Source organism: Strigops habroptila, chromosome 1 (genome assembly GCF_004027225.2).
Source record: "Strigops habroptila isolate Jane chromosome 1, bStrHab1.2.pri, whole genome shotgun sequence".
Taxonomy (NCBI): domain Eukaryota; kingdom Metazoa; phylum Chordata; class Aves; order Psittaciformes; family Psittacidae; genus Strigops; species Strigops habroptila.
Window position 1 is genome coordinate 18,595,637 of NC_044277.2, and position 576,716 is coordinate 19,172,352.

The 576,716-nt window shown below is 39.4% G+C and overlaps 2 protein-coding genes and 1 non-coding gene across 12 annotated transcripts; 2 read left to right on the forward strand and 1 right to left on the reverse strand.

Annotated features, from left to right (window-relative positions):
- Nucleotides 1–152,237: 152,237 nt before the first annotated feature.
- Nucleotides 152,238–157,935, forward strand: ABRA (actin binding Rho activating protein). Its single transcript, XM_030493904.1, has 2 exons — nucleotides 152,238–152,989; nucleotides 157,293–157,935. Exons 1-2 carry the CDS (start codon nucleotides 152,238–152,240, stop codon nucleotides 157,768–157,770), a joined length of 1,230 nt encoding a protein of 409 aa, XP_030349764.1. The 3' UTR covers nucleotides 157,771–157,935.
- A 4,895-nt stretch (nucleotides 157,936–162,830) lies between these two features.
- OXR1 (oxidation resistance 1) lies at nucleotides 162,831–424,804 on the reverse strand. 10 transcript variants are annotated; one of them, XM_030481344.1, is made up of 18 exons: nucleotides 424,783–424,804; nucleotides 381,694–381,772; nucleotides 293,742–293,907; nucleotides 288,566–288,762; nucleotides 221,364–221,446; nucleotides 214,035–214,142; nucleotides 212,700–212,819; nucleotides 208,122–208,274; nucleotides 203,222–203,406; nucleotides 200,686–201,479; nucleotides 196,744–196,912; nucleotides 193,413–193,575; nucleotides 173,670–173,750; nucleotides 170,282–170,407; nucleotides 168,727–168,879; nucleotides 166,253–166,348; nucleotides 165,621–165,694; nucleotides 162,831–164,854 (listed from the first exon to the last, which is right to left on the reverse strand). In XM_030481344.1, exons 3-18 carry the CDS (start codon nucleotides 293,798–293,800, stop codon nucleotides 164,719–164,721), a joined length of 2,697 nt encoding a protein of 898 aa, XP_030337204.1. In that variant the 5' UTR covers nucleotides 293,801–293,907; nucleotides 381,694–381,772; nucleotides 424,783–424,804; the 3' UTR covers nucleotides 162,831–164,718. The 10 variants fall into 10 exon arrangements, with proteins under 10 accessions (XP_030337204.1, XP_032775747.1, XP_030337212.1 ...); XM_032919856.1 differs by lacking the exon at nucleotides 424,783–424,804 and adding an exon at nucleotides 423,996–424,182; XM_030481352.1 differs by lacking the exons at nucleotides 293,742–293,907; nucleotides 424,783–424,804 and adding an exon at nucleotides 424,218–424,307.
- TRNAL-CAG lies at nucleotides 363,445–363,527 on the forward strand. Its single transcript has one exon. It is a non-coding gene; the product is annotated as a tRNA-Leu (tRNA).
- Nucleotides 424,805–576,716: the final 151,912 nt, after the last annotated feature.

Sequence of the window (576,716 nt, forward strand, 5' to 3'; positions counted from 1 at the left end):
GAAATAGATTCATAACCCACAGTTGAAACCTATGCTATTTTTTCCATGTCTAGTAATTTGTCTGTATTGCAAATAATTTCTGTGAATAGTATTGCTGCAGAATCCACAGGTTTTATGTTCATATGTGTCTTTTTACCCAGTTTTGAAGATTATTTCTTCCTATCCTTTATTTCTTTTTATAGTAGCTAAATTGCTGTTTATTTTCGTAGATGTTAACACCTGAAATTTTAATAGCCTACATGGATTATCTTTCCCCAAATATTTGTTTTGAGGCAATTCATATTTTCATACTTCATAGGACTTGGTCAAATGTATATAAAATTTCTATAATGCCATGAAGTATATTACCATATGAAACACTGATGTATCTGACATTTATTCGAGATTTGGTTTTTAAACTTTCCAAAGCTACAAAAGGTGAATGATATTATTAAATGAGATGTTTTTAAAAAATGGAAGTAAAAATTCTTTCCACAACAACCAAACATCAAAATCATGCTGCTTTATTCCTACAAAACAAAGATTTTCACAGATTTGTTATTAAACAGAAATATTCAGAGCAGAGGTCTTTCTTTTTAGAAATATTTGTGGTTTCACTGAAAACCTCAGAATGAACTGATTGGGCTTCCAATGAAATGTCCGCATATTTTGGTATTCTGCTTTTTTATTGACTCCTCCCTTTCCACCCCAAATTCCACTGAGGAAAACAACAATTAAATATAAATAAGAAACAATAATTATTGGGTTTCTGAAAACAAAAAAAAATTATGAAAATTTGTATTTCCTGACACTTCCCTCTCTATTTTAAGGTAACATAAGGGCATGATTAATTATCTGAAAGTGTATTCCTGTTTTAGTGTTTGTGTAATAAAAACATAACAACTGATTCATCTCTCCTAGAAACACAATTGCACAAATGAAGAAGTGATAAGCTGAGAAGAGGAAGTATTCCTTACTGTGGTCAAATGTCTTGTACAGAATTTCATGGAAAAATAGAGTATTTTTTGTTATGTATCTGTTTCAGTAAAACTCAAAGGAAAACCACTATTTTCCTCAAGCCCCTAATAATACATGACTTGAAATCTATCAGAATTTATGCAAGCCATAAAGGTTCAGTCTTCCTACTATTCATCCTGAAGCTCTCAAGAAGATGACATGGAAAACTATGAAAAGAAAACAGGAATACTCTTCCATTTCCAGGTGGTGTGAAAAGTCTTTCTTGCTGTATACACCGTTTTGCTTTTGCCCCTGGCCCAATTTCAACACATCTTCAGTCAAGTAGCTTACATGGAAATGTGTCACAATTAGGGAAAAGCACAAATCTCACTATAGCCTCCTGAACGTCTGCCCCTTCATTCGATGAAAAAAAGGAGATCCATTCCACAAAAAAAAGTTCTGGTGTTCCGTATTGTCTAGACAATACACTGAATTTCTCACCACTTTTGGTCAAACTGGAGGTCAGCTCTTGAATGGGTTAATAAAGCAGTACGAAAGTCTGCTGGACACAGACAGTTATATAAATGGACTGCACACTAAGCCAGCCTCTCCTGATGCTGGATACATGATGGTGTTAAAAGAAGGGGGAACCTGCATCTGCTCTGTGTTTATGGACAGACATAAAATTATTATTACAAGAATTGTAGATAATATGATCCAATGTGGATACAGATCTCTGGAGTATCCAAGGAATTCATTTTAGTTTTGAGAAAACTTTGATCTGTCGACATTGCCATTTTCTGTTCTAAATAACAGTTAAGCCATTAGAGCAGTATGACTGAAGCCAAGTTTTCTGTAGATTTCCACTCCGCAACAATAGATGTCAGATTGTAACACAGGATAATTCACATAACAAAAAGAATCATTCAAATTTTGCTCATCAAACCCCCCTAATATGAAATCTAGTCCAAAAATGACATCTGCAGTTTAAAGCAAAGCAGTGTTACTTGAGTGATTAGATATCATGTTTGACCATAAAGAATTCATGGCCTCCCTTTGTTCCAAAAGCTATATCTAAGCTGTGAATTTATATTAGTTATTTGTTCAATATTTTAGACTGCAGTGGAAGTAATGAAATGTGTCAATAATTTGTTACTTTAGACTCCTTGCCTCAGAAATCTGTTTTCAATTCCGTCTGGGCTAACATCTACTTCTAACAAGCTTAACTGTTTCAATATATCCAAGGCCAAAAAACGAAGTCTAGTGCTAAATCGAAAATCTGGGGAAGATTTCAGTGGCTGAATCAAAAATAAGAATCATTAGGAGCCACAATTTCAACTCTAAAAACTTAGCAAAATAGCCATTGAAAATAGGAATGTAGCCCTAGATTTTGTGAGTTCTCTTCTTTCTTCACTTCTTCACATGAGGGTGGTGAGGCACTGGCACAGGTTGCCCAGAGAAGTTGTGGATGTCCCATCCCTGGCAGTGTCCAAAGCCAGGTTGGACGGGGCTTTGAGCAACCTGGTCTAGTGAAAGGTGCCCCTGCCCATGGCAGGGGGGTTGGAACTAGATGATCTTTAAGGTCCTTTCCAACCCAAACCGTCATAAGATTCTCTGATTCTTCAGGGAGAGTAGGCCTTAGTGAGACTTCACAATGGTTAATATTTAGCCCAGTGCTAAGTGGGAAAATTTCCACAGCAGCTGCAGCATTCATCTGAAACCTTCATCAAAGCCTTAGGGATAGTGCTGCTCCCATTTGCTACAACTGGCACACACAAAACCCAGTCTGTGCCTTCAATAAGAGAGCAGAAATGCTCCTCGCCTCTCGCAGTCACTTGTTTTCTCTGGTAAGACTAGCAGCCATTAGACAAACAGATGTGTGGGACACACTTCATTCAAAAAAGCCTGAAAGATCTGGGAGACAGAGATAGGATTAATTTTCTGAAGATCCCTTGATAGCAGTTAAAGAAGAAGAAAACTTCTTCTTTAATCTTCACTTCTCTTGCATGTTATAACACAAATTTTATTTTTTTATATAAGGCAAGGGAGATTTCATGGTCTGTTGTCCAATTTTCTTTAAGTCAGAACAGCAGCCTTTTTTTCAGTCGTGAGTAAAAGTTTCATTTTGAGAGTTTAAAATAAATATTGAAGAGGCAGCCACTATTTGTAGATTGCCTTTTTGTTTGCTTGTCATCTCAAACCCGAAATTACTTAGGAGGTGCAGGATGAAATCTTCCCTTGATGACTATTTGTCACTCCTCCAGTAACAATCTCTAGTATTTTCAATACATAAAAGGTTCTTGAACTTTACAGAATAACTTGGGATATATTTATTTTGAGAATCCAGCTGTTACTTTGACTTACTGTAATCCCATGTCACTCAAAATAATTTATTCTTGATCTGATTTGATGGTTGAAGCTCTTTCCTTAAGATCTGTTGGAAAGCTTTAATTTGACAGTTGTTCATTTTGCTAACTCTTCTGTCTAATCCATGAAATCTGGGAATTTAATGGAAATAATGAAATATCAAGTCATCCAAGGTGCAAAGTTTACAGTTCCTAAAGTTCTTCTTGGAACTTCAGTATTCTCTGAAGATGTCTCCTCTCTTTGTGCTGATCTAACATCCCATTTTCCAAGAAAAGTTACCTGAATATTTTTCACCACTAGCATCAAAACAAAAAAGTTCAGTTGATCACAGTAGGTCCACTGTGGTTTGGTGCGCTAAAAGAAAAACAAAACCATTCATCTCAAAGTGATTATAGCCTTAAACATACTTATGGAAGAGTATTGCAAAGCACTGCTAAGCATGTACTAAACATGGCTCATGTTCTCAAATTAAGCAAACCAAATTAAGTTTTATTTACTGTAGTGAAACTACACCATCCCTCTGCTACTTTGGTGGCTCTTCCAGGTGGCAGTATACAGTTTAGAGAAACTCTAAAATGTTTTGAAGTACTTTATGCCTCCTGTTTCATTTGCATTTCTCTTGGTCTCAACAGTGCTGAAACAAGAGTATTCACAAATACTTTTTTTTTAAATTATTATTATTATTATCATTATTTAGTCCAATCCTACAATATCCCAGGAATCTTAAATGCAAAGTTTAAGTCTGATAATTTTTGGCTTAAAAATCTTAAACCAAAAGAGTTTAAGAAACACCTTTAATTTCATCAACCAGTTCCGCTCATCCTCGAAGCTAAGAACATTCATCCACATAGTTTAAAATTCCAGGGTGTTTATATGATCAAGATATCTGAATAACTACAGTGAAAATTCTGTGTTTTTTGCTTGCTACTCTAGCAAATCACCCAGCACCTCTGCAGTAACAATATCTGCCAGGAATTCCAACCAGCTCAAGCATGATCTCCACTTCCCGAGAATATATGGTTGTTCTCAGACTGTTGACTTTACCAAGGGTATCTTTATTTGATCTTGTGAAACACTTTTGTCCCAATGAGGCTAAATACATCGATATATAATTTCTAAGTAAATCCCTAGAACACTTCTTTAGTAATGAGGTATGGTAACCATACCCCAGTCCTTGGAGATCTTGCTTGTACTAAGCAAAATTGTAAAAATACCTGCTTAAACTTCTCCAATTTCTAAATCCTTTTTCTTTATCAGTTTTGGAAAAACATTGTTTTGCTTGACGCCTTGTCAACAACATCATCCCTTGACTCCTTAATAATCTTTCATAGGGTTGTTAGTGCATTCTTCATTTTTTTGTTTGATTTACATAAAACCTGCATTGCTATTTTAGCTTTCTCAGCCTTTGCAGTTAGAGCAGCATTTACAGCACAATCATTCACACCTTCACTATTCCCTCAGGTTTGCTTTAAAGCTTCAGATTGTTCACAGCCCTAAAGCCAGCCATATAACCATAGTTTGTAAAATAAACGTGATAAATGGAGAATTCTCAAAGAAAATTGATTCCAGCAGTGATTTCACATCAACTACAGCAGTTAAAAATGATGTACATTACACTGAAACAAATTTTGGTTTGATGAAAAAGATAGATACATTTTTTTTTGCCTTGATGGCTATTTCTGTAGGGATTGAGTATGTGATTGGAATTATCTGTACAAGCTTAACAATTTATTCTCCCACTAAATCACTTACTGAGATGTCACTGTCACTAAATGTGTCTCAGGACTAATCAGGTTCTGGGTTTTTACTGACTGACTAGGACATGCCAGTTTTCAGTCTGACACTTTATGTCTGACATTGCCCAGTTTGCAGAGGTGCTTGTTGTCTTTTTGCTGTGACTCTCCTCTGACGACATGACCCTCACTGAGGATAGAAATCAGTGTGCTTAGAGAAGACAAAAAAGCCATCCATGTATTTTTATTGTATAGGTTTCACACAGTGGAAGAACCTAAATACCAATTAGAGTAGAAACTGTTCCCACCTGGTTCTTTTCTGCGTGTACAAAGATATAGACAAGACAGTATGTGTCCTAATAATTTACAAGCTGCCAACAGAAAACAGATGGATGAGACAAACATGTTGAGTTATTATATATGTTATCTGTTTCCAAGAAATCTTAAACTTCTTATAGGAGTTAAAAGGCTGAATTTTTACTGAGTTTATAACTAATGAGAGAGAAGCTCACTAACCATTGGTTTTTCCTCAAAATTGAACGAACAATTTTGCCTAATACATATCATGTTGGCCCTAGTACTATTAGGCTGAATATGAAAGGATTGATTCAACTATACTTGGAAAACTTAAGGAATAATATTTAAAGAAAATATAAATGGATTAGCTCTTCAGTGTCTCAAAATCATGCTGTACTCTCTTGTGTGGCACTTTGACTCACTATAGATGAAAAAACTGCATAATTGTTGTTTTGCAAATGTATCTCAACTAATACTTCTCAAAGGTATTTGTTGAGGTGTGTAGGTAATCAAATATTAAAGAGGGCCAAACCTGGCAGGTTTGCAGCTGTTCTGTTTCAAGCAGATGCAACACTCTCAAAGATTGCCCCAAGATGATGCACAGCACTATCTAATGCAGTGCCACTGGAGCTGAAACAGCCTCCAGGCCTCTGAAGATCATCCCAGCAAGGGACAGAGAGTTACAGCCTCTTCCGGGAAAAAGAAACTGAAAGGTGGAAGACCACAACCGTAAAAATTCCACATGAATTTCCACTCAAGTGATGGCAGCTATCCTGTCCAGTGCACTGAGAGCAGAATCAAAAACCTCCAGTTTGTTAAAAGGCATTTATAAGCATTTGTGGGCAGTACCTTGCTTGTGGTTCATGTGTTCCCAGCACAGAAAGCAATATCCAGCCACATTGACCAAAACATTGCACAGATAGTCCTTACAATAAGTAATCTTTCCTGAGACCAGCAAGCGTTGCAAATTTGGGATATAGCATTATTGCTTGGTGAATTATGAGTAAAATCAAACATGCAGTAATCCCACATGTACTGTTTAATCTTGTTGAAGAGATTGAAAAATGAGGAGTAACATGATAAAGTTTTATCCTTTTAAAATACCATCTTTTAAATAAAGATTTCTGAGTCTGTCTTTTCAAGCCTTCTGTGTTATTTTATTCTTGTCTTTCCTTTGTGCTTTTAACCTTTTAAACCAAACTTATATTGCAATGGTGGTCAAGCAGTTTGTGTCAAATCCTATGAAGACTGCAGCCCTTCTCCCTCCTCTGGGCAATCAATATCTACAGGCCATGACTTCAATTGGGTGGCAGTTTCTAAATGAAAACATACAAAAGCGTGTACCAGGTAAAACCAAACTCCACTCTGTATTCCATTTTACAGTAGAAGAATGCCTATGTAGCAGTTGAAGTCTAAGAAAAAGTGAAAAAGCGGGCCCAGAATGTAGGGATGATTTCTGTGAATATTGGTCAGGAATGCTTTCATTCAGAGGTGATTCTTTTTATTTGATGACTATAGATTTTCTCCCAGTGCTTTTTTTTCAATCACATATTTTAAACCATTTGAACTTTTAATATTTCCAGAGTTCCAGACTAAAGGTATTGTTATTTTTACGTCATCTTGTGCTGGAAAGTGAAAGATAGTGAACAATCATGCCCTTCCCTACACCACTCATTATTTTAATGGACTATATATTCCTTTTTTATCTCTTGCTTCGTTTGTTGTGTAAAAACTGTTCTTCTTGACCTTCTCAACCTCCTCCTTCTCTTTCCCCTGCTATTGTATTCTCTTTGTAATGAAGTCAGAATTCCTGTTTTCTTTTCTATTCCTTTCTAACATTTAATTTGTTTTTCTGACTACTTTTGAACAATAAGCAGATTAAATAACAAGGTAAGCTCCAAGCTTCTCTGACATGAGTTCTCTCCCACCCTTGCATATGCACTACAAAATTTGCAGATCCAGCCAAATTTTTTTCAAAATGCGGTTTTGAAACAGATTTTTTCAAATTTTTTCAAATGCTTTTTTTTCAAATGCTGTTAATCAGAAATTTAAATGCAAGTTTGCAAAACCAGGAAAAAACAGTTCATAAAAATATTTTATTAGAAATAAAATTTATACGCTGTTCTTGTAAGTTATTTCAGATAGATTCTGGACTACTTTTATAGAAAGTTATTAGAATAATTTTACAGAAAGTTACTTTTTAAAAGCAATTTCAATTCCATTTCTAAAGAAAAGGGAGAAATCCTGTTCCTTTTACCCATGTAAGCACTCTTAAATGCAGGGTAAGAATATTGGCTTCACTGGATTAGATACAGCTTTGGAGCTGTGTAGCACATTGGCAAAGTTATTTTAGGAAAACTTTTTATGTGATAAAAGCAGAAAATTGTTAACTACTTTCAAAAAAAGCTTGTTAGAACAGTGGGTGTATTCTCTCTTATGCATTCATTGCTAAGTACATGGCATTTGACCCTGAAGTTACTTATGCTGTGAAACAAAGGACAGAAAAATCCGTGAGAAATCTTCGATTTGGTTCTGTGTTTGCAAATGCATTCCTCTCTTCAGATATGTATGTGCAGATCTATTTGACATCAATGTATTGAAGCTTACTGTCATTTTTACCAATAAGTTTTGACTAATTCAGTTGATGCAATATGAGGTTTTCCACATATATCTAAGATCAGAATTTGGCAGAGCATTAAGAATGTATCTTAAGATATAAGATATTGCATAACTTTCTTCATATGGTGTACTGCTGAATTAATATATTATCTGAGACCAAGATCAAGTTGTTCCATTATCACTTCCAATAGGAATGGAGGAATATTTGACTGCATTACCCAGCATTTGCCTAGCACACTCTGTGCGAAGGCTATGTGTTTGTGGTAAGTATAGAGCATGGTGGAACAGCCACCTTACACAACTACACAACAGTCATGTAAAGTTCATCTTGAGTTGCCATAGGTAACACCTCCAATTCAGTAGAGAAGTTGTGCTTACTGGCACTGGTCTTCGTGGCTACTGTGCAGCCAGCACTCTTGAGAGTAATTCCTCATTCCTAAGAATGAATCATTCGGAAACTGCATGGTAAATAGCTTTCATTTTTACCCAACAGGAAAATTGTCATTTGAAACATTAACATTAGCCACTCCAAGGAAAAGTTATCAGAACTGAACCATTAGATGAAAAATGAGTACTCACAAAATGTGGAAGTTAACATCAGCACAGGAGACTTTGGGCAAATTTGCTCTTGATTAGAATGGTGTCATTTAGGTTATATTCCACCCTAGATGAATATTTAATCCTGTGGCAAACATGCACAACAACAGGAGTTGCTCCAAGGCCTGGAGATGGCTGGAAGAAGAAGATATGGTTGGGAAGATTACACTGTATCTCAGTGCAGCAGTATTTCATGAAACATAAATGTAAATCCTGTTTAAAGAATAAAAACCAGTAACATATTCATGTATGATCTGCTGCTTGCATATTTTTTTGTGTTCACAGTTCTGTGAAATATCAATGCAAACAGCTGGTTATTTTTTTGTTCTCAAGACCTGAAATCATTCACTTGTGTATATCTTGAACCCAGGGCACTAGCTGTCACAGCTGCAATACAGTATGCACTCTTATACACACACATCCTGTTCCCTTAAATAACCCACTGATCAATAGCAAATTATAATATCCAAACACCCAGTATAAGGCAGTAGGCTGACAAAACAGACATCTGGATTTTATATTAACACTGACAGAGTGTGCTTTGCACATGTTTTGTTTTATTTATGCGAAAATGGAAAAGCAAATGTATGGCAAATCAATAAAATAATTTATACTACATTGAAGCCACAGAGGTATGGTTTAATTCAGGGTTTATGTGAACAAGGCATTGGTTTTAACTCTCCTAGGAGTCCCACCTAAGAGGCCCATGGGAAAATGAGCTTGAGATGGCGCAAGGAGTATGCTTGCGCCAGTGAGGCAAGAGCAACTTGTGCTGGTGCTGAAAGGAGGTGGGGCCCATGAAGTAAGAGAACTGGGAATGATTATATTGGCAGAGAGTTCTGTTTATTCAGTGTTTGCCACCAACAGGACTACTGTGTTCTTATTAAAGTTTCTCTGCATGATAGGTAGCAATGATGAGTATATGGAAGCTCAAGTATGGCTTTTGGTGGCAGATTTCAAGTTGCAATTGCTTCTCAGTGATTCAGGCTTCAGGTATGGCTATTGGCCAAGTAACTCATAGATCAAATTAGAAGTTCCCCTCCAACTTTCACACCCTCTGTCTTCTCCAAAGGAGCCACAAGATACAAGGAGAAAAAGAGAGAAGGGAATAAGAAAGTACCTCACTCAGTAACTATTCCATCTTTCTTTTCCTCTCACAAACTGTAATTTCACCAGCTTCATATTTCTTTGCTTCCTGAAGACCATCTGTTGGGCTTTCAGCTGCAATGCCCTTGGGCACTCATGTTCCTCACTTCTTAACATTGCTTGGTTTCCCGGCTCCTGCCAGATCCAGTCCCCACTACCCTGACATCAAATCCTAGATTTTATAGCTATGTCTACACTAGTAAACAAAATGGACTAGGACGCATCCAGTGAGTCCCCAGAGAGTAAGGACAAGAAGTCAATAATCTGCCCAGAAGACATAAGTCCCCTTAAAACGGGAAGAGTCTCAACTGGTGAGAAATCGAGGGAAAGTGTTCATATTCCTTTGATCCAGCATCACTCCATCTGTTCCATGGCCTCTGAAGGCATTTATGCCTATTTTCCCAATGGTTTCAGTATATTTTCATGATAGTTGTTCACAAATAGAGCAACTGAGGAATCTTTTGAACAATATGAACAAATAAGACCTCAGAATACTTAAATCATGTTTGGTTTGTTATTCTGAAATGCCTTTACTGACATTTATGGGGAAATAAGTTTTCTTTTTCCAGAGTGTTCCATGATGTCCTGGTAGCTTCAGCTGAACATTTTCCAGGACTCAGGAAAAATTCAGGCTGGGTCAAAATAATAAAGTTAGTATTTCATGCAGTATATTTTAGAAAATTAAATAGGATGAATCAGCAAAAAATGCAGAATTATAAAGCTGGTTAATATCATTTTAAGCATTATAAATGAAGCTGAGAATCAAACACCCTCAAAAAGCCATGTCAGACACTGTAGTATGTTCTGGATTTACTTTCACAAGAGAAGGCTGTGGCTGAAGTGTGTGAAATATCACTCATTTAAAGATCAATGAACCACACAGTCACTGAATATATGGTTTTGAATGCTACTAAAAAAAACCCCCAAAGTTAAGGATGATTTCCAGAGGTCCCTTCCAACCCCAACAATTCTGTGATTCTGTGAATATTGATTTTTACCTCTAAGTATTTAATTTCTGCTAAAATTACAAAAAAAAAAAAATAGAAAATTATATCTAAACAACACCATATTTTCCAGTATGTGAGTTCACACAAACCTGATTTACTGAAGTCTGTTTTGATTCACAATTTCAAGTTATTTTAAAAGTTTTCATTCTGTTACCAGTGTTTCTGCTTAGTCATATTTTATTCCATGTGCATCTCATTGTCTTGCAAAAGAAAAAGATCAAGAACACAAAAGCTTTCACTTGTACAGCAGTCTGATACCCTACATGAATTATGATCATTTTGCTCTTTGGGGTATCTTCCCCCATCACTCACCTTGGACTCGTGAAAACTTACTATAACTTCGTGACAACTTATTTTGCCAACTTAAAGGGTTGAAGCCACAATGGGACTGCAATGTTTGACTCATTGGCAGATGATTGGCATTCTTCTGGCACCTTCACAGTGAGGCATAACTGACTAGGATTTTGAAAAATCTGTATTTTCAACACAAGCTGGGAAATCATATATGCACAAAGTAGTACCATAGGAGGTGAGCATAACTGACCAAGTAACGTAGCTATGGTAGTTTCGAGACTCCAACTAATTCACTCAGGGCCATCTCTGCAGATATGTCCTGTTACAGATATGGAGATATTGCTCTTTCTCTAGCTGTCAGCTCACTAAAGTGCCAAGCATTAGTAAGAATTCAATAATGAAATTATAGCTATAAATATTAATGTAATCTGAATAGATTGTTTGCATTTATTCTTTGAGAACAAGGCAGAAAGCCAAAAAGCTCTGCTATTGATTCAGTGGACACAAATTAATAATGCTGGCATTTAATTTTTCTTCAGTGCAAAGTTGTTCGTTATAGAGATGTAATTGGAAAGATGGAAATGATTCCTTAATTTGAGGTTAATTCTGGGAGAATAAATGCAGCCGAAGAAGGGGAAAATTCAGAAAACTTCACACTGGTATTTGGGAAAATATTTAAGTTTTTAATTTTTAAGCATTTGCATTTTGAAAATGACAGTTGTTTAAAAATGACATTCCAAAGATAAATTACCAAACATGTTTATATTCAGCTCAAACAAATTATTTTATATTCTACACAATATACTTTAAGGTTTGTTTGGGTTTTTTTGTTTTGTTTTGTTTTGTTTTTTTTTCAACAAAAAAACCCTCAAAAAACAAAAAAAAAAAAAAAGAGTTTTGTGGGTTTGTTTTTAAGTGATTTCCTTTAAATTTTTATCTTACATAGATTAAAAAAACAAAAATCTAATGCATTACTCCCAGACGAATATATCTAGTAATTGTAAGCATGCATATATGTTTATATGTATGTCCGTGCTGTGTCTCAAACACAAGTTCTTGTAAAGTTGCCAATGCTACTATTTCTGACAGAGAAATTTGCTCCCTATCACTGGCCTAATTCTGCAAGACAGTGAGCAATCTTCATATTGTGATGACAACATCGATTCACTTGAGAAGTGTTCACGTAGACACTAAACAATGCTCCTGACTGTGGTAAATTGCTGAACGACAAACAAAAATCTGGGGATGTAGACCACAAATTTGGTTTGCTGTTTCCCAATGAATATTTAGTAGGGGAAGAATGCATCCAATTGCTCTTATTTCAAGACTTTATAAAAAACTTTTCAGTCTATATGTACTCTGGTTTACAGAAACAGCTCTCTCCAAGAGTGATCTCTGAGGGCTCTATTAAACAACAAACAGTTCCTAAGCTCTCTCAGCAGAAGCCAAGGAAAGGCCACAAGTGGTACGGAGACTGGCTCTGCACTGAGACGGCTGATTTGGCAAGACGATAACCAACAGACTGAAGAAGGCCTCTTTTGGTTTGCATTTCCTTTAAATCTCAGCACTGAAGCTGTGAGAGTTGTAGGCAGGCTGGTGTAAGTAAAAACATTTAAAATTATCTCTTCCTTGCTATGGAGCCACTGGATAAAATGAGCTAATTATTTGAATTGATTGAAGCAACCATTAATTTGGTGAAAAAAGCTTTTTAATCCAATGCCACAACATCTCTTTCTTACATTTGTTGAAATGAAAGTGGCCTCAAAAGGGACAGTATAATTATTTTCATATTTAAAGCCTTCTTTTTTTTCCCATAGAGGGATCTTCCTTTAACTGGAAGGCATATGGACCATGATGTTCCTTGTGTTTATTTTTTCCCCGTTGTTGTTTTTCCTGTGTACATCCTTAAACAGCTTTCTGGCTGACCTATGTGTCTGTTGGCTGACATCAGCTGGGAGAGTAGAAGTGTCTTGAGAATACCCGCATCATTAGGACCAAGATGTTCAGCTGACACAAGAGCTAAATAATTTTTTTGGACACTCAAGTTATATGAATAAATTTAGAAGAACCTACTTGTACCTTTACCAAAAATGCAGAAAAAGTATAACAAGAATAATCTAAAGTGTCACTAGAAAAGTTCACATATATTTTAAATTAAATCATATAATTATCATGATTATTATATTATACTAACACCTCCAGATTTTCATGTACTGATTTCATTCCAGCATAAAGCTGTAATGGAGTAAATAATAAACCAGCATGTCACCTGCCATGTCAAATTCAACACAAGCAAAATACTGACACTAACTAAGCAGAAAGTCCAAGCATTCTGGAAATCTTTCCAGTTCTGAAGGGTTTTCTAAGATTTACAAAAATTCATTAATAATGAAAGCCCTAAAAAATCCTCATATTATTTAGAAAAAATGCAATGCAGTAGGTGCATTCTGGAACCTAGAGACAATCACCAGGAATCTCATCTTGTGGAACTGGGTCAGCATGATGCTGGAGTTGGCACAGCTCCATTGAAATCACTGGAGTTACATTAATGTAAAAGGACAGTTTACATCTGGGGTTTGGCCTTACATGGAAAATGAATTTGCTTAAAGACTTCACATTCTCCTAAATGTGAAAACAACTGTAGTCAGTCTCAATACCAATATACTTCAATAGCTGTGATACATAAAACTGCATGCAGATTACTTGGGTTAATGTGCATCTCATGGTTTGCCATTTTTCAAAGAAGTCATACGTTGGTAATTTTAAGACAGTTTCTAATAAATGTCACACAAAGACTGTTCTAGTCCTCAGTGCCTTGTAAATGAGGTTATTATTACTCCTCTGATAAAAACGAAGGCATTTCCTCCTGCTGTTACATAGTGTAGAAAAATCAACCCTTACCAAGGCTGTGGTTCTCAAAGCCTGCATGGCCTTACAAGAGGACACATGACCATAGAAAATTACCTCAGTTAAAAAAAAGACTAATTCTGGGACGTATTTTAAGATCAATCAAAAAAGATTCCTAAAATGACAAACATTTCTGATTTTCTCTCCCTGACACACTATGACTGTATCAGATAAGACTCAATACAGTTGCCTAAACAAAGGTACCTGGTGCCACTAGAGATGTCCTAAGGTAGCCGAACAAGGTGTCACTGGTGGACAACACACAGGTCCTACAGGAGACCTGTATGGTTCTGGAGCAGCAGTTGGAGGCTACGTGGTCTTTCTGATTGTCTCCATATAGGCAGCTGAAACGAGTCTGAATACGAACATTTCTATTAGTAGTAAGGCATCAGAGAATAGAAAAACTCTATAAAATGAACATATTCTGTGGATATCTCTAGAGCTGAAATGAAGGCTGTAATTCATCCTAGCATTAGGACTTCATATTCAGTTGAAGTTGAAAATAAGTTTAGGGAAAAATGGAAATTTCAACCTGACAAAAATGGAAGTCCAAAGTTCTGGGAAATCATTTTATTAAATCCAAAAAAAGATGGATATAAACATCTCGCATTCAGTAAACTCTTGGGGAAAAGTTTTAGAAAAAAATCAATAGGATTCTAAAAGGATAATTGAGTATTTTAAGTTTTCTTTGGGTTTGTGTGACCTACTTTGTAGATATTTAGCTGACAAAGTGCGGAGAAATATTGTAAATGATTTATGACAGTAATAAAATTCTTATATTTCAGGGTTTGCAAGAAATGCTTGCTACTATCTCCCACTGGCTTCGGGATCGCATCCTGTCTTCTCTGATTTAATGCCAGCAATGATAACTCATTCCTTCAGCATGTCCCGTTTTGGTTACAGCAATGCAATTTACTTAAGCTGGAAAGCATCAGCCCTGGGAAAGTTGCAGCTGGTGCAGATGCAGGAGCAGTTCATTTCCTCAGACCCATCAGTCACAAAACCCTTTGCTTTACACTTGCAAGCCCACACACCATCTAAATTGGTCTCTAGAGGTGAACTTTGTCTTCTCACCAATGAAGTAAAATTCCATGGATCTGTGTGATGCCTGCTTGGAAGACTCAGTTAAGGCCATACAGTTGATGGGATGAACTGACGCCTAAGCGAGACTGCGGTTTCTATGCCATTTTGCTTCTTGAGAGGCACACTTCAGTACCTTCCTGTACTGTCTTCCTTGTACAGCAAATTACTGTATTAAAATTCATTTTAGTATTTGGAAAGGCAAAATAAAAGAAGTGGGCTTTGTATCAAAGTGAAATATAGTAATATTTGTTTCACTTCTTATCGGATGGAGGAAGTTCCTGAGCATTGAAGCAAATGGAGATATTAAATTTGTTGGCTTATCTATATAATCAAATGTCCGTCTTCAACGTATCATGCAAAAATTATTGTAACATATCTTCTTGCTAATTCTTGAGGGGCTCTAATACTGAGAAGCCTTTGAGTTACAATATAAATGAACATTGCATCTAAATGTAAAGTTTGATAAACTCTAATTGAAACCCTTCAGTAACATATAAATGGAGTTTTACATATATTTATAACACAAGGGCCAGAGGCTAGAGATAGACTGTCTGTTTTTCTAAAAAATCAAGGGTTCATATAGATACATGCATATGAAATATGTATCTCAATATGATGTTAACTGTTAACAGTTAGTTTTAGATTTGTATGCAACCTGCAAAACTTGTGAAACATATGGACTTGCAAATAGTATTAATGAATTTGGGAGTGATCAGAAGTACTGAAAAATTGGACTTTTTAAAGACATTTAAGTTTGAGCATTTTAGTACTATACATTAATATTTTCTTTCCAGTGTGTCTACATAAGCTACGTTTAGTTGAAGGGACTGTATGGAAAGAAACTTTCTATGATAGCTCTGCTATGGTAGTTATTTGTGTCTGTTTGTTCCCTTACCCACAGTGGATGCTTCATACAACTTATATATTCTTTATTTTAAAAGTACACCCTCTTGGATTTCAGTGCTATGCTCTGTTGCATACTATAGCCAGATGTGCTGCAGTGCATGGATTATAGCACCCTAAACCATGGGAAAAACAATAATGACCAGAGGTGTATGGATACCCCAAGCACATCTGACTTATGATTGCACTCTTGAAGATAATCTCCTGGTTGTAGCCACTTCAAAATATTTTCTGATTCATATAACAGTGATCTTGCAGCACCTGAACTAGACTCCTTTAAGACAAAACAGATCCAGGACTTCTCCAGTCACAGATGGGTTGATCCTGGACTATGTGCTAGTTCACACTGATCTACCTTTCCTTCTCCCCAAATGCAGGTAGTGTGCATCTCCAGAATATTTCCCTATTTATGCATAAACATTACTATCAGTTTGCTCTGCTCTGCTAACAGAGATATCCAACACCTGAAGGAAGACTGATACTCTGTTGTCTTGACCTTCAGGAACATTTAATGGAATATATGTTTTGCAATAGTTGGGAGGGGATTATATGTAGAAAGCTTTTATTTTCTTACTCTTTTGTCTATCAATCACCTAGTTTCTGTTTTGAAAATGCCTTAATTCAAAGAAAACTTGAAAAAGAACCTTCGTCCAGGAGGAGTGGACTGTACTTTGTAAAGTCACTGAGAGCAAAAAGCATCCAATTAGTATCAGAATATATGAATTTTAAAAAATCAAAGATTTAAAAAGCACGAAAGAACCATGTGCATTGAAAAGTATGTGAATAAAAAAATCAGGCAGAAGAACAAGGATAAAAAAAAAGGGTGGTTGGGACAAGAAATGTCACCACAATAACCATACCAGTTAAAATCTTGATAACAAAATATGTAAAGTATTTCTAAACCATACTGCAGGCTATGCACTAGCTACAGGGTAATAAAGACCTCACATATGCAAAGACACTATTGAGCATGTAATCTTCATAGGCAAGATCAGTTCCATATAGTCCCAAAGTTCAGAGAGGAACAGTCAATTACATTTATTGTGAATATATTGCCAAGGATAGACAAGGTTCAATTGTACCAAATGGTTCCCAAGGTCACGGAATATCATTTTGCTAAGGCTTCCAGCTGGCAAATTCATTCTCTCAATCTCATTTAGTCCCTTGTGTTTATTTTATAATTATACTCATGACAGCAGAATTACTGAACCTGCCCATGCAGCCACAAGATGGTTGTTTTCAATGAAAAGTGTGTGAAAATTATTAACTGGTCTGTAAGCAAGTGATTTAAACTACCCAGTTCAGTCCTCATCTCATGTTTCTAATTAATGTCCAACCTATAATTTGTATTTTTCAGGGCAGTTTCAGCTTCTGTAGTTCATTGTCCAGGAAGAGGAGATGAACTCTTTTACCAGGTTTTATTAGTAAATAATAAAATTCAAGACTGCATTTGTAAGTTGTGTCTGGTTATATTCTGGGAAAGCATGGTAGAATTAGTAGAAGTATTTATTGCACTTGGGCCATAAAACTAGCTCGGTATTGTGGGCCAGCCCTTTTCTATCACAGGAAGTCTCATAAGCTAATCCACTGTCTAAAGCATAACAGCCATATGGCCCTTTAACTACATATACAATAGAAGAGTTATACCGTTGCACAGTCAAATCCTTTTCCCTTCACCACTGTAAGTGGAGTTTAACAGCAGCCCATCGCCAAGGAGCTCGCTAACTAGGGGGCTAAACACAAGTCTTTGAAGTATGCATGAAGGACAAGACTAAAGGAATCCAGTAGGATGTGAAAACAAGGGTAGATTCCGTACAAGATTGAGGGATGTCATCTTCAGGTGTCTACATGTAAGTTATTCCAGAAGAGACAGATGACTGCTGGAGATCAAGGTGGACTGAGCAAGCAGAATTCTTAGATCCTGGGGAAGTCAAGGCACTTGGAACCAGAAAGCCCCTGGCTGATTAGCTGAGTACCTCTCTAGGCACTGCTGGTTCTATTGTCTAGATGTCCACAGGCCATAATTCTGAGTTACATAGTGGACACAGTACATACAGATACCCAGGTTCTTCATTTGGATTTTGCCTCTGTAAAGACATAGTTTAGATCCTAAGAAGAGATAAATAATGCCATCTCAGATGTCTTTATTATCTGAGGTGGCCTTAATCCTCCCCTTCAGGAAGGTGTTTTCTTTTGCTCCTGTGTCTTGGTGTCAATTTTGTACGGGTAACATCCTGAATTACTGAACCAAGGCCCAAGAGAGCAAGAAAACCTTTACCACTTTGGAGTAGGGGAGAGAGAATTTATTTTAGGATTTTACTTCTATGAAGACCTCTATATTGCTCTGGCAGTGGATGTCTACAGCAACAGGTGGACATGTTTTTGCAAGACGGTGGAGAAATTTACATTATTACATTCCTCTCACCACTTAATCATTATTTTTTAAATCCTATGCCTCAAAAGCAACTTCAGCATTTGCTCCTACCATTTTGGTTTTTTTGCTTTCATATTCCTAAATAGCTACTCTGGGTTTTTGCATGAGAAATTTCCTAGTTTGCAGTATACCATGATGCTGCAGCACAGAGCATTGGTTTGCATCTATCTTCCCATTTGCCTAGGGCTAGACACTTTACATTTTAATTAAAAAAAAAAAATTATATTGTTCAGAAATGCTGGCTTAATATTTCCTGGATTTTTTACAAATCTGATATTAAAAAAATTGTTGGATAAAATCCAGAAACATTCCAGAGAGCAGATAAAGACCTTACTGCTGAGTGCCCCAGCCTGTAGAGGGCATGTCCTAGTGGGCCTGGGTCCAGGGCCAGACACTAAACATTTGGCAGACAGACTTTTTGTTGCGTTTTCCTTTTAATTATTTCTTCTTTCCCTTAGCATTTGTTAAATTCATACAGATTTAGTTAGACAGCAGAATTCTTGTTTTTCTGTTGAATTTAAAGCCACCTGTTCATAGTTTCACAAGTACTGCTTACACTCTGTGACACCCTCCTATTGTCACAGATTGGTAGAAATATACAACATTATAGAGGAAAATTAGGGTTCCAAACTTATATTTAATGACATTTTCTCATTTTTTTTGATGTGGTGTGTGAGCCAGCATTTCTGTGTCTGGTAATTAGGACTCTCAGACAGAGATGTCATGCTCATAATACTGTAATTCTTGGCTTTTTTTTTTTCCCCTAATTGTAAATCCTTTACCTCCCTGAAAGTAACATTTTCCAGAAGTGGAAAACTAGTCATAGTAGCTACTAAACAGAAAAACTCTCCAGATGCTACTGTCATGCAAAGGCTTAAGTGAATTTAACATTAAATATTTTAAAAAAAAAAAAGTGTCAAGATTGTGCCAGTACTTTGTAATAAACTTCTGCTGTTTAAAACTGTGAATACTAACATAAAAATGTAGCCATTGTAACTACTAGAGTGAGATAGGTTCTAAAAGATAATTTTTTTCTCACTGACACAGGAAATTGATTTATGTTATGCACTTTTTTGATATATATTGAAAATGAGGGAAAGACAAAGACATGGACTTAGAGAATTTATTTGTAAATTTGTATCTATTTTGATAATATTAAAACCTGGGATGACGCCTTTCTGTCTGTGAAGGACATGACTGAAGTGTACTTGACTTCCTCCAAATTCTATATATGTTTCCATCTGAAAACGTTCCTGCCTGAAAATATGTATTAGAATAGGAATATATCAATTCCACTGGATTATGAAGGAAGACTTGCAAATCTTTCGAAGGATTATAAATGGGCTCCCAAATTTTCCAAGGTCACATCTTTGCTTTTGCCATAACTTTGCAGGCTGAAGTTGTGAAGATTCCCCAAACCACCTTATTCTGTTGGAGCCCTGGAGCTGGAGAGTTTAAGAAGCTCCAGTGAGATATTTTTGAATAATTCAGTTTCAGTTTTCCTGGATGAAATGTTTTAAGATTTTCTTCCAAAGGTAAGAAATACTTGCTATTCATATTGTGTATGTATGGTTAGATACACATCTTCCATGCTAAAGCATTAGGTTTTGATACTAAAAACTCCCTGTACATGGGAAATTTAAGCTCTTAAACAGGTCTTGCAAATTGCCTTACACATCTTTTGATACTGGGGAAATTACCTATTTAACTGAAGATTATATGTCATTTCTTTCAGAGTCAAAACTCTGAAAACATGAGGGGAACTTCAAGTTGCCTTTTTTAGATTCAGAAGTGTAATTCTAGTCATTGTGACCCTGTATTAACTCTGTTTAACTGTAGGTATGGGAGGCACAAAAGTCAAAGGCAAGAACCTCTTGTATTAGAAAACGGGAAGAGGAAGGGAAGTGAAAGGAGCACCTCTAGACAGTGACTGAGAAGGAAATTGCTCTTCAGCATCACCTAGCAATGTCCATTTACTAAATGTAACATGGAAACAAGGGGCAATGGTCTTAGCCCACTTTCAGTCTCAATTTTTAACCTCAACTTGTATAATACCTTTACACATCTCTTTGCAGAGGGGCACATTCGCCGGATATGAGTAGTTATTACACTGCATGAGCCCATGTCCACTATTGTCATCAGTCAGTCCTTTAATACTCTGCTCTACTTTTCTTGCTATTGCATAAACCCAAAGGTATAGTATTTTTGGTTTAGCAAGATCAGACCCCACATGCCCATCCAAGCTAAACAGATGTTAAATAAACTCCTACATTTTGGTCACATTTTTTATTTTAAAATGTAAATTATAGCAGTATGTCATTGGTTTATTTTATGGGTGATTAAGTGATGTTTATAAAGATTTGATTACTTAGTAATGGCTTTATTCAAAGTATGAACAGTTGCTAGATCCCTATTTCCAAATTTAAGCACACCTGGGGAATTCTAGGCATTGGCAGACAGAAATTCTATATGAAAATCATTGATCCTCTGGGCTGACTTGTCTACATCTGAAGATGGTGATGAGAAGACATTTTGTTAAGCATACAAAGTTTCTTTCTCGTCTTTCATTCCTTACTGCTTATCTTCTATGAATTAAGTCCAAAATTTTCAAAGATGTCCAGTGTTTAGATCAGCAGGAGTTGACTTGCAGACTTCCTGAATGCTTGTATGGAAGTCAGTTCAACTACAAAAGATGGTGAACTTCAAGTAGTGTACTTTACTATATGCTTCATTCTGGAAATTTTATGTATATAGAACCTGGGAGACTAGTGTGTAGACCGCTGTGCAGAATTCCTTTGATCTTATGTGAAAATCACTTTTTGTGGGGTTCTTGTGAAAGGGCAATGCATATTTTTACATCTGGTTTTTTAAAACTGAAGAATAAAAATGAATTGTGACCCCTTTTTTTTTTTTTGGGAGGGGGGGCGGGGAAGTACTGCCTTGGATTTTTTTAAAGGTAATGGCTGAATTTTCAATTTATTCTTTTTTATTTCTTGGCCACATTTATCTTCCTGCTAGCCAGTGGGACTTTAGGGTGAGGATCTTTGAATCACAGCTGGTCTGAGGATACGCTGACTTTTAAACCTTAACAAGAATCATATGCCAAAAGAAACCTAACAAAATATTCACATTATTGTTAGTGTTATGGAGTATAGCAGCATATAGAGGCCTCAGTCTACAACTGTACTACACTGCCCTGCCCTTCAAGAAAGCAGACTTTGGCCTCTTCAGGAACCTCCTTAGTAAGGTTTCATGGGATACTGTCCTAGAGGGCAGGGGGGCCCAAGACTGCTGGTCGATATTCAAGGATCACCTGCTACGTGCTCAAGAGTGTTATATCCCGACTAGAAGAAAGTGCAGCAGGAGGGTCAGGAGACCTCCATGGATGGACAAGGAGCTGCTGAGGAAACTTAGAGGGAAAAAAGAAGCTTATAGAAGGTGGAAGCGAGGACAGGCGGCCTGGGAAGAATGTAGGAGCATTGCCCGGTAAGCTAGGGACCAGGTTAGGAAAGCTAAGGCCCAGCTAGAATTAAGTTTGGCAAGGGATGTAAAAGATAACAGGAAAGGATTCTATAGATATGTAGCAAATAAAAGACAGACTAGGGACAATGTGGGCCCTCTCCAGAAGCTATCAGGAGAACTGGCTACCATGGATTTGGAGAAGGCTGAGGTTCTTAATGACTTCTTTGCCTCAGTCTTCACCAGCAAATGCTCTGGCCACACAACCCAAGTCTTGGAAAGCAAATGCAGGGACTGTGAAAATGAAGACCTTAGGCCTACTGTAGGAGAGGATCAGGTTCGAGACCATCTTAAGAATCTGAATGTGCACAAGTCCATGGGACCTGATGAAATCCATCCACGGGTCCTGAAGGAGCTGGCGAATGAAGTTGCTAAACCACTGTCCATCATATTTGAAAAATCCTGGCAGTCAGGTGAAGTCCCTGATGACTGGAAGAAGAGTAATATAACCCCCATTTTCAAGAAAGGGAAGGTGGAAGACCCAGGGAACTACAGACCAGTCAGCCTCACCTCTGTGCCTGGCAAAATCTTGGAACAGTTTCTCCTGAAAAACATGCTAAGGCACATGAAAAACAATGAGGTGGTTGGTGACAGCCAACATGGCTTCACTAAGGGGAAATCCTGCCTGACCAATTTGGTGGCCTTCTATGATGGAGCCACGGAACTGATGGACAGCGGCAGAGCAATTGACGTCATCTACCTGGACTTGTGCAAAGCATTCGACACTGTCCCGCACGACATCCTTGTCTCTAAATTGGAGAGACATCAATTTGATAGATGGACCACTCGGTGGATAAAAAACTGGCTCGATGGCCGCACGCAAAGAGTTGTGGTAAATGGCTCGGTGTCCAGTTGGAAACCTGTAACGAGTGGTGTCCCTCAGGGATCGGTGTTGGGACTGGTCCTGTTCAACATCTTTGTCGGCGGCGTGGACAGTGGGATTGAGTGCGCCCTCAGCAAGTTTGCCGATGACACCAAGCTGTGTGGTTTGGTTGATACGCTGGAGGGAAGGGATGCCATGCAGAGGGACCTTGACATGCTTGTGAGGTGGGCTGATGCCAACCTTATGAAGTTTAACCAAGCCAAGTGTAAGGTCCTACACCTGGGTTGGGGCAATCTCAGGCACTGCTACAGGTTGGGCAGAGAAGAGATTCAGAGCAGCCCTGCAGAAAAGGACTTGAGGGTGTTGGTTGACGAGAAGCTTAACATGAGCCGGCTTCAGTGTGCGCTTGCAGCCCAGAAAGCCAACCGTATCCTGGGCTGCATCAAAAGAAGCATGACCAGCAGGTCAAAGGAGGTGATCCTGCCCCTCTACTCTGCTTTCATGAGACCTCACTTGGAGTACTGCGTACAGTTCTGGTGTGCTCAACAGAAGAAGGACATGGAGCTGCTGGAGCGAGTCCAGAGGAGGGCCACGAGCATGCTAAGAGGCCTGGAGCACCTCCCGTATGAAGACAGGCTGAGAGAGTTGGGGCTGTTCAGCCTGGAGAAGAGAAGGCTGCATGGAGACCTCATAGCAGCCTTCCAGTATCTGAAGGGGGCCTACAAGGATGCTGGGGAGGGACTCTTCCTTAGGGACTGTAGTGGTAGGACAAGGGGTAATGGGTGCAAGCTTAAACAGGGGAAGTTTAGATTAGATATAAGTGTCCTGTGTTCAGCTATAGCAGTCATTTTTCTTCTTCTTAGTAGCTGGTGCAGTGCTGTGTTTTTTAACTTTCAGCCTTGGAACAACACTGATAACACTGATGTTTTTAGTTGTTGCTAAGTAATGTTTATTCCAACCAAGGACTTTCTCAGTCTCATGCTCTGCCAGGGAGGAGGGGAAGCCGGGAGGAAGCAGAGACAGGACACCTGACCCAAACTAGCCAAAGGGGTATTCCATACCACAGCACGTCATGCCCAGTATATAAACTGGGGGGAGTTACCCGGAAGGCCCAGATCACTGCTCGGTCGGGCTGGGTATCGGTCGGCGGGTGGTGAGCAATTGTATCCTCTCCCCTTGTTATTTCACTAATCATTATTATCACTGGTGGTAGCAGTAGTGGTTTTGTATTATACCTTAGTTAAGGGACTGTTCTTATCTCAACCCGTGGGAGTTACATTCTTCCGATTCTCCTCCCCATCCCTCCGGGAGCTGGGGGAGGAAGGGGGGAGAGTGAGCTAGCGGCTGTGTGGTTCTGAGTTACCGGCTGGGCTCAAACCACGACAATAAGGAAGAAGTTCTTTACAGTGAGGGTGGTAAAGCACTGGAATGGGTTGTCCACGGAGGTTGTGGATGCTCCATCCCTGGCGGTGTTCAAGGCCAGGTTGGACAGAGCCTTGGACCATGTGGTTTAGGGCAAGGTGTCCCTGCCCATGGCATTGGGGTTGGAACTAGATGATCTTAAGGTCCTTTCCAACCCTTACTATTCTATGATTCTATGATTATCGTTAACAATGTACCTAAGTAAATTAAGGAATAGATTTTTTCAAAAAAACCTTCCAGAGTTAAGAGGCAGCATAGCAAATAGATGAAAATATCTTTATTGATGGTGTTTATAGGTGGAGAACTGAGCCACGGAAAGATTGAACCACCTAATGTCACAGAGGCTGTTTGTGACACATCCTGGAGCTGAGCCCTGATCACTTGGACCCCAGGTGGAAATGAGCAAGCATGGTTTCCAGAAACTACTGTAGATTAAAATAGAAAGTCGTAACATCTTGTCACTGATGTGTGTTATATAAAACTAAGTTAAACTTACAAGGCTTCTGTTATCAAGGAACTGCTTGGTTTAAAGAACAATCCACGTCCCTGACCACCAAATACATTCTTCTTGAGCACCTTCATCTTTTAAGGACAGGCCTCCATGACACAGATTCACAACTTACTTACTGAATACAGTTTGATGTAGAAATGCTACATATTGCCTAGCTTTTCGTACTTCTGAAGTCAGGAGGAATTTTATCACTGTTTTATGGAATATCAGAAGTCCATCATCTTGTGGTCACCTGAATCACATGCTAAGCAGAATAAATATTTATGGCTGTGCACAACTATTTGCAGGTGTGAACTCCAAGAAAGGACAGAACACTTAGATTTACACAGAGAAGGGGGTTATAAAAAAAAAAAAAACAGAGTTAAAATTAAGAAAAATACGTAGCAACATAACATAGCAGAAGATTTAGTAATAGAAACACTATTACTAGTTCATGTCCTCTTACATCAAGTCCTGAAATCAGTTTGGATAAAATACTAAAAACAAATGGATGTGGACTGCCTTAGAGTAGAAAGAAATATTTAGCATAGTCCATGTCTGGTTTTAAAAAACTAAAATACTTAGCAGCTTGTTCCAGTCGTGTCAAAAGATACATGCAAATTCCATTCAAAAAAGCAATCATTAGCTAGATCCCACATTCAATAATGATGAGTAGGAAAAATATATAAAATGCTTTTTAATGTCAGTTTCATGCTACACACAAAGGTGTTCTTTTTCAGTTATTATCTATCTAATAAAAATATATATGTTTATAAACAGACACTTTTTTCATATATTTACCATTTTAAAGTTTTGTTCTTCTGAATATAGGCATCTCCTGCAATTGAGGTTATTCATTTCCTCATAAGTGTACTATGATACTAAATGAATAACAAAATATGAAATTATTTGTAAATAATAAAAATCCACAGAGTTTCCACAGAGTAACCATGGAGTTTTTCTTAACTTTTTCAACTGAACATTGAATCCACCTTTGCAAAAAAATTTGGTTGTTGTATCTTTTCTTTTTTTTCCAAACAATTTAATGTTTACATGCCTTAAAAATTCACTTTCTCTTCAATGGTATCTTTTTCAGTAATCTCTGTTAATAAGGAGAAAAGAGTTATGCAGGAACGAATAGCTGTTGGAGGAGCTATTAAATGATTGTGTGTTTGAGACACTTGAAAGGTCAAACATCTTGGAGTTACTTCAACTATTGATAAGACAAGATACAAGCTGGGTTTGCACACTGAATCAATTATACTAAGATGATAACTGGCAACACTTGAATAAGTCTTAATTCTTTACCTAACCTAATAAGGCTTATATAAGACTTTGGGGAATAGCTGCAGACTGTCTTAAAACTTTCATCTGAAATATTTGTCAGGATTTCCTCTGAGAAGTTTGGAGGACAAAACCATCTGAGTATGTCTTTCCTACAAGGTCTTCAGCCATAATATCTTCCAAATATTTTTTTTCCATTACATAAATTTTGTACCTTGACGTTTTTACCTCGAGATTTATTTTATTTGGCTCTTTCTCAAACCACCTCTTTCCTATTTAAAAATTCTCACACTTATCATTTACACCTACATCCGTTGTACAGTACGTAAGAGAGAAGCTCTTCCTCCCCAGTGCATATTTTTATACACCAAGGGTTTTTTAAGTAACAGAATTACCAGGGTCCTAAATATTTTGGTTAGTCCAGAGTAGAAGTATATTCAAAGTGTATATACTTGAATACAAGTTACTATTTATAAGAATTTAAAAGAATCTCTTGTCAATGAGAATTACTAAATACCATTTCTGACATGGGAAAGATTCAGAGCATTGGAGAACTGAGAAGCAACCTTGGATCCATACTGGACCATTAGTGCAATAGGAGTACAGAGTCTTGAAGTTAAATAAAGTAAAGTACAGAGCTAGGACACCTCAATGCTTTTTGAAATACTAGGTTATGGCAGCTTGATTATAAAGGACATAAGGACAACATCAATACAGCATAAGGTGCAGACTAGGCTATTTTGGGAAAAATTACTAAAGAAAGAATCAAAAGAAATGGGGCTGTATGATACATTAGCAAACACCCTGCCCTTCCCACTGAGGACGAAACAAGAATGTACAACAGGAAATCTGAAATCTAGGAAAAGAAGATTAATTTTTATTATTTTTCTATTTGTATGGAGATAAAATTACTGGTATAAATTATTGGGCCTTCACTTGAATTAAGTATTCTTATTTATGTTGGATTCAGACAGCTGTCAAATGATTTACAAGAAATTGAAGCTTAAAACATGTTACATAATACACATCACTGCTGAAGACTGCTTTAGTTTCTAGTTGTTAAAAAGAAGTTAGATAACCCCTTCAAAATTTGGAACTATCACGGGGTGAAATTACCTGCAACATGGCCTGTTCCATAAAACTTTTTGTTAGGTGCTTAGCTCCTTTGCAACCCTGAGAGAGTGAAATTAACTCTGGATTCTAACAATCTTGTGTTAAAGTAAAATTATTAAATCATTTAGCTTTCAACAGTCAACCCGATGGATTTCTTTCTAAGAGTTTTTTCAACAAAGTTACTAGTTATGATTCTTTTGTAATATAGCAAGGCAGAAAAAAAATATTCAATACGATCATTTGCCTAAAATTGGGGTTTTATTCAAATATGAGTGTTAGAAATAATGAAATATAGAAATAAAATAGAAATAAGTAGTATGTAAAATTAGTTTTACTTCCAGGTGAACATATGGAAGCTTATGGGAGCTTATTACAAAGTGATGCCTAAAGAAAGCTCTGAAGGAACAATGCAGTAATGATCTTTCATTGACTTTGAGTTAATGTTTGCATTGTACCAACCGAAAATGCCGCATTCATGTACTGCCCTTCATGTACTGCCTACAGCAGTACACACAAAGACAAATATTTCCTGGGGGATAGAAGAGGAAAGATATTCTTTTCCGCTGCTTCACATCCAGTAACAGTGTGAAGGCAAAGCAGATGAGAAAGCATGATGCTGTGCAGTTAGGAAAGAAAGAATAAATGAAGCTCAAGTTCATCCTACAAGGAAAAATGGCAGGATAGCAAAAGGTAGTAACAACAATAGGCAACAATACTCATTAAGATGCCATACATCCGAAGCAACACTTTGTGTTAAGCATGATGAAATATCAGCAATATGTCCTCTACTATTGAGCACAGATACTCTGACATACTGCCCATGTTAGCAAAACTCTTGTGTTTTGAAATCAGGAAGCATCTAGTCTCTAATAAGCGGACAGGCAACTACAGTTACTATTAAAAAGTTTTGTGTGAATATCCAGTATTAGATATAACTAACATATATATATATTGCTAATCCATTTCGATGGTACTTTTGCAAATCTGTTAAACCAAATCTGCTGTTGGATAGCTTGTAGTCAAGATGACGAGGTGGATGTTTTCATAGCTGTTTCTCAAAATTATTCAGCTCCAATTTTGGTAAACGTAAGACCAGACCGTTACTTACCCAGTCTGTACTGCAGCTTTTCACCAACTATCTTGAAAGTTCACTCCAACACTGACTTCCCCTTCTACAGAATTCCAGGTTTTCAGATTCTCCTAACGAGCTGCATGTCACAAATTAGAACACTGCGGGGGGTGGGGGGTGGGGTTTATTATTTTCTGATTAATATTTTTTATCCTTTTCCTGTTTGGCTGTTTGGTTTCTATTCAGTCATGTTGGCACCTGCCATCTTGACAGTGTAGGCATCAAAACACCAGTATCATTTAGCTATTTATTTATTTCCTGTTCAGTAATTCAACAATCAGCTTTGGAACTGGTCTATGGTACTTAGCTCTGCAGACTTAGAGGAATTGTGCAGTAGCAAGTTATGACTGTTCATTTCCCAGATTATCCATTTATTACTAATTTTCTAACTGTCCATTAAAGAATTCGATTTCCCTCTTACCTTGAGGATAACTCCCTGACAATTTGCCATGTCAGTTGTTTCTCTTTATTGGTAAGATCTCCCTTTCTAACGAGGTGAAACGTGACCTGTTATCAAATAATAATTCTTTTTGGTTTCTTTCTCAGATGAGAACAGTTGGCAGGAACATGATTATTGAAGCAGAAATGGCCTTTGGTACAAATGTTACTTCTGATTACTGACCACAGTAGTCTTGAAAAATGACAGGCAAAAAACAGTGATGCAGATGATTGATCTGACATCACTGACAGTGTCAGCTGCAGCTCTGCTGATGAGAACAAGAGAAAAGAGAGGGGTGACAATGGCAGTGCATAAATCACTGTCATAATATAACAAGGTTTCAACTTTGGTATAAATCCTAGCCAGTATTATGAATTTAATGCCTTGTTCTAGCAATTCCTTGATGCTATATCATGAGCAATGTCTCAATTTTGCCTTTAATTTCCATGAAATAATAAGTTATTAACTTCTCACTCTTCTCTCGAGTATCAGATTAAGATTAAAAAAATAAAGACAAATAACCAGACGCCGCATTTTTAGTGTTCACGTGACATAAATAACAGTAGTGTCTCAGACCATGAAGACTACGCCATTTGTTGTCTGCTTTCCTGAGAGCCATTACAGATTTGGGGAGAGTGTGCAGGTTGACTCCTGGGCCACAGACGAAAATCTGCATCGCATGACTCAGACAACACAAGTGCCTCTTTCTCTGCAAAAGGCGCTGCTCCCAATTTTTATAGGTGTTTCTGAAGCATAAATGATCACCTCCAGTTTTGTCCTCAGGGATTATTTACATTAATGCTATTCCAAATATGTAACTTGAGACAAGAGCAGTAACAACCGTGGGTAATGCCAGATGATGTAATACAACATCCTTGACTTTTTGCAATCAAAGCTTCCATAATTGTAAACCAGTTTGCCAGCAGTGATCCAGGAGAAGCCTGTAGGTTCATGAAGGTGCTATAAATAATTCTGCAGTTAAAACTAGTTCAAAGTTTTAAATACAAAGTTGTGTATTGTACATGGGAGTTGAACTTTGAATACATATTTTTATAGCACCAGTGCTTTTGTAACTGCATGGTATAGCTTTAGGATTCTGTCGAATTTCCATCTTCCACATAAAATTTTTAAATATAAGATTAAATATTATATACTTAGTATAGATTTAATAATTTGATACATTTAATAGCTATTAAATATTAAATTTAAAATGTTAGCATTGCTGTTCAAAAGATTCATTAAAATTCAGATTTAACCTTGAGAAATGGACATAAAATAATATCATCTGTAGGATTTTGCCAATGAATTGTCCATTCAGCGAAAGAATCATCTAGAAAAAGCATGTTTCTCAGAAAATAATGACGATGGCTAACATCATTCTTCAAAGAGCAATGTATACTGACTTAGATCTGCTCTCATTTAAAAGTGAAATAGCATCAATTCTTATGTAATATTACATGGTTATAGATACTCCTCACTCCACAGAGAATAAAGCAAATCTGTGTCACAAATGAAGCTGCAACAAGTGGAAGTACAACTAGTAATTACCACAGCTTTATTTGACTTCATTATGTCTACAGAAAGGTGGATACCTCCAGTCTTTCTACTCATCATTCGCTGAACTATTTCTGTAAACATGAGACAGATTTCTGGTCCCGTGAGTGCTGTAACATCTTGCCTGCAGTTAACCGGCATGCAGGTATGAATATGCTCTCTTTATTTGCTTACTTGCAGGCAAATGCACCATGATAACAGAGCATAGACCATAAAAAGATATCAGAGAACAGAAAGGAGCATTTGGATTCCTAAAATAGGAATAAAAAGGTCAACTTGAGAAAAATCCTGGTTTCCATTAGAAAAAACCTCTAGTATGCCTTAGCACTTTCCTAACACAGCTGTGTCTGCATAGTAAACTGGCTGGCATGGAATAACCCCTGTTCATACTAGATTCTGTTTCCTTTCAAAACACGGTTGCCCATATCCACACTGCCCGCTGAGAATAGTTTCTGGCCTGTGCTGAGTCCTAAACTATGCCTGAGACTTGTTGGTCATGGCTGTGACTGTACTGGAGATCACTCCAGCAATTTAGTGGTACGGATCATGGAGTTTCAGAGCCTGGGAGCAGTATACATTTTATCCACTAGTACAAATGTAGTCCTAAGAACTACTTCTGAGCTACAGCATCATTTAGAACACCTTCAAAACTAGCAAAAGGTGTACCCTCTCTGTGCTTTGTATACCAAACACAAACTTCTGTGAAAATTATTTAGAGAGAGAGAAAAGAGAGAATTAATTCAATTTCAGTTAATGAGAAAGATCAGGAAGAAAAAGATGAGGCAGTACAGAGATAATTTCATTTATTTTAGCAAAGCCTAAACTAGAAATGCCTTTGCTACTCTGATGGCTCAGGGTATTTATGGAGCTTTTTGTGGTCTCAACAATTTAAATTCTATTATTCATAGAATCATAGAATGGTTTGGGTTCAAAGGGGCCTTAAAGATCATCTATTCCAAGCCCCCTGCCATGGGCAAGAACACTTTCTACCAAACCAGGTTGCTCAAAGCCCCATTCAACCTGGCCTATTGTTCTGAAAAAAATGTAAGAAAATAGATCCTAGGAGAGTGAGTAGAGAAAATAGAAGTAAATAGACGTAAAAATAAGAACTAACTATTCAATATGTCGTTCGTACCATTTTCTCCCAGCACAATTAAACATTTAATGTCTGCTAGAGGTCAAAGACTCAAATATGAAGTTAAATAGCTGTTTTTCAGAGGCAGTGTTCATCTGCTTTTCTTGGAGGCTTCTGAATCATAGAATCTTAGAACCATAGAATAGTTTGGGTTGGAAAGGACCTTAAGATCATCTAGTTCCGACCCCAATGCCATGGGCAGGGACACCTCGCACTAAACTATGTGGCCCAAGGCTCTGTCCAACCTGGCCTTGAACACCACCAGGGATGGAGCATTCACAACTTCCTTGGACAACCCATTCCAGTGCCTTACAACCCTCACTGTAAAGAACTTCTTCCTTAAATACATCAAGCATTTTAACATCCAAAGTTTGGGACTGTAGGTTTCAGACATTTCACCCATATACATGCACTTGTGGAGGCACCTATGGTGTATGGAATGAAACACTGAACAAAAGAAATTCACATTTTCAAGTGCTCGATAAAAAAGGTTGTGTTTGCAACTCAGTGGAAAACAGCTTAAGGAGCATAACAGTGATTAACAACTCCCTTTATGTTTTTAAACTGTAATATATCAAGAAGAAACAGCTAGACAATCCTAGACTTTACAAGACTTCCTGATTCTGGGAAAATAAAACATTCACAACTTCAGTCAGTTTCTTTAAACAGTGCACTTTGCTCACTAGCACTTTTGGAAAACCCAGGCTGAGTCTGGGGCAGCATTCAACTGACCTTGCGTTTATATTTGGACTGATTCCAAACTAGGCAGTGGAGGACGGCTTCAGGTAAGATGCCTGAGCTACTGGAGGTAGAATGTAAAAAGAAATGCTGAAAAATATGTGAGCCAAAACTAGAATTATATCATGTATCCAAATCCAAGGAATTTCTCATAGGCTTTTCAGAGAAGTTATGTCAAATGCCATACATCATTGAGATAGTAAACCTGCAGAAAGCCAGTACGGATTACATTTCTCAGATGTGAAAGTCTAAGCCAGTCTCCACCCTGAGATCTACCAGTGGGATTTTAAATTACAACAAACTTTTAAGCCAACAGAAATACAGTATCAGCATTGGTGTGGTGCCTATAAAACATTTGAGAAGAAAAAAACCAAATTAAGCAGATAACAAATGTGAAAAATCAAACACATTCAAAGCTATATGACAACAAAGATGCTGAAATTCACTATGAAACCATGTTGATTAAAAAGGATTAAAAAGATCAAGAAGAATAAATTAAAAGATATAAACTATATCCCACTAAAAATAAAATCAAAATGTCAAGAACACATTTTTATTTTATTGATAAATGGATACTTATATGTGATCAAGGAAATACTTCTTTATTTTTAAGAGGAAAGGTAATTAATCAAAGCCACATATGCAACACAAACCTAGGAAAAAAAGAATTCAGTGAAATTATAAATAAATAATCTGTTTTATTTTTTAAAATGCAAATAACTAAGCTTCACAGTAATTTAGTTTGCCATTTTTCAATGACATGATGGAAAGATGTCAATAGGAGCTCTCAAAGAATTTATATTTTAGACTACAAATATATTTTAGAATATAAAGTAGCTCTGAAGAAATATTCATATTTAATACTGCATTTCCAGCTGATTCATTCTTGAGCAACTCAGTGAAACGGATGATGCTGCTTGTCAAATAACATCCTGAACCTCAGCTGATATGTATAAAGAGCTGTCTCCATCCCTCTGGAGTTCCAGCAACAGCCACCTGCACCTCCATATTCATGGCGAGCTGTTCTGAAAGTTGCAAAATCAGGGCCTTTAGCAATACTTCACATAAAGATAGGAGGCAGAACAGAATTTCAAATTTAATTTGTTCATATAGGAAATGCCATGCTTCTTTTTCAAGTTATAACACCAAACTGTTGGATCACAATGTTCTCTATCAGTGCCTGTCCTACACCACAGTATTTCAGGGGCAGCATAGCCTTTTCTAATCCTTTACTGTTTCAAGATTCCACCTCTTCATTTTAATTTGAGATGACCATCACTATAAAGTTCATTTTAAGGTGCTGTTTTCCTCCACCCTGACCAAACACCTAAGAGGATTTGAGACCTAAACATCATTCTGCAGCAAGCATGCCACCAATACAGCCCCCTCATCTGTACTGCCACTGCTTTTAACACTTCTTGGCCCAGTAGAAAACGGAGACATACCATACATCCTGCAAATATGCCTTTAATCTTTATTCAACAGTTGCTGTGTTGAGAACATAAAATAATATCTTACATAATCTGAAATGCTAAAAAAAAAAAAAAAGAAATCAAAAGAAAAAGAATTAAAAATCTTTGTTCTGGAAACAAAGTAGGTAGGGGGAAACATAGAAATACCTTGTGCACGTAAAACAGAGGCCCAGTATTTTAAAGAAGACACGCAGTGCAATTTTACAATTTCAACTAGATGTGTTGGGGGAGGGGAGCATTGATCCATCCCAACATTCCTGGTCAGTTGCCAGCACCTGTAATAAGTGCTTGGAGCGATGTAGAGATGTTCCAGCTGCCCCAGCCATTGAGTCGGCTGCATTTGGAGCTCGGCTAAGGTGCCTCTATACAAACGCCCGTAGTATGGGGAACAAGCAAGAGGAATTAGAGATGTGTGCAAGGCTGCGGGAATATGATGTCATTGGTATCACAGAAACATGGTGGGATGGCTCCTATGACTGGAATGTTGGAATGGAAGGTTACAGGCTGTTTAGAAAAGACAGGCCAGGCAGACGGGGAGGGGGTGTTGCTATCTATGTCAGTGATAGGCTAGAGAGTATGGAACTCTGTCTGGGGACGGGTGATGAGGTAACAGAGTGTTTGTGGGTCAGGATCAAAGGGAAAACAGCAACAGGGGACATTACGGTGGGGATCTGTTACAGGCCGCCTGATCAAGAGGACTCTGTGGATGAAGCGCTCTACAGACAGATAGGAGCAGCCTCATGCTCGCAGGCCCTGGTCCTCATGGGGGACTTCAACCATCCTGACATCTGTTGGAGGGACGGTACGGCCCGGCACAAGCAATCCAGGAGGTTCCTCGATTGTGTGGAAGACAACTTTCTCTTTCAAGCACTAGAGGAGCCGACGAGGAGAGGTGCCATGCTGGACCTTGTGCTCACCAACAGGGAGGGACTGGTTGGAAATGTAACGCTCCAGGGCAGCCTTGGCTCTAGTGACCACGAGATGGTTGAGTTTGAGATCCTCAGGACGGTGAGAAGAGCGTGCAGCAAGCTCACTGCCCTGGACTTCAAGAAAGCAGACTTTGGCCTCTTCAGAAGCCTCCTTAGTAAGGTTTCATGGGATACTGTCCTAGAGGGCAGAGGGGCCCAAGACTGCTGGTCGGTATTCAAGGATCACCTGCTACGTGCTCAGGAGTGTTGCATCCCGACTAGAAGAAAGTGCAGCAGGAGGGCCAGGAGACCTCCATGGATGGACAAGGAGCTGCTGAGGAAACTTAGAGGGAAAAAAGAAGCTTATAGAAGGTGGAAGCGAGGACAGGCGGCCTGGGAAGAATACAGGAACATTGCCCGAGAAGCTAGGGACCAGGTTAGGAAAGCTAAGGCCCAGCTAGAATTAAGTTTGGCAATGGATGTAAAAGATAACAGGAAAGGATTCTATAGATACGTAGCAAATAAAAGACAGACTAGGGACAATGTGGGCCCTCTCCAGAAGCTATCAGGAGAACTGGCTACCATGGATTTGGAGAAGGCTGAGGTTCTTAATGACTTCTTTGCCTCAGTCTTCACCAGCAAATGCTCTGACCACACAACCCAAGTCTTGGAAAGCAAATGCAGGGACTGTGAGAACGAAGACCTTAGGCCTACTGTAGGAGAGGATCAGGTTCGAGACCATCTTAAGAATCTGAATGTGCACAAGTCCATGGGACCTGATGAAATCCATCCACGGGTCCTGAAGGAGCTGGCGAATGAAGTTGCTAAACCACTGTCCATCATATTCGAAAAATCCTGGCAGTCAGGTGAAGTTCCCGATGACTGGAAGAAGGGCAATATAACCCCCATTTTCAAGAAAGGGAAGGTGGAAGACCCAGGGAACTACAGACCAGTCAGCCTCACCTCTGTGCCTGGCAAAATCTTGGAACAGTTTCTCCTGGAAAACATGCTAAGGCACATGAAAAACAATGAGGTGGTTGGTGACAGCCAACATGGCTTCACTAAGGGGAAATCCTGCCTGACCAATTTGGTGGCCTTCTATGATGGAGCCACGGAACTGATGGACAGCGGCAGAGCAGTTGACGTCATCTACTTGGACTTGTGCAAAGCATTCGACACTGTCCCACATGACATCCTTGTCTCTAAATTGGAGAGACATCAATTTGATAGATGGACCACTCAGTGGATAAAAAACTGGCTCGATGGCCGCACGCAAAGAGTTGTGGTAAATGGCTCGGTGTCCAGTTGGAAACCTGTAACGAGTGGTGTCCCTCAGGGATCGGTGTTGGGACCGGTCCTGTTCAACATCTTTGTCGGTGACATGGACAGTGGGATTGAGTGCGCCCTCAGCAAGTTTGCCGATGACACCAAGCTGTGTGGTTTAGTTGATACGCTGGAGGGAAGGGATGCCATGCAGAGGGACCTTGACACGCTTGTGAGGTGGGCCGATGCCAACCTTATGAAGTTTAACCAAGCCAAGTGCAAGGTCCTACACCTGGGTCGGGGCAACCCCAGGCACTGCTACAGGCTGGGCAGAGAAGAGATTCAGAGCAGCCCTGCAGAAAAGGACTTGGGGGTGTTGGTTGACGAGAAGCTTAACATGAGCCGGCAGTGTGCACTTGCAGCCCAGAAAGCCAACCGTATCCTGGGCTGCATCAAAAGAAGCGTGGCCAGCAGGTCAAAGGAGGTGATCCTGCCCCTCTACTCTGCTCTTGTGAGACCTCACTTGGAGTACTGCATACAGTTCTGGTGTCCTCAACATAAAAAGGACATGGAGCTGCTGGAGCGAGTCCAGAGGAGGGCCACGAGGATGATAAGAGGGCTGGAGCACCTCCCATATGAAGACAGGCTGAGAAAGTTGGGGCTGTTCAGCCTGGAGAAGAGAAGGCTGCATGGTGACCTCATAGCAGCCTTCCAGTATCTGAAGGGGGTCTACAAGGATGCTGGGGAGGGACTCTTCCTTAGGGACTGTAGTGGTAGGACAAGGGGTAATGGGTTCAAACTTAAACAGAGGAAGTTTAGATTAGATATAAGGAAGAAGTTCTTTACAGTGAGGGTGGTGAAGCACTGGAATGGGTTGCCCAGGGAGGTTGTGGATGCTCCATCCCTGGCGGTGTTCAAGGCCAGGTTGGACAGAGCCTTGAGCCACATGGTTTAGGGCAAGGTGTCCCTGTCCATGGCAGGGGGGTTGGAACTAGATGATCTTAAGGTCCTTTCCAACCCTTACGATTCTATGATTCTATGATTCTAACATCTTGAAATGTAGATGTTTGACATTAGAAGACCTAGGATTTTCTATATACTTTTAGAAAGGAAATTCTCCAAGTCAGGAATTTAGTCTTCAGGAAGGCGCATTGAGATCATGTAAATAGTTAGATACACAGATTATTCTGTGCTTGTACGGTACTCACCACATTACAGTCTTAATCCTGACCAAACCTCCGGACATTAGGATGATTCCAGATAATTAGAAAAATAAGGAGAGCAATGACAAAAATGGCCTCACTTGGAGTACTGTGTGCACTTCTGGTGTCCTCAACATAAAAAGGACATGGAACTGTTGGAGCAAGTCCAGAGGAGGGCCACGAGGGTGGGGGGCTGGAGCACCTCCCGTATGAAGACAGGCTGAGAAAGTTGGGGCTGTTCAGCCTGGAGAAGAGAAGGCTGCATGGAGACCTCATAGCAGCCTTCCAGTATCTGAAGGGGGCCTACAAGGATGCTGGAGAGGGACTCTTCATTAGGCACTGTAGCAATAGGACAAGGGGTAATGGCTTCAAGCTTAAACAGGGGAAGTTTAGGTTAGAGATAAGGAAGAAGTTCTTTACTGTGAGGGTTGTGAGGCACTGGAATGGGTTGCCCAAGGAAGTTGTGAATGCTTCACCCCTGGCAGTGTTCAAGGCCAGGTTGGACGGAGTCTTGGGTGACATGGTTTAGTGTGTGGTGTCCCTGCCCATGGCAGGGAGGTTGGAACTAGATGATCTTAAGGTCCTTTCCAACCCAAACCATTCTATGATTCTATGATTCTATGAAAAATGGGCGTTAGCGGCACTAGCAGCGCTACCTCATAAGCATCATCCTCATCAGCATCTGAACACTGAGGGCAGGAAAACATCTATTTTAATTCCTTTTCCTCAGCTGTCTAATTTGTGTCTAGTACATTGCGTAAGTTACAACTGGTTGGTAACAGATATCAGCAGTAGAAGTCATGACCATGTTGCTTTGCAAATAGGAATGTGGGTAAGAAAAGGTATTTCTTGCACTTTCCTGGTTTTTACATAGATATAACAATACTTGTATTTACATTCTTACACTTACTGAGAGTACTTGATTTTCTTTTTAAGAAAATTTTCCATTAAGTGGTTACGCATGGAAAACATCAAATAGAAATAATAAAAAGCCAGATGAAGTGAGGATTAGGAGGCAGGATTAAAATTAAATAGCTACAAAAGCAGTAATGGCGACATATAAATAATGAACATTAAATCACACAATCAGCTATATGCATCTGTGTTTTCTCTGTACAAAATCATCCTAAGAGATGATGATAACCTGAACTGGAAATGTTCAAAAGACTTTATTGTTGAAAATTACAATCACATGTTTTGTATCTTTCAAATAAAAATCCTGAAGCAGATAACGTTGCACTTAAAGGAAGCAATAATATAATTGTCAGCTACATCTATTATGAATGCATTATTTAACTGCAGAACATATGTCTGAAGAAAAGGCCAGACTGACAGTCATGAGTATGCAGGTGCCAAAAAAATACAAATAATTGCAGAAACTAGCCAGAGCAGCACATCTGCAGGAGAAAAAGAATAAGTTGTCTATCTGGCAGTAGCCACTACAAAAAGGAAAGTAATATGTTAATTGATGGTAGGAATTTAGCAGATCTGAAGCCAGTTTTTTACTGAAGATTTACATACTGGAAAGAAGCATCTTTATCTGTGTGAAAAGGACTTCAGATGCCAGGAAAGCCAACTGTCTGCTTTACAGGATTCACGGAGGTCTCCTTTCTGAGACAAGCAAAGTATTTGATTTTGCAGTCTTGAGTATTTTTTATATCTGTTTCTTAAAAAATGCCACATATGCCTGCTTGTACATAACATGCTTGGTGCTCTGAAACTAATAATCAAATAGTAAATAAATACTACAGTGAGGAAACAAAAGAATAAAATCCTTCATATAATAGACTGCCTACTGCCTTTTATATAGCCAAAAATCTGTCTCATGTCCACTGTGTTCCATGAGATGTTAAGTCTCTGCATCTAATCACTGCCCTGTTTGAATACCCTCTCGAGTCACCCTTTGTCCATTGCTACAAAAAAACAAGAGAACCTTGTTTGCTCTTTTTTACGGAAGGAAAATATGGTGCTCTCCCACAAATACAGAATCTCTTGCAATGAGATGGTAAATGATTTGTTAATTTCTAGATGTTTAAAGGAACTCTTTGCTTTTCGAGCTGTCAGTCTGAGAAACATCCAAGACTTTGAGCTTGCAAATAATCGTAACCACTAGCACAACATTCAGTGCCAGGATATAAATCATTCTCTTTATCTCTACATCTAAATTACCTGTAAAAATATTCTTATCTTTTGAAGAGACTTCTTCTAAGTCACATGCTGAATTACAAACATTTTCATCATTGTTTGTTGTTGTACCAGAAAAGAAGAATTAAAAAATCATGGTTATTTTATTATTTTGAGCAGCGCATATATCTTCTGATTATAATTTCTATGCTAAGATCCATATGACACAGACGTTTTCTTCCTGAGTCTAGTGTATCCATTATAGCCTGTAAAATGCTTAACTTTAATATTACATCTAAAGGTTTGTAATGCATTTTAATGAAAGTGCTTTTTCTACCACTAAAATCTTCCCAAATCAAAATGTCTGTATGTGTGTGCATTAAGCTGTACGGATAAGAGTGAAGCCACGTAACTAAAAGCAGGCAATATCTGCTTTCTTGAAACTTCCTCTAAAAATATCCCAAGATTTCTGACAGTTATGGAGGTTGGCCAAATTTCTGGGCGATGTCCAGTCCTGGTCTGTGCTACTCCATGAGATAAGGTAACTTCTTAAAACTAGAACCCAAAATCCAGCATTTATGGCACAAATTAAGTCACTCTTTAAAACTCCTTTGTCCAAGTATCTTTTCAGACCTATTTTATGCTTCTGAGCAATTAAAGGGGCTTTTTATAGCTATTTTCTAAAATACCTGAGAGCAGATGCTCTGCTGCTAGAGCTCCACTGACTGCAATTTACACTGAAGCAGCTACCCCCCAGTTAAGGTGGAATATTAACATGTCAAAGAGCTACAGTCTGGGGTAAGAAGAAAGCAGAACTGCACCACCAGAGGGTCTAATAAACAAAAGCTGCCAGTGTATTCAGTGCTAGACAAGAAATAGGTGAAATCTCTTAAAACCATCACAAAAATCCCTCCAGAAGGCAATACAATGCATCTGTTTGCTGCATACATTCCTAGGAAATGCTATCAAATCAAGATATTCAAAATGAAAAGTTTTCTTATTTAGAACAATAGAATATTTCAGGTCACAACTAACCAAACACATATCAATAGGTAAGACAGTCTTTCTGCTGATTTCAAAGGACTTAGACATACTGTTCATAAGCAGAAACATGGAAATAGCTCTTTATACATGCATAGAAATAGATGCATATGCATACACATACACATACACATATACATACACATACACACATACATGTACAGGTACATATACATATTCATATACATATACCAGTTACCCATATTTGAAAGAAGAGTAGACATAGGGAGAAAAAGAGGGAGAGGGAGACAGAGAATCTCTGGATAACATAAATTAACATTCAGGTTATCACTGATTAGTTTTTGCCTGATCTTATTAACATTCAGCTACACAGAAGATTGGGCTAGGTTTCAACCTCAGTCTCTTCTACACAAGTTTATTGATGTACATTTTTAATGAAAAGATGGGAGGTCCAGAACAAGTCATAATAGGAGCAGTAAGTCGGCTCGAGTACTCTGTGTAACTGCAATTTCTGCCCTGTACTGGCAGTATAAGGAGCTCTGGCAACTACAAAAGGAGCTTGGGTTGGGTTTCTCTGCTAAAACATGAGCTCTTCCTACAGAGCCTGAGCTGGAGAAGAATTTAGGTTTACCCATACATAGTTTCGAAAAATGATAAAGACATACCCAACAACTCCAGGACAGTGCAAATTTCAAATGAAAGCAGTAGTCATAAATTGACAGTCTTCATATGTTCTGACCCATAAACCACTCATCACTCTTTCTCATTTCTACTATACAGGAAAATGAAGAAATCACAAGAGACAGCTTTTGGTTTAAATGTTTTTTTTGCAGGGTCAGACTGATGACAGGAACATCTGGCAGTTGAAAGTGGCATACTTCTAATAGCTACCTAGAAGATGAGGTGCGAGAAGCACTATTACTCAACTGAGACCTAAAAAAATTGACTTGATATGACAGAAGAGAGAATCATAGCTTCTAATTACATCCAGTTGTTACTTTGGAAATAAAATAACCAGCCTTACTGATGGCTTGATTATCTTATTGGGATCCTGTCATCTAGTAATCCATTTAAGAATTGTTGATAGCCTGGTATTTAGTGTTTATCTCCTGTGTATTTTAAGGTCGTTGAGTTACAATTGAAGGCCAAACTCATCTGTAGTGTAAGTGACAAAGCACAAACTATATTCCAGTCAATCTCTGGATAGGTATTGGAAAGAAGGCCAAATAGTGACATATTTGTCAACACCTCTGTTTAGAATTCCTTGCAAGTGATGTATTTTCCACATTGACCAAAGCTATTTACTCCTGGTACTCCACCTGTTAGAACAGAATCATGTTCACTACCACTAAAATAGAAAGTTATATTTTTCAATTACCAAAGAAGATGAATCACTGCAGCGAAGGACCAGGAAAGAATGTATGCCCTGACAAATTCATGCATTATCAGCCCAAAAAAATACTTTTCTTATCGTGCCTGTTTTCTGACCTCTTGGTGCCCTATAATTACATTGTAAATGAAGGAAAAATGCTGATATATTAAATAGAATAATATAAATTTTCTCCACCACTAATGGAACTTTTATCACCCTCTGAACATCAAAATCGATTTTAAATTGTTGGGCAGTAATCTTTAAAGTAGCATTCACATACCCAGAACATCTTATTTATTTTTCATTTTGTAAACTTTATATATCATGTTTTCTAAGACATCTGCAGCCATCTGAAAACTACACACAGTGAAACAAAACTGAGTGAGAATTCTGCCCAACAAAGCCCTTAGTGTGCCTCAAAACCACACGTTGCCTCAGTCCATCTCAGTCAAGGGCATTATCTTCGTACCGCCACCATATTTCACAACACATCTCCTTGGTACCTCTAAGCCATGAAAGAGTTAGAGTAATAACTTTAGTATACAGTGACACTATTTATGCAATTCATTTTAAAGTTGTGAATTCTGAACTCAGATTCTGAAATTCTGACATCTTTAAACGTGTCCACTAAAGCATCAGAAAAATCTTGGATTTATTGTTGGAACCTGAAGTCTGCTTGAGGAGCATTTCCAGATATAGCACCTCATGTACAACTTTACTAAAGCAATTACTTTCAGTACTTTGAATTAAAGAAATAGAGATAGAGATAAGAATTCTTAGAAGGATGTATGAGTTGAAGTTTCTTCTGGGAAAAAATGGCCCTAAAGATTATTGTGAAGCTCATTGTTAATGTTGTGTTAATTACATCTAGTTGACTGTTAACTGGTTATTAAATTATGGTTAGATTATTAGTGGTCTACCTCAGATCTTCAAAGGCATTTCTGTAGCCCATTCAGATAGTTTGACGATGCAGGCAAAAAAATGTCAATGCAAGTTCATGGAACTTGTCATTCTTATTTGCCATTGAGTACACAACTAACCTCCAAGGAGAATGACCATCCAGGCAAAAATTCATAACCAAACGAAGTTCTTTTCAGGCGACATCAAACGGGGGAAAAAAAAAAAAAAAAAAAGAAAGAAAGAAAGAAAAAAAGGAAAAGAAAAGGAGAAAGAAAAAAACCAGAATTAAAGAATTCAGTAGTTAAAATGCACAAACCCCTCCTTTTCTTTGATATTGGGAGATAAGACAACACTAATGAAACATGCAGTTTTCATACTGCTGTCTTTCAACAGCCAGAAGTTACTCCCTCATCAAAGACTCTGGATTTTAAAAGAAAGATCAACAAAATAACTTAATATTTTATTTTAAATTTAATTCTAAGCTTCTGAATACCTTTTTCATAATCTGATGTCCTAATTTTTTTCCCCATCAGAATGATTTACCAAAGCAGTGGTTATTATTCAGTTCTGTAATTCTTTGTTATCACTATTTTGCAATCTTCACTCAGAACAAGCTTTGGATTTAAAGAGGGTATTTGAACTCTGAGAGTTTTGCACTGAAAGCGGTGGTTGACGTTCATATGTTACTGTTTCATATGCCTGTAGCATGGCCAGTTAGGAGAAAAAAATCCGCTTTCAATCCAGCACCAAAATATGTTATTGCAATTGCTTATATTTTTTAGCAGTGTTGTTTATAGTAAGTGCCTGCCTCCTAATTCCACAATCTGTTTTCATTATCTCCCTCAGTAGACCCGAGATGCACTATATGACTATATTCTCTCATTTTCTGTTGGTTCTCTGGGAGTAAAGCTCTGTTGCCCAAAATATCGGGTTGGCAAAAGGAAAAATTTGAAGACACTTGACAATTATTTTACATTTTTTACATTTACTATCTTTCATATCTTTCATTTTCAAGAGAGAAGTCTCTAGTTTGCATGGCTGCAGAGGAAAATAAAACCTTTGAAAACCCAAGCTCATACATTATATATTACTAAAATTAAATAGGTTAATAGTTAACATAGACTATCTAGGGAACAAGAAATCAAAAGAGTTATCAAAATTACATGGTAAATTTGGAGACAGCAGGATGATAGGTGATATTTACTTTAAAAAGCTGCACAGACAACAGAACAGAATTGGAGAACCATTTTCATGTGGCTATCAAATAGAGATGATCAATAATGATACACAAATATGTATACATAAATGTTATACAGACATATGTAATATATAGTACATGTGAATATATAATACAAAAAAATAGAAAAGCTCCTTCATCCAGCAGAAAAAAAGTTGTATCAGGACACAAATATTTCACACAAAAATGACATGGACAGAATAAATCAAATTAGGCAAAGTATATGTTTTTAGGTTTTTATTTTCATTTCTGGAGTTCTTGATTTAAGACCCCCAGGAGAGTTCTATTGAGTCAGAGCTCAGTCATCATCCCAGTGGATAAAGGATATCAGAAACGTAGAAATGTCATTCAGAATTAATGTCTTGACAGACACACAGACCTCTCTCTCTTCCATCTTAATATTCAGTTCAAGGTTTTTCAAAGCTCTGGTTAAACGTACAAGCATCAGACAATCACAGGCCAGTATGAAGCCCAAGGCCTGTATAAGTTAATAAAGACTAGCTGTTCAGAGATGGATAGCTGAAAGCACTTCAGATTAACTCTTTTCATGGAGGTTTTCTGTGAGAAATTACCTTTGTAAGCAATCTCTGAACACAATTTCTCATGTTAACTATAGGAGTGTTCTGTATGAATAGGAACTCATGACTTTTTTGGCCACTTACTGCACAAGTCACTGTTTCCATCATTAGGACTGCTAATATACTAAGAATCCATGTTGATGACCAGTCATCTGCATTCTTTCCTTGCATATGCAATGCAGCTGCATTTAATTATTAAATTTAAAAACCTTCTATTGTTTTCAGATGTCCATATATAAATGTTTCTATTTGACACTATTAGCAGTATGACAGGTACTTTGGTCAGGCCTTGAGCTTTGCAGGTAAAAACAGAACTTCCAAGTGGGAAATCATAAGAGGAGGTGGGCTGTGAAAATGGGCTTAAGCTATTTCTATGTATTCCATGTCACTGTGAAATGAAGTTTGCCAGCTGAGCTACCACCTTTCCTCAGGCCAAACCTACCAGCATCCTCAACATAAACAAGTAACTCGTGGGCTCACAGCTTGCTCTTCAAGCCACAAAAGTGCCACTTCAGCCTGCACAGCCCCCAGACTGCACCTCTTTCCAAGCCCATGGGCCATCTCACCAGATACTGCCTCCACTGCCCACAATCTCTCCCACCATCCAGGCTGGATCTGCTCTCAAGGCATCACATGCGATGGCAGAAGAGAGAAGGTAGACTGGTATGCAGGTAAATGGCTAGATTATTTTTCTTATTTTATTGTGGAAAATTTATTTCCTTCAGCCTTAGGGCCTTATTTATTTTCTGGATCACATAGCAATGCTTTCTGGACAGCAGCAGAAATAAGAAAATGTAAGGCAGTTCTAGATATCAGCATTTTGCCTGCATAGACACAAAATTTCTGTCGTAAGACCAAGAAATTTTAGGCCAATTGAGGCCTAAAAAGGCTGCCATGGAGATTACAATGACTACACGCATTTGCTTGTATCAGTACAAACAAGGCAGAATTTTTGTTTGTTAATTTTTAATCCCACAATAGAGGTCTGAACAAACTTTGTATACTCATTACAAGAGAAATAAAGATAATTTGTCCTGACCCTTTGTTCTAATTTAAAAGATGACTTCCACTTATTTATTTTGAAGTACTGTTATTTTACCCTTGGGATGAGATGAACCAATTCCAAAGGCCCTAATTCAGGGCTTGTTGACTTCAGTGGCCTCTTTTCCTCAGACTTTACTGGAAGTCTCTGGCACACTGAAATCATTACTCTGAAACCTTCACTGTACAGAGGTAGTTCTGCCAGAGACACCAAGATATTTCCATGGGATGATTAAAACCTGTTTAATTTGCTCATGTGAGCAAGTTTGATCTTGATTAATAGGAGTATCAGGAACAGCAGTGGTTATCAAAGTGGATTAATGGGCTTCAGGGAATCACTGTCAACTCTGATATATGTAATTCATGCTAACAACTTCCTACATGGAACAGCATGTCCCATGCCTGTGAATATAAACCAGAATGTACCAAGGTAACAGCAAAAAATATATTTCAATGTCTACTAACACCAAAAAAAATCAAAGTAAAAAAGGAAAATGTATAAATAAAACAAGGTTGTTTTCAATTCAAAGCAAAGATCAGTTTAAATTTTTTAGAGCTTTTTTAGAGATAGTTTTATAAAAGCTATACTGTTAAAGTTGACTATGTTACCTCACCCAGCTCTGGCAAACAGCTCACTTGGCTTTTAGAATTACATTTAGTTCAGCTAAAGAATTAAAATACATCATTTACATGCGATTATACAGCTTATTTGTAAAAGTCACTCCTTCAATATGTTATACTATTTGTTATGTTAGGTTACCTATTTACAATAAAAATAAAATTGCTCCTTTTAAATCATCACAGAGATCAACATCTTTTATTAAGACTGTTCCATGTATGTAGCGCTTCTGAATTAAACATAACCAGAATTAAGTGTGATAATACAAAAGCTCATGTTACCTACTTCCCAACCAATTTCAGTATACTTGATTTATGTTGATTCTGAGAAGTTCTTGTGCATAACCTCATATCTATGTAGTTTACCGCAAGGACTTGATCAGTCAAGAAGGATATTAGACAACTTTTTTATTACCAGCTAAGACTAATGCTATAAACTCAGGGATTAAACAACATGTACAGACTCATGTCTGGACATTTCAGTTTTCAAGTCACATTGTCAGACCTCATTTATAGCATTCATTTATGGCTAAAAGTGTAGATTTACACACTCATTTTCATGGAGAAGTAGTCAAGCTGAAATATTTTCACAAGCTTTGCTGTATAAAAAAGTTGGATTTCAAGAGCAACCCCAACTTAGTCCAAAACTGGAAGGGATTTTCTCTCATCTGTATCAAAGAAATAACTTATTAACACTCTAAAATAGAGTGGAAACATGTTTCCTCTTCCTAAAGGCATAGTTTGAATGTGAACTCATCTTAAAATTACTGTTAATATACTTGTTTACTCTGCACAAGAAACAATTTCAAAAACACGTCTTTATATTACATTTTACTTACATGAATCAACAGGGGTTTTTTTGCTAAGATCATCCATGGTCTAAGGCAAAACTAAAAGCCACTGGTCTGTCTCCTTTCTTCCTCCTTGAATTAGTTTGTGTTATTCATAGATAAAGATCATTCAAATTGTTCCACCTACCACTGGATGTCATGGGAGGAAAAGGGCATGCCTGCGCAGATGGGTGCCACTCAGTTTGCCCATGGTCAGCACTAGCCAGATGTGACCCAGCTCTCCTCTGCAAACCCAGAGGTTGGGTTTAATGGGACATCGAATCCAACCCAAATTTTCCAACTGAGAAACTGGAAACTGAGAAACAGAGTGGCCAGACACCTTTGGATGGCTTCCTGTCAATGCTGGCCTGTGTCAAGTTAACAGAGAGCAAGGAAGGCACAAGCTCAGCCGTGCTCACATCCCCTGCAATGTTGCTCTAAAGCCTAGCCCAAAGAGGCTTCCTCCACCAGGAATTTGCTTTAAACCCTATTCAGCAGGTAATGGAGTAGTCAGTCAGTTCCTTTGGCCTACATCTTTCTGGCTTTAAATTTAAAGAGGGTTTTAAGCATTTTAAGATGCTTTGGAAGAACTGTTAAAAATCAGAAATTTTCTACTATTGGACATCCTAGAAACCACCCCTGCCCCCTGGTCTTTAATTATGGAGCCTATTATTTTACTGGACAGTTAGTTTGAGCTCACTATGATAAAAAGAACCCCAAGATCTCTCACCTTTTCTGGGTCCTGGTTTAACTGCAGGGGAAATATTGGGCACTCAGCCATGCCTGGCATGCTGAACCAAGAATGGTTTTGAGCATCATAAGTCAAGTTCTGTGCATGTGTCTTCCTTTTATCAGTCGGAGATTACTTTCTTTTCCAATATTACCTAAATGTCACAAAGATGTTATATTAAAAGCAATGGGATATTTGCCACTGGTTTTAATGAGGACAGGATTAGGGCCAAAATCCTAGCTGAAGGGATGTTTTTCTAAAAGAATTATTTCATACCAGTGTTCTCTTGGTTGTGCTTTATCTGGCTAAATTGTATAGTCTGTGCTAAGTATTTGTTTTTAACTGGAAAAGGCCAACATAATTTTGGTTGGCAATTATTGTCATAAACCTTTGGTTTAAGTACAGTTTACATTCTTTTTTTTAAAAAATTAATTCTGCATATTTTAAAAATCTGTTTGCTTGTAACATTGGAGAGAAATTGCATCGTCGAATAAAATAGCTTGGACCAACTATATTCTCAGTCCATATTAAGCTATTCTGTGACAAATACTTTCATTTGTACAAATAATTCTGTGTGCTACACTATCTTAGACACTTCTTCTTCATGCAAGACACTTCATTCTTCTCACAACTACAAGCCTTTTTAACTGAGATCTTGAGAGCTAGTTTATTTTTCTCTTTGATTCCAACTGTAGATATTAATAAATCTTCAAATTTACAAGGATTACAACTGTAAAAATGTCAAAATATGCTTGAGAAACAGACCATACAAAACAGGATCCAAACATATTTTTCCCTACCATTTTATCAGTCAAAACAGAAAGGTAAACAAAAATAAATAGGGTATTCAAATACATTTATTTATTCACTTGAACACTATGTCAACAATGTCCTATGAAACATCTAAGGTTACAATAATGAAGATAAGAAAGAAAATGTCTCTTCCTATATAGCTTCAGTTTTACTTTGAAGTTTAACAGCTCATTATGTATTATTTTTACTAGTGGTAAGTCAGTATTTTCTTTTGATTTTATTCCTGTTTCATAAGAGTGATCAATGGGAAACAGTGTTAAAACTACATAAAAAATTGTAGTCCCTCAAACTGGTATTTTATTTTATGTAACACATTTTTAATTGTCTGTTACTGTTTTGTCTTACAATGTTTCCTACTTTTAATTCATAGTGGCCTTTGATTATACTTTTTGAATGATTGTGAAATGTCACTGGTACAGCTGCAGCAAAACTTACATTTTGCTTACTGAGCTTGACAGCGTCTTACCCCTCTGCATGTCACTGACATTGCCAAACTATGGAGCCATACATTTCTGTTAAAACATACATAAAGTCTGAGTTCAAGATCTTAAGTTATATTCTCTAAGTTATCTGAACTATATGTTCTCTCTCACCTTAAAATATTTTCGAGTATTTTGTATAAAATGTGTATATAACTTAAAATGCCTTATAGTATATTACAAAATATTATGAGTCAAGAATGATGTAGCAGCCAAGCTCAGTTTTCTTACGCAAAATCATCAGATATTGCTTTAATTGTTCCTTGCAACACACACAATTACAGATACTTAACCCATGGCATTCAACTATTAGCTAATCTTCAACACCTACAGATCTAATCCAATTTATTGAAAACAACATAAGATTTTCAGTTATCTGCATTGAATTGGTTCCTATAAGCAGCACAGATTTCTTTACTTGAACATACGATAAAAAGCAAGACTTTCATATCCGAGTAGTTCTGATGGGGCACAAGAAACCAGTTTTTGAAGGGGGGTCTATCCTTGCTTTTTTTCTTTTTTTCCCTAAATGTAAAATGATTTGCTAGCTTTGAAATCTCCTGTTGACATTAGGAAGGTATTATAAAACTACATCCTTTAAGCATTCTTAAAAATCTAAATTTCTCTAAGTAACAGTTCGTTTTGCACCCCTATTTGAATGAGAAAATGAAATTTCTCCAAGAAAAAATACTTTAATGTGAATTTGACTGCATGTGCATACTTAAAATACACTCAACATCACTTTATTTTACTTATGAAGTTCAAAAAGGCTTAGTTGTCAAGGAAAAAAAGCTGATTTTGCAGTTACCAACAAAAATAAAAATAGCCACATAGAGCTGCTCCTAATGGAATTACGTGTTACTGTTAAAAATGAGGGAAAAAGATATTGCTTTTAATCTCTCAACCATAAACTGTTTGTTATATTGTACTATTATAACAGTACTATTCCATTTTATAAACTGTCACTGGTGATAAAACAGTAAAATTATCTACATTTGCTGTAGATTTACAACATATCTCCCCAGTTTAGTTCTGGAAAGCATTTGAGGACACCTATTACTTGATTTGCTCATTATTTGAGGCAGGGTTGAAAGCCAGACTTGGGTTTATTCCTGTCACCTCATCTGAGGGAATGGCCCTTGGTTTTCAGAGGCTCAGGTATTTTTGCTTCTGCTACACTGAAGTGTTTCAAGGTTGTACTGAAAATACTGCAACTATTCAGCTCTGCATTAAAGTGCTGGCATGTATTTAGTTTTGTTGTAGTATGAAAGGCCTGTGACAAAATGGGCAAAATTATATTATTGGCCCGACTTTCAGGAGGTAGCAAATACTCAAAATTCTAATAGCACTGTTGCTTATTCTTAAATTACTCTTCCCCTCTCCAGGCTTCTGATACTCCATCAGGAACTTTCAGATCTTAACCAGGTGTTCTAGTACTCTGTCTCAGCGATTTGTACATGAGGTAAACCCCTGGTCCCACTGAAAATAAAAGCAGCACTTGATTTTGTATTACTAGCAGAACGTATCCAGGAAGACAAACGAAAAGAAGCACCCAATAAAAACAAAAATCTCATTTTGGGATCAAGCCAATACACATTTCTCACAGAAGTATCAACAGAATATCCCATGCATTTTCCCTGGCCTAAAAGTTACTATCAGCTACATAGCTAAAAATACTCTTTCTCTCTCTTTAAACAAAACCAGAGGGCAATCACCCAGTTGATTTCAGTGATCATAACAGACTTAGACAATTGTGTTGGCATACCTGAAATAGAAGCTGTAGCATGGGCAAGTTACTATTGCTGCTGAAGTATTTGATCCATCAAATGACAGACCCAGGGAAAAGCTGAGAGAAAAAAAAAAAAAAGGAAATTTTTCGTTATCTTTGTGTAGTAATTGTTTTGCTTTAGGAATTAACTGTCACTTGCATAAGAGCTCTCCCCTTCTCTTTGGTCTTTAATTCTGGCTACAAGGAGTGGCTTCTGCCGCCATTTCTTTATTCAGCTTCTTGATAATGTCATGGGTTAGAAATATTCAAAATTCCTATAGACATATATAATAAAAAAAAATATTAAATTTGTATTAGTAGAAGTCAAAAAAGCACGTTAACCCTCTTGGCTTTCCTGAGAAGCTGGGAGTAATGTCTAAATATTTTCTTTTGCGAAAGGTTTATGTCTACAACATCTGAAACCCTCACTTGCCCCGGTACTTATCACTAACTCCTTGACAAGGAAAATAAATCTCCTATATTCTTATTATGGTGATCAGTGGGGTTACCTGTCTGGATCTGGGAGGATGTTAACAAATTATATTGCATAGCTTAAAGTTGTTGCCTTGCTTTCCCTCTGAATTCACAACTACAGCTAAGTAAACACATTTTTGATTTTTAGAGTCACATTTTTAATGGTTCATGATTTCATGCTGTCACTGTTGTAACATGATTAACACATTGAAGTACAAATGATACATTTACTTTAACTGATCTGTTACTTACAGTATAAGTTTTTTTCCAAATTTGTATATTAGGCTGACTACTGTAAATAGTACATGATATTTTACTGACTAATGTTTTGGTATGCTCGTTCTGGAAACTGATATTTATTTGTTAAGACCTTATTTAGCTTTATTTAGTTTTCAGAACAACGGGTTTTTACTAAGGAACCATGAATATCCCAGGAGACACTTAGGAGCAAGTGGATTGACCTACTCAGATGGAGGGTTATAATAGCAAGAGCTAAAAGACATCCACTGAGGAAGAGTTCAGCTTATGAATTGCTTTGGTCAATAAGCACTTTATATATAGGAGGAAACAAAGAGGTAATTTAGCTTATCTTTCACCAAAGACATCCAAAGAACTGTTATGTGTCATAATATGCAATGGTATCATCATCTTCTTTGTTAACATTACTAATGTTTCAGACTCACACTTCAATTTCCTAGCATTAATTTTTAACCAGTAGGCCAATACAAATCAGAGTTGGAGACACAGAAGTAAAGATTCCATGACACCTGCACCAGCCCTAAATATCAGCCAGAGCTTTTTTTTACTCTGCTTTCCTGAGCACTAAATCCACCCAAGTTTTAAAGTGCAAGAGGTAATTATTATTACGGACATTTAATTTCTGAGCATTTGAAGAGAGCAAGGTATGCAACTAAATCCTCATCTGGTTTTAATAATTGGACTTACCAACAGATTTACAGCAGCTGAAGATGTGCTGTTAATCACTAAAATTAGACACTGGCCTGATTTTTCAGTGGAGAAATAGCTAATAGACAGTGAGATGGTATTTGTATTTCTAATGAAAATGTTTTCTTGCCCATGCTTTCGGTCCTGGACTTTGCCTACGTTTTCTGCATATGCTCAGACTTTTCTCACATTCGGCCATGCTACCGGTAATGTATATTATCACAATGATCTCATTCTTATGTAGATCTCTACATTTCTCAGAATCTGGAGAATGAACAACCAATTCATTTGGCTAGGATAAAATTAAATAGACACTTAAGTCCAGAAAAATTGGAAACTTACTTGTTGATGCTGGCTACAATAGCTATCTACTTCTATTGTATTGTTTTTCTTTGTGATACACCATAGCAAGTTGGAAAATGCACTAAAACTTAAAACCAAGCTCAGAATGCTGCGGTCCAAAGCATTAACATTACTCTCCATTAGAGTTATTGGCAGCATCAATTAACTGTGTGAAATAATGCAGAAAAAGTAAAAATTAGATGCACCTTCATTTTGAACCAAGCCTTACTTTATGTTGTAAGTATACTTTTTAAAAGTACAGTTAAATACTTTTATGTACATATAGTGTGACGACTACAACTGCAGGCTGCAAGAGAAATGTCCTAGGAAGGTGCTTTAGCTTCTGTATTGCAGGCAGTAAGGAAATCAAACTTTCAGTGGAAAGAAACAGATCCTGAAGTAGGAGGAAAGCAAAACTGACATCTTATTCAAGACATGCCTCTCTAAGTAACTCAACTTTATGCTGGTGACAAGTACTAAAATGAGATGTGTAGCATTGCTTTAATACTTTGTGTGCGCTAATGATGGTATTTCACCCCAATCTAGACACAAGATTTTCATAGATTTATAAATCCCAGCACGTAATTTTTCATTCATTATTCCAATGTGGTTTTGATAAAGCTCATCAGAAAGCATCATTCGGGAAGGATTTTTGGTTTGATGGAGATTTGATTTGAATGGGGAAATTTCTGCATCTTCTCTCACTTTCAAATGAAATAACTGTTCAGGGAAAGCCAAGTCAGTTCATCAAACAGCTTAAAATATTTTGAAATATCTTGGACCATAGAGAACCTGGTAATTGTCTTGCCACTGCAATACTTTGAAACGCCTTAAACGGACAAAAATAATTTACAATTGTACATACAATTTCAAGGTATGGTTTCTGTATACCAATAAAGTTACTTAGCAATGTGAAAAGGTTAATAGCATGTCTTGCTTGCTATAATTAGACAATAGATTGTCACAACACTCCAAATTGAGAGCCATAAGCAGAAGGTATTCTTGGTTTATTGGTATATTTTTCACAAAGTTAGGACTTTTATTCAGTAAAGTTGCTATTGCCAGTTTACATCCATGTAACGAATTTTAAAATCAATGGTTTTCATTTACTACTGCATATGCAAATCCTTACCTTTAATTTAACTGGAAGATCTTAAGGGAAGTATCTCATTTACAAAGAACAGAGTATTCTAGTGGAAAAAAGAGAAAAATGTTTCACCTTCATCCATACTGCTTTTCAGGGAGGGGCTTATCTCACGAGCAAGGAATGAAGATCACATGTCAATCGGGGGGGGAGATTCTCTTACATGTGTGCAGGAGGAGTGACTCATAGACGTGTGTTGGATAAAACAATGCCAGAGAATGAATAAAAGCATTAAATGAAATAGTGTGATGAAAAATTGAACATAGGTCCTGTAACATTAGTGTTTACTCACAGATATTTTTCTGTATCTGAAAGGGGCCTACAAAGATGCCAGGAAGGGACTCTTCATCAGGGACTGTAGCAACAGGACACAGGGTAATGGGTTCAAACTTAAACAGGGTGGGATTTAGCTTGGATATAAGGAAGAAATTCTCTTCTGCGAGGGTGCTGAGGCACTGGCACAGGCTGCCCAAGGAAGCTGTGGATGTCCTGTCCCTGACAGTGTTCAAGGTCAGGTTGGATGGGGCTTTGAGCAACCTGGTCAAGTGGAAGATGTCCCTGCCTGTGGCAGAGGGGTTGGAGCTAGATGATCTTTAAGGTCCTTTCCAACCCTAACCATTCTATGATTCTGTACAAGATTAAACAATCATTTTATGACAAGGTTTCATATTATGTAATATTTTCATCAAATGAGATAATTGGTAGAGGCAGAATGAAAAAAAAAAATCTCTATTTTAAGTTTTTTAATGCGTTGATTTGTTTTTACCATCCAGAGCTCTGAGGAACTGAATAACACTACAAAAGCCAGCTAGTACATGGACAGAAACTAGGTAAGTACCTAGTGTCAGCCAATTATGCTAAATATGCTTTTATTTCCTGGTTTAGGCAGATATCTCCATAGGAACAGTGTCACCTAGAATTTAACAAGGTGGAATTAACATCCATACCACTCAGTGTATATCTCAGCTGCTATATATGTGACTCACTAGCAGACTCTGTGATATTTTTTGGTGAGCAGTTCTATAGATTGACTACTAGATGCATAAAATGCCTGGGGGTTTTTTTTCAGTTTAGCCTGTTATCTCCTAGTTTCATTTGTCCCTGTACTAGAAAAGAGAGAAATGATTGTTTCAGTTCTCCTCACAGTTTTTCAGGCTTCAGGTAGAGCCTCTCAGTTCTCTCTTTTACAGCTTGTCAAGCCCTGCTCTACATAAGCTGTTCTTTGTATGGAAGCTCTTCCACACTTTCAGACATCCTTCTCTGATCCTAGTCCAGATCTTATATCTTTTCTGAGATGGTAGGACAAAGTCTGTGCAGAGCAGGCAGGGCATATGCACCTCTAGAATAATCAGCTGTATACTGATGCTGTCTTTATTGCTTGTTCAGCACACACCAGACTCTCCAATGGCAGATAGTTCTTGCTGTCTCATTTTACGCGTTTGTAGTTTGGAAACAGACCATTTCACAGGTGAGGAATTTCTTCTTCAAACTGTCTTTCCAAAAAATATGTCCTACTTTGTGGTCTGCATATGATAACAGGTCTCCACATATAGACATGAAAGAGATGATAAATGTTTAAACTGCATATGAAACTAAGACTCTTATTGCTTGCTAGTAGTGATTCAAGAAAAAACACATTTAGCTAAAAGTGGAATAGAACCATGAAGTGAAAACAAAATTAAATCCATTCGAGCAGGACAAGCACATTTTCATTCTGAAAGAAACCATTTTTGGCTATGTCTTCTGATGTGAGTTGGATTTGGGAAAGAAGGGAAGCATGGTCTGGTTCTGGTAGAGATTTCAATAACATCCAGAGATAGAGAACTCATTTAGAAATTCAATAAAATTTGAAACAGTCTTCATCATGAATAGGATTTGAATAGTACCATATGTATGAAATTACAGATATGAGCAATACTCTCTACATACTGTACAACTTGTGCTTCCATCCAGCCCCTAATATGTATAAAATGAGAAACATAACCCTTTCTTCATTCTCTTTTGTCCATTACTGATAAAATTACAAGCCCCTCTTGGACAGCATAAGATCTAAAGCACTAGTTGATTCAGCTGAAGGGAGTAAACAGTCCATAGACATCTACAAACAAAATAATGTAGATGCTAAGAATGTAACACAATAGCAAGGTGTATTTTTTAAGAAGATGTGTCATAACAATATGCCAACAGAATGTTAAAATCAGAGATAGAGTTAAGAACACTCTTAAGGTAAATGTGGAAAACAAACTTAGTCACCAGTTATTCATGAGACAGACACAACTGCTTATAAGTGCTAAATTTACCAAGAATTTACATTGACTTGGCAACCACTTAACATGAAAATTCACCTTAAAGAACTAATTTGCACACAATGAAAAGACACCTATAACAAGAAAAAGAAATCATCATTATTTCTACATTAATCATTTTTACTGCATGTTACGTAAACCAGCTCCAGCTTAGGTTAACTCTAAAGCCCAGAGTAGTCGCCAATACGCAGTCCTAAGGTACTGCTCTTTATTTTGGCAATGTTGTCACTTTTACAGACATAGCTTGAAAGATAAGTACTTGGCACTAGAGCTGGTTATCATTTGGTTTAATGGGATTTTGTGTGAGGTCTTCCAAATCCAACTGTTGCCACTGAGTTGCTGATATCATAAGGCTCTTGTAGCTAAGACTAAAATGTAGTAGTATTGTTCCTCTTTTTGATAATTTACAGTCATAAAAAATGAACTTCGAATTAAAAAAGAATTACAAATTCACCTTAATTTCAAAATCAAAACTAACACCTAGAGGTGTTGGGTTTTATTCTTGACTGCATTAATAATTATGTCTCTAGCACTAGTAACTTTGGCCTAGATACTGAGATCAATGAGAGGCAGGAGCTAATGTGGTTGAGGTTATTTTATTCTGAGTTTTAATTGTTCATTTGCTGTAATCTGCAGAAGCAGACAGAAAGGAATTCAGTGCAGAAATGTAAAGGAACATTGCTCTGGATGCCTGCATATTCCTCTTTGCAGAAGTGGATGGAGGAGAAAATAGAAAGCTATCAGGATAGGATCAGGACGGATTGTCTTCTGTTTGTTTAGAGGCATGAATATCCTTTCTGAAGAAGGAAACTCTTCTTAACCAGACTTTGAAAACAATACTGAAAACACCAGAAATACATTTAATGTTGTGTGTTAACAACTAGAATTGTGTAGAAGTATGATCTTTACTGTGACACTAAACAGATTTAAGTGTGATTCATCCACACTAAGGCATGAGCAAGAAAAGTAAAATGGTGTCGTTCTATACTGATAAAAACGTACAAATGAATGACACTTTCTCGTAATTCACTAATTCAGCTGAGGAGTAGAAATGCATTAAAATGATAGTAAGTGGGGATTGAGGAGAGAACTGCCATACTTAAACATTTTAATGGTATCTTTAGGTTCATTAGTTAGTTTTAGATATTAGCCAGAATATTTCATAAATCACTCCTGCTATTTATAACTGACTCATCAATTCATAGTCTAGATAAGTTTCTTCGGCCTCTAATTGCACAACCTTAGTTCAGAGGATCTCTGTGCCTATAGAAATTCTTTCTGCTGGAATTAAATTTGATTTATCCAGCTCAGAAATGAGGAAAACGCACAAAAAAATAGATCATTGCATTAGAGAGATTTGGAAAGTGTTTCTAAAGCAGAGTAGAATGAAAACTTCCATCCTTCCCTTTATGAAACAGCTAACACCTCTGCTTTATCCCATTAATTAAAATGGAATGACACCTACAGAAAACTCACCTCCTTATTACCTCTCCATCTTTCACCATTTCTTTTCCCCCTGAGAGAAAGCCCATGTGGGTCTTCTTCAGCACCCAGGAAGCCAACTTCCTCTTGTCACTGCTACCACAACTAAACAATAATAGGCAGCACGTTTAGAGACTGAGGAGGTATGGAAAAATATCAGCACTGTATATACACAAAAGAATTTCAAAAAGGGGGTGTTTGACTGCAAGTAAGCATTACTGCACAGGTCAAATCCTGCCACAGTGTGTCTCTCTTCAATGCTCTTATATTCATTTGGGCAGTGTGAATGAAAGCGAAAAGTTTCCAAGGTAGGTTAGAAGTGCTCTTTCTTGGTCACATTAGATTTGTCATCATAAATAGTTGTAAATATTTTCTGTTATTAGCAAATATTTTTCTTTTGATCTTTACCAAAAGAAAGACAGAATTTAGCCTAATTTAACTATCTTAGAAATCTAACCAAAAATATCAACAGTCTAAAACAGTAAACAGAAAAATACACTAATGTTTTGATTTCACAAGTTAGTACTGTGCAAAATTGATTCATACTTACAGGCCGTGCTGTGCCTTTGAACAGTGAAATGCTTTAGCACCTTTATCATTAGTCTAGTTGATCCTATTCCCTGACACGTGAAATACTCAAGAGTCCTCACTAACCTCTTAACTCTCATTGTGCATTTGCAAGAGATGCATCAGGTATTGTTTTTGTTCTGGTTTAGCTAATCACACAACCCTTCTTTTAAGAAATACCAGGCCTCTCCTGGCAGACACGGGTTCAGTTTCCATGGTCCTGCTATGGGACAGGAAGGAGCCTGGCCAGAGTTCCCCTCCTCCATCCCTGTTCTACTAGATGTTCCTTCCCAGTTTGGCCCTAAAGGACCAATAGTGTGAGAGATCAATGAATTTGCTGTCAAGGTCACTTATAAAATGCCTGTGTGTCCTTTGACAGCCTAAGAAGAATGAACTTTTCCTGGCTGGGTCCTCTCAGGAGTTGTGGTAAGGGTGGCCCATCTGACCTGAGTGCAGATCCCAAGTGAAAGCAGCAGTGCAGAGACACCACATTTATTTTTTTAATCTTAGTTCTAAACAATTTTCACATCTCCTCCCAGCCTTCCTGGAAAAGGCTCAGATTCGAATTGGTTTGAGCATTGGGCAGAGGTTCAGTAAGACTGCATCCGAAACAGCAGTTTTCCTGAGAAGAGAGAATCATGTTCAGAAGAAAAATAAAGTAGAATAAACAGTTGAAGAAACCTAAAGCCTCTTCCTACTCCCACCTCTATGAAATATCAGCAAGTGATTAGATTATATTTCTCCTACTCATTTTCTTTAATATAAGAAAGGGACACACATAGTTTAACTCCCAGCAGTAATTCAGATTAGTCGGAAAAATATAGTTCTCTACTGGACTGTATTTACATTTAACCTATTAGATAAATGCTGAGCCAAAGCCTCCTCTCACTTACACAAAGAAACTTACTAGTTATAACACAGCTTGGTTGTTAGATGAGAGCAGAATTTGCCCCAGTCTCTTCTATATGACCTGCAGTTTTGATATGTTCCTCACAAAGGTCTGTCTTACCACTTTTGACAACTTTTTGTCAAAATATTCTCAGGTTTAAGTAATTTTCATCCCCTTCTTCTCCAAACTTGTGACCCTCATCATGGCAGTTTGGCATTGGTACAGATGCTGAAAACTACATTAGATGAGGGAGGGTAAATTAATTTGATAGCATGGTGTGGATTGGCACTCATGTGAAATAAGTTACTCAAGAGCAGTACAGCTTCAAGAAAATTATTCAGGCCATCCCAATACCTTCTCACTTTAACAGTTCTTGTAATAGGTCCAAAATATACTGTGAACGCTCATTTAGAACAATGAGAGTATTTTAGCTCAATACGGATAAATCAATACCAAATGTATGATAATATTATTTAAAGAGATAGTAGTTCTTTTGCTAAAATATTTGTTTCTTGATTGATTTAGTTTAAATCTTTGTCATGGAACAATAGTTCGCTAAATGTCTTTTGCTAAAGTATCTTCAAAGGTATTGTAGGACAAAAGCAATTAGTTTAGATCCCTGTGTAGGGTTTCTGCCCCCTTCTTTCTCCCCTCTCACTGTATATATGTTTATTAAAAATAGCTTTTCAAATAGCCTTCCAAGACACTCCCTAAAGAAAACTAATTCAGTAAGTGGAAGGCATTATGAGAACAACTGAAACCAAAGTTCTGCTTTAAACACAGATATTGAACCAGCAAGACCCTCTGCAGGAATGAACTGTAAATTTGAGGGGCACAACACTGAAGGTAGGCTCACCAAAGGAATTCCTTTTGAAACCTGGTGTTAACAGGATAACAGCAGTGCTGGCTCTTACAAGAGCAAGACAGCATATAACTCACTATGCAAGCTGTGATATGCATTAGCTAAAATTAAAGAAAATATTAGTCAAAGCAAGGTGATGGATTCTCAGTTGACAACAGGATCAGTAGTAAGAATGTGAATTCATATAATGATAGAAAGGTTAGAGCTGGAAGGTACCCTAAAGACCATCTAGTTACAACCCCCTGCCATGGGCAGGGACACTTTCCACTAGACCAGGTTGTTTAAAGCTCCATTCAACCTGGCTTTGAACACTGCCAGGGATGGGGCAGCCACAGCTTCTCTGGGCAACCTGTGCCAGTGCCTAACTACCAGCATAGTGAAGAATTTCTTCCTATTGTCTAATCTAAATCTACCTTCTTTCAGTTTAAAGCCATTTCCCACTTCTCCTATTCCTACATGCCCTTGTAAAAGGGCTTTGCAACTGTCCAGTCAGTAATCAGAGACATAAAAAGCTCAGGCGGACATAGCACTTCTCTGGTCTGGACAGCATGACGGGAGAGGGACCTGCATGACTTATTGAAGTGGTATAAGAATAGTTGCAATAGGTGCCCATTAAGCTGATATAAAAACCTTTTCTTAACTAGAAGTTGTAAGGCTGGCACTTCAAACATCAATTCTGACTGGAGGTGAGAGGACCAATCTCGCGAGTTAAAGAAGATTCTACACATTCATCAAACGGCAAACATATAATCAAAATTTTTTCCTATTCTAAGCATAAAACTATAATCTCCTTTTAGAAAGTGTTCGGCCTGCTCTGCACTTTCTATATGCTGATATGAACTAACGGCAAGGGTTTTTTTGTTATCTGCTAAATCTCTAAACTCAAACGTCTTTCTGTAACATTCTTATGTATCTAAAATGAATATATCGTAAGGGAACTGTAGCCAAAAACTATATAACCTCTCTTATTCAGTTTTAATCTGTCTATGAAAACAAGCCCTCAAAATATGAAAATCCGTTCTGACTTTTTATACGTAAGATATGCATATGATTCACACTTGATAAATGAATACTGAAATTCAATGTGTTTTTAGAAGGAAACTACTAATTATACTACAAGCCCCATTCTTTTAATCTTTCAATCTTGAATAGCTTTTTAAAAAATTATTCTTTTTCATGAGATAAGAGTTTGTAACAGTTTTATAAACTTTACATGAATCTTTCCCAATAATTCTTGCAAGTATTAATTTCTGTCTGATTATCTTGTATTCTTGAACTGTTCTTAGGAAAGAAAGTATACTACTCTTAATCCTTTGCTCACATAAACAAAAAGTTTTTTAAATTTACACCAAACAGATTGTGACTTAAAAATATTTCCTTAAGTGTGGGTAATAACCACTTTTCTTCATCCTACCAATTAAAACATAATACAGGAACTGTGACATATATGTCAAGCACTGATCAGAAATGTAATGAACAGGGCATCATGCAACATTTATATCAGCAATAGGTATTCTTAATTCAAAATGTGAAAGTTTTTTCTTATGCAAGTCTAGCCACACATAATTTCAGCTGAATTTCAACAAGTTGTTACAATTAGAATTCTCTTCCTATATCACCAAAGGGAACTGCAACATGGCTGAGGCTGGCAGGCACCTCTGGATCTTATCAGTCCAGCCCTGCTCTCAGCAGGGGCAGACAGAGCCGGCTGCTCAGGATCAGGTCTAGTCAGGTTTTGAATATCTTCAAGGTTGGAGGCTCCACACCCTCCCTCAGCAACCTGCTCCAGTGTTTGGCCACCCTCACAGCACAAAAGCTTTTTCTAATGTTTATGTTTAAATGGAATTTCCTGTATTTTGGTTTTTTCCCATTGCCTCTATTCTGTCACTGGGCACTGCTCAGAAGAGGCTGCTTCTCTCTTCTGTACTCCTTCCATCAGCTATTTATGCACATGGATAAGGTTCCCCTGAGCCTTCTCATGTCTGGGCTAAAAAGCCCCTGCTCCCTGTCTCTCCTGGTATGAGAGATACTTCAACGACTGAACACATTAGCATCCTTTTCAGAAGGCAGTGTGAGTATAATGTGTCCTTGTTGTACAGGAATCAGAATTGGATGTTTCAATATACGAAATCTCTACCTGTCTTTTGTGCATTGCTGTTTGCTTCATTGAAAACTTTAATCAAGAAGCGCAATGGAAGAACTACATTTCATCTTTCCCTGTTTGACATGCTAACCTATTTCTCTAGCCTATAAATAAAATGTTGCAGAAATTCTTCTGAACTTTGAATCATCTAGCCTGTATACCAAGATATTATTCTGTACAGAAATATCAATGATTGTTTGTTTGGTTTTTTGTGTTTTCATTTGGATTGGTTTTTTTGTTTTTGTTTTTTCACAAAATGTGTCATGATTACCACAAATGGCAGATGGCTGTTGATAATTCCATTTGAACTTTTTTAGTCTTTCACATTTTCTTTTAAACTTGATTCACCTCAGAACTTCTGTGTTCCAGTCCATTGTAATAGTAATATGAAGGTTAATGAGTTTATTGACTTTGCAGATAGTTTTCAGTTAACAGGAAAGTAAAATTCTTAGAAAAAAATTATAGCTAAGATCTTCAGTTACCAGTGAGCACATCTCTTAATTAGACAGTAATAACTATCTCCAACAGAAATATACTCAGAAACTCACTCCAGAAGTATTGTCTACTCAGATACCATTTCAGCTGCAGATGAATAAACCCTTCCACTGTAGGAAAAATATAAAAAGCTAAGGCAAACAAAAAGCTCTGAGCAAGAACGACAACGTACTGAGAAGTAAAGCAGAATAAAACCCAGTAGCACTGCATATGGACCCCTTATGGTGGCAGTTAGGAGGTGATAAACATCTTCCCAAAAGATCTGGCACACTCACTTAAAAGACAACAGCCATTTCCAGAAAATTGTTAGAAATGTGGAGTTAGGAGCAGAGGTAAACCAAAGTCACAGAACAGATGTGTGTACTTAGTGTGTATACACATATGCCTGAAATGGGGAGGAGGATAAAATTTTTCAGGTCCATCAATTGTAATCAAATAACGTAATTTTGCATTTCTAGCTAACCCCTTTGTTAATTAGCAGGATGTTATATCTGACTGATTTGAAGATGTATATAAAAAAAAGGAATATGTTCCATAAATTATGTTTTCTTTCCATATTTTCTCTTAGTTTTGCCTTTTTTTTTTTTTTTTTTTTTTTGCTAAGGCTTAATATAGCAAACCTGGTGCAATGAAGGCAATGGACTTTGGCAGAATAATGAGGAAGATTTTTAAGTCAAAAAGAATAGCAAAATTATTTGAATATAACGTTATGTTTACTTATATTACTCCCCCTCCACTCTCAACCTTCATAAAAATTCTAAAATAATAGAATAACAGAACTTTAGGGAATTTAAAAGTGTACAGCACTAGAGATATCATTACAGTTGTTTTTTTCTGATGAGTTATTTTTGATCCTCAGTATTATGCTATTTCAGTTTAAAATGATTTTACATCTATTCTCCAAGATTTGCCATGAAAAAAGTACTTTCTTTTACTTTTTCATGTCCAAACTTATTATAAAATCTAAATTTCTGTTCCTCAGGGAACAGTAATGCTGCTATTTTCAGCATTTTAAATACACTTCCATATTACAGAAATGACCAAAATACAATGAAATACTTTAGTATTCACAATAAACCTATCTCTAATACCAGCTGTAGTTGGAAAATCTGGTATTGAAAAGTAAATTATTTTTTGCTTCTATATTTCATCAACATATATAGCTATGCCATTACTGTTACAATAATTATACATACTATATTACTCATTTTTAAAGAAAAAAATGCACATATTTCAGTAGACAGGTTACTGCTAAAAATATTTCTCTTTCTTTCAATTTTATTTTTGTTTCCAAAAAGACTAAATAAAAGACAAACTTTTGTACCCCCAAAATGTCTGGATTGTTTTTCTCAGACATCAACAGATGTAGCTGAAGATTAAAATACTGAATTAACTAATTTTCTCTGTAGTTATTCACACATTTGTCAGCACATATATGCAGTCATATGCCATAAATATATCAGTCAATACAAAAGAAATCTGAGAACAAGAAGAAAATATGGTACATGATTTTTTTTTGTTTTTTGCCAAGAAAAGCAGTTGTGCCAAATTCTAAAGCAGCTCAGCGTCAATGGTTTATGGAAGTTTATAACATAAAACATATTCTTCAGAATTTCAGCTCCATTTTTTCCCTGATGTAATATTAATACCTTTATAAATATGGTTGATAAGATGCTGAACAATATTATTTACAACTTAAACCTATTTCTTACTCCCACAGTATAATAATGATGTCATTTAGCCCACTTGAGTCAAAGCAAATCATGCTATTAAATATAGCAGACTGTTAAATGTAAATCTAAAGAATCCTGTGAACTATTTCTTTAAAGGTTTTGTGCCCTGTAGTTGTTCCATGACACTGCATTCGAAGGGCAATACAGAGGAAGGTCACCAGTCTGAAAGAAACCTAGAAAATTTAAGTTCAGATTCCAAATATTCCTTTCTCTCTAGATCCCAGACATATTCTCCTTTCTGTTCCACCCAATTGTTATAACTGTTAAGCCATTACAATTCCCAGGGAGCAATTTATTGAAGAAAACAACATCTTCTGTTCTTCTAGTCCACTTGGAAAAGCATGTAGTGAAAAAAAAAACTGAAGGGCCACCTCCAGCATTAGAGGTTTGTGAGGGACAGGTTGGGAGCAGCTAATATGAAGGATGTAACATTGTAATGATGTACAGCTGTTTTAGCAGGAGTTTTAAATCTTGTTTTAAAACATCGTGCAATCAAATAACAAATTGTGAATTAGTAAACTGACCAAGAAGATTAAATAATTAACTGTTTGTCTGGAAATTGGGTCTGGTTGTGGGCCTTCTGTAATAGGAAGAGAAGACAAACAATCAAAACACTACGTTTTGCTAATATGTGTGAATATATGTTGCCATAGGGAGGTTAATATAATAGAGATGATTTGTTTTGAAAAATAAAAGCCAGCAAGAATAAGAACCTCATTATGATGGATACCATGGAGAGTGCAAGATGATGCATATCTCCAGCACTTTACAAAGCAAATATAAATTCTGTACTTAATGTAATTAGCATGTGAAGTCTTCTCAGTGTCAATATAGTTAGAGTTGAAGAAATTCAAGTTAAATTTTTTTTTTTCCGTAGTTCAGTGTGATTTCATTTTTATAGTGACTAATCTGGAGATTTAAGGTGAAAACGTACATGGCCAGTGTAAACTTAATGTTTTAACAAAAGTGTCAAGATCTGTATTACAGCAAAACGTTTCCTTACTGCCTCAGTGCCAAGTAAACATTCTTATAACTAAGGAGGACATGGCAGGAATACTTTCTCATTTTTGCTGTCAAGGTAAATGTAATTAAAATAAATAATGAGAGAAATCAGACATACATAAAAAAAGTCTTCCACTGAGTGAAAGATCATCTCTAAGAGGTTACAGATTCAAAAAACACAATAATGAAACCTTCATATTTTAAGGCCATGACAGTACTGACAATCTTTCTCTGTATAAAGCATTCGTATGACACCAGCAGTACAGGTTTGCTTGTAACAGCAGTACTATCACATTAACACCACATTGTTCTGATTTTATGTGCACTTTTATGCAGAAACCTTGACATTGGACTAATCTGATTAGAGTACTGTGCTTTCTAGTGGCTTGTCTTTATTTTGACAGAATCTAGTAGTAACAGTGCAACTTTCCTTGCAGAAACCCATCTGTGCATATTTTTTCATTGCAAAACCTATGTGATCCCAAGGACCAACTCTAAGCATAACAATATATTGAAATTGTTGGTGAGCTGAAGAAATGTAAATGCTATGTTTGGAATCATTTTTAAGAATGTGACCCTGCAAAAACCAGCCTGCTTAATTTTAATCTCTGATCACATTTAGGTCACAGTCATATAGATTAAGATATCAAGTCAAGGGAGGTGATGACACTGATGAAACTGTGCCCTTTTTTTTGATGTTTATATATGTGTGTGCATGTGCAGGTGTATACTATATACACATATATAAACACATTATATATATATAAACATATATATAACTACGTTAGATATAGATGTTAGAGCATTTACACGAGAAGCAGGAGGCTTAAGATTCACTCAGACCAGCTGGGATGAAGATCAGGTAGTCTTTGAATCCCACGTCTTTTATGAGTCTTACATTTCACTTCCTGGTCTAAGGAGCATTTCACGTTTGACCATGAAGAGCAAATACAGTGAATGTAGAGATAAGCCCTGCAGCCTGGTTAAGGTATTTTTCTGCTGCTGCTCAGGCTGAGGAAAACTACACTCTTGTTTCATTTCCTAGGGAAATATTGAAACAACAGTTATCTTAACTGCATCCCTCCTGGATGCAGAAATATCTTCTTCAGCACAGCCCTCTTACTGTCATACAGGCAGGCTTTAAGGTGGTTGCTGCTTTGGCACCATCCAAACTGATCCCTGAGTTGAGCACAGTCCCTATGGAGAGGGGTGAGCACCCAGCTTAGGCTTCTTTGGAGACATCCACATGCAGGCACTTCTGCCAGCTGGACTATCTAAAAAGAACAGCTAGAATATCTAAATAGCATTTGTGGGAACAGATATTTAGTTTTAAAACTAGACCAAAGACAGTTTGAGCATCTAAGAAAAATACCCTTATGAGGGTCCTGACTTCGTGGAACCACAAGTTCACGTGGGCTGTTTCTGACATCTTTTTACTGCTCTTGTTTATCGCCAGTTGTTATATGACAAGACTTCATCCTTGAGTGCAAGATTAAAATTTTCACTGTGGAGAAGAGGGATCTAGAAAGTAAATGCTTGGTTTTAATATTTATATCCCTATCAGATTCAACTCAGTGCTTGTTGGGACCCTTGCACTGTGGAGCACAACCCTGCAGCTGTGCTCTCCTGGGAAAAGCCTCTGCTTAGTGCTCCATATCTACATGTTGAGACCCATATTAGCCCATGATACTTGAATGTCTGTTTCTGCATAAAACTACTTGAATATATTCCTGCTTCTGATGTTACAATGCCAAAACCTGGTATTCTATCTTGAAGGCAAAATAAATTAACAACTTTTTTAAAAGAATGGTAATATATCATCCCTATTACTCTAACTCCTCAGTCCAAAAAATTGCACTTGCTTTTGCATTTTTGTCAACTTTTTTTATAAATTATGACAGATCTCACATCTCCTTCATCTTAAGTATTTCAATATATTCCATCCATGTGGCTCTCATTCAATTGTGTCATTTATTTTGCAAATGAATAGTGCATATGGTGCCATTTTGCTGCATCCAACAGCAATCATTCTGTTCGGTATGCAACTGAATACTGCATACACAGCTACTTCCTCTTAGATAATTTACTCCACAATTATCTAGTTTTCCAGATATTACAATAGACTGTATTTAATAGGCAGTGCTAAAATCTTGGGCTTTTTACAACAATATCAAGTTTTCATGAGCACTACTGATTTTTGAACCACACTTCAGATTTTACTTCACAGTGTCAAAGAAACCAAGTGGTTAATTGCTTTTCTTTTCTGGAGATAGCATATGCTGCTAGTACTAGCAGAAGATAATCTTTTATTCGTGCTATGCCACATAAAAATTGGAATTGTAACTGTTCAGATTCAAACTAAATACAAGATTCAGCACAAATATTTAAATCTACTGGGGAAATATTTATATCACCTAACTCTAGTTACTCATCCTAGTATCTAAGCTACCTTGACAGCAAATGGAACTCTTCATTTCTCTCTAACTCACCTGCCAAAGAGGCCTATCATTTTCTGTCAACCATATAGAAAGCCCAGAGTTTTATCTGAGGTGGTTCAAAGAAAGCACGATGAGGAACTTTGTGCTGAAACAGATCATGTATTTGCTGTTGACATATTACTCTTGTGTCTGTACCTCAGTCTCTTGGCACTTCTTAAATGTGTTAGATCTGCAACAGTCTGGTAAGACATCTTTTCTAATATCCAACCTAGCAGAGGGTATTGGAACACTAAAAGTTCATGGCTCTCTGGACACTTCATTATCACATAATAGCTACATAAACAGAAAAAGTAAAAGCTGGCTAGATTTGTAGCTGCTGTAAATCGGAACTGCTCCACTGGTTTCAATAAAGTGACACCCAGTTATCTGAGCCAACAAACTTAAAAAAACTCATTCTCTGAATATCTACATCACAAGGGCACTTTCTGTGGGGCCCGATCTCATCTAGTCAGAACAGACTCACTACTCAGAATAAATTGGAGGTCCTTTTTCACATGAACAAGGTGCAACAGGATAAATAATCACATGACCAAAATATAATTTACCTCAAAAAAGCAAAGAAATACAGTGCTTGAGTCCTGTCCACCACACTACAATTGTTTCAGGAGCTGTGGAAGTACAACAGCTGGTCTTTCTGTACAGTTTGAAACTTAGACCTTGAGACCTGACTTAATTTCATCTAACTAATCATTGTCTGGAAGTTCTGGCCTGGTGCATTCAACCAATATACTAAGAAAATGAAATGCCTTTACAGGATTTTGGGGAAGCATGCTCAGAAACAACCCTTTCACTCATTTTGCAGATGTGGTACTGGTTCCTGACGTACTTCTTGGAAAAACATGGGAGGAAACATTTCTAAGTAAGGCAGATGGCTTTCTGAAGTGTCAGCATCATCCCTGGTTCTAACTAAGTGTGGAGGGTCACTGGATACTGCTGGCTGTATGGGAATGTGTCAGCCTGGTCATTCAAGCTAGGGTGCCCTCAGCTCTTGTTGTCCCAGGGAAGTAGCTTCTCAGGCCACTTGTCTATGCCATCTTCCCAGAAGGTAGGCAGCCTAAGATTGGAGGCATCGTGACGCTGAAGAGGCACAGCTTTAAAGGGCAGCAGCCTGTTCAGTTGTAGAAGGAGGAGAAAAAAACTCAAACACCTAGAAAGTAAAAGTGAAAAAAGAAAACTTAATTTTAGGTCACCCAGAAGGAAGTTTATCAGAATTCTGTCTTCCAGTTTATGCTTTCCATAGTTTGAATAAAAGTAAGCATGCAAGCAAGCATGAAAAAACCCTGGAAAAACTCAATTATACAGTCAGTTTCACTTATGCCTCCTCTTGCTCCCAGTGAGTGTACTCACATGGTGAGTTACATCAGTGTATGGCACACTATTTTAACAGGATTTCTCCTTGAATCTGTCTATGTTCTGAGAGGGATTTTTCTGAAGGGTGTGGATGCTTTTTAAGGGTTGGAAATCTCCCTTGGGGAAGTTTTCATGTCAGCTAAACAACCTATAGAATTGTACAAGTGTTCTGCATTAGAGTTTCTACATAGGCTTATGCATGCACAGACATGATTACTACATTTACTTCTCTCACGTATGTTTTTTTCCTTTGGACTTCAGACTCTAAAATAGTTTTGCTAGCAAAACTTCACAAACACTTCCAAATTTGAATCTTTGAGATTATTGCTCTCCCCAAAAAAGACACTACCAGTGCCAACACAGTTCATGGATGGCTGGAGGTTATTAAAGTTGGAATTTATCTTTTTTTCTTTTTCTGATAATACTGACAGGTCAATTTGAAGAATTGAAAAATAATCTTTTAATTTCTCGATTTTTCATCTACCTGTTTGACCTTTGACAATTTCAATTAGTTTGATTGCTGCTGGATGTATCTTTTCCACTTAAATCTTTGTTGAAAAGAAAGGAGAACTTATTCCATGTTCTGTGCAAAATACTGCCTGGTTATTATCCCAGCAATTGTTATTGCACATTTACAGTATTCTCTCAGTTCTGGAAAGTGATTACGTGAAGAGAGTATTTGCATGGCGCATTATGCATTAGACCAAGTCTCAGTTCTTGCTTCTCTCATTTCCATCTTCCAGTAAGTACACCAGGTCTTTGATTTGAGCCTGCATGCTACAATTGCTGTTTTAAATTTCCGTAACGGACATATCTGCATTGCAACAAGCTTCATTCAAACCAGGACACTAATGTGATTTTTTTAACTGACTGCAAACACCTCTGACAGCTTCTTGGTTTGTTGCCAGCCATAGTGCTGTGGAAGATTCCTTTTTAGAAGTCACACCAGTGTTCTGCACTCTACCACCTGCTGATGATGGCTCCTTGCATGCCTGGGTCCACTGTCCCTTATGCCATGCTCTGGAGGTGACAGGGCTGAGCATGATGGTGTAGTGCTGACTGTTCAGTGTTTTGCTTGCTGTGATAACAATGTTCCATAAAGCAGTGTCTTTTGGTATGAAGTCTCCTGAATTTAACAACAGCAAAGAAAGAAGGCAGCTCCCTCACTAGAAACAAAATGGAGCTGAGAAAAGCATATTTGGCTAAGTTACAATGCTGCTACTAACCTTAGCACTGAATATATTGCTTCAGACCTCCTGTCTTCAGTTCATTAGTCAAAACTATTTTGACACAAGCATGGTTTTGGTATGTTTCTATCTCACAGCCCTTGTTTCTGTCAGTTTTGATGTTGTTCCTAAGTATAAAATCAAACTGAGTCTTGTTTTACAATCCCAGTGTTGTCTGTGGAATCTGAGCAGTCCAAGAGCTCCATTAGCAATGTTATTCTTCTCTATGGTCACTGTCACACTCAATTTAGCTCCAGTTTTATTTTTTGCCATAAAACGGCATTCATGGACACCGTAATTCTGTTACCATAATGATCTCAGAGCCAGTAAAGGACATTAATGAATTAATAAAGAAGTACATGGCTGAGTTTACAATCCCCAGAGGATGCTTTGCCTGAGGTGGGATGACTACAGGCTGCTTCAGTAAGTGCCCAGTCCTGGGTCTAACCACAATTCAGTGGGCTGGCTGAGGGTGGTCTGCTTTGGTTGGACATCAACTCACAGATTATCAGGGGCTTGGAGTCCTGAAGCAATGGCAGAAGAGAAAAGACTGTTCAGAGGGCTCTGGGAAGGAATTGCAGACTGGACTTTGCTGGTAAGGAGAGCTCTGTTGAGAAGAAGAGCAATAGGATAAAGCAGTTCCCCAATCCCTGGTAAAATACGCTTTCCATTTGTTGTAAAACACACAGATTGAAAACACATGCTCATGGCCATCTGTCTGTCCATCTAGTGATAGATAAACGCTGTTCTGCATGAGAGTCCAGCATTTTGCTATGCCTCTATGAGAAGATTGTCATCTTACTGGCAACCAAAATGTATGCATCCTGTCCGTTACCTGTTTGTGGGTGCCTCCTACCTCTTGGGTGCTCTGTCACTTTGAATCCCCTGTTGCTTGCAGTAGAAGAGGAAGGGTGAAAATGGCTTGGCATTTGACCAAGGCTCTGGCTGAAATTAATGATGGCTCAGAGGCTGGTATGGTAGAAAACTCGTTTTATAGCTTGTCTAAAACCTGAATTTGCAAATTGAGAGTTGACTCCAAGCCTTGCTCTAGATGTTCTTTGAATCTTTGGTTAACCCACTGATCAATCCCTTTCTGTTCCTCAATTGTCCACCTGTAAAGTCATCCACTCACATTGTTCTTTTGGTCTTTAGGATCTTCAAGGGGGAAATCTACCTTGTGTAGTTGTCATTTTAAACAGAAGGTGGTTCAGGCAACAGAGCGATACTATCTCCTCTCTTCCACTTTCCAAGCACCAATTAAAAAATCAAATAAAATCAAAACCCAAAAGGTTCAGAAATCTAGAAATTGCAGAATTGATGTTCCTGTATGTATCTAGATTATCATATTGTTTTTAATAATGTAATCTTTTCTTCATAGGTCTTCACCATTATTAAATGCAATGGAAGTCATTTAAACATAAACCTTAAGGCGATGTTTTTGGTGGATGTGTTTGAGTCTCAGTATTGAATGCAGAAGAAACCTAGAGGACTAGGTTTTGATTAGACACCTAATTTTGAGATAGCACAAATTGTTTAAGTTAAACTGTATCTTAAATGACAAAGTGACCTTAGATAGTAGAATGTGAATATTCATTTTGCAGAAACCATTTTGTAGAGAAAACCGTTCTTTAAACCCTATGGTCCCTATGCCAGGAATTCTTTTTAATTCAATCTCTGGAGCTCTGAGAGCTCCAGAGCACCTTATAGGCATTATATTGATGAACGAGTAATAACAAAACAATGCTTCTTTTTCCTATAAGTTATTAGCATAAAGTAGTAATATTTCGCAGTAAGTAAATTATTCTTTCTGCTGTACTATCAGCCGGTGCAGAAACTTGACAACAAGAACTGACAGATGCATGTTTCAGAACTTCATTCAAAAAATCAAGCCATAACTAAGAAGGTTTTTGGTTTCTAAAGGTTTGGTTTTTTTCTCTGTTGTTCTATAGAATATGAATAGAATAACTCAGTGGAAGAATTCTGAACAGATGGTTGCCATTTCAGCCTCAGATGGCAGAAAGCCCTAGAACCAAGCAATCACAGTGTTCTTTGATGCAGAACCAGCTGAACAGATTTTAATAATTTCTTCCAAATTAGAGACACCTGGCCCCCAAAAAGTGCTGCTAGCTGGGTGATGGAGGTGTGCAAGAGAAATAGATTGTTGATGTCGCCAGCAAGTTTTTGGTGACAAAATTATGAAGAAAAATAGGAAATAATTATAAGATCACTTTTTCTTGTTTTTTACTATTCATGCAATGAAACATTGCAAATGGCCTAGTGAAATAATTTTTAATATACTCTGAGGCAAGATTGATTGTTTTGATTTTCCATTACTGCAAATGTTTTACCTCTCTTCAAAGAATGCTGTACAGGATATGGATACTCAACAACACCAGCTTTTATTGCTCACCTTTATAAAGCTCGTGGGCCTAACCCGGAAAGGATCAGGAAACACATGTAAAATGTTACTTTGTCTTACTTTTATTCTCTTTTCTTGGTGTAACTCCTGGTTTTGGAAGATTTAAAAATATTCCCTGAGATGAAATATGTGCCTAAGAGAAGCCATGAGGTCAAACCCACTAGTATGACACTTCTGTGGCAGCTCTCCTGCATGGAGAGGAAGAGGAAGGAACAGCTAAGTTATTGCTAAGATTTAGCTTCATCTGAATCATTGTCAAATGACTCCACTCTTTTCTCATTCATTGAACTCTGTCTCTGTTATTATAAAGTCATGTTTACCCCATGCTCAGTAAAATCCTGTCCATGTCTCTGGTACCAGTGAGCTGAAGCAAGCTAATTGCATGGTTCTGGCATCTGATATTAGCAGTGTGTGTGGTACAAGTACTCTGCAGGGTATCTGGTAAATCAGTCTGCTCTGATGGCTAACAGCTCTGGTCTAATGACCCAACAGTGCTTTATAAAGTTGAGGAATTATAAAGGAATCTTATAACGTGGTTCCTGGATTTCATAATCCAGGAGTTCCCCTCCAATCCTGTGGTCCAGTTTTCCTTAAAGCTTCTCTCTTTCTTGGTATAATACATAATATAATTGTACCTGTGTTTGTAGAATATCATGTATTTTCTGGTGTTTGAAGTATGAGTGTAGGAGCACAGGAGAGAGTGTATAAAACGCTAAATATTCCAAGTGAATCTCATGAATTAATTTCTCTGAGTTCATAAATTTCTATGTGTCCACTGAACCTATCTTTGGCAAATTTACCAAGCCCCTGTGTATTAAAGAAACCTTTGTTTTACAAATAATGTACCCTCTTCCACCCAAGCACAGGAATAGCATTGCTGAAGACTTCATGATTTCTAAAAAGAACAAAAACCACAAATAATATAACTTATTATATCAGTTGACAGTACTTTAAACCATATTGAAATGGGGTGATTAAAAGCTGGAAGAAGTTTCATGATTTTTTTTATGAAGGGGTATCTCTTCATCAAAACTGAACATTTAAATGGCAAAAGCTTACATCCCAAGACTTTCTCTATGTACACAGTATGGCCAAGATGATTCACTTTTGAGCTTGGCTACTTTTATGTGTTTAGAATCAGATTTCAGTTTCATGAAAATTAAAATAGCTGCCTGTGCATAAGATACACAAACTCAGTAGAGGCATCAAACATTCTGTTTTTTCTTGTCCAAATTGTATTTGACTGATTTATGTTATGTTATCATATGCAATAGCTTTTTACAATGTATATCTGGAAAAGTTATCCATAAAATTGAATACAGTGAACATTATAACGCAATAATTCAGTTTTGGTTTGAGATTTGGGAATTAGTTCCATTTAAGTGGACTTCTTTTTACAATACGATCCATTCAATTACATGCTTTTCATATTCATTGGAACAACCTCAGTAACACAGTAGATTTGTGCTCAGAGCATTGTAACTTAATTTGATCTTTTTGTTTCCTACAAAAAGAAATCAGTAGAATCAAACGTATTTGTGACTATTTTTACTGTCAGAACACAGTGAGGCTAGAGGGCAAGGAAGCACCTCATTTCATTCCAAAGTCTTATGGTATACTTTTACATAACAGGCAAAATATATAAAAATTTTTAAGCAGTTACACTACAGTCTATTTTCAGGCCATTATTCACCTTCATTGTAAATAGACAAACAAAACATCAGAAAAATGGCCTGGAGAAACAGTTTGTCTGCAGTCCTCCTAATTCCTTAAAACTCTTCCTCAGATTTGCTACTTTATTGTTAATGCTTTTCTTTCACCCCTGTAATTTCTGTAAAGTAAGTTAGAGTGTTTTGTTTCTGTTCCCAGGGTTGGACATTTTAAGATTGCGGGATGGCAAGACTCAGATGATGTCAGCCATTTTATGATGATTAAATGCCATGATGCTGCAGAAGCAGGGAGTTAAATGTGAATGCCTGCTCTTCCTGATGCAGAAGATACTGCTGCTTAAAAAAGCATTTGGAAATGCCCATTAAGAGTTAAAGCCTTATGAGCAAATGGTGATTTGTTCAGGGAATAGGCTGCAGCTAATGGTGCATATAAGTGGAAAGAATGTGGAGCCTTTAGCTTTCAGCTTGAAGCACAGCTTCACTCAAAAAAGGAGTGAAGGAGGGAGGGATTGAAAAAGAAACTTCTTCGTGCCTTTGCAGCACCTCAGATTGGTAAAGATAATTGGAAAATGGTTGTCCTAGGCAGGTGTTAAGCATGGAAGCAGTGTAAGAATAATTGTGCCTTAATTAGGAAATACAATTGCAGTTGTCACTGTGTACTTGCTACAAAAATAAGACCTGCTACTGCTTGTGAAATCTGTCAACGTTATGACTTCAAACTAGAACAAAGAGTATCTTATTGATTCTTATTTTCATCAGTGATGCCATTATTATCACTACGCTTTGCACAGTTCACTAAAACAATGATCTGTAATTGTTGAAAGTCAACTGAAATGACTCCGTTTGTAAATAATTACCTTGGATTCTCTTCAAGGCAGGGAATATACCCTCCATCCCTTCACATTTTGAGGACTGCATTTTTAAGGTGGGTGCAGCAAAGGTCTGTTTCCTGATTCTGCACATCTGCTTTATCATCGATGTGTGGCTATCATGGAAAGGATCGCTGTATGACTCCAGGAGTTCATCCACATCACACAATTCATTAGGCTGGGACCTTGGTAATGGTCATTAGTACCAATATAATGGGATATAATCTTTCACTGTGTTTGATACAAGTGAAATTAAAACTGTGATAACTGGTGTCCTCTAGGAACTTAGTAGGGAATGCATATTCATTCATACTGCAACCATGAAACGAAACATTACTGGTCAAGAAATGCATTTTGGTTTTTATTGTGGTGTTTTTATCATTATAACTGCAGATGAATCTAGCCATGGCAATTAAGGTGGCGGTAGGCATCTGCCATGCACCCTGATCTTCTGCTGTGAATTACATAGCATGGGCTGCAGAATAGAGGATATTCAACAAAAATCTGATACTCTGACAGCACCTTTTCTGAAGCTGTCTTTTGTGGGTTGATGTAGCTATGAGCTGTGCTGGCTGAGGAGAGGGCAGAATGAGTTTTCAGACATACCTTCTATCTCCACTACTATTTTCATCACAGGATCAGTTAGGACAGTTGAAGGTGATGATGGCTTAACACTCCTGCCTAATCTAAGGAAGCTCTAGCTTCCAAAGTATGAGACTCAGACTCAAAAGCAATCTTGATGTGAGCTCCTGCGCCCAGCTCTAACTAAGCTGGATGATAGAACAAACATCTGGATTTTTGCTCCTATGAGCTGAGGCATCTTGGAGACCTCTAACCACCTTATGAAATTTTCGGCAGCCCAAACAGCGGTGATAAACTTCAGTGAAAACATATCTGTTACTTATTGGCATTTAAAACAGCTAGGGAGCATTATTTGGCAGTAAACCTACTGTGCTTCAACAGCAAACATGCTTTAGTAAATAACACATGCTTGTAAAACGTCTGTGTATTACACAAATTTAAAGACTAAAGGAGTTGTTAAAAATAAGCATGGACTTAATAAAAACCATTTTATGTCCAAATCCCTAATTAAACTGCTGTACCCAATTTAGCATAACTTCAAACTCTTCCTGCCATGCCTTCTTTTACAACTGTATCACATTCCACCATACAAGGAAAATCTCTGTTGATAGTGTTTGATATTCTTTAGCCTAGTGGAGCCAAGTATAACTAAATCATATTTTCATTGTATTTCACATTCTGCTTACATATTTGTACTATGTGACTAAGTTTCACTAGAAAAACAGTCAGTGTACCCAGAAACAGAACTAGAATAGAGAGTAAATTAAAAAGCTTGTTTCAATAATGTAATTTATATAGACTAAAACAATGTAAATCTTTTAGACTGCCATGCTCTTCCAGGTTTCTCAGAAGAGCACCTACTGGTGTCTGCTGCTGCACAAAATAATATTTGTATAGGTTTCTTCAACTCTGGCCTTAGTTATAAGTATTTCAATAGATTTTAATTTAAACTAGATTTATAGCTTTCATGTCTTCTTTCCATGACTTTCCAAATTCAGTCACACTTTTGTCTCCTCTTTATACAAATACCTTGTGTCATTTGCTTATCTTAATCTGCATAGAATAATTCTATCGCATCCTATTCAGCTAGAGATGAACTTTTTAAGAAAAGTGATATATAAATCCCATGTGGAATCAACAAGGAGATAGCAGATGGTATAAAAATTTTTGCCTACTTCTGTTACCAGATGGTACTTTGAATCCCCAGTATTGTTTAGGAATTTATTCCTTGAATTTTTTAAAGAAAGGTGAGAATATTTAGGCTTCTAATATTACCGTTTCCATTGGGCAGGCTAAATATAAGACATGCTTGGCGGTTATTCAATTGGATTATAACCTGGACAAGCAGTTGTTGGGATGGGCAAAAGATACTTTGGTTCTTATTCTGATACTGTCACTGATTTGCTATCTTTCTCTGAAAAAATCACGTTATCTCTTTATTGGTTCCTTTTCTAATTTTTGTCTGCCTTGGTTTTTTTTTTTTTTTTTTTTTAATTTCTTTTTCTCTTTTTTAAATCTCGTCAGGGTTGGGACTGTCACATTCTAGCACATTGTGAAGTACCTCACATAACCCTGTCACAGTCCCTATATAAGATCAGTACTATTCCTGCAGTACCATATGTAAACATCTGGGAATTCTCAAAATTAAATTTCAGAGATATAAAAGTATTAAAACTAGCTTGTTCTTGTGATTTTTCAAAAGATAGTTGTATTAGAGGGTAGTATCCAGTTATTATGACATCCACAAACTGTAAGTCATTAAAAAGAAGTCCCTTCTTCATGACAGAGTCCTCAACAGAAGGGTCTCTGAAGCTTCTGCTGGAGAAGGGAAAAGAAACAGAGAATCCATACATAACACCAAGCTAAGTTCTGGACATTGGATACTTCATCATACTAAACAGGTTATACTCGCGTAAAGAATTGCCTGGGTCAACATTTTGGGGAAAGACAGTACTTCAGATGGAAAACAACTGTGACATTCTGATATCCAAAACTGATGATTCAAGTGTCAACTGAAATAAAAATGCACATCCCCAATCCTTTGTCAAGAAGATTATGCTGTTCCAAGCATCAGCCTGAATGGGTGACAGATGTACAGAAGACAGGAAAGATTCTGAAAGTTTTCTGGGTTTGATGGCATTTTCAGGGTACTCTACAAAAAAAAAAAAAAAAAAAAAGAATTACCAACCAAGCACAATCTTAAGCTATATAAAGTAACAGAGTGTGTGTGTTGGTAGATTTAAGGACAGCCTACCACATGTTATATTTGGAGTGAGAAAAACAGCTAGATATATAAAGAATTTGTGCCCCACAAAAATAATGATTAGATTAAATTCAGATTTATTTTCTCCTCTGAACTACTCTGAAGAACTCCCTTAATTTTTCCAGAAGACATGTGAGGTGTCTCTGACACCACATCTGTCCCTTTGATCAAAATGAGTCATTATAGATGGAGCAAGGAGAAAACACTTTACTGATTCTCCTAGTAATTTCATTAATTAATCAGTCCCCTGAAAGCAAGATACCTAAATTTTGTGGAACAGACCAGTTTATGCCCAAGGCAATGCAATAAACTATAGTGCTATCCTCATGCTCTTACCCAACTTAATGTGATAGGTTTATCCCAAAATTCAAACCCAGGTATGCTCCTTGTCAGTATGAAGTCTCAGCTGATTGGTACTCATGGGCACCCGAGCCCTTGGTAGATATTTCAATCTGTGGGTAGCTGTGTTGAAAGCAACTTTGCCACGCAGGAAATTCAAGTGCTTCCCAGCACATCAGCAGTGGAGGTAGATGGTTTTGCACAATTTAAATCTTGGCTTTAAATGCCTCACCTTAGCTTCAGCCCTCCTGTGCTCTACTACAGGAAGCAATTTAGCAAACACTTTAGCAGCAGAGGCTGGGACCAGTTTGACATCTGTCCAGAATTCCAGGTGCTAATAACATTTTATTACATTTTAAAGAACTCACAGCAAGGTTCCTGCTATATAAATGCTCAGGACAGGTGGACAACAGACTGCAACAATACACTACTATAAATTTTTTAGTAAATTGGATTCTATATGGTGACTATTACATTTTAATTACTATGATTATTTTACAGGTATTTCAGACATATATTGTGTTATCACAACTGTGTCACTTATTATTTAATTGCAATAAAAATGCCTTACATATTTTTCTATCTTGGAAGAAAATCCTCTCCCGTGTCCCCCTAAAATTTGCACAACATTTATATAGAATTTACTAGTCACAGTGGAATTGTACCTTAAAAGATTGGCCAGCTGGTTATGACTGAGCTCTTGCTCCTGTTAGAGAAAAAAAGGTCAATGACTTGAATGCAAGCACATTGATATTATAGACTAGATTAAAAACTTCTTTTACCTTTCATTTACCACTGTACGAGATAAAAATACAGATTATAAAACATTATGTCATTTGGATCATAATAAAATTGATTTTCTCAAGCGTATCCTCTCTTTATTAATAACTTTGGGTAAAATGTAAGTATTTGTTTACCAATATGCCGTATTTAGTATTACCACAATTCATTACCTATTGCAGAGCAGAATAATAATTTAAAAAACTTACACTAGCTAACTTAGCTCTGATTAGATTCCTACATGGTCTAGTCTCCAAACTAGTGATATTATTTTTTTAATACATACTTATTTCAAGTTCTAAAATTGCAAGAGTCATAGCCTATTTTGGTGACCACAGTTCTGTAGATGATAACAATAAAAGTTAGGTACAACAGATTCAGCATCTTATGAGGATGTAGCCAAAGATTATTTTATGGCATTTCATAAAGAAACATACTGTGTGAGTGGCTTTTATGCATGTTTGGAAGAGATCTTGGTTGGAGTACCACAGCAAGTCTACCTGTGATATGGTTTTTAATGTGTGCATGGCCTTTGAGGCAGAGGGTTTGCATTGTGAAGAAATGCTTGAGTTTAAAGGCTGTTCCTTAGCATTTATTTATAACAAATCCCTTTATTCATATAATTATGGGTCTTCTTTATAATGCTAAGTGGCAGAACTCTGTTCTCACAGGGTAGAATGGGAAACATAACAATATTAAAACCAAAATGGTTAAAGCATTAAAGAATTTACCCAGTGCACTGCTGACAGCTTTTACTCCAACTATTCACCTCCAGTTACACTGTTTATAATATGAAACATTGTTCTTCTCACCTCCTTGAGGTTTTCAAGCTATTTTTATATATTACTGCAAAGCTGTAGAAATAAACAGATTCCCAGCTCTTTCCCAGCAAGAGTTACAAAGTTGATGAAGCTTTCTCTATGTTAAACACAGTGAACCAAATTTCTGTTCACGACTATGTGCAATTATGATTTAATAGCAGGTGAATTTTCAACATTTAAGAGAAAGAAAAAGCCCTTTTGCGCTACTTATGACAATAATTCTGGGAATTTGTAAAGCAATGGACCAGCTATACTTTATTCCTCTGTTTGAGATACCACCTCAAAAACAAAGCAACAATCACAGTTCTGTGTGCTCTACCCTTTCTCCCTGTTTAAGACCCTATCTGGACTTAAATGATGGAAGATTTTGTCATTGAGGTACAAACTCTCTGGTTTTCCTTCAGAAGACAAGAATACCACAAGCAGCTGCTGATAGAACTTTACCACATTTTCTCACAATCAGTGCTGCACAGCCCCAGCTCCACCCTGAAACAGGGTTTGGCACTTGTCAAATTATAATTGATCATATTTATATTTACACATGCACATGTATTTACTAACATAAATAGAATATTGCTGCCTATGTGAACAAATAGCTGTTCATTGGTCTCCAAACTATATCTTTCCTTGAGAAAAGTGGTTTAAATTATTTTCATATAAAGAATTTTTTGTACTCGTATACAGATGAGTATAACTGAAAAATAAAACCCAACAATGGCAATGTAACTTGTAATGAGCTTATAAGAACAGAAAACAGTTAAATGAATGTTAATACTATGCGTATGTGTCAGGAGATTCTAAAAGCTGAATATCACATCTTCTTTTGACAATCGGTGGGTTTTAATTAACGGATAGTTTTGATCGTGTTTTAAGCTCTCTGAATGTGGTTTTGTTTTTCTTAGTTATATTATTACTATTAATTTGGGCAGAGGCTGAACTTGTGATGCACTTATACAGGAATGAAGGCCTGGTACTCTGCCAAGGAGAGCCTTTCCTAATTAAAAAATTTCTACTTTTTTTTTTCTGAAAAATCTGACAAAACAATGCAAATGCTAGACAAAATTGGCACTTTTAAATAAAACTAGGAGTAGAAAAAGATCAAAATAATATGGAAACATCTCTTCAAGGAAAATAGTGCAACTACCAAACTGTTGACTCTTAAGCAGTATTAAAGTCAACGACATATAGAATGAGTCACAGTATTAAGGGCCTGATACTATTTGAAATCAATAGAAAGAATTCCAAAGAATTTTGAGAACTTTGGATATGATCCAAAAACTAAACTGATACTCCTGGGGGACAATTTTTTGCACACGTCTTTTGGATTGTCATTTACACTGTCATTTATCTCAGTATTAATGAAAGAACTAGGAGGGATCATTTAGCAACCAACAATTATATTTCATTCTAACAATTATCATAAAAATACTGTGCTTTTCATAAGACTCTGGGTGTTTCTTCCCTATACATATTTAATAACATCTAATCTTGCAACACTTAGTAGATTAAATGGCTTTCTTCAAATACATCTAGGAAGTAGCCATAGCTCTTTCTGTAGAGGTATTTGCCTTTAAAATGACTTTTTAACTGTTTGTTATTTTAGCCTTAAAGTCTACAAGCAGCACAGAATATAAACTGAGCTTCTGGTCTTTCATTTGTACTGATGGGGATCGTACTGAAGACTGAACTTGTATTCTTATTTGGTAAAGATTGTTATCAACCGTAATGTTAAACTCAGGTCAGTAAGGAAAGAGCTTCGCAGACTCAGGGTCTCAGGTTTGCTTTCTTTAAATGAAGAATGTTCTTGAAAACATTTTTATGTTATCATTATGCTCACTGTAAACCACCAGCCTTCAGTTTTAAAGTTTAAAAACTGACAAGTTGGGACTTTGAAGTTGTCACCAAACTGTTTCTCCACTGGCCTCTTACTTGTAATGGTTCAGAATGCAGGTCTCTGTACAGGAGTGGTCAAGCATTCCATGCTGATGAAAATGACATTAGTCCATGAAAACTGAGGTACAGTCCTGCTCTGCTTCTCTAACATTAAGCCCATGGACTCACCAGATTGGATGCTTTACAGCAGATATAAACATCTAGTAAATCATAGGCAGACAATGCAAATCAGAACAAGCATCATTCTGCTCTCTCTTGGTACTCAACCAAGTCATCAGACAAACTAATATTTACTTTCTGATGGGCTTCCAGCTCTGTGTCTCTGTTCCCTCTCTGATGAGCTTCCAGATGTACAGAAGAAGGGAATCACACTTCTTTCGCTCTGTGGGATGTACTTGGGTGATCTAGCAGGAAGGATTTATGGCATGTGTCCAGAAGCTCTGGGTCCCAATCAGCACAGGAACTTGTTCTGGAAGACTTCCAGAAAAAGTAAGTAATTGGGGTTTTGGTGTCCCTATTTCTTCCCTGTTACACCAGAACATATTCAGTAATTTTGGTCTGAGCTGCACTATAAAGTATGAGGGGGTTACATTCAGAAGCATAACTGAGTGCCCATTATCTTCCCTGAAACACCCCTCTCAAGGAGAGCAAGGTTAGTAATCTTGCATTGTGACTGACACTGCGGCACTTGTTTCATTAGTAAGCTAGACAGAAAACCTAGCTAGCAAATCCAGCTCCTTAACATCAGCATTTTTAGGTTTTGGTAAGACTTGAAGACAGATATTATATAAAGAAATCCTAGGAGAGATCACTTGTTAGTATTCAAAGGAGTCATTTGGAATAGAAATAATTAAATAAGTGATTATCGTTTCCTTGGAAAAAAACAAATCAGAGTTCAGTTTCAGTTCACTTACTTACAATCAAGTCTAGTAACTAGTATTTATCTATAGCTTTAATTTGTGTGCTGTGTTTAATGAGTCTGTTTCACACATTACAAAACCAAAGTAGTTGCAGAATATTAAATCTTCTACTTTCTTGTCTTCTTTTCTGGTTTAGTTTTCTTAAGGATAAGAGATGGCTTTTTATGCTTAAATGAAATGTTTGCATAGAAAGCTTGTGTTTTGTATGTCTTGGAACAGAGCTGTGAATATTGAAATGATTACTGCAATATCTTGTAAACCCAATTTGTTGGGTTTTTTAAATATATTTTAGTGTACAAAGACTAAAATACTACATACATTCAGACTGTTATTTATTTCCAGAATGCTCATGAAATCAAAAAGAAAAAAATCCCCACATATTTGGTTTTAATTATAAAAGACAAAAAAAAAAAAAAAGACAAAAAAGTCTAAATCAGTTCAAAGTGTGATTGACATATTTGCATAACTCTACAAACATCCACATACTCAAAGGCCTGTCTTCTTGCCAGTTAATAGCTAAAACATCATCAGGAACAATAAAAATTTCACTGGTGGTTTATCCAGGCTATCCTGAATTTTCTCCTCCCTGCTATCTGTGTATTTATCAATAAAAGTGTGCATGTGTGTCACAGTGTGGATGGCTAAGTAAGACTGATATTCAGATGTGATATTACCTCAAATTACGTTCTGATGTTTGTTTTGTTGTTCAAATGTATTAAGTATCAGAAGATAAGTTACAGACAAATGAGTAAGAGATTTGAAAACAGATGTTCCTTTCCAACTCTTTAATCAATAGATACAGGCATTACCTTGAAAGAAAAAATTGACTGAAATCAGTCTCAGCTGGTTGATAAGAAAGCAAGCCAGGGAAATATTTAACATGGAGGACAGTCCCAGAAATTATTTTAAAATAAAGTGCTCTTCTGAGCAGAGAAAGATTTTTTCCTGGCTGGTGCAGTACTGATGTCAGTCACGAGACTGACAGTGCAACTGCTTTCCCTGTGATTAACCAGCTCTGAACATACACTTGACACATCTGAGATTTGTATCTGCTCAGGGGAGAATGGGGGTAATGTGAGCCTTATGTTCTCACTCTGACTGTGGCTGGCTATTGGCAAGCGCTGATCGTTACACGATCTCAAGCTGACATGCTCCAATACTATTAATCTGATTCGTCTGTGTTTGCCTTTCATATACACTTAAATGCATCCTGAGGAAGAAGGACGTGTTTTTTGAAAAAGCAGGATATACTAGCCTGAGGGATGATCTATTTTGATAGCTGTACCTCTATTTGCCATACCAAAGAGGAAAATTATTTACTGTATGAGGCCAAAAATACTTTGCATTTCCAGCCTTTCCCAGTAAAATATTATGCTTAATGCTCTCACTACTTTTGAAGGCATGGTCAATAAAGCTGCTTCTTGACAGGTTCTTGACTCTTAAAGATGTTTTTTTTGGCCAATATCTGCAAAATAAGGTAATAAATGTGTTAACAATAAAGTCCTGATGTATAGTTCTTGAAATAGATGTAAATATTTCAAATTATTTGAAACAAATCAATTAACTCTGATTTTTAATAGTGATTTAGGCACTTAGACACCAAGGTCAATTGGTTTCTCATTGAAATTCAGGTACAGGAACCAGTCTCTTCTGGTTCCTAAGTCACTCAGTTCCTGTTAGGCATAGAGCAGTACAGAGTCCAAGGTACCTGAAGCAGCAGATCCCAAAAGTATGGGGTAAGGGAGATGAAAAGGTCCCTAAGGAAGAGATATTCAAAACAATTAGGTAGAATTGTTGGGTTAGAGAGGGGGGACAGATGTTGTCTGGTGCTGTGACCGTGAAAAATCATGAGAGTATCCTGTTTTCCAGTTGCATGGTTTAATCATCAGATTACAGGCTGTTCCGAATTAGGATGTCTTTCCTCACAGAGTTGTTCTACTTGGTGTAATTAACGAAATGTTTACTGGGCTAGAGATACCGTGATCGACTTGTGACTCTTCTCCGAAATGCAGAGTTCCTGAATAAATTTGGAATTCATTGTCACAGGGCCTGATCCTTTACAGATATTTTTAATTGTGGTGTGTTATAATTAGCTAAACAGTCCTGTTTAACTCAATAACTAAAGTTAAACAAGTGTGTCAACTTCTGTAGGGCTGGAGCCTGAAAGAATGAGAACAATGCTCATTGAAATAAATACTTCTCCTTTGTTATGAACCTCAGAGTTCATAATCTAGTCAGAGCTTGTTAATTAAGTTTTTCTCAGGCTTCCTTGGAAATGTTGCTTAGCAAAAATTTGGTGTAATACAATAGGATGTCTCCACTCTAGGTTCAAGTTCTCCGCGTCTAAGCAAGCTTGACTGTGCCTGACAATCTCCTTATGTTTTAACAAAGTCTGTACCCAGAAAGTCTAATATCTCCTTCTTTGCCCCCAGACATTGGTGAGATCAGTGCCAAATTTTGCTCACAAGAGGGATCCTGAGTCGGCAGTATGGCTTCTTGGTCCTAATGGCAGCACAGCCTGTGTTCAGCAGTGCCACCCTGCTCCTAGCCAGTATATGGGTTGTGACTGTGCAGCTGCTGGATCATCTCTCACAGCAATGTCTCCTTTCTTTTAAATTGTGAGACATAGTAACCAGTCAGACAGCTTATCATAAATTCAAGATATTCTTGGATTAAACTTTTATTTTTTAAAAAATAACAATTCCAAAAATCATAAATACCCCAGTTCAGTTACTTTGCTTGTTGCTTCACTCAGACATACCACATACAATTGAGTTGCCTGACCTTGCCTAAATCTAATGTTTGCATTCAGCTCTATTTTAAAACTACTTCTTTCCCGCAAAAAAGTCCCAGGCTTATGATTTGGGGCTACTTAGTTTTCCCTGTCCTTGCCAGCTCCTCCTGGTCCCTGCCAGAGGTGGAACTGATCCCACAGGAGGCGCCCTTATCTCTTCCACAATTATGCCTTTCATCGACCAGTATATTCTACCTTAGACCACAGGCCATCTGATAAAAGGAAGTTACAGAAAACATTCAATTACTGGATAAATTATGCTAAAATGCATTTTAACCCTAAATTTATGGAGGTAAAATTCAGTAGAATGTCAGACCTAGTCATTAATGTCACACAAAATATAAAAAAGAAGACAATGTAAAAGGACACAATCTAACAGTCAAGCCAAGATCCTGTATCAGTCAGCATGAGAATAGTATCTGCTTTGAAAAGAAATATTGAAGACTGTTCATTTTGTCTACCTGAATTCCACATCACCACTGCTTTGCCTTTCAGGATTACTCTGCTGATTAATTATTTGATATTTCTCTCACTGCAGGAATAGCATTCTCTGGTACACAACAGAGGTGTAGACATGTAGATGTGAAGGTGAGAGACACTGTCCAATGTTAGCAGTGAGAATACATAGTGTCAGCAAGAAAGCATCCATTGCCCAAAGGTTCATAGAAGCTGTGACCATACCAAAACACACTTCTCAGTAAGTACACTGAGTTCTCTAAGTTACTTGACATCAGTGGCACAAAAATAGGTTTTGCATGACCAAAGGTGGTGGATTTTGATTCATTTTAAGGAATGAATACCCATTGCAGTGGCAAATTGAATGCGTCTGTGTCTTAACAAAATTAATTATACAATATATTCTCTGCTGCCTGACTTCTCATAAAGCAGCTGAAGTTGTCTTTCACTTAGTTGGCATCTTTTTTTTTTTCACTTTATTTACTCCTATTGGCAGAGTAACAGCAAAACCAAAATCAGGGCTGAAGCAGTCCAAGAACAAAAGCCATGAGGTCTCAGCTCAGACTAGAGCATGGTAAATTAAGCATTGCTCGAAGCCAGCATCCCGGCAAGTGACAGGATACGTCTGAGGCATGAAAAGCAGATAATTAATTCATTGGACTGCATTATAATTTACTTTGTCCTTTCACCAGGAATGCTGTCAGTCACCTCAGAGCACAGTGTATGCTGCATGCATCGAAAGGAGACTTGTTCAGCCCAACTTTCCAGAAATCATAGCCCACCCAAAGCAGTCATTATTTGTCTTCCCAACCCCTTCTACTGATTTAGCTTTAGTATGAGGTTCAGAAAATCGGTTGTTTTACTTCCTGGGTCTGATGCAGTTTAAAATAATCCTGTTGACCATACTGCAGCTCCTGTTAAGAGGAAGTTTCACTCTATTTAAAGAGCTGCTGCCAGCATGCCTGCGCCCAGACCAGAGCCCAGGAGCCCCTCACTGCAGTATCCGTAGATAGTTGGTCGTCATTTCATGCCTCAGATACTCCACACCTTCCCTTCTAGATTTCCGAGCGGCACAAAGCAACACATCAGGGCCAAATTTTCCTCATCAGATGCTAGAATTATAGACAGAAGAAAACGCAGTTGTCATCATCCTCTACACAGACTGAGTTGGAAGAAGACCCATGCAGTGCACCAGCCATGTATATAGAAAGGCAGCAAAATGATCAGTACGTTATTCCTGTGGAAAGTAAAAAGGTTGTGGAAGAAAATACTAAGCACTCAATCTTGTTTTCTTAGCAATTTGCTAGTCTTCAGGATAGTAACAGAGATAAACCCATTTCTCTGTAGGAAGCTATTAACCCTGATCTCAGTCACTTGGTGATTGAGTGATCTCAACCATTTAGTGAAATACTAAATACATAAGATGTATTTATAAAAGACTAAAGAAAAATAAAACACAGAGATACGAGGACAATCTCAGCTTTGAAAATAAATGTATTACTGTAGATTTTACTGTAGATTTTAGAAAGAAATGTAATAGAAAAATCAATTACATTTTTTATTTGAGACAGTATTTCCATGTAACCAAGGGAATTATGCACTCCATCCACTATACTTTAAATACTTTTAGCATATTTTTTTAATTGAAATCTTGAATAATTTCGCAAAATTACTGTTTTCTTAGGATAAGTGCAATATCACTTTTTTTTACACACAGATTATTAATCTTTGAGTGTTCATGAGCCATTTCTAAGGGACTCACTAAAAATAGTGAAAACACATGTAAGTCTTTTAGGCTTAAATAGGGATATACCAGGATCTAGATTTTTTGCACATTGGCATGCCTGCTATAAGCAAAGGCAGGCATGGGATGTAAGATGCCACAATTCAAATGGTATGATTGAACTACAAATATGAGAGATTAATTCCAGTTTGGCCTGCAGCAACTGTGGTAACCATGGGTTTGTGATCTTACAGGTATGTCCATTTCTTTGTGTTCAAATACAGCTCCCTTTTCGCAGATTCATCCCAGACAGCTTTAGACACCTAACTAAGGCAGCTAAGATAGGAAATGGTCACCAGCACCTAATCTCTTTATCTAGAGATTCAGTTTTCTCCACTGATTGGGTAAAAAGTCGCTATCGTATCACTCCGTGACTCAGCATGAGACTTCTAGACGACCGAAAGCAGTACGATGTGAATTCTACCTTTTGCTTATTCATTGCAGGCAGTTGAAGAAAAAGCAAATATGTTTCTTTTCTATGTCAGCCACTGTAGCTCACAAGAGATGGCATCTGTTTCCTGCTTGCTCCTGAAGTTATTGCAGTGAGTCATGCTGTCATTCTGACTTTCCAAGCTTTAAGAGATTAACTTATTTTATGAGTACTACTTAATGTAGTGAACATGTTGAGTGCTTATCAGTGAATTGTTTTCTCAGAAGTCCAGTGTGCATGTTCCCAGGTATATTTTATCAGGATCATTCCACTTGAGATCAATGACAATTAAGATCTTGCTTGACTGATCCCTTTTCCTTTGCAGAAGAAAAGGCTTTTACATTTTGCAAAAAAAAAGCAATATCTGTTGTTCACAGTAAAACATTTTCATGTAGTGAAAGTAAATGCAATTTTTTACAATTCTTTGAAATTTTCATCTTTTTATTGACGTATGTGCCTTGGGTTTATTTCCACGTGTTTCAGCTTCATTTTAATTGTCTCAATTTTACAGCATGCAGAGTTCTGGTAATCATATAGCCTTAGAACACTATCTATCTTTGATACATTTCACTGGTAGCTTGAATAAAGAAATTATGACTGTAATGTTTCTATTACTGTTGAAATTACTGTTGAAATTCATTTCTGTATACTTGGTAGCATAGTCTGAGAAATGTTATGTTTATGTGGAAAACTGAAATTATAGTCCAGTCCTGTAATCCTCACAATTTGTAAATCTGAACAGTGATACTACAGAAACATAGAATGATTCAAATGAGAAGAATCCTCTGGCAGTCATCTCAGCCAACCCACTGCTCCAAATAAGGCTTACATTGAGGTCAGATTCAGCTTCAAAGACAGATTAGTTGCAACATTTGTAGAAGAGGATTGCTCTTTTCATTCTTCTGTTTTTCCCTACTTTTCTGCATTCTGCAGTGGCGTATTTTTTACTGTTGACATTGGAAACTCCTGATTGAGTAACTGGCAGAGTATGACAAGAATGACCTTAGCAGTATTCTAACTTTGCCATCTAAATGATTGATTTGTGATTCTTCCATCTTAGATATCTTTAGAGGTTGATTCATTCCACCTGAAAAAAGTGAGTCTAAATTATGCAGTGTAACCTTTACTCCACATTCTAAAAAACTATATTGGCAAACTAACTTCAAGCAAATTTTAGCTCAGAGATAACCAAATTTAGGTAAAATTTGTTCCATGTCTGTTGCCTTTGGACTTCACTCTCACAGGTAGATGAGAAGAGCAAGCTGGGCGCTGGGAACTGGGTTTGAAATAGGAAGGAGATACAGTTCCTTCTGCCTGTGTATGGCTATGCTTAGATTAAAACAAACTCACTGAGATAAAGCATGAACTCTCGCCAGTGCAAATGGGAGCAAAATCAGCCTTTTGGTAATTGTTTTTCATGCTGGAATATGTTATTTATGTTATGTCCATCCTCTTTTCTGTGAAAAAGTATATTGGTGACAGCCAAAAAGGCTTAGGACAGATTAGATCCAGACTTGTGACACAAAACATCTATTTTCAACTAGAGATTCAAAATGTTCTATTCAGCAGACATTAAAATAATTCAAAATGTTCTGTGTTTTTGATGTAAGAAGCCTGAAGAAGTGTGGCTGCCAACTTTATCTGATTACTGAATCTTTATGGTCTGATACATTCTAGGATGCAGAGTTCAAAAGATATTTGCATTAGAGTATATAGGTAATGCAGGAATTGTCAGAATTAAGCAGACCAGTTGCCCATTATCCTCTCTCCAAGTAGGTAAAGTATTAGCTGCTGAAGAGAAAGGGTCCAGAGGTCATCAGTAGTGAAGGAGTTGCATACTGTATGTAACTCATCTTGCAGCCTTGTTACATATGATTCTCTAGTCACATCAGTTAGTCACTGAAGAGTTATACTGTATATGAAAAAGTTATTTTAAAATTTTGCTAAGTTATTTACTTGCACAAATCCCTATGATAAAGATTTTTATACTTAAATGGCTCATTACAGAATAAAAAATATAATTTTCTCTATGCAAAAAAATTTGCCTATTCATTTTATCATATGTTCCATTCTTAACCTTCTTAAACTAATGAGGAGCAGCTGCAGCTTAGGGATGCTTAGCCTAATAGAGCACTTCAATGGCATAGATGCAACTCTTAATGAACTAAATAGATTATTTAGTTGCTCCTTTATTTTGTTATTCAAGCCCTGTTGATCAATGTGATCAGACAAAAAGGAAAGAAGTGTGGACTTGGAGACAACCTCTATGTCTTCTTTTTTCCAACTATCTCTTTCTCTTGTACACATACCATAGAATATTTCTCAGGCCTCAGATGGTAAGATTTGATGTGGTAAAATGTACTATAGAGATGCCCATACTCAAACTTAGTTGGCTCTGTCTTTTCATTCACTCTTCTTTCCTCATTCATTTTTCCAAAACCTTAAAATATTCTAAAACATTTCCAAAAGTGTTTGACAAGTGTTTGACATTTCAATGCTTCTCTTTTCTCGTTTCTATGTCTCATTCTTTCCTCTTACCTGAGATCACTTCTTGGTTTTCAATGTTGTAATAAGCAACAAAGTCCTTGTATTACATATATATTTATATAAAATCTGGAATGAATAATTTACAAATTGGCCTTTACTTTGTGTTTCTGGTTGACCAGAAAATCTCTTGTTTTTTATTAAAACCTATTGTCATGTGGAACTCTGCCTTGTCTGAGCTCAGTAACCTCTTTCCCCATAGCTTCTGTGCTCAATTTTAGGAGTAAAAGCTTTGAAAAAAAATACATAGCTCTCCTGCACAAATAGAGGGTTTTGGCTACACTGAGACTCTGAAAGTCTGACAAAACAGTCCACCTTTTCCCATCATAGGAACATTCCCTGCCCAAAAGTGTTAATTCCCAATGTGGATGACATATTCTGTTTTGGTGCTAGACAGCTGACGCCAGGCAGAAGATGAGACCTCATAGCAGCCTTCCAGTATCTGAAGGGGGCCTACAAGGATGCTGGAGAGGGACTCTTCACTACGGACTAGTGATAGGATGAGGGGTAAGAGGTTCAAACTTAAACAGGGAAAGTTCAGGTTAGATGTAAGGAAGAAGTTCTTTACTGTGAGGGTGGTGAGGCACTGGAATGGGTTGCCCAAGGAAGTTGTGAATGCTCCATCTCTAACAGTGTTCAACGCCAGGCTGGATGGAGTTTTGAATGACATGGTTTAGTGTGTGGTGTCCCTGCCCATGGCAGGGGGGTTGGAACTAGATGATCTTAAGGTTCTTTCCAACCCTAACTATTCTATGATTCTATGAGCAGGGATGTCACCAAAAGACTACCAAGCCTCTTACAGTCCACCGACTTTTATCTGCTGCTGTTGCTTCACATGGGCAGCAGTGATACAGCCAGGAGCAGTCCGAGGAGTATCAAGAATATTACAGAGTGCTCGGAGTGATGGTAAAGGACTCTGGAGCACAGGCAGTTTTTCCATTAATCCCCCTGGTCAAAGGGAAGGAGTTGGAAAGGGCCAGTTGACTCTGGTGAATCAGCGAATGGTTATGGAACTGGTGCCACAGCCAGAGGTTCAGCTACATTGACCATGAGACTCGCTTTGAGAAACCTGGTCCACTGGGAGCTCGTGGGATGCATCTCTCAGAGAAGGGGATGAGCATCTTCAGTCATAGACTTGCCAAGCTGGTGAAGAGGGTTTTAAAGTAAAGTTTCTAGTGGAGGGGAACCTCAATCCACCCCACTTCTACCGGTTTTATGCTAGTGCTAGCAACTGGAGTTAGGGACATGTGCATGGCTGCAGAGCTATCATCTTACTGGCATCTCAGAGATGTGGTGGGATGGCTCCTATGACTGGAGTGTTGAAATGGAAGGATACAGTCTCTTCAGGAAGGGCAGGCAGGGGATACAGGGAGAGGATGTCACCCTCTACATCAGTGACCAGTTGAAGTATATGGAGCCCCATCAGGGATGGATGAGGAGCTGGCCAAGAGCTTATGGGTCAGGATTAAGTGGAGGGCAGGGACAGGGGACATTACAGTGAGGGTCTACTACAGACCATCTAACAAGGAAGGCTGAGTGGATGAGGGCCTCTATAAACTGATAGGAGTAGCCTCATGTTCTCAAGCCCTGGTCCTCCTGGAATTCTTCAACCATCCCAATATCAGTTGAAGGAACAACACAGAAGGGCATAAGCAATCCAGGACATTTCTGGAATGTGTTGAGGATAACTTCCTTCTTCAAGTGATAGAGGAGCCAATGAGGAGAGGTGCTGTGCTGGAAGTTGTTCTCAGCAACAAGGGAGGTCTGATGGAGAATGTGAAGCTCAAGGGCAGCCTTGTGATCTGTTTGGTAGAGTATCATGAGGCAAAGGCCTGGAGGGAAAGTGAGGCCGAGAAAGCTGGTTAATATTCAAGGATCACCTTCTCCAAGCCTAGGAGTGATGCATCCTGACAAATAGGAAGTCAGGCAAAAACACCAAAAGGCCTACATGGATGAACAATTTGCTCCTGGACAAATTCAAACACAAATAGGAATCCTATAGAGGATGGAAGCAAGGACAGGTAGTCTGGGAGAAATACAAAATTGTCCAAGCAGCCAGGGTTCAGGGTGGGAAAGCTAAAGCTCTGGTAGAATTAAATCTGGCCAGGGACATCAAGGGCAACAAGAAAAGCTTCTATAGGTACATCAGTGATAAAAGGAAGACTAAGGAAAATATAGTCCCTCTCTAGAAGGAAATGGGAGACCTGGTTACCTGGATATGGAGAAAGCTGAGGTATTCAACAATATTTTTGTCTCAGTCTTCACCAATAAAAAAAAAAAAAAAAAAAAAAAAAAAACAAAAAAAACCAGGGGTCAGGTCCAGTTCACAAGCACATTCAGTTGGGAATGTTGGTGCTGGAAAAGGTAATTGATACGTATGATCATTAGTTGCATCTTGCAGTCATTGACTATACAAATGAGTAATTCTGAGAAAGAACACTACACATAGCTGTTGGTAATGATAAACTGTGCTTCTCAGACATTTTTGTCTGCATAACTCATATTCTCCTTTTTACTCTACCTTAATTGTGTCTGTTACTGACATTTCAAACATTCAGGAAGGCAAGAGAGCTGTCACAAGAAAACAAAACAAAACAAAACAAAACAAAGCAAACCACAAAAAAATCATTCACCTGAAGTCACATACAATCTGGTCTTTACCCTGAATGTTAGTGCCTTTTCCCAAACATTAAAATTAGGCTGTTGAATCAGCGATAGGTTTAACCGGATGTCCTGATTTCAAATGTAACAGTTATTTTTCTTCTTCCTAGGAGCTCATGCAGTGCTGTGTTTTGGCTTAAGCCTGAGAACAATGATAATAACACACTGGCGTTTTAGTTGTTGCTGAGCAGTGCTTACCCTTATCAAAGACTTATCAGTCTCTCATGCTCTGCCATTGAGGAGGGGCACAAGTAGCAGGGAGGAAGCAGAGACAGGACACCTGACCCAAACTAGCCAAAGGGGTATTCCATACCACAGCACATCATGCCTAGTATATAACCTGGGGGGAGTTACCCAGAAGGGCAGATTGTCAGTGAATGGGGAGCAATTGTATCGTGCATCACTTGTGTTTATTGTTTTTTTCCTTTACCCTTTTAGTTTTATGTTCTGTCCCCTTATTTTTTCCCTTATCATCATTAGTAGTAGCAGTAGTTTTATATTATACTTTATTTATTGGACTGTTTTCATCTCAACCCACGGGGTTTACATTCTGTTGATTCTTCTCCCCATCCTGCCTGGAAGGCAGAGCGCGTGGGGAGTGAGGAGCAAACGGATGCGTGGTGCTGGACTTAAACCACAACAGAGGACTAGAAATGAGACACTGATATCATTAGAAAATGAGAATTACCTTTAGATTAATGGAACATTTTTGTTTAATTCTGAACAGGGAAATTCACTAGATAATACCTTTTGAAACTTGCATTTGTGACTAAAAGAAACCTACTTTGGATAAGTTAGTTGTTTTTTTTCTTTTGGTGTTTTTTCAGCTCAGAATTTCTTTAATGAACATGCTCTGATTTTAGAACAGAGAAGTAGAAACTACACCAGTTGCACGTTATGTGATTCTATGCCTATAAATACATGTCAGTCTCGAATTTGATGCCAAAGGTCTATGCACTCCAATTAACAACTGGCACTTAATTATAGCCTGGCTAAAGATATTGTAACTAAGCCATCTGAAGGTTCATGTAATCATCCTATATTTATGGAAATGGCAGCTTTATTCCAGGAATAAACGAAACTCAGTCAAATGCCTACTAAAATCTCTCAAAGTTGGAAAATTCCCACTGCAATCCTGTGTTCATCAGCATTAGCAGACATGTTGCATTGACATCACATGGCTTGTGCCAAGCATGCATACTACAAGGAGGAGTTAAAAAATTCTCCTCAAGCAACAGTAACTGAGGTTCTTAAAGTCAGGGTAAAACTTCACAGCAGTGGCAAAAGGTCCTTCTCTGACTTGTGGGTTTCTTGTTTTTCCTTTCTCTTCCACCTAACTTCAAGGTCCTATTTCACCACATTTGTTGTGAGAGACTTTTTAACAACTGATCTCTTGAATACTTTTCTCATGGGCAAGCTAATATCTCCACCCTCCCCAGTCTTACTACTCAGGAAAAGCTGAACTGCACCGGCCCAAATCTCCTTGCATGATTTCAGTCAGCTACCCTGGTGGCTCAAAATGTGACTGAAAGAAGTAGCTTATGATAAGAAGTCTTGGACAAATTTAATACTGATAACATTGAAAATCCAGCCTAAAATGACATATAAACTAATTTAACTTGTCTAACTCAATTGTACTTTAAATAAAATGGGTTTCATTTCCAATTTTTTCATTTCTTTTTTCTTTTTTGGTTTTGTTTCTGTCTAGTTTTTTAATAAATTACAAATCTGACTTGTATCTATTTAAAGAACTTCTGCCTTTAAGGTATGGGAAGCTGAATATGGTTTTGGCCAAAACCTATGAGTATTTTATACGTAACTTCAGTGGTTCAGCATCTGGGATTGATCACACTGAACTTGTGTTAAAAAGAACATAGTCTATGAATCCCAGATGTTTTAATATGGCACTGCCTCCCAAACTAACTGGATCAGGATGGGAAACAAATGAACGGTAAATGCTTTAAAATTAAAAACCTAAGTAGGCTTAAATGTAGATAGCTTGAAGGTGATAGAGATGGTGGTATTGTGTCCGAGTAGGTGCGGGATCTTTAAATTTTCTCCATTTGGTTGCTTTTGAGGGCTGAAATCTCACACACACATTGAACTAGACAAAAATGCTTAACCTTGCCAGTGAAGATGGTGTCTGGATCCAGGCTCTACCTGTGCTTCAGCTCTGTTTCATTTTACAGGTGAGTGTGTTAATGGTTTTCCAGCAACCTTTAATGAAGAACTATACACATGGTAATTCCAAGGATAAGAAAAGCAAAGCAGAAGTGGTACTCAGATAATGGGCTGATAAATTTTTATCAATTTCTATGTAGCATAATAAGAAATAGAACAGCTAATTGATAAAAAGGCACACAGGAGGTTTGTAACTTTTCCCTACAGATGACACATGCAAGCATAGCAACATCTTTGACGGTATCACTTTTCTCTTTTGGGCTATGTTCTCATCCATAATTTTGGAAAAATCACGCATTTCAGTGTTTCATAAAATAATCTGGCATTTAATCTTCCTCTCTCTTCTACTTCTAACTCTCTTAAAGTGTGAGAGAAATGTTAATACAATAAGGAGTTTGATGTTACTACAGCTTGGAGAGTTATCCCTGGTTTTTGCTAGTACAATGAACATGAAGGGAAGCATCTTTTGTTTCACTGTAGTGGCAGCTCAGCAAATATATAATTGTTACCTTGCCAAATTGCTTTGTGATTAGGCCAAGGAAAATTAACAAAAAAAAAAGGGGGGGGGAAGAAGAAAAGGTAATAGTAATGACTAAATGTTGCAATTTTACAATTTAGGCCAAATGGGAAAGGAGACTGAGTTCTATTGAAATAAAAGAAAATTTCCCATTGCTTGTGCTTAAAAAGTAGCAGTTTTAGCTGGAATGTGAAATAGAATTTATCCTTCAGTATGGGCTGCTAAGCAGAGGTAAAACATTTTTTCTGTTCCTTTTCGCAAGGGGTTGCATGTCTTAAGATGCAGTGGAAATCTCTTTGTCAAATTCAGTGATTTCTCTTTCCTCAGAGTAACCTATAGCTAATTTTGTTTGCTCCATTCTTGCATAGGAATTGGCATCTATCGTTCCAGGGCATCCTGGGCATTAACATCACGATTGTTATTTTCTTTACTTTCTTTTGCACTTGATAGAGCCCTTTTTGTTAGTTACATTTATAGCAAGAAATAATGCATATACTGTCCTCTAAGTGTGTGCATGTGTGCACACATTTGCTACCCCACAGAGCAGTACTGAAGAGACATTTTTGACATTATGAGTCAGTTTCACTGGAAAAGTACGTGAGAAATAAAGTGTTTCATTTTCTTGGATGGGAATATACTGAAAACCTGTACCTACAGAAATAAAACAAGTGCCTTTTCAGGGCACAGTGTTTTATTCTGAGACAAAGTAATTAATTTTGGATTAAAAAAAAAATAAAATTACTTTTTAAATGTCTGAAGTATTGAGTTATATTTTTTCCATCTAAAATACGGAAGTATGTGTAGTCAAGACAACTTCTAAGGTAAATGTTATGATTTACTGATGGATAAAATGGTTAAATCATTAAATGATTTAAATTGGAATTAAAAAAACACTGAATGAGCACATTTCAAACTACATTATAGACTTGATCAACATTCCAAGAAATTTAAAACTAATAAATTAAAAGCACATAGATCAATAGTGACAACACAAATACAGCATCAAGACAGACTTTATTTAATATAATATTACAAATAATTCTACTTTAGAAGAAACATTAATGATTTAACTGGAATTGATAAAATGGAAATATGTCATAGATAAGGCTCTTACTTTGAACTACTCTTGCCCTTTTTTTAGGTGTCTTGCAATAGTGAATGATGTTTTACTGTTTAGCGTGGATGCCACAGGTGCAATAAAGTACAGCCTGGGAACTTCTTTTTAGAAAAAGCCCTGTTTCTTAGGAAAAGCCCAGTTGGGGTTCTTGTAAGCATGGCTGTGGTGGATCAGAATAAAGGTTCTCCTAGCCCAAGATCCTGTCTCTGACAGAGCCAGTAGCAGTTGTTTTCAGGAAAAGGAGTAAAAATTGAGTGAGTATAAAGTGATAGTCCCCATGGCACGTCCTCCCAGCTGCTGGCAATCTGTGATTCAAGGAAAATCCTGAGCCAGATGTTGCAACCTTTCATCCGCATTTAATAACACTCCACGAACTTTCTTATGATTGTATCTAATAGCTTTTTCAACCATTTATACTTTTGGCATCCTGTATACCTCATGGCAATGAACTCCATAGATGAAGTAGATAGATGTGAACAACTGTGTCTTCCGTTTATTCTTAAACCTGACTCCTGATTACACTTCTTCTTTATATTCACCCATACGATGGCTAGTAAGTATTCACCACCTGCTCATTATTTGTGCTTTTATGTTACCTCTAGTCACAGATCTTCTCAGTTGTCTTTTTTGCTGAGCTTTTGAGGTTTTGACTAAGCTTTTCTTCCAAAAAGGTGAGTCTACATATCTGTCTCTTAAAAATGGGTTAATCCCACTTACTTTTCAGAACTGATCTGAATTGTCTAAGTTAGGATCTTGATCACTTATTCCTGAAGGGACTGGTGAACATGTGTAGCAACACAGAGCATACCCCTTTATCTGCCAAGATTAAATGAGAGCTCCAAATACAAGCATAACATTTATCTTTGAAAAAGTCTTCTAGTGTTAGAAGCCAACTGCAAGCTCAAAACCCCAGAAGACAAGGTCATCTAAGGGCAAATTTTGGCCCTAAAATTGCATTACATGAAAGAAGAGCTATTGGGAGCAATTAAGAAATCAACATCTGCCAACAAATACACAGTTATTTTCCATTGAAAGTATAGGGAGGGAAATGATATATTAGGTACCATTTTGTAATGACAACCGCTGTACCAATGTGAAAGTTTTAAAACACTCAAGAGGTCTTCCACAAACTAAATCCAATGCCCTTTGTGTCATCAGAACTAATATATGGCACACAGAGGTAAAAACAGGACACATCAGAAACTCTGTGATTAGTGTAACTATGCTCAGACCACAGTCACTGGGAAAGGTTGCATAAACATGAAGAAAACAAGCTAGTACAATATACAATTTCAGTTTTAGGGAATTGTACAAATACAGTTTATAATTAAAATTATAATGCAGTTTAAAGTTGCAATTTTTCACCTTAGAGAAGTTGTAGTTGAATTTCAGGTCATATAAAGATTTATAATGTATTTTAACAAGAACTCTGTCAGATATTTTAGAATTGTGTGTTACCACTTAAGAGCCGTATAGCTTTATTACTGAGTAACATTCAATCAGAAAGTCTAGTTCTGTGATGAAAAGTCAACTGCTTTTCTCATTTGGTTTGCTTGACCAAGGCCTTGCTTTCACCCAGTCATAGATGCAAACATAACAACTATGATCGTGAGGAATGACCTGCTACACAGTCCCATCCATATGACTTCATTGAGGTATAACTGAAACTTGCTGATGTGTAAGTATGATTTCAAAATGTCCAGAGATAGAGATTTTTTGAGAATTGCACAATATTGGTTAACTTTTCTTTTATCATATTACTTTTCTTTTATCATATTACTTTTGTACATGCCATTACAGTATCATATTGCTCTCATATATGAATATTCAAATTTTCATATTACTCATAAGTATTGTCATTTTATTTTAAAGTGAATTTGCCTACTATTGACTTCTATTCATTTGATTTTATAATATATTTTTCTGTTACACTACAGCTATCCACTTGTGAAATAAAGCTCTTCTTTTAGAATACTTAAAACCAGCGTTTAATAACAATGTGATTTTCTCCTTGATGAAGAGTCCCTTTTTCAGTTTCTCACTATGAAGTATAACTTTTCTAACAACTAATTACTGTCTGAATTTTTTTTGGAACCTCACGCAATAGTTCAATATCTTTCTTAAATTCTGTCTTCTGAATCTGAATATCTATGAGGAGTGCATAAGCATGAAATATTAAGCTGTACATCATGTACCTACTCCTTAATATTTAGCTTTATATATAAAAAAAAGATTTTTTTTAACAGCTTCAGTCAGAGAAAAGCTTGAAGACTTTTCAGTGAAGTGGCTGCGCTCATCCATGATGACCAAGTCAGTTTAGTCTTTGCTCCTCCAAAATGTCATCAATATTATAACCGTGACCTACTTTTTTGGTTCCTGTAACTGTGCTTCTCCTTTGACCATGAAAGAGTTGCATACTATTTGTTGGCTCTCATCTACAAGGTGATCCACATTGGTCAGCTACTTTCTCTCTCACTTAAGTCTGGAACCATATGTAACTAAAACCAATGATGACTTTTCCTTTCTTGCAAGTCATTTATTATAATTTTTTAAAGCCTGGGACCAAGAAACATTCCAACAAAATGCATTTTAACACAAGCTCCCCTTCTATGCCAGTAATAAATCCCTATTTACGTTCACTTTTAGTCGGGGTTTAATCCATTTAAAATATATCATTTGTAACACTATAGTTTCCTAAATGAAACCACAATGGTGTAATAATTCAAGTATTAATATAACATTAAATATACTATGTCATTAATATTCTGTCTACTGACAAAAGTTATTATACAATCTTAATATGAACAGATCTACAAGCCCATCCTGGCTATTGTTCATTTTACTGCTCCCCCTTTAATTCTTTATTAGTTGATTGCTATATCATCATTTATCAAAGTTATGGTGACAGGTCTACGAATTATGCACATTTTTTCATATCCCAATTTTGGCTTGACATTAGCTTAGTTTGGATTTTCCTCAATGTTGCCTGGTTTACTGAAAATAAATATGAATAAATGAGACAGCTCTGAAGCCATATCTTTTAAATCTCTTGGACACAGTTTATTTGGACCAGTAATTTAAAAAAACCAAAAATTTATTAACTACCTTATGACATCCTGCTAAGTTTCTAGTGAAAAATAAAGCATATGTGCACCATTATGTCATACAATCCCATTCTTTTAAGGTAAAGATAAATAATTGTTTAATTAACACTTCAGAATTTTCTGCATTAGTATTCTAATTTTCCTTGTGTGGAAGGTGTCCCTGCCCATGTCAGTGGGGTTAGAACTAGATGATCTTCAAAGTCTATTCCAACCCAAACCATTCTATGGTTCTATGATTGTATGAAAATTCCTGCGAGTTCTACTTTATTAAATTTTCCTTTCATTTTTCTAATTTAATAGTATCTTTTATGTTTCAATCCAGGTATATGCTTCACAAAAGCAGAATAAGTAAGTCTTAATTCCTGACTCTTCGTTTATAGCCCTTGCTCTAAAATTCCACTGAGATAATTCCATTTCCTCCCTACTCCAGGTTGTTACACTAATGAGTTGGATTTTTTCATCAGCCCAGACTTTTTTTTCCAGATTGTGGTTTCTGAGGAATTCAGTAAATTTGCCTTCTGCATTTTCAGATATTACTCATGTTTTTCTGTTTAAATTTTCCTTTGGATGATTTAACGGAGAATCAATTTCTGCTTTGAGAAATTAAAGTCTCTTTTGGCATTACATATTTATCTATAGGAGGTCATTTGTCTTAATTCATTCGCAATCTTTATAATCTAAGTATCCAACAAATTTTGAATGTGATTAATGTTTTCTTATCTGACAATATGGGAAGTAATAGAATTTCCCATATTTACTCCAACTCATCCATTTAATAAAAGTCATCGATCATTTCCAAAAAGTGCAACATCTAAATATAGTCAACAAGACAGTACAAGCAGCTGCTCAGATTGAATTCCACCATGGTAATGTACCTTTTATCTTCTGTCTGTAGTTCTGTCTTCAGGTGTAATTTGCTGATTAACACTAACTGCCACCTAAATGAATATATTCTGTGGCATCTTTTGAAATACTTACCCTGAGCAGAAATGAAAGTAGACAATCAACCTTTCCTTTTCCCCTAACAGATTAGAGCTAGTGTTTTTTGATATTTCAGTCATGCAAAGCTTTTGGAGAGATCTGATTAACACTACAAGACAGATTTCACCCTTCCCTTTTGCTCTTAGCATAAGGCTTTTTTGTCTTATGCATCAATTTGTTCCCTTTGGAAAGGGAGATGCTGTTTCTGCTGAGCTGTGAAAGGATTCAGACCACATAATTTCCATCCAAGCTCAAACCAAGAGTGAATTTAGTCCTACAAGTCTCAGGATTCAGATTACTTGTTCTCGTGCACCTAAAATTATTCAGTAACACCTTTTGGGGGCATAATATGGAGTTTCTTGAACAGGATCACAAAGTGCTTGGCACTGGGGAACATGTCTAAGCTCTGGTGAAAGATACTTGATTTAAATATGAATTCCCATGGTCCGATAGGTATTCGTATCTCCTAGTTCCCTTGGACAGAATTGAGCCAATGCAAAGCTCAGCCTCTTTGCAAAGCATTTACAGAGGAGCTCAAAGAGAAGTGTTCATCTAGGAGCAATGACCTACTCATAAAAGCACATGCTCAGAAGACTGGAATACAGGATTTTAGGTTCACTTCAGCGTTAGGTGGCTTAAATTCACTCTGCCAAACAGCAAGGTGACAACTGCCAGGTTAGAAATTTTCATTTTTAAAATTTCATTTTTTAAAAAACCCTTAATTTTTAAGGTTAGCACGGTACCATTTAACATCAGAAATACAATAATTGAGAAGCCAAATAAAGAATTAAACAAGAGGATCTTGACTCTGTGTTGATCAAGGATCAATGCTAATTTTGTTCCCTTGGACACTGAAGTAAGATCAGCACAGGAGTGCATGTGGGATCATTCCTGGTGCCTCATCTTACCTAATAAGAAGCAGGGAAATATATGATGAATGTGAGGTTATGCTGTTATAGATGGTAATCAATCACACCTCCCTATGTTTGTTGTTAATTCCACAGATACACAACGAATAATGCTAAAACTCCTTTTTTTTTTTTTTTGTCCTGTAGCTATTCCAGTGCTGCCCAATGTTTTATTTTGAAGTCTCTATCTGATTGCTTATCCCAAAGGGAAATTGTGCAGAAGTCACATGCATGTGGCCTGCTGGGTAGTACAACTGCTGTATCACACTATTTGCCACTCCGCTGCAGCTCCCAGCTCTGGGTTAGAGAGGATTTAGACAGTGCAGTCTGAAAGAGAGACCAAATTGTCTCTTGAATGAGTTAATTTAAAGATATCAGAAGCAGGCAAAGGTACATGGATGGGTTGAATGGCAACATCCCAAACTTCCCACCGCAGAAGGCAGTATGACTCTGCCAAAGCATGACCCCACACAGAAACATGGCGCTGTAAGACCAGCCTAAACCACAGAGGCATTCCTTAAGCCAGGGACTCCCACTGAGTCTCCCTATCTGTATTTGTCACAAACATGCTCTGTGACCACAAACTAGACGTCAATACACATCTTCCCCTGCTCCCTGCTCCCTGTAAGACATGGAGGAATGACATAACGGGGTCTTAAAACCCCTAACACAGCTGGGAAAGCATTCATTCAGACCAGGGAAGGCAACATCACACATACTCCAAGGATTCAGTCCAAAGCCTTGGAATAATTCAAGCATGTGTTCTGTTTTCCTGGACCACAAGTGACTCCTAAACTCAAGCAATTCAAGAGATGACAGCACAAACACCTCTGGGGCAAACAAACACTCATGTAAAAGCATACTTACAGTTTCCCTTTCCCCATATATACTTTTGGATGGAATCTGAGATAATGGAATCTGAGATAAGAATTTCTAAAGAACAATGTCAAAGAAAAATCACTATTTTTATTTAAATGAGCATTGAAAGATTTTTTTTTTTTTTCTGTGGTATTAGAAAGCTGAGATTGTGACACTTAAAATAAGACTGTAGCTGACCTTGGAAATTAAACCATTGGTGAAAAACTGTGTTTCTAAAGAAGTGGACTAGATGCAATGACAGAAAAAAGAAACAACAATAAAGAAGATGAATACTAAAAATGTTAGCCTGAACATGGTATAGTGAGGCTATGTACGTATTAACAAAGAGAGAACACTATTTGTTAATAATAAAAAAAAGGCTAAAATTTATCTGAATAAAAGGCTTTGGGAATTAGAGAAACCCACATCACAGAGACTAAGATCCATTGCTGTGTTTCGTAAACATTGCAAATTAAAGATAAGGAGTGAGACTGATTAGAGCTATATGGCACTTTTATTTATAACTTTTAACACAATATATACTGTGTTAAACTTTCTGTGTCCATTAAAATGTGGGCTTTCAATTTACCATCCAAAACTACTCTCACTGAATTCAGCCTACTGAGAAATGCAAACACTGGCACATAAATGGTAATTAAATACAGATGTGATTATTTGACAAATAATCATAACAAATAATTGTCACTTCCTTGTTTAGAAACCACTAATTTAAAACATGTGTGTGCTGACCTAACCTCACTAGTGCACCCTTTTCTAATGCGGGCAGAGAAGAGGGAGAGAGTTTCAAGCTGTTATCTTTTCTACAAAAAAAACGAACCTTTTGTTCTCTGGTTCTAACTTTCTGCTTCAGAGTTACTTTGCTCAGAAGCATGTTTCAGACTGGCTTCTGTTTTGCAACACTTGGCATAAAAAGCCACCTTAGGATAGTGGAGTGGGAGGACAGAGGCACAAGGCACAACGTGTTGTGGTACCATTTCTTTCAGATATACCAGTGACAGTTATTTACATTATTAGAGTGCTGCACTCACCAGACATGAAGAATACACAGGTATCTTTTCAGTCAGAAGAACCTTAGCTTAGATTAAGGCAACAACTAAACTGAGAAATATTTCATGAGAACATGGGTGCCTCATCTCAGGCTTTGCACTAAATACCAGCAACAAACTAACTCTAGGCATATAAGAAGATTGCCTAGAACGAAGTGGGGGTTCTCCATCCATGTTGTGGGAGAATGACTGCCTGGAGGTTAAAACGTTGTAGAAAGCATGCAGCCATAGAAATCTGTAGGTACAAGGGACTTCAAGCAGTACACACAAGAAGAAATTAATCAGAGAGAGAGAGAGAGCGCCCCAAATAACCTTGTCACTTTGGACTTGAAACACCCCCAAGTTTTTGGTTTGTTCATGAGCCAGACATGAAGTTAGTATTGGCATTTAATAACACCTTCTATGCTCATAAGAGGCACATGAAACTTAGTTGTTTACATATTATAACTTAAGAATTTTAATTTTCACATTTACATCTATAAAATCAAAGTAATTTTGCTCCAATTAATGAAGTTATATCACAGATAAAAAAGCAATGTCAGCAGTACTGATTAAAATGACATATCCCCAAGGATGCACATGTCATGTAGCAGTTTACTTTGAAGTATGTTGTTTATCTGTACTGAAAAATATTAAACCCAGTCTTCAAACAATATAATTTAGGTTCTCAATCAAGTGCTGGTATGAAGTCTTTAAGAAAAAAAGAGCAAGACTCTTAATGTTTATGTAAAAAAGCACTGTTTACATTTCAGCTTCCCTTCAGAATCTGTAGTGTAATGTTTATAGAAAGCAGCCAGTAAAGTTGTATAATTTGATTATAATGAACGATACGATTTTAATTAATTAATACAAGTTTCTCTCGTATCGCCATTCTGATAAATGGAGGTAAAGGAGGTCTTGTATAGTCATGGGTTGTTGACTTCTTTCATTTTCTCTCTTTTTTTGCAGATACTTCCTACAACAAAAGAGATCCCAGTTTTGATAAGTCATTAAGTTTGAAATTAACATATACTGCATTCGTATTACCTAGATCACATTTAACCATTCAGTTGAAGCAAGGCTACTTTCCAGGCCTTTTCTGCCTTATGCTTGCTAGAAAAGATGCCATGAGACATAGTCTCTTAGGAAGAATTCTGTTTTCTAGGCAAAAGAAAGGTGTCAAGGAAGGACACAGCATTCACTTTGGCTTCAGTAATGAAAGAAATATACTCTGGGGCCACACAGGCCTCTTGCAATGAGGAAATGTGATGCTTTGCTCTGTCACTTCTTCCCCTCTATATGCAGCTAACATCCCTGAGGGCTCTGCCACGATCTACTCTTCCTGGTGATAGCAGTGCTGTTCTCCATGCAGAGCTGCTGGCTATGGTGGTGATGCAGGATAAGTGCACCCTGCAGCCTTTGTCCACTGAATACTCGTTCTGGGAAGATACCAGAACACACCATAGATTCCTCCTTGTCCACATACCCAGGTTGTCTTCAAAAGAAAACTAATGTACATAGTAAGATGATAACCACACAGATCTCATCTTGGAGCTGAGTGAGAATTAAGGGAATCCTGATAACAAAACAATCAGAGCTGGAGAATGAGATGTGAACCATAACTTCTCATTCTGCAAGGACACAACATATTCTCTGGGTATAGTCAAACATCTTCATGCATCTGAATATGTCTAGAGCAATAGAGCATGCAGATAACATGCTTTCCAACATGAATTAATGATTTAGGAAAAAAAATATATTTAATTGGTCCAGCAAGGCAGCTTTAAGGAAAAAACCCCACCTAAGGTGAGGGAAAAATACTCTTCTAACAAAAGTCTTCGGTCTTACTTTTGTATTTATGTCATGATCGAAATCTTCCATGGCTACATCTGAATGTTAATATCATAGTTCATTTCTCCAGACAGTCTGCAGAGCTAATCTCTCATCCCTGGAAATGATAAAGGCAGCAATCCCAGGTGTATGACCAGGTACAGGACCAGAGCACCACAGAAACATCCAGCCTGGGAGGAACTGTCTCTTCTCTCCTACAACATGCCACTGCACTGGCACTATACTCCACCTCCCTCTGCACCCCATTCCCACCCTGCCTTTTTCTCTCCCTCACTCTGTTTTTTCCTCCTGTGACTCTGCACTCATACCATGGAGCAGCTCCAGAAGCCCACTCCAGGAGAGGCAGTGGGAGCAAAGCTGGACATGCCAGGTTGCAACCTCAGTCATGGAACTGAGCCAGACCCACAAAACCAGCAGCACAGGTTGACCCAGCAGGTCTGACCATCCACCACAAACAAACAGCTGCTTCAGCTCCCAAGACCAGGAGTAAGCCACAATTACCTCGCCTGCTACTGCTTAGCCTCCCCTCCCTTCTCTTCTTTATCCTTTTTATCAGAGAGGGAAAGACTAAAAACAACCTTCTGCTTCAGAGTGGTTAATACAAATCACCAGGAAAAAGATTTTATTCTTCTCTACTAATAGGGATGTTTTCCAAACCAAGAGCCCCCCACCAACATCTGACAAAAAATACTCAGGAGACTCCCAAATAGATTTGTGTTGCACAATCAGGCAGCTTCCTAACCTTTTAACTTCAAACCCCCATAGGTTTTGTACTTTGTTTGGCTTGGTTTGTTGGGACTATTCCTCCTGTATAGTCTAATCAACATTTTTAGGGTTTGGCATGAATATTGCACTCTATTTACCATGGGAATTAGCAAACCAAGGTCTCTATTCAGATATCTGAGCTACTTGTGACTATTTTACAATTACATGATCAAGTTAACATCTTCATGATCCTGGGTCTATATATCAAAATTTGTAACGCAATTTGTTTCCATAATAAGTTTATATATCTTTAAATATGCCATTTAGGTGCATTTCTCTAAAGGAGATATTTTAGACCACTTTATTCTACAGAGAGAGTTTCATTTTCTAAATAGATGATGTTTCCTCAGATAAACGTTCTATGGAAAAATATGTATACATTTAAAGCTAAACCTGTGATTTTCTGGATTGGTCCCTATATAACAAAAAAGAATCAGACTCAGGAGCACTAGTTCAATGTAATTTTATTAAATTAGAAAAAATGAAAAACAAAAAACAAAAAAACTCCAAACAAAACACAAAACCAAATAAAAAAAAAACCCACAACACAGAAAAACAACAGGAAACAAACGTGTACTGACATTAAGTCAGAAGAAGGAAATCACTGTTGATGTGGCATGTCTGTCTTCCCAGCTTTCCTTAGAGTCTCATCTCAGCATACTGGAACATCTATTATTTCTGTGTATGGCTGTGGTCTCAGAAAGAAATGATCTTATTCTGTATCCCAACAACTGGAGAGAAAATTTCCAGTACTGTTAACTTTTCTTCATCCTGAAGAAGACAAGAACCAGTGCAAGCAGGGAGTAGCTGACTGATATCATGAAAAATAAATAAAATCTAAAAAAAATAAATTAAAAAAAAAAAAAAACAAACGAAAAATTTACTTCTCACCACCCCCACTTCCCCTTTTTAGGAGAAATAAATGTGTAATCTCTACAGTGCCAACAAGAGAAGTAGATTAATTTCATTTCCGGACATATCTTTGATTATGACACTGGGATGCACTATTCTATGGGTGTGTGGCAAAAAGGTACCAGGTAACCCTTCCAGATCCAGTGAAAAGATGAACATCGGCAAATTTTCACAGCTTTTCTGACTGCATTGCAGCCAAGCAATCTGCCTTGCTATCACACATCAACCTGTTGTGAAACTTTTCTCACTGTCCTTGATTAACATGTAGAATCAATCTTTATCAAATGTGACTCTCCTGCAACCTGCTCTGGCTTTGAGAGAATGATTTGATGGGGTAGCTATCCAGGAAAAATAGAGGTTAGTATGTGACTAATAGTACTGCTCACCCAGACCTGATTCTCACTCGTTCTCCTCAATCTCCCTAATCGACCTTTGGAAGGATGATGAAATATGAGATGTTCCTTGCACCCTTCGTCTCACTGAAAGAGTCAGCAGTTCAAGTTGCCTCTTTCCTGCCTCCTACAAACCAGCTGCAGGTTTGTCTCAGAATACAAAGCAAAAGACAATACATCACCACTGCAAAGAAAAAAAACCCAAGTAAACCCACAAAAAACATACCAAAAACATAACCAATCATACTGAAGGCTCAATGTATGTAGTTACCTTGTTATAAAAGTGTTAGCACCTTACATTTCAACAGCTCCTTCACAGCAAGTCCCCTGTGTACAATTTGTTTTTGAAAGCTCAGATGCAATTTTTGACATTCCTTTAGACCAGGGCTCAGTCTACTAGTTGAAAGAACTCATTTACACCTCCTCTTACAGATCAGAAGCAATAGGTCTGCAGAAATTTATTCACCTTAGCTCATCCATGGAATGAGAAAAAGCTTACTGTGGAACTGTGTAACAAAACATTGCAATACAGGGTAGATATATAGTGTCTGATGCACACTTCCTTCGGTGTTTGGTTGGGTTTTTTTTTTGCAAATTCCTTTAGCAACAAGTTCTGTAAATGTCTTTAATATATTAAAAAGTTATAGTGGTGCCTTTCACACACAAACCCCAAAAAACTCACTGTGGTTTATCCATGAAGAATTGATTTTTAGAAATACTTTAGAATATCACATTTTAAATGGTTCTTGAATACTTTAGTTATTCCAGGATTTAATTATTTTTCTCTGTTGGTTTATGAATTGGTCAGAATGCAATCTCCATTTCTGTACTGCATTAGTTACACCGAGATGCTTGCTGTGTGACTCCAGGAAAGTCATTCTGAATAGTAACAGATGAGTAGCAATTGAGTAACCGTCAACTAAGATTCCTCACTAACAGTGTCCAAAATCCTACTGAAATAAATATGTTTTCATGTTTACTTATTTTCTTTATCTGTATGGATATTTTCCATTGAGAAAAATTACATTGATTTAACAATCTCTGCAAATAACAGACATTTGCAGAAAACTACTGAAAGGTGGGTGGAAAAATATTGAAAATTGTGTTTAGTGTATAGGTAATATGATTTATCATCAAAATATTTCAATTTAAACAGAAATAATGGGAAAAAACCAAAATATTATCTAACAGTTCTGCTGAAACAGTTACATATGTTATGGTGACGCACAAGCTGGGCATGACAAGATAATATCACATTGTTCCTACCAGAAAAATGCGAAACAGCTGGAGAGATTCCAGAAGAAAGAGACAAGATTAGAATCTTGAAGAGGTCTTCACTGAAGAAGGGCTGAAAGAACTAGGATTGCACAGGTTAAGGAAGAGGAGGATGGAGGACAGAGTGGAACATAATAATCTTCCAGAATGCAGATCTTTGTTACAAGACAAACAATTATTTCATTGGAGGTTCTGATATTAGCTATGTCCACTACAGACAGGAAAAGAAGGTGAAGCAAAGAAGATGAAGGAAGTTATTCAAGAAAGTTTTCTAATGTTTACTCTGATAATGAAATATCAGAGTAACTTGCCTGGAAGGAGGCTTGGCAGAGATCATTACTGGAGAACTTAAGGGCTAGTTATCAAAGTATCTGTCAGCAGGGACACAGGGAGACCTGAAGGCTCTGCACAGGGATCTGGACAGGCTGGCCTATGGGCTGAGGCCAATGGTATGAGGTTCAACAACGCAAAGTGCTGGGTCCTGCACGTGGGCCACAACAACCCCATGCAACGCTACAGGCTTGGGGAAGAGTGGCTGGAAAGCTGCTTGGTAGAAAAGGACCTGGGGATGCTGATTGGTGGAGCTGAACATGAGCAGCTTGTGCCCAGGTGGCCAAGAAGGCCAACGACATCCTGGCCTGTATCAGCAATAGCGTGGCCAGCAGGACTAGGGAAGTGAACATCGCCCTGTACTCGGCACCGATGAGGCTGCACCTCGAATCCTGTGTTCAGCTCTGGGCCCCTCGTAATGAGAAAGACATCGAGGTGCTGAAGCATAGTGTAACAAAGAAGTGTAACAAAGCTGGGGAAGGGTCTAGAGCACAAGTCTTATGAGCGGCTGAGCGAATTGGGGTAGTTCAGCCTGGAGAAAAGGAGGCCCAGGGGGGACCTTGTCATGCTCTAAAATTACCTGGAAGGAGGTTGTAGTGAGGTGGGTGTCAGTCTCTTCTCCCAAGTAAAAAGCAATGGGATGAGAGGAAATTACCTCAAGTTGTGCCAGGGGAGGTTTAGGTTGGATTTTAGGAGATATTTCTTCACTAAAAGGGTTGTCAAGCACTGGAACAGGCTGCCCAGGGAAGTGGTTCAGCCACCATCCCTGGAGGTCTTTAAAAGGCATGTCGATATGGCACTTAGTGACATGGTTTAGTGGTGGACTTGGTGGTGTTAGGTTAACAGTTGGACTCAGTGATCTTAAGGGTTTTTTCCAACCTAAATCATTCTATGATTCTATGTATCTACCATCAGGGAAGATGATTATATATATTATATACCTCCCTTGCAAAATATATAATATATATATATTATATACCTCCCTTGCAAAATGAATGCCGCTGACTTTCTATTATTTACAGTGCTGGAATATGTGATAGAAAAGCAGAATGTAAATGCTATGAATTATGTATGGAACTAGAATGTCCCAGCTCAAGGTCACTCATTACAGTTTACTTTGACTCTTCATCAGCTGTGTTGAGGAAAAGGTTACTCTGTATTCTTTCAGGTCCTCCATGGTTAGTTTGAAAAGCAGAAGAATAATGATCAAAATGACAAATAACAAAGCAAATAACACATTGTGACCAGTGAATACTCTTTCTCTTTGATCAATGTGCTTGTTTGCATGTGAATATAGGTATTGATACAAGAAACCATTTATCAGTCTTGTGTGGAAAGAAACTATTTATTGGAAGAGAATAGGTTGCAAAATGGGTGAAACAAAAACTGTTTAGGATTCCACCCATTATTACAAACTCTATTACGGTTCTGCCAGCTCCACCATAGGATATGAAAGAAGGGCCAACTCCAGGCACTATTCAGCACTTAGATACATTAGGTAAACACAGGTAAAGGTCACCAAAATTCATCGTCTCATTAGGATGATTATGGACTGAGCTATATTTTCTCCCACTGACCTGTTGGTTCTGTTGAGGACGTTATGCACTCACAAAACTGCCACTTCATGGAACTGCAGCATTCTTTTCCTCATGTATTACAGTGCCAAGGTCAGTTCTAGTTCACTAAGCCAAAGGAACATCTATCATTTCCATATCTAAGAATCACAGTGAAGTGTGTCATTTTTGGCTCCGTTTTTCTGATGTCTTCAGCCTTCTGCAAGACTCTTATTCCTATTTCTCTTATCAGCTCTTGCTTAGCTCATGTTTCTCTTGGTCTGGGATGCTCTTCACTCTGTCATTACCTCCACTGTCCTCCCACAGAATAACCATTCCTGAGCAGCTTTTCATCTCTCTTTCCCTCTTTAAATTGAGCTGTTGGTAATTTTTAAATGTGATAGCTGCTTTCAACAAAACTGAACTACTGGACATAGCACAACATGTGTTGGGGGACATCTACAGGCTGATTCTTGCCACAGAAAGTTACTGGAGATGTACTGCTAGGCAATCAAATCAGTCACACTTTGGTTATCTTCCTTTTTTCTTTTAATCAGTTAATCTTGAAAAATTATACCCTTACTTCAAAAATAAAACCAATAAATTTTAGATTCCACATGACATATATGCAATTACCAGAAACTGCTTATTTACTATCAAAATAGTTGTAAGGCAATTATTTGATCTCAGAGAACTAAAAAAAAAATTTAAATAATGAGATGATGAACACTATAGCTCTTTTGTCTGAAGATATTTGATTATTTGGATGTCAAAGCAGTAGCAAAGAAAAAAAATAATTTAAATACTCTTACCTCCAAAGCAATATGTTTTATACATAGTGCTCCGGTATCATGGCTGTGAGGTAAGCAATTGCTAAGCTTTTTAACAGATTAGCTGTTATTGCTTTTCTTTTTCCTTTTTACTGATTCCCAAAAGCCAAACTAGTGAAATAATGGAAAGTCTGCTTAAAAGGGAAGAATCTAGCTGAAAACTTGATTTCCTATACATAAACCAAATATACTTCTTCTTAGCCTATGAGGATGCCATTAAGGCACTGAGAATCAGATTTTCAAAGAAATGTAAGCATCCAGCTCCTAGTGAACCCAGAGACACCGAGAAAGGGTATGCCTCATTAGCCTATAAGAAGATACTTACTGTCTGCATGTAAAGATTTCGTAAGAAGCAGAGTTATAGACAAACTTGGAAGATTTCCACCTGGAAAACTCCTGTGGCTTATATATATCCTCAGTGGTAGTAATCACCTATCTACCAGTATAGTCTGCCTCATCTACTGCATACTTTGCAGAAAGGAATGTACAGCTGTCATTATAAATTGTCTTGCTTACATATTCTCCAGTTCCCAAACTGTTTGGTCACATTGCACTTCAGCCATCACTGCAGGAGAGTGGACAAGGCAATTTCCTGATTTAAGATCTTCAGCCATACCTTCCTAGTAGCAGAGCATCTAAGGAGCATCAGTTCTAAATAAAACAGGAGTAAATGAAGCAACATCCACTTCTACAAAAATTATATTTAAACTGCAGCTGCTGGCATTGCCTGCTTAACAGTAGTGTATACTTAACAGCCAAGAATGTGCTTATGGAGGTAAAGGTTGTCTCCTAATGAAATTTTCACTAAAAGCCTAGTTTGTTGGGTTTTCAGCGGACGGGAGACATCCAAACCTGGTATTACTCTTAAGACTTGTAACCAGAAATCAAAGGCAGAGTTGCATTCATAGCACCAAGCAGATCAGTCTCATTCTCTTCTCTGACAGCTCGTACCCAGATTTCAGCTTCAGCTCAGCTGCGTAAGTGCCAAGCAACCAGCACAGACAAGTTTTGTGTGCTTTCAACAGATGTTCATGGCTGTGCTCCTAGTACTTACACAGCTGAGCTATTAGCAGCATCTCATTACACATTTTCCAGCGTAGATAATATTTTTCAGACCATTTATTTCTTTTTCTTCATGTGTCTCAATGCATTGAAGTGGCTCCACGCAGGTGAAACGGTTTTCCCACATAAGGCTGAAGGATGTAGGGTTTAGGCTGGGAACCCTTTGTGGGATACTGTCATCTCCTTCCTGTGACTGTGTTTGTTTAAATCACTGACTAAAGCCAAGGTGATTTCCCTTTTTCCTATCTCTACAAAGACTGAACTCTGCTGAAAGGTGACCAAAGGGACACAGAGTTGGTAACTAGCGGAGGAAAAGAAAGAAAGTTTTGGGGAGAAGCTCTGAATAGACTCTGATAGTACACTATCAGACTATCAGACTATCAGTATCAGACTTCTGCAACAGAAGGCTTGTGAAGAACATCAGGGTTTCTTTGGGCTCTGTTAAAAAGATAATAAGGTATTCCCATTTGAATATATCCTAGACCTGGAAGAAAAATACTAAGTACAAATTCATTTTCAGTTAGTAGTTAAAGACTCTAGTAAACTAGGTTAAGGTGCTATGTTTGCAATTTTCCCAGAAACACTACAGAATATTTTTTTTAGAAATGAAAGTGGTACTATTAGATGTGAAGCTCATCACAGAGGTCTCCAACCATAAATTAGTTGTTTATTCATTTTTTTTCCTTGTAATTATTCACTTTCCTCTCCAAAAAGAGTTTTTTAAGAGTTTTTTAAGAGTTATTTAAGAGTTATTTAAGAGTTATTTAAGAGTCTCAGTTTGATTTCCTAACTGTTCTTGGTGAAATCCGATGCATGTGAAAGACAAAAAGGTCAAAAACATTTTCCTTGTGTATGGAGTGAGAGGTGTGTTCAGTGGTGTGTGGTGATAGTCTTAGTTACTTCAAAAATATAATTCAAAGTCTCAGACCAAACTTCAAAACGTAGTTTTAATGATGACATTTAACCCATACATCTAAATGTATTCTTCCTTAACAGCAACCTGTGTTAGACAGATATTACAATACCATCATTAAAGTGTGTGTCAGTTTTTAACATAACCATATTTTCTATGTTAAAAATATTTAGCTGTGCTATATGCTCACATTACAGCAATGTATGTAATAAAGCTATTCCATGCTCTCAAGGTTTTCGCTCAACACACAATTCCTCTGAAGTTACTGAAAAAATAGGTAACTTAAAGATATAAAGATCTCAATGGTACCATTTCGGAGCAGCTGTATTCCCTGGCAATTGGTGACAGTGTCAGAAGGATCATTCACAAGCTGGTAGATGCTCTAGTTTTACATTCAAAAATAATATTTTTAAAGATAGACTTTTTTCTCTAAATCTTCTGACACAAGATTTAGATTCTCTTATATGCCTGTAAATACTTTATTTCCTTGAGGACACCATAAAACATGATGCAATCTGCTGTGATTCAGAACAGGGAATTATTGTACACTGCATTTCAGCGTTAACATTTCAGCAGCCATTAATTACAGTGTTTTCTAATAGCACTCATGCTGCAGTTCTCAGAGGATCACTTGTCTTCTGAACATTACCATGTTAAACTAGATGGGAGACCAGGTTGCCAAAATGCTCTGTCAAATCACAATATGCAACTATGGAAATGGCAAGTGAAAAAAGTCTTTGTCAAACAGAAGGACACCATTGTAGGGTCAATCAAGTGCTAGACAGGCAGCTCTGCCTCTGTTAGTTTTGCATGTCACAGGGAAAGTATCTAGCAGACCACTGAGCAGCAACATCTCTTGATATAGCTCTTTCCCTCCTGCAACAGAGAAGGAAACCAAGCACTACGCTATGGAAGTGAAGCCATGACAATAGTCATTGGCCCACCTACCTTGTATTTCTTCACAAAATACTCACTAAAATAGTAACTACCAAAAGCTAAGATTATAAATATACCCCTTCAAACTTAAAGTCATACCAGGTGCCGGCACGGAATAGTATGCCTTTCTGAATTGATTCCCTGAGAATGTTCTCTTCATAGGGTTCAGGTTTTTTCCAACAGAAACACTTGCCCCTGTCAGTCCAAGACATGGTCTTAAGAGTGCCTGTGTCTCTCATCTGCCTCCTTCAGCAGATGCAAAAAAGGTTGAACCTCCATTAGATAACTTTCTGAGAAAAGGTAAGGTTTTCAGGTGCTGCAGACCTCCTTTTCAAAAGGTCTTTTTTTGGTCAGATCCTTTATTTTAGTATGGGATATGTGGCTACAGTGGTATTGGATCTGTTACGATGCCATACTGTGCACTCTGCTAAGGCTCTCCATCCAAAAGTCAGGGTTACAGTCCTGTATCAGCACTGGCCAACATCACCCTGATGATGCAGCAGCTCTTTGTATTATCTCAAACACTGCACAGACTGCTTTCCTGACCATCCTTGTCAGTGGGTGATACGAATCAGTGTCTAGCTCCTAGACTTCATATTACCCTGTAATTTCCTACATGCTTTCATCAGATGGAGACCTCACTACGCATCACCCTCCCACAGACCCCATTTTTCTCAACCTTCTACTGTGCCCTTTTCACTTGACTAGCAAAGGCAACTCCTGTGTCCCAAAACCTGGTTTTTTTTACATAACCTGTATTGTCCATGTCCAGTATCCTTGAGGGAAATGTGGATCGTAGGACTAGGGGTGTCCCCAAAACAAGCCCTATGAGCAGAACAGGTTAGAGATCACACCAAGTTATCAGTATTCAAGTGGCCAGCACTCAATAACACCACCTGCAATAGCTGCTTGTCTGCATCTCTTTGTAGCACAGATCATCTGAGCCTTGGTGTAAACTGAACACAAAAAGAAGCCACAGACCAGATCATGTAGAAAACTGCTAGAGAAAAATCTAGAAAAATCTACTTCTCAAGCAAAAGGTCCTAAACAGATAAGGATGTTGCTTTGACAGAATGACAAGATGACTTCATACAGCAAGATCATGCATAAGGACCTGCAAGGAGGTACAGCGAGGGGCTGCATCTACAGGGTAGGTGCTACATCTACTGGAGTAAACTCAGTTGCAACAGGGAATGTTCCCAGGCATAGGGACTCAGTTACCTTTTCTATTTAATTATTAAAATGGTCCCTGAACAGATCTTGGCCTCCCAGACAACCTGCTTTCTTACTCCTGTGCTCAGTTTTGGAGGCCAAATGGGCCATGCATCACTCCCAACAGGCAGGTGTCCTCTAAGTGGCCACCATGCTTTGAGGTGTGGCAGAGTATAATTATGAGACCACCACACCAGTCAGTTTCAGTGCAGAGAATGGACATGGACACATTTATTAGCCAGAGTAGCTGAGAACCCCATGGGCTGCAGCTACAGCACTAGCTATGAGAAGCAAGTCAGAAAAGCTGCCACGGGCAGCAAGCCCAGCTGAACAACAGGAGACAGGGATGCATCCTGCTGCATCCAGCACTCTCAGCTGCTCTCACTGTCCTCCAAGGCTGAACACCCTCAATCAATTATAGGCCTCCTCCCTTTCCTGCAGGCTCAGCAAGCCTATCCCAATGATCTCCTGAAAATAGTATTTCCTGTGCACTGGAAATTTGCCCCAGCACACTGCAATTCTATGCAGCACTGCTACATTCTCTTTCAAGGGGGTCATGCACCACCAGTGCACCACAGCGTGAGAACTCTACTTCATGCATCATTAATCCTGCCTTGGGATAGGAAAATGGACTAGGTAACCTTTTGAGATCTTTCCTTTCTGCTATGATAATTACAGATTTTACAGATTTTACAGATTCAGGATACAAACTTTCCGTTTTCTTTTCAATTTTTCTTTTTTTAAGTCATTCCACAATTTCTATACTTCATCAAAAAGAAAGGAAACATTTAAGGAGATAATCCAAGCCATGCTCATTTAATGCCTGAGAAAATATACAGGTCTGCCAAGCTCTGTCAGGCTCTGAGACCAATCAAGGAAGCCAATTTTAAATTCTAAGGACCTCCCATGAGAATGCTCTGCTAATATTTATATCTCTGCTGTGATTTGGGTGATTGCCCAACCTCCTCAGCTGAACTCATCCGCTAACCCAGTGTCGGGAGAAAAGAGACATTGTTTCTCCCTAGTGAAAGCTGCACCACAGGGCATCCAGTCCACATCCAAGTCTCAAGCAGTAGCCACCAAGTCTAAAAGGTGCATACGTCTAACTGCTCTTTTGGGTCAGGATACTTGGGGTTTTGTTGTGCTGATGCTTGCTAAGTGAGACTTCCAGTGATACTCAGAGTAACATAACAATTTAATTATGCTTTCATATCTAATTTTGAGAAATCTGAGAGGTATTCACTGAACATACAAACTTGGATGTTTTCCCTTGAGGACGCAGGGATTCCTCCTGGTTAGCACGATCAGGGTGCACTTTTTCAACTAGGATATGGAGTATCCATGACAGTTGCTTCTAATACTACTCCTCCAACTGCCCATCAAGACATTGCTATTACCAACATATGGGAGACAAATCACAGTATAGAAGACTCTTTCCAGGTTCTTCATTAAGTTTCAACCCTGGTCTATCTAATCTGTCTGCACTGTACAGATATACTATGGATCAAAAAGATTGTAAAAACTTTTGAACCTATAAAAAAACCCCTCTAACCAAGCTCAAATTATTTGCAAAGATCAGTGACACAAAAGAGCTTGTTAGCATGGCCTTTCTCAACAGTTATATGTAAAAATCAAAACATCATAATGATCGTGGCCAGTGAGCAGCATTTCCAAATACCTGAAAGTCAAAAAAATGCTATTATTTACATGGATATCGATCAAAGCCAAGTCAAAGAAGAGAAGGAATATGTTCTTTATTTGAGAGCATTAGGCTTTCTATATCTATCTTTTTAAGAAAGCCTTTTCGGAAAACAGAAAGTTTGCTCTTGCTCAACTTTAAGCAACAGACTACTGATTTTCCCAGTTCCTTCACCTTTTCCAGATAGCTTCACTTCTAACATACCAAGTTGCTAAAACCAAATGCTTCTTTTCGCGTCATATTGTAACACAACCAAGACAGTCAAAAGTCCACCATGAAAAATGAAAGAATATGCTTCATAAATCAAAGGCTCTGCAGGTAAATGGAAGGAAATCACATCTCTTTTTTCACCTACCAAATAATCTACAATTTCAGGAAAATTATTTTCACACTGGGGTTTTTTGACACCAGAATGACCACAAGGTTTCCCTCTCTAAAATATTTATAGAACAAACGCAGTAAGTTCCAGGATAAAGAGTTCTTATACACCCAAGTTGATGGATAACTTCCATATAAGCTGACTGAGTGGACATCACAATCTTAAACCACAGCTTAACTGAAACTATAAAGATACATTGTAAACATGGTCCAATCTACCATGAGTTTCTATTCAGAAAATACATTATTTCATCATTTGCTAAAAGTGATTGATGGACTTCCCATCTTTTACTTGAAAGGAAAGTCCACTTGTTTCTGGTAACTTGTTCTTTTTCAGCTCCAGGTCAGAAGAAGTTCATCCACATCTGATAATGTGGATGCCATTCCTGACAGCCTCACTCTATTGAGTGAGGCTTATTGAATTCTGTTAAAACCCTTACAGCAAAAACTTTGTCACAAATTTGAAGTGGAAAAGGGAAAAATAAATCTGTTCTTTTTTCCTTACATCTAAAGATCCTAAATCCTGTTACTCTGCAAGCCATTCTGCTTTTGCAGATGTTTTTCATAGAAGAGGGGAAAACGTTATTTTAATTTAAAAGGTTGGTCTGGGCTTCAGTTGTACGGGATGTGATCCCACAGGTATGGTGCTTAACTCTTGGATTGTTTTCCCTCAAGGGATAAGTTGTTCCTAGCAATTTGCTTATCTGTGGCCACATAGACATTACACAAGACATCCTCAAGTAGCTCAGCTTAAGCCAAAAGGCCTATTCATGCCAAGATCATAGCGAGGCAATGGCAAGGAAGCACTATCTCTAAGCACTGAACTTTTTCTAGTGCATCAGGCCAGAAGTCCTAAAGAAAGCTTCAGAATTTGATTCAAATTTCCTCAAGTCTATTTCTGAGATAGATATCTCAGAATGTTTTAAGAGATCTCAGGAAAATCTTATTTTCAAATCTTCTGTGAAAAAACAAAAATTAATCCAAAAATTGCCTAAAGGGAAGAATAAACAGAAACTTCTCTAGAGTCAACTTCAAAAAAGATTAAATTAAATTTTATTCTTCTAACATCAGTTGTTATATTGTAGCTTGGTATTGCATTATATAATCCTGTTTGCATTATATAATCCTGTTCATTTGATAAGTGGACCAGCTCACTGGTTTTATTTATCTTTAATAGAAAAGATTAACAAGTGTCTGTCACTATTTCATTGTAGTGCCCATTCCTCCAGGCACAATCTTTTATGGTTTTGTTGCAAAGAAAAGGAGACTACTTTCCCATCTGTCCTATTCTTTGAAACCAAGCCAATTGTTTTTAAAATTTCCCAGACGTGCTCCCAAACTAGGAAACATCATTGCTTAACTTGAAGGAGACAGCATACCAGGGAAGAAATTAATTCCTTATTTCTTAGCAGGGCTTTCATAACCACAGTGACTTTATTTTCAAAGCTGTAGTGATTTGAAAGCCATAGTACCAAGATGCAAGCTGCCTTGGGTCTAATGTCACCCCTTCATGCCAGATGGAGGAACTTGTCTAACAAAAAATGAAGCACAAAGTCCGAAGTCCACCTAATGTCTCAGCATCAAGCAGTAGAAAAGAGGTTGGCATTAGTCCATCCAGCTCAGAAAATCTTACGCTATGAAACTAAGCAGAAAAGTTCACAACAGAAATCTGGTGTCATTAAAACAATTTATCACTCCATTTCTGAGTACTGCTGTTTTGTCATCACAACATAGACAGAACAAGTGAGCAACTAATTTGTAAAGAAAAGCATGTGGGTTTGACATTTTCATGCATGGATATTTGCCAGAAGAGGGGTCTGGCAGGAGGTCTGATACCCCCTTTTGCTGGTTCCTGCTGCTCACAGGATGAAGAGCTGTCTCTGCTAGACCAGCTAGCTCCCTTCTGCATCATCTTCTGGTACACACTTCTACCAAAAATATCTGCATTTCTGGAGAGTTTCAGGGGAGACTACCTTACTTGTCAGACTGTGGCTACATGGGCCACTGTGTTGGGTACAGATTTAATCATTCCAGTCTCCAGACTATCCCTTAATGCTCATTCCTGCTATTCCGCTTCCGTGATGGCAGCATGATATACCATTTGTCTGACCATTTTATAAACCAGATTGATAATGAAACAGTTTTTATAGCAGGCATAACTGGAGGAGCAGGAAGTTCAGGCAGGTGCAGAACCAACAGCTGGAGGTGAACTGAGGGTGAAAACAACAGAAATCAGATCTTTTCCTTTAATGAGTTAGCTTGTGCAAACAGCCTGAGAGTGTGTTTGGCAAGACTGTGGAAAAGCTGACGAGAAAACTTCAAAATGGAGACATCCTGCTATAGAGGTCCAGTTTATAGATTGTCCAACAGCAATTTTAGCAGCACAGATGAGGAGCTGTGGCATGGAATGGAATTTGTGACTGAGGATGGGAACAAGGAAGCAGAAGGAAATGATTTCCTAAGCCAGGGTCTCTGCCAAGGCCACCACAGAATCTTACTCTTTGAAGTGTTTCCTGCCTTGGTTTATGCCCCCTCTAGTATCAGGTGCTCAGGAGCAGCACAAGGATCTGTACCTGAGTTCACAGCACCAGGTCACACAAACCCCAGCAGCATGAAGCCCATTTGCAGCCACGCTTGGGGGCACAGCCCCACCAGCCCACTGTGTGCAGAGCACCCACCAGCTTCCCCACAACAGTCCTTCAAGGAGAGGGCAGGCTGCTTTCCAGTCAGGGCTGCCACCTGCAAAAACAGCTCCACGGGCTCTTCAGAGACTTTGACAATTCAGAACCCAATCCCCAACAGAGCTTATAATTTCATAGAGACATATCACCTTCTGTCACAGATTAGTTATCTTCTCACAGATGTCTGTCTCTCCCCTGTCAGCTCAGTCTATACAGCTCTCCTACACATGGTGAGAAGTACTTTGTTGTGACAGAGCTTTCTGTCCTTGCAAAGCTGGGGGCTGGCTACGCTTCTGCCAGTGTTTGCACAGTCAGCCTGCTAGGAGGGAAGACAGGCTGGCTGACACTGCAAGTACACGGAAATTGCCAGAGTAGTTTGATTCCAAGAAAAGATGTAATTCCTCCATAATGGTAGTATTCAAAAGATTTCAAAAGCTATTTGAAAAATCACAGAATGCATGGGCATGTCACAGCATAGAAAAGATTGTGTTGAAGGTTGGAGCAAAGGGGCAGAGACGCCTGAAGGAAGAAATCTGTGTTCCTTTGCATTGCCAAGAGATTCAAACTAACCTTGATTTGTATTGTCCCTATTCCCCATTTCTGTTACAATCCATATTACTTCATAAGGTAAATAGTACTGAGTAGCTAACAGCCCAAGAAAGTCAATGTTTCTAGCTGCAGGTGCTGGATCTGGCTTAGAAGCAGAAAGATGAGTTTTCGCTCCCTCACAGGTGGTCAGAATGTGCACTGGGAGAGCCATAAGGGGCATTGGTGGTCACAGACTTGTTTGTTAGGAAATGTAAGCCTATTAAAATCCATCTTAATCTCCAAAACTGAGATAGCCCTACAAAGTACTCTGCCTAAGAGGGAGCTGGCCCTTCTACTTCTTTAATCCACATAAGGCAGTGGTTTGTGAGCTTTTTGTCATGAGTGCCAATGATTATTATTTCAAAATTCCAAGAGTACTATTTAAAGTCCTTCTCCCTTTACTGCCCCACCTTCCCTTGCTTTTCTTTTCCTTGCATTCTTGAGAAACTGAAACGGGCACCCAAAATAATTTCTAGCTCACCTTCCCAATGACAGATTTCAGCTTCCTCACAACAGGGCATCAAAGTACCATGATCTGTCTGTTAGGCTGTTTACTATAAGCCTAGGCTGTATTAATTCAATAGTAGGACTGAGAGGAAAGGGAAGCAGAAATGTAAAGAAATATGACAACCAGAGAAAAAGTTCTTAGCAAAACATCAAAGTAATGCATTTAATGTTGCTACTTTTGTTTGTATTTTCTGTGTATGATCAAACTAGATCATATATCTCAGCTAAGACATGAAAAGAAAAGTCTTCGTTTAGCTATAGAGAAAAAGCAACAGAAATTACTGTATAATAAACTGGCATCCAGCCCACAGGGTGAAAAGCTCATCAGGTAGGCACTCATGTAGTCATTTATAATTCTAGACTTAAAAAAACCACTCTTTGTCATTTTGTGTTGTGGTAAGAGTAAACTGCACTTTGTTTAAAGTGGGTCCTCATTCTCCCAGACCAATAAAACCTCCTACAGAAAAGCTTTAGCAACAGTAATCTGGGTGATCTTCTGAATGAACAAGTTCACACACAAAAATACCATAACCTTCACCCTAATGCAAGAGTAGGAGAACCACAGGCTTCCAACCTCTGAAGCAAAGGCACAAGACCTGTCCCCTGAGGGATGCACTCAGAAAAGCCAGAGACACACATATATGGCACCAAATCCTAGCTTCAAAGCTGTTCACTTCCTTTCTCATATGGATTTGAAGAAAGAGGTAAGGAAGAAATATGTTTCAAATTCTGCTTTTAGTATATCTTTCCTTCAAAATAAACTTGTCAATCCAGGACTAAGAAACATAAGTTCCTTTTCCAGAAGCTCCCACATCTGCCATCCTCTGAGCAGTCCAGAAAAAAACCTTGGCCAACTCCAGGCCTCTGACAATCCCAGAAGAGTCTATTGGCAAGTCAAGACTCCTGCCCTGTGGCTATTTTCTTTTTTAACTTTTAATAACCTGCATGTCTTAAATGGTGCCCTCTTGAAAGATGAGCACTTTTGATCCCAGATTGTTTCCTTATCCAGCACTGTCATGATTTAAGCCCTGCCAGTAACTCAGACTGGGACAAGCTCTCATATTTTTCTTTATCATATTTGAGCAAGAAGCATCACTGAGCACCTATTCTACTCTTTCTTGTCATGGGAAAAAAAAGTTCTTAAATACTTAAATAAAAAAATGCAGTTCTTAAAAACAAACTACCATTTCATCTCAATTTTCTGCCAGCTTCTGTAGACTTCATGTGGACTATACTTTCAAAATACCTTTCACCAGTTTTTAGTCCTTATGTTGCCCTTACAATTAAGAATGATTCTTTACATTTCCATACCAACATTAAAGAGAGTAATTATCCTAGAGTTACATTTTTGCCAAGCAAAATGCAGACAGAAATGGAGATAAGGCATAAAAATGAAGGTCATAAATAAGGGTACAGGAAAACCTGGACAAAATGCACCACACCGTAAAGCTTTCTAGACAGACAAATCTACTGCCAATAGCAGTAGACACTGAGCTCTAAACTTAGCGCATGATGAAATTACTTTTTTCTTAATCTGGATGCACACCACCCTACTGTAGGTTCAAATGATTTCTGAAAGAGTAGAGGTTACTCAAACTGCAACAACATACCTGTACAGCCCAACCAGTGAAAAAAGGCTCAACCATGGGAAATAGTCTGAAAAAATGTAATGAAATAGTCTGCAGCTCAGAAGAATAATACAGAAACTCATAACAGTAGTGAAATGTAATGTTGTTTTGCACTGAGCATTTTGCAAACATTTCGTAATGATTAGATGAACAAAAGATATTCCAGCTTCATCTACGTCAAATTTAAGTTAGACCAGTTAAACACTTGGTTCAAGATCTCTGCATATTAACACAAGAATTTCTATGTTTCTGGTTGGGAAATTGACAGGAGCTGGCCAGAGCAGGGTGGATACATTCATTTCCAGTAAAGCGTAAAAACTTTAAAGTAAACAAAAATAATGAAGGCTACCAAAACAAAGAATGTATAATCTGTTTTCTAGGATCAAGGCAGCTGTCTGCAGGCAGGAAAGATGTTTATTGTAAACACCTGGTTGGTGTTTACAATACAGCCACAGAATATGATACAGTTAACAGAGTTTTAAGAAATGGATAATTCACCACTTTGTCTGTGGTTGTGGATTTAACCACACTAACAGTCTGCATGGAAGGGATGCCATCCAGAGAGACCTTGACCATGGGTGCTTCCAGAGAGGCCTCATGAAATTCAAAAGATCAAGAGCATGGTCCTGCACCTGAGCCAGGGCAGTCCCCAGTATCAATACAGAAAGCATGCCTGTGGAAAAATACTTGGGGATACTGGTGGATGAAAAATTTTATATGAGCTGGCAGTGTGCACTTGCAGCCCAGAGGGCCGACCACGTCCTGGTCTGCATCAAAAGAAGTGTCACCAGCAGGTCGAGGGAGGTGATTCTTCCCCTCTACTCTGCTCTGGTGAGACCCCACCTGCAGTACTGTGTTCTGCTCTGGGGCCCCCAACTTAAGAAGGACAGGGACCTGTTGGAGCAAGTACAGAGGAGGACCACAAAGATGCTCTGGGGGCTGAAGCTCCTCGCCTATGAAGACAGGCTGAGAGAGTTGGGATTTTTCAGCCTGGAGAAGAGAAGGCTCCAGGGAGATCTTCAATACTTAAAAGGGAGCATGGAAGAAAGAGAAAGACTTTTTACCAGGACCTGTAGTGACAGGACAAGGAGCAATGGTTTTAAACTGAAAGAAGGTAGGTTTAGATTGGATATAAGGAAGAAATTTTTGACAGTGAGGGGTGGTGAGAAACTGGAATGCCCCATCCCTGGCAGTGTTCAAGGCCAGGTTGGATGGGAATTTGAGCAACCTGATCTATTGAAAGATGTCTATGCCCATTGCAGGGGGCTTGGACTTGATGATCTTTAAGCTCCCTTGCAACCAAAACCATTCTGTGTTTGATCTGAGTTCTGATCATTCTGTTCTATGATCTGAGTTCTCCAGTACCCCAGAGCAGTTTGCACAGCAGCCTCAGCTTTGGGAAGGAACATTCCTTAGCCTACCTGCTGAGTGTGGCCTCTGTTAATCTCACTAAATGAGATAAATGCTCCACTCAAAGGGTTACTGCCTTCTCCATACAGGTTTGAGGTGTGTACATGGTGGCAGTGCTGGTTAGACTCAAGTGAGTATGTTTTCTGCCAAGATAGAAACAGTAAGTTACAACAAAGAAACACAAAGAATTATTTTTGCAGCCAGCTGTGTACAGGCAGTAATAACACTGTGTGTAATAATTAATGAAAGATTTTCCTCCAGCTACCAAGAAGGGTTCCATAGATTTAGTCTCGAAAGAGCTGATGGATAGCAATTTGGATACATAAGGAAGAATTTATTTGTTTAATCACTGAATGCGATAAATTAGGACTGCACGTTATTTCAATTCCATGGGAAACATGGTCCACTGCATTTACATTTTCAAAACTATGCATACAAAGAGCCAGCTCTGTAGAACATTTTGCTGCCAAACAAAGACATGCATCCAAATCCCAGGCTTGGTAGGAGTTAGGTAATATGATCTGGGTTAGGAATGAATAATCTTGATTTATGCCACAGAAATGTTATGAGCTCACAAAGGTAGCCTTAATTGTTTTGAAGAAAGTGTGGTAAGCCTTTCTAGAGATCCCCATGAAATGTCAGTCTAAACGGTGTGTATACAACCAGAATTTAAACAAATAGAAATACAAGGATGTTTCTTCTTCCCATTTTAACTTGACATCGTCTTAGTGATTCAACATCACTGCCTCTACCGAAAATGCCCAGTACATGCTTATGATTCCCTGGTGCAAGGAATCACACAGCAATTTGCTCCACCCTTGTAGAGCATATCAGGGAGCAAAAGGAGAGAGTACTTGGAATTACTGAGTATCTACTAACTGAGCTGGTCAAGCATATCTTAAATGCTGAAAAGCCCATACATCTCATCTTAAACATATACTGAAAGCAGAATTCCAGCCTCCCCACAAGGAAACTTTCTTTTATAATTGTTAATATAAGACTTATTCTTAATGAATTTCTTGCAAAATTGACTGAGGTGATACTGTGAGATATGGCATAATGTTACTGTATTAAATTGCTCATGCAGAACCTAGAATACTAAGGAGAGAATTAAACTGGATTAAGTATGAAGGATTCATCTTCCTGACAGATTGATACAAGAACTCCTAAGTAAGTCACTATTTGATATGGATACACAGATTCATCTCAGCGAAGTAAACTCCAAAAGCTGTCATTCCTCTATGGTCAGGAACTTGGGTGGTTTTTAACAGTGGTGAAATTGTCCTGCTGAGCTACCTGCCCCTTTTCCAAACTACCTTTATTAGAAATCAAGTGCTTTTTAAAGCACATTCAGGGCTCAGTTCTGTGGAAAAATAGAAATTGCAAGGGAAGGGAAGGGAAATTGTGAAATTATCACCACTTTAAAAGATTTGGCAAAAAAATTACAACCCCAGATATTGTCACTGTATCAGGAATCTGATAGATATTGCTAGATACTTCTACCTTCTCTTATTGTTTATTTTAGTATTTGCTCCTTCAACTATTATATAATAATTTTTATTCAGTCATGTTTTGAAAAGATTTCCTATTTCTAGGTATTTCTGCTCATAATTGTTTCTGCAGTACAGCAGACTTTGGTGGGGGTGTTTTTATCATATCTTCTGTTTTCCAAATTGCACATAATATGAAAACAAGACAGTAGAAAACTTGTCACAGGTTACAGCAACCTGAAGTTCAGAATAGAGTTGTAACCGTAGGTTGCTCCTGCTGTCTAAGCTTCTCTGATCCATGCACGGAACTCCACAAAAAGACCCAAATATTTAGGTGAGTCAAGGTAAATTTACTTCTTCAAGACCTGCAAGTGAAATTATCTTGACTGATTAATGGCCTTCCATAAACTAAAATAGACTGGCTACATCTGCTTCTAGAACTGAATTTAAATAGCTGAAACTTGATTATGCATACTTTACATTTAAAAGTGTGGGTGTTTCTGCTGTGTGGTTAGGATTGCAATTACAGTGTTTCTTGATTCATGCGTGTAACCATTAGTATACTAGTAAGTGGGGTATTGCGCAGATGTAATTCAGATTTATGTTTGCCTTTGTGCTAAGAGCTTCTCTGTGGTTTTAAGAACAGGTCAGACTGAGCACAGTAATGAAAATTTCCTAATGACACAGTAGATACTACTTTTACTTCTAGCCTGAAATACTTCTTTAATGCTCACACTCAGGTAATATAGTCTATGTTCAAATTAGGAAATTGAGACATAAGCTTCAGTCATGTAACACTGAAAGAATGGGAATACAGAATCACAGCCTAGTGAGGATTTTTACTATATTGATCTAATGATGGTACAGAAGAGCGAGTCTATTATGTATATTTAAAAAGGACAAAAGAGCACACACAACTATAGATCTCATTTCCATCCCCCTACATCTGTGTCTGAACATGTTCTCTTATCCCAAAAAAACATTTGATTGATAGACTGAATATTAAAAGAAATAGAGGTGCCCGTTAAAGAGATTAACATATGAGCTCATCAAGGACAGACTGTTCCACATTGAGTCCATGTCTTTCTTTGCTGATTTTCTTGGCAATATGATCTAGCTGGACTCCAGTGAGTATGATAGACTATTGCATGAGACATTAATAGGTAAACAATAAAAACCAGAAACAACACAAGAGTTATGAAAGGCTGAAAACAGCTGCGGGTAGTGTTGCAAGATGAAGTATCAGGCTGGGATAAGACAAGGAGCTGCAGCGCTACCCTGCAAACCTTGGTTTGGGGAGGAGTTTTGTTAAAGATTTTGTCACAAAAAATAGCATGTTTGTTTGTCAACGACACGTTTGGAAAGCAACACCAGAGGGAGATCAAAAAAGCATACAAGAAGAATTGGTGATCACTGACATTAGATGGACATAAGGAAAGGTACAGGGAAGAGGATGAAATTCCACATGCATGCCCATGTGGAATTGCCCACTTGTACAAAAAGATTAGAAAGAATTTCAGGTATAAATTGGGATAGTCTCACAGAATGAAATGTGAGGCAGTGAGACACTATTAGGGCAATCCTAAAATGCCTGATTGTTCTCAAATATTATAATCTAAATGTGAACCTACAATGTAGATAGGCAATTATCTCCAACAGAGGGTATGACTTTGGGAACTTTATAGCAATTCTGGCATTAATGACATTTAGAGGAAAGTAAGCTTGACAGAACTAAACCTTTCAGTATCCTTTGTGTGCTCAACAAGCAGAAGTAGGTGAGGACGTGCTTTCAATCTGTCTCCTGGTTAGCAGCTGCAGGATTGTCACCTCAGAATTCCAGGCTTCCTTGATGTCATGATAAAACCAATGAGCTTACTCCCAAATACCAAAAGGGTTTTTTCACAACAGTACATGAGACACAAAGTTCATCTTTCCAACATGAAGACATGCTCTGTGTCCTAGCTAAGGTGTTATTTTGCTTTGCAAGGTGATGTCTTGTGTCTGGAAAAAAAATGCATATGTTGACATACACTCTCCCTTATTTTTATCCAGATTCCTAGGTTAAGAATCCAACGTTTTTAGTAGTCTTACCGTCCTCTGTCTCTCCACTTACCATGATCAGAGACTCCATTACCATCCAGGCATACACCCATGGGGAACTGTTTTCTTCTGCCTACGTGTTACATACACACAGTTTTGTGACAAAAGGCAAAAGTTGAAGTAAGGATGCTGCTGTACTTCTGCTGCTGCCTCAGTGTCTGGAGAAAACTCCAACTTCATTGCTGTGAAATGTAGCAGGGGAAGATCCTTTGCTAAACAAAAGGAGACTTTTTCTTATTCATCAAAGCAATGCTGATGATAATCTCTCATCTGAGATGTGTATGGATGTAGTAAATTCTCAACAGCAGGTCTGGGATAACCTCTTGAGTTGTTACTATACATCTCCCTCCATAGTTGTTCACTGGCAGAGGCAGGGAATGCAGCCACTGCTGGTGAACTCAGGATCAATTACTCTGCAGATGACAAAATGATGGACAGTTCCAGCCTGCCCATAGCAGGACTCCCAGTTTCCTTACCCAGGGCAATCAGGGAGAGCAGGTGAGGGTACTGCATACAGCCTTGTCCATTTGAGTCTACTCATAACCTGCTACCTTTAGGATTTAGGAGGGAATGGGAAAACAAACTGGAAAAGCATCTCTTTGCTTCCAATATTGGCAAGGACACTTCTTTGCCTGGTTGTGCCAAGCATCCACATCCAGCAAAAGGAAAAAATCCAATCCAGATCCTACAAAGAACCTACCAAGAGGCTTGGAGAAAGATGCCTGCTACCATCCAATTCATCAACACCCTATAACACTCCATAAGCTTGTTTGTGGTTACCATGTTTTGTATACAAAATTATACAAAGTTATTTTCTGTGTACAGGGCTGGTGTTCGTCACTGCAAGATGTCCCGCTCCATGGCCAGTCAGCTCTGCTAGCTGACGAAGAATGCTCCCACTGCCTCAGCATCCTCTCAATGAGTTTGCAGTACTGCCGAAGTCAGAAAAACAGAGCTTATGGGCAAAGTGACTCATTTGTATTAGTTAAAAACAAATAAAAAGCAAGTATGGAACTAGTCACTAAAAAGGAAATCATCTTTACTGAAGGGGTTTCCAAAGGTATAATAATTTTTTGAATGTCTCATAGTTTAACCTCGTTTAGTGCAGTCTCAGTTCCCCACACAAGATGGCAGCTCTTCTTTCGTTCTGTTCAGCTATTCCTCAGCACACTGAAAAGCATTTCCCTTTCACCCTGACACTGCAGGTGCTGCCAGAAAACAAGTATAACCAGATTAGGGACAAGCCCTGCAGCTCTAATCATTACTCACTCACAGAAAAGCATCTCACAGAGCACAGCATGGTTTGCAAGGAGCAGCATCATTTCAGTAATACTCCACTTGTCTGATGTCCGGCAAGTGCAAGTAACTTGTCTATACTGCCTGTCAGTTTTTGGGGTTTGAAACTGCCACATAAAAGGAAAAAAAGGAACATTCTTGTTTCAATTCAGATTATGGGATACTCATGCAGATAAGGACACATAATGCTACGCTCAATCTTTTGGAAGATATCTCCTACTACCTTGACTGTACTGTCATTTAGAGAAGTGTAAAGTTCTCTGCATTTCATGTTTGTTTTAGCACTCACTAAATAAGTGAGTATATTTCAGGAAAGCAAACGGAGAATTACATCTTAGCATAACTCAGGCTTGCTAGAAAACAAATACTGAATTTTATCAAGTCTAATGTCTGACCCCACTGAGTGCCTCTATAAAGTCAGAAAATTTGAAGTGAATCTGACAATTAATGGTTCACAATTAGCTGCCATAAATGATGCTAAATTTACAGCACTGCTGTTTCATTCATGTTTCATCATTTAGAAACAAATGATGGACCAGTTTAAACTGTACAGCTCTGCTCTGTTGAAGCTCTATCCTCGATGGGGTAGGCTGGGGCTACGCAGTGAGCCAGGCCCTGGCTGGTGTCGAGAGTGTGGATCTCTGTTCCATCCTCATCAGCATGGTCTGTCCCTCATTATGAAGAGCCTAGAAAAAACACTGAAGCACCTAAGAGTCATACTTATGGTACTCCCAGGTGCTGAGGAGAGTTGTTCTGCACTCTTATGCCATGGATATGAAGTAATGTAAGCTTATCCCTATAAAGATTTGTTCCAAAGATATTAATCTCTTCTAAAGGTTCAACAACCAACAACACAGAGACTAAAAGACAGCATCAGCAGGAAGACAACAGGGTTAGCCCACTTTGCCCACCCAACTCTCCCCCTGCACCCCGAGTTTCGTGCTAGTGGGGAGCCAGCAGGTGTCAGCAAGAGCTTGGGAATGGGACAGACACTCACAGCCCCAGGACTGCAGGAGAGGCAGAACCTGCACACGGATGGAAAAAACGACTGGCTTACTGATAAAAAAGAGACTTTTTAAGCGGGTCATTAGCTTAAAGGAATTAAGGAGCCCTTTTCTCTGGCTGACTTCAGAAAGCTGTGGAACAAAAGGCTGCCAGAGCTGGAGGCAGGGCACCACCACACCGCACAGGCCCTCTTTCCCATGCTGGCACATGAGCTTGTCCAGGCAGCCCCAGATTTACACTGGGAACTCACTGGGAATCTGTAGGGTTTTTCACAGGCCAGCTGAGTGCTGTAGTTTTGGGGACTGCCTGTGAGAATGCTTTTAACCCACGGCCAGATCCAGTCCCACTATAAGTGGTGAGAATACCAGGAGGAGAACAGACAGCTGTAGAAAGTGCAGAGGGATGCACGTGCTGCTCTACTGAAAGCTGAAACCACCCTAGCTCTTCTCCTTACTTCCCCAGTCAATCCAGCCTGTGTACCTCTTGACAAATGCAAGCCAGTTAATTGAAAGTGATATACTTCTCAATTAAGGTGCAAATTAACTTATTTTTCATCTCTTGAAGAGTGCCTGGTAGCTGAAAAGCACACAAAGATAGTTACCATAGAGAAGCTAGCATGTGGTAACTTGTCCTTTGATAGCTTGTTTGTATATTGTCCTGGGTTCAGCTATAGCAGACATTTTTCTCGTTCTTCACAGCTGGTGCAGTGCTGTGTTTTTGAACTTTCAGCCTGGGAACAACGCTGATAACACTGATGTTTTTAGTTGTTGCTAAGTAATGTTTACTCCGACCAAGGACTTTCTCAGTCTCATGCTCTGTCAGAGAGGAGGGGAAGCTGGGAGGAAGCAGAGACAGGACACCTGTTCCAAACTAGCCAAAGGGGTATTCCATACCATGGCACGTCATGCCCAGTATATAAACCGGGGGGAGTTACCCGGAAGGCCCAGATCACTGCTCGGGTCAGGCTGGGTATCGGTCGGCAGGTGGTGAGCAATTGTATCCTCTCCCCTTGTTATTTCCTTTATCATTATTATCATTGGTGGTGGCAGTAGTGGTTTTGTATGGTACCTTAGTTACGGGACTGCTCTTATCTCAACCCGTGGGAGCTACATTCTTCCAATTCTCCTCCCCATCCCTCCCGGAGCAGGGGGAGGAGGAAGAGGGGCAATGAGCGAGCGACTGCGTGGTTCTGAGTTACCGGCTGGGCTTAAACCACGAAGTATATCAAAGTCCTTATTTAAATACCTATTTTCCAAAAGAAAATCCTGGCAAGTCAGGCTCAAAAGTCCTAACAGTTACTGCCCTTCTAGATTAACTGTCAATCATCAGACCTCTGCATGAGTCCTGCACTGCAGCTCTCACTTCTGTAAATGCCAAAAACAAAGAACACTTCAGAACGAAACCAATACTGAGGCTCCTTCAAAATTAATTCTCACAACAGAAGTAGAAATAACCTTTTATAAAAAACAAATGCCACGTTTGGAGTATTTGACTACCAATTACTGGAAACGACCAAATAGAAATGCTCTGTAATTGAGAAGAAACAGAAAGGACACAGTTTCTGCTATTTTCAATACAAGGTGTACAGTCCACCCAGCCTAAACAAAATGCTTCACATAGATAAACTTGAAAGGGTAGAAACGACTAACAAGTAGCAAAAAGGGATCCATTTTGTTCCAAACAAAAGAGAGATCCCATGGGGAACTCAGCACCACCAAACAGTGTTGCTACCCACCAGCACCTTCAGCATATTAGCAGGGCACCAGACAGGTAAAAATCTGTCTATTAATTTCCCAGAATGCTTATTCCTAATTAAATGAGTGAGGACTTTTGATCATTAATGAGTTTTTATTTGCTTTCTTGTTGTTTTTTTCTATTCTTTCTTTGATGCAGAAGTATAGCAAGGCATCAGTATAACCACTTTGAATAAAAATGTGAAATATTCTATTAACTTGACTCTCAACCACTCCAAATGTTACTTCAAGCATGTAAGTAGGTCTAATGTTACATCTTGAGAATCATATAATGGTTTGGGTTGGAAGGGATCTTAAAGATCATCCAGTTCCAACCCACCTTCCACTAGACCAGGTTGCTCAAAGCCCCGTTCAACCTGGCCTTGAACACTGCCAGGGATGGGGCAGCCACAGCTTCTCTGGGCAACATGTGCCAGTGTCTCAGCACCCTCACAGGGAAGGAATTCTTCCTAATATTTTGTATAAATCTCCCCTATTTCAGTTTAAAGCCATTGCCCTTTGTCCTATCCCTACATGCCCTTGTAAAAGTCCCTCCCCAGATTTCATGTAGGTGCCCTTTAGGTACTGGAAGGCTGCTGTAAGGTCTCACCTGAGCCTTCTCTTCTCTAGCCTGACAACCCCAACTCTCTCAGCCTGTCTCCATAGGAAAGGTGCTCCAGCCCTCTGATCATCTTTGTGGATTTTCTCTGGACTCACTCCAACAGGTCCATGTCCTTATTAGGTTGGGGGTCCCAGAGCTGAAGGCAGTAATCTAGGTGAGGAAAACAAAAGAACAAGACCATTTCAGTAACAAAAATATCAGTTTGTGAACATTAATAAAAATGTTGGTTTTCCTGAAATCTTTTGCTCTGACATTTTCAGATAAATTTTCTGTAATAGGAGAGATAGGAGAGGGTAGCTATAATAAGATCTTCCAGGAGCTCTTCAAGAAGACTAAGTAGGGGTAGAGTGCAAGTGGTGTCACATCACTTCTCTTTAGGCTTTCCAGGGTGTTGGTAAATCAGTCAGACTCTGCGTAATCTGTTCACTGTAACTAGGACACAGCGAAAACTGTCCTTCAACTTGTGTAATCGCACTGGGAAATGAAAAATGTTTCCTTATATCAGCTGCCTTACACCAACCCATAAGTTACTGACAATTTGTGCACATATGTTTTTTACCCATATTCTCAGGGTAAAATGCCAAATAAAGTAAAATCATTACCAAATAGTAAAACTCATTTTTGACTACCAAATAGTAAAAAACCAATACCTATACAACTTAGTAGCTCCACCAGTAGGATGAAGTTCTGAGCGGTTTTCATTGACAGACCATTCACCAGTGTCCTGATTAAAAAAAAAAAAAAGAAAATCCTCTTGAAGTTAACATAAATTCCATAAATTACAGAAAGGCTCTTGGAAAAACAGTGCTGTTTTCATTTAAAGATCTGTCTGAAGGTGTGTTAGGGTCCTTTCCTTGAGACAGCTGTATGAAGTGAAAGGTAATACTGATTTTAATTTAGTATTTTTAATTTAGTATTTTTAATGCTAGAGTTGAAGGCGTTATAGATAGCAACATTACAAACCAGAAACAACCTTTTATTTCTGGACAAGGTTGTGCAGTCAGCACAGGAAAGTGCAGGCGCTCAGCCACGAACTGAAAATACTCACTGACCTCAGGCGGAGTTTCACATTCCAGAAGAGAACCCCAGGAACAGTCCCAGGACATTAAATGCGCTGCAGCCAACCCTAGTGTCAGGTTAACATGCCCACTCCTCCATTTCCCTCCTGCATCTACTGTATTTGAGCCTTCCTGAACCCTACAATGATGTGGCCTACCACCAAAGTAAGCAGAGAGAAGCTGTGTGCTCACACGGGCATCAGAGGATGAAGGAGAACACTAAGGGCTGTCCACACAACGCATCTCCCAGAGCACACCTGCAGAGCCTGATGCCTGCCTGCACTATCACACTCCCAGTGAAGGGCAGAAACCACCTAGCGGGATAGCCACAGCTTCACCTGGGAAAGGTGAAATATGGGCCCAGACTGCAGGAGAGAACACTGTCCCTCCCCTCCCCCCAAGCTTCTACCACCAGGGTGTTTCTGGCCTGGAAAATTGCATCTTGCTGCACCAGAACAGCAGCTCTGAACACAGAGGAGAGAGCTGTAAAGATTAATTAAACACATCTAAAACATTTTGTTCTCTCTCTGCATGGAACAGCTGGGCCAGGTATGCTAGGACTTTCCAAATAAGGCTCCCAAAGGAAGCATCGTGCTGAACAGCAGGAGTTACAATACAGGGGGTTACCACTGGAAGTGTTGAGTAATCTTATAAAAAAGTGCTACCAACACTACCTTAAAAAATACGTGATCATCTTTGGTCCAAGTTTATAGAAATACTTCAAAAATAATTGCTCCTTCATTTGCTTGACAAGCCAGGTTCAAAATTCAGTTTCCCTGGCAACAGCTGAGGACATTAAACTGTGCAATGTGTCTAGGAAAGAAAATAAATGGGAATGGAAAATTACTCCAGAAAGTTAGTTAAAGGGGTTTGCAGAGAGAAGCAAAAGCAGGAATGGGCAAGCAGTCACACATCAATAACCTCAAAGATCAAATATTTCGTCCTTCTAAGTTATACAGGAAATAAAAGCTAAAGCCGGTAGTTGCGGCTGTTGCTTTTATCATCCAGTTGATTTGTTTGCTGCTGATAGCTGTATGTGCCAAAAAATCTTTTGGCTGCTTCTAAAAGACAAAAGAGGCTGAATATTGCACACTTTCCTCTTTAAACACTGCTGGCAGAGGCAGCATTGCAGAAGCTGTGCTAGGTAGCCATCATCAGGAGTGCCTACTGGTGCTTTTAGCTAAAACAAGACAACTAAATCTATGTGCAGGGATGAAATAGCCGGGGCAGCCATACATGGGACACCAAAGCTGACAATCAGAGACCACAGTGAGAGTCTTTACAGTCCCACCCTGTTCCTCAGCATGACCTCCTGCACATCCACCTTACACTGCTTGGAGACCCATAGGCAATGGAGTGGGGGGAAGGTGAGTCATGCCCTGCTGCTCTGTCCAGCCAGCTTCGGTGAGCTTCGGTGCCTGACCAACAGCTCTCTGTGACTGCAGAGCACCTCACCGGCAATATCCCAGCGAAGCTACTGCCAAGCACCCCACAGCCAGGTGAATAGCTTAGCGGCACCTTTTATACACAGTGGCACTGTTTGCAGTGTGGCATTTTTATTCTTATTAAATATAGCCCCAATTTATTAGTATTTCCCTTTACCTGAGTTCTCGTCAGAGGACCAGCAGAGTTTTCTCGCTGAAGTATTTCTGGAAAGTCACAGGACACTAACTGATGAAGAGTTTTCAAAAATTATTCTGTATTTTCCAAGAGTAAAAAGTCTCAGAAGAAAAGATCGGAGGGATATAGCACCTCTCCTATGAGGAAAGCCTGAGAGTTGGGGTTGTTCAGCCTGGATAAGGCTCTGGGGAGGCCTTACTGTGGCTTTTCAGTTCTGAAAATGGGCCTAAAAGAAAGATGAGGAGAGACTTTTTAGCAGGGCCTCTTGTAATAGGGTGAGGAGTGATGGTTTTAAATTAAGAGGGGAGATTCAGGCTGGATGTGAGGAAAAAAGTTTTTATAATGAGGTGGTGGATGCACCATCCCTGGAGACATTCAAGGCCAGGCTGGATGTGATTCTGGGCAACTTGATCTGGTTGAAGATGTCCCTGCTCATTTCAGGGGGGTTGGATGGTATGACTTTTGAAGGTTCCTTCTACGATTCTATGACTCAAGGAAAATGAGCAGAACCCTATTCTAACTCCTGTTTAAATGGTAAGAGCAAGTTCTTTCTGCACAGAATCACATTTTTTATACTGATTAAACCACTAGACCTCCCCCTCCCATCTGAACCAGACCAAGAAGAGAATATTACTGCAGAGCAGTGGTACAACACCCACACGTCCTCCACACACCACTAATGATTATCTGGAAAGACAACGCTGGGAGAATGCTGTGGCATCTCAGATGGTTTGTGTCTATCCCCCTCAATGCTTAGCTCTGCCAGCTTCTTCTAATAAAACAAACAAACAAAAATCTGAAATTGCAACAAAGTACCAGGTATATATTGAGATACTTATTGTGTTTCCAGCCTGTTTTTCTCTAGATTGATATAGGAGCTCCTCTGCAGTTTTGTAAATCAATTGATTTACAAAAGCAGCCTGTCTGTCTGTAGACTTCTAGCCTCATTTCACATTAAGAGTGATTTTAGAGTGATCTGGCATATTTACTGTCCCATTCCTCAGGGAACTGCAAGTGTACTTAATGCGAACTAGATTACACCATCCCTCTTGGCCACGGGACTCTCTCCCTGTCCGCAGGGCATTCTCCAGTAGCCCGGTTGAGGGCTGACAACATCAATTGTCAGATTCCTGGTGCAATATTTCCTCTGCAACTGCTAGCCACTGCTAGTTGATAAAATGCAGGAAAACAGAATGAAAGCTGCCACAGCAAGGGTCAAATGGCTCTATCTATTTTCATGTTAATAGTCCAGTGTTATTGATGATGCTGGAGGGAGGCAACTAATACCTCCTGTGCAATAGTCCATGGCTATGACACTTTTTTGTCAAGCTCTTTTTGATTACGTTTAACAGGAGCCAGTAGGAAGAAATGAGTGCTACACAAGGTGCAAGATCCTCATTGATCATAGTTTAAAGCTTATTTCAAGACAAGTTCCTGTTTCTGCACATGCCCTTCCTCCATGAAAATTGAAGGAAGGAGAACAGATTGGATCCCTGAAAAGAAAGATCAGAGCCCTAGTTTTGGGGGAAAAAATGAAGCTAATGGAAAAAAGTCTTTAAAAGAAATAAAAATATCACATCTAAAGATCAGTCTGTGGCTGAGAAGCCATTCAGCTGATACCAGGTGGGATTTGACCTTGGTGTTGATGTGAAACTCCCTCAAACTTCAATTCTGTAACCCTTATATGATTTTAGGATGTTAGGAATAGAAAGGCTGCAACTGATGCTCTCAATGCTGAGTTACATTCCACTGACAGAGAAGCAACAGCAACTTGTTCCAGTCACCAGCTTCGGTCACTGACAATGGGAGAGCAGCAACAATTACCTTTAAGGTCGCACAGCTGGGCCCACCTCTGCCCAGGGTTCAATTTCAAAATCTCTGTGCAGCCTGAAGTCAGCTACCGCCTCCAGCAAAACAACTACTGATGCCTTATCTAGGAAGGAGATGGAGCAACTTTCCTTTTTTCACAGCCCTGGGTGATTGCTCATTGGCCAAGTTCTGTCCTCAGTTGCAAATCTATATAGACTGAGACTGTTTCACCAAATTGATCGTGCTTCCCTGACCTGTGCCTTTTAAACTTTAAAGGCTGCTCTGAGTTGCTTAGAGAAGCAGTTTAGGTAAGCAGGCACTGTATGTGGAACAGCAATACACAATCAGGCATTTGCAGAGGAAGGTAACAAGGCTTATCCTTTGCTCTTGTGTAAATTTATTTCACAGTCAGAACAGCCCCAGGAAAGTCTTCTGCCTCCCACACATCATTACTACAATAGAAAGTTTCTTGTACCAGTGAAGTGATTTTTGCAGTGATTATCCTCATCTTAGAGCTTTATGCAAACTTTTAAAAATATTTTTTACTGTTTCAAATACAAGAACAAGGTCTCCAATCCAGCTTTTCTATGCAAAGCCACTGTGAAGAAACAGGAGACATTTGAGGTGCTTGTAAAAACATTTGGTGTCAGCAAGCTGTGCAACAGTGCTTTCTGCTGGGTAAGGATTCTTAAATATGCTCTGCTGTATGCCCATTAATGTCATCTGGCTCTTAAACAAGCACATAAGCTTAACTGAGTACAATTTTGTATCCATCAAGTTGGAAGACAAGCAGTAGAAAACCTGTTTTATTAAGGTGGAGAAAGAAGAACTGTATTACTTAAGTCACCTTCCCATGTTGCCTTCCCCAGTAAATGGTGACAAACATCTATGGGAGAAGAGAGGGAATGATAACATGACAGCTGATATCAGCCACGGCTTTCACAGCCTTCGAAAGCTGACATCCAGCCATAGCCTTCATCTATTCCCCTCACAGCTTCATATAAGTTTTGAGAGACTTGTGGAGAAAAAAAAGAGATTTACAGAATATGGCATTAGGAAGAAGACAAGGTCTAGTGGCAGACATTCCTTTCTTAACCTTTTGGAGACCCCCAAGAAGAATCTATCAGATTTTAGTACACTTTTCAAGGCCTTACTGTTTTTCTGTGGTCTGCAGAGAGGTCTAAGAATCGAGGATCTCTTCCTGCCCAGCATCTATTACCAACAGGGGACCATCCATCACTGACTTTAAAATTATTTCCATTCCTTGTCATGACCTGAATCCATGTTGTGACTGATCTAAAGTGTTACCTTCAATTAGAGAAACTTGTAACAATCTTAGCATTTTCTTCGTGATTGCTGGAATGGAAGGTTTGATATCCCACAGCAGTGCTAAGTGGCATTTCTTCAGTGTTGGCCCTGCTATGATGTATTAACAATAGGAATAGGAAAGTTCTCCCTGAATGATATGGTGCTTATTTTAATCAAATGTGACAGTAGTTCTTCATGATTCTCACATTAGTTAAAAGATCATGGAACAGAGTCACAAGGTTTGGGTTAAGATGCCATTAAGATAGTCTTTCATCATAGCACATCACACATGGTGTTTCTTTTTTTACAATGTTTTGTGCATTTGGAAGATTTTAGGACCAGTTTCTTTTTGGAGTAAAATGTAATTAAGAAATATGTTGATGCTTAACATTTGCAATCTGGTTTAAAGTATTTGATTGGAAATTTTAAGCCCAAGGATCTGTTTAGGAAAAATAAAAGTAAAATCTCCTCGTCTTTGATGCTGATTCTGTTTATAAACTTTCTAGGCTATCATCAGCTTTGTTCAAAGGACTAGTGCTGAACAGCCCAGAGATACACTGTATCACATAGAAATGCCAATGAAAACAAGCAGGGAGCCAGCAAGGTGCAATAAAAAAAATTAAAAATCAACATAAAGCATGGCCATAGCACTTCATGCAATCTAAATTAACCATTACAGCACTAATACACACTGCATCATTAAGTTTAAATTACACTAAGACTTACTTAGGTCTGGTGAAAAAAATGCTCTGTGTAGCCAATGAGACAGGAAAAGGACAAAAGAAATTTTAGTGCACAGAACTACTGAGCAGCCTCATTTCAGTGTAACATTTGAGTTCACAGAGCTCTATGACCCCAAGTCAAGATGAAAAAGGCCAGAGGTGTGTGGAAATGAAGTTCCACTATACGTCATTATAGAAACATATTATTAGGTTATTTTCAGAATTTCTGGGATACTACAGAACTGCTGAGGCCTCAATGGGCCTGACAACTGCTGACTGAAAGTACTGTAGTTCTCACCTGTTTTATTTTGGAAAGATGTAATCTGGTCAGTGTGATAGTCAAAAGGAAGGCAGTGAGTCTGACAAGGACTTAGTTCAGAAGCTGGCCCTACTCACAAAGTACACGAGATACATGTGTACATGGGAGATACAGGGAGAAAATAAGTAAATTCCTTTATTAAATGTAGCAAAAAAAAAGTATACTTTCCCAAAAGAAAAACCAATGGAGGAAGCAGATGTATTTAATAAATACTTCTGGTTTTTAAAAAAGGGGTGTTGACTTTTGTTTCATTGCGGAAGTAAGTTCTACAGTGTGAAGTTACATTTAACATCACATATAGTAAATTCTGAAATAAAACACCAAAAAATAAAATGCAATATTTTACTTTTTTATTTTCAAGCTCTGAAAGGGAAATGTTTTGAATTTTTGTAACCTGTTTTCAGTTTTTCCTTACAAAATCTTTGGGCTTCAGCGAGGCAGGTGAAGCATAGGTGAAGCTTTCTTATGTGGCAGCTAAAGATGCAGGTTGAAAATTCCTGATGTCCTGTCAGAATTTAGTTGAAACTGAACAATATTCAAGAAATATTTGATTTTTATATAACTTAATATTCCAACAGAGAAAATGCTCCATAGAAGATTTCTAGCAAACTTCAAGAAATGTCTTGTGGCATGCCAAAAGATGCATTTGTTGAAGCACAGTATTAGGAGAACTACTTTACAGAAGTAAAAAAGCCTATGCTTCTTCAGCTCTGCTCCTCCTCTGTTCCAGGCATGTTTCAACCCAAGAACTTTGTCATCTTCCACAGAACCCTCCTCATTCACTGCATAGTGCAGAAAGTGTTTTGTAACAAGCCACTATATTTTTGATATCTGAGGTTTGTTATCACACACTATTCTGAGAACATCGTCAATAAAAAGATGTTCATGGCAGCCATCTATACTGGTACCGGTCAACTCTTACAAAACCTTCAGCAGCAGGAGACACATCATTCCCAGTTTTTGGAGAAGAGTTATTGATTGTTAGATCTCTTTCTAATGTGCAATGTAAAATATGACATTTTACATAGTTCAGATAAGCTCATTGACAGCTAAGTGGAAAATTAGTAAGAGTTATCAGACACTATTTGATAATCCTTTTGGATGGAGTCTACAGTCCATCCACATTTAAAAAGGACAAGCTCCACTAGTCACTTTTTCTCCTTAATAGACATGTTTACAAAACCCATGGAGCAAGATGGTGTAAGTGGTTTCACATGCAGAGGAACATATGTCTTCTGATGGTGTCATGCAGCAAGATGACGGCTCATGGAAGATGGTTTCAGGTTTCTGAACAGATTGGTGCTGGGATGGTATTGCTGCTAAGTGAACGTGCCAGTCAGGATCAGAGCTGAGTCTTTCATGTTATAGTAAACCCAGACTGGACCCTGGCAGAATGACCTCATTAACCTCATGACTCTTGATCTCTCAATTATGTGCAACTCTCCACTCACAGAAGAATTTGGGACAAGTCTGGCTCCAACAGTAATTTATTTATTTCCATAAATGATCTATTTACATTGACTTGGAGGTCATCATCTTTTTTTAAAGACAGTCACACTGAGGAGGGATTATCTAATCTTTTGAGATGCTGTAATGGTCTAATAATACAGATGAGGGATCAACAGTGTTTCAGAAAGATATTTAACATGTGAATTCATTTGCCATCTGGAATTCCAGCAAGAAAACTGAAAATGGTGCGAAGTGTTGAAAGTGGCACTCACTCAAGTGAGACTTACTGCACTCATGCGATTATATGAACTAGTCCTGAGTAGGCTATGAAAATTCCCTTGTTTGGAAGTTATGTGAAGTTTACAGAACAGCTAAACTGTACTGGGAACATATTGAACATGAAAATGAATAGGCAGTACCAGTGTGGAAAGAGAGGGAGATCATAGCTCCACGCTTCCACAGAAGTTATCAACTCATTAATGGGAGAATATTTCTGTCTGGTTTTGTCCAGTAAAAGGGCTCTGGGTCAAGGTTGATATCTTAATTCTGTCATTATTTCTTCTGCAACCCCTGACGTCATGGTTAAAGTAAAACCAGACACAAGAACCATTGCTGCTTGTTCTATCCTAGAGTCACAAAGGATGCAAACCTTCCAAGGAAAAATCAGGAGTGAATTCGGCAGAGAAGCATTGCTTCAAAGTTCACACGCTTCTTACAAATTATGTTCGAATGAAGCAACTGCGTTTTTGTTACAGAAGTACCTGAGCAACCTTGGATCAAGAACATCATTTTGATGAAAGGTTCAAGTCCTCATAGAATTAGGCATGTATTTAAATGTACTAAGGAAAATGCTCAGGATTATTCAGGACAGTGAAGATATAGACAAATTCCATTTTTGTTAGAATGGAGGGGGCAGGAGCTAACTCATAACCTCCAAAGATATATCCAAAGTAACTCATGGTACATTGATTCTCAGTGTCACTAGGATACTTTTAAAACTGTTGCCATTGTTGTTCTCAAGCAAGTTAAACTTAGCAGTTTGCAAATGAAATGGAAGAACGCTTTCCTAAAACTGATATAGTGAGATGTATCATGACATCTACAGGGAAAATCCATACAGCACTCAAGAAAACATTGATCATATATTCAGATTTATTTGAGTGATCATGCAATGCTTATTTACCCTTCTGTTAGCATGTGATATGTGCATTCATCACTGCCATCATTTAATTCTGCACCTCTAACCTAGGCCACCATGAACTTTTTTGGATGGTGAATTCCATTCTGTGCCCTTCATCCGGGGTTTGTCCATGCTTGGCCATATCTTCCAGTCCTAATATGAACTTGTCTGTAGGTCAATTGAAATACAAGGTTTTTTCATCTTCTGATGGCCCATCACCCTTCATTAGGTAAAATAATGACCACTTCTTTTGCCAGTATGCTCACTGGTGTTGTAGGAAGTCCTCATATAACAAGCCTTAATCAGTAGCAATAGATATCAGAATCTGACCCTTTCAGATTTCGCTAGATTTGAACTGCTTTCTGTACTAACCATGAAATACGCATGAAGACATTCAGTGTAGTTTGTATGTAGAAAAAATATAATATTTTTTAAATGAGAACTACAGCACTTCGAGCTATGTCTAACACTGAGATTTCCTAAAAGTGCTGTTTTGCAGCTGGACTTTAGTCTCTGGTCTATTTTTGATAAATGCCAAGAAACTACCCCAAACTAGAGGCAAAAGTACAAACATGGAAGGTGTAACGGCTCAGTAAAATTATTTACTGAAGATTAGATTAAATTATGCTCAGTCATAGAAATCAAACCTTCTTTTAGAAGTACATCTGTATTCTTAACCTACTTTATTTATTATGAAATATTATTCCTAGTAACCACCTCAGAATCAAAAATTCTTACTAATAACCAACAGAAGCTCTTCCTCCCTTTTACCTCCACAGCTGGCCAGTCGTTGTGGCCCTGGGTGCCTGACTTTTCCCATGGAGCTCTTGAAAGACCATCAGTGCCTGGTACCATGAACTTCGCACCATACGCAGTACTCAGCCTTGCTGGCCTGGATCCAGTCTCACCTGCACAACACAGCACAAGCAGGACTCATGAGCAGCATCAGTAGGGAGGAACTGCACCTCTCTGATTCTGTGGTTCATGAGGGAGCAACATGAGGGGAATTGGTAACAGAGGTGGAGGGGTAAGAGCAGCACTAAGCGTTCATCACAGCACAAGGCCTCCCTCACATATCTTCATTGCGAATCACATGAGAAAGGGCCTTTGAAGGCTCATAACCAGCACCTCCAAAACAATGACAATGGGAAATGTTCTTCCTATATCCAACTGTTTTTATTGTACTTTTAATGTACACAGAGCAGATATATTTCCTGTCAGGGATTTTTCCTAAACTGGTTGCCAAATGTATGGAATATTGTAGCCCTGGGGCTCAACTAAACCTTGCCCTTTTTATTATTCAACTCACAAAATAGGAGAGCCCTTAAAGAGAGCTTGAAAGTACATGTCCTGGCTCAATGTGTTACCTCATGCCAGCCCTTGCCTGCAGATTCCACTCACTGAAATGTTTCTCATGCAATTCCCAGTGGGTTTCAAAGTGTATGACAAGAAGTCTTTTATCTTTATTACCTCTCTCCTACCATTCAAAATCTCCCAATTGCTTTCTCTTTCTTTCCTGAGTAAAGCTGGAACTTCATAAATAACTATGTGAAGAGAAATACCAAGAGAGAAATAAAGACCAATAATGATGCAGTGCAGCAATTTCAGAAAAAAAAAAAAAAAAAAAAAAAAAATTGGCAATCATCAGGCTAAGAAAAGAGCAAAAATAGATTATTTACGTCTGATTTAAGTTTCTGATATTGCTATTATATTGGAAAACCTGTTAAGCCCTCAGGGACAGATCCATTGGCCTTTGCCACAAACCTTAACAGGCTCTACACAGCAAAAAAGGTAAATGTAGTAGCCCCAAAATTACCATATCAAGTCAAGTGATGTGACCATGACAATATTCTTCAAACATAATGTGTTTTTCCTTTCTCTTTATTTTAAGAGCTAGAAAAGCTGAGACAGCATTTTGTTTAATGATACTGAATTTATTATTGTTCAGTCACTCCTAACCATCTCCTGAGATATACAACACTGCATTGAGTCAGCAGTGACTAGAAATGTAGGGAATGAGCTAGAAAGGTCCAGTCCAGTGAGAGCTAGAAACAATTATCTGCCTGAGAAGCAAAACATCTCAAGAAGAAGACTCTTGCATTTTCAAAAATCAAAAGCCACTCTTGAAAATGCACCACCTTCACAAATTTTCTGTGCTCAAATGGCTGATGCCACTTGTGAGGAAAGTTGATTTGGTTCAGTCAAGAAATGGGGGTGGGGAGTTGATTTCTCCTTTTAAATCTCTTAATAAACTGATCTATTCACTGAACTAAATAATTCACTAGATTAACAAGCATGCCTGTCCCTGTGCTTAAGCAGAGCATGAGGAGCCCACACAATTCGAACGCCAAATTAGCACAGTCCAAGACCTGTCACCCCCCTCCCAGAACAGTTCATTCCAGTTTCGGTGCTGCTACCACCAGTTAAGTATCTTTGTATTCAAGAGGAAAACATAGTTTACTCTCACGTTGCAAATCAAATGATGGGTGATTTAAAATAATGCCTGAGGGGTACGATGCCTTCACGATCCCACTCCTCTGCTCTCACCTCCTTCTTGCAAAGAATTTTACATCTTAATCATGGCCCATTAATTACTTTTACATAATGTAAGAAATAAGACAGATGTCTGAAGAGTAGTTTAGTTTAAAAATGGGGTAGCCATGTAACTTACTCTAATATGTTTTGAAGTCTTTGATCAAAGAGTAACCCCAAGAGAGCCTTGGGAATCTCAGCTCTAACTTCACTGGCAGTTGAAATCCAGTCGTAAGCCATGGAAATAGCCACACAACAGTGTACATACCACCTGGTCTCCTGGCAATTCTCGTCACTCACTTCTTGACACTTAATGTCAACTGGGCTCATGCAAGTCACTTCACAGAGCAGCATTCCTCTTGTAGACTGGCCATGGGACTTTCATATGGTTGAAGACAAGCAAAGTTTAGGGGTCTACTGCCACTAACAATAACACAGCTGCATGCTGTTAAAGCAGTTGGTGGTTAAGTGAGAACTAATAAATAACGGTATGTCCTGCCTGTTGCAGTGGAATGCGATAGCGGGGGGAGCAGGCAGAGCCAGCAGCACTCGGGAGATTTCGCTTGCATTACCCAAAGGTCAAGAATAACAGCCACAGTTTACAGCTTCGGTATACTGGTATCACTTTTAAAATGAGATCCCCTGTACTAAGAGAAACATTGTGATGAATTAGGCAAGAGGCTTTCTGCTTTCTACCATGGATACCTCCCTGGGCCATAACGTCACTTGTTTCGAACAATCCTTTGCTTCAGGACGTTTAAGGATAAGTTTCTTTGACGATCCTTTAGAAACCTGTAGTAGGTCAACTATATGCATCAAAGGCACAATTGTGTATGTTTTATATTCTGTATTGTCAGATTTAAACAAAACTGGTAGGCTGTAAAGATAATACTGGAGAACAAAGTGATGCATACTCAGTAATACCTGAAAGTAAATGAACTTTCAACAGACCGATGATAAAACAAACACTTGTAAAGTTATTAACTCAGTTCTATTCTGTACTGCTCTAATTAAGTAGAAGACACCATCTCTGAAAGGAAAAAAATTTGGAAAATTAGGAAATTCTGATTTCGTCTCACATTTGCCACCTTGAAATCTGAGAAACACCAGAAAACAAAAACATGTAGTTCATTCTAACAGGAAAGAAAAGAAAGCCATAACGCATGGGAACACTGCCTTATTAATACCTAGAAGATGATGATTTAATTATACCTCATCTCTGGTTTTGAAACTTTTTTTTTTTTTAAACATGTTATTTCTTTCCTGTAGATGTTTAGAATACATTTATTGCCTATCACATTACGTCTAGGTGTCTGATTTTGGGTTCTCCTGCTCTGGTATGGCTCCCGTTTGTCTCGTATGCAAAGTTATGTGAAGACTTTAAATTCCTTGTATCCAGTGTTCTGCTCAGGGACAGGTTTCAATAGCAGCCGATAATGGCATATTCTCAAAGCTATAAAGCTATTTCTTGGTAAACTGTAAACTAAGATACGTCAGCAAGTTGGAACCACAAAATTAAATTGCTCATAATAAATAGTTTTATTATCGGGAAAAGAAAACCATTCACTACAAAAAGATATGATCAATACAAACTTAAATAGTAACATATTTGTAGGTGTCTTTTAAAGGTTATGTTGTTTTCATGATCTTCAGAAATTCCCTCATAATGCAAATAGAACTGAGCACCTAATGCAAATGATTTCCTGCGAATGTTTGCTTACACTTTTAAATGAAATTGCTTCATTCCTGCTTGTTATTTGTTGCTGTTCATTCCTTATAGATATTCAGATAAAAGATGTATTTATGCTTGAAGATATAATGAGCTTACCTCTGCTTTCTTTTCCTGTATAAATTTGATTAAACTGCATGAATTCCTTGCAGGCATCTAACTCCCAAGGAAAGCAGTGGGCACTACATGAAAAGTAGGAAGAGAGTGCCAAAGTGCTTTAAGGCTCTACATCCTAATCTTAGTTTTCTTATTCTGTAAAGTGAAGACAAATTTAGGAGAGTAAAATATTCAAACCAGCAAAGAGTTTCATCACTTCAGTAGCAGGGCTTGTACAGAAACTTCATTATACATAGACGTATCTCTTCATCTTGAGCTGGGTTCCTCTCCCCTCCAAAAGCGAGATCTCTCTACCAGACTGTGATGAAAAATCATGTTGAATTCTCATCTTTGGTCAGTTCAGATTCTACAGGCCTGTTTTCTATTATTTGTCTGGCTTGCATCCAAGTGCGTCTCACCTATAGTGAGTGCTGCTCTGGGGCTCTGCTCTACAATACATTAGCTATAGCTGTTGCTACTGGACAGTGGGTCTTCCTTGTCTCTCTGCTGCAATTCCACAAGTAACAGCCTTTCAACCCAGGTTCTGACCAGGATTTTCTTGGCAATTTTTTCACAAAGCAAAGCTGTCATGATAGGTCATGCATAAGCCCCGATCTCTCTTACATATAGTAGAATACTGAAATGACACATAATCAAGTGCAGATTCAAGATTCCCTGTTAATTACACAGTGATAGTTTTGTCAGTGCAACAGAATTTTAGCAAAATAAAAAAATAAAACAACAAACTATGGCTATATATAGGATGCAGACACAAGAAACTGCATGAATGAATGTGTAGACTGCTTTCTCTTAATGGCTAGAGAGGACCCAGTCCAAAAGCATGGCAGTGGTCCATTTCTTAGAACTCAGACACCTGGATTGTATGTGAAACTGCATGCTGAATGAGACACAGTTGCTCATTACTGTTAGAAGTGGTATATTTGACATGAACTCTAAAAATAAGGAAATCCAGAACTCTGACCCTTTGCCTAGGTTTTCTGTGATCCCTGGCAACGTCTGATATTCTGACACAATGTGCTTTAACAATGACTCTATGAAAAGAAAATTCAGTCTTGAGGTTCCTATTGGTAATGGCAGCTGGTTATACTTTACCATGAAACACAGCTTGTTCTTGTTATTCATCACTAACTCTGAAGAGGAAGACAGCACCGTTCATGAATTTGCAATTGGTTGAAAATTAAATTCCCTGTTTTAAGGCATTAAAAACATCAAATAGCTTATATGTCAATGTCTGACAAGATAAAGGAATGGACGAAGACTACAGTCTTGCTTTTAAAATTGAGCATCCTTAAATTAAAAAAAAAAAAAAAAAAAAATAGTGTCAAACTGGTGTCCCAGAGATTTTTAAATAGTAAGATAACTATATAGAGAATAATCCATGCAAGGAAAAAAACCCCAACCAAACAACCAAACAAAAAAACCCACACACAACAAAAACATCCCAGCTTTTAAGACTGACATTGGTATCCTCTCAGCTTCTCCTTCATAACTTTGAATCCAGGAAATCTGAGGTATCAAGTGAAATGCAGCAATCCAAAAGCAGCAACAAAGTCCTAGAAACATGTGCAGACCTGTCTCAAGGTGTCAAAGGGATTAAATCCCAGAAATGTAGACAGCCAAGAGCAAAGAAAGGAAGTTTACAACTTTCAACTTAAACGTTGAGCCTGCTCATCTATTCACTTTCTCCAATTGCTATTTCTCCTATGAACCCTCTGCAAGAATTGGTCCCTCAACTCTGACTTTAAGCACAGTTTTTGAACTTCTGAAAGCCCATGACAGTCACCCTCACCAAGCCGTGCTGCGCATTGGAGTATACCTTGTGATCTTGTGAGGTGTGGAAGACACATAGAAAGACACAAAGGAAATGTGATCCAGGCTCAATGTAAAGCTGAGCCCTAAGGGCTGGCTATTGGCATTTAGAAGTGCCAGTAGAGAAATTAGGCACAGAAATGTAGGTGTAGCCTTGGCCTGTTTTTCCACTAAGAAAAAAAATTAAAATCCATGAAGTAATAAATTCTACTCTTACTGCAGTAGAACATTTGTAAAATAAGCAACCCTCAAAGTATGAATCTGACTGGATGACTCAGACATTATTTATACTTTTCCCATGATTAACTTCTTGTTGGCAACATCACCATATAAAATAAGGCACCATTCAACACTTTCAAGGCAACATCATTGTACACCCTAAAATTAAGCATCATAAATTTAGTTATCCTTGGAATAATTACATTAAAGTTTCACTGGCACTTTGGACAGTCTGTGATGTTATAACTCTAGCTTAAAATAGTGACCAATTTTAAACTAAACATTTGCTTAACATATTGTCATGCAACATGGATATAATAGCAGTTCAGTTCTGTAATCTTGGTGGTTTTCATTAGTCTGTAACTTTTCATTGTCATTTATCTAAACTATGTAAGCATTAAGTCTGTTGACTATGACTGGTACATCAAGGCCAAGTCCATTAGGGAAAAAAAGTCTCTTTATTAACAAGTTCTTTGAAATGTGTTGTAATTTCCAAGCATTTCATAGGAATGTAATTCTTTTTTAGTGCAATGAATTTCAATATAACTAGTAGAGGCCTTTGTAACAAGAACAGTTACAAGCAATTTTGATTTGACAAATTACACTAAATTAATCTTAACTCTTTTTTTTTACAGAAAAGTAGAAGGCTTTGGAAGATCACTGAATTGATTAGGTTGGAAGGGACCTCTGAAGGTCATCTGGGCCAACCCCCAAATACAGGCAAGAGCAGCAGATGCTATACATCTTGATAATGGTCGGGGTTTTTTTTATTTTTATCTCATATGCAAAAGTCATTGGACTATTACAAAATTAAGTGGAAAATCACACAAAAATAAATAGCAATATTTCTCTATCAAAATGAATGTGTTTATTAACTGGGTTTACTTCATACTTACTTGCTATTTTGATTTGTGATTCCAAAAGTGGAATAGACAGGACATGTATGAAAACACTGGAACAGGGATTAAAAATCAAAATGCTAATGACAAATAGAAAAAGTTACCTGAACAATTTAATAACCACAGAGATGGTTACATGTGAATGAATAGTCAGCTCTGTGAATACAGACAGCCATTTAGCAGGAAAGTCTGGGAAATTTGTGAGTTTACAAGTTGAATATGAACCAGGAGCACAACATACAAGACATCTGTTTCTTTTCCGTACCATGGGCAAGTTTAAACCAGAATACCATTCCCATTTTGGGCATCACACTTCAATAAAGATGTGGATCTAGAATAGGGAGCGCAGAAACTGGCAAAAGCATGATCAGGGATCATGAAAGAACAAGAAAATTTGAGAAGAAGTAAGGTCATTCAGAAGATGGAGGAATACAGCAGTCTTCGCAAAGAAAGGCTGCCTCAGAAAGGGTGAGATTTGTCTGTTCTCAGTGACACAGGCTTAAAGTGCTGTGACAAAGGTGGAGGTTAGGCCTCAGAAAAGCTTTTATTTAAGCCAGTTAACCACTGGAATAGATTGCTTAGGCAGAGTGGGAAGTATCTACGGGAAGTATCTACTGCTGGTAGTCTTTAAACAGGTAAACCAGGAATCTGAGCACATGCAGGTGGAACTGATCCTACCTTACAACAGGATTTCCTATTAGCCTTACACTCCATGACTGCCCTTCCATAGTCACTTAAGTTTCGTTGCACTCCTTCCCTTGCCTCACCCCTTACCTCTGTATTTAGCTTTCAGCTCATTCCTTAAAGCCTTGGTCACCCTTATACTCAAGAAATCACAGGGAATGATATAACAAGCTGATGTCATACTCCTGTCTGCATGTGTGTTATTCTCTTCTTTCAATTGCATCTTCCTTGTATATTAGGAAACATACGCCACTCTGTGTGCATGCACGTATGCACGTGTGCTTTTTAAACCCAAGAAGCTCCCATTCCTGATTAACCTTAAAATGCCACCAAAATAAATGTTTGGTAACACATGCTTCTTAATCAAGTTGCATCAGTATACCTCACAATGCCATTTCACAGTTATGATGCCATTGGTAATAGCTGAAATTATACAGTATACAGAGGTGACACATATCTTTCTAAAATAAAAGTATGAGTAAACATCTAACAGCAACACTAGCTTCGATTATGTCATCAGTTTTGAAGAGGAAATGACCCCAAAGATTAATGAGGAATTCTGCCTAGAAGTCAAAGATATGACATAGTCTTATATTGTTAAACAAAAGCTAGATAGGATTTAACCTACTTCAAACAGACTAGCCTTTAATAGAAAGAAAAGAAAAAGGCAGAGTACCAAGAGCCCATATTTATTTCTGGTGTAACACTAACAAAGCCAACAGAATTCCTTGAAGTTCAGTGTGCCTCAGAGTGCCACATGGCAAGTGCCACAGGTCATCCTGTAAGCTGCAAGGTATGATGGATGGAAAAAGCAATGACATTTTCCTTTCCTATTTAGGAAACATTATACTAAGAAATAAGATACCACATGACCGTATCTCAGGAAAATGACATTATTACAATGCAAAAATGCATGTATCAATTCATTAAACCATTTTATACATGCTCCAGGAAGTCCTCTGGAATGTAGAAATCACAAAGTTTCCTAGGAAATTTGATTTTTTCTATACTGTACATAATAAACATAATTATGCCATAAATAATAAACAAGTAAACAAGTTTCATAAATAACTTTCTTGAAAAGCAGTCAGGAACTAAATGGGCTATACTTTATTTTTTCAAAATCCTAAACCTGGGAGATCATTCATCCATCTGACCAAGTCAGACTTTTTATATTTGTATATAATGCCCAGACTAGAGATAGTGGTTCCCTCATACTTAGCATTGACACCAAACATGATAGTGTTTCCAGACCCCCTTGAAGGGAGGTTCTAAATAGAAGGACATTAACAGATAATGACTGAGAACAGAGCACATAAATACCTTTTAAAAAATTAACAAACCTGTATTTCTTTAGACATATGAGCAATAAGAAGAAGTTGCCTAGAAAATGCATCCAAAAAGTTCTCATTCATGGCCTGCTTCTGGTTTTACATTGTGTGATGAGGGCCACTATTTAGTTCTGATGACGAGGGGTCTCTACTCTGGCCAAAGTTGTTAGCAACTGACAGCACTTCACATTTAGCAGTTTCAGACACTCTGTTCAGTACCTTTAACCCATGTTCTGCACTTCCAGAAGAATAAGACCCTTGCCAACAAATTGAGAATTGAGCAGTCCCAGGGAAGGGGGACTAAAGAAGCTGTTAATTTCCCACTATTTCCAATGCAGGTCTGTGTCACGTTGTTTACATCATGCATCATTCATCTGCTGTGATGAAATGCAACCCTGCAGGTTAAAAAAAGACCTCCGTACCAGTGAGGATACTATATCTTTGTGAGAAATGTTTCACATATTTTCCATGGGCATGAACTGCCCCGGCTTCTATTTAAATCTCCATAGCTCTCTTCAGAGGGCATTATTCACTTCAGGAAGTTCAGTCAGAAGGTGCTTAGCATACAAAGGGGAAAAGCCAGCATGGCAGCAGACAGCGCCATGGCTCCTGAAGAAAAGCCGAGCACCACTCCTGGGAAAAGGGCTGTCCACAAGATCCGAATGGCCAGCATGGTCTTCAGCTTGGCGCGAGGTTGGCAGCAGTGGGTATCTGACCACCATGTAAAGCAAGCCCAAGAGCCCTCTGGATGGGTTCCCCCTACAGAAGACTCATCAGCCCAGCCTGTAGAAGAAAGATCATTTGAAAAATGGCCAATGCCACCTGTCAAGAAGGACCAAGGAAAAGATGATGCAAAATCCTCAGCAAAGGGATCAGTAACAATAAGAGAAGCTGAAAAAAATTCAAGGGAATCAGATGAAGCCCTCAAAAAGTTCAGCATTAAAAGCAAAGAGGTGACCAAAACAGTTGTAAGCAAAGCCTATGAAAGAGGAGGTGATGTTAGCCTCCTCAGTGAAAGATATGAGAACAGCAATAGCAGCTCAGAGATGACTAAACTCAAAGAAGAATCCAGTGCTATTGACAAAATTCTTAGTGGCAAATTATCTCCAACCATAAGGAGAAAGTGTTCAAACATGGTATCAGAGCTGACCAAGGGCTGGAAACAGGTGGAACAAGATGACAGACAAGGGGCTAAGAAAGAACTGCTGCTTAAGTGTCATGATGACAGCCTGGATGCAGAGGACAGTGGCTATGGAGAAGCAGAGGACAAACTTGAGCCAGAAGACAGTGACCGAGAGGTGATGGCTGTGAGGATTAAACGACCTGTGCCATCTCTGTAAGTAAAACATCTCTGTTACATTATCACAAATAGTCAGCAGACCCTCAGAGAGGTTTCCGTGAGGAAGATGGGGGGGAAGGAGAGGAATAGTAGGAAATAGTCAAAGATAAAATACTACTCTTGAAGAAAATAAAAAGAAAAAATCCATGAAACATCCCTTCACATATCTTTGTGCTTAAGTAGTCAACATCTCACTATAGCCTTGGGGTTTACATGCTATATACATAATAGACACAGGAAGTTATGTTTGGGAAATGTTAATTACATTTAATTTTTACACTGGATTTACTGGTTCATCAAAATCAGTGCCTACTTCTTAACACTTTAGTCCGTATTTCGAAACAACAATTTTTATCTCATCAAGAACCTACAGCTATTCATTTATTTCAGCAAATGTTAAGTCTAAAGCAATATACCTGACAAATAGTAGTTCAAAATACTCATTCAGTATTTTGCTTAACATAAATTGTAAATATTCTCAGGAGTAATTGGCAGAGAATGTCCAAATTAGTCATTGAAGGAATTACTTTTAAGTAGATCTTAACAAAAACTGGGTTCACTGCTTCTCTTTGGAAGCTTTCCATAGATTTAGAATTCATCAAGTCAAAGAACGGAAGCTTTAACCATGGATCTGGGACCCCAAATGTACATTAGAAAACATCCAGCCTGTCTCAATATCTGCAGGACTCATTTGAATCATGCTATATATTATAGATCATTTGACAAAATGAACATTTGAATCATCAATATATTGTTCAAATTCAAGGTCTCTCTTCGGGAGTGCTACCGTAAGGGGCAGGGTGGGGGGAAGTTCATTCATTGAATATGTTGTGGAAGTAGAAGTTCTTGACATACAGACTTACTTATGCCTGTAAATTGTGTGAAGAAAAAGGAAGCAGACTCTAATACTTACCAATGGAGTTATTACAGGTTCTACTTCAAATTTTGAATTAAGTAGCAAATTAATAGCATCCAACGGTTTTGAGTAATGCTTCTTTCAGTAAGAGGCTCATACTTGAAGACTGCTATGTAAAAGCAGGCATATAGTAAATTTGGAGTCCAGGTAGCAAACGAGTAGTAAACAAATCTCCCAGAAGGGCAGAGGAACAGCAGAGTCTGGTAGAAATTCTCCAGTTTCGTTTCCCAGAGACCTCCAGCAGAAACGCCATTCCAGAAGACAGCTACAAACAGTTGTGCTGTGCCCAGACTTGCCAATTGGCAGATGCCAAACTAATTCATCTCCCTTCTGTTGGTAAAAAACTCGAAAGATCCATATGTCCAATGCTGCGACATGGACAACTGTAGGCAATTGTTACAGATGTTAACACACTGTTTGCTCCAGTCCTCTGTTTTACAAACTTGATAATGCCCTTGAACAAAGACAACAGAAAAGAACATGTGGTTTCACCTGAACTGTTTCAGTGTAAGCTCATATCTAGCTGTAAAACTGTGATGAAGGAGAGCGCAGTCTCTGAGCCCAGTGGCTGCTGGGCTATGGATAAGGGGCAGCCTGTGTGCTGCCCACTGGCTTTGCTGGGCAGGAAGGACAGCTGAAGGTGAAACTTAAACCAAGGCAGGGCCCTGCAGAGCTCATCCACCCGAGCCTGCAAGGAGGGAAAAGGCTGGTACCAGGACACGGGTTCCTAACCAGGAGCAATCTTATGGTGGGGCTCGAGTCTCCACTGCTTCTACTCCGTGTTCATCACCAGCACACATGTAATGCGAGCATGACTGGAGCAGGAGGAAATCTGAGCTGAGAAGGCAGGGTTTTCACCCACCCACCTAGCCCGTGTGAAAAGGGTGAGCACGGCAGCAGGGATTGAAGGATCAGGGCCAGTATGTTCATACCGTATCCTAATCGCCATTTCAGAAATGAGAGCTGGGACCCGCACTGATGAAGATGCCAAAACAAATTCTGTGATCCCTCTGCAGACAGGCAGGCAGCAGTACCATTCCCACTGCTTGGGTTTTACACCTCACTGCTGATGAGCATTTGCCATGACCAGCATTAGACCATGACTAACATAATAATGGATTTCAACCATACGGTACTTTTTAGCACAGCTATCTGAATATGCAGAGCTATTTTAACTATTCAGATTGGGGATCAGAATGATGTTTTGCTGTAGGCTGATCAGTCATCTCCCACAAGGAGCAAATGGTTAATAGCCATAGTGAAAAATGCTCTCCAGTAGCCTAGAGCTTGAAAGTTTGTGGCCCCTGCTTTTGGGAGAGACCGCATGCAACATCCTTTGACAGAAGCTAGGACCTCAAAACCAAGATTTCACCCTATGGAAAAAGAGGATACGTTTGCAGCAGATATTATCTGTAAATAACCTCAATTAAAACAAATTTCTAATTTAAAAAATGCTATCATAGAAACAAACCAGCTATTTTTCTGTTAAACTTTAATTTTCCTCCTATGTCTAATGTTAGTGCTAGGAAAACCTGATTAGCCATATTTGCTGAGGTGCAAATGATTGAAGTAGCACCTCTATGTTACTTAGAGCTCTCTTTCACTTGAAATCTGGCACAGAAGTAATTTTCTGCACTTACAGTGCTGTTATCAGGACTGGATTTTTTAACTACTTTTTTTTAATTTATTTATTTTATAGCCTCAGAATACATTATTTCAGCCTCCTACTTTCAGGAACCTTTCAGTGTGGCTTATTCTTCTTCAAAAATACCATAAGTACACGGTTATTGAAGTAAATCTCTCATTTTCCTCTCTATATTCCAGGAAAAAGGCACCAGTGCTAGTATTTTCTTTTTTTTTTTTTTCCTCACGTCAGCACCTTCATCATTTCCAGCTGCAATATTTCTGGAATAAGGTTTCTTAGCAGAAGGCACGTTAACTCCTACAGGCTTAGAAAACACTCTTTCATTCCTGCATAGGAGCCAAAGAGATGCAATAGGGACATGAAACTCAAAACCTTAAAAAGGGATCCATACCTTTCTGCAGAAAGGATCAGAGGAGACATGGAACATGGACACCACCCTCAAGGTCCTTTCCAACCCTAACTGTTCTATGATTCTATGTTTCTGGTTAACAGGTTAAATTAATTGGTTGTTACAGGTGAAGCACTTCTTACAGTGGGTTAATGTTCACAACCCTCACTTTGGATCCACGATCTGTTGTGTAGGTGTGGTACAGACATGAAAAAATGCTTCTATGTGTATACAGTTTACTGTGTTCCCTTGTCATTAAGCTAAACAATGGGGAAATGCCCAAACAGCAGAACAAAACTTCCTGCAGTTTCGCAGTTCTCCGTACTGTTTCGCTAATTGCATTTTGTTTCTCCGGTGTTACTGCTAACATTCAGCTGGCATCACTGGGGAGGTTTCAGAGCAACCTTCTGGGGACTAAAATATTAGAAAACAAATTACTTTGCACTGCCACAGCTCAACATACTCCCTAGCAGAGTTCTGTACAGACACAATGACAGGATGCAGACAGCACAAAGACTAGCTCAGGCCATCTATAGCTCACCCATAACGTGTGGGATTGGCCACTAGAAGAAAGAAGGTCAACAATATGATGTTGCTACACACACACACACAAAACAATAAACCCCCCCAAAATTACTAAGATTTCTGAAGGTCTTTCCTCATCCTTTGACCTTGATACAAATCTCAGTCTCAGTACTCTTAAGTTCCTTTCAGGATTTTACCCTGCCAGTGGGAATGTGAATTTTGGACTCCAGCACTGATTCAGAACCATATGTCAAATATATAAGCAAAGGCAGAGCTACTGCACTCTAATAGCTTTTTGTTGTTATTTAAAAATTGACATCTATTACAGGGGACAGAGTTTTCTAGACACTACCCTCTGTTTTCCAGACAAGAATAGCTGAGGACCCAGTCTGTACACTTCTAGTTATTGTCATCTCTAACATCAAGGTGGACAGATTTCAGGCTCTGCCAAGCAGGCAGAAACTGGGAGATGCATAACTGACCAAAGGTATAGAAAGTGCAGATAACCAGCAACAATACTGCTTTGCTCCCATACAGAATTATGTCATTCTGGGTGAAAGCTTGTCAAAATGGTCTCAAATCTAGGCTGGAGAGTGGTAGTGTACATGGGATCAAGTTGTGATCAGCTAATTTGCTTTTGAGTGCAAACTGAAACAGACTAAAAGTCCCCAAAGAACGAATTTAGAAGTAGTGAACTCATGCCACCTGGTGGCTAGAGTTTCATCTGGAAAAGCATGGTAACCGAGATAATAGAAGAGATTTATAGCAGAACCGCGTAATTAAATGATCGAATGCAAAGCTCAAATGCCCTTTTTGCTTCTTTCAGCGCAAACAGGATTAGTGAAGAAGCACGCACCAAAGCCCAGAGGAAATACAGCCCTGTCAATAGCCTGAAGGACAAATGGCAAGAATGGAGTGACCAGCACACCATGTCACAGAAACTGAATCCCTTCAGCGAGGAATTTGACCATGAGCTGTCCATGTCCACACGCCTGCACAAAGGAGATGAAGGCTACGGCCGTCCAAAGGAAGGAACCAAAACTGCCGAAAGAGCCAAAAAAGCTGAGGCCCACATCCACCGGGAGATTAGGGACATGTGCTTCATCATTGAATCCATGGCTAAGCCACGGCCTGACGGGAAGATCCAAGTTACGTTTGGGGAACTCTTTGAGAGATATGTTCGTATTTCAGATAAGGTTGTTGGGATTCTCCTGAGAGCCAGGAAACACGGGCTAGTAGACTTTGAGGGAGAAATGTTATGGCAAGGAAGGGATGATAATGTCATAATTACTTTATTAAAATAAGCATGCGACAACCAGAACAACTTGTTTTGGAAAACGTTTCTCCACTTCTCCCTTGCTATTAGCATTTTTTGCACATTTTGAATACAAGATTCATCACACAGAAATGACATTGATCATTTTTCTAAATATGTATTTTATAACTACTCCATGGTAACGTAAGCATGCAAATAGATTTTTCTCTGTACCAGGAGAGCCTGCAGGACACTTCAGTTAATTACTAAATGAAAAATAAAGAGAAAAATCTATAATGAATATAAGCAGCTGATCATAAAAACCCATAGCAATACAAGTAGCTACAAATGAATTCCATTTTTGACTCGTTCCTACATCCAAGATCTTCCCAACTGTTTTAACTGGGATATCAGTAATATAAACCATGCCAGATCAGAAGTTGAATGACAGTATAAACAGACCAAGTTTTTGATCTGTGAAAGTGATTTTGTGAACCTATTTCCAAATTAATTTATTTAAATGCATGTAAAAATAGTTGTATTTGATCGTAGAATCAAGGATAACATTTGTTTCCTTTACAAGTAGGATATACAGCTATTACTGCAGTATTATTTTGTGGCAACTACTGATACAGCTTATAAGACAAAACCCTTCTTTTTATAAATGAGATTTTCTATTTAATGTATTTATGTAACTAATTTATTAGATAGTTGTATATTTAGAGTTATGAATGTTGGAGAGAAAAAAACTAATAGAATGCACAAAAAAGTTTTGAATAGATAGCCACATAGAAAATACCTCCTATGAATGTTGTGCAATGTATCATCAGATTACCTATGTAAATATGGTTCTTATAAATACAGGGAAAAATAACACGTAACATACAAAAAAGTCAGGTACTTGTACTGTTCTGTAGAGCAAAAACTGACTACAGTCAGCATCTTTCACTGAAACGTACCTCTGAGAGAAAAGATACAAAACTGTTCATAATCAAAATCAACTAACTTTAAGAAAAATGGCATTTCATACTACACAGAAACATTGGCCTAATTTTACAGTATTTGTCATTTGAACCATTCTGATGTCACTGCAATAATGTATTTTGGTCCAGGTGATATTGAAGAGGAGTAAATGCCAATGAACTAATACTTCTAGGTCTTAGAATTGTATTATGCACAAATCTGAGACCTTTTTAAGGTCTGTAATACTTACTGGATTACCTAGATCACCGCTTCTTTAAACTACTACTGTACAAATAGCTATCCTGGTAAACATGTGTTTCACATGAAAAGCATTTGTTTTGGAACAAGATGCCTGGGCAAGTAATATGCACAGTGAAAAAGAAGTGGTTTTTTTCCCCATAAGATTCTTTCAAACTGAAAGAGCAAGTATCTTCTTACAGAAGAAAAGGTATATAAACATCTTGTCTCTATGATAAAAGAAGTATTGCTATCTTGTTATGAGAGTACAGGTACTCCACTTTGAAGCTCCAATGAAAAAACAAATATATTTGATAAGCTAGTGATACAAGAACTGATTACTATGTCTATTGTTAAGTCCATGCAAATCATTAATATTTTAGACACAGTTATATGTTGTGAATCTAAGGAAAAAAAATAATTATAGGATTCAGTGGAATTTTTTTCATGTTTTCTTGAGGATCTTAGACTACTCAGGTTGACCTGCAAAAATGACCTGTAGGTGTAATACTTACATATTTTAATATTTACTTGCATATTCTTACCTTTACATTTTTATATAGTAACCTTTACAGCTGTCTAAATTGTCTTGAGGATGATGGTTCTCAAAGGAATACATGAACTATAAATAAAAGCCTTAATTGATTATTTCTTTGGTTATTCCTCCCAGCCAGTTTTTACCCAGTGAAGACTGCCCTCATCCAAGCTCTGAGCAGCCAGTTTCTCGAGGAGAATGCTGTGAAAAATGCTGTCAACTGCTTTACTAAAACCTATGGAAAAAACATCCCCAGCCTTTCCCTAATCCACTAAGCAGGTCACCCTATCATAGAAGATCAGGTTAGTCAAGCAGGACCTGCCTTTCATAAATCCATGCTGACTAGCCCTGATCACCTGGTTGTCTTGTGGGTGCTGCTGATGGCACTCAAGGTGATCTGCTCCATAACCTTCCCTCGCACTGAGGTCAGACTGACAGGTTTGTAGCTCCCCGGATCCTCCTTCTGGCAGATCGCTGCCACATTTGGTTACCTCCAACCCAACTGGGACCTCCCTGGTTATCCAGGACTGCTGATAAACAATGGAAAGTGGCTCAATGAGCACTTCACCAGCTCCCTCAGAATCCCTGGGTGGATCCCATCTGGCCCCATAGACCTGTTTGTGTGAGTGGTGTAGCAGGTCACTATTTTCCCTTGCATTGTGGGGACCTCACCCTGCTACCTGTCCTTGTCTTCCAGCTCAGAGGGAGCTGGAACAACTGGTTCTTACTGTTAAAGACGGAGGCAAAGGTGGCATTAAGTACCTCAGCCTTTTCCTCATTCTCTGCCGCTCTTTCCCCCCCCCCCCCCCCGTTCAATAAAGGATGGAGATTCTCCTCATCTCTCCTTTCGTTGCTAACATATTTATAGAAACAATGTCTTCTTGCATACTGGAACATACTTACCATATAGGATAAAACCAAGATCATAGGGTTAGAGAAAGGTAACATTAAATCAATTGGCATTTGAAGGGTAAAAAAGAATAGCTTTCAAGTTCACAAGACATCTTCAAAAATCTTGCACTTAATTCCTTAGATCAGCTGTGTAACAATGTTATCACTATAAACATGATCAGTCTATAGCTCACTACAGGAAACTTCTTAAGGCTCCATTCACAAGCATCCCAATGCAATTGTAAAAGCTTTTGCAACAACAACAAAATCCATTTTCTCCACTCAAAGTATTTCCAATTGGGTAAGAAAACTACAAGATACCACACCTCCGAGTAGGCAGTACCATGCAAAGCCTTCTAAACTATGAAAATTATGTATTGGTTTTGCGTAAGAGAAATATTAAACATTGATGTATTGTGATGTATGGAACTGTTTCATGTAGGTTATATGTTTTATAACATTTTTACTTTAAGACGTGTGACAAGTTTATCCATGGAAAGTAGGTGAAGAAAATAAATCTGACTTAATTAAGAACCAACTGAATTATCCAGTCGTACTCTCCTACTATGTTGTGTTACATTCCTGTGGAACTAGTGTGACCTCTGCCAAATTTAAATATTCTACTTAAATTCTAAGTAGTAGGACAATAAAAGTCAAAACCTGCTTGATAGTAGTGTGTGAAGCAGTCTTCACAGATTTTAAGACCTGCTTTCCTAATTCTGACTTGTTTCAAAAATTAAACCTTTAAACTTTGAGATAACGAGTGAGGAACTCCTAGTTACTCTCATGGTAGCTTACTCTTGCACCTTATTTTCTCAAATAACGCATTTATCCCCTGTTTTATTTGAAACTGATTTCCTTCTGGTAAGTAACAGACTTCCCTCATTTTTCTGCCTGAGGCTTGTGTTGCTTTTGCAAATGGTGTGTAGTTTGCTCGGAAAGCAAAGTTCCTTCCTTGGTCCTGAAAAGATTTGTCCTTCTCCTGTAGGAGCTGTGAGGTACATTTTCCATATTCTGAATGTAGCTTACATGCTTAAGTGACAGCATGGAATTTGTATCAGAAGAAAGAAGTTTGACTTTCACACCTTTGTATTTTTTTTTCCTCAAGTCTTACAACAATTACTGCAGTGCATAAAGCAAGTGGATGGATCAGTGAAGGGGCATCCCACCCAGTGGAAATCAGATCCCTCCTCCTTGGCTTTAATTCCCTCTTTAAAATGTTCCTGCAGACTCAGGGTTCAATATTAAAGCTAGTTTTTAAAACTGTGTAGTAGAAAGTATAACATTTGTGGTGAGATGTTCAATCATCACTGATCACAGAATATTGGCAAGCCCTGTTGCCCGTTACTCCAGCTGCTATGTATACATCGCACCCCACCAACATCTCAACTGAAGTCACTCCTGCCATTACTGGGCACATTGAAAGTAGTTCAGTGTTCAACAGCATGTTTATTACTAGCAGTATAACTATTACAAAAGAAACTCAACAAGGATTACAAGGCTTGTCAGAAGGCAGAGCTTCAAGGGACCTGTCACTGGTCATACTGCAGTGGGACAGCCAGCAGGACCACTGTGGTTTGTACATATTACATTACAGGTACACCATTCACTCAGCTGGATGCTCTCTCCGCTCCAGTGCCACAGTGTAGCTCTTTTTCGTATTGTAGTAGCATGTACTCTTCCGAGGACAAAGAGTAGAGGTTTGTTCCCTTAACTGAGCTCCCTGCTGCTGTGACAATAGTAAATCACCCTGATGACCTGCTCATATACAAAGGAAGAACATAAAAGTGAGATGTTAAGACATCCTGAATGAGGAATACTAGGAAGTATTCAAATCAGGATTATTGTTGTTTTAATTTGAAATTGAATGAGCAGTTGTTGTGGTTTAACCCCAGCTGGCAACTAATTCAGTATTTATACAAATATGATTGCTACTGTACTACTTACCATACTGTTATTTCCACTCCCCCCCTCCATGTGCCTTTCCAATACTCCAGACATTCAGCTACTGAAGGTTTTTCTGTGCTTTTATATAATTCTTTCAAGTGTAATTCTTCATAAAATTCTTCACAGTAGTATTTAAAATCTAAATAAGCTTTTTTGCAATACAAGCTTAGGATAAAGACTAGGCACTTGAATTCATGCAGGGTTTTTTTCCCAGCAAGGATAATCCAAGATGCCTTTTTGTTTTTTTTCTCAGGAAAACGGCTGAAGAAGCATCCTCTACTGCTTCCCACTGGGCTTTCAAAAACCAAAAATCATAGAATCGTAGAATCATAGAATAGTAAGGGTTGGAAAGGACCTTAAGATCATCTAGTTCCAACCCCCCTGCCATGGGCAGGGACACCTTGCCCTAAACCACAAATCCACAAAAGGATGAACAAATACATCCTATATATTCAGCAGAGTTATTAAATGAAGAGCAATAATCACCATTTGTGCTTCTAAGTAAACTCCAACTTCTAAATAAATTCCGACTCAAGTTTGTTTTTACATATATTTAGATTTATTTGCTATACATCACTGTGACCTTATAGTACTTAAAATCCGTTACAGGATTTTTTTTGTTGTTGTAATAATCAGTCTTAACTCCACAAAGACAATAATACTGCTGTGGAAGACCAAAGGGGAGAAAAGCCATTTCAATTTATTTACAGTTCTTTATTTTGTAAACATTTAGTCTACACATTGTACTAAGTTTAATAAGGATAAAGAGCTATACATAGAGACAGGAAACAAAGCCCTGTATTTCTATTCATATTAAGCATTAGCATATTATAGATGAAACATCTGCCCTTTCTCATTCCCATAGCAGTAAGCTGTCTTCAAATAAGTTTTTTAAAACTTTCCAGAGACGTATTTTGAAATAATGTACAACTACATCTATTTAAGCCAACCCATTTGGCTTTTATTCCATTTCTAGAATAATTTAAAGTGCTATAAGCAACCCGTCGATCAACACTTTTCTATAATAACAAAACTACTTTGAACATTAATTTACAAGATAATATACAATGTTCATCTGAAATAGCTGAAATCTCAGCACAAAGTCAGTCACTGTCACACTTAACAGCAATTTTTTTGTTTTGTTTTGTTTTTTTTTGTATTTTGTTTTGCAGAACATAGAATAAAAGCTTTGAAACAAACAGTTTTGTTGAGCTGTTATTGCCACAATGGCTTATCATTTTTCCTACAAAAGTGGACAAGAGCTACTGGAACTGGATTCTAGCCTGTCATTTTTTTTTTTTTTTTTGAGGTCACATGACAGTAAGTTTGCATATTCCACAAGTCTACTGAATTACAATATGGTCTACCTATAGTACACTATCTCATTTTAATCAGAGCTGGTGCTAACTGTAAATTTACAACATAGACCCACTGAAAAACATCACAACTATTTGTTTCTTTGGACAGGAATAAGCTATATTCTTGGAGTTGATGTGCTACACGGCTACAACAGTATAACAGTATATATCTGACACTATGTTGAAGAAAGATGCAGCTGTTTCTGTATTTTTAATGCCCTACTATAGCTACAAATTGTTCACCAAGTTCTGCTTGCTTTAGCCTTTTAATTGTGTGGAACTATCATATTCCCTTGCTATTTTATAAGTCCTTGCCGCGTAGCTCAGTATTGTCAGTATTTGTCCCAAACCTGCAGATCATTAACAGCATGTGCAAAACACTCTTTAATACAATTAGCATGCAGCTAGAACACTTATTAACTGACTTTTTTTTTTTTTCCTAAACGTGAACAATAAACAAGACAAGTGGCACTGTCAACTTTGGATATCTTCTAACTTCAGCATATGTGTACTGGTATGTGCTAAGAAGGAATGCTAGGCTTCTCATCTCTTTGTGGCACCAGATGAACTAACCTACCATTGCTCTGGCCCAATCCCTGCAGTACTGCTGCCAAATACCCACACGCAGCTTTCCTACATCAGTTCAGAGAGGGCAGCTTCATTCATCGGCATAATATGAATACAAAAATAATAACCTATATTCAATGAAGCAGCCCCCTAGCAGGATTGCAGAAAGGTGTGCGTGTGGGCAACCTGGGAGGCAACTGTAATGAGGATAAGAATATTTTGTAGGCTGCAAGGTTTAAAGTAACTGATGTTAACTTTTAGTCCATGTGGTCTGTATTTTGTAAAAGCATCTACAGGTTAGAAGAAGTTGGACAGTATATTACAGATGCGAGAGCATGAAAAAGGGTCTGCTATTTAAAAATAAGAACTAGATGGCCACGCTGAAACTTACAAAAACCCCAGAAAGGTAAAATGGTGTGTTATATTGCTCCTAGGGATTTTTGAGCTGCACTGATTCATGTCAGGTTTGGGACAACACCCTGTAGAAATAGTTACATGCTCATTCAAAAGCCCATATTTCTATGTCTTGAATAATGAAGTCTTCTCGCTTAGAAAGTGTATGATTCCCAAATGTTTTACAGGAATGACTTCTTCCATGGTAGAGATCACCATCGAGCCAGAGAGCAAACTCCCCTCTGCAAGACAGACAACGTATTACAGCAAGACTGAGGGAGCAAGCATTAAACTTATGAATGTATCTTTCATTCAGCATTCAGGAATGAAGAGGAACTATGGAAATCTTTTTTAATACAAGTACCTCATAGCTGGTGATAAATTTCAAGCTGCAACGATTTTTATTTTTTTTTTTTTACTATTTATTAATTTAGGAATATCCCTCTTTCAGATATTCTGAAATAAAAAACTAACCAGAATTCCTCGGTTTTCAGCTCCTTCCACATGTATTAAGAAAAAGGCATTACAGTTCCCTTAAATGTGAAGAGAATGCCGATAAATACAGGAAATATTCCAGAAGCTTATGTACTTGCATGGGTGGGGGAGGAAGGGGTGACAACGTATGATATCTGAAGACACTAGCATGTCTTGGGATGGATGGTACAATTTCAATTCAAGCCTCTTCTAGTTACATGTAATTTTCACATTTGCATACCTTCAGAATCAGAATGTGTCTATTCTGAATATACCAAGACACACATGCAAGTAGAGCATGCAAGACATCATAACCTTGGAGGGCTGAAACTTCATGCCACACTATGCTGAAGACAAACCTCTTGTTTAAGTTTGCTCAACACAGGAAGCTGAAAACCTGACATACTAAATCTTTCTTGGCTGGAAGAGTCCTAAGCTATCAAACTGAAGTCAATTCCAAATTTTCTTTTCAAAGGTGTGCAGACATACACACTTTTAACAGACTCTTAATGACAGAAAGAAATTAAAACTTACCCTCCTCCACCAAAAGCAAGGGAGTCCATGTCTCCTTTAATGAAGAACATGTTGTCTCCTGTCCATTTGAAAACCTAATAAAAAACCCAACAACCAACCAAAACAGATTAGCAAGTTAAAATACCTGAACTTTTCATTTGAATGGAAGAGAAACCAAGCATCAGTAAAAGACAGACTAGGGGTGGCTAGAGGCCAGCTGAATGAAGTCAGCAAGCTTACACAGAAAATTCAGGGAAGAGATATACACAGACAAAAATTTTCTTACGTTTTATACTAAAGTAAAACCATTCTAAAACAGGTCTTTATTGAGCACTGAAACTTCTACACAATGAGTAACAGAGAAAATACACTTAGATTTTACTCCCTCTAAAAGGATGTAGTTTGTAGAATTTAGACTAGTAGAAAAATCTTCAGTACAATGAAAGAGTTGGGTTGAGTAACTTTCTCCACTATGCAAACACTATCGACTTACCATGCACTTACACATTCTGTGAAAGAACTAGTATGATGACTTTTTTAGGCCAACTCCTAGAATTTTTCAGGTTATTTACTGTTAGATTTATGCAGTAAGTACTTTAAGATAATGCATATGGAGAGGAAAAAAGCAAAAGCATACAGTTATTACTACTTACCTCAAAATCTGGAGAAAAAGTGAACATGAAGGTCTCCCCAGTGCCATAAAAGCCATCACTCACTTTAAATGGTTCAGATGCTAGTGCGCCAAAAACCTGTAAGAAAAGGTATGCAAAGAAAATACTTAAAAACTACACAGCATCTGAGAATCTTTAATGATAATAACGGACAAACAGATCAGGTTGTAAATGTTGTCAGATTTGGAATTTGCTACAGGGTAAGCACCTGCATGGCATCATGGTTCCAAATGCACTGAGATGGTATGGTGCTCTGTGGTGCAATAAAGTAAAATAAAAATGAAAAAGAAGGTAAGAGAACTCTTTCTTGAGAAAAGTGAACACAGTAAAAAAATCAAAGGGATAAAAACTGAACTCTGGAAATTCTCAGACATAATGTACGTATTTTTAAAATTTCAAATCCAAAGGTTCTTGCTCCTCTCCCACTTCAACTAGGCTATTTTCAGCAAGTTCCTAGCTCTGAGTTACGTTGCATGCAATTTATTCATTCCAATACAAGTATCAGGTAAGCACTGATTACTGTGTCTTACAACAGACTTTAACTAAACCTTGGCTGGGTAGTGAAGGTATTTATTTATAATATTCAGGAATAAGAACATTACAAGAGTTGTTAAAGAGGTCTAAGGACTGATAACTGGATTTTAAAGTCTGTTTAAAGTAGAATTGATTTCTCAGGAACTAGAATAACTAGAAAAAACTCTGCACAGATATGCAAGATCAACTATACATCAAGAAGTATAACCCTCCCAAAATAGGTATTTCTGTTGCTAGTAGGAAGCTGGTTTCAACATCTGCAAAAGCAGGAATTAGGTGTTAATTTATTTTTAAATGGCTGTCAGAGTAGACACCAGAACTTGGTGTGTTCAGCACATGCCAGTAGATAGACAGCCCATAACAATTGTAATGTAGAGATCTATAGATTTCTTGGGCACCTTTATTAGAGGATCTCCTAGATTTGACTACAGCAGGCAATTTAAGGTGTCTTCAGATTCCAACTTTCAACTAGACAAGCAACAGGACAAAAGGAAATGGCTTCAAGCTGTGCCAGGAGAGGTTTAGACTGGATATTAGGAAAAATTTCTTCACAGAGAGAGTAATCAGGTATTGGAACAGGCTGTCCAGGGGTGTGGTGGAGTCACCGTCCCTGAAATTTTCAAAAACCATGTAGATGAGGCTCTTAGTGACATGGTTTAGTGGTGGTCTTGTCAGTCCTGGAGTAATGGTTGGACTTGATGATCTTAAAGGTCTTTTCCGACCTAGTTGATTCTATGATTCTTTGAATACTACGTGCTGGTGGCAAGAAAACCCTATCAGAAAAAGGACATTCTCTTTCTGGGACAGGTAATCAGGTACCAGGTAATAGATATCTTAGAAATTAATCTTGAGAAGCTTCAAGCTTTTCCTTTACAGAAGGAAAATTACCAAAGTACATTTACAAGGCTGCTGGGTCTGTTAAGACATCATGTCTATTGAATAGCCTTTATCTTCAAGAATAAATAGTAAATGAAGAAAAATTTCCCTTTCAAAGAACTTCTGGGAAAGAGTGCTCTACTGGCAAAAATTTAGAAGGTATTTTTCTTTTTAAGGGATTTCTGAGGCAGGAAACAGAAGGAAAAAACCCCAAGTTGTTACCTGAATTAGAAAACATGCCCTTAATGTACAGTTTTCAGACCCCCTGAGTGATATGAGGTGGTATGAGCCCATGCTTCCCAAAAACAAAAACAGTGGTTACCACGGTGGAATGGGTAAGTGAAGCAAATGCTACATGTTTTGCAGTGGTTCCGTCAATTCTTCCTGACAGCAACAACTTGCTTCCACAAGAGAGCACAGAAGTTTCAGAAAGAAAAAAATCAAAGTCTCATGCTGCCTGTAATGTTCACCTGTTATCAGAACACTCAAGAGAGAATGCTTGCTATTCAAAGGGTGAGATGTGATCCACTTTCTGTAATTCATACCCAAGTCAAACGAGCATAGAGCACAACTAGAGACTCAAGGAACAAAAATTAATAATGCAGCAAAGGTCCAATAGCTTCTGAATGGGAGAGACACAGCGGTTGCTGCCACAGAATTTACCAAGAAGCACTGGCCGCAGCTGGCAATGACATTCGAACTCAACAAGATCTTCCGTCATCAGAAAGTTTTACAGACTATTTCTCATACTTTAAGTGCATTAGAAAAAAAAAGAATATTAAAAGTAAATTCAGTAACTGGGTATTACGAAACTCATGCACTGTGACAGCGAAAGTGTATCATTAAAGTACTTCCTAGAAACGCAGTCTGCCAGAGGATTGCTTGACAGTGAGACATGTTTTGAAAAGCTTCTACGTAACTACCAAGGAGAAAACCAGCCTCATACACGCAGATTTATTCCACATGTCGGATTGAAGTGTCAGCTACTACTTTATACTCCTTTTTTCTTGATGGTTCGCATGCCTTCACACAAACAATTTTCCTACCTGTCCATCACTGTCTTTGATAACCAACAGCACAGGTGTGTCTAGTCCCATCATTGTTCGATACAAAGTCTTCAAGCTCATGCCATGCTTTGCAGTACTGTAGACAAGAGTCCATGGATATCCAATGGTTCGTGGTGGAAGAGACTTTGTGAGCTGTTAACAAGATGATAACAATGCTCTTAATGTAACAGGTAACAAGTTTAAGGACAAAGGATGTTTGGTTGTGCCTTTGAATGCAGTCAGCCTTAATCCAAACCTTCAATAAACACATTAAATGAGATGACTTTGGACTGGACAGCAAGAACTGCAGTGAAAGCCAAGCTGTTTTCAAGGAACAGTGAAATAAGAGTAAAGACACAGACTAGTATTGTCACAGTGTACTGAAAGTTCTGGTAATGAAGAAAGCAACACTTTAGATACAAACTGTGTTGTCCTTCTGCACTTAAGACACATAAGTCTATGGGGCAGGATGGGATCCACCCAAGGATTCTGAGGGAGCTGGCAGAAGTGCTCACAGAGCCACTTTCCATCATTTATCAGCAGTCCTGGATAACCAAGGAGGTCCCAGTTGGGTGGAAATGAGCAAACGTGACACCCATCTACCAGAAGGGCTGGAAGGAAGATCCGGGGAACTACAGACCTGCCAGTCTGACCTCAGTGCCAGGGAAGGTTATGGAGCAGATCACCCTGAGTGTCATCAGTGGCACCTACAGGGCAATCAGGTGATCAGTCAGCAGGGGTTTATGAAAGGCAGGTCCTGCTTGACTAACCTGATCTCCTTCTATGACAGGGTGATTTGCCTAGCGGATGAGCGAAAGACTGTGGATGTTTTCTCCCTAGACTTTAGTAAAGCATTTGACAGCATTTCTCACAGCATTCTCCTGGAGAATATGGCCGCTCAGATCTTGGATGTATGCACTATTTACTGGCTAAAAACTGTCCGGATGGCCAAGCTGGAAGAGTGGTGGTGAATGGAGTTAAATCCAGCTAGCCGTTGGTCACAAGGAGTGTTCCCCAGGGCTCAGTATTGGGGCCAGTTCTGTTTAATATCTTTATCAATGATCTGGATGAGGGGATGACGCGTGGAGAAAAGGAGGTTCAAGGGAGACCTCAGTGCTCTACGTTTACCTGAAAGGAGGTTGTAGTGAGGTGGATATCAGTCTCTTCTCCCCAGTAACATAGAATAGGACAAGAGAAAATGGCCTCAAGTTGCACTGGGGAAGGCTTAGGTTGGATATTAGGAAAAATTTCTTCCACAAAAGGGTTACTGAGCATTGGAACAGGCTGCCCAGGGAAGTGTTGGAGTCACCATCTCTGGAGGTATTTAAAAGACATGTAGATGTGGCACTTGTTTTAGTGGGACTTGTTTTAGTGGTGGACTTGGTAGTGTTAGGTTAATGGCTGGACTTGATCTTAAAGGTCCTTTCCAAATGAAATGATTCTGTACTACTTAATATCACACAAGGTCTTCCTGTTAGTGTGTTTTACACTATGGTCATGGCATTTGTGATACATCAATGTACAATATTAAAAAGTGATGGATATAAGTTAATACCTTTTCAATTTGTTCTGGCTGTAATAATTCACTGGGATCGCTAAGATTTGGCCGGAATGCTTCAGGCTCCAGGTCTGTTTTGATATTTGTCTCCTGTTTTGAATTGATGTCTTCTCTTGTTGTTATCTACAAGAACAACAATAAAGTAAGTACGTGCCATTCTATTAGCAGGGAAGATAAATTTTGCAGGTTTAAAATCATGCAGTTGCCAATTTAGTTATGCAACTCCTTCAAAAGTTGAGAAATACCTTAGATTTGATCTGACCAAAATCTGCACTGCTTCTAATAGCAAGCCCGTGTTCAACTATATACTAACAATAAATTAGCCACCCACTCAGAAGAAACCTATGGTTTTATGCTAGAACAACAAAACAAGTCCTCACACACAGCTGAAGGACTTAAAAGTACTTTTCAAGAGGTCAGCTTACAAAGCTCTTGCATTTTAATACTGACATAGTATTCACATTAAATCTAATTAAAACCCCCCAGACAGAAAGTTCAACACAGGTATTTCTCAGTAGCTTCTCATTCAATACTGTTTTAAAGAGTACTTGCAAAAGTTTTCAGATATGTAGTAGACATGTGGAAAGACTGCTGTCAAGTATTTTGAGTAAACCATCTGAATGGAGCCTGCGGGATATTGCTGCTCCATAAGCTGATCTGCTGGAGTACTTATGAGAATCAAAAAAGAAAGAATTGAGAAGGTGGAGAAGGGAAAGCAGCAGTAATACTTATCCTGCATAGTGAGCACTATGCACAAAGATCCTCTCATAGTTTAAAATACCTGCCCCATACATCTATCCTACTGAGTTGCTGCAGATCACCATAGTGGAGGCAGCAAAAGACCGTAAAACTCATCAAATATCACAGCTTCCTACCCCACTCCACATGCACTGGCACTTTCAGGGTAAAGTGGACAACTAGACTAGCTAAGACTCAAACAGGTTTCCTTCTATAAACCTTGCCGCAGGAGTATTTGAAACTTGCTGTGGGGACAGTGAAACTTGACAAAGGAGGAGGACAAAGTGAAGGAAGTTAGTAACTTAAGCCACTGCAGCAAGACTTATTAAAATGTTGAGAGATTTGCTAAAGAAAAATAAAAGAACAAGTGCATGTGAATAATTTATCAGCCTGAACCAAGTTTCACTGAAAGTCAACAGACTGACCAAATTATTTAAACCCTGAATCCTGAGAAAGTCAAGAAAATACCTGCCAAAACCACTTGCTAACTCCAGAATAACCACCAGTGTTTGCCACACACCTCACACTCTAAACATACAGAACACAACTATAGTATTTCAGAACACCACCATGATAAACTTTGCCAAGCTCTTGTGAAGACAACTTTCTTAGCTTAAAAAAAGTAAAGCGAAATCAAAGACGACTCTGAAATACAGGTAGAAGTATTTAAACAAATATATCCACCCAAGCAAAAAAACAAGGATATCCCTTTCATCTCCCTCATGAACTACAACAAAGGTTACTATCACAAACTCCGAAGTATTGAAGTATATTCACACAATTACCTAATTACAATACTAATTCTTAACTGGAGAAAAGGCGTGCTTAATGGGTGAGTACTAAGCAAGCAAATAGATCACTCCTTTCATTTTTCAATGGAAGGCAACAGGCATTTCCAATGCCAACTATGCACTGATTTCCATATCACAACAAAAAAAGCATATGCACTTATCCATACAGCTCCAAGTACAAAAAGATGGCCTACAGACTGCATTATAGAGTGCTATCTCTATAAAACATGTCATTTCATCATCTAACTCTTTTCCATGTTAAATGCCTTTCACTCATCATACACTACTGCTTCAACTCCATAAAAGTTCAGCATGGTTCAATTGTACAGCAAAGGCTTATGCCCTTTCTTACTCTCTAATTCTGATTAAAGTGCACCATGCAAAACATGAATAATTTGGACTGAAGTGGTGTGGGGGAATTGTGGTTTTTTTAGTTGTTGTGTTTGTTTTTTGGATTTTTTTTTTTTTGCCTTTTTAAAGTTACTATTACAGTAAAGCAACTTTCTTCGATGAAGAACACTGCTTTGTAGAAGTGGACAAAGACGTATGTCTGTTCTGTGGCAGACCGCAGTTCAGTTTTGAAACTTGCAAATTTACTTCTCGCTAAACTTTGACAGAGCAGAATGACCCGTAATCAGATTCCATGGGGCTTCAGAGATTCGTAACTGCCATGCAGTCTGCACCAAACACTCTCACGTGGCCTCAGAGCAGAGAGTTTATAGGCTCCAGCTCATCACATGAGATTTTTCAATCAATGCCTAAACCTTGAATTAGGCATTCCAGGTGAAAGGTATCTGGAAAGAGCTCTTGCACTCCCAGGGTATTAATACAAGGATTCCCTGCCACCACTTGCCAGAAACAGATTTTTTTATTCTCGAGTGGGAATGAAAATCTTTGCAAAATTTCTGATTCTCCCATACACGTGCAGCTTTTGGGTTCACGCTCATTAGTTTGTGCAAAGCATTTACAACACATTTAAAAACATATGAATACTGATTATTAAATAAGCAGAAATAAGAGAGCGAAGAAAACTGTTTCTTATGTGTAGTTACATAATAGGTAAAAATCAAAGCCAAGATCAGAGTCAAAAAACAGAACTGAAAAGTTTTTACAGTTTAAGCAGCCAATTACTACAGGAGAACAGAATACTCAATGCTTCTAAGAAGTTCTAAGCCATGCTTTCCATCAGTAAGTTATGTGTGAAGTACACAGCAACTAACAATTGCATAGTTGTCAAAGAACTAAGAAACACCTAAAGAGAATGCAAACATCAGTTTACGTTCATGTCAGTAAACCTTCAAAAACCCAAACTGAAGTACTGTTTTCAGAACAGTTAGTTCCATTACCAGCTTCATGTGTACAACCTTTGCTGTGCTGAATACTGTAGTTACCTGCTTGTATAATGAGAAGAATACTTACCTATCCCACAGAATTTGTGAAGCTTCATACTTGCCAAGTACTGTGAGATTCTTGAAAGATTCCTATGTAAAATTAAACACCCATGCAACAATGTTTTGGATCCTTCACCTGTTTTGCATTCTTTTTAGGAAAGCTTCTATCTAACACAACACACCAGTCTAACGTGGCAGTTAAAACACATCACTCCAAGTCAAGCAGTACTAAGAACAACTTTTCAAATTGTGACAGAAAATTCCTGTTTGAAAAGGTTGAAATAATAATGCCATCATAAAATTGCACAATTAAATACATCCAAAACAAAGGAATTTTCTGCTGGATCCTTGTAGTGCTGTAGATAAGACAAACCCACTGAGTGCGGGACTTGCCCTGATCAAAGACACTACAAAGAAAGATGTTTTAGTATCTGAAGATGGGGTTTAAACTACTGAAGAGGGCACCTGGAGACGTCTGCAGAGTGTGCGCAGTTCTTCGCTATTTAGAGCATCGATCCTGCGGTGATACTCAGCCACTGACACTACCTGAATATGGAGACAGGAAGACAATAATTCCACTGACAGTTGAAGAAAAGTAAAAAGGTAAGAAGGAAAAAAAGTGGGAAAGAGTAATGAAGGGAAAATGTGCAATGGTAACAAACAAACAAAAACTGCCAAAAGATGTTTGTTTCTGCAAGGACAATGAGCATGAAGGTGATTTTAGACATATGAGTAGACACAGCAAAATTACAAATTAAACACTAATGGCATTAGCAGTCAGGTATATCTCACTGCTCTAGGATGAATACAGAACGGATGTAGGACTGCATAAAGTTACCAGTATCAGAATGCTAAATTATAAGTCAATCAAGTTGCATGCCTTAATCCAAACTCTTCAGCCCAAAGTCCTCCAAACACTCTTTACACCCAGATTGATAAATCCTGTGAACCTGGTTTGCTTTCCTAGACAAAGACTAGAAGCAAACCTCAGGCTTCTCAGCAGGTTCTGACTCTTCTATCTGGCAGTGAAGATACACTTAAAGACAAGGAAGCAAGACTAAAGTTTAGTAACTCCCCAATACCACCTCACAATATCTTAATCCTGGACTTTCCATTCCCCTCCACATCTTTGGGAAGTGCTCATCTACCAACACACTCACTCCAAACGGCACTTCCACTTTGGCAGGAGGTGTACAGCCAGAAAGCCTTTAGACAGAAAGCTCTACAACATGCTGCTCTGGTGCAACAAGCTGTCTAAAGGACTACAGCAGTAGTTTCAATGTAACTACAGCAAGTAATGTGATTTTGAGAACAACTCAAAATCATCATTTGTATGAAAGCATCTTAAAACAGCTGGTGGAGAGATTAAATGGATGTCCCATGTAGTAAGAGTGTATTAAAAACTTCTAGAGCCTACCACAATGCATAGGAAGATAACCACAAGTCCAGGAGCTCCCCATCTACCTGCCCCTACTACAGGGAGTTTGGCCAGATACTCGCCACTGTCCCGAGTACAGAGCCCACAGTCATGCATGACTGGCTCTTGAGCAGCGATGATTCACTCTACCCCATGCAACTGCAAGGCAAGGAAAAAGGAATACTTGTGACATCTGGTGTTATTACTGAATAATCAGTAATTACTAATACTCAATTTATTTCCACCATTTTCTACCATTCTCTTAAAAAACATCAAGAAAATTGTTGTAACTTGTGTTGGTTTGTGCATTCTCAGACTCAAGCAGCTACAGGCAAAGTTTTAACAGTATTCCACTCAAGCATGTAAGTGATAGTGTAGTTTTATCCTTTTATTTGCTATGACAGTTTACTGCAAATTACATTGCCAGCACCTTATGTAATCCTGAAAAGCAATAACGTGAGGACCTTTTGGCCTTGTTTCTTCTTTAAGCTCAGCCCCTACCACATGAGAGGCAACAGTTAACTTACAATGGGCCATATATATACGTGGTTACTTAAGGAAGAGTCTTTAAAAACCTCATCATTCCTGACACCATTATATAGTTGCCGATTCACATACTGGAATGTATCTGAAATTTTACAGGCAATGCCATCTTGCCTTCAAATGCATACTCTATCACCATCCTGCATCTGGGAACTGCTTATCAACCCTTCTGCTCAGAGATCAAGACCTGACAGAACTTTTGATATGCCACGCAGGTGCCTGCATCGTCAGAACAGTGTGCACAAGGTATTTTGATCAATTTTTTACCCAAGAGAAACATGAATACATATCCAAGAATGTACACAATAACAGCTCCTTGGCATCCTGAACCTGCTGCACACTGTCACATCTTTACATCTGCTTTGTGAACAAAAGCCTGCATAGTGGCAGACCATTGGTATGCAATGGGTAAATATCATAAGCAGCATGTCACAGAATGTCAAACTATCAGCAGGAAAATTAAGAGCAAGGAATCCACACTCTCAAACCCAGTGGTTATTTTAAGTATACAGTCCATATGAAACTCTGTGAGACAAACTATCTCAGGGTTATCCACTCATCACTAAACTTGTCTTTAAACGCATACGTTAAATACCTCAACACTGCAGCTACCATACCTGACCTTCTATAAAATGCTTACAGTTTAGGTCAACATGCCTTCTTTCTGCTTTGCAGTGGACAAGATTATGGACTCATTTAATCATGAAGTATGTCTAAGCCTACTGTTAACTACCTGCTACAACTTCATTCAGGAATTGATTGAGATGTATCCTGAAAACAGCATTTTGTTCCTGCAAGACTTGAGAGGACTATTTTGAAATGTTAGTAGTATCATTAGTTAGAAGTTTATTCTGCTTTATAACCTGGTTTAATTCATAGTCTGCCTATGCTATTTTTTCTTTCATCAAGATGTCTTCGTCTTCTTTCCTTGTAGTCATATTCATCCACTATTCTACTTCACCAAGCTGAATAAACCAGCAATTTTCTTCCCTACCGCTCCACCCCTACATCAGCTGTCTGTTCTCCTGGTTATTCCAGGAGCAACTTCCTACCTCATTCCACTTTGAACTTTCATTCTTATACACAGAACGTTATTAATTTTTCACATGATATTAGAAATACCTGGAAAGCAAGGTCTTTCATTTTTGAAAATTAATGAATTTGTGAATGCAGTTTTGTATGTATCATACTGGACTGTGGTTTTCCATACTGAATGCTCCACTGTAACAAAACTCCTTCATTTTTGGGCAGGGAGCAGTGGATACCATTTATCTGTATTTCACCAAGGCTTTTGATTCTATCCTATAGTAGCTTTGTAATCAAATTAGTTTTGATGTTCTTGCATATTCTTCATGCATGAAGAACAAGGCTGAAAAAAAATGGCTGAACCACTAGCTCAAAGGGTTGATGTTACTATGTTTAAGGACTAGAACAGGCTTCCCAGGGAGGCTGCAGAATCTCTATCCTTGGAGGCTTCCAACATGTGACTGAGCAAGGTCCTGAGTCTTTAGGGCATAGGACAAGGCTTTCCAAATTCCAGTACAGTCCATGTCCTTACACAGAAATTGCCAAACTGCCCCAAATTGTAGCAAGCTAAGTATTCAAGATTAAAGTGCAGACCCACTTATGTGAGTTTGCTATGTGCTTTATTTACTGAGCTCTTTTCACTATCCCCTATCAGCATCCAGTTTCCTTGATACTCAAAGCCATGTGTGGAGGAATCTGAAGGATCCTCTGTTCTCTCTGTATTCTTTTCTGCCTCAGAAAGAATGCAGGAGGAAAGAACAGCTAAACCTCTAATGGTTAATATGGGGACTAGTCAGAATAGATGGAAACAAATAATGTTTATAGCCAGGAGATTAGGGTGCTTCAGGGCAAAAATTATTCTGCTTGGGGACTTGGAACAGTCTGCCAGAGGACAATTCCAAGGGCTAATCAAGTTTGAAATGACATGGGATATATCTTTAGAGATCTAATACTACCTGCTCTCTTCATAATAGCAACATTGATGAGAAAACATGGGATGAGTCGTTTGATTCTTGTAGTGTGAATGCCTTTCAGCTTGACTCTCCACTCCATGTATACCAGTTAACCACTTAGCAGAACGCACAACAGTTAATATTTAATGAAGTAAGTCAAATTGAGAGTTTGCATACTACTGATACAGCCAATCAAGAAGCTTAGGATGCTCCTTTTGGAGAAACTGATGTTTTTAAGCCTTGTTTTTCTGAAAGTATATCAGAGGACATAACTCTTTCAAGCTATACTGGGCAAACCAGAAATTCCTAATACTGAACTTTTTTGTCTTTCAACAATACACATGAAAAGAGAGTTACAATTGTTTGAATGTCCATGAAGGGCAGCTTGCCATGCAGAAGGTGACACATCAGCCCTTTCAGGCACTGGTCATATCAGTGTGCTATAGATGGCCATAAACATGGAAACTGCTTACAGTGAGGCATTCCTCTGCCAGTTTAACAAAGCCAGAGAGACCAACACAGGCACTCAAACACCCAGTTTGCTGACAGGGCTGTGTAATTGCTGCCCTCAAACCAAATACAGCTAAACTTTCAGAATTAACAAGTAGTTGAAACTGTCCCCTTAGAGAAAGAGAGGGTCTTATCAGAGCTGAACAGTGCTCCTGAAAGATAAGACTGAAGAAAGCGTAACGGTTTAAGTGGTTTTCTTCAACGTAAGTTATCTACACCCTCATTTTAAACTGTGAATATGAAATAAACAAATACTAAGAGAAAGCTGAGCAATTTTACTTTAAAACTTAATACATCTATGTAAAATCAAGTGAAAACTGCAGCTTCGCAAACACCATTTCTTGAGAGTCAAAAAAGTTTCACCTTTAAAGTTACAGGATATTTAATTGAAGAAAAAAAAAACAACCCACCAAAAACCAAACCAAAAATAATAATTAAAAAACCAAACAGAAAACCAAACAAAAAACCCCATGCTAATTTAATTTTATCAGGGCAGCTCCAATTCATCAGTACATGGGGAGAGGGAAGAAAGGATCAAATCCTTTCTAAAGCTTGCATGTATCTTCCAATGAAAATAAAAGGTGCATTTATAAACTGAATGCTGTTATTACTATTTTAAGAGAAAACACTAACTTCATGTTTCAGACAAATTTAGTTTGTTCCCAAAATGTTACACACTGCTTGAAAAAAAGCAATATTGAAGAAGCAGTCTTCTCCATCACAAATACAATTCTTTGTGATACATTGATTACATCACGATAATGCATTAATACATGGGGTTTACCACATCAGATAAACAGTTATAAAGGTATCATTCGGGGGGGGGGGGGGGGGGGGGGAGAACAAAACCCAAACCAAACCAAACCCCCTGAACCTAAGACTAATTAAATTTGATTATTTTTTAATGAGTGTGGCTGCAGAGCTAACCACTTGCTGTCTTGTGCAGTTTTCAGACAGTTCAGCTTCCTGTCACTCCACTGGTGACAAGGAAGTCAAGGTACAAAAGCTGTCTGGTTTAAGCAGAGAAGGGGGACCAGCGAATCACAGCAGTCCCCTGAAGTCTCCTGAATTGGCTGGCACTGCATTTCCTTTCCTCTTTTAGTACCTTTAAAACTGTCTCAAACTGTTCTGCACACCAGGGTGTTTTCCAGAGCAGGCACAGAAGATCTGAGTGGCTTACATGAGTGCAACACTCACCCTGTGATCACTATTGTCCCTACAGCTTTGCATGATGGATGGTTAAGTATCTGCTGCAAAGTGCTCTAAGCCCACAGCAACTGTAACAAGCCATAATTAACATATACTGAAGATAAATTAAAATATCTGCAGTAACAAGAATTAATAAATGAACTTAAGAAAGCAGCAATTTAAGCCTGCAGGTCACAAAGTGTTACACCGGCTCTGGGAACCTTTAACAAGCTATTTTTTTAAGATAGGAGAAATCACTAGTTTGAGCAATGTGATAAGGTCAGCAAGAGAACTAAATTTAACATGGGCAAACGTTAAACAAAGTTTAGGATGTTTGTGCAAAGAACCAAGAATAGTATTTATGAAAATTTCTTTCTTGAAGCGGCAGGTAAGGCAGCTTGACTTATTTTGTCCAAATAAAAATAAAATATACTAAAAAAAAAATTTAAAAAGGGATTGTAGCAGCATTACCAAAACCTCCAGCTTTATTGCATTTGTAGTGAGGCCTAATATTTCACAATTGTTAAAAATGTAAGCCTAATACTTAAATAGGAGATCTTAGTCAAGGATCAATGCTAAGTCAATGCATAAACCTGCTTAGGACAGTGGGTATGGCAAATACCTATCATCAAGAAGAGGTTCTAAGCTTGGTGATCAGTGTAAGAAAGTACTGGATCACGCTCTATACTCAGATCATCAGTTCGCTCTGTTAGTCTAAAACAAAACTTAGTATGGAAAGCTGACTTTAAAAAGATCTTCGTAGCAGTATAATTGGATTGATGCAACTTCACAGTTCTGACATCCACAGGGATGAAGTACTGAATTCTCATCTTACATACATAAGCCCCTATTATTAGATTTCCATAATAGCCAAAGAACTACAGCTATTCGCTTACCAACTACAGTTAACCAATAAATCAAGAACCTCAGAAGTTCTTCAAGTCTCAAATCATCCAAGCTATTAAAACCACCACCATTTTAATTCCCTTCCTATAGCATCTTAAGAATATAAAAGCCAAAGATTAAGTTTTCATTGCTTTTGTCCCCTCTGGCTACACTGCCTATCCACGCTCAGCAAAACATTCAGACAAGCATTCCCAAAGAAGGCAATCCACCTTTTCTTCTCTTGTGTTGTTGGACGTCTTTTGTCTAAAGTGCTCTGACAGAAAGAATGGTTGCCTGCATTTTTGACATGCTAGAAATTTACTGGCATCTCTTGTGTTGCAGTACAATACACACAGTAAATACCAAACAGATTGGCCAAAAAAGTGGGAAGCCACATGACTGGCTTTTTGAGAGGGGAGCATAATGCACTGGTTAGTCACCAAAATTTCTGATCTCTTATCCTGGGAAAGCATTGAACCCCCACAATGCTCAGCTCTAATTTAGTCTATCAGCACGAAAATAACAAAGGCTTTTCAGGTAAGTAATCCAGGGTGACGTAGCTGCTCCAAGCAAGCATTCTTGGTTTATTATATCACTCTGTTTGGTCCGGCAATTTTGTTTCGTGCCAGATGGGTTTTCATCCAAATTTCAGAACAACTACTAATGAAAGATTTCATCAAAAACCCGTACTTAATACATGCTACCAGTATCTATACTTTGCTTCCCACTTTGTCTTGCATAACACAGAAGTAATGGTACTAATACTTCTTCCCTCTTCTCTGTAAGGTTACACTTGCACATTAACTTTCTGATCATTCATTGAAGAAAACACCCCCAACCTCAAGAATAGAGCATGTCTTGTCGACATAGCAACATTTAAAAAAATATTCCCATCTGTAGATACTTTTATACCCTTTTTTTACTGTTTGACTTGGTTTACACATTAAAATAACTTGTTCTCTACCTCTCTCACAGCAAAAAATATTCTGATAATGTTTTCTTCAGCTCAACCTCTCCTTAAGAGCTGATAATTATTGCTTTTATTAGCATAGTTGGACTCTGGCTAAAATGAAATATTGATCCTACAAGAAATTATTATACCAAGGGATACTACACTTTTTTAATTAGCTGGGCAAGGTATATCTACATATCTAGATATATAGTAAAGAACACATTCTTATTAAACTTCGGATACCTTTTGCACTGCTACAAGGTATGCTCATTACATTTGAGTTAATTGAGGAATTACATCTCTGTTCTATATTCCACTGCCACAGAGGAAAATTAAGAGCCTATTATTTTAAAAATATTTTGTTAGTTACCAACACACCTTCACAGAACCAGTTATTGCCACATGACAATCTCATATTCTGCAAGTAACCTGGCTACAAATGAAGATTAAAATAAAAGCCAAAGTCAACAGCACCTCTGAAAGGAGACTATATCAAAACCCAGAGATCTGCCAACTCTTAAAAAGATGGTAAAAAGCCTGTCACAGGTAGTCTAATGAAAAAATATCCTCTAGATCTACCAGCTGGTAAAAACACAAGCATATTGTCAAGAACACTTTCTCCCTATCCCCAAAATGTTACTGTTTTGCAAGTCTCAGTGAGAACTATTTCTTTTACATAGTACTACACATTTACATCTTTCTGGGAAAAACACCACTGATAAAATCATCACAGCTACTTCCATAAATCTAATACATTGTAAATCCAGTGGTATTGGTCCCCCCCTTCATTATAAATGAAAGTGGGACTACAGCACACTCATCTCCAGCAATTTAGGATTATCATGAGATGTTCACATGGTTGAATGACTTCCGAGAAGGTATAAACAAATGGTAACTCAGGAGATTTACAGTTTTCTAATTAAATCCCAACGCAAAACTACTGTTACTGTTCAGGGTATTTAGCTATAAACAACATTTTGTATTCAGGGTGGGGGGGGAAGCACATGACTCCAAAGCAAAACAACCAACCAAAACCAAACCACCCTAAAACTGCTGAACCCCTTTAATGCTCAGTAGTTTCTCTTATCTAATGCCAACAGAACACCAGCAATTAGGTTATGCACCTAAGAATAATGAAAATTTGTGAGTCGGTATCCTGTTTACACATTCAAATTTAAACTTCCAGAAACTGCCTCTGCACCACAACATTACAAGAATTCAATAATAGAAATGAACACACTACACTGAAGATTACCAGAGCGTATTTATGATTAACTGGCTGGTGCTTTCTTCCCTTCTTTCCATACCAGAGACGAGACATTTCCCTTCTAAAAATAAACTGAGACTAAAAAAGAAACAATAATAAAAAGAAAAATCATTCAAGGCTGTTTGAAATCATTTTCTGTTCTCTGTACCTGCTCAGTTCCAGGCACAGGCAGAGCCCCACCACGGTGACAGGATAGTTTGCTAGACGCACACATTTGACTGACATGGCAGGGAACAAATGAACGAGTGTACAGTAGGGGGATGGATCGCAAATGATGACGGTACAGAAGAAGAAAGGTTCCCTGTATTCCAAGTGTGGTTGCAGAGCACGAGTTGGTTAAAAAGGCTAACATATTTAAAGACACAGGACAACTTAATTTTTCTTACACAATACTGAAGAATACAAAAAAAAAAAAAAAAATCCTCAAGTGCCTGCAATATTTTGTTACACTATTTATTCTAATGGTAACAATTTGCACTCAATATTAAAACAGTAGTTTGTCTTACTTATGCTGACAACTGTATATAAACCCTGTCAGTTACTTCTCAGAATCCAGAACTGGTTAAAACAGTGGACAATGAACTTGTCTAAAATAATACTCTTTTAAAAAAGGTTTTGAAGCATTCAGGAACTATCAGCCTTGCAGCATTTTCAGGTTTTTATGCTGCAAGAAGAAAATGAATTCTTTTGTCTATAAGCTAAACTTGTTGTATGGGTTAAATGCTAGTCCCAGCAATAAAGTATTTTCGAAATCATGATTTAATTTTTTTTTTATTAAAGAAGAATGTTTGTTTAAACAGGTGTGTGCAGAAGTAATGTGCATAGCAGCCCTTTGAGAATTTCCTTGTAGTAGCACTTGGAGGCTTTTTTCCCCCCTGAACTTCCTCCTTCAAAAAAACCCAGTACCCCGAGTGCTGGGTAGAAGTATAAAATATGCCAGAGCTGCAGCAGGCAGCGTCACAACAACATTAGAACATTGCTCACTCACGCTGTTGCACTGTGATCTAAAAGGCCAAGGGGAGAAAACCAGTGCCAGAACTTTACTTAACTATACTTCAGACTGTGCACTGGAACTCCTCACCTTGCATTCGTATCTGAAAATATAATTTGGATGGATAGTGTTTTTCTTTTCAGTAAAACCTTTCTCAGGAGCTGATAACACTAAAACTCTATTTGTTCTAAGTTATGAGAATTATTAAGGTGGCAAGTAAGGACATTTTTATCACTGGGACATTGAAAGCGGGGATTCGGGAAACTCAAATATACAGTAACACACTAGATACACAATCAAGAGTATACAATTCAAACCCATTTATTTGTTTGGGTTTTTTTTTTTTTAATAAGCTAGCTAATACTGAGGTAAAACAAAACCAGAACATGGACAGCCTTAAAACTGTTTCAAAAGAAATAATTACAATCAATATAAAAAAAATAAGATAAAAGCTACAGCCTTCCCCTCCCTTCCCACGGAAGTCTGGCAACTCTTAAAGGAAGGGAGAGTATGCAGAAAAACTATTCCAAACTATCTCTGGACATGCAACTTCTAAGCCATAAAGCAAAAGCTAGCCACATAACTAACTCCCCCACAAGCTATTTCAGCAGTCTCCTCCCCCCACTTTCTTTCCCCCCTTGGAAAAAACAAAGCCAACACCAGCCCTAGCCAACACACTGTTTCTCCAAAACTGGGGGAGGAAGGAAAGAATCTAAGCCACCACACTTTATTATTTATTCTAGAACATTTAACCTTAAACAATTCAAACAACTTAGTTGGAAGATTTCAGCTTTTCTCTAAATGAAACTGGCTCTTGCCACAGCTTCTCAAAAGGATTTATAAAACTTGCTCAAAAGAAGAGAGCAATAAACTTCTTTGTTAGATCCAACAACTCACTTTTTCACCCAATTATAGTTGTAAAGTTCATTGGAGTAAATGCACTAGTAACCTTCCGTATCAGTGCCCCCAGCCAGTCTGTTCTGATGCTCCGGCTTCCAGCAGCAGCCAGACCACCAGCCGGTCCCTCCTGCGGCTGGGAGCGCCTGCCCACTGCAGGTATGTGAGACCAGCAGGGCAGGACAGCCTGAGAATCAGCAGTGAACTGTGCGGTCTAAAAGTGGCAACAGTGTTCTCTTGTGACTGACCTCTTGTGGAAGACACATTCTATTAGCCAGAGGAAGAAGCCCACACAAGAAACTTGACCCCAGGAGCATCTCTTAAGGATAAATAAAATAAATTGCCTGTGCATTTTATTAAAATTTTATAACTTTTATATAAATTTTATAAAAATATAAAATTTATTAAAAATAAATCTTTGTGCATTTCTGGGTTATACTGCTGATCTGTTAGTTTGAATCAGAAACTCCTATCTTGCTGCTAATGGATATATGCCTTGCCATAAAAGTTCTTAATTAGAAGATTCTAGACAGGAGTACCAGCTCCAACCTGGCACATGTACAGAACAGCTCAAACATTTCAGAGCATCCACCCATTTGCCACCTAAACCAGAGAGCAAAACAAAATGTATCCAATTACACTGAATGATAATCTTCCTATTGTCATTGTTAGTTTGCAACCAAGTTAAATATCTGTACACAATCAATGTTCACGGCAGAAGCCCATAGTTCTTTCAGTAATTATTTGCAATATTGTTTTTTTAATTAACTAATTTGTCTTGAAAAATATTAAAAAGTAGCAGTAGAGAAAAATAAGAGTGCCAACAACTACAGGTACAACTTATGAAATGTCTTATTTCCACTCCAATTATCTAGTTTACATCTTTTGTCATGCTTGTGATTTAAAGCTCTCAGCTGAGAAGATCTCTTAACTCTGAGCCTGATCAACTATCTTGAAACTTGAGTAGAAAGACTGGATGCTGAGTGTGAAAGAACATCTTTGCAGTTTGATTAGGTAGCATTATTCTGTTTCACCTAGTAGTTATTAGAACGTCCTGATACCACAGCAACAGAAAATTTGTGATGCTGAATTCTACAATCTCTGCATTTAATATGCATGATTTTTGAGCAGTATTAGATTAGTAAATAGTAATTTATTTCCCCTGCTCCTTCCCTCTTAAGGGAGGGAGGTTAGCTCAGAGAGATACTGGGGGCTGGGGCATAATTCCTCAATTTACTTATACATTGCTGTTGATACCACAGGAAATAGCCATGTGGGTGACCAGATTTTGTGATGAAAAGTCACAAATGTGGCGCACAGAAGGCAAGCATCCTCAAGCATGTCCTGAGATTATATACAAAAGGCATATGCATGAACTAAGAATTTAATACTCCAGTTTCTGAAGCAGCGCTGAAAATTAAGAAAAAACATAAATCACAGGAACCAGATTGTATAAGCCCAGTGCCTCAGTGCAATTTATAAGTCATTTGCATTTTTGACTGACAAGAAGAAATCTTGTTTTTATGCTGTTGCACTGGTTTGCCTGGGAACAAACAAATCAATAAGCAATGACATCAGTTACTCTCTCAGCAGCCTATCTACTTGTTAGAATGTATTTTTAAAGAAATGAGATTGCTATTTAATTACATCTAACAGGCACATATTATAATAAAAACTCCCATCATCAAAGCTCTCCCCAAAACCCCCTGAAAGCTGCCTCAAATTACGCTTAAAATAGCATAGTTTCAATACACATTAGTATAAGGCAGAAAACAACTCTAGAAATATAACTGCTACAGTCTTACAATGTTTTTAAATTTAGGATTTCATTTTACAGCTCTGATAAGAGATGTACATCTGTATATTTACTCCTTGTATAAGAGTTCTAGGATATAAGTTGCCAAGAACTTCAAATAGGAAGACACCTAACTTAGATGCTCAGGCCACCTAAACTGTCATCAGTGGAAGGAATCCCACTAGCTGAAAAGCAGTTTGATATTTTGATATTATAAGGCATACAAAAATCAGCTGAATTAAGGTCTGGTTTATCTTTAGTAAAAGGCAGACAAGTTCTTTTTGGCACAAAAACCATTTCAGATGACTAGAAAAAAATAGCAGGTTTAGGAGTAATGAAGTTAGAATGCAGTTAAAAAGAAACAAAAATCAGGTATTGGCTACAAAACTACTTCTTTGTCTTCTAGAAGAACTGGATGTTGGTGTAAGTTGTTGCAGGTGAAGCTAACAGGGTATATTACAGCTAACTGAGGTCTGACCCTTTCTCCCTTCTACAAGAAACACACTGAGCACTACAAAAGCCTCCTCCTATTGTATCCTGTACATCATGACTGGCACTGTTTCTTAGTTGGCTGATGTTTCCATAAGGAAGGATGTCTAATTTGAGAAGTCACCCTTTGTTTCCTTTCAACAACTTAGGGGAAGTAGCATTTTTCCACCCACAAAATTTTCCTCAGGATTTTCAAAGATACACTGAAAGCCATTAAGGGTCTCAAAAGCACAAGGTTTTTAGTTGAACAATTCTGCTTCAGCTCTTAGCAAGGAGACTGGCCCAGTTCTATTAGATACACAAAAGAACCATCAATTACAATTCCACAATCATGATTCCAATTACAGGATAGTTCTAAGTAGTAAAAACATCTAAATTTTCACTTAGAAGTTATAAATAGATTAAGGAGAAAAAATAAAGAGAGTAAAGCAAGAAATACCCATGCACGAAGTTGAGAGAGTCAGTACTTGCTCAAGTTAATACCAAAAGTGAGAATTAAAGGTACCTCTCTCTACAAAGGGCACTGCATTAGGTTAATGAGCACCAGCGCCTCTCTCTTCAATCGCAGGAAGTTTAACAGAAGCACTTCTAGTATTGTATGTGACTCCTGATATTCAAGAGTCTCTCATCCTCCAGTACAAAAGCCTATTAAACATGCTTGTTAATGTACAGTAACACACAGTGACACTTCCCAGTTCTTAACAGACAACCACAATGTAAAAGCCAAGCAATAATCTAGCTTGTATACCCAATATACCATCATAAATAGACAACCTTTCAAAAAACATACTGAAAAAATTAGAAGGATTGGAAAACCTTATTTTGAGCACTGTTAATGTGGTGCATCTTTACACATTGTGTGCACTGTTTCATTCGAGAAGCCTACAACTTCCAGGCTTCCTCTTCTCTCTGCTGATTCAGTTATTACTCAGCTTGCCATATAGCATTATGAACATACCACATTTTAAAGTGTAAGGCACAACAAGCAGCTGTTTCACTAAGCAATTGAGCACTGAAGTATACAGTAGTGAGTGGAAGCAAATTTACAGAAAAAGATGATTAAGAATACAGAAAAAACCCCCTTAAGACAGCAGTACATACTGAAACTGAAATGCCCATTTTAATACAGAGATGTTCAAGGTTACAGTCCAGATCCAATAAAGTACTTAAGCACCTATGTTCAGTACTCAATCTTGAAAAACCTTCTTCAGATGTTACCTGACCAGGAGACATAATCACTGTTTGTGACCTTCATCTTTCTACAAACATACAGAACTAGAATTTCAAGACATTCCAGAAGTTACAGTTTTGTTAATGTTGAAATGTTGAGTGTCTAACTCAAACACCAATTCTGGAAAGCAGAATTTCATTTGCAACTAATGGCTTTATCTAGTAAACATTTTCAAGCTATGTCTGAAGTTCCGACTGAAACTCACCAGTTTGACAACTGAGTTACTACGAAGTATTGCTTTTCAAAGAATCATTAGGGTTGGAAGGGATCTCTGGAGATCATCTAGTCCACCCCCCTGCCAAGGCAGGGCCACCTAAGGCAGGTTACACAGGAACACATCCACGTGCGTTTTGAATGTCTCCAGAAAGGGAGACTCCACAACCTCCCTGGGCAGCCTGTTCCAGTGCTCTGCCACCCTCAATGTAAGGTTGTTCTTCCTCATGTTTCATTTTCAGAAGTATTTGTGTTTTCTACAGAAATTCAACATGCAAGACCAAAGGTAATGATTATGAAATGTAAGTCCAGAACATGACCCAGTGAACGTGGCAAAAATCATCTGCAAATATGTATCAACTTATGCTTCATTTTGGAAGTTAGCTTCTAGACAGCTTTAACTGAAACCAAATTTCTGTGTTTTCCAAATGTGTTTTCCAAACAACTGACAAGCTATGGAAACAATAAACCAGATGAGCTTCCAACTACTTTAGGACTAGCCTGCAGGTCCTAAGACAAGAAATTTCCTGTTTTCAAACATCTTGTGGATGAGTATTTAGATTTGTGTGGACCTCAAGTATGACTCAATCCTGAATAATAATAATAAATAAAATGAAATTACAGGGGAAGGAGGGGAAGAGGAAGAACCAGCACTTCAAATAATTATGAGTTATTCTAGTACAGAGCAATTAATTCTGTTTCCTTAACAGACTTCAGGTTTAAATAGGAACCAATTTCCTTCACTGACTTATTCACAAGTGCCCAAGATGAAATTTCATTAACACCTCTGAAACATTTGGCTGTGGCCACACTCTGTAATTGTATTTTTTGCATCTTCTTTCCTTTTTTTCCTTCCTTTCCACCTATACTCTGTCTGACGACCAGAGATTTGATCCATCAGCATAAATCCTGTATTTCCAGTACTGCATGATGACAAGGACACTTAACAGCTGCAGTACCTTACACAGATACCGTTTTGGATGTTCTAGATTCAAATGAGGAATCTAAAGCTAGGTGAACAATCTATGTCAATAAGTCATATTTCTGCATGTAATAAAAAGTGCATTTATACACATACAATCAATATAATGGAGCATTCCAGTTTTCCAGCTTCCCATCGAAAAAGTTAACTACTTAACGAATACTTTGTTGTTCAAGGAATGTCATTAACTTTGAGAATTAGCTTCACAGACCATCAGATGAAGCACTAAATAAGTAAATTAAGGTATTCTGATCTCTTAATTTCTTTTCCATCTCCCCTTCATCCCCCAAGATACCAATTAGTCCTTTAGACAGAAATATAAGGTGCAAAATTTTTATGATAAAACTCACATGGGAAAGCACAAATTGTGTCCTTTCTCCTTTATGGACTAATGTTTCCTACACAAGTAGTCATTTCCATTATTTCCCCTCTAATACCCTCCTCCCTGTGCGAAATTTTTTAGAGCGCAATTTCCTTTGCACCTAGCATTATTAAAACTGCATAAACCTTGCTTGGAAAATTAGTTTCAGTTGTCCTTCCTCCCAGATACAATAATCTGGTTCTCTAAAGATTTTAGCAAATTATATGTGCATGCCAACTTGTGCAGAAAAGTATTTGATCTTATCAGCACACTTTATGTACACATAAGTTCAGTGGAAAGTTGATTTACCTCATTTAACTCTATACTAGATCCCCGATATGGGGGACATTTTACATGAGCCTGTGTTTTCCACATCTTTTTTTCCTCCAGTGGCCAACTTCAAAATGCCAGTTGCCACTTCCTATAGCAACAGCAGAGGAAACAAACTTTTACAATTCATTTTAGGAAAACAGGATTTTTTTTTTCCCCTGAACTAAAAAAGTTAGAGTCTACAAGAAAGATTATAAAAAAAAAATAAGGCATGGGAGCCCTTCTAATCTTTCTTCAAGTTGTTCTATAACCAAGTCTGATTCATAATTTGTGCCCTGATATGTTGGGGTTTCTCGTTTGGCTGGTTTTGTCTTCTTAAAATATACAACGTATATGCAATGGAACAACATTTATCCTTTACAGGAAATGTCAACAAGACTTCTTTTCTAAAAGCAACTTGAACTTAAAAAAAGAAACAAAATCAGACCACGAAAGGACTGAGGGAAGTTGCTTCTGAGGCTCTGCACAATAGAAACAATCAGCTTACTGTCAAATCTTGCTATGTCTAAATGCAAGTACAGAATATGCTTTGGAAAAAGCTGTTGCTTATCAACACAGATTTCTAACCAGTATTAATTTATTGTGCTAACAGATAAAGAAAGCCATTAGCACTTGAACACACGTTTGAACTTACATACTAAGTAAAAGACTATCATGATAAATATACCTCTACACCCACACACAACCCAAAACACTCTCTTCCCTAGTGTATGCCCATTCACTTTAGTACAGAAGGTAAAAAAGGTATTTAAGAACTAAGAAGCTAGCAGCAGTTCCATTTCTTGCATAATATATAAAATTCTTGTCCATTCATTCATGTCTGGTGGACATCAGAGAATGGACTGAACTTAAGCGAAAAAGCATACTTTTTCGAGAGCTTTGCCAATGGGACTGGCAGACACCTCTCAGAAAGGCAGATACTGAAGAACACCATCAGCAACAGGAGCTATGAGATACCCCACACAGAGCTTGTTTTAAACTCTTTAAGTCACTGACAACTATGAATCAGTCACCTTTACTGATGGTAATATTGGACAGTAGTAGATTCATGGTTATTTCTAGTAAGTCAGTTATCTATTAAGTGTGCAGCATACCATAAAAAAGCAACAGCTAAGGGATTCCTTGGTTTTCTTTTTTTTTTTTTTTTTTTTTTTTTGATACTTCATACAGTGCAGTGTTTGATCAAACTAGTGTCTAATATGATGGCAGGGGTCTTGATCTCTTTGCTGCTAGATCAATTGAGGTTACATCTACTGGACTACTTCAGGGAAAAGGCTGACAGGAAATGGACTACTCTATATAGGTAGATAAAGAAAGTATATGCAGATGAAAAACTGGACTAAATTCAGGGTAAGAGTTCAGGCCTACTCATCGATTCTTTTAGGAAACTTACAAACCAACCCCTACTACTTGTTTTATATGTTACTAATCTTTGCTTTTGCTTGTTCCTCTTCCTGTAGTTCCTTTTCCACTAAAAAAAAGCACAGTACTTCCTTAAAGTGCCTCGATAAAAATCTGCAGCTGAACATATTAACACAGGACTAACAAGGAAGGAAAAGCAGTCTCAGAGTACCACACCTATGAGGAACAGCTGAGGGAACTGGGGTTGTTTAGTCTGGAGAAGAGAAGGCTCAGGGGGTACCTTATCACTCTCTACAACTACCTGAAAGGAAGTTGTATGTAGTGAGGTGGGGGGTCAGTCTCCTCTCTCAAGTAAACAGCAATGGGATGAGAGGAAACAATCTCAATTTGTGCCAGAGGAGCTTTAGGTTGGATTTTAGGAAATACTTCTTCACTGAAAGAGTTGTTAGGTATTGGAACAGGCTGCCCAGGGAAGTGATGGAATCACCATCCCTGAAATTTTCAAAAACCATGTAGATGAGGCCCCCAGTGGTAAGGTTTAGTGGTGGGTCTTGGCAGTTCCGGGGTAATTGTTGGACTTTAAGATCTTAAAGGTCTTTTCCAGCCTAGTTGATTCTATGATTAATTCTCTTTCCTGTTTCTCCAGCTTTAAGATACTGTACACCTATAGCTGAGAAAATACTTTTTGGAAGAGAAAGCTACTCCACCAGCTTCCTCTTTCGGTAGATCTTGATGCATTTGTGCATCAAGATTTTGCTTTACATTTCGCTTCTACCCGGAGTTCTCCCATCACTGTGTTCTGAAGAAGGCAGCCTTTTCATCTCAATATCCACAAGAAAGTTTCAGTGATACTGTTTGCTTGCTATCTTACATTATTTTACACCTGGACCAAAAGCTGCCAGAGAAAAAGCTTCTTGCTTTAAAAGAAAGAAGTATACTGACTGAACATAATGACTGAAATTCAATGGGGATAATGGGTATGACAACAGCTACAATTCCCTGTATGTACTGATACTTTCTAGCACATATGTTAAAAAGCCACTAAAATGTAGTTGTATGTAATAACAGGTTGAACCATCTGGTACTGTCAAACATTTCTGATTAAAAAGTTTTTAGCAGCTTTCAGATTTGCGCTAGAAGTCAGTCGTAAGAAGTCACATTACTCAAGTTAAACTGCATGGAAGACCACATTAGCATATTTCTTACACTTGCATAACATCTTTTAAAAAAGTTTCCATCTCACTAATCACATTAACTTCTAAATCTAAATCATTATTATTTTATAATCTTAAGAGATACAAACTTGACATAATTTTCACATAACACATATGGAAATAACAGTATTTTTTAAATATGTGTTCTACAATTGGTTCCAGAGGAGACCTAAATAAACGCTTAAGGCCAGACCCCATTCTGTAGTAAATATCTTACAGATTTTAATACATGCAGGAAATGGAATGCCTGTACCTTCTTCAGAAGTAACTCCTAAAAAGATACATCTAGTACTGAAAAAATTTTGTTCTATTTTCTGTGGAAATTATTCTGTAATTATATTAAGGTGCAAAGTTACTGAAGAGCTCATTAAAAGGCAGACATACTGTGCCTTAAACCTTATATTGATCACTTGCCAGCAGTTTCTGTGTTCCAAAAGGCCAGGTTTTAAAACATCAAATACTTATACAGGCTTTGAGCAAGAGTCAGCACCACAATATATTGCTGTTAAAAATACTCGAGTATGAAGACTCAAAAGATGTTTTTATGATACTAATGTCAATGTCTCAAAGCAAAAATCCTCCATGCGAAATTACTGAGCTGCAAAAATAGTATTTTGTAGCCACAGCCTAATACTTCAGCTAAGTAAGTGAGAAGTTTGAGGTCAGAGTTCTAATATGATTCTGAATTTTGGAGCTAAGAACGCTATTACCTGTAGTTAGACTACTGCAAGTTTTTTAAATTTCTTTTACACTTTACATACAACACAAATACAGACTTCCTTTATTTCAACATGCTCCACTGTGGGGCAAGGTGGGAGGAGTAGAAGAAAAGGAGGTGGGGGTGGGCAGGAAGTCAGTCTTACAGAGATTGCAATTCCTGAGACTCAAGTTAAACAAGGCTGATGAGTTACTTCTACAATATATGTGACAAGAATCAAACTTCGACTGACGCTTGAATGCACACAACTACAAGTGCTTTAACTGTATGTACACTACAAAACAAAACCATGTAGACATGTAAAGATGTGTCCATATAAACACAGTGGACACAGATTCACACGGGAGAAGTGTGTTATAAAAAATAGAGATAGTTCCGGTTACAGTATATTACTAAAATCCATGCAACAGCATCTTAATATATGAAGAAGTTATAACTAAGAAATTAATTACTGGATTATTGGGAAAAACATGTCATTAACAGATTAATTTTCCTTTTTGTTCTCACCCCTGTTTTGAGACTTACCAATCAGGGATGATAAGTATCAGAAAACTGTCAGTTTACTTGACTGAAAACTAAGTCTGCTTCATCAGAGTTAAAACTTCTTTGCTGTACTCCCATTCCTTTTAACTCTGAGTTTTAAGTTACATTTTGCTCCATGCAAAAATGACTTGTAATTGTGGAATGCTGCCCTGAACTGATGTTAGAGCAAAGCATTAGGATGGCATAAATTAAACAGTCATGATCATAGTAAGCAGACTAATAAGCACATTGCTTTGTTTATCTTAATGGAAAGTATTTAACACTATTTTAACTACATTCCTATGAAAGTATTAAAAAAAAAAAAAAAATAAAATTAAGTCTTCGACACTGTTCTTCCTTACCTCCCACTCTTTAGCAGCATCTTCAGTAGTAGATTCTTCACTAGTTTCAGGCTCTTCCTTCTTTTTTACTACTATAAATCCAGGTTCCCGAAGAGATTCCCCGGTATCTTCTGCATATATCTCTGGACTCCACTGGATAAAGAAGACATACAAGTGATCTGTCCTAGAGAAGTGAAGTAATGACACAGAAAAAAAATAAGATAAGTTTGTGATCTTTTGGGTCATGTCTAATAATCATGAAGTATTTAAGGTTAGAACAAAAAATACTTACTATTTCATGTTTTACTAGGTATTAGAGACATATTTAAAAATATTTAAAATGCTAGGGTTTTCTTTTGGTTATTTTTTGTTCTGTTTTCTTTTGCCTTTGTTTTTAATTACATGAAGCTGACACTGGAGGAAAAACAGGAAACAAGTTGGCAGTTGACTAGCTGTGTTTTCATACACGAATATGGTCCTTCAAGCACTTCTGTACTGTTGGGAAACCTCTGCTTACAATTGAAGGAACTTTCAGAACGCAACACTAAGATTTTTAAAGTTTATTTAAAAAGAGCTATGTAAACACATGAACAAACTGGAATTTAAAGGTGTCTGCATGTTTGTTTTCCCCACCCCGAAGAAGAGCTGAACACTTCCAAGACATGTAACCAAGATAATACAAACTCAAAATTACCATAGATAAAAGAAATAAGATATAGATATAGATATATTTATACATAGCTAGATCATAAACTACAGACTATACTAACTGCAGTAAGCACCAAGATTCAAAGTTACCTCTTTTTAAGTTATCTGCCACAAATGGTATAGTTCTCCAGTATGGAAGAACAAAATGCCCGAATTCTCAGAAGAAAATAATTTACAAACCTAATAAGTGTCAGTCTACACTGTTTACGCATTTCCTGTAGGTGCACAAATGGAGCATTTAGAAAAAGAACATGCAATGAATCCACTAATACCTCCTCATCATGGAAAAAGACAGCTTCAGAGCCAGAGCTTTATGGCTCTGGCTACCAAGAGTTTGAATATTCCTTATGTCTCTCTTCAGAGACATCCACTATAGTGAATCTGCATAGTGATCAGCATGAAGAACAGTATTTGGACTTTCTTTTTCCCCCCACCCGCCTTACTAAATCCTTGCAAAACTGAATACTGGAAGAATAGAAGAGATATAGAGCAGCAAAATCACTCAGAACTGCAGCTGTAATTTTCATGTGCCTCTGTTAAAGGATGCAGCACACACGTATGTAATAATGGTCTCTGAACAGGATCAGTTATTCAAAGTCACCTCTGTTAAAATTAAGGTTCCTGGATAACACTGACGAAAGGAAAAAGACAGTAAAAGAGAATAAAATATTTCAGATGCATAAGGCTAGACAAGTTCTACGACTAAGTCAGAACAGGAAGCTGCAGACTCCTCATGCACTGAACAAGATCAATTTTAAGAAGTCTTACAAGTAGGAAAATTAAAAAAGAAATCCTGATTTTAACTTTCTAGGAGCTTGAAACTGTCTATAATTATAGCAGTTAAAGTAAATAAAACTTCATGTTTAATGAACTCAAAGACACTCCTTCCCAGACTGGCTCATTTGAGATTAAGTACACTGAAATGAGGCAGGTTTGGCAGATACCTATTTTTTTTTTCCTCTTTCTTATCACTAGGTAACAAATAAACTGGTTTAACACTAAATATTTTGACCAATGAAGAGTAGCACTCAAAGGTAACACTGGATTAAGAAAACAAACACCTCACTACCACCACATGTGACTTTTTGTATACAAAAACATAGGGCACACATTGGATTGATCAAGAAAAGACTACTAATTCTCCATACAGTTAGAGAGAGAGACCCTTCACAGGTGGAGCAATTTCCAAGATCAGATGCAGACTGCAAAATAAAGAACTGTTTCTTCTGAGATAGGTGATAAATTCTATTTTATACTGAAAGTAAGTAGTTGCTCTGCTACATTAGTAAATGAACCAAAGAGACAGTAACCATTTTAATCATCTGACCTAAACATCATTGCCATAGAAACATTTATCTGTTTTCAAATCAAATATGATATGAAAAGAACAAGCAAATTTGAGTTGACTGTAACCACAAGAGCTCACCTGGCCCAGACAGGATTAACTATACCAGAATGAATGTGACAGACATCTGTCTCAAGAGACTGCATAATCTCTACCACTTAGGGGCAGTGGTATTTAAAAGCAGGTTAGTGATGCACTAGCACAGACTCACTTGTTCCTGTTGGAAAACTCAAATATTTCGATGTTATTTCAGTCCATTACACATCTCCATTCACAGTGGACACAGAAAACCCCAAACCCACTGTCTTTCTTGTTGCAGCCAACTTTAAAGTATGAAATGATTTTATGTTTGTAATCAACCTTTGCTCCTTTAGATTAAAGAACCCCACTTACTTCTAATTTTCTTTATATGTTACACTTTCTAGGCATTAATTAGTCTTGCTGCATTCCTCTGGACTCTCTCCAATTGATCCATATCTGTCCTCAACTGCAGTGCCCCAACTGGACATTCTATGCCATTCAGCTCAAAAGAAAAGATGGAAAAGTGACTTGATCATTGTGTGCAGGTATTTATACAAGATGATAGCTGATAGCTTTGTTGTTTCTTTCTTTCCCCCCTCTTCTGACAAGGATGCAATGACCTCCAACACCCCCAAAAATCACATTCAACTTGAAAATAAGTCACAGTTTCCTAGAAGCAAAGATTATTTCAGAATTCAAGATTTTACCAGTCAGTGAACACAGACACCTCATGTCTTTGAATCACTGCAACAAGTTTAGACATTTTTCCGATACATGTGTTTAAGTTGCTTCCTGGAAAAGTTTTATGTTCCAAATGAAAAGATAAGACAAAGGAAGCCCAGCTAGCTCTTCTGAACTCATAGCTCGAAGAAGTAGAGAGAATTTTTAGAAAGTTTCCAAATAATGGGAAGCACAGATAATGACAACAAAAACTTTGCTGCAGAACTCACTTCCTTCATCAGACATCACTTACTTGAACCTTTCTTTCATTATTTATTTGCTACAAACACAAGTCTAAATAATACCATGAGAAACTACTGGCTGAACCTACAAGTAACTCAAGTAAATCAGTAAAACTTCAATATTGGAACGATGTATTCCAGTGTTACATACAAGCTAATCATCAATATGCCCAGTTGTTGGCCTTTTTTTGTGTTGCTTTATAGGCACTGTCAGCGAAAAGTTCTGAATGGTGCAGGGAGAAAAAACAAAACAAACAAAAAAACCCTCAAAGACCTATTGAAAAGTGTTGATTTCTACAGTTTACCTCCTTCTTACCTTTCTTGCGGAACAGCAAACCAGTACTCGTGTTTTTTATCCCTCTGTGCATACTGTTGCATTGATGCACTTGCTTGTGAAACAAATGTTTTTCTCATGGGTTTTCCAACCCTGAGACGCAGAAACTTGTGAGATCGATGTCGCCTTTTTTCTTTTGTATGAGAAGAACCTATCAGTAAAGAAAAAGTAAGCTATCCACAAGGTACAAACCAAAATTATTAGCCTATTTTGTATCAGGCAATACAGGTATACAAGACATCTCTAAGTTAGTAATAGGAGATGAGGTAACACAGGTAGTAATAATTACCCGCCCTTTTTTTGTTACATAACTTGCATCAGCAGGATTAACTTCAGAGTACAAAACATTTTAATAATTTTAACATTCATTTCTGCTTCCAACCCCAGATACTAGTCTTTCATCCATGCTTGAAAGTATTTCAGAAGGTATTCTCAATGCATATCCCTCAACACTGAATCAGACAACCCTCCCGCTGTTAAAAAGATATTCCATATATATGGCAAAAGCACTATGTTAAATAAGTACTTAGGCTTGATTCACAAATGTCAAAGCTGTTCATTAGTTACTTGTTATTTAGAAAAAGAAAAACTCTGGCACTACTAATAGAGGGTTGAGATGAATTTTAATTTATTAGCTATAACAAACACTTCAAAGGTACGAACACCGCTTTAGGATAAAGCATCCTGGATGCTGCGGTATGGGATTTTTCCCTCCAACAGGGTATTTAATTGAACTAATACAATTAAACGACTACCCTCAAGGCCTGGATTTTCAAGTCAGCACCAGGTAAAGGAAGAAGGCTTCTCAAAATTGTTTCTTTGCTAGATTAATTGCCCAAATCCTAGAACATGAGCTCCAGCCACAAGAGACCTCTTAAAGCAAGGAAGGAAAATGTAAACTTAAGAGTTGTTATGATCAGCTATGACGACAGCTATGACGACAAAGAATTTATCCTGCTTCTGGTGTTATATGTATATACAGATACGTTCCAGTTTTCTAGGACACTCATCTTTTCTTTACAGTTGAAGTCCTCCTTCAGTGTCTATGCAGACTACAGATACACTAAGCACAGAAAACATCACCTTCTTGATCTAGAAACATCTCTATTGTATGTATTCTCAATCGGATTTTCATTATAAAGTTTAGAGAACAGCACTGTTGCACAAAAGATTTTTTTTTTTTTTTTCCCACTAAATAAAAGTGCAGTTGTACATTTTAGAATGATGCCTGCAGTATACAGGATAGTAAAATAGTCAGAATATGCATGATTTGGAAGTATTTTATAACTCTGTAAGCTCAACTGTAAATTATCATATTAAAAACAAATCCCAAAAGAACCCTACATAAACGAAACCCCTATTTCATAGGGCTGGCTCATGAACTTTGTGGCAGTGTTAAGAGAATTACTCTGGACCCGATCTGATATTTGGGATTTTGATCCTTCAGATGCAGCAGTTTAGAACTTCTCTGACCTAGAGCTCAGAGAAGTGGGATTTGAACCATACCTTAAAAAAGAAAAATGAGCAAGATGGTATTTCCAGCTAGCAGAGAGAGTGAAAACAATTTAGCCCTGCCCCCAAATCTCAAAAGGGCTACTTAAGATGCTCTTTTTTGATGGGTTCTCCAATATGTTTCTGTTAATTTCACACTGAATTTATCATAAAAAAACTATTTTACTACTGGCTATTGTGTATCTCATGCCTTTTTTTTTTTTCTCTATCTCTGCCAATATCCAGCTAACTAAGCAGCAAACATACATGTTACCTTAAATGAGATTCCAGCTTGTTCATACACAAACAAAACTACCATTATAATTTCTCCAAATTATCAACTACATCTAGCTTTTATTTCAGTCCAGTGGTTGACATAAGTGTCTGTAAAAACAGAAAAGAATGAGAGTGTCCTGGATGATAATTTAAAAAAAAAAACAAAAAAAACAAAAAAAAACAAAAAAAAAAAACAAAAAAAAAAAAAACAAGGAGAAAAATCCAAGGGAGACCTTTTCATCTAGTCTACTCTTGTTTTCACTTTGCATTGCATCACCTGTTCAACATTCAGAACAAATAGATCATTAATTTCAAACTCAAACATTTGAGCTCCGTGAAGATCAAGAAATGGTAGTTCCCCAAAACCTAGATACTTAAAACTCCCACAAAAGCAAAGAAATTCAAAGTCCTTGCTGTATGCAGAAGATATAAAAAAAAAAAAAAAAACCTATCTAGGTAACTTAATGTTACAAAAGTCGTAGTACGACTACTTCAGAGTTTTAGTCTAATAGGATATTAGATAGTGTTCACAGTGTTTTAATTTTGTAATGACATAATGTTCTCAGTCATCTACTGTTAGCAGATCGGCCACATTTAGTCTTTGATGACCCTTGAGAGTTAAGCAATAGATCTATGCTTTTACATTGGCTCTATTTAAACTTGCCTGTAGACAATGGCAGTAGAAGCTTCGCCAAATCTATCCAGATTGGGAAATAATTCATAATTTACCATTTTATGTGCATTCCACTAATACAACACGCTAGAAAACTATACAACAATTCCAGGTGAAGCTGGACTGAAATCATTGGCACAAATCTCCAAAAAGTAACCTGTGCTTTTTTTTTTTTTTTCTTTCCTTCTATTTTGCAGTCCCAACCTTCAGCGAGGGTGTATCATCACGTGCAGATTTCTGGTCAGCACGCCTCTGTCTGACTGTATGCAGATACTCTTCTGATTATACGTGTATATACTCTGACTGTACAGACCACATCATGCATGAAAAACCTGCAGTCACTCAACGACAGAATCTTTCAGAAACCGACAAAACCAAAGCATCTAATACAACAGAACTACAAGTAATATTCAATTGGAAGAAAAGCAGCAATTGTGGCAGAGAACTCTGAAATGTAAGATGAATTTCTGTTAATTGCAGAATATATCTTTCTGTTCAATACAATCTCAACTTTTAGTTAACACAATGAAATTTACCTTCAAATGTACTTCATATGTCTATAATGCCTGTTACAAATAGATTATATGTTTTCTTTCTGCCCCCAAAATAGTGCACATAAAAAAAAAAAGTTTATCTCCATTAGTAAAATGTTAAGGCATCAAAAAGTGACCTATGAATTTTTCTAAAAAGTAAAATCACATAAATATAGAAACAGCTTTCAGTTACTTAAAGATACAACATTTTTTATATTAACTGAGTAACTTCAACAGACTTTCAAGATAACTTCCAACTAAGATCTGATTTTTGCAGAAGAGTGCAGGTACTAAAGAAATAACCCTAGCTGTTCCCCATATTCATAGCATTAGTTTCTTACCATCTAGCTCTTATTTATCCCGAAAAATGTCTTTTTGTATGCTTAACTTTGTTCTAGTCAGCATGAAAGAGTGACAAGATGCAAGTGAAAAAGTTCTGAAAGCATCCAACAGTGTTAAGATTCTAGTGTTCATTGCTCACATAAGCCATAATCACAATGTAGGCATGCTGTAAGTAAGATGAAATCTATTCTCTGAAATTCATTCATACACATGTACACTAGGGTCAAAATTTAAGTGGCAGCCAACTGATTGCTAATGAACATTTTTAATTTTGAACTCTACAGTGACCAATGCCTCATGGATCAAATTTACAAGCTCATTTAAATCTCTCCTACAAAGATACTGTGTTTTAATATGATCGTAAATATAATTTCAGTGAGGAAAAATGACAGTTACAAAGGTATCCACATTTTCAGTTTCCTGAGAAATATTTTTCCCCTCTGATTTATATGAAGTATAACTTAGGCATATCTTCAAACCAATGAGAAATATAAGCAATATGAAGGAAGATGTATTCTACAGAATGAAACCCAACAAAATTCTGATGAGTTAGAGGGACAAACATTGCAAAACTGAAGGTTAAGACTGTATCCATAGATTCTGACTCACCTTCCAATTGCCCATCTCCTGCAGTCACATTTTTCTGACCAGTTTGTTTTTGTGAACCCTGCTGCATGTTCTCTCTCTGTTGTTTTGTTTGTTGCATAGTGTGAGTCTTCCACAGTTTGCGGAGTTCCTCAACTTCTGTCTCCGAGTCTTGAGTTCGCTCTCTCACTACTTTCTCTTTGTGAGTTGTCTCTTTCTTTTGAGAGTCTCTGGTATCTTCACAATGTGGACACTCCTCTCCCATCTTACTCTCTCTTTCTGGTTCTTTTCCTAGTGAGGAATCTTGATTGTTGCCCACTTTTGCCTCTTTGTCATTCTCTTCACTACTATGTGATCCTTGTAAAGACTGCTGGAGGACATCTGCAATATTTTCACTAGGTTCTTTTCCCCCCTTTCTAGGCATCTCAGCTCTTTCTGAACCTAAGCTGTGGGTACCAAACTGTTTAACATTTACAACCGTTTCCGCACTGGGTTTTAAGTCACTGGCAGCTCCATTTGAGTCTGAAATGATTGTTAAACATTCAGCACTAGTCTGGTTTATTGTTTGGACAGATTCTGATGATGCTCCAGAAGACTTGTCTTGTCGAAGCTCATCTGAGGATACAAGTTCCTCACGTATTGGAGAGAGTTCTGATTCTGTGAAGACATCTTCTGAAAGAGACTCCTCTGTGCTCCTTGGGGCAGTACTGGCACTATCATTGCCTGTATCCTGAATCCTGGAATCCATTTCATCTGCATTGCTCTTTGCACCCTTCTTGGAATGGCAAAGTTCCCTTACAGACAGCTGTTCTACATCTCTGTTGAGCAAAAAAGAATGTTGTTATAGTAGGTGCCATCTATATCAAGCTCTTTATGAAGTTTTGTTTAATGCTGAAAAAAAAAAAAGTGCTCTTAAAAAAACAACCCTTAAGCAATCTTAAGCCAGAGCATCAGTAATAAGAAACAAGCATAAAATATGCTCTTGTATGAGTAAACTTATGGCAGACCTTTTACCAGCATGACATAGATAGGACTTTCCAAATTCATTACATTACTTTCACAGGGCTTCCCATGAAGCCAACAAGATTGTTTGAGATGCTTAAAGTATAAAGAAAACACCAAAACAACAGAGGAAAAAACAACAAAAAGCTACATACAACCATAACCTCTAAATGTAAAAACCCTCCACAGTCTTTTAAGCTTTGCCTACCAAAAAGGCCAGTACAATTGCATAGGTCTGTCCCACCCTATCATGAAGCTGACACCTAGCTCACTGGTAAGAAAGGAATGGCAAAAACCATCTGGTCTAACCTTAACTATCTAAGCTAGTCAATGCAGAACAACGGGAACCATTAAGGTAGATCTTACCACTTTGCCCATGCGAAATACCTAAACCAGTGATCAGTGTCTTCTCCAGTCAGGTAGCTATCTTTGAGGATACCACTGTTAGGCAAAATAAATCCCAAACTACTTGGTACAACGGAACGATTTAAAAAGCAGACATCAGATGTTGATAAATAGTGTACAAGCAAGCATAAAATAACTTATTTTCTTCAACAGAAATAATCTTATTCGAACTTGCCTTTCAAGAGAAGCTAATCAGAAATGCTATGAGTTTTAGAAGAGTACTGAGTACCATTATACCTTACTTAAAAAAATGCAACTGTTTTAAAATTACACATCAGGAAAACAGCTTTACTCTCTCATACATACAGACAACTCTACCTTGGTTAAAGAAGTCCACTTCCCTGCAGCTAGATGGTCAGGGTAGTCTGCAAATATCTGTGTTTTATGAGCTGTGATAGGTAAATGTGGCATTTTTTTTTTTTTTTTTGTTAAGTCCTTTTTAGCTTTAGAGTTCATTCTATTTCTGAGGACAGTATAAAAATTAGGCAACCGACAGAATGGAACAAAGATTTTTCATAACACTGTTTCGAGTCAGTTTTAAATGCCTACCATACTAAACACCAGTGATCCAGACTCACTCTGTTCACCCCTAACAAGCTACACCCAAAGGCAAACATGCAGTTCCTCCCTTACCCAAAAAGGGAAAAAATATACTCCTAATGCCATAAAAATACACACACATCTTAGAAAATGAGTCTTAAAACCATATATCAGAGCAACAGGAGTTTAAGAAGCAAATGAAAAATTGTAAACAATAAAGATTTGCACCTAAATCTGCTTAAGTTGGACTTTTCTATTCCATACATGTGTTTTTAAATTACTGAGGGATCAAACACATCTGTTCCTGTTTTCTTAGTAGGGAAGGGGCAGAGGAAGTGAGTGGTGTGGTATCTCTTGCTATATAGTAGTTTTTAAAGGAGACTATTGGAGGAAATTAGAATCCCTGTATATAGAAGAAGATTTATTCTATACAGCATATAGAATGTGAGAACTTAAGGTGAAGCAAGTTCTCATGGATCTTTCCAAGCCATTCTTCAATGATGTTCGTAGAACAGAAAACAGAAGAAAATGTGGTTTTGCTAGTTTTGCATGGTCAGCAATATGGCTACTGTTCATATTTACTCAGAGCTTTATAAATACTATTCTATCTTACATGCTTAATGAATCCTTAATTTCGCTGTCCACAATTTCCTTATACAGAGCAGCTGACATCACTTCTTCCATTGGACACATGATGCCATACTCTTCACAGCCGTTCTCTTGGACCAGAGGATCCATTTTGTGAGGATCAAACATTATATTATTTGGCGTCACTAGCAGCACACCATTGACCGTACCCTAAAATGAGAGGGAAAATATGTGGTAATTTTTCTCCTTTTTTATTTCAGCTTATTCTCCATTTTTTGTAGGAAAAACACGTTTGTAAAGCATTTTTGTATTTAAGCAATTTTATACAGTTTCTTGTGCTTTTCAGTCATCTAGAAAAGCATAACCATTTTTCTCGGGAAGCAAATTAATTGCACCTGCTTTCCCAAAAGAACAGTTTTGGTCCTCACAGCTACTTAATATCTGGGTTGAGTGAAAAAAGCCCCAAACAACAAAACCCAAACCCCACACACCAAAAAAACAAAAACCACCCAAAAAACCCAAAGGAAAAAACCCTTGTACCCTAAAGGATATGCTAGGCAGCTCCTCTGAGGTAAAGACACATCCTTCCCATATAACCACACTTTTACTTTATTGCTAGTTTTACAAGTAACTTCGTAAATTCAAGCATTGTCTAAATCCTGACTTTTCACTCCTCTCACTTGGCTACTATTTAATTAAAGAACAAGAAAAGAATGATCTTCAAAAATTGTTCATCTTCTTTACACAAAAACAACAGTGATAACCAATACAAGTCACTCTAACTTAATGGACCTGTTGATTGATTGGACAAATATATTTACACAATAAAACTAGATCAAAAATCTTAAAGATTTTTAAAGATGCAGCTGCACCAAGATGCAGCTTTAGATGGCTTTCATCACAGCTGCAGTACATGAATACAAGTAGATTTTAAACTTCTAGTATCAAAACATTTAAAGAAACTTGATATTCATACCATGAGCTGTAGGTTTCTACATAGGACAGGTACCAAGATAATTTACTATAATATTAAAGTCTACAGCAATGACCAACGCTATCACCATTATGGAAAAATGGAAACAGTCTGAAGTACGCATTCTTCAGCTGTCTTTAAGCCCTATTAGTTGTTCAGTGGCTTGTCTGGTTTTATACATGCCTTTTAGAGTAAAAAGCATATGCTTAAAGTCTTCAAAGTCAGCAGAACGTATTTACAGAAGTCCAAGGTGTTTAAGACACTGACACAAAACTGTCACTGGCATTTCTTTCCCAGCACTGTACTGTGGAAACAGACTTTCAAGGTGCACAAAAGATCTCCAAGAAGATGACTGTCAACAGAAGTCTACATTTGGTTATATCCACTGTAGTCTAGAAAATAACATGACTTCAGAAGTCAATAAGTCTACTCAGAAGAACAACTGCTTTTCTTTAAAGACATATTACTTCTGTAAATACAGTACATCATGCAAAAAAAAAAAAAAAAACAAACAAAAAAACCCCCGCAAAACCCCAAAACAACCCAGCATCATTTCTAAATCTGAAGTCTTTCATTAAGGACCACACACGAAAGCATTTTATCAATGTTCTCCACATCCGTCCCAGAAAAGTCAAGACCATAGCATTGATGGCAGTTGGACTATATGACCATTGTAGGTCCCTTCCCTACTCTTTCGCTGCCCACGTGTTTCATTGATGAAACAAGAACAGTCAGGCTGGAGAAAGAGATGAAAAAAAGGTAAGGTTGTATGACTGCTCTAGCCGAAGGAGTTCAGTACCAACTTCTAAAATTGTGTATTACTCAGCAGAAGCAATCAGTAATCAAGTTCACTAGAGAACTCAATTTCCAGACTAAGATTTTGTCTTCACATATTCACTATTTCATGAACCTTCCTTAATAAATTAAGTACACAGGAAATCCTAAAGCTCCTGAGGCAATAAAACAAGATGCTGTTTTTCTATCAAGGGGTGAGCTGTCGCTACTGATATGTCATTCACATCAACAAGGTCCAATGCTTTAGCTGAGCTCTCAAAAGCAAGTTAGACTGCTTCAGCTGCCAGTCCAGATCAAAAAATCAATTAAAGACTATTTTATTGCAAAGTATTTTAGAAGTCAATTTTACATTGCTTATCTGAAAGCTAGAGAATCACAACATTAGAATAACATGTACGAAGAACCAGCTGCACATCTGCTCCTCGTTTCACTTATCTTGCTTCAGCCTCAATTTTAGCAGTTCAGAAAATGCCAATTTACCCATCCCAAACCTCACAGGGCAGGCTTATTAATACCTTAAAGAAATTTCATCATATCCAAGACAGTGATCTTTTTCCAGGGCACATCTGAATGTGCTTTTTTTCATGAAGATAATAACTTACTGGGGTTTTTTTCCCCCCTTGTAGAAATTTTGAGCCTTGTCAGCATCCTCCTTTTCACTTCATGAACAAAGTGTATTTTTTGTGCCCATGTTTCCAGGTTGGCTTTTTTTTGTTGTTGTTTTTTAAACCTTAGTATTAGTAATTTTCCTTTACCTACTACATTTCAAAACAGGGCAAGTAAACTAGCAAAAATAAGAACGGACAAAGAATTTCAAAGCTCCTGTATTAGCTTCAGTTTCAATCAAGTAGACTGTTTAAGATACCTTTTTCTGCCTCCAAGGAACAGTTCAAAGAATTAAAAGCCAGAGCAACACACCCTTCCACAAAAGAAGCAAACAGTGTGGCTGCAAGAAAGGGCATGCCTACATACGCAATAAGTGGTGGGTGAAGGTGTGACGCTGCAGCACACTGGTTACGCAGATTTACTATCTAACCAGGGTGTGGCATATTCACACCACCCTGTTTCTAACTGTGCCCAACACCCTACCTCTAACAGTAGCCATCACCAGGTAACAGAGAGCAAATACTGTAACGGAGAAAATGTTTCCAGGTTCCAGCCACTGCATCTCAGAGAATTCCTATATGCTTGTCCATGAATTCACATGAGTGACTAAGACCAACTCCAAACACATATGGAATAAGCAGCCTTGAAAAGTGAGAAATCAGACTATCTTAACTTAATGCAAGCCCTTTCACATGTGAAATTAATGTACTGAAAAATAGTCTTTCACTAGATTGCAGTTTATGAGTATCAGATGAGTGAGATTTCACATCTGAAGCCCTTTAAGACAGTTAGCTACGAGCTTCAAAATCACTTCTAGAGTGGGACGCAAGAGGATGAAAAAAAGAGTTTTAGGAGATTATTAATCGGTTTATCATTAGTGTAACTTACCTGCAAACCTACAGCTGAGCAAGAGAGTCAGCAGTATTGCTATATACATACCCAAGCTTCAGGTGAAGGAAGAAGTACTACAAGTACTTTGAGTTTCTTTGCATTCATTCAGTTTGAGTGAAGGCATGATTTTGCCTGATTAAAGTGCCTAATGGTCATTTTGCTGTGGGGTGGGAGAGGAACACATTTTGCTTTTTCTTAAAGCATTCTGGAGGTAACATCTTTTGACATTCTCTCTGTCCCTGAAAATCTGTGCAAGACTTGTGCACCTGTGAACTGAATGGAAGTTAATTAAGTGCCACTAACTTGGAAGCATTTGTGTAATGACACTACTGAGAGATCTGTAATTCCTGCTTCAAAGTAAACTCAAGATTTCTACCAGACTACACTAAATACAGAAGTTTTTGTTTACAGAATTAGAAGTTAATTCTGCTCACGTGTTCCGCTTTAGGAAAGTGGAAGTGAATCTACCCAACTACCTATTTCCTTATAGTTTAAAGCATGTTCTTCTCCTCTGTAAGTAAAGAGAAGTACTTATGAGAGATACTAACCTAAAGAACAAACAGATCTCATGCCATCATCACAAAAGAATCACTTAACAGTATGGCTACAGGGAAGTTTGTCACAAGTTAATCACATCATGTCTAAGAAATAAGCGGTCTGGGAATCCAAAGGAAAAAGTGTTAAAAAGAAAAATAAATGTTTATATAGGAGAGGATCAGGTTCGAGACCATCTTAAGAACCTGAACGTGCACAAGTTCATGGGACCTGATGAAATCCATCCACGGGTCCTGAAGGAGCTGGCGAATGAAGTTGCTAAGCCACTGTCCATCATATTCGAAAAATCCTGGCAGTCAGGTGAAGTTCCCAATGACTGGAAGAAGGGCAATATAACCCCCATTTTCAAGAAGGGGAAGGTGGAAGACCCGGGGAACTACAGACCAGTCAGCCTCACCAGGAGGTGATCCTGCCCCTCTACTCTGCTCTTGTGAGACCTCACTTGGAGTACTGCGTACAGTTCTGGTGTCCTCAACATAAAAAGGACATGGAGCTGTTGGAGCGAGTCCAGAGGAGGGCCACGAGGATGATAAGAGGGCTGGAGCACCTCCCATATGAAGACAGGCTGAGAGAGTTGGGGCTGTTCAGCCTGGAGAAGAGAAGGCTGCGTGGAGACCTCATAGCAGCCTTCCAGTATCTGAAGGGGGTCTACAAGGATGCTGGGGAGGGGCTCTTCCTTAGGGACTGTAGTGGTAGGACAAGGGGTAATGGGTTCAAACTTAAACAGGGGAAGTTTAGACTAGATATAAGGAAGAAGTTCTTTACAGTGAGGGTGGTGAAGCACTGGAATGGGTTGCCCAGGGAGGTTGTGGATGCTCCATCCCTGGCGGTGTTCAAGGCCAGGTTGGACAGAGCCTTGAGCCACGTGGTTTAGGGCAAGGTGTCCCTGCCCATGGCAGGGGGGTTGGAACTAGATGATCTTAAGGTCCTTTCCAACCCTTACGATTCTATGATTCTATTCTATTCTATGATTCTATGACATATGTATGTATAGAAGACGATCCATCTACCTATCAGTAACTAAATTTTACTGTGTGTTTATGGTTTAAGTGTACTTTATTTTTACATCCCATACAGTAACAGTAAAACCTGAAGGTTTAAGTACCTTGCCATTAGTGATGTACTTGCAATTGATTTTTAGAAATTTCTCTGTAAATGCTTCCTCCTCTTCGGAGGTGGACGATACCACTCTCGTAGGACGAACACATGGGTGTGCTGGTGAAGCAGCTGACTCTTTCCGTTGGACTCCATCTGGATCCTATAAGGGAATATTAAAAAAGAAGAAAAAATTATCAACCTGCCTTTTTCAATATTAACTTTAAGAGATTTTGTTGTGTAATTTTTCTTATTTTTCTTTGACATAAAGAAAATGTAAAAATAGGATTCCAAGTCCACTGCAGTTTAAAGGACTGCCTTCATCTGACAGTGTATGCAACTAACAAAGTACGGCTCAACAAGCCCATAAAAAATGCAAGAGGGCAAAGGTATTCAGAATCAACCTGGGAATAAACAAAACAATGATTAGAACTCACATAAGGAAGCCATCCAGTGTCACATGCAAAATTTGAGCAGAAGTTAGCAGAAAGGATTATTTTCTAACTTCAACGGAAGTCCTATTAAATGTCTTCTGTTTACCTTCCATGATATTACACACTACTTTGTTGCAAAGTCAGCTAGTCCAACCCTGTGTTCAAAGCAGGCCTAAGCCTATATTACATCATGTTGCTCATGGCCTTTCCAGTTGAGTTTAAGTCTTCAAAGCTGGAGATTCCACAGCCTTCCAAGGAACCTGCTCCAGTGTTTAACCACCCTTACTATGAAAAATATTTTCCTGTCATTTATCCAGGACCTCTTCTGCAGCACCTTGAAGCTGTTGCTGCTCACTGTTTTACTACAAACCTCTGAAGACCCCAAACTCTTCTTCTTTCCTGTCTGACCTATTAGGTAGGTACAAACACAGAAATGAGGTTGTCCGTTAGTATTTTCTTCTCCAGACTAAAAACACCCCAACTCTCAGCCAATTCTTGTGCCTGATGTTTCCATTCCCTGATCATCTTAATGGCCCTCCACTGGACTCTCTCCATCATGTCAATCTTTGCCTTGTACTGGAGGTGCCAGAAGTTGACACAATACTGCAAATGCAGCTTCACGAGCCCCCCAGACAAGGAAATAACCATCTCCCTTAACCTGTTGGTATTCCTCTTTCATTTGTCACCTGGCATATGATTAGCCTTCACCATCACAAGTGAACATCGTTCAACATCTCCACCAGGACACTACTCGTACTCTGCTAGCAATCCTTACCCTGTACTGCTACACAAGACTCCTTCTGTCCCAGGCAGGTCTTAGCTGTTGTTGAATTTCATGAGGTTTCTCTTACTTCATCTCTTCAGACTCTCATCCCTCTGATAAGCAGCCTTTGCCCTTCCCTCCAGTGTATTGCCCACTTTCCCTAATTTTTGCTGCCACCCCTCCCACCCCCCAAGCTTGTTGACAGTGAATTCTGTTCTGTGTCCCAACATTCAGGTCACTAATGAGCAGGTTATCAACAATATTAGCCCAGTAGGGACCCTCAAGGATTTGTAATTGTCCACCATCACAGAAAACAACCAACAAAAAATAACCAGCCACACACACAAATGCTGAATCACTTTGAGCCCAAAGATCCTGCTAATTTTTCCAGCCCATCCTGTAGTCCACCCATTCAGTTCACATTTCCCCAGTATGTAACAAGGCTGCTTTGGGACAGTGACCTTCCTGGACAGATAACAGGAAGAGTTACCTATGTTGCTGTCTAACAGTACATCCAAAGCAGCGAACATGGAACCTTACAAGGGACAAGACAGTGAGTGAAATAAAAGCTACATGTATAGTAGACAGACTGCACCAAAGCCTATTTTATAGTCACAGCAACCCTGTCCTGGAGCTTAACCAAGATCTAAAGACTGCCATTTCATACATAATTGCTATTTTTAGTTACTAATAAAATATTACTACTTGTTAAAAATGTGAATGTCTATGTTCCCTTTTGTTTTCTGCTTTTCTGTTCAGTTCTATTTGCTAGTACAGATTGAAGTTAAATGCCTTTAATCACATTCAGGAACACTATACACAATTTTTTTCAGTTCATCTCTGGCAATACTGTAGCCTTTACTTGCATCTTACAATTTTAGTTAGAAAGAAAAAAACCCAAAACATCTTAGAGAACACTGAATTGAATTTTACTGAAAAAGCTAAAAACCAAACTTCCCAGAGATGATTTATCATTCTATATATGCCTTTCTCCTAAAAATTATGTGATCACCTTTGTGACTCACATAACTTAGCAAATGGCTGCAAGAACCCTCAGCTGATATCCAAGTCCACTGCAAATAACCCATCTCTCTCATTTATATTGCCATGAAATACAGAACAGGAATAATACTGGTGGCAGACTTCCAAATTTAATGATGACTCCCTTGTCACTGCATATTATTCTGAAGTGCATTTTAAGTTTTATAGGTAGCAGAGATGTAAAAAAAAGAAAAAAACCCAGCAAAAAAACCCCCTAAAACCAAACTTAACAAGGCAATGCAGGTCTTACATTAGCCACATGCTGATTTGTATTTAGCCATATGGTCGTGTTAAACTACTCCAGTGTGTGATAAAACAGAAACAAAAGCACAGAGAATATAATAGTTTCTATTTTACCACAACAAAGGTTCAGTTGTTCATTAGCCATCTTGTTCAATTTCTAGCAAGAACTCATCAGTTTAAACGACCATAGCACAGAGAAAACCCTTTATATTATGCAGGTAGCATAACATACCCTCTTTACCTTGAAATGGGCTTAAATTTAAACTGTACATCTGGAGTCAAAATTGAAGGAGAGTGTAAGATGACAGATATCAATGCAGAGCATAACAGAACATATGTTCTCATTCATAATGACAGCAATCAGCAAAGAAAGGAGAAACACAGAAAACAGGTGCTACGATTAAGAACAAAACTCTCCAGCCTTAAGTGCTCAAACAGAAGTTGAGTGCCTTTTGTGTTGCTAGACTGCTTGAAAAACAAACCCGAACACACATAGAGAGTCCACACTGACAAATGCAAGTGACTTTCATTCTTTGCTTTCTTTTGACAAACTATATCTACAAATATCCCTCCCCTCCTTACATGTATTTTGAAAGACCTCAGAAACAGAAACCTCCACAATCACTTTATTACATCTTGTCACATTGCTCATTTGTTTTACTTTCCCTGAAGCATTTAAGAACTGCTTATAGTAAGCCACAACACGTAATGATGTGCACAAAATAGTCCTGCGACACCACAGTGTGTCAGTTACATGACATTTAACACTCAGATTGTTGCTAACATTGAACTGCCTACACTAGACAAAACAACCTTTTGCATAGGAAGATTCTAAGTTTTAAAAGATTTTAATCCAGTTGGTTTCTTCTATGCTTTCAAGCTTTTATCTATTATATGCATACAGTCAAAGTTTCAGATAAATTACAGGTATGGTTACACAATTAAGCCCCCTTATCTACTATACGCAAACAAGCATACACAAAATAATGCACAAGAGCAAGCATAAGGTATTTTTCTGACATGGGATCTACTGCATTGTAAGCAGCGCTCTGGTTTCTACAAGTGAAACTGTTTTCCCCTGAGTAACTTCTCATGACATAAAACTATATGGGTAGCCCTATCCTAACATTTACAGTCATTCCGAGACTGATACAGACAAATGTGTTCTCGCAGACTAGTCTGTTTACTGTGATATATTACATTCAGTCTGCCATAAAACATAAAAGAAATTATTCAACAAAAATGACAGCAGACATATTATGAGAACAGGAATACTAGGCCAGAGTAGTCTACCAGAGTAAGCATTTGACAGCTTGACTGAGCACTATGAAGAAAGCTTGTTATTTGAGAGAAAAGACAGTATCTGGGAAAAGAATAGTAGTAACAGATAAAGAAACATCTGAATAAGGTCATAACTGCAGAGAAGCTCAGGCTCCAATACTGCATTTCCTGCTTGGAGTCCTCCCCATGGAATTCTGTTGACAGCAAGCCAGTGTTCCTGGAAAGACATACAAAGCTAGCTCCTAGCTAAGAATCTACACTCAAGCTGAAATACAGAGCAGCTTTGATGGCTAAATAATTTTAGCATTAGAAAAATCTACAAAGGTGGAACTACTGAATAAGCCTTTCACTGAAACTTGCTTCCGCCCATCCCCGTTTACTTCATTTTGCTAAATGAAACCAGAGAACCTCCTCTTGCACTGCTAAAGGGAGCAGGGGAGCCCTTTTCTTTTAGCTATTTGAGTATTCTTGCCCATGTATCACTGCTACAAAAACTCAGTAAGATTAGAGACAAATGTTGAACTAGTTCTGAAAAGTAACAAATACAGAAATGCAACAGGAACTAGTATTTAAGATTTCATTGTGCAAGGATAGTATTTTGCTACAAACAACTTGCCTTCAAAGCAGTTTTCACATAGAAAACTGTCATTTATGAAGACTGAAAGCTTATATTTACCTTTAAAAAGGTACTATTTTCCTTTTCAGCTTCAAGTGTTGTTAAGTACTTTCTCCCCAGAATGAAAGGATAGTATAAGAAGAAAGCATAGCATCTGTAACATTTCTCTTGTAAGGGAAAATTCATTTCAAGGACAAGAGGTATACCTACATTTACTGTAGCCTTGTCAAGCTCTGCTTCGGAAGATGTAGGTGATAGGGGACTTATAGGACTTAGAGAGGGGGAGCTGTCCACACTAGAAATGTAGTCTGGGTCAGGAACATACAAAATCTATAAAGAAGATATAATGTAGTTAGAAGTTATGCTTTCAGGTTTACTTCAGATTTCCCAGCAGTTCAGGTGTACTTCCTATGTCTTCTCAAAACAAAGCTATACAAAATCATTCCTGCTCCCATTAATTTTAACAGAAATTTTGAGTTAAGGGAATAAACATCACACCAAATACTACTAAATTTTAGCTTTTAAAGTTTTTAAAAAAGTTATCTTGAGATAAGATTGATTTTTAGTCATTAAAGATTGACTGTAGTTACAATAGAGGAAAAAGTTCAGATAGAAAGCAATAAAAGTATACAGTGTGCCAGAAACACCCAATACAGTGTCCAAGGAAGACCCGCCCTATTATTTCTCTTGGTATTTCTCTGCTATTTCAGTAACCAAGAAACAGCCTGGGGAACAAGTTTCGAGACACAGCTCTTAGCACTGAATGTGGAAAAAAACCAAAACAAACCCAAAACAAAAAACCCCAAACCCAACAGAAACAAAAAAAAAAAAAACCCCCAAAACAACCCCAAACAACTGAAGTTATTCACCCCCCTTAAATACATTATTTTGGCCATGGTAGGCTTTCAAGCTACCTAGACAGTTTTGCAGCAATCAGAAATAAACACTGGATGTTTTCAAACAGAGGGCTAATACCAAATGGCCAATGGTTTTCATTTGTTTCCAGGCCTGGCTTTCAAAGAGAAGTGAAAAATGAAGGTGAAAGAAGGGAAGGAAGAAGATATAAGCAATAGTGACCTCTAAGAAGTAAATGATAGTTCATATACTGCTGTTAAAGACAGCAAGTTTTCAAAGTAGAACAGAAACATTATTCAATTTATTAAAATAGAACTGCAGACAGTAGTATGCAGTCAGGAATGTTGTTTGTAAGTTGTAGCCCGAATTTGTCTTCGGAGTTGGTAAACAGCCTGCTATATTTGCAAAGTAACAATTTAGCTTGTACCCAAGTGTTATTATGCCATTAAGTATATTTAGTTTTAAAAGTCCTCCGATCTTATTTAAGAGGGACAGGTACCTTCATGACATGTTCCCCTTTTAGGCAGTTAATAGGCATAAGGAATTCACAAACTAGAGAAAAATGAAAAACTGTTTTACAAAGCCAATAGGAAAACCAGTAACAGAAGTAGTTTCACACTTCCTCTGGTAGAGATGAGAAATAAAAGGAAACAGGTCTTTGTTGGATAAGTAACATGTATAGTGTAATACCTGTCCAGGAACGACTGCTCTGGAGAAAAGCTTATTTAACTGAACCAGCTCATTGGGTGTTGTATCAAATTTCAAGGCAATACTGTTTAAAGTATCTCTTGATTCCACCTGTATCAATTGGGAAAACAAAAAGAAAAACAAACCTGTAAGCAGTTAGTTCAAATAGTGGCTTATGAATTTTATCACGTGTAGATTTACTAAGATTTTGATGAACTATAAGTCTTCATATCTTATGACTGTCATCCCCTACCCCCCACAAAAAAAAAAACCAAACCAACCAAAAACCAAAAAACACCCCGAACAATCACAAAACCGAACTACAAAACCCACAATAAACTCCTAGAAACATACCTACCCCTGAAAATGAGGATACTGCAACAAGACACCTGCCTTCCCCCTATCCTTCCTTGTGGCCAAAAGTGTCAGTCACACATTCCGAGCTGTAGGGTCAGCTACTGCATGAGAACTTCTGGTCTATAAATTCATTTCTGGGTACCGCTGGACGAATACACAATTGTCCGGTTACACAGAACCCTTCATTCTCCAAATCCTCCGATTTTCATTTACAGAAAAGCTGAAGCAATCTCTAAATGCAAATGCAGTCTCTTCCTATTGAAATAAGCTTCTGTTAACCTGACTTTCAAGTAAAAACCTTCACTGAGATAAAAAGCAAAAGTACAGAAGCAAAACAGGTCAACTAGGCTGACAGCAGATGGACCATAAGCATTTTGAGTAGCTGATTCCTGAGCAAAGAAAGGGTTTTTTCCAGGTTATTTTCACCCTCATTTTCTAAAATGCATTCAGTATGAACCAACAGAAGAAAGCAAAGGGAAAAAAGTTTTAATCACAGAGAGTATTTCAAAATAAAGAAATCTTCGCAGGCATTTAAGAACAGGGATATGACAAGGTAGCATACAACCAAAATAAGTTTATTGCATAACACATAGGGCTTCATAAACACTGTACCAGAGAAAGTAAAAAAGATGAAGCAATACACACAAAGCTATGTTTGTGTTGCTAAATATGGAGCACAGCCAGAAAAAAAAAAAAAAAAAAAAATTCCACCGCCTCCTGTCTTAGATGTCTTCTTAGTTGTCCCTCTAATTACATCTGCAGAAGCTATACACCTTCCATAGTACATAAATAGCAAGTATTAGACTATTTACACACAGGTTTAGATTTTCCTCCTATTTTCAGGCTGTTCTCTTAACTAACTTCTCTTGACAATTACAGAAAAGACTGCTTTCTCTTTTAAATTCCCTCTACTTAATTTTCAAGGGAAAAGTAGGGAACGGGGGGAGTGAAAGACAAACCCATTTTTCTTCATAGTGTATGTTCTACACATAACAGTTTTGAGAAAGCCAGTGGATATAATCAGCTGACTGCATACCTACTAGGTATCTTCTGCTCTTCATTCACTTCCTTAACAAAAATGTGTAGCACCATGTCTTGTATGCCTTGTCAACTGTTACCAGAATTAAACAACAGATATCCTTTACCTCTGCTTGAAGGATTAAACTGGGGCAGAAAACAGAATTGAGGCTAGGGTGAGGGGAGTGAAGGAAAGGAAGAGTCTTGGAGCATACACTGGAAAAAGGCAGAATCTGGAACCAAAAGACCAAACCAGTCTATTTTCATAACCATGCTACAGTGGAGGTAAGCAATCAAACATGCTTTGGGCTAGCCTGCCTCCAGCTGTACTCTGTGGCTGACTGTGCCAGTTGAATTAATACACTCCATGTAACTAACAAGCATTATATGGTTTGCTGTCAGTAGACTATAACAAGGTGCATTTATTCTTCATGAAGCAGCATTTTGCCAGAATGGAAGAATACGCTTCTACAGGTTATAGTGTGAGTTAATATTCGGTGATTAAATATTTAAACATTTTATTTGCATTGTGAGAATAGCTGGCAAATGGAGTTCCTATTGGCTGCAATGCAAAAGCAGAATATAAGAAGTTAAATAATTGCTCCTCAAAACACATTCCCACTTAAACATTCCAAAGCTTAACACTGACCAGAATGTTCATCCCAAAAGAATTTAGGAAAATAAATATTCTTTATTAACTTTTCTCGAAATTATGTCATGTTAGGGAACACATGTCAACAGTACAGGAATAACTAAGTGTAACTGATAGATACAAAGAGAAGTGGGTTGCTCTGCAAGAAAAACAGCTACAAATATAATGTACTTCGAAAGTTGTTACAGTTCAACAGATAAAAACAGAGGGCAATTTGGGATACTAACATAATTAAGGTTTGTGAGTAAGAGTTGAAGAATCTCCTTCCATACATTATCATTTTGTAAAGGTGCATTTGTCAGCCTAGATTCACTAAAGAAAAAAGATAAGGTATGGCAAAAAATATTGCAATTAGCTTATTTTAGATAATTTTCTAATTCTATAATGACAATTCTTTATATAGGAAGCCATTAAGCTAAACAAAGCAGCACTATTTGAGATATGACTCTTGTAGTAGCTCTTAGTAATTCAGTACGGTATGATCATGCAGATATGCAAAAAGTAAGAATATTCTCATATGCCACTTTTAATTGGTTCTAAAGCAGAAATCAAAATAGAACCATAACCTGACCAGAAATGTAGTACTTGCTGCACAGATGATAACAAAACTTGCAACCAAATCAAGGAACAGTGGTGTTACCATTAGAAGCTCGAGGGCCACAAAGATGCTCAGAGGGCTGGAGCACCTCTCCCGTGAAGACAGGCTGAGAGAGTGGGCATTTTTCAGTGCAGAGAAGAGAAGCTCTCCAGGGAGACCTTACAGCAGCCTCCCAGTACCTAAAGTGGCCTACAAGAAATCTGGAGAGGGACTTCTTAAACGGACATGTAGTGACAGGACAAGGGGAAATGGCTTTAAGCTGACAGATGGGAGATTTAGATTAGATACAAACAAGAAGTTCTTCCCTGCGAGGGTGGTGAGACACTGGAACAGGTTTCCCTGGGAAGCTGTGGCTGCCCCATCCCTGGAAGTGTTCAAGGACAGGCTGGATGGGGCTTTGAGCAACCTGGTCTAGTGGAAGGTGTCCCTGCCCACAGCAGGTGGCCGGAACTAAATGAGCTTTAAGGTCCTTCCCATTCTATGATATTCAGAAGGTTTCCTAAAACAAACTGTAAAGTGAGATGCAAAAGCTTTGCCCAATTCAAAAGTTTGCTCTCATATGAATGTTGGAGGACATCAGCTGCTAGGTAGGTATTCCTCAGGCATCTCTTAATGATTGAGACATTTAAGAATAACTTATGCCACAATATAAAAAAATATTAAAAGCATCCAATTAAAACCCACAAAGCTTAAGCACTTCAACAATGCATTCACTCTTTTCAGCCTTCAGAAAGAAAACCATCTGGCGAGATCTCTTGGCAGCTAAAGGTTTTATCTCACAATCAGGAGCACAAGAATGGCAAATATAAGCTTCCTTTTCTTATTTGGCTGTAAAATTTGCACAGGCAAATCTCTGCACTACATGGGATTTTCAGAGGCCAGCACTGATACCTTCTTAAAACAAAGAAACTGTTCATGTAATAAAGATTTCCTGAAGTATCTCCTTATTTTCCAAATCCAAGATCTATTTTCCAATTCTCAGGTTTTCTGCCATTAGAAAAAAAATAAATTAAAAAAAAAAAAAAAAAACTGAACAGCCAAAAGCTGAAAAAGTAACCTCATAGAAAAGCATAGCTTAAGGATTATCAAATTAAAAACATGCCACCACACACCACAGCCACCCCCCAGCTTTTCCAATCATTTTTTCCTCATCTATTCAATACTGGAAGAGAGGGCAAAAAGTCATACTAAATAAATTTTGTTAATATTCAAATGTTAAAGCACTATGCTGAATCTTCATGGGATTATTTCCCCTTCTGAGACGAGAGGGGAGTCATGAATGATGAACAGTGAGTGCACTGTTTCATGGTTTTAAGAGAATGGCAAGATTTGTTCCAATACAAGTAAACCTCTAGAAAACAACCACCAGACATGTGAAAACACTATTTTATTCCCTGACACAATTCAAAATAGACTTGAGCTGGCCAGCTGGTATCTTGAAGTGGTTCAGTATGCATCATGCATTTGCTTTGCTTCCTTCAGGATACTGACTCGAATATAAAGATTGAAAGATAATGATTAATGAAAATGTAAAACGAAAACAAGAATCACTTATTCTGGATTGTGTTAACACACACAAACTGCTTTGTACAGTAACTTTTATTGAGTAAGAGCTTCTTAGAATATTAAGTAGTTGCCTATACTCAGTAGCAAGAGCTTCTAGTCATCAACTCTTATGTAGAGATAAGACACTCAAGACCTTACTACCTAGTTACTCCTACCGTATATAGTCACTTAGATACGTATACAAATAAGTCTAAAGCTCTAAGTTAACTAAAATAATTTTTTATAGATGTGACTAGATACAGAAAGAGCTACTGAAGATCCATAGCTTCCACCTTTCTTTTCCAATAAAATCTCAAATTAAACACTCTCTTCAGATCACTGTGTCCCTATTTGAGCAGGGGTACATCCCATTATCCCTTTTCCTTTTACAGAGCACTACTTTTATACCCATATTTGCCAGGTGTGCTTGTGTGCACCAGCAGAGAAACAGCTTCAGAGTCATCACTGACCATGGTTCAAACTGTCAGATTAGCAACTGGCAGTTATTTAAAAACCTTATTTAAAACCAAATCCTCTATTGACATTTTAATGAACTTTACTGTCATTGCATCTCAATAACTGGAGTTCATTCATTCTTCCATAAAAAGTTAGACATTGAATACACATGAATCAGAGCACACAAATAGGTTTTTTTAAAAGAATTTCAAGGCTAGCTGTCCAAGAACCAGAAAATAACAAAACAATATTTTAAGAGCATTAAAAGGAGCTAACAAAATTGAAGACATGGGAAGACTAGAAGGAGAGGTGAGGAAAAAGGGGATAACAAATCGCCTGGAGAACCAACTGTGAATTCTGAAATAACAGACAATACCAATTTGCATCTAATCTGTTGACTGATGTTCAGAAAAGGAGAAACTGTATTAACTTAAAAAAATATCTATTCACAGTCTAAGCAGTAACAGTGAAAATAAACCAGTTTTCTGTATCCTTTAGAGGCAGCTTAGGACTCGCTTCCTTCACTTAGTATCACATCTGTTGACATCTTCTTGCTGGCGCTACATACAGAACAGTAGTTCAAGGTTTTTATGCTTTAGGAATAAAACCTTTAACATTAAAGCTAAAGCCAAAACGCAGCTACAGATGAAATTCATTTTATTGTTTATCACCAATGTAATGATATTATTTTTTTAAAAATTCTGGTGGGAAGTCTATTTCACCTTAAAAACCCATAGCCTGCATCAGTGAGATTCCATCTTGCTCCAAACTTCAGGAATACAAATAAACCCTTCCCTCTTAAAACCATGCAGCCACTGGAAAAACTGAAAACATTAAAAGCATTAAAAAGCACATCCCCCCCCCAAACACAAAAACAAAACCCACAAAACAAAGAAAAAACTCACTACCTTTTCAAGACTACTGGTGTTTGTGTGTGTGTCTGATTTCTGCCTTCATTCTTCTGCTTCTCAAAGCAGCAACACATGCAGACATATAAATGTGTACGTGCTGTTGCTTTGAGAGGTAGTAGGACTAAGGCAGAAATTGGACATAAGTTTATCTCTCTACATGGATTAAAGTCATAAATAATAACAATAGCAAATTATCACAATAGTTACCAGACCTCTCATAGATATAGTGAACATAATTTCAGTTTCTAAAGGTTAGATCTGTGTATTTCATGAAAACATACGTGCATTACATGTAACTGAAGCTTTGAAAATCTGATGTTACTTAAGTACTTTATGAGTGAAACGACCAAGACCAGACAAAATAGAGGATTTGTGTAGTTGAAATGCAACATGTTCCATACTTGCAACAGGCTCCTTGAGAACTGGACTAAGTTTAATGACAAAAAGTCTTCAATTCTTTTGAATTGCCTTTTTGTCTCACCAGGAAGTGCTGCATACTTCAGTATGTACTAAGAGTTATTTTTGCAATCAAAACCCCACCTACTGGAACACAAAAATCTGCAGAAGTACATGGCAACTTGACACAAATATACTGATTTTAAAAAGGAAACCTTGGTGCCTTACCTTTGTCTGCAATGTTACATACCAAGGTAAATGCATGTGCATGGTGGCAAAAGAAAACTTGAGGGATTTACTGCCTGAATAGGAACCCTAATTTTACAGAGTTACACCTGAGCATTTTTTCCAATAATTTCAGACAAAATGGGGTTAATGTAATAGAAACAACAGTCACATTTACTTTACCATTCTTCAGCTCCTAGAACCTGAGCAGCAGAAATTTCTTTTTTGAATTTCAACTTCAAGGAAGTCTTCAGTACAGGTTAGCATTATATCAAAATTCCTAATAAAAGCCACACTACGTGCTTCTTGATCCAATACACACATACTCCGCCTCCCTCTAAATGATTACGACACCATTCTCACACCACAGTTAAGCCGTATCACAGCTTAGCTTAACGTAACATTAAGAGTTAAGTCTCTCCCATATCTTACTCTTGGAATAAGAGAACATCAAGAGGTCAAATAAAGACCTTTTATAAAGAAGTTCTCATTTTTATTTTATCATGTCCAGCTTCAAAAGCACTCAAAGCTAACTGTGACAGACTTACCTATTTTCATGTCAACCCTATAAATGTTATTTATAGACTTAATTATATTTCCAGTATATAACACGACAGATACTTCTCACTTCAGTTTCCCTTAGTAACCACAAATGTGAAAAGCTGACTGCAGCATAGTTTGAGGGTCATTTCAAGAACAGAACAGGCAGAGAAAGGCTCCATTTTCAGATACTGCTGCAGAAACAGATCTGTGCAGTAAAAAGTATAGATCTATGAAAATCATTAGAACGCCAGAAGGCCAGTATCAAAATATAGCTCCCCCCCAACTTCATTATTTCTCCTGATATCAACAGTTTATTAATAACACTGAAAGCAGAGAACTTGCACATGATTTTATAATTAATGTTATTTACTGTTTGGAACTAGTTACCTAAAAGTGAATGCTCAGATTGATTCTTGAAGGAAAAAAAAAAAAACACAACAAAAAACCCAACCAAACATTACTTAGCTACTATTAGCTAATTCCCAATTTAATACCTGTCAGAATAAGCTATTAGATACACACAATTCTAAGCTTAAAAGGTAATGCAAATTATTGTGTTGCTTTTATTTTGTAATTAAACTAAGTCTGCACTTGCTATGCAATGACATACTAACAATAAAGCAGTAACTTACAGAATATTCAATAGTCCCTCTAGGCTTTTGAAAAGACATTCGCCGCCCATCTTTCTTGTCTGGGGTCTTCTTCTGGCCAGTGTCTGAAAAAAATTGAGGCAACGTGCGTGTTAAATTCATTTTCCTCTCTCAGTACTGTCACAGGCTGCTGACTACAGCCCCGTGGGCAGACATCTAATTCACCAGTTAAACAGCCTGCTCCCGGTGACTGTCTAACAGACAACCGGCTGCTAGAATAGGAAATTCATTCCTCTGCAATGCTTTAAGAATTTGACCAATACAAACCACTGATAACTAGGAATCAACTAACTGCTATCCAGGAAGCTACTGATGAAGGAAGACTAAATAGGAGATTGACCCCATCAGGTAAGCAGCGTTTCTGGAACTACTGGGTTTAACAGATTCTGTATCACACCCATCCTGCTTTCGTCTAGAAGGGAGGTGATCTAGAGTACCTGTATGTTTGAGCTAATCAGTGCAGATTTTTTGTCACTGTTTGGTAAGTACAGAGTATTTAAAGCTTTTGTATAAAACAACACTAGTGTTTAACTTCAGAGTTATCCTGTCTATAGCAAATACATACAGCCTGTACATATCCAATAAAGATTCTAAATAAATAAACATCACAAGTTCAGAACTGTTTTTTTTATTGGAGCATTGTATTTTGATGACTTCCATATCACAGGCCTGAACTATACCTTTTTATACTAATTGGCTTGATATTTATGATAAACATAATGCAACAGTGTACTTACATGATTCAACATAAAGCCTTTAATTTTACATCTCTAGAAAAAAGTAGGGATTTTAACATATCCATTTATATACACACATGAACTTTTGAAATTAATCTCTTAAGAAGTTAGGTCTCTGTCACAAGGCCTACACCTTTAAGAGTTAAATACCTGCTATTAAGGAGCCCAAAATATTTACATGAGATATGTTAAATTTTCATGCCACAATGGGATTAGTTATACTCCCATTCTGATACATTCAAATTTCTGTTACCATAACTGAATATATTTAGACAAATATTTCAAGGCAAATTAACAGAAGAAGCAAACCTTACAGGACTGACAAATACTTGCATGAATTTCATATACCTGCTCCCAAACTTCTTCATGGATAGTTGAAACTATGAAGATATGGGGTGGGGTGGGTGACAGACCAAACCAAAACCCAACAAAAAACCCCAAACAAATTACATAGGAAGTTCTGCAGTGCCAAAAGAGAGAGAAAGAAACATCTTACATTTGCTACACAGGGCAGGCTGCAGAGGACAACAATAAAAGTGATTTCTAGCAGACTCAACATAAGTACTGTCTTAGGGTATTTTTTTATATAAGAGAATAAATATTAGACTAATTCTACCTTTTTTTATATCTCGAAGATGGAGAATGTTCCCATACCTACAAGATAAAAATTCATCTATAGATTCTATTACTTATGGTAATATAGCTACGAATAACAGTCAAGATTCTAAACCTACTTTTAAAAAATTCTAGAAATTCTGAAAACCTAGGCACTGTAACTCTGCCTCCTATCTTCATTCAAAACATTAAAAGCTATTTCTTCCCTTATTTACTACTTAAAGCTTTTTAAAAGTTACATAAAAGAAACCTTTATTTCTGTTTATATTAGCAGTTTTTAAAGGCACAAGTAACATCTCTAGAGGAAATTAAGCCAACTCAGTAAGGAATGAAATCACTCTAAGTTTGTGTGTAGACTTAATAGTAGCCAACATTCTCCTCTTCCAGGCCAAGTATTTAGCTACGAAAGTCTGTACCTACCTTACAACAACAGATGCCTTTCCAGGAAGCAACTGAAAAACTGGAAACAACTGTTTGACTGTAGCTTTTCCAAATTTTTCAGCCCATATCAAAGCTTTGCTAGTAGCCTAATCATTTACTTGCAACAGCAGTCTGGTTCACATATTCCTAAGCAGAAGTCAAACAATGTAGCTGAAGAAAGACTGATCTCATCCATTCATTATATATGCCTTAATTATATATGGAGCATCCCTACTGTAGAACAAGCATCTTCTTCCCCTGCTGCTGGCCCACTCCCCCTTAGACAGAAATAGAGAAGCCCTATACTACAAATGTATATACACACTTCATCCCTATACAGCCCAATGTTGTTTGTGTCTGTTTCCTTCCTTTCCTAACTGAAATTTAAGCTTCCTTTTTTCTCTTGTTAGTTCATATATAAGTATCTAAAAAGTCTGCAGACAGGTGTCACTCAAGAGGTCAAGATAAGTCATCTTCTCCAGTAACTGAGTAGTAGAATAAAGTCTTGCACAAATAACCACTACTGTTTCTTATGCCAGAAATAAAGAAAGAAAGGAAAGCTATTTGTTCCTCAGGGCAGGAGGGCCTGCTGCTTTAGACTTCAGGGCACTCTAGTAACTTCAGGAAAGTAAGAACAACCAGGGAGAAGGGGTGGGGAAGGAAGGTCCCCGTTGGCGGCACCTTGGAGGAAGGCAGATGCCAGAGGAACTCCTACCACAAATTCCCCAGGAGCTTATTAGCTGCAGTTTATTATAGGTTGGTATTTTTATTTTTATTTAATGTTATTCCCTCCCCGACCTAAGAGTAATTCCTACCCTTCCCATGAGTGCCCACTTTCATTCCCTCCCTCTGTGACAGCTTTACTTCGCTTTCACTGTTTGGATATGGATTCAAGTGTTTCATAACCTACTGTAAGCTAAGCCCCCCAAACAAGTCAAGAAGAGCTGAGGGCAGGCAGGGCTGAAGCAAAAACTAGGGCTTTCATACAAACAATTACATACCAGGGCTTTGACAGTACTGGGCACAGCTGTCAAAACCCACACCTCTGCCCACAGCCCAAGTGCTTGAGCTGCCAGTTCATACACAACACATCCACTTCACCTAACATCTTTGATTTTGTTTCAATCGTGACAACAGGTCACAGTAGCAGAGACATGAATTCAACCTCCTTAATGGTGTACTGCAAAGCCTCCAACTACTTCTCACTGAATGAGCCAGCTATTTATTTTTGAGAGAGAAGTAAACACATCTTTCAGCCATCCTTGTGCTCCTAATATTCTAGAAAGCATGTGGAAGTGGATACAGCACAGGAAGCAGTGGTCTGAAAAGACCTCAACACCTTTCTCATCCTTTCATTCTACTCATTTTCCTAATGGCAACTGTTGCACATAAGCTCATCTTTTTAGGTTACACACAGTCATTATCTCATCCGCCAGCAGAGACTACCAAAGGCTGATGTACTCAGACCACAGGTATAAGAAAAACCTGACACCACTGAACAAGCTGCATACAATCTCAAGAGAAAGCAGTAACTTGTTGGAGATGGGATCTGTGGTGCTAGGTTATCAGCTGTCCAGCTGTGCTGTTTCAGAGAGAAACAAGATCTTAACATCAGGGTGGATGCTTTAATTCTGAACTAGCATTTTGCTGGTTTGGGCACACAACAACGTGAAAAGCTGAAGTGAAAGCTGAAGTGAAAAAGTACATATCAGGTCCACAAATGACAATATTTCTACTGTCTAGCATTTAAAAAACTATAACTAGAAATACACAGAAGGAAGTGTTCAAAATGGCACTGGGCCAATATTTAGTCGGAATGATTGCATGCAGAAATTTAACATTAAATGACTGTAGTGTAAGAACGGCTACATATAATCAACATAACCAGAGAGAAGGATGAACTGTTTCAACATATTTATACAAGATAAGAAAAGTGGTTTTAGGAACGTAACAGTTTTTAAATAAGGCAGCTTGGACCTTAGAATACGTAACAGCCACTGGCATTATTCAACTGCAATTTGAGGACAACTGAAGTTAAATTCCAACATTTGTGGTGGGGTATCAACTAACAGCCTCTCTATGGTCTTGTGCCACTGAATTTTGGTTGGCTGGAAACATTCCTGTGGCACTGCTAGTTCAAACTGACATGACGAGAGTGACATTTCTCATCTCTTAGCATGTTATCTGAGGTGAATGGTAGACCTTAAATTTTCTGTTTGCTGGTGCTTCTAGCACATCTTTCTGGCAATAAGAGCTGGTAAAGAGAACTCAAGATTTGTACTGTGAGTAACAATGCAATAATACATGCTAAGAACTGCTTAGGAGTATCTTCAAGCTCTGCATAGAGCAGAATTTATTAAATTTTCCTTTACCCTACCATTTTTCTGCATGATAAACTTAAAACTCAAAATACCCTGCAATGCTTCTCAGCTGTTGATTTTCTATTCATTTCTATGTTAACAGCAATTAGAAAGATCACTTTTTCCAGATGAATAAATTGATAAATCGAACAGGTATCCTCCGAGATAAAGCAAGTAAGCCGGAAAAGTCAACACAATGCCAATTGCTTGTAAGTAATAACTGAGCTTATTATGATCTAGATGAGAAAAAGATGACTTATTCCCTCTCTCATCCCCCAACAAGAACTGCAAGTTATGCATTAGATTTACATGTGTTTAAGAAAAAGGCAGAGGCAGCAACCTTGTTAAATGCTTGTCTAGGATACAGTTTTCCACAGGATCTTAAAAAAACCTCCATGCAGCACATAGGACGTAAAGATTTTTAAAAACTGATTAACGAACAAGCAAGGAAAGAAAAGTAGTCTCTCTTTTGAATATTTGCAAATACACTGTTATTTAGCAGCACATGGAACAACTTTCTAATTGATAAAACAGAGGAGGCATAGATACTACATCTTTACTAGATTAGTTTTGCTTAATAGCCATTAGATCTTCAAAATCTATTCATATATAAACAAAAAAAGATTAAAGTAGGAAATCTTCATATTCCATAAGGCCTGGTGACTTGGGTTTCTTAACAGCAGGAGCTGTCCCTCAGTAGAGGGACTGTCTCATTGATCCTCCTCCCTCTCCTGCAGATAGATATGCTTATGCTAATTACTGAAATATTCTGTTATCTTCCAGCGTCTTAAGAACCAGAAATAAAGAGGCCCTAATAGTAGCCTACAAGATGCTCACAGCCTGCAGTTTTCTAGCCAAAATCGTAGGTATTCGGACCAAGGCAGTGTCATAAACAATGCCCTCCTTAATGTCCTCTTGCTAAGCAACTGCTACTTATTTGTGATTCAGTCTTTCTGTCAAAGTCATGCTCTCAACACTCTGGATCCTTATCACTGCTCTCCACATGATGCTTTTGTTCACATTTTTCTCAACCAAAACCCCAAACTAAATGCATCCAAGACCTCATTAATACTGTGTCAGCACCTCAACACATCAAAATAGTTTTCCTGCAACAGATTCAGCACTGATTCAAGTTCATTTTGTGATCTCCCTACCTCCCTGTTCCATCTGAAATATGTATGTATGCAGCTTAATCATTTTACAAGTTTATTGCATTAGGTTTGTAGATGACATCAAACTGGGAGGCCCAGTCAATATACTTGAGGGCAGGACTGCCGTGCCTGGGGAGGACGAAGGATCAAGCTGACAGGAACCTTATGAAATTCAGCAGAACAACAGTCCTCCGCAAGGGAAGGAAGAGCCCTTGTGCTGTACAGGCTGCTACTGCCTGGGAGGGAGCAGCTCTGCTGAAAAAGCCCTCCCGTACCTTCTAGCTAACTTCCACACAGATATCAAGACAACATAGCCAGGCTCTTCAGCGATGTACCATGGAAGAACAAAAGACAACAGACATAATGGACCAACAGGAGAGCTTCTGACTGGATAAAAGGTAAAAATCTAATTGCCCAGAGCAGTTGTGCAGTTTCCACCCTTGGATATTTTCAAGGCCCAGCTGGATCAAGCATTGAGAACCTAACCTGAGGACATTGCCTTCCCTGTTTTACACATGACTAAACAGTCTTGCTTGCAATTTTAGTTATCAATAACTATGATTCCTCCCACATTTTTCTGGCAGGCAATGCAGTTGCATAAAGCCACTACCAAATCAAGCCCGAGGGAGATCCACACATGTAACACAATGAGGTGTACTGCTAACTGACCGACAGAAATTTATCACTCATACATGCAGTAAGTCGAAAAGCAGCCACAAGCATGCAGGTTCTCATAAAACATCAGCTTCTAAACTGTTTTAATGTTAGAAATGGGAATTAACCAGAAAAAAGAAGGAAGTATGATGCATGAAAACAAAAATGCAATACAGTCAAAGAACACTAGATTACTAGAATAAAACATACTTAGATTATAAACTAACCTGGCAGATAATTGGAGCTCCTATAAACTGAACTTCAGTAAAACATCTGATACACCAGAATCCTACTGAACAGTAAAAAGCAGACTAAGAATTGTAAACTATGTTAAAAAATCAGTAAAGGGGAGAGTGAAATAGAAACTAGCAGAATGGAGGAGTCTATTAATGAGTTCCCAATGGACTAGTTTTGAAACCAGTTCAATTGTACATCAGCAAACAAACTCAGAAGCACAATCAACAGCAAAGGCTGGGCAAAAAGCCTCAAAGCCTGGAGGAACAAAAAAAAAAAACCACCACAAACCCCACAACAGAAAACTAAAAACCAAAAAAATAAAACAAACCAATAGGGCAAGGTGTAGCAGTACAAACCGTAACATGAAGTAAAATATCATTTAGCATCACATGCACCAACGGAATAGTCAAGCACTTCTATATACTAGTAGCGCACAAGTCGGAAGAGATTGTGCATACATTAACATATCACAAGATGACTGAGTCACCAGCCCGATACATTCCAACACTACATTTGCTTCTTATGCCTGTACCAACTGAAGTATTTTCAGACATGAAAGTGAAGCATTAGCGTCTTTGTAAAGGGTGCTGGTACATTTCACATGTGCTTCATCCGGAACAGTATGTACAAGAAAGCTTGCAGAATTTTGTCTCTCCAGTTTGAAGTCTCTCTCATACTTTATTATACACCTGTTCATTTCTTGAAAATGAAGTACTGAGAAAGGATGAAGTGAAGAAATAACCTACCTTATTCTTATGTCTGCTTCATTCTGAGAGACTTTTAGAAGATACTAACTTTTACAGCAGGACTTGACAAATGTACCATAACTTGGCCCTGCACATGAACTGCTTCTACCTTCATCGTAGTACAGAGGATTGACAAGCCACGTGGCTTACCAGATATACTGTGTATGGTTATCTTACTGATCAAGACTTGAAAACTGCTAAGAAGTAGTAAGTAAACCCACAGGCCACGCAGTTCAGAACTGAACAATCTGAAAGAGAAAACCAACAAATCTTTATTAAAAGGCAGCTAGAACAATTTCCCTAACAGACTGGTTAAGAGGATTCTCTGAATGAGGAGTTCTGAATGACTGGGTTTCACTTCTTTAACTTCTGTACTGCTTGAGAGACATACTGCAGGAAGTCAATATTGGCTGTGCAGTGTATTTTCTCCCTTTATGAAGTGACTGCAGACAGAAGTGAAGTGAAAATGCTTAGGAGGGAAGAAGGATGAGACTCCACGCATGGAAGCATATCCCCACAGAATCAAAGTGTTATCTAGAGAAACCTCTTGAGTACATCTACTACTCCAGCCTCCAGTCTGAAGAAGCAATACTGTCAACATCAAATCAGGTCAGCTTAAAACTGTAAGCTGTCCCAGGGATGAACCACTATCCTTGTGAAGTTTACTCTGTTGTCAAAGACCTCCCAAGCCAACACTTGTGGCTGCTGCCCCTTCTTTTGTCATCTGTTACTACTGAGATGAGAGTAGGTCACAATTAGATTGCCTTTAACCCACCTCTGCAAGGTTAAAACCCAGCTCCCTCAATCCCTCCTCACAGGTCATACACCCCTAAACATACTGGCTGGACCCTCTACAGTTTCTCGGCAGCCTTCTTTAACAATGGTACACCAAACTAAAGAGCATATTCATAATATGGCCCCAGCAATGTCGCTAAAAAGAAGAAAACACATGTCCCTCATTGCTGGCCACAGTCCCTCTTTCATAGCAGACAACACAAACAGCACACGAAATTGAGACATGCTGCTGGCTCATTTGAGGTTTATATACATGAGACTCAAATTAAACTGAACATTCAAGTTAATTCTGCAGCAAAGATAATCCTTAATCACACATTCTCTAAAGCCTTGACTTGCATCTTCAAGCAAATAAAAATGCATGCCACTTTGATGTGCTAACATCTACAATACTATCAATAAACAAGAAAGCTACATTCCATTCCAGGTAAATCCAGGCATACATACATACTAGGTCTTTCTAGAAATTACCAAGAGACTATCTTTAGAAGTATTTCAAAGTCCACAAGGCTGTTTTGTTTTTTTGGGTTGGTAGTTTTTTGTTTGGTTTTTTCTTTTCCCTTCGCGCCCCCCCCCCCCCCCCCCCCCCCCGCTTCTCCTTGCATTTTTATCCTCCAGCATCATCATTAATACATAAAACACCTTCCTAAAGTTATTTCACTGACTTGGCTGCTGACACTAACAATGTAAACTGGTTAAACAGGTTTACAGCCTCCTGTGGCACTACTCAGCCTCTCAGCGTCTCCTTTCTCCCTACTAAGAAATACTTTTAACTGTTCTGCGCATACCCAAAGTAGCACACAGGCTCAGAAGAGCGATTTAAGGTGCAGCATTTGAACAAACTTGCCTGCTGGACTTGGAAACCTTGCAGAGCTGTTCGACTGTTTAGAAAGACAGCAAGAAAACAGTAAAACTTATATCTACAAATATTAAATAAACCTGAGATAATTAATTTCACTTCTACAATAGAGTAAAAATAAAAAAGGTTATTTTGTTTCAGAAACGTGGAAATGGGGCTTTAAAGTATTTGTGAAAAACTGTTCTTTCAAGAAGTAATGCACAGTCAAAACTGAACCATGCAACAAAGATGAACACTGGCAAAATCTTTCTGAAAGTCTTAAGTGGGAAAAACAACTAAAGTAAAAATTAGGCCTGGATCCTGAACACCACATACAGAGATGGAACATTTGGAGTAGTTGGGATTTGCCATTAAGGTTTAAGTTAATGTCAGGGGACTCATCTCTAATTAAATCAGAGTTTGGATTTCAACTGAAGTATTGTAATCATTATTACAACTTCCACAGCACTCATTACCATCACCACAAGCAGTTTGTAGAAGCCAGCAAAACACTTGCCAAAAAAAGAATTCTATAGTCACAAGTACTTTTTCTGCCCGTAACTGACCCTGTGAAGGAGAAGACAGCACAAGGCAGTCAAGATCTAATTGCCTGGCACAGTGTGCTTTGCCTAGGTGAGGAAAACCCCTCAGTATGGTTCTGTCAAAAACACACATCAAATTATATGTACACAGAAACCTACACTGCTTTCCAGAACTGCCGCCAGATTTCATTAACACAAATCTTAATTACATTATGAAAGTATCTGAGGAAATACTCTTCCTGCTCAAAGCTAGGGAAAAAACAAAAGATTGTAACACAGTCCAAGTTAATCCTTTGTCCCAGGGCAAGAGGAGAAGAAACGTCAGAGATCTTTTTGCTTCAAGAAGTCACACTTATCACAGCAGACGCTGTAGACCAACAGCTGAACACATGGCCTTGTAACGATTCAAAGGCCAGCAGATGCTGAAGAGTTTTACTGACATTTCACTTCTGCAAAAGAACATAAACAATCTTTGCCAACAAGCCTTCAACAGTTTGTACAGGCTTATTTAAAGTACTTCATTTCACTGCCGAAAACCAAGTTACTGTCTCTTTCTCTCCCTGTATGTCCTGGGGAAGAGGGACATAGAATAAAGAAAGAAAGAGGCACTGTAAATATACGTGCCTCTTAGGTGGTTACCTATTATCCTTTTGTGCAAGAAGTGTGATGTAAGGCACACAAGGAGACATCATCTACATCTGACAGGCTGCATGAGCACTCCTACTGCCTTGCCTACTAAAGTAACAGATCTTGTTTCTCTTGAGGAAAAACAACTATTTTACTCTTCCACGTTGAAGGAATGAAGAAATTTAATTGTCTTTAATAATACCTTTCAGTAGAGACCTGACTTCAACCTTACCTACAGACTGTGACAAAGATGCAATCAACCACTCAGCACAGAGCTTCTTGAAAGAGGAAGAAGAGGGCAAGATTTACTATTCCTTGGATACTGTTCTTGATATTTTTATTAAGTGCTTTCACAAATTTAACTTTATATTCTTTCCAAACAGTCCATAGACCATGCTACTTTTACTAGTTGTGTCATAGTTTGTTTTTAATTTCCAATCAGTAGCACTACCTCCCTAGAGTTCTTATAGCCCAGTCCTCTTCTGCATACACAGTCTGCGTACATTTGCTGTCCACCCCTCCAGTTCTCATGGTATTGCTTGCTAACTTGAGTACTCACTTCAGAGGAGTACACTACAATATGCACACTTAGAGTCCAAAGGCCTCTTGCTCCCAGGCACAGGACAGACTCTCCCGACTGTCCTGCTGGACCACTGAAAGGCAGGCAGAGGTACTACTTCTGCCCTTACCATCACCAAACCTACTTCTAAAGTACTACTGCCTGCTCTTCAGTAGCACAGGAGAGGCAGACACCACCTCGGACACAACAGAGTTCTCAATCCAAGGAGCTTGTGCTCCAGTCACGTTCCCGCACCCGGCTCAGCGACTGAACCAGGAGAAAGTGTGCGTGGGAAGGGGGCGGGTCATGAAAGTAAGTGTAACAGCACTGCCATGAAATCAGGAAGACGTGCAGCAAGAGCAAGGCTGCTTTTCGTATTCCACCCGTCCTGTGCCGCCATCCCTTCCGGGCGCAGCCTCCACTCAGGCAGACGCCGGGCACAGGCAGGAGCCCCGGCCCCGCGGCGGGACAGGCCGTGGCCCATGTGCCGCCCCCCCACCCCCTCCCCGCCTTCCACCGCCGCCTCTTCCCTCGGCCACCGCTCACAGCCGCCCCGCCGCAGCCCCGGCACCAGAGGGACGCCCAGAGCCCGCTGCAGGTCTGCCGGCCACGCGGGCCGCCCCCCGCTAGGGAAGGGACCCCCTCCTCTCCCCTTCCTGCTCCCATTCTCGCTTTCCCCAGAGCTCGCTCCTCTTCAGGAAGGCTCGAAGGGCATGAGAAGCCGAACCCACTACCGGGGAGGCTCCTGACCGGCCGTGGACCCCGCTGCCCCCCAGCCCCTTCCCCGCCGGTACCTGGCGCCGGCTCAGCGGGGCCCTGTGCCCCTCGGCTCCGGCCGTCCTGGAAGCGAACCTGGCGGAAGCCGCCGGGCACAACGCCCCAGAGGCGGCTGGCAGTGCCGCGTAGGAGGCGGCCGCCCTTGCCGGTGAAGGTGGTGAGGTAGTCCATGGCAGGGGCTCCTAACGGCCGGGGGGCCCCATAGCCGGGCCGGACACGCAGCTCCGCCAGCCCCGCTCCACAACTTGGGCAAACTTTGGAGCTCGGCCCCGCCTCCATTTAAAGGGGCCGCGGCGCCGCCGCCGGCGCTGGGCGCGGACGGTTGCGACCTGGGAGGCGCGTGGGGAGCGGGCCCCGACCGCCCAGGCCGCGGGGGCCTGGGGCCGCCGTTCGTCCCCTCGCCGGGCCGTGGCAGGGGCCGGGGCCGCAGCAGACCCAAGGCCGCCGCGCGGGGCCGGGTGTCGCGGCGCGGGGCTGTGCGGGCGCGGCCGCCCTCCGGCGGAGGGGCAGCGGCTCCTCAGGCGGAGGCGCCTCCCGCAGCGGCTCATTGTTTTTCACATAGGACGGCAGAGCGGGGAGGCGGCTTCCCGACCTGCTCTGCTGCAAGTAGATGGCCCGTCGTGGGCAAGGCTGTTAGGGGTTGAAGCCCGAGGGCGGCCTCATGGCAGCCATGAGCAGGACGGGTGGGCACCGGGGTCTCCTCACCGCCTATGTGACCACTTGGGACATCGCTTCCTTTCAGTCTCGGGCAGGCTCACGGCCACCTGTACACCTTCATGAACTTACCTCCAGTTTGGGGTTTTAGTTAGGTTTTGTGAAAACTCACTGCTTACAACCATGTGCTGCAAAGCTTTCTAACTTTTATGTCCCAGCTTTCCTTTACTAAGAAGCAAGGAAATCAAGAGTCAAGGCATCTTTTAAGTCTTCTCACAGTCTTGGATATTAAGATGTTTTACCACTGTAACTGTAAAACCAGAGCAGCTGAGAGTGACACTGTCTGGTTTTGCTGTTCTGTTTTTCATCCCTCGCGCTCTCAGTTTCCTGTCATCTCATATGACACTGTCCTCGCTGTGCTAGGCCAGCCCGTGTCCTCCTGCCCTCCTTCGAGTATTTGCCCTTGTTGATACCTGACTCAACCTTTGAACTGGCTGCGTCAGTTCAGTCTTCCCGCAGAACTTACTAGATACACAAGTTTGTTTCTTTTTGAAAAAGATGTTTTGTTTGTGGTGTTTGTGCCCTAGCATTTTTTTGTCCTTGCAATTCTTGGGACTTCCAAGATTTAAAGAAATAAAACCAGTTAGAGCATGATCCAACATTTTAACAGAGAAAGAAATACCTAAGGCATTGAAACTGTTATTAAGATCTGCTTTACAATGTGCGTTCTGCAGGTATTGACGCTGGAAGAACAGCCATATCGTTATATTTAATACCTGTGCCATAGACCTTAAAACCAGAACTATAATGTGCTTATATTCTAACCAGAGAATGATGCGATTATATACTGCATTTAGCTGCAAATGAAAGTATTGTTTAATAAAAAATGCTCTTGTAGAGCCAAATCTATTGTGTACATGCAGAACAGAGGAACAAAGTGCTGAGCTATGTCGACTCCTATTCACTTGTAGCAGCTGCTCAATTAAATCAGAGTTTAACGTCAGCATTTTGGTGTGCTTATTTCTGAGGGTTACTTGATGTAAACAGTACACTCAAATCAACCTTTCTACTACTTAAATCAGTTCCTGCTCAGGAGATAATGATGTTCAACACTTTTTTTTTTCCTCCTCAAATAAAACCTTTTCACTGAAACAGAACAAGAAATTTTCAGCTTAATTTTAGCTTTCCCTCCCTCTCTCCCCACCAAACGTGCCAATAGAAATGGATATGTAATCTGTCTGTTCCAGGACTAATGAATAAATCAGGAACTGCAGAGTCACTGCATGGTCTAAGTACCACTCGATGTTTGGTATATAAACTACTCTGCCTACCAGATCTGTCTTGCCCTAAACACTGTAATTAGTTTTCATTTCATTACGGTGTTTCTGCTGTGGAGGAGCTATGGTTGGTCTTTAGCCCTGCTGATTCTATTTTTGGCAAAATTTACCTACATCTTTGCACCAGGCATGAGTTTACAAAGGTGGTGCTCAGCACTTTTGAAACTTTGAGCTAACTTGTCCACCAGAATTCTAGCCACAAACGCACCTCTGTTTTTATACCGATTGCATGTATTTTCTCTGTGGTTTGAAATAGTTCTTTCTTTTTTTTTTTGTCTTCCAAGCCCGTATTATAGAATCATAGAATCATTTAGGTTGGAAAAGACCTTTAAAATCATTGAGTTCAGTCTTTAACCCAGCACTGCCAATCCACCACTAAACCATGTCCCAAAGTGCCACATTTACACATCTTTTAAATACCTCCAGGAATGGTGATTCAACCACTTCCCTGGGCAGCCTGTTCCAGTGCTTGACAACTCTTTTGGTGAAGAAATTTTTCCTAATATCCATCTAAACCTCCCCTGGTGCAACTTGAGGCAGTGTTTATCGTTATAATGCAGTGATAGAGGCTATAGGTTCAGACTCAGCTAACATTTTGAATCATTCCAGGTAAATGTTTTGATAACTATGAATTTGTTAAATTTTAGCTGCCTTCATCTGCTTTGTTCACAGGTAGTCTAACCTAAGTATAAAATGATCACCTATTACTGCAATAGGATTTTCATTAAAATCATTGTCCATACTCAAAAGCATCCATTTAGCTATGTTTTTACTTAGGAAGAACAAATCCTTCAATTGAACTGCTTTAACTGTAAAAACAAGATTTAGGTATCTGTGCTCAGAAAAGGTAATAGTACTCTTTAAGATCGGAGACATTCATTGACTACTGATAAAATTTAAAGTCATCGAGGTAATACAATTATTAATAGTATATTATTATTACATTGTGAAGAATACAGTCAGAGCTATACTACTTCAGCAGGCCTTTTCAACACAAACATCCAGTAGTACTATTATGGGCTTTAAGATGCTGTTTCTATTTTGTTGTGCCACACCCATGATAGAAAGATTTTTGACAAAGATGTCCTGTCTAAAAACTGGCCAGGCTTAATCCCGTGTCATTTAGAACATGTAATATACTGGAATTTAAGATTATAGCCCACATTTCTGTCTGAGAAGCTTTGCAACATTCCTCAACTTTTTAATTGATAGTAAAGACGTAAACACTACATACGTAAGCAATGAGTGTCCCTTTTGCCATAGAACGAAACCAAATGTAAATATGTTCTACAATATTTATAATTTTTTACCCTTATATTGATCTGGAACACCTTTATAGAAACTTGACTGTGCTGCCTTTATGTGCTCAGTGTGTAGAAACAACTAGGATTTCTCTGAGGGGTGGGCTAGTGTTTCTATTTGATCTCTGAATATGCAACAAAGATCTCTCCTGGGTTTATTTTCTGGCCTGTGATAACAGGTGCAGAAAGTGTATCCTTGTAACTCGATCACTTAAAACTGGCCCTACAAAAGAAGGAGCTGGTCTCACCTGTTCTTCATAGAATCATGGAATCATGGAATGGTTTGGGTTGGAAGGGACCTTAAAGCTCATTAGTTCCAACCCCCCTGCCACAGGCAGGGACACCTTCCACTAGACCAGGTTGCTCCAAGCCCCGTCCAGCCTGGCCTTGAACACTGCCAGGGATGGGGCAGCCACAGCTTCTCTGGACAACCTGTGCCAGTGCCTCAGCACCTTCACAGTAATTTTTTTTTTTCTTAATATCTAATCTAAATCTCCTGTCTGTCAGTATAAAACCATTCCCCCTTGTCCTATCCCTACATGGCCCTTGTAAGAAGTCCCTCTCCAGATTTCTTGTAGGCTCTTTTTAGATACTGGAAGGCTGCTATAAGGTCTCCCCTCAGGCCTCCGCAGGCTGAACAACCCTAACTCTCTCAGCCTGTGTTCATAGGAGAGGTGCTCCAGCCCGCTGATCATCTTCATGGCCTCCTCTGGACTCATTCCAATAGGTCTGTGTTCTTCTGATGTTGGAGGTCCCAGAGCTTATGCCTGTTCCTGTGTTACCAGTGTGAGCACAGCATTCGTTTAGCAGGTGGGTGCACTGTTCAGTAAAGCCAATCCATTTAAAAGTATCTTTTAGTTTAGACAAAACTAATTAAACTTTACTTTGTAAACACCTGTGGAAGCACAAGGTGCAAAGCAACAGAAGGGCAGAAGTGGCTGGATGAGAGGGCAGGAAGGGAGGAAGGTGCAAGCCAGCCTATTTGTCTTCAGGGCCAGTCTGTTACCTCAAACTGACAGTGCAACTGTGGCACAAATGGAGATGCCTTCCTATTGGTATTACACACAAACCCACCTTCAGTAGCTACAGAAATGTCTGACAGAATATATCTGCAGTTATGATGCAACACTTAATAACATGCTTTGCTAATCTCTTGCTGTAAATAAAGGCACAACCTGGTCTTGTAGCTAGATCCCAAAGTCCCAAACCAGAGCAGGGAGAGAGCTGCTTGAGCTACATTCTAAAAGAACCGGTGGTGTAGGGAAGGGAGAACAGGGATCAGTTGTGGTCAAAAAGAAAAAAAAAACAACATAACACAATAAGGAAAGTATTTCCAAAGTCTGAACATACAAGTATATATATATAAAAGTATTTCAAAGGAGAGGAAAAAAAGATAAAAACACAGCAAGTGGTGCTGATCTATCATTTCTTTAGGGACAGATTTGTTGCTTTTGAAAACAAGTGCAAATTGCAGCAACTAATGCAGGCAGAATGCCAGCAGATGCTGTGCAAGCTTCCTTAGGTCTTGGCCAGTTTAATGCCTGGTTTACAGGATGTGGACTTCTTGCAAGTCATCCTGCCAAATTTCCAGTGCCTACCCCAAACAGTCAGCAGAAGTACACTAGGCACTAACACAAACCCCCTATTTAATTTTGTAAGAAACGAGGTTTGCATATGCTTTCCGAGGTGAGAATCTTGATTTCAGTCATTTGTCAATCAGTCACTGTTCATTTGTATATAAGCAACTTATACACAAGTATGTAATTTTGACAGTCTGAACCAAATGCCTCATTTAAGCTTCCTTACTCACTCTGCAGGCACCAACTCTCTCATGTGATGCTAGGAGGATGCTGTATGCTTTTGTTAAGTATTCTAAATTACCATGTCTGGTCAAGACCTTACCATTTATGTGGTTGCAAACCCCATAATGAGTGGCTAAAATAGGGATCTGAATTAGAACACTCATAAAAGCCTGTCCCCTCTCTTAATTTTTAATGAAACCTATTTTTAGTAATGTAAAATAATTCAGGAATTGTTTTTTCCTAGTGAAAAAGAGGAACTTTTAAGACACAGAAAAACAGGCTGCAGTCTGTTTCCTGTGCTGTTTCAGTAAAAATTAATTACAATGCAGAATGCACATGCAGCCCTTGAAGGAAGGACTAGAACTGAGGCATGCAGAACTCCTGCATTCTCGGGCATATTTCTGTATGAACCCACCAATTTGCTTGATGAAGTATGGAAGTACACAGTTCTAGAAGTAAAAATGGTGGCACAAATCTATTTTTGTGATTAAGAAGGCCCAGATAGTTCCAAAGGGCAATTCAGTGTCACTGTACATGTGGGAGAAGTTGAAAAGAGATAACCAGTAGGTGACACTGAGTAAATGGATCTGTTTAAAGCAGGTTCTTCAGAGAGAACTGTGGCTTACGTGTGTCTGTCCATACAGGTTTCACCATAGCACATCCTCTTTTCAGATTAGACACTCGGTAAGGAGGAAGCTGTCATCTTCATACTAGCCTCAGAAATGCTAAACCTGGAATTTCAGACCTGGAATTTGTCACCAGGTAGGGATATATTTCTGTTTTCACTAACCAGCTCCCTGTAAGGTTAGAATGAAATGGGGCCAGCCTCCACCTTGACCATTGATACTGTTCATTGTCCAGCAGAAAATGTCACATTGAAGGGACAAGACAGAATAAACATGGGCATCAAGGGAATTTGGAGTCCTTGGTTCTGGGCCACGATACGTCAAGTATAGTTTATGTTTTGTATCTGATTATTCATGAAATAGCACTGAAACATACAGGAAGCCACTACGGCATCTCTTTTAGGGGAGTTGCTTTCTCAGTAGAAAACTGAATCAAATTCCTACTTTATTAGTATTTCAAATCTGGCTCAATAAATCTTTCATTTCCTTTTGTAGAAGCTGTATAAAATAAAGGTACCACAACTAGACATTAGGTTTCTCCAGGCTGAGGAGAACATTTGGACCTTGGGCACCTCAGCTGCCCCCTACAATGCATTTAAGCATTGAAACATGCAGTCCTAAGCACTGTTCCTTAGGTTTAATTTCATAATATCTGAGTACCGTAACATTCACTGTGTTTTTGTCGCATCAAATCTAAAGTTTCAGGAGGACAAGTCATTGCTGTCAGATGTCACTGAAACATCTGACCTGTTTGTGCTCTGTCTGTTCTGATATAGGTTGTAATTACATAAATGTTTTTGTTTGTTAGGTTGGTACCTAACCTAATCCAAGTCAGACTATTTATATTTAGGACAGCCCAACAAATCCTTTTCACCTTGAGGATTATGCAATTTTTGCTTTTCTAGGCAGATTCCAAAACTCTTCATGCCACACTTTAAATTGGATAGTAAATATAGAAACACCATACAAATAAAGCGTACAATCCAATCTAGGACATTACTGAAACAGAAAAAAAAAATGTTAATTGATTCACAAGTGTCCTGTACTGGCACACATAGCATAGTTACAAAAATGCATACTAAGCATATGAAACTGAATTGAAGTGAGTGAGCGTATTTTACTCCATAAATACACTTATACTGCATCCTGCAGAATAATTTGATCAGATTTCAAAAGCATGCCACAATTTTTCGACACTTGGAAGCACCAAATTTCAGCTGCATATGGTCTGAATTTTCAGATATTCAAGCAAATAATAACCTTTGCTGCCTGCAGTTACACATCTTCTCTGAAAAAATATATCCCATAGTCACTATCCAACTGTCACTGATGCTACAAGTTTTTTACAAAAAGCAGTGACAGAATTAACATTACAAAAATGTGTATTCTAAAACTAAATTTGTACTTTTTTTCCTGAAGTATATTTATGGTTAGATGTCTAAATGGCACATACTACAATAACATATCATATCAGCATTTGTTAAATATGAAAGATATCAACATGAAAGTTTTCAAATATGGCCTTGAGGACAAAATATCATACTGGGACTTTTCCATGTTTATGGCAGAACTTTAGTTTCAACTGCAATTACATAGCTCTATATATATAGACTACCTTATCAAATAAACATGAAATGACCTCCAGGTCTTCAGTTCATACTTATTTGGTCAATAGTGGCTTATTATAAACAGAATGTTCTCTTCTGTTCAGGGAATTTTATGAAAATTAATTTGGACCCCAAGGGGTATGCATGTGTGTGCATGCATGTGCAGATGCCCGTGCAGTTTAAGGATGCTCACTAGGTATAACACTAGCTGCAAATTTAACTTTCGCAAATTTAATTTTCAGTAGACACAGATGTCTCCCTGTCTTAATTTCATCATCTCATTGACATTTTGTTCTTTCATCATGTGTTTTGAAACTGGATGTGGAAAACACTGACAGTATAAACTGATGACTCCGTAGTATTTACTAACTAATGACAACCTCCACAGAGGCATAAATTATGCAAATTATAAGTAATTGCTTACAAAAGGTGATCAGAAAATTTATTATTCCTCAGGTACTTGAATCTAAGGCAAACAGTCTTGACTTTTTCCTTTTTGCAGTATAACTGTAACTATTCTTTCCTTAACACTCACTAAATGCTTATCATGTTGTTAATATACTGTATCCCTATAAGAAGGTTACTGATACTTGCTCAGAAACAATAGAACTGGATTCCAATTCACAATAGACCTTTTTACATTGCCAGACTGGTTCATAATAACATAGAATGCCCCTCTGGTAGGATAAAGTAGTTAAAGTTCAGTTCTGTTGTACACAATTTCTGAAGACTAAGCAATCATATCACAACTGAGATTTCAAATCAGAGCATTGATAGAGTTCATTAACACAAAAAATGTCTGCTTTTCATCAGTATCTTGCCACTTCCTGACCAGCTGTATTCCTCATAGTTATAGCAAGATCCACATACTTTAGAAAGCCTTAGTCCTGTCTTGGGGGGAAAAGCTCCCATTAATAATCACTGAAGTGACTCTATATAATGATAATAAAGGTTCTGTCTGTTTGAAGACATAATCAGCTGCTTGTCACATGCTCCCATTGTATTCAGTTGGCAACAAATCATTTTCCAATTCAGGAAACATCATGGCTTTTAGTTACAGGTTATGAGTTTTCATTGCAACCTTTAGACATGAAGATATCTAAGATACAAAGATCCTTTTAATGGATCCAAACAAAATTATTCTTCTCAGACATCTGGGAAAAGCAGACTTGAGGACAGCTAATGAGCAGCCATGTAATGCCAGTTCTAAGTAGGAATACCATCTGAAGTACAGTGGTATTTTATAGATAAATGGGTCAAAAATATGATCAGAATTTATCTGGAGCCAGAATAAAGCCAATGGCAACAGCTGATTCTTCTGGTTGCAATTCTGTTCTTGTGACAAGAATTACTAATTTTCTATTACTCCTGGTTAGGCAGTGCATTCTAGGATTAAGGATTAGTTAAAAAAAAAAAAAAAGTGAATTCTGTTCCATTCTTTGCTACCTGTTTTTGTGGTTGTTTTCCTGAAGTAAAGTAAGTGTACATACCTGTTCCTGAGCCATCTAAATCTGTGCAGGACATTCCTGAAATTTTCTTTGAATGAAAACCAAGAGGGAGTATGTTGATCTTATTAGAAGCAAGTTCTGCTTTTTTTTTTTAATGTTAAGTCTTGCTTCTTAAGGAACATCTGGTCTCTGTCTCCTTCCCTCCCCCACTGGCACCACATCAGAAGCATATGCCTGATTCATTTGCTCCCATAGTATCATGTAGAAAACCTGTGGATGGTTACTCACTCTCTCCTTTTGGGGATAATTACAATTTATCCTAAAAAAACAAATACATCACTTCTAGCTAGCAAAATCATTTGAAGGCTGTCCATTAACTGTACTATTTCTGAATTAAGAAACTGTATCCTCTACATATTAGTTTTCACCGTAAGATTTAGCAGCTTAACTCACTCTTGCCTCTCTCTCTCTGATTACTGTCACAGTTATCCCCAGAAATGATCTGCAGTATGTTGCCTTTCTCGCATTCAGCCGCATTTAGCTGCAGTGCTGTATACATACCATTGAGAACCCATGCACATACACAGCTTTAAAGATCCTATTTGCCGCTCTGATTAATTTCCTTCTATGTGTTTAGATGGGCTTTTCTGTAGGCTTCATTTAAAATGCTTAATGGCATATCTCCCCATCTTCCTTGTATTTCATCTGAGAATGAAATACTGTGTACACATACTGTATACAAAATCCCAAAGAAACACAAGTTATAGGTAATTAATGGTTATCTGTCAAGTTTTTTTACTCCAGTGCCTCAGGATTAAGCCTCAGAATTGGTAGGTGATTTGGCTGACAGTGGTTAAGTGTGAAGCACTAGTGACATGCTTGTCATCAAGGAAACAGGTTGCTGTGTTTTGCAGAAGTCAAAAGCTTATTTCTCCTAAATATAGGTCCTAATGTTATTGAATTATACTAGCTCCAGGTTAGAAATATATAGAGCATACTGGTTTAGCCATAAACCTTAGGCTAACAAACCTAGGTGAATGGAAAGGTGATGCTGAGAATAGAAGGGATAAAAACCCGATTGTTTAGCCTTGATCTGTTTTCTTACAAAATACAATGGGAAAAATTCAGATATTTGAATAATGATGGAATTTGCCTCTCAAGTTCACGCAAATCTGATGTTGCAGTCCTTCACTGGTTATGGCTTATTGCTTAAGGTTACCGAAGTAAGATGTGCTTTCTAGTAGCACAGCACCCTAACTGTAGTGTAGTGCAGCTGTCTCGTTCCAGAAGCTGCAGTGACTGGTCCAGCTAATCAGCTGGGCTGGGTGCACTGGTGCAGAAATAAGGTAGTGGTGTTGAGTGCTGAGGTGTTGATGCTGTTGCAGGAAACCAGAGTCACATAAGTCTCACTCTCCATAAAATGCAATTGCTTAATTTTTATTAGTAATCTACCATAATACTGATTGATTATAAAGACTCAGTTCTTCTTAAATATAGAGTATTAAATATGCTGTTGTGGTCTTTCTCATCTGTCTCTTCAAGCACCAAAATTACAGCTGTTCATTTTGAAGTTCAGTAGTGCTGACAGATTCTTAATTGCTGTAATTAAATATAATCTGTATTAGGAGCCTGAAAGCAATTTGAAAAAAACTTTAATGGTTTAGACTTGGTTTATACCCCCCATAACTTTGGGGTTTTTTGCACAGAAAGCTTTGCTGGATTCTGTGGCAGTAAAGGACCTCTGGTGTTACTCAAGACTTCATGAAAGAATTCAATTGTAATAATAGAATTAGAGGACATCTGGATAAGTAAAATAGCAAAGTATCAGCAAAATTGTTAAGTCTTCATTTGTAAATCCATAGTTCTTTGAAGGAGTCAATAAGCATATGGGTAAGAATAATCAGTAGATAGCAGTGTACTTATATTTTCAGATAGCTTTTTAATGTCCCTTACCAAGGAAATGAAGCTGTTGTAGGATGAGAGGACTCATCATTTAATGTCTTTTAAAGTACACAAGCAAGAATCAGATTTCACAACAGAGGAAGAGTGATTATCAGTGCAGCCCAACAGAGATCAATGCTTTTCAACTTCCTGGATTATTAGTCTAAAAGGAGAGAACAAGCAGATGCTGGAGTTTACCAATGATAGAAAATTATGTGGGAAAGTCAGATCTGGAAAAAAGTTAAAAAATATTTTGTAATACAGATCATAAACAAAATGGCAGGTGAAATTCACTGTTAATAAATTCAGAGTAGAGGCAAGTGTTCCTCCGAGTGCATAACTATGTTTATTCATATACATAGTGATGAGCTTCAAATAAGCTATTACCATCCAGTAAAGAGATACATGAAAATGTCAGTCAACAGATAGATACCTGAAAAGCCAAATAAATATGAATTATTAGAAAAATATAGTTACACTACTCTTTAAATTCTTCTCATGAATATAGAGTACTGCTGGTCACCCTGTCTCAAAAAAAAAGATGCAATATACCCAGAAATTTTATAGAAAGGAGCATCAAAAACATCAAGCTGCTTCTCACTAGGAAAGCAGAGAAAAAAATACGGTGTGGGTATGTAGAAAATAGATCAGAGAAAAACTATTCACTGTTTCTCATGATAAGAGAAGTAGGGGCACCTAATGAAATTACTAATAAGATTTAAAGAAAAGGAAACATTGGAACTAGATGATCTTAAGGTCCTTTCCAACCCTAACCATTCTATCATTCTATGATAACTGAATCACAGAATTCATTACCACAGGATTTTCTGTAAGCCAAAACTCTGAATGCTTCAGAAAGCAATTAGGAAAATTCATAGCATTCATCAAGACCCATTAAGCACAAGAATGCAGATACATTCTCTGGTTTGTGGAAGTCCTTGTGCCACAGACTGCCTAAAGCTCAGAGGAAATACCAGCAAGGCATCTTTCCATACTTGTCCTCTTATGTATTCTTTCCCTAATAGCCACCTGCTGCTGGCTGCTGTGGGAAATAGGACACTAGGCTGGACGTGAGCAAAACACTACCTGTAGCTTGTCCTGCCCAGCCATTCTGACGTTAGGACTTCGCATGATGTCCTGCCTCAGTCCCCTTGCTCTGGGACCAGGAGAAGTCTTCCACAAGTTCTTGGGTCATTTGCAGCATGTAGGGGGTGACCTCTACAGACTGAGCGAGCTCAGAAGGACGGGTCTGGGGACTCGGAGAGATACAAGACACTTCAATTGCTACAGATCTTGAAGCACAAAGGGAGAAAAGTTACAACTGTGCCTTCATTTCACTCCCTGTTTTGATCATTTGAAGTGAACAGGAGTTGGTATGGCTTCTCCGTATCAGTTGTCTTATTCAGAAAATCAGAAATCTCACCAACTGCCGGTGTTGGTGACCTTGTTTAAGGAAGAGTCATAAACATTTGTGGGGTGGCAAAGTCAGGAACCTGCATGGAAAAGAATCCAAATGGACTGTCAGGAAATTCTCAAATGTCTAAGCATTAAGGGCTCTGAAGTTGTGCTCTACAAAGGAAAGCAAATGTAGAAAAAAAGAACTGAACGACAACCACCAAACATCCTGGGTGTGTTACAGTGGCTGTAGACTGGCCTGAGAAGCAAACTGTGACTCTGAAAGGGCAGAGAACGTGTCCTACCGTGGCTTTGGATTCAGCACAACAAACGTCCCTCTGTGCTGGCTCAGCTGGGCTGTGGAGCTTGCTGGCAGGCAGGGCGAGGAGCCGGCCCACGCCCTGGCTCTGCAGATGCCGCTCCACACTCTCTAATACAAATAGTTGGCACATGAGTTTCACAGCGCTGCTCCTCCACGTGCAAGCATAGGATAAGTGATTCTTTGCTTTTCAAATATTAAAGTGAATATTCAGAATTCACAGCTTTTAGGAAAAGAGTTTTTGGTTTGGGTTTTTTTTTTTTGTAATCCAAAATAATACTTGATTGTCATGCAAAGTTATTGTCAGGAACGGAAGAGCTGTTACAATTGAGAGATTAAAAGTGGCCCACAGAGAGTGTTGCTGAGAAAAGCCTCTAACCCAGTATTTCATTTTTTTATAAAATGAACCTGAAAACAGTCTATCGAGTGTAATGTCTACTCATGTATGACTTAGCAAACAGAATATGATACTTTGCCAGAAGACAGGAGCAGCAATACCCAAGATTTGCTTACCAAAGTCCTACAGCTGTGTCAGAATCAGGTCTCTAATAAGCTACAAAATTCCTGCTTGCAAAATGTACATGATTGAGCTAAAATAATTTTAAAACACACGTCAGAGGGGAGATACTGCTACTGTTGATGCACTGTGCAAAGCACTAGGAGCTGTTACTTTGCCTTCTTCGGCCAAGCACAGGGACTATGAGCATGACCAGAATTTTTTCCCCCAAATTGCGTTCCATGCCCAAACGGAGAGAAATCTGGGGACTATGCCAAACAGCTATGATCACTTGTGACTTAAGCTTCCAACACTCAGGTGTTCTGATTGCTCAGCACTTTGAGAAATTGCCTTGGCATTATGGTTTACTTTCTCTTGGTTTGGTTCAACTACCAGCTGTATCAACTGGTAGAAGGCCACATTTTACCTTACCTCTCTGACTGCTACTACGTTTTCTGTCTTGACACACTTTTTGCTGATGGGACAGTATGGGATAATGTGGAGAGTGCTGACTGGTGTTTTAGAGTATCTTTCTGATAGCTCATCAGCGCAGTGCAACTGGAGCAACAGCACAGAACTAGCCCTTGCAGATCCTACAGGAAACCACAGGAATCAGATAGTGAATTGTCAGAATGAATAAAGTATGTTAATAAATACCATCATTATTCTGACTTCTATTTTCAGCACTTCTAGGAAAAGTGAGAGGAGACAGAGAATTTGTATTTGTTTGGCATTGAGATTGAACTCAGATCTTTAAAATGCATAGATATAAAACAAACCATTGGCCCAAACAATTCATAATCTAAGCAGATTCCTGCAAACTGAAGTCATCATGATTTTCTGATGCCCAAATCATTCTAATGATTTTGCTTCAAAGCTGAATACAGACACTGCAGGTTGCAATTTGGTAGATGCGTAACATCCACTCACCAACAAATATGTTAAATTCTTAGTATCCTCCATGCTTCCCATGTCTCTAGATTAAGAATATTCTACATGATTATTCTGTTTTATATACACTTCCTTATTTGACTATTTGACTTCATTTGTATTTTTAAGGAAACTCTATTTCCTCTGTTTCTTACGAAATTCAACTGACAGAAGCCTTAATAAATATAAATACTGTTTTCATATGGTGCATATTTTCAATTTATATGTAATGAGCAGTTCTTAAATTAAGGTAGGCTCCTCTAAAGAATTCTTCTAGCCTCAGTAACATAAAGTTTCCAGGCTTTTTACTATGTAATTTATATTCAGCATTCTCTGCATAAGGACATCAAACTCAACACCATTTCTGGCATGAAATATTTTATTTCAGCCTATTATTCTTTTAGTATATCAAAGGTATTCTGGTTTTGTAAGTCACAGAAAACCAGTATTCTTTCAAATGAGAAGTACAGTAAGTTTTACATTGAATACTACTGCCTATCCTTATTTTCTGTGAAGACTAGTGTTTTGCCTTTACGTTTTAAAGCCAGCAGGTAGACAAGATAGCAAAAAGTCTGATTTTATAAAGTGTGCTTTATATGTTTTTTATGAATGCAGTGTTTACTTATGAGATCAGAAATGTTGAGGTCAATTAGGACTTGTAGACAGCACATTACAATTCACTATTTCTCAACAGACTTCACATTTAATATTACTTTTAAAGGGCATGATGACATCAGGGAGCACAAGCATTCACTTTCCAAGGTTATTCAGACTGGATGACACAAGGACTTGTTGGTACCTCAAACATTCCCCACCCCTCCTACATGGACTGCACGTAAGCCTGCAAAACAAGCTTGCAAGTGCTGCAGGGCCCTGAATGAGTGATTTGGCAGATGTGTAGAAAAGATTTTTACTGAATGAAGTAGCAGAGGAGAGTAAGCCCTTGGTGGTGATATAAACAAGGATTTCGGGAGCTATGTAATGGCCTGCAGTCACTATAATTAAGTGCTGCCCATGACACACTACGACCAAATGGCCTGGATGTGGAAGCTGTCTTTCCATTTTGCAAACTGGTTGTCTGACTCAGGACACTGGTGTCTCAGTCAACAAACCAGCATCATGACATGGTTAGCCCAGACAACATTCTGTGCTGGGCTATATTTATTATACATACTTTATTATACATACTTGATATCCACTGCAGTGTTTTGACTGTTTAAATGCTTTTCCTTTTATTTGGATAGCAAGATATTTCTTCAAATATCAGCACTATTACCCTAAAGAAGAAGAATTAGGAACAGAAATTGTGTGCAGCTTGCACAATCACACAAGTCTTTTGAAAGGGGTAATTAGACTTTAGAGGGCAGATTGCCATGGCATGTTGCAGATAAGGAAATCTTGCTCAATTTTGTGGTCTGCCATGCCTCTTGCATTTCAAAAAGACATTTTGCATCATTTGAGGGTAAAAATTCTTATAAATACTAAAAAGCAGAGCAGCTATGGTTTGTTTTATTGCAAAGCAATATTGTCCTTTCCTCTCCTCATATTAATTCTTCCGTTGACTTAACAAAAACATTCATATAAGTGATATTAGTATCACTACATTCTCTGTCACTCTCCTTTAAATTAACAGCTTTTCTAACATTTTTTTTAGACTTAGTGTCAAACAGAATTTTGCATAAGTTCTGAGGCAATGAAAGCGTAACCATGCTGGCCAGTCAGCCCTGCTGCGAGTCAGAAGGCACTCCACAGAAAAGACATATTGCCCCCTACATATATAATACAGAGAGTTGGATTTCTTTAATATGACGATCTTTGGACTGATCTCCAGTGTTTGAAAGTGCTTTGTTTGTAAGGTCTTTGCCTTTTCTTTTCCAGAACTACTTCAAGTAGAAAATCCAAATATTAGTCTAAGGCTAACTGCAAGTAGATCCATAGAGATGATCTTCAAACCATTTTCAGATGATGCTCTTCCTCCTTTCTTTCATACAGATAGACACTCAACCACAACCAAACTTGCCTGAGACACTGCTCATTACATTTACTCTCTGTTACACAGTAATAATGTTTTTAGGAGGGGAAGAAAAGAAGTGAATTTCAGTGAACAGTTAGCCATAAGTGCAGTAAATTCTCCTTTCATTAGTTAGCAGTTGAATGATCCTGTGAGCCACTTTGTTACTTACAGCAAAGTAGCAGGTGATTGATTCAGTTGTACTTTAGTAATTTACATTCCTCAGAAGTCTTTTTTTTTGACTCTTTCACAGTTTCACTTATATAAAGCATATGAAATATTTAAACTAGTGCCACTGCACTTCTCTAAATTAAGTTTTCAGATGTTCAGTAGGCTGGTTCTGTAATGAAAAGATGGTGCACTCAGTGAAAAGACGGCACTGCACATGCTCTTATGGTGCTGGGGAGAGAACATGTGGTTTCTCTAGTAACTGATAAAACTATCACAGCAAGGAGTCAGCAGCAAACTGTAAGTGACAGTGTTTTCATGTATGATAATAAACAAACTGCAGACTTCCTACCTGGAAATCTTATTCTTTAAGTAACCACTGAACAATATTAAAAAGTAAGTGTACAAACAATTACAAAGTAACTAATTTTCCCTTTCAAAATACAGCTTTCAATTAAAACAGATTTACTAGAAAACAGTAATAAACTGCCTGACTCAAAGAGTTTTCTCAAGCAGACATTGTTACCTGTAGTGAACAAAATACAGATGTTTTTCAGAGTTATAATGCTAAATGCTTAATTTTTCCCTGACCCTTATCTTTTATATCGATGTTTATAAGAACAGTCTCTTTTCCCACATAACCACTGTCTGAGCTGATAATACTAGTTTTATACAGCTGATGATAAAGATATACATAAAGTTCAGCTGCATTGAGGAGACACTTACCAAAGTGTGTATTAGCTTAGGATCAAATAGAATTTTTAAAGGCTGGTTTTCTTAAACACTTGGCCTCACTTGATCCCTTTTGATAGGAAGGACTGTGTACAGTGGGGATACTGGGGGGGTAGAAGCTAAGAACCATTTCACGCACAAGAAATGGGAGTTCTTTTTTCTTACTATTAAAAAGGTTTGTCAAAGAGTGTAAACATTTAAGGTTGTACCTTCCATTAAAACCTGTGACTACTGTTCTGCAGGACAAAATTTACAAGGGAAGAAAGCAGTTATTTACTACATCTGATATAATTTTCCAAAGAAAGGACACACTATCATGATTCACATACTCTGAATGAATTCCTTATATGTACAGAAACAAATCTTGACCTCTAAGAAAGTACAATCTCTGATGTAAGCTTTACAAATCATATCCTAGAAACTTCTCCAAACGGCAGTCTCATGCTGGTACATTCCCCTAGTGCAGAAGTACTTGATGGGAGATGGCACTGGTGTAATGAATCTAGTGAATGGGCATGGTCAAAAACTAAAAAGATAGTCTGGGCCAATTTCTTCTGGCTTCTTGGGTCACACTCTTAACTCAGTTTGCTTTGGGGTCAAGAGGGAGATTGTTTGAAGAGCACAGAATGAGATGTTTGGAAAGCACTGAGTGGGGATCCATGAGATTTTACAGCAGAACCCCTGCTGTAATGCTGTGATGCTACTGCAAGTCCTGCACTTTGCTTCTCTTACTTCACTGCAAAATCTTAATTCCAAATGTTAACAAACTGGCTAGTACCCAGGGCAGATGAGCTAATCAAGAGAAAAGTGAAAGGGGAACATTCTCTTCTCGTTAATTGTTTTCAGAGCAAACCCAGCATGCAGTAGAATTAATGTAAAGCATTTGACCAAGATTTGTTCATGCCAGACACACCTTTTTTTGCCTCCTTACTGAATACAGGAATGGGTGTCTCCCTGAGGGCATTCTGCAGTTTTAAGGTGCAATGTTTTGACAGTGGAAAAGTACAAGTCTAAATATAGTACATTTTGTCAAATTTTGTTTAAAAGAATGTTCCAATAGATACCTGTTCAAAACTGTACCTTGCTATTGGTTCCTATGCAAAACCTTTTATTAATGTGGATTCTGCAAGCCAGTAATAGCAGTATGTGGCCAAAGAGGGGACTGATTGGTTTGGCAAGTGTTCAGGCCACACAATGGACCTTAGGTTCACATTTATCTTTGTCATAGTCCAAAGTGCAGGAGGTATTACTTTTTTGTTTCTTACTTTTCGTTTACTCACTGGTTCCTCTTCTCTGGCTCCTAAGAAACTATGTCCTTGAAAGGCACAAAAATACAGTTAGCTACTTTATTTCCAGAGCATTTCTTTCCATGATGGATTCTAACACAGAGCTTACCTCTATTTACATTCAAGGAGGAAAACAGTGAGAAGGCAAAGAGGAGACTATACCAAGTCTGAGGCATGGAAACTAAGTATCTTAAAATCCACACAGCACTGAAAGCACAAATATCAGAGATGGAGAGTTTTAAGGAGAAAAAGTAGAAATAGTAAAAAGACCACTGTCTCTAGCAGTCTATGTTCCCTCATTGCACACGGCACTTCATGATACCTCGCATTTCATACATAACCCTGTGAGGGGGTGGTGGTGGCATGGGCACAGTTACTGGAAGAGAAGAAAGGAAGCGTCCTTGCAATTTTTATTGCTCTCTTCGAAGGTTTTTCTTAGTGCAAATGAAGGATCCGCAGACAGCACTTCATTTTCTCCCCTGAGCAGGAGAAAGTGGCCTTCGGGAAAGAGCATGCAGGGAATAACAAACAGGTGAAGTCAGGATCTCCTCACAAGTAACATCACCTGTTGTGGGATGCCTAAGAAATGTGATTCTTCATACTTCACTGAAGCTTTAAGTCCAAACTCTGACTCCTCCTCTATGACTGCAAGCACATATTCTGCCTCATCTGAGTACCTAGAAAACACTTTATTTTACCCCTCTCTGTTTTCTGATTTACTTTTAAAGCTACATATTCCTTGGAGTAAGCTTTTACTCACATTGTATAAACAGCTCTTCAGGCACTGCTGTGACACAATTCATGCCCACCGGAATGAGAATGAGAGAATGATAACAAAAATTATAAAGAGACAAGGAAAAATAGAGAAGAAAAATATCTCAGAACTGATGAAACATAATATGGTGCAGTTTTGCAGCATCTTAAGTTATGAGCTTTTACACTTTAAAAATACACGTCTCCTATAAAGAAAAGCTGAGAGAATTCACATTATTTGGCCTACAGAAGAAAAGATTCTAGGGAGATCTTCAATATATAAAAAGGGGTTATAAGAAAGACAGAGAGAGACTTTTAACCAAGGCCTGTAGTGACAGGACAAGGAGCAATGGTTTTAAAATGAAAGGTTTAGATTGGACATAAGGGAAGAAAGCTTTTATGATGAGGGTGGTGAGATACTGCAACAGGTTGCCCAGAGAAGCTCTGGCTGCCCCATCCCTGGCAATGTTCAAGGCCAGGTTGGATGGGGCTTTGAGCAACCTGGTCTAGTGTCTCTGCCCATGGCAGGGGGTGTTGTAACTAGATGAGCTTTTAAGGTCCCTTCCAACCCAAGCCAATATATGATTCTATGATTTGTGTCCCACAGCTCCAGTAATATCTCATTTGTTCTGAAGTTCCTGCTGGGTCTAGCTGGTGGCAGACCTAGTGGTTTCTGCTTCTTACCTATAAACACTCAACCCTGTCATCACCATCATTGAGCTGTAGACAATCAAAACACTCCCTAACATACAGGGCTACCCCATTGTCTCTCCTTCCTTGCCTCTCTGTTCTACAGAGTTTATAGCCATCCACTGCAGCATTCCAGATAGGCAGGAGCTGAAAATCACCTTTGGCTCAACTTGGGATTCAACAGTTTGAACCCTTTCCTTCAGAAAAGACACAGCACCAAGAACCTTACAGAGTCTTCCAAGTTGTATCCCATGACAGTTACAGTTCTACATGAAGAAACTAGAATCACAAGCTATACCTGCTATGCTCTTCCAAAGATTTTGTCAGCAAGTAAAGACACAAACTGTCGAAGGGGCTTTTCACAAGAGTAGTAGTTTCTCCCCGCTCTCGTCCAGTCCCTTTTACCCTCCAGAGAGAGACTCTTTAGTGCAGCTTGAATCTGCAGGAGATCCTTTTGATGTTATTTCCCTGAAATTTCTGCATTGCACCTATATACCTAAACAGGGGGCATATTGGCCAGTGGTTGAAAACTTACATTTGGGAGTCCACAGAAACTGTCCACAGCTTCTCATCATTTGGCGCTTTTCAAATCTTGGCTAAATGCTTTACCAGGATGAAAAGCACCCGTCTCATAAAATGAGTTCTTGGGAAGGATATTTAACAGAATGCAGTTGCTTTCTCTATGTCATTTTTTTTTCCCCTTAAAATTGCAGTTAGTTAACCAAATATTTCATAGCAATAGACAATAAAGGATATGCAGAACTACATAAAGAAATCACATTTCAAAATAAGAGCTGTGGTTCCTCTCTGTCAATTATGATCTTCAATAAAAGCAATAAGCAACCTTTTTGATAACTTTCCAACGCCTTAATTTAAGTCAGCATCGAAGGAGAAGACTGCATTAATTTTAATTGACTTCTCATTTTTATTAAGGATGACTTAAAGGTAATTGAATCCTTCTCCTACAATGCATGAAACAGTCCAACAGAGCCTATACTCCAGCAGTAAGAGCAGCCTGGCTGTAGTGCTGGTGAAACTCTGGTTCTGACAGTGACTTCTGAGTACTCTGGATGAAAGCTGTAAGTTTTGACTGCATTTTTTTTTTTGTGGGCACAATATTGATGCCCATCAGACAAAGTCAGTTTAAGCAAAGCACATTTTAATCTCACAAGGTGGCCAGACCCTGGAGCCATATGAAAACACAAGCCAAAAGCTGCAGGCAATGGAGGAACTGCATGAGAATCCCCCATCACTGAGGTGAGTGCCAGTTTGCTATCATCCTCAGCCCCAGATTTCCCTCATCAGACTTTTGCTAATATGAAGATTTTTCACATGACCTTGGTCTGTGTATTACAAATTGCAGCAAAACCACATTTCAGCTTCACAGTTTGGTCTTCTGGCTGAGAGTATTACAAGTTGTCTTGGGAATTTTAGATCTGGGCTTGCTTTCAAGGGAATCTCAAGTGTATGTTCCAGCAAACACATCAATTTCATTAACTAGCCAAGCCTCCAATATTAAAACACAACCCCAGTCTTTCGTCTGTGACAGAATGTGGCACTGTTAACATTCTGATTAAATCCAAACATCCTAGGGATGTAAAATGCAAACCATAAGAATACAGAGCTGTAGTAACAAATCTGTAGAGAGGTGAGGAATTCAAAACCAGAAATAGAACTTTTATAATTACATATTGAATAAAACTACATTTTCTGGAGAGATTATATGCTTGCAGCTATTTGTGACGTTACCAGTAGCAATGTAATCCTTAATTCATATTTACAAACCTGACGTCCTCATTCTCCGTGATTCAGTAAATTGCAAAAGTGTTGGTTTTGTTTTTTCAAAAGCTGTCTCAATAAACCCTAAGATATATTTTAATCCTTTGAAGGTAAATTGAATAATTGTCCAGTGAAAATTTACTGCTTTGACATGGAGAGGAATGAGAAACAGAAAATTCTGGTTGAAACTTTATGTTAGAAAGATGGACCTGCCTGAACTTAAATAATTACATTATCTTTCTTGTTCTTGCTGTCTTACTAAGGAAAATAGTTTCAAGTTAATTAGTCCATACGGTTAAGATTTCACATTTGAAAATGCTGCCTTTGCAAAGAGTTCTTTCTAATAAATGGCACCAAGCGCACACTCAGACCTGTTGCCAGATGCCAAAGAAATCGAAAATGCCCCTAGATGAAGGGGGCTGGACTAGATGATCTTTAAAGGTCCCCTCCAACCCAAACTATCCTAGGATTCTAAAGTAATCCATCACAGACTATCCTAGATTGGAAATGTCCAGTAAATATAATGTATACAGACATCACAATTGTTTTTAAGGGAAACTTGCGTATACCGGAATGGAACAAAATAATGAAACATATATGGTACATCAAGGTTGTTTAGGGAACAAAATAAACATTCCCCCCCTGGGAAAGGAGGAAAAAGATTTAGAAGATAAATGTTTCCTACATTGCTGCTTATCATTAAAAAAAGTAAAGAGTCATTCAGTAATGCCTCCTTTTGTCCCAAGATCTTCTTTCCCATTTCAGGTATCTCTTATAAATGAATATCATAATAATTAACAGTGAGCTTATTATATGCAGATTCATATTTTAATCTCTTTTTTTTCTATAGTAGATTGTTTCTGGTTATACTAAAAAAATATTTTGAACACTAAACTGTTTTGCTGATCTTTTGTAATACCTGGAATTCTGAAAATATTTATTTCAAATTTTTTCTTTTTTTTTCCATTCATAGCTACACAGCTTTCTATAGCAGATAAAATTTCTATATAAAACTCTGAAATTCCAGAGATATTCCTGAAATCCTTGATCACAGTCCCAAAGCAAGCTCTAGTTATCATAATTACTCCTATAGACATTAACTGTGTGTTTAGACACTTTACAAAAACAGGGTTACATTCTAAATCGCCTCTACAGATGGCTGAATCTCTTCTATTCTAAGGCTGGTTCATCAAGAGCCCCAGTCTGCAGTAATCAAACCACTATTCTGAAGTATGCCTGCTGGAAATGCCCCTAAAATGCCACTCACCAGCTGGGAGCAGCTAAAGCACAGTAGCTACTGCGCCGATCCTTTCTGTTTCTCCAGTTTGCTTCGGGGGAAAAAAAACCAAAAAAAACCAAACCCAAAACCAAACCTACCTCAAAACCATTATTTAATTTACGCATTTCTGTCCTTAGCATTTTGTCTGGCTTTGTAAACTGTCTTGTTATTTTGATTAGCTCCAGGTTATCCCCAGCTTTCCCCTTCTTTTATGTCTACATCTTCACCCACATCAGCTCAGTGAGATTTTATGTATTATGTATTATAATACATAAGCTTGGGCTCTCAATAGTCCTAGAAGAAAGTCCCAGCAGGTGTAAGGGGCTAACTAAGACCTCAGGCCTGCCGATCCTCTGCAGCACTCTCCACTGGATACTCACCTTCACGTTGGGATAAAAATGTGCACGAGAGTGCCTCAGAGCACTCCCATGTAGTGACCCACAAAGTATCATGACCCCTCCTGTGCTCCCTCAGGGTTCACAAACCTCCATGTGTAGGAGGGTTCTTGGAAAAAAAAACCAAAATGAAATGGCCCAAACTTTTTACCTTGAGTTGGTTTTAGTTGAGGTGGTTTAAAGAAAGAGTTTCTTCAGCTCGTGTTGGACTAGTTCAAAAGCCAGCCCTAGCAGAGCCTGGTTTTGAGCTGGGATAGATGTCCTGCACTGGCCACACATGCTTGGCAAGGCTGGGGCTGGGGCCCTGCTGGCAAGCTGATCAGAGGGCTCCTCTTACTGCTTCTCTTCTCCTCCCTTCAGCCTTCATTTGGAGTCTGATGTTAAAAATACAGAGTATGGTTTTCTTTGGATGGCTCCTCTGATGATCACAGCCAAATGCTGCCAGAAATATGTGGTTTCTTTGGGGGAAAGGTGGGCCTTCTGTAGAGGACAAGAGGCTGATCTCGATACTGGTGATGAATCACATACAAAACAGGGTATCACATATAAAGCAGGCGTGATAACAAGAAAATGTTTCCTTTACTGCAAGAGACTCACCAAGAGGGCTCAAGGCACTATAACAAGAGGTTTCTAACATGGTCTTCAGAATACAAAGCCTGAACAAGAAACTTGCTGGTAGAATGTGGGATCTGTAGGAACCCAGTTTTTTGTCATGTGTTTCCAAAGTTCATACCTAAGTGTGACACATTAACATGTAGATGTGGTTCATCTCAGACAAAGCACTTCTACAAAGGCAGGGCATATACAGTAAGTCAAGTCAATTAAAAAACCCCAAAACGAACCACAACAAAACAAACCAAAACTACCAAAAAAGAGGGAATAGTCTTGCTTTGTAACTCTGCTCTGTGTTCCTGCAAACATCACTGCTTTGGGGTTTGAAAGTATTGATCTACAATTATATCAGAACTAATCAATCAATTTAGCACATTTAAATGGAGTTCTTCTGCAGGTATATATGCTACTTAATTCACTCTTTGATACTCCAAACTTAATTCTTGTTACCTGGTTTTCATGTCTGATCCAGATAGGAAATAATAGCAACAAGTTTGACAAGAAACTAAGTCTACTACAAACATACCTCCTGGTTGCATGTACTGTACAAAGGAGCCTGTTTTCCCCAAACATAGTTGCCTGTGGAACTGAATTCCAAAAGTCAAACTTTGCTTCATGTAAGAAAAATAATTTTGCAAAGAACAAAGAACTCAATATCCTTTAATGGAGTTCACATTTCAGAAAACCTTCTATGGTCCATGAAGTTTTAATATCCCAGCACACTGGTCTGTAGTGAACTCCAAGGATACGGGCCATGGGCTGAAGCAAAATTCCACCAAAGCTAATGCAGTGTCATGGACTGCACCATTGCAACTCCATGAATAAGGAAAGATGGTAAATTACGCGCACAAAAAAAATGCAACCCCATGTAATGTTCATTCCCTTTTCTTACAGCTGAGTAACTTCTACAAGCATCATGCAGAAACTCTGGTTGCTCTAGCCAAAGGCAATATGTATGCATCCTGCCCACACCTTCCTGCACCAAATACGTCAGTGAACCAACTGCAGTTTCATGAATCAGCGCCTATTCCCCCTCCACAGTTTTAACAAACTTCTGAAAATTATTAATCAGAAAATACTTTTTCATTTTCATAATGAAGTGAAAATTCCATCTTTTTTTTTAATCATACAACCTAAATAAATTCACTAGAACATTTTTACATAAGGCCAGGAATGCACGTACCCAGACATGCCACTAAAATGACTTTTTATTATCCCTGTTGTGCTTAGTGAGACATTTCACCGACTATACATTTCAAAGAAAAATAAAAAGCATTTTTCTGACATGAGGAATCTGAATTCCTAAATTTTTTTAAGGACTAGGACTTTCATACCCATTTTTGAAATCATATGAAAGAATCTATGTTTTGAAATTCATAAGCAAGTTCACTTAACAGCAAAGTTAGTGTTCCTTTCTGTGAGAACCAAGGTAATAATAGATTTTCTTATATATATGTTCACAGAGTTATTGGTAAAGAATTTATTTTGTTCAGCAAGTCCTGAGCCAGATGAAAAATAAAAACAAAACAGAGAATGGAGTTAGCAGTACTGAACTGGTGGTGGTCTGTTCTCTTTACCAATCAAAACTGCCACAATAATAAATCAGTCACAATGTTGCTCGATCTTTACTAACAGACCATTAAAATTGTTGTCAGTGGACTTGCTGACTTTTGGCAGGGCACGCTGCAAACTGCTTTTATGTGCACTTATTGAATGATATCCCAATTTTTTAAGGATAAAGCATGTTCAGGCTCATTTAGACACAAGTAGCCATAAAGCAGAGTTCAGCTTCTTAATAAAAGATGCATAACATTGTTTTCCTTCAGCCAAAAAGGTCCTTGATTTTAAAGGCAGCCACTTCCTTGCAGTTTTACTGAAGAGAAACATGCAGCTCTCCTGCCCACTTACGACTGAAAGATAAATTACATTCAAATGTCTGAAATTTTCCACACAGTTCTTTTGTTTCAGCTAAAGAAATTCCCCCCTTTTTTTTTTTAAATCTTTGCATCCTGCAGTATAAAATCACAGCAAAAAACCCTGTTGTCCTGTTTCTTTATTCCTCAGAGGAACGATCTTTTGTTTCTCTCCAGAGTCAGCATAACGTAGTAAACCTCTTATTTATGGTACAAGTATTTTCAGTGCAGCAGTTTCCTTCTAATCATGGGCGCGCTGCCAGTGCCAGTGTAGCAGGCAGAGCTAACGCTGAAGCACTGACAAGCAACCTTCCAGCTGGCCCATCCTTCCCTCAGACTCGGGGCAGGGACCAGGCACCAGACTGGGGCACCCGGATGCACGTTGGAAGGAATGGGTACAAGGCAGTGGAGATGAAGAAGCCCTGGGAGAGGAGAAGGCTCCAAGCAGAGGAGCAGGGTGCAGTATGGGTGCTCTAGTTCTGACCTGTGCCTTAATTGGTGAAATGCAGACTTGCTAAAACACAGACACTATTGAGAGAGTCACCTACTTGTTCTATACTGATCCTATTTGTATTGAATTATGCTCAGATTCTTGTAGAGTTGATCTGAACCAACTTTCGCCATATACATCTTTGGCTTGATTCTGCACTGACTTGCTTGCTTTCTGGAGAGAAGCAGACACCACCAGAACAGACTCATTCCTAACTAGGATTTACCAGCTCATACAGTAGCAGAAGCAAGGGGTAGAGGTTGGAAAGATGTAGTCATACAGAAATTTGGAAGAATGATATATGATAATAGAATCTTACTGAATCCTAAAGTGTTCAGCACTGTTTTGATCAGAACCAACCTCGCCTGAAGGCACCATCACCATCTCATGTGATTACCTATATCCTTTGTCTGGTAAGTTATCTTGCCTTCATGTACCTGTTTACTTCCCAGAGTGAAAAAGGTGATAATTTCTTCTTCTAATGATTCATTCTCTCTGCCTTTCACAAAACACTGTTTTTTTCAGGTTTTTTTTTTTTCTGCATGGCTTTTGAATTTAAAGTTAAAAATATAAATACCACTATATATATACACGCACATATAAACATATGTCTCTCCAGTACATTCTAAATGACTAATCTGAAGGGACATGATTCTCCTAAAATAACAATGTCTCCAGTGAAGTACAGCAAAGCAGTACACTAAGAATCACCAGACAAGTCAGGAAGTAGCATCAGAAATAACCTGGCAGGACATCAGAGAAAGAAGCAGGCTATGAGGGGGCAGAGTTCGAACCCTGGAAATGTGAAGGGAAAGTCATATTCTTATTCAGCATTCATGTCCCTTCAGGCTTTAACCACAGTGCACGTCAGTACTACTGTTGCTGCTACAAAAATTTAGGATAATTGAGAAATTGAGAAACAGTCTAATCTAAATTAGGCAAACTTCAATTACTAACAAATACAAAGGGATAATGGAAAAACTAATTGTAAAAAGAGCTTGCACCATCTACGCAGGCAGAAATCTGCCCCCACTGGTGTCTCGTAACAGGGAAGAGCTGCAGTGGATGGCAATCAGCACTCCATAAACAGAACCCCTGATGGTGTCACCATCTCTGAGTGCCTTTTTCTGCCTTGGGAGACCCACAACACTGACACCCATCAGCTTGTATTTCAGGTTGTACATGAGAGAAAGCAAAAGGCCCAAAGAGGGAATGCTCACAGCAAGAAACAGTAGCTGAGTGCAGAAGCTGCCTGTGTGCAGAGCCACCAGCAGCGCTTCAAGGATCCCCACTGACACCTCTTGGGACATGCAGTGAGGAAGAAGCTGCCCCACCATCACGTCCCCAAAGGGAGACAGCAGTGATTGAAGCTGTGAGCACTTCAGTACGCATATGAGGTGAGGAATGAGTGATGAGCAATATGGCTGGAGCCACTGAAGAATTGTGATCTACCCAACAACTAGCAGCTAGCAGTGAAGCAGAAGAGGTTTTGAAGAGATATTGAATTAGTCTTTTGCAATATGTCTACATTAATTGAGAAACTGAGAAGCTACATATGCTGCCTGCTAAGAATGTGCCTGATTGCCAACTCTATCTACAGATGATTTTCTGTAGAAGTATCTACCATCTGTACACTGAGGAGGTAGACAAGACCAGCACCACACATAAACTTGGACTTGCCTGAGTTTCCTTCAATTAATCTCCACTGAAATTTTACACAAGTATCACTGATGTGTCCACCTATGTCACTGAAGGTGAATCCCAAGCTCAATCACCCAGGCTTTTTAGAAACGGTAACTTAAATCAGTATACCGCAGCAGCAGTGGGTTTTACAGTTGAGTGACCCAGGATATTCCTTCCTATTTTCCTAAGGAACTCTTTGCAGAAGGGAAGTTTTCCTGTAAAATACAGCAACCACTACACTCAGCTGATGGACACCAAACTTTTCCTACCACTCACACTTCACTTCCCTAAAGTTAGATCTGTGATAAATACAACCCTTATGACACTCTTGAGTCATATTTTTATAAGCAGCGATCAACTTAAGTCACATTCAGGAGCCACATTTAATCCTTTGAGGCTCCTGCAACAGAGAAAGCCACCTGGCAGGCAGGCCCAAAGAGGAAAGCTGTAGCTGACCGACCCACTCATCTGTCCTGCGCAGGGACAAGAACAAGATATGAGACTGCACAAGTATAGCATAGGCACAAAGGAAAATTCAAGGGGTGAAGGGCTACACAACATATCTAAGAGAGGAAAAGCCCATCTGGGGGTACAAGCAAAGGAGAGCCAAAGGGCAATGGCGAGAAGAGACAAGAGCAGGACCTTGCTTGAGGGAGATGCTCTGGGGGCAACCTCTGAGGAAAAACAAACAAAAGAGACTGTGGTATGGGAGCATGAAGAAAGATTAAAAGTCCAAGGAGGTCTCCTTTGAGGGAGACCCTGGTTTACATGAGTATTTGTGTCCATACTTCAAAAAAGGAAATATTACAGAAACATTTTACTCAATTCACTGAACTGAGACAATAAATTCTTCCAAGAATTTACAAGGTAGGCTTGCAGTCAGCGTCCCAGGATTCCTTGTATCAATCTTACTTGTAACGTTTGTACAGTTGGAGCCACCACATTTTTTCTTTAATTGCGACTATTTTGAGGGTTGTCTAGGTTTGTAATTTGATTGTGTTAGGATTGTTTACCCATTTTGCAATATAAAGCAGACACTCTGTCCACCTCCTGCCTCCACAAAACAGAAATACAAGCAGAAGAGCAAGGCAGAAATGCCTTTTTAGGCTCACTCAGTGCACCAGCACACTGCAGAGTTATCTAATTCCCTTTCCATTTTGTAAAACATTGAAATTATTTGTTAATTTGATGAGCTGAAGGCTGGGGTTGAGCGAGAAAAGGAAAGATTGAGTTTGCACAGTGAGGAATTATTCAGTACTAATAAAACTTCCAACTTAGTGTAAACAAATTTTATTTACCCTGAAAATCAAAGTCTAAAACTTGCATTATGCAGGAAGAAAAAAAATCACAGTTTTATTTTGTTGCTGCAGCCAATGAAAACACTGAAAACTGCACTACAGCAGCTCCCTGCAAGTGCTAACCCACCAGAAAAACATAGATTTATAATTAAAAGGAAATAATTTCCTCTGTTTTCTACCTTTTTATATGAAAGACCTGATCGGTGGAAAATAATTCAAGCAGAGGCAGCCTGACACCAGAGGCTCATCCTCCCCCGCCACCAGCCAGGTACTGACCATCTAACAGGGGGCACAGGTTTGGCTCTTTGAAAGGACGAAGTGAAGGGCAGGCTCCTCTCACCTTTCATCCAAACCGTGATCGCAGGGGGATACTCCCTGCATTCTCCCTGCACTGACAGCACATCAGGCCTTCCAGGAAGAAACAGGGAGGAAAACTATGTGCACTCATGTAAATGGGTTGTCACAGGCGCACACTCTGCCTGTTGTATTAAAATTTAAATGTGATCAGCATCTGAGTATGATGAACATTCTGAAAGCTCAGTTGCTTAACTGAACCAAATTTTTCTAACACAACCAGACTTATTCCTGGATGCAAGTCAGGAAGAGTCAAAACCCAAGATCTTCAACAAATAAACACTCCAAATCCAAGTAATGGTTCAGCTCATGAAATCAAGGCTAGAGAACTTTTTTCCATATTAAATACGTTATTTCTCTTTGACCGCCCAAGTGTAAGTCACACCAGCTGTAAGCAAACCCAGCCACACTAATCGGACACCTAAACAAGACCCGGTCCTGTTCTTTTTTCTGGAAATTATATGTTTGTTTCTCCTTCCAGAAATACATTATTCCAGCATCAATGCAAATGCAATGAATCAACTCCAAGCACTGGTATGAGCATATAAATACCTTTCTGCATCTTAGCAAAAAGTGCTAAGTGTCAGGCCATTGGAGTCTCAGCTCTTGGAGCAGAGACTTTCAGACACCTGAAGACCACAGCAGTGCAGGGAACCTCCTGGGGCTGCAAGTGCCCAGGACGTGGCATTGGGACCCTCCTGGATGTTGGACACTGACCCTTCATCCCGAGCTGACCAGGCACATGCATGTGCACTGATGTGCAAAGATACACTTTGGATTTAACACACCCTGTTGGCCGATCTGTTTGCAAGAGGGACTCATGACAGAAACAGATTCAGTAAGAGGGCATTTGTCCCAAATTAACGATCATCAAATATGGGTAAAGAAGATTTTAATTAGTAGGTTATTAAGAAACACTTCATTAAAGAGAGAGAGGAAAAGAGAAAGAACAAAGCAGGCTTATCTCCTGAATCATGAAAGGAACAAATTCACAAATGCCGACAAATTTCTTCTAATTAGTCTTCAGTAAACAGCTGATGCCTCATTAAAAAAAAAAAAAAAAAGAAAAAAACAACAAAACAAACCAAAACCCTATAAACAGCCTCCAAAAATACACCTTCTGGTTAGTAATAAATGTGTTGTATATGCCATAGACTTTCCTGAGGGTAGAAAACTCTTCTCTTCTGATGCTACCAAGGTTATTTATATAGACATATATCATCATTTCTTTGAAGTTCATGTGAAAAAGTTCCCCAAAAGTCTTGAAAGGGTATCATCTAATTTTACCATTAGTGACTACAGAGGGTTAGTGACTCATTCTTGATCTCACCCTAATCAACAGCATTACTCATTCACTTTGAAAGGGACAAGATGAAACTCTGAAGCTGAAATCCTAATTTCCTGAGATCTACGGAATTCTTCTATCCATTTTACTGGGTTCAGGATTTCAACCAGAAGCTTTAAAGGGAACATAAGTTATTGACTTCTTTGCGGAGGCCTAATGCAGTGTCTGTGTGCCTTAAATTCCTCTTAAATCTGGTCGCAGGGCTCTGGTAATGTATAATGCATGCATCTCTCACCCGAATCATGGCATACTTGTCCCCAGAGAGTAACAGAGCCACATACATTTCTGACATATTTCAAAATGCAAGAATCTTCAGAAAGAGATACAAGTCTGGGTTTTTTTCTCTTTTCTCCCAAACAAGCCTGCATACCCTGTATGTGCACCAAGTTAGCAGCCTACACTCATATTTAGCCCTGTGTTGAATGCCAAAATCTGCTTCCTGCTTACACTCCACTATCATTTACAGACATTGCAGTATCAGCTTCATGGATTACACGTGCTACCCTGGTTCCCTTCTTTAGCAACTAGCCCAGGAGCCAACTTTTTCTTCTGTTTAGAAAAAAATAAACCAGCAAAAATATTCCTTTTATAAAGCTAGTTGTCGAGACAGCATGCATTATAAATAGATCAAAACATTCTCTTCCATATATATTTCTGATTTCATTTGATTACTAAGGAGGAAGAACACGAAAGACTTAAGAGTTTTTGTATTATATATTCAAATTATATCTTGTACACTTTAGACTAGTCAGTCTAAATCAACATATAAGAAAAGTCATTGGCCAACACTCAAGTGCTGCATATATCTCATTTGCACAATTCCAACCTCCTGGAATGGGCCGGTCCATGCCCCTATTAGAAGTTTTTCCTGTTTGCTAGGTTAGCATTTTCTCCCAGACAAAAACTACTGATGTGCCATGTACCTCTAGAGACTCTTCTTGGAGGAAAGCAAAACAAAAAAAGCTAGAAGGAAAATATTTACTTTTCAAAAGGACTGTTTAACATTGGGTATGAAACTTTCCCCTTTCATTTCTTCTAATAAATTTCAGATGACTTTGGATTTGAGAACAGGACTAATAGACAAAATGACAAAAGACAGTGTTAGAGTAAAAATCCAACTTCAAAATGCAGGTTATTTATTTACCTAAGAAAGAGTCTGAAGCATTTTTGCAGAATTAAAAACAAACAAATAAAACTTCAGAATATGATATTATGACTTTGTACTATTCCATTTCATGTATTTACTTTTACTTACTCACATTATATAGGTTAAGCTTCTTTCCAGCTGCAATCATCACCTAAAACCGTAAGATTAACTACCAGATTCAAAAACATAAAGAGAAACCCAAAATCCAGTCTGTTGTGTGCTGCGTAGCTGCTGCATGTGATACTGCTCCCGCCAAACTCTGAGTGCCCTCAGCCTCAGCAGTAGGTCCCTTTTCATTATTAGCCCTCAGAAACTCTTCTGGTTTTCCCCATCATTCACGGGAGTAGCACTGACACTGAATTCACTGATGCACGTAAGTGCTGAGAGTACTCTAGCCAGAACAGCACGGACAAAGGTACCTAGCCTCTTGGCCATGCTTTGCTGCAGGCACCAGGTTTTATGTTGTTCCAGCTAAATGGCCAGCAGGTCTTCAATCCTCCCTGGATATGTGTCCCCAGAGCACAGTCACCATTAAAGACAGGAGGTCCCTTCATCGAGTGAGCCAGTCATCTCATCAGAGGATGCATTCAGTTTGCTCAGATACTATTTGCCCTTGGTAAATCCATGCTGGGAGTTCCCAGGCACTGCCTTAGCATTTGTGGGCCAAGACATGGCTTCCATTTGCTCCATCCCAGGACTGAGGTGAGTCTGACTGGCCTACATCCTCCTTCCTGATGAGAGATGTGACATTTGTTTATTTCCAGTCCTCAGGAACCTCCCTGATCTGCATGACCTTTCAAAGATGACAGGTTATTTCATTTCAAAATTGGCCAAGTCCCTTAGCACCTTCAGATGTATCCTATCTGGTCGCATGGATTCATCTAAACCCTGGTGCAATCCACACAGTCAATAAAGGAACTGTCTTTAAGACTCTGACCTTACAGATTGGACATTTAAGACATGACCTTGTGTATTTACAAAAAAATAACTTATGTTATTTCGTTAAACATACCCCAAAACATAAAGAATATATATAAACCTGCTTTAACAGTGACTTAAGTAGATTCAGTTTATCCCAGGCATCCTTGCCCCTGAAGTATGAGGCCTATTCAGTTTCCCATTCATCCCTTCCACTTTTTTCCTTTGCTTCTCTGGTCTTTACTTCTGTTGTTCTCTATCCCAAAGCATCCCTCACCACATCCTGACCACTCCTACTATTGTTACAAGCCATACCCCTAAGCTCAGGAAAACTATGATGAGGTTTCAGTGTACTGCAGAAATTAAGGTATTTTTGAAGGTATCTCTTCTATCCTTCAATAAAGTAATAAGCAACTTTCCTTATTAAGAAACAGCATTCAATTGTAAACAAACTTCCTGTCTAATAGATGTCACAATACTAGTGTTGTATTCACCTAGTCCTGGCACATAGGACAGCCAGACAATGGTACTACAATCATTCTTGGTCCATGCATTTTAACTAGATGGGAAGCCCTTTACCTTAGTTATAACATACGGGAAAGAAGCAATGCAGAATCTCTCAATCAGTTCCACACCTGCAGACATCTGTTCCTCCACAGCATGGCAGCGTGGCTTGACTTCAGAGCGTGTCCTTACTGGTACCAGTGAAAGGACAGAGCCTGAATGAGTGACACTTGCATTGCTGGGGATAACAGTTATGTCTGATAACAGATAACAGTTCTGGTGTAAACTAGCCACAAACTCAGTAATGCTAATGAAACAATTCATCTATCTTCCCAGTCCAGGGGTGAGTATGGAGGCAGGATCACATAGGTTAACATATTGAACCTGTTGGTCTGGATAGATTAGGCAGACAGAAAGGTATCTTAACATAAGAAGGTCTCAATGGCTGCCATCAACCAAGGCTTTGATCTCTAGACAATATTACATTTTGTGTCTAGGCAATGACAGTTCCTAAACTTAATGGGTATGCTAACAGCCTTCATTCAGGCTACTTGAAAGCAGCAGCTGAATACTTCAATGGACTGAGATAAAGAGACAATAGAAGCTACTGCCCGAGGCAATTGTGCACATGATAAAACCTAAGCAAAGTGATACTTTTAATATCCCCATTTGTCTTATTTGAAAAAATGTTTAATTTGTTCTTCAGTTATCCAGAGAGAAGTCAGCATATCCATTAGCTTCCACTGTATCTGAAATTGCCTCAAAAATCACAGAAGAGCTAGCACAGCTTGTTAACTGAAAAGCAATGCTTCTGTTGCTTCCAGGATCACAACCTGACCACTTTGTGTTACCCAGGGCAAGCATACTGCAAAACCGAGGTGGCTTACAGGCACACTGGGCAACTAACATGGACATACAAATGCCTCTGCATAGTCAGCTAAATCCAGTGGGATTTTCTTACCTCTGGTAGCAGAATCACTATGTTGCCCCAATTTTCTCAGCATGCATGGCTTTGTCAGCCTTCTCCCAGCTGGGTCTGAGCCAGCTTACTGCATCTCTGTTCAAGCTAATGAAGTCTTCCAGAAACGGGAGCACGGAAAATTAAAGTGAGATGCCGAACGGCTCTCTGAGAACCAGTCTGTGCCTGGCGTGGACGGCAGGCAGATCCTGCTGCATCCTAAGCAGCTCCATTCAGTGCTGCTCTCATGCCTTTGAATCATACTGCCCATCCAGGCCTTCCCTTACTCACGTGCCACAGGCTCTTCTCTTCCCCTCCCATTACTCTGGGAGATAAAAGCAGGCTGCTGGAGGACTTGCCTTCACTTTGCCAGATAGAGCAGGTTCCTTGCTGGGTTTTTTGTGGGGTCAAGCTATTTTTTAAAAAAATCTTTGTTCTTTCAGGGCCTGCTGGTTTTGACAACATTATTTTGTAAAGAAAATCTTAGAATTACTCCAGTGTGGAGTGGTAAAATACTCACCAGTCCTCTGAGAGCTCAAGATCATCCCAGTCTATGAATGCAAGAGAAAACATATCAATGAAGAACAAAAACCCCACACGACAACCCAACAAAACCTCATATTTCTTCCTGATTTCCTCTAATGAGTTTTTTCTCTGTCAAAAATTAAAAAACCCAAACAAACTTCTAGTTCTACATAGTGAAACTGTGAGATTCTCAAGCCATATCAATATCACCAGAAATTAATGTTACATTATCAAATACAACTATTGTACTCAGATTTAAAAAAAAGAGGCAAGAACAAGTTACTTACTATGTTCCTAGAAGCCTGAGGCATAGACTTATTTAAAATAGACTGTAACATGATTGTTTCCTCAGAATTATTGTACAGCTAACATCTCATATAAAATTGAATTATTAACACGGTAAAACAAACTTGCTTAGCAAAAGGAAAGCTCTGTCACAACATTGTATTTCAGGCACAACACTGTATTTATAAAGTCTCCCCAAAACATACTGCAGTGCCAACTCTATGCTTGACACACAATTCCTACAGCCCTGCTATGAAATGAGTGAAACCAGGCAGTGCTAGGGGTGTAGGCGTGCAAATACCATCTGAAGACATCTTTGTGGGAAAGTGCTGTTCTGATTGTGTAACTGGAGGCCCAGAATTCACATCAAGGAACAATTATATTCTCTACTACAGTGGCAATGATCTGATTACTTCAGTCTAGTTGCTAGCAATTTTTATTAGCAAACTGGCCTCATTGTATTTGCAGACATGACATAGAATAATTGCATCACAAAATCATAAAATCAACTAGGTTGGAAAAGACCTTTAAGATCATCAAGTTCAACCATTACCCCAGGACTGCCAAGACCACCACTAAACCATGTCATTAAGGGCCTCATCTACACAGTTTTTGAATCACTTCCAGTGATTCCACCACTTCCCTGGGAAGCCTGTTCCAATACTTGATTACCCTCTCTGTGAAGAAATTTTTGCCCAATATCCAATCTAAACCTCCCCTGGTGCAGTTTGAGGCTGTTACCTCTTTTCCTATCACTTTTGAAGCTATTTTGGGGCTGTAACATGTCAGAAGAGCAGGATTTGTGCCTGACCTATGTCTGAGAAAGTCATCCACATTATATGTCAAGAAAGAAGCTTGCTGAACACATTGTACCCTTAAAAATGCTATTCCAGGAAGAATCAGCCACCATACAAGTTGTTTCCACAGTTCACTACCACAATTGCCTGCCCTACATGAACTACATGAGCTAATAGGAATAATCTCACTTGGAGCACAAACTAAAAGAGAAAGTAGGAATAAAAATGTCCAGCAAGGAATCACTCACAAAAAAGCCCTGGGAGGTTTGTGTGTTAGTTTTAAAGGTTAAAAATCTTTTCAGGGAGAGTGACAAGGTTCTGTGCACTTTTGCAGCCAGTCAGAATCTTTGTGGTTGTTGCAAAGACATCTATAACAAACATGACACAGACTTTACAAAATTTTATATCATCTTTCCATTTTTCAGCTATCTTTGCAGGCTTAGTGACCGCAAATCCCTCATCACCTCACTTCTGCTCATTTTGTGTCATCACATAAATATCCAGTCTGTTGTGTCTGCAGACTTCGTAGCCATTTAAACACACAGCTGAGCCCTGAAGGCCCAACTTTGTGCCTTGAGGGCAGAATGAAACTACACCAAAACATTGTGGGTGCTGAAAAGACACTATAAAAGGACCACTCAAGCAGTGCAGTCTTTGGGAATGACTGCTGCAGGGGCTGAGGCCACTTCCTCAGCTCCCCCTGCTCCTCACAAGCCTGAATGGGGCTGGTTCCAGCATCATCCCAGTAGGATGGTTCTGGGCCAAAAAAAGGAAGGTTCTCCCTCATATAATCAGTCTGAGGCTGGAAGAAGTTTGTCCCTGAATCCCTACGCATTCATAAATGCATTCATAAATGATGCATCACTTCTGAATTAACGTACCATACAGTCATAAGCACATAGATGCTTTTTCTTTAACCATACAGTAACTGTGTATTTAGAAAAAGGAAACAAAAAGGCACACGGTGTTGGTTTTTTGCCTGCTTTCAAGGTGCTTACAGGATCAAATTTTGGGCCAGCATCATTTATGCCTGAAAGCCCTCAAAGGTATAAGCACAGGTTAGACAATCTTCAAACTGAGCTGTAGGCTTTGTTGCCATGAGTAAATATAACGCTTCCTTATGCCACACACAAGTGGTTTTATAGTTGTTCTTCATGACTTGCAATTGAATGTAATAGCAATGATGGGTACATTAGACTTGAGCACTAAAGACTGGAGACCCTGCTTCATCAGCATGAGAGATAGACCACACTACCACAAGCCTGAGCATATTCTCAGTACCTTCTCATCAATTAGGTTAAACACAGCTCTGCAAGGACCACTTCACGGGTGAGAGACTCATGTTTACTTTATGATTCTCCACCTTTCAGTTTCTGTGCCACGGCTCCTACTACAGCAGCTCATTAGCATTAATTGCTGTAGTCTTTATGATACACTTGACCAGCAGAAACCATTCCCGTATCACCAGTTAATTCCAGAGGCATGGATCCCACTCAGAGTCACCAGCCTGAATTAGTTCTGGGCTAGTGACCAGAGTAGAAATGCTTGATATCCTCTTGTTAATTCGATGAGCTCCTACTAGCATAACTGCAGCATATTAGCTCAAGTAAGAGTAATACTACTTTTCCTAGCAGTTTAAGTAGCCTTTTTTTTTTCCTTAAGTAAGATTCAGTGTTCAGTTGGGAAGCTATTTATATTCAGAAGATACTATATATGTGTATATATATACATATATATACACAGTATCACAGAGAAGTGTTTGACCTCTCAAGAATAAATAGTAAGTACTCCTGCAAATTCAAAATTCTAGTAAATTCCAGTTTTGCTAGAGGACATGCATGATTATAATGTACACGACTGTAAGGTGAACCACAGTTCATCTTTTCACAATGGAGGACAGACATGGAACATTTTCCTTGTATACTCCCTCGGCTGCACCAATTAGATCATCTTATATGAAACATAACCCTGTTGTATAAAACATAAAACATTAACAACAAATTTTTAAATACCCTTTTGTGAAGTACAAAAACATTTTGATAAAAAATAAACAAATTCTAAGAAATCATTGACATTGACAACTTCAGGACATCAAAAACGCCAGTTCAAGCTGTCATCTCATGGCTCATAGGCCAACTAAAGACCTTATTAAGCTCCCAATAAAAGAGTTGAAAATGAGATTCAAAGACTCTTGATGTATCCACTAACAACTCCCTCCATGCCCCATAAGTCCACATTTTGAGCCGGTAAATAGGCAAAATCTATTCTGTTTATTTAACTGACATTTTAAAATACTGATAAATCAAACTGAGCAAAATTATATCCTAAAAACTTGTAACCATCTGTCACAACCCATTTTTCTTAGTCCTGAATACTGTGTAATACCTTAAAGTTACTGTCTCCTGACTCTCCTATGCCCATAATAGAAAAAATTGGCTTCTACCTTGGATATGCCAATTAGGCCAGCTTCAATTAACTACTTTTAATTCCCCAGTACTTCTGTTCTTCTTCTAGTACTGCTCCTTGGAAGGACTTCCTTAAGCATACTTTCAAATCTTCACCAAGTTGCTGCTTAAGTAAGTCTCTTGCTGCACTGCCTATGACAATGTTGGGAGTGGTAAGAGAAGATGCGGTTGTTCCTGCATTCCTAGCACGTAATGCAGCACTGTGCCCACATCTCCAAGTTCATGGTAATCTGATTTGGTAAATGCATATGCTATGGCAAAACTTTGTGCAGAGAAGCAAAGGGTGATGTGGAAGCAGAAGAGGCACAGTTCTGCATAGGCACAATTCAGGCACAATTTGTACCTTAACATCTAGAGCTGGACCCCCCTGGCTCAGTTTATCAGCTTATATGCAAATCCAGGTATCTACAGGCAGGACAGATGTCCTCAGAGCAGTGTCCTGGGCTGGTTCTTGCTCCCACAGGGCCAGCTCCAGCACAGCATGGACATGCTCATCCTTTTCTCTGTGCTGCTTATCCCCATGATTCCTCAGCAGCCTCTCAGACTATAAACCCTCTGAAGTAGAGACTTGTGTCTCTTGTCCTGTTTGTAATGCACCAGACACCAGAGTTGTCATGAACTCTGAATGAACCCCATTCATTAATGGGGTTCCCAGATGTCACAGCAATTAAGGATTTGATCACTTAGTGTTACTCACAAACTAGTAAATGAGATAGCTACTGCGAAGACACTTTGTTCATTCAAAATACTGCTACTGCTTAATCAAGTAATCTCATAATTAGTTTGAATCAGTCAAAATTTTTAACTCAAGAAGTAAATCATGTGCTTTAACAATGTCAGGGCGCCCGCACTGTCAAATTTCAGTAAGTGTCCAATATTTGAGAAACTTCCATGATGAGGGAAGTAGTTAATTCATTATGTGCTCATTAGTAAAATATTTAGAGATAAAGATGTTCTTAATCAAAGTCTCACAAGGTTTGAGAAGAGAACATACAGAAATATTTTTAACTTCTGGAATGAGCCACTTTTCCACATTTACATCCCTTTTATAGGTAACAGAAATACATTATGTTCATCTTTATCAATGCTATAAAAATCACAGCGTTTCAGAGGATTTATTGACATGGGAGACAGAGCTTGTGTCTCACAAGTTGTGCTTTCATACTGACAACCTAGAGCAGGAGCCGTAACACAAGACCTACGCTTACATCTTAAAAAAGTATTTTTGCTGCCACAATGTTACAGCAGAAGTTAAAAACTCTTTGATTTGATTACACATAGGCACAAGACAGATGTCTACAGACGGCTTTGGGTGGATGGCTGAGAAACTGCAACAACTGCGCAACTACATGCAAGGAAGACCTGGAGCAAAGAGGTTCATTTCCTTTGCTGCCACTGGTAACTGTGCAGCAATCAGAACCTGATTTCCACTCCATTTTGTGCCTTGAGAAGTTTTACTTCAGTGACCGGATCCTCATTCACAAAGTTATTAGAAATTCACACATGGTGCTCTCACTACACCTTTTTATTTGAAAAGAGCTCAGTGGTCTCCAAGAGGGCCATATTTCAGCTCCGCAAACAGTTTGGACTGCTCCTCCCTAGGTTAGCTTCAATATTGCAATGTGGTTTGGCTCAATTCTTTCCTGAGTGTTGTTCAAAGTTAGGGGTTTTTAAAAGGAAAAAACCTATCACAACACTTAAAGTAAATATTTATCAAAAAGCACCTGTTTATTAAAAACCATCAGTATTTGGAGGATGCAGCAGCAGATGTGGACACCATTTGGGCACCACAGTGGCAAACAGCTAGAGAAAGCAGAATTAAGCATTTCCAAGTAAGTTAGCAAATTATTCAAATCGTAAGAGGAATTCCAGTTCTTGGGTTGAAGGTGTGAACTCAGTGGGACTAATTTACTGATCCACTGTTGGTGCAAAGCTGTTGGGACAAGAAGAGGGAGAAGAAACAAGCAAGTTGCAAAGTTGCATCCCCTTCTCTCCCGCACACTCCTGCTTGGGCAGTGCACTATGTGCACACACACACACGTGCTGCCTGGAAGGTAGAAAGCTGTTGGGCTGTTCCCACTACCAACATAATTCATGTTCCTGTTTGAATCACAGCAACTCCTAACACAACACTTCTATGCAGCTGAAGCCAATTCTTCCCTTACCCCATACAGCCTACTGAGTAGCATTGTGCAGAAACAATGGGCTGGATTCTGCTTAAAGCTTTGAGGAAGCAAACTGAGAGTAAACTTTATGAACACTGAAAGCTTGTGCAGATTTATACCTTCACCCAGGGATCACAACTGGACTTAGTGGTGTAGATTATATTTGTACTGTACATAAAAAATTAGACATTTTTGCATCTACCCCCAAGTGAAGCTTACTTGTTTTTAAATTATCTGCAGTCAAAATTCTACATGGCTAAACAGAAGGCATTTAATCTAATTTGATAATCTGGTTTTTAGGCATTGATACTTTGAAGTGGTTAACTGGGTAACAGCTAGTTTCCTTGTGGGATGTGCAATGCACTATCCTCTCCTCTCCTGAACCATGGCAGCATATAAGTATCTGCTGCATTTGAAAAGCTCTTAAATCACCAGCCATTAAGAAACACTAACAATTTGACTGGTGTCCTACATAATTTATTATGAAGAGACTACTGTAGCCTGTACATGTATCAGAACATGTCCTCAACCTCTGAAACTGTTGGCATTTCTTCCCAACTTCAGTGACTTTTGCTAGGATTTCCAGTCGGTACAACCAACCAGGCTGCCAGTACTGCCATTTACCAGGAAATTCTACTTCTGTGATTAGGACAGCCTGCCCTCACATATCTGTACAGTTGTTCACAGACAGTAATCAGAAATATGAGCTGGAATCAGGAACAAGGAATGTTATAAAACACCAGAGCCGACAATCTGCCTTGCAAAGAAACTAATTTACCAGTAGGTACTGTCAGCATTATGAAAAAGAAGGGGAACAGCATTCATACAACAGAGGAAAGCTACCCATTGTGACAGTGACTAAATTCAAATTTATTGGGAGTAGTTCAGTTCACTTGAACAGGAATTTGTTTATATTTTGATATAAAACTTAAGAGCATTGAGGAACTGGAAGACACACACTTGGTTCCTAAAGGAATGAAATTATTTCATTGATTTCAACAGCCTTTTTGGTAGGGTTCTGCTAAGGAAGCTTGATCCCGCTTGCACCAGTGAAACAAGACCTATGAAATAGAAGTTTAAATCATATCAAGATGAACAGAAATGATCTGTATTGAATAGTTTGAGCTGAACCTGTTTGTGCAGTATTGATGGCAGCAGGATTACAGCTCTTCGTTGGCTCACAGCCTAAACAGACCAAAATCATTCTCATGAAGATCGTTTTGAGTAAGTGAGTCACTTAAATACAAGATTAAAATGTACATTTAAACCCTCTACCCACCAACAAATACTAAAGCCGTTTACAAAGTATGTTTCTATCAAGTTGTGTTTACGAAGAGAAGGAGGAAGTTTTATAATCCTATTTTACATACAATCCCACTGTTTGAAGTGAAGAAGGATCCACTCTAAAATCACAGAAAATAAAAAAAAATGGCAGGTAAGGACTCTCACAAACTTTAAGACATACAGCACAAATTATAGACATTACAGAAGCTTATAGAAAAAAGCTGATAAGGAAAAAAAAAAAGAAGAAAAAGGCAAACATCATCTTCCCTCCCACTCCCAAACAAGAAGTGGAACTTCCAAGAGTGGGAAGATTTGTTCCTTGTTTCTTTACATCATTACACCCCAGGAAACAGCAAGCTCTGGTACAGGGAATACAAGTCATAAGCTGAAAACACATTGGTTCCCCCCCATCCATTAATTCAGTAACTTGTAGCATTTCCCTGAGTGGGATATGCATTGGGGGCAGATTGCTTCAAGCAATGAAATCCAATTACACTTTAAGTGAAGACCCTGTTTTTACCAGCAAATATGAATATAGCTAAAGAGTAAATTATTTTAGAACTTTAATCATTCTCTATTACCTTTATCAGTGCCTCCTGAACATACTGTGTTGTAAGGGACTCCTGTTTATTTAATTTTCTCTTGCTATGATGGTAGATTGCATGACAACAGCTTTCCCATTGTGCTAATATGTCTAGGGTGTTAGTAAACAACTAACACTAGTTAGCTAACAAACTCAGAGCTGCAGATATCTTCTTTTATTAATATGAATTACCCCACTAGGATGGGATCACATTCCTAGCAACTTTTCCACGTAGATCACACCAGCAGGATCATCACAGCTGTCACATACAAATTACATTTGCTTTCAAATAACATTACTTGATGCTAAATAACCTAGATTCAGATTGGCATCAATAACAATTAATACATTTATCTCATATGCCTTGGGGTTTCACATAAATAAGACTGGTATTTGTTAGAATATTGCCCTGATTCTTCTCTCATCTGTGCTCTATCAGAAGTAAACAAGCTCAGAGAGATGGATCCTTCTGCCATAACCTGAACATGCCTCCCTGAGACCCACAAAAATTGCAAAAAACCCCAAAAGCAACCCGCTCTTCTCCTGAAAAAAAAACCCCCACCAATCAACTCCCCATACATAGGAACTGTCTTTATGATGGATCTTATTGCAAATACAGGTTAGTTATGTCTGTGGATCTACATACACTGGACTCTGGAGTGTATGCAAATAATTGTTGAACTGAATTACTTCAGCAGCAAACCCTACATTTTTTGCTATCACCTGGTGGCACTGTTATACAGCCTTCTAACTCCCTGTTTTCAGTGCCTGGCTCCTGCGAAGGCCCATCCCACTGCTGTTACCCTGGGCTTACACATGGCCTCCATGGGAAAAATTTGGGATTGAGGAAGCCAACTGACCTCGACATTGGTTTTTGCTTTGGGCTTAAAAATACAGCTGCCCTCTCCAAACAGGCATGTCGTTGGCTTGACATTTGAGAAGGACATGTATCTGAATTACATCTCAAGGCTGGTGTTGGTATAAATAACAATTTGCACATACGTTTTATAGTTTTGATACTTCTGCCTTAAGCAACAAACAAGCTAACTGAAGACCTGCAAGGTAGCAGAAGAAAGCTGCAGGATTACTGCAGATGGTTTTAGAGGAACTTGTTTTATTCAGCAGATGAACATGAAGATCATGGAACGCAATCCACAGAAAATAAGAACTGCAAATACTAACAATCTGTCCTGCTTGTAGAAATAATATTTTTTCACTATTTCCTTTAGCAAAGATAGAATGATCTATACATTCTGCTAAAAAAATAAAAACCCCAACCCAACAAAACAAAACACAAACCACCGTAACGTGCATCTCATATCTTCCAGAGCACAGAGATAGTATGTTAATTTACAGGTAGCTTATGAATATTCAAAACTGAAACATCACTTGTGCTGTTAAGCAACAGGTACCTCTTCAGTGTATGAGGTCAGATGATACACAGTTTTGCATTCATACAGCCTATGCGCATTGGTTGGATAAACATGATCCCACTGAAGCCTCCAGCAACTCAGAATCAAATTATATTTAGGTTTTTTCCCCTCTATTTTTACATCTTATTCACACATCAGTCATCCTGACAGTGGAACAGGGGCAAGTACCAAGTCTACAAGTGGGTGGGTACCTAAAATATGCTAAATGTTTCCACCTTTTCCCCCTCACAAAAGTATAACTGAAGGAATGCACTTCTTATCAGTATATTTGGAAGGAGATTTCTGTATTTTTACTAATAAGTTAGCTAGAAATTCTCTCCCTGTTCTTTAAAATTAAAAATTGTTCTTAATATCAAAATGATACGAATGTAATCAGCAGAACAAGAATCAGAAGTACACTGGCTGATTTGATTAGCAGAACATTGGATTATGGCATGAGACAGGGCTTTTCTGATACACTGCATCATTATTCAAGCTCTTCAAGTGAACTTTTCGATATGTCCTCTCCTCCTCACTGCTCGGGCTCCCTTCTCATTTACTTGCTCTCCTACCCTTTTACTGCTTTCCTCTTGTATTGGTGCTCCACTGATGCTACATTCTCCACATCTACAGTGCTACCCACTCCTTGTCTCCAGCACCTTCACCTATGCAATCAAGTATCTCTCGCTGTACCCAAGCAGAGCTTATTCATGGTTTATTCAGATGAACTATAGATCCTTCAGATATATGTCTTCAAGCAAGTGAAATCGTCTCCCTGACTTTGTTTGCTAAGTAATACAGACACAAGTTGTAATAGGGGATTTTTGTTCTCTCCCAATGTAAGACAGCTTCATTATTCATGTTTTAAAAAATAAAATTAAACATCCTGTTTCAAGATATCCCTAAATGAAATTTAGCAACCCCCCCAAAAAAACCCCCAAACAAAAATTCAATCATTACAAAAGAACTTACTTGCAGCATGCTGTTCTTGCCAGTGTAGAGAAAAATGTTTATTGCCCTGAAGAATAAATTGGCAAACTATCCAAAAGAAAATGAAGTCATGCTTTTTCTGTCTCTGATAAATGAAGTAAGGATATCAATTTGATGGTGTTTACAGCAGTAAAATAGCAAAGGAGATGGGGCTTCTAGAAGACCATCAAATGCAGGAACCCTGTTCAGTGAGTACTGAGGCACTGAGCTGAACTCAATCCACCTATATTACAGAGCTTATCGGAAGAAGTGTTTTCTGGCAGGTTGGTTACAAACAAGTATAATCAAGGACACGCTATTGCTAAGAAAATACTATTTCACCAGAGGTACTCCCATTTAAAACGCCAATACTTCAGAACAACCTTGTCATGGCAAAACACGTTCTTCCTCTCTTGCAAAAGACTGCTCTAGGGTTTGAGGTGAACCCTTTACTTCCCAAATTATCTATCTTAACTCTCATACCTTTTTGCTTGTGATGAGTTACAATCCCATCTGTAACCCTTTAAGAGAAATGTAGTATGTAAAAACTTGGCTTGGTTTGTTTTCCAGCAAACAATGAAATCTTTGCTAATAAGGTTTATCTTTCACAACTCTTATATTTTCCTCTTCTATCTGACAGGTTTGGAATGTATGTATTAAATATTAATTTAAAAAAATACAATTAATAAGTACAGGTTTAGATCAGTGTCATAATGTGAGAATGCTGTTCTACCTTAACTAAAGCTATCAAATCCAACTCAGCTGTGGATTATGTAGGTGCAACCCCAGAGGGATCCATCTTTTCCTACTCGAGCTGAGCCTGGACCGCACGAATAGATGTCTTTTTGTTAGCTTAGAGTCAGCAGTGGTGTCTGTCAGTATTTCTCAGGGTTCACACTGGCACCAGTTTCTCCCTGAGATTCCAGCAGTTTTCAATGCCCAGCTGATGTTAATGTTAACAGCTACGTTGGGAAGTCTTGACTTGTAAACAATCAGTGTCTCACCTTTTATGAAAGTAAGAGTTTCTTGTTCATGAATAGAACATTCATAATTTAATTCGCAGAATGAAGAGCTAATTTCTCAAAACATCATTTAATTTTCTTAGTGCATTTACGTTGCATGTTTTCAAAAAGGACTATACAGGAGACCTACTTTCTCTTAGACTTACTTAGAGCAAGAATATCAGAAACTTGGCAAACTATTGAGCAGCCAATCTCAGCACTATTTTACATACAAATAAAAAGGGAACAACATCTTTTAAACTGTAGATAGATCACAAAAGCATCTATTACATACCCAAGCGGTCACACATGTTCTTAAACAAAAGTATGGCTAAGGTGCCTGAGAAACTGCAAGCCAACAACTCTGACAATAAATCATGCTTGCCATGTTTCTTCTGGCAGAGGGAACAGACTGTCATTCTATCTTCTGCAAATTAAAAGAAGAAAAGAATCTCTCAAGCATGTTAATTAATGAGACTCATTGGAAACATAGTGGGGCTGTTGCCACTATTTAGTTTTCATGAACATATCTGGCCAATTAGTATCTAAATTTATAAAAAGGCTTCTTTCATAAATGTTGAATATTTTATGCTTGTAAAGTCTCTGCATACTCCTATGTGCATACTAATGCTCTGTAATTGTGTAATGCTCAACAGTACAATAACTCCATGATAAAATCCAGCTGCTCTTCCTGGCCCAAGATAAAAATCAGGGTTTAGCAACAACAGTTCCCACAGATTTTTTGGGGGAAGAGCATAATAACAAACTAGTTTGTTAAAATCCAAAAGGAACTTCATAGCAAGCTGTCCTGGAGATGAACCCAACCCAGCAGTTCTGTCTCCTGAAAATCGTATCTCATTCTTGTTTATGCAGCAATAAAGAGAGAAAGCCCGAATACAGGAAATGGTAAAAATTAGTTAAAAAATATATTAAAAAATGGCAGCAGAAGAGGAAGCTTTTCAAACAGCTTGTTTGGAGCCCAGTACACACTGGGAGAGACCTGGTAGCCCCTCATGTTCAAACTTACACTGATCGCTTCAGAGGGAGTGGAAGCCGCTTTCCAAACTGTGATTACCTGTGGTGTTTGTGCTTTGGTCCTTTACAAAATGCCTTTTTACATCCCCACCCCCGATCTCTGCAGGCTTTTTTTACAGATTTAAAGAAAGCTTAAGGGCACAAATAAAAAATATGGCAAGACATTTGACATTATTAATGAACTCAGGTCTCTGATTAACACCCAAACCCATAGCTTTCATAATACTTACACAGAGAACTGAAATGATCCCTTAAATCAGAAATATCCCCTTGCACTAACAGCTCTTCCATGATATTTTAAGAACTATTAAACATTGTTTTCTTTTTGTGGGTTTTTTTGGGGTTTTTTTTTTTTTTTTTGAGTGAGGAATCAGAAAAACAGGTAAGAACAAACATAAACTTTTTAATTAAAAATTATAATAATTTTTTATAATCAGTTTTTCAGTTTTCATGCTTTTTTTTCTTAGCTGTACCAAACTATTAAGCTGTCTGAAAAACTCACATTTGCTTTCAAAATGAATAAAATATGAATAATCACAACAAGTGCTTTGGTGTGATAATATTCCCTCTTCTCATAGGGAAGTTTACCAGATAAACTATCTGGAGAACAATGTAGCCTAGCAGGCCATGATGAATACTGCAAAACTTAGGCTTTTATACCTGGCTGAGGAGAGCGTTCTCTGCTGATGAAAGCAGTAAACTACCCAATGCCTACAAGGAAAACTCACTTCCTCAAATTTCAAGCTTGAATCAGGCTGGGAAAGTCCTCAGGAGGTCTGAAGTCTATCACCTGCTCACAGCAGGGTCATCTGTGAGATCAGACCTTGTTATCTAGGGCTTTTCCCTGTTGGGTTTTGAAAACCTCTAAAGATAGAGACTGCAAACTTCTCCGTACATCCCGATGCACTGCTTGACTGGGAAGAAGTTTTTCCTTATATCAAGTCTAAGCTTCTTATATTTCAGTTTAGGCCAATTGCCTCCCATCGTCCTGCTTTGCACCACTTGCAGAGAGCAGACTATGAGGTACTGTCTTGGTAGCCTCCCCGCAGACAGTGGCAGGCTTCTGTGAGGTTCCTCTGAATCTATCCCTTCTCCAGCTGCCTCAGCCTTTCCTGACAGGGCCCCTGATCATCTTGGTAACTACTGCCTTTTGAGTTTTTCCAAACACCAAGTAGCCCAGCCACCCAGGCTATTATGCCCCAACATGGACAAAGGGATGCTCTGGAAGATGATGACCATGACAAAACATGGTATGTGCTAAGGTAATGGTTGATGGTATCCACCAGTCTTCCACCATCCACAGAACTCTTAGTTTCATCCCACAGGACAATAAAGTTCAAAAATCACAATTTACCCTTGGTAAAGCCATACTGGCTACAAACTTCTTCACTTGTCCAGAAATAGCTTCAAAGAGGATCTGCCCCACAATTTTCCTAGGACTAAAAGTGAGGCTGAGTATCCTATAGTTACCTGGATAATCCTTCTTGCCCTTTCTGAAAAAGGGTGCAGCATTTGCCTTTCCCTAGTCATCATGGACCTCCCATTATCTTCATGAGCTTTCAAAGGTGATACAGAGCAGCCTCACAACAACGCCAGCCAGCTCCTTCAACATTCTTCATATGTATCCCATTGGGTCTCACAAACTTCTATGGAGCAAGATTTTTCTCAAGCCCTGACTTAGCTCTTTCCCACTACCAGAAATCATTGTTGTCCCTCCAGGCTCAAAAGCCTCAGCTTATCTGCATCTGCTATCACTAAATCACCCAGCTATTTCAGCAGTGATCCACATTTTCCTTGTTTGTTCTTTTACTGTTAGGAGGAAGTCTCTGCTGCTTCACAGTACTCAAAAGGCTGCTGCTCAAAGCACATCTGAGGTGTCAGAAATAACATCCTTTTTTTTCAGTCATTTTTCCTTTATACAGAATGAGAGGGAGACTGAAGGTGATGCACCCTCTGCCAGGCTAGAGCTTACAGGCAAAATCAGTTTCTCCCTCAGAGATTCAAATTTTAGTATCCCAACAGTACATACTATTAGCTGATCTTGCAAGCTGAGTAGTTTGCCTATAGAACTATAAAAGATTTCAGCTTTGTCCTGATGTAAAGCAAGGGAATTATAAAATCCTGAAATACTTCCTGGAATGACTCAGCAGATGATATGATAGCAATCGGTACGATTAAAAATAAAGCCAGATGCTAAGAAACGGGACATGCCAAGATGAAAGGACGTTAATGAGCATCACTCTTCTGGTGGATGCTGTGTTATAGCTTAGAGCTCATTTATATTCACAGATAATACACAGGATACATAGAGTATCTGTAAAGGACAAAAGAAAGATACATTAAAAACTGGCTTTTAATGGCTTCAAGTTTTAAATTCTAAAAAAAGAGAGAAAAACAAAGACAAACAAATGCTTGTTTGCTCATCCAGAGTAACCGTGTGATCTGAATCACTAATAAAAATCTTCAGGAAAGGTGAATAAGAAGTTTGCATAGTTACTGTTGCTACAAAAGCCACTTTTCTTATTATCCACATGTTCCACAAATTATTTCCCTTTTCTTCTCTCTCACAAACAGGTAATGAGGTGTTAGGAAAATGGCCTCCTCGTCTAAAAGTTTCTGAGATCATATGTGAAAGGAAGCAGTCAGGGTGATGTTCCTCAAAAAGCAGTAAATGTTCAATAAGGAAATTGTAAGTGCATTGAATGGGGCAGAGTTAGACACTGCAAATGTGTGCGAACAGCATCTGGATCCTCTGAGAGAGTTGGCAGATTCGTCTCTATTCTTCTCTAAAAGGGAGAGGATGCAGCCCAAATTCACAGCATCTACTGCACTACACTCCACCACTTATCTAACAGCTTTCAATATACCTACCGATGTCTCATACTTTGCTAGCATTAGCAACAAACAAGAAAGGTAATTGTGCCAATAGGAGAAAAACTGGGTATTTGAGAGCTACTACAGAAAGGAACCACATTCAATTCTGCAGAAGAGGAGAAGCAAATATATTCAACTGATAAGAAGAACCTTTCAAAGACATGTTTGGAAAGAAAGTAGAGTATTCTTTGCAGGAAAACCTTTCTAGAGTAAATACACCAATTATTATCAGATCATGTCCCCTAAAAAGAATAAGGTATTTCTGGAGCACCCCAAATAAAATCTCTCAGAGCAGGAAGGGATTTGAGCAATAAAAAAGAAACAGCCACAATGTCTGCCCTTCAAATAGGTTTTTTGCTTATTTTAGAGGAGAAGGCAAGAGGCAGCCCCCTAACTTTGCTTTTAATCAGTGACTACAATAGCAAGTAGACCCATGAGATAAACCCCATAAGATTTTCAGCTTGATTTAAATAAGTACATGTTTTCAGGTGCAGATCCACTGTGATCTCTGACCAGTGGTCCATGGCTCTCTCATACCACTCTCCAGAAAGGCTAAACTGGTCCATGAGTGACAAAGCTCAGGATAGGAGATCTCTGACATACGAAGTCATCGCTTCAACTGATGTTAGTCCTGCATAACAATTTTATATTACCAGATAGTGTAATACCATATAAATTTAGTAATGTGGATGAAATCACATTTAATCTGGTAGCTCTGACATATTTTAAAGCAAATAATAATTTTATGGAAGCAGCCTGGAATGTATGTAAACAGAAAGAAAGTGAATCTTCTGCACATGTGAACAATATGATATTTATTTATGCTTCCAAATCATTGTAAAACTAATAATTCAAATGGGCTCGCTCATAAGGGTATAGCACAAGGGTTAGGTATAGTTATATCCACTACATAGTAGCTGTTCAATTTTCATTTTGTTCTCCCTTTCATAACAGGAGGAACAGATTATGATTTACTTATCACTTTGAAAAAAAAGATTTTTGTTTAGGTTTCCCCATAAAATCTTTGCTATTATACTCTTTGTCACTCTATAAACACTCTCTTGTATTATGTACATTAATAATTATTCTTGTTCCATTCATTACTTACATTTATATGCCATTAAATTCTTTGGAAGATCCATCTTCTTTTCACAGTAATAAATTTTTAAGTACTAAATTAGTAGTAGTGACTAAACTAATCCCAACTAATTTAAAGTCACTACCCGCTGAAACTTTCTCTCTTGCAAACAGGATTAGGAGCCCACAAGAAAATCTGTCTTTTCATATTTATAACTTTGGCATTAACTACTAGACAGTTGTTTTGGAAACTTAGTCGATTAATATGTATTTATTCACAGTTGCTTATCCCAAAAGCTTCATTTCTTTTCCACACTGATTTTACATCAATTAATTCCACTGCTCTGAATAGGTAACATGTTGATATTCAAGGAACATACAAATGTAGAGTAGTAATATGGCCAGGTCAAACTAACAGAAAATATTTTCTTTAGTAAGATTTCTGCTTTCCTTATTTGCAAGTGAGATTGGAGAAGAAAATGGCTTGTTCCTTTTATTTTTTTTTAATAAGTGGAAATAACTTTTTAAACAATGAACCACTGGAGTGATGGGAACCTTGGCAATTAGTATTTCCCAGGTGTCCTCATGCTGCGTATTATGTACACATATACATACTCATGCATTCTGGATAAACTACAGAGACTATACCAACAAAAGATGCCTCCTGAGACACTTGATAGTCATCTTCTAAATGAAATAAGCTGTGCTAGCAGAAGCCTGTACAGCAACATTTGCATTAAGGCTTTTATTAGAAGATAGAAATTGCTGCACTCGTCCACTCCCCTGCAAGATTGTACTCTAACAACATTTTCTAGCCTGAACTACTGTCCTGCTTCATGATTTCTTCTGCCTGATTCCTAGAAGCAGGAAAATATTTTTATGCAACCATCTTATTTTTAAATAATGTATTTACTCCATACCAGTGCTGCAGTTTTATTTTAATGGCAAATAAAACAAAAGAAAGCCTTTTGCATCTACAAAACCAGGGTTACTAGGTAGCTGATCTTCTGGGTATACCCTCTTAGAGGTACCTAAGCACTATACACCAGGCTTTCATGGCTTAATGAGAAACAGAGAGTATATGTCAAGTGTATGTCTTCACAGGTGACATTAGCTATTTCAGTCACCTTAATAAATTGCTAAACATATAACCTGAGGCATCATGCCATGAACTGTGGTCCTACAATCCTTCACTTGGGTCCTACCAGCCAGCTAAGAGGAGCTTGCTGCAGCTTAGACACAGCTACAGCTGTACTGCTTTGAATCCAGGTTACCCATATAATTCTCCATTTTTTAGAGTGCTGAAGACCCAGATACCTTCTTTTTCTCTTTCAAGGGAGTTGCTCAACAATAAGCACTTCAGAAATAAGTGGCCTGAATTTTTAAGTGCCTGAGGCATCTAAAAAAGTCTAATTTTAGGTTCTTAAGTGTCTTCGGTGCTGTTTCTAGAGTTCTCCAAAAAACTTCATCCAACCCACCATGCAGACTGTTTTTCCTACACTCGCCTTATTAATCTAGGAGCTCCCACTCAATTTCTTCACACCAGTTCAGCACTGGAGGTGTAGGAGCCTTCCTGCCTGCTGAGCCTGCCATATGGAAGACTTAGTTCTCCCCCTCACTGACTCTCCATTTTCTGTTTCATTTCATCCGAGCACACAACTTGTTCCCCATTGCCTCTTCCTCTCAGTTCTTCTCTCTCTTACCTACTTTCCCCCCACTTTTTAAAAGTGCAACTGCACTCATTAAGTTTGGAAAGCACCTGGGATGCAGACTGTGGGAAAGATGAAATGCAAAGTAAGTATCTTGTGGATTGCTCTCTAAAGAAGGAGCAGTGCTGATGAAATTTTTAAATCTGTTGGAATTACCAGGATGTTCTTTCCCCATTACACATGCAGGTGCAAAATATGTGTGTACACGTAAGATGACACACAAAAAAATAAAAATATACTCTGCAAAGAGTATTTAGGAACACAGACTCTTAGACAATTGCCCGTATCTGCTCACTGGAGCTGCAAGCATACAAAGCTGCTACCATTTCTTCTGCAAAGCGTTCAAGGTAAATGCTCACGTGTCTTTGGGTCTGCAAAGCAGAGAGATACTTATATAAAGATCTCTGAAGTGCCTTCTGCATAACCAAATCAAAACAACATATGTTTAAAATCATTTTGATTTTACTCTTTCCATGAGTTGATAAAGTAATGCTCATTACACATTTCTTGAGACATCATTTTAAGCTGCATGGCTATTTGATAAAATGGAAAACCATCCACAAATCTTGCAGGGCATTTAATAGGCAATGTGGTGATGACATTTACATTTTACAACACATAAACTGTATATATGCACATGTCTAAATATAGATGTCATACTTCTATATATCCAGATTTGAACTCAGTTCTCATATCCATAAAGTACTTTGAAGATCATGATAATTACTGAAAATAAGTTGTTGAGGAAAATTAGAGTAACAGAAAACACAATTGGCATTTGTCTGCTCAAGCTCCATTAGTCACTACCATAAACACTGTCATTTGCCAATCTGGTCTGAGGTGTAATAGAATGTATTATTAATGTAACAGAATATTAATTTTTAAGCTAAATAAGCAAAGCAATCTGAGAGCATTAGTTTTCTAACACATTTTCTTAATTCATTTATCACAGTAATGATTAGTTCATGTTGCTCCATCTTGGACTTGGATTGCTTTTAGTAGAGAACAACTTGCAAATGAGGCCAAAACAAGGTAGACCTCTGTGTAATTGTATTAGGTCAGCAACAAGTCTAATGTGCTTGTTTAAGCTATTTAACAGCCAACTGTACATAAAACATCACTAGAATCTGGTATTTTTCTATTTTAGAGGCCCAGACCACTGCAGGTATGTCAGTCCATTCATCCCCAGAAAGTCACAAACTATTTGATTAGACTTCGACTATTAGAAGTTATTTTTGAAACAAGTCATATAAAATGACTTAAATCAAGGGGGTGATATAAGTCATAACGTCAAGTATGCTGAAGTTGATGGGAGCTCTAAGAAGATAATTATTGTCTCTCTCACGTTACCAAAGCCATAGACTCAATATCAGAACAGAGCCAGTTCAGTAAACATGTTCAGCTGGTATCAACACTGTGCTGTCGAAGATTAAACCTTGAACCTGCCACACTGTTTGTGAAGATACAGAGAAACTCTTGTTTCTTCAATGTGCCTGTCAGCAAAATTCAAGCATTATGTAGTGTGCAGTAACACTGGCTCTAGCAACTTGTTCCGTGTAATTTAGGCAAGCCACATAGACAAGGTTGTATGTATAAGAACATAAACACAACACATCTCCCATTCTGGGTCAGTCCAGACAGGCCAAATCTACCAGTACTCTGTACAAGGCTAATGGAATATGATGCTGAAGAAAAACATGTCAGATTGGCCACTTCGTGATGTCTGTTCCCCTCATACTTCCCCAGGGTCTGCAACTGTTGTTCACAAGTGTTAGCATCTGTTTATGGGAAAGTTGCCCATGAATGCTGCTGTCTATGGACCCACTGTCCATGTTCCAGCACAGTACACAGAGGCTGTGGTATTATCCACCTCTGGAGATTGTCAAGACTCAGCAAGACAAAGAGTTGGCAGTTCTGATCTAGTGTTGGCTGAAGTCTCACCTCAAACAGGACACCAGAATATATAACCTTCAGAGGTCTTTTCCAGTCAACAAGTCTGTTAAACAAAGTGCTATACAATATTAAAACAAATTAATCAAATTCACATTATAAGGATTTTGTAAAGGTCCCCCAAAGAAAATGCAGGTGAGTCAAATTTAACAAGTAGATAAATGCAAACCTGAGTCTGTGCTTCCATGCACAGACTGTGTTTTAGGTGATCACAGAAGAACATTCAACTGTGGTCGATTTACCAATCATATTCTTTAACCTTGTTAAATTAAGAACTCATTTTGGTGATGTGGTAGGCTTCTACTTTCATTGTTACTCTATGCAAAACTCCCCCATTCCATCCCTGCTTTAGGTCTGAAGCAATCTTGGCATATCTTCAATATTCCTTTAAGATAATTTGGAGAAAGGAGGAGAAAAAAAGCCATAGAGCCCTATTACCAAGTAAAAAGCCACTCAACTGCACTGATTTAACTATGCTTTTTCAGAAAACATGTTCAATATTTAAGTATAAAGTATTTTTTTTAGGGTGCTATTCTCACATATGATACTATAGAATCTTCTTTAAAAGATTACACAATTTGAGATTTTTCAAGTAAAACTTTAGATATATTGTCCAAGACAATATTGATGCTAATGAACCAATCAATGCCTTCACTTTGCCACATTTCTATTTATTTTGGGGTAGACAGGATTGAGTGATAATCAAAACTTCTATGAGTTTTCTGAAGGCAGTTGTGCAGCCCAACTTGAATGCAGGGCATCAAACAATGTAAACATACAATCATTCACCGATTAAAATACAGCCTTCATTATTAAAATGTGTAGATTGCTAATGCAGTTTTCTTCTTTAAAAACAACAAACAACATAACTTATGCTGACAGCCAGCTTCAAGGGTTCAGGCATAACACAGTGAAAAATGTCTAAGGCAACACATTTTTCTTTACCTTTTAGACAAGTTAAAGACACACAAACGTTTCCTTGGAGCTGAAGAAATGATCACATTATAAGGCAATAATTCAACAGCACATGAACTCACAATTAAAATACATAACTTCCTTTTTCTTAAATCTGACATTTTGTCTCTTCAGAGCACAGCAGTGACATCCATCCCTTTTGTTTTTACCAATCCCGTTAGCACATCTGCCTCTCACAACTGTAAATGAACCTGACACAAACACTACAAGGCCACTCTCAACTCAGTTTTCATCAGATGAGAAGCAAAATGTTGCCAAAAGAATCAGTCAAGCCCAGCCCCGAAATGGGGAGGCAACTTATGAAGCATCTTGTAGGGTGCCTAAAATGGCTTTATAAGAATCGTGTAGGTGCTGAAATCACAGAAGAATATCCAGAAAACTGAAAGATTCACAGGAAGATACCCAGAAACTCCCCTAATTAATCCTTCACACTCAGCAGGTCTCGTCTCTCTCCAAACTGGAATCCTTTCTAACCAAGAGCCTTCTACACAATCTCTGCCAAAACTCTGATGCGATCCATTGTCAAAGGCAATTATGTTCTTCCTATATCCTTCCTCCCAAAACTGCTTTTATGCATTCTTCAATACTTGTTCTTAAATTAAAAAAAAAAAAAAAAGAAAAAAAAAGGCAGAATGAATTCTTGTAAATGGTGCAAGATAAATAAAGCAGGTTAATTCTTCAGAGTGGTTTCACATCTGCATTAAAATATGACATTTTAATGCTCGCTGTGGGCATTTGTAATCTTAGTAGCCAACTGCAATTAACCAAAAGAAATAAAACACAGATAAACACAAAGACCTTGACTATTTATTAAGTATATTTGATTTTTTTCTGTGAAAGAAAACTCACCAATGGTGTAATATCTCTTCAACTCACTCCTCCGTGGATTGCGCCTTTGGGTGTTTGTGGTGTTGTTCTGTTCCTCCTCAGAAGCAGCTGTCTTAGTGGCAAGCAAAGATTTACTCTGCTGAGGTGTCTGAGCTTCAGGTGCCACTGGGTTGCATCCTGGCCCACCAATATCCACCGACTGGGACTTTTTCTTTAATCTAAAGGCAATTTAAGGCAGCAAGGTATTACCATCCATCATTCTATACCTAGACTACGCGGAGAATAACAGAATTGTACAACAATTTGTGAATGTCATAGCAGAACACAGAACAGCAGTGATAAATTAGGCCTTGTATTAATTTCTCCATTCAGCTCCTTCTAAATCAGTCACAGCACTTGCATCTTACATGTAACTACAAATGGTGAAATGCCCTCAGATCAGCCTGCTGAGCTGCTTGAACAACCAGTCCCTACTCTATTTCAGAGAGATGAGCTGCCAACAATTAACCTATCATTAAGTTGCCTGGCTGAAGTTTCCACAGATGAGGGGAGTATGGAGAAATTAAATCATTTGCACAACGTTGCTGAAAGGTCCAAGAGAAAAGCACTGACTTAGGATCTTCTGAATTCAGACAGAGCTCTACAACTACATTTCTCATTCTGCAACAGGTTCAACATGTTGTTTTTCACTGAAACTCAAGAATCTGACTAACCCCAGGTACCATTTTGTGCACTGCAACAGCAATGGACAGAGGAAGATAAATTCTCTGTACTGCAGAAGAAATCACTATCACTCAACTTGTTAATGGCATCCAGGTAGAGTATATCTTATTAACCACTATCCTCTGAGACCAACCATCCAACCAGTTTTTTACCCATCTAGTTGTCCACACATCTAGATATAACATTGTAAGTTGTGTACAGGTATATTGTGAGAGTGAGTGTCAAAAGGCTTGCTAAAATCAAGGCAAATGACACTATTGTTCTCCACCCTTCCCCAAATCTAGTCATTTTGTCAGAGTTCTGCAGGAGGGAGAAAAACTCTCTAATCCTACTTCAGAGTGGTGCTGAATACACTCCCATCACTGAATCACTGTAGTTCTGGCATCTGCTCTATCTCAGGCAACATAAAATAGAGGTTATTATACTACTAGATTTATTGAATAGAGACAAATGCTCCGTTATGATGCTCACTACATACACATTGGATTTTGTAAACACGTTTCTTAAATTAGGTCTCTATAAATGTATATAGTTGACTACATGATTTGTTCCTGGAAGTAAAAGAGGCTTATGGCATTGCAGTGAGATACTGATTTGAGATGAAGGGATCATAATAACTCTGAAATTTTGAAACAAGTGAAGTAAAATGATAAAGTTCTGTAATGCCAAAGTGCTTTTGCTGACAGGAAAGGAAGAAAGATACAGGGTCTCAATCAATCCAGACTGCACCGCTAACAGGGTCAGCTGAGTAAGACACAAGTTCAAATAAGGACAGACCTTTATAGGAATGACTTGACAAAACCAAGCAACTGACTCAAATGCATCTTCCTTCAGCCCACCTGAACTGTCATTGATACAGTAATGCCTGGCAAATAGTTTGAAAAAGCGCTGCAGCCTTTGAAGTGAATCTTCACTGGACCACCATGTCTTGCAAAGAAAGCCTGAGTCCTGTGTGTGTTTTGAAGCCTGACCCTTTTTCCAGCATCCTGCTTCATCACTAGCTTTGTGTGGTGTTTGGTTTTGGTTATTTATATTAAAACTGCATAGTTGACCTGAAACTATTTATTCTTTGACAGAAAAGAATATGAATGTGGAATGCATCAGGATCACATTCCTCATTGTTGCTTTGTTTCAGGCTGTCTGCTTGTAGAAAAATAAATAAAAGATATAAGAAATACTATGGCAAATCTTTTTAATCTTTATGTATTCTGTAGCAGCCTTCAACTAACTTTTCAACAACAGTCACCACAGGTATTTCAATATTGCTTGGTGTGACCCTAAATGACACTGCTGCAGACAGCATGCCAGCGAGCATTTCAAGACTGTGTTCTCACTCAGGTGTTAAAACAGACAGGCACCTTCCCAGCAAAAGCATTAACTTCAGAGGAGAGGCTAACATGGAATGACCATGAAGGCCCAGCTGCTGACAATTAATTGAGAGAACCCATCTGGGTTGAAGTTCAAGCAGGGCAGGAGGAGGGGCTACGCAGCTGCTGCTGGCTGGATCTGGAAATGCGGTCTTTGGATGGCATTGGAACATGCTGAGTAGCACCTCAGTTTTAGATAACCCTGTTCAAATACACAATTCAATTGCACTATTGCTAATAACCCATTAAACCCCCATTTGCTCCATTTATATCTCAGCGTACTTTCGTAGAACAGATGTTGCTCACGCCAGTAACATCAGCTATCTGAGACCTGCACAGTCACTCCTCGGTGCCTCTCATCTACAAGGCACAAAGCCCAGATCTTCCTCTCAGCATCCTGCCAGTCAATCAATCGGAGAGGATTTGCTCATTTAGCCAATCCAAGAGGAATGTGCCTCTCCAAGCTGTGGGATATGCCATACCTGTAGGTAGATACACGGACTAGCTTTTGAACTTGCGCTTTATTTCTCTTTCATCCTCTGCATACAACTGCAAAGTTTTCTACTGCATCTTAGGAACAGCCTAACAGATGGCTCCAGCCTCTACCTCCTCCTGATCAGCTGGCGTCCTGCACTCTCCCGCAGCACCTCCTGGGAACGGGTCACTTTGAACTGACTCTTACCATTTCCCTCAAAAGAAAATGTGACCGTGTGGTCGGGTGTTTGGGCATCAGCCATGAAGTGCTCTGAGCAGCCCATGCACATGGGAAGTCCTGAAGTCCTGAGGCTAGTTAATTCCCTGGGATTCTGCTACAGATTTTACAAGCATCAGAATTTCATCCCTGGCATTCCCTATTACAAACCTATTCTGTTCCTAATACAATCCATGCACTTTTTCATGTTATAATTGCAAACTGAATTTTTGTAAAGCAGAAGGGGAAAAAAACCCCCATCAGGCATTATTCTCTAAACACGTCTTGAAAGCACCTAAACCAATCACGGCTGGCAGTCCAGTCTGGAAGGAAAGGGGAAAAAAAGGCGTTTAAACCATTTATGGTAGAAACAAACAAGCATACAAAGCATCCCAGAGGCTGGAATCTGTACAATTTGGTCTTTGTGAATTTCTAAGTAAGAATGTCTTATTGCAACAAATATCTGGAAGAAAGCCTAGGCCATTCTTATCTATTGAATACAAAAAATCTCCCTGTACCCCTTGTGACTATCACAAAGATTTTACTACACAGTTAATGGCAGAAGCAAAATCATTCATTTGGAGAGTGATGCCTATTCTTCAGAGATGCATTTAGTATTTTTGAATGCCTAGAAGAGCTGCTTATGAATTTGATTTCTTTGTAGCAAGAAATGTGATTTAAACTGATGTTGGCAGCCAGGATTTATCTGATTCTGTAGAAAAAGTAAACTTCTGTTTTCAGCACAGCACTGCAAAGGTCTGATAACTTAAACACAGGAGAAGGCCTAACCCCCTGGTGTCCATGGACTAGCCACAATAAACTGTTCCCCTCTGGACACACTGTCCCCCCATCCCCAGCCTCCACACACATCTGCACCTGCACATGGCCAGCATTTCTTGGCTGCTGTGGCAATTTAGAGGGATCAGGTAAAAGGCTTGTGCTCTGCAGGCAGGGTCCATCTACTGCCTGAGGCTCCTTCTGTTGGTTTGCAGCATGAGGCAATGCCATGGAGGGTTGCTGGAAAATCTTTTGTTTAATGCTCTTGAATACTTCCTGCAGCTCTGGCCATCCCCCCCAAAAGAAGAGAGCAGGATTAGACTAGAATAGATGAAAACACCCATGATATGATGAGTTGGTTCTTCATGGGGCAAGACGAAACAGACTGTGGCAAGGAGCTGCTGGCAGGGGACCAGAACAGGGACCTCTACAGCCACCAGGCATGGGGAAAGGGAGTAGTAAATTGTTTTGCACTGCAAGAGATTTAAGAAGCACCAAATGAAGGCAAGCAGCAAGTTTGAAATAAACACAACAAAGTACTTCTTTGAACAGTATATAACTGCATAACAGAGATGATTGTGCAGGCTAGGAGCATCGCTTGGTACAAAGAAGAATGACACAAGTAAGGCAGAAAACATCCATTAAGGGCTGTGAAGCATGCAGGTGCTCCAGCAAGCAAATTCCTTGAGCCAAAGATTGCTGGAAGGCGGAGGGGTTTCACACAGAAAGAGCCACCCAGAGCATGCTAGGTCTCCCCCAGTACCGCCCAAGTACTACACACAACGAAGTGCAACATACTTGCAGTTCAAATCTGAATTGGTCATTATGAACTGCAGAAGGAAACAAAATCAACCACCACAAAGCAGCTAGAAAATAGAACACCACTAAAATCGATGTCTGTCAGTAAACAAAAAAAACACACAGCAAAGCCCTTCAGACCATTCCTTTACATTTTGATCATGCAGCAGAGTTTCCTGATAATGCAAGCAGCTTATGAGATCACTCGATGGCAGAAAACAAGAACAAGATGACCTTCACACAGGCAGCATCATGAAAGGATTAGGAATGAACTCACACCTACACAGCCCAAAAAGCAATCCAAAGCAGCAGGTATGTATCAACAACGCAACATCCAGACCAACCTTAGGAAAGAATACATGGCAGGCGCAAGAGCTATGTGCAAAAACATTGTGACATTTCAACATCAGATTTTGCTCCATGCCCCCAGCATATGTGTTTAAGCATGTAGAACAAGCATACCAAACACTCTTTTTGTTCCTTTACACGCACTACAATAAATTACCATGCAAATTAAAGACACAACGGTTGTTAATCGTCAAAGTATCAGAAAGCAAACCAAACCCACCCTCTCCACTTCCCAGTCATCCCTATGGAAGTGGTCCCAGTACATTCAGGAAAACTGCCACCATCCCTCATTCTGTAAGAAAAGCCAAAACCAAACCAGAAGTTTCCACTACGCTTCAAGGGAAAAGATTAAGAGTATCTAATTGAAAAATTGGTTTTGTGATGTGTGGAACCGACAACCCACACCTTTTAACAAGACCTATAGACAAGGTTGGTGCCTCATGTGTTTCAGGGGCATATCACAGAATAAAGACTTACAAAAATGAACACAAACCTTGTGATTATTCCTGGGAGCATGACAGCACTGCTACAGGTAAACCCTTGGAGGACCATTTACAGAAGACATATAGATTGGTTGCTGCCAGGTTACATCCATGAACTCCAAGCGCAAGAATCCAGAATCCACTTGTGGTTCAAGTGTGACAAGGCATTCTCACTGCCTGGGAGAGAAGGGTTAGTGAGTCCATGGGCAAAGGAGTCAAAGCACTCTACATACCACAGATGGGCCTGGAGATGTGCATGTGCAGGAGGATGAGGCATGGCAGCAGGGGAGAGGGAGGTCATGATGATGATGATGATGGAGAGGAAGATGGAGTGGTCATACTAAATACATAATATAACTCAGATAGTCACAGTATATACAGTTCATTCTATTTTTCCTGCCTAAGCTTTTGCAAGGATTAAGAGCTTAAGATCATATGGCTTCGCCACGGCTGTATAATATTTTACAGCTGCTTTACTTAGTGGAACTATTATGCTCTACAACTAGGGTGTGTGTTTTGTCAGGGATGAGAATTTCTTGATCTTTTCCTTCAGGATTTTGAGAGAGTGGGTTGTAGTGCTGTACTATTTGCTGACAGTTGTTATCTTGATTCTGGACATGTTTTAGAAGAGATGTGTAAAGTAAATTACTATTTTGAATCATGCTATTTTGTTAATAGCTGCTATACTGTTATTTAAATAACTCCCACTAGTTCCATTTTCACAAAAGCTCTTCCAATGCTTTACGCAGATCTACTTTAGTATAATTTGCATGGGTCTTGAAATTTCCAGCTCTGTCATACTCAGCACAGCAAAATTTTGCATAATGATTTTAAAGCAATGATAATTTCTGTTTTATTCTTGTTTGTCTCATTAATACTGTAGCACTATATCTAATGCAATTTTATTTATAAGGATGGGTTCAAAGTGTCCAAACTATTCTAAGGTTGTATCACTATGGAAAGTCTTCACTTCACTTGATTAGAAGGAGCTATTTCTGAAATCTCTCTACTATAAGCTATGCAACCAGCACCCACATCCTATTTGCCTGAAAATTACTGTGAGATTTTCACATATCCTGTATCATGCAGGACCACATCCTATATTACTGAATTCAGAGTTTTCAAAGGCAGTGTAGCCCGTGGTCTGGGAGCTGCATGGCATAACCTGAGACACAGGGAATACCTCACCTACATTGAAGCCATATAAACTCGTAGCATTTTTCCATATAATTAACTTTGTCATAATATCAATTATTTTCTGTGCTAACTGCAAGTAATTTGTACATCAACAAAGCTGTTTTATCCATAGCCTTTAATTTAGGCAATTACATTTACATTTCTGATTCTAACCCTAGGCTTGACTGTTTTCTGTGTTGTTTACAAGTCAGCTGCAATATCCCTGGGCATTTAATGTTCCTGAGATTGCTACAGCATATTCAATCATAGCACGCATATATTTATGTAGCAAAATTTGGAAGCAAAAGGGCCTTTCAATTTCTCAAAGAGATGGCAAAGGAGGTTGGAAGTTACAAAGTTCTGACAGTACCACAGATTTGTGTGTACTAGTTCTACCATCTCGACAAATCAGCATCAGCACAGCAGGCAGCTGCAGCTCAGGTTTGAAGAAGCTGCTGTGGATATGCTTGTCCTAAGATATAGAAATGCAAATCTGCACATTCTTCTGCCTTGCCCAATAGCTCATACAACTTGAAATGTACACAGTGAAACAACTTCAAGACTTCTTTCAAAACATAAACCAGATTTATACATCATTATTATCTTTATTCCACAGACGTGCATGGGATAAGACATTCTGATCTCATCACTGAAAATTCAGTGAGGTGTAAAGGCATTTTGTGAATGGGGAAAAGATAATAAACAAAACAGTGAGCCAGGAGCTCAAAACATCCAGCCAGGAGCATCTCAGTCCAGGGAGATACAACAGCACATTGGCTGCAGTGCCTCCAGGCAAGTGGGGACCTTCTGGTCTGGCCTGGGAGCAGAGGTGCAGCAAGCAAGAGAGCCTCTGGCTTTAGCCTGAGCATTAGAACATGCTGCAGAGAGCACAAAGACCATGCTCACGTGACCTGCCACCAGGCTGTGGGGCTGAGAAGGGATGTCAACCCAAGCAGCAGAAGACACACATCCCACAGGCAATCATCCAAACTCTCCTCATGCTCCTTCCCATGCGGAGCCTCCCTTCCACTTCTGAGAGCCACAAGACAACTCCTCACACTGAGGTTTTGAAATGCCCTCTGAAAAAGGCTATCTACTTCCCACCAGGCATGGGGGCTACAGGGCTGCACTCTGAAAGCCATTATTGCTGTTTGACTTTTCTAAGAACCAGGCAAAGCACATTACAGAGATGTTAGGACTAAAAAATAACTAATACCTAGAAGTCTTTGGGAGCACCACCTGTCTTCATTCAATACAGGTCAATGACAAGACTGGACAAAGGCTAGCAACTTAAACTGTAAGCCAAACAGTACCTATCTTAGGCAACTGAGTTATCCAATTTGTACAAATACCACTTCTTCATACCTTTGCAATATAGGTTAGCACTGAAATAAAGATTATATAGATTTGCAATGTGTGCATAATATATTCTTATTTAAGTCCTCACAGGACAAAAAGCAACTGTTGAAAAACGAAGCTATTAGCACCGATTCACAAAGGGCAGACTCTCGTTACAGTGAAGAGAGAGACAGAAGCTGTTCCTTGAGAAGACTAACACAGCTAGCATTTCTCCTTGCTAAGAACATAAGTTGGTTCCCAGAGTGCTCTGTAGGATATAATAATATCAGATAAATTTCTGTGAAAGCACCTAACTTACCAAAGGCAAGTTAGAAACTTGGCAAAATGAGAAATCCTTCATCAGAATTAAGGTGTTGGTTTCAACTCATTCATAACTCAAGTATTTTTAATGGACTGTATAAAATGAGCTTTATATAGGTTGGCTTTTTGACTATTATTTGATATATACACTAGATCCTACGCTGAAAACATGTTCATTCAAGCTATTTTTTCTTCGGAATTTCACCAGGCACTAGCCATGCAGGTTTGAAAAAGTGCTTGCCCTGTTATTTTGCATTTCTGATTCATAAATCAGGTTAGCCAAGCTCATACCAGATGGGAAAGAAACATCTTCAAAGATCCAGGAATATTTTGTACTTCAACAAGACAAAATTATCCTCCTACCTTTCTGGCAGGACACCCTCCTGCTCTAGGTATTCAGCTCCAACTAACCCCAACCAGCTTGCTCTTTTCACCCAGGGTCAGTAACATGCAGGGCAGTTAACAGCATGTCCTCCAGAGCTCCAACAAGAGCCCAGAGGGCTGACTGGGGATGCCAGCCCATAGCCAATTCACTCAGACTCTGCAGCCATGCAGCTGACAGAGATCCAGAGCCTTGTTAAGATCCCATCAGACACGATTAGAAAATGGGAAGTCTGTTAATTGCACCTATTGAGGAAACACTATCTTCAGCATATATGTTTTCGCATCTTGTCATCCCAAAAAGTAAGCAGTGCCACTTGGTAAGCTGGTTAATAACAGGTTGTACTAAGAGAATCTATATATAAAGGAAAAACATACATCCAAACAGACAGGTTGTGAAACAGTGCCTACTTACTTAAAAACAAACAGAAAATCCACACAACTATTTTATTTCTCGGTTCTGTGGTAGTAGGAGGAACATTTTTATCAACTTTTTACTTTGTGACCACAAGAGCGTTAAAGGTTGTAAAGACACTTCTTCATGTCTTCACCCTCCAAGCACAGCCCACAAGCACTGATGATACGCCACCTTGGTTGCTTTGGAAGAAGCTCTGTTGGACAGGGAAGCAGGAGCCGCAGGAGACACAGGAGTTGCAGGAGCCACGGAAATGGAAATCACAGCATGAGCGTCCCCAAGGGGGAAGAAAATAGCTCAGGCAAGCAGAGTTCATGTTCAACCTGAACCCAAGCAAATATATTCTGGGGACAACTAACTATGATTAAAAAAAGGAAAAATAAACCCCTTCAAGAACATGAAGAGTTTTTATGTTATAAGAATGTTTGAGATTTCAACAGTAATTTCAACATCCCCTAACTGTGGGGACAGAAAATAAAGGTGATGTGATCACAGTAAGAATTCCCACTCTCAGTGAATTCTGCGTCTCCAGAGCTGTACACAGGAGGCACTGCTGGTATCTCTCCTACACTAAGCATGTGTTTTACTTGGATATTGGCTGTCAATGAACAATGCCTAGAAACTTCATCAGGGCCATTAAGGCTCTCTTCATTCAACCCAAACCATTCTATGATGATTCCATCTCCCTTTGGGGCTTGTGAGACACTGGAAGAGTTGCCGAGAGGAGCTGTGGCTGCCCCCTCCCTGGCAGTGTTCAAGGCCAGGTCGGACAGGGCTTGGAGCAACCTGGTCTAGTGGAAGGTGTCCCTGCCTGTGGCAGGGGGGTTGGAACTAGATGAGCTTTAAGGTCCCCTCAAACCCAAACCATTCCATGATGATTCACTCTCACCAGTGCAGTTTTCTCCTTGTCTTAGCTTTTGTTTTAAACTAAGCATTATGACAGCCAATTTCTCTTTTCAAGTTTCCTTACAAATGAAATTCCCACTTGTCTCTTAAGATGACTTAGTCCTGGGTCTTTTCAGGTCCTCCCCTGTAATCCTGGTTTCTGCTCCCATTATCAAGCTACTATGCTTTGATGACACAATGATCAAAGCATATCTCTAGCTGCTTGAAGCCACTGGAGATTTAGATAGCAGATTACCACTACTTTAAAATACCTGTCTTTAATGAGAGTGTCTCCATTTTTATTTCTCCCATTTGCTGAACATAAGGCACTTCTGGACTACACAGAATGTTGCCACCACCAGATCTCCTGCTGGACAGGGCAGCAAGTGCCCTGGAGGCCGTGTCTGTGCACAATGCCAGGACTGCTGGTTGCCAGGTGGCAGAGCCATCCCTGAGGCCTGAGCTTCAAGCAGACAGGCTGGGCATTCTACTTACAACTATGACAGGCAAAATAAATATGTAGTCTAGTACTTACATAGTTCAGATTGATACAGAGATGTAGAACTCTAAAATTTAAAGTGTATGTTTAAAAATACTTACATGGGTTTTAATATTTGAATAACGAAAAATGTTTTTCAGTCTTTCTTGGCATGAAAATATATACCATTTCTACACCACACAGCAAAACTTAAACGTTAGGAAAGAAAATTGCTTAAGAAAGCAAGGGACTCCCTTATTTTATATCCACAGCAACGACATCAATAAATATTGAAAAAGGTTTTCAAAATACAGCAACGTTCATTTTGATAGGTTCAGACTGAAGGCTTCATTTTTAAGTTGTGTGTTTAATAAACTCACCTTGACATCAAGTACTGCAGTTATCAAGTTTGTCAGTATTTTCTCAGAAGCTGAACTTTCTTCTGACAAGTGTTCCCAGTCAATTAAATTAAAATAGAGAGCAGCATCATGAAGTGTGTTACTGCTCAGTCTTTAATAAACCCGCTGTGCATTTCTGAGTCTCTCCTGGCTCTGACAGGGGCCTTGATTCAGTGATGTCCTTAGGACCCTTCCTGACTCTGAGACCAACAGCAAGGTGGCTCAGCTGTCTCCAACCAGGGAAGGAGGTGACCACTGATGAACAGCATGGCTTATGAACAGATACCACCTAACTTTTTGGGGTTTTTTACATGTGCAGTGTGTACCTCTAGCTGTCAATTGGAATGTCAATAGTAAAAAGAAAGATCAGATTTAGAGGGGTTAAGAGTCCAAGTACCTGGACTCTTTTCAGCATCCTAGTATGGCAGAGCCATATTTCTTGAAGCAGCTGTAGAGGCAGGTCACAGCTTGACAAGGACCAGACCAGTAGCCATATGCACGTGCTAACATTCCAGAGGAGACGCTAGCATCCTTCTGCAGAGTTACCCAACAAGCTGCTACACCACAGAAACACTTAAATATCAAGACTCTTTATTTATGTTGCAGAGCATCTAGATGCTTGTAAGAAGTTGCATTAATAAACAAAGTAGTTGACGCGGGAGAAGCAAGTTAAGTGCCCAGGATGATACAAGCCCGTTCATATCCTCACCTTAAGGCTCAGCTCCTGGTAAGCAAAGCATACCCGCACAACACCAAAGCAAAATGTCTCAGCTTTTTCCTTACTTTCTTTCAAGATGCATCTTGAATCTGTGATTCTGTGCTTGAATGCACTCTCTTGGGTCAGCAAAGATGCTCAGAGGGCTGGAGCACCTCTCGTATGGAGACAGGCTGAGAGAGCTGGGCTTGTTCAGCCTGGTGAAGAGGAGGCTCCAGGGATACCTTAGAGCAGCCTTCCAGTGCCTAAAGGGGCCTACAAGAAATCTGGAGAGGGACTTTTTACAAGAGCATGTAGTGACAGGACAAGGGGGAATGGCTTTAACCTGAAAGAGGGAAGATTTAGATTAGATACTAGGAAGAAGTTCTTTCCTGTGAGGGTGATGAGACACTGGAACAGGTTGCCCAGAGAAGCTGTGGCTGCCCCATCCCTGGCAGTGTTCAAGGCCAGGTTGGACGGGGCTTGGAGCAACCTGGTCTGATGGAAGGTGTCCCTGCCAATGGCAGGGAGGTTAGAACGAGATGAGATTTAAGGTCTCTTCCTTAAAGGGGGATACTTAAACACAAACCATTCTGTGATTCTATGATTGTAAGATACCAAGCAGGGCAGTCCTCACAAATGCTGAAGTGACATTGCAACCATACCAAAGGGATGAAGTTTTATCTGCAGACTGGGTACCTTCTTAATCTTTCACATGTGGATGGGGGGACTCTGGGGGAGAGAAAGGAAAAACAGGAAGGCAGGGGAAGACTAGCAGCATCCAGGGCCGCACCTACGCTTTTGGGGTGGCAGTGATGGCTGTCTGCCTCTGCTGCTCGAGCTGCTTATTTCTCCTTCCTTCTGCAGGTGGGACTTCCAGGCAGCACATACTGAGATTCAAGAAGACAACCTAAAACCATAATTCAGTTTCATGCTGAAGTAAAGACAGGTCCTTACCAGCACAAAAAGGATGATCTTTCCCCTAAACCACCACTTAGATTTATGGCTGCGACAAGCAACAATCTTTTTCCTATTTTCCTTTTTACTCACAATGACACAAAATAGAGTTGGACAAACACAGAAAAAAGAGACTGTAGAACACAGCTGCCCTGCAGGGCTTTATATTATTATTTTTAAATCAATAAGCCCAGAGAGCAGAATTGCTGTAAGTACTACAGCTACACCCACCACCAGAAGTTAGCAATCTATAGGCATCATAGTAAACGACATTAAAGAAGAATCCAATAAAAAAGCACTATACTGTGGTTTTCCAAAGCACAGTGAGGCTTTTTTCCTGCTTAGTGCGGAACAAAGAGCACCTCAAGGCTGGTCTGGCATTGCCATGTTAAGATTGCCATGATTTGACATAAGCCTCGGCAGGCAGCTGAACAGAGAAGGTACAGGAGATGAGGAGCTGGTGTCTGACAGTACAAGAAAAAAAAAAGGGGGAGATTTAAGCACAGTTGGAAGTGATCAAAACCAGAGCCCAGAAGACAAATGAGGCCACAGCATGTTAAATGAGGCAAGTGAGTTTGGAAACATTTATGTATTTAGCTTCCTAACTAGAGCTCAGCTCCAAGGCAGAACTGTTAAACAACCACCCGATCAGAATTTGTAAGAAAACAACATACAAGCTAAAACATAGCAGCTGGATTTAGATGCATGCAATAAAACTGTCAAGATTTTAGAAGTCCTACCATATAAATCAGAGGCTTTTCGTCTAAATGCAAAGTAAGAATCGGCAAATTTTCTTTTCAGGAACCACTGGCAGGATTTCAAGATGTATTTAACTAATATCACAATGTGTGGGTTTTTTCCTTGGCTCATCTTCTATGAAAAGTAACTATTAGGAAATCAAAATATTATGGCTAAGCCTTGCTAATTGTTCTCCTGAACAGAAAAGTAAAACCTCTCACACTTGAACAAATGTGAGGAAGAATTTAGGAACATAAATCAACAGAAAAAAATGAAGAGACTAGATCCTTTTTCCTCCATGCACTTCCAACAGCCTTCTGCATTTATCTATACTTAGTTCAGATCCCAGTAAATGTGGGGCTAACTCCTTTCCATATTAGTAGCCTGCAAAAAACACTTACTAAAACCTGTGTAAGTCTTTACAGCAAACTCAAAGGATAGAAAAGGGAAAAGGCCTCCTGCCCACCCAAACTGGACACAGACACTGCTTGGCACCTGCATTCACTGAGCACAGACAGGAAAGGGCCAAAAGGCACCCCCTGCTCCTGCCTGTAGCTGTGGTGTACAAATGGCTCTGCTCCAGCTCCGGGTGCCAGGCAGAGTCCTCTCCTTAAAACCTTGGCAGCGTAAATACCCGCGTCCAACTCCTTTAGTACAGAGCTTGAAAGCTCCAGTGTTCCGTGCAGTCAAGATTTCCACTTTCAGGATGGTTTAAGCTCAAAAAATAAACTTTCCACTAAAGTCAAAACCCAGAAGAAGTCAAACTTTGGACTGGGAAACTCTCATGCTTTCCAAATTTTGTCTAAAATAATACGTTCCTCTAGAAAAATCCATGTTTTCAGTAAATGAAATCCAATTTGAACTTGGTTTGGCTGTAATATTAATGCTGGGTTTGGTTTTTATAGAAATATTGGAGAGCAACACAAACATTCATTTGGAGATAGATACCTAAAATCAGACAGAAAGCTTGTTCCTATTCTGTGGCAGGAATATGCAGCAGGGGAGATTTAGGTTAGATACAAGGAGGAAATTCTTTACTGTGAGGGTGGTGAGACACTGGCACAGGTTGCCCACAGAAGTTGTGGATGCCCCATCCCTGGCAGTGTTCAAGGCAAGATTGGACGGGGCTTGGAACAACCTCATCTAGTGGAAGATGTTCCTGCCCGTGGCAGGGGGTTGGAATTGGATGATCTTAAGGTCCCTTCCAACCCAAACCATTCTATGGTTCCATGAATTACATACAGCAGTCCAGTGTCTGTCTTGGTACTGATCATTGCAGTGACATCCTGCAGATCCAGTTCCACAGCTTTTCCAAGATAATTGGGCACCCAGATGACATATATTTAGCACATCGGAGGACTCACAATTTGTGTGAAAAAAATACAGAGTTCCTTGACCTTCTATTCCATTTATTCTGCGCTATATACTGCAGGAAACAAACAAACAAACAAACAAACAAAAGCTTGGAATTCAGTAATTCATAAAAGGACACATATTCTCAGAATATAAAGCTTTTAATGTTAATATGATAGAAATTAGTGATCTGCTCCTATAAAAAAAGCAGGACATGTAACATATAAGTGGAGAAAGGGTAAAGATAGTGTTTAATGTATGAGGACTGACCTCTTCATCTGTTCTGCAGCTACTGCATCTCATCTTTACAGAGTGCTGAGAAACAAGGAAGTTATATAACTTGGTAAAAAGCTGATGGGGCCAGTGACATTTTAAATCCCACTGTGTGAAAATCAATTACAAGATGTGAAAAGAAAAGCCCTCTTCAGAAACCAAAATCTCCTTCCCATAATATATCCCTATATATTTTTAAATAAGAATGAGTAATAAAACTTCTAAGAGAAAGAGAGTGTGGGAGGGAAGTGGAAGGACGGGCAGAGCAGAAAAAGAAAAGAATAATCACAGATCATTTCACGATGCTGTTATGATGAAGTAAAAAGACAAATAACAAAAAAAGACAAAATGATTACATCATTTTGATTCTGCTTATGCTAAATAATAAGTAGGTAAAACAATATTGACAACGTGGAGCTTAAATGGAATAAAAAGCCAAACAATTTTTGTATACTTTTGTAGGAGTGTATATGCTTTTTTAACCTGGCATAAGCACTACACGTACACATCTTTTAAATACCTCCAGGGATGGTGACTCCACCACTTCCCTGGGCAGCCAGTTCCAGCACTTAACAACCCCGTCAGTGAAGAAATTTCCCCTAATATCCAACCTAAACCTGCTCTGGTGCAACTTGCAGCCATTTCCTCTTATCCTATTGCTTGTTATTTGGGAGAAGACTGACGATCACCTTGCTACAACCTGCTTTCAGGTAGTTGTAGAGAGTGGTAATGTCTCCCCTGAGCCTCCTTTTCTCCAGGCTAAACAACCCCAGTTCCCTCAGCCACTCCTCATAAGACTTGTGCTCTAGACCCTTCGCAGCTTCATTGCCATTCTTTGGACACACTCCAGCATCCCAATGTCTTTCTCACCCAAAACTGAACACAGGATTTGAGATACAGTCTCACCAGTGCCAACTACAGGGAGACAATTGCTTCCATGACCCTGCTGGCCACACTATTTCTGATACAGGCCAGGATGTTGTTGGCCTCCTTGGCCACCTGGGCACAAGCTGCTCATGTTCAGCAGCCATCAATCAGCACCCCCAGGCCCTTTTCTGCCAGGCAGCTTTCCAGCCACTCTTCCCCAAGCCTGTAGCATTACATGGGGTTGTTGTGGCCCCAGGGCAGGACCCGGCACTTGGCCTTGTTGAACCTCATACCACTGGCCTGGGCCCATCAATCCAGCCTGTCCAGATCCCTCTGCAGAGCCTTCCTACCCTCCAGCAGATCAACACTCCCACCCAACTTGGTGTTGTCTGCAAACCTACTGAGAGTGCACTTGATCCCCTCTTCCAGATCATTGATAAAAATATTAAGCAGAACTGGCCCCAATACTGAGCTGCATTTTGTTCAGCCATTTCAGGATTTCCCATGACTCAAACAGCAACAGCAGAATTTTAATGACTGGGAAACAGCAGCAGTGCTGCAAGAGAAAACTGTAATGCAGCAATTCACTGCTTCTCTGGGTGATCTTCTAAATCTGCTACAGTGCCAGTACCAGAGTTCTTTAAAATACAGCTTCTAGCAGAGACTAATTCAAATTACCAAAAAAAAAAAAAAAAGGAAAAGTTTGAAAACTTCTTATTCAAGTTCTATAGTTACAATACCTGCGAAAGATGTAACCAAAAGCAGCATTCCCAGATAGCTCCCACTGCTGTCTAATGGTATTTCTTTGTTTACTTCTTTTTTAACTAAAATGCCTTTGCACTTTACATGTTCACTGAACTCCCCTTCCAAAGTTGCCTTCTGGGTAGCAATTAAATGTATAATTGAGATCTTCAAGACATGAGAAGGCAAATTCAGTGCCTTTTTGAATGGCTGCAGGGAATGAGATAACACAAATCAATTTTACGCCCAGGCACACTTTTGCACACATGTGCTCAATATGCATCAATATGCCTCTCATAAGCCCGAGGGGCTGCTTCTTCCACAAATAACACTTCCAAGGTTTTCAGAGAAGGGATTTTCAAAGCTTCAAGATGAAGTTCACAACTGTACTGTGCGTGAGACCATCAATCAAATGTTAGGATTTTAAAGTTTTTACTGATGGTAGATATTTGAGGCTAGATTTGTAGACAGCAGTGTTGGTCCAAAGAAGACTTGACTTTCTCATTTTGTTCATTAGGCATTAGTGGAGCTGGACTGATAGTCCTTTGAGACTCATTCCCCCACTTACAACTTAAAGCTCCTCACAGAAGACTGACAGGAAGCAATTTATCCATACTGCTACCTTCTTACAGTGGATATCCTCGTTTATTCCTCAGCATTTTAGTTCGCTTACATGGAGGAACAGATTATTTAGTCACTCAACCACTGCTCAGAGTCTTACTGTCTTACTAGGGGTGACGAGGCTAAAAATTCAAGGTGCTGCAGCTTTTGTCAGAGCAGAATTACAAAATAAAAAACCAACAATCCAGCCTTTTATCACTTCCTCCTATCACTAAATGCTGAAAAAGTTTCCAAAGAAAGACAATATTAAATCACTACAGCTCTTTTCATCTCCTTATCTTTACATCCATACAAACGACCCATGATTCAGGATTTGAAATCAAGCTCAGCCCATAGTGCTGTCTTTCATCTGTCCAACCCAGTAAAACCCCAGCAAGTCCCCTGCTTCCCATCCTCCTCTGCCCATCAAGCGGATGGCACTTCTCCAAAGATCCCCCCTTCTTAATCTTCTTGTTTCTTTCTAATACTTCTCCACTCATATCGCTCCACTTCCTCCATGATTAGGGGACTAAAGAAGTATATAAGAAAAACTCAGATAAGAAAATGAATGGAACTGAGTTAAGCCACTTCAACACTATTTTTACACAGACTCGTCACTGCAGGAGGGAATTTTTTTTCTTTTTTCTAGGGTTTTTTTTTTTTTAATAGAATAAAAGATGGATGGAGAAATAATATAAGCAATCAGATTTTGTAAAGCTTCCAAGAGCAGAAACATCAGGAGAACTACTGCAGATGTAGTAGCCTGTGCATTTCAATCAGGAATATAAATAATGGCTGCAAAATCCATTTAAACTGGCTGCACATAACACCCTGATAAGAAATCACTTCCTTTTTGTTTCCTAGGTCTTTATTCTGGCAGCAGCTTGAAATTATCACCCTCCAAGAGAGGCCACCACTCAGGAGGGCAGGGCTCTATCACTAAAGATGTGCCCAACAGAGCCGGGACATCCCTGCCTTGTCATTTCATTGTCTCTTCCTCTTACTCTAGCAGACCCTCTCCCACCCTGAAGGTCCATTCTGGGAGTCCCATGCCTTCTGCATACTCAGGTCTTCCCCTCTCCTCTTGCTTTCCCCCATCACTTTCATATTCCTTCTCTTGGCAGGCAGTGAACTGCAAGACACAGATACCCATTTAGTCCCTCTTGAGATTTAGGGCTCTTTTTTCCTCTAGGAAGGTGTTTCTGGTTGTACCCCTGATAGACCATATTAAAGTACCCTCAACTGCATCTGTCCTGTTTTGCTGGAGCAACAAGAGGATAAGAGAGACAGGGTGCCATCAGCATGGAGCACAAAGCAGGACCCAATGAACAAATTACATCTTTCTGGAGACTGAGGTGTTAAACACACACACAAAAAGTAAGAAATTATTGGTGTATCTGTGTGCTTTAGTTTCTGGTATATGACCACCTTACTCAGGCTACCTGAAAAATTAGGACAGAGAGAAACAAGCCTGTAATGGGACAGACTTTCCATCACCGTTTTGAAAGATTTACAATTATACAGGGCTATCCCTCCTACTTCCCTCCCCTGATTTCCTAAGGGTGGAGCCAGAGAAATGCCCCCATGATTTCATCCCGGAAAATGCTGTGCTTGCCCAATGCCCAGTTGGCTTCTCCTGCAAGCCCCACACCACAGGCGTACCCCTGGGCTCTCCAGATCCCCAAAGAGGTCCACACAGGCCTGGCTGCATGTAGCATTGTACATGATCATTGCCTATTTGGGTTTTTTGGTGGTGGTGGATTTTTTTCCCCCAGATGGCTTTAAATCAAAAAGTATCCCGTCTGTAAATGTAATAATGTGCATATGTCTTTATAATTTAATAATAATAATAATATAACTGTAATTCTTTTACCCATTATCCTGCTTATGAGAAAATGAGAGAGCTTTAATTCCAAAGCATAAAGTTAGAAGCCCCTCTGTCAGACAGGATGTTGTCACCAGTCTTAAAGAAAAAAGCCCAGTCCATTCAGAAATTGTGGGTACTTTCAGATACCATATAGTGAAAGGAAAAGCTGTTTTTAAGATATTCCTCTACTCAGCAAAACAAGCCCTGCCTAAGAAATTACAACAGCTTTCAAAAATCATTTCTCCATGGAGTCACTCTAATACCAGGAACCCTTGTCAAAAGCAATCTATTTCCTAAGTGACTTTCTCAGCAACCACTTGCTGTGACACTGACGTCAGCCACCTCTCAGGTCAGTGCCTGTCCCTCACGAGAGTTTTACCTCTTGTCACTCCAGAATTATTGGTGCCTTCAGAACTGCAGAATCAGGAGGGTGTTTAATCGGTGCTAAGATCTAAAATGCCATCTTGCTATAAAGCTTTGTGTTTTAGAAATGGGCATCAATTCAGCTCTGAAATTAATCAGGTGGCTGAACATTTCCTCCTCCATGCGCCAGTCTCTTGACCTTCCTCTATCCTGTGAACCAAGACTGTCAAAGAGGCAAAAACCTTCCTCAAAGCTATTAAGCTCACCAAGGAACTACATCAAGAATTTCATTTTGTTTTCTTTTACCCTTAGATACTTTGTGGAGGAGGAATTCCTTAACTAACTGCTTTTCCCTACCTCTCATTCCATCTTCTGCCCCTCCTACCAAACAGGCCACACGGGACACACTGGATTACAACCCTTGCCTTCCCTCACCACAAGCCATCTCAATTCTACTTCAGTGACTCATCCAGGGCAATCACATGAATAGGAATTTTCCAGCTTTTCTGCAAGTCACATTTCATTTTCACGCTCTTTCTTTCCACCAGCAGTTGTTGAATGTGCTAGCTAGCTCTTAAAGCCAGCTTGACACATGACATGTGAGAAGATAGTGAACACAAAACTTATCAGGGCTAACAGGCTTGCAAAACTGCAGTTTAAAAGAAACCTTGCTAAAGAGATCACTGCCTTATAGACCCCATGAATCACTTTGCAAGTTTAGAGAACAATATGGGTTTAATCCTGTTGGAAATTGGGGAACTGCAATATGTCTCTTTTTCTGATCAGAGGCAGGTTAGAAGCACTGAAGGTCAATTCTGAAAGGAGGGATACATCCCTAATTTCCCAGAAGTAAACCAGTTTGAGAAATAAACAACTTCTTGTATTGACATTAACTATAAATAGCACAGGGAGGCAAAGCAATACCGGGGCTGTTAGTGAGCATCTCTGAAGTTCAGAAAACAGGTGGCTAGAAGTGACATTTGGAAACAGATAGGCAATTTATTCCCATTTAGCTGACATTTACAGGAAGAGGGAATATAAAAGCATGAACTAATTTGGTTATTTACCCCATAAAATGATGTATTGTTGACAACATCTAAACTTGTTATGTTTAACATCATGAGACCCATCCTTGTGACAACTGTCTTTTAAAACAAAGCTTTAAAAGGCACATATTTGATTCCCAACTCCTGTAATAAAATTAATGTTCCAAAGGTCATAACAATAAAACTCAGTGATTATTTTAATTATTTTGGCCTCTTACCTGCATCTTGAAATAAAGGTTTCAGCTGCGAACAGGCTGACTCCTACTTACATTTTCCTTATAGAAATGGCATTTAAGGGACACATATTGTATTTCAAAAGACTTTCAAAAGGTGGAATGTAAATTTAGGAACTGATATCACCAATGACTTTAGGTTTCACCATTTCCCTTTACTGAAACAGCACTCATCGTTAAGTTCACCTTCAAAACAAACCAAAACACATTATGCAGTCCATGGTGTTAACATCTATGCTATTATAAAAGATTATTAATGCAGTTTTGTTCTTCTCTAATGGTTTCTTTCTTCCTGTACTTTCAAGGAGAATACATAGACAGCCTTATAACCAATACAGGCCCTGTCCATTGCTCTTCTTCAATTCCACCTCAAAATCCATCAGATCAAATTTCTCTATCTTGCAATTTATGAAACAGAAGTGCACCATTAGAAAGGCTCATTCCTGAAGTAAGTGGGTTGCTAACATCATTCTTTGTATTACATAAAGGATGCTACAAAAAAAGTACCCAAACAAGAAATAGCTATTAAAAAAAAAAAACCAAAAAACAAAATAAAACAAAGTAAAACAAAACAAAAACCCCCACTCATGCTACAATATCCTCAGCTTGGTGTTTTCTAAGAAGCACTGCCTACAAACCCAACACTAAACTGCTTGATGTCTTCTCTAGAAAAAAGTCTCATTGCAATTTTTCTTGTCCCCTCTTAACGTAAAAAGTACAGGAGGGTCTAGACATTAAAGCACATGGTCATAACTGAAAGAATACATTCAGGCAGAAATGAATGTCTAGAAACGTGGAGCAGAAGAATTTCCACTCTGTAAAGTCTACTGATGAATGCAGACACATCAGCAAACTGACACAGCAATCACCTCTCCCCAGTAATTCAGGCAGTGCTTAAACTCAGCTTCCCAATAGGGTACTTTTTGCACCACTGGTCAGAGTCCTCCCAGCTGAAAAGCTGCAAGTTCACTTCTCCATGCTTGCCGCTAATCCTCTACATCCCCCTCTTTCCCTAAACCCATCAAATGTGTGGAACACCTTTCTTTGAAACATACAGCGAGCCCATTGTGCTCAATTCCAGATGTTCCAGCTGCAGGGATTTGTATGCCAGTAAATTAGATAGCATTTAAAAGTTAAGAAGTACAATTAAGCAAATAAGAGAAGAAGAGATGTGCTCTGATATTCATGGCACGGGCAGTCCAATTAATTTTGTCTTAACAACAGTTTTAGCACCGACCTACCAGGAAAACTAGTGTACATACTCGTGTCCACACCTCTTCGGAAAGCAAAGCTTTATCAATTATACCAGCTCAGTAGGTATTTTCCAACTTCAGCAGATTAAAAGTGGTTACACAGTGAAGTACAATATTTCTTCTCTTACTATTTACAGTGACATGTTTCCTGTACATTTAGGAGGAACATTTAGAAGCAGAACACTGAAAAAGTACAAGTTGTCTCCGTTTTCTGTTCTGTGCAGCACAAATGTTTCTCTTCAGCAGATTTCTCTGCTTTGAAAGGCAATGGATTAAGATGCTGAGCTGTAAAATGGAATTATTATCTCAGGCCATGAATTGCATTGTGCACTGTGAAACAACCATATTCCTGTTTAAAGGAACATCCTGATGTTCAGAAGCACTGAAATTAGAGCTAGCTAGTGCTCAGAACCAAAGCTAAGTAATAGTTTTCAATTTTTGCATTGAACGAGTCTGATTTCAGCATCCACAATATTTAATCCAGTAGTAACCTCCAAATTCTGGGATTTAAGTTTGGTTTGTTCATAAACAGAGTGCATGGCTTCACCCCCATCTTTGCCAGGCAGTGGTGATACCTTCAGCTGTGTGGCTCAGTGTGCTGGGCAGGCTTCTGGGCTAGCGCAGCAGGGCTCCTCAAAACCAGAAACAAACCAGGCCAAGTGCAGGAGAGTTCCTGTGCAAAACCTCCCTGTGCTGCACACCTACGGCACCTGCCAGAGCCATTCATCCTCCATAGTCATATAACCACTGTCAAATAGAAAGGGGAAACTAAGGACAGAACAGAGGCCACCAGCCGTGCAAGGTGAGGACAACTCACCAGGACAGTGACACCTGCAGCAATGCCAAAAAACACTGTCTCTCTCTGACTGAAGCCTAACAGCTGATACAAGAAATTTGGTTTTATTGACATAAATCTATGCCATTAACTAAGGACCCCTAAGCAGGGAATGCACGGTCTATGTAATTAACACAAATTGAGCTGGGAGTCCAGGATGCAGAGATGGAAGCTGGCATGTGGTACACGGCATATGGTTCCTGAGCTTCCTTTGGAAGACCAGGTCCCTCCTCACTCCCCGCCAAGCCACATTTGTAGCAAAGCTGAGCTGTGACAAGTCCATTTATTAGTAACTCACAGCTACTGAGAAGCTGACACTGCCTGCACAGCATTTTCACAAAGGTGATATTTCTTGCCACTGTTCTGTAACCTTCTCTCTTCCTGTGTTCACAGCTCCACGCTTGATCCACAGCTTCCCAATGCAGCACCAGCTCCTTAGAGATTCCTCTAAAGCTTTGTGTCATGGCAACCACCCACAGCTGAAAGGTATCTTGGTATACCCAAGCCTCAAGCCTGTTCACTCCATGGATCAGAAAGGAAGACCCCAACAGTGTAACCCAAGCTGATCCCTTCTTCCTCAGGGCCTTATTTCATTCCCAGTGCTTCATCTTAACTCACCTCTTTGTTAACTAGAAGTGGTATCAGTGTATACCAGAGGAACTGCTACCTGTATCCTCATCTCCAGCTCCCCAGAACACTCGAAAGGACAAGTGGGAATCAGCCAAAAGGGGAACACACATGGCAGCATGGAGGAGGATTCAGGTACTATGAAATCTCTGGAGCTTCCACCACTGCTTCTGAGGAAAGGCAGGAGTGATACCCTGTTATCACTGCAAAAGCTTCTAAGAGAGTAAATAACATGCAGCTCCTCCTGCCAGTAGATCTGACCTTCCTTTCCTCTGAGCAGACAGGGATACCACAGAAATATACACATCCTTGTACCTATAATGGTCAACATACTTCTGTTATGTATAAATCAATGCATGTTTAGCACCTATGCATCCTCTTGTGCCTTGCAGGACAAGAAGTATTCTAGATTAGCAAAGCCTGCCTGGCAGTGGGTAAAGCCTAAATATATCTCTAGTCATGTACCTCAGCTGGTATATTTTCCAAACCTTAGCGCAAACGAAAAACATTAAAAAAAAATAATAAAAAAATCACTGTTTTTAGCACCAACTTTTAATTTATTTTTCTAAAGATGACTGTAAAAAAATTAGTCCTAAATTACAGCAGTTATTTCCCATCTTAAATAAACTGTTTAAGAAACTGCAACTTGTAGCAGCAAAGAAAGGTGCTAGAAAAATCCAGAAATGAAGGTCCTGATGTGGCAAAAAAAAAAAAAAAAAAAAAGGCAGTAATATGCTTGCAAACTCATTAGGCACATTCCCCTGCTGCCACCACCTGCTGGACTTCTCAGGCACACAGAAATATCCATTGCAATCTCACTACTCCACTCTGTCAGGAATATGAGACTTACACATAACTGGAGGCATATTCATAGTTGCCAAGATTTTAAGACCTATCTGAACCCTGTTGCACTGTGTTTCCTACTGGGGAGAATGAGAATCAGGCCCATTGCTTCCAGACTGTGGGTTCCTGGTACCCGATAGAGCTATGCCAGAGAAATAAAGCTTGTCTATAGCTAGGAATGTTGATGTTTAACTTTGTAAAGCTGAAATAAACATTTTGTCAGCCTCTCATTGAATCTTACTTAAAGAACTGTCTACAACTCCATATATGCACTGCTCATAAATCTTCCATAGTAGAGAAGCAAAGTAGGGCAAGTAATAAAATACCTGCCTTTGTAAACTGAGGCATAAAATGAAATATTAGCTGAGGAAAGCTCTGAACAGCTGGCGTTATTTATTTATTCTTCACCTTATAATATGTGGAGGGTGATGTGGCCATTGATTCTACAGCTGCACCAGGTATACTGTGTTCCTCGCTAGCTTGTCATACACAGATTTCACATTCTCAATTTAAACCTAACATTTGCACAGTAAGGACACATCTGTCTGCAACAGGCAAAATCTGGATTTCCTTTAGGCTAACTGGTCCACTCTGCTCTCCTGCGTGCTCTCCCTGGTCCGTTAGTTGACAGGAGATACGTTCTTGGTGAATAGTGTCACCTGACATGTACTGTAAATTCTCAGAACAGTTAATACTACACCTTTACACCGTGGGAACATAAGATTTCCATACCCCACTGCAAGCATAAGCAGAAGCTATATGCACTTGACTGTAAGGTTATATGATATTAATCCTTTCGACCTCACATTTTCCATGGGTTTCTCCACTAAATGTTTTCTTTGCTTCTTCATTTTGAAGTTGCTCTTTATTTTTTGCACAAGTTTTAAGTGATCACAAGTATCGTACAGGTCCTCAATGGAGTAACACATTTTGGCTCCTGTGCACTACTACTTTCTATAGTCTCTGTCTTTCTTCTTCCTACATATCCTACATCTTACTTCTTCATAACTTTTCCCTTTGCTCTTCCAATTCTTGCATCTCATTTATTTTATTGCATTATTTCTCTTTCCATTTTAATTTTCAGCAGACTGCAAAAAAAAAGTTTGCAAGAACTTCCGTTTTACACTGTACAAGTAACACTAAATACATCAGGGATGCTTTAGGAAAAAACTCCAAAGTGATGAAATCTTTTGTGAACCTCTGTTCTCTCTGCAGGGACATTCTTATGTCCTGTCATCATGATGTTGCATAATCAGCAGTCAGAGGACATCACGTGGACATGGATGAATTCTGCCTGCAGCAGTGGGATGCACAGAGGGCTCCGACTGATATTACAGCACAGGATGGACTTCAGTGTGACTGTTTACAGTAATCATGAGTGACATATTTAACTCTATCAAGTCTTATGAACTCCCTTGAGAAATACATACTAATGAAAAAGAGCCAAGTAGTCTTAACTATAAACTATAGTTTGTTCATTGCTAATAAAAAGTTAAGTTTTAAAATAATTGCTTAATATTTCTTCTCTTCTTTTGTAGTTTAAGCAAAAATATAGATCAATACATTACTGTGACAAAGCAATACAGAACAGAATACAGAACACATTTAAATGTAGGAAAAAGCAAAAGCTACTATGGAAAATCACTGAACAGTTATAACGAATTCATATATGGCCTTAAAAATGGATACTGATTCAACTTATGTATAATATTCTCAGAAAAAAGGCAAAGCACTAGTTCCATCACATTTTCTAAGCTATGGCTGGTTAGAATATTTTCTGATAGAAGTGGAAGACCTCTGCTCATATTCTTCCTAAAATCCCCATAACCCTTGACACACTCTCCAAACCCTACCTGGGGTTCAGTACTTAGAAGATGCAATGTGAAATTCCCTTTTTCAGTTTTTCATGTTGTATAGGATGATTATACATGTAGAGTAAAACTGTGTTCTTCCCTTTCTAACAAAGACAGCATTTGCTTCTCCAAATCTTACCCCTCCACCCCCCCAAAAAAAAATCCAAAACAAAAAAACAAACCCAAAACCAGAAAAGATAATTTCTCTGGATTTTGCCTTTTTAAAATTAGGGCAAGACAAATGTATTATTTTCAATTTCTTCCACAATCCCAAAACTTGGTGGTTCTCACATGCAAGAGATGAGTCAATAAAAAAAGATTGTATTCATTCGATGGTTTGTCACTGGAGTAAAAACTAGCAAGAGCTACACAGCTAATATAAATGAGGGATTAGGAGTCCAGTGACAGTCTGATATTATTGAAAAAGCTTGAACTTCTTATTTTTAGAAGTAATACTTCCCATTTTCTTTTAACAATTACCACAGTGTGAGATTTGCTTTTGCTATGTATTATTTTCACCAATTTGAATAAAAACCACAACAAATACTGCAGTAAACTGACTCATCTGGGAGAAAACACCCTGGTTTAGAAGAAGCCACAGTAATTTTGACTTCAGAGGAAACTGTCCTATAGCTCCTTTCCATCTCTCAAGGGACTCAGAGAACTCAACCTTGGTAAGGCTATAAATACTGAAGAAATACATATATTTAGACTTTCTTGCACCTAACATGAAATAAGCAAGTGAACTGCTTTAAAATACAATCTTTTCATTTGCAAACAGGAACACAAAGCAAAACTCCATTCCAGCCATTTGTCATAAAGGTGACACATAACGTTCAGTTCATCCTCAGAACTGAACAAACTTTTTGTCTTCTGGCTATTTTTTAGAGATACTGGATAGAACAAACTAACAAGAACCTTCATTTTATCAGCTTCTATTAACTTTCTAGCCTTCATATCTTGATAGTTAAAGTCAAATAAAAGTAAGTTTTTCCTCTTCTCAATAAAAACATGCAACAAACAGGCCTATTCTGGTATCCTTGCATTTCAAGATGCTAAGGCATCTTTGACACCTATATCATTTTGCACTCTCCACAACACATCTGGCCCTTCCAGAAGCTATCATACCACTGTAAGAGTAATTTGAAACATATGGCTACTGTGAGAGAAAAGTAAGTGTAATAATTTGGTTTTCTTGCTGCTTCATTCCTAGGAGTCCAGCACTCACTGTGTAATCCCACAGTGGCAATAATCCATACTAGAGCACGATTCAATCTGCAAAATTCTTTCCTGTTTTGTGTTATTCCCAGGTTTTTTCTGCTGCCTTCATCCTGGATCCTTAGGGCTGTACAAGAACCTGCTGGGATGAGCAAGAGAGGCTGAAGGCACCCTCAGCTTAATGCATTTCACAAGGGAAAATTCACCATTGCTGAAATAACATCCCTCCTTCAAAATCCTATTAGACTTTTTGCCACAATTCACATACCATTGACAGGTCTAACTGTAAACTAGGGTCAAATTTAGACCCAAACTTTAAATAAATTCTGCATAAGTAACAAGGGCTACCTGCACAAACACCACTGCAATTGAAGGTGACAAATTATCTCTGCAAAAACAAGTAGCCTGAGGTCAGAATCTTCTCACTGTAAAAATAATTATCACAGTTTTGCTTTTGAACAGGAAAATTGCTCATTTCTGTGCCTACTGCCTGGCAAGATAGATTTTATATATTAAAAAATCATACCATTTTCAACACAAACATTCTAATTTTGTGACATTTAACTTGGGTATTTCCCTTCTCAATCAGTGTCACATTTTCTTTTTTTAAGAGAAAATGGGGGTGAGTTGATTTCCAATGGAAACAAAGTATTTTGGGTGTCACTTTTTCACTGAAAGTCTGAATGTAACTTAAAAGTATAGTGAGGCACCAACACAATGCTGGTATATTGCATCAGTAAATTATTTTTATTCTGTTAAAAATACTCAGTAACAGTAAAAAAAAAAAAATAGCAAGGAAATGCATCTTAATTGCAGTTATTATATTGCTTCTAGAAGGTGTAAGGAAGTTTGATATGGAAAAATCCACTGATACTTGACTTTGTAATGGCAGTCAGTAACAAATACTGGGAATGGAAGTGTGAAGAACTGCAAAGATACAGATTACTGTGGTGGTTGATCCCGCCTGACAGCCAAGCACCCACCCAGCTACTCACTCCCTCCTTCCCCAATAGGACATGAGAGAAAATAGGAAGAATGAGAAAACCTGTGGGTATAAGTAAAGACAGGGAAAACACCTACCGAGTACTGCTGCAGGCAAACCAGCCTCGATCTGGGGACATTTAATTTATTGTCATTTAGCATAAATAATTAATAATTCACATATTAAGAAGCAAACAAAACACAAATATTTATACACTTGGGGGGAAACCTTCTCTTAGGTTTATCTTTATACTTATTTTTTTAATACATAGTTAACGGCATAAAAAGAACTCTGGACAAATGTAGTTGGTGGCTTTGATCATGTTTTTCAGGTTCTGTTGAGGAAAATTGTAAAGTTTTGAGAAACAGCTTCTAAAAAAGTTTTCCCAGTCAGGTCTTCTTCACCCAGCTCCCTACTGCAATTTTATCTTGCAGCTTCCACTATGCTCACCTAGAAAGGGGAGGAAAAGCCACACAAAGCTTTCAGTATGTAAGTCTCTGCAGATCATGCAGATGGGTGGATTGGCCACAAACCTTTAGGCTCCCCAGAGTACTTCTTTCAGCCAGCTTATTTTACTGGCTTCTTGTGGAGTTCAAAGCCCATGTGAGCCACTGCTGCACACAGCATTTGCATAAACCACTTGGTGGTGTTTAGGAGAAAATCAAAGGACAGCAAAATGCACTGATTTTGAAACTCCTCTTGATATTTATTGCAAGTAAAACAAAGAACAACTGTGGGGAAATGTTTCTTGCAATCATCTAATCATCCAATAAATCTGAAACAGCCAAGCAATATTCTGTTTGACAGTATTTAACAAAAGTTATCAAAGGCAGGAAAGCAAATGCGAAAACACTCCAAAGTATTGTTTGAAAATGTGAACAGAAGAGTTCAGGTGTTGAACTAGAGCTACTTTATCTAGCAATAAAGCAAATGCCAGAAGATTTCAGTGGTCAGGCAATTTACACTCTTGCATGTATTTTCTCCTATAAAAACAAAGTCTTAATACCCTACATGCTACTTATCTTTCCCACATACACCTAGATCTAACAATCTCAAACCTGAATTAGATGCTAGAAGCACACTACTGCAGAACACAAATCTTTAACATGTTTTAGATGTCAATTGGGATGCTCTTAGGCACAGCATATCCCTACACCCAAAGTGTGCTTCAACAGTACATGGTTTTCTACAGTTTCCCAATGGTCAGAGTGCCTTGGGAAAACTGCAGGAGAGGAGACAGAGGCAGATTCACCGCCACTTGGCACTGCAGGTCTGCAAAATTCCAGCTTCTTCCCAACAGTGACAGGAGGGCTTAAGGACTTATCTGCAAGATAACTCCTCCTCCTTACTTTTCCTCTGCAGGAGGTCAGCTCTACCACACATCCTATCTGGAAGCACAGCAAGGCCATCAGCTCTTTCCTCAGGGGCACATCAAATGATGAGCTCAGCCCAGCCCTACTTATTCAAAGTACATGCATCTTTGTTACAACAACTGGTTCACACATATGTGTGCTTCAAACATCAGAGAATTTAAAATGCATCTAAAGCATCCACACACGCAAGTTTGGCTTTGCTGAGGTAGGGGATGACGGCATAAATCTAAAAACATTTTCAGCTTCTCTTTGAAGAGTAATATCCTTTCCTGCCTAGCACTATTTATTCAGTGCAGATGCGTCCCTGAGTTTAAAAGCAGGATGACTCATATTTGTTTGTAAGTTGATAAATTACCTGCAGTTAAGAAAGATGTTGGGAAAAAATGTCAGGAAGGTTTACATACTGTTCTTTGAAGGTGAAGTGATAGCTAATGTATTCATTTCTGAGGGCAGCAGTTGAACATTAAAATCAAAGTGACTTGGCTTTTCCCTTCATCATTTTATCAGCGTACACCACTTGCTAACAAAGTTCTTTTAAACATAAAGCAGAGAGTTTTATAAAGAAATTTGCACTGTTTAAACAAATAGAAAACCCGATATCGATTGTCTTGACATTATAGCCTCAAAAGTGGCACCTCAGCACTGCCATTTTACAGCAGACATGCAGCTATGGCTGATAGCACCATGGGTTTGATGTAATTATGCCTGAATCACCCAGACAAAGGTTGTTTCTTAGTCCTTTTAGTATAATTAGAGGAGCTCAATTTATCTACCACACACAGTGATACACTCATTAATGTCTTTGGTTTCTCCAGTTAACTTGCTTGGGTACCAAAGGCAGAAGGAAGTTGTATCACACCATCCACTACCAGCTGCTCTTGGTCTCTGCTGGACTGTACTCAGCACAGTCCCAACAACGCACCAGGGGTAAGAAAGATAAATGATTTTTAACACCACGTGGAAGTGGTCGTTCTTTTTACTCACTGGATGGTCTCGCTGAGGCTTACTCCAGACCTTATTTTCCCATCCCCTAGAAAAGGAGGGAAAGCAAAGCAAATGCATAGTACACCCCAAGCTAAATCTCCTCTCCCCCACCCTTCATAAAAGCTGAGTAAAGACAAACTAATCAGAGGATAATTAGTTACAATTTGCACAATTTTGTTGCTATAAGTAAAAGAACCTTTTCTCAAGATTAAAGGCACTAGAAAGCACTATGTAAAACCTTTCCTGACTTTTTCTTCTCAGGGGAATTTTTGCAAGGCTTTCTTACAGTATTTCATGCAACGATCTGATTATGTATTTTAATTTATTTTCTCTGTAATTAGTCTAAAAAGCTGGGTCATATGAATATTTAAGCTACTTTAATTTGAGCAAATCTTCTACAGGGATACACAATATACGAGTTGGAATTCGGGGCACTGAACTCAGTATGCCCATTGGTTTAAACAGGACTCAACAACCTTGGAGGATGGGCAACACAAACCAGATTCAGGTCCTCTCCACCCCAAAGCATCCAAGAATTCATGCATTTGCTGAAATTTATAAAAGGTCTTAGGAGAACGTTCTTAGCATAGCAATCTATGTCATGCATAAGGATGAGGTCAAATGTTCACCTATAAAGCAGCAGCAATGATTCAAAGGAGTTGCTCCTCTGCTGCTGAGATGCGATAATTCACCAGAGAGCTCTCATAACCTGTTTTAAACTTAATTTACCTCCCTTTCCACTGAAACAGACCTCAGACACTCATATTTTTCAGTAGAGGGGACAACAATATCTTGAACTACTTTGTCTAATAAGGAAACTATTTTCTAAGAGGAACTCCTCTTGGCTGTACGCCAACCTGGTAGTTGATACCTGGTCAAGAGGCAGTGCCCACCATACAATGAGCCGACCACCTCCTTTAGCTTCCACTTGAATTGTCTGCCCTGTGACCAAAGTAAAAACATGCAAGATAGATTGATTAGCTTTCCTGAATGCCATGCTAGCGGCAGAGGCACGCACTCCCTGCAACACTCACTTTATTTAGGATTTATTTAGGATTTTATTTATAAGAGACAGGGTTAAAAATTGTCTCTGATTCACTATCATGGAAAATTATACACAGAAATCATTTTGCTTTCCTCTGAACTCCAAACAGTACACTGAAGATCTGCATGATAACCAATATACCTACCTCTTGAAAAAGAAATCTCTGTGATGGGAATGTTTGCATGTTGCACAGCATAGTCAGGAGGAGTCAGGATTGCCTCAGGAATTTTAGATTTTCTGTTTTTTTCTACTCAACTTAAAGTATTTCATTACTACAGCATGATGAGTGGTGTTAATATCCTATAAGTTTACAATCTTCTGTTACTGGGTTTGACCAAGAGATGATTACATTACTGGCAGGTTCAATAAATCATTTCCTTTAGGAAGACTGACCTAAAATACTGGCCATATATTTTTCCTTGATCACCTTACGATGTCATCACCATGGACTAGATTATTCTGGTATACTACACTTCTTGTTCTGCTTTAATAAAGTACACTAGTCTAACACTGTATTAATGCACTATTTGGCTTGGTATTTTAAAATTTTGATCTCTAAAAGATTATCAAAACCTTATGTTTAAAAATGTTGCAAGCCTAGAATCTGACAGCAAGTCTTACTGCCCCAAAATTTCTCAACCTAATATTCTTCTGAATGGAGCTGTTTATTCCACAAATCTACTGACATCTGAAACCAAGGCATTTCAAATCAAGTGTCCATTTTAACACATGGACACCAATCTGTTGGTACTATTTGCAACTGCCAAAAAGAAAGGATTTGCATATGCTAAGATGAGCTTAAGTCAGATGATGGCTGACTGAGAAAGCAATAGCCTGAAAGATAAAAACTGAAGAAAATTGGAGGAAGGTTTTTGCACCTGTGATAGAAGAGGGACAATTAACCGCAACCTGTTACTACTAGCAGAAATGTGGATGAATCTGGGGAGCCGACAAAATCTCATCCAGAATTAAATGTAATCTAAAATGAAAATATAAACCAGGGTTAGCAATATTTTGCATTTAAATAATACTACAGTCTTTGCGTCTCTATTGATACCTACACATATCTTACGTGTAGAAGTGTGAACATAATATTGATACTGTTATTACATTCTTTGCTTATATCTGTATTTTCCAAACTGTGTTTTAAGTAATATTGCACAGTATTTCTCCTTAACACCAGCCATAAGCTGAGGCTCTTTTAGATTGGACAAACTAGTTAATTTGATGGAGCATGCCTCATTAAATCAGCCCTTCTCTAATCAGGTCAGTTGTCTTGTCCTCCATCCGTGCTCACTTTAGGTTTCTTATAAATTATGACAGGTATTTTTCTTCCCACACAAGTCCAGTGACATGTCTTTTTCCTCTGTTACACATGGAAGGGGTTCATGCCCTATCACAATATTGTGCAACAAACATGCACATATCTGTTCCTTAACATTTTTTCAATACAATATGTATCGAATTTTATAAAAATCAGCACTAATCTGCCATTTAGAGAGCCTCATCATCAGTAAAGGGTTTTAACATCTTTGCTGTAAGGCAAGAAATAAATATCCCCATCTTACACTTCAAAGCTGAGATCCAAGACAGATTTAGGCCTAAAATGCAATCTGGGTAGAGCCTCTACTTGAGCCTGTTCCTGTCTGACATCCAACCCAGCTGCACAGCTGTGGGCTCCGTGAGCTTCAGAAGAGCAGTGGGAGATCTGAGCAGCAGGCTCACATACAGCTGCAGATCATAGAATCATAGAAACAGTTAGGTTGGAAAAGGCGTTTAAGATCATCAAGTCCAACCATTCACCCAGCACAGCCATGTCCACCACTAAACCACGTCCCTACGTGCCATATCTACATGTCTTTTAAATACCTCCAGGGATGGTGACTCCATCACTTCCCTGGGCAGCCAGTTCCGATGCTTGACAACCCTTTCGGTGAAGAAATTTTCCTAATATCCAATCTAAACCTCCCCTGGCACAACCTGAGGCCATTTCCTCTTGTCCTATTGCTTGTTACTTGGGAGAAGAGACTGACACCCACCCTGCTACAACCTCCTTTCAGGTAGTTGTAGAGAGTGATAAGGTCTCCCCTGAGCCTCCTTTTCTCCAGGCTGAACAATCCCAGTTCCCTCAGGCACTCCTCAGAAGACTCATTAATAAGCAGGGTCTGGCCAGGACCACATCTGCTCAGCCAGGTTTTTAACATACAGGCAATGTACTGCTGTGGTGACAACATGATAAAGGAGACGCTCAACAGAGATGATGGCAACACTTTTTCCAGAGTCACAGGAATGAATGCTATCTGGAATTAGCAGACATTTGTCTTCAAGACTTCATTTATACAGGGTACAGGACAGGGAGTGTGCTGCTTTACAGGCCACCTCCTGAGCCCTATCACTGTTGGTGGCATAGGTAACTGGCACATACAACCTAAATGAATAGATATCATGGGAAAAAATCTATGGGTAAGCCAGGAGATGACGCAAGGTCAAGCACTCCTTCCCATTTTGTGTCAATTCAACCTTCATCTCTCGCTGGATCACAAGATGTTGCCTTCCCCCCCTCTCCTTCCAGACACTCAGGCAACTCTTAGAGACAGCTCCCAAGGAAAAGAAGTTTATCACAGCCTTTCTTGCACAGAGCTGGAAGTTCCTACTTTGCTTTGTTTGCTGAAGCACTTCTTCACCCTATGCAAAGCACAGACATGTAGATCAGTTTGCATATTTCTCTGTCTACAGTCAGCAGACTGTCTCACACCCCATCACAAGTCTACGGCTGGCTATAAAAAGCTCTGCGAGGCACTGACAGCAGGCAGGCAGCAGTCCTGCAGCACATTCTGGCAACCAGGAAGCAGATGTGGCTTCCAAAAATGTGCTGCCTGCATTAGGTCCTGAGCTTTGGGGAGCTTCATATCTCAGGGAGCACATGGAATAAGAATGAATTAATTTCTCATTAAAAGTCTTAAATGACAATATACACTGTGCTCACTCTTCTAATGCAGCTGGGAATTTATCCTTGTCTCCAAGCTGAAGTTTTCTTCCTTGTTAATATTCTGCGCTGATTTCACAAAGTCATGCATTTGTTAAAGGCAGTCTTGTCTGGAAGGATAAATCCAGAACAATAAAATAGGTGTCCTGCTCCTAAACGCAAAGAATACGCCCCTGATCAAAAGCACCGAGTGACCATTTCATGTTTAAGACCCACTGTGACCCCTTTGAGAGAAGTGACTGAATGTGTTTAGATTTTTTCACGACGGATGCACAGGTTTGGAATTACTATAAAAACCCGCCCCCGTTGTTACAAAGGCACTTGAAATTGCCCCTGTGTACAGACAAAATATAGCAGAATTTTCCAGTATGTTCTTTGAGCACTAACATAACAACTTGCAATAATCAATCTTTTACTATAAATTAGACAAAATAAGGAAAAAATGGTACAACTTTATCTGATTCTAGCTTTCCTTCTTTTCTTCTTGTAGTTAAAATAAAGCAAAGTGTGGAAGACAGTCATGGAAATTTTTATAGCCCAGTTTTGCAGAACAGCCACAAATGTAAAGGTTCACAGCACTAGTCAGAACTGAAAATTAATGGCACTTGTGCTGAGACGTCACTTTACTTCAGTAATCTGAATGTGGATGAACAACAGTACTACAAAAGCTATTCAGATACATGAACTAGTGAAATTTTACAAGAAGTTCATTACATAAATTATGTAAATGTGCATAAACATTACTTAGCAACAACTAAAAACATCGGTGTGTTATCAACACTGTTCTCAGACTAAAGTCAAAAACACAGCACTGCAACAGCTACTAAGAAGAAGAAAAATAACTGCTACAGCTGAACCCAGGATAAATATGCAAGCTGTCTCTAAAGTAGTAAAGAAAAAAGCCCTTAACAACTCAGTATAGCACAGCTTTTAATCTCCCCATGGGGCTGGTCCAAAATCTGCTGACATTCAGCTCCCCTGACCAGAGCTGATTTAAATGGTCTAATCCATAGAGCCACTTGGGTGAGATCCTCCCTGACACACCAAGGAAAACGCCCCACTGGCAATCAAAAGGGTAGGAGTCATCCCACTTTCCTCTTGGCCCTAATCTGCAGTTGTGCAACCAAAGTCTTGAGCAGTTCTGCCTTAGAAAAAGTGCTATTTTAAAAATATCTCTTCAACCATAGTGTTTTCTGTAATTTTGAAAGCTTTAATTAAAAAACAAAGAACATTTTAAAGCAGAGGAGATACCAGTTTAGAACAGCAGTGTTCTCAGTGCCTCAACAGAAGAGCAAAAATATGCTATAAAAACAATCCTTCAGAAGCATAAGATGATCTTTTACAACTTAATACCCTTTTCAGTACCAGCAATTTTCCTTTTCCTTCTCTCCACATTAAATCAGAGGCTAACTGGCATTAATAACTTTAGAAACAGCTATTCCTTCAATTCCCACGATACCTGGCATGTGGTGAACACGTAATTTCAAACATTTACAGGAGCACATTACAGCTGCTTTACTGCTTTCTACTCTCTCTGCTGAATATAATTTTTGAAGAACACACATTAAAATGCTTAGGAAACGGTGCAGAAGAAGAGTAACTTCCAGCATTATGAAACCACATGAACAATTATCACTGCTGATGTAAACGATATTACAGACAGCTACTGTAAATCTCCTTAAGATGATCTCAAATCATTCTAGAAGATCTATGCCTTACTTGATTGCAAACTAAACACAGAGCAACTACACATAAAAGCTCTCGGATACTCCATGGATGATGCCAACAGTTTCCAGAATATCAAAAATGCTGATTCTCATGCAAGTTCTGTAACAGCACAGTTACATACCTTGCTGCCTTGAATTATGCAAACTCTGCAACACATGGGCCACATATTGCTGTGAGAAAGAGGAGCATGTGCAATTTAGACTGTCCACTTGCAAAACGTTTAAATGCATTGACATCTTCAACAGAACTGGTATTTCCAAACATTAATAGTGAACAGCACTGTAACTGGCAGTTTGTTATTCTACACACCCAACAGCAGGCAAATACCTATTTGTTATTGCGTTTATATTTTTGACCAAGTATTTGCAGCTGAGCAGTCAAACCTCCAAAAGCATTTATAATGGCTACAAAAATGCCAGTCTCGACCTCCAGGAAGTCCCTGTAAATTATGGTGTCAAAGAGAGCCAGCAGCCATCCTGTGCTCCTCATCACAATCAGTGCAGAGGCTCATCAATATTACACAGACCTTCCTAATTCCATGCAGTGGTTAAGAAAGAGGAGGCAGGCACAGCCCAGCTAAGCAAATATGTCTGTAATTGCAGAACAAGTGGGATTGTTTTTGTTTTAAATAGTTTCCCCTGCAGTTTACATACCCAGCATACCTGTGACAGTACAGGAACTGTCACACTGGCCAGAACAACTCTTTTTCTTCCTCAATCCTATTCCCAGGAGAAGCCAAAAACTGGAACTTACAGAGACAGCATGAGAAAAAGAGCAAATATATTATCTGTCTGTATTTATCCTTCTGAAAATTGGTAGCTTAGGAACTTGCTGAATAGATCAAAGAGATAATATCTGGACCACTGTCCTTGATCCTTTTTTCAACCTAGTTAGGCTTTTGGCCTCCATGGGAACCTGCGGCAATTTACTTTGGGTGAAAAATAGCTTCATCTGTTTCTATGTCTGCTACTCCCTGTTCCTGAGCCTGGTGATATGGTTAGCATATCCAATACAATTTTCTAAGTCAGACAGCCATAATACATCAGTGTACTGATCACGCGCTACCCCCTTCTGTCTTCCCCTTTTCCATGCCATGGTTGTCACCAGGATGTGATGACCCCTATTATAGAAAAGACAACTCCTGCATTAGTGTTGCAACAAGACCATGTGCCCACCAAGCACTGTCATCAGGATGTGGTGACAGCCATTAGGGAACAGGGAAATATCTCACATGCTTTCTTATGGAAGTGTACCAGCACATGAGAAACTGCCTATAAAATCAGGCAGCTGCAAGTTCTAAGTGGGACATAGACCATTACTGCTGCTGGACAGCAAAACCCATGATCCCGAGGTATCTGGGTCACCCCCACCATCGCCTCCTTCCTCCGAGACTGAGTACTCCTGTCACTTTAGGTAAAGTTTGACTCTAGATTATGGTTATTGTGTCACACAACGATTATTAAGGATTTGACCCAATATGCAGATGGACCAGGTAACTAAAAACTCTAGACAGTAAGAAAGCTACATTAACTACTAGAAATTCTGTTTAACTGAAAGCTATCGTAATTACTAAGAATACTATTACATTAAGCTAACTGCTACAAATTGTACATAACAATAACCTATGCTGATAATTAAAATTTTAATTTAATAATAAGGCTGGAATTACAACTACAACCCTGTGGCTAGTCCTCCTTCTACCAAGTATCCCTAAAAGAAGCTGTGTGTCCCTGTAGCATTGGGTGACAATTTCAAGCCTATTGACAGCTAAATTTAATGGATGCTCCACAGACTTCATGTTTGTTTGTATATATATATACACATTCTCAAACTGAAGAGTTCCTGCTTACTCTCTCCTCACAGGGAGGCCATGCCATACCTCTGGGCAGCTTTGCCTCCTCTCTCTGCCTGTTTCTGGTAAGTACTGATTAAATAATCAAAACTCGAATGCCAAAATTTTGCTACGTACAGCAACCACCCATCCCAATTGGTAACCATTTGCCTAAGCAAAGATGAAAAACTGCCTGGAAGTTTTCCACCCCAGTACAGACAGATGCAGCTGGCAGTGCATCAGCTTTTCAGGTCTGTATCTTTGCTGAATTGTTGATGTAGCTGAAATAGCCAAAAAAACCAAGTTAAAGTTATTTCACTTCTTATACTTCCATACATGGCTTTCTATACATGAAGAAACACAGCTTTAGGATACTTCCTATTCACGATGAATTATAGAAATACAAATGAATTAAGCACTTCAAATATAAATCTGCATTTGGAAAGCATCATTTGAAATAAAAATGTAACTTTGAGTTACATGGTAAAAATCATTATTAAGACTTTGAGTTCCAGCACTGGTAACAATTACGCAGTCTGGAGTCTTCTGCAGTCCTCAAGCAGAAACCTAGGGTGGATCTGTCTGCTGATTAACAAACTATTACAGCTGAACTTACACAGTGTAAGAGTGCCCAAAGGCTTACATTTTCTGCTTGAAAGAGCCACTTCTGTCACCATGGAATACATGATTCACCCTTTCCAGGATAGAATACAGTTCTTTCCCTTCAGTTGCTAAATGGGTGTCCAAATTGTTCATTTTCCAGGCATAGGTAGATTGACAGACAGCCATTTTACTTACTGTTCCTTTTTTGCCAGTGTTTCTGGTCATAACAAAGGGAAATGACAACCCCTAGAGAGATGTATGCCATGCCGTCAACACACTACAAACTAGACAAAATCTTCAGTGAACTCTAAGGAGTAGTTCAATCCCCTTTTGATCTTTGGACAGGGGTGGGCAGGAGGGAACAAGAAATATATATATATTAGATATATGTATTATGTATATATTATATATAAATAGATATGATTTCATCCCCATCCTTTTAAAACAAGTATGATAAAAGTAAACCAAACAAACCCAGAATAATAGAGCAGTAACTGAGAAATACACTGAGACACTGCAAATTAATACAACAACCCATTCACTTCTAAATGACAGGAGTTCTGAGGAGTGCACAGAATCTACCAGGGACTTGTTATGGCAGACGAGTTTGCACGAATCATGCTCAGTTGTTAAGAAAGGTAAAACAGTAAAAAGCTCCAACACATGTCAGGAAGACCTTGGAAGCAGAGAGCCCATCAGTTTAGCATCAGCGTCAGCCTGCTGCTGTGCCTCCTCAAGCATCACTGAGACCTAATTCTTTTACTATCTAATGTATTTTGTAGTGGCCTCTGGAACTGCTCAGAACAACCCAAGGAAAACAAGAAAAGAGGGTCCTTCAAGCTGCTGCCACCAAGAAGCTGTAAGAACCATAATATCTCTGTCTAAATCACTTCAAATCTGTCGAAGCATATCCAGACAGCTTAGCTTGCACGATCCTGTTGTGTTCCCTGGTGCTCTTATATAGCATACCGTGATAGAAGTCACTGACACTAGCAGTGTCTTACATATGTAACACAGCATCATCCCAGATCAGGCATGACAGCTGCCTCCAAATGCTGGGAAGGGGGCGATTTTAGCATGGGAAGCTTCACCTGTGCTCTTCTGCCCATTGACAGCACCTTCATGAGAAGAGGCTATCACCAGCAGTCCTTGGCAGAGATCTGCTAGGATAGCACCAGCACCAGCCACTCCTGACGAAGTGGGAGCCCTCCAACCAAAGCAGTCACCAGGGATGGCATGACCATGAAGAGGTTCAAGAGGAACAAGTTCCCACTCCCTGAAGAAGGCTGAGGATGGCAAGCCCTGTTCGACAGCAGCTGCATCTCTGTGGGGATCAGCGCTGTCTAGCGATGCTGACAGTACAATGGCACCGTAGTGACTTTTCCTTCCTCAGTGCAGCTAATGCTCCCTCTTACCCTCCACAACCCAGAACACAAGGTTACTCCCAGGGGCAATCACAGGAGAGCGGCTGCAGAAAGGCACGAATGCACAGGAGAGCAGGGCCTAGAGGATGCACAGCATCTTGAAATCTGAGTCAGGGCATGCGGAAGAGCCCCAGCGGGTACCTTCTAGGTTGGGAATCCTTTCATGGGCTCTTCTGATTAATTTCAAGGTAACATTAAGGGGCCTTGTGTAAAAAAATACAGTATCATTTAACACAACAGATACCTCTTCCCTGCAACATATTTTCATATTGTTTGCATGCTGTTACGTGGTGGTATGTGAACAGTTATTTGGCACTGATTTCACTAAGTGTGCCATTGGATTAGTGGCAATAAGATCAAAGTAATAAGCCTTAAATAGATTTTTAACAACATTTTAAACTTGTTGATTAAGGTTGTTAGGGGATTAGAAATGAGTTTAAGTCACTTAGGGAAAACTATCTTAATTTCTGTTTAGAAATAGGTTCAGATAAATAATTCCTTCTGCTTCAAGAATCTTTCAGGGAAAAAAATGGGTCAAGCTGCTATTAATTTTCTTTTCTTCTTCACCTCAATATCTTAAAAGGGCATGAGTTAATAAACTCCTGCAGCGAGTGTATGTTGGACAGCCCCTCATTCCCTGTAAAAGGTATATTGCTTTCCATTGTCCAAGCACCGAGCCTGTACTTTAGCAATTCACATCCTTCTAGAGATAACTACTTTTCATTATCAAGTCATGTACATACATTTTATATCCTATAAAGCACACCTATATAGCTCAGGATCTGTGAATTTGTTCAAATGTTGCAAAATAGAATCATAGAATCACAGATTCCTTTAGGTTGGAAAAGACCTTAAAGATTATCAAGTCCAACTGTAAACCTAACACTGTCAAGTCCACCATTAAATCATGTCCCTAAGTGCCACATCTACATGTGAAGAGACAGTCACAGCACCTGCCTACTGATTACCTTGACTATACCTGACTGAGGGTGATTTGATCTCTATTGAGGGGGGATCCAAGGGAAATTTGAGAGCAGAGTGGGGTCTCAAAAATGTGTGATGTGAACGAACGCAACTCTGTATTCTGTATTACTATGTATGTAATAAGAACATCAGGTTGCTTTTGTTAGAAATGCTCATAAAGCAGAATTTTCCTCAAATGGCAACCAAAGTAAAATTAGGAGCTGTGAGGAGAACATCTGTATCTGAAGAAATAGATTATGATATTGTTTGTATTCTTCTTGATTTTCAGTGTAATATATTCCATGGATTTTCCTTTTCCAGAATGAAACACTGAGTCAAAACTTAGCTTTCTGAGAGAGGGAAGAAGAGTAAAGGAAGATAGACAGGAAAGGAAAACAGCTGTAATGAAACAAAGCAAGAATTAGCAGTCTAGAGCTATGTGCATACAGGTGCTCTGTGAAGCTACATGCTGATGCACGTATATATATACCCGTTTTCCTAATGCCTCCATTGACTGTACATAGATCACATGCACGGAAAAAAAAACAACCGATCAAACAAAAAAGAAAACAAAACACCCAACAAACCACACGAAGGACTATGGATGGGGTTTTTTTTACAGTTTGATGCCTGGAATGTAATAGGATTATGTAGAAATAAATCCTGACTTTGATGATACATGTGATTTTCTAAACAGCGTAATTTCTTACAAATGCTCACTTAAGTAACCAGAGCAGATACTTTCTGTATTCATCTCAGTCACTAAATCATTATTTAGGTTCCTGCAAGGGGCATACGGGAAACTATTTCTGAACACTAAAGCCAGAGAAAACAAAGCAACAACATAGTATAGTAACTGAGAAATTTCTCACCATTTCCCATCATATACAGCTGTATGTATAGGATACATTAGAGTCAATGTCACATTAAAGCAAATATTTTACATCAAGTCAAACCAACTGCATGGGAATATTGTTTGTCCAAAGTGACTGTGTGTTCTTATCACTTGATATAAAGATCAGCTCTGATGAACTGGCCTGACAAGTTTCATTTGCATTGGACATTGTGCCAAACTTTAGTGATGAATTTCTCAGTTCCTGTGGCAAATTAAGCAATGGACCATAAAACACAGCAGCTTACTTAGAACTAACAAGCCAAAGTCATGAAAAAGTTTCTAAAGCTGACCCTAAAAGGGCTATCAAAACAAAGAGAACAAGCACCATGAAGAACAGTGGTTTTCTTTTTTTTTTTCTCCGTTCTGAAAATTAAACTTGTTTAATGCTTTCTATGAAAACAAGGGTTAAAGTCTTAGTGTTGAGTCTAGATACAAAAAGTGATGCTAGACATTTCTATTGTTTAAGTCTCAGAGATCCCTTCCAAAAGCTTTTTTTTTTTTTAAATCTGGTCATCTTAATGGCACCTGCAGTAAAGCAATGTCTGTGTGCAGTGGGTTGACCTTGGCTGGCTGCAAGGTGCCCACCCAGCCGCTCGCACTCTCCTTCCTCACCTGGAAACAGGGGAGAAAATAAGATGCAAAAAGCTCATGGTTCAAGATAAGGACAGGGAGATAGCTCACCAATTACCATCACAGGCAAAACAGACTTGACTTGAGGAAATTAATTTCATTTTATTGCCAATTAATGGCAAAGTAGGAGAACGAGAAATAAAAACAAAACTAAAAACACCTTCCCCAACCCCTCCTCCCTCCCAGGTTCAATTTCACTCCTGACTCTTCCATCTCCTCCGGCATTTTTTGCACTTCCTTGAATATGTTATCTCAAGAGGCACCAACACCTTTACTGATGGGCTTGGCCATGCCTTGCGGCGGGTCCCCTGGAGCCAGCTGTAATGGGCTGTGTCCATGGCGACAGAATCACAGAGTCGTAAACAGTTTGGGTTGGAAGGAACCAACCAGTTCCAACCCCCTGCCATGGGCAGGGACACCTTCCACTAGACCAGGTTGCTCAAAGCCCTGTCCAACCTGGGCTAGAACTTCCAGAGATGGGGCAACTACCACCTCTCAGAGCATACTTATGTATTATTAGTCTACTTCAACTTTCACAAAAAGTTATTCACCTTCTATATACAGAACAGTTTCAGTACATTAATATGTTTGGACTTTAAGAAATGAGAACATGCAAAATTTTCACACAATTACAAATATGCTCAATTAATCTCAACTTAAGGAAATACCATTTCTTATCAAGAGGCCTACGATAAACATTCCTTTGTGATATCCATGCCACATATCCAAAAGTACAGATTTTTGCAATTCCAAGGCCAACTTTTTTGGTCCACATGTTCCCAGCATTTATGCAAACTCATAGACAGTCCAGTCAATACCAAACAGGTACGAAGTCAAGAAGCAGAGCAGTCCAGAGATAGCCCTGGTCTGTGCTATCACTATGTGCTCCGTGCACTGCAAGAGCCGCTGGGAGCTGGAGCAGAGCGCAGCATCCCTTACCCCAAAGCCAGGGACCTGGGTGCCGGGGCCAGCAGCCAGGGCAGGGCCCGGGGCAGCACCCAGTGGGGCAAATCCCAGCTCCTGCTCAGGGGCACCGTTACTGTACGTGCCGCTCCCTGCAAACGGCCCCGCGCTCCTGCGAACGGTTCCGCCTGCGCCGGGCAGCCGGGACAGGGCGGGGTGCGCGCCAGCCACCGCGGCCGGCAGGGGGGCGCCCGCTCCACCGCCGAGGAGCAGGAGGACGCCGGCGGCGTCTGCTGCCCGCGGAGCTCCTGTGACACAGCTACGGGCGGCCGCTGGTAAAGCCTGGCCGAGCGGCGGCGGAGCGGGGCTGCCCCCTGCCGGAGCGGAGCGGCGCGGTGTCACCGAGGCCCTGCAGGCGGGAGCGGCGCCGTTGGGCAGCCGGGGATGCGGCACCGACACTGTGCGCAGGGTCGGCCGAAGGAGGCTGGAGGCCCGTGGGTTTGTCTGTGCCACACAACTGTACGACATCTTCTGTGACAGTAAGCTGGACTTTGCGCAGAGTGGGGTTTATTCGTGACAGCCAAAATACATTTTAGTTCCATATTTTTGCTTGTTTGCTTTTGTTAAGAGAAGATCAGCTTGCTGGAGTTTGATCATGACTTGTAATGACTTAGAACCATAGAATGGTTTCAGTTGGAAGGACTTTAAGCCCATTTAGTTCCAACCCCCCTGCCATGGGCAGGGACTCCTTCCACTAGACCAGGCTGCTCAAAGCACCATCCAACCTGGCCTGGAACACTGCCAGGGATGAAGCAGCCACAGCTTCTCTGGGCAACCTGTGCCAGTGCCTCACCAACCTCACAGTGAACTTCTTTCTAATGTCTAAACTAAATCTAGCCTATTTCTGTTTAAAGCCATTCCCCCTTGTCCTGTCATTATATGTGCTTGTAAAAAGTCCCTCTCCAGATTTCTTGTAGGCCCCTTTTAGATACTGAAAAGCTGCTCTAAGGTCTCCCCTGAGCCTTCTCTTCTCCAGGTGCCCAACTCTCTCAGCCTGTCTTCACAGGAGAAGTGCTCCAGCCCTCTGAACATCTCCATGGCCTCCTCTGAACTCGCTCCAACATGTCCACATCCCTCTTGTGTTGGGGCCCCAGAGCTGGACTCAGAACTGCAGGTGGGGTCTCATAAGAAATCAGGAGAGCAGCTTTTAAATAAGCTGATCAATGCAGAAAATATTTTCATGCATTATCACCTGGTACTTTCAGAGCAGCAGTGTGAAGTAACGCACTACAACATTATTAAAGCAGCAGTTTGTTTTTCATCTGACAAGCCCTAACCAGTTGGATCAATGTGCACCACACAGTGCTCCTGTGAGTACAGGAGGGATGTTAGCAGAGGCAGAATTTTTACTGTAACATGTGCAACAGACTGCATATGCTACTGCATCTGATCACCAAAAACACGATCAAGCACTCAGTGTCTCCTCATGTGCACATTCCCGAAAGGAAGTCAAATTCCCAAGAGGAATCAAGAAACATTCACTCACGTATGAGAAAACCTGTAACAGAAACATCTGTAAGTGAATAAAGAAAATTACATTCACATGCTAATACATGCTTCAGTTTATCTGTCCTATGTCTGCTTCTTCAGACTATGTTAAGACCCATGGCTAAAACCTCTAAGTTAGAGTAGCTTTGTTCAAGCAGATCTAAAGAGAAGGTGTGTGCAGATGCTTCATTCAGTTCAGACTATCACAAATTCCTCTGCTTGCAGGTGGAAGGCTAATAAAATAGCACACACACAGATTATTTCCTTCTGTTCGTCAGAATCCACCTCTGCTAGCAAGGTCTCTCCTACAATCACATTTGATACTGCATCTATCCTTCCAGAAGTGTTACACAGTTTTGGGAGGGTCTCATGAAGTGAGAAACCTTAACAGCCTATAGTGAAGGTATGTACTGCTGCTGTAATTTGCAAAGATGACACTCACTTCATGATAATTCTTTTTAAAAAGCTGAAATCTTTTCACCATAAATAAATGGTGGCATTTTAAAATTGAAACAGGCCAGATTTCTCAGTGACCTGCAAATTAATGTTCTCAGGCATCCCTTCACGACCTCACACTGATGGCAATAGATTCTAGTGAGCGGAAATGAGAAAAGTAATTAGCCTATGGGACAGTCACAAGACAGACACAAGTGTGGAAGAGCTTGGATGTAGCAGCCTAATAGCTGGAAGGAAAAGGATGATGTTCCTCCGCCCCCAACCCTTTCTCACTCACAGTGCCCAGGGGTAGGACAGGGACATGCTTCCCCCTTCACTAATTGTAACTCTCAAGTGATGTTTCTCAGTCTCAAGAACTATTTCAGCTAATCCTTGCTGCTGCCCACGCTTGCTGGAGAGTTAAATGCCATCTTCTGGAAGCTCACAAACAAAGGCAGACGACAGCTGTCCCATCAGGGCAGTATCTTAGGCATGTGGGATAGGAGTAGGCTCAGTAGCCTGCCATTAAATCAAGTACCTGCAACCCGATGCCAGGTAACTTATTATTCCTATCAATTTTGAAAGTCCTAAAAATGTCTTCTGCTTGGTAAATACTAAATGCAGGCTTTGCTTACTGCAGATCAAAGCTGACATAATTACTCTCAAAACCATGTTTCCAGATTATGGCAACATTCAAAATTTGATGCAAGCCTCATAAGTATAGAAGAGAAAAATGCTCTGCAGCGGGAGAGACTAACAGCATTCAGGTGATTGTTTTTCCTGTGTGCTCTTCATCTTTGATAGTGAGCCTGCTTTCAACTCTTCATGAGCCAAACCGCTGGGCCGGGGGCTGATCAGCCCTAACACCTGACCTAAGAGTTACGTATATCCCTTTCTAGCATGCATTTGAGCTAAGCACAGTTCTGTCAGTTTGTTCTTTCATACATGGGTCTGTAGTCTGAGAAACATGAGGAAACGGACTTTGCCAGCATCCACTGCCAAATTAGAACAAGACAAATGATAAGGGCACCTAGCAAACTTGTGTCAGAAAGCTGGAAGCCATGGTATAAATCTCTTTATGGCAGAATAGTTTTATTAAGAACAAAAAGAGAAGCAAACAGCTTGAATTAATCCATTTACTCTGAGATTTCTCTGAAGAGAGTCTAGATCTTGTCAAAACTTGACAAAATGTTTTGGATATTGGTGTTTTTTTTCCCCACAGAATTATGCTGTTTCATCAAGGCTGAAATGTTTCACAGGGATGTATCGACTGCAATGGAAAGGTTTCTGTGTGGTGCATTTTTGTCACTTCCAAGGGGAGATGCCAAATAAAAAGAAAATCTTTCCAATCTGAAAACAGATACTTTCACACAATTTCATTTTGTGATGCTGCTTTGAAGGATGTGCATCTATTCCAGCACAGAGCAGAAACACAAGGCAAAATGAAATTGCCATTGTTCAAAAAGCTCAACTTATAACTCCTAGATCTGTGTCAGTGTGGCACTTGTGTGGCTAGAACGAAGCATCCAGACATCAACATAAGCACCTCTTTCTTTGCATGCACCATAGCAGATTCTTGGTCTTCTTTTAAACCGTATTTATTTAGAAAAAAACATATGTAGATCTTCCTTCAGAGGCTGTTAGTTAAAAGGCTCTAGCTGTTCTGACAATTCCCCTGTGGCCCAGGCAACAATTAAGAGCAATGCTTTAGAAATGCAGGCTGTATTTTCACATTTCACCATTGAGCAGTGGACATGGTCTCTGTTCCATCTTGGATCTATACCCAGAGCATATGTCTGTGCTACATAAATCTGTCATATTTGAGGTATATGAAACCATATATATTGCTGCCCTCTGTTGCTGCCCTCCTCTCTCATTTCTGTAATGCTGGTGAGTCATGCATTTTATTGCACTAATGCAGCACTTCTCCTCCTACCAACTCCACATGTCACATGTAACTCATTGGCTTGCCCAACCAACATGTCCCTGGAGAACAAGGGAAGCTGTGATGCTGAGCAGAGCTGGTTACCATGTATCTGCTACAAGTATTTCATGTTTAAGGGTCTCCACAAGGGAAAAAGAACCCAAACCAACACATTCTTGCTGGTTACAGCCTTCTGTCACAACCTACCACATGACACAGTGCATAAAACCAGTTTAATTACAAAGGGATAAAAAGCTGTTAGATTTAACCCAAGTCTGAGAATTCATGTTTAAAAGCTGTTGTCCTTGGCTAACAAAAAGAAACCGTGTCCAGAAGGGGAAAAAAAGAAACCCAAGCCCAGCAGTTCAGCAGCAGTTCAGCTTCTGGAGCAAAGTATCGCTCCAGCACTTTGCTTTGCATGTCACAGAAATCCAGCCAGTCCAAATTAGTAGGAGATCCAGTTGCAAATGGCCTTTAATAGATTTCTATCACATCACTCATTTCAAGTTGCATATATTTTTTTCTTATATCAGACTCTTGAGAAAAAAGAAACTTTTCCTGATGAGAAGTAGCCACAGCAGTAGCAGTTTCAGAAATATCCACCCCCAATGCAGTAGTATTTTGCAGATAGTTTTGCCAGGAATCATAGGACCTATCATTTGCACTTTCTATATTCCTCCCATGTAGTTACAGGTTTGAGAAGCACAACAGATGGAAGGAACAAGAAATAACCATTTCTTACTGAATTTCCAGTGCACCTGATGCATAAGGAGATTTATTCCTCAGCACAACAGAAAACTGCTCTTAGCAGCAATGTAAATTGGAAGGAGTTACTAGGGTGATGACTATCATCATCCCATACAGGGATGGGCTAATTATAGAAAGGGCTATTAGGGCTAATAATAGAAAGACTCAAACAAATATATAACCAGTGCATAAGTTTCTCTAGTTTAGCCCAGTCTTTCTAAAAACCTCTCCCGCTCTATTCCCAATGCACATTTTCTTTCCACATGCATTCCTACTGCCCACACAGGTACAGCAGCCTGCAGCTAGCAGGCTCCCATCCAGAATAATGAACGAGTGGGAAACTGCTGTAACACAGCTAAAAATAAACAACCTTCCCATTCATGTTGTTGTTGCTGCAGTGTCACACTATTCACACGCAGAAGGGACTGGGAACCAGTTTGTCTCTAACTCCCTTCCTCTCCAAACAGGCCTGCCTTTGTTTTTCCCTGGCAATCATTTAAACACCACAAAGGCAGAAGATACATGAGCCTCCTGAATACAAGGGTTTCACACTCATGTTGCTGTTGCTAGACCCCAGCCATCACAGACAGAAGAAACCATGACAGCTGGATGAACACTCTGTGCTGAAAGTCAGGATCATCCAGTCTGCCATCACCCATTACTAAAGTGATGGCTTCTTCTGCTTAAAAGCATATTCTGCTAGTTTGTGAACTGTCAAGTGGTATTTATTTTTTCAGTCAGAAAATAGGGCCTTACCAATGACAGCTTAGAGATTTTTAGTACGACACAGGAAAAAAAAAAAAAACCCACCAAAGTAAATCCCAAACCCACAAGCACAGCTAATGTAATCTACAACCTAGTTTACCCCTAAAGATACTGTGAAAACAAAATAAAATCTAATTATTCAGTTTAATTATGGTCTAATCTCTTCTAGGGATCATGCATTATTATAGGCAAAAGCAGACATCTGCCTATGAAGAGAAGGAGACATCTGAGATTTCTGGTAAGAATCACAGTAGTGCTGTGCCGGCTCCAAATTATCAGTAGCTTAACGAAAGATGCAAGAGTTTTTCTTACACCATCCACCTCCAGACAGCTCAGAAAGACTGAAAAATAAGTTGATTTTGCACACACAGCCTGAGCGCTAACCTTAAGAGTTGAGGAGGAGGAGAGAGAAGAGGAAGAGAAGCTGGGAAAAGGATCCATGCTTTGCTCTGTGGCAGTGTCCAGCTGGGAAGGAAGAGATTAATGCCTAAACCAAAGCTTGGGTGCTGCTGCCGCTTGAATGCCCAGCTTCTCAGTGCACCAAAGGGAGACATGTGGGGTGAAAGTCTTTTGCCTCTGGCGGGGGACAAAAGGGAAGAAGTGACAATCCACAACTCTCTGAAAGTATTCATAAGGAGGGTACCACAACAGTGGAAGCTTCCAGATAATTTCCAGGTTCTTTCTTACTTGCAAGATGATCTTGCCCAAAATATTAACTTCTGTTGCTTTTTTTAAATCCCAGAGTACTCAATACCAGTGGGTACTCACACCAGAAGTGAGACTATGAGTACCTAGTCTATCACATTCCACTGGGAGCCACCCTCACAGGAGGAACAAACATTTGTCTGAACAGACAGGAATCACTGTCTGAATTCTAAATAAGTTAGAATATTCTAATAAACAACCATTTCTAGCTTTCCTTAGTCTTCACTGCCAAGGAAGAAAAAGTGTTTTGTTCTATATCCCCAAACTGAGTTTAGAGCTTTTAGGCAAATCTTTCAGAAAGAGGTAATAGCATAAATAATTACAGAAAATTAGTCTTAAGGGAAAAAAAATCAGTCTTAAAATTCAAACAAGACAACACATTAATATTTACAGGACGACTATGGAAAGACAGGAAGGGACAAGAATTACACAAGGGAGAGACTGAATGCCAATATAATGATTAGCTCTGTCCTCCTGCAAAGCAGCAGCAGATGCCCCAGCCCCTGCAGCTCTGCCTCTGGGACAAGACAGGAAAATCAGAAACTAATAACATGTTGCAATAATTTTAGTTGCACACATTTACACCCCTCTGAGGACAAAAGAGGTCAAAGAAGACTTAAAGATACTTCCTCTTCTTATTAAATGTGTGATGTGCAGAAAACACTTTTTCTTCCAGAACAGGCTAGTTAAAAGACCAGTGCAGCAAGCATCTTCATTGCTATACGTTAACACTTCTCACAAACGATCAAAGAAAAATCCCACACTAAAGTGCTGTTTCATACAGAGACATTTACTCTATCACTAATAACTTGCTCAGCTGCTAAAAATGGATGCTGTCTTATTACTTCCCATCTATAATATTATTGTACAGCAAACATCAAACTGTTTCCATCATTTGGCAGACTCTAGCAGAAATAATGTATTTTATTAACAGTATGTTTCCAGTTTTGACTAGAAGTTTTATGGTGAGATGGTCACTATTTGGATGCTGAACATCACCTGACATAATAAAAATCTGACTTTAAAAAAAGAAATAAATATATAAATATATAATCTATTGGGTTTGCATGGCAAGGTTTTGGTAGCAGGGGACTACAGGGATGTCTTCTGTGAGAAGCTGCTAGAACGTTCCTCCATGTCCGGTAGAGCCAATGCCAGCCAGCTCCAAGACCAACCCACCGCTAGCCAAGGCTGACCCATCAGTGATGTGGTAGCGCCTCTGAGATAACGTATTTAAGAATGGCAAAAGTTGCTGTGCAGCAGCAATTGCAGCTGGAAAGAGGAGTGGGAATATGTGAATATCTTTTTTTCAGAATATTCAAATGTTTCAAATGTCCACTAGCCATTAATTTTATGTGGCTTCAAAATCAGACTAAAACCATTCTTAACATTTTTGCCAGGTTTTTTTAGCACAAGATGACATCTGCAATATTCGCTGAATGAGGCTTTTAGTCCCTACTCCATTTCTGCAAATGCAATGAGTATTCTTCCTCCATTTCAAGGATTAATTTTGCAAATGACACTTTAAGCACTCCAGGCACAATGGAAGAAGTCAAAAATAAATCCTACAAGTGCAAGAGGCCAGTGCAGATGTGTATGAGTCTCAAATGCATTTCATTCCCCGTGCTGACAGTCTTATGTGTCCAATAAAAAAAAAACCATTGAAATAACCACAATGATAACATTAAGCTTCATCCTCTTCTCCAGCTGGAAGGGCATTCAGGTTTATGTAATGCAGCTATTTTATCTTCATCACAACTCACTCGCATGGCTGGGAGATGTGGGCAGAAGGCAGATACGGTTGGCCACCCACACCTCGAAGCAGATCAGCCTTCTAACAAGAGTATCGGGGGCTTCAAAAAATCTCTCATGGGACTGCAAACCTACGAGTTGCAAATTCTCCCAATTTCCAGCTTAAGGTTTATGCCACATCATTTCTTATGCCAGTCCTTTAGCTATTCCTCCCGTCTTCAACCTCTCTTGACTACAGAAAACATAAAATACCAGATGCCTGAGCTAGCAGAGACTGTCACCCCTCCTTGGGACACAAGCACGCAAGACAACAGTTCCAGCTCAGTGCCACACATGGGGAGTAAGTGCTGCTGAGACAAAGGAGGTCGTGCACAAGCAGGCAGCGTTCCTTGCCAATGTACAGTTCCACATGAATTTAGCTAGCACAGACCTGCACCATACAAGGAAAAAGACATGCCATCACAGCAAAACACCGCCCTAGTCTGCAGGAGTCGCTGGGCAGCCAGGACATGTGCTCACTCTTTTTAAGAGAATCTGGACGGATTCTTTGATTTGTTTTTGAATCCTTACTCACTGGGTATATAAAAGGTTGATTTACCATTTCTATCATTTTCTAACTAGTTTTATAATATTCAGAAGACATGTGTTATGAAGTTTCTAACAGGTGGGCCTCCACTGGGGTCACTGCAGGAGATAGAGTGAGGCAAAGGGACTGTAGGCAGAGCTCAGAGCCAGGGCTCAGTACTACTGAAGACTGTCTAATAGCCACAGGCAGAAACACCCCGAAGGTCAGTGATGTTCCCCTCTCTGTTTCCTGAAAGCAGATGGTGGAAGAGTTTGGAATTAATGGCCCTGCAGCACCCAGCTTGGCACCAGCTCCCTGCAGAGACAAGTAGCTTTTTCTGCTGACAGCCCGCGAGACAGCTCTCAATTCACGTGGCAGTCAGTGTGCCCAAGAACCACCCTGCAAATAAAATCTGGGAAGATGTATGGTTGAATGGTATCAAGTGCATTAAGAAAACCTTATTTCTTGTTTATAGTAATTTTATTGTGTAATTCTTTCAGTCACCAATTCATCTTGTCTTGTACAGTAATTCTAATAAAGGAATGAACATACTGAATCAGGCCAAATCCAGTATTTTTCTCCAACAATCAATGCAGCAACACAAAACACTGCTTTAGAGGGACACAGGGTAAAAGGCCCCCTTCTCTCCCACACATACTTTAACTGCAAATCTTAAGATTCAAAAGCTAGTTCAAAATCTTTACAAGTGTGATAGTATTTAGTGTTACCTGCAGGTATTCTTACCACCCACAGAAAAATGCAAATTCTCTAAGGTTTTTCTTCACTGTTGCCATCATAGTGATTTATCAATAATTACATGCAAGAAAACTAATTAATGCCAGTCAACATGGGTTTTTTTGAAAAAGCTTTTGTCATTTCAATCTTCTATTCTTATTGTCCAAGATTACATATCTCCAAGTAAGGATGAAAAATCTTGACTTGGAAAGAAACAAACTTGGTTATCTAAAGCCATGCCTGCCTTGTCATAAAGGTCTGGGTCCAATTCTAGGGTAAAAAGAAGTTAAATCTTTCCCTTTTCATGTATGATTGAATTAAAAACTCTACCAGATTAGAATGACATTTCTGATGATAAAGTTTATCATTTCCACTTACTTTCTGAAACTCTGAAGGAGAACAAAAGTAACCCTGTGGCTGAAAAATAAGCCTTGCAATGCTAAATTAAAGAAGTTCAATCTACTCAGCTCATAAGGAAAGGACGAAAGGTGAATTGTCACTGAATTTATGTGATTACACATGGAAAACGCTTACAGGAAAATTACTTTCCAGTCTTGCAAATGAAAGCGTAAGATTCACTAGCTTTAAAGAGAGCTTAGATGAACGAAGCCTTAAAAAGATGAAATTTCCTGACAGTAAGGGAAACCAAACTGCGGAGTAATTTCTTGGAGAGGTACCATATAGAGTGCGGGTGAGCAGTGTTGCAGTGGCACTGCTGCCATGCCCGTGCCTGCCTTTGCACCCACTGATCCTGACCCCTACCTGCCTGCATGTCAGCCTTCCAGCCTGCCCTCGGACATGCCCCACTGCCATTAGCTGGGGGGGTCACTGCCGGACTCAGGGCTACCACCAGCAGCCCTGCTCACATGGAGATGGCTGCCATGCTGGCCTCCCCACAAGCAAGCCTGTCCTTTCTCCCCTCCCTGCTGGTCATGGACTCGTGCTCAGTTGTTGCCACCAGAACACAAGCACCATCATTTTCCAAGATCAAGCACTGCTATTGCATTATTGCTAGAAATCTGCCTATACTAGAGACAGGGAAAAGAAATTAAGAGTGGTGTTGTCAAGCCTGGTGGCTCTCATGATCCACAGCATCGATATAAACTGGCTTTATGTAAAATGATGGCAAAACCCAATCTGAATAAAGGGCACTTATACTAAGGAAATTCGTTGTTTTATAGACAATGTTTTCATGTTGCTGTCACACAGCCCTCAGGAGAGTCCCCCTCTATACTGCCCTCCTTTTACCTCCCATGTTCCTCAAGAATACCCAACCTCTGGTAACAGCCTGCATGCTTCCCAATATTTTGCCAGCACATTCTGACATTTAGAGTGTCTCCATATCCTCCCGCACAAAAGAGCCTGTTTTGTTCACTGAGTGGAACCTGCTCTGCTTTCATCAACAGAAAGATGCGCTGAGCACAGCGGGAGTTAGGAAAGTCCAAAGCAAGGTACCTGCACTCTCCGTTCCAGAAAATATTTTTAGCTAGAGGACAGCAAAGAGCAATGTGCCGAGCTTCAGGACCTGCCTGTGATCTAGCTCAAAGCCTCCCCGGTCTCTGCTGCTTCTGCACTCCGCCCCTCTGCAGGCCAAAGAATGCCTTATTCCATATTGCTGCAAGTAGTCTGTACTGAACACCTGCCTTCCAATGCTGGCACTTTTTGGAAACAAAAGCCATGAGACACTGAAAACAGGGTAATACGCAAACCACAGCGTCAAGCAGAGATGTATTAGAATAATTTTTTGTGTCAGACTACTGGAGAAAAAACAATATTGTGCTTAATTTTGGGGGTATTTTAGTTCCCTAAACACTCCCACCCAAAACAATGCAATTGGGTGGGACAAAAGAAGTCCCAGTAACAGTAAAAACTATTCCTGAAATCATGGTTAAAAATTGAATATCCTCAGGGCTACCAATACAAATTGCTTCCTTGAAAAACAAAACCACAGTAAAAATAAAAAGCAACAACATGTACTTTTCAAAATAACCCAGGCATCTATTCTGCATGTCCCTTGCAATCCACTGCCAATACATCAGAGCAGTCCCCCTCAATCTCCAGCATACAAACTAGGCACTCTGCAGGCCTCCAGCAGCACTAAGCACAAAGGCTCTGGCCCTCTAAAACGCAAATACTAGTAAAAGTCCTTAGAAATGCTGAGAACTGCTCATGATGAATCTTTGCATGCCCAACAGGACTATTTCACCACCCTTCATAGAATAGTAGTTCTGATTATGAATATTAGAGAATCACTGAATGGTTTGGGTTGGAGGGGATCTTAAAGCTCATCTGGTTCCCACCCCCTGCCACCTTCCACTAGACGAGGTTGCTCAAAGCCCCATCCAACTTGGCCTTGAACACTGCCAGGGATGGGGCAGCCCCAGCTTCTCTGGGCAACCTGTGCCAGCACCTCAGCACCCTCACAGTAAAGAATTTCTTCCTAATACCTACTCTGAATCTACCCTGTTTCACCTTAAAGCCATTCCCCCTTTCCTGGCACTACATGCCCTTGTAAAAAGTCCTTCTCCAAGAATAGCTTTTTTTAGTCTTACAGACATAAAGTTTCACAAAGTTATGATTCCTGGTGTCACAAATTATTCTTTTATCACAGATTATTAGTATCATTAGTCTGCAGAATTATTCTATATGTGACATTTAAATACGCAGTTTATCACAGTGCAGTCTTAGTAAGTAAAATAAACTAGAAAATTAAAACAAAAAATCCTTTTGAGTCTCCTTCTTCTTTGTATGATTTATCTGAAGAGCTCTTGGTTGAGCATGTCTACAGATTTTCATTATGTCTACCACATAGTCTATTACAAGCTGTGTAAAGTACTTCATTCTTATTTCCCAACCTGCTGTTATAAAAACAGGAGGAGAAGAGATGGAGAAGACCACCACAATCTTCCAACACAACTAACAAGATAACACCAATCGAGAATTTGCAGGTTAAGGTTTGGTTGGACATGATAAGTTATACGAATACAGCTTTAACATACATCCAGAATCCCTCCGCCTGAACTTCAGGAAAAAAAACCTCAAATGTCTCACTGGAAAGAACGGGATGTGCCGTTTTAGGAGGTTTTGTTCCTGGAAATTTTATTTCATTCAAAACTGGGTTTATCAGAGTAAAGCAGGCATCAACCTTAACGGTGGGATGGCTACCACAGCTCTGTAGTCCCCTCTCCCCTGGGAGTCAGCTATCAAAGCTCTCTGTGAGATGCTGTCAAAATCTCAGCCCCATTCCTACTGGGAGTACAACTAAAAATACCAGTCCAAATTAGCAGTGTGCAAAGACAGTCATTAAGTACCTTAACACATTCTTGACAGAACACATGCAGAGCTTCTACTCAATAATATTACCATGTATTTGAACCATACATCTGTATATTGAACCACAAGAGTTCGAATTATGTTTAGGCTACTGTTGGGGAAAAAAAAACAAAAACAAACAAAAAAAACCCCAACTTGACAGTTGGGGCAGTGAAAAGTACTAAACAATTGACAGTGAAAGTACTAAAATTCCAAGCTCATTCCAAAAAGGGTTCCCCTGTCCTTTCATACATCCATGGAATAGCTAAAAGTAACATATTTAAATATATCCACTTTAACAGAATATTCAATATCCTTTACAAAAGGTAAGGTGGGAGACGCTAGCTCCATTGCACTATCTTCAGCTCCACAAACTGTCTTTTCCTTCCTACCACCAAAAGACACTGTTAAAAACATAAGCAATATATTGTATTCATGAAATTACTTATATTTCCTGCCACAGCTGCAGCTGCTCCTGTATCACTGCTTGCTTTTCATCTTCTAAAATCCAAATCTGCATATACAACACATTTTTAATAACAGGAGCTAGTGCAGGTATCTGCTAAAAACAGCTGATGTCCTATAACTTATTAGTGACACTGTTTCACCTTAATAGCTAATTTGTTTTGCTTTTTCCCCCTAAGCCCATTTCTGTCCAAGCGATGCTCACACAGGAATGAGGCAGCTTGGGCTTTTGCTAATGTGGAGGATGCTGGAGGAAAAGGGAACAGCTATCTGCTGTGCCTCCAACTATTGGGAAATAGCAATAACAAAGGCAGCACTTTAACTGTGAACCTGCCACACAGTTGATATCACTTCTGTTACTTCTGCTGCTCGCTACCTGACTGCTGTAACTGCCCTTGTTTCTGGGTTTGTCAGGGTCAGCTTCTCCCTCCACCCATACCTCTTCCTCTTCTACCTTCCATCAAATGGACACACATCTCAAGAGCTCTATCAGGGATCATTAGTAATACTAGAAATACTGCCCTCACCCATAAATATTCCTTTATTTCCTTTCACTGTTGTAATGTCATTGTACATCTCCTTGTCTTCAGGTTATGCCAACATCATTTCGATGCCATTTTCAGCACCATTCTTCAAGTCAGAGGCTGAGCTATGCAGGCAGCAGAGCATTCCCACCCTCCCTTTTGTATTACAAACAATAGCTTCATGGATTGGCAGCAGAGAAGTGAGCAGCAGCAAATGCACTGTGTGTTAATCTGCCCCCTCCTCTCGCCAAGTCGCTGCTGCTCCTCTGCTGCCTGGTCAGAGGTGAGTGCTCCATGAACACCACAGATTAATTTTAAAAACCCAAACAGAAGTATCAAAAGCTTCATCTCTCCTTCAAAACTAAATTAATTCAACTCTTCACAGAATCACCTCAGAGGATTGTCTGGTTCCACACATTTTAGGATAGAAGATAGTAACTTCTACACTATTTTGTGTCATTTTCTCCTTTGCTTTCTCTTCAGGTCCTCTAGCTGACAAGTACCTCACATTCAAGAGATGGAAAGAGGAACGGAGGAACCATCATACTTGTTCCCTGCCTGCTCTTTATTTCAGAGTTTTGTGGAACACCATCTCTTACAACACTCGTCAGGTGAAGCTCTGCAAAGCTCTGACAAACAGGTTTGCTCACTGACCCACAGGCTATCTGAGCTAGTGATGCCTCCATCTCCTAGCACCGGCTCCTTCTCCTCTCCTTGCAGGGGCTGGCTCATCAGGACAGAGTAAAAGGACCTTTTTCCCCCTGCAGAGGCAGAAGCAGCAACCGCCCCTGCTGCTGCGAGCGCCGGCAGTGGGGATGTGTGCCCCGTTCAACACGCACTGTGAGGCTCCCAGCACGGCTCTGTCTCACTGTGGCGCCCAGGCAGAGCAAGCAAGCACAGCACCAAAGCTGCACAACAGAGATTTCTACGTGTGAAACATCATACATAAGCATTTGGGCCAATAAATCTTGTGCTGATTCAGTCACAAATTTTCACCGATAACATTTCCAGGCACTCCGAGTGCAGAGACCAGTCCTCGGGCTTTGCTTTAGCTGTGGCAGAAATGCTTATCAAGATGTTGCGATACAGCTTGATACAGTGGTGTTAAAACAAAAAGGAGGGAATGGTTCCTTTCCTTAGCACTCCATCAATAAGCTGCAATCTAATTTGAAGTGACATTTTTACTGTGTTTGCAGAAACATGAAAATTAGAGGGTGAACTTACTTAATAAAAGATGACAGGGGTTTTATTATGACATTTTTCTTTTTTATATTCTTATTAAAAATAATTAGAAATTTAATTAACAATTGATGATCAGACTCAGTGTCTCTGATGAAGCCATTACTATCAATGAATAAAATAGGCCTTCCCATCAATGCCCTAGAAGTAAATTTAAATTAAGGCAAAACTCTACAGACAAGAATCTCTGAGCTTAAATTGAAGTTGTACTTGTCTGTAATGGGGTGGTGGTGACTTACCTGAGCACTTTGGGCCTTATATCTCTTGGTACAATGTTCTGAGTTTAGGTATCTTGCAGTCTAACCTTCCTTGTAAGCATCTTTCACGCTCTGATTAAAAAGGAACCTCTAATGTTAAAACTACTTCTAAGCATCTGATTTCATTCTGAAGTTCTGTCTTTACACAGGATTGAAAGCTGTCTGTCATTTATTGCATGTATAAATCAAGATCTAAATAAATAAACCTTCTTAGTTTGGGAAAGCAGCATGACAGCAGCAGAACAATAGCTGTACTATGTAACAATCAATTTGAGCATGTTATCAAAATAATTATGATGACAACAATGACTCAAGTGACAATTTAATCAAATACTATTCATTTTTGACCCAGTCACCAGTTTGGAGTAGTCCAGGATGGCTGTTCAGGCCAAATGAAGTCCTCCTAGCCAGAACACCAAACTCAAAACAAACTGATAGCAAATACCTTTTTCCAGATTATCACTGCCCCCAGGCTTTCATATCTGAATTTCCTTCTAAAAGGAGAATCAAACAGCAAATCTAATTTGAGAACAAAAAAGAAAGGGTGTTATTTCTCTGATATTCAGAATGAGAGAGAAGCTTCAACAGACATGGGAACAATTCATTGATGCTTGTATATTATTTTGAAAAAATGAAGCTTGTGCTTTAATCACAAGAATTACACCACTCATAAAAACTTGCCTGCAGTTGGGAACTTAGAATGTAATTTTTAATAACTGAAGTTACACAGAAGAGAGCTTGAAACTCTCCAGGCAAAGGGAGAACGAATCAGTAAGGATATCAACAGCCACAGCTCCTTGTCCTTCATTCCCAGTACTGCCAATCCGCCCTAGCAGTGCCTTGTTTGCACAGGGAGGAGTGTTATCGGGGAGGCTCACCCCTCATTTGGCCGAGGGCAGGGGGTTTCACACATAGATGGCTATGATCACATGTGCAATATGATGAGAGCCTGGCCAGTACAATTTACCCACCCTGCCAAAATCTGTCCAAGGCAACACAAACATAGGGGATACTAATAGAGGAGAGGAGAGGGGGACAAGAGGGAGATGAGAGGGGGACAAGAGGAGGATGAGAGAGGGATGAGAGCTCTCCTTCCACCACAGGAAAATGGCTGAGGTCTGGCACAGACTGTTATATGTGCCTCATCCATCTCCACTCAAACCAAAATTACTTCATCTCTTGATTTATTATCACAGTGGCAGGAATACATCACAAGGGATAACAGGCAAATTGGAGTGATTCTTGACTTCCCATTCGATACCTTCAGGAAAACTGGCTGCAGGGCCTACAGACACATGCATCATAAGAGATTACATTCTGGATTTATAGTCCATTTTAGCTTTTTTTCTTTTATAACTTCTACAGAGATGGGGAACAACAATCAGTTCTGATTCAATAAATAAACCAGTGATTTGTAACGTGGAACAACTGGAATTCTGGAGTTCTGAACAGCTGCCCTGTTTGTTTCCCCAAATCAGTGAAAACATACTCCTGAGTGCAGAAACAGCAACACTAGAAAACGATTCAGGTGCTAATTTCTTTAGAATACCAGATTATTTAAAGTTCAGGCCTAGCATTACATGCTTTATAAGCCATGGCATCACATATGTGTGACAGAGATGACTACAGACATTTCAAAAGTCATGGCAATACCGATACACGTTCTTACGAAGTCTCTCGTGGTTTAGCAAGTAGAGACCTCGTGGTCTTACTTACGTGGCCTTACTCCGAGGAAAATCTTCCTCAATAATATGTCTGATGCCTTCTAAGGAAAAATAGTATCATTCATTTCCCCTTCTCCAGTGATTAAAAAAGCCTATGGTTTGTCCCTTCACAGTCTGAGTGATGATGTTAAGTGGTCACCAGACCACTTCTTGCAATGCCACCACTATTTGAGGACATCATTCCCAACTGTAAATACAAACTCTATCATTTTGTGAAGTGGTGACAGAGCCTGGGACACTAACCATATTGATTTTTGCTGTGTTTATCTGTCTCTTTGTATCTCTGCAAATCCCTAGTGATTCTGATATCACTTTCCAACAGTGCATTTTTCCTGTTTTCCACAGAATTAAATGTCAGCAGATGACAACTTATGCTTTGTTGTTGCTGTAATCTAACTGCACTAAATAGGGAACAGCATCTGATTGCATAATCTTTTTGCACTAGCTCCATGTTATTTTAACATCTTTTTCTGCCATCTTACTAGGCTGAAGATCAAAAGTGTAAATGGCAAACCTGTTATCAGTCTGCTTTTCAGTGTTAACCACTTACACTGTGATTCAGCAACTTTGCAAAACTGACAGGTAAAACTTATTTAAGAATCACAAAATTAGCACACATGGTTAACTGCTCAGATTTAAGGGGTTTTGATAAGGTTACCTCAAGGAAATCTGAATAAATAGTCCAGCACATTATATAATATTCCCACCAATATAAACAAATCTCTACCTATTTTCTTGTACCTTTTTTTTTTTAAATCCTGTCCTGTTTAATTTGGTCCATACCTTTGATGCACAGAAACAGCCATAGAGTTGGTTCAGCATTCCTTTTCTCTTCAAGCTTAAACAACACAGCTCTGCTCTTTCCTGTTCTTTTCAGTCCCTAAATCTATTTATACTGCATTTCCAGAGACCCTTTAAGAGTATTTTCATAAAGACTAAGACAGCATTAACACCTTAAAATAGGAGTTACATTGCCTCTAATGGTCTTTTAACCACTACTTCCTCACCTTGTTCACAGGGGACGCAGCAAGTTTCTGGAGGACCCTCATGGGGCTCCACAATGTGCTGGTGGGACGAGATAGGCTGAGATCAGCCCAGGGGAAGGAAACAACCCATGGCTGAGGGAAGCTTGTGACTCAGGAGATGACTGCTTGATTTACACTGGCCTCAAGTTGTGCTGGGCTCAAAATCCCAGAGTACTTTCTCCCCTGCTGGAAAACACAAGGTGGTTTAAGGCTCAGAGTTTCAACGTACTCAAAATTTTTATCTGGGCAAAACAAAAACTGGAAGGATTTGATAATCCTATCCCAAGCATTAGTAGATAGTTGCATGGTAAATTTATGATAATTCAGTATTGCTACTGAGTTCTACCCACAACACTGTAGAAGCAGAATGTTAAACAGTTTAATTAATCGTTACATAATGCTTGAGGAGAGAGCTTGTTTTAACATGTGCTAATATTATATCTGATTCCAGCAACTGCTTATAATCTTTCCTTGCAGATGTATCAAAGTCTCCAAATGAAAGAACAAATTCAGGGTTACTTATTAAAAATAACTGTTCTTAAAAAGTGGATAAGAAAAATTAAAGTACTAGCAAAATGAAAAATCAAGACAGAGTAATTTGCTTTGTTTTCAACTGAAGGGAATGAATGGGTCTGTAATAGAGTTTGCCATAAGCAGCTTAAGACTAATTTATTGCAATCAAGAGATTGAAGACATTTCACACCCATGCAAGCTCCTGTATCAATTCACCTTCAGAAGAATTCAATAAAAATAAGCATAACTTGGCAGAAAAAACATACACATTTCAACATTGTTGGCTATCCTGACAGTTTATAAGGGTTGTTCTAGATCTTGAATAGCCCTGAGAATCAGGCCCCAAAAAGTAAGCAAAGGAAATTTTAAATACTTCTACAAAACCACAAGGCCCAAATGTTAATGTCTGCAAGTATACCAGAAGTTTCAAAGCCTAAAAATCTAAGTGGCTGCTAGTAAGCCACATGCCTTAAGACCATATCAAGGCACTGTCAAATCAGAGGAAATCACGTATGCGCAAAGTTGTCACCCGTCATCTTGGATATTCATTTGTATTTATTGGAGCTTCACCTCTTGTGCAAGGGGTGACTCAGGCTGCTCTAGGATCCAGCATCTTCCACGGTAATGGGTTCACTAAAGCTGTAGCTCTGCTCTTGGCTTCTGCTCAGCAGTTGGCCTGAGGTTACAAACTGCACTGTTTATTGAGCCTCATTAAGACTGCTGTCATGTGGAATCAGCTTAGCTTGGCTTTAAGAAAATCTTACGGAATTGCCTAATTGTGCAATTCCTTTTGAAGTTGGAATGCTTAATTTGTAACATATTCCAGTGATTCTAATAATGATTCTAATCATATCTTATGAGAAATAAATGACCACATGTGTTTGTTGGTTTAAAACCTGCCTCCAACAAAGGTAATAATTACACCAAAATAATTGGAGGTCAACTTGAAATTAATGTAACAACACAATCATGTGCCTAAGGAACAAAACCCAAATCCTCATCATGCAGGAGTTGTAAATGCACCGTCTGTGTCCAATAACTTTGGCAAGAAACCAAAGAAGTATTTCAAATTTCATATTGAATGTTCAATTCATCTAGGCTGGCCCAGAATATTTATTGAACTGTTATCTCATATACTACAAAGCGGTGACAAAGTGGGTTCTGCATGAATGCTATTAAATCTCCTCATGGTGCCATTACAACTGGTAGCCTTATTGTAGAACATGACCTTAGCATCTTGTGATATATTGTACAGTAATTAATATAACAAGCCTGTGATACATTATCATAGTGTTCCTGCTCCAGAAGTGGGGCTGGCTTCTAGGAGATATGGAGGAGAAAAAAAAAACTTCCCTTAATATGTTTGTACATTCCCTTAGAACTATTTCATACATCCATACAGAAAGTAAGTCTTAGAAAGTAAGGATGACAGAAGGTGGTATTTAAGCAATTGTTAGAAAGATGGAACACAGGTAACAGTTTTAAGTGGCACAAGGAAAGACTTAATAATCCTTTCCAAGCCTTTTTGCTATCATAAATTGTGATAAAGAACACGAGAGAATGAAGTCAAGCTAAAATAAGGAGATAATTCCTAACACTAACATCAATTAATAGAGAAATCATCCAGGCATTGAACCTGTTTCTGCTAACATCAGCAGCAAATTTCTCAGCAATTTTGTAAGATGACATCCAATGCAGAAAAATTAAAAGCTCCTTTATCAAACTAGATGTCCCAGTAATTTCCTCGGGGAATTAGGGTTGGGGTTTTTTATTCCTCAAGTCATTCCTACTTTAAGCAATATTCAAATGAATTTTCACCTACATCAAGAATGGAGTTCCCTCTCCCATATTACACAAAATCATTCAGAGCTGGAACTTAGCATTAAGCTCATGTAACTTAAATGGGAGTTTAACCTCACGACCAGAAAGCTCACTGTTAACTCACTGAGTGATGCATGTGAAGAGAGGGTGTGGAACAAAGATGTATTTGGTAACCTCAGCGTATAATCACTGAGAAGTGGTACTGTATTCTCATGGACCACAACTCCCTCCATAACTTGTCAATCCATCTTCTTCACGTTCCCTTTCTGAATTCTCTTCAGTTAACCACTTTCCATGTTCTTTCCTGTACCTTCCAGAGAATTACTCTACACTACTAAAGGTCTATAGAAAAAGAGGAGTGTCCCTCAGAAAATAATCAGACATAAAAATTCCATCTTGTATATGAAATATTTGATTATTTCTACATTTTGTAGGTAAATATTTTACATCCAGGTACAAAGTGTGAGGAAGGCTACAGAACTCTGCTAGCTGGCTCACAGGAGAAAATGTAGTCATTGCTTTGCCCTTTTATTCTCAGTTACAGTTTTTCTGTTACACAGTCCATCAGGACACCAGGAATTAAACTCTCCCAATGTAGCATTACCTTTATATTTAATCCAGGAATTTTCTGATTACTTAAATTTAGTGCCATTACAGTTCTCAGCTCTAAATCATACTCTTAAGTACCTTTGCAACCATCCAATAATCAGATCAATTTAAGTATCCTTTCTCCAGCTGAACTTTTTTATGCTTAAAAGTTCAACATGAGAAAAGAAAATCAGAACCCAGAGCAAGAAGGAGTCCAGCAGGACTTCACATCCTTCACTAAACCAGCAAGCCAAAGAGAACTGTAAGAAAATAAATGCAAGACCCTCCAGCATAATATTTGATATAATGATATCAGTCTTGTCTTTTTTCTTTTCCTGTTTGAAGAGTTATGTAAATTTCCTTTTCAACTCTTTATCACTATGATCATTTCAAGCAAACAGCAATCTGATAGCCTGTGTTACAGCCTCTTTGGAATATTCTTAAAAGTCTAGTCTCTCTTTTTTTGGTACATGAGAAGTGGCTATTACTAAACTCTGAAAGAGAGTTTAAAAGTCAGTAATTTTTATGAAAGAAGAAGACTGGGACAACCCCACTCAGCCTCATGGTATCACTGATCCATTTAGACATGTAAAAGCAACACACTGAAAATAATGGTAAGTTTAAGAAAAAACAAACGATGGAGATGCAGTAGGCAGTAATAAGGCAACACTTCAGCACTGAAAATGTGAACTGACGCCTTTCATTCTAAAGCCCAGGACGCTGTTAACTTTTTGGGCTGCAAGTGCAGCACTGCAGTTGGGAAAGTAGCATTGCAACAGGGAAAACATGCTTCTAATGAAATAACTGGGGGGGGGGGGTTGGCATAATATCAAATCAGCTCATTCACACTGGATTTTTGTTCCATTCCACCCAGAATACCACTTTCTTTGAACCACAGAACAGTGTAAAGTTGATATTAATGTGAAAATGGCTATAGATAGGAGACAAATTTAAGACCAGGAGAAACCTAACAGGAAGATTAATCTCATTCTCATAGGAAAAACAGATACAGTTTTGAGAATATATATTTTAAGTTTCACTCTAGGAAAGAACATTCTTACTGAATCAGGGACCAACATTATCTAGCTGCCATGTTAGATAACTATTCAAAATGTCAGTGAAAACAGATGCAGAAGCAGGGGATAGGAAGAGACAACTTTAGAGAGTGTCAACCTGTCACGTAATAAGCAACTCTGGATCCTCCTTTAACTCTTGCTTTTACCAGGTAATCCAATAGGAAAAAACACCCAGCAGGATGCTTGCCTAAGTACCATGCCAGATACAGGCTTTGCAATTCTAACCTTTGGAAGCATCACATCCACTTATTATTGCCTGTAACAAAACAAAGTGCAAATGTCAATCAAGAATCTTCCTTGTAAGGCTAATTATCAAAACCTTTTCTACAGAACCAGCAGTATCACACTGAGCTGGACTACCTTCATACTCATAGGGTAGAGCCATCAAAATGTTTTCATATATAACTTCATTTTTTCTCAGCTCTATTCCCTGTTTTCATTAATCCTCTCATAATCTCCCCACTCCTTTCACCTCTCTTTTGTCTCCTTTATTCATTCAATCTTCTTCTTGGGTCTCATTTATTTACCATAATTTGCACAGAGAGGAAAAAAAGGAACAAAACACAGAAGAAAGCAGAGTATTTATAACGAACTTGATGTTATCTCAAAGCAGTTATAATAGAAAATTTTAGGGACATTGCATGACAAACAGATTGGGAAGTAATCAGCATTGCAGGCCTGTGTGATGCCCTGTCTTCCTGAAGAACCTGCAGGGATGGAGATGGCTAACAGCAGTGCCCATTCTATGTCCCAGAGCACCATGCTAGCAAGCTCCGCCATCAGCATTACAGAAAACATCTGTCATTATTTTCACCTCACAGATCATGGTCTTTAGAAGCAATGGACTCTGCACTAGCACAGTGAGAGACAGAAACCTGAGCCAGAGAGTTCTGGTGCACTTACCAAACACCGAATTTAAGGGCGGCTCTTAAATGACTCTTTCTCCTCTATCTGCCAAACATTTACAAAATTTTATTGGGTAAAACGATGTGGCCTGAAGAGCACTTCAGCTGCCAACATGTCATAAATCCACATTATCAGCACTGCAGAATGCAGCCCTACCTACATTAATGAAAAAAAATAGAAGGATGTTATTTTACTCTTGAACGCACTAATACAGTTTCTGTTGAAGCTAATGGACTACTCACAGTGGTAACTGCTGCTTTTCATAATTACTAGCTGTGGTCACTGGGGACTTTAGACGAGACTCTACATTTGTGCAACACCCCATGTATCTCATAGTAAGTGCTACAGTGGCACCTTCAGCGATTGTCCATGGCCGGGGCAGGACTACAGGGCTTTGGGCAGATCATTTATCTCCCCTGTACTTTGACACACACCTGCAAAACAGAACAGGTTACTCTGTGGGGAGCTGAGAATAAAGTACATTAAAAGCCTTGAGAAATCAGTATTCAGCCTGTATGTATACCTATTGTACTTATGATTTTCAATTCCTGAATCCTGCTGCTTGTCTTTCTGAAGCTGAATCTCATATTTACTTCTTTACATCCAAAACATATTCACAGAGAGCACCTCCCACCTCTTTGCTTTCCTATTTACTGAAGCAGCTTTTTCACTGCCACTGTGTGCAGAAAGAAGGGGCAGAGCGTTGCCTTTTTAAAAATGGCACTACAAATACAACTCTACACTTCAGCAGGAAAGAAAATACAAATATCAGAATACATATAATTTAACAGAGATAATCCCAAACATTTAACATTAGACCTGAGATGTTTATTAAGGAACCACCTAGATAATGAAACTTTTTATTTTTTATACATCCTTATATCACCACTTTTACCAAAATGCCATGTTTTAAAATTAGAAAGGGCTCAGTTCCTCCTCTTCCTCAGAAGCCATATGTAGACATCCCACTGCGGAGGGAAGAGCACTGCCTGAAACCAAGTGATAGCTTGATCACTTGGTTGTGATCTCAGTTCAACTGAGATGAACTACCAGGTTCAATGGGTTACGCCTCACGTACAATGACATACGGCTACCGAGATCTCTCACAAGGAAGGAATAGATATTACTGCAAATACATGCCTGAGATTGCTGGAGATTCGTGAGGCTGTAATCCTACTGTAAGTCACAGGCTATCTGCCTTTACATACATAAATCTGAGAGGTTTTCATGAAGAAATTACAGCATATAACTAAACCCTTTAGCAGACATTACAAGGAAAGCCAGTTAATGTCATCACTACAGTAATGTCTCAAAACATGACTTCAGTTGGCAATTCCAGGCTGACCACCTCCAGCAAATGTCACGAGCAGCAAGGACCATCTGAGAAATCCTTAAGCAAAATACCTGTTGAAATTATGTTACATCCTCTGTTAAAGGCCAATTTTTTTTCCTTATGAAACACGTACAAGACAGTCAGAAGGACAATTTACTTAAACTAGTAACTAGCATTACCTGTAATGATTTACTGCAACAGTAGAACAACACACACATTGGAGAGAAGAGTATCTTCTCATCTAAGTTACAATGCTCTTTATATAGAGCTGGAAGAGCATTCAGTTCCCTTTGGTTGCAGTGAAGAGTTTGAAGGTTGAAATTACATTCTCTATCGATCACTGGAAGACAGGCATAGGGACAGGCTATTGAAAAATTTCACAGTGTCCTTTTGGCTGCCTTCCAGTCCCATCTCCGAGTGGCTGCTATTCTATTTAATGTAATTGGAGTCTACCCTTAGGATGAATATCTTTCTTCCTGACAGTTTTTATTCTGTTTCAAGGCAGGGAAACAGCCACAGACCAACAAAGGCTGCCTCTCCCCAAGCCTCAGCTGGAGAGCTCGGAAATGGAACAAACAACGTGGCCCAAATGCTGCTGCATGGACCCGCTCGCAAATGAGTTTCTCTACAATTTCACTGACAACACAGAGGTTATAACAGTTGAGGTTAGAATAATCACATAAATTGGGTTTCAATTGAGAAGATTTTAAAACAGCAATGTGTTCTGAGGAAAATTTGTTCCATGGGTGCAATACATGGTAACCAGTCAGAAAATATACTGTATTGCTAAAAGATTGTATGATAGAGCTGATTCTTGTAGATAACAATGTGGGTATTTTTTAACACAGACCACAGGCTAAACTGGCAGTCTGGTTGCATGTAAGAGCTTCATACTTTTAATCAGGGATTCCAGAAAAAAATCCAACCTGCTGGAAGAGCCTTCGAAACCTTCACACATAAAAGGTTAAATAAATTCTCTAAATAGATAGTCCTGGCTAATTGCTAACACAATTTTGCACTGTTGGTACTGACCAGGTATTAAAGATACAGTAGTGCACAGGTTCAAAAGCATGGCTTAAAAAAGCAAACTCACAACAACATCAGCTGTGTCTAACCCACAGTGCCTTTGGGGCACACACTACACGTACAAGCGCAAGTTCTGCTATGTGATTGGTTTTCATGGCAACTGGCTTAAAAATCAGCCAAGGCTGTAACTGACCAATTTCTCTTGGTTGTGTCACAAGCTGCCCTGGCCCTCAGGCTTAGCCGAGTACCAATGCTCCTCACAGACTTTCTTCCCACCCTGCACTACGGATGTTTGTGCAGCACAGAGGCTCTGATGCACACAATAAATTGACCCCTTCTGCTTGTTCCGTCTGCAAGAAGCAAAACACTGAGTTCAGCAGACATCTATGCTCCCCAAAATAGCCAGGACTGATTCACATTTACCCCGACTCACTAAGTTATCACAATCACATTACTTTCAGCAGAAACATCAGTTAAGAGGTATTTGTGTCAGGGCCACAAGCAAAGAGCTATTTCATCACAGCATGCCTGTGCTGGGAAGTTGTTAACATCTTCAGCAATTCCCTTAGGAAATGTCAACAGCAACACCACAAAAAGAAACATTAGTTTGTCTAAATACTAAGAGGAGCTTGAAACAGTTTCTAAAATGTCAACAAGAAGACCACACTCAAACCCAGCATGACTTCTTCTTGTTGCAAACATAAATAATCTTTATGTTGGTTTGGAGAGCAAATGACAGGGAGTCAGCATGGATATCAGAGTGAATCAGAATCTCCCTCTTCACAGTATGCAAGGAACACATTGGTCATGCAAATAGAAGGAAGAAGATACTCTCTCTCTTTGGGATAAGAGAAGTAAACATGTGAAGATCCTGCTTTTAGAAAATGAGGGAAGTCTAAGGGGATGGCTAATATTTGCCAGTTACTGGGTTACTGTTTTCTGTACACAGTGAAGGGCTAAGTATCTCGGACTTAGCATTTGCTTACTTCTTTTGCATCTCTTATAGTCACAAGACTCTAGTATTGACAACTGCACTAAGAAACCCCACTTTCCAAACATACAAGACTCTTGAGAAACCTTCCACACTTTATAATACGCTAATCATTATTGGCTATTTTAGTATTTTTATTATGTAATTTATACTGTACCATTATTATTTCTCATTACCATCACGGTGTGATAATTAGCAGTGCACTTGTTATACTCCTTTGCGTTGGAAATAAGCCCATATTAACTGCGCTGGAAGCTTGTAAGTTCTGTCCTCTGCACCTAAGAAGCAACATTCACCTATATATGCCAATGACCACAGACCGCATCCGTTCCATATGGAGAGGAGAGAAAGCTGGAATGTGCAAAAGGAGGTACCAAGCACAAATAATATTCAGTACCAACAGGGGTTTACAGTTTTCATAGAATTTTATTATGTAGGAAGTGGCTTTATCACATAAAAACAGAAACCAAGCAACAGCCAGCTTACTGTCCTTCAAAGCTTGTTTATTACCCTGCAAAAATATGGAAGATGCAATCATCTGCAACACTCTAGACAATCCTATATGGTTCTCCCTCCTCTAGCTAGCAGGAGGCAAGCTCTTCTTGGGCTCCCCTGCACTATGTCTCTTCCTGATACATCCAGCTCTCCATAGCCAGGTCTAACAGCCAAATCCTGTTTAGCCCTGTTTAAGCTAAAACTTCTTTGCAATGTCTCAGCCTTCCTGGAGAGTGCCAAGAGAGAACACAGGGCCTCCAGCAAAGGTTAGGCAATAAACTGTTTTTAACCCTGGTTCTTCCACTTGAGAGTCTGGGAAACTGAACATCATGGGATTTTTTTAACATCAACTAATGACCACAAGGCTGCCTTACTTAGCTCCTTCAGGTTCAATAGTTTGTTTGCTATTACTTTTATAAATAAGGACAGAACTTAACAGAGTATAAATGTGCAGTTGTGCTTGAAATATTTTAGGATTTTTTCATCTAAAAATAAAATCAATTCACTGTTAACAATTAAAAACAGTTATTCTGTCACTACGAGTTACCATGCTTACCACATCTCCAACAACATACAGATTCTCTGATTTTTATTTTTTTTCCTTTTCTTAACAAACACAAGAATATTTTTCATTGCTAGAACACTTGAGCTGGAAGCTGAAAGTCAGGTTAGAAGCTTACTCATCAATTAGTAATTAGGATCTTGCAGGTCAGGTTCTGCCCCAGCATCAGCTGTCAAATTACCTTTTACTGCAGCAATGTCAAATACACACCCACATCCACACCCTGTACTTACAGTCACAAATGATAGTATTTTCACCATGGGAGCTGAAAAGTTACTGGGGAGGAAGAGGACAGGTCAGGCACAGGGCCAACTTCAGTTCATATTCTCATGAAAGCAGACAAGAAATCCACTCTCTATTCTCACACCTTACCTTAAACAGGAACAAAAGCTGATACTCATGACTCTTGTGAACAGCAGACATGATCTTTAAAATAAAGCCAGTTCTACCTTTTTGTATTGAAGAACTCCCTAGTTCACACTTTGGGATTAAAAGTATTAAGAAAAAAAAGTTACTCCAACTCAACAGGCTGCAATCACAGAGCAAAGAGCACTGCAGCTGGTGCTCAAGTTCATGATGAAATAGTGATTTGGGAGGAGAAAAAAGCTGATACTCAGCATCAGTTTCAGGGGATAGAAGGAGTTCTCCCTCCCCTGCCACACACATGGATGCTGTACTTCTGGATCCTGCTGATAATACACACTCTTGAAGCATTTTCCGTTATCATTACAGGCAGCGAAGACATGCTTGTCAACCTCCTCTAGTATTCCCGATTTCCTGTAAACACCACAGGGTTCCACATGTTTAATCTGCTTTATATCTTCAAATTTACTTTACTAGTTTTGGGAATTTTAAGGGAATGTACTTAATTCAAAGAAGGTTTATGAGCATTCTTACTTATAAGGTGTTTTGAGGATGAGTTATTCCATAGAGAAGACCCATGTGAATAGAGTAAGACAAAGATTTTTTTTTCCTCATCTCCCCCACCAAATCTCTAATTCACACTAGATTGGATGGAATATGCCCAGGTCAAAGCCTCTACTACTATTCAGGTCCATTCCTACTTGTGATCATGACAAAACTTGAAGTTCTGCTGTGAGAAAGCTGGCAGCTGAGACAACACTGTCCTGACAGCAGTCTTGTTTCTAGCTCACAATCTGTTTCTGCTATTAATGTAAATACATTTTTAATATAAAGGATCCTGGTCCCTAAAGACTACAGGGGGCAGGAATAGAGCTTCCCAGGTTCCTGACAAAATTCTATGCCTATGCACCACTTTATATTACTGTTTGTACAACCAAAAAGGTCTGACAACAGGACTAGTGATTCCTGTAAAGTTAGGCGCATTTGCAGAACTAGGTGCAAAATGTGAAGTTATAAAAATATTGAAAAGGCATCCTATTTTTAAATCAGGGCTCCACTGAACTATACTTAACCTCATTACCATCCATATAACATGACTGCGCTTTCTCTCTGGAAGGAGATACATTGGTCCCACAGGATTCAGCCATTCTTTTTGAATTATAAGTATTTCTTTCAGGGCCCACAGGGAGAGCCCTGAAAGACAAGGAGTAAAACAACTGCTCTACTCAGAGAAAGAATACAAAAGATGCTCTCACTTTGTGATTGCCTTTGCTTAAAGCAGGACAGAAATGCAGAATGGCCAAGGAAGGGCTATCAAGTGACAGAGGAGGGAAAGAGGCCTTTGCACAGTGCATTTAAATAGATGGACTGCTCCTGTACACTGACATCAGTGTAAATCACCATAGCACAGTAGGCTTTAGCATAACAAACATCTACAATGACAATTTCAAATTCAGTATTAAAATGCAAAGCAACACTAACCTCAGACCCCTGCAGGTTCACGGGGTTGTGACAGGGTTGTACGGGATGCAGGGATGTAAGCTTAGGTGATGAGTACGTACTACTTTCTCTTCCTAGCTGTGCTGGGTGAGAAGGTTACAGCCCCAAGACCTGCCAGCTTATCTGACCATTCTGCACATCATTTTAGCTGTAAATGGTCTTGGGTTAAAACTCTTTTTCCAGATAGAGTTTAGGGCGTGACACCCAGAAGCTGGAAAAGAATCAGAAAAAAAATGAGTACAAACATCCATGTGCAGAGTCTGGCCACTCTTCTGAATTTGGAACCCCTCTCGTTGCTACCTGTTACTCCTGAATTTTGCCCAAAATAAAACCAGCAAACATTGTTTCCTTTTCTAATTATAAAGATTTTTATGAAGCATGATGTAACATTCAAGAAATCCTGAATCTCACCAACTGACATTACAGGCAGGTACAAGAGCTGTAAACTCACAATGGAAAAAATACAAATAAAACAAAAATCCTAGTATTTTATTGAGTTCTATTTCAGGAAAGACGTTTTTGCCCCCAAATGTCTCCTGATACTCTGATTAAATCCATTAATTCATTGTAATGTGAACAGCACTTGAAGCTCCATTGATCAGTGTGATCATTGCTGATATTTTCACATTAGCTTATATGGACTTAGCATTATTCTTAACTTGATTCTGCAAACGTGCTTTCAGAAGACAAGTCATTACTAAGGATTTTATTATGCACAGCCACATTAAAATTATTTTTCAGTATTTTCCATTATCTTACTGAACCTTCTAGAACAATGTCAGCCATCATCAGGTATTCTGAAAACTAAACTCAGACTTTGCACTGCCTTTTGTTACATGCACAAATAATGCAAAATGGAATTAGATTTTCTCCAATTTGCTAAGAATTAGAGTCTGTTCTTGAAATCTTACATTGGGCATCAACATTAAGACATGAGGGAATATCGGCAAGGATAACAGCAGGACTTAGTTTCCTCTTCCTCACCTACTATCATCAGAACATGTACTCAGAACAAGTAGATCTGAACCTTCCAATGGATAACACCAATTCACCTCATGTCCCACAGACTTTCTTTTCAGTGTCTGAGGAACATATTTGCTGGAGCCCATCAATATCCTGCAACAAAACAACCTCCAGCCTCAAGTCCATTGAGTCTGGCTGTGTGATGGACAGGCAGATAGTTGAGTCTGAGAGGAGTTGGGGAATGCATACATCTTCATAAACCTATCATTTTGAGGTTTACACTTCACTTACTAGAGCTCAATGCAGTACGACAACTGCTATATGAAATTGAGTCATGGGTGAGCAATCAGGGCTGAATCTACCCTTTGCATACTAAGTACCACTACATTTTGACCAGCAAGTTAGCCAGATCAGCAGATTTTGGGGCAACAGCCTGAGAGTTAACTACTGAAGTTCTGGGCCAAAAAATTCCCACTGGTAGACACTGGTGTTGTCCAGGAGTAGGCTTGGGCTGAGCCTTCACTGGGGCCACTGGATGTTTGGTACGGATTCAGTTCTGCAAGAGCCTTCCTTGTGCAACCCACAAGTCTTGAAGCCAATAAGTAATACTATCTTTATGAATTAGACGTTATTTAAATTAAGACCTATTTAGTCAATTTTCCCAGCCAAGACACATTAGTTAGCTTTACATCATCAGAGTGTTTGATGGCCATATCTCAAACGTCTGTATTTCTGCTTATTGGACTCTGCCCATCTTTGCTACAAGGAGCAAGAAGACTTATCAAAACTGTCATAATTCTGTTTCTGTCGACTCCACCAGTTATGGTTTAAAACACACACAAAAAACCCCCAAACAAACCATAAAAAACAGCACCACCGCATTAGCTAGGACACTGATTTGGGCAAAACTACCAACATTGACAAACTGGAGCCAGAACAACTGGTTTCTCCAAACAGGGGAATGGCTTCCCTCCACTACCAGTACCAAATGCTATCAGGATCAATTTCTGACCAATCTAGTAGAGACTGTAGCCTTTTTTTGCAAGTGGAAAATATTGTTCCTTCATGTGCTGGGGAATGATTATGTTTTGGGGCTAAGGGTGTACTTGCCATTTCTGACAGCTTCTAGTTGTAACATTCAAAGATTTGATTTTTTTATTAAATTTACATTCCAAAGAGAGACATTGGATTTTAAACTTGATGTTCCCAAATAAGTATAATACCTCTTACCTTCCATATTGACTTTTACTCCCAAATCTTGACCAAATTTTTATGTTCAGAGCTTCCTGGATGCAGCTTTCAAGTACAGGAATTCCTTTTATAAAACTGAAGCACAGGGACAATTTGTTTCAGTGTTACACCCTCCTTTCAAATACTACAGAGAACTCTTACCATGAATAACTTGTACTGGTCTCAAAAGGATTTTCAGAGACATCACAGGAAACAAATCAGCCTTAAGCAATGCCCTTGTGCAACATACCACATTTCTGTACACCTTCAAACTTCTGCTACTTGCCATACGTAATTTATATGCAACAGTCCCTGCTTCTTTCTAAAAATACTAGTACTCAGATATTCACAGAATCAAACAGCTGCCTGTACCAATTAACATCAGTTATTACAGCTACATCAGATTCAACACAATATACATTTTAGTTTAGAATCCTTTCTACCATCCTCTGTATGAGAAAAATACTACAATATAAAACATGTACAAATACACGACTCACACAGTCAGAGCAGCAACCTCCATAGGTCAGGATGGCCGAGCGGTCTAAGGCGCTGCGTTCAGGTCGCAGTCTCCCCTGGAGGCGTGGGTTCGAATCCCACTTCTGACAGATTCCCTTTTGGAGATTACATGTGGCTGGCAATCGGTCACCAGCAGTGTTCCTGAGGGCTCAATTCCAAGGCTAGTCCTGCTTGATATATTTATCAACATGATTATCCCTGCAACTAAGGGCTTTGGGCTTGCCTAGTTTGGAGAAAACGAGGCTGAGGAGCAACCTCAGCTTCCTGAGGAGCAGAGGTGAAGAGGGAGGTGCTGAGCTCCTACCCCTAAAATCCAGTAACAGGATATGCAGGAATGGTTCCAAGCTGCAGCAGGGAAGGTTCAGACTGGACATTAGGAAGCATTTCTTTCCTGAGAGGGTGGTCAAACACTGGAACACATTTCCTAGAGAGGTGGTTGATGCTCCAAGCCTATCAGTGTTTAAAAGGCATGTGGACAACACCCTTAACAACATGCTTTAGCTTTTGGTCAGCCCTGAATTGGTCAGGCAGTTGGACTAGATGATCACTGTAGGTCCCTTCCCACTGAAATATTCTATTCTAGTCTTCAAAAAAAAAAGGGGGGGGGGGGGATCTTAAATTGAAATGGGAGATCTAATTGTGTCAGCCTAAAGAAAGGAGCAGTTCAGGATCCAGCCCCCAAAATCTTGTTTTGTAAAGATTTTAAAACCTCTCAAAAGCACGTGTGAATCAATAAATGAATTAAATTTTCACATTACATACTTAGAGTTAAGTACACATTCTGGAATACAAAGTATTTCTGAAAAACAAGGTCACAAACATCAGTCACAAGAACACTCTTCCCATGAATGAAGAGACAGACTAAAATTTTTAGCACCATAAACTGTAAATGTTAAACATGCAGCACTGCAAATGCTCAGCAGATATGCAGTAATGACCTCTGAACACACATAGCACTAGATCATTATATATTTGCAGCTAAAGAAGATAAATCAATGACCTATTCCAGAGGAGGAAACAGTCTGAGGGAGTGTTTTAATTATGTGATATTAACACAGACCCCAAGAAAGGTAACTAATGCTTTCCACATGCAAATGCTACTAAACATTCCTTGAGTTGCTTACCTACCTGAAATACTTATCTAGCAAAACTTGTGTACAGAAGATATGTATCTTTTTTTTTTCTCCACAACCTTTACTCGAGGGGGATGTTAACCCATCCATTTGTACCAGACAAGCAGCACTACAGTCCGTCAACATATACAGGGATGTTTTGCAGAGCATTCTAGCAGAAAGCAGTGTTAAGATCACCATCTCCTGAACTGTTAATGCTAAATCAGTATTTAATTCCGTGTTCCAAACAGCAATTCTACCAGCACTGGATTCTGAAAGCAGGGCACTTGCCTGCTATGAATGCACAAGCAAGTCCAGTGTGCTGCCAGACATTCAACAGAATCAACAGGCAGCTGCCTAAAGCAGTAATCAACAACTGTAAGCTGCAGGGTGCAGGGATGCCTGGTCTTCCTATGGGATCCATTTTGGATGAAATCTGCAATCACCCTGGTTGTTTACAGTCTTTCAAGTCATAGCAAGGCAGTTGGAACTAGATGATCTTTAAGGTCCTTTCCAACCCAAACCATTTTATGATTCTGTGATTCTATCACCATACTCCTAGTTCTTACACATGTATGGCAGGGGAGGGGAAGGAAGAGCTATTTAAAAAACATTAAATAATTGTGTGCCACAAGCAAAACAACTCTGAAGTATAGAACTTCCTGAGCATCACTTCAATTAAAACGCGAATATTGAGATCATATAAATCAGAACAGATGTGCCTACACGGTATTTGACATGGCTTAAACATCCTAGAAAACTGCTAGTGAGAAGGCATTCACTAAATAGATTGTGCATTCAAACAACTATTCAGAACTGTAGCTTTTTTCTACAGTGCCTTCCTGATGCTACTTCAAACCCCATGGGGTTTGCATGGGGGGAGAGAGCGGACTGCATGGGGCTCTGGCCACCATTCAGGGTAAGAAAAAGCCTAACTCCAGTGGGAGCTCACAAGTTTCTTCAGCGCCCCTAGGATTTCATCCCCTGATTCAAATCTCCATTTTGGACAAGGCTGCACAGGAGTTGCTCGACTATGAAATGGCAGCAACACAACAGGATGCACAGAGCCACGGGTTAAAAAGTCCACAGCCATGAGCTCTGCATAGCTTGTAATTAACAGCATTTCCCTTCTAGTAACACATGGTAATGAGGGAATTAGGTATGCAGATGAGATTTCATTTGGATTTTCAATATAATTACACAATAAAATGCAATACTCTTCCAAGTCAACTCTTCCATATTCACAGACTATAATAATGGACAAAACAAAGGAGGAAGAGGGAGGGTTAAATCCAAGGCCATCATAAACAACAAAGACCACAGGATTTCATCAAGAAATCCCTGTAGAAAGTTCAGTTCCTTACTCTCTAGCAGATCATTTATCCTGAATTAAAGGCCTGCACAGAACAATAAAATCTGCCAAATCCTATGTTAACATGTTACACAGGTTACAGTCGCTATTAACAATATGCACCAAACTGTGGCAAAGCATACGTTAACTGACACTAATGATTGCTGTGAAGGCAGTTCCTTCCTATAAACTGGTTGTCAGAAACTTTTACGTGATGCATTGGACAGAATCTAGAGAGGCATTTGAGGGAAAAAACAATTATTTTTTGAAAAATCTGATTACCAGTATGTATGCCAGCTATTTCACCTTCACACGCCAGTATCTGCACTTTTATGTACAAGCTGGTTAGTGAGGTAGGTTTAAACTCTTCACATGAATACGTTCAGCTCTACTGAATTTAAAACCAAAATAATCATATTAGCTAGACAAGATGTCCGGACCTAAATAACTTCCATTATTAAAGGAAGCACAAGGTAAACTTTTTCCAAGATTGAAACTGCATGTATCTTAGCCATTGCTAGTCACAAGGACCAAGACCAAACTCTCAACATTCACATAAGCTTCAAACATTTCCTGTGAGGAAATGTCACAAGGCAAGCAGCACAGAACCACAGGCAGCTCAGAAATCTATCCTCTCTTTGGAGAAGTGCAGGAGGGAGTGCTTCTGGTAAATAAGATAAAGGGAATGACTGAGGGTTTTTTTTTAGAAAAAAAAAAACCCACTTTTTTTTTCAAACACTTTTTCAAACAAACATATTTCAGGATGCCAATGTAAACAGGAGGTAAAAGCCACAGAAAGATGTTGTGCTTTACCAAAGGAACAGTTTTCTCTCAGCAAGCCTCTATTAAATCCAGTCTCTCAATCAATAAGGAATAAGGATTCCCTTATTCCTGTGCAGCAGCTGCAGCCAGAGCTGTACCTGTGAACAGAGCCCTTACTGAGCAGACGGGAAAGAACAGAGGCAGACCCCATACCCCATGTGAAACCCCCCTGAAGGGGTTTCAGGGAAATAGGTAACTTTATGGGCAAGGAGGGATTCTACCATTACCACTGTCATACATGAGAGGATATTGCCACATAGCATTTTTTCCTTCATATAAAATTTTCTCCAGTAGACTAATGGCTGTCACTGGATTTTTCTCGTCCTGGTTTTATGAATGTTGCCCATGGACTAGAGAATACAGCACAGCAGAGACCCTCTCATTATATGCTCATCACAAGGCACTATAGATACCCAGATCTGATCAGTGCTTATCACTCAGCACAAGTGACTGAACAGCTGAAATGGATGGAAACTGCTTCCATTATTTCTCTTCTGACACCAAATCCACACATCACCTTGAAAAGAATTAGATGAAGTTCAGCCAAGTATATGCTAAGGAGGTGCACAGTGAGTGAGTTTGAGGTATCTCATTTCTTCTACTGCTCTTTAGCAGGTAGGACAGTATATTTCCAATACTCTGTGGTCTTCAAGGATTTTTAAAAAGAGAAGTAAAAGGAATAATCAGGATATCATGGCTCACCTGCTCCCTTTGTCATTAAAACGAGCCTACGATGGCAGTTCAAACCATGCATTTATCTTACTGAGAAACAATCCATTACCAGCAGCTAATGATCTTTTCTGCCGTAATGAATCTACCTTGAAAGGAATCTACCTGGGGCTCTGTTCCATTCACAGTTATTAAAACATGAAAGCTGGATAACTCTGCTGAGGACAGTGATGGTTATTCTGATGTCAATTAAATGTCAGCTTTATGAACTGGAATCAATTCAGACAATGCAAGTCTATCCTTACATTAAAGATGATGCATGCAGAACCTATTCTCTCAGTGCAGGAGTCCTGGATCTCTATTGGCACAAACCACACTGCAGAGGGGCAGGCCCAAAGGGCAGTCTTGGCATGAGGAAACACGCTGCCCAGAAGGTGAAAATAAAACATAGCTGTTTCTGACAGCATAGAGAAATTGTGATAGCACAGGCAGAAAGCTACCTGCTGCAAGCCAAGCTTTCTTTCAGCAAGCCTCAATTAAGCAGGATCTCCTATGGACAGATGTCATCACAATATGAGGCAGCTTGTTATTCTTTCTGCTAGTGCTTTTCATAAAACATGCAAATGATTGAATAAAACAGTATTTGTAGGTATGCCTGTCCTGAAGCCAAAGTCTTGCTCTGCTTGCAAAAGTCCCATTCCCCTTTGAAAGGTCATGCTATCATTTCACTGTGGGCCAATCCACTGGCTATTTGCTGCTAGAAACACTCACCCTTCCCTCAGAGTGGTAGTTTCATACTTGTGTTTAACTGGAATTAATTTATATTTCCTGTTCCTCCAGTGTTAGTGCTAGGCTCTGATAGCTCCCCCAGCACAGCACAGCATTAGTGAATGGCCCCATCACTGCTGCACAGCTACAGACTCCCCACCAAAGCAGCCAGGTACTTCAATGCCTCCTCAAAGAGGAGGGCCCAGAAGCCTTACATCACACAACCTCCATGAAAACAGAACTTCCCATCTTTCTTTCTCACTAACGAAAACGAGGAGCAGAGCTATATTGTAGCCTTGTGGCAATCAGCACTGGGCACAGCAGAAGATATCCAAGCAACAACAGTTTTGAGATCCTTTACTCAGTATCAGAATCATAGAATGATAATCTAGTTCCAAACCTGTGCCACAGGCAGGGACACCTTCCACTAAACCAGGTTGCTCAAAACCCCATCCAACCTGGCCTTGAACACTGCCAGGGATGGGGCAGCCACAGCTTCTCTGGGCACCCTGTGCCAGTGCCTCACCACCCTCACAGGGAAGAACTTCTCCCTAATATCTAATCTAAATCTCCCCTCTTTCAGTTTAAAGCCATTCCCCCTTGTCCTGTCACTACACACCCTTGTAAAAACTCCCTCTCCAGATTTCTTGTAGGCAGTACCCAGTGTGCTATTTACTGAATAGCAATAATAAAAAATACCTCTGCATTGCCATGTGCCATTTTGCTTACCTCCCTTTTTACATGAGAAACACTTAATTTTCAGGAGAGAATATTATAAACACCAACTGGAATACAATAGATAATCTGCAAATGTCTATAAACATGCCTCTTTATCTGACTGGTGTCAGTTAAGGCAAAATAAAAATTACAATCTCTACGTAAGGAAAGTTATATAAATAGGTGAGTGGGTTTGAAAACAAAACACAGATCTCAGAAAGTTATATTCATCTGTCAAAGCAAGTAAACTACCAGAAGACAGGGAGGCTAGGTCTGAATATGATTAAAGCCTTATTTTTTTCCCCCAAAAAGCACAGGTTTGACATGCTGAAGTCTGCATATTTAAAATATACAATAATAAAGATGAGCTACTGAGTCATCACCAATTATCTTAAAAGAGCAAATTGTTTGTTTATAGCGAAACTGACATTTATAAAGACAGACATGAAGGACTCACAGTTGAAGAAGCAGCAGTCTTTCGAGCTTGGAGGTTTTGTTTTTTCTAACTTAATTTACTTTGCTTCATCTCCATTTCTAAGTTCAGAAGCATCACATTTCAAATTAAGCAAGTGTTATAACTCAAATTGAAGCCTCCCTACTGCCCAGTGGTCAAATGTCACAAATGACAATTCGTTCAGCTCTTTGGATAATGTCAGGTCACCAAAAATTGCATTAGTGCAGCTAAAATTAAGAGGAAGCTGTGCTGAGTTTCCACAGAGAAGCAGTGAGCACAGGGCACCAGCCCGCCTTGCGCTTCAGCCGCTGAGCCCCACCGGCAGCCCAGGTGGATCAGACTGGGGACACTGGTGTTGCCCAGATTTCCAGCCTCTCCAACCAGAGTTACAAAGCCTATGGAAAAACATGGCTCAGTGTCAGGACTCTCCCTGCATGGATTGTAGGCATAGCTGCACTGCTTTACCCTCCTCTCCTAAATAACCTCTCCTCCACAATCAGACTTACTCCTTATCTGCAGTCTAGCCCAGTATCCTTTTAACACATAAGAACATCCATGCTGGATCAGACCAATGGTCAGCCTAGCTCAGCATCCTCTGGGACAGTGGCCAAGACCAGCCCTAAGAGAAATCAATGCAGGCAGCAGCAAGCAGTAGAGCAAACAGCAGGACAAAGCTTCCCTGCTCCCAGGAGTTTGTGGTTTGGAGGCTTCGTCATATAGAGGTACTTCTTCACACTTCATAGCCAGCGCCAGACTGGAGAGTCACTGAGGCTGGTGGGGAGCTCTGGGGATCCTCCAGCCCATCTTCCTGCTCAGAGCCAGCACAGCTGCCGCAGATTGTTCAGGGCCATAATGAGCCAGGTTTTGATCCTCTCCCGGTATGGAGACCATACAACCTCATGGCAACCTGTTCCTGTGTGACAACTTTCACACTAAGAAGTTTTTTCTTACTTTTCCTACACTTTTTAGTATTCACATACTGCTGCACCAAATTCCAGAGCCTGCCCATGCACTGCCTGAGGAGCCGCGTGCAACCCTGGTGTGGGGGGTGGTGATTATAGTAAGGGCAATGTTTCTCACATCTCCGTACACTCTCGTCGGGACCACTGCTCTAACTTAATGTGAAATGGTGATCTTACTAAGGTTTTAAGACCACAGCAAAGGTCTTAGGACCAGAGCATTTATTACTTCACTGGAAAACTCTGACATACTCACTTTTTCTGGGTTCTGGACTTTCCCTATGTTACCCATAATGATTCCTTTCTTTGTCTGTCTTTGTCTTGAGCAGTGGAGGCATCCGGCATTGTTCCACAATGGACAGACAAACAGCATAATTCTGTTTACAACTAGTTTCAGATGAGAAATGCCAAACTATTTCTCATCTCTGAGATCAGAAAAAGTCATGCAAAATGCAGTGATTTGCCAAAAGGTACATAACCTTTTAATGGTATCTTCCATTCTTGGAACTATTCTCATAAATGGCTTTTTTGCTCTTATGTCAAATATGCTGCATTTATTTCTCCTCTTCCCATGAGACTTACCATTTGCTGTATAAATCTGAAATGGCTTCTGATAATTCATGCTACAAAAGCAGCCTTATCTATTCCAGTCTTCAGATTCACTTTTCATAACATCAGCACGAATAGAGAAGGATATTAGAATAGCATCATATAATGATTTGGGTTGGAAGGGACCTTCAAACTCATCTAGTTCCAGCCCCCTGCCATAGGCAGGGACACCTTCCACTAGACCAGGTTGCTTAAAACCCCATCCAACCTGGCCTTGAACACTGCCAGGGATGGGGCAGCCACAGCTTCTCTGGGCAACCTGTGCCAGTGCTCACCACTCTCACAGCAAAGAATTTCTTCCTAATATCTAATCTAAATCTACCCTCTTTCAGATTAAAGCCATTCCCCCTTGGTAGCTACTGCCTTTTACGTTTGAGGCTTGTGGCAATCAGCACTGGGCACAGCAGAATGTATCCAAGCAACTTCACAAGTCATTAAGTACCTCAGCCTCCTCCACATCCCATGTAACCAGGCCTCCTCCTTTCAATGCATCAGTGCATTCCAGGAACTTCCTGGATTACTTGTGCCCTGCTGTGTTCACTATCCAACAGATATCAGGGTGGCTGAAGTCCCCCACGAGGACCCGGACTTGTGAATGTGAAGCTGCTCCCATCTGTCTATAGGGGGCCTCATCCACCCAGCCTTCCTGGTCAGATGGCCTGCAGCAGACCCCTACTGTGAGGTCACCTGTCCCTGCCCTCCCTTTAATCCTGGCTCATAAGCTCTCAGTCAGCTCCTCATCCACCCCCAGGCAGAGCTCTGCTCACTCCAGCTGGTCACTGATGTAGAGTACAACACCCCCTCCTCATCCGCCCTGCCTGTCCTTCCTGAAGAGCCTGTATCCTTCAATTCCAACACTCCTTCCATTCCAACACTCCAGTCATAGGAGCCATCTCACCATGTCTCCATGATATTAGGAAATCCATCCTAGAATTCTATGTTCAGAAAATAACCTTGTTCACATTAAGAAAAATAAATTAATAAATAACGGGATCTTTGGGGATGAAGGAAGGTTCCATCTGACAGCACGGTTGACAGGAGCATATGCATTTGAAATGCTGACCAATCACTCATCATACAGAGGAACAAAAGAGTTCGCCATGATAAGGCTTAATTCTCTGGTGGTGTTCTTTCACTGTGGTTATTTGTCCTGGGTTCAGCTATAGCAGTCATTTTTCTCCTTCTTAGTAGCTGGTGCTACTAAGATCTATACTTCAGAGTTCTATTAAAGATTGAAGATCAAACAGGGACAAAAGCCAAGACTGCATGGTCATCCCCTCATGGAGTTTGTTGCACAGTTTTGGACTGGCTCTTGAGAAAGCTCCTTTTCTTTTGGAAGAAAGTGAATAGCAAAAAGTGCATAATAAAGCCCATTTTCTATCTATCTTGATTGAAAGATGAATATAAGGGTGGAAGTCATGCTGTACTGAGGCCATAAAAAGATTCCAGGTATTAAAGTGGATACACTAAGACGTAACAAGCCCTCTACAATGCTGGGTTGGCCCTTTTGGCTTTGCTATAATGCAAATAGAACGAAGAATCATACACTAAACATTAGCCAAAATAAATCATGCACCATATCTAGTGGTAAATGAATTATACTGGCTCCTCAGAACTGCTCTTTCCACAGAGAGCCATCCTTCTAGACAGTCAGAGGAAAACTGAGTGAATTTTCTTGCTGTACCTATGAGAACAGGAAACAGAGCTAAAGCTCCTATGTAATAAGTTCAGTTTCAAAGCTAGAATTTTAATATGGCCACCTAGTTATAGAAGATTTGCTATAAAAGTTATATTTGTATTAACAATGAATTTTTGGATGTTTATAAGCTTAGAAACTGTTACAGAAATAACAACACAAAAATACTGGCTGTAGGCAAACCAGCTTCCAGTGTTCTTCTGATATTTACAATTAGGGAGCTTAATGAAATCCAGTGTAACAGATTTGGTCCATAATCCCCACACTTCTGACTTGTACTATCATGACATCTTCCAGCAAGTATGGAGCAAATGGATTAGATCTACAGCCTAATTTTATAGTCTTCCCTTCAACTGATTTTCTTGTACTTTCCAACAATATTTAAGAAAATATTTTCCAATTAATTGAAAGTCATTTAGTGCTCTCACCACATTACTCTTCAATGAGTCTGAAGCAGATACACTTTCTTCTTCTCAAGTGCCTTTGATTTCTTCTCTGCATGCACAGACATGCACTTAATTAAAACTTTCCATCAAAGTGGCATTAGCTAGACACACAAGGCATACCAACTTGCTCTTAGGCTTCCTGCCAGAAAGCCAGCAGTGCTGATGCTTTCCTTCATTTACTTCAAAGTGTCAGCAAAACAGGCAATTTATGACCACATAAATATGGAGCCAACAACCCACGACCACTATCTGCAGCAATATAGCACAGACACAGCAGTTTCGTTGGTCCACCTCCCTCAGACTGGTTCATGCTGCCAAATGCAGAACCAGAGCACACTTTACTAAGTGTCTTCTGTAACACTGTAATAAAATAAATTACCAGGATGAGTGTTTAAAAAGGTGTCAGGGAGCAACATGAACAAATCCCATTAGCAGTCAACAGGATTTGTGCAGGTATCTACTTTTCACCACATTGAAAACTTAACCCCAGGGCGTAACACATACAAGCAGTACAGAGATATATCACATCATTGTGGAATGAGGTCTGGTTTTGATCAGGATATTGCGATTTTTGGTAGGAAATAAAGATACAGGGAGGAAAGCCTTTTGCTATAATATAGTGTTACGATTGTGGGCAGGGATTTAAAAAAGCATCCAATGAAAGGCAGACATCTGAGAAATCATGTAATCGCCAGAAGCATTTGGAAAACTGTAGGACACAACAGCTCTCATTATACGGCACCAGTTCTGCTTTGGAAGGTTTCAGAGATGTGGTATCTGGCAAGCAACCCCAGAGAAAAAGTGTATTTCTGACCACCAGTGTAGGTATTCTTACATGTGAAAATACAGCAGAGTCTAGATGATGCCATTTAGCTCTGCTAGGTGCTGATTGTCATACATGTGCTTTTCACAGTTAAGTTGACATTAAACTAGAGTGGTTTTAAATTGAGACTAGGTGTCGTGTGTGGCAGCACTGATAATTCTCTAATCTACAGACTTCATTTCCTAAAAATGGAAGAAATCTTACAAAGTTATTTTATGAAATAACAGACAGAATTTAACAGGAGCAGTTCTGCTAAGACGGGAAACATACCAACAACTGAAGGTATCTGCAGGGCACTGATGCCCAAGCTCAGGACGAAATCTGAGCTTGAGGAAAAGTTCCTCCTTGTCTGGGAATTATTTTATGCTTTCCTGTGCAACAACAAATGACTGAACTGGGGCATGAGTACCTTTAACTGACTTCATCGTTCAGCAAGACTGACCTTTAGTTTATACCTTGACATATTTTTCTTCCAAATGCATTTCTTGAAAGCAAAACCAAACAGCATTTTCCTCACCCTGCATACTCTCGGTAAAGAGTTAGAAAATGCAGGTGAAATATTGACTTATAGAATAGGAGCAAAGGAATTTCACTGACTTCAGAAATGCCAGGGTTTTGCCCTTCAGCAGGAGCTTGAACAGGGTATAACAGGGAACACATCCCTATACACTGAAAAACCCAGCCACATACACAACATAACTTAATGGTCTTGCTCAGAAACTCTGTGCCTCCTGAACCTTCTAAAGCATAAAGGAACTGGAAACACAACAAAAAGGTGTCTGCAGTTTTGCTCACACATTAATTGTTTGAGATCAACTGAAGAAGTAAATAAACACGCCAGCATTCCAATGCAAAGAAAAACACACACAAAATCCAGTCACTGAGATGTTAAGTCCTCTTCGTAATTTTGAGTGCCAGCCACTTTTGAAGAAGGAACTTATGGTATTAAAGGTTACAACTGAAGTGCAAGTGTAATCCTATAATTAAAGACTCCACAGGCAATAATCAGACGATCTTACAAAAACTCCAAGATGTAGCAAAGAAACACAATAGGTGAGTTAGATAATTCTGAGTATTAGAGCTACAGCATGAAGCTGGTGTAGAGATGACTTTCTTTAACAAAAAGATACCTGCCAGGTTGGCTGGTTAGCTTGTGCAAACGCCCTTGAAAGGCTCTAGATGAGGTGGACTAGAGCCTTATTGTAAAACAGACTTCTGTAAAAATATAAGAGAGAAAACATTAATCACCTGAGATAAATTTAAATAGAATTAAATTTCTTTTATACATTCATTTTTAAAAACATAGATTATATCCACATAATTCACATTTTATAGTTAAGGATGCAGTTGCTTTAAGTAAATTTTCAAAAGCTGTTCACCACAGCTTAACTTTTTTGTGAATTTATTTGTATGTATAGGAAGCCAAATTTTTATTAGATGGACTGGTAAACTAAAAATATGTATTTTCTATGTTTTGTTACATATGCAACCATTTTGTGGAACTTAAGCCCCACTATATGAACACTGATTGAGCTTTTTACATTGTAGTGGCCTGGCTGGGATGGAGTTAATTTTCTTCATAGCAGCCTGCATGTGCTATGTTTTGGATCTGTGATTAAAACAGTATTGATAACACATCCATGTTTTGGCTACTGCTTAGCAATATTGCTAATATTGCTTCATCAAGTCCTTCTCTGTTTCCCACTCTGTTCCCCTGCCTGGAGTCATTTCTCCCTCCCTGCCAAGTAGGCTGGGGAGTGGGCAAGAAGCTGGGAGGACACACTGCTGGGACAGCTGACCAGAAGTGACCAAACGGATATTCCACGCTCATATGACGCTGCACTCAGCAATAAAAGCTGAAGGAAAGGAGGAGAAGAAGGGACATTCATGGTTATGGCATTTGCCTTCTACAGTAACTGTTATATGTGTTGAGGCCTTGCTTACCAGAAAGTGGTTGAACATCTGCCAATCACATTATTTTTAATCCTCCTCATTTTTCTTTGTGCATTTTCACTTATTACTCTGTCTTATCTTGATACATGAATCTCTTGCCTTCCTTCTCTTTTCTCCTTATCCCATGGGACAGTGGAGTGAGTGAGCAGCTGTGCAGGTGTTTGGTTGTTGGCTGAGGTGAGCCCACCACATCATCTGTAAACTCTTCAAGACTTCTTCTGTAGATCCATGGCAAAACATATTTTTGTTATCCTACTACTTCATTAGTTAGATATTGCTACTCTGGGGTTTAGTTTCATTATTACCAAAGGAAGTAAAAAAGATGAGGAGTAATATTCAGAGAAGTGAGACTAAAGGAAGTTAACAGAGGGTAAGCTTTCAAGAAGTGTATGTTTAAGGCAGCTACCAAGTTGCAGAGAACAAAGTGCAAAGTTCTGCACGGAACTGGTCACAAGGAGATCATTAAGAATTTTGGTCAATTGAGTCCAGGTGGATAAACTGAGTGGAAAAGGCAGAAGAAGATGCGCAACAGATGCTCTGAGAAGACAGACAGAAAACAGGAAACTAGGCACAAAGGGATCGGTAGTAGTAGTGTGTGGCAAATACCAAATCCAATTAAAAGAGGAAAACTTAGCAAAACTTGACAAAGGAAACACTTGACAAAGCTAAGTTGCCAATCTACAGGGAAGCTGAAGTTCTAGTGTACAGTTAAGTTCTGGAGGTACAAACACATAAAGCTGTCAAGAAATAGAAAGACCTTGACCCCTTACATCCTAGATCCATTGGCACTGGGGTAGTGAACATGTAACGTGTAGAAGAAAACTTCCCTGCTGCTATCTGAGCAAGCAATCATTCATAATGGGATCAACATGCTCAGGTCCACTTCCTCTCCTTCTTGCTTACCCACATCTAGAACAAATGCTGCTGGGAGAAGCTGTGGGTTACCAGAAGAGAACCACACTCCATGTTGGAAGGATGAATTCTGCAACAGAGAGACCATCTATGCACGGAAGGCTTGAGTCACCCTATCTGAAGGGCTATGTGATCTATTAATAAATCTGAGCTCTCATTAAGCATAGCACAGGCTGGAAAAATATGGCCAAGTGTGTGAAAGCGGAAATAATCCTTGAAAATCAACAGTCAGTATAGGATGTTACACATTCTGTTGACCTATATATATATCTGTATACTAGACCGTGTCTGTTCTGGTTGCAAGTCCCATAGCCGCCTTTATCATTCTGCATTATTGAGCTTCCAGGCCGCAAAGAAATAAAACAGTGCAAGACATTGCAAGTTCATTATTTAGGAAATGGTAATAAAAGAGTCCATGTTGGTAGGTATCATTTTGCAGTTCACTACCATAACAAAGTTCAGCAGTAGGAAGGTTTATTCGGTAACGGAGCAGAAGAGACAAAGCATGTTATGGCTTCATTCAAATAGTGTCACTTCCAATTTAAAAGCAAAAGAAAGGGAATAGTGAGCACCATGGGAATTTAGGTCAAATCAGATCATTATTTCTGTACACTTAAAAATCCCGAAGAAAAGAACACACCCTTGGTGTTCAGCAATGGACAGTTTTGTGGACACCCTTTAGGAGCTGGCAGAGGTATCAGAACAAAGACAGCAACAGTCCAGGACTAATGCCAATAAAACCCATGAAACTTAGAAACCACGTGTAAACACAGCCTTTCTGCAGCTAAGGGAAAAGAAGAAACTAGGTCCATATTATCTTGAAAACACTACAGTCTCTTCATATCAGGAGCTTATAAATAAACACTATTTCCGTAACTTTCCAGTCAAAACCAAATATAAGAAGTCAGTAATTGTTGGTGACCAGAAAACTGATGAGTCTTTCCAAATCTCTTCACCCTCCTTCTATACCAGTCACATTACTTGCCCAGCTCAGCTACCACCTAAGGTTATAAACATGCCAATGTAAGCAGACACTGGTTTTTTCCACTTATCACAGGACTCAAATTGCTGCTGACAGACCTGGCGTAAGAAAATTTACTGTAACCTTCCAGGATGGCTGACTGGAATATGATTTGGAAAGAAAACTGTTTGCCTCCAGAAACAATGGCTGTGTTATGAAACTCTCGGACCACTGGCCAAGGCTGTCAGCACTGCCATTCACCACCTGGCTATCCATCACAGAGCACCAGATCAGCCATCAGCACATTACAGAAGCTACCAGCTGCATTAGCCACCAGTGCATCAGGCTGGACTCAAACCCTTACAAAGTCCACAGTAAAAATAAACCCTAAGTTCACAACAGGGCAATCAGGGTGCCTGGAGATGAGAGTTCTTTCCTGGTTTTGTTTGTTTTTTCTTTCTTTCCTCCAGAATAGTTTGAATTAAACCTGGCAACACTAACCCTCAACAGCCTAAGTACTGGCAACAGGTCTCACAAGCTCTAGCTGCTCCCTTAGATCTATGGACCTTCTTGAGGTTCAAACCCATGGAGGGGGAAGAAGGCACCACACACTTACAGCAGGAGAACTCAGACAGATTTGGATGTGGCAGCTAACTTCTAACTAGCCAGAGACACTAGTGGCAGGCTGTGCACTTCACAGGTCCAAGCCCAACTGAAACATATGCCCATGCAAGGCTCCTCAAAAAAAGGGACAAATGGATGCAGCCCCAGAAATGGAGCCATATCACATATACGTTTAAGCAAATGTCCTCATGCTTCTCACCTTCTGCTTCTCACAATTGCTTCCTTCAGTCTGCTAAATTCATTGAGGGACCAAACGGCTGGGCACTGGTGGTTACGTTTGTCACTTACTTAGGCCATCTTTTGAAGCACTCTGATCTAGGCTAGAGCAGGAAAAGAAAACTAAGCATGCCATCCAGGAGAAATACTCTCCAGCTCGTGGACATAGCGTAAATATGTTATACAAGCTAAGGTTTCCAAACTGAAGAACACATGTAACCACAGGTTAGAGAGCCCCGGAACATAACAATGCCAGCGGTAGGCAGTCAGACTTTACCGCAAATCCTCAGGATGCCTATCCTTGCAGAACAACTTTCACACATAAAGATGGTTCGCACAAAATAAACATCCTTCCTCTAAAGCCATTTACATGCTTTTCCCTTTCACAAAGGACAATAATATCAGCAATTGCTCTTGCAAGACTGAAATAAGTGTACAACATGAACAATAGGATACATCAGAAACTCACTGGTATACATACTGACCTCTGCTATTCCAATGCTGGTGTCTATTGTAGATTTAATTAACTGGAGGAAAATTAACACGGCAGAAAAAAGATGAGAGCCGAATGCAAGACAACACAGAGAAACCACATAGTTCAGTATTTAAAAGCCTAAGGGATCAGCTCTCAAATTAAATTGAAATCAACAGGAATTCACCTCTTTGTTAGCGATGTCAGTGCACATTAACAACACAACTTGTTACAAAGAGCTAAGAAATACCTGCCCCACACACGAATTCTGTCAAAGTTGTTCTGATCAGTCACTTTTATTGACTTCATTATTCAGTCTGTTCAACAGGGATTATCCACTAAAAATAAAATCTGTATGCAAAATTAAGAGACAGGTATAAATAAGAAAGGAACGGGGACACTATGTACCTGGTAACTTCTAAAGATCTGGTGACAGGAGGTGATTTAGTTTTTGAGTCAGAGTTTTGTAATTTTGTTAAATGTTTTCTGGAGATTATAATTAGCAATGTATTATCAGAACTAAATAAAAACTGATTTTACAAGAAAATAAATGTTAAATTATCCCATCTGATAGAAAAACAGCTTTGATCCTCATGATATTTCCAGGTAAATACAGTATTTCTTTTTAGGAAGAGAATTAATGTAACAAACCCAAGTTTTTCAAGAACTCTCAAGTTTCAGGCAGTCTGTTCATAGGTGTTTATAACTTTTAAAAAATTATGAATAAAATCTCAAGATTTTCTTGTTCACAGTTAACAGCCCTCTGTGCAAATTAAATTCAAAATGCACTGTAATAAGGAGAACAAAATACCTGACAAGTACTCAATCACTATAGAACTAAAATATGGTACCAATTTCAAGAATTCTTGACGTAATTTCCCAGTTTACACATAGGAGGCTGCTAGTATGGAAATCCACTCTACCTCTTTCCCTCCCAGAAGCAGGAAATCCTTTGTTTATTGTAAGTAAGTGGTTCAAAACTGTCTGTGCAAAGTGCAAAATATCAGAACACAGTACAGTGGAGAGGTAAAGAATTTCATTTTCCCAGATGTGCCTTTTGTCATAAACCCTCGTTTGTGGCCACGAAAGAGAATTTTATATTGTCTGTAATATTCCTTATGAGGAATTTTCATTTGCATAGTAATCAAGATTCAATCTGGGAGGAAACAAAAGACAAAAGAATTAAATTTCAAGGCTATCAATCAAACATAATTCTTTGTTTTGCCATTGCTTTATAATGATAAGAAAAGATAAAGAGACTATCCTAGGAGTAAAAAATGTTTAAATCAGCACAGAAGGAGTTTATATGGCAAAAATAGCTAACACGCCTGAATGTAATGTAATGTAATAGTTTATTTCACTTAGCAGAATGTCTTTGGTTAACTTGAGTGTTAATGTTCTGCAGAGGCAAACAATTAAAAGCAGAAATCCTCAAATGGGAAGTTTGCAATTCCATTGCTGTACCCTCAGCGACAGTTATCTTAAACTCAGCATATTGACAAAGCAACAGATTCTGTACTTACCTAAAAATAAGACCAAAGTTTCCTCTTCCTAAAAAGCCAGTACCATTTCACACAGACACAAAATACCCCATCGAATGTGCTGCCACATGAGGCAGCAGTGCCCGTGCTTGCAAGAGCACAAGGGACCAACAGCCCCGGCGGCACCTGACTCAGGTGGGGCTGCAGCTCCCACTGAAGCCTTGTGCAACCACTGTGGGAACTGCTGCCCCAGAAAACCCAGCTGCTTTTTCTTATTTGCCACCCCTGATTCCTGCAGGCATGCAACACGCTGCTTCCTATGTGCTACTTAAGGGCAAGCTAGCCTCCTCTCTTCCCAACAATTCGGATGAGATGTATTACTTCTCCAGGTAACAGATTAAAGGTGCTCTGCCACTCACATGGCAAACGTTTCACTAGGCTGCCATGCAACTGGGGCACAAATGTTGAAGTCTTTGACTAGCTTGTACTAGAAACCTAAAAGCCCACCAACAGGCACAAAAATCAGGGAGTTCACATAGGGGAGGAATGGTCTATAGTATCGTTGTTCCACGGAGAATTCGCACTCCCCCGGTGAAAGCCCATAGGTGCTGGTACTTGGGCAAGCTGGTACTGTAATGGCTTGTGTAGCTGCAGGCACTGCGGTGGAAGTATGACCATGCTGTCTGCTGACAGATATAGGATACCTGATACTTTAGAAGAGCACTCAAAAATGCAGGAAGCAGACAGCATGGATTCAAAAATGTTGCATTTTGGGTTTGTCTGGGGGTGTTTTGAGACACTATATTCAGTATATACCTTATATTCAGTATGGACTCTGTGAAGTGGCAAAAAACAACCTATCTTACACTAGTGCTTTGTTGTCCTGGTGTTACTTTCCAAACCCCAAAGCAGGAGAGATGCCCTCCAGCACTAGTACAGTGCCTTCTTTAGCATTCTTGCTGTGACCCATAATGCCTTGGGGATACTATTTGCCTTTGTGCTACATGGCCTGTATGCCACATGTCTGTCAATTGAAGTAGCCTGAGCTGTACAGAGAAGAAAACCCAATCACTAGAATAGAAAGAGCAGTATAGCTAGCTGGTGTATTGTATAACAATACGTTCAGAAAACGTAAAATTTTCAGATTAGAGACACAACACCCACACTATTTTTGGAGATGAAAAGCATAACGACAAAGGTGAAAACTGACCTCTTCGTGCCAAACATGTTGGTGAGGGCTTGTTTCACATTTACGAATGCACTGCTCTGCACAAGCTGCTTCTGTTGACCTGGATGAGAAGCAAGAAACAGATTTTTAGATCAAGCAACTCAGGACCTTGATTTTAATATCCTGAACAATAAGTACATTAACCACCTTCCAGTGCAACTTCAGAGAATACCTGGCAATTTTATACAAAGGTTAGCAAAACAACGTAAAGGTTAACAAACAAAAGATAGAAGTTAAAAACCTAAGACCAAATCCTTAGGGCTTAAGCCCGAGGTTATTACAGCAGTTACTCCACAGTTACTCCACAAAAGAGTTAGGTATAATGCTATGTGGTAGTGCAACATCTAAAAGCCATAGCCTCTGAAAGGGAAAGTCATGTGCCCAAGTGAAATTTGGGTGCCTCAAAGCAACTAAACAAGATCTTTCTGAATTGCCAGTCTGAACACAGCTATATAAATTTACATCTTAATTGCATTTTGGTGCAATTTGTTGAATTACTATCATCTTGGTAAATTAGTCATTTTTCGAAAAAGAAACCATTAATACAAATAAGACCTTTCCTGGAGCAAGCCTATGAAGTATGAACCTCGGGAAATGTTACTCTTTGAACAAAAAAAAATTCCAACCGTTACACAAAAGAATAAAAACATAGAAATATAAAAGAACAACGGAATAATTAGATCAGGAGGAACTGCCCAGTCCAATTTTCAGCTCAAAGCAGGTGTAATCAAATCAAGGATTTGTCCAGTTGAGTCTTGAACATCTCTACAACCTCTCTGGGGATCCAGTTCCTGTACTTCACCATCATCACAGTAAAAACATTTTTCTTAATACCTAATCAGAATTTTCCACATTGTTACTTGTGTTCGCTGCCTCTTATCATAGCACTGTATATAGTTACATGGAAAAGTCTAGCTTCGTTTCTTCAGCCCAGGTACCCTGAATAGCAGCACTGTCCCCCTGCAGATTGACTGTTGCCTCCAATTCGATGTCATCCACAAACTTGCCCAGGCTGCACTCCATCCCATCACTGATGTGGAGCAGGAACCTTCCTTCTGTTGCCCAAAGTCACTACCTTTCCCCTTCCTTTGTCTTGAGAACCAACTTCCACTGCTTGTTCACGCATGGTCTGCATCTGTCCCTCCTTCCTCATTTTGTGCGGCTCAGGCTCTTATCTTTGCAGAGTTTATGCAAAGACCCCAGGTATCCCCTCCTCACGCTCTGGTGGTGCATGGTTTGCTCATCATTTCTGCAGTTCCTCCTCTATGCAAGTCAGCTCCTCATTCAGTGTGCCTTCCCCAGGACAGGCCCCTGCCACTCAACCCCAGCTTCTCACCTCCCACAGTGTGCCATTTAGGTCAAGGCCCCAACATGCCAAGGAGATTAGTGTCAGTCGCTGCCAGGAACATACCTTGTGGGGTGTGAGACCATCACTGCACACCCTCCAAGCCACCCTAGGCAAGTTTAAGCAGAGATGCTCTGTGTCCCTGCTGTGCTAATGGCTGTGACAGGAGTGTCACTGCTGCTCCCGATAAATTTAGCCCTCCCAAAACAGGAGACAGCCATTCCAGCAGCAGCCTGGATGCAAAGGTGCCAGAAGCAGTGCCCAGCAGAACTGAAAGCAGAGACTCAAACTGCCACACAGACTGAGAAGAGCAGCCTGGGCAGCACCCTGCATGCTCCCAGCCCCACAACCAGAGTCCCTTCTGCAGCCCCTGTTCACAGCACTCCAGTCCTTCATTGCCTAAGGACCAGCTGAAGAGCAAGTGGAAAGCACAGGCAGGCACCAGCCCCTCCAGCTCCAGGCTTCCCCTAGCACTTCCTTCCCATGAAACTGCAATGGCTCCAGACAATGGCTCACTTCCCGTGTGAATGCCATCATACATGTCCACTGCCCTCACAACAGGTAATTCTGATGCTAATGAAACCTTCCTGCCCTGCTCCCAAATGTTCAGCTTAAAGCAAAAAGACATAGCTTACAAAATAAAAAAAAATTCTATTTGTTTTTAAATGTAAATGTGCAATCTAAATACAAATGTTTTGTTCATCAGGTAGAAGCTGTGATTACATGATCCTGACTGACAGGAAGACTTTTGTCTACAAACTCCCTCCTAAATTAGTAAGATGCTCAAGGGGACTTCACATCTCTATGTCAGACCAGATAAAATGACACCAGGTAAAATGTCTTGTTACCTCCAAGCAAAGAAGTGGTATTTTCACAGCACTACATTTCATTAGGGGTTTGGGCAGTGACATTTTTATCTTAGTTTAACAGCTGATCTTCAAGCATTTCCTTTTTCGTTTTATGTAGGGCTTTTCGTTTTGGTGTGGCTCCTTCACTTGTACAGCTGCAAAGAGTCAAAGGAAACCTCCCTCTTCCTTTCCAAGCCCTCTTGTTCCAGAATCACTGCCTTGCAGCTGGGCAAGCAACACAAATAACATCAGCTGAAGTACACTTTCCTTCCCATACAATTATTCTATTCTCTCTGCCACTCACTAACATCAGTCGCTTTACACTGAGAGCATAACAAATGCATGCTCCAAGTTAGCTGTCTTGATTGGGATGTTCTAAAGCCTCTAGGCCAAGTGTCCACTCCAACTGAAAAATCAATGGATTTGGGGTATGCGCATTCCTTGCATGTTTTGGGAAATCATACTCCAGTGCATATTTATGATTGTCAGACTAACTGGGAGCCTAAGCTATATACACACAGTCAGATACACAGCTCAGAGATGGAACATGGATGAGATTAAGGAGACTGCAACTCAGCCTCTGCCCCAGTGCACACATCAAGTATCTCAAGCCATTTAGACAGCTGATTGTATAATGTGGAGCCTAAGTCTGCAAACGCACTACAAAAACCTGAGTCAGGCATTCCTCTTCTCTCAGAAGCTGTAAGGTTCAATCTCCCTAATTTAATTTTCACAAGTATTTAGGTTGTGACGTGGAAGACCAGGTCCCATATTTGAAAATGACACATTCACTTAAGATCCCAGGAACGCTGGCGGAACTTTGACACTGAAAACCCCAGTTTATTCAATCATTTGACGGTCATCTCTGTTTCCACTAAAGAGCACCATTCACAAGCATTTATTCTATTTTAAGCACCTTACATTAGTAGGTAAGGCTGCCTTTATATTCATAAGAACTTCAACCGAAGGGCTCTGATGCCTTCTGTCTCTTCTTGGATATAAATAATATTAGTGATGACATAAGGTACTGCAGTTTCTCAGAACACAGGACAAGCTATTTGAGGAAAATCAACAGGTATGAAATTGCTGAGTAGCTGAAGCATCCTCCCCTTGACGGTGACTGGCGCAGAAGTAGGAAGAGCAAGGTGCTGGATGTTACCACCTATACCAGCAGAAATTTTGCTGGCAGCATCACCTGCCTTTTCCTTGAGGCACAACCATATTCTTTTCAGAAAAAGAAAAAAAAAGACTGATACAATCACCAAATATATTAAACGAAACATTAATTTGGACTTTGGACATTTTTTCTCTTGCACAGAAGGTTTTTGCACAGGAATGTTTCCCATAGCATTTCACTGGCTTAGTGAGGGTAGTTGTGTCAGTCACTGCCTTTCAGCTGCAGCTCATCCCTCTCTGATGGAAGGTACCATCCTCAGGGCAAAGCGGCAGAACAGCCTGGGAGAACTGTCCTTGTTTTCTTCTAGACAGCCACATTAAACATCTAAGAAAGGCTGTTTAAAATAACAGACTCACTGTGCACTAGACCACATGAGAAATACCATTTATCTGTTAACGATGTCATTTTATACAGTAAAACTGGCACAAAAACTCAGTAAACCTTTTCATCTACACCTGATATATTTAAGCATAATTCACCCATGTAGATCTGAGCACAAGTATCACAAATAAAAATATTTTTGGTTAAGAAACAATTGTATTAGGATAAAAGTGGCATTTGGAAAATGGAAAACTGTTCATACAGAATTATGAAAGAAGATCTTTATCAATGACCTGGAGGACACAATGGGCTGCACTGTCATCAAGTTTGCAGATGGCACCAAACCAAGGGAGACCAGTTGATATGCTTTAGGGCAGGGCTGTCATCCAGGGAGACTTGGACAGGCCAGAGGGATGAGCTGACAGGGACCTTATGAAATTCAGCAAGGACAAATACAAAGTCCTGTACTTGGGAAGGAAGAAACTCTTGCAATGGTACAGGCTGGGCACTCTGGATGGAAGGGCCCAGGGGCTGCAAGCTGAGCACGAGCCAGCAGCATGCCCTGGTGCAGAGGTGAAGAACAGCATCCCAGACTTTGCTAGCAGGAGCACAGCCAGCAGATAGAGGGAAGAATCACCCCCTTTATTCCAAAATCATCAAGCCATTCCTGAAATACTGCATTCAATTCTGCAACCTGCCCCCAATCCAAGAATCAAACTGAGGCCAGTTCAGCAAAGGCACCCAAGCAGGTCAGGCTGGAGCACCTGCGCTGTAAGGAGACACTGGGGGAGCTGGGCTGCTCCAGCCTGGAGAAGGGGTGGCTTCAGGGGACCTAACGGCTCAGGTTCAGCTGTAGCAGTCATTTTATCAAGAAGACAGAATCAGGCTCTTCACAGTGGTGCATGATGGGAGGATGAGAGACAGTAGGTGCGAACTGAAACAAGAAGCTTTGACTGGATATCAAGAGATGCTTTTTACCATGATCACAGTTGGGCAGTGGACCATATTGCCCAGAGAGGTTGTGCAGCCTCCCTCCAAGTTTCTCAAAACCTGGCTAAATAAAGCCCTGAGCAACCTGGACTGATCTCGCTGCTGACCATGCATTGAGCAGGAGAATGGACTGGAGCCCTTCTGAAGTCCCCTCCAACTTGAGGTAACCTGAGATCCTAGGAGCTTACTTAAGGTACAGTATGATGAAGTGACAATGAGAGCTCATGGGGATGAAACAATCTTTGCACTTCAGTAAAGCCTTACATTTTTTATATTGCTCTAAATTCTTTATACTTGCACCCCAAAGGCAGGGCCTCAGTGTTGATGGGCCCCTCCAAAAGATTGCAATAGTACCCAAACACTTCCCTATACTCAGCTACATCACCCACTATTATCCACATTATTTTTGTTAAACTGTACTTTCATACATTTGAGGCCTTTAGAGTAATTCCACCCAATGCTATCAGAGATTAAAAATACGTAATCTTGGAATTCAGTGTGTCTCAAGATTATAGCATTAAACTTAAATAACATCCCTTACTGCAAGTTACTGATTTGCTGGCGCTTATTAAAAGAATATTCTGATAAACTTACCAAAACCCTTAGAGATACCAAAAGATATAAAAACCAGAACAGAAGGGTAAGATCACCTACAGTAGAACATTTCTAGCAGGTCGGTGCTTTTCTCCTGCCCTCTGTCTTGAAAACATTGGTTTTCTCCTGTAAATGTCTGCTTTCTTCCATACCTAGAGAACTCTATAGACTATTTTAACACAGCAGCCTAAACTGCTTGGAGTAAAAGGAGCTGAGTGAAATGCAGATCCATCCAAAACACATAAAGCAAGAAAACATCACCTTAATTTACACAGCAGAGTAAAAAACTAAGGCACAAAGCAAAGTGAGAAACTGTTTCACAGCAAGAAGCCCTTTGCAGTATAACAGCATACTTAGGTAGGATCACAACATCTTCCCAAAAGCCATCCCATGACTTATGTCTACTCGAAGTTACCAGGAACATACAGCATTAACCAGAAGCAATGTAATGGCCCGTGGATGCAAACGGTGAGAGTAATTACTTCTGGCCTTAAGCTCTGGGAAACCCTGCCCCAGATCACTCATTTCAGCCTTTTTAGTACATTGCACAACCATTTCGAAATTAAATCATTTATTCAAACATTTACAAAACACACATTTATTCTCTATAGAGTCTAGCTTGATTTTTTCTGTTTTGTTTAATTACCTTAACACTTGGAAGAAGTGTACCTTAACATTCAAATCAACAATTCGCAGTTTAGTTTAGCAGCTCTTGGTGCTAACTCCTTAGTGGCTTCTTAAGCAACTTAAATGATTAATAAAAATAAATAAGCCAATAAAATGAACTATTCAAATAGAGCAAAACAAAATGTCATTACTAATGTAAAGACTGCTTTATCTGAAAAGTAAATGAAATCTTTAACAGCAATTCTCATGCAGTGAAATAAACCTGACTGCCATCTGTTGTTGATTAAAGGTCAGTTCAGTATCAAGAGTTTAATAAATAATTCATTTTGCCTACTGTAAATCATGAAGACAGCCAACATAATGGCCATTCAAAAGTATTAACTCTCTATGTTTTTTTCTGATATCTGAAGGGAAAGTATTTAGAAATATAAAAATTAACTTCATATATTTCACTATGGTGATTATTTTATCTGTCAGCAGTCTTTTACAGCAACCAGATAGCTGCCAAAGATCTAATACTATTGTCTATTATGATTACATTTGTAATCCTGTTAATCTTCTTACACTTCCAGTTTTTTCTTTACAAATTAATTACATTATGACTGCTGTGTGCTTTTCATTTGAATGACAGTTTCCATGTCAGATGTTTTCTTCTTCCAAAATGAAGTTAAATATTTCTGGTTTTAAGATAACAGTAACAAAGAAATACCAGTTTGCCTCCTCATCCCAGTGCCAGCTCAGGTGACCTCATCTGATAATCCTTCTTTCATCCTTTGTTTCTAAATCCTCATGTTTCATTCTTTAAAATAATACGATCATCAAAACCTCACAATACCCTTCATTTCCACTTGCTTTCTTTTATTTCTCTTCCTTTCCTACATTGTACAATTCCATGTACATATCTTTCTCGTGTCATAGCTAAGTGCAGCTTCTGCCACAAAGTCCACACAGTATATACAACACAGCGATGTAGGTGTGCTCTAACTCATTCCCTGTTAGATCATCTGCCCTTGCCTGTAGGTAACTCTAGGCAAACCCCAACTACTGTAATAGGAGAGAAAAAATTTCTTGGCGAGCTCTCTGTGAGCATGCTAAAGAAACATAATGATTTTTAAATAAGACTGATAAAAATACACAACCATTTGCCCTGGGTATTTTGCCCTCTTTCACCTTCACAGCAGACACACAGCTTCCTTTGCCATGAGTTCAGGATGAAGGGACATTCCTCTACATCCTTTAGATCATCTTAAAATTTATATTCCTTGGAAATCTAAGGTAGGGAAAAGAAAAAAAAGAAAAAAAAGACTGCTAATCCTTCTCCAGGCACAATAGCTGGGCTATAAATTATTAAGTAAGTAGTGGATGTGCCTATGAACAGAAAGCAGCACACACACAGAGAAGACTCACAGGGAGTAACCAGAACAGATCAGGATTGCATTATTTTTGTTTATTTACAAAGAGTTATAAAGCCTGGTGAAGTTGGGGGCGGGGGGGGGGGAAGGGGAGGAGGCTGGAAATAAAAGTAGGCTAAAAAAATAGGCTAAAAGATCCCTTTCCAAAAGCCCACCTGAAGTCAATGGACATTAAGGAGAAAACTATATCTACTGAGACAGAAATGGCAGCTGCAATGGTTCATTTACTGCTGCTGTGAGATGTGAAGTTGGAGCTATTTACCCACCCCCCTCTTCTCTGGGAAAATCAAGAATATCCCAAAGTAGAAACAAAAAGATCATGACCTTAATGTTCCCCAAAGCTGAAGTAACCAACACCACTTGCAGCAGGTAGGCTGCTGCTTTCAGACATCATTCAATGACAATTTTCCTCCAGTAGCAAGGGAGATCTTACTCTCTTCAGGCCTATTCTGGTTTTTAACTCCTGTGCCGCAGTTTGTGTCCCTTTAGTTGTATGAATATAATGTCATATAGGACTACATTAAAACCAAGTAGCTGAAATGAAGCAGATTAATATCCCCCTTTAAAAAATTAAAAAAAAAAAAAAAAAAAAAAGTCTTTAAAACTTGGTATTTTCTTAAGAAAAAAAATTAGACATTTCATTGGTGTAGTGTACAGTGCAGGTTGCATGGGCACAAGGAGAGCATCTGTGAACTTTGGAATCATAAACATGAATCATAATCATAAACAAAGTCTGTTTTATAAACAGACTTTAAAGTCAAAGCAACATCTGAGTCATAACTTCTGAAATGGTCATTAAAGTTTAAAATCTGTAAGGAGTATTTGTGCCCTCTGTAAAATTAGTTTTAAAGGGCATTCCAAAGACAGGTCTTAATCTGCACAGGGAAGATGCAATCTCTGATTATATATCCCATATACATAAAAAATATAAAACCAAGTGTGTTGACCTTGGCTGGCTGCCAGGTGCCGATCAACTGCTCTCCTGCTCCCCCTCCTCAACAGGACAAGGGGAAAAATAAGACAGATATCTCATGGGTTAAGATATCTTGGGACAGGGAGATCACTCACCAATTACCATCACAGGCAAAACACTTGACTTGGGGAAATTAATTTTATTTGTAATTAATTGTAACACAGTAGGACAGTGAGAAAGAAAAGCACATCTAAAACCCTCCCCTTCATTCTTCCTAGGCTCAACTTCACTCCTGACTTCTACCTCCCCTCTCAGGCACACAGGGATGGAGAATGGGGGTTGCAGTTAGGCTGTAACACTTGTCTCTGCTGTTCCTTCCTCCTCATGCTGTTTCCCTGCTCCAGTGTGGGAACATTCACACAGGAGACAGCCCTTCACAAAGCTCCAATGGGCCTCTCTATCATGGGTCCCTTCCACAGGGTGCAGCCCTTCAGGCACAGACTGCTCCCGTGTGGGTCCCTTCCACAGGGTGCAGCCCTTCAGGCACAGACTGCTCCAGTGTGGGTCCCCCGCAGGGTCACAAGTCCTGCAGCAAACCCTGCTCCAGTGTGGGCCATCTCTCCACAGGGCCACAGGTCCTGCCAGGAACCTGCTTTAGCGCAGGCTTCCCACAGGGTCACAGCCTCCTTTGAGCATCTCCCTGCTCCGGTGTGGGGTGCTCTCCAGGGTGCAGGGGGAAGATGATCTGCTCGACCATGGACCTCCATGGGCTGCAGGGGTCAACTTGTTTCCCTATGGTCTCTTCCACAGGCTGCATCTCCTCATCCTCTTTCTTAACCGATCTGCTGTTAGTCTGTTTTGGGGTGGTTTTTTTAGCTTTTTCTTTTTTTTTTTTTCCCCTTACTCCTCTCATACAGCTGCCACGGCTTTTTTTACCCTTTCTTAAATATGTTATTGCAGAGGCACCACCAGTATCACTGACGGGCTCAGCAGTGGGCCTCTCTTACAACGCCTGGCACCAGCTCTGACAGACACGGGGGCAGCTCCTGATGTCTTCTCACAGAAGCCACCCCTGCAGCCCTACCACTACCAAAACCTTGCCATGTAAACCCTATACACACACCACCTCCTGTCTCACCACAAGCCATTTGAGAAACTGCGTATCAGATTTCTGTGTATCATTTTCTAATGCTGCAGACAAAATATAACCTGGTTATATAATTTACAGCAGCAGAGGGAGGACTGCAGGGATCATAAGTAATTCCACAGAAATAGAGATGTAGAGATAAAACAATTCCTGGGACCAAAGCAGATGAACTGCTCTCTTTCCTGTACTCTTTTGCACTATTATGAAATGTAGTACTGTAAGCTTAGTTCAGTATTTCACAAGCATTGTATTTTTTAACAGATAAAAGCCCTCTCCCTTCACAGTAAAATAATGTCAGCTAAATGTGATCAGTGGCAGGGAACAGAATTATACACACCTGAGACTCCAGACAGCCCAAACAAAGATAGAAACCTTTGGAGAATGAAGAAATGGAAAAGAGCTTTGGCTGTAGCTACCTAATTCAAAAGCGAGCAGAGTGAGTACAACTCGGACAGACAAAGCAGAATGTCAAGCACACGAGTTTATTAGCTATCATTATAAAAAGAGGCATTATAGGGTTTTTGCTCCTGATTACAGATGCTACAGACAACAACAGTAATAGATTCATCTTCAAAATATACGGATTCTCTTTTTCACATTTCGACTTTTAAACTAATGCTATAATAATGATTTTCATTTTAACTACAGTTCTAGTGATAATCACTTATATCTAAACATAAATAACAAAATGTCACTTAACTGTACAGAAGGATATAAAACAGCAATTCCAATATATCAATTTCTTATTAAATAGGCACTCACGCACTTTCACTCAATCTAGTCTGTGATATTCAAAAGGAGGAAAATAAAAAGAGAATGACATTTACTCAATACAGTCTGAAGGATATTTATGCTTAGTCATTAGCTGGTTTGAATAATATATCCCACGATACGATAATGCAGATCTTCCTGACTGTATTACAAATGCTTCTTCTGAGACAGTTCACTTACTAAGTCTTCCCTAATCAGCTGACAAGTCTTATAGATGTATTCCTACATTATCAACACCAAAAAATCCCTTTCATTCATAATTACTGTGGTTGTCCCACTGCCATTCAGTTAATGACAGTAATGTTTTTTATGTTAATACTATCTTCTGAAAGCCATAAATACAGAAATGACAATATAAAAAATTTACAATACCTTGTTTTCCTTTCACAATTTATACATATCCTGTTTTGCTGTATCCCACTTCTGCTCCTGTTCAAGAAGAAAGCTGACTATACAGTGAAGTTCTCAGATGGAATGAGATCTAAGAGTGCTGCAGACTATAGACGCTGCCACTCAAACCTTTTGGGACAGACCTCTAAGAACTGGTGAACGGGTTTTTTAGATAACGGTTACACTTCCGGTTTTGTAAATAACTAAAGTATTCCACTTCTTGGCACCAAGCAGCTTTCAACCCACCAACCACAGCTGAAGTTAAGGTGGATTTATCATAACCAGAAAAGGCTTATACCTGACTGTAGCCTCTAAAGGTGATTCTTAATTTCTCTGCCCTGATGCTGTTCTGACCAACACCTGGCTGCAGGCACACTGTGACTTTCCACTTCTAAAGACCAATAGACTAAGTGCTGCTGTTTTCTTTTCCAACCAGAACTGAATTCATGGTAAGTTTGGAAGTTAGGAAATCAGCTCTCACAGAAGAAATAACTCTTAGAAGACACTGAATTATTTTACGAAGTCAGCAAAAACTAAATAAATTAAAAAAAAAAAAATAAAAAAAATTTGGATTACCCCAAAACTAAAAACTTCCAAAGATGATGTGTTCAACTCTCTTAAGGCTGTGTTTGGCAGATAGATAGGTGGAATGAAGAATCAGTGGATCACAGGGGTGTCAGTAATTTAGGGAACACAACAGGGCTAAAAGTGATCAGGAGTTAACTTGCTTTACACTCTATGCCCAAAGCAAAATCAGATGTATTTAAGCCATTTCTAATATATATTGGCCTAACCATAACCTGGTCTTAAAAACCTCAAAGGATGGAGGCTGTACAATCTGAAATACTGCCCTATTCTAAACTTGGAAATTTGTTCCTGAAAATAATATCCTTTTCCACAACTCAAGCTCATTATGTGTTACTTTCCCAGCAAACACAGAGAATAATTCTTTACCCTGTTTCTCACAAAACCATTTCACATATTTGAGCACTGTTCTCATGTCTCCTCAGTGCATCTCTTTAGGTCAAACATCTCCTTAGAATTCAATTTTTCCTAAAGTCAGTTTTCTAGACATCTGGTCATCTGTCTTCACGTTTCAAAGTGTGGATGTCCAAAACTGGAGACAGTATTGCATGCAGAGCTTAGTGAAATGGGATTTATCTTATATATTGCAACCCTGGTTCTATGTTCTAGTTTGATATTTCCTTTTTTCTTCTTCAGCACTCTACATCAGTAGCTAACATTCAGTTTGCTGTTGTTCTCTCAGTTTTTTCCCCTAGCTCCTACAGACCTCATCATTCCTTGTCTTCTGTTTTGTAAATTCTGAAAACTCAACAATATATCATACTTCGCAAAAAGAATTTATTAACGCATTCTGTGATTGCTTCAGCCAGGTTCCTATATATTTTAGTGTGAAAATCACTACGTTCATATGATTTAAGGTTTAATAAATAAAAATAATAAAATACCTAGGCCATCAATCATCTGTGGGGTCAAAGGTTCTTTAACATTAAAGCTAGAACAGGTAGTCTGAACGCAGCATGCTTTATCACCATCACCATGCTCACTGTCATGTACAAGTACAAGAAATACTGCAATGCTGTTATACCTTTGCTGTCCTCAGTCTAAGAGCTAATAAGAATAAACCAAGTTAGAGGAGAAGAGATTGAGATGATTTTCCCATCTCTTACAGCTTCAGGTAAGCTCTGAAAATCACCTAGAAATCAAGATGTTCCTGCTCATTTTCTTGATGTGTCTCCTTTCCTTTTGTCTCTTAATTCTCCTGGCCTTCAGTTTAGTTCCCCTGCCCTCCCCTCCTCCCCCCCTCCCAAAAAAAAAAAAAGAGAAAAAAGAAAAAATAGAATTCAGACCTGGACTGTCAGAACCTCATACTCTGCAATAGCAATACTGCCTTTGACCAGAAATGCAGCTAAAACCAAGGTCTTGCACAGTCCTGAGCTGATGCAGGTTTGCCAAGTCTCTGAACAGGTACCTACGTCATACTGGTCTTTCTCTAGCAGTTCTAGAAGCGTCAGTACAAGGAACAGATGATGCATTTCATTTCTCACTGTTTTCTTCCTGCATTCATTTCGTTTTTCTCCTCATAGGCAGGATCTGACTCACACAGTAGCAAGAACAGTAACCATTTCAACCTGTCCAAATGAACTTCCTCATTTCCCTGACAGGAAGGTTCACAGAGATGGTTACAAAAAAAACTGCCTATAGCTTAAAATGGTGGGAGAACAGAGTTGTTAATGTGAAAGTTTGTGTTAATAACAAGTTACAAGAAATATTAGTAGAACAGAGTATGTGAAGTTGGAAGGAACCTACAGTGATTATCTAGTCCAACTGCCTGACCAACTCAGGGCTGACCACAAGTTAAAGCATCTTGTTAAGGGCATCGTCCAAATGCCTCAAACATTGACAGGCTTAGGGCATCAACAACCTCTCTAGGAAGCCTCTTCCAGTGTTTGACCGTCCTCTCAGCAGAGAAATGCCTTCTAACAACCAGTTTGAACCTCCTCTGGTGCAGCTTTGAATCATTCCCACGTGTCCTGTCTCTGTATCCCAGGGAGAAGAGCCCAGCATCCCCCTCTCCAACTCTCCCCCTCAGGTCATAAAGAGCAATGAAGTCACACCTCAGCTTCCTTCTCTCCAAACTAGACCAATCCAGAGTCCTCAGCAGCTCCTCACAGGACATACCTTCCAGCTCTCTCACCAGCTGCATTGTGCCTCTGGAGGCATTCAAGGACCTTCACATCCTCCTTTAATTCTGGGGCCCAGACCTGCACTCCAGCTCCCTTTCTGCAGGGCTGCTCTCCAGCCACTCCTTCTCTCAGTTTGTACTTGTGCCTGACATTATTCCATTCTAGGTGCAGAATCCAGCATTTGCTCTTGTTAAATTTGTGATTAGTGAGATAGAAGACTAGACACCATGAGTTAAATCTGAATAGTAATATGATCCCTTTAAGTATATAAAAAGCCCTCTCAGATCATATACACTGTTGGAATGAACAGCCCATAAGACTACTCACATCAAATAGTTTATTGATAAAAGGTAAGAAAATTATTTTGTTTTTTCCAAGAAAATTATGCATGGTATCTAACTCCTCCCATAGAAAGCTAAATGTGGGAATTAAAGATCTTAATATAAACACTTGAGCCTGTCTACCTTGATTCACCAAAGATGCTATACCTACTGCTGGTTTATAGCACTGCCGCAAAAAGACTACAGAAGGTGTAAATCAGTGCAAAGATGTTGAAGAAAGTTTTAATAGATAGCCCATCATTTGTTGAAATCACTTCAGAAATGGCATATTTCTTTTCAAAATTTTTCATATCAAAAAAGAGCAGTGAAGGAGCTTTGCATGTGGTTATTATCCTAGCCAAAATCTGACAAGGAAATTGGTCCTCTTCCAAGATACAATACAAGAGTTGGAGAGTCATCCTTTGGCAGCTCTTGGTTTGATCCCTCACCAAATCTCTGCGGGGGAACAAAACAAACTGAAAAACCCCACAAAAATCTTTCTGCCAAAGGTACAAGATTTATGGTCTGAATGAAGGGAGAGGGGAAACAAACAAACAAACAACCCACCTAATTTTAACTGTTTGGAAGGTTTTGGTAGTATCTTTTGGGGGGCCTTGGTGGGGGGGGAAAATGAAGGGTCCATCATGGGATCCACAGGTTACTCCTGAGGTTAAATTCATGAGGTTAAACATGCATAGTTCTCTCTGCAGTACATGCCACTATCTTGGTGCCCAGTAGAAACAACCAAGGGATCTCCAGAAGCAAAGACTTTCCTTTGAGATGCACATGACCATATCTGAAGTTCAAAGCTGTCACACCAATATGCTGCCTGTAGGACAGGTACAGAGAAACATAACATGCACTTGTACTGAACTGTGTAAACTGATAGAAGTGCAGGGATCTGCTGGAGACTCAGAAACTGTGTTTTGTAAGGGAAGAATAAAATCTCCAAGAAAGTAGTAAGTGAATCAGGCTTAGTGAGATGCCTTATTACTTGCTAAATCAAACACATGGGTAAGCAGAATACTCAACAGCCTATAGCTCATAGTCCTGAGTTACAACACCACCTGGGAGTATTGCATTCGCCCTGTGTCATAACAACTGTCCCCCCCTGTTCATAACACACACACATTTTGTTTTATTTTCACTATTGTTATTCTATTAGAGTTCAGGTTTTTGGAGCCCACCAGTGAGCTTACATGTAAAAATGAAAGCAAAGCCAGATTACTATGTGCATACCTTCACTTTAGCTCTCGAAATTAACACTGTGACAGAAGGGTACATTATCAACATCAAATACAAATTTCCAGGAGAAGAAACTGTTAATATTTAGATTTTACTTTATTTATTTAACGTTTCTCTTTGGAAACAGGTAATTTTCTCTTGCCTCAAATCCATGTGAAAGCCATCAATCCTCTTAAAGTATCTGGAATGGCTAACACTGTGAGGCACCTATTCAAATCCACCAAGTTATACCTTTTTTGCACGAGTCATTAGTCATGGGCATGCATTTCCTCAGGTGCTGGTAACTTGTGAATCCCAATCATAGCACACCAGCATGGGAGACAGTACACAGGCTTCCAGGCATGCCAAACACAGATGATAGTCCCGCAGGGTTTTGGAGAGGGCTGCCCAGATGCTACCTAGCCCTACTGAAGACCAGCTCCCTGGCCGCCAAACTAGCTTCAGACACATAGAATCATAGAATCATAGAATCATAGAATCATAGAATCGTAAGGGTTGGAAAGGACCTTAAGATCATCTAGTTCCAACCCCCCTGCCAGGGGCAGGGACACCTTGCCCTAAACCACGTGGTCCAAGGCTCTGTCCAACCTGGCCTCGAACACCGCCAGGGATGGAGCATCCACAACCTCCCTGGGCAACCCATTCCAGTGCTTCACCACCCTCACAGTAAAGAACTTCTTCCTTATACCTAATCTAAACTTCCCCTGTTTAAGTTTGAAGCCATTACCCCTTGTCCTACCACTACAGTCCCTAAGGAAGAGTCCCTCCCCAGCATCCTTGTAGACCCCCTTCAGATACTGGAAGGCTGCTATGAGGTCACCACGCAGCCTTCTCTTCTCCAGGCTGAACAGCCCCAACTCTCTCAGCCTGTCTTCATACCGGAGGTGCTCCAGCCCTCTTATCATCCTCGTGGCACTCCTCTGGACTCGCTCCAACAGCTCCATGTCCTTTTTATGTTGAGGACACCAGAACTGTACGCAGTACCCCAAGTGGGGTCTCACAAGAGCAGAGTAGAGGGGCAGGATCACCTCCTTCGACCTGCTGGTCACGCTTCTTTTGATGCAGCCCAGGATACGGTTGGCTTTCTGGGCTGCAAGCGCACACTGCCGGCTCATGTTAAGCTTCTCGTCAACCAACACCCCCAAGTCCTTTTCTGCAGGGCTGCTCTGAATCTCTTCTCTGCCCAGCCTGTAGCAGTGCCTGGGATTGCCCCAACCCAGGTGTAGGACCTGACACTTGGCTTGGTTAAACTTCATAAGGTTGGCATCGGCCCACCTCACAAGTGTGTCAAGGTCCCTCTGGATGGCATCCCTTCCCTCCACCGTATCAACTGAACCACACAGCTTGGTGTCGTCGGCAAACTTGCTGAGGGCGCACTCAATCCCACTGTCCTTGTCGCCGACAAAGATGTTGAACAGGACCGGTCCCAACACCGATCCCTGAGGGACACCACTCGTTACAGGTTTCCAACTGGACATCGAGCCATTTACCACAACTCTTTGCGTGCGGCCATCGAGCCAGTTTTTTATCCACCGAGTGGTCCATCTATCAAATTGATGTCTCTCCAATTTAGAGACAAGGATGTCATGTGGGACAGTGTCGAACGCTTTGCACAAGTCCAGGTAGATGACGTCAACTGCTCTGCCCCTGTCCATCAGTTCCGTGGCTCCATCATAGAAGGCCATCAAATTGGTCAGGCAGGATTTCCCCTTAGTGAAGCCATGTTGGCTGTCACCAACCACCTCGTTGTTTTTCATGTGCCTTAGCATGTTTTCCAGGAGAAACTGTTCCAAGATTTTGCCAGGCACAGAGGCGAGGCTGACTGGTCTGTAGTTCCCCGGGTCTTCCACCTTCCCCTTCTTGAAAATGGGGGTTATATTACCCTTCTTCCAGTCATCGGGAACTTCACCTGACTGCCAGGATTTTTCAAATATGATGGACAGTGGTTTAGCAACTTCATTCGCCAGCTCCTTCAGGACCCGTGGATGGATTTCATCAGGTCCCATGGACTTGTGCACATTCAGGTTCTTAAGATGGTCTCGAACCTGATCCTCTCCTACAGTGGGCCTAAGGTCTTCATTCTCACAGTCCCTGCATTTGCTTTCCAAGACTTGGGTTGTGTGGTCAGAGCATTTGCTGGTGAAGACTGAGGCAAAGAAGTCATTAAGAACCTCAGCCTTCTCCAAATCCATGGTAGCTTCTGGAGAGGGCCCACATTGTCCCTAGTCTGTCTTTTATTTGCTACGTATCTATAGAATCCTTTCCTGTTATCTTTTACATCCCTTGCCAAACTTAATTCTAGCTGGGCCTTAGCTTTCCTAACCTGGTCCCTAGCTTCCCGGGCAATGCTCCTATATTCTTCCCAGGCCGCCTGTCCTCACTTCCACCTTCTATAAGCTTCTTTTTTCCCTCTAAGTTTCCTCAGCAGCTCCTTGTCCATCCATGGAGGTCTCCTGGCCCTCCTGCTGCACTTTCTTCTAGTCGGGATGCAACACTCTTGAGCACGTAGCAGGTGATCCTTGAATACCGACCAGCAGTCTTGGGCCCCCCTGCCCTCTAGGACTATATCCCATGGAACCTTACTAAGGAGGTTCCTGAAGAGGCCAAAGTCTGCTTTCTTGAAGCCCAGGGCAGTGAGCTTGCTGCATGCTCTTCTCACTGTCCTGAGGATCTCAAACTCAACCATCTCGTGATCACTAGAGCCAAGGCTGCCCTGGAGCGTCACATTTCCAACCAGTCCCTCCCTGTTGGTGAGCACAAGGTCCAGCATGGCACCTCTCCTTGTCGGCTCCTCTATTGCTTGAAAGAGGAAGTTGTCTTCCACACAATCGAGGAACCTCCTGGATTGCTTGTGCCGGGCCGTACCGTCCCTCCAACAGATGTCAGGATGGTTGAAGTACCCCATGAGGACCAGGGCCTGCGAGCGTGAGGCTGCTCCTATCTGTCTGTAGAGCGCTTCATCCACAGAGTCCTCTTGATCAGGCGGCCTGTAACAGATCCCCACTGTAATGTCCCCTGTTGCTGTTTTCCCTTTGATCCTGACCCACAAACACTCTGTTACCTCATCACCCATCCCCAGACAGAGTTCCATACTCTCCAGCCTATCACTGACATAGCTAGCAACACCCCCTCCCCGTCTGCCTGGCCTGTCTTTTCTAAACAGCCTGTAACCTTCCATTCCGACATTCCAGTCATAGGAGCCATCCCACCATGTTTCTGTGATACCAATGACATCATATTCCCGTAGCCTTGCACACATCTCTAATTCCTCTTGCTTGTTCCCCATACTACGGGCGTTTGTATAGAGGCACCTTAGCCGAGCTCCAAATGTGCAGTAAGGCCAAGAAAGAGATGCGTGACCAAGGATGTGCCAGAGCCAATAGATATGAGAGTGACCTCTTGTGGTACCTTTTCCCCGAGAAATGTCCTAGGAAAAAGAAGTTGCAGATCATGTATATAGATGTTATAGATAGCAGTAGCCTGGAAAACATTAAGAAGGACTACAGAGCCCTGGGAGAGGTGGTTAGGGGCTCTGGAGCTCAGATAGTTTTTTCATCGTCTGTTTTTTTCATCAGCCGACTCAATGGCTGGGGCAGCTGGAACATCTCTACATCGCTCCAAGCACTTATTACAGGTGCTGGCAACTGACCAGGAGTGTTGGGATGGATCAATGCTCCCCTCCCCCAACACATCTAGTTTAAAGCTTTCCTGACCAGCCTGGCAAGCCTCCTACCAAAACAGCTCTTCCCCTTCTTTGTCAGACCAGCTCCACCAGCCTCCAGTAGATCTGGCCTCCCAAATGGAGCCCCATGTTCTAAATAGCCAAACCCCTGACTATGGCACCAGCTTTCTAACCATTTATTAACCTGTCAGACACGCCTAGCTTTTCTAAGGTCCTCCCCTTTGTCCTGGAGAATCGATGAAAAAACTATCTGAGCTCCAGAGCCCCTAACCACCTCTCCCAGGGCTCTGTAGTCCTTCTTAATGTCCTCCAGGCAACTGCTGTCTATATCTCTAGCACCCACATGGACCACTAGAAGGGGGTAATAGTCAGCAGGACTTACTAGAGCAGGCAGCCTCTCAGCAACATCCCTGATCCAAGCCCCTGGCAGGCAACACACCTCCCTCGAGACTGGATCAGGCCGGCAGATGAGTGCCTCTGTGCCTTTCAAAGTAGAGTCCCCTACTACTATGACCCTCCTCTTTTTCCTGGAGGCACCAGTAGCGATCCTCTTTACTGGTGCATCAGCAGGGTGCTCATTAGGTGTGGTGGGTGCTTCCTCATTAGCCTCCTGCAGAACTGCGAAGCGGTTCTGGGTGGGGACATCAGATTTAGGAGGAAGCCCCTTGTCGTTAATTGTCCTCTTCCTCCTTTTTTTGTTCGTTTTTCTCGTGACTAATTCCCAGCTTCCTGGGTTGCTGCCCTCCTTCTTTCCTATATGAGCAATGCTGGACATTTGCAGCCCCTGCGCAGTTTGGGCCTGGAGCAAGCAGCCCAGCTTCCTCTCAGCTTCCCTGGCATCTTTTAGCTCTCCAACAGCCTCCCGCAGCTCAGCCACCTGCTGCAGGAGGACCTCCACCAGGGCGCACCGAGTGCAGCCCTGTCCATCGTGCACCCCCGCCTCACGAGACCAGTCGAGGCACTTTCTACACTCCGAGGTCTGCGCCGCAGCCTCCCCTCTCATCGGCTCTGTCTGGGTGCCTACGCTGGCCACCGCCGGGGCAGAGCTCCCAGAGCGGGCCCTGCTCCTGAGGCGAGTGCTCACCATCCCGCTCGCTGCCCGCTCGCCCTGCCGCGCAAACTGCCGTGCCACGCCCTGTTTGCCCGCCCTGGTCGCCGCGCTCCTGGTCGCTCGCGCTCCCTGGGATGGGTTTTACCCACTGAGGGCTGGTGCCGTCACTCCTGGCGCCGCCCCCTGTGAGTCAGCTGCTCGCGTCAGCTGAGCTGCCGGCTCCTGGGCAAGTCCTGTCGAGGACTTGAGGCTCCCTCGGTCGCTCTTGCCGCTCCGAACTGAGGCTCCGGGACGCTGTGCTTCCCCCCGCTCCGGTGTTAAAGGCGTCCTCTCTGGAGATACTCACCTCGGCAATTGAAGAGCCTGCAACTTCAGTAAAGTCAGTCTTAACCACACGTTTTGTGGCTAAGTAAGTAATCAATAGGCCATCCTGCTCACCTTCAACACCCTGAGGAATTCAATGTCTGTTGCATAGTAGAATCCAAAAGATTCAGATTCCCAGAAGATGGAAGCAGGCAAAACACTACAGTAGCTTTGTTGAAACAAAAACCTAGCACAGCAACACCAAAAATCAGGAAATTACTGCTGTAGGATAATGACACTGACCCCAGGATTTTTCCACTCTCAAATTCCATTCTCCTTCTGTTGAAAGAGACAGTGCTATAGTGTTGTTCTTTTTATGAGAAAAAAATATATTTAGAAACAGCATCTGAAAACTAAAGAATGCAACAACAGCAAAAAACTTGCAAAATCTTTATAATCAGAATGCTACAGTTTGTGTCACAAAGCTTCCAAGACACCAGGAAAAACAGCCGTCAAACCAAAAACTGAGTGTAAAGTAAATAAAAAGCAGACAACTAGAACAGAAACAAATTCACCCTCAGAAATACTTTGAAATTCCAAATCCCTCAAAAACTGATAAAACTACTGCTACAATTACCTATAAACATGGAAAGAATATTCCTGCAAGAAGCTAAATACAGGATTCTTTTTGCCTGAGAGAAGAGATCACAGTCTGATCAATGAGAAGTCTTGATCAGCTGAAATTTATGAGCAGCTTGGAGCAACCACACACACATCAAATGCTAAAATACATTTTTTGAAGCCACAGGAAAAATAAAAAAATTAAACCACCAAGCTGTGTAGAGAAAAATAGACATTTTTCCTCCATTCCCCCTAACTCGCAAACAGTTTCTTAACTGTTAGCAAAATGAATTGTGCTAGTTGGTTACTTTGTACAGAACAATAAAGCGTAACACTTCTCCTTTCTTTAAGATTTTTTTACTTATTTCACCAGCTAAGAATAACTAACAAAACTAAGGATCAATTTATTATTAAGATCTTTCATGTAGGTCTCCTGGGAGGCACAGTCTGCAACTCAGAAGTGAAGTCAGGAAAGATGTCATTGCCCTTGGGTAGGCAACATTCATCACAGCGGGCAGCCTTTATTGTCCAGCATGCTGTAACAGTTTCTCAGTAGGGAAGGCAGCATGTAGCAGCACGATGACGCGCAACATAATGCCTAAAACCACAACCTCTGGTTTAGAGAGAGCTGGTTAGAAATGCGTGCTTACAGTGGCAGTGGAAGGGAAGAAAGGCAGAACGACTTGGTTCTCTTTTTAGTCTGAACACTGGTAAACATGTCCCATTCCGCATCATGTTTAGAAACTTCAAAAGAAGTTTCTTTCCATTGTTTTTTATTTGGTCATTACTTGCTTACCTCTCTTCTACAGTTGTCTCCTGAGCTCTACCAGTTATGACATCTTATTTCATCACAACAGGAACTGACTATACCCAGGAAACACCTAGATCTTTACCATACTACAAACTGTTTCCCAGCTCCTTACACAATAGGCAGAACAATCATCACTGTCAATTTCTGTTTTACTTAAAGTGTTCAGAAAAGCTGAACTAGACTCAATCACAGTCATTAGGATTAGTTGAGAAAATGAAGATATCAAAAAGGTTTACAGTCAACAATTTCATACAGAAAAATGAGTCATTCAGCTCCAAAGCTTTTCTATGAGAGTATGTTACGTTGAACTGGAACTGACTGCAAATTTTCCATCAGAGGCACTATGGCACTGCGCCTGTTTGCACGTATGCACACACGTGTGTGTGTGTGAAAAAGGCAGTGGTTTGTAAGAAAGACGGCTGTTTTCCTATTTCTTATTAAATCTTTTTCAGGTTACCTTGAAACAGATTTTGAAACTCAATTTACGGATCTGTTCCTCATTTTTTAAGTGGCTCCACTCACTTCGATAGGCTCAGTTGTTATTTTGTGTGAATTAAAATATCAGCAGTTGGCATTCTACCATACTGAGTAAGGACAGATTCAGTGAAGGACTAAAACACCTGAAGGCAAGATCCAAAATACCTTCTTTGATGTCTTTAAATCCAGAAGTCCCACTCAGTTTTTCTAGTGAAGCAAGGCTACACTGCTGTCAGGAAGATGAGAGGTATGAAGCCAAGACAGCAAGTAGGTGGGTGACAGATGCTTCAGTTTCCTATAGAGCTACTCAATTATGCTTTATGCAGTATCTGTCCACCAACTGCAAGAAGCAATATGCCAGGACATGATGTGCTGCACGCCACCTTCACAGTAGTGAAATGCTCCCCACTAGCAGGGCCTAGTCTTTTTCTTTGGGAAAATGCAGGAGTCCATGAAGCTTAAAGAAATACAGCAGCTCCTGGAAGACTTTGGGAGACTTCACAAATCAATGAATATGAAATCAATTAATTCTGTTCAGGTAAGATGTTACTCAGTCATCTGCTGTTTGGTCAGCTTCAGGTATACTTTTGGTTAAAAATTAAAAAAAGCAAGAGTAAATGCCATACTTCTCTATTAGTGGTGGAATTGGCTGCAGCTAGCACTTGTGAACAATGCACACCGAATAGCTACTTCGTTTCTGGATTTGACATTTTTAAATCGTGAGGTGAAAAGGCCATGTAAAAGGAAAATGAGTTGCTACAGAGCAGTACTTACATCCACAGTTGCCACCGTACTCTCACTCTGCAGCTGCAATACACAGATCAAGTGCCGATACCCTGAATGGGCATGAAATAGGAAAAGCCCTCCAGGCACCCAACCTCCCATAAAAATGCAACAGGAGCACCATCACTGCAGTGACGGACTGAGGCACTGCTGACAGAGACAGGATTGACAGGGCATGAAACTAAGCCAAGGAAAATGCAGAAAGATGTAGTCTACGAAATCTGGTCCTATTTTCTTGAGAAAATGGGAACAGTATTAACCAACCTGACACTTTTTTGGTTGGCTTAATCTCAGAAAGAAAAAACTGTGCAAACAAACTTCTGAGGATAAGAAGTCTCAGATATTCCCACTACGCAACTTCTGTTGGTGCTTTTCGTGTGAGCAAGGGAAGATACAAGCCACTGGATTTAAAAATATTATTGCTGTGGCATGTAAAATATTAATCACTTTAATTCTTTTCGAGTACCTTATTAGAAAACAAATCTACTTGATATTGCTTCAGTCTTGCAAATGTTTTGCTTTCAAGCAATTACACTATAGTCATACTGCCTCTCAAGACAATTTCTAATGAGAAACCCCATTAACATTCAGCACTTTAAAGAGGTAGAATTTAAGAGTTTGGTGTTCACATTTTCTTAGCCAGCTAAATGATGAACACAATTTATTCGGCATAATAAAAACAAAAATAGAAAGTAATAGAAAGAGACAACAGGGGAACCCTTAAATACAGCTTGGTATTAATCATTTTATTTCACACAGTGGCTCCTAAGCAGCACAACTGTATATGTACTGTGTGCCCATAAAAATAAAGGGAGCAAAAAGCTGGATGCTCTAATTCTCAAAGGATGTTGATCACTGGGGATTAAAAGCATTGCGTAAGAACACAAAAACAGCACTAGTCTTCGGTTATGGGATAATGCAGTTATTTGAAAAATACATGGCAGAAAGATCTAGCTTCCATTTTTCTTTGTGCAATTTAGGAAATGGGGAAAATGCATTATGCTCTTCTAAGGCTATAGTAATGAAGCACATCCACAATGAACAAGGTCAATGACTGTATCTGTTTACAAACAGTCAGATTACGAATCTGCTAACTTGCGATCCTGAAAGCTCCTTACAAAGTCAGATTAACGTGCAGGTTCTGTTTATCATCCTGACATAGCTGAAGAACCTCAGATCCAAAGAATACAAACAGCTTGGGTTTTCAGCACCGTACATTTCAGTAAGAGCTCTCTGCCTACTTCCTGAATTTACAGTAAAACATGTGCAATATTGCCAAGCAAACTATATGGGAATCACAACTTGTCTATCCAGCTATATCACAGAATGATTACGGTTGGAAAGGACCTTAAGATCATCCAGTTCCAACCCCCCTGCCATGGGCAGGGATGCCTCACACCAGATCATGTTGGCGAAATGCGTATCAAAGGATTGAAAAGATAGTTATATTTTATCAATAAGTTACACCTGCAGCACATGTATGTATGCAAATCAGAACTTAAACCCCTTTGTCCAGCAATGAATGAACTGAACCCGCATGTTTAAATACTAAAATTTAATGAGGCACATACCTTGCTTACAGGAGTTTATAGTGATTTTCATTTTAAATGGCTCAGGACTAAGTACATGTAGCAAATTGCAGTGACACAAGCAGATTGCCCGGATTGCCCCATCTGTCACCCTACCACAGGGTCTTGCAATGGGCCTGCCCTTTTGGGAAGCAGTAACTACTCTTTGGAAGCATATTTGCTTCCATCGGAAACCCCGTTTTGCAGCAAATGCTGTTTTTCACAGCTCTGAATATGGTCTATAGGACTGACATCCTTCCTTTCACTAATATTAAAATTAAGAGGGCAAAAGATCATAGAAATGAAACACTATCTATACATAAACAGAATTTGAGGAAAGTGCAAGTTCACATATTTAATAAGCTAAATATTAATTACTCTTTCTAAGCCCTTAGTCTGCCCCTGGGTTAGAGAATGCACATCAGCATTGTTCAAGTCATGCTAGTTTATGAACACACACACATTCTCTACCTTGTCCCAAAGGGGTGGAGGGGGAAGAAAGAACATATTCAGTACATATGAACCTTGGCTTTGGGTATGTTTAGAAAGATGAGCTACAGGAGAGCAAAATAGCCCAGATGGCACGCAATGGTACCCGCATGCAATCTTCAGCCATGCTGGCAGAAGCATGCTTTGGGTGCACATCTTCTCCCCAAGGCATCCCTGCCAGAAATTACAATCTCCTAAAAACAGAAAGATTGCACAGCAGGAGCACACTGGTTCATCTCCCATGAGACTGGGAGAAAAGAGGGCAAGTCATTCAGAGGCTACAAGTATCAGATTTTGTCTCTGACTGGGCTTAATTTTATAACTACTATGTATTTTATTCACTTCTATGTGCCTGTGACCTCACTATTTATTTTGCAGTAGCAGCCAAATGCAGGGAGAGACTAAGGATGAGAAAAGATCTTTCTGCAAAAAAAAAAAAATAGTCTTTTTTCTAAACAATTTACAAACAAAAATAAAATCTAAAATTAAAAACTGCAACTCATTAAACTGTCTCTAAGATGCTGCTGAGGAACTGCTCATTTTGCCTTATCTCAACCATGCATTTTTCCCTAGTTTTCTTCCCCATATGAAATTATGCTGCTGGGCTTTTTTTGTTAATTAGAAAAAAGGTCTCAAGACTACATCTCGCAACAGCAGAAGAAACTATTCCCTCCAAGAATACTACAAACTGATCCTCTGTTATATGACAGGAATTTTGAATATTGGGAAAAATTGCTCTGAATTGTCTACTTTCAAACTCTGCACAGGGAAGAGTGACACGGTACCTCATGGGACCGTTGAACTGCAAGTAAAAGAAAATAATATCAAAACCTTCCCATTCATATTAAACTATAATTTGCAAGTAGCATGTGCAATAGCACCTAAAGAATTTGCAAGAAATCTAGATCAGAGCACATTATTAGACCTTATGAAAGAAAAAAAATATTAAGAGGATAGATGAATCCACTGAAGATAAACATGTTTGATACGGAGCGAAGTCACAGACATGCTCAAGACACAGTGTATTTCAAATAGGACATGAAACACACTGAAAGTATATGGACATATCTAAATACAATAAAAAACATTTCCAAAGAAGCCACTCTATTTAACATACCACTGGCTGAGCCAGCCCCACTCCAAGACAAGAAACTTCAAAACAAGCTGCCCCAGAATAACATTTTGGATTAATACCTTCTACAGATGGAGTTTTCAACTTAATGAATAACAAGTAGCAAGAAATCTTTCAGCCAGAATTATACCCACTCAAATCTGAACAGAGGAAGAAGCACAGAGATGAACAGAACACTTAAGGCTGCACTAAAAAGCCTAAATACTTGCTCCTCCTAGAACTCCTAAAACCAAAAATCCTTCATCCTAAGCACTTGGAAGGACATGGTACGACTGACTTGAAACACTAACATCAGCCCATTCACACTAAAACAGGCAGCAGAACTCCTAAAGGAATATAGCATCACAAGGCCAGAGCTGAAATAAAAACCTACCAAACCTGCAAAATCAGTTCAGCGCTTATTCTGTATTAGAAATTTGATTCACTCAGAGAAAAAGCAGACTGATTTCACAGAAGGTAGCTTCTTGACTCAAGAAAATGATGGAAAAGTCACTCTCAAGAAGAAATTAAGCTATAAAGCCAATTAAAATTCACCCCTTCAGTCATGAAACAGCATGAAGGTTTACTTTGTCAAATGAGAGAATATTGCCGAAAAAATGAACCGCACTGCTAAGGAAGTAATTGCGTGAGAATGACTGTACTTGCAAAAGGGAGGTGTAAGTTTCCCATTTAGGAACTCAGAAAATCTAAGAACACAACCGGAGAAATTCAAAAGCAGGCTACATTGATTCAACAAGGATCAATGTAAAATGTCTTGCTGCAGAAACGCTCAGCTTGTCAGCATGCATCTAACATTACTTATTTTTAGGCCAAGCAGCTAAGAATGACTCTTTGCTTTTAATTTTCCAATAACATGTACATAAACAAAACAGAAATTACAGTGATAGAATTGAGTTACCAATTCTATGATTCTATGAACACAAAAGAATCATAGAATGGGTTGGGTTGGAAGGAACCCTAAAGCTCATCTAGTTCTAAACCCCCTGCCACAGGCAGGGACACCTTCCACTAGACCAGGTAGCTCCAAGCCCCGTCCAACCTGGCCTTGAACACTGCCAGGAATGGGGCAGCCACAGCTTCTCTGGGCAACCTGTGCCAGTGCTTCACCACCCTCACAGGGAAGAACTTCTTCCTAATATCTAATCTAAATCTCCCCTCTTTCAGCTTTAAACCATGCCCTCTTGTCCTGTCACTACATGCCCTTGTAAAAACTCCCTCTTCAGCTTCCCTGTAGGCCCTCTCTGGGTTGCCATTCTCAGACTGAAAAATTAAGACACCAAGCATACTTGCAAAGGCTGATTTTAAGAAAAGAAGGTCATATGTCACATAGGTGCTTCTCATCCATGGACAGAAAGACAAATAGAGATGCATTTCCATAGGGCAATTCAAGAGCAGAGGTCTAATTTAGCTACTAGCTAGCTAATACAGCATTAAACAACAGAGACTTGAGAGATTATGCCTTGTGTGTACTATGCTTTGGCATGCAACTTTCTATCTGGTTTCAACAATCTTAAATACACACAGTACTTACCGACTTCAGCAAAGGTCAAAGTATTTTTGAGCTTCAAAAATCAGTAGGAATTTAACACTGTAGAAAGTCAAGCATAACAATGACTGAAACCAATTCCATTTAGGAATACCTTCACCCTCAAGATCTATAACTGAATAAAAGTATCAGCTCATACTCTCTACACTGCTTTGGTCTTTGCATTCCACAAGAGTAGACAAAAATATGAATCTTTCATTGTGGTATTTATTTCGTTTTCTGGCCAATTTTATGTTTAAGCATAAGACATGAGCTAGAAGCACTGCACATACTCTTAAGCCATTATGTTTTGCTTTTATCACTATGAATGCCACCAATACTAAAGTTTTCTTATTTTATTAATGGCATAATAATTTATGGCATGATACTTATATTTTCTTAAAGCCCTACTTTCTACCTTGTGAAACTTTAATTCCACTAAAATTCAGAAGAGAAATCACCCAGTTCTTTTTATTTTTCAGAAAAGCTTGAAATTATTAACTCTTACTATTGCTTTCTGAACCTCATTACACTTTACCAATCATGGGTTTTGAGAACAATCCTCAAAAACTACTTAGGGCTGAAAACAGCATGGAAACAGAGCAATGACTGAAATATGATGGATGCAGAGGCATTTGCATTATAAAATTAAAGTGCAAAAAGTGCTGAATGTAAGCAAATGGTAAAGCATTCCTTATTTCTTATTATTAAATTCAACTATCTATATAACGATATAAATAATAACAGCGCTGCTTGCTCAAGTGCTACTAAAAGGACACTGGACATTCAGCCTGCTGTTTAGAAGTCCAATTTTTAGGATCTAGAAGAATAGAATTGAAATCAGGTTTGAATGAAGACATCACTTATTTCTTACTTGTTCATTTCCACTTAAATAGGAGGCAAAAAATCCTTAATTATTCATTCTGAACCAGAAGAGATCATCTCTGCTTCTTCGTTCACTTTGATACAAAACTTTGACACATCACTGAAAGCATGTCAGAAACCTGCCTGTTTTATGGCGCTGTTCTCAGCAGGTTAAACCAGGTGACCTGTATGGGAAACCCCTCGATCTCATTAGCTGAGGAGGAAAGGAGTTCTTATGTACTCTTGCAGTTCCAGGTGGAAGCCCGAAGGAAAGCCTACACATGCTTCATCCTCAAGCTTAGCATCACTGTTCTTTTTTTAGCCAGAAGGGGCTTATCTTATTACTCTTCTTAGCTGTGATCTCAACATAGAACCAGAGAACATCATCATTCCGAAAAGCACAGGCAGTGCACAGGAAACAGGCAATTCCAACACTCCTGTGTGCCTCTCAAATGCCAAACAGGACTCAGTTGTCACAGTTTGGCTTTGTGCATCCTATGTATGTGAAAACCACACTGTTTTCTTACTCTTAATTCACGTACAATTGATACACTTGAATAAGTAACCCCATGCCTATGTTTTTTTAAAAACCCATACTGCTTTGTTAAACCAGAATCACTTGGGTTCCTGCCTAGCAGGATGCACATACTAGTTTTTCACCATCATCTGGTAAATAATTCAAGCTTTCTATATTTGTGCATAAATAGTTTCCTCTCTTCTGTTTCAGGTATTACACCATGACCATTACAAGCAGTTTCCACATAATCTCAGGCGGTCAGCATTAAGCATTTTTTCCTGCAGTATTCAACTGTGCCATCCTCAAAGCAATTCAGGGCACAAGAAAAGTGGTTGTGGCAGAGTATGTTCTGACTAAAGTGGCAACTTCAGCACTATTCCAACAGAATACACAAGGGCACAAGTTACCTTTAGCACACTGCAAATGCAAGCACATACGGAAAGTCCTGAGAACGAGAGCCCTCTGACAAGAACAGAATGCTATCACATAACTGAAATAAAATGCCAACACTTGTCAAAGGTTATTTATCTAATATTGGGGCAGGCTTACAAACACTCCATTCATACAGAAGACTCATCTCCACTACTACAGCCTCATAAGCAAGAGATGCAGTTGCCTGCACCAATATAATTACAACAGCCTCTGAGTCACAGAGGAAAATCTGGCTCATGCTGATACATTAGGCAGAGCATCTCCAAAAATGACCGTGCTGATAGCATTAAGTAAGAACTATGACCATGGAATTGGAAACGTTATTATTGTCTCCACAATACTAAATTTATCCTTCCTATAAAAAAAATAGGGAAGTGAAAAAATGAATACCTTCGAAAGATAATGAGCAATCCAACAACAAAAAATTCTACTGTCTACTCATTATTTTTATTCGGGTCACCCAGTAAATGAGCCAAAATCAACCAAAAGATTTTAACTGTGAACTGCAATGTTTCAAGGTCATTCCTTTCCAAACATAAACAGGATTTTAGCAGAAATTAATTGGAAGAGAATGAAGGGTTTTTTCTCCTCTGTTTCTGTAATCTGTTTATTTCACTGGCAAGCATAGTAGAGCTACTTGAAATTTGCAAAACAAAGGAGTAACACAACATACTATTGTGTAAAAACTTAATTTATGCTAGTTATTTTCCTCCCTACATCTGGCTTGACACCCTGCAAAGAACAAACGAGATATTTGTTCCTATCTATCCTGCAACTGAAGTACTCAAGATTTGTATCAGAGAGACAGTCCTCTCATGCAGTGTCCTCTGACTGCTCTACCCACAGCAACATGTTTGCACCCGTTCCACCCATTGTGGTGAACAGCATTTAGATACCAGCCACATGTAAAAAAATACCATAAAATCTGGTGCTGCACCAGAAAAAGCCTTTTGTGCATTTAAAACTGAGTAAAAAAAAAAAAAAAAAAAATACAAACTCATACCCTCAGTAGCATGTCCAGTCCATAGCAGCTTAGTTCCACATTACCAATTAGCCAGAAGGCTGAGGACAAAAAATACATGTGTACTTAATTTTATTAAATATAAATATAAACATGTAATGTTCGCTTCCCTACTGATGAACAGAAGGTAGGAATATTCTCCACACATGGCTCAAAGCTGTTAGCAATACACTATCTGACCCTTCACTAACACATGGGAAGAACTTATCTTTCACCAACTGTTGATTTGTAGAGATGATTAAGGGAAAACTATCCAGCATCTTCCATATGTTAAAATAAAATCAGTCAGTCAAAAGCCTGTCTCTTATAGATTCAGACCCTGCTGAAATAGCTCTTTAAAGAAAGGGTTAAATTTCTTTGTTTCAATGAGGAATTAGTGTCATTCTGTACAGTTTTATTGGATTTAGGTCATAAATTCATAGTAAAGACATCTAACATTAGCATCTGTTAATAGGAAAGGATCAGAACTAGAACACAGATAATTTGTGTAAGGAGGAAAAAACTCACAAGCTTAGGCATGAATTCCAATATAGTAGTAATCTATAACACACTAAACCACAGTCTCTGTAATCTCCTGTCCCAAGCTCTATTGGATAATATCTTGATTTAAACTTGGAATTAAATGTTGTTCTTTTAGCTCACCTTTAAGCATCGATACTCAAGTCATGCTTTCTGCAACCGGGCTCACGGATTACTGGAATTTTTAAAGTGTTCTCCTAGTGGTCTCACATGAACTACTTTTTTTACATCAGCATTTTTTACAAAAAAAAGTGCAAAAATTAGTGTGACCTATTAGCAATACTAAAACTGTACTCAAACTGACTAAAGAGTCAAGTAAATTAAAGCATGCAGAGGCAGGCTACATGATTCAGTTGGCAGGCAGGGGTGCAAAGTTTTGAGCCAAATGGTCACCTCAGATCCTTTGTTGGGATTCTTAATTAGGAGGCAGATACCCTTACGAATACATGAGCTCATTACTGCATTGGATAAATTCAAATGATCATTTGCACAGAATCAAACTTTCTATTCATGCCAAGTGATGCATCCATTTTACAGATCTATAGAAGTATCTTCTCCTCAACTTCAAGAGAGACAATAGCAAAACAAAGTAACACAAAAAAAAAAAAAATCACAGTTAGAAAAAGAAAAAAGGAACTTTATCTACATGTCACATGCTAAGGAATGACCAATACACTATGACAGTAGTCTCAGCTTAGCTATGATGATCTACCAGCTGAAAGAACTCTCTCATGTTCCTCCTAAGTGCTCTTGCACAGCTCAACAGCTGCGTCCTTGAAGAAAGCATCTTGGAGGGCTATAGTTTGAAATCCTTCAGTAATAATGTTGTATTTCTCATCCATGATTGAGAAGTGGATGATTAGTTTAGTTTCTTTGGTGAAAATACTATCATTTTACCTTTATTTATCTGCCAGAGAGGAATGGTTAACAATGCACCTAGAACAGACTGGAAGATGTAATAAGATTGTCATTCAAGTTAATTGGTTACATGTATCACAAGCACAAACAAATTTGCAGGCTTCAGATGTGCTGCAGCTAAGAGATGGTCATAATCACTAATTTATCACAATTCAATTTTTATTAAATGGAATAGGAATCTTCCTAAACAAGGACAGGCGACAAAACACTAGTGGTTTAAAATTGCAGCAGTCCAGAACTCCAAACAAACTTGAGTAATTTAATCCTGGCATGGAAACTGCATGCTTGATGCACCGAAATTTGCATGATGCCACTGCGCAAGCACTGCGGTATAAAATGTCAGGTACAAGCATCTGGAAAACTACAACCTGCTTACACCAGCTCCACTGCTTCACACCATCTCAGTTTGCATTTCTGTAGATGGACACAATTCACATTAATTTACCCATCAAAAAGCCATTACCTTCACTTTTTTCTGGACTATTCTTTAAAATCCTTCTAATAATCATGCACTTACATGAACTAACTTAACTCATTAAAGCACGTTGGTGACTGATTTTGCCCTCACATAGGTATAAATCTGGCTCATTTTGGCAAATGTGAATTAATTCACCTTGAAAATATTTACAGGCCTTTGGAAAAGAAGAGATACTGTGCTTGTCATAGGAAGTTATTTAAAGCCAATTCTACTTCTTATATTTCCCCTTCAAAGACATCCTAATTGAGAAGGCTGGTTGCAGTTTGATAAGGACGTTAGTACATACCAACCCCTCATATACTGTGGCTGCTATTTTCACAAAATTAAGAACCACAGGTCACCAAGAGTCTAACCAATATTCTCAGAGAGGATACATAAACACCTTTATACAGTTTTCAGCTACGTGTTCACATAGCATTCCCTTCCACCAAAACTACTTCAATGCTCAGAGAGAGGAAGGACACTACTTACTGAGTAAGCAGATAAGGTATCCGGTGTCTAGTCTCATTAGAGTTGTTCAGTCCACAGCCTTATGGTTCTCTACTCAAGCTCTGCTAGGATGCCAGAAGTATTAATTTCTTCATGAGCCTCTCCAAGGTGATCATCATTACAGTATTAAAGTATTTTTTCCAACATTAATGAACTTATCTTCTCATATCATGCTATGTTGTGCAGCTAGTATTATCTTCATTTTACAGATACAGACATAAAGTATAGAGACTAAAGTTAAATGGAAAAATCTTCATTTAGTTTGGATATCCAGCCAGCTTCAGCTCTAATACTTTAAGTCCCACAAGGATCAGAAATACAAGTTTATAGTAACAAAGCAGAGGAAGAGTAAGGGTGGTCAGAAGATAGAATAATGAGGTAAAATACCCTTAACAACAGGCTTGCCTGGTTTACAACAGGAGAAGAAGAATTGGAAACTTTGGATTCCTTTTGGACTCTGTAAAGGCCTCACAAGACACAGACTCCACTACTTACCCGTCTTCCCAGTTGCCCAGAGCCATTCCCATTGTCCCTCAGTCCTATCCTGTCTCCATCACCAGCCTCCAACAACCTCATCCAACCAACATTAACATTTTGTCCAGACAGCTCATTCTAGCTTTACACCAATTTGAAGCCAAGACTTTCTGTCTCACGGTCCCCCACTCCATGGACAGCTCTTTCTGCTTCAGCATTTTAGTCAGGATGCTTGCTCATAAAGCTACCTGAACTCCAGGCACATCCCAGTGCCTCAATGCTCTAAGGACATTGGTAAGAACATCATATTTTTAAGAATACAAAAAACATTAAAAATTCCAGGTTTATATCACCGCTACCACAGACAAGAGCTGCAAAAAACAGCAAATGCTGGATAAGTCCTGCTGGACACTGTCTTCTTAGACATGAGTACATGCACTCAGCTGAAAGTTGTGTCCTTTGGGACCCCTGAACACAAGGAAACTGAAAGGAAAGCTGTGCCTGGAGGTACATGCTCAAACACAACACAGCACAGCAGTACTGCTACTGCTTTACCCCCAACACTTCAGGTACTGTCTGAGGATAAAGTGAGCACAAGGTTACACTGGGAAAGTACATAAACCAGCTATTATGGCAGGGATACCTGAGAAAAATCTTATATTCACAGCCTTAAATTTCATAATCTAAATTAATAGTTTAATGTGAAAATAAAACACACACTTTCATTCTCTAAAAACAGCTGGTTGTGTAGGCCTCTAAAACAAGTAAATACACACACACTCCACTTGGATCGTGTAGAGAGCTTAGAGTGGGCATACAGAACATACAGGAAGACATAGGGAAGTAGTAAATAGAAAAATCAATTGAGCAGTGAAGCTTTAATAAATGTTAGTTCCACTTCAAAACTTCCCTTATAATTTCTTACACATAGCTACTCCACTGTTTCCATTTTAGAGGTGTTTACGTTGTACACTGCTTCAGGTAAAACTTCTCAGTGGAGCAATAACTCAGGTTATAGCTTCCAGGTAAGGTAGACCTTAGTGAAAAAAATGACAGAAAAAAAAAAAGGTATGACAGTTTTCATATGGAAAAGAGCATCACAGGCAAGTGTTCTACATCTACTAGCTAATTCCTGCTGCTATCATCCTTTCTGGCATAAGGAAAACGCATGCAAAGAAAGGCACAATTTAGTTTTGACATGGTGATATACTAATGACAACAAAAAGTATGAGTGGGACTTCTATCACTGGGTTAGGTCCACACTTAAAATTAGTGAAATTCTTTGAAAAATATTAAAGCAGAAAGTACCACTAGGGGCTCGAGGGTTCATCTGAAAGTGAGATTGACTACTAATGAATTAGTGTTAGTCCTATGGCCATAACATTTCACTGCAATCAGCGTTCATACTGACTCTAGGAAAAAGAAAAATCATTTTAAAAAGAAAAAAAGCTATAGTCATAATCCCAGAGAAAATGACTGAAAACCCACAGAGACTAATGACAAGCTCCCAAAGGAGAATTAAAGCCAGAAGAAACAAATACATTATCCTTCCCATTGAATCCATTTTCCTTGCTATTGCTGCTTGTAGCCCTGAATAAGAGGTGTTTCCTTCTCTAAAAAGGATTTAAAAGCTGTTATAGCTTCTCTTTTCAGAAGCAACAGAAGCTGTGATAATCACTGATTAATCATCTTGGACTGTGCTTGTATCAACAACATGGATGTCCTGGCTTTCAATGCGACAAAATGCATAAGACAACTTGGAACTGCCAGAAATTCAGATGACTGAAAAGATTAGATTTACATCAACAGTATATAAATATCAATTTCTGAAACATAGCAATATTAATAATTTAAAAACACAAAGGAAGTATAAGAAGACTCACAAGTGAATCTGATTTTCCTGCAGTGAGATAAAAATACTAACATTTAGTATGCTCTGTATTATTTATGAAATGTGAAGATCATTTATTACTAAGCTTTTGTACAGCCATGGTTAGATTAAAGAATAATAATGTATTTGCTGTTATTTTAGAAGCTGTCTCCATGGAATCTGGCTGTGTTATGCCTTGGGAAAAAAACAAAGTTGCGACTACAGTATCAAAGTCTTATCTTTATGTGCATGTCATATTACATAAAGGTTTCTGCATACTTGTTATCTACAGGAGTACTTGAGTGAACTACGTTTTACCTATGAATTTGTTTCATATTATGCATCCCAAAAACATTTTGTACAAAGGAGCACAGGAGGCAAATGATTCTTTTTCTCCTCCATTTTCACAGCTCAAGTTCATAATGAAATGAATGGGATTGTACGTATTAAGTGTCTAGAAAGAAAAGCATGTGAACTAAGTAGCCACATTCTGTGTTCACACAGCATTTTTTTTTTTCCCCCAAATCTGATTTGTGGCATCAGCCACTGAAGACAGACAAGATGGTTCCTGATGGCTGAGAACACCTTCCAAAACAAAGATGTGTACAAGTAGTACTATTGAACAAACAAGGTTCCTACCTAACCAAGAGGTGACACTTTGCCCTCCAGAGGTATCTCGAGTTTGGTATTGAACTGCTACAGCTTTGCCGTTCATGCTCAGAAAGAAATAGCTTATGTCCATGATTGCACAAATGTCAACTATGCCTTCACAAGCATGCAAAGGGCTGACCCAAAAGCGTTACTTTTTAGTCACTGATGACTGAAGAATGTGTAAACTGTAACAGCGGATCTTACATGACTTAAGGCTCTTATTCAGAGACCAATAAAGTTCCTGTCTCCACAACAGCAAAAGATTTGATGAGACCAGTCTTATCAAGAGGTCTCCACTGACCTATACATACTTCTGTAGAAAAAATACTGGACAACGAGTAGCTCTTTAAACAGAGTCAGATTTGGTAGCTGGAAGTTGAATAAAAACAGCACCAAGGTAAAAATAAGTTATTAATAGAAAATACTTAGGCTAATTAATACCTGGAAAACTCACAGTTGAGTTTGGATGCATTCACAAGTGTCAAGAGAGGTTCACTCCAAATTGTTAAATGAAGAATTTTTTTTTCTAAGTAATAAATCTCATTCAACCAAGAATTTCCTGAGTAAGCCAGTTTCTATTACATGGCAAATCACTGCACATGTTCCTCCAGTTTTATAATGTCCATGGCTGCACTGGGTGAGTTCTCTTGTTCCTTCACAAGTTTTACGTTTAACTCTCCTTTTCAAATCAGTCAGTCAGGCTTCCAATATTGATTAACTACTACTCAGTAAGTACTTTGTTACTTCAGCCTTAATCTTACAGGGCAGGGGTTAAGAACAAGACCCCCATCGTACAGAACAAAAGGGTCATAAAAGCCTACCAGAAATATAAAAATCAGCTTAGACTTATCAGTCCAAACCTGAAAACAACTGGGTCCAGGAAAAAGAAAATAAAGAGGAGACTGGTATACCTTCCACAGCCTCGAGCTATTCAGCAAGGAACCCACACAACTATGTTTGCCCTACACCACCACAACACACTCAATCCTGCTGCTCAGAGTCCCATTTTTAACAAATCTTACCATCCCCGGGCTATGTGGGTAACACATTACATTGACTCCAGAGAAGGTACAATCCTTTCTTTTGTGACAAACAGTGTGCTTCTATGTTGTGTTTAGGACTCTTGTGGGAACTCACGGCAACCTTTCCCCTCGTGCCATTTAGGAGTTACGGAGCCAAACCTTCAATCAGTTCTCAGTACAATAGCTGTGAAAGACTAACACAGGTTTACGCATTTTCCTCCCTACTTCTCTCTTCTCCGATTGTTTTTGGTTTTTTGTTTTCTTCCTCCCTAAACTTTATTACATGCAGCAGAATAAAAAAAAAAAAAAAGAAAAAACGAAAAAAAAGAAAAATCCTCCTTCTCACATTTGTTAGAGCAATGTAAGAAAGCAGGAGGTCATCACTTGCTTCAGCGTATAACTGAGAGATATAGGCAGTGACCTTAGTGCAGCAAGCTCACTGCCCTGGACTTCAAGAAAGCAGACTTTGGCCTCTTCAGGAACCTCCTTAGTAAGGTTTCATGGGATATAGTCCTAGAGGGCAGGGGGGCCCAAGACTGCTGGTCGGTATTCAAGGATCACCTGCTACGTGCTCAAGAGTGTTGCATCCCGACTAGAAGAAAGTGCAGCAGGAGGGCCAGGAGACCTCCATGGATGGACAAGGAGCTGCTGAGGAAACTTAGAGGGAAAAAAGAAGCTGATAGAAGGTGGAAGCGAGAACAGGCGGCCTGGGAAGAATATAGGAGCATTTCCCGGGAAGCTAGGGACCAGGTTAGGAAAGCTAAGGCCCAGCTAGAATTAAGTTTGGCAAGGGATGTAAAAGATAACAGGAAAGGATTCTATAGATACGTAGCAAATAAAAGACAGACTAGGGACAATGTGGGCCCTCTCCAGAAGCTATCAGGAGAACTGGCTACCATGGATTTGGAGAAGGCTGAGGTTCTTAATGACTTCTTTGCCTCAGTCTTCACCAGCAAATGCTCTGACCACACAACCCAAGTCTTGGAAAGCAAATGCAGGGACTGTGAGAACGAAGACCTTAGGCCCACTGTAGGAGAGGATCAGGTTCGAGACCATCTTAAGAACCTGAATGTGCACAAGTCCATGGGACCTGATGAAATCCATCCGCGGGTCCTGAAGGAGCTGGCGAATGAAGTTGCTAAACCACTGTCCATCATATTTGAAAAATCCTGGCAGTCAGGTGAAGTTCCCAATGGCTGGAAGAAGGGTAATATAACCCCCATTTTCAAGAAGGGGAAGGTGGAAGACCCGGGGAACTACAGACCACTCAGTCTCACCTCTGTGCCTGGCAAAATCTTGGAACTGTTTCTCCTGGAAAACATGCTAAGGCACATGAAAAACAACGAGGTGGTTGGTGACAGCCAACATGGCTTCACTAAGGGGAAATCCTGCCTGACCAATTTGGTGGCCTTCTATGATGGAGCCACGGAACTGATGGACAGGGGCAGAGCAGTTGACATCATCTACCTGGACTTGTGCAAAGCGTTCGACACTGTCCCGCACGACATCCTTGTCTCTAAATTGGAGAGACATCAATTTGATAGATGGACCACTCGGTGGATAAAAAACTGGCTCGATGGCCACACGCAAAGAGTTGTGGTAAATGGCTCGATGTCCAGTTGGAAACCTGTAATGAGTGGTGTCCCTCAGGGATCGGTGTTGGGACCGGTCCTGTTCAACATCTTTGTCGGCGACATGGACAGTGGGATTGAGTGCGCCCTCAGCAAGTTTGCCGACGACACCAAGCTGTGTGGTTCGGTTGATACGCTGGAGGGAAGGGATGCCATCCAGAGGGACCTTGACACACTTGTGAGGTGGGCCGATGCCAACCTTATGAAGTTTAACCAAGCCAAGTGTCAGGTCCTACACCTGGGTCGGGGCAATCCCAGGCACTGCTACAGGCTGGGCAGAGAAGAGATTCAGAGCAGCCCTGCAGAAAAGGACTTGGGGGTGTTGGTTGACGAGAAGCTTAACATGAGCCGGCAGTGTGCGCTTGCAGCCCAGAAAGCCAACCGTATCCTGGGCTGCATCAAAAGAAGCGTGACCAGCAGGTCGAAGGACATGATCCTGCCCCTCTACTCTGTTCTCGTGAGACCTCACTTGGAGTACTGCGTACAGTTCTGGTGTCCTCAACATAAAAAGGACATGGAGCTGTTGGAGAGAGTCCAGAGGAGGGCCACGAGGATGATAAGAGGGCTGGAGCACCTCCCATATGAAGACAGGCTGAGAGAGTTGGGGCTGTTCAGCCTGGAGAAGAGAAGGCTGCGTGGAGACCTCATAGCAGCCTTCCAGTATCTGAAGGGGGTCTACAAGGATGCTGGGGAGGGACTCTTCCTTAGGGACTGTAGTGGTAGGACAAGGGGTAATGGCTTCAAACTTAAACAGGGGAAGTTTAGACTAGATATAAGGAAGAAGTTCTTTACAGTGAGGGTGGTGAAGCACTGGAATGGGTTGCCCAGGGAGGTTGTGGATGCTCCATCCCTGGCGGTGTTCAAGGCCAGGTTGGACAGAGCCTTGAACCACGTGGTTTAGGGCAAGGTGTCCCTGCCCATGGCAGGGGGGTTGGAACTAGATGATCTTAAGGTCCTTTCCAACCCTTACGATTCTATGATTCTATGATTCTATTACAGGCAGCAGAATAAACAAAAAAAAAGAAAAAACGAGAAAAAAGAAAAATCCTCCTTCTCACATTTGTTAGACCAATGTAAGAAAGCAGGAGGTCATCACTTGCTTCAGCCTACAACTGAGAGATATAGGCAGTGACCTTATGTACAGGAGAAACTCACTCGTACTGCTGCAGACACAGATCTCTCCCTGTGACATAGGCCTCTGCACAGTCAAAGATTTTTGACCTGCAGATCCAATAACTTCCTGTCTTAGAAACTATATGACACATCCGTAATGTATCATGAGATATCCAGGAGATACCCTCTCCATATCTATGTCTAATCTTCAGTAAAACTGGTAGGAGCAGATGCTAGAATAAAAGGGTAATTTACAGCTCAGTGCTGCTGTACACCATGTGAGCATCTGCTCCTGGCACAGAACACCACCGATGAAGTTAGTGCCTTTTTCAAACACTTGAAGGTCTTCACCATGAGCTTTGGAACACGTGCAATTCTTCACCTATCCCAGACTGCTCCTTCTGCCTCTGATGGCAACAGTTCACACACCAAAGGAAGACACCCTACTTGGCGAACATCTGCTGCAGCAGACAAGGAAGCCATCCTAAAATTTAAGTAAATGGCTCTATTAAAAGTATCAGTATCTCCTGAGTGAACCCATCCATGAACAGGTAGCAATCTGGTGCTAACCTGACCCCCAACCATGCTTGTCAGCAATAACTTTGCTTCTGTAAGGTTGTCATGTGTTTCAATAATATATTTAATTCAGTGATTTTGCTAAAGTAACTTAAGAAACAACAGCAGCTCACTAAAGGCTGAAGAAGAAGTTACAGCAGCTCATCAACAAAAACAAATGCTAAGAGACCTTCTTGCAAATTAACATTTGATAGGTAATGCTGACAATCTCAGACTGCTGCCTTCAGCTACAAGGCCTGGAGAATAACCACTTGCCTATAAAAATTGCCTGTGGCATTATTAATAGGGTGGGAAGTTTATTATTATTATTTGGGTGGGAGTTTTGTTTTTTTTTGGGGGGGAGGTTGTTGTTGTTCTTTTTTAATTAAACTTTTTTAAAAAAGGAGAAGTATATTTACATCTCTTTCCATAGTTCTGTTATTCCCCAAAGTCCGGGGGGGGGGATGGGTATACATGATCCCATATAATAAGAGACGACACACTTTATTATTAAAAAAAAAAAAAAAAAAAATTAAGAGAAAAAAAGAATTAGATTTCCTTAGTATTTCCTTAGATTAAGCAAATAATGGAGAAATCAGAGTCTTCAAGGGAAGACATGCATGGAGAAAGAACAGTAGTTACTTTTTATTCAGCCTGAAGGGAAAAATAACTATGTGGAAACGCTGCAGCTTTGTTAGACATAGCCCAACAGTTAATATGTTACCCCACTACCACTCAAATTACTTTCATCTCCAGCAGTTGAGCTCAAACCTGGACAAGAAATGAAGAATCAGCTGAGACACTACAGAAATTATACCACAGTGTATATTCTAGGGATATGTTTATATGCTCTATCAGCATCTGCTTTGACTATCAAAGAATGCTTACCTGGTAGCATGCTGAAATAATTCTATTAATATGTATGAACTCTGGAACTGTAACAAAAAGTATTAAAATGTCATAGTAAAATGCAACACAATTAAACAAATTACTTCTCCAAGAGAATAAGGAAAGGCATTTTTAACACTCAGACTTTGAAGGCTTCTGATATTTTGAACAAAATTATTTTTAAAATACCTGGTATTATTTTAGCTCAAATCAAATTACAGGAGAAAAATGGCAGGTTGCCATGCACAAAATTTTCTCTCCTTATTTTTCCCTATGCTGTCAATGGGTAACACAAGCTGTTCTTCCCTGCTGCATTCTCTTACAGTCTTGTGCAGCACGCAAAAAGCATCTACTCAAGAATTCATTATTTTCCCCCATTATTGCATACTCATAAAAATGGAACCGACAGGACAGCAGTTTATTCATGCACAAGTCAGATCCCAATCGCACACACTGACGGGCTTTCAGAAACCCACAGATCAATTGTCATTAGTTGGTGGGGGGGAATCATTTGGGAGAGAGAAAGAGTTGCAGAGGTACGGAAACAATCACAAGCAGCCTTCCTGTCTCCACTGCAATGACACTAATTAGCAAAATCAGGAATATACACAGTAGAGATGGCACGTTCTGGGTTTTTAACTACTTTAAAATACATCTAAATTTTGATGAGGCTTAACATGCAGGCATTTAAGCTTATATGAATATTCATCTCTGCGTACTCCACCAAATCTAAGTCAATGTGCAAAGATAATCATGGCTGTAAGTGTCAAAAGTCAGGTCATTAAACTGAAAATACCTACTGGAATGGTCTCATGAAAACTAAGACAGGCTGTCCACCAAGAGCACCTTACTGGCCCTTGCTTGGTCCAATTCATTCACCACTGACCTACTAAGCAGCAAAATTTTCGTACGTGATATTCAGTTACACAGAAAGCTCCTCAAATTCCTTTTCCCCTATTAATTTATCATTTTAATTAGATGGCTGCCTTAATCCAACTTTGCAAACAGCAATGAGCCTCCTCTGAGAAGCAGCTTCCCAAACCTTTCCTCACTTCAGAGCACAGGAAAAGAAACAAAATAAATCACGCCGCTCTCCCCTTTAAGCGAAGAACTTTACCCTCCCGATTATCAGCAACACAGAGTGTTCACACCGGGTTTACATGTGATAGGAACAAGAAGAGAATAAACGTTTTATAAATGAATAATAGAATCCCATTCTCAGAGGAAAAACGGGACACAGTTTGGTATTTGTTTGCTACTGGCAAGTAAGTTAAAACACCGTACCCCTACCAGACTAAAAGAACACCCAGAATAAACTGTCACACGAGGGAGCACGAACGTGTGCCACTGCAGCTTCCCTCAGCAAACACTTTCTTTCCTACGATACCATCTCTCAAACCAGAAACTCCTCCAAGCACCGCAGCCTCGCTGATTCGGATGATGCGCTGCCTGCGCGGCTACCTACCCGAGATTCCCGTACCGCGCCTCTCCGCGGGGCGAGCGCACCTCCCGCCTCCCCGCGCGCCTCTCGCAGCCGCAGAACGCGCTCAGGCCGGACCGGACCGGACCGTCCCTCCCGGCGCCACACGCACCTGAGGGGACCGGCGCTCACCGCCGGCAGGCCGCGGCCCGCGCCCCGGGGCGACAAGTTGCCACGGCCCCGGGGCGGCCGGGCGGGCAGGGGCAGCCGGTCGCACCGCGCGTCTCGCCCGACGCCAGCCCTCAAGGGGCAGGCGAGCGCCGACCTCGGCACCCCTGCGGCGGCACCGCGGCGCCGGCTGCGCGCCCTCCCCGCGCCCGCGGATAAAACTTACTTGCGGGCGGCGGCGCGCGGCGCCCGCCTCCCTCACGCAGCCCCCAGCCGCGCGCGCCCCTTCCCGCCCTGCGAGCGCGGCGCGCGAGCGCAGCCCCGGCTCGGCGGCCGCTGCCGAGCGCGTTCGGACATGCTCAGTGCCCCCGCCGCCGCGCGGAACATACCACCGGGGGGGGGGGGGGGGTTGGGGGGGGAGCGCGGAGAAATAGGGGGCAGAGCTGGATGAGACCAAGAGGACGAGCTAAAAATAGGCGCCGCAGGAAAGCACAGCTGCAGCTTAAAGGGGCCGAGGCGGCCGCGCTCCCTGCAGCGCCGGCCTCGGGGGTGACCTCCCGCCGCGCCGGTCCATCCCGCGGGGCCGGCGCTGAAAGCGGGGCGATGCCTGCGCCGCCCCCGCCCGTGTCCCGTCCGCGCCGGGGCAGCGGGAGACCTGCGGCTACTGCCGCCGAAAGGAGCCTGGCTGCGGGTCCGAGAGGGCTCTCGGAACGTCTGGTGGGGCGGCGGCCGGGCTCTGCCCGCCCCTCACCGCAGCGCCGGGCCCCGTACCTCAGGGCCGGGCTATTTACCTCAGGGCCGGGCCACCCCGTGAAGCGGCGGCTTCAGGAACCAGGTCTAGAAGGTGTGGGAGAGGATGCCGGGCGGTGCGCGCAGTGTTTGTTACTCGGGAGGCAGCTCCGTCCTGCTCTGGGGTGTTCGGTTTGGTGGACGATGCTTGGGGACAGGCACACATGAGCGCTCCAGTGAAGCCCAGAGCAGTCAGATGAGAATGTGACTGGTCCAAGGCAAAGAGCTTCCAGAACAGCCCGTCTCAATGTGATTTTCTAGGCTGGAAGATCTATGTGGCAAGAGAAATTACATGATTACGCTCTCCTGTCACAGTCACTACTGTGTTTCAAACCTGAGAGCTGTAGATAATTGTTAGAAATTAAAAGCCCCCTGAGTATTTGTTGAATAGGAGTTCCTGATGTGGTTTTTAAGCTGTGGTTTATCATTACCTGCCTTCCTAAAAGACCAGTAAGAATAAACATGACAATATTGCACTGTTTTAGATTTATAAACATACTATAAAGCCTATTACCTTAGCAGGGCTTAAGAGGTTTTCCCGAGTTCTTCCTTTGCAGATAGAGAAGACTGCTGCTGCACAAAAAAGCATCTTTACAGTATGAATACTGAGTAAGTTCTCACTCATAAAAGAATATTGGACAACATTTGCATAGTGATAACCCACTACTCTGATGATATCTTATGCAATAGTATGTACAGTCAAGATTACCATGTTAAAAAAGCTTCATTTATTTCACTAGACATGAGAGGAGAGCACTGGAAGTTTATCTTAATCTGAACTCTAACACAGCCCTCAGCAAAAACTACCACAGAAAAAAAGCTCAGCTTCATGTAGGTGAGTATAATCAGGAAAGGAAACATTACTTGTCAGTAACGTCAAATGAAGTGAGAGCAAGGAAGCAATTTCCCTGGCAGACTGACATACAATGGCATAGATTATTAGTCAAGATTATGTAGGTAACTCTGCTGCAGCGCTTTACGAAACAAAAGATGATGCGATGAAGATTATAGTATTTAAAAGGGAATGAATCATGTTCACTAATTGTTTCCTCATTCTGTGTTCTCTCTAAGCCATGAGATACACTATATACTGTAGTCCGTGTCTAGCAGCAGCTTGCATGCTATGTATTATAAGAAGTTATAAGGTATGCAGTGTGCATAACTGTGAACTGATGAAATAAATAAATTATGTAATTCTTTCACCTGGAGCTATCGATCTTGAGGTAGGCAGCAGGGCATATAGAAAAGGCAGTTTTCTGAGTGCGGCTTCAGATTTGGGATAGCAGAGGGCTAATGTATTTCTGGCTGCAGCTGGAGCTCTGCAGGAGCAGTAAGCGGCCTCTGGGGAATTTCCTAGGACAGTTTGCACCTCCACCATCATACAGCTCTAGATAAATCAGGAGACCAAAAGATGTCCTGAGTCTAGAGAGAATGGCTCCCATCTGGGGACTCTTACTGTCTAGAGAGTGCAGAAGACTGTCCATCAGGGCAACAAATGTCTCTGCTAAAGTAATGGTAAAGAAAACACGTATTTTTTGAAGTCTGCACTGTCCTTCTCTTCAGGGATAGCTATATCATCATTCTCGCCTGTTTCTTTGTCTATGAGGAATCTCTTCAGAGATTGTCAAATACAGCTGCTTTTACAAGGACAGATAAACATATAGGGAACTTTCTTACCGATGCTGTGTAACTTGCATGGAATTGTAAAAAAAAAAAAAAAATGCCTAAGATAACAAGTTCTTATAATTCCAGCATTCAAAAGAAATCAGCATCACCCAGACACAAATTACCAAATTGGACATTAGCAAGTAAGTGGTGGCAACATCTGCTTCACCAACCAGTGAACTATAAATTATTCAGAGGCAGACACCCATCTGAAGCTGGATGCTGTTCCTCTCTCTCTCCAGTTTTGCTCAGCAAAAATATCCATAGAGTTGCATTTTGTTCCTACGCAGCAACAAAGATTTAAATATCTGCTATGCTGCTGTGCCCTGTCCAGGCAACCGAAGAGGAACAATTCCTCAGCACACAGAAGACGTGCAGCTTTGGTCTCCACGAATAGCTCAGCACTTTACCAGCCTCTCTTCATATTTCTTGGGAAGGTTCTAGTAAAATCTTTCTTTCTCAAAGGTATCTGTCTCATCACCTATAATTCCACACTGCTGATGATCTGAAGCTGTGACGTACCAGCAGCTGGCTCTGGCTCTCAGACTTTCACCTCAGTCCTCTCAGTTTTATTTTCTTCTCGTTTTTCATCCTTCTTCCTGATGGCAGTGCTCAGATTATCTCTTCCTAGTATAACTCAAAGCTACATTCCAGCATCCTTACCTTTCAAGTTCACTGTCCTAGATAACTTTGCTGTATAGTCAAGTATGTAATCTTCCTGTCTGATAGATAGAATATACATTGATTTTAATTTATTCTAATTTTTTTTATTATTATTATTATTATTGCTTATAGGACACAACTCATTTTCGAGGGATATAACTTGGAAGTTTTAGTAAAGGCATAAATAAAAGGTAAAGGCTATTTCCTCATGGTTTATGGTCTTTTATGTGACAGTTTTACTGCTTCTTGAGAAACAGTTTTGAGAAAAAAAGTGAGGAAAATGAGCCCAACCTGAAAGATTAGGAGAAAAATACTTACAGCGTGAAATACCAAGTAAAAATGTACATCAGATTATTGTGATGTATCTGTAGCATATTTTTCAAAACCCACATCTAATCAGTTCCAAAGTTAAGGACAGTGGTCAGGACATTGTAGGGGGAGGGGGGCATGAGTTCATTGAATTTTAAGAAAAAACAGGGAACTAAAACAGAAAAAAAGTACAAGGAGGGGGATTGGAGTGGAGGAAAAGGAGCATCTGAGGGCCTCCTGCTGTGGAGGTACGTGTGGAGTAAGGATTGGAAGGAGACCAGCTCCCACAGAACCCCAGCAGGCTGGAAGTAGGGAAATCTGGGATGGGGATCACAGGAATGGTGATATGGGGAGTAAAGTGGGGAGCTCTGGCATGTGAGAGCAGGAACGCAGGGCACATAAATCTCTCTGCTGTGGAGACTACCTTTGGAGGGAGCGAGAACAGAAGGCAAAGAAAGTTTTTGTTAGAACAGCGAAACAAGACACAGGGAATTGAGAACTATGGATTCCCATAAGGAATAACTGATACTATTACACCAGGTTCCTGAAGTGAAGGGGAAAGAGAAGGGGGCACAAGGCATATGAGAATGCGTTTAGAGAAAATAATCTAAATTGTGCTTATATGAAACTGAGCTCTGAGTTGGCAGCTGCAACACAGTAACCAGCTCTTGCAGTCATTAACCATTCTCTGAAGTTCTCAGTTCAATATGCAGCAGCAGCCAAAGAAGCCAATGAAGCCTTAAGCTTCACTGGGGCAGTGGCTAGGCTTCATTTGCAATGCTGAAGGACAGAGCTAGGAAAGGTACAGAGAGAGGCAACTCTCATGAGCATCAGCTGCCTCGTGAAGGAAGAATGAAAAGGCTGGGACTGTAGAACTCTTCAATGTGGAGAATTGAAGCATAAGGGGGCACATAGCTGAGGTCTACAAAATTAGAATGCAGTAGATTAGATTAAAAAAAAAAGTGGATGAGAATGATTCTTCACCAAATTCCACAGTACTGTGCAACCTTGGTGAAACTATTACAAGTGTGAAACAGATGAAAGAAAGTACTTTTCACCACCCTCAGCTAGACACAGTAGTCTTCTTGAAAGTATTACCCCAAGAGATTCTATAGACAGGCCTCATCAGCAGGTTCAGAAAAGAACTGGTAAAACCTATGGGTTTACCAGATGTGTAAACAGTAAAAGGAAAGGTTGGGGAGTGCCTGCAGTATCTGGGATCCAAGATCTGTGGATTCTAGGACACTACTAGGTGAACAGACTACAAAACGTTTAGGCTTATATGCTGTCTCCAAGTAGTATCTCCTTCTGCCACTGGTGGAGACAGTATGCGGGGCTAGATAACACCTGTGACGAATTCTGTTGTTGCAAATTACACTATGCGTGATCCCCAGGATCATAGCCATGCTTTCAGCCACAAGTGTGGTCTCTGTTAGCTCTAGAGGTAGCTAATGGCATGCTGCTGTGTTATTTAGATTTTAAAGGAAATGCAGCAAAAAGCCTCTTTACATTTGATAAACCAAGATGTTATATAAAAAATCCCACTTTCACTGTTAATATTCATTAAGCATCACTGGCAAAGGCCTTTGGAGGTTTGGTATAAATAGCTTTCCCTGCGCTGGAATTCGCAATGGCCAAAATCCTATCATCTCACATATAAGCCCTGAATACATAGATACCTTGCTAGGGAGATTTAGAAGATTTCTAAAGAAGAGTCTAACCATATCCCACAATCTTGGATAACTGATTATTGTTACCATTGCATATCCATTCCATTTGCCACCTGCAGGGCTCTGCTACCATACACTGCAGAAAAAATGGCCAGTGGACACAAGTGGTTTAAAACCCTTGGACATCCATCCTTCTGAAATCCAATATCTTTCTGGTATCCTTCTTCCCTGACCATGTCAAACAGCCATATTTGCTTCTAGCAGCTCAGACTGTGTCAGTGGCAGGCTGAGCAGCAGTTTTTGGTCCATGAGAGGAAGCAAATTACAAACCACATATTTTCAACAGCCTCCTGTTAGAGGAGTTTGATCAGAGCAAAGCAAAGGGGCTTCATCCTGCCGTTGCTACACAGAAACTGCACTGACAGCAATGCAAGTGTGACCCAGTAATGGGTCTACATTCTTTCTTTAAAAAAGGTTTTGTATGTAAGAAATAGAATTGTGAGGAGAAACAACTCAAAATATAGCTGAATTTCAAACAGTAGGTTTCATATTAATGGGAAAGGAAAATAACCTTATGTACTAACATAGGAAGAATACAGAATGTGTTCTAACTCAGAGCAAGTTCAGCATTTCCAGCATTCCAGATTTGTTGGCCATATTCCCCTCAGACATTTTCTTCACTAATCAATGTTTTTTCCCAGCCAGTCTGCAGTAATCTACTTTTTACTGCCTTCTCTGGGCGTTGGAGGTTTTTTTGACCTTAGACATCTGAATTTAAATGTTCTTCCGTGACTTCTTTAACTGAGAGTTCTGCCAGACATTTGGAGGCTTGGAAGTGAAGATTTTACTTTCAGGTTGTGCATGTGCTGTTCTCAGTGGTGTATAGGAAACTTACTGATCTCATGTGTTACTTTCGCACATTATGCAGATTTGTATGTGTGACATTAATTTGCTTTGTTTCCAAAGACACCAGTAATTGAGCAACATGTTATGAATTCAGTCACAGGCTTGTATTACTATGTAATACGAATGTATGAAGTGTTTCAGAAAGATTTTCTTAGCACTCTTCAATAGTAAAACAAACCATAGATCAGTTCCAACCTTCTTTCAAAATGTCTGAAATTGTGCCCCTGTAAAAATGGAAAATAATAATTTTTCTATTATTTAATTATTATAGGGCATACAAGTTGCAGTAGCCATTATAAACCCCAAAATAAATAGAGAATATGAGATCTTTGATGTGGGAACAAGTGTGTGTGTGGAGCACTCTGTACCAGGAAGCTGCAGGAAGCATCTGTCTCTCAGAGAGCAGCAGTAAGAGCAGAGTACTGTTAGTGCAGCTATTAAAAACAACAGAGAGAAGTGCAGCGCACTACTTGGGGATCAATATTTAATCTAATATGCCCCCTTGATTTTCCTCAGTAATCTCAAACAAGTCATATGGTTGTTTACAAAGGAAGATTAGGCGAGGTCTCTGGTAGTCAGCAGAGCCAGGCCAGGGCATGCGCTGATGTGATTGAGCTGTTGGTTGTCTTCTGTAAATCAGTATGAAGACTAGAAGTATGCTGAGATCATCTATGATTTCATAGAAATCATGCATCCTATATTGTAAAAAGTAACAGCGATCAAGGTATAATCATCTTAAAAAGGGGGGCCTCCAATAGCCAACAGGCTATTGGGGAAAAAAAAAGTGACTGCAAGTTTTCTTAGGAATTAAAAACTTTCCTTCCATGCAATTTCCATGGATTTATAAAGCAAAACCTATTTGAATAAACAAAACAGAACAAAACAAAACAAAACCAAAACCAAGTAACCAACCAAAAAAACCCACACACACACAAATAAATAAAATTAAGATCTCCAGTAGCCTTTATTATAAAAGAAATCCAACTTGCTGAAGCTAACAATACCTCGCAGATGCTCTTCTAAGGAGGATTAGTTAAATGCTCTTAAAAGGAAGACAGGTCAGTGTTTGATAGAGCTTCATGAATTTTCAGTCAGCTCTGGGAAGTGGGGGTTTTAACCACCTAGAAAACTGGTCCCACCATTTAAAAAACCAAACAAACCCCAACAAAACAATACAAACCAAACCCAACTGAAAAGTAAAAGGGGAATGTCACTTCTTAAATATTAAATTCCGTCTCTGCTCTTCTAACTCTGACAGAAAAATGCAAACATGCAGTAAGCCAAAAGGTAAACTGCTTCCAAGCTGACTTAATGAATAACAGCAAAATTTAAATCCAAGCCACTGGAGAAGATTATCTTATTTAAGCCAAGATCTATAACTGTAGCATATGTGGTGTTATATAAAGACATAATGGCTGCCCAAAAATAGCTGGTCAAGGTATGTACTTGAAGTTGCATTTCAGTGCTTGTATTCAGTGCTTGTGGTCAGGCATCACGCAGGGTAAGCACCCAGTAGCAGCAATGTTAAGAAGCAAGGAGGACAGTAAAAGGCAAGGAGGACACTAAAAGGACCATGAAACATGCATGCATTGCACCGTTTGGTGGTATATTAAAAAAATGAAGGAATCTGGCTACTTGATTGGATGTGCCTCTGAAGTATCTCACTGCTGGAATCATTGTGATAAAATTGCTTTGAGATTTGGGAATTTCACCTTGGGCATAACAAGCAGAATTCCCTTTGAATGTTTTGTGCAAGCTTTAAGAAAAAATGCCTAGAATGAAGAGTTAACTACAACTTCTAGTTGTCATAGGTGTGCTTGGGGGCTTATTTACAAAGCACCAAGGTTATGGAAGTTTTACTGTTGATGCTACAGGCAACCACAAAGGTGTTTTAGGATCAGGAAGATCATAGCCCTACATATCTGGTGTAGGCAGCATAATAATACTAGTGCCCTTCTGTCTGGAGGTAAGCAAAAGGAAAGATTGGATTGCACAACCAACATGGTGACTGTAAAACAATGTAAATATGTCTCAGATGCTGAAAACTTCTTGTTCGACTCCAGCTTTCTTTGAAGCTGAACTAAAAAAAACCACATCAATAGACAAGCAAATTCTCCAACTACCATAAAAATGCTGAATGAGCTTAAATAAAAATTAAATTTGTCTATCTTTTGATAGAAATTATGTAACAAAATCCCAAATTAAATAAACAAAAATCAGAAAATAAGGGGATAATTTTAGAAAAAAAAAAAATAATCCTAATGTTTCCTTTTATCTGAAAAAAAGAAAAAACTTTCCTCCACATTTTGGTCTTGAGGTTTCAGAACCTGTTTGCCTTTTAGTTAAAATATGTGTAGGTAATTTAAAAAAAAAAAAAATTCAAAAAGACAAAAGTGAAAGATTTCAGGATTTTTAAATTCCACGATAGAAAGATGGAAAAATATAGAACTATTTCAACCCCATTTTTAAAAGCTTTTTATCCCATTTTTTTATCCCATACCTGTTTTTTTGATACAATCTTCACAATAAATCTTCCCATTCTATACTTAACACCTGAACGTCATACAGCCTTTTGCTACTACTGTGAATTCTTGGTTCCCATCATATTTTCTTTCTTGAATGATGCAGAGATAAATGACTGCTACTAGCAATGCAGCAAACAGCCCACATCTTGTTTTTAAGCAATATTTAAGCCAATGCAAACAGGATTCCTGACTGGTTTTCTGTTTGCTGCTTTGTTGCAGCAGAAACCTGCTGTTTCTCAGCAGGCTGGAAACTTCTGACATCTTCTGCTTTCAGGTCCTGAATTACAAATAGTTTCTCTTAAAAATGAAGACATTTACAGAAACAAGTAAAAGGGTCGCAGGTGCACATTACTGGCTGTTTTTATTGTGGATTTTCAAAGATTCTGAGTCACAGTAGATATTTTTAGCTGTGCTTTTAACCGCCTTTTCTGCTACAGTGCCTAACTGGAAATTATTTTAATAGTGGTTTGATTTTGGTGCTCATTTGAATTTAGGTACTTTCTCAAATTTCTTTCAATACACATATCTCTAGCCATCTTATTCTTGTACCGTTAAGCTTACGTTTTCAAAGATGTATAATTTACATGTCTTGGGACAGAAAGCTCTTTAATTATGTTTTTGGATGTATAATATACAATTACCAATTGCATTTTTGTAAGTTCCAAAAGAGGGAGCTGACAGGGCTGATGATTGATAGAAAATTCATGAGGTTTCATAGAAGAAATACCTGTGTTACTGTCATTCTTGTATATCTTAAAACATCTGTGCTATTTATTGTTGGCTCTGATAAGGGTTTTGTACAAGAGGCTGAAGTATAACTTCTGCTATTATGGGCAAAGTGAATTCCAAATTATATAAGATTTTTAAAATTCTTAGAAAAATATCAGTTCATGTTAGATTTGTGTTCAGTCCTTGCTCAATTCTCAGTTCCAAATGAAGATTGTTATTTTTATCTGTAAATTGATGGCCATGAGGGATTACCTCCTGAGTAAGAAAATGGTATGGAACGGTGTTTATGGTAAGAAATTTTTCCAGAGTTGCATTTCTACCAGTTCAGTCACTGTTTGCCTTAGGAATTTACTGTGCACAACAACAATACCTTAAAGCATTTCGCTTTCTAGAAACTGTATCTGTGTTTTACAGTAAAAGTTGACAAAAATAAAAAGTGAATCTTTTTGCAAAATGTACAGGAGGTCCCAAGCTATTTTGACTGAATTATCACATTAGTTTCATCTTTTACATGTCAACATTTAGATGCATTTAGAGGTTTTATTGCAGTGCTGGTTTTTTGCCTTTCCAATATACACAGTTGTAGTACAATGATACATTGCTTTCTCAAGAGACATGGGGAAGATAGATAGGAAAGGATGGATAGGTGGACTTCAAATATTCATTATTGGATCTCAATGCTACACTGGGCAGCTTTTATGTGTTCCTGTGCATTTCTTTTGTCTTCTCAAGTAATGATTTTACAGCAAGCTAAACCTGTTCTTTAACTGTAAGAGAACATGTGAATAGAAAAAGCATAACACAGCTGTACAGGCCCTAATAAATAGCACCAGCGCTAATTGTTATTGAGAATGCTCATTTCAGACCCTCCTGGGGAAGCATGCAGAAAGGCAAATGCAATACTTCAGTTGGGTACAGGATGACACAGTGCATTCCTAACTGAGTTTGTGACCATCAATACTGACATTTTCTAGCAGAAGAAAAATTTATTGAAGACAAAAGAATATCAAAACCTAGCAATTTTTAATAGAAATACAGCTCTTTTTAGCTGTTGGTTTGATTATGGTTTTTACTATGTCTATAGTTTTAATATGAGTTTATACCTCATATAATCACTTATTGAATTTTGTTAAATTTCACCTTTCTTTGCCCCTCTTTTCTGATTTTGAGTATTCTTACCCATGCCAACCTGCATATATAAATACGTGAAAAGCATGGGACTAATTAACAGATCACCTTTGGGGCAGGGCTATCTTGCACCCTCTGGTTTGGGGATAATGAATCAAGTACATGTGAAGCAAAAGGCTGTAAGCCTAGGGTGGTTTTTAATGTTAGATAATGGAAAGAGGCCAGGAGAGAGCTTTCCTGCTTTTTCCTCTTAAGTGAAAATTTGAAGGTTGGGATTTGAATGTGTTAGTTACCATGTCTCTTGTTCACACAAGCCAAAGAGGTTATAGCGTTTGACCAGTGCTGTGGAGCAGGGACCCATGTCTTGGTTCCCTTTATAACAAATAACTTACCACTTCCATGGGAATCTCCCCTTATGCAATTCTCAACAGAGTTACGTTATAGCTCCTTCCCTAATACTTCATTATCCACAGAAAGGAAATAAGAGAAAACTTCACTTAATAGACAGCTTAAGTGTGACAGATCACAAGCATCTTCCTCACAGTATTTCAGATAAATGTGTCGAGAGGGAGTAGTCCAAATTGGGCAGAATGGAGATTTAGGAACAGGCTTTCCTATTCATGGGGAGTGAACTAGCCATGAGCAATGGGGTATAATGGGCTTCAGAGCAGCACTGATGTCAGTTGTACGACACCCAACCCTCAGTCTCTCTGAAAGCTCCTGCTGGACTGCGCTGCATTGACAAGTGGCATTGACAAGTCCAAAAGAAAAAAAACAACCCAGATCAAATGTTTCCAGTGCTGATGAGCTTTCCAAACATAAAAAAGAAGTGCCATAACTGAGTAATTTAATTTGTTTCTCCCCAAGAAAATTCTCTGTGGGAAAATGATTCTTTTCTCCTGTTTGTAAACACAATATTGTATAATAGTCTCCTAATTAGTTGGTTTTAGAGTCATCATATGAAGTGAATTATTCAAAGCTGTGAGTATTTAGGCAGACTGAAAGAAAGAAGCTTTCAAGATACATATGTTAATGCCAGAATGAAAGGTGAATGGCATTCTGCATTTCATTTCTCAGGAGAACAGGATACTTCATTGAAAACTAGGATGGTTATCCCAAATAAAGGTCATCTGGTCACCTACCATAGGCTACACCAAAGATCTGACTGCAAGAAATGTCACTTACCATTAAAATAGATATCCCAGGAGTAAAATAGATATCCACATGATGTTGCTTTTACTAATGAGATGTTCTCCTTTAAAAGATATCATGTGTGCAGAGACTTTGGATAGCGGCATTATGCTGTGCCATCAGGGCACTGTCACTCTAGTGCTTGTGGTTAAGTGCAATGTTATCTGGGGAGATAGTTGCATTCAGACATCAGAACGTTGATCTACATTACACGGTTTTAAAACAGAATTGTGTTAGAAATTTGTAAAGGTAAAAACATAATCATGCTGTACATGAAGATAGATAGCCAGTGTAGTTTCACCCATGTCAAATTGCTGTTATTTGGATAGTGATAAAGCCGTTCAACAATGGCTTTCTGTGGGTGTTTATTTATTTAATTTTTTAATATTGCTGCGGTACAGATTTAATATCAACACTTCTTAAATATAACCTTTAGTCAAAACCAAAATGGAAATTACTGTTTTTCTTGTCATTTATTTTCCAACTTTCTCTAAGTATCTTAAGTTCTCGGGTTTTTTATGATATGCTTCCTTAAAATTTCAAAGTAATCCAAGCAAATAGTCCAGAAGCAAAATCCAAAGCCTGATTTCCTATGGATTTCCATCTAATGTGAATTAATGAATGAGTTTCCAAGTGAAACATTTGCTGTCATCTGCAGAATGAGGTGACACTATGGCCATTTTTTTTCTCCTTGGTCTTTCTGTTTGGCTATGTTGTAAAACTCTCCTTTCTTAAACTAGTGCCCTCTTCCTGCCTTGGAAGTTATCAAAAAGCGCAGACAGGGAGAAAAGGACAGAGCAAGGCTGCAATTGAATTATAAAATCATAGAATGACTCATAGAATGATTTGGGTTGGAAGGGACTTTCAAACTCATCTAGTTCCAACCCCCCTGCCACAGGCAGGGACACCTTCCACTAGACCAGGTTGCTCAAAACCCCATCCAACCTGGCCTTGAACACTGCCAGGGATGGGGCAGCCACAGCTTCTCCGGGCAACCTGTGCCGGTGCCTCAGCTCCCTCACAGGGAAGAACTTCTTCCTTATATCTAATCTCCCATCTGTCAGCTTGAAGCCATAACCCCTTCTTCTATCCTTACATGCGCTTGTAAGAAGTCCCTCTCCAGATTTCTTGTAGGGTCCCTTTAGGTAGTGGAAGGCTGATGTAAGGTGTCTTTATAATTTGCATAAATTTTATTTACAAAACAAACTAGGAGGCAATACATGGGCACCTGAACATTTGCCCCTGTAGCTGAAATATAATTTTAACATCTTTGTATGTAATATTGAATTGCAGTGACAATGTATATGTATTACTCATGAAGAACTGGTAAAACAGAGAATACATCTGAAGATAATCTATAACTCTATCACTGACCTGAAGATAAAAATGCCCACTGAAGATTTTCAGGGAACCAGAGAATAAAACAGATAGTTCTTCTCCCATGAATGAAGCCAAAGATGATGGCTTTCAAAGGGACTAAGACATCAAATTTTATATGTAACATATTCCACTGTTTATAATCAATGACATCTTATCAGATTACTGACAAAAGCCTGGTGTATTTTAAAAAAAAGTATATACTTCAAGACAACATTTCCCAGTAATGGACTGAAGAGAATAGCCAATCTGTTCACTAAACTGATTTGAATTCAGTGCAGTTAGCAAATGCCATTCTGGTACAGGAAGGTGAATCAGACAAACATTCGATAGAGCGAAGACAAATGCTATATAAAAGAATATGTCACAGAAAGGACAAGGTCACCTTATTTTTACTTTACATGTATTTTGACAGCTACCTTTGGTGTCCATCTGCACTTACTGGTTTCTTAAAAAAGTTTTTTAAACAGCTTTATTTTAAAGAAGCTTAATTGAAGTTAGGCAAGGCTGAGGTGCTTTCTACAGTGAAGCTGACAAAACATTTTAGAACTGCGAGGAGCAATGTACCCTTAACAGTGGGAAGAAGAATATGGTCACATAAACTGGTTTCACCCTTCCTTTGCAGCACTCAGGCCTGTGGCATCTTTGCAGCACAGAAGCAGAACTAGTGGCTGGTAAGTGGAGGCTGGGGAAGTGATCTAGTAGCTGAAACACAAGCAGTCATTACTTGGTTCCTTCACCCACCAACAGATCGTAAGAAGATTTACCTGTCTTAAACTGTAGAGAACATGCTAGAACAATGTATGATCTTGTAAAGCTCTGAAAGTATTATTCCGAACATCCTTCTCAACAGCCTTTCATGCTGGACACTGGTTAATAGAAATACAATTGCTTATTACTACTCTTGATAGTCACAAACCCATGGAGTTGTTTCAGATGTTTAGTAATAGGTGTGGCTGAACTTTATTTACGGTGGACTTACTTACAGATATGCATTCTACAGCATTTGAAACTAGCTCAGTAGAGAAAAATTAAGCCAAATATTTAGAAGGTGTTGGCACAAATTTACTGGGAAAACTTTTAAAATAAACTTCGGGTTCTCAATAAAGAGTGGCTCTGAACTGTCACAAAGGAAACAAGCACCACAGCACCTACTGCACCGAATAGGACCTACTATCTACAGGAAGTTACTTTAGAAATTTGTATTTACAATATACATTATGAAATTTCATTACTATGAAGTATTTCTGTACTTCACAATACCCTTGTAGGAATAAACAGCATTTCCCTACATTATTTCTAAGTTTAGAGTTTGAAGTACTGCAAAATGCAGGAAGGCTTTTGATAAAAGCATTCATGAAGTAGAAAATCTGGTTCTTAGTAATTTTCATTATGCTACTGCCATATCCTGGTAATGTCCAAACTCTCTAATTACCTAAGTTTTTGATGGTAGAGTTACTTATACTTACAGATCTGTTCTGGCAAGGACTACAAGTATTTTTTCAGCACTGCAATGATAAGTTTATGTTGCACAAATCCTGCCAGGATTTGCAGAAATTGCATGTTTCTTTTGTTGGGTGAAGGAATGATTTAAAACCTGAACAGGTTTGGGTTTACACAAGAATACAACTAAAAGAGAAGGAGATGATGTCGTCTCTCCTGTCTTCAACCAGCTTGAGCACTCACCCGGAAATCTACAGTCTAATTGCCTTCTCTGCTTGACAGCTCTTGAATCCCTGTCTCCCACTTCCCTGTAGGGTATCCAGTGATCAGACTCCTGGGTAGTCTAAGGTGAAGTGCTATGTTTGTCTCTTTTGCAGAAGCTGTTTAATTTTGCATGAAATAGTCAGCAGCTCAATGGACTATTCAGTGAAAACATGAACGTCAGTCACTGCTCTAATGACGCTGTTCATCTGGGAAGGGGAATACTCACAGTTAATGAATCCATAAGTATTTCAGATTGAATAAATATTGGAGCAAAGTGCACAACACAAGCTTCTCCCATTCTGCATGAATTTGTTATCAACAGGCTGGGGAGCAAAGCTCACTTTTATTTGCTCTCTTCAACATATACCAGATGGGTACTTAATTATCACTTGCAAGTGGAACAGTCTTGCAGAGGAGTCCTGCTAGAGAACACTGTACTGCCTCTGCTGCTCTGGGCACTCTTCTGAGTGGTGGGGAAGAGGCTCCCATCTACTCAGAAAGAGTGATGGACATACAGAGGAGCATTCAGTTGAGACATTAGGTGCTTCTCATCTCTCGTATTTTAAACAAATTACCTCTTAGCATTTTGGGCTCAATAGATTTTACTTTGCTCTCTCTTCTTCCCAGATCAGGGCTTCAAATTTTATTCAATAACCAGGCAACTGAAAGTTTGCAATTTGAGGGTTGTCTCGTTACCAGCAAGTACAAATAATGTTAAGGAACAGGTCTTTGTGTTCTCCAAGAAGTTACTGAAGGGTCCAAAAGATGGAGGGACCCTAAAGCATGGAAATTAAAACCTCAAAACCCATGATTGAGGATGTGTAACAAATACTTGAATTGCCTGTACTGCATTCTTATAATGGCTTATGAAAAGACCTACAAAACCTGTTTTTCCTCAGCTTGTTTTTTAGTTAAGTAACCAGAAGAATCATGGAGGGAAAAGCCTTTTGAAAAGAAAGAGTTTGAAGCAATTTGTCAGTGGCAGATTACATCCTTTCTTTATTGCAGAACAATCTTCAATAAGATTAATGAGAGAAACAAAACAAGCTGAATAGATAAATCCCGTAGGGATCAAATGCTCACACTATGTATCTACGGTTACCATATAATCTTGTTTGAGCTGATTAGATTGTTTTATCAGAAACCTGAGTAGAAATGTAGTGAAAGATGGAGCTCTGCGCGGTACTTCCAAAGTAAAGCATATAGTGATAGTAAACACAGGTCATGCTGATTCATGTGGCTGATGCACATGCAGGAAGCGTTAATAACACTGCATTTCAATAAGCTGTCACATTTCTGTACTGTAATTTGGATGTACCATTTTAGTGGGAGGTTATTCACATAATGTAGAATGATACAGGAAAGTCTCAAGATTTGTTCTCACACTGTCTAATAAAGCAAATAAGTTTTAAGTGTGAAGTTTGAGAAGGATCATCTGTGTTTTTCTTCTAGCTAATATACGAAACATATCCCCTTTCAGGGCTATGCAAGATTGATGTGCTCCCCTTTAAAAAATCATTTGTAGATAGGTTCCTGTTTGAGCCTTATTCCTTTCCTGGAACACAGAAATGTATTACTTACTGATATTTTTAATGGTTCAAATACAGACAAAGAGATCTCTGATGTATGAAGTGATACAATGATGGTGTAATTGAGTTCTGGACAAATGACTGCACAGTTGGTTTTGATATGCTATTCACTATGTGTTTATTTGGCTGGAGTAAAATAATTTACTCTTTTATGTGAAAAATATAGTTGTCTGTAGTTAATCTCTTTTTCTTTGGGAAAAAAACCCCATCTTGATGTTAGATGAAGCAGTGGTCATTTATATTTACCAGCAGTAAGGGAGACAAGATTTTGGATGAGGGTGGGACAAAGACATAATCTGTAACTGTTACTCAGGTAAAAGCTTTTTTATTGTGTCTATTTATATCCTATAGGGAAGACTGTCAAATGCTCGAAAGAGAGTGAAACATTCAAGTCTGGTTGCCTCTAGTTCTTCTAAACCCAAACATAAAAAGGAAACATTCCTCTACCCATTTGTAAGCGCATTTCAGTTTGTAGTGTTACACCCCCGCCTCTTCTCTGCATCCAACCATTTTCTATTGTTTTTTTAAAATGCCTTAATGCTTGAGGTAAAAGTCAGGCTCACTTTCTGTGGAAATAAGGAACCAGTAGCTTAAATATATTGCCTCTCAGCCATTATAACTTTAAGCTGCATCTTTTTGTTGCTTCTAGAAAACAGCTTAATACTAGTGAAAAATTAATTTATTTTTAGGAAGTAATATTAATCTGGAATATTCTTGCAATGTAATATTAGGCCTGTAGTTTTGATATTCTGACATCTAAGTCATATTTATATACATATATTTCTAGCTCTAAAATGATCAAACCCATGTCTCTGAGCTAGGAGCTGTAGAAGACTCCGAGGAGCTGTTTGGTAAATCAGAGTGCTCACTGCTTTCTCTTCCTCTGTTCTTACTGCCAGGGTTCTCAGCACACTGCCCGCAGCACCTGTGCTCCTTCAGCCAGTGGGTTTTACTGGAGTACCACTTCAAAGCACGACCAGATAAAAAGAAATTGATCACAGAACAAAATTTCAGCATAATGTATGGGCAAGCAGTCGTGCCTTCATTCTGCATGCAGGATGCAAGCAGATCAGTGTCCAAACCAATAACATAATTAATGTGTTACATACATACAAAGAAGCATACACATTCATAAAGGGCAAACTACCCATCAAATCTCAATCTTAGGCAAATAATGGAGTGTTTGACATCATCATTAATAAATAATTTTATTCCCCTCTTCTTAATATCAACTTTATTATATGAAAAATAAATCTTTTCAAACTAACTTGATGTTTTTCTTAGATTATAGATCTAATTGAGAAATAATATCAGTAATTTATTCATTTTTTTAAATTCTGTCAGGCATTTCCCCTAATAGCATCTCATATTTTTACTAGGAAACTAGAATCACAATTATAAACTTAGCCTGAAAACACTAAATGGATTCAGAACTTGCTAACTAATGGTTTTTAAAATAGGGTTGTAAAAAGAAAATGCTTGTGTGGTAATGTGTCATAGAGGTTTCCTACAGGGATTTGATTTGAAATCTATGCTATTTAACATTTTTGTCAGAGAAGAAATGAAGAAAACCAAAATCACTGAAACAACTTGTGAATGATGCAAAAGTTTTCATAATGACAAGTAATGAATAGGGACTATCACCAGTTAAGAGTCCCTTAGTTTAGTAAATTCATGAAAGCAAGTAATTTGCATTTGAGTATGACCAGTATTGGATCATTGAATCATATTTAGTCAGGGAGAAATACTCATTTCAGCTGAGGGATGAGAGGCTGCCCTGGGAACCAGTGGGTCTGAGCAGAACAGAGCCCTCTCCCAAAGGAAATTTGATACAAAATTTAACCATGTGCAAGCATAATTGTGATCTTGAAAAGTCCAAACAATTCTTGTCTTGACACATTGTGTTAATATTTAAATTGCCCAATATAAATTGAATTGCTTCTTCACAAAAGGACCTGCTTACACCTTAGCCAGATCAGGTTCTGAAGTGCAGACAGAGGTCCCGAGCCCCACTAGGTACTTGCTGTGCTGCAGCAGGATGAAGCAGTTCCCCTTGCATCATCATCTCACTGCCCTCTTCACTGGATTGACTTTCTGCCTTCTTTCTTCAGGCCTCTCCCTAGTTTATATACCAGCTAAATGGCTAAAATGCTGAAAATGGGAAGCAGAAAGTTCGGTGACCTCTTCTTTCTGCAAGAATTAAAACTTGCATCTCCTACCTCCCAATGCAGTTCAGAGTAATATCTGTAGCAGCAGACTAAGCAGGGGCAGAGACCACTCTTGGGCCCAAGTGATGCAGCACGGTTCATGCCCTTGTGGTGGCCTCTTGCCCTGGACCAGGCACAGTCAGTGTCTAGTGATTGCTAGCTGGCACAGATTGACCAGTAAACATTATGAATAACACAAATAAATGTGTCCCAGCTTTATTTTAGCTTAAAGGTGTAGGATGCCTTACAGAATACTCAGTATTTAAATAAAACATTTTGTTTCTGAGATGTCTTTCAGTGCAACTGGGAAGAAAGAAAATGTTTCCATTCATTCGTTAGCTTGCCAGTAGTTAATTTGGAGGAGGGAATGCGGTGTGCAATCAAAGAATAAACAACAAATATGTCAATGTTTTTTAAGAAAACAAAATAGATTTAAAGAAAAACAATCTAAATAGCTGCAACCTTGTTATGGAAAAGCTCTCATTCACATTTTCTGCTGTATGCATGCCATTGACTTGTGCTCTGTAAGTTCTGTGCTTTTAGCCTCAGGCGTTTGTCGCAAAAGAGCAAAGCTAGAAGACAAATGATGCTTCTGTTGCCATATTCGTGAAATTTAGAAAAGTGAGGATCTGAAAGCTTAGTTTAGTTTAGTTTATTCTTAGTATAGAATTATAGAATTGTAGAATAGTTTGGGTTGGAAGGGACCTTCAAAGGTCGTCCACTGCAACCCCCCTGCAATGAGCAGGGACATCTTCAACGAGATCAGATTGCCCAGAACCACATCCAGCCCGGCCTTGAATGTCTCTAGGGATGGCGCATCCACCACCTCTCTGGACATAGTAGAGGTCTACATTCCCATTTTTCCTGAGCTATTGCTCCTAAGGGCTGGCACGTGAGTACATCTGAGATGAAACGGGCAGATTTTGCGTGTTTCTCCTTCCCCCCACCCCTCTGCTCAATGTGCCCACACCTTGGACACAAAGCCTGCTTCTGAGAGTACAATACAGGGACATGAGTACAATACAGGGACAGGGGAAATATATAGTGCCCTGCCCTGCACCCATCCCCAGGCTGTCCCAGGAGCCCATCAGCCCCATGGGCTAGCTGGGACCCCAGCACTGTGAGTCCCTGGGGGCAGCTGTCCAGGGCACAGCACAGGGCAGGTTCCTGACTTGGTGGACGGCACTCATTACAGGATAGGGGAGGAAAGCATTCTGGGACTGTGTTAGATTTATTATTAAAAGGAACCAAAAATGGGAGAATGGAGCAAAAACGGTGGTTTGAGGAGGAACAAGCATGGGGAAAAAAATAGTCAGATCAGAGCAGCCTGTCATTAAACTCCATTTCTAACTCTTTTTCCTAGGTGAGGAGCTTTCTGTTCTGTGAGCGTGCCTGTGTGTGGAGAATCTGCATACAGCAACTGGAGTCAGACTGCAGGTCAGAGGCTCACGTGTCCGTGGTGCCACCGACTGGCATGAGTGTGGGTGCGTGAGTGAGTCCATTATTGTCAGCGAATGTCGCACCAGACCAGCCAGTGAGTAGGGTAGCTGGGTTGAGAGCCAAGGGCTGTGTATATGTCTGAGATAGGGAAAGGTCAGAGTTGTGGTGAGCACATGGATACAAGTGTGCTGCTAAGGTCTGCAAAGACAGATGTAGTCCCCTGGATACACTCTGGATATAGCAGGCCACAGGACAGATTTCCCCCTACCTCCTTCCCATCAGATAGATCGAAGACTGAGGGCTCCAGGGTATTAGTGGATCACACATACTTCCTTGAACAGCACAGGTGGTAGGTATGAGCAAGTCTGGTGTTCTCACAAGCAACAAAATGCACCTACTGACTGCCTTGGAGAGCCCAGGATACAGTAAATGACTAGAATAAAGGTGTTTAAGTCTGGTCTGAAAGTGAATTGCCCTGTGTAAAGCCACTGTTCTGGTAAAGTTTTAGACAACCAAAGTCCAACATATGGTGGCTACACATCCAGGCATGAAGATGAGTAGGCTGGCATGGCAGGGCAAGGGTCTTGTAGGAAGGCACTAAGCATGACCCTCCACAGCCAAGATTTACCTGCACCATGGTCTGTAGGCTCTGTGTCTCACAACACTCTACAAAGGAAAATATTTCTATAACCTGATGATAGCAGAATGAAAGTATGACTGGAGCAGAATCAACATAGGTGTGATAGCTGTAGTACAGCTAGCATAGACAACAGCACTGAAAAAGCAAGGAGAACAGGGCTTCAGTCCTGACTGGTAACCAGAAGACAAAACCTGTGGGGACCCTGTGTGTTTACTCTGGCTAGACACAGTTTATATGCAGAGATTCTGGCATGGGCAACTTTTTGTTGTTATGCAATATGGTCTGACCTGAAAAACCCTTCACTTTACTCAGCAATTCATTATGGGCTCAAATCAGTGAACCAAAGATGAGAGATCAGCAGTTTATTCAGTACCATTCAGCTCCATCAAGCACACCTAAAATATGAGAATGGACATTGCAAAGCTAACATTTCAGAGTCAAACTCAGAAGAATCATATTTACATTGTTGTCAGGAAGATGCCTGCTTTTTTTAAAGCCTCATAAGCTTTGTAGCACAAGTGCTAAACTTGCATAGTAATAAGCTGTATTTTAGCAATACATTTTATTAACGCTAACAAAATACCAATACAAAGACACTTAGTTCAAAGCATCTTTGCAGTAGTTACACTTAAAACTTTATCTAGTGCCTGATTGAAAGCTAAGCTTTCAGTACTTTACACCTTTCATGCAACATCATGCTTTTTCCATGTCATACATGAAGGTGGTCATGGAGTTGAAGCATGATTTAACCCACTGCATTTAGTTAAGTCTCACAGCAAATGCTGCAAGTCTGTCTCTCTCCCGTCTCAGTACAGATCATTTCACAAAGACCAACGTATTCCCAGATTCAACACTGTTTGAAGCAACTGATCCAGCCTATGGTGTCTCCTACTTAGTGACAACTTAGGTTTTAACTCTTCATGCATGCCAAGTAAGTGTCAGCCTAAAGTGTTTTCCTTCCTCTTTCCAAGAATATCTACAGACATGTACCATGACTGAATCACAAATAAATACTATTTCACAGGACTTGTGAATACATATATCTTTCCTTCACGGAGAACATAAAAAGTTCAAACACTGGGTTTCTATTTCATTTATACGAGAGAGGTGGGAGAGAGCCTTTTTGTCAATTTTAGTTCCTCTTCAAAGGCTGTTTCTCTAGGACAGTCTCTTGCACGCTAAAGTTGCAGCTGTTTCTCCATCCTACAATTGCTCCTTTACCCTATTCTGCAGTTCCTACTCTTATCCCATTTATGTTTTTCTAAGACAGCATCCTCCAACATGATTCTAGATCTGGTTAGAAGAGATGAGAAGTGCCCTGGGGAAAAAGTCCCTTGTTCCCAGCTGTCTCCCTGGAGCCAGAACAGGCCATAGCACCAAGAATTCTAAATCCAAGAAGTTTAATATGATCTGATCTGTCACTTTTAAAGTGCAACTGGTGATATTAAATACTTGGACAATTTACACATAGCTCTGGCACTCAGAACATATATGAGATAGACATTTTTGAATGGTTTATAACTAGGATGGTTTTAGGCTACTTTTCAAAGGCGTATTTCTGACACAAAGGTTTCTGTGACAAGTTTCAGGTCCATTTTAAAAATCTAGATACAGACCTCTTCAGGTGTGAGAAATAGAAACTTTTCTCTTGCCTTGATCTCAAGAGCAAATATGTTATCTTAATTTGAAAAGAAAACAGCTTCCCTGTAAATCTTAGTATATTGTGTCAAACCAAAGTTAAAGTTTGGCAAATGGTACAAAATGTGAACATGTTATACTGTATAGGGGTGTAAAACCCAAGGTAGAATCATACTATGAACAGATAGTTCTACAGCATGACTTATAATTATTGAAGGCGCTACTTTAAAGAATTACAATCCCATACATAATCATCTCTCATAGCTTTAGTGACCTATTCAATGAATAACAAATTTTACCCTTGTAAGACTAATTTCAAACTGTCTTGATCAGTGGAAGCAGTACATAAGTATTATGTTAGTGAATAATTCATACTGGAATTTACTAGGCCCTGATAATTTCCAATAACTGCCTGCTTTGAAATCTGCGTATAGTTTTAAGTCTTTCCTTTTCAGTAACAGGAATTACTTGACAGATGCCAAAAGAAAATATATTTAACCCTCCAACACAAAAATTTCAAATCAGCATGATATTGCTGAGATATTCTTAAAATAAATATAGAAAAAGGGAAAAAAGTTCTGATGATAATGAAGATTCATTCCTTCTTTTATCTTGCCAAAGGTAATCTCTTAGAAGGGAAGATGCATTTGCACTGCCTTTATACAGCACATGCCAAACCAGATCTCATTCACTCAGATTCACCTTCCTCTAAGCAAAAAGATACGGCTTGAAAGCAGAAAGATTACCCCCTGTTGTAGAAATATCCTTGCCAGCTCCATGTAGGGTTCAAACATGGGATGATACAGTCATACTGCTGAGCACCTCTAGAGCTTTTGAGTTATAGAAGTGTTTTCTGGAAGACTGCAGGTCTCTAAGGTTTTATTTCATCACTAACGATGACAAAGAACCAAACAACTCTCCCTTCTTCTCCCTCACCCTCTGTCCAGCATACAGGAAAGCACTTTGGACCAATTTTCCCTCATTTTACCCTTCATCTTGTGCCTTACTTGAAGCTTGCTCTACTGGGAGACTATATTTGAAGAGTCACAACTCACTGTTACTCTTGAAGTATACTAGCAGAATTGAACACATCATAACATTCAACTTCCACATGCCTTCCCATAGTTAACGTATTTCATGTTGCATTTAAATACGTTGCAAAGGTATGTAACTTCCTGCCAGATACAGTTTACATGGGAAGAATACAAGAGTAATTGATCCTGCTCTATTTTCTGGTGGGTCCGCATAGCAAATAACGAGACAAGTCACTGCAAGTCATCCTGTGACAGAAATGCCTAAATTACATAGAGATTTTCCTGTAATACAATTTAACATTGCATAATTCAGTGTGTACCATAGTTATTTGGTAGTTCTATAACTCAATAAGACCTCATCTCATTATTAGTCACTTCTAAACACACACAAAAAAATCATGTGTGTACTTTGTGCAGTCACAAACACCAATGTAGATAGAGCAATATCATTCCTCTTCACCCAGACAGTATTTTACATTCTTTATGCAAACATATAAACGACTACCCTCTTTTTCACCTTGCAAAAACTAGGCCTATAAGCAGTAATTGCTTTGCCCTGTATTCCTCGCACAAGCTGCTAAATATTATATTTCTAGTAAGATACACTTGCATTCTAAATATAGCTTAAATGCATCCTGCTTTCATAAATAATATATTGGTGACTCACTGATGTATCATAAGACACAGTTAAGTAAGAACCAGCTGGAAAACAAATCAATATTAGGTATAGGGCTGTTTTAACATCTGTTGGTTCCTGTGATAAGAGATTGTGGAGACCTGTTAAACAATTAGTTTGCAACTTCTGCTTACACTTACAATCCCATCTAATGCATGTTCTTTGCTTCATGCAATTAAGATGGTTTGAATCTAAGCACAGTGCTGTGGTTCTGAGAGCACTACAAATACCAGCCATATGACAGGGTGTCATTAAGTGCGTCTGAATGGAGATGTTTGTGTGACAAATAGCCCTTTGTGTGACAGAATAACTGGACTTTGAACAAACTTATTTTCTGCACTGGACGTGGCTAGAATAATGCATATAATAAATAGCAGATAGCTGAAAGCATTGTAAAAAGTCCTGCATAAATCAAAGTAGAATAGGCTACAAAAAGAGCAGCTGAAGAAACTGAAAGTAACAGTGATTAGGTAAGGCCAGTACTGCTTTAAGAAGTTTTTTAATAACTTCTTCTCTGGCGTCGATCTTTTTATACTGGATTATTAAAATCCATATGTGTAGTCATTAACAAGTGTATAAAATGACTTAAAACCAGAAGAATCTATGACTTCAAGGAGCAATATGAAAACAAGAGGCTTCTGAATTGACTTTGCACTGCGTCCCCCACACTGCAGTTTCTCCAGTCTTACACATACCCTTCCCCCTTTGTAAGCTTGACAGTGCAGCTGAGACACCATTGTGAGAGTGTTTCCCACCAAAAAGGCGTAGCAACCTCTTTCCCTCTCAGCTCTGTATCTACTCAACATACTTGTGTTCTGGCACTACCCCAAGCAAGAAAGCCCGGGCTGGGCATGCAAGCACAGCCACTCCTTACTGGTGCTCTGTACTTCTGGAAGATAAGAGGAAGACCTTGCACAGTCTGGGTTTTTTACAGGGACCAACTGCTGCTTCTGTCTGTGGACAGTCTTCCGTTTGATTACTCCCATTAACCTGTGCCATATCATGGCAGTTAATGTATCTCACGGTGAGGACTGGTTTACAAGTAGCTTCAGAGCACACATTTCTAATAGCTTGTTTCACCACATATACATGTGACAGGGAAATAATGACAACATTAAGCTCCCAATGTGAAAACTTGATTTTAGATCGGTCTAGCACAGGTGAACTCATTTGATCATAGCTGTTATCAGACACTAGGTTTTGTCCTAGTATCTCATTTTCTTGACACAAAAAACACATACTGCTTATGTCTAAGGTTAAAACAAAAAAGAAAAAGCAGACAACAGTCCATGAGTTCACACTTCAGAAATTCCCCCCAACACCACTCTTCCTTCAACTATCATTAACCCTATCATTAATTCAACACCAGCAACAATCCACAGTCATATCGGAAACGTAATTATACAAGTTATTCCTTGTACTCCGTTGTTCAGGAGCACGTGAGGACCTGAGAAACCCTGAGGCTAAGAAGATGGCACTCCCTTAGTCAGTTCAAAAGGCACTCAGTACCCAATTCTCCGAAGATATAGGAGCAACCTCCCTCCTCATATTGCAGTTTTGTTGCTTTGATCAATGATCTTCAGTTTCTCTTAAACTCTGACTTTCCTCATGCTTTTTTAAAAATTGCACAGGTATCTCCTTAAGGATCCTCTTTCCCCAGTTTTTCTTCTTGGATCCATCCCATTAACTCCTTAAGCCCTCTCACTATTCAGCCACAATCCCAAGTAATCTTCATTAAGTCCCCACTGAGAGGACCCTAACCTGAGTTCTAATCCTAACTCTATCCCTAACCTTAAACCTAACCTCAGCAGGGAACGTCACCTGTGGTGCCCTGCCCTTGCCACACTCCTGGACAACATCAGGGGATCCCATGGGATGAGATAGAAGGGGTCCCCATGGAGATCCCTGTGCTGCCAGGAAAGCTGAGCATGCAAGAGCAGGGCCAGAGCCTATTAGTGCTAGTCGCACAACAGCTCCTGCCCTGGTCTGCTTTGCATATCCTCCCAATGCAGACCTGCACTGCACCCATGCTGCAGGCCCTTCTCCTCCTCTCTTGCCTGTGGATCAGCTTTTGGCTGACCTAAATCTGACAAGCCCTTGCTGATGCTGACAGCATTTGCCTGCAGAGCAACAGCACCGTTGTCTCCCACAAATAGCTGCTGTGCATGGTGGTGGCTGCCCACACATCTCCTCACCTCCTCACCAGCCAGGAGACGCAGCCCAATCAACCTTACAGCTTAATATAGGGAATAATGCAGCCCACAGCCACTGGAAACATACATAGTAATGCACTGGTAGAGAAACAGGGATGGCTCCTATCTGCATGCAAAACACTGCTTGTGCTGCATGGCCCTGCAAAGAGCCTGTGGACTCAGCCCTGCAGTGTCCTTGTGCTGCCTCTGACTTTGACCTACCTGCAGCAGCAGCAGCTGGGCTTGGCCGTGGGGCAGGATGGTGCAGCATCCATAAAAATACAAGTGCATCCTGATATTGAGGCAGAAGGCAGCCTGATGGCAAGCATACTTTGGAAGTGCAGCTCTGTAAAATTGTGGCATGAAGTGTGGAAAACTCATGATGTTCATGAGCTTTCCTCACCTCCAGCTCCTGCCATAACCCTCCTTGTCAGACTGTCCCACTTCCATGTCTTCACCAAGGACTAGTTTGTCATCCACATAGTCTGGCTACCATATATACAATTGTCACTGCTTTGGAAGGATCCAGCATCTTATTTGGTGCCCATCTTCTGTGGAGAAAGCTTCTCTAGGAAGAGATGTCTTCTGCACAGCTGGCCAGTACATGGGGACAGGCACAGCGCTGCTTTCACCCTAGGACACTGTATTTATCACTGGTGATGAGTGAAGTCAGGCCAGTCAGGGTCTTTCCAACGGCTTTGTCAGGGACAGTAAAGGGTGAAGAGCACTTTTAAATAAATGTCTATTCTCTGCTAGATCTTGTCCCACTTTTGCACATGTGTAAGTGAAAAGTCCTCCTAGAATCTTCTACTAGAGAGGTCCACCTTCCTGAAGGCCTGTGCAGATAGGACTGCTCCAAAGTAACCCCCTCCACACCTCAAAACATAGGTAGGTGGGTTGCTTGTTTCTCACAGCCCCCATCTCCTGGCCTTCCTGAGATCCTCTGACTGTGGTGCCAAAGAAAAGCCCTGTAGAATAATTGCACTTGCGATCAAGAACTGTTGTTTCTGAATAGCACAAAACATCACCAGAGAAGGATGCACTCCACCTCTGCAAATGCTCCTGGGCAGGAGCAGAGATGTGCGCTTGCTTGTGCAGGGCCATTGTGCCTCAGCTGCAGCTGTGAGAAGGGGAAGCAAGGGTTCTTGCCAGCAACTGATGATTAGGAAGGGGACATGGCAGATGTCCTCAGTGTGAAGCCAGGGACAAGCCTTATCTTGCCCATGGCGAGCTCTGCAGAGCCTGTGACGTGTACAGAAAAATGAGTGCACCTCTCTGATAAGGCTGGTAAGGCCAACAGGTGAGCAGAGCATAGCTAGGTTTGGACCTGTAAATACAGCTGCCTCCAAGAGAAGGTGTAGGAGGACACATATACCTGCTTGGTATCCAAATTGTCTATCTGTGCGCTTGTGCATTTGTACAAATTGGCCATGGAAAGCACAGTTACCTACATCAAAAGGCCAGTGTGGGCTGATTGATGAAAGAGGTATTGAGGGCATCAGCAGGTTACAGTAAGTGCTTACATACCATCAAAACACCCCACAATTTTTTCCTGCTGACCAGCTTCGAATGCAGCTACTTATGAGGTAAGTTTGGGTTGCTTAGCAATGACGTATGCACTTCTTAGCTAGAAACGTTGGGCCAGGACCCTGTGATGTCCCTGAGGAAACGAACGCATCTGAAAGTCAAACACTTGGTGTGGATGCAGAGCTGTTGCTCTGTCAGCCCATCTGGACCACTCTCATTTCTCCTGCACAGGGAGAGGCAGCTCACTGTAAAATGAAAACAGTATAAATGGTCACAGAATATGGTCTTTGGGGAAAAAAAATATCCTTACTGAAAGAAAAAGGTCATATTGCAGACCACTCGTTTTCCTGTCTGACAACCCAATCTCCTTTAGAAGCAAAGACAGTTTTAAGAAATTACCTGTCACTGCCACAGCACATCACCAGTAATATCAGGCTGACTCCATCAACTTTGCATGAAAATCATTTAAAGTGACTCCTAGAACAATGTTGCTATAAAACTTTCAGTTTAGGAAATCAGTGTTCTTTCCCTATCTTAATTTTGTAATTGACTGAACTGTTTTGAATGAAACAATCTGAGAATGTCATGTTGAAGTAGCACCTGGCAGGAAACCGTTGAGAGCCTAACAAAGTTGTAAGCAATTGGAAGCAGAGTCTTATAACAGAAAGTGTCAGGCAAGCTTAATAACAGGCTGTGTTACTAAGCCTTTATGAGAAAACAGAATATTTTTGTTCACAATATTCATTTAGCTGAAGTTGTGTAGGCGGCAGTTTTTAGCAGGTGCAGAATAAATATTTCCTGAGAAACATCACTGAAGAAGAAGAAATTAATTTGAATTATTAACTAAGGTATTAAGCTTCTCAAGTGAAATACAGATAATGTTCATATCCATTATTCTGTCATTTCTTGGATCCCTTTTATTCCTAGTTTTTAATAGCATTATAGACCTACCTAGTGCTCTTGCACACTCTAATGTATTCTGAGCTGACAGAAGAAATGACACGCAAAAGAGTACCTTTTTAGAAAAAGGGAATTTTCTGCCCTTCAGTAGAATCCAGCTTTTCCATGTAATGTATGAAATAGTTGTCATTCAAGTTTGGTAGAGGATTAAGGGAAAATTTTACTCTCTCTGAAGTGATTCATAAAACCAATAGAAATACATATTTTGAAGTGGATCTTTCTGTCCTTATCCAGATCCTTTTGATATTAGTTGGAAACTAGCCATTGCTTTCAGTAGGTTTGGGGTCAAGCCCTAAACTGTTCTTACAATTTATGAAGAAAGAAAGTCTGAATTCCAAAGAGATGGAGTTGAGTTGTTCTTCAGGAGTAATTGTAAATATTTTTGGACCAGCTTCTGAGAGGAAACTACACACACACAAAGCCAACTAAAATTGTGACAATGGGAAGGCTCTGCTTTAGCTCAGACTCATGGCAAAATCCACAGTGAGGTCATGCTGCAAACCTGCTGTGCACTCCTTTCTGTGCTTATCACTGAAACCACCTCTCTAGCTCTTTTCTTTTTTCTAAGTAAGAGATGCAGGAGTGCTGTCTTACATTTGTTGTGAGATCACCTGTTTATCTGATAGCCCAGAATCCTTCGTGTTATACTTGCACTATCTTTAAATGGAAATAAAAACTAATAGATAAACAATTTACCTTCGGTGTGGTCTGTCTAATCCAGCACAGCCCAATACACCAAGTTACATGGACAGGTTTTGTTGGCTATACTTTTCTGTCATAATTTCATAATCTTTTTAAGCACCTTCCTATATTGACTTTTATGTCACATCTCAAAATGTTTTGTCGCTGTGTAGGCAGCAGACCTATATTTGGCAAAAAAGTGCTGTGAATTCCTGATCCAAAACAGGATACAGAAGGGTCTATAAAAATATAACTGTGAGCTCTGAAGCAAGTCTGGCTTTTGGGGGAGAGGAGGAAAGTGCAGTTTTTGGCAGGAAGGCAAAGTTCTGAATTCAGATTGCAGTTCTAGTATCTCAAAAGCAAGTCGGCTATAAAACTGCAGCATCCACACTTTCTTCACCCTGAGGATGGCCACACAGATGAAGAAGGATTCTGTGAATGAGCAGATTTTAGGAGGGCTGAGAGAACTGAAAAGTCTGGGATGGCTCCACAGACCGGCAGTGTCCTCTTGCTGCTGTCAAGCACACCCCCCTTGAAGCTGCCAGTGGCTGACCAAGAGATGAAGGCTTTCCAAAGGGAAGAGACAGAGAAGCAGTGCCAGCCCAATGAGCAGCAGGATAAGGAGCCTTAAGGCCACTTCCCTCTAGTCAGTAGCACACTGGGTAAGGGCACCATCAGCATTGGGGTAGGGTTGGTGGAAAGTAAGGAGGAACTCACTGCAGCTTTCTTCTGTGTAGCAGAGGTGAAGCTGTGGGAGATCCTATTCACAGCTTGGGGAAGAGACTGGGGAAACAGATGGGGCAGGAGGTGGGTGACAATTCTGGAGGAGGAAATCTCGATAGGATACAAACAAAGTGGCCTAGAGGGAGTAAGTATTTGTCGTGGTTTGAGCCCAGCCGGTAACTCAGAACCACACAGCCGCTCGCTCACTCCCCCCCCCACTTCTTCCTCCCCCCGCTCCCGGAGGGATGGGGAGGAGAATGGGAAGAATGCAACTCCCACGGGTTGAGATAAGAGCAGTCCCGCAACTAAGGTATAACACAAAACCACTACTGCTACCACCAATGATAATAACGATTAGTGAAATAACAAGGGGAGAGGATACAATTGCTCACCACCCGCCGACCGATACCCAGCCCGACCCGAGCAGTGATCTGGGCCTTCCGGGTAACTCCCCCCGGTTTATATACTGGGCATGACGTGCTGTGGTATGGAATACCCCTTTGGCTAGTTTGGGTCAGGTGTCCTGTCTCTGCTTCCGCCCGGCTTCCCCTCCTCCCTGGCAAAGCATGAGACTGAGAAAGTCCTTGGTTGGAATAAACATTACTTAGCAACAACTAAAAACATCAGTGTTATCAGCGTTGTTCCCAGGCTGAAAGTTAAAAAACACAGCACTGCACCAGCTACTAAGCAGGAGAAAAATGACTGCTATAGCTGAACCCAGGACAGTATCCACCCCTTATTCCATACCATTCACGTCATGCTCAGATCCCACATCTCTCAGCACACCATCACCCCTGTCCCATATATACACATATATATACACCCACACCCACACACAGAGAAAGATATCGTTCCCTAGTCCATGGACCAATCCCTGTAAAATTGCTGAACTCATCCAGTCCATGATGTCAGGTTCCATCTCTTGTAATAGTCTTTCAGGGCAGGAGGGACGGTACATGGTGTTGGGTTGTTGCCTGCTGATGATACCGCCAAACTCATCTGGTCACTGCTGAGCTCATCTGGTTTCCTCAAAATTCATTCTTTGTTGAGGTGATGATCGGAGGGAAGTCAGGGTCAATGGCTGGTGACCTGAAGATATCCAGCTGGTGGGCTATAAAAGTGTTATAGAGCAGGCAACAGCGTACAATTGAGTTCATTGGCTGTTTTCCCCCAAAATCAAATCCCCTTGAGGTACACATCGGACTTCCCCATCTTCCCGCATTACCCACCAAGTATATCCAGGTCCCTGAGCAAAAGCAACCCCATGAGTGGGTTTGCCTTTACCTGAAGCAGGAATAACCCAGACTGTCTTCCCCAACAAATTCTTTATGTGCACCACAGGAACTTTATCCCCCTCTACAGTATGTAAAAGTTCTGATTGGGCTGGGCCAGCCCTGTTGGCAGATCCCCTACTGTTGACCAACCAGGTGGCTTTTGGTAAATGTGTATCCCAGTGTTTGAAAGTCCCACCACCCATTGCTCTCAGTGTAGTTTTTAACAGCCCATTGTACCGTTCGATTTTCCCAGAGGCTGGTGCATGGTAGGGGATGTGGTATACCCACTCAATGCCATGCTCTTTGGCCCAAGTGTCTATGAGCTTGTTCCGGAAATGAGTCCCATTGTCTGACTCAATTCTCTCTGGGGTGCCGTGTCGCCACAAGACTTGTTTCTCAAGGCCCAGGATAGTGTTCCGGGCAGTGGCATGGGACACAGCGTATGTTTCCAGCCAGCCGGTGGTTGCTTCCACCATGGTAAGCACATAGCGCTTGCCCTGGCGGGTTGGTGGGAGTGTGATATAGTCAATCTGCCAGGCCTCCCCATATTTGTACTTCAGCCATCGTCCTCCATACCAGAGAGGCTTTAACCGCTTGGCTTGCTTAATTGCAGCACATGTTTCACATTCGTGAATAACCTGGGCAATAGTGTCCATCGTTAAGTCCACCCCTCGATCACGAGCCCATCTATATGTTGCATCTCTGCCTTGATGGCCTGAGGTGTCATGGGCCCACCGGGCTAAAAATAATTCACCCTTATGTTGCCAATCCAAGTCCATCTGAGCCACTTTAATCTTAGCAGCTTTATCCACTTGCTGGTTATTCTGGTGTTCCTCAGTGGCCCGACTCTTGGGTACATGAGCATCTACGTGGCGTACCTTCACCACCAGGTTCTGCACCCGAGCAGCGATATCTTGCCACAATGCAGCAGCCCAGATGGGTTTACTTCTGCGTTGCCAGTTGCTCTGCTTCCATTGCTGCAACCACCCCCACAGGGCATTTGCCACCATCCATGAGTCAGTATAGAGATAAAGTACTGGCCATTTTTCTCGTTCAGCAATGTCCAAGGCCAGCTGGATGGCTTTCACCTCTGCAAACTGACTCGATTCACCCTCTCCCTCAGCAGTTTCTGCAACTTGTCGCAGGGGACTCCACACAGCTGCCTTCCATCTCCGATGCTTTCCCACAATACGGCAGGACCCATCAGTAAACAAGGCATATTGCTTTTCACTCTCTGACAGTTCATTATATGGTGGGGCCTCTTCAGCACGCGTCACCTCCTCTTCTGGTGACATCCCAAAATCTTTGCCCTCTGGCCAGTCCATGATGACTTCTAGAATTCCTGGACGACTGGGATTTCCTATTCGAGCTCGTTGTGTAATTAGTGCGGCCCACTTGCTCCATGTAGCATCAGTTGCATGATGTGTAGAGGAGACCCTGCCTTTGAACATCCAACCCAGCACAGGCAACCGGGGTGCCAGGAGGAGCTGCGCTTCAGTTCCAATCACTTCTGAGGCAGCTCGAACCCCTTCATAGGCTGCCAGTATCTCTTTTTCAGTGGGAGTGTAGCTGGCCTCGAATCCTTTATATCCCCGACTCCAAAAGCCAAGGGGTCGACCTCGAGTCTCCCCTGGAGCTTTCTGCCAGAGGCTCCAGGTAGGACCATTCTCCCCAGCTGCGGTATAGAGCACATTTTTCACATCTGGCCCGGCCCGGACTGGTCCAAGGGCTACTGCATGAACTATTTCTCGTTTAATTTGTTCAAAGGCTTGTTGTTGCTCAGGGCCCCATTTGAAATCATTCTTCTTCCGGGTCACGTGGTAGAGAGGGCTTACAATCAGACTGTAATTTGGGATGTGCATTCTCCAGAACCCCACAACACCTAAGAAAGCTTGTGTTTCTTTCTTGTTAGTTGGTGGAGACATTGCTGTTATCTTGTTGATCACGTCTGTGGGGATCTGGCGGCGTCCATCTTGCCATTTTATTCCCAAAAATTGAATCTCCTGTGCAGGTCCCTTGACCTTATTCCGTTTTATGGCAAAACCGGCCTTCAGCAGGATTTGGATTATTTTCCTCCCTTTCTCAAAAACTTCTTCCGCTGTATCACCCCACACGATAATGTCATCAATGTATTGCAGGTGTTCTGGAGCTTGCCCCTGTTCCAGTGCAGTCTGGATCAATCCATGGCAGATGGTAGGGCTGTGTTTCCACCCCTGGGGCAGTCGGTTCCAAGTGTACTGGACGCCCCTCCAAGTGAAAGCAAACTGTGGCCTGCATTCTGCTGCCAAAGGGATTGAGAAAAATGCATTGGCAATGTCAATTGTGGCATACCACTTGGCTGCCTTTGACTCCAGTTCATACTGAAGTTCTAACATGTCCGGTACGGCAGCACTCAATGGTGGTGTGACTTCGTTCAGGCCACGATAGTCTACTGTTAATCTCCACTCTCCATTAGACTTTTGCACTGGCCATATGGGGCTATTAAAGGGTGAGCGGGTCCTGCTGATCACTCCTTGGCTCTCCAGTCTGCGGATCAGCTTATGGATGGGAATCAAGGAGTCTCGGTTGGTGCGATATTGCCGCCGGTGCACTGTTGTGGTCGCAATTGGCACTTGTTGTTCTTCGACCTTCAGCAACCCCACAACAGAAGGATCCTCTGAGAGACCGGGTAAGGTGGACAGCTGCTTAATTTCCTCTGTCTCCAAGGCAGCGATACCAAAAGCCCATCTATACCCTTTTGGGTCTTTGAAATACCCTCTCCTGAGATAGTCTATGCCAAGGATGCATGGAGCCCCTGGACCAGTTACAATGGGGTGCTTTTGCCACTTCCTCCCAGTCAGGCTGATTTCAGCTTCCAGCATAGTTAACGCTTGGGATCCTCCTGTCACTCCAGAAATAGAAATGGGTTTCACCCCTTGATAGCTTGATGGCATCAGAGTACACTGTGCACCGGTATCTACTAGAGCCTTATACTTCTGTGGGACTGATGTGCCAGGCCATCTGATCCACACAGTCCAGTAAACCCGATTATCCCTCTCCTCCACCTGGCTGGAGGCAGGGCCCCTCTAATAGTGATCACAAAATTCTCCACTTCTGTCTTGTAGAAAGGGATTAGTATTCCTTATCACAGGAGCTGGAGTAAAATCAGCTCTTTCGCTCCATCTGGGAAACTGCTCGCCAGAGACTGGAGCAGCAGCTTTCCTGGGAGGATCATCCTTGACCATTGTTCTCCTCTTCAGTTCACGCACCCGTTGCTCCAGAGCTGAAGTAGGTTTTCCATCCCACTTTCTCATGTCTTCTCCATGATCCCGCAGGTAAAACCATAGGGTGGCCCGTGGCGTGTACCTCGTATATTTTCTTTCTCGAGCAGTAGGGCGCCTTCTGTTAATAGCTGAGACATGGGTTGGTACGCGTGGAGAGCTGGATAGATCGGATAAATCGTCTCTCAATTGTTTGAACTCCTGGGACAGTTTTTCCACAGCTGAAATGATGGAAGGGGTGAGATTGTCTTCGAACTCTCGGAGTTGACGAATCAGGCAATCCACTGTTGGTGATATTCCGTCATTCCAGGTCATTGATGCCAATGTGTGGGCATATGATGATGGCGCACTCCGTGTAAGTTTCCGCCACATGGGTCGTGTACATTCGACTTCATCTGGGTCTACGGATGTGTTCCTGGAATCCGGCCTACGATAGATCATCTCTATAATGGCTGATTCCCTCAGGGACTGGATGCCTTTCTCTATCGTGGTCCGGTTGGCTGAGCGATTCGTAATATCGTCTTTGTAGGGAAACCTTTCCTTCACAGCTGCCAGGAGCCGCCTCCAAAGACTGAGGGCTCGCTTCTCTCTTGCAATTGCTTTGTCAATTCCTCCTTCCTTAGCAAGTGATCCCAGCTGCTTGGCTTCCCTACCTTCTAGTTCGTGACCGTCGGCCCCATTGTCCCAGCACCGGAGCAACAAGGTGACAATGTGCTCCCCTGGAAGACGGGTGAAATCTTTTCGCATATTCCGTAGTTCGGTTGAGGTCCGGGGTCGAGAAGTGACCTCTTCTTCTTCTTCCTCTTCCTCTGACCCACGTAGTAGTAACTCTTGTTCAGGTGCTGTTGCATATAGTAATGGCACTGGGTCTTCATCTTTCTTCGCTTTGCGGGTTGCTCTTTGTGCCTTTCGTTTGCTTTTGCTTACAGGGGCAACAGACATTGTCACAAACTGGACATTTGGTTTAGCTGCAGTGTTTGTCACTGTGGTTGGAGTGGCTGCAGTGTCTGCCACTAGGATTGGAGTGGTTGCAATGTCTATTGCTGGGGTTGGTGCAGCTGTTGTGCTTGGGAGTTGAGTAACACCAACAGCTGCATTGTCTGTTGCTGTCGGGGTTTGAGTAGCTACTGTGCTTGTCACTGGGGTTGGTGTAGCTGCAGTGCTTGGAGTAGCCACATTGTCTGTTGCTGTCGGGGTTTGAATAGCTACTGTGCATGTCACTGGGGTTGGTGTAGCTGTGGTGCTTGGAGTAGCCATATTGTCTGTTGCTGTCGGGGTTTGAATAGCTACTGTGCATGTCACTGGGGTTGGTGTAGCTGTGGTGCTTGGAGTAGCTATATTGTCTGTTGCTGTCGGGGTTTGAGTAGCTACTGTGCTTGTCACTGGGGTTGGTGTGGCTGCGGTGCTTGGAGTAGCCACATTGTCTGTTGCTGTCGGGGTTTGAGTAGCTGTTGTGCTTGTCACTGGGGTTGGTGTAACTGCTGTATTTGAAGTTGGAGTAGTTGCGTTGTCTGTTGTGGTCAGGGTTTGAGTAGCTGTTGTGCTTGTCACTGGGGTTGATGTAGCTGCTGTACTTGGAGTAGCTGTGTTGACTGTTGTGGTCAGGGTCTGAGTAGCTGCTGTGCTTGTAGTTGGCATAGCTGCGTTGTCTGTTGCTTTGCCATCAGATCCAGAGACATTTTTTTCCCTTTGAAGGTGCTGGATAGTGTTGAGCAGGGCTCTGTAGGCATAGGCCAAGCCCCAGCACGTTGCCAAAATTTGTCCCTCTCTGGTATAACCAGGACGACAGCACACCTCGTTTAAGTGTTTTACTAGTTTTTCCGGATGTTGCACTTGTTCAGTGGTGAAGTTCCAAAGCACTGGAGGGGCCCACTGGCCTAGGTACTTGCCCATACTATCCCACACACCCTGCCACTCATAACTGTCCAGCCTCAGGGAAAATCTCCTGGTGGTCCTCCTATATCGTCGTCTAACCCTAGACCAGATTCGAACCTGATACTGCTGAATTTTTGACATTAAACGAAATAGGATGTTCCTACGACGGGATGGCCGTGGGTAAAACACACTCCGTATGTTTGCCAACATGCTGATCCCCAGCACAATCAGCAGGCAGGTTTCAAGGGTACTCAAAGGCCATCTAAAACCTTCAGAACTCTCAATTGCTGTTGCAAATAGGCTGGTGGGGGAACGGGGGGTGAAAGAGAATGCTTCCTTTGTAAGTTTACCCCCCGAGGAGAAAAAAAAAGATATGCAATTGCTAAAATATTTCATTATATACCTCCCAATGTATAGTGGTGATGGCCACGCTGGAAGCACAAACCAGACCAGTTTCATGATCAATGAGTCTATTGTATTACAAGTCATTACCATGAAGTACAGTGAAACAAGAACCTTAGCCCAGGCCCCCCAGCCGATAAACGCTAAAACAGCAAATAGTGGCTGTAAGTAAGGTACAACATGCTGAAACTCTGAGATCAAGCGCAACACGTCTGAGAGCCAAATAATCACCATTGTGACGAGTAGTAACAATGAATGCTTATCACAAATATGATTAAACACACTCTGGTCAGATCTGTCGTTATCTCAACCTTTCGTGCCCCACGTTGGGCGCCAAAAAGAACTGTCGTGGTTTGAGCCCAGCCGGTAACTCAGAACCACACAGCCGCTCGCTCACTCCCCCCCCCACTTCTTCCTCCCCCCGCTCCCGGAGGGATGGGGAGGAGAATGGGAAGAATGCAACTCCCACGGGTTGAGATAAGAGCAGTCCCGCAACTAAGGTATAACACAAAACCACTACTGCTACCACCAATGATAATAACGATTAGTGAAATAACAAGGGGAGAGGATACAATTGCTCACCACCCGCCGACCGATACCCAGCCCGACCCGAGCAGTGATCTGGGCCTTCCGGGTAACTCCCCCCGGTTTATATACTGGGCATGACGTGCTGTGGTATGGAATACCCCTTTGGCTAGTTTGGGTCAGGTGTCCTGTCTCTGCTTCCGCCCGGCTTCCCCTCCTCCCTGGCAAAGCATGAGACTGAGAAAGTCCTTGGTTGGAATAAACATTACTTAGCAACAACTAAAAACATCAGTGTTATCAGCGTTGTTCCCAGGCTGAAAGTTAAAAAACACAGCACTGCACCAGCTACTAAGCAGGAGAAAAATGACTGCTATAGCTGAACCCAGGACAGTATTGACATGTTTGCTCGTGGTATAACACACTGGGAATGGGAAGGACAGTTTGTTCCACACTGTGGATATGTTTGAAAGAGTTAAATGAATACCAGGAACTGCCACTCTGTGGCTGTTCATAACAACATGCTCTTGAGAGTATAGCTAGAGCTGTATGTAGGTTTTAGAATGTAAGATCAGATGATTTTAGGAATCATATTTTGGGCTTCTGCTCATTTGAAGTACTTTGTTCTGGACTGTTTCAGGGTATGCACTGAGGAATGTATTAAAGACATAAAATACCAGCAGAAACTGTCCATATATTTGCATCCTGTGCAATGTTCTACCATTGCACGTCCTCAGGAGAAATGTCCGTAGTTCAGAAAGAATTTCCTGTTGACTCACCACATGGTGAGGTGTAGTGGTGAGGAATTAATTCATCTATGCACTGCTGACATGCTTCTTATTTTTACTGCTATTTTTCATCTAATCATGGTATATGAATGGAAAGCTACATATATTTACATTTCTAATTCTTCTAAATGTGTTTGCTACACCAGCCACTTATGCTGCGGGCTTGGCAGAAACTATCCTGATGTGAAAACTGTTAGTGCAGTGAGTGTTCAGTCATCTCTGTTCCATTTTTGAGGCATTATCCTGTGAACTTCTTCATTTCTGCTATGGCCTATCCAGGGCTAACACCAACATGCCAGTTACCTGACAGCAAAGAAACCTTCAGCCCTTTGGTGACAATGCAACCGCATGTGGTGGTAGCTACAGAAACTCCCTTGGGACCACTGTTGGGGAAGAAGGGAGAAGACTGCCATGTAAAGTTGTCTCTTGTCTTGCAGCTCACAGATTGTATAGTGATTGATATAGCTTTGCATAACGCAAAACGTATTAAAATAGACGATAGGTTCATATAGGATGTTTCCTCACTCCCCTCTGTAAAGTTGTTCAGACACAAGGGCAAAAGTAGCCATATATTGTTATCCTAAGTGGGGAACTCAGGGAGCTGATGCACTCACTGAGGCTGGATCTTCTCCAGTGCTTGTTTGTTGTTCAGGCCAGGCCTCTTCAGATCATTAGACAGATGTTGAATTTTCAAGTTGGCAGAACTCATACAGTATCCTCATATCATAACATTAGAACAGCTTCGTTCATACAGTTTGCTGAAGGCTGAAAAAGGAAGAAGTATTTACGACAAGATGGGAATGATGAGGCAGATGAGTCTTCATACACAGTAGTAAGATTATATTTCAACACAGAACAGGGATCCAACATCCAACACAGGAAAGAGACTGTCAGTCCTCTTCTTGGCACTGTCCTAATTCTTCACACAGCCTTTTAATGTAGCCTCTTCTGGTGCTCCCCATAATGCCAAAGTTTGCTTATTACTGCAAGACTTGCTGAGATTTTCCCAAATGAAAGTAACTTTTCCAAAAGGAAAAATATTAGAATCATAGAATCATAGAATCGTAAGGGTTGGAAAGGACCTTAAGATCATCTAGTTCCAACCCCCCTGCCATGGGCAGGGACACCTTGCCCTAAACCATGTGGTCCAAGGCTCTGTCCAACCTGGCCTTGAACACCGCCAGGGATGGAGCATCCACAACCTCCCTGGGCAACCCATTCCAGTGCTTCACCACCCTCACTGTAAAGAACTTCTTCCTTATATCTAGTCTAAACTTCCCCTGTTTAAGTTTGAAGCCATTACCCCTTGTCCTACCACTACAGTCCCTAAGGAAGAGTCCCTCCCCAGCATCCTTGTAGACCCCCTTCAGATACTGGAAGGCTGCTATGAGGTGTCCACGCAGCCTTCTCTTCTCCAGGCTGAACAGCCCCAACTTTCTCAGCCTGTCTTCATATGGGAGGTGCTCCAGCCCTCTTATCATCCTCGTGGCCCTCCTCTGGACTTGCTCCAACAGCTCCATGTCCTTTTTATGTTGAGGACACCAGAACTGTACGCAGTACTCCAAGTGGGGTCTCACAAGAGCAGAGTAGAGGGGCAGGATCACCTCCTTCGACCTGCTGGTCACGCTTCTTTTGATGCAGCCCAGGATGCGGTTGGCTTTTCTGAGCCTTCAATAACTTAGAAAAAGCTGTTCAAAATGAGAATTAATACAAGTTTAAGGGAATGTGCTTGAAGAAAAAGGAAATATATGTCTTAAATTCCTTGTTTCCAAATCAAAGAAAAAAACCAACAACATACATACAAAAGAGCAATAAATCCCTCCTCTTTCTCACCAAAGATTTTATTTAGACTACTTCTGTAATATTTCTTTTCCTCTTTTCAATAGTCTTGAACTATCCCAGTGCAGCTTTAATTAGGATAACCTTTCATCTGTTTATGTTCTATCAGGGACATTTGAAGATTGGCCTTCGGTGAGAGCTTTGGGTGATGTGTACACTGGGGCTTTAGAAACTTCTTCTGGACAAGCTGCCAGCAAACTATTACCCTTCTAAATGTCAATAAGCTAGACATCAATTGTCAGCTTGCATCATTTCTAAAAGCCTGCTCTCTCTGTAGATTAGATCAAAAGTCAGATGCACACTGAAAAAAATAGCACTAGATTTTGATCATGTATTAAGCATTTTTATCCCTTGGGACTTGGGTGAAGAATGTTATGCTTGAAGGATTCTAACTTACTGTTGCACAGTTCTAAAAACCAGAACAAAGATTTACAGATCAATTTTTAGAATACTGAGCAGAGGCCCTAATGGATTTTTTTAATATAAAGATGCATTAAAAAGGGATGTTTACTGAGCGGAAAAATACAAAGCAGGAAATTTAAAGAAGTATCAGTACTAACACCGATTTGTGTTGGGTAGGGTGTGGAATGGAAGGAAATAATTTCTGAAGTTGGATATGTTTAGTGGTGAGACCATACGTTTTACAGATAACAAGTACCTGTGCTGAAGAAAATACATTATTTACTTTTCTCTGCCATGTGGCCGGTTTATTCCTGTGCCATGTTGGTGGTTTACCTTTTGCATCAGACCAGGGATATCACTAATTATTACTAGCAAGGTCTTGAGCAATGACTGGGAGCTATTTTTAATTCTTTTGGTGTTACAGCATTCCTCTCTTTTGGCACATCCAAATTTGTCTGGAGTGGTAGGAGATGTATGTTCTTTTCAGTATGCTCCATGGCTAAAGCAGCTTCTAACAAAGTCTCCCTCTTCATTGCAGTGATATACTTGAACAAGAAGTCATAAAATATTTCTATTGATATAAGAAAGAATACAGTACATGATATATATGTATGTATGAATGAAAGACACCTTAGAACATGAAGTAAATAATCCACACAATGATTTTGCCCTCTTTCATACCTTTCCTTGCTATGGGGCCCATATTTTTCAATTATTGACCCTCCAAAACAATTTAGAACCTCCAACAGGGCCATAATCACAGAATCATAGAATGCTTTGGGTTGGAAGGGACCATTAAAGATTATCTAGTTCCAACCCTCCTGCCACAGGCAGGGACACCTTCCACTAGACCATGTTGCCCAAAGCCTCATCCAGCCTGGCCTTGAACACTGCCAGGCATCCACAATGGAGATGATCTGGCCTGGTTCTCTGGATCCAGACCATAAAATCATTGTTAGCTGCTAAACCAGCTACAAAAAACATTTACGAAGAGCTCCATTTGCTCTTGATTCTGTTGCCCCTGCAGAAGCTCTGTTGTCTGTGCTTAGCTTAGTGCTTGGCTTTGCCCTGCTAGGGTTTGATGGAGAAAGCAGAACAGACTGTGATAATCCTGGCATTACAACCCTCACCTGTGCTGAACCACTCCCTTTCCCACTTCCCTTGATCTCTTCCATGTGTTTTAATTGATGTTCATTTCAGAGCTAAGGAAAGATTTGCCTCAGGGGCAATTAAAGCATTAATAATTGTATGTCAATGATTTATACTTGAATCTATACATCTGTGACAGAAGACCCTCATATATCACCTCTTGATCACAGCACTTTACTTTGACATATGTCTGGCAAAGAAGTTAATAAGGTTTTCCAAGCAAACCTCTAATATCCCTTTTTAGGCTTTCCTTCTCTTCTACTTTGGCCTTTATCATGACTGTAGAGTTGCAGGGAAATGCATTATGCTAGCCCTGTCTGGCAATAAGTGGTGGGAGATGGAGAGATCCATTTGATGTTGACTGCATTTGCAGAGCTTGGCAGTCGTTCAGTTGTTAATTAGAGACATACTATAGATGTAATATTACTAACCTGACCTATTACCAACCTCCGCTTTGTATGATAGAGCTTTACCAAGTGTAATGGATGTGAGATGTACTTATGTTACTTTCTACTATATAGATGATCACAAATATTGTTATTTTTAGTAAGTGCTACCAGCAGAAGATGGGCTGATTACCTTAGTAATTAAAAAAAAAAATAAAAAAAAAATCTGTAACATTAGTCTCACTATTGGTTGCTTTTCTAATATTGACTTTTTCTCTCTGCCACATCGTATTGTTCCTGTTAATCTCTTGTAACTTGACCTAAGCCAAAGAGAATATGAAAATTGTTTGTTTACCTCTTCTGCTGTCTCAAGAAAAGTACTGTTACAATGCTGTTAGGGTTGGATTTGTATTCCACAGAAATCATCCAGCTTTATTCAGCTAAAACTTAGGCAGCAAGTCAAGATAGTGATCGAGTCTTTGCTAACATCAAGGGAAGAAGAGTGGGCGATTCCTCCCACCTCTCCTAGACACTAAGTTCAGAATGAAATGAAGCACACTCTAGAGAGGCATCTAGCCATTCATTACACTGGAAACATAAACTTGTAGCTTATGTATGATGCTTAACTTTTGGATTTCCACAGTTAGATGGTACGAATCCCATTCAAACAGCCTAATCATGCTTGTTTAAAAATCTGAATCAGCTCATGTGAGAGTAAGTGAAAGCTTACCACTGACCTCCATGGGGCTGAAACCATATACAGATAGCAATACAATTATAACATTGTGTTAACCTCTTGTGCTAACAGTTCTGCTAATCATAATATTGATATGCCATCACTGAAATTATGCAAGACATAAAATTGGCTGACAGTTATTTCTAAGGATGGGTCTATTGGTGACCTCTTTCTTCATTATCAGGCAGCTTGATGTTCAGAAGGAAATGTATTTTCCATTTTAGATTTGGATAGGCTGGATCAGATCACCTCCATTGACAAGTATTATGAAACTGGTATAGTTACCTACTGAATATTGAGTCAAAGTTTTTTCAGTAACTGATTCATCTCTTCATGTGTTCCTAAGCACTTATAAAAAAAAAAAATACGCCTGAGACAGATCAAATAGAAGAAGATAGAAAGGATTCAGAAGGATTGAAGTGAGTAAAGGTTATTCCCAAATGCTTTCTAAAATGGCAGTCTTTAGAGCTGAACTGAATGTACTCTACAGTTGTTATTACCTGTTTACAATCAGATCCTGGAGTATGACAACAGGGAAATGGTCTCTACTGTAGGAGTCATTCTATACCCCAAACAAAAACTTGTTTCTTAAATTACATTTGTTTTACAAATTAGGAATTTTCAGCTCTCCTTCTGCATTCCTCTTTCATTTGTCTGACTTTCCTTACATATTGCTATGGTATGCAGTGGGCCAGCCCAGCACTGAATGGACTTATATTGCCCTAGCAGCTGAGTTTACTCAATAATGTTCTAGCATAGCAAGGTATTTCTGAGCATGCATAAAGCTGCATTTAGACTTGACTTATTATGAGATCTCCTTCTAAATGTTGTGCGTTCACTGTCTGTCATGATGAACTGCAGATTCAGGATGACAGAATCTTTTGAAACAGCATTTTTTCTTAGTTTCTGGAGGTCCTAACTAAAATGTTCTATATTCATTAATGACTTCTACAAGTCACTTATCAGCTATTCACTTTAGACATACATTTGATTATATAATTTCTATAGAACTGTTCACATCTGTCCTTTTGGCTTGTTCTGAATATTCTGCTGTTCTTCCTCATGTAACTTTTACACATATTGTACTGAAGAATTTGATTTGTTTTCTTTGTTTTTTGATTTTTTTTTTCCTTTTTGATGCCAGAAAGCAGAGAGGGAGGAGCAAAATGCATGGATTTTTGTTTTTAATGTATTTTATTTATTTGTGTGTTAGCTTATACTCAGGCTGTTAAAATGCTACTGCACTGCTCTCTGGCAAGCACCTTAGAACTCAAGTGAAACCTCAGAAATCCAAAAGAGTTTTCTCAAAATAGGCATTCTCTCACTTATTTAACTGGTTTAAATTTAACACCCAACCCCATATATTCTCCTAGTAATAAGTTTAGCTATATCTGTATCACCTTCAGAAACAACATTTGATATCTCAAGAAAACCAGCTGTGCTAAGGAGGACCATCTTCTCTTTTACCCATTCAACTTATTCTACTTACACTAGGGGTAGGGCAGGAGACAGGGAGAAAGGGCAGAAAGTAAGTTAAGACATCAGTTATGGGGTGAAAATATTGGAGGGAGGGAGGGTTGCAATAAATATGCATAAGAGGAAAAGCTGCTTAGCTGAGACTGATAGTTACCTTGTTTCATGTGTTAAATACTTTCTGAAGTGGACTGACCTAGGATGTGCCTTCAGGTCCCTGATCTGAATCATACAGATTTGTTCACAGAGGTTTGCCTGACCTCCAAAAAAGTTTATTTATTTGGATAGGGGACTTCACTAGGTTAAGCCTCAGCAAACATTTGGCTGTAGATTCAGTGTTACCTTGGTTATATTACCACTGCAGGGGATGACAAGTATTTTACCATGGTGGCCATTATCCTTAGGGAATTACTGTAGTAAGCAAATTACAAATCTGCACCCAATAACTGTGTCTGTCCCGGGGTGTGTTTGCTTTTCCTTTTTTTTTTTTCTTTAAAATCCATTAGATAAAGTATAACACCTGAAAAGAGTACATAGTTTATGATATTTTAGAATCAAAGGCCTTTCTCAACCATCTCCAGAGAAATAAAATATTAACTGAAGGAGCCCTCAAGCAAAACAATACAAATATATTTTCTGCTTTCAAACCTGTAGAGGGGATTGCTATCTTTGGTATTCAAAGATATCCTGGGAATGTTGACTTTGCCTTCTTTTTTCACATTGATGATCAAGGAGTCCGTAAAACTTCAGCTTCAAGTAATCTCTCTCTTTCTAGGCAGCACGATATGCATTGACAAACTCTGGCCTGGATTTGTAACATTTTTGCAGCTGAACAATTCACCGAGTTGTTAATGTTGGGGTCTGCTCATCACACATTAATAGAAGAAGTAAAAGATTAACAGAGTGTTTTGCTCAAACAACCACACCATATCTTCTGCTTATTCTATGTGGTGTCACATCAGAACATCCTTCTCTGCATATCACTCAGATACAGTACAGGCGGCATCCTGTACTATCTGATTTCTGAAGAACCCTCTTAGAAACTAGAGCTGTCTGTGTTTTCTGGGAAGCCTGGCACCTCACTCTGGCTTAGAGGTTTACTTAGACTTCAGTTAGGCCTAGTTACCTTTGAGGATCTTAGCATGGATGCTGTACAGAGCACGTGCATTCAGACTCCTTGGAAAAGGTGTTTGGTATTGTTATTTCCATTTTACAGAAAAGGACATGACAACACAGTATCTGTTAGGCTCTTACAAATCCAGGGTTCCAGCACAGACTTCCCATATCCCAGGCCATGGCAATGGAGATAGGGTCAGTAAAGGATGACCAGTTTAAGGAGCATTTAAACAAATAGGTCATGCACCAGTCCGTGGGACCTGATGGGATGCACTCTCCAGTGCTGATGGAGCTGGCTCACATTACTGCTAGGCTCCTCTGGATTTCACCAATTACATCGACTGTCTCACATCACTTTTCCTTCTTTGGATGCTATGGGTGTTACTTGTAAAACCTGTTATGTTTCTACATGTCATATGTAGTTTTGCAAAGAGAAAAAGCTAGAAAGCACAGATGTATTAGGTAGCTTACATTAAAAACAAACAAACAAACAAAAAAAAATCTGGAGGGAATGAAACTGTTGTATTTTCAACTGGATGTTTTTTTGAGAAAAGGTCCTTGGGACTAATCCTACACTTAACTATACCAGCTGTGTCACTTCATTTACAGCAAAACACAGAGAGAATTGGACCCTTTAGACCTCCTCAACAGATTTTAATTGAAACTGGCATAGCTGTGAAAGATATCCTATATCCTAATAAGAGCTTTCTTCAAAAGTTCCCACTCTTCTGTCTCTCCCTCTTTTTCATGATTTTCTTTGGTAATCTAGGTACCTCAACAGTGATCCTAAATGTAGAAATAACTAGCAGGGTGTTTAGGCACCCTGGTAAACAACTGAAAAACATAAGGAGAAAGAGAGGCCAGGGACCACCCTAAGGTAGTGATTCCTTCCGTCACTTGAAGACTTATGGAAGAAGAGAAGAATCTGCCAGAACATAAAGGGTGCACAAACTGCAGAGGATGTACTAAGCTATTTCTATTATTGGAACCAAACCTTCATACTTGTGTTTCACGTAGCAGAGTGTGCCTATAAAACGCAGTGTTCAGTGAGTGCTGGGAAAACCTATAGTTGTGTGCCCTTTAACCTAAATGAGCCTGACATATCTTTCACCATGTTTTGAAAGGAAGACTGCATGGAAATATATAGATGTACAGAAGGAAAATGTGACAGCTTTTCTCTCCTTTTGATTAATTTAATCATAGTCTCAGAAGATGACTTTTTTGTGTAAAACACATTTTTTTTTTCCACTGAAAATAATCCTTTTTGTAAAACAGGTCATTAATTATACATTGCTCTTCTGAAAACAGACCTCTCCAATAGAGTGAACTCGTGAATCAACAGCTTATAGTCATTGTTTTTAAATACATTCTATTTATAGAGGACCACTTACATGACATTGCAGAGGCAATAAACCAAAAATAAGGGTAATTTACCAGAGCAGAAATCTCTACTCCAGATAAGATGGTATTAAGCATTCTACATTTCTGTGGGTTAATTTAGTGCCTTTGGACACAAGCATATCAATGTTGGCAAGCTGTGTGAGACAAGTATTTCAGTCAGAGGTTGCATAAACCTGAAGCACTATGGGAAGAAAGAGGGACAGAAAATATGAGTAACAGAGGATCTACCAGGAACACTTAAAGGACTGTAGCCCCCTTTCTGTCACCTGCGGTCTGCATGCATTACATGTCGCATCACTGGCAGCAGTCCAAACAATCTCGTTTTGTGCTGATAATTGCATTAATCCCCGAGGATACTTATCCTATACCTAGGATACCTAATGTACCTAGCTGGCACATTATTTGCAGAGTATTCACTTGGAGGAGTATTCACACAGAGACTTTAGAGCAGGAACAGGCACAAGGAAAACAGAATCTTGCCTTGTGTGTGCAATTACGCCATGAATGCAACCTTTGCCTGCTTACCATCACTTTGACTATTCATCACGCCTCTTATATGTTGTCACCTCGTCATCTGTGGTGATCTCATTGCAGTCTAAAACTTAGTGATCTGAATCAATCCATACTTCTATACAGCTTAATTTACAGTAGTCTGAAGATAATTCATGATTTAATGAAGAATACCACTTTTCTTGATATACGTGTATTGGTATGACTCTTCTTCACTTATTCACTGACAATTATGAAAAGATATATAGGTAAGTAAAAAAATTACAAGCATCATCTAATGTGTATTTCTCTTTAAAGCCTCTCAGACTAGAGAAAAGATTTATTTCAAATAGCTAGAAAAAAGTTCCTAGAAAGCCATACTGTACAGGGAAGGTCAGATACTGAAATCTGCTGTAATAAAAGGTGAACATATTGGAAGGTCCTGGCAGCCTGTTGCGGAGTCACAGTTACTTTAAACACTGTAATGAAGCAAAATTATCACACTTCTGCTGGGACTCCATCTAACAGAGCAGCCATAGGTGGAAGAGATGACAAGGAGACTGACAAACTGTTGACTTCAGGGAAGTTTCCTGCACTACTGTGCAGTATAGAAGGACACAGCAATCAGATTCCCTTGCTACCGAAAACATCATCAAACCTTGACAAGACAGAAGGCAAATGTGAGCTGTCTCTGTATCTCCTGCCCTGCAAAACAGCTGAAGTAACGTGCTCTCTCAACACTCCCAATGCCGCACTGGACATTTTTCACTATTGTGGCACAAGCTGTGGTGTACAGCTACAACTGAACATAGTAAGTGAGATTCAGTCTACAGCCATTTGAGATGTTGTAGACTTTTCACGGCTTCTGTATGGGGCTAGCAGAAATAACACTGGGCCTGGTACAGAAGACCCCTACCCTTCAGATGTCAATGGGAGACAGGTGAGATACCTAGGGCATTTCAAATTTCAGTATATGGTTATGCCTGGACAACAGTATGTTTAGGCAGGAACACAGGATTTCACAAAACCTCAAAGAGCACTGACTCACTTCTTTTCGGTCCTATTTTAAGGGTATATTCTGATTTAATAGCCTCACTGCAACGTGTTTTGAATGATGTATGAAGTGAAAAATCCAAATCACTAGAGGCAGGGTTTTTTTGCAATCATTATGTAGTTCTATGCAATTAGTCTCCTTACGACGAACCACCATCACTCCTGCCCTGTAATGACCAGAGTAAAAAGCAATATTTTAAAGTGTTTATGAAATATGTATTTTTAATTTTGCCCCTCTTCATCCTTGCAGGGTCTTGACTGCCTTCATCTAGAAACCCTCTATTTTCTGTAGGTGGAATAAAGCGTATAAGCATATTTGCCCACACAATTTTCTTTATGACAGATTTTAGTTACAGGTAGCTGCTATTTATCGTGTAAAGAGAGAGGAGTAGAAATAATCACAGATCCAAAGTGGAAAGACTGCCACATTATATTTTTTTTCTTTTGTTTTTGCTAGTTCATGTAAACAGCATAAACTGGTAAAATCACGAATTACTCAGGCTGGCTGAGCAACTACCACAGGCAAGGTACTAGAATAAATGGATCAATGGAGTACAAAAATGGATTGGATGACCTTTCACAGTTCCTCCCAGCACTGTTTTCTTTAGCTCAAATAAATGGCATAATCCAATGTGGCAAGCTTCACATTAGTCAAATAGTATCTTTGCTTTGCAGTGATTGCAAGTACTTGCAATTTTTACAAGAAAGATGAACAGCAATGTTAATAACTAGTGATCATTATTTAGAACCTGGAAAAGCATTTGGGTTAAAATGCTGACTTAAAGACATCAAGATCTCACCTCCAGTTCTTCTTTCATGTTCACTTATCATGCACTAAGACATCAGGAAGGGCCAAATAATTAATCAAAGTTACTTTAAAAATTCCAGTTGGTAGTATTTGAATATTTGTGGACTGCTTCACAGCCAAATATAATTTTGCTGTTCTGCCTTTAGATAGTTATTGTGTCATCTTTCTTTGTCTCTTCTGTTTTGGGAATGCGCATTAGTTATTAGTACCTCTCTAACAAGAATGGGTCATATGGCTTGATGATTAATGCCTCTTATCTTCAATAAAAGCACTACGAATACTAAAAACCGCATCAGACTAACTAGTGAGAATGACCTTGAGCCAACCACAAGGTCTCAGTACAGATCTGCCATGAGTTTGCAGAAATGCTACGTCTGATCTTTTCTATTATTTCTAAGAAATACCTGGTCATTCAATGGAGATCACAGACACAACAATCAATGGCTTGAGAGTATCCATTTTGTCAGGATTTTTCTTCAGATAGCTAACAGTGCACCGAGCTCATCACAGTTTTCATTAATGAAAATTGCTCATATGCAGCTGATTATATGGCAATGTAACAAATACTGACCTACGAAGAAAATTAGATAATTCTGAGCCAAAATAAAATTTTGTTCACAAATTGAACAGGAGAGCAATGAAGATAATCATCTCCTGCCACAGACCTGGGTTTTGTCCTATAGGGAAAAGTGAAGCCACAGTGGTTGCTTTTGATTCAAGAAAGGCCTCGAAGTTCAAATGCCATTTTTGCCCTTGTATTTTGCTTTATCAACTTTTCTAAAGTTTGAGACAAGCCTTTCTTTTATTTACTTTAGTTTTGCTATAATTATTCCTGAAGTACTATTATTCCTAATTTAGATTGGCATAATTTACCAATGAATCAGGCTTATAGGTCTCTATACCCTTTCATTGTTAACATTCAATATAAGCAGTGAAAGATTTGCTTGAAGGAGGAGCAAACAATCCCTATTTCTTAGTGTCAGCTTACTTCCCCACGTCACTACAAGGCTTGATTCAGCACTGCCTAAGTCAATATAAAGGCTTCAAGGAATGTAAATGAGCAGAACTCTTTGCAGAAAGCAGCTAAAGATTTTTCTATCATGAGCTGTGTGTCTGAGATATAAGTTTTTTCCCTAATTACAAAGTTTTGTCTAGAATTGAGATACTGGTATTTCTGAGGAGTAGTGTAGGCTTCCTTCTTGAGAACTGCAATCTTGTTCTATCATTGATTAACGATATCCTATGACATTTGTATTACCCTTCAGTATTTGATGGTAACAACATATAAGATATCATCCCTAAGGCATGTCTTCTATTCAAGAACCTGCATCCCTCAAGTCCATATTTTCACAAATCATCTCTTTCGTAGCTGTGGAAATCATCCTATGTGCCTAGTATGCTTTATGGTTCCCCAATTGCACATGGTGGGATAGGACAATCATTTTAACTGCAAGTGAACCACTTAACTATTTTTGCCTGTCTGTGCCCAGCAGGCTGAAATTTCCTCTTCTTGCCTTCTGTATTCCATAAACTATCACACAATCCCTCTGCAGGGCCCAGTCCAGGCTTTCCTGGTATGTACTGGTATGGTTTACATTTTAGTAGAAGATTTGACCCTGAACCAACCCTCCTGTATTCTCCCACATCGGGTGCCTAGGTTCCACTTACTATTTGCTACTTGCCTGTTTCCTGTGTCAGCAGAAACTCTGATGTTGACATGTGAACAACAAATGTAAAACTTAGAAAGAAGGGCTTCCCTGCGCACCTCCCCACCTCCCCATCACAAGCAGACGACTGAATTGCACGTATGGATACTGCCAGGTATTCCTGACTGACTCATAGAAATGTCTTTCCTGTTTTTGCATTCGGTAGAGTTGTGGCAGGCGGACAAAGTACTACGGAAAGTGATTTTGTCAGTCTCAACATCAAGATGTTTTGGACACATCTGTGGAGACCTTTGTATAATGCATTAAGAAGAAAAACTGCAGTGGGGTGGCTTCACAGTAAAATTATTTCCTCGCTAGTTGACAATTCCAAACACAGACATATCTGAAGGGGAAAGCAAGAGTGACAGTTACAGGGCTGCTCTTTCCTTTGGCCTGTTGGGAAGCAGATCCTGCTTCCCAAGAAGATGCTGCTCTACTCTGGAAAGTAGCACTGCAAATAACAGCATTGCTGGTTCTTTTGTCTTTCAGGGATTTTCGTAACAAACATAGGGGACTTGTAAGTGAAAAGATGTTTCAACCAATGCCTCATTTCAGAAGTGAAAAGCAAATTGTACAGGGGCATGCATACATCACTTATGAGTACTCATAAAGCCCCTGTGTTTATAATAGGGGTTTATTAAAAAACCAGTCATCAGTGATTCACAAGAAAAAAGATTCCAGTTTCCTTTCTTAAAAGCTGTCAGCTCTGAAGCATTTATAGGAGTCAGAATCTGGCCATTACCACAGTCTGATGAAGTACAGAACACATAAAAACTATTACCATTTTAATTCATTGTATTTTCAAAGAAAATTAACTCTTCAAACATAATCGAACATATGACTTCTTTTAGAAACACGTGTTTAAAAGATGAAAATAAGAGGTAATAGACTTTCAGCACAGTTGCACTGATTTTCTTTTTTTTTGCTGAACAGTCTAGAATTCTGGGAGCAGCTCCCTACAGATGTATGCTTTGTGGCTAATTAACTGTGGTTGTGCCTCTGTAATTATATTTTTGGCCTACTGCAGAAGAGATCGCAATCTCTCCTACCTGGTCAACTGGTTCAAAGATAAGATATGAAAAGAACATTTTAGGTCAGGACCTAAGTTGTACTGCTCCTTTTCAGAATTCTTTCCTGATGTTTCCAGCTTGTTGCTCTGCCAGTAGTGTTTCAATACTATAAATCTTGTGCCCAAATAGCTTCTAAAACTGTTGCTTTGGGGTTTTTTTTATTTTTCATCTCTAATCATCAGGTTGTGATCCTCCATGGAGGAATATCTCAAAAACTGTTAACAGTTTTGTCTCAGTGGTTTTTCTTTACTGTCATGCCAAAATCCTGGTCTAGTAGACAAGTTAAGCAAACCACCCTTTCTAATTAGTAATTTAATCCCAATCAAGAGTCCTAAGTTTACATTATAATTACATGTTAGTGGTATGTATTTTTAAGTTTTTCTTTTCTTGGTCGATGTTAGTTTGCTAATCATATATATTTGCAGAATATTTAGCAGCTCATTAATCTCTTAAGAGCAAATCGCATATAGACTCCTGGTGGGATATCTTACCTATGTTTTCCAAATTTGTGCAAAGCTAAGTGCAGAATGAAAATTCTCTTTTTCAATAAGTCTGAACTGCAGAAGTTACAACTTTACACACTCAGTTAGTTTTATATAACCTGCACTATTTGTTTTATTTCCACAATGCAGGGTAAATATTTTTTTTCGTGTTAAGAAATACAAAAATCTCCTAAAGCACAAATCAATGAAATAAAAATAATACACAATCACCGCATTATCTGAGAACCTCGGTAACCTGTTCCTTGCACAGATACGAATCCAGTCTTTAGGATACATTAATGGGTTTGCTGATCAATGTTCAGAAAGTGGGCAATGTTCAGAAAGTAATGAACCCAGCTCTCCAGTCCACTGTCTAGTAGATCACTAGTCCTAAGTGAATACTTAGGTCACTCTTTAAACTGAGCAAACACTCTTTCAACAGTATACATCAACTACCTTCCTCGCTTTATGGAGAAGATACGGACACTCTTATTCTAATGCCAGTCACGGCTTCATTCACTCCACATATATAAATTGTATCTTCCACATTTGACTTCTGAAGGTGTTTTGCTACAGTCAACATTAGAATATCAGAAAGTAGGATTTTACTTTAGACCTTTTGACCAGGTATTATTTTTTAATATTGTTTGGCTTTAGAAACCACCATTTCAAAAATCAATATCCGTTCTCTTGATATGTAGTTGGAAGAACACAAATAGGAAAACGGGAGTGGAAAACAGAATGTAACAATACAGAGTAGGTCCCACCTAATTTGAACTGATGTGTTAATTTCCTAAGGAATGAATATGCTAATTGCTATTTTTCATACCTCATCCATGTTATACCAGTCAACTGCAATTCCAGCCAAACTTGCCCAGATCCATTAGACTTACTGAGTTTCCCAAATAAAGCAGATCTTAATTTTACAAGGTTTCCTGGTTGTTAACACTCTTCTGAGCCGTGCCGTCTATCAGTACCACATAGAGCTTAGTTGATCTGGGAGCAACTAGAGCTTGGTCTGATGATATGGCTTTTCAACCTCCTCTTGCCTCCAACCCCATTTTTTGGAACTTAAAAAAAAAAAAAAAGGAACATAAAGATTTCAAGTATGACTCCGATAAGTGTTGAGGTAGATTTTCACGGACACTCCACTCTTACAGAGCAGAAACTACATGGTAAGAAAACTTCATCTTCATTCTTGACAAGAAAGAAAGAAGTTTATTAGAGGATAGGAACTGTTATTCCTCTTCGCTAAGAGGAGACACACAGTTTTCATTTGTTCTTTCTCTTCTATGGGATAGTTCTGTGTATTTTCTCTTATTTGGATGAAGGATCAGACCTTTTTGCTTACACTTTCTCTGATAAGGTGGTGTAAACCAAAGAGGTTTTGCTTTCTGTTTCCTCCAGAGCACCGGAAATAAAAGAATAATCAGAAAATGAACGACTAGTTTTTTCTTTGCTTTTATACAGAAAATATCTGGCCTCAGGTTTTGTACATTTGCCTGTTTAAACAGCTAAACATATAGTCGTTAAATGTTTTTCTGTGTAAAACAACTGTACTTATAAAACTCTGGAAAAGAATTTCATCTTTTTGCTCAGTTTGAATCTTGTTTTCTGTTGCTTCATTGGGGTATTAATCCTTGGCACTAGCAGAATTTTTCAATTACTTATGTTACTAGCTTCATCTGGTGGCTATTTGAACATCCAAACGTATCACTTTGAATGAGAGCTGTACTTTAGGTTTTCAAACTGTTTCAGCCAAATCTTGATGAACATCTTTTGTCAATGAAAAATATTAAAAAAAACCCCAACATAAAAATATATCTTAATTATGTATACAAAATTATATATACAAACTGTAAAATATGCTTTCAAAGGGAATTTGTACTATCATTTTATATTGAAAAAAAAATCTGGTTTTCCATTTATTTATTCACAAATCAACACTGATTCTAATATTGCCACCAAAATTATCTGATGCCGTAAGGTTGCACTGACACATAGGTGAAAAAGAATGGGGGAAGGATTGGACAGTCCACCATTCTCTGAATGCTAACTGTCCTGACATTTTCATCCAGTAGAACAATGCACATTTCTCAGGATATGGATCTACATCCTTGTGTGGTAATGCCATCCTTAGACTATTTTTGTCTAATATATTTGTTATTTACAGACTGTAAAAATAAATTGTGACTGTTACTTGCACCATTAATATTTGTTGTACATAGTGGCATGTCTGTTTTATTCACCAAATACATATGAAATGTGTTTGTAGCAGAGTCCTGTAGGTTGGATTGCTAAGGATTAGGGAAGGAAGTTGCCATTTCTGATGGTTCCAGATTTTTGCATATCTCCTATGTGTGTAATATATTGATTAAAAAATTCTGACATTTCACTTTGTACTATAACAGCCATCTCCTCTTCCCTGAATGACAGTCAATAAACATGACTAGTGCCCTCCAGATATTTACAGGCTTCAGGTCATTATACATTCCCCACATACTGTGTCTGCTATGGGATCTTTAAAAATTAATATATGGCATTATATCAGCCACATAGAAAATCCTGTTCTGACTCCAGGAAGATCCACAGAAAGAATATTACTATTTGTTCCCTGAGTTTCAGCACTCATGTCTCCATGTGCTGCTTGACTTTATTCTACATGGGTGGGGGAAATGTAGCCCACTAGGTAAATTTGTCTACATCACTAGACTGCTGGGGGGCCTTATAAGTTTGGGTCTGCGTATTGAATTGACATTGTTAAATGGAAGGCATTCTAAAACTACAATGGTAATCCTATTATTTCACCAATATTATACAGAATCACTTTAGCTGAACTCTAATAACCTCTTACCAAACAGGTTTCTGTCTCTAAACTTCACTAAAAGGTTCTATTCAGAAAAGTAGGAAATATTTTCCTTGTTTACATAATGCAGACTTCCTTTTTCTTATCTTCTTTTAACTTCTGCTGGCCACTTCTCACTTCAAAATGGTAGAATCCCAGAATAAAAACTGGAGTTACTGAACAGTTCTGGATATTCAAAATGTAATTTATACACCCCCTTTCCCCCACGGACTGAAAGGAGAATGGTTTCTAAAGGAATACATAACGAGGTATATCTCTGGCATCACAAAGCAGCAAGTAATAGATGCTCGTGAAGTCCCAATTGACGTGATGCATAGACCAATGGGTAAGGTACTTGAAGCTGACAATGGCTTGCAGTAAGACTGCGTTATCTTTAAACCATTTAGCTCTTTACTCCCCTGGAGTGATTGCTGCACATTTCAGTGTTCCTTTTGATAGATGGTTCTTGAAAGCTGGAGACATGCTCTGTCTGGAAGAATTCACAGCCATCTGCTGAGAAGTTAATGTATTCATCTCATACATGCAAATGGATTTGTGGATGATGTCTCACTGCTTTGCACTAATATGACTTTATTGGCATTGAAATCAACTTGCACCGGTGCGGAAATGGAGTTCGAATCTGACCCATGGATTCCATTCAATAGCAAAACCCCCTCAATTACAGCAGAAGGAGAGCATGTTGGATTCCTGTAATCTTGTCTTTTCTTTCAAATTGACCCCTTACTAAAATCTGTATTTGTCTCACAAAGACATACATTTCTACATAAGAAATGTAGAAAAGTACGTTTTTTTAAATTTTCTTATTGCTTCCCCCCAGTATAATCCAAATCTCTTGGTTATTCATAGAATCATAGAGTGGTTTGGATTGGAAGTGACCTTAAAAATCATCTAGTTCCAACCCACCTGCCACAGGCAGGGACACCTTTCACTTGACCATGTTGCTCAAAGCTCCATCCAGCCTGGCCTTGAAAACTGCCAGGGATGGGGCATCCACCAACTTTATTCCTAAATAGTTTTGTAACTGAACACAAGTAGTTTTTAAATAGCTTGGGTAATCCCTCATATGTTTTCATCACTGGCACTAAGATAAATGTTGTCTGAGAGATATGTATTATTTTTGCTGTCATGTTGGTGATGACTATTGTTTTCTCCAAGCTCCAGAGACTGTACTATTTCAGCAGGGTTATCTGCCTCCAAGGCTTGCTCTCTATGCTCAAAGACACCTATGATGTAGCCCTGCAAGATACACTACTGAAGATCTTTCACCCCTGAGAAAAATCCCATGTGGTAAGTTTCTTCTTTTACATATACCATCTTGAATTTGCTAGAAAGAGATGATTGACTTTAAGGGAGTTACTGTGGATTTAAAACCAGTGTAGAAAACAGATTTGTTGTTTTCAGCTTTCACTTAGAAATCGTAATATCAGTATGAAGTCAGCATTTTTAAACCCAGTAATGTAAAAGATCATGCATGCCTTTTCTGTTGTCTTGTCACATTACATCCTTGGTTTACAGACACAGAATTTCCACTGAAGTCAGTAAACCCATCGTGGCTGTGATTGTGCAGGTGTAATCAGAAGTAACTATGAACTGAGACAATACATTTAACCACTGTAAACTTATTAACATACAGCACAACACGGGGCATAAGTTTGGGCTTGTGAGTCTGTAAACATCTGTAAAGAAGCATAACTTTTTTTTTTTTGCTTCACTGACGTGAATTTACATGCAGAATTTGGCCCCTCTTCTAAGCTCTCCACACTGGCCCTGTTTGGAAAGCCATCAGCTAGTGCATAATCTCTTTTCGGTTTAGGTAAATCCAGATTACTATCTAATTGTTGTTGTTCGCACATCTTCTTGTGGTTCTCAGTAATTATAGTACCATTTTAGTCTTTGGGATTTATGCACAGTTTTCCAATTAATTCCCAGTAAGAAGGACTGAAGAATGCACTAAATACCCTTTAGCCACTGCCTAACTTCTTGTATTCAGGTGTTCCATAAAGAGCTAGGTCCTCTTTTCCATAGCTGTCCTTCTGACTGCTTTACTCAAATATCAACAAAATGTGTTTCCAAGCATAATATTCTCTTGGCATAATCATCTGTTCATTCAGAAATACCATCTGTGCTTTGCTGGAGACTTCATTCTTTTATGAAACTGGCAGTGGTGGCAAAGTTCATTTGAATTCCCAGGATATGCAATCATCAAACAGTTTGAAATTCTCTTTTCAGCGCCAGTTTTTCACACTGATAGAACTTTTAAGTACAGATAATTCATAATTCGTTGTTGTTGCTGTTGTGTTCAGTATTTCATGGAACTCTGTCCACCATCCTTCCCCTCCTCCCACCACCATTTTCTCTACCAGCTTCTTAACTAAGGCAAGATGGATGAGACTCCCTGTGAAGCCCATCAGCACTTGTTTTTTAATCAGCAGTACAGATTGCTGTTGACTTAAATGAAGCATATTTCCCACCCAGGGACTGAGCACATTGCCTTCAAGCAGATCATATTTAAAAATAACCCCAGGAAAAGATCTTACATCATATACAGCTTCAGAAAAAAAAAAAACAAACCACCAAACAAAACAACCAAACAACCAAACAAACCAACAAACCAATATCTTTTGACTGTGAAGGTAAATTGCTTTTCCTGTTCATATTTATGAGAGGGACAGATTCCCTTTTGCTTCGTTATAACACTTTACAAGCACTGAATCCACTGCTAGATTCCTTCAGCTTTTGAACTTAGCATCTAGAAGACCAAACAAGCTCAGTTTTTCTTGCTGTTGACTCTTTCCACTAGATATTTTTTGAATTTCCAAGTTTCAGACACAGAATTCTGTATCAGGAGATACAATGATTTACTCTTCTGGGCTTGTTCTAAAGGCAGAAGGAAACAAAACCTCTGGGCTCAGTACTCCTCAGTTAATAAATCCCTGTGCAGTATTTGAAATGTTGATTTTCAAACACAAACGGAAGAATTAAAATCCCTAGTTCCTCCTTAGGAAATCTAATGGGTAGAAGGTGGCTAGTTCCTTGAGATACATCTGAATCACACAGCTTTTTTTAGGGCTTGCTGTGACTAATTTACAGAAGGTTATCATGTAGCATTCCCCACATATTCTGTTGGCAATCTAGAAGCCTGACTTGGAATGTGAATGGTTAGGCTTTGAAGTGCCGAAGTGGTTCTTCTCCTTAATGTAGCCTCTGCAGGCCAGCATAAGTAGTTAAACAGGAACCTAGCTTGGTCTGTCTCAATCTCCACCTGAAGGAGTCCATCTCTCCACAGCGATTAAAATCCTGATGCTTTGCTCAGAAGGACGTCAGTTCCAGGTCACCACAATGAATCACCAAGCTGTCATGTAGTCAGGTACTAAAACTTATATGGGGTTCTCTGGCCTGAGGAAATGGAATCATAGAATTATAGAATGGTTTGGGTTGAAAGAGACCTTAAAAATCATCTAGTTCCAATGCCCTGCTGTGGGCTGGGACATCTCCCACTAGAAGGTGGAATTTTAGTTTACAATACCTTCCGAAAACTACTGCTGTCTGCAACAATCCCCTCTTCTCCCCATTAGAAAGAGATAGGCAAAAAGATGGGCAAGTTCATGCTGTGAAGCAGAACTAGACATACAGCATCACTCCCTGCACTGGGCGCATGCCAGATTGCTTCACTATTGTCTTTCACTATGAATTTCTTTCCCTCCTGTTTCCATTTGGTTGTGTGAGGCATCCCCAGAAAGCTGTATTTCTTGGTGGTGTCATTTGAATTCCAGAAAGCACCTATATGAGCAAAGACATGATCTGGATATTTCAAACTTGCTTATACATGAAACAGTTTTCTAGAAATATCTGTAAGATGAATTACAAGTTGGTTTGTAACGTATAATGTCAGAATAAGACAAGCCATCCACTGCTTCCCTAGGTCCACCAATGCAGAGTCCTGTGCAATGGGCTTCTGTGTGCTGAAAGGATTTATTAACTATTATTCCATGGAGCAGTCTTTTCAGTAACTGAAGTTAAGCAATGTGTGGGAATTGTTCCAGAAAAATTAAGACATTTTAAACCATTAATATTTAAATTGTGAACTTTTCAGAATGCCTTTCAGAAATGTAAATTGAAATATTCCAAATAGGAAAATAATTCTGTGCTAAAAAAGGGCTTCAAAATAGTACCTACTAAAAGTCTTTATTGTGCCAGCATCTGAAAGGAAAAGAGTATTCAGTGATTTTGGATAAAAATATTGAATTTCAATTTAAACTGGTTTCATTCTTTTAAGTCCATTCCATGCAAGGGAAAGTAAATTGTATTTAAAAGATTAAGATATTAATCACCAATGGGCCTTATTGTCCCTGCCATGCCTCCCTGGGTGTCTGCCACCCTACCCAGGGCCCAGGACCCCGGACCCCATGTCAGCCCTGCCAAGCTGCCAGCCCCCGTCCCAATGACTCCACAGCAAGGCTGATCGCCAGCCCCCCACATCCCTGCCCTGCCTGGACATGGACCCCATTGAGCTGGGGCCATACCATGGGCCCATGTCCTCGTCTGTCCTCAGCCCATTCCTGTGCTTGGGAAGGTGTCTGATGCCTGGGGCTGCCCTGGTGACCCCGGCTACCTGCTCCTGGCTGGCTCCTGACTGCCAGGCCCTGGCCCTGCTGCCCATGGGAGCCCTGTGGGATTTGCCCTTTTCCTTAGGGCAGAGACATCCCCCCTCCCAAATTCCTGACTATATGACAGCACACTGCTCCATCATTGCGCTGACCTGGAGTCCAGGTCCTTCTGAGCAAAGCACCAGGATTTTAATCACTGTGGAGAGATGGACTCCTTCAGAGGGAGGCTGAGACAGATTCCAGGACTAGGCTAAATTCTATAGCATCATGAACAAACCCAAGGATCTGTGGAGCCTTAGGGAGATTTCTGTGTTTCTCTGGACCTTTAGCACAGGAACTGTAATATTCCAGCAGATCATAGAGGTATTGCAAGGGTTGTGCTTCTTATCCATTTGAATACTACTGACTGAAAAGAAGAATAACTTCAAAAGCAAAACCAAAAAAGTGCCCCATTTCACTGCTGACAGTTCACTGCCTTTTCCTCTATCTTCCCAGGAAATAAGGAACAAAGCTGAGGTAGTTACAGATACGTTGCTGGCTGAACTCATCCTGACTTCAAGAATTGTTGACACAATGTGCATTGATAATTAACCTTATAATATCTATTATTTTATCACTTTGCATAGCACTGGTACATGCTCTTTGATTGTGGCACTTCACAGTATTTTGTGAACCAAAGGTGTTTCTTCAGATTAAACCCAAGCCAGCCTATTAGAAACTAATCCCCTAAAATCTTAACAGCTATTTCAGACACTTCATTTGTTTAAGAAGTCTTGCCATTTTGATAACGTAGTTCCTGACTTCCATAAGCTTATGTGGCGGCTTGCGATAGCACTGTCACCCTCTTAAGATCAGAGGAGAAGACCAGCCCCATCAGGATGCTGCAAAGGTTGGCTGCTCTTCCAGGTAAGCCAGGAGGGAGCCTGGAAAGGTAATATGGCTGTCAGGAGCCCTGACATCAGCGAGAAGGAGCCGGGATTCTGAGCGGCGTGTCAGGGTCGGATCAGGCCTGAGACAGTGACCGGGGTCAGGCACAGCCCAATCAATCCATAGTGATGGGACAGCTCCGAGGCTGATCCAGGAAGCCCAGGCAGTGGGTCTGGATCACAAAGGACAAGGTCCCCCATCGGTGGGGGAGCTGGCCTTGGGCTCCGCTGGCCCCCATGCCTTCGTCTCCCAGCCATGCCCCTGGAAGGGAATGCACTCAGGGCCCTGGCATGGTCTGGGGTAAAAAGAGGCTGCAAGTTTTAAGTGGAAACTTTCATTATAACCAGCCAAAATGAGCTGAAGCGTATTTAAAAAGGAATTTGTTAAAGTAGACAGAGCTACAGAGTTTTTATTGATTCTCTCTGTCTCTAGATGCAGGTGATTACTTTACACCCTGAAGCATGACTTTTTAGCACAGTCATTACTGGGAGCATAGAAGGTGTTGAACACTCAGTGAAGCTACTGATATAACTTGTGTTAGTTGGCATGACTGTGAGGAAAAAAAGTACAAATATTGGTAAAATGGCTGAGCTAATGACTTCTGTGATAGTGGTAAAGAATCACGATTTTTTTCTAACGGTAACAAGGAGCTTTTATTTTTTACCCCTAAAACCTCTTCACCCTGCTGTACTGTACAGCATCAATTTAGTGATATCTTAGCTATTAACTCTCTTCCAGCTATGGATTTAAGAGAATAGTGAATGCGCATTTACAAGATCTACAGAGGTGAAGAGAGGGTTATTTTTCTGTATGCTAGATTTCTTGAATCAACAAGAAGTGATACAAGAGCTCCCAGACTTGATTAGGCCACTGGTTTATTTAATTCAGTATGCTGTTCACAACTGCACAGAACTCAAACTACAGCTTCTTTCTGGATTTTAAATCTACGTATCATAGTGCTCTGCAAATTCACTTTATACAGCATAAATAGCCCAAAATAATCTCAATGGCTTGGAAAATCTAACCCACACTATTGTCTGGAATAAATCTGAATATTTACTGGGGCAGCTGCCAATTGCAATCATGACAGAAGAGGCTGAAAAACACATCAGAGTTTCACTACACATTTCACCTGTAACTTTGTGCTAAAGGTGAATAAATTTGGAACATGTCTGCATCCAGGCCTAAGCTGACAGCTCCCATTGGCTAGATCAAAGATTTTATAAGGCCTTCTGACTTTACCTTCTTATTTTACCTTACTTTACCTTTACTCTCCAGAAGCAGATCAGGAATTCTTACTAATGAAGGCAGAACTGAATTCTCATTTAAACAAAAATCTGGCCACAATCATAGTTGTGGGAAAGAAAGGTGAGGAGGTAGATCCAAGTGTTCTGCTGGGCTGACGGCTGGAAGTGAACATTTAATCATTTAACCTGAATGGAGGTAGGAAAGAGGAACAAAATCAAGATATAAGCTCCGAAACTAGGAGAGAAATTTCAAAGATAAAGTTTAAAAACAAGTAAAAGCGATTCTGTGAGAAAGGCCCCATAAGAAGCATTGGTTAAGACCTGCCCAAGGATTGGATAGAACAGCTGATGTCTTGTCTTACAGCTAAAGTGAGGCTTTGAAGATTTAGAGCAGCCAGTATAATAGAATGTTCCTTGGCTCCTTGACTTTTATCCCGCCCCTTTTCTTTTTTAATGAAGAAGCATAGTGGGTACTGAGCCCATGTCTCATTGCTGACGGTGGGCTTAATTATAGGTGTATGATTGGTGATGGCAGATCTAAGATATTAGGAACTTAGTTGGTATTGTACACACATAATTACAATGAGGGCAAAACCAACAATGCCCCAAAAACCTTGGCATGTCACCTGTGATGTGTCATGAAAACAGGAAAAATGCAGGCACTTGCTTTTCATGTAGTGAACTAGTAGACAGCAATTGTAGCTTTGGGGCCCTTTATTAGAGATGTGGTGGGAACCAGTATGTTAAATACATGACTAAACTCACATGGAATTATGACTTTTGTTCATGCTTTCAGAGCACACATATTCCCTATCAGTCATTGCTGTGATCTGAACATTACACAGCCAAATATAAACATGCAGTCAAAATAGTCACATTAGAGAAAGAATGTCAGCATAACCAACTGTTTGTTTGTTTGTGCTTCCACCAACCTGCCAGCTACACTTGATCTGATGCATTGTGCTAGACTTCCCACGCTTACTACAATTCCTTTCTTCCACAGACCCTCCTTTCAAAAAATGTTATTTTAATTTGGAACGGGGGGAATCCCTTGCTCTTTCCCACCCATGCAGCAAGTTATATATATTTACATACATACTATATATAAACACAGGAACAAATGAAGAGCTTTATTTTTTTCTTTCTTCTTTGCTATTAGCATCAGGGAATGTGACGTTGCCTAAATAGCCTTTTTCACAGTAAGTGATACAATGATGTGATGTCACAGATGTCAACTAACAGGTAGATTGTGCATTGTTGACACCTATTTATTCTTATATGTAATATTTTCGACAGTTTGAAAGGAAAATTTTGGAAGAAAATGATTCAGACAAAATCAGACACCAAGCTGAAATGTATTCAAAGAAGAGTGATACAGTGATAGGGTGATAGAGTGAGGTGGGCATCTGTTATCCAGCCAGGGTCAACCCACCACACTTAGCAAATTCTACTAAGGTAAGTACACTGATAGAAATATTGATTGTATGCCAGCTGGTCTTACCGATTTTGTATTTCAATTTATATACATGGCATCATCCTAACAGTCGTGCAAATATGTATATACTTAGTAGAGCAGAATTCCTTAATTACTTTTCAGGTCAGTTGAGCCTGTCTTTAACACTGGTGATGAAATGTGGACGAAATACACAAGTCTGTTACTCATCACTGCTATCCACCATTAGTAGATAAATACCTTCTGAAAGCTGTTTATTTCAAGGATTTACATAATTGAAATGGCCAGGGGTTTACAACACACTTTATCTCTCTTGGAAGAATTTGTCTATCTTTTAGCACTATAAGCATGTGATCTCCTTTCTCTTCTATTTTTTTCCGTCTGGCTATGCAGTGCAGTATGGATTTCTTGATCTTTCTTTTAGATTTCTGATATCTTAATTTATTGCCATGTCCATTAGATTTGGTTCTCTACTTAATTCCCTCTCCCTCCTGTAGTTGGTGAGAATAAGTGTTTCATTTTCTTTTGACAGACCGCTTCTCTAAGTAACAGAATATCAATGCTGGAAGAATTGTTAGCTTTAGGCTTTCAAATTTCTGCTAAAGGGACTGATGTGCAGAACACCTGTGAATGCACTCTGGATAGATCCTACTTCCATTTTGCTTCCAACTTTTTTTGTGTTAAAATAACATCAATTTTGTTGCTGTGTAGAAGTTCAGCATCAGCGACAGTTTTGCAAGACTATATTTTCTTTGCTTATATTTAATTTTCTTTAACATGCCTTTTTTTATTCCCCTGATCCCTAGACTGTATTTTCTGCCCCAGACCCTGGGTTCCATCATTTATCTGATCTTTTAACTAGTTCAAGACCTTATTTTCCCAACCTTATTTAAAATGAGCAGTCATTTACTCCATTACTACTAGCTCCCATTGAAATCAATTGGCATCTTACAGGTTATATTTAGTGCAAAGATAGCAAAAATTTGTTTTCATATATCTGCAGATACATGCATATATATAGGCACATATATATAGGCATATCTACTGCCTTTTATTAAATAATGCATTTTAGGTTTCTTATTTACCTAAATATCCATTATTGTATCCATTGAATAGCTTTCCATTCCCAGGTTCACTGACTCAGGAGCAATTACCAATACCATTTTCCCTCAGACAAGTTTTTTGATGAGGTGGTGGTGTCTGTTTTTTTAAAATTGTGTTCCTTTTCCCTTTCTGTCTGATTTCCCTTCATAACCATTTTCATCCTGTTTTCCCCCTTGTTTTCATTGAATTTCTTTTTTACTGTATTCAGTTAGTTGCGCAAGGTGACTTGGGACAGTGAAACCCTGATTTATCTCACTGAATTTTAAGCACCCTATTTAAGGTTCCCAATTCAGGAATTTATGACAAATCAAGAAAAACCTTCAGTGATCCAGGTTTTCTAACATTTCAATAGTGCCTTGAAGGTGATTATTCCTCTGTACTTTCTATAAAACTCATAAATTAGGTACTTTAATTTTTGATGTTGTAGGTGGGGTGAATCTAAATGCTGTTTCAAGATTTCATACATCAGATGAATGATCCTGTTGTTGGAGAAGTTATGTCAGTTGATAATCTTTTCTAACCTGGGTTTGCTTGACTTTAATTTCTAGCAAGTGTATCTTGTTGCTCCTTTGCATGTAGGTAAAATGGAATGGAATTACTAAGTAAATTAACCAGTCTTCAGATAATACTTGTATCTGTCTTGAACACCTTTTACTTTTCTATTATCCTTTCTGCATTGCTGACACCTTAATAGAAAACAATCTTTCAGCAATGGCTTCAACAGTGCCATGTATGCTGCAGAAATGCAGCATAAGCACCTTTAGCTTCTCAGCTGTTTTGTCTTCGTATGTCCAACAGTTGCATTAGGTCTCTCAAGTACTGGGGACATAGATCCTTCAGAACTCCTACATCTTTTCTTTTTTTTTGTCCAAATGATGCATCTGCCCATGCAAGAGAATATCTAGTCTTTGTTTGTGGATATTTGATTTTTTATTGATTATTCTAAGATTAAGATACATGCTGTACGCATGGATCCCCTTGTGCAAAAGGGCCAGATTGCTCTTCAGAGGTATCCTCCTTTTGTAGAAGTCTCTCGAGTTATGGCAGTTTACCATTTCTGTTGTCAGTGCATGTCCATTTTAAGAAGACAAAATATTTGAATCCCAAACCATACCTTGATTCTGCTTAGGCACTACAGACTACAGACTATAGAAGTGAGCCCTGAGAAGTGAGCCCCTCAGTGGCAGTCAGTGCCACACCTTCAGAAAGCCATTTGCTAGTTGAGTTTAGTAACAATGGAAAAACTGCCACAAAGTACAGTGTTCATCATGTCAAACAAGTATTGTGTAATTGTAACAATCCATATTTCAGAATCCCTCCCTACCCACAATATAGTATTCCAGGGCAAATTATGCACATGTATTTCAGTATTGTTCTATATCCTTGTTTATAGCACCAGAAAGTCCATCAGAGTCCATTATGCCACTTTTTCCTTATAAATTATGCTGATCCAAATGTTACTTTCTAGCTACAGGGCTCTGATGCAGCTGGTGCTGCCTCACTTATACCATTAAATCTTTTTCCTGGACGTTTCTGTCATCTGAAAACCATATGTACTTTTTTGAGAATGTATTTTTATCCTTTAAGTGATTCAGTGAACCAGCATACTTTCCTGTCTTCCTGGTAACTACGAGTTAACCTTTGCTGTACTGCAGGAATGAAAAACAAGTGTTTATACATTAAATCAATACACCTAATACAGATGTAAGATTTGTACTGCATGTTAACCTTCTAACTTGTTCACTATTACAGTAGATAGATATTTAGACACCTGCTTTTAACAGGCTAAAAGTTTTCATATAAGTCATATCACATTGTCATTTCTGCAGGTAGACATTGATCATATTATAGCTTATCACAGTTGGTAGTTTTCCAGTCTTCTCTACAGCTAAAGCATGGTAGATATATAAAAGCACCCTCTTGTTAGCTTTCAAAAATCTTACCTACGTAACAAAAATGTGTAGGTCAATATATAGTATTTGGGTTAATAATTTTCAGCTCTCTGAATTCCTTGAAGCTGTTATCTTGCATCAGCACCAGAACAAAGGATCTAACCAAAGCCTGTCTGCTCCCTTTTGCAGCTGCCAAGTCAGGGTTTCAGCTGTTCATGAGCAAGGCTCACTTTGGTGAAGCCCAGCTAGGTGACTTTGACTTAGTATTCCTGAAGAAGAAAATGTTGTTGAGGTGCAAGTGAATCCATAAGCAAAAGCCTCTGAGAGAAGGAAACAAAAGACCAAGATGGAAGCAATTACTGAGTTAGTATTAGCAGGCCAGAAACTCAGGAAAAGCAGTGAGGAAAAGGCATAAAATCATGAGAGAGAAAAAAAAAAAACCAACAAAAAACCAGAGTTGGAGGATTAGTTCAGGTTCTGAAGATCAGCCAATTCCAGTGAGTGATGGAAGCCAACACTTCCCTGCTGACTCATCAGCCATCAGTCACCAGCAAACATTTCTCAAGTGCCTTTTTCAGGGTGTTGAAGAAATTGATGCCTAGCCTTATTTTAGTCTTGCCTTTCTACTGTGTAAATAACTGATATATACTCATAAATAGTGTATGAACTTGCCTTCAGAAACTCTGCATGTAGTAAAAGACACCCAAATCAAATTGTTTGAATATTATGCTTATGGCTTGAAGGTAGGCAACAACATATATCTTAGCTCTATCTGTATTGTGTTTCTTAGAAACATATACAGGCCTTGGTCTTTATAGATTATTTTTTCATTTGTAATTCAGCTATGTGAATTGTTGCACAATGGTAGAGATAAGATGAGGTGATGAAAAGCAGTAATCCAGATGACATTTAGATGCATCTATTCCATCAAATTGTTTTCCTACCTGTTTTCTGTCATGCCCTTGAATGGGTTTCAATACTACCAGAGTCTGGGAAAATCTGAAACATCCGCCCCCTGCAGCTCTTGTTAGAAAGGAAAGATTTCTTTGAACATGGACTTCCCAATCATGTCATGGGATACTTTGTTAGCTTTACTGATTAATTCAAAAGGATTGTTATTGTCACCTCTATTGCTAATTAATGTAGAACTTGTGTGTGTGCATGTGGACATACGTGTGTGTGCGTAATTGTACAGGTAGTTGTGATAGAAATCCTTACACTGCTTGAGTCATTTGTCATACACAGAATATGTTTCTACACACAGTGACGCATCTTACAATTTCTAGTGAGAAAAAGCAGTCTCTCAAATAAACACTAAAAGCCAAATGCTAGGATTATCACTTGTCCTCTTTTTGTGATTGTAATCAACATTCTACATTATATTTACATTTCAAAGAATTGAGGAGCCCTATTCAGCAGCTGTGCAATCACTCTCCAATTACCACTCACATTTAGTCTCACATAGATACTCCTGGTGGCCCATGTTTTATATTTCTCTTCTCTATTAGAATAAAACAGCTTCATTTAGAGGCCAGTAATTATGCAAGTGAATGGGCATTTTTATGGGCAGATTGGAGAAATGCATAAATACATTTTTATACATTTTTATGGGCACATTGAAGAAAAAGTTTTTACATTCATTCCTAAAATTATGATAGCCAGTTCAGTGCAAACTGTCCTACCAATAAAGGAATCTAATAACAGAGCTACTGTCTTGATTGTTTTTGGCTTAGATTTAAGTCACTGCTAATAGCAGTTTAACATATATAATATCATTTAGCAGTTCTCTTAATGTGGCTGTGGTCCCCATATCTGTAAAAATAAACTATGCAATACTATTATTTTTTCATCCAAAGGAGCAGGCCAAACTCTTCCACTTTTATTGTGTCTCCTTCTCCAAATAACAAGCAACTTTGCCTCTGGAAATGAACAGATTGATTGAGCATTATCCAGGCAAGTTTCCTTCTAAAAATGTGTGTCAGCAGGCAAGCGCTATCATCATAGGATAAGAAGATCAAGTTCTTGTGTGAATTACAGCTGTGGAAATTTTTAATTCTGTATTTAGAAAAAATACAGTCTGAAGAGGGTGATTGTCATTGTGTATTGATTTGGAGAACAAATCATACAGTCTTGATGACCTACAGAACTTAACAGAAATGATGATGCCTGTTGGCTGCGAGAGACCATGAGAACACCCCACCCAGTGAATGCTACCCAGCTCCCAGGCGCCTAAGGTATCCATTTATAGCAAGGCAGAGAAGTCGTCTAGAAGAATAAAGACCAATGAAGAATACTAAATACAGAATTATTGAAAGGCAGAACTTACACTAGGAGGTTATGATATACTTAATAAAGACCACTGCAGGCCTGTTTTTTTCTTAAGTGATCCAAAATATTTGTTATTACCTCAGGGTTCAGACACTGGGAGAAAAAACCCATCCCTTCTTTAACATTGTGAACTAAGAAAAACATCAGTGTTCCCATGGTCCACTTATGTTTTAATTCCAGAAGTATTGTAGAAAGCTTTTAATAAAAAGCTCGTTCTCTATATCCTTTATGCTGAACTCTTGCAATGGAATTTCTCTAGGCAGCCTTCTATGTAGTATAACAATGAATTTACTTATTACCTTTTACTGACTCTACATGGAGTAAGTGGGCCGCACTAATTGCAGAACGAGCTCGAATAGGAAATCCCAGTCGCCCAGGAATTCTAGAAGTCATCATGGACTGGCCAGAGGGCAAAGATTTTAGGATGTCACCAGAAGAGGAGGTGACGCATGCTGAAGAGGCCCCACCATATAATGAACTGTCAGGGAGTGAAAAGCAATATGCCTTGTTTACTGATGGGTCCTGCCGTATTGTGGGAAAGCATCGGAGATGGAAGGCAGCTGTGTGGAGTCCCCTGCAACAAGTTGCAGAAACTGCTGAGGGAGAGGGTGAATCGAGTCAGTTTGCAGAGGTGAAAACCATCCAGCTGGCCTTGGACATTGCTGAGCGAGAAAAATGGCCAGTACTTTATCTCTATACTGACTCACGGATGGTGGCAAATGCCCTGTGGGGGTAGTTGCAGCAATGGAAGCAGAGCAACTGGCAACGCAGAAGTAAACCCATTTGGGCTGCTGCATTGTGGCAAGATATCACTGCCCGGGTGCAGAATCTGTTGGTGAAGGCACGCCACGTAGATGCTCATGTACCCAAGAGTTGGGCCACTGAGGAACACCAGAATAACCAGCAAGTGGATAAAGCTGCTAAGATTGAAGTGGCTCAGATGGACTTAGATTGGCAACATAAGGGTGAATTATTTTTAGCCCGGTGGGCCCATGACACCTCAGGCCATCAAGGCAGAGATGTAACATATAGATGGGCTCGTGATTGAGGGGTGGACTTAACGATGGACACTATTGCCCAGGTTATTCACGAATGTGAAACATGTGCTGCAATTAAGCAAGCCAAACGATTAAAGCCTCTCTGGTATGGAGGACGATGGCTGAAGTACAAGTATGGGGAGGCCTGGCAGATTGACTATATCACACTCCCACCAACCCGCCAAGGCAAGCACTATGTGCTTACCATGGTGGAAGCAACCACCGGCTGGCTGGAAACATACGCTGTGCCCCACGCCACTGCCCGAAACACTATCCTGGGCCTTGAGAAACAAGTCTTGTGGCGACACGGCACCCCAGAGAGAACCGAGTCAGACAATGGGACTCATTTCTGGAACAACCTTATGGACACTTGGGCCAAAGAGCATGGCATTGAGTGGGTATATCACATCCCCTACCATGCACCAGCCTCTGGGAAAATCGAACGGTACAATGGGCTGTTAAAAACTACACTGAGAGCAATGGGTGGTGGGACTTTTAAACACTGGGATACACATTTACCAAAAGCCACCTGGTTGGTCAACAGTAGGGGATCTGCCAACAGGGCTGGCCCAGCCCAATCAGAACTTTTACGTACTGTAGAGGGTTTACAGGATGGGTTTCATATTTATTTATTTATTGGTGTAATGAGATTTATTTTGTCTCCTTCATTTGTGAAGATACTTTAATAGAAGCACCACATTTTGATTTGTCCTGGGGCTCTGACAGAAAACCCTGTCTGGGAACTGCTAGGCAACCTAATGCAATTTCAAAACCCAGCATAACTGAAGGTGAAAACCTTCTGAACTGAAGGTTCAGAAAGACAAAGCAAATGCTGCTTGAAATTAAATATCTCAGTAGCAGAGAGGCAATATTTTAGATTTTCTGAGAAATATTAGCATTCCAGGTGGCATATAAATTGTATATTCCATACATCATGTAAGGAATATTAAGATTTCTTTCCTAGAGAAATATCATGTCTGGGTATCTGCATTTTTGCTGCTTTCAAATTTATTTTGCTTGGATAGTGAAGAAGTGTCTATCCAGCTCCTTTGGATCTATTTTGAAACTTAAGCCTTAGTTTTTGAACCTCTGTACAAGTTGTATGTGACTTAAACCTATTTTCTATCATGTTTACTAATTGTACCCTTAACATGGCTGCATTCTGGAGGATCACAGATTCCACTGCTAAAGTTTGATGTCAAATAGACTGCACTGTGGAGTTCATGAAATGAGCTCTATGGGAAAGAAAACTCACCTTAGGTTCTTATTTCTGTCTTAAGCCCACAAATAAAACAATTAGTTTCTCTCTTCGCCATACCTTTTCCTTTATAGGCCCAGAATTCTAAAATATATGTGATTAACAATTTTTTTTTCAGTTCCAGGTAAAGAAATCTGATTAATATAAACTCTGACCAGTAAGTTAGACATCTTTTAATGTGTCAATTCTATATACTAGCTTTTTGTATTTGTTGATATGAAGCTTCTCATTGTTGTGGTTTTACCCTGCCGGCCACTGAGCCCCACAGAGCCGCTCACTCCCTCCCCACTGTGGGATGGGGGAGAGAATCAGATGAGTAAAAGTGGCAAACTCATGGCTAGAGATAAAGACAGTTTAACTGGCAAAGCAAAAGCCATGTGCTCAAACAAAGCAAACAAGGAATTCATTCACCACTTCCCATGGTCAGACAGATGTTCAGCCACCCCCAGGAAAGCTGGGCTCCTTCATGTGTAATGGTTACCTGGGAAGACAAACACCATCACTCCGAACACCCCCCCTTCCTTCTTACTCCCCAGCTTTGTGTGCTGAGCATGATGCTATATGGCATGGGATATCCCTGTGTCAGTTGGGGTCAGCTGTCCTGGCTGTCCCCCTTTCTTGTGCACCCCCAGACTGCTCGCTGGTGGGGTGGTGTGAGGAGCAGCAAAGGTCTTGAGCGTGTAGGCACTGCTTAGCAGTAATGAAAACATCCCTATGTTATCAACACTGTTTTCTGCACAAATCAAAAACGTAGCCCACACTAGCTACTATGAAGAAAATTAACCCAACCAAAACCAGCACAAGCAGATTTACCATTTTTTCTTTTATTGCAGCTAAAATAATTTTAATCACATAAATTGTTAATTTTCCATAGAATATATTGGATATATGATTGAAATTAACATGTAAACAACTATAACTTTGCTGTATAAAAGCATTAAAAATCTCTGCCCAGGTTGTTTCACCTGTGTTTATTCTTCGAGTGTGTTTCGGAACAGACTTTTATGCCAGAGAAATCATGATGAACAGACTGCTGTCAACTGCAGTCATGCTGCCAAGGAAAACTGAAAAAAACCCACTTAATTTAATCCTGTAATGTCCTTAATTTTATTAATATTGCTCCTGGAGAGCCATAGAACTACCTTCTTGTACCATAACATCTTGTTCCTAGAGACAACTATGTGTTTGAAGCTTTGCAGTGGAGCATTTGTGCAGAGTTAACTCAGATTGTGCTTAATGTTGTAGTTAAAATTTTGGGGTTAAAATGTGTTTCTCACAAAAAAAGCCAAAACAACGCCAACCAACTATTTTTCACTATGATGGAACCTCCTTGTAGCAAACAAGGAAAAGATTAGAGTAGCTAATCCACACATGTTGTTGAAAGGATTTTAGGAGGGACTGAATTAGCATCCCAATTTCCCAATCTCAATATCAAGGTCACAAAAACAAATTGTCTGAATTATACAATGGTTCCTCACATTCATGTTGTCATTATCTATTCTTACCCTGCTCTCATAGAACATGTCAAAACAAAGTAAGGTTCTTTTTTAAACTTTGATAGCTATAACACAAAGGAACTTAAAAGTAAGGAACAAGAAAATGCAGCTTGGCAAAGGGAATAAAAATGTGCACCCTTTTGTCTAAATTGCTTTGTCACAGTGAATGGCATTCTTTGTCCCCTCTAACATCAGATAAATATTGATGAGTGAGTCATCTTCTAACTTCTTAAGAGTGGTGAATGTTTCCACTGATTGATATTAAAAATGTATGGATGCCAGACAACAAGGGTTTTGGGTTTTTTTTTTTCTGTCTTCTGTGTAATTAGTTCCTTATGATTTTTATGCTCCCTGGTAAAAATAGATTTACCTATTTTATGTAGAGAATTTTCATGCAGAGAATTCCAATTTCGGAATCAAGAAATAACATTGTCTTCCATATCCTTCTTGTACCTGTTAATAGATTTTTCTCTTACAGCATCACTGAATTTTTTTATCTTGAAATATCTGACAAATTTTAATTAAAATTTTTATTTTGATCTCATTGAATTCTGAGTAAAAAAACTGCCTTAGTGATGAATTTAATGAACACAATTTTGGAAATTTGTCTATGCAAAATACTTTTCCTTCTGGTAATCAGTCATCCTCTGACTGAAAGGATCTGCAATGACATGTGATCTGTAACTCTTTACCCCTGATGATGTCTAGAGCCAAGTTTGCAAAATAATGAGGGACATCTATGGCTTTTTGGAAAATGTCTTTAGAAACAAAAGAATTAATATTAAAATATACCAAATTAGAATATGATACCTCTGAAATGATGAGTATTAAATGTTTAAGAGAGTGGAGAAATTTTTTTCATCTTAAAGTAAAATTACTGTCACCATGTGATTTTCGCAGGGTGAATCATTCAACCTCTTCTGTCACACATACTTTGGTTGATATAATTATATTTCATTTTTACAAGGTTCTACATTAATAAGCCTCTGGTTATTTTACATGGTGGTGATTCTAAGAAGAGCAAACTGCTCACTGAGAAAAGATGTCACTCCGTTTAGTAGGTCATTAGGAATAAAATCTTGATCACCTGGATCATCCCACCTCTTGCTGCTTCAAAGAATATGTGTATCATTGCAACCAAAGAAATGGTATCTTATAATTCAATTAAATGAAACAGAGACTTTTATTAAGAAATCTAACAGGTGAATGGAACTATTTTTTGAATTAAAAAAAAAATACACACAGGAAAATTCCTATTTTCCTGCTGTGTTTTATCCTTCTAAATTATCAGCTTGTTAGGCTGCTGGAAGCAACTCTGGTATCATGTTGGAATGTGTGGGTGGGTAGGTGAGAAACTGGCTTATAACAAATACAATTTTCTTTAGCTTAGATACTCATATGTGGCAGCAAAAATCTGATTTCACAGGAAGTCACTAGAAGACACTCACATTCCCATGAGTTACTGCAGGGGTGGATGACAAATCTTTAAAATCAGAAAGGAGGCATAACCAACACTTTCAAAGAGCTGTGCTAGTTCCATTGGGAAGCTCTGCCATCTTGTGTCCAATAAGAAGATAAATCTGGTTTCCCCAGAGGGTGAGAAGCGTAGGGCTTTGTGAGTTCTCCTTACTTTTTATAAAATAAGTGCAGGGGTAAAATTGTTGGCCTGTGATTACAGTGTTCGTACAGTCAATGATAAACTCTTAGATCAGTTTTTCTTTACAAGCGTGGATATTACAATTCATGTCTCACATGAGTTTCTGCAAGTTTATCAAACTCCAGACTGCCTGAACTGACAAGATTTAATGTGTTTCTGACAGTTAACGTTGCTAGCCTTTCAAGCTTGTCTTCAGATTTACAGGAGTATGGCACCATTTAAAGACTGCACTTCTGTAAATGTCCTCTAACAAGTCAGGAGAAAAAGTGCTTCTTTACTTAGTGAAATGTGGGTCACAAACTGAATCAGATTACCATCGGTCTGTGCTAAAAAAATTTAGTCATGTCAGTCACTGATGGATTCACTGAAAATGCTATTAAGGTAAAGACGTTGTGAGCGACCTCTTCTGGAGCCTGCGGCAAGAAAGCTTTAAAGTCCTGCTGCTGAAGAGTCCTCCTACAGAGGGAAATTATGCCAAAGCATATAAAGTTATGTAGCAAAAAGTGAGGGACAATAATTACGTATTAGATATATGAAGCAGAAGTGAAGCTATTAGGGAGAAAAGGCGAAGGCAATATTTTTCAAGAGAAAAAGAGCAACCAAAAGCTTTTAGCCACACAAACAGATCTGACATGGACAAAGCAAACATCACGCTTATGAAAGTTTGGGAATAGTTGCAAATACACTATAAAATTAGAAAAAGGAGACCTGCCATGTTAGGAGAGCCTCTGGAGCAAGGATGAAAACAACATCTTTGGAACAGTGTGAGATTACTCATAAAAAGTTTTGGGGAAAAACATAATGGGCCATAGAAGAATTTTGAAATACAGCTGGAAAGACTGTCTTTGGAAGACAAACTTCTGCATTCTGTGGGTTTCTCTTGAGGATCAGCACAGACAGACTTGAGGTGGCCTGGTTACTTTTTTAAAGTTGGCGAGAGATTGTTTGCTGTGACTATGCTTATGAGAGCTCATTTTGTTACTCAAAGATTGTATGATTTTATTTGGAGAGGTTCCATAAGGTTATCTGATGCAAGAATCAAAAAATCCATTGTGGGATGCATGTGTAAGATCCATAATGTCAATGATTTTGTGTGGGTCGCTTTTCCTGTGATGTATGAGAGGTGTTTGCGTATTACGAGTTTCGTGCTTTGACAGTTTGCTTCCATTTAATTTACTGATTTTAGGAAATCTTACTTTGTGTGAGAAGTTTGAGAGTCTGGAAAGTTGTCTGTTGTGGGGAAAATCAAAGGTTTTCTGACTTTTATCATCCAGACAATGTGTCTTAGTTGTACTCTTAGCCAATCAAACTTTAACTTGAAAATCATTGCTAGTCGGCAATGAATTCTGTGTACAGGTACAGATACTCCTCAATTCCTCACAAGAGGAATTCCAGGCATTACACTTAAGCAAATGAATCACCTTCTGTAGATATTGATGAGATACTTCCTGTGAAAAGATGATGCTCTTCTCCTCTGCTCATGTGGATGCTTCTGTCCATGAGGCTTTCCAGGAAGGATGGCCTTCACTATGAGCAGAATCCTGGGCATGGCACATGTGGAAGCATGGGATGTTGCACTGTGTGCACAGGGATTCCTGCCCTGTTTAAACTATAGTCTTGTAACTTGAAACAATAGTGGGTCTAGAGTAATGCCGATCCATAAACAAAATAAGTCTGGGCCTGATTTTGCTCTCAGAAGCACACAGTAGCAATGAGCACCTGTGTCTTCTAAGGCTGAAGTGATAGACTACATGTCAAAAGCAAGCTGCATAGTTATTTTCTGAGATTAAGTATACGCTTCTGTTGAACTATGTTGCATGGAAGCCTGAAACTCAGTCTGTTGTTTATTAGATATGCAAACACTATGCAGGGTTTTCTGCTGAGGCAAACAAAAGCAAAAAATCTACAGGAAAATAATCATGAATGAAAAAAAATTCAATGCATAAAAATTTAACTATAATGGAATTTAACTTTGGCAGCAAATGTAAGCCATTAGTGAAATTAGTTTGGATGCATGAACATCTGTTTATGTCTGCAAGGTCTTAATAGAAGAACAGCCTTCTGCATTTCTTTTTATGAACTGGTAAAACATAGCCTTCCAGGGTGTCAGGGCAGAGCCATGAAGGAGTTCAGCTGTGGATCAGTTTTTGTGCTTTTTAATTTTATTCTGGGCTTGAGTTGAAGTTGTGTGTGACTCATCAGTTTAATAAGCAAAAGATGGCTAAATGTGATATTTTTTATATCATTCTTCTACAGGCATTTTTGCATGTAGAAACTAGAGTGCTTTAACCTTCCTAGCCCTGTAAGCTCGTTTGGTTTGAGATGTAGGCTAGATTGTTTGTAGTCTCAAGTGTTTCTGCCCTGATTATCTGCTCACACTGCAGCTTCCTAGCTGCATATGCAGACTGCATGCAGGTGTTAAATTCACTTTTACATATATGTTTTCCTGGATATAATGATTCTGTATCAACTCTGTCACTGTTCTTATTGTAAGTCTGGATTCACTGGGAATTACTGGCATTTTGCAGGAGGGTGTGAGCCCCTTTTCCAGACAAATGACATCCTACTTTATTCTTTCAAGATGTTAAATAATTTTGACATCAGTCAACATGTTTTCAGTGTTTAAATACTGTCTAATGGGTTACACAAAAATCCTGTCTTCTAGATCTAGCAGACTGTCAGCAGGAAACCAAATTTTCCTTTACTTTGAAAATGTTTCCTATCTGGATTACTATCCTACCTGAATTAAAGGATTCAGCTTATTTCTGAAACTGATTTGTGTTCTTATGCCAGGAAGCGAGGTCTAGGCATAATTTCTAATTAAACAAAATAATAATTAGTTCCTGGCAGTCAGATGTATCCTATACATTCATGCAGGTCAATACTTTGTACAAGTGAAACAGCAAAATAAAATACATATAATGGTGTTATCTTCACAATGACTGGAATAGTTTAAAGTGTTGTTTGTGTATCATTGAAAAACTGTAACTGGAAATAAAGAGTGGTTCAATACTGGACCACTTAAATTGGAAAAATCCTATTGGATTAGGAATCCAATACTAAAATATTATACCAGAATGCAAAATACTCTCCTGTTTTCTTTACAGTGACTGAAGAAGCAGCAGTATTTGTTGATTTTCAAGCAAGTGTGAGAACAAATGTACTGCTTTAGAGAAGCACAGAGATGGTATAGGTTTTTTGTTATAAGAAATGTGCAGGGAAATATACTGACATATGATCAGAATTTAAAGGCCAGTTTTCAAATCTGTTCTGTGCCCAGAAGCTCCCATTATGACACTTCTGGTCTGGCTAATTAAACAGCTCAGTAGATAAGGTGCTAAAATCTTTTGAAAACTTGGGTACAGTTTTAATTTTTAATGAGAGGTGAGCTCCTGAAAGTCTGGACCACATAATGAGATCCTTCTGCTCCTTGAATCCAGGTGTAATCCAAAACCAATAACAGTTGCTGAACTTAGTAATCTCTGGGTCAAGAACATTCACTTTTAATTTCCAGCTGGGCTGACATTATTCTGAAAACACATGGTTATGTGAACTTGTTAAAAAAAGAAATGAAGATTGAAAAAAAGGTCAGTATCATGGTCCATTGGAAAGATTTCTTCAGTGATGTGGTTTCCAGAGAAGAACAACAGTATGGAAGGCAAGGGGTGATGTTGGGGTTTTCTTGGAAAGAAGTTTTTTCGAGTTTACAGCTTTTGATTTTACAGTTGTTCAGCAGGACAACTGCATTTCATTGCAACACGTAGGAAAATAAATGTATGAATTACAAGAACATGCTTTATTCATGCTCTTGTGATTATTTCTACTCTTGTGTTTCATTCATCCTATACAGTTCTCATGCAAAGCCAGTGACAAGCAGTCACTTGTTCTTGACCAACATTAATTCCATAATGATGCTGAGGAGGAGTTACAGGTACTGAATACATTTTAATGGCATCACAAGCTGAGTTGACCTGGTGCCACCAAACATACAGTATCATGCTTTATGAAACAATCCAGAGTAATTCCAGTCACAGACTCTTTCCCAAGCATCTGTCACCTGGAACTCTGGAGTGTTTCATGGTGTCTATAAGATTAAGGTTGGAAGACGGGCCTTCAGTGTGACGTTCTGCACAGATTCTAAAATTACTGTAGCAAAGGGAATGCTACAGAAATTACCTTGAAGAAATGTGGTTGGAATGATGAAGTTTCTCAGGCCTTTATGAGATTTTAGATTTGCTAGTTCTGGCACTAGGAAATACAGGCTTGTGACTAATTTACATGTGCATTATTACTATGGTAACATGTAGCTTGTTAACCTCTAAGAGAATTCTCTATGGCTGCAATCAGTTAAATTTATTCAACTTAACAACATTCATAGGAAGGCTGGCTCTGTCGCTTCTTTTTGAAAGTTTACTATACGCAGTAGTAGAACTGCAGCTGTAGTAACGTGGTTCTTAGCAGAGTTAATGCAATGTTTGGTGGTTATATGTTTGTTGGATTATTGTGGGTCTTTGTGAGTTTTGGAAATGTTATCTGTGTGATTTTAAGGAAGGATAAAACAAGTAATCTTGATGTATAAAAAGGAAAATTCTTATCACTGGAGAAAAGGAGATAAGTTTCTTGGTAGCTTGCATGGCTGCATCATGTGAGAACACATGTTTTGCAAATGCCGTATTTTGATGAGCCTGCTTTCCAAAGCTGAAATAAAGTATTTATGCACACGAGAAAAGGAAATTCTTGGCATCAATCATCAATTATTAACTTTTTAAACATAATAATTTTTCAACTTATGTTTTCTTGCTGCCCATTCTCCTTTGAGAAATTAAAATTTAGACTCTTTTTGGCTAAAATTCCTTTTCCAGAACCATGCCAAAATTCTACTGATATCACACAAGTATTTATTTAGATGACTTGAAAAAGTGCCTGCAGTGCTCAGTAGTTTTTGTATTATAAATAAATCCTCTCAATTTCCAACAAGGTCAAGCACTTTCCAGGAAATTTTTTTTTTTTTTTGAGCATGGACAAGTGTACGAGCCTCCTGCCTTCACGATCAAAAGCCTCTCAGGCCCTGGGAATGTTTACTGCTAAGGGACCTTTGTTGGTAGAAACGGAGGAGACCCCTCTATAAAGCAAGGAGTTATAGTCCAAGAAATACCACATTGTAGTGCCTGCTCTGAATCTACCAGAAAGGAATTTGAAACAGACTCTCATATCACAGGTAAAAGGGGTGACATAAAGGGGAAGAGATGGAAAGGTAACTCTTGATTTACATCCTTCTTCTGCTTTTATTTAAACTTCCATGAGTAAATGATCTGAGTTTTGCCAGGAGGAAAAGAAAGGTTCTCCCAAGCTGAAATGACTCTTGTCTATAAATCAAACATGTAAATATTTATTTCTAAAGAATTTTTCAATTTGGCAGTCAAAGAAAAATCCCCAGCCTATTTATGTGCCTCAGCTAAAGATACATTGCAGATTTAAATTATTATACTTTTTGGCTACTTCCTATAGAAGTAGCCAAATTCACCTAATTTTCAAATGTATATGTATTTTGGAGAATTTTTATTCTTATAATTCATTAATACTAAATTATATAAACCATGTGGCTGAATTCATTGTACTGTTGACTGTAATATACTAGAAGTCGTTCTAAACAGACTAAATTTAATCAGAAGTGTGTTACCAATCTACTTCTGTACCTATTACTTTAAGTGTTTCTAGAGCAGGGGATGTGATTTCTCACACACACTGGAGACTGCTGCTTAATTATTCATCCTGAAATTTAATTTCAAAGCTTGTAATCATTTAACAGTTTAAAATGGAATTTGTCACTGAAACAAGCCAAGAGGAAGTAGAGCATCATTTAACACTCACTCATTTTAGTTCCAGCATAGCTTGATGAACGGCTTATTTCATGCACATTCCCAGCAGGCCCCTAGAACAAGGCACCTATGATATTGATTATTTTGGTTCAGTTAGAGTAGGTAAATTTCCATTTGTGAATGGAAATTTTTTTCCTGAGATGAATCTTCTCTATTTTGCTTATTTTTTTATTTTTTTAATTTTTTTATTTATTTATCAATATGTATCCTGTAAGTGAGAAGAAGACAGCTCTTGCTTTTCTGCCACTATCTCCAGCCTACCAGGATGGCTGAAACACATACTTTGCAATACCCTTGTTTCGTGTGGTCCTACTAACATAAAACAAAAGGTCTGTGACTTGAAACAGATATGTAAATGAAGAAAACCTTTTTTTATGCTGTCAAGTACATTTCAGAAATTAGTACATCTTACAGCAAGCGGTCTCTGTATGCCCAAAATTTCTGCTCCAGCGTAGCCAGAGAAGTAAGAGCTAAAGTAGTATGCACTGTTCCTGCACTTGAAATATGCTGGTACTTGGTGTCAGCATAACCTGGTGGCAAATAGCTGTCCTTTAAAGCATCCGTGTTGTCTCCTAAGATGGTCTACTAAAGGCTATAGCTCTTTGGTGTAATCTAGTTTCCTTTTTATGGAGATCTGCTGGGAAGCATGAGAGGACATGATTGGACAAGTATGGTGATGCCACTAGAGAAGTGCATTCAAACTTTGCCTACACTAAGACTTGCATTAGCAGATGTCTTCCTGACTGCAGCAATTGAAGGCCTGTATCACTATAGCTAGTTTGGTCATTGCCATTACTGCTGTTGTTGATCGGGCTGATGCAGTACATGCCACGTTAAAGGAGACTGAGCCTAATGCAAGTGCTGCTTTCTCCATGGTGTGAGGAGCATTAGCACCTCAGGGAGGACTGGTCCACTTGGAGCACCTCAGGCTGGGGCTTTGCACTTGTCCACAGCCTGTAAGTACTGGAGGAAGCTGAACTGCTTTGGGCCCATGTGCATTGCTTTAGGCACACTCAGGTATCCTACTCATCTTTTCTTAGACATGCGTCTACAAGAATACAATGAATAATCACTAGTTGTTCACAGACCCTTTCTCAGAGCATCTGAGAATTTCCCAGAATGCTGCCACAGCACAACACTGATGTAGCTCCTGAATCCACCATAATTGAGGCATTTTCACAAATTAAAGATAATCCCACCTGATCTGAAACTCTGTTCAAAATTATTGCTGCAGAAAGCAGGAAATACACTATAAATTACAAAGTATCCTCATTAAAGAAGTCTATATGTGAGGCCTTCTCTCAAATTACAATATCAAGAACTTTAAGTATGCCTTGACTTTTGAATAATCACATTTCTCTTAAATCTAGGCTAATTTTAAACAAGAGGAAATAACTAAACTTTAAGATCCAGATCTTAACTCCTGCTTTTTTATAACTCCTGGCATGAATACAAAAACGAGTCTTGTCGATAAGTTAAGATCCTTTTTGTGAACTCACCTGTGACATGTGAAAACATTCTGTAGTGAACAAAGTAGACAGTTGCCTTCTGGTTTTTTGTCTTATGGCTGATTTCTTCATTTTCCTTTTCTAAATAAAAAATGCAGTAAGATGCCTTCAACTAAATGTTTAAAGAACATTCTCCAGATCTCTAAATTGGAAAGTTAAATGTATTCTTTAATGCAGGTAACCTGGCAAAATAATTGAGCTCCTCAGTGTTTTTGAGATGACTGGAAGGCCAGAGCTTGAATTAGGTACGCACAACTGTGCAATAGTTCCTACACTGATTGTGGAAAGTAAAAAAAAGAATAAAAAGTAAAATATGAAATCTTTTTGACACCAATTTCTGTGCATCTGCTTTGTGAAAGAAGGGATAAATCTGTCAATTTAGATAAAACAAACCTTTTAAGAACAAATTTGTTGAAGTAATCATATCTTGTAACATAAATATTGCCTTCAGTTTCAGGAGAAATAAGCAGGAATTATTATTTTCGTGCTATATGCTGAAGCTAATTTTTGCATAGACATTCAGTCATTTTGCCTTGCCTCAAATATTTAAGAGAAAAATAAAGTGTGACTTAAACTTCTTGTTATTTTTGTTCACCTTATTTTAGTAGCTGATATTTATTACTTTATTTTATGTTGAAATCTCCTTAATAAGCCATTAAAGTTTAACAGGAAACTCAGTAGGGACAAATGCCAAGAAATGAAAACCAACAACGCTACGTTATTATTTATCCAATTTATTTGTGAACAGAGTTCTGTATCTTTTCTTGCTAGTTATATACACTGTATCATGAATTTTCTGTATTTCTGGTGTCAACGTAAAGTTCACTGACTTCTGGATCAATTAGGCCAAACGGATTCCTGCTGTCAGAAAACAGCGTATCTCAATTTAGAAGCTTATTTGAAATAATTTTAGGATAACAATCTACCATATTTTATTTTGAAATACAATAGTTGGTGGAGACAGAAACAAAGTAAAGATAGGCCACTAAGACTGTAGTTTGGTTTAGGAGATTGGTCCAATTGTATTTGTGCAATTACTTCCTCTGGACGCACACACTTACACACACACACACTTCTTACAGAATTATTCTTTTTGATTCAGTCACATTTTATGCTAATAAACCTATTAATTTCAGACTGATTTCATGCTAGGAACAGGTGGACAGTTCATAATGGAGATACATGGTTTTGCACTGTTTTTGAAACAATCCACTTAACTATTTTTGGTGCTGTCTACAATAGCTGAAAGAATATCAGAGATAGTTTAGTAACTAAAATAACATGCAAGTCTATAGTTTGGTCAAATGTCTTGCTACTAGTACTTAAGTATTATGGAATTCTTTTTGAGTTTAACATGTTTGGACAGAAATAAGCATAAACATATGGTCCATTTAAGCATAGTAGCATTCATGCTAAATATATTTTGCGATCATTTCACATGGCTCGTGATCACATGTTTTCCTGAAGCCCAGGTAATAGATTCTCATTCTACATTCCAAATCGAAACAGGAGGAACACCACTGAAATTAATACAGCATCAGCTCTACAAAACTGTTAGGAAAAAAAATGCCAGAAACTGATATATAAGTTTTAATTGTCACTTGGGGAGTTAATTAATTTTGTGTCTTTGTAGCCATGATGTGAAAATGAATTGTTTCTGAAAAGAAGATAGGTGTCAGTAGTATTTCCACTATGAAACTCCATAACAGACATACAATGCAGGGCTATGTCACCACTGCTGATATATGTTATAGAGTGCTGTAATTAGTAAGCTATGTTCTCTTTGTTGTTACAGGTCTACTGGAAGAGCGGCACTATAACGGATGAGCCAGTTCTGCCAATTCATGTTAGCTGAGCAGGTCGGCTCTTCCACTGCTCTAAACCGACACCAAAGCGGAGAAATAAAACTTGACGCCCTGCCACAAATTTAGGACAACCTGCCGCACATTGGCTCAGAACCTCTGGGGAGAGTTGGCTGAATACTTAGGTTTATGTTTGGGAGTAGCAAAATAACTCCACTTTCAAGAAACCTCATCTCTCTAAGTACAAAAATGATTACTCCTTTTTTCTACATCTGTGGTTACATATAGAGGAACATCTAAGAACAGAGATCTGGTGCTTGAGGATCAACAACTGTTCTCTTGGTTCACCAACTGAACAACTTGATTCTTTCTAATTTTTGCATAAAAGCACCACTAGAACTTTTTCAGCTCTCATTTTTCAACAAATTCTCTCCTTTTGATCAGTATACCTAGACAATGCTAAAGGGTTAATTTTTAATGTGGATTGGTATTATTCTGCAAAGTGGAAGTAACAATAAATGGTGATTAAGATTTTGCAAACTTTTCACTTAGTGGAAGGTAGTTAACAACAGTTCTCCAAGACACCATGCTATGGGTATGAAATTACATGAAAACAGTGTCATATCAGCTTTTAAACAGGTCTGGTTTGAGCTTTTGGGGTTTGGTTTTGTTTGGGGTTTTTTGGATATTCTACACAGAATTAATATTTACTAATGAATATTTTGTTAGATTCACAATTTGGTAGTTAATTGCATAGCAAAGGGAGTAATACTGAAGAAAAGCTGGCAGAAAACAAAACCCACATTCACTTAATCCTGCAGTGTTAATTCAACAGTGATAGTTATCTTTCATAATATAGGAACAAAGGAATACAAAACTAGCATATTGATTAAAGTGTATATAAATAACACAGACATCCATGTATTCATATGTACACAATTAGTATTGTGAAACTCAATATCACAAAACACAGGGAAAAGGCTTTGATAAACTTTCAAAATTAATAAAATAATATCTAAACTAAATAATTATAAGATATTCATTCTACATTACATTTAGATATCATAGTAACTGTAATGTTATACCCACTTCCCAAATTCAGCTATATGGAGAGTATCCTTAAGCCTCTGAAAAATCACTTTTCTAGTGCAAAGGGAGATATTTCTTCCTGTGCACAACATTCTAGAGGTTTCTCTCTGAAATAGCTGACAATGACTGCTGTCATTTAGACTGACAAAATTAATAAATGTTTAGATCACTTGATATGGCAAATTCTTCACTGCCAAAATAGCTGTCAGAATGGTTACACTTTTTCATTTGATCCTTTATATGAAAAATAATAAGAGCAAATTACAGGGATAAATACAAACTTTTTAACGATGCAGCCTAGCATACAAATCATATGGATTGCCATCTAAATAGGTGCTGTCTTTACAGTGCTTTAAGCACAGGCCCACAGTGGAAATTGAACCCCTGCTTGGTCAGTGTTGCACCGCCTGGGCACAAACCTGTGCTTTAACACAAGAGCCTGTAAGAGCAGGAGCACCCGTAGTTGCTCAGCCTGAGTCTAGCCTCAGCTGTTATTTACACTGTGTGGTGATGAGAATAACTTCAGGGAAACAAGCAAGCTAGGAGCTTCTTCTCAGAAAATCTAATACTTGTATAACAAGGAAAGGCTGCTGCAACAGAAATGTAGCAAAACAAACACACAGGGTGTGCACAGGCCACACTGATAACCCTTGGGAGTGCCTGTGAAGAATACACAGAAATAAGAAGAACCAATGCAACCTCTAAGTGGATTTAGTAAAATCTTTGTGACAGTAGTAAAGAAATCCTAGAGTAGTAGTATAGAATGGAGAATAGCATAAAAATAACATAAATGACGTGTTGACCCGCATAACTAACATAAGAAATAAAAAAATAACTTTTAATTTAGGTTCGTCGTCTTTTTGCCCCAAATTTCACTGCATAATATTTGCATTCTGTATGTTATGCTTTCACTACCTCTCTCACTAACTTTGAAGGACAGCCACAGAATGTCAACATACAATAAATAGCCCTGTATGAAACTCCTGTTCCAGCTATTATTGATGTATCACATATTAGCACGACTTCATAACCTTTTTTAACTTAGAATAAATTCTAAGAAAAGAGAAATGAAAAAAAAAAGGAAAGAAGAAAAGAATTTATTGTGGAAGAGGGAGAGGGAGGTATATATCTCTTTGGATTAAGCCTGTTTTGAAAGTACAGGTACTGCAAGCCTTCACGTTTTCATACTCTGTAACATCTAGGGGTATTTCTGCCTGTGTAAATACAGCTGCTGAATTGAAGATGGCTGCATCTCCCACCATGCGGTGCAATGCTTAGTCTGCTGAAAAATTCAGCCCACTTGATAGCTTTGTTTAATCTTCAGATCTGAAGTGCTGGATGTTTAAGATTCAGATTTCAATACTAAAGACTAATTTTCTAACCCTTCTTGTGAAGAGCTGTACATTTCAAGCTGAATTGCAGGAAACTGAGGCAATGTTTCCTTTCTAAGCTTGGAAGGAAAGAAAATCCAGCTGCACTTTTACTCTTTTTCAAGAATGGGCAGTACTGCTACTAAGGGCACTGAGAATTGCTAGAGGCAATTCTGATAATTTCCTCCAGGGAGATTTCTTCTGAGTACAGTTTACAGTATGACCTACAAAATGTAGCTTGGTTTTGGATAAGATGGCAAGGACATAGATTTTTCAAGGGCACTTACAGCACAGACTATGTTAAACTTGCTGCTTCCCATCTGATTTCATGTTTGTAATCAAATTTGAAGTGTTCTATTGCTTCCAGTAGTTTAGTCTTTAATATAATTAGATGCAGTAGTTAAGCTATTTGATATTATATAATGTAGCAGTTTTTTCTTTAAGCTATATCTTTATGCAGGCAAAACAAATTCAGATTTTATCCAAACAAGCAGAATTCCCACAAGACAATTCAAGTTATACTCAAATTAGAGATATGCTAGGGGCAAACTGCTACTGTCCTTCATTAAAGTTTTTTTGTGGGTTTGGATTCTTGGCATAAGCATTCCTTGTACTGTAAAGCACATATCCTGAGGTGTTAGGTACATAGGGCAGCTTTGTCTCCATATAAAGTTAATTAGAGTTCACATAGCTGAAAAAAAATCCTCCTGATACATGTTTTCCTCCCAATGGTCTGAAGATTTCTATTTGCCATTTTGGAAGAACATTGCTATGATGGCAATATGATGAAATTATGGCACAAGAACAGTACAATAGGAACATTATAATAAGGAGTAATATTACTGAAAACACATAGCATGATGCATTTATACACATTCTTAGTAGCTGCTGACAACTTAGCTGAATCAGCATCAGCATTTCTTCATCTAAGAAAATGTTCAAGCGATGTAAGAATTACTCACTGAATTCTGGATCGAACAATAGCTCTGGTTTTAAGGCTTGGTTCTGCCGGATGAGAGTCTCTCCTTTAGATCCTCTGTAGAAATATATAAAGAAGAAAGTGAAAGGGCTTCCCAGACTTTAACTTATTGCACGAGGAGATAAGACTCTTTTAAAGTTCTTTTGCTGTTGGTGTCACACTCAGCTCTGCCTTTAGCCTTTATGTACAATGAATATATTGTCCTGCCAGTGGCCAGATGCAGAGAGAGGTTTTAATGAACATGGGTTTCCATCACTTGGAAATCATTGTGGCTGCTATTGTTCTGACTGCTGTGATTAATACCCTCCTTCAGGTATCCTTCAGAAGGTAGATTTCATAGGCTCTAATGTAACTGTTTGAACCATCCATCTCAGCTGTTTCATCCCTAATTTCATGGGTGGTTTTGTGTTTTGCTATGTTGCTTCATTTTAAGATTGTTTTAATTTCAAGACATCAAGGCTTACAAAGAGCCCTTAAAACAGCACTACTAAGTCTTCAAGTATGAGGTTGGTTTTTGTAACTGGATATTACCCCTTGACTAGCACTCAATACTGCTTGCCTTCAAAATTTAGTAAATTAGGGCTTGTGAAGGCTGAAGGCTTAACAGCTATTTCAGCTACAGTCCTCCCTTGGCAAGACAACAGGAACAAAGGTTTTATTCTCACTGGTCCTTCAGTAGGTCTCAAAACTGGGAGAAAGGATTATTGTGGCTCCATCTGCATTCACTCCTCTGCTTTTCTGGAGCTCTTCTTTTAATGAAACATGAAGTGCTAAATAAAGATTACAAAAATGACCTAAGAAAATGAAATTTATAGAAAAAAATTATGTCTGTTCTCTTAAGAGAGTGTCTATTCTCCAATATTTAGAAGTAAGATAATATAGAAACAGAGCATGTATGTAAGTTCATTTCCTGCAATTAACTACAAAGCAAGTAAGTATTCAGGCCAGTGTAATGACAATACTCTTCCTGCCATTACAGTGAAATGTCCGAACATAGTGATACATCGCAAGGGTATGAGGTCTTGCTCATATGTTCCTACCACAGGGATTTTTTTTCTGCCACTTCCAAGAGCTTCAATATACTTCATAGGAAGTCTTACATGTGTTGATGAGGAACAAATAACATTTCTGTACTTGCTAATACCTAGAGATATGGAAGAGGAGGGGCATGATTTGTTTTCCACAACATGAAAGCCATGATCCATGAAAGTCACAAAATGCCTGTGGGTTTGCTTATGAAATATGGAAGAAGATAAATTTAGTTATTAAAATCAAAACTTTTCCTTATTTAAAAATATCCCTTAATTTCTTCATAAGCAGTAATTTTCTTGAGAGAAAACAATTTCTGAAAATGAGTTATTTTTACTAGTAGCTTTAGTCAGGTTTTTATTTAAAATCCCCGGTTCCTGCATAGGAAAGTTCTTGCTACTTACACTGTGAATGCTGCACAAGCAGAGTCCTTGTTAATACAGTTTTCACATTTCCTTTGAAGTTTTATTTTCTTACAAACACCGATTTTTTACATTTCTTTCATTCCAGTCTTCTGCAGCTACTATAAATAATTCCTTAGCCCTTAAATACATTGTCTGTGCTTTGAGCCAAAGTTAGTGTTTTCTCTTACTATCTTTTTTTCCCTTGTGAAAAAGCTTCTAAAATAAGTTTAATGATTCCAATTTGTAGTTCACCTCTGGACTTGTGCTTCATAAATACAGTTTAGCTAATTAGGGAATCAGGCATAGTTAGTAAACTCAAAATAAGGAAATAAATGTGCACTGCTATCCTTAAGAAGAACATGTTATTGAGGTAGAAAGAGAGACAAACTTCTTTTCTGCTACCTAAGGATCCACCTGAACTCTCCTGCTGCTGTATTCATTTCTCTGTAGGGGGCAACTTCAACCTTGGTCCCGTGAGAAAGGAACCTGCTTTGAGCACACCAATGCTTTACCCTAGAATGTACCTTGTGGTTCATAAAGTGTAGATGGGAAAAACATTTGTCCACCAAAGGAACCTCTGAGCTACACCAAGTAACTAATATAGGCACACTGTATATAACCCACACCATACCAAGTGCAACCATGACCTGGTTAGATAGCTTAGAAGGGTTCCTTTGAGTAGGTATAGACCTCTTTTCTCCTTCTCCTATAGGCCTCTCCTTCTCCTATAGACTTTTCTCTCTGCAAATGTGCATTGACCCACATACAGCATGTCTCTCCCTCTAGTGACTTGAACAATTTAGTAGATTGCATTTGCCTGTGACAAAGATGCAGCAACTCTGAATTATCAGCTCATGCAATAGAAGCCTATGTTTCAGATCAAGAGGTTCCAGTCTTAAACTCTGCAAGTAAATTACTTGGCAGTGTTATTATTCAGGGAGGAGTAATATGAAGTTAGAATTAAGGGCTTTGAGTTCTACCAAAGGTAGGAACTATAGATTTAATGTCAGTCTGCATCTACTGTTTCACTTTGGTCTGCTTATGACTTCAGTTCTTCTGATTTAATAATGCATACTTTTTAAAAAGTAAAATGACATTGACTTCAGAGGACCTTTGGCTCAGACCCTATATGAGAAACAGTCTGAAAATGTACCTGCTATTATCTCAGCTGAAATGTGCAGCATTCCACAGACTAATGTGGTATCAATTCACGGGAGAGTATATGCCTTCAATCAGATCAAGTTTCTGGAAAAATCCTCTTTAAATTGTGTATAAGACTTTCATTGCAGTAAGGTCAAACCATCTTATTTCTAATATTTTAACATCCCTAGAGCTATTTTCAAATAATAAAAGTGTTTTTCTGATTGTCCTTGTGGAATCACTTCTGAACTGTAAATCCTTATGAGTGTTCTTTGATTTCTAACCCCATCTCCACTCAGAAGTACTTCCTGACTTCAGCAATAATCCCTGACTTTTCAGGGACTCAACCCAGACCTGACAACTCAGGCTCTACACCAAATACAGAGAAGCTAATTCAAGTACCAGAAGACACATAAAAGACGACTGAAAATTAACATGAGCAGAATGATTACATGGTTATACTGCTTTGGTATCCAACGCAGTTTAAGCAATGGTGGCTCTACATCCTCTCATTGCAGCCTAAATCCTGGGTAATTAGTCTGTGACACCTGGCAAATGGAGAAAGTTCCTGCCAAGACCAATAGGAAGGCCTTCAACAAAGCACCATGGTGATAGAAGTAATAGACAGTAGACACTATTACTGTTAACACTGGAAATACTAAGCTCAGACAAACCATAGCAAGACTATTACGTTTTTTGTGTCAGTGGGACCCACCAAGATCAGAGCTTTATTACAAATCATATAATTTTCCAACACACAGCAAGAAATGATTTCTGTTCTTGAGAGTTTACAGTTAAAATGGATATAAGAACAGGGTTAGGGAAAGGCAGTACTGTCAGCCGTGCTGATGAAGAATACAGTACAGGGGCAGCAATTAATACTGAAGTTCAGTTCCAGTCTCCCACGTAGCAGCCTGATACATTAACCACAATATTGGCCTTCTGTCTTCCTGTGCTTTTAAAACCTAAACAGTAATATGAGTAACCTCTTCTATTTGAAGGGTTTCTGCTATCTTCTTTCATGATTTTTATCACCATTGGTTTACTGCAGTTAAATAATAATCTTCCCTTTGCAAAACCATGCATGGTAAGATTAACCAACAACCTTTGCTTAAAATAAAGTCTGCTTACTTAACAGATATGGTACTGGTCAGGTAGAAGAAAGTAGTTTTTAATTTTTGTTTTTTGTGAGACTTTCAATAGATAAAGAAAAAAAAATGCCAGTCTATAATAAATGTTGCATGGTCTTCCTTGGCACAAACTTGTGCTTGTGTATGCTTGCGTAAATACTCTCGTATGTGCACCTATGCTGATTTGAAGGTAGAGGCAATTTACTGCACTAATCCTTCAAATTAATACAATTTATGATCTATATAATTTTACACAATTCAAATAGATACATCTGGAATAAGCACAAGATTATTAAGCGATTTTTTTAAATTTACTCACCTGCCATTACCTAGATGAAGAATTTAAAATTCATGGAGATGGAAAACTGGACACAAAAATAAAGCGAAGGAAAAAAAAAGAATGATATATTTCCTTTGAAATATGGGTTGTATTATATACAACTACATTTAAAGGATCCTACAGTTTCCAACTTATATAATAAGAAGTGCAGAATTGTCAGAATTAACAGATAAAAATAGCTACAGACCCTTCATTTGTGCATTGTGGTATGAGCATGCCCACTACCATGAAAAAGCATTAACAGTGTCCAGGTTTCCAGGGACCTAATCTGAGGAGTTACCAAAACAAAATGCTTTTGCTCTCCAGTACCTTGTACAGCACATGAAATAGGAATACTGCAGAACATAGAACAAGCAATCTTATCTTTAGAGACTATGACAATGCAGCGAAAATAAAGTTGTGAAGACAAACTGGATTTTCTCAATTTGAGAGCTGAACCTACTCTTTCACCCCTTGACCCCACGTTCTCCCATCATATTTAGTGAATTCTGGAAACCTACGAGTAAAGAGTAAGAACCCCCAGCTTTCACCTGGGGACCAAATAATCTCACTTCCCCTGAGTCCCTATACTGGTAGCACTTTTTTAGGATAGCTTTGTTTGGCCTTATATATGAAAGCTGCTCAGTGAGAGGAGGTGGCCAGGGTGCTTTTGCTCAGACTGTCCCCAGATAGGTGACTAGGGAGAGCTCCTGCAGTGTGCACTTTAAACCTTTCCACTTTGCAATATCAGCACCCAAACCTCTTTCGTTTCCTACCAAAAAGTTCTCCAGCCTCGAGGTACTATATCAAAGATAGGTCTCAGTGCTTGCCGCTGGATGGATCATTCCCATTCCTCACTACAACTATTCACACAGGACCCAGCAAGTGCTCCACCTATAACTGGATCACTGCAAAGTTTTAGGGGAGAAATGTGTATGAGAAAAGTATCCAAAAGTTTTAGATCCCAAGAAAGTAAGGCAGTACTAGCCGACAGCCTGCATTCCTGCATTGCTGTGCAACCAAGATAGACTTAGTCCTGGATTTTAATATACAGTGTCAAAAATACATCAAAGAAATAAGTTAAAATCCTTCTTAATTTTTGCTCATATTCATGTATTTTAGTCTATTTTAACATTCTATCTTTTCTTATTACTATATATACCTTTCATACGTGCATAGTGCAGGGGGTGTAAGGGATGGGGGACTGTTGTTTTTATGTGTAAAAGATGAAAGAAAGCCAGAGATGCAAATACAAAAACATACATAGCACGTATAATGTCCATGTCACCTACATTTGTCTGAGTTTCATGGAAGTTTAGAAGTAAGATCTCCTGAAGCGCTCTTGAAGCATACTAATTCCATTTAATGGTTATATTACTGAAAGTCAAAATGTTACAGGTTAACGTCTGACTCAGTTGCCATGCTGCCATGCTTCCAGCTACAGCAAGAGGAAGAGAATATTAATTTACTTTTGACAGTGTATAAGTTTTGGGGATCTTTTTTAATCTTGTACAAATATCTTGCAATAAAAAGTTCCTGCTAACTTCATTACCAAAGGACAAAGTAATTAAAGAGAAGGTCAATGAAAAAGACCTGCAAATCTCTGATGTTAAAATACATATCGCCATTCCTCTGGATTGTGTTTTATGTAGTTTAATTATATAAATCTAATTTTAAAACATTATTTTTTAAAAAAATGGACCTATATCTCTAGAGTAGATGAACATCTTCAGAACATGTTATTTAGATAAAAGAAGAGCAGTATGTGTTAGGCTTTTAATTTAAGGAACACAGTTGAAAGAATTGTTTATAAAACAGTGCAAACAATATACATTACCATTACAAAAACAATCCCCCTATGCTTCCAGGGTTTTTGGTTGTTACCTCCAGAAGTACTGTAATTCCCTGATAAAGACTAAGGGTAGGAAGAGAACAAGTTGTTTTATGTTTACCATTTCACTTTGGTTAACTACAGAGCTCCTCACTGCCCTGGGCCTATGTCTCAGCTGTTCTCTTCATTAATTTAGGGCACCTGATGGGGCCCACATTTTTAATGTGAGTAAAGAGGAAAGTGGAAGGATAGTGATTTTTTTGAGCCCAAAGAGTGCACCTACAGCAGAAGCTGGAACTAGAGCTCCAAGAAAAACCCCAAACTGCATCAAACTGCACTGCCCTATACAGTAGAGAAAAACAACCAAACCAAACCAAAACCAATCCAAAACTTCATCATTGAGCAAGGATTATTGTGCATATCAGTTCGTCCTTATCAGTTTAAACTTGCATTTTATTGCTAAATTTGCAGGTAACATGCCATGCAGGAAAATGACTTGAAATACCTCAGGTAAGTTTGTTGGTAAGCTGCCTCTTGGAAAAGTGCTCTTTCCTGATGAAAATAAAATAAAACAAAAAGATCAAATTCTTAATAGCATGGGATGTGGCTGATATGAGATGAAGGAATTGCATTTCATTTAGATGTGGCTACTCAGATCACACTTCTTCTGGCTTTGGCACCTTAGCAACAAACTTGAATTATATTATAGCTAGAGCTTTCGAGTTTACCATGAGGTAGATTGTTCCAATATTCTATGAATAGAACCCTAATTAAAATTAAGCAATAATAAAAAATTAAGCAATATTCATATAAAATTAGTATTCCATTGAACAGAGGAAAACAAGACATAAGAACAAGAAATGTGATCATGCTGGGAAGTACGGGCAGGCTTGTGTTCCTGAAAGATAAGAGAATACCTAAAGCTCTCGTTGGTTTGTGTGAGAAAGAAAGAGAAAACATTGGTAAATTTCAGAAACAAAAAATAAAAAAGTAGATTCTAGGTTTTGGGTTAAAACACTTGGCAAAGATGAAAACAAACGAAAAATTATAATAGATAAAAATGACAACAGCGAAAGCGGCCTGGCTTCTAGATGCAGTTATGAAAAAAGTGTTAGTTAAATATGTAATACCTTTTATTAACAATGTGCTGTCTCAGATTGGGTCTCAAGTCAGTGGAGTTCTGTGCCTCAAAATAGAAGACTTCACTACACAGAACAAGGTTCTTTATTGATCTTTTTGAAATACTGAGTACCTAATAATATATGGAAGTAAGTAAAAGTCTGGTGTTTTCAAAAGGTAAGTAAGAAGAACATAAGTTTGCAGTGCCATTAGATCAAGTCCCCTGCGGCTTCAAACAGCTGCCTTACAGATACTTTTCCATAACCTTATCTGGCTCCAGTTTAAAACAGGTGACATTGCTAGCTCCCAACAACTACTTCTAGGGAAAGTCTTGTTCAAAAATACAGGTGGTTATCGAGCCTTTCTTAAATTTTCTTCATTTTATGCCAACATAATTTATGACAAGTTAAGATAGCCTGGGCAGCCTTGAACTTGTTAAACTAATCACGGCTATCCAGCATACCCTCCTAATACAGATTTTTACCTTCTTCACTCCTCTGCTTCAGTGAGATTTGTCTTTCTGGGCAAGAGCTCTATGGAGTATTTTATATGCACTATACTCATTGAATGCTGTGATCATATCCGTGTTTATGTCTCGTTAGTGATAATATGATTAAAACCCTAGACTTCCTAGTGGATTCTAGTTGATAAAATCTTAGTATATAGCACATATTCACTTTTTGTGGTTAAATTATGTGGCTAAATTTCTTTACTCACATTCTCCAAATCAGCCATGGTTTCCTGTTTGATTTTCCTATCTGTCTTGATTGACAGGCCTTTCAGATGTGGGTAATCCATGTCTGGGAATCAGCAACATTTGAAATCAGGTAGTTACTTAAAAGCTGAAAAACATAGGTGAGATAATTACCTTGGTTTGTGTGGTACCAACTTGTAAAGATTAGGGAAGCTTACAAATATTACAGCTGAGGTCATTGGTGCACTTGTAGGTGCATCAAGTTTTAAGGCACTTGCAATGCCTGTCTCAATAATAACAGCAGAAGTCCAAGTCAGACATGCTTATAAACGTGATGTATTTATCTTAACCCAATCACTTTTGGATAACATTCTGTAAAGCAAATTTAAAGTGAATTCTTGATGAGACTGACTAGAAATAATACCTGCTGACTTTCCTTTTGGGGCTATGACATGACCATTTAGGCTTTTGTGTGTGTGTGTGAAATACAGATATGTATTTCTATAGATATGTCTGAGGTAGATAACCTTATAAAGTTGCCATATGCTCCTTTTACAGTCAATGGAAAAAATATACGTATACTTATAAGATGCAATCGATTTTATTCTACAATATATATGTAAATTAGGTAAATGTACTTAAAGTGTCTAAATGAACTGTTCTTTGTAGATTTGTATTTCTCATATCACCCGTAAAAAAAGTTAAGTGACTAAGATACATGAGTCTGAAATTACTTGAGGTAATCCTACCCAATGTTTTATTTGGATCAGTGGCATCACTTTATACATACTGGGAATAGGCTTTATTTCCTTACAGTTTGGTCAAACTGGCAGTTTTCCTTCTTTGAAAGGTAAACTGATTTTTCATTTTTCTGACTGCAATTATGACTGGGAAAATAATCGAAATATTTACTGCTCTGACAGAACTCAATCCAATGATGAAATAATCAGTTTTCAGAGCATGTCAAGATTCTTGGTATACCTACTAAAATCCAAAATCTGTGGTAATTTCTCTGTTTACATCATGTGGAAATCATCCATGACTTGGAAAAACTACAGATTTGTTTATAGGCCAGGGAAGGGCTCTTTAAACTAAACATCATCCCCAGGTACAGCAATTATCTTGTTTTTGCATTCTATCTATTTTCTGTCATGCATATACGTAATAAAATTCTTATGTGTAATAGAATGGTCTTTATTTTTCTCCTGTGGAGGAGAAATGCATGCTAAAGCATTTTTGTTCTTAGTATTAAAGTTTCTAAGGATTTGTTAGCATCAAACTTTCTCCTTCTTTAGAAGGCTTCATTCAGCCAGGTAAGATTTTTTATCTCTGACCTTTATCTGTGCTTTAGCTGACCTTTTATATATCTTGAGTCTAGTGTCTTGGTGCTAAAGGCTTAGACTAAATGTGTATTTTGTTTAATATTTTATGTTTACCCATTGTAAAAACTTAAGGGAGATTACATATGTTTGGAATAGTTGCAATGAAGTCCTTAGTAACTGATATCAACTCACTGTCAGACAAAATAAGACAGAATTTCCCAACCAGAAATGGCAGAAAGTGAAATACAGGAATTCTGCTTCAGGAGAATTATTTTTTCAGTGAAAAATCTTGGAAGATGTGTAAATACAAATGGAGTTGACTGTGGATTGGCACCTTTACTTATCAATGATGTTACCATGGTTAGGAAAACTGATTCATGGTTTCCTCTGCTCACCCACAACACATGAATCACATTTGGGTACATCATCTTTTGCCAACTGTTCTTCAATCAGAACCTGATCTGTTCTTTACTCCAGAGTAATTTTCACCATAATGAGATAACCACAGGTGCTGAGAGATTTTGGAAAGCCACCTGACACCTGCTGGTTTGTGAGTGCTTTCTTTTATCTTATAGCTACACAGGAATGCTGAACTGGACTACATGGCACTCTGCAGGACCTAGAGTTTTGGGGACCAGTACCCCATGGATACAGATTAAAATCACTAACATATGTTATGCTTAGATGTACTCTTAAATGAAATGAGTTTTTTTCTCCTCAGTCTGTTGATAGGAAATAATCCATTGGTGCAAATAAGGTGGTTTCATAAAGGTGGTTTTATATCCAAAATTTTTTTTTGTCATGAATCTAAAATGAAATTGGTTAAGAATATTGGTTCAGTTAGGTGCAGGTATAGTCTTTGATTAGGTCCTCTGTCAGCTTTTTCAGGCTCAAGAAATCTGATAAAATTTCTATTATGCATTAGTACAGCTTTTCTATTCACTTTTCCCTTGCTTCTAAAAACCTACATACTGTTGCATTGCTTTGATCTGTGGTTAGAACAGAATGATTTCATAACTTTCTAGAGAATCACATTTGACTAGCTATTTTAAGGACACTCAGTTAAGTTTGTGAAAGCATAGTTTTTCCAGCAAGATAATAAAAAAACTTACTATTGTTGCATTAATTCCAATATTTACTGCAGCATTGGCTAAACACTGAAGCGAATACTATAGGTGAATGGACTCTTAATTAACACATTATAGTTATCATCTTAACAATAATTTCTTAGCTATTGTTCTCCATCTGATCACACAAACTTGGTTTGGTTTTATATAAGCTCAGGCAGCAAAATCAGAGAGAGATGACTAAAAGCACATACAGATTTGACCAACATATTTGCAAAAAAATATATTGAGAAGAAAGGAGCAATAATTTCAGTCACTCCAGTTGTAGGAGAACCTGGACTTTGCATATCCTCAGGGAACCCTGATGAGCTCTACTTCCTGTCAGTCTAAAGTAATGATACATTAGACATTTACCATCTTTGACAACAGGTACCTAATTGAAACACATGAAGAGAATAGTATTTATCTTTTTTTTTTTTCAGAGCAGAAATAAATATTTGATGTTTATTACAGTGCTACTCTAAACTGGGAAATGTCTGTGCACTGAGTGCAAAGAACAACTTTTTGCCAGCAGGTTTTTAAGCCTTTAGTTTTGCTATCTCTCTAAGGATGTTTTATATTAAAGCAGTGGGAATAAATATCTAATGAGGAACATCTTACCAAGAGTAACAGGACTGAGGGAAGCATCCTTTTTAAGTGTATCATTGGCTGCATAATTTCTAAGCTAGAATTCATGGCAACTAATTTTAGCTATCCAAAAATGAAGTGTCTAGTCTACATTAGATAAAGTTAATCAACAGAGAGGGGCAAATCCAAGGGCATTTAATGTAATTTTAAAGTAGGTGGAATGAGTAACAGGCTCAGCAGAGAGCTTCTGTAGCATGTCTTGCCTTTAATTATAGAGAGATCCTGAATGCCCAGCTTGGACTGGGAACTAAACTGTTACATGGCTAAAGACAAGTGGCCAAGCATCACATTTAGCCTTTAATAACTCCTTTTGTACTAAAATTTCTGACCAGTGAGTGAAAACCTTTATGTCCTACAACCATAATGTCCAGTTTTTCAATGTCTTTATTAACACTGTATCTGCTTTTATTTTATTATTGAAAAATAATAATAATAAACAAACAAACAACCCCAAACCAAACTTATCAGAGTAAGACTAAAGTTCTTCTTAATGAAATATTGGAATCCTCATGGTGAGAGACATCTACAAGTTACATATATGATGTATATGTCTTAGCTGCAAAGAGTAGGAGAAGGAAGAGAAAAATTACATCTTCATATTTTCATCCTTGCAGTTATCTATGTGCAGCAAAATGTGGCACCCGACACATCCTGTTATGTAATAGAACTAAACTAGGAACAAGGTTCCTGCTGATTTTTTCCCATGAAAGAATACTTCAAATAATGTGCAGCTTTGAAGCAATTGGTTGCTCAAGTCACGACTCAGTGGTGCCTGAGCATCTGCAAGGAGTCTCGTATATCTATAGTGGCTGACTCATTTCCAGTTTTATACAGAGATACGTGCGTCACATCTTTGATTAATGTTACTGGTCATGAGAAAGACAGTATCCAGGAGAAGCTGTGAAGAGGTCACTGCAGTCATACTCATTTGTCAGGTAGAGTCTGTTGACATACGTAATTGTTACAATTCCTGACATGAAATATCTTGCTTGGGAGGCTAATTGTACAGAGTTCTCATATGCAAAGGGAAGAATCTGAGATTTCGGTCTAAATTAAGGATTTTTCAGTATGTCATGAAATTTATACTTTCCCAGTTCTACAGAAGTGCCAAGCACAATATTTGCTAGGAGAGGAACAAAGTGTCAAGGATCAGTTCAGCAAGTGAGCTGCTTCCCGCTCAAAGTAAACTCCTTGCGGATGTTCTTATACAAGCAGCAAAACTGCATTTAACAAAGAAGACACTCTGCATGCTGGTTTTCTATTTTTGAAAAGTATCTGTATAACATCAAGTAGATTTTCCAGTATTTTTCTCAGCTCAAGTCCATTTCCAATATCTAGCACCACTAGGGTTTTCTTCTGGATATCTGTACAATACTGAATTCCTGTTCGGTATTTTCCGTTCAGCAGCTGTTAGCTAAGAAATACAAACAGGCTTCTCAATCTTCCCCTACTCTGGAGTGACAGGGATGGGCAGAGGCATCTTGGCAGTAGGACTGCATGTGAATTTTCAGTTATTACAAAGGCGAGCCCATGACCAAATGCCAGATGATTCCCACTGTTTGAAGCATGAGAGAGCCCCTCCCAGGCAGCTGCCTGCATGCTCCTGTGCCTGCCGATGGCAGGTGCAAATCAGTGATAGATGGAAGGCATTGAATGGGCTCCTCTGTGTCTTCCTTAATCAAGTTTGGGGATCTACACACTGAACAACATTACTTACAGAAGACATTTTTTCTTAATTCAGTTATTTAAAAATACATCAAATTATCTCGTGGTTGGATATATTTCTCAAAGCAAACATTAAAGCTGAAATTGAGGCTAGAAAATCCTGTTAGTCTCTTTTTTTCAGAAGTCTAGGCACGGTAATGAAGAAAAAATGTGTCAGAACATCTCATAGACTTTGATTGCTGGCATCTACCAGCTTATGGAACAAAATTGTGTACAGCTGAAATGTCATGCCTGAGTTCTCTTGTAATTGCACTAATTTGAATAAAAAAATATTGTTTTACATTAATGTGATCCAGATCCTACAATTTGACGCGTTAGATGGACAAATTGCATACTACCTCAAAAATTTTGGTTAAAGTAAATAGAGGGAAATAGATCTCTGTAAAATTTTGCATATTCAGCATTGGTCACATAATTAGAGAGCAATCAAAGCACGAGAAAAAAAAAACATTTCTTGTAGTATTTCCTCTGGGGATATATTTTAAACAACACTTTAATACCAAATAGACCACATCATCTGTGCTGGCTCATTGACTTAAAAGTTAGTGCCGCTTCTCATGTGCAATGGAGCAGGAAATCAGTCAGTAAACACTGCAGGAATTGTCAACAATCTTAGGCAGTACCTAATGCTAACTGAATAAATAAGGATTTTGTAAATATAGTATGCTCTTCAGAAATGCACTCAGGGAAAATAAGGGGAGCAGCCTGAAGGAGGAGAAACGGGATGACAACAGAATGGTTTGTGTTTGCTGGAATAAAACTCATTCATTTGCAAGTGAGAAATGAATGAATGAAATGAATTGTTCTTTTAAGAAATCACTGCGAGGTTATGTGCAAAACCAAAATTTTGATAGTTTTCAATAAGAAGCTTTTACATTAACTCTTCGGGTACACAAACACCCACCCCTACTCCTCCTATACTACATTCTTTTGTTTCTGATTTTGGTATATAGCTCTGAGAATAATTCTTCAGCAATTTGATCTATCAATCACCTCTAAATGCCAGTGCTTTTCTGTCCTGTTGTTTGGCAAGAGTGCATGAACGAAATGGGAAGAATAACAACTTATTGCTATTGCAGGTATTTTATTTTAATGATATTCAGAACACTAAATGATATTCATGCAAATAATTACATGGAAAAGGCCTAGAATAGAGAGAACGTATCCGCCTGCTACTTGCCCACCTGGTCTGTGCAGAGCCAAAGCCTATTTTGAGAGCAGACTGTTTCCCTACATTTTTAAAAGAAATATATTCAGTACTTAGGATGAAAGCTGTCTCATGTACATTTATAAGAAGAAAATTTCCAATATGTTAGTATTCTTAATGAATATATATTAAAGATGCATCCTCTTGAACATGCCAATGTAAACCAAACTTGCCATAATCCACATTACTCTGTGGAGTGAAAACTCAGAAAGATGACAGACTTTTTTAAAAAGCAGAACAGTTCCAAATTGTTTCTTTGGAGGTGTGTGATTAAACTACTCTCTTTATTCTTTCCATTCCCAAAAGGAAGATATTATTCTCACAGAACTTATGACTTGAAAAATCCCATTCTTGAATTAATGCCTGAGTCCACTGATGCTGAAATATAGTATAATAATGAGGTCCCTAGTGCAATTAAATTTTATGAAGCTCAGACATGGTCAAGAGGTTCATATATTAAAAAGGAAAGGTCAGTGACATTCTCTTTTTTAAAAAGTTAAGTAGCTACTAAATTGCCCTAAAACTATTTACTCAGCATAGTGCTCGAGCAATCCGTAGCCATTTTTTTTTCCTTTCCAGTGGAGACGCCATTTGTGTGCATCCTCTACTGAACTATGCAAGTGAGCATATTGAACCATGCACACTGACCAGACCATCCAGTGTCCTGCCTGCAGTCCAGGCTAACCCTGCCAGAGGGTACCCAAACATGCAGTGCTTCTTCTGCACAATCTTCTTATGCCAAATTATTCACAGCTGAGGGACTGTCTAATCTAGAGGTGCTATCTACATGCCATTTTTTAGTATTAGCAACACCTCACAGCAGAAAACCATGGGTGAATACTGCAGACGTCTGCAAGGTAGACTGCTGCTCAGGGTTTATTTCTTTTCAGGTTCTTAACCTGTAGTACATGAAAGATAGTGTCCCTGTTACACATGATGTGAATACACACAAGGAAAACCCCTAGAGAGTAGGCAGTATCCCCTCAGTACATGGTCTAGTTGGACCCATTATGTGTTGCCCAAATGTATGGCCACACAGGCCATGACTTTGTATGGTAACCAGTTGATCTTGTGACTAAGATAAATCACTCTGAAGTTTACACATCAGACTTTGTCTTGCCACAACAAACTTGGGCCGTTTTATTTTCAGTGTCTTTCATAATATTGTATAATTTCTCTTTTTCTGCCTGTACTTTTCTGACTATATTTCTAAACGTTATGCAAAGAAGGGGATACTAATTTTAGACCACCAACTGTACTCTGCTCTCGTGAGACCTCACTTGGAGTACTGCGTACAGTTCTGGTGTCCTCAACATAAAAAGGACATGGAGCTGTTGGAGCGAGTCCAGAGGAGGGCCACGAGCATGATAAGGGGGCTGGAGCACCTCCCGTATGAAGACAGGCTGAGAAAGTTGGGGCTGTTCAGCCTGGAGAAGAGAAGGCTGCGTGGAGACCTCATAGCAGCCTTCCGGTATCTGAAGGGGGACTATAAGGATGCTGGGGAGGGACTCTTCCTTAGGGACTGTAGGGGTAGGACAAGGGGTAATGGGTTCAAACTTAAACAGGGGAAGTTTAGATTAGATATAAGGAAGAAGTTCTTTACTGTGAGGGTGGTGAGGCGCTGGAATGGGTTGCCCAAGGAAGTTGTGAATGCTCCATCCCTGGCGGTGTTCAAGGCCAGGTTGGACAGAGCCTTGGGTGACATGATTTAGTGCGAGGTGTCCATGCGCATGGCAGGGGGATTGGAACTAGATGATCTTAAGATCCTTTCCAACCCAAACTATTCTATGATTCTATGATTCTATGGAGTAAACTCTAACTGGCAGCTTCAAGCTGGGGGTCCCTGGCTGAAAGCTGACAGAGTAGTGGAATAAACCTTTCTTTTACAAGTCTCTGTTAAGTATGTTTGGTTTTTTTCCTGTCTGAAACACATGGCCGTATTTGTCGTTGTTATCAAAGGTGGTGTTATCTAATAACAAATAGCGGCTTGTGAGAAGAAAATAGAAAGAAGGGCTAATTCTGGTGGAGGTAACAGATATAAAATTGTAGGAGAGAATCACTGACTGTAGGGAAGATTATTCCCCAACTGGTGTGGTTGTGAAATACGAGAAGGGAGGTGAAAGAAAAGCAACTTCAAATATCAAAGATAAAAATGACACTTCTTTCAATAGATAGCTGTCTGCATGATGTGTAAGCCCAGATCACTAACTACTCCACTGATTCAAATCAACCATCTAACTCTACTCAGTCATTCAAGGTGATTTACTCAAGCTGAGCTACTATCCCACAATTTCTTTCTGGAAGGCAAAGATAAGGAGACAAAATATCAAACTCGATATCTAGTGCAGTGCTTCCCAGAATGATTAAGACCTTATTAGAGAAGTTAGAAAGGAAAATGTATTGCTGAAAAGAGATTTGCCCTATATACACTCACCTAAGTGTTTCAATCAGTCAGCCTTCTATGAAGATAAAACTATAAAACTTTCAGATAAACCTAGAATCAAACTGCCAGGAGAAGAGAACCTGTGATTAACACTGACATCAATATATGAAAATGTTGTGAGTCCTCAGTGAAAGGAGAAACTTAGTACATGAGTTCCAGCGCATGCAATTAGTTATAAATGTAATCTTGCAGTTTATTCTAAGAACTCAACTATAAGCCTGTCAAAAGTTCCTTTGAAAGCTACCCAAGATAGAATCATAGAATCATAGAATCATATCATACTTGGGTCAGTATTCATTTTCAATGAGCAACAGTATGAAATTACCTAAAATGTACTCTTTAACTCATTCAGAGATTTAAAAAGAAAAGTAACATAAATACAAAGTAATTAAAAGTACTACTAGTACCAGAAAGAAAGACAGGGGTTTTATCTTTCTTAACCAAAACAGGGCCCTTCTCATCCAAAATGAAGTCCAGTATTCTCAACATTTCATGAAGTAGAGTCCACTGACATTACTGACAGGAAAAATAAGACTAGGCAACAAACCATCAAAACCTCTACATTATGTTCATGAATGCTACGGAATTTGCGAGTTGAGCTTGTTAAACAACAGGGGGGAGTTTAAAGAATGCTAAGGTAGACAAAAAAAATGATAAAAAATTTAAAAAGCTAAAGAACTGAATTTATTTATATATAAATAAATTGTGGAATATGGGAATGTGGTGTTAGAGGTAGCTGAATCCTGTGGATTGTAGGATCCACAATACTCTCTTCCTGACCCCAGCATCTCCAGAAGATGACATTCACAGCTCTTCTCCTGTTTGCCCCCTAGTCCAGCTTGAAGTTCACTAGCAGCTCGTATAAATAGCCTCAGAATAAATACACACACAGAGGACAATTAGACATAGCACTTAAGAATATAGGATCAACAGCAGTGGTCATGCACAGGGCTCAGCGAGATAAGTGTGCTGAGCAGCAGGCAGCTCACATCCCAATGGCCCCTTTTATACCCCTCCTCCATTTTCCTCTAGTGGTCCTCCCTGAGCTATCTTGATCCCTTCTCTTCTCTGCCTTTGATCCATCCCTTAAATATCCCATAATAGGTTTTGTACCATCCCAAGATTGTGCTCCAACACAAAGTTATCATTCCACTTATTACAGATCCCATATAGCTTTTTGCACAAAATTCTCCCTGCATAACATTCTGGAGAGATGGTTTCTTTCTTTGACATAACTTTTTAAGTGTTTGGGTTTGGTTTGGTTTTGTTTGGGGTTTTTTTGGCTTTTTGGGCTTTTTTTGTTTGGTTTTTGTTTCTTTATGGTTTCGTTTTGGTTTTGGTTGGTTTTTTTTTTCTTTTGAAACACCAGGGACCATGGCCTGATCCTTCTCTTTTGGTGTTGATTTGGTGTGCTGCCTGTTCAGGTAACTTATGCTTCTTGGCCTGTCACTTGGCCTGTTCCTCTGGTCATTACCTAGTCTCTGTGGTTGATTTGATTAGCTTTTAGTAAGATAACCTAATGCATAGAGCTGGACAAACATCCCCAAGGTCACAAGTCTATTCTTCTTCTACCGCTAGCAACAACATCAGATAATTTCCTCCACAACCTCTTTAGGCTCCATATTGAAAGTAAGGCTTTTTAAGTTATTGAAGTGATTGAAAAGTTATTTCAAATCCCTGATGCTTTGACTTTGTAATTTTATTCCTGTTTTCTATCTTAGCAGTAATAACGGCCTGTCTACACCCATTTGTTTTTCTGCCAACATCATCCATTAGATTAAACAGTTTTCTTTCCCTGGTCTGCACTTCCCTCATAAGAACAGTGATGATATCCCATTGCAGTCTTCTATTCACTGACCTAAATAATCCAAGTTCTATTAGTCTCTCCTTGTACAAATTGAATTGCCGAGGTGAGTATCAATTGCCGATGTGAGTATCTGCAGAGAGGACGCCTTTAACACCGGAGCGGGGGGAAGCACAGCGTCCCGGAGCCTCAGTTCGGAGCGGCAAGAGCGACCGAGGGAGCCTCAAGTCCTCGACAGGACTTGCCCAGGAGCCGGCAGCTCAGCTGGCGCGAGCAGCTGACTCACAGGGGGCGGCGCCAGGAGTGACGGCACCAGCCCCCAGTGGGTAAAACCCATCCCAGGGAGCGCGAGCGACCAGGAGCGCGGCGAACAGGGCGTGGCACGGCAGTTTGCGCGGGCAGTGAGCGGGATGGTGAGCACTCGCCTTGGGACCAGGGCCCGCTCTGGGAGCTCTGCCCCGGCGGTGGCCACCGTAGGCACCCAAACAGAGCCGATGAGAGGGAAGGCTGCGGCGCAGACCTCGGAGTGTAGAAAGTGCCTCGACCGGTCTTTTGAGGCGAGAGTGCACAATGGGCAGGGCTGCACTCGGTGCGCCCTGGTGGAGGTCCTCCTGCAGCAGGTGGCTGAGCTGCGGGAGGCTGTTGGAGAGCTAAAAGATGCCAGGGAAGCTGAGAGGAAGCTGGGCTGCTTGCTCCAGGCCCAAACTGCGCAGGGGCTGCAAACGTCCAGCACTGCTCATATAGGAAAGAAGGAGGGCAGCAACCCAGGAAGCTGGGAACTAGTAACAAGAAAAACGAACAAAAAAAGGAGGAAGAGGACAATTAACGACAAGGGGCTTCCTCCTAAATCTGATGTCCCCACCCAGAACCGCTTCGCAGTTCTGCAGGGGGCTAATGAGAAAGCACCCACCGCACCCTATGAGCATCCTGCTGATGCACTAGTAAAGAGGATCACTACTGGTACCTCCAGGAAAAAGCGGAGGGTCATAGTAGTAGGAGACTCTACTTTGAAAGGCACAGAGGCACTCATCTGCTGGCCTGATCCAGTCTCAAGGGAGGTGTGTTGCCTGCCAGGGGCTTGGATCAGGGATGTTGCTGAGAGGCTGCCTGCTGTAGTAAGTCCTGCTGACTATTACCCCCTTCTAGTGGTCCATGTGGGTGCTAGAGATATAGATAGCAGTAGCCTGGAGAACATTAAGAAGGACTACAGAGCCCTGGGAGAGGTGGTTAGGGGCTCTGGAGCTTAGATATAGTTTTTCTCATCGATTCTCCAGGACAAAGGGGAGGACCTTAAAAAAGCTAGGCACATTTGGCAGGTTAATAAATGGTTAGAATGGTGGTGCCATAGTCAGGGGTTTGACTGTTTAGAACATGGGGCTCCATTTGGGAGGCCAGGTCTACTGGAGGCTGGTGGAGCTGGTTCGACAAAGAAGGGGAAGAGCTGTTTTGGTAGGAGGCTTGCCAGGCTGGTCAAGAAAGCTTTAAACTAGATGCGTTGGGGGAGGGGAGCATTGATCCATCCCAACACTCCTGGTCAGTTGCCAGCACCTGTAATAAGTGCTTGGAGCGATGTAGAGATGTTCCAGCTGCCCCAGCCATTGAGTCGGCTGCATTTGGAGCTCGGCTAAGGTGCCTCTATACAAACGCCCGTAGTATGGGGAACAAGCAAGAGGAATTAGAGATGTGTGCAAGGCTACGGGAATATGATGTACAATCAGCTTTTTATTGTAATGAGGTGAGTGTCTGTCTCTTCTCCCAGTAACAAGTGATAGGACAAGAGGAAATGGCCTCAAGTTGAGCTAGGGAAGGTATAGATTAGATATTAGGTACAATTTCTTCCCCGAAAGGGTTGTCATGCATTAGAACATGCTGCCCATGGAAATGGTGAAGTCACCATCCCTGAAGGTGAAAAGACATGTAGATGTGGCACTTAGGCACATAGTTTAGTGGTGAACTTGGCAGTCCTGGGGTAACGGTTGAACTTGATGGTTTTAAGGGTCTTTTAAAACCTAAATGATTCTATGATTTGTGTGAAAATTTTGTTGCCCATACAGTAGCACAGTGTTCCAGAAATACTGCTGGGGCACAGGAAAAATGAGAAGCCTCACAAAGACTGGTAAAATAAATGGCCCTAAAAACGAAACAGTACCCAAAGCTTTATCTAGGTCCTGGTAGAAAATTAATCTGAAGACTTGATTTGCCTAGCAGAATTAGGGAAAAAAATGCTGAATCATCAGACATTTAGATTTAGGGCAGAGTCTGAAACAAGCTTCTGGATGCTAGGATTAGGATAGGAGTCCAAATTTTGACATCTGGATGGTTAGATATGCATTTAGGTTCAGGGATGAGTCTGTAGAAAACTTTGTTGAAATAGTTGTTCTATTGAGATGAGATGATCTGTGCTGCCTACACAGAGAAGGTGAAAATGCTGTAGGCAGTCTCTTCCATTAGTTATTTTTGTGTTTTCCTAGGTAGTTGTAAACCAAAGCAGAAGTGCTTCTGAAGAGTCACTTAATATTGTTGCAATTGCTTAGCTTCCATTTCCCGCAAACATAATAAAAACCAAATGCAACTGAGATAGACAACGTTCTTAAATATCCTTGTTCATGGATTTGATTGTTTAGTTTTTAAAAGGCTGTTTTCCCAGATGGCATTTTTGGTAGTTTATTTGTGCTTTTATTGGATTGTGTTGGATAATTTAGAGAGCGTCTTGGGTAAAGTATTTCCTAACTTTAAAACTTTAAGATTTATTTTCTGTAATGTCTGAAATATACTGGTCTATTAGCTACTAGCTGTTGTCACTTAGCAAACAGCACAGAAAGCAGCAGATCCTAGTTTCATAAAACAATTAATTCTCTGAATCCAAATAAGACAACAAGTAATTCTGAGTAGTATCTTTTCAGTTGTGTTAAGACCTCTTACTTTTACTGGAGAATAGCTTTGATTTATTTGCAGGGGGAGCCTTGGTAAAATTCAGTCTGGCAGAGAGAAATAGCAATACTTTTACAGTACTATAACTCTTGTTCTATACACTCTTAAGGAGATCAGCCAATTGAGTATTTAAGATAGCAATCTTAACTCCTGAGTACTGCATGAATTCCTGCTTGGGTTTTGGTGAAGTTGTAGCATAGAAGTTCCTGCTGCTTGCTGTGGATTTTTCTCTATTGTAATTTGCATATTTCAGGTAGTTAGGAACAAATTTATGTGAGTATAGTCTTAGTCTGATGTGGCTGTAGGGTCAAAGAATAAACCCTCTATGGACAATGACTGTTCAGAAAGCAAGGACAAAGCAAATGAGCTCTGCTACTGTCTACAGCATACGTACAAGAAATTAATAAGTAGGGAAGACAGTGAATTTTAAACTGATTCATAGAGGAAAAGCAGCTCCGCACATAGTACGCAGATTAACAGTTAGTGTACAGGTGCATAAATCTATTTAGATTAGTGGATTTACAAAAATTCCATAATTGCAAAATTTTGAACCAGCTTATCTAGGGCATCGTAAACTTGATATTCAGGATTGAGCAAATGGTTTCAGAAGAATTCATCTTAATGTTAGTGCCTGCCTGGCCTCTCTAAGGAATATACAGTGGAGTAAAGAAATAAGAACTTTCTTCATTGCCTTCAATTAACAACTGATATTAACCTAAAATGTATGGACTAAATAGCATATCTACTTTTCATGGAGACGAGTGTTTTCATTTAAGTGTGCACTGACAGGGAAAGTAAAAATAACCACAACTGACTGAAGGGATTATTATTATTGGCAGACAACAAGTATGAGACTTCAATTCAAGCAGGACCCATTGCTTACATAGAATCGTAAGGGTTGGAAAGGACCTGAAGATCATCTAGTTCCAACCCCCCTGCCATGGGCAGGGACACCTTGCCCTAAACCATGTGGTCCAAGGCTCTGTCCAACCTTGCCTTGAACACCGCCAGGGATGGAGCATCCACAACCTCCCTGGGCAACCCATTCCAGTGCCTCACCACCCTCACAGTAAAGAACTTCTTCCTTATATCTAATCTAAACTTCCCCTGTTTAAGTTTGAGCCCATTACCCCTTGTCCTGCCACTACAGTCCCTAAGGAAGAGTCCCTCCCCAGTCCCTAAGGAAGAGTCCCTCCCCAGCATCCTTGTAGACCCCCTTCAGATACCGGAAGGCTGCTATGAGGTCTCCACGCAGCCTTCTCTTCTCCAGGCTGAACATCCCAACTCTCTCAGCCTGTCTTCATACGGGAGGTGCTCCAGCCCTCTTATCATCCTCGTGGCCCTCCTCTGGACTCGCTCCAACAGCTCCATGTCCTTTTTATGTTGAGGACACCAGAACTGTACGCAGTACTCCAAGTGAGGTCTCACAAGAGCAGAGTAGAGGGGCAGGATCACCTCCTTTGACTTGCTGGTCACGCTTCTTTTGATGCAGCCCAGGATACGGTTGGCTTTCTGGGCTGCAAGCGCACACTGCCGGCTCATGTTAAGCTTCTCGTCAACCAACACCCCCAAGTCCTTTTCTGCAGGGCTGCTCTGAATCTCTTCTCCGCCCAATCTGTAGCAGTGCCTGGGATTGCCCCGACCCAGGTGTAGGACCTTACACTTGGCTTGGTTAAACTTCATAAGGTTGGCATCGGCCCACCTCACAAGTGTGTCAAGGTCCCTCTGGATGGCATCCCTTCCCTCCAGCGTATCAACCGAACCACACAGCTTGGTGTCGTCGGCAAACTTGCTGAGGGCGCACTCAATCCCACTGTCCATGTCACCGACAAAGATGTTGAACAGGACCGGTCCCAACACCGATCCCTGAGGGACACCACACGTTACAGGTTTCCAACTGGACATCGAGCCGTTTACCACAACTCTTTGCGTGTGGCCATGGAGCCAGTTTTTTATCCACCGAGTGGTCCGTCTATCAAATTGATGTCTCTCCAATTTAGAGACAAGGATGTCGTGTGGGACAGTGTCGAACGCTTTGCACAAGTCCAGGTAGATGACGTCAACTGCTCTGCCGCTGTCCATCAGTTCCGTGGCTCCATCATAGAAGGCCACCAAATTGGTCAGGCAGGATTTCCCCTTAGTGAAGCCATGTTGGCTGTCACCAATCACCTCGTTGTTTTTCATGTGCCGTAGCATGTTTTCCAGGAGAAACTGTTCCAAGATTTTGCCAGGCACAGAGGTGAGGCTGACTGGTCTGTAGTTCCCTTACATTTGTAAGACCAACTCATAGACCTGGGGCACTTTCCATAGTATAATCACAATTGTGATGGAAAGCTAGGTTTCCTTTTCTTTATCACTGACTAAATTCTGTGGAAAGCTAGTGCATCCTACTTCTCGAGACCTTCTGTAAAAGTCAGAACAAATGCTGTGCAACCATCCTTGTGGCAACACTGTAAATCCATCTGACTTTAGTACTTGACACAAGTATTCCATGAGACAAAATAAATTACAACTGACAGATGAGGTAATTTGATCCATTTTGGACAGCAGGTTACCTAAAATTGGAGGTCTTTCACATAATGTGCATTTAAGAATGAGAAACATGTCTTAGCCACTTTTCCAGATCCATGGTTCAAAGACACCAGCCAAACAAGCAGACTTTCATAGAGTGTCTCATAGACACTTCTGACAGTCACGAATCAGGAATGATTAGTGAAAAACTAGGTAAATTTGGCTGCTGATATTAGGGACAGCTGAAGGAGAATTTAAGGAAAGAACTATTATTTTGTTAAATTTTGAGTCAAGAGTTGCTGCTGCTCACCAGCGAAGTTATCATAACTACAAATTCCTGTATTTTCCTCAGGAATACAATGGCGTTCCACAGAACCTGAACACATATTTATATCTCTAAAAGAATGTCACTCAATCTGACAGGAGAGGATGCTGACGAGGAAGGTATGTATGCCTTCCTTTCAAAATGTCAAAAGCAGAGATGAAAATGCAAGGGTATTTCGTAGAAAATGATGTATTGCTACAAATACAGGCAAAAGAGGAGATGGACTGGAACTGCACATACTTCTTTCAGTCTCATCTACTTTTCATGCATTTCTTTTAAGGATCTTCAGTGCAAAAAGGAGCCTTGCCACAATGAAAACTTCACTTCATACAAAGACTGGCCAGTGCATTTGTAGTACACATTGAGTCCTCCTGTGCATGGTTCTTCATGTAAATCAGAAAAGGAAATGTTAAGATTCCTCTTAAAGTTCTCTGTTACAGTGAACTTTAAGTGAAGTATTTCCCACTGTGTGATAATTCTGCACAAGCAATATGAAGCCATTACTTACCTGGACATATCTATAGATTACTAGAAGACTGTCTAATAGGTGGTGCTGCCGGATACTGCCTGAAGACAAACACTTTACCTAGAGGGTTAAAATTTTAATAAAGGTTCCTCCTTTCAGACTTCATTTTTTTCAGCCTCTCTGCCTTAAAAGGTAGGTGCCTTGATATCCCAAATATCTTCTCTGTCTTCTTTTGAAAGGTAGGAAAGGTAGTAAGGTACTTTGAATTTGGGGAAAAGATTATTAAGGTTCAGACTGAATTATACAGGTTTTTGTGTTCTGTTTTGCCACAGATGTTGATTCTTCTCAGGTGATCATGATCAGTAATATCTAGTAATACCTGAAATTCTACCACTTCTGTACATCAGTATGTGAGTAAATGTTCAAGACCAACAATACAGAACAAAGCTATGCATGCTCCAAGCACAAATGCCGGTTGAGAGCCTAAGTGTAAGCTCTTTACATTTTGAGCAAGTTTTTGCAGTCCTATACAAAAAGGGTAGTAATGTATATCACTCATGATGATATTGACATATTGACACCTCAGCTTCTGTACATGGGTACAGTGGGTAATAGGTGGGTAATACATGGGTAATAGATGAAGGTACAATTTCTCCTGTGCATAGAGATAAAATGGTGAAAAAAAGATGCCTTACCTGCCCTGGCTTAATAATTGTCTCCAGGTCTCACTTACGTAGACAAGAGAGGGCACAAAGGTTGTAAATATTGCTTTATACTTTTTTATGGGTACAAAGAATAAATTGACTTAGGTATATAGTTTAGTGATGTGTTTTCCTCAACTGCCACAATGAATATGAATGTCATTATCAAGTATACATCGACTTTCCGAATGACAAAGCCAAGATAAGTGGCACACAGAGATTGATGGAAGACTGGGAAGTTTTGAAAATGTCTCTTTCTGAGAAAAGAACACAATAAAAAGCTATCATATTAAAAGCAGAGCTACATTCTCCTTGATGCAGGTGCTGAAGGGAATTAAGTAGTACTCCCCAATGTCTAAGCTATCTTTAAATATTTACAATATTATTTTAAAGCATGTTAAATCAGGATCACTAGGGGTTTTTGTTGTTGTTGTTGTTTTTTAAATAGAAAATATAAGTGAAGAAATGATGCAGCTGCACGAGAGCAGTGTTTTACATACTGACAGTGCCAGGTATGGGGGTGGCTGGAATGAAAAATCCAGAAATTAGAAGAGACGTATGCTGGGAAAACTAGCTATTCTTGATCCTAAGTGCCACTTTCTCTTTATATCTCCAAGTTACATAAACTCTTGAAAACCAGACTCTGAAATGGAAACCATCTAATTCTTAACAGCTAGCAGCATCACTGCCAGAGGACTGAGCATAAAGACAACCCTGCATTTTATCCATGCTATTCCATAGGGATGTTTCAAGTATAAAAGATTGGCTGAGCTCCTGGAAGAAGTAACTGAATAATTACAAATAACCTTCCATCTGTACTTAGAGAAATGCCTCTGAGATAAAAAACATGATTAACAACAATGGATTTCCTTTAGGTTTATGTTGTGTCTCCCATTAATAGCTCCTATTAGGTAACTTGGCTCTTCTGCAACAGAATTTTAGCACAGCTGGACTTGCAGCCAGGTTCTGATCCACTATAGCTCCACATCCTTTCCTGCTATGCTAATGGCTAGCCAGTTAGTGTCCATTTTGTATTTATTAGTTTTCTTTCTCTTCTTTATATGTAGAGCTTTTCTCTCAGCCATCTCTCTTTCCTTCTCCACTCTTCCCCCTGTTCCAGTGCATCAAGATAATTTTTAATTCCAGTCCCACCCCACATACCACTTGGCATCCACCCTGGCTTGGAGCCATCAGCAAATTCCATAAGCATACTTTCCCTTCCATCATTCAGGTGGCTGATGGCAATATCAGATAGAACCAGCTCTGAGCATATTCCCCTGGAACTCCACTTGAGACACCTTTTTGACATCAAACCTCTGATAGCAACTTTCCAACTGTCTGTGTGTCCCACCTGGCTGTGCTTCCATCCAGACTAGGCATCTCTGGCTTGGGGCATGACTGTCAAGCGGGGCAGTGTCAGAAGCCTTTTTGAAGTCAAATTCTGCCCCCTCCTTATCCCCTAGAGCCATCCTTGTCACATGAGGAAATATATCTATTTTAACATTGCTTTTTCTTGATTACTTTTTCTATTTTATCTTTTAAAAGCTTAGAAATAGATTGTATAATACTTTATTCTAGAACTAAAAGGTAGCTCTGGTGGCTAGCAGATGACCAGTTTGTCTGGATTTTTATCATTTATCCGTTTGTTCATTTACTATGGACAAAACCCAGCAGATTACATAAATGCTCTCCCCATGTTCTTTTACCCTGTTGGATCTGCTAAAGTCTAGTCACATTAACTGTCAGTTTTACATGCCAGTAGGATCTGTTTCAGCACAGTTGACCTTTACTGAATCAGTACTTTTCTTTTTTAACATGTAAATCAATATGTGTTGACATGGTTCACTAATGGAATACAGAGGAAGCATATGATTAAAATTAAAATCAAAATAAAATAATGTCAGTATTTTTAGAGCTTGGATATGACTCACCTCATAAATTGGATTTTCTATGGAATTCAGTCTTTTCAATTAAGCTTTCATCGAGACAAAATCTTAGCTGTAGGATGAATTTTGTACTCAAGATAAAAATGAGAATGAGGAAAATGTCTCTTTCAGCTCTGAGATTCAAAAGTAGTTTGATTTTCAGCAGAGGTTATTGGCATAATTTTTTGTTCCATACAGAATTAATTTTGGGATTTTTTTTTTTCACTTAAATGAAATTAAGACTGCTGGGCCACAGATACAATACAAGTCTGAACCTGACAAAGTATAAAAGCTATCATAAACTGGAAATAAGGAAAGCTATGAGAATTAGGTATGTTCAGTGTTAGCTACGCTTTTTTGTTCAGCTGAAGATGAAATCATGTTAACCAGAAAAATCCCTATCAAAACCCATCTATCTGGGTCTGAATCAACCAGATCAGAATAATCTGGTGCATTCCATATGCAGAAAATTAACAAATACCTGAGCTATTTGCCACTTTTGCAGCTAAAGAAGACTGCACATGTAAAACAAAACACTCTCAAGCACATCTCTTTCTTGTGGAAGAACTCACAAAGCTGTAATCACATCACCTCTGAACTTTGTATTTTAACTGAACCTGTGCTTTAATTAGTGCTGTGATGGAGGCATTCAGTGCAGATCTGACTGCAAATGTTTACTGACTTTGAATTGCCCTGTGTCGTCTCACCATTCAGCTGGCAAAATACATGTAGTGTGTTCCATCTCCGTGTCAGTGCCAGGTCAGGCAGCATCCCTTAAATCACTGATAAAGATACATTACAGGGGAGGCTCTGTGTTTGTATTTGGAAGCAATTAAACTTCAAAAAAGTCAGTAAACTCTTTCTGTCTTTTAAAATGTAGCTGCTCAAATGCTTACATTGATGCTTGCTGGTGAGTCAGGAAGTGTGGAATCTCCCATATTTCACCTGCTGATCACCATTCTGAAAGCTTTACAAATGTTTCACAAAGACACTTCCTCTTCTAGGTCCTGCATTAGCAGGACCAACTTCAAAACTGTATATCCTCTTTAGACGCTTCATCTTGCTAAGGGCAGAGAGGGGACATGCTGTTTTTCCTCCCTTAGCTTTCTCTCTGCAGGGAAGAACACTCAGCAGGCACCATTGCTCGTTAGGAGAGAACAGCCTTCTTGACCCCTGAGCACTGAATATGAACAAGAGCTTTTTGGGTATCCTGGGCCTCTCTGTCCCTTGGAGATACTCTTGCTTTATCTGAGGTGAGCTGTGGGGAGAAAGAAAGAATCCAAAATTCTTAGTAGAAATGGCTCCTTTGAAAAACTGGGAAAAATAGTCTTCACAGCAGTAAGTCCCTTTTGTAATTTAGTGAGAAGTCCACAGGCTCTGTTTTAATCCATTTCCAATAGAGTAGATCTTATATGACACTTCACTTTTTCATTCAAGTAATGCAGTTTGCTGTCTGCTTACTGCTGAGCTCTTATGAGAAAATGTTGCTTACTGCAGACTGATAAATCTTCCTTTAGCTGGGGGTCTTAAATAAAGTAATAAAATTTTAGAACTGCTTTAAAACTGCAGTCAAAATACTGGTTGCACCTGGTTTTATGTGTCAGTCTCCTTGGAGAAGGTGTCTGCTAGGGCTTTAGGATATCCAGCAACTCCGGAAAATGTTTTGCCAGTTATCACAAAATGGGAGCTTGACATTACAGATTTTGTGAATAGCCGCTGTGATTTTGCAGGGCACCATGCTGTTCAGGTTGAAGTCAGCAGCCAAAGCTAGCTCCCTGAAAAAAACAAAGGGCTCATCAATCAGATTATGCTCCACAATGACACTTCTTTAGTGTACATCCAGTTTGGAGGGTGAAACTTTAGTTTACCCAGAACAAGCCAATCCCTAGTGCCTTATACCTTGCCAAAGCACAGCTCCCACCAAAGGAGTATGCAGCTCTCTGGGGTAAAAGCACACTGCTGCAGCTGCTGGTACCTCATCACCACAAACAGGCATTCACCTGGGAAGGAAGATAATGTGACAATAGTGTGGCATCAGTGGAGAGAGACATCCAGCCTTTGTTACAGCTCTTGAGACTACTGGCTGCGAAGTAAAATCCTTCTTTCCTCCCCTTGATGACATAGGCAGGCTTAAGTTTATTTAGTTTAACTTGTTACAGAGGAATGGAGATAATAGACCTGACCAGATCCATTTCAATTGGTCCTTTCTCTGGCAATAAGGAAATGTGGAACAACCAGTACTAAGGCATGAGGACTCCTTCTCAACCTCCATATTAAGGAGGTCACCCTGACGCATAGTGGCCATTATTTCTTTCATGTTTTATTAGCCTTTACTGCAGTGTGATTAGCCAGGTCATAATCCAGCCCTTTTAGAACCTTTATGATCACTTTGTCATTTCAATGCCTGTCCCTATGATTAACTGTGAAAAAGTGGGAACCTTTAGACACCCTGCATGCAAGAGGGCCAAGGAGAACTTAATAGTAACAAGGTGAAGGTTGCTCTGTCCACTCCAGAAATAAGTGGGCATAAAGTGTATGTCAGATATTTCCATCTCAGAACAGAGCACACAAATATGCAGTGAGCCTGTGTCAGTCGTTGGACTGACCCAGAGCTTTCCCACATGCACAGACTTCACAAATGCAAGCTACAGCTCTAGGTTACAGCACAGACTGAATACTGCATTTAATTGACTGGTTTCCATAGCAGAAAATTGAGTTTCATAGGACTGTCCTACATGGTGAATTTCCCCTCAGGCCTTCACTGTGGCTCCTGTGTCCCTTGCCTTTGCAAACATCACCTTGCTTAAAAGGCAACATGGATCATAAAGCACAGAACAAAGTAAATATGCATGTGCACTATCACTCAAAACCAAAATAGTAGATTCATAGAGAGAATCTAAAATGTAGTATTTCTCTCTATCAGAAAGAATATGTTCCAGGCTGCAACAGGAAGCTGAAAAGGCCATAAGGACAACATGAACTGTCAAAAGATATGCAGCATAGGCTGTGAATAAAGGTTGCAAATAGAACTAACTAAATGCAGCTATCAACAGGCAGAGGAATCAAGAGATTCAACATTACCTCAGAGTCTCTCAGAGCAGTGCAGCTTTTCCTTTCCACTGAGTTAATCCTTTCCAGGCTATTTTTCTTTGGGTTATATTAGTTTACTTCCCCTCCTCCCAAACAAGATTTCACGTTAGACATCAACTGGCATGAACTTCAATCACGGTCTTCAGAACCGCTATGCCTGGAGGCCAGTTCTCTTATAGCTCTTTCACCTGATTGTTTCTGTCAGCCTGACTCCACGGTTCTGTGTTCAAAGATAGCCAAATCAAGGAGAACAACAGATATATATAGAGAGATAAACATTTATCTTCTGTTTTGAAGTTATGCCTCTTCACAGACAATTCAAGATTACTTTTTCATTTTTTTCAGCATGTGATATTTACATCACTCTGTCCTGTCAGGGGTAGTTTTGAGGAGCTGACTTCCAGGTTCTCTCTTACAGGAAAGTATGCATTTCTGCATACTTTGCTCTTCCTAGCCAGCTACACTCTTCCCAAATTATTGCTACTTTTTTTTTTAGTGTTTGATAAATCAGTCTCTGCTCCATAGATTTCCATACATTTGCTTTATAGCATTTCCCACTTAGTTCATCTGTGAACTTGACTAATCCTGCGCTTCATGCATTCAGTTTGTTCACCTGTCAAGAGGAGAATGAAAGATGGATCCTCCACTGAAATTTATAGTCTCTGTATGCAGCAGCCCTGCCTTATATCTACAGTTCTTAATGTAGGTGTACCAGGGAGACAAAACCAACACTAACAACAAAAAACCTCAACAACAAACCTGCCTAATGAGCATGTCGATAAACTTAACATTCAACATCACAGATCAACGGAACAACTTTTAGTTAAAGCTAATTGCATTTCAATTTCTGTCAGAGGTATTTTAATGTTGGGTTTCAAAAAGATACTAAGACCAAATCCAGCCGCACTTAGGCTCCTTCAGGACTTTAGAAGGCAATGGGATCTATTCTGAACCTTGTGACTCAATGGGAGGGTCTCCCTTACCCTTTGTGCCTTTGGACTCTGTATCAATTGTTTTTAGCTCAATTTTACTTCAATTTTCCTTTGTATGCTTCATCCATGTAATAAGTAATAGAGTGAACCTTGCCATCAAATTCTGTTAAGTTGTGCCTTTATAAATTGTGTTAAAACTGCTCTTGCTAATACCTTTCATGGTTATTCTTTGAGTGACCCTAAACCACTCATTTCATTACATGGGGTTATTTATATTTTGTGCAATGATGAACATGGCATAAGGCTTAGTAATAATTAGCCTCAGTTGCTTCAGAAATACAACTTCTAACAAGTGGATTCTTAGCGTCATTTTAGTCTTCACTGCCTCTTACCTTCTTTTCAGATTTCCATCCATATTTCTAAAACATTGCTTATTTTGACAAATCTGACTGCATAGGGCCAAGAATTATATAGAAATGAAAAATGAAAAAAGAAGCACTAAAATATTCTGGGGATATGATATCATTTATCATTTTAGTCTAAAATTTTATCAATTCTGTTTAGGCCTTATTTAATTCTATTTAGGCCTATGGTACTTTAGGCACAAAATGTATTATCGCTTGGACCCAGCAACTTATCCAATTTTCTTGCCATCCTAAAGGTTCACAGAATTTATAGTGCAAAACCATATTATATTATCAGGCTTTAGCTGGCTGAAATTACTTTCTGACAATACAGATACCCTTAAATATAGTACTGATACTTTCTTGAGTTTAGCCAAAGAAATGCATTTTATTTATGAGTGCAAGTCATACCAAATTGAAACAAAGTCACCTGTCGAACTTGCCAGAAAAAGGCTAGAGCAGGAAATGGCTTTTCATCTATTTTAACTCTACTTTTTGATTGCCCGTGATGAATTCTATGTATAAAAAAAAGGAATTACCGAAATCCTAAACAATACTGAAATTATTCAGCAGAAAAATACCATTATATTCTTTTTTTCAGTATTTTAGTTTTATTTGGCTTCTGTTTTGTCCTTTTCATCTATGGTTCTACTCAATGTAGGTGATGATTCAGAGAAGATAAATTATAATGAATTGAAGACTCTAATTAAAATGTTATCATCTGGATCTGTCTTGTCTCTCCTAAGACGTAGTGACCCAACTATAGCTATAATTGCTGAGCTGCCCAGCATTTCCTATGTTTGTCAAATACAAGAGATAATATGCAAGAGATTATATGCAAGGTTCTGCAAAGGTCAGCCAACTCACTGTCCCGGTTTCGGCTGGAATAGAGTTAATTTTCTTCCTAGTACCTTGTGCAGGACTGTGTTTTCCTAATTTAGTACAAGGATAATGCTGATAACACACTGATGTTTTAGTTGTTGCTGAGTAGCACTTACCCTGATCAAGGACTTTTCAGCCTCTCATGCAGAGGGGCACAAGAATCTGAGAGGGAGCAGAGTCAGGACACCTGACCCAAACTAGCCAAAGGGGTATTCCATACCACAAAATGTCATGCTCAGTATAGAAAGTGGGGGCAATTGATGAGGAGGGTCACTCTAACTGCTCATCCCTGATCAGTGCTCAGGGATGAGCTGGGCATCGGTCAGCAGGTGGTGAGCAGTTGTACTGTGTATTACTTGCCTTTCTTGGATTTTATTCCTCTCTCCCATTTTCCTGTTGTTATTATTATGGTGGTTATTATTATTGTTATTTTACTTAATTTCCGTTAGTGAACAGTTCTTATCTCAACCTGTGGGATTTGCCTTTTTTCAGATTCTCCTCCCCACCCAGAGGAAGGGGTAGGAGCGAGTGGCTGCATGGTACTCAGTTGCTGTCTGGGGTTAAACCATGACACACACCTGCTATGCTCTATTACTTTGATTGTTTCTTTCTTGCAGTGAAGTTAAGACTGATGGGAAGGTGTAAGCCCTGGAAAGCGGCAACTCCATGGGAACATGCACAGCCTGGGGAGCTCCAGCGTGGGATCCTGTACTCTGAACATGACTGCAGGTTGCGTGTGGTCTGGGAGGAGTGCTCCCAACTGACAGTTTGAAACAGTCTTTTGGTGCCCAAAATACAACTTATGAGTTCACAGCATAGCACAGAGCCAGTTTCATACTGGGATGCCATTTGTCTATGCATTTTATTGGTAAATCTATGATGTCCCAGAGAGAAGAAAGCCAGTGAGGCTGCATTTGCAGCTCGAGTGTTAAAGGTAATCCTGTGCCATGGAAACATGCTTTCCCTCACATCCCTCCCTGGCATTGCAGAGGGATGTCTGACTCAGTATGGGTGGGCAGCCTCCATTTATAATCCATCCTGCTGCTGACAGTGGCCCAACAAACAAGCATTAGATACCCAACAGTTTGAGAAGCTGTGAAAGGGTGAGACTGATTCAGATATACCTGGTGGCCCACAGCTCCACAGGCTTAAACTCCTATCCACTTAAAAAGGACTGAAATCCCAAATTCATTTCATGCAGACTAATGAACACCAATTAGGCGCTAAGCAAAGATTTCATTCCCTTGTTGTGCAGTCTGGATTTGAACTACTGGATTAAACATAATAAACTGAGGACCACAGCTTTCCTCAGAGTAATCTCTTGGCTTTTCTACTGACTTTAACATGCTATTTGTTTTTCTTCGGCTATCGTACTTTTTGGTTACCAAATATTTAACTGCTACTATATCTTACAACAGCTTACAAAAGTCCTGAATTACATCAAATTTTTTTCACTGTCCAAGGAAACAGCTTAATATTAGCATTGTAGTTGAACACTTAAAACTCAGACTTCTTACGTTTACTATGTGCAAAACTTTTCTTATGTGGTTATATGGTATGCTTCATCTAATTAATTATATTCCTTCCTGGTCAAAACAAGTGGCTTAAATAAAGGAAGAAAACAGTACTGAAAGCCATCAGAAAGGGTAAGTATCAGTTTTGTGAGCATCATCACTTTGCAAACAGCAAGCTGGAGAATAACTGTATTATTCTCAGTGAAAAACTCTTCCATGAAGAGGCAGGTACACAGAATCAGATACATGAAAAGCTCTATGTAAACGTAGAATAAATCCACCGAAGTCAGTGAGCTCACACATGCTTCTGAATCTCAGCAGCATGGAGCAGTGTCCACAGACCATGTGTGTAGTAATTTGGTAATATCAGTAAGATCAAAGAGGGAATTCTTCCATTAGTAGGAGTTGGAACTTTACAATTCTTGTTCTCATTTCTGCGGATAAAAAAAGAGAAGAAAAAAAGAAAGCTGTAATAAAATCTAAACCTCAAAGTGTGTTTAAGCTGGTGTCTATATTTAGGTTCTTGTAATAATGCTCCTGGGAAAACCCAGGTTCTGTTCTCTGAAAAAGTTCCAAAACTCATAATTTGTTTTCAATCCAACACAAAACAACACTGAGACCTTTCAAAATTTTTAGCAAGACAGTAAAGAGAAGAAAGCCAAAGGAGTATGAGTATGCTCCGGGTGCGGAGCAGTGGGTGGTGGTGACTGCAGAGTGCCCGGCTGCTTTACAGGACAGGAGGGTCTGCTCCCACCTGAGACACTCAGTGTGAAATGCCTTGCTGAATAACTGGCCTCTGCAGAGGAACGTGAACATTTTCATCTGTGTGATGGTGTATGCGTTTGTTCTCAGTGTCTTGCTGGAAGCTCTGCAAAAAGTAAAAGACTTAATCAGCAGCTTAAATCTTTCCTTTCTTGTGATTCAGGCAGCCCCAGACTGCCTGCCTGCAGGTGGGTTAACTGACTTTTTGGTGTGAAAGGCCTGACAGACATCCAGTGGAAGTGTTTCAGTAGGGTGGAACATGGCCAAACATATGCACAGACTGGAGCTGAGGATGACTTTCAGAAAAACAAGAAGCCAAACTGATAATCAAATATAACATCAAAACGTTGAGATTGTCCATTCTTGTTTAGAGACATAAGAAAATCATTGTAATTACTTCATTATATATACCAGGAAAACGTTAGCCTGAATTTATCCACCTCTTTTCCATTGTAGAGGAAGATATTCTAGAAATTCAAACTCTGCATGGTACCACACAGGTAAATAGCTAGTGTACAGTGAAACAGATACACCTACAATGAGGAATTATGATTGAGAAAATAATCTTTAACATTTCAGAGTTAATAACCTAGGAAAGAATTTTAAAACCCACCAAAATTAAGACCTGCTAGTATTGAAGTTCTACAACTACCACTACAACAAAGAAAATAGCAGTAAAGCTACTTTAGCACTGAGAGTTTTCTGAGATCCTCAACCTGAATGTAGTAAAAAAAGATAGCACTACTGACTTTCTCCTGAGCTGTGTTCTCAGGTTCTTGTAGCCCACAAAGCCCATCTAGGGAAACAGTGCTAGAGAACAGAGCAGCTGCTCAGATCAGCCTCTCCAGCTGAGTTTAGGACACTCAACTGCAGTTGAGTTCAGGACACTCAACTGCAGTTGAGTTCTTCTCTGCAGAAGGCCCTGATGGTGCAGTACTTTCACTTGAGAAGAGGTGTGTGTGTAACAAATTCTACAACCATTAATGAACCTTGACCACTGTGAGTGAAATAGCGTCAACTTTGTTCTAAGTGAGCTGCAGGTTAAGAGAAGTGATCCAAGAGCATGGGGAGCTCACAGAGGATCCTCTAAGCACTACAGATGTACTCGCAAAAGACCCTTACCTGAACTCATCTCAGGATCTGAATTTGTGGGATCTGTTTTTGCCTTCAGAGAAATGGCTTCTTCAAAAATAAATCTTCATAATGAAGTGATACAGTGCACTAGCTAGCACAGACTAGGAATGAGTTGGCAGAGTGCTATGGATGCATCTCTTTCTTGGTCTCATAAGAGATGAGATATTTAAGAATACTCTGGAAATTGTATTAGTTTTAAGGCAATGGTGAATGAATTATGTACAGAATAAGACACCTTGCCCTCACAGACATAGTCTTTACCAGCTTCAGGTTCAGCAGCATCAGACATGAGTGGTGTCTCTAGAGAGTCATCTCCGAAATATCGCTGCATAAGTATATTTCATGTTGGCGCACATGTCATCAGCCAGCTATTAAGATCTGAGTTCTGACCAAAATAATCTATACAGGCAGGAGCTGAGCTGTGGTACAGCCTGATGAAATGCATTTCATAAGCCGGTGTTACTGCAGACTCCCATGGCCATTAATCTCTTCCAAATGGGATTTGGTGTAGGCTGACATTTGCAGACAAATAAGATGTGTCAGAAACAGGGTTTGTGATTTCAGGTTTCTTTGCTAGCAATATATAACCTTAAAGTACACTGTGCTCATTAATGGTTCTGCAAAGTGTCCTAGAAAGAAAATAACTGAATGCAGAAGATGTCCATGTAACTGTCGTTGGCACAGATTTCATGTTTGAGTATAGCTACACAAAGCAATGTAGTGCTATGCAAAGATATTCATGGTAGTGTTGGCTCTTGGTTCCCTTGTGCATTTAAATAGTAAAGACAATTCTTACCATAAGAATGAGAGAATTGTTTTCATTCTGTTCCTTTTCTTCATAGCTGGGATTCTCAGTCTTCTCTATATCAGGATCAATGATCCTGCCAAAGATCATCTGCCTTGATGAGTCTGGGAAAGGCAGGATGGTGAATGTTGCTTGCTTAAGGCAGGAGCTCATTTCTCCTATTTCTGAGAGCTCGCACTTTGCAGTTAATGTGGAGTCACTAGCTGTGACAGTACCACCTGCCCTGCTCCTTTGGACAGAGGCACAACGTGCTGACCTGTGCCAAGTGTCAGCATGAAGAGACTCTGGGCAAGAGACTGACGCAGGAGTGCAGGAGCTGGCAAGCTTCAACATCTCTCCTGGGTATTAAAGCACAGTGATGACATTTCCCACATATAACTTGCCAGGTTAATCTCCTCCTGTTTAATACAAATGTTATCTACTGGAATAAATTCATACTGACACCTTTTTTTTTTTTTTTCCCCTGCATTACGGGAATAGTACAGTGACCTCACATCTGTGCATATAGAAGACAAAAAGGGAGTGTTTGATTTTTTTATCTTCTAGAACACCAGTTGGTCATTCATTTCCATATAAACAACAGGAGCATGTGACTCTGTCTTCCTTTCTGATCCTTAACAAAGCCGCAACAAAAACTGATATTGCAGGGTCCACAATGGAGAGCTTTAATCTAGATGAGATTTGGCTGGAAAGGGATCTTTTGTAATAAAGTGAAAGGTTGAACTTGATATTTAAAAATTGCTATTAGGCTTCCCCTTGTAGATGCGTTAGTTACTGACGGTCATCTATTGTACTCGACCATCCTTCACTACGATATTTTTATGAAGGTTTTGTTCAGTGCAATTAAGCTCCATCTATACTTGTCAAAATAATGTCAACTGTGCAATGTGAATATATGCAACATTTCTGACATTGCCGACTCGAGCTCTCTGCTACTTTGCCATCTCTCCGGCCTCGCTGCAAGGTTCAACCAAAGCATAGCAGCACCATCTCGTGGGTACCTGAAATAATTACAGTAGCAAAATCATCACAGTACAGCCTAGCATGCGGGTTTGTCACTTTGAGTAGGTCAGGGCAGTGATCCCACCGCAGAGCTCTGCTGGGCAAAACCGCCTGCAGAAGCCTCGTGAAGGAGGCTTTGTGAGAAGGGCTCCTTCACGAAGTATCCAAACCCAAACCCAGCAATTCAAAAGCACAAGTACCAGAGTCGGCTTAACATTGGCCATAGCAATATCATTCTGAGCTATGAGGGAACATCTGGATGCTACAGTCAGGAATGAAAAATATTCTGTGGGATTAAAAATGCAAAGTAAAAATGACTGGTTTTACTGCAGGGCTCGTGCACGCAAAGTAGCATTTTTCTCACGTTGTTGCTCATCAAGTGGTTTTTCTCTTTGCTATTGCCAGCTGACTATGTTTGTACTTTAACAGTCAAGCCAAGTGACTGATGACTAGCCTGTGTACATGAGTGAGCTTTGGGCTCTTTTCCCAAGAACCTGGGGAAAAAAATTGCTTGAATTCTTGCAGTGTTTTAGAACAGGTTTACCGCATGCAGTCAGGACCATGGGTGGCAGCAGTACAGCCATGCCCGCATGTGCTTGGTCTGTAATCCATAGTGACCATGATCCATGGAGCTATAGATGGAAAAATATATCACGTGTCTGTCCTTTATTAGACAGCCTCACCTCATCTGCACAAGGCAGTAGAAGATAGGGAGGGTTTCAGTGCTGAAAGAGCAGCAAGAGTGGAATGAGGGCACCTTGCCTGAACTACAGGTGGGGAGGCCCAGCACCAGGGCATGCTGTGCCCCAGATCATCCGTGCTTCGGCAAGCGAGGCAAACACAATCAGAATTTCATCTGTGCTGAGCCACTTTCTGTCTTAGGCTTTGCAATATGGGTGCATTTCAAACGTTTCATGAAAGCTTGTTTTCACCTCTAAATCCCCACTGAAAAAGCTGCTTCACATGTAGTTTTCTTTTTTAATTTCATTAAAATTAAATTAATTACAATTAAGATCATAATGAAATCATGTATCTTTTAATTTTGTTGCTGAAGACTTTTTTTAATCACTTTAATGTTTTAATAAATTCTTTCATTTATTTAAATAAGATTTTTAAATCAATATAGAGTAAGAAGACAAATATTTAAACATTAATATGAATTAAGCCACATATCCTCCACTAAACACCACAGGAATCAATGAATTAAATTAATGGCAGTACCAGAAGAACCCTGATAAAGCACCTCTACAGAATTGCATGTGTGCCTGTTAGGTATGATTTGTACCAAAAAATAGAAGAAACAAATTTTTTGAGGTTGCTATAAATCTACACATAGCTTCAGCAATATATATATATAAAAAAAAAACCATCGTCAACTTATCTAAAAATGACTCTGTGCTACACTCAGAGCACCCCATCACAGCAACTAACACTGCAGAAGAGAAGGAATAAGGCCAGTTATTGTGGCTGGTATTTATTGATAAAACTCTTTTTTCTGTTGTTTTCTTCGCATTTTAGAACATCAGAGACTGAAGTTCCAGCGCGGTGCGTTGAACTGCTGCCCTCCTGTGGCTGAAGGTTCACTTTAGCCGAAGCTGAGACAAGAGCGTGTGGTTTGGCACAAGAGCTGACAGGGAGTCTCCCATGTACAGATACTATATGAACTTGAGAAGAATACATGAATTAAGCAGAAAATGCTAGGTGCTTGCTTGACCAGATGAGCTTTGGGCAGCAATTCTTGATGTGCTTCACTTGAGAGCAGGAGATAGTTGATAGGAGATACTAAACACTTGATTAATGTTTGCTCTTTACAATGTAACAGAGTCTTCACCAAGAAACTGTTTATTCAAAACCAAAGGGGATGGATAGCTTACATTCAGGGAAGGAGATGCTCATCCAGGCAGGGGAGTGGAAATAGATGCTGTTTGGTACAAGTTGTGGTCCTTTCAGAGATCTCCTACCAGCCAGCAATTGGGTCTGAGATCTTTAGATAACAAGTGACATCGATGAGCACCCTGTTGTCTGAATTAGTCCTTCCCAAAGGCACACTAATATGGTTCATTTCGAATTGGAGCATGCACCAGAAATTCAAATATAATCAGCCCTACCTTTGCTCTTATCCTCTTTGGGCATATGTTTATTTTTAATTCCTTGTTTGGTATTTGGGTCTGAGCTTCCCCAGCTTTTAACATCTGGTGCATTTAGGCCCTTTTCTCCATAAGGCAAATCCACACATAATCTGGCTGACCTTCCCCAGCAATGAATGTGGACTGGCAGGACTTTGAAACCCTTGTCCCACTCCCAAAGCCACCCATATTCAGAGCCATCCATATTCAGTGGGGACGCTCAACCAAACAGGCCTCATCCTCTGCAAGCTGAGGCCCTGCCCAGTCTGGCAAGTGTTGGGGCTGCCTTCCAGTGGCAGGAACGCTACAGCTCGCCTGCTGCCTTCCCCCACAAGCCAACCCATAAGCAAAAGATTGCATTTCACTGAGTGTTTAAAAAAAAAAAAAGAAAAAGTCAGAACTTTCTAAAACATTACAAGATGGAAAACTACAAATAAAAATTTAAAATAGTCCACCCACCTTATGAACATTATTAATTTTATTGTACTAAAATAAATACAATGTAAAACATTGAACAGGAGGATAAAGAAAATGTGCCTAATTTTTAAACACGAATTTTTAATATTTTCTTTTAAAAGAATTAATTATCGTAAGTGCACCAGATTAGCAAATAAGATTTTTCCAACTAAAAGAGTCTAAAAGAGTACTTTAAAATGCTCATGGACATATTCTAGCTTTAATTTGTGTCAGTCAAAAAATCTGAAAAATCCTTACAGAAATTTTCCTTTTTTCCCATTAATATTTTGTCTCAAAGGAAAATGGTACAACTGTTGAAAAGGATTTTGACTGGTTCTTATAACAGTAATCTCATATTCAGAAAATAAGAAAAGTCATGAAAGATAAACTGAATAAAACTATTAATGGTCCAATTTTCAAATGCAAATAGAAGGAAATGGTTTTACTATAGTTTCATCTGAAAAGCAGGTAGCAGCAGATGTAACAAGATCCTTGAGCTGCAAGCCTGGCTGAGAAGTACTGGTTGCGCACAGTGCGAGGCATAGATTTCCTCCAGAATGGTATCCCCTACTCATTGTCACCACTCACTGTGGCACTCAAGCTCTTGATCATATAATCCTGGAGAAAAAGCCTTTAGGAATTAGTAAATGGTACACAGCGAGGCATAGCTCTTCACCTCCACAAACACAGGGCAGAAATTACTGATTTAATGACTGTTCATAAAAAGGTTTGGCTGTACAATGGACCAAAACATAGCTCAGCAATGCCATGCTGTTGTAAAAAAGGCAACCTGTAAACCCTGCATGTACAACCAGGAGCACAGACTACAAGGTGTACAGGGTCAATCTTTTTGATTTTCCTAATGCTGTTATAACCTCAGCTAGATTATTCTGTATAGTTTAATGCAGGCCTTTTAAAAAGATTGGAGAAAATAGAACTAGGGAAAATCCAAAGGAAACCAAAAGGAACAATCAGAAATCAGAAATTTAGAAAAGATGACTTAACATCCAACATTGAATATACTGGATTTGCGCAGTCTGGAGGAAAGAAGACTGATGGGAACAGGCTAGCAAGTACACAGAGGTTACTTCATTATGGAAGGGAATAAATCTCTCCTTCATGTCCATGGTGAATAGGATGGAAAGAAATTGGAATGAAGCACAGTATTAAGAAAAGCTTTCTAATGATTAAGAAAGGTCACTGTTTTTAGCACTGATAAACTAAAGGATCTCTTAGATAAATTTCATTTAGGGATGACTAATAGTGGATCTATTCTGGGACAGCAGGATGGATAAGATGGTCTCTGGTGAGGCCAACTAGCCCTGTCATTCTGGACATTGATGGCAAAGTTGCTGCTGAGGCAAGGGCCTTCTCCCATTCAGTCTGGGGCTGCACCTTCCACATACACTGCAAATCGTCCCTCTGCAGGCAGCCTGCCAGGAACCTCTTAACATGCTGAATCTGGAGGCAAAAAAAAAAAAGAGAACCGTCTGTTTAGAATTAGTGCTTCAGATGAAAAATAACTTGTAGGAATTCTCTGTCATCTTTCTCCTAGAAAGCCAAAGCCAAATTTATGAAGTCAGGCTGGAAAGCAACATCAAAGGCTATTGGTAATGTTGATGTAACCTGCCAAAGAACACACTTGTGCAATTTCTATACCACATTAATGTCTCTGAAACTGGAAGGAAGAGAATCAGGAAATCAGTACTTCCAGATTATAACAGACTTATATTGGCACACCCTCTTTTAGCACAGAAGTTGAGACTTGAAGCAGAGAATATAATCAGCAATAGGTTTTTTCTCTTAGAAAGCTACTCACAATATCTCACATAGAGGTTATCTGCAAAACTCCAGTAAGAGATACTATTGCTATGATGTAGTGTTTGAATTTTGGCAGGATCTGGCAGGCATTCAGTCAACCCACAAGTTCATACTGTGCTGGGAAAACAGCCCATGCAGGGTTCATGGCAATGGTCATACAGCTCTTCTGCCTTCACCTCCACCATCTTTGGTTCCCAGCTCCAAAGGCATTTATAACATATCAGCAGAAAGCATTCAAATGAAAGGTCTTTCTTCAATTAAAAAAAAAAAAAACTCAAATAAAATCCACTTCTCTCCAACACTTTTCCTGTTACCAAACAAATACTTCCTCCTTTGCTATATATAAATGGAAAAAAAAAGATCCTTATTTTTGTAAGGATATAGTAATGCAGCTCTGGATTTGCTCTTATCAAGGTGATAACAAGAAAAAGAGAAAAAAGAAGTGAAAAACCACTGTGGTAGTCACATAGATCATTCTGTAAACAGTTTTCCATCAGGTCAACACTTTTTTCCTAGGAGCGAGTACCCTCTAATACTCTTATTTGCCAAGTCCCTTTGGCATGCTAAGTGATTACAAAACACATCTACTAACCAGCCCCGTGAAGACTTTTCTTCTCTGCTCTGCATTTCCTACTTATCCAAGACTTCTTGAGTTTCCAAAAAAAAAAAAAAAATTCACTACTTTATTTCCGGGGTGTTCAACTGACACGAGTGTGAGAATGATTAATAATTTCTTTAATCTTTCTACACACGCATGTGAAAAGTGATTAAAATGGTCCATATCATACCTGCATTTCTCTGAATGTCAAATGTGAACCATCCTATCTAGAAGGGCTTTGCAAACCTAGCCTATTTTGAGTGAAATGGGTTAGGAAGCACTCACACAATCAGTTCCGCTAGCAGGTCTGAAGAGATGATAACTTCAGTCCTGTGGCTGATAATGAACAACCAGGCGAGTTGGGCTGGTAACTACTTCCATCAGCTAAATCCAGGAGAAGATACCTTTTTTACAGCCTGAAATATTAGGTAATTTAATAAAAAATATAATATTTTTTAGATTTATCTAGAATTAACACTGTTTAGAGAAAACATAAATGCTTATTAGAGAAAATTCTAATCCAAGAGAATATTAAATTACTTTGACAGGGAATCAACCTCCTTCTTCCATTATACCTCCTTCTCCATAATATGTAAATAGGAGAAGGTATTAAAATTAAATTTCTTAATAGGCTTCTGTAGACTGTGAACTGTAACTGCCTTTGTTTCTTCTTTATATACTTGCACTGAATTAAATAACTTTTCAAGAAGTCAGTAAACTGTCTGCTAATCACATTGCTGGCTTACTAAGCCTGTTTCTTAGACACACAAATGAAGTATTCCATACAGTGTAGTAATAAATCACCATTACTATTCCCCTGAAAGGGCAGCAAGAAACTTGGACAAAAAATTTGTCAAAAGATCCCTATAATAAAGTTCCTGATATTCTTAGGCATAATTAAGATAATAAGGTTGATTGTTGTCAAGTCATAGTGAACCTGCTGCCCAATGAAACACCCTTCTGAGTTGTCTTCATCCTAATGACAATACTGCTTTTGCTCATGAGTTGTCTTTAGTAAATGAGCAACAAATGTATTTCTTGGATAGCAATAGCATGTTACTATGTTATAGATTTTAACAATAGACCCTTCCCATTAACTCTGATTGTGTCTCTTAATTTAGGTTAAAAATATTTCTCAGTGATAGAGCACTCTGTGGATTGTTCTTTTAACTCCTCTCTTGGACATTGTATTTTCTGAAACATACGTTGTACCGGCGAATGTCTACTGTGTGGATACACATCACATACACATACAGGAAAAATATCTCAGTCATATCTTTTCTTAATTTTCTGGTTTTAAGCAATTAAATGAATTTACATTTAAATAATGTCAGAGCTTCAAAATTAAATGCACAAAAGACAAAATAGGCAAAGTTAAAATCCTGAAGGGAAGACTTACAAGAGCAGAAACTGTGTAGAGGTTTGGTTTGTACACTCAAATATCTTAGTGTGCGAAATGGAGGGAAAAACGTATTCTGCATTGTGTTTGACAAGAGTGGGGGTGAGAAATAAAAGGCAAAGTGTGCCTGTGAATGCCTGTAGTAAAACTTTATTGGTAAGGTCTGCTCAACCCTAATGTTTCAAACCCCACATTGCTTTACAAACTTCTACCAAACTCTCCTCTCTCTGGGGATTAATTAGTGATTCCTAAGAGCTTTCTTTTTCCATTTTCTTACTTTGTTATCTAGATTCACTCTATACTTTTGTTTCTGTGTTTATTAAAACAATGAAAATAAGTGATTCATTTCAGGTTTATTAGGCATCTTTGCTGTTGTGTTTTTTCTTTTGCAGGGTGTATTTCAAAATTTGCAATACCTCATATAGAAGTGAAGCAAGATGTCTAGCTAGGTGGCTGGGACATATTAAATGAATAGCAATCACGATGTGATTGAAGGAGAAAGTATTGTTTCTTATGAAGAAGCCATCTCAATATGTGCTTTTTCTGGTATGTTTTTATTTCAGTCACAGTGGGGGATCTGTTCAAAATCTCTTTCTCAAGGTTTTATAACTTGAATTGACTTTTTTCCCAAAGGTAGGTAAATAAAATATCCCAGCATCACAGCAAGTAAATTTAAAAAGAATCTGTTGATAATGTGCTCTCTGTAGAGGCAAACATGCGAGAATTGTGCGCTTTAGTACAAGCAGTTGTGTTAATACAATTTTTCCATGTGTTAGTCCTTTTGGTGAAGCCACATTACAGTAAAGCTCTGAGGCATGTGCTTAACTTAAGCATACAGGCAGCGATTATTTTCCTGGACTCACTCAAGTACTGCTCAACCTATATTTTATTTCTGTGTGGTTCCCACAGTGCTGGTCCTGAGAGGTCAAGAGAGACTGGGAGTTGTGTGCTGACCTTTAGTCATTCCATGCAGGGGAAAACACAGCTTTTCCCTGGTTACGCAACTGGGGATTTCACTGCCAGAAGAGCCTCGCAGGCTATGGGTGTATTGGCAAACCTGAGATTGCTTCCCAGTTCCCAGGACTGCCTAGCTATTACTGTATGTATTCATGTACCCACTGCATCCACCAGGTGAGAGCTAAGGCTTATCCCAGGCAGATAGCAGTATTGACTAGCCTGGGTAGAAGACATGAACCTTCTTATTGTCCCCTTGGAAAGGCAAGTTTACCGGCAACTATAAGGATTTGTTCTCCATTGCTATTTTTCCATTCTTTTTTTTTTCTCCTCAGAAAGTGATGACTGTGTACATTTGTGCTGTAGAGATAGCAAACCTACATGAGTTACCTATAAATCTAACAAACCTTAAAAATATATCTAGTTTTTTTAGTTCCCAAAGGAAACTGCACTACTTGCGCTGTTCTTGAAGGGTGATACTTTTGTCATCTTAGAATCATAGAACCAACTAGGTTGGAAAAGACCTTTAAGATCATCAAGTCTAACTGTAACCCCAGGACTGTCAAGTCCACCACTAAACCATGTCCCTAAGGGCCTCATCTACACATTTTTTGAACACTTCCAGGGATGGTGATTCCACCACTTCCCTGGGCAGCCTGTTCCAACACCTGATCATCCTCTCTGTGAAGAAATCTTTCCTAATATTCAGTCTGCCACTGATCTTTGCACCTCCCCATGCTTTCAGGTGGGTCTGGGAAGCACATCAGCCCATGGCGGTTCAAGGGCCCATCACCCGGGTGTCCGCAGCAGGCGGGCAGGACCCTGAGTTCAGTCCTAGCCCTGCTCTCCCACAGAAGTGCAGGGTGTACTGCCAGCAGGGTGCAAGGCCAGCTACAGTTATATTTTTCATTTAAATTTTGGCACTGTCTGAAGTCATTCCTGTTACTTCCAAGGACTGTTGCCATTGTATTAAAAAGAGTAAATTTGCTGCTGAGTTACTTACTGCCCAGAAAACCCAGCTGAAACCTGCTGCTGCCAAATCTGAGGATTCGATATTGGGCCAGGGACTTTAAATAGCTTCTGCTACTAAGGATTTTCTGCTGTCTATGCTTTCTAGAAAAAAAAAAAAAGGAAAAAAAAAAGGATTGATAAAGCCTCAGTTTGAGGGATTGGACATGGACTGTTAGAAACTGAAAATTGCCACTTCTGGTGTGGTTACTAGCTATCTATTTTTTTTTATTGAATCATCTATTTTTTTTAAGCCTAGGTTTGGTTGCCCAGGGTCCAGGAAAAAAAAGCACAAAACCCAAACAAACCCCCTAACCTCGATGCAGAGGAAAGCCCTGTTTACACAGACTGGCTGTCTTTTGTAGACACAACACTTTACTGGTGTTCATCATCACTGCCAGCAGCCCTTCCCCAGTCCTCTTCACCAATATATTTTGCACTTTTGCAGGGATGCAGTGAGATTTACTCTCTCCTGCATCTAAGTATCACCTTTAATTGCAGTCTGAAGTATTTTAAACTAGGGGATCCAATTCTCGCATGCTACATTTCCTGAATACACACCTGTCTATCTAAGAAAAACCTGTCACTATCCCTCTACTTCATATCTTTCTCCTGTGTCTGTACCACACACCTATGTAAAGAGATAGTGCAGGATGTCCCAAAGGCAAAAAGTATCCTTTTATTTTTTTCAGTGGTGGTGGTTTTTTTTAATCTTATCTGCCATGTAGATAGGTGTATCAACTGCAACACTGCATTAGAATCTGTGACCTAGCCAGGAAAATGCTCACTGCGATCATGCTCAAACACTGTGGATGCACTGGCAGATACTCAATATGAATACTCCTGCATGCTACAGTCTATGAATTTATTATGCACTCTGCTGTGTAGATATAACAGCAGTAGCAACCACTGTACAATGAGCACGAGTTGGATTGCTGCTGACTATTTAAAGGACCCCTCCCTTATGGGTAATCTGTGTAGAAAATGATGAGAATTGAAAAAATGTTGTCTGAAACCATAGCAGAGGCTGCAGTATTTTCTCATCTAACTGGTTGATCCTCATGATGCAATGAACCAGCACACAGGTGCTACCTAAGTTTATAACCAGATGCTGCTTAGAAACTTTTTTCTCTTTTTCCTTTGTTATTCTTCTCCCAAGAGAACTTTCTTTCACTGGATCTTTCTGGATCTGTGTACACTCTTTCACATGCCACTTTATTTCTTCAGGGGTAAACTGAGATTCTATTTCTAACCCATAGAACTGAGCATCTGGAAGCTCTGGTTTCCCAGGAATGCACCACAGAAGGAATGGGAGTTGGAAACACTTGCTGCATCCTTTGGGTGTGTTGGACGTCTTCCCCCTTGGTGCAGGGCCGCAGGAGAAGACGTCATCTTCTTATGAACTTATGAAATTTCATATGTTGGAGTTTGTTTCTGGAAAGAAGTAAATTAATGAACAGATTGAAACTGGTTTTGTGAGCTGCTACCAGAATGAAAGCTCTCTTCCTTCATAGTATGGAACACCTTTCTTATTAATTCAGCCCTAACATCTGTGTTAGAAAACATTTCTTTTGCAACAAGGTTTAAGGCAAGTGTTACACATGTTCATACAAATACCTAATTGCATAAGTAGTCATGCTGGGAGTTTCCTTGAAGACGCACTGAAAGCTCCTTGTAGCAGTTCACCATTGCCCTTATAGTATTTGCAATTCAGAAAATATTCCATCTGGAAAGGGCTCAGCAGAGGTTTTTTTTATATGTTATGTGTGCTGAAACAGTAAAATCTAAAATAGTAGAATCTAAAAGGAACATTTATATATTTGATAGTGAGGCTAAAAAATGATAAATGATTGAAATAAGTAATGGAAGATAATTAATCCTTATGATATGCTATGGTAGGAAGATATGGCTGTCAGTGTAGAAGGAAAGGAGGTTAGCACAGCCCCACTGACTTTGACTAAAGGTTACATAACATCACACAAATTACATTCACAGAAAAACACATGCACATGTGCATATTGACAGAATTTGTAACCATTAATTTTGGTTTCAATTGGCTACTGATCTGACCAATTTTACTTAAAAAAAAAAAAAAAAACCTGCCATGAAAAGAAATAACAATGTTAAATTAAAAAAAAAAAATCTCTATTTTTCCTTAAGGTTTTCCTCACTATCTGTAATGGCCAAAAAAAAAAAAAATCCTTTTATCTGCTCTTTATAGATGTTATTGGGTTGTTTCTTAAATTGTATTCAGTACCAGCATCATGCGTCCCAATGGCATTAATTAAAAACAATGCAAACTTTGCATTTTAATTACTATGTGTATCCTATTGACCTCCTATCTACTTTATGCCAGCTTCATTAATAACTCATGCCCAAGTTGCTCATCAAATTCAGCAATAAGCTGTTTGAGAGTTTCTGACATGAAGTTAGAGTGGGGGTTTTTTCTATTTTTTGATGCAAAGGATATGATGCCTCCCTAATTTCAAAGGTGGAAGAGAAAGCAAAGGTGGAAAAACATACCTACATGAAGGAAAAATCCATTTGTCAGGGTGTTACTATGTGTAAATAGGGCCACTGTAATCTGCTTTTGCTATATAAATTTTGACTGATCTATCCTCATTGACTTTAACATTGTGTATGATGTGCCACTGCAGATGAAACCTCATACTGGAGTCTAAGCCTTATGGTTAGCCTGTGCCAGAGACCCACATAAAGAACTGCTTGTGTACCTGTCAGACAAATCTCTGTTCCTCTTATACAAAGGTGTGCTAGAATTCACATGTGTATCTGACAGGTTGCTCTTGGAGTCACATGAACCCAGGGCTCCTTTGTGACCATTTCGTGTTCAGTTCACTTGAACTTGTGCTCCTTGTCACAAAATCCAAGTGCTCCAGGGAGGCGACCCTCTTTGCTCTGCCTATCTGATGTTACCCTTCAAGGGGTTGTGGGATACCCAAAGGCTGTGCAGACAGCCAAGATAATCCTGAGACCAGAAAGAAAATCTGGAGCAAAGAAGATTTTACCTTTGGTGGACAAGGATTGGGTCAGGGGACATTGAAACAAACTGTACATATGTAAGTCAACGGAACCTAAGGGTGGTTCCACCCATGGCTGCTGAGGGAGCTGGCTGGTGTCACTGTGAGTCCACTCTTGATTATCTGTGAAAGGCCATGGGGACTGGAGGAGGCTCCTGAGGATGGAGAGAAAGCAAACATAACTTTGGCCTTAAGGAAGAGCAAGAGGGGCATCTAGCAAATTATGGGCTGTTCAGCTTCACCTTGGTTCCTTGGAAGGTGATGCAGTAAATAATCCTGAGAACCATTTCCAAACATAAGAAGGATAAGAGGGGGAATGTGAGTAGTCACCATGGATTTACAAAGGAGGAATCACGCCTGAACAATCTGAAAACCTTTTACAATAAAGTGACAGCGCCGGTGGGTAAGGGTAGAGGGGTAGATATTGTTTATCTCGATGTAAACAAGCCTTTCAGTACTGTCTCCCTTAACATCATCATAGACATTGACGGAGTAGGTGCTAGATAAATGTACAGGGTGGTGGACTGAAAACTGGCTGAACTGCTGGGCTGAAATGACTGTGATCAGCATGAAGCCTAGCTGCAGGCCAGCCACTAGTGGTGTATTTCAGGGGAGTCAACTGGGGCCAGCACTGTTTCCCATCTTCATTAATGACCTGCATGCTTGGACAACATGCACCTTCCACAAGGTTACAGATGATACACAACTGTGAGGAGTGGTTGACAGACCAGATGGCTGTGCTGCCTTTCAGAGCAATCTGGGCAGGCTGGCAAAATGGCTCAAGAGGAATGTCAGGAAGTTCAACAAAGAGAAAGGCAAAGTCCTCCCTCTGGGGAAGAGTAACCCCAGGCATCAGTACTTGCTGGAGGTCAACCAGCTGGAAATCAGATTGGCAGAGAAGGACCTGGGTGTCCTGGTGGACAAGTTGACAGCAGTGAGCAGTCGAGAAGGCTGATCCTCCCCCTCTGTTCTGCCCTGGTGAGACACATCTGTCTGGGTGCTCTGTCTAATGCTGGGCTCCCCAGTACAAGAGAGACATGGACATACTGGAGTGACTTCAGCAGAGGGTCACAAAGATGATTAAGGGACTGGACCATTAAATATACAAAGAGAGGCTGAGAGCTTGGACTGTTCAAGGAAGGCTCAGATACTTATACAGATATAGTAATCTGTATAAATACCTGACAGGGGACAGTAAAGCAGACAAAGCCACGCTCTTCTTAATGGCACCCAGTGACAGGACCAGAGGCAATGGGAATGATCTGAAATGCAGGAATTCCATCCAAACACACACAAACACGTAGTGACGTTTTAGATCTCTATCTGAGATTTCTATGGACATTTTTATTTGGATTTCTAGTCTTATAATTTTAGAATCCATGAGGGTTCTGCACTCTGCAAGAGGCTGAACATTCTAGATGCTCAGTAAATGTCATTAAGACCAAATTATGCTCAGGTTTGCCTCTGAGAAAGCTAGTTAACATGGGCTAAAATTGCCAGGGAATATGCTGGTAGCTAAACAGAATGGGCAGTCATGGAGCACAGCTCGACCTTAAACTGGTTCTGCTTAGTTTAGAAATAAAGCTGTGGCTGTGGGGTACTTTTTGCATATATTTAAAATTATTAATAATTGTTGTAGCATTTATATTTACTATATAAATTATTTTGGTAATACAGTATATACAGACCTACTTACAAGGTTCTACTCAATGGAAAAGAAACCACACAGAAACACAGAATTTGACATTATTAAATATATGCATCTAAAAACTAATATATACATAGTTCTTAACACTCTTTTTAATGACAGTCAACAATAAAATAAAGTAGAAAGGCATCTGGAACAATTGTGAATATCAATAGTGTATGATAAATATTTCTCTAGAGATTTAAAATGCATTTAATCTTTTCAGTCTGTAACCTCAACTATCAGAGTTTCTGCTTTGCTGATGTGTTAATGCTTAGTTGCACTGTAAATGTTCAAGCTTTCCAATTCAGCTCAGAACTCAGCCTTGACAGAACAATTTATCAGTACAGTAAATATCCACTAATATGGCTAATATTAATGGACATTTATTTTTAATACTTTTAAAGCTGTTGTATCAATTTAAGCCTTTATTTGCTTTTCTGTAACATTTTATTGATAACTCAGTCACCTTTAAATGAAAGTTGGTGATAGCTAATGAGAAGAAAAAAAGAATTTGCATCTTCTCACACAATTCTGCTACAAATGAGACAGAAAAGTCCTCGGAAGTTGATTTTCCTTTAGCTTAATCTATATAGCTCATGGACCTAATAAAAATATAGAAAACAAAAATGGTATGATTTTATTGTCATTGTTCTATGTAGCTCAGGTTTTTTCATGTTCTCCTTCATGTTCTCCTTATTAAACCAAATAATTTAAATGTATAAAATATTTCAGTAGGAAATCTATAGGTTAAATGGAGAGGTGAAATGGGTAGAAACAGCAGATTTTTTTGGGGGTTTTTTTTCTATTTTTGAGGCGTTTTGATTCCTTTGAAGATAACAATTCCTGGGAAGATAAAAATATTTTCCAATGGCAGCAGAAAAGTCACTATCGACTACAGAGTCTGTACTTTGCTTTCCAGATCCTATCAGATCTACTGTATTTGCAGTAATCATGTGGAAGATATTATAGCAGTAGTAATAGGTTAGGTGTGATTCCAGTTACAATGCCTGCACAGGATAAGAATTTTTAAAGCTTCAATTTGAGACAGCAAGGGGCTGACAGGAAAACTGAAGACATGAAGATGATGATCGATAGACATGATACTATTTTAAATGACAAGAGCAGAAACACTTGTAAGACAACAAGAAAGGAATGGGTGACCTTGTAAAAAGGCACAGATAATAATCTATAATCTCTAATGCCAGCTGCAACTGGGACAGTGGGTCTGTAATGTGTAGGCACAAGTATCATATATTTTCTGTGTAAGGGAGTAAGAAAGTAATTTGAACTGTAATTTCAAATTTCAAGCATGGTGAGTGAGTTATTGTAAATAATATTTAGGGCCCAATTCTTGAATGAACTGGAGAAAGAGGTTAAAAGAGTTTCGAAAGGTGAAGAATCAGACAGTCCCAAATGTAATCAAGGATCTTTTCACTCAGAGCTCTTACCAACCTATCCTGATACCTTGAAAAATGTAGAAAATGACGTGTAAATTAACTGACACTCCAGACAGGAAAGATTTGCATCTAGTTTACACTTCAGCTCTCTTTTCATCAGTGAGGCAAAAAAGAGTACCCAAGAATATGGTGGTGTCTAACTGCTGCTAAACTTCAACCAAAATATGACATTGTCAAAAATCCATTAGAAGATATTTGCATTTCTCCTTTGATCTTCCTTTGTGCACTTCTGCACATGATAGTTTAGGAACTTACTTTTTCACTTGAATGTGCAGTGCCCTTTCCCCCCGCCATTACAAAAGATGTATTTGAGCCTCTTTCACTGTCAAAAGTATTGTTCAAATAGCTGGAGCTAAAGCAATGCTGTGTATCAGTAACAAAGTTAAGCGGAGGCAGTTAACATCTATTTTAGAAGGCAGACAACCTCTGTGAACTTTCTAAGAAGGGCTTGATTTTTTTTTAGTGACAGAGCTAGCTGTGATAGACTAGGAGTTGCTTGTAATAATATTACGAATACCGATTCTTGATTGTGTTAACATATCACTCACTGTTCTCTTGAGCTAGGTCAATAGCAGCACTGTCAGGAAATATACCCCAGAGAGGGAGAAGCATCTTCATGTGTCCTTCTGAAAACACTGGGGAAATGGTACAGAGCAGTTTGCTTCAAAACTCATTTCTTGGCTCTTTGCTGGGACTGGCATGCCAGATTTTTCCAAGCATACCTGAATGAGATAAGGTGGTAAGGAGGATTTTGGGTGACAAGATCTTATTAGAAAGCACATGTAGAACAGTCTGACATGTAAAATCCGTATGTTGGGCACAGCTGGGATTAGGAGGATCTTAAGGCAAAACACAGATACATAATGCCTGGTTTTAAAAGTTTCCAGTCCACCAGCCTGACTTCTTCAGGTTAGAGGTATGCACTGGCCACATCTCTCACTTCACAAGCAAAATCCTGGCTAAAATCCAACTAAATCTTGGCTTTTAGCCTCAGAAGGTCTGCACCCCAAGGAGAGAAAACTCAGGCCATAAACATGCTGAGAGGTATCAGGGACCTCAGCAGGGAAGGGAATGGCACATTTAACACTGAACCAGGCCAGAAGTCTATTTGCCCTTAAACAGGTTGGGTTTGAGAAGGCAAAATATTTCCTCTCTGCATGCTTGAAATTCAAATTGATATTTGAGTTGGAGAGGTTCGCGAACAGACTCAGCTGGCCAGCACAGTAAGAGGTACAGACCTGTTACAAAAATATGCCATGCTTCTTTGGTTTTATATGAACAATAAATAATATATAATAATGACAAATTAACTATGAGGGTTCTGTCCAATGGCAAAATATATGCTCTTTCTTTAACTATATGAATGTTTTACAGAACGTATTATTTTCTCATATGACCTTGCGACACATTAACAATCCAGACCTTTAATTTTGTAGCTCAGCTGCTGAACTGTATCAGCAAAGGTTTTCAGAGTGAACTGGTATGTTGTTTATGTTTGGTTACAAAAAACACAAATGGGATCTGGAGCTTCAGTCTGCCAAAGCATGGCATTGCCACCTGAATATTGGCTATGCGTGATTAACAGGCAAATGTGGATGCTGGGAGTCATAAAAGGAGAGCAGCAAATACCAGGAAAGAACATTTGCTGCATAAACCTCCATCAAAATCTGCCTTTGTAAAAGACTGAATACAAACTGCTGTTATCCTGTCAAAACTGTCTCCGCAGCCCAGCAATGAAAGGACCTACAAATGCAAAGACATTCTGCCTCTGCTTTTAGCTACTTGCACAAAATAAGGATTTTGCTTCCATCTATTGGGAAGTGCATATTGATCGGATTGGATCGCTTATGCAAAGTAAAGTCCATGTGGGACATCACAGCGCAGCCTTTCACAAGTCTTGGCAAGTCAAGAGCAGACTGCAATCACACAATGGGTAAATTCTCACACCATACTGGTTGTACAATTTGGATCTAACCCTAAAGAAATATGTCCAAATTCTCAGAAATACCAGGCACCTGTTTATCCACCCTGAGCATCCTGCTGCTCTCAAAGCTCACAACCCTTTCCTTGTTTTGCATCAGTAAATTAGAGACAGACTTGTCCATGAGTAGCAAAACATGGGCTGAACTCTGCCAGACTCCTAATGGAAAGACACTCAATTCCATTTTGGCCACAAATCTAAATCACGGAGAAGAATTTATTTTTTTATAAAAATGAGTAACTGCCAAACAACTCTTGGAAGCTATGAGATGCCCCTCACTTTTACAGTGAACATGTTCCCAAATATCACTTATAAATAACTGTCAAACCATGTTGCATTTTAGCATTCATCCCACTGTTTTGCAGGCTTTTCTGGGGGGAACAAATTGTGCATTTTCAAACTATGTGAGAATTATTGAAAGAGCTCTGCAATGTCTGAGCAATAACAACATTTCCCCAGCACTCTTTGGAGACACAGTGGTTGGTGCATGAGCAGGCTCTGTCTGCACATCTGGTTTTATCATACTAAAGCAAATCAGAAACAATTCCCACAATAAAAGCCTGCAAATCCAGCAGCACTCCTACTGCAGTTGAAACCAGAGGAGCAGCTGTTTTCATATGTTCATCTAACAAATTATACTCTTGGGTTTAGTTACAAAATCTGTAGCTTTTCATGGTTTTCTTCCAAAGGGACCTTCTTAGATAAGTTCTCTAAAATACTGGCAATACTGTACAGAGAAAAAAAGGAATCTTTTTTACATAACCCATAAGAAAGTAGTACAAAAGTTACAGCTACACTGTAGATATAAGTTGATATGTCTAGACGTATTTTAAAACTTTACAGATTTTCATTTATATGTTTTATATATTTGCTCAAGAATATGAGTCCAGTCCTTGTTTTCCCATAGCAACAAAAATGAAATAATGAAATCAAGGCACTATAGATACTCACTCCAGTAAACCTGAAGCTGCATGATTTGTCACTCATGCATTTATCTATATATGGTAAAGTGGTAAACACTGCATAAAATATATTTTGTGCTTCCTTGGTCTTGGACAGATTAGCACAAATTAAATTTCACACTAATGTGCCCATGGTCAGGAGTGCTACATTAGGAGTGAGAGGGATTCAGCTAATTGTAAAGAATATTTTGCTATGTTACAATGATCTGTGAATATAGGAAATACATCCTGGAAAGCTACTTGTATCAATAAATTTTTTCAATACTGATTCAATAACAGATGATGAATAATATCCATATTCAGGAATATATCATGTTTCTTGACATTCTTTTAATTTGTCTGCCAAATTTGAAGTTTGCTTTTTCTTTTTACTTCCTATTTTCTTATCAAGCATTTAATATTCATCATTTCGATTACACTGCTCAGTTATGTTTGACCACTCAAGCCACATGGTGTTTGAGTCATGTAAGTCAAGACTGAAGAATATACTGAACTGCCAGAAGAGGGAAGCCCAGGATCAGGAGTTTGTTCCTCAGAGCAAATGTGAAACATGACATCAGGAATATGAAAATAACTCCCTTTTTTTAAGCAAAGTTTGCTGAAGCAGGACCATGCCAGGCATTTAGAACAAAGTAGCATAGATATAAGACAGCTTGCTCCAACTCCAGTGCTCATACTGACTGAAAAAAAACCCCATAATAATCTGGGTAATTGCCGAAGGAAAATAACCAACAAAGTCGTGGTCAGCTCTATATGTAGGCTGAAGGACAAATAAAAACCTGCATGCAGTAACACTGGCCATGCAGGAGACAATGCTCTTTTAACTGTGTCAAGACCCATAGGCAGCAACATTGCACATGGTAAATCCCTGTTACCCTATTCCGGTAAAGACGCACAGATACCTCAAGGGTTGCAGCAGCTAGGCTGCCTGCCATGGGAAGTAATTGAGAAGAATATTATGACTTCCACCACAGGGCTGAAGTTCTGACTCATTTAAAAATCAGTATTTAAAATGTACCAAATATATTTCCTTTGACTTGAGACTAAATACTTGGAAATATTTGTGCTACACAGTAAGGGAACTGAGCTAATATTATACTTTGGTTTGTAAACCCAACTTTCCTGCAACAAAACTTAAGTCTGTGTTCAATTAAAAGCCAGGGGTTTTTATGACTTTTGAGAAGTATTACACAGTTAAAAATCAGGAATGGTGGTATGTAAAACACTGATAAAAAAGTATTAACAACTCCCCATCCTCTTCAAAGAGAGAATTCTATACAGCTCCTGAATAAGCAAACACTACATACCCACAGAAAACACTGTAAACAATATAAAACATTATGAAATGTATTTACAATACTCTGAATAGCTTTAAACAAGAGCTGTTAGTCTTTAAATATCCAGGCTTTCCTCATACAGACTCCCCTGCATTTGTAGATGTTGAATATTTAAATGTAAATGCAAGGCTTCAGCATAACATTTACACTTCTACTTCAACACATTTCTAGAAACACATTCTCCTCCCACCTTTGCCCAGGGATGATTTCCCCATCTTTTCAGAGCAATGGTAAGCTGTAGCTGACAGGTTCTCTCCAGGCCCTGCAAACAGCAGGGGCTGTGAGCTGGGACCACCACGCTGGTACTGAGCCCTCTAACACCTGGCGAGAAATGTCTGCGCATCGACTGCAGGATCCAGGGAGGGCAGGAAGGGTACCGGGGTGTGATGCCTTCCTCTCTCAGTCAAGACTCAGCTAGATCCTTCTACCATTTCAATAAGCATTCCAGGCCTGTTCCAGGAAATAAAATACAGGTTAGAATAGCAGTAGCTTAACTGGTTATCAGAACATTTGCAGAAATCTGATTGCTATCCATCTGAATGGATGATATAAACTTTGTTAGGGAATGTCCACTTTCAACTAGCCACAAATAACTTATATCATTGCTCACATTTTGGTCAGTAGAAGTGCAGCATGAGGTTCCAAGCCAAGATCCATTCATTGCAGTTTTCTCTCTCACCTCTCATGAATGTACACTGTTGCTTGCCAGTATTTATCCTTTAAAACTTTGTCCCTTCCCTTTTATGGACCAGTACTGCATTATGCTGATGTGTTAGATGAAGAGATTGCATGAGTCAGTCACATTTTTCAGCAACAAGTCCTACTGAATTCACTAGATCATAGCAAGATGTAGCCTGGAATGCACATTAAGGTATTAATGGAGTGTGTATGTTTGATATCAAGTTTTCATGCTGAGCTGCACTGGTGTTAATCTAGTTTGATTACAAAGCCTAATGTAAATTCTTAGACAGATATTCTATTTTAGCTGAGAAATGAATGCTGACAGTTTACTGCGAGATGACAAATGAATGCTGACATTTTATTCTTACATGTTTATAAATTAGTTTAAAGGTTAAGAGTCATTAATGCGGGCAATCTGAAGAATCTATATACATAAACAAAATATTCATTTCGGATAACTATGTATGTCCAATGTCATTCACAAAAGATAAAAGTCAGATTAAAGAATCAGGGAAAAAATGCAAATTTATCAGTATTAGTTTATCTTCTAACTGGAAACCAAATTGCCTGATTGATAGGCCTTCTGATCAAGCCCACAATATACACTGTGGGATTTTTTATCATTTACTTTAAAAATAAAATATGATGATTTGTAAAGAATAAAGATTAACCCCTCCTTTCCCACATGACCTGCACTGATTAGAAGTGTTTACCTGTAACTGAACCACTCTTGCAGTCACTCTGGGAAGCAGCTAATCAGTATGATCTGTGCTAGTACACATTGTGGGAATAATTTACATTCTTATTTTTATTCCAAATGTTCCTGATAGTACCAGAGCTAAGAAATAGCCATGGCTTCCTCATATATTTCCAAGAAAAGGTCTAAACAGTGCTCTGAGAAGACCACAAATTCCAGTGGCAGTTTTTAACGGATGATGAGGGCTGGCTCCAGATGAGAAAGGTGCCATGGAAACTAAAAATTATTTATGGATTTCACTGTACTCTGATGGAGACACTACAGATGAGCATACCCTGTGCACCATGTTAAAAACAACCATGGAGGATATAACCTCCTTCCTCATCATATTCTGACATTGATTAAGTAAAGAGGTTGCTCTGTAAAGGGGAATTGAGGCCAATACCAACTATTAAAAACATGAAGTGAAATTGGCTTTGTTAAATATAAGGCCAAAATCCTGGAATGACTTCTGGAAATGAAAATACAATGTACTTGATGGCACTTGCTTTTCCTGGGTACATTACCTACACAACACACTTTGCCATACACAATCTCAAATCCCAATTGTTTTCCAGATGTGTATGAGATTTTCCTCATACAAATATGGTATTTCATCTCTTCTGTTACCCATTAGCTAATGAATGAGACTTACAGAGCTAAAATACATGACCAGAACAATTTGACTTAAACAATTACTATGTTCTTTATTTCACTTATGAGTTAGGAACTGCACACAATTACTTGGAAGTTATACTTGTGTTTCCTAAATTACTAAACTGTATTTCCTGGGTAACGGTTGGACTTGATGATCTTAAAGGTCTTTTCCAATCTAATTGATTCTATGACTCTATATTTCAAACATACACAGAGTACCCATGAAACAGCTATAGTCAAGAAAAACTGCGAGCAAAATTTTGGGTGTTCCTTGAATGATCTGTTCAATTAATTTTGCCTTTATTTGTCAACATACTTGAATCATCTTATTAAACAAAATTACTCAAAATTTGTTAATGAACTCTTTCTGCTCTTTAATTGTTTTATAAGTAACTGGTTGAGGAAATAAATATCATAGAAACCCAGAAATATATTTTATATGAAGCAGGTCACAAGCTACTTAGTGTTTCCCAGCAAAGTATATCCTGAGGTCACCTACTCCAGGACCAACTTCCTTTCTTCAGAGGGAAGTTAGAAAATGGAGTATGCAGCTCAGGTCTAGAAAATATTCAAACTGAATATCACTGTGACACAAAAACTCTATGTTCCACTGTAAAGCATTCATAGGTCTGACAACAACAAAAAATCTGAAGCATTGCTAAATTGAAATTCACTTTCAAATTCAAGACAGTCCTCACCACTTTCTTCACAGCTCATTTATGCTTATGCTTAAGATGCCAGCTGGCATGCAGACTGTTGTTAGGAAAAGTTTAGGGGATGAGCTATTGAGAGACAGTCAATCTCAGTAAGTAAGGCCTTTAATTTCCCCTCTACAAGAACATACTGCTTTTTCTTAAGCAATCACATGCAAGCAATTCAAATGTAATCCTTTCCCTGAAGCAATAAAGTATATATCCTACTCTCCGCAGAGCTGCACTTTGCCTGACTACTACCTAAGCACCTGCCAAACATAATAAACACTTGCAGTGCAGGTATATCATTACATTTGTCTGCCACAATGGCTTGATTAAATTGACCTCTTGTTATTCAGATGACTGAACAGACATCTGGAATAGCATGGTGGTAAGGCACGCTTGTGCTTTTTATATTGAAAATATTTCAACCTTCTGAAAATTGTTACATAGAAAATAGAACTGTCATCTTCTGTCAAACTTCATGTTTGAAGTTTGTGTGTTGGTTTTTAATTATTAACTTTAAATACTCTGCACTAAAATAAAACCAAAATATCATTCATCAGATAAATCATCATAGATTAATAACTTTTATGCTTCATGTTTAAACTAGATTATTTGCTTAGAAAGAAAATATTCACCACCACTAAATTTGGAAAATAGCAATACTTTGCATTCACATAATACATTATGCCTGAGGAATAATCTTTTTTTTAAACATGTCCACTGCTCATGGCTGAACCCATGAGATCTCATCAGTGTGTCAGTGATTATAACTCCTAAAGCCAAGCTAGTCTATTTAGTATGTCCCATATGTACATCGCACAGTTATACTGCCCTGATGAATCTAAACTTAAATTTCCTGAATGAAGTGCTTTTGTGGAGAGATAGATACTGAATGGGTCTTCGGAAACATCTGTTACGCTTCAGAGTAGTGCAGAAAGGGACCGTTTTTCTTATGAGTTCCCACAATTTACAGGAACATCACCTAGAAATTTGCAAACTGTGCATTACTTCTTAGGCCTTCTTCTAAACAGAGGCCAGGACAAGTGTCACATCTCACTTTTGCCTCAACAAGAAGCATCACAGATGCTTCTGTAAAAAGAATACAAAAATACTTAAGAAAGCTCTTAAGAGGCAGAAGAATGTTTCCAGTGGTGCCTCCAGAGAACCAGAGACCAGCAACTGACAAATATTGTGTATGAATATTCACGTCTGTTAAATGAGAAAGCAGTTCCATAAAGGACAATTTTTACTGACAAGAGCACAATTCTGAATGTATAAAAGCCATTTTGTCCACCCTTCCGACTGGGAAGGCAATGGTCTTGAAACTTGAGGAAGCCTTTACTGTATCTTTGGAGCTGAATCAGCAGTTGCTGTCAGAAAACATAGGAAGGGGCACATCCTATGTGGTCTAAGGGGATTTAAACTCTTGGAGTCACAGGCTGTGTTGAAGCAGTGAAGGGAGATGCCACTTTTCCCTGCCTGCTTTCTGCTTATTGAAGAGTCCATTGGATGGAGAGAACATAACCAGCTGGGGAAACAGGCAGACCCTGAGACAGGTTTTTGTAGATGTACATTGCTTTCCAAACAGTGAATTTTTAAGGTACACCATGAAAAGTAGTGTCATGTATGTCAGTACTAGAGTCAAGTCCCACAGGCATGCCCACTGCCTCCTTGCTGTGGACTACCCTGCACCTCCACTGGCAACAGCCCAGCGAAAAGATAAATATTATGTAGACCAAGCACTGGTCATGCTATTCTACTCAACTCAAAAGTCATCTGCTTGGTAGAAGACATGAGTTGTTGTCTGGAGTTTCAGCTGTGATGTACATTTCAGAGAAGGGAGGAAACAGAGATATGACTTCTTTAATGACAGTATTTCTGTAAGGAATTGGCCTTTAAAAATGTTAGATTTTTTTTGATTTGAAAAAACACATGTACATATGATGGTAGTTGGGTTTGACCCAAAATATATGTAAACACAAGCTCTTGAATTGCTTTAAAATTATCTTAATAATTGAGTTCTTATGAAGATGGTGATATTAGGTATGATTTAGACAAGCTAAGTGCAATTTCTGGACACATTCTGTTCTCAGTGGAATTGGAAAAAATGTGGAGTAACTCCAGTTACAATTTAGCATAAATTACCTATTTTTTTGGTAGAATTGAAAGGAGAATCTAGTCTGATTAATGCTAAATAAACAGCATGACTATTTACTGCATCTATTTTCAGTGAAAAATGACTAGATCTATATTCATTCATTTGTAATAAAAATGTGGATGGACAGATCTTCATTGTAATCCTAGTGAATTGTGTGGTGGCTCGCCTGGTTTTGGTTTTGCTGCATTCCTATTAGGTGAGCAAAACTCTGGAATAGCTGTTCCAGAGTAAATTTATATATGTTAAAAATAGAATTTGCTCTTTGATGAGCAGGTGGTACCAAAAAAACCCAAATCAATTCATTGTTAAATTTCCGAATGAATAACAACAAGGCACTTAGAGAAAAATCATTTCATCCTCACTGAGCATTCAGAGACAAAACTGCCCTTCTCCCAGAAAGCACTTCCATATTTTCTGAGGTGGGGTTTAGGATATGGTGACAACGATAGGCTGAGGTCCTAGTTCGAATTTAAATTCAAACTTTTCCAAGTTTAGCAATGATCTGAAAGGTTTTTTCTCGCCACTGCAAATTTGGGTGTTTCCTTACATACACATTTCAGCCAAATTGAAACTGGAGGGATATAGTACAGAGATGACTGTCTGATTTAGAACACAGAATTAAAATCTGTTTCACTGAGACTTCTCCCATTTGTTACAGTTAACATAGGAATTCAATTCAAGAGAGATTGGACGTAACTTTGGAGTCCAAGCCTATGACAATCAGGGCAACATCTGGTGGAGAAATGGACCAAGAGGAATCTCATGGAGTTCAGCAAAGGGAAGCGCAAAGTCCTGCCCCTGGGGAGGAACAACCCCAGGCACAGGAACAAATTGCCCAGAGCAGCTGTGGATTCTCCAGCTTGGAGATACTCAAAACCCAGCACAGCCTCAAGCAAGGTGTTGTAGCTGACCCTGTTTGAGCAAGGCTGGGGCTAGACTGGGTGATTTCCAGAGATGCCCACTAGCCTCAGCCATTCTGTGACTTACCTTCGATGGGACATGGCTCTACCCTTCTATAATGTGGAGGAGTTAGTTGCTCCTACTCTACAGCCAGTGGTATCACATACAAAAGAAGTTGTTTGTATCATATATAAATGCAGCAGAACCTGTATAAAGGTCACAAAGACATATTCTCTTTTATCTACTTGTAGGCACTGCAACTGGAGTGAGCAATTCCATAATTCATTTCAATGGAATTTTGTTAGCATTAGATGTAGGTTCCAAATGCCTGACCTGCATTTTTATGGGTGATTTGTTAGTGACAGTGTGTAATTCTGAAGAGAGAAAAATTTTGATACTCGGCAGAGTACTAACTTTACCTCATCTCCATTTCTAAGAGAACTTTAGATAGCAGGGTAATTCATATTTTCAGAATGTCGCATTTTGCATCAAACTGTTTACTGTAACGAAACAAGTAAGTTATTGTTATCTGAGCCTGCATCACATCTCTCACTTCTCTGCTGTTCTGAACATCAGTAGAAGGTGCTTGAACTGTGCTTCTCCACACCAGTGATGCATCCACAACAGGATCTGCCACAGCCCAGAGAAATAATTCATAAGTGTCACTGGACAAAGTTGTACCACATTTTATTTTTTTCTTTTTAATCTTATATGATGATAAGAAAGGCTTGGGATTTGTTATTTGGGAAAGAAAACTGGCATTTTATCACCTAAGAATGAATCCTACTGTAACCTTTCTGGTTATTGGTATTAATTGTGTTTGCCATAATATTAAAGCAAATGCAAAAGCTAATATTACCATGTAACCATATGTAGTTGGCAAGTATACATAGCAGTTTCATAGCAGGAAGGTATAACGGATATCTGCAAGCTGAATACTTTACATAAATATTATTTTTGTATTGAGAATGTCATTGAGAATCTAATATAACAGACATAAACTATGATGTATTTTGATGTTGGAGGAAAAAGAAGCATGGAAGGTTATCGGTGAGGAAGGTTCCTGCAGAGCAGAGACTGTTTCTTCTGTGAAATGGCTGTCACAGAGGAACAGCGGATCGTCTAAGACAGTAAAGTTCAAATAAGTGAAATCATGTCAACATCTTTTACATAATTATATGATTTAGTTCCACAACTCACACGAAAGCTTTGAATGTATTTTAGTGATACTACAGATTTCAGTAATATTGTAGGATGTTAACATATTAAAAACTCCTGCAAACATTGCCAACTCTTTTTTTTTTTTTTTTTTGACCTAATATATAAATTACCTACCAAGAAAAGACAGTTCTCATAAAAGGAAAGGGATATCTGATATAATTTACAAAAGCATACTGCATATCATGTTTTCTAACATTGAAGATAAGCCGCAGTTGCTGATAGACCAACATTTTCCTCATGTCTGCTTAATGTAAAAAGACAGAAACTACCATAAAGACAGAATCACCACATCCCTTCCCCACATTATAACCGTTAAAGTTCCTCTTATCCCTTTCTCTCTTTGCAGTCCAATGACTTTCTCTGTTTTGCAGAGTAACGCTGGTGGGAGAAGAGAAGCAGTAAATACTGATTTCTCTCTGCCCCTGTAGCTGCCCTTGTGCAAGACTTGGGATTGTCCTGACAGCCCTAAATGCTGGCTAGACCTTGACTGCTGAGGAGCATATTGAATCCAGCCCACACTTTGTGGATTAATACTAGGTTACCATATAAACAGCATTAAAATTATCAATAGTGACATTCAAAGTGCATGTCCAACCCATTATTTGATGGAGTTCTCCCACAAGGAAATATTTCTAAGCAAAATTAGACAACTGACCAAGGCTCTGGGTATGGTGCTTAACACTTGCAGGAAGTTTCAAGACATGGGGAGGGATGTAAAAGCCCTAACAAAAGGACTTAACTGGAGGAGATGAGAACCAAATGAGTGCATGTAAACCTCTTTTTCTAGAGGAGAGTGCCTCCATGTCTCCAGTGGTGGTAGGATGGCACCGTCTGGTACCTTTCACAGTGTGGACAGATGTCCAGGCTGTGGGGAAGAGGTCTGAAAGAGGGACATGCAGGAGATAGGACAAGCCACTGGCATATCCATTTTCCCACAGTAGTTCTTGTGCTAAGCTATGCTTCTTCCCTTGTAGGTGTCCCTTCTCCTTCGACAGACCCAAACACTGAGAACCAAACTGTGCTTATGCAGTAACAACAGAGAGAAATCTCTCACTGATCTATTTCTATATATCTTTGAGGCATAATTTGAAAGGTAACAAGGAAAATACCCACTACTTTGAAAACCTCCTAAAAAGATAAATACTGTTCTTACTTTTCCACCTGCCAACAGGTACTTCTTTGCCTTTTGTTTAATCCTTTAAAAGATGTTTAATCCTTTAAAATCGATCTTGTTTTTCTTACAAATCAAATGAGCAAGTTAGCTTGGGGGAGAGCAAGCTGTGCAGTGTCAGCTGGCCAGCAATAAATGTTCACGTTCTTGTGGTATACTTGGAAAGCTTGTGCCTCTTGCACCCAGTGCTGCTCTGACAGAGAACAGCCCTGTTTCTGCTGGCAGCGGAGACTGCCAATGAACAGCTGCCAGAGCAGCTGTCCCGGGCCCAGGCAGGTCCTTGGCACTGCAGGGGACCTTATTCACCTGGCTGAGCCACTAGAGACCTGCCAGATTAAGGAGCTGTGGCGAGTGCATGCAGAGTAACCCTGGGCACATGTGGCTGCATTCCAGCACTCTGCACCTTGCTTCTGCAGTGTACACTGCCCTGCTGTGAGTTGAGCTTTTGTTTTTAAGGGAGTGGAAGGGGAAGGAGTTTTAGATTAATCTTTTTTTTTTTTTTTTTAATCTAAATTACATCTGCAGCAGAGTTTTGTTCCTTAGGTCTATAAAAGAGTTCAAGGATTATCCAACTAAACAGATTTTTTATTTTTCCAAATTCTTCTTACTTGCTTTTTTTTTGTTGAAAGACACCATTTGAGGGTGTTCTTTTTCTATTCTGCTTTGAAAACTTGTGGCAGTAAACCAACATGTTCTCTTCCCTTTGCATACTTACCCTAATACAGCAACATCAATCACAGGCTGAGATGGCTTCTCTCTAAAACAATTTTCTTCCTGGATCAGTCTTTGAACCTACAGGTCTTTTATTAGATTCCATAAATGTATCTCCCGAGGTTAGTTTCATCAGAATTAGCACGAGATCAAAAATGTCAAAGCATCAAAGGAGCAGTCTGTTCCCCCTCAAGCCAAACGCCAACATAATCAGCCCACTGGTACTTTCCCCATACCCCTTAAGACTCAAGCTGCAAGGGGTGTAACAGGGCTTCCTCAAAAAAGGGTAAGCAAATTAATTGAAGGTGAATCCTCCCAAGTGACTGAATAAGCCAGCCATGCAGGGACACTATTTTAGGGCTACATAGGCTTTAAGCTGTATTGCCACTTCACATTTCAGCTTCTCCTTAAGGCTCATGCTTCAAATAGGACTGGGAGTGGCAGTGCTGCTTTTGGCACCATGTAGATTGAGGATGGTGGTTTCCACAGTCTAGTCTGTATCAGCTGGTCACAACTACAGAACAGAACTTCTGGCATGCGGAAGTTTCTCTTGGTAAAGCAAGGAAATTGTTAGTGGATGAGAAAATTTGAGGAGAAAACTTTTCATGACAGATCAGTTTTCAAAACAGCAGCAATGCTGGTGATCCTGAAGAGTGATGGCATTTACATGCAGTCATCACTGCAAAATCAGATGAACCTGGCTTCACAGTTTCAGTCAGAACACCTGGAACTGGGAAAGCTGAGATGAGAACTCCTTCTGAAGGTGTTTCCAGCTTTATCTAGTTCTGCTCATCACACTTGTGGCTTTTTTTGTTCAGCACGCTACCCAGAAGTTTGACAGGAACACACACATAGCCACACACACCTGCAGACAAAACTGGGTGGTATGGGAGCTATTGGTTTTATTATTAATTGTGCCATGAAAGGCTCCTGCCAGGCTGAGGTGTCATGTGAATACTGCAGG

Excerpts from the sequence above, each read along its gene's own strand:
- ABRA (XM_030493904.1), top strand. The coding sequence starts at position 152,238 with ATGGCAGCAGACAGCGCCATGGCTCCTGAAGAAAAGCCGAGCACCACT. Across the intron at positions 152,990-157,292 it reads AAACGACCTGTGCCATCTCT|CGCAAACAGGATTAGTGAAG; the intron begins GTAAGTAAAACA and ends TGCTTCTTTCAG.
- OXR1 (XM_030481344.1), bottom strand. The coding sequence starts at position 293,800 with ATGGTCCTCCAAGGGTTTACCTGTAGCAGTGCTGTCATGCTCCCAGGA. Across the intron at positions 193,576-196,743 it reads TTTGCTGTTCCGCAAGAAAG|GACAGATCACTTGTATGTCT; the intron begins GTAAGAAGGAGG and ends TCACTTCTCTAG. Across the intron at positions 173,751-193,412 it reads ATGCTGCTAAAGAGTGGGAG|GTAGTGTCAGTGGCTGAGTA; the intron begins GTAAGGAAGAAC and ends CTCCATATTCAG.